The sequence below is a fragment of the Canis lupus genome, chromosome 15 (genome assembly GCF_003254725.2).
Source record: "Canis lupus dingo isolate Sandy chromosome 15, ASM325472v2, whole genome shotgun sequence".
Classification (NCBI taxonomy): Eukaryota; Metazoa; Chordata; class Mammalia; order Carnivora; family Canidae; genus Canis; species Canis lupus.
In genome coordinates, this window is record NC_064257.1 from 17,494,084 (window position 1) to 17,949,995 (window position 455,912).

General features: G+C 47.0%; 23 protein-coding genes, 5 long non-coding RNA genes, 10 other non-coding genes and 1 pseudogene across 56 annotated transcripts; 19 read left to right on the forward strand and 20 right to left on the reverse strand.

Annotated features, from left to right (window-relative positions):
• The first annotated feature begins 7,698 nt into the window (after positions 1 to 7,698).
• Positions 7,699 to 8,640, forward strand: LOC112654756 (olfactory receptor 11H6-like). Its single transcript, XM_025439347.1, has one exon. It carries the CDS (start codon positions 7,699 to 7,701, stop codon positions 8,638 to 8,640), a length of 942 nt encoding a protein of 313 aa, XP_025295132.1.
• Positions 8,641 to 23,663: 15,023 nt separating this feature from the next.
• On the forward strand, positions 23,664 to 24,608 carry LOC112654765 (olfactory receptor 11H6-like). The gene has a single exon (XM_025439369.1). The coding sequence runs from the start codon at positions 23,670 to 23,672 to the stop codon at positions 24,606 to 24,608; it is 939 nt and encodes a 312-aa protein (XP_025295154.1). The 5' UTR covers positions 23,664 to 23,669.
• Positions 24,609 to 37,753: 13,145 nt separating this feature from the next.
• LOC112654657 (olfactory receptor 11G2-like) lies at positions 37,754 to 38,723 on the forward strand. Its single transcript, XM_025439244.2, has one exon. The coding sequence runs from the start codon at positions 37,787 to 37,789 to the stop codon at positions 38,720 to 38,722; it is 936 nt and encodes a 311-aa protein (XP_025295029.1). The 5' UTR covers positions 37,754 to 37,786; the 3' UTR covers position 38,723.
• Positions 38,724 to 61,968: 23,245 nt separating this feature from the next.
• LOC112654728 (olfactory receptor 11G2-like) lies at positions 61,969 to 62,937 on the forward strand. Its single transcript, XM_025439333.3, has one exon. The coding sequence runs from the start codon at positions 61,975 to 61,977 to the stop codon at positions 62,935 to 62,937; it is 963 nt and encodes a 320-aa protein (XP_025295118.3). The 5' UTR covers positions 61,969 to 61,974.
• An 11,550-nt stretch (positions 62,938 to 74,487) lies between these two features.
• Positions 74,488 to 75,438, forward strand: LOC112654665 (olfactory receptor 11G2-like). The gene has a single exon (XM_025439247.3). The coding sequence runs from the start codon at positions 74,503 to 74,505 to the stop codon at positions 75,436 to 75,438; it is 936 nt and encodes a 311-aa protein (XP_025295032.3). The 5' UTR covers positions 74,488 to 74,502.
• A 14,307-nt stretch (positions 75,439 to 89,745) lies between these two features.
• On the forward strand, positions 89,746 to 90,699 carry LOC112654283 (olfactory receptor 11H4-like; annotated as a pseudogene).
• An 8,769-nt stretch (positions 90,700 to 99,468) lies between these two features.
• LOC112654784 (olfactory receptor 11H6) lies at positions 99,469 to 100,461 on the forward strand. The gene has a single exon (XM_025439397.1). The coding sequence runs from the start codon at positions 99,469 to 99,471 to the stop codon at positions 100,459 to 100,461; it is 993 nt and encodes a 330-aa protein (XP_025295182.1).
• A 4,454-nt stretch (positions 100,462 to 104,915) lies between these two features.
• LOC112654669 (olfactory receptor 11H7) lies at positions 104,916 to 106,029 on the forward strand. The gene has a single exon (XM_025439248.3). It carries the CDS (start codon positions 104,943 to 104,945, stop codon positions 105,885 to 105,887), a length of 945 nt encoding a protein of 314 aa, XP_025295033.2. The 5' UTR covers positions 104,916 to 104,942; the 3' UTR covers positions 105,888 to 106,029.
• Positions 106,030 to 117,102: 11,073 nt separating this feature from the next.
• On the reverse strand, positions 117,103 to 118,047 carry LOC112654783 (olfactory receptor 11H6-like). The gene has a single exon (XM_025439396.3). The coding sequence runs from the start codon at positions 118,045 to 118,047 to the stop codon at positions 117,103 to 117,105; it is 945 nt and encodes a 314-aa protein (XP_025295181.3).
• Positions 118,048 to 131,093: 13,046 nt separating this feature from the next.
• On the forward strand, positions 131,094 to 132,047 carry LOC112654795 (olfactory receptor 11H4). Its single transcript, XM_025439413.3, has one exon. It carries the CDS (start codon positions 131,097 to 131,099, stop codon positions 132,045 to 132,047), a length of 951 nt encoding a protein of 316 aa, XP_025295198.3. The 5' UTR covers positions 131,094 to 131,096.
• A 27,394-nt stretch (positions 132,048 to 159,441) lies between these two features.
• Positions 159,442 to 179,150, reverse strand: TTC5 (tetratricopeptide repeat domain 5). 2 transcript variants are annotated; one of them, XM_025439025.3, is made up of 10 exons: positions 179,052 to 179,150; positions 173,114 to 173,246; positions 171,057 to 171,268; positions 170,495 to 170,645; positions 169,430 to 169,521; positions 167,289 to 167,345; positions 166,625 to 166,771; positions 166,228 to 166,442; positions 162,317 to 162,461; positions 159,442 to 159,943 (listed from the first exon to the last, which is right to left on the reverse strand). In XM_025439025.3, the coding sequence occupies exons 1-10, from the start codon at positions 179,097 to 179,099 to the stop codon at positions 159,824 to 159,826; spliced, it is 1,320 nt and encodes a 439-aa protein (XP_025294810.1). In that variant the 5' UTR covers positions 179,100 to 179,150; the 3' UTR covers positions 159,442 to 159,823. The 2 variants fall into 2 exon arrangements, 1 of the variants encoding a protein (XP_025294810.1); XR_004805443.2 differs by lacking the exon at positions 159,442 to 159,943 and having other exon boundaries at positions 162,326 to 162,461; positions 166,131 to 166,442.
• Positions 179,151 to 181,992: 2,842 nt separating this feature from the next.
• Positions 181,993 to 210,591, reverse strand: CCNB1IP1 (cyclin B1 interacting protein 1). 4 transcript variants are annotated; one of them, XM_025439130.3, is made up of 7 exons: positions 210,445 to 210,591; positions 204,063 to 204,236; positions 197,864 to 197,959; positions 196,748 to 196,865; positions 187,946 to 188,273; positions 185,202 to 185,535; positions 181,993 to 182,819 (listed from the first exon to the last, which is right to left on the reverse strand). In XM_025439130.3, exons 3-7 carry the CDS (start codon positions 197,889 to 197,891, stop codon positions 182,617 to 182,619), a joined length of 1,011 nt encoding a protein of 336 aa, XP_025294915.1. In that variant the 5' UTR covers positions 197,892 to 197,959; positions 204,063 to 204,236; positions 210,445 to 210,591; the 3' UTR covers positions 181,993 to 182,616. The 4 variants fall into 4 exon arrangements, with proteins under 4 accessions (XP_025294915.1, XP_048950262.1, XP_025294917.1 ...); XM_049094305.1 differs by lacking the exon at positions 204,063 to 204,236 and having other exon boundaries at positions 210,445 to 210,583; XM_025439132.2 differs by lacking the exons at positions 196,748 to 196,865; positions 197,864 to 197,959; positions 204,063 to 204,236; positions 210,445 to 210,591 and adding an exon at positions 189,957 to 190,058.
• On the reverse strand, positions 195,178 to 195,324 carry LOC112654934 (small nucleolar RNA SNORA79). Its single transcript, XR_003133478.3, has one exon. It is a non-coding gene; the product is annotated as a small nucleolar RNA SNORA79 (small nucleolar RNA).
• Positions 197,604 to 197,680, reverse strand: LOC112654935 (small nucleolar RNA SNORD126). Its single transcript, XR_003133479.1, has one exon. It is a non-coding gene; the product is annotated as a small nucleolar RNA SNORD126 (small nucleolar RNA).
• Positions 199,254 to 202,036, reverse strand: LOC112654552 (ralBP1-associated Eps domain-containing protein 1-like). Its single transcript, XM_049094306.1, is given in 5 exon segments — positions 199,254 to 199,479; positions 199,482 to 199,688; positions 199,859 to 200,914; positions 200,917 to 201,491; positions 201,493 to 202,036. Coding segments are annotated over 5 exon segments (2,397 nt in total). The 5' UTR covers positions 202,020 to 202,036; the 3' UTR covers positions 199,254 to 199,447.
• A 4,220-nt stretch (positions 210,592 to 214,811) lies between the features above and the next one.
• PARP2 (poly(ADP-ribose) polymerase 2) lies at positions 214,812 to 227,404 on the forward strand. Of its 2 annotated transcripts, XM_049094384.1 has the most exons (17): positions 214,812 to 214,911; positions 216,122 to 216,274; positions 216,552 to 216,622; positions 217,214 to 217,264; positions 217,693 to 217,789; positions 218,213 to 218,288; positions 219,152 to 219,254; positions 220,020 to 220,179; positions 220,634 to 220,772; positions 222,245 to 222,308; positions 222,389 to 222,523; positions 222,985 to 223,112; positions 223,260 to 223,359; positions 224,022 to 224,120; positions 224,361 to 224,485; positions 224,593 to 224,773; positions 225,194 to 227,404. In XM_049094384.1, exons 1-16 carry the CDS (start codon positions 214,866 to 214,868, stop codon positions 224,750 to 224,752), a joined length of 1,707 nt encoding a protein of 568 aa, XP_048950341.1. In that variant the 5' UTR covers positions 214,812 to 214,865; the 3' UTR covers positions 224,753 to 224,773; positions 225,194 to 227,404. The 2 variants fall into 2 exon arrangements, with proteins under 2 accessions (XP_048950341.1, XP_025294550.1); XM_025438765.3 differs by lacking the exon at positions 225,194 to 227,404 and having other exon boundaries at positions 224,593 to 224,858.
• Positions 225,654 to 261,216, reverse strand: TEP1 (telomerase associated protein 1). Of its 3 annotated transcripts, none has more exons than XM_025438762.3 (55): positions 261,067 to 261,216; positions 256,459 to 256,950; positions 255,617 to 255,796; positions 255,324 to 255,458; positions 254,513 to 254,674; positions 253,991 to 254,152; positions 253,635 to 253,712; positions 252,007 to 252,131; positions 251,671 to 251,828; positions 248,499 to 248,608; positions 247,321 to 247,411; positions 246,919 to 247,105; positions 245,708 to 245,876; positions 244,090 to 244,254; positions 243,827 to 243,904; positions 243,051 to 243,181; positions 242,700 to 242,759; positions 241,344 to 241,502; positions 240,770 to 240,946; positions 240,563 to 240,683; positions 240,213 to 240,337; positions 239,883 to 239,996; positions 239,682 to 239,799; positions 239,376 to 239,570; positions 239,110 to 239,285; positions 238,837 to 238,993; positions 238,559 to 238,738; positions 238,231 to 238,323; positions 237,880 to 238,012; positions 237,608 to 237,758; positions 237,242 to 237,375; positions 236,953 to 237,041; positions 236,432 to 236,546; positions 235,764 to 236,004; positions 235,461 to 235,584; positions 234,186 to 234,310; positions 234,004 to 234,103; positions 233,691 to 233,846; positions 233,385 to 233,597; positions 233,069 to 233,222; positions 232,779 to 232,991; positions 231,357 to 231,517; positions 231,129 to 231,242; positions 230,573 to 230,680; positions 230,123 to 230,255; positions 229,971 to 230,047; positions 229,753 to 229,885; positions 229,531 to 229,667; positions 229,303 to 229,427; positions 227,889 to 228,032; positions 227,641 to 227,737; positions 226,624 to 226,729; positions 226,281 to 226,504; positions 226,086 to 226,190; positions 225,654 to 225,874 (listed from the first exon to the last, which is right to left on the reverse strand). In XM_025438762.3, exons 2-55 carry the CDS (start codon positions 256,924 to 256,926, stop codon positions 225,752 to 225,754), a joined length of 7,809 nt encoding a protein of 2,602 aa, XP_025294547.3. In that variant the 5' UTR covers positions 256,927 to 256,950; positions 261,067 to 261,216; the 3' UTR covers positions 225,654 to 225,751. The 3 variants fall into 3 exon arrangements, with proteins under 3 accessions (XP_025294547.3, XP_048950339.1, XP_048950340.1); XM_049094382.1 differs by lacking the exon at positions 261,067 to 261,216 and adding an exon at positions 257,243 to 257,984; XM_049094383.1 differs by lacking the exons at positions 251,671 to 251,828; positions 252,007 to 252,131; positions 253,635 to 253,712; ... (4 more) ...; positions 256,459 to 256,950; positions 261,067 to 261,216 and adding an exon at positions 247,885 to 247,984.
• Positions 261,217 to 261,244: 28 nt separating this feature from the next.
• Positions 261,245 to 373,454, forward strand: LOC112654636 (uncharacterized). 6 transcript variants are annotated; one of them, XR_007402427.1, is made up of 4 exons: positions 261,259 to 261,721; positions 263,574 to 264,009; positions 264,133 to 264,222; positions 373,295 to 373,452. It is a non-coding gene; the product is annotated as an uncharacterized LOC112654636 (long non-coding RNA). The 6 variants fall into 6 exon arrangements; XR_007402428.1 differs by lacking the exon at positions 373,295 to 373,452 and adding an exon at positions 332,927 to 332,946; XR_004805444.2 differs by lacking the exon at positions 373,295 to 373,452 and adding an exon at positions 264,832 to 265,035.
• On the reverse strand, positions 269,500 to 273,405 carry KLHL33 (kelch like family member 33). Its single transcript, XM_025439198.3, has 3 exons — positions 272,525 to 273,405; positions 272,153 to 272,320; positions 269,500 to 272,066 (listed from the first exon to the last, which is right to left on the reverse strand). The coding sequence occupies exons 1-3, from the start codon at positions 273,403 to 273,405 to the stop codon at positions 271,514 to 271,516; spliced, it is 1,602 nt and encodes a 533-aa protein (XP_025294983.3). The 3' UTR covers positions 269,500 to 271,513.
• Positions 273,418 to 276,706, forward strand: LOC112654612 (uncharacterized). Of its 3 annotated transcripts, none has more exons than XR_007402430.1 (3): positions 273,418 to 273,553; positions 276,154 to 276,245; positions 276,428 to 276,706. It is a non-coding gene; the product is annotated as an uncharacterized LOC112654612 (long non-coding RNA). The 3 variants fall into 3 exon arrangements; XR_003133162.3 differs by lacking the exon at positions 273,418 to 273,553 and adding an exon at positions 273,868 to 273,997; XR_007402429.1 differs by lacking the exon at positions 273,418 to 273,553 and having other exon boundaries at positions 275,350 to 276,245.
• LOC112654416 (O-sialoglycoprotein endopeptidase) lies at positions 287,247 to 293,410 on the reverse strand. Its single transcript, XM_025438931.3, has 11 exons — positions 293,078 to 293,410; positions 291,215 to 291,334; positions 290,862 to 291,037; positions 289,178 to 289,273; positions 288,994 to 289,043; positions 288,798 to 288,876; positions 288,226 to 288,291; positions 288,047 to 288,137; positions 287,758 to 287,833; positions 287,560 to 287,658; positions 287,247 to 287,424 (listed from the first exon to the last, which is right to left on the reverse strand). The coding sequence occupies exons 1-11, from the start codon at positions 293,190 to 293,192 to the stop codon at positions 287,385 to 287,387; spliced, it is 1,008 nt and encodes a 335-aa protein (XP_025294716.1). The 5' UTR covers positions 293,193 to 293,410; the 3' UTR covers positions 287,247 to 287,384.
• APEX1 (apurinic/apyrimidinic endodeoxyribonuclease 1) lies at positions 293,470 to 296,217 on the forward strand. 2 transcript variants are annotated; one of them, XM_025438932.3, is made up of 5 exons: positions 293,470 to 293,622; positions 293,862 to 293,987; positions 294,177 to 294,364; positions 295,097 to 295,289; positions 295,426 to 296,217. In XM_025438932.3, the coding sequence occupies exons 2-5, from the start codon at positions 293,930 to 293,932 to the stop codon at positions 295,941 to 295,943; spliced, it is 957 nt and encodes a 318-aa protein (XP_025294717.1). In that variant the 5' UTR covers positions 293,470 to 293,622; positions 293,862 to 293,929; the 3' UTR covers positions 295,944 to 296,217. The 2 variants fall into 2 exon arrangements, with proteins under 2 accessions (XP_025294717.1, XP_048950343.1); XM_049094386.1 differs by lacking the exon at positions 293,470 to 293,622 and adding an exon at positions 293,719 to 293,737.
• On the reverse strand, positions 296,301 to 300,060 carry PIP4P1 (phosphatidylinositol-4,5-bisphosphate 4-phosphatase 1). Of its 2 annotated transcripts, none has more exons than XM_025438934.3 (7): positions 299,833 to 300,060; positions 299,285 to 299,475; positions 298,824 to 298,930; positions 298,295 to 298,400; positions 298,036 to 298,088; positions 297,835 to 297,925; positions 296,301 to 297,148 (listed from the first exon to the last, which is right to left on the reverse strand). In XM_025438934.3, exons 1-7 carry the CDS (start codon positions 299,972 to 299,974, stop codon positions 297,005 to 297,007), a joined length of 834 nt encoding a protein of 277 aa, XP_025294719.3. In that variant the 5' UTR covers positions 299,975 to 300,060; the 3' UTR covers positions 296,301 to 297,004. The 2 variants fall into 2 exon arrangements, with proteins under 2 accessions (XP_025294719.3, XP_025294718.3); XM_025438933.3 differs by having other exon boundaries at positions 299,812 to 300,059.
• On the forward strand, positions 314,999 to 322,607 carry LOC112654456 (purine nucleoside phosphorylase). The gene is made up of 6 exons (XM_025438997.3): positions 314,999 to 315,131; positions 316,986 to 317,155; positions 320,545 to 320,648; positions 320,851 to 321,026; positions 321,160 to 321,350; positions 322,010 to 322,607. The coding sequence occupies exons 1-6, from the start codon at positions 315,121 to 315,123 to the stop codon at positions 322,225 to 322,227; spliced, it is 870 nt and encodes a 289-aa protein (XP_025294782.1). The 5' UTR covers positions 314,999 to 315,120; the 3' UTR covers positions 322,228 to 322,607.
• Positions 335,086 to 336,497, reverse strand: LOC125752567 (uncharacterized). The gene is made up of 2 exons (XR_007402431.1): positions 336,275 to 336,497; positions 335,086 to 335,435 (listed from the first exon to the last, which is right to left on the reverse strand). It is a non-coding gene; the product is annotated as an uncharacterized LOC125752567 (long non-coding RNA).
• On the forward strand, positions 342,762 to 351,657 carry RNASE10 (ribonuclease A family member 10 (inactive)). Of its 3 annotated transcripts, none has more exons than XM_025439316.3 (3): positions 342,769 to 342,911; positions 348,034 to 348,137; positions 349,400 to 351,657. In XM_025439316.3, the coding sequence occupies exon 3, from the start codon at positions 349,405 to 349,407 to the stop codon at positions 350,047 to 350,049; it is 645 nt and encodes a 214-aa protein (XP_025295101.1). In that variant the 5' UTR covers positions 342,769 to 342,911; positions 348,034 to 348,137; positions 349,400 to 349,404; the 3' UTR covers positions 350,050 to 351,657. The 3 variants fall into 3 exon arrangements, with proteins under 3 accessions (XP_025295100.1, XP_025295101.1, XP_025295099.1); XM_025439314.3 differs by lacking the exon at positions 342,769 to 342,911 and adding an exon at positions 346,754 to 346,897; XM_025439315.3 differs by lacking the exon at positions 348,034 to 348,137 and having other exon boundaries at positions 342,762 to 342,911.
• LOC112654482 (uncharacterized) lies at positions 367,180 to 370,448 on the reverse strand. Its single transcript, XR_003133057.3, has 3 exons — positions 370,201 to 370,448; positions 369,302 to 369,383; positions 367,180 to 368,824 (listed from the first exon to the last, which is right to left on the reverse strand). It is a non-coding gene; the product is annotated as an uncharacterized LOC112654482 (long non-coding RNA).
• Positions 373,455 to 376,270: 2,816 nt separating the features above from the next.
• Positions 376,271 to 415,562, forward strand: LOC112654483 (uncharacterized). The gene is made up of 5 exons (XR_003133058.3): positions 376,271 to 376,732; positions 378,101 to 378,153; positions 378,531 to 378,620; positions 412,509 to 414,480; positions 414,843 to 415,562. It is a non-coding gene; the product is annotated as an uncharacterized LOC112654483 (transcript).
• RNASE9 (ribonuclease A family member 9 (inactive)) lies at positions 382,189 to 385,103 on the reverse strand. Its single transcript, XM_025439040.3, has 2 exons — positions 384,933 to 385,103; positions 382,189 to 383,168 (listed from the first exon to the last, which is right to left on the reverse strand). The coding sequence occupies exon 2, from the start codon at positions 383,151 to 383,153 to the stop codon at positions 382,557 to 382,559; it is 597 nt and encodes a 198-aa protein (XP_025294825.1). The 5' UTR covers positions 383,154 to 383,168; positions 384,933 to 385,103; the 3' UTR covers positions 382,189 to 382,556.
• RNASE12 (ribonuclease A family member 12 (inactive)) lies at positions 410,192 to 412,623 on the reverse strand. Its single transcript, XM_025439041.3, has 2 exons — positions 412,491 to 412,623; positions 410,192 to 410,951 (listed from the first exon to the last, which is right to left on the reverse strand). Exons 1-2 carry the CDS (start codon positions 412,522 to 412,524, stop codon positions 410,476 to 410,478), a joined length of 510 nt encoding a protein of 169 aa, XP_025294826.1. The 5' UTR covers positions 412,525 to 412,623; the 3' UTR covers positions 410,192 to 410,475.
• A 7,125-nt stretch (positions 415,563 to 422,687) lies between the features above and the next one.
• TRNAP-AGG (transfer RNA proline (anticodon AGG)) lies at positions 422,688 to 422,759 on the reverse strand. Its single transcript has one exon. It is a non-coding gene; the product is annotated as a tRNA-Pro (tRNA).
• Positions 422,760 to 423,444: 685 nt separating this feature from the next.
• Positions 423,445 to 423,526, forward strand: TRNAL-AAG (transfer RNA leucine (anticodon AAG)). Its single transcript has one exon. It is a non-coding gene; the product is annotated as a tRNA-Leu (tRNA).
• A 2,501-nt stretch (positions 423,527 to 426,027) lies between these two features.
• On the reverse strand, positions 426,028 to 426,100 carry TRNAT-UGU (transfer RNA threonine (anticodon UGU)). Its single transcript has one exon. It is a non-coding gene; the product is annotated as a tRNA-Thr (tRNA).
• A 6,021-nt stretch (positions 426,101 to 432,121) lies between these two features.
• On the forward strand, positions 432,122 to 432,203 carry TRNAL-UAG (transfer RNA leucine (anticodon UAG)). Its single transcript has one exon. It is a non-coding gene; the product is annotated as a tRNA-Leu (tRNA).
• A 2,862-nt stretch (positions 432,204 to 435,065) lies between these two features.
• On the reverse strand, positions 435,066 to 435,156 carry TRNAY-GUA (transfer RNA tyrosine (anticodon GUA)). Its single transcript is given in 2 exon segments — positions 435,066 to 435,101; positions 435,120 to 435,156. It is a non-coding gene; the product is annotated as a tRNA-Tyr (tRNA).
• A 441-nt stretch (positions 435,157 to 435,597) lies between these two features.
• TRNAT-UGU (transfer RNA threonine (anticodon UGU)) lies at positions 435,598 to 435,670 on the reverse strand. The gene has a single exon. It is a non-coding gene; the product is annotated as a tRNA-Thr (tRNA).
• A 1,105-nt stretch (positions 435,671 to 436,775) lies between these two features.
• On the forward strand, positions 436,776 to 436,847 carry TRNAP-UGG (transfer RNA proline (anticodon UGG)). Its single transcript has one exon. It is a non-coding gene; the product is annotated as a tRNA-Pro (tRNA).
• Positions 436,848 to 442,864: 6,017 nt separating this feature from the next.
• On the reverse strand, positions 442,865 to 444,260 carry LOC112654835 (olfactory receptor 6S1). The gene has a single exon (XM_025439476.3). The coding sequence runs from the start codon at positions 444,197 to 444,199 to the stop codon at positions 443,204 to 443,206; it is 996 nt and encodes a 331-aa protein (XP_025295261.1). The 5' UTR covers positions 444,200 to 444,260; the 3' UTR covers positions 442,865 to 443,203.
• Positions 444,261 to 445,147: 887 nt separating this feature from the next.
• On the reverse strand, positions 445,148 to 451,967 carry LOC112654744 (uncharacterized). The gene is made up of 4 exons (XR_003133317.2): positions 451,823 to 451,967; positions 449,103 to 449,170; positions 446,814 to 447,096; positions 445,148 to 445,922 (listed from the first exon to the last, which is right to left on the reverse strand). It is a non-coding gene; the product is annotated as an uncharacterized LOC112654744 (long non-coding RNA).
• Between the last annotated feature and the right edge of the window lie 3,945 nt (positions 451,968 to 455,912).

The following is a 455,912-nucleotide window of genomic DNA, read 5'->3' on the forward strand; positions in this document are numbered from 1 at the left end:
TGCCAAAGTAAAATGGCAGCTCTGGGCACAGACTGACTTTTGGATTCATGCAATAAATTTAAAAATGAGTGATGAAAATAGCCTCCCTTTAATTCCAGAAGAGGCTTAGAATTGCTTGTCAAATGGACAGTGTCAATAGATGGAATAGACTCGTTGGTCCAATATGAGAAAAGGAGTATCAAGGGAGGGTGCCGGATGGCTCACGTCATGATCCCAGAGTCCTGGGATCAAACCCCACATTGGGCTCCCTGCTCGGTAAAGAGCCTGCTTCTCTCTTTCTCTCTGCCCCCTCACTGCTTGTACTCTCTCTGTCAAATAAATAAAATCGAAAGAAAGAAAGAGAAAGAAAGACAGGCAAAAAAGAAAGGGAGAGGGAGAGAAAGAAAGAAAGAAAGAAAGAAAGAAAGAAAGAAAGAAAGAAAGAAAGAAAGAGAAAGAAAGAAAGAAAGGAAAGAAGAAAGAAAGATAAAAAACAAAGAGAAAGAAAGAAGAAAGAAAGAAAGAGAGAGAGAAAGAGAGAGAGAGAAAGGAAGGAAGGAAGGAAGGAAGGAAGGAAGGAAGGAAGGAAGGAAGAAGAAAGAAAGAAAGAAAGAAAGAAAGAAAGAAAGAAAGAAAGAAAGAGAAAGAAAGAAAAGAAAGAAGAAAGAAAGATAAAAAACAAGAGAAAGAAAGAAAGAAAGAAAGAAAGAAAGAAAGAAAGAAAAGAAAGAAAGAAAGAAGAAGAAAGAAAGAAAGAAAGAAAGAAAGAAAGAAAGGAAGGAAGGAAGGAAGGAAGGAAGGAAGGAAGGAAGGAAGGAAGGTATCAGATGTTTGAAAAAAAAATCATCAAAACCTAAGTCCTTGGGGTAACGTCCATCCAGCTGAGGGAACCTCAGCAAGGAATCCCTATAGGGAAGCTGGCTTTGGCCCAACAAAAATTTCACAGGGACAAGTGGAGAATAAGTTTTCATTCTCATCCCTGCTAAAAGTGGCGGGGGGGTGGGGGGGGTGGGGAGGGACCCACATCTTTTCCAACTTCAAAAAACAAAATTTTTCCCAAATGCACTGAAAGTGAAAGCACAAGGGACAGAACTCAGAGCCCTGGGAAAAGGCTTATCTGCAGCCCTGTCTGCTAATCAATCAGTTCTTGCATCAGCTCCTTCAACAAAGGGCAGGTGCCCGTATAGCATGAATGTGGGATAGAGAAAAATATGTTCTATTTTGAGTGTGGAAATCTGAGCCAGAGAAAGTACCTTCGTAGCTTCTAGTTGAAGAAGAAACCGTTACTTTCAAAGGCTGTCAACCGGAAAGGCAAAAGAGAAAAGGTAATTTAATTGCCTTTATTTATTCTGTTCTACTATTGTCATGGTTTCTGGACCTTTATTCTAAACTACAGCATTCTCCATAAAATTTACTGAAGAAAAGTAAAATCTGAAATGGAAGGTAATATCCATTTTCCTTTTTGTTTCTTTTAAGGGAGAAAAGTAGACGGAGGATAAGCTAGGACTCTTTCTAATGAGAAAGGAGTAAACATAAATCCTCTCCAGAAGTTGAGGGTTATCATTTTTCCTAAGGTTGCACTTGATTTTTTTTTTTTTTGCCTTAACTTCTAATCCCTGCTCTAGGTTTATGAAATGATATTGGTCACCAGAAGTAAAATGCAGCCACCGAGTGTCCTGTTGGGAATCTTTCCTTTCTCCTCAACCCTGGCACATACACTGACTTCAGTGGGTTTATTTTGTTTAATAATAATAAATTTATTTTTTTATTGGTGTTCAATTTTCTTCAGTGGGTTTAAATCCAAGTAGCAAGTGAGTGGGGATGAGACCTGAGATGGCAAGTCAAACATGACACAGACCGTGGTTTTCCTAGAATCTTGGAATGTCCCAGGAACAGTAAAGTTCATAAAAAGTACTCAAGCAGGGTTTAGAAGACCAGGAGGGTAAATACCTTCAAAAACAATATTCTATGATAATTATTTTTCAGATTATAAGTGATAGATGATACTCATAGAAATTTTAAGACATATTAACATGTATAAACGAAAAAAACCACGTAACCTATCATTTGACCTTGAAAAAGTTACCATTGTTATTTCTTTACAGGAATTTTTCTATCCCTTTGTATTATTTACTTTCTTTAAAGAAATGTATGTAAAGAACTACATAAACCCTTGCTACACAACTCTAAAAAATATGAAGAACTCTGTAAATCTTTACGACTCAAAGAATCAGCATTACCTTATTGCTTTTGTTAAAATTTTTTCCTTTGTGTACGGCCAACATTAGTTACCCTGTGTTACATTAGCTATACGGTGTTACATTAGTGTGGGGTCTATAACACAGCGATTCAGATTCTCTGTTATTAAAATCTTAGGATCTCAAGACCCATCCATTCCTTCTGAGAATCTGTATTTTAATGATCCCCAGAAATTCTTCTGTACTGCTATGATCAACGTATTAATTTTTTCTGCAACTCTGATTTTTGTTTAATGGATATAGAAGTTTTAAAAGCTCTAGGTATCCCCAAATTGCTTGCCGGAAAAAAATATATACATTACAAGTTTATTTTCCCTCCAGCAGTTCTTCTGAGTGCCATTTTATTGTACCTTCACCAACACTGCTATCATGATTATTTACCTATGCTAATTTAAAAAGTGAAAGAAAAAAAATAAAAAATAATAAAATAATAAAAAATAAAAAGCGAAAGAAAAATTATCTTTTTCAACTTTAAATTACCAACCTTCATCTAGAAATGTGGGAAACTAACTTCCACAATTTACACTCATATCCACTTCTTTATTACACTTTACACTTTATTACACTTCTTTATTACATTCATAATCCACTTCATTAAATGCCCCTTAATTTTATTGAAAAGAATATTTCCAATTTTTAAGACATTTCACCATGCAGGAATTTAAATACATATCCCAAAACATCCTATGCATTGAAAATTATACAAGAATTCAGTAGGCACTTAGTAAAATTGTGTTGTATTTTTGAAATCGTTCAGGTCAGCAATTAGCTATAAAACCAAATGAACGTTAGAAAATAAGCTTGAACTGTTGGGGATTTACCCCAAAGATACAAATGCAATGAAACGCCGGGACACCTGCACCCCGATGTTTCTAGCAGCAATGGCCACGATAGCCAAACTGTGGAAGGAGCCTCGGTGTCCAACGAAAGATGAATGGATAAAGAAGATGTGGTTTATGTATACAATGGAATATTACTCAGCTATTAGAAATGACAAATACCCACCATTTGCTTCAACGTGGATGGAACTGGAGGGTATTATGCTGAGTGAAGTAAGTCAGTCAGAGAAGGACAAACATTATATGTTCTCATTCATTTGGGGAATATAAATAATAGTGAAAGGGAAAATAAGGGAAGGGAGAAGAAATGTGTGGGAAATATCAGAAAGGGAGACAGAACATAAAGACTGCTAACTCTGGGAAACGAACTAGGGGTGGTAGAAGGGGAGGAGGGCGGGGGGTGGGAGTGAATGGGTGACGGGCACTGGGTGTTATTCTGTATGTTAGTAAATTGAACACCAATAAAAAAATAAATTAAAAAAATAAATAAATAAAATAAAATAAAATAAAATAAAAAAAATAAGCTTGAAAGGATTGTACCAGCACATAAATGTTCAATAAATGGTAGAAAAATGACAGTTAATAGAAAGTGACCTAAATACATGATAGCAGTCAAAAAGTTAATGCTGCTATTACCAACAGTTGTTGATAATAATAGATGCTAACCTAGAAAAAGTTTTAAGTGACAGGAAAAAGCATTTTCTCGTGTTCTACCTAATATTTTAATCAGACATAGGTAAAACATGAGAAATTCTATCCAATTTATAGGCAATAAAAATAGAAAAAAGCTAGTATTGATAGTCATAAGATTTTAATTGACTGAAACACTTGGTAAAATTCAATAATTAACCTCCCTCATTTTGAAAACTCACTTAGGTGAATTCCTAGCACAGTGTCAGATGGGGCCAATCTTGTTTAAAAGAAGTTCTTGTGAACAAACTCTAAGGACTTTGGTAAAATGAAATTCAATAAAAGTCAAAAATATAAAGTCACTGCCCAAAAAAGCTAATGTCAACTTAAGTCTGCATGAGCTTCTGGAGCAAAAGCGATTATGGCCACTGTGCCCCATGTAAATCACCCAACATGAAGGGTGCTGTGCTCAGTTTTAGTAAGATCATATCTTTTTTCAAAAAAGATTTTTATTTATTTATTCATGAGAGACACCGAGAGAGGGGCAGAGACCCAGGCAGAGGGAGATGTGGGACTCGATCCCAAGACCCCGGGATCACGGCTTGGGCTGAAGGTAGACACTCAAGTGCTGAGCCACCAGGTGTCCCAAGATCACATCTTCTGAAAGGTATGAATGTTCAAAAGACGAGCAGGATGGTGAGCACCCTGGGAATCCCATCACATTGGGTTCAAGGAACCAGGAGTGGTTAGGACACATTGAGAAGATTCAAAGAGGACGTGAGTCTCTGCCTCAAGTATTTTTGAGTGCTGCTGTGGGATTCATGCTGAGCATCGGTATAATGTAAGGAAGGAATACAGATCTGCCCAGGACGGGTGCTTGCTGCCTTCCTGTGGCTCAGTCATTACTTCTGTGGTTGGTAAAGATCAGGGAGGGCAGCGCAGGGTCCAGGTCCTGATGACTGGGGCATGTGATGGGCACGTAGGAAGTGTCGGCCTCCCTACCTGAGGCAGAAGTAGACAAGCCCGGGAGGGTAAATCAAGGTGGGAATGTGACTCAGAACGTAAGAGAAAAGGAAGTTCATGGCAGCCTTCAAAAATGAAAGCTGCTCTGCCATCCATCGAGCTCTTGGTCAGAGTCTGCAAGCCAGGTGGCCAGCCAGCAGGCAGCAGGATGGACGAGCACTGGAGGCCAGCAGGAGGCCACTCAGGAGCTCCTGAGGTCTCCAGCTCCAGGATTCAGCAGGTCAGACCAGTAAGCAAGTGCGGCTTTGGAGCTCCCATGCTGACCCCGGATATCTCTGAGGCCAGTGAATATGAGCCACACATTAGCCCAAAAAAATAGAATGCAGCTACTCACTTAGGTGAATTCCTAGCACATGGCACATGGACCCAGTCGTCCCTCGTGCTACGAGGACAGCTGAGCACAGACACTCAGCAGGCAAGGTCAAAGGGGAATAACATTATCTAACTTGGTGAAAAATATTTAAATAATAAAAGGCTGTTAATAAATCAAAGGCTGTCACAAATAGAATTATAACACGCCAAACTGCAAAGAAGCACGCCCGTAGCCCCCTTACATGTCTCTTCACTATCGTAGCTCAGTACCTTCTCTTTTTTAAAACATTTACTCTCATAACTTCTTTATCTATCTTAATTTTGTATCTTAATTTTGTATAAATGTACAAACCTGTCTCCTTACAGGAGCTGAACATTGCATATCAAAAAAGTCAGGTAAGAGTAAAATAACTAGCGTTCTTAGTACGGTATTTGGTATTTGTATGCCTTTTAACTTATTAGAAAAGAGGAGAGAGAGAGAGAGAGACCTAGAAATGAAAATGAAAAATAAAAGTCACAAAACACAATTGCACCTAAGTGGTATAATTTGAGGGGAGCTTGGGAGACACCACCTCTCTCCCCTCAGATGACGCGGTGACAGTTATTTTATTAATTTGATGCACTTTTTTCCCTGGGATGAGGGACGTTCTGGATATATCTTCTACCTTGAAGGTCTGTCAAAATAGTGACAGTAAAATAGGAGCCAAAAGGTATGCCCCATGTCCTGACCGTGTCGCCTCCTGGTTTGAGATCTCAGGCATTTAATCTCCTTGAAACATTATCTCTTCATATATGGAACGGAGGCAAGGATCCCTGCCCCTACGCTGCCCTCCGGGTACTGAAGAAAGCCTCCCCGGGAAGATGCATGTTAGACACAAGGGTTAACTTATTCAAACAAATCCCTTTCGAGGTACCCTCCCCAGGGGTAAGGTGCCTCCTGTGAAGCTCCTTGGAAATGAAGCCATCCACTGCCTGCTGCTTAATGACTTTCTCCCTCACCTGGTTGAGGTGAAGCTCAGTGAGGTGAAGCTTCACCTGCGGTTGGCTTGTCCTATCCTGGAGCTTCAACTGCAAAGTCCGAACTACGGCTCCCAATCACACCAGAAGGGGAGCCGGCACCCCTCCTCCCCAGCCCCAAACTCTGAGTCCAGAAATAGGACTGAACCAAGTGTTCCTCACGTTGATGTCCTACCTCGAGCCTACACACATCAGGAGAGCGGTCAGCACTTCCCCAATCACATGGCGTAAAACAAAACAAAACAAAACAAAACAAAAAACCCAAAACCTCACAGCTTAAAGGTTGAGGTGCCTCCTTAGAATGTAGTGTTCTAGGTGTCTGTATGCCCCTGGGGTTACAGTGAGCAAAATAAAAGGGGCCTGCGTGCCTGCGACTCATCCTGGGTCTACACACTTGACGTGTGAGCCACCTGTTCACATGCCGTTGCGTACAGAACACGGAAAAAGCAAAAATTACTAAAGTCTTCACAGATGTTGAGGGTTTGGTTCATGCAGGAGTTTACTGGATTTTCCCCCAGAGAACTGGTGTTGTTAAGAAAAGGTGAATAGAGCATTTGAGTGGGAAAGGAGAAAAAAGGCGAAACAAGGATGATACACCCATATTCCAAAATTCTTCTGGGTTCAACTTGGCCTAGGTTAAGGCCTAAAATTTAGATAAGCCTCCATCTTTTCCCCTGTATCCAAAAAAAGAGTCAGGCTTTCTCCAGGGCTGAATAAAGCACAAAATCCAGGAATACCAGAAGGAGAAAGGGCACGGGTTTCCATAAGTCTGCCTATTTTGAAGTGGTATTTGTTGGTGCTTCCCTGTTATGATCGCTTGCGTACAGACTGATCCTCATTCCCCAGGAAATCCCACAGAAGAGCCAGCCATGGGTAGGGATCATGGGGGAGGTTTCGCAGGTTCAAAAGTAGGTGTGGCCTTAATACAAAGCACGGTGTAGCCATAGGAAAATGACCCTGTCACTTAAGGCTGCAACGGTGACCTCACCAAAGAACACAGTCCATTAAGAAAAAAAGGGGAGCTCTGGTGTGTTTGATGGGCAAAAAAAGTCTTAAAAAGAAGCCTGCAAGGGAGCTGCTTTCAGTGTGGCCTGAGAGGACTGAGAAGCACCTCTTCCTCATACGCGTGTACGTGTGCTCATACACGATCACACACATACGACCTGGGCTTAGCCCGTCACGTGGCTAAAATTCCGCAAGGAAAAATATTCTTTCGCACTTTGCGATCAGTGTAATTTATAAAGCTAACAGAGGGGTATGACCTCTAGCATAACCAGTCCTGGATGCTTTACAGCATCTTATGTTTCTGCAGCATTCTATGATTTTTAAACTGTGCTTGGGTACATGATTTTATGCAATTTTTATGTCCCCCTTGTTGTGGAGGTGTGATTATCCATATTTTACAGAGAAAGGAACCTGGTCTCAGAGCGGAAGTCCTCTCCTGGGGCAGAAGCAAAGCGAGAACTGTAATATGTCCAAGCTCATGCCCCGGCACCCCGGGGAGCCCCATCCAGGGGAAGCCTAGGAACGGGGGCCCCTGGGTCCAGGCCCCCCCCCCCAATGATCAGGACATTGTGTGGCCTCCTGGGGAGCAGCTGGCACGTGTAGCCTCTGCTGCGAGCCTCGCGGGCTCGAGGGCAATGACCTCAGAGGCCAGAAACGCTTCCCGTAGTGGGCAGGACTTCATCCTCCTGGGCTTCCCTTGCAGCCGGGAAGTCCAATTCCTCCTCTTCTCTATATTCTTTGTGACCTACACGCTGACGCTCCTTGGAAACACGGTCATCGTGTGTGCGGTGCACGGGGACCGCCGGCTTCACACCCCGATGTATGTCCTGCTGGCCAACTTCTCCTTCCTGGAGATCTGCTACGTCAACTCCGATGTGCCCAACATGCTGGCCAACCTCCTCTCCCAGACCAAAACCATCTCCTTCGCTCGGTGCCTGCTCCAGTTGTACTTCTTCTTCTCCCTGGGCACAACCGAATGCTTGTTTCTGTCCATCATGGCCTATGACCGCTTCCTTGCCATCTGCCGCCCCCTGCACTATCCCACTGTCATGACTATTAAGTTCTGTGTCCGTCTGGTCATCTTTTGCTGGGTCTATGGTTTTCTCTGGTTTCTGATCCCTGTGATACTCGTGACCCAGCTACCGTTTTGCGGCCCGAATGTAATTGATGACTTTCTGTGTGACCTGGGTCCTCTGCTGGCCTTGGCTTCAGCCTGTGTCCCAATCCCAGGGACTGTTCTCATCTGTGGCACCATGAGTTCCCTCCTCATCTTTGCCACCTTCCTGTACATAATCGGCTCCTACAGCCTGGTGGTGTGGGCTGTAGTGCAGGTGCCCTCCAGAGCCGGCCGGAAGAAAGCCTTTTCTACCTGCTGCTCACATCTGGCTGTCGTGTTTCTATTCTATGGTTCCGTCATGATGACATATGTGAGCCCAGGGTCAGGACAAGCAGAGGGAATGCAGAAGTTCACGACTCTATTCTACTCAGTTTTGACCCCTTTTTTCAACCCCATGATCTACAGCCTCCGGAATAAAGAAATGAAGGCTGCCTTGAAGAAAATTCTGGGAGGTTCCTAAAAATTGGTCCGTGATGTGTGTTATTCCCAGATGAGATCAATGCTGTGAGTCTCCTGTCAGTGAACAGTTGAGAAACTAGAAAATAAACGTGAACATTTTGAAGGAGGCATTTCAAAATTCTAAATACCAGGTCATCGATGAAGCGTTTCCCCAGGTGAAATTAACTGCCTCTTCCATAGCACGTTGTGTGTTCTTCTACTGAACACGTGGTTCATTTTCTTCTTGTGTTATAGTTAGCTATTCACAGATCTGTCCTACCTGCCTCCCATCCTTCACAGACGGTTAGTTTTTTAAGAGCAGGGCCTATGCCTTATTAATTTCTATAGTTCTAGAACCCAACATCACACTTAGAACAAAAATGTCAATATTGTCGATTTAAATAAAGAAAATACATTTGTTCATATTTCCTCACTGGATTTTTATCACCTTGTCACCCTATTGATAGTCAGGACAATATCTAAAGAAATTATGCAAACTCCAAAACAATCTATATTTTATATGTCCTTCTGATGAAAATGAAAAAACTTCTGGAAAAATGTGAGGTCAACCTAACGTGGTTGGGCCAACCAGTCAATGATAAATCAATGGAAGAGCCTCACCAAGATGAAAGTCAAGGTCTTAAGAAATTACCTGCTTCCTTCTCCTCATCAATCCTCTCATCAAATAATGTAACTCCTTTATTTCGTGTTCTTCTTACTAACCATGCTTTCACTCCTGCACATTTTCAAATGTACAACCTTAATCACTGAAAATCTGATTTGGGGATCATTCCCTAGGCATCACTGGCGATCTTCTTAGAAGGTAGGATCTCAGTCTCAGGCCTATTGAAATAGAATGTGCATTTCATCCCCATGAGTTATACACACTAAAGTTGGAAAGCCACAATGTACAACAGATTCTCTGTGGGCTCCCAGTAATCACAACCCCGTGTAGTTCTAAAGACCCCTACCTCTGCTCAAGCGGTGGTTCTCAACTAATTGACTCAGATTTGGGGGTGGGGTGTAAGCACCCAAATATTCTGCAAAGCTCCCCAGGAAGTTAATACAGAGAGAGTTCTGGGAACCACTGCATTCAAATTTAGGGACCCCTATGGGACACCTGTGTGGCTCAGTCAGTAAAGTGTCCGACTCTTGATTTCAGCTCAGGTCATGATCTCAGGGTTGTGAGATCCAGCCCCACATCAGGCTCTGTACTGGGTGTGGAGTCTACTAAAGATTCTCTCTCTCCCCCATTCCTTCTCTTAAAAAAAAAATTAGGGACTTCTAAACTCCACAATAACACAGAATGAAACCACATCCACATTCCTTTTCTTTACAAAACCCCCCTTGATGCAAATCAACCAAACTGAATATTAGATGGCAATAAGACGTGTTATAACACAAGTATAATTATCATTGCTTTGCTGAAAAAATTTTATATTCAAGATAGATAAATCTCTTTTGAATATTCTCACACATTTACAATTGAAAGATATGTGTATTAAAAAAATAAGGAATATAAAATTCTATCCTGGTACAGTACTAGCCTTTGGAATAATCCATTTTAGCAATAATCCTTTCCTGTCCTCAGAGAGACACAACCCAGTGATGGAAATAAACTTTTCTAACCTTTTTTGTTTTGTTTTGTAACAACTTGATTGAAATACAGTTTACACACCATAAAATTCACCCTTTAAAAGTAGACAATTCAGTGTTTTTAGTTTATTCACATAACTGTGCAACTATTACCACTAATAATTTTACAATATTTTCATAACCTCAAAAAGAAATCCCATACCAATTAGCAGTCACTCCCTACTCCCCTCTCCCTTCATCCCTGGGAAACCACTAATTTACTTTCTATCCCTATGAGTTTTGCCTATTCTGGGCATTTCAAAAAAGTGGGATTATGCACTGCGTGGCTTTTAGTACCTGGCTGCTTCCACTTAGCATAATGTCCATCCACAAACAATTCATCCATGTTATAGCAGCGAAGAGTACTTTATTCCTCTTATAGTCAAATAATATTCAACTGTATGGATATGCCATATTTTGTTTACACATTCATTAACTCATAGACATTTAAGCTGTTCCCATTTTTTTGGCTGATATGAATAATGAGGTTATGAATATTCATGTACACATTTTTGTGCAAACATAGACATTCATTTCTCCTGGATGTGTACTAGTCTGCATAGGTGGCCATGACAAAACACCACAGGCTGGGTGGCTTATTTTTTTTAAGATTTTATTTATTTATTCATGAGAGACACAGAGAGAGAGGCAGAGACACAGGCAGAGGGAGAAGCTCCCAACATGGAGCCAGACGTGGGACTCGATCCCAGGACCCTGGGATCACGACCTGAGCCAAAGGCAGACGCTCAACCGCTGAACCACCCAAGCGTCCTGTGATAACTCTCTCGAAGAATTTCTGGACTGTGTTCCAAATTTTCTATACTATTTTATAATGCCACCAGCAGTTATTAGAGTTTCAAATTCTCTGCATCCCAGCCACACTTGCTATTCTCTCCTTTCCTGTCTCTTTTTTTCTTTTTCTTTCTTTCTTTTTTTTCTTTTATGATAACTTAGACATTATAAAGTAGTAGCTCGCTATGGTTTTGATTTGCATTTTCCTAATCTCTTATATTAAGCATCCCTTCATGTAACTGGCCATTCATGAATCTTCCTTGAAGAAATGTCAGTTCTAATTTTTTGCCCCATTTTTGATTGACTTAGTTCTTATTTCTTTTTTTTTTAAGAGTTCAATTCTTTTTTTATTTTATTTTATTTTTTTTTATTTTTTATTGGTGTTCAATTTACTAACATACAGAATAACCCCCAGTGCCCGTCACCCATTCACTCCCACCCCCCGCCCTCCTCCCCTTCCAACACCCCTAGTTCGTTTCCCAGAGTTAGCAGTCTTTACGTTCTGTCTCCCTTTCTGATATTTCCCACACACTTCTTCCCCCTTCCCCTATATTCCCTTTCACTATTATCTATATTCCCCAAATGAATGAGAACATATAATGTTTGTCCTTCTCCGACTGGCTCACTTCACTCAGCATAATACCCTCCAGTTCCATCCACGTTGAAGCAAATGGTGGGTATTTGTCATTTCTAATAGCTGACTTAGTTCTTATTTCTTATTGCTGTTGAGTTTTAAGAGTTTTTAAAATATCCTAGATGCAAGTGTCTTATCAGATAAATGATTTGCAAAAATTTTCTCTCATTCTGTGGGTTGCTTTTCACTTTTCTTAGAGGTGTCATTTGCAACATGGAAGTTTTTTCTATTTTGATGAAGTCCAATTTATTTGTGTCTCTTGTTCTTTCGGTAAAGAAGAAGTCACTGCCTTACCCAACATCACAAATATTTATGCCTATTTTCTTCAGAGAGTTTTACAGCTTTATATCTTACATTTAAGATTATTGACTGACCATCTTAAAATAATTTTTATATACAGAGGAATCCAACTTCATTCTTTTGCATGTGGATACCCATTTGTTGAGACTATTCTTGCCTACAGTGAATTATTCAGCACTCTTGTTGAATATTAAACCATAAATATAAGGATTTATTTCTGGATGCTCAATTCTAACTCTATTGGTCTATTCTCATGCCAGTACCACACAGTCTTCATTATTGTATCGTTGTAGTAAGCTTTGGAATCAGGAAGTTAGAATCCTCCAACTCTAAGTACTCTGGGTCCCTTGCATTTCCACATGAATTTTAAAGTTGAGTCATTTATTTCCTTTTTTTAAGGTAAACCAAATAATACAATTTATATATTTCCATTATTTTTTTCATAATTGTAATATTTTGTAATTTCATAGAATTTTCTAACAGGATGCTTCCCAAACTTTTTTTTTTTTTTGATGCTTCCCAAACTTAAAACTAACAATGTGTTGGGCTTAAGAACACATGAGGCAAGAACCTAGAGAACTGCAAAGAGTGAGAACAAAAGAAATCCACTATTATATTATTATAGTTAGTATATATATAATTATATATTGTATTTAAGCTAAACATCTCTTTTTCAGTAACTGATAGATTAGGCAAACAGAAAATTGGTAAAGATAGAGTTTACTTAAGTAGCACTATCAATAAACTGAATTTATTTGACATTTATAAAATATTCCATCCAACAACACAACACACATTCTTCCTGAACTTGCATAGCACATTATTCACCAAGATAAACCATATTCTGGTCACTCTTGACCATAAAACACACCTTAACAAAGCTTAAAAGAATAAAAATAAATCAACTGGAAGAGGACAATCACCACATGGTCTCACTCATACATGGACTATAAGAAATAGTGAAAAAAACTATTAGGGAAAGGAGGGGAACTGAGTGGGAAAAATTAGAGAGGGAGACAAACCATGAGAGATTCCTAACTCTGGGAAACAAACAAAGGGTTGTGGAAGGAGAGGTGGGTGGGGGTTGGGGTAGCTGGGTGACAGCACTGAGGAGGGCATTTGATGGGATGAGCACTGGGTGTTATACTATGTGTTGGCAAGTTGAATTTAAATTTTGAAAATGTAAAAAAAATAATAAAAAAAATACAAAGTATTATCAGACTACATTGAAATTCAAGTAGAAATCAATAACATATAGACAACTGGAAGATTACTAAATATTTGGAACTTAACACACTTCTATTCTACATGTACAACAACAAAGCAGTCTCATGATATTAAAAAAAAACATTTTAAACTGAATAAAAATGAAAATATACCTCATCAAAATTTAAGAGATGTGGCAAAATCAGTATTTAGAAGGAGGCTTATAGCATTAAATGCATCTATTAGAAAAGAATAAATATATAAAATTAATTATATAATTCTTTACCTTAGGAAATCTAGAGAAAGAACAATTTAAGCCTGAAAAAGCAGAAAAAAAAATAATAAAATTTAGAGCAGAAATCAATGAAATTGAAAACAGAAAAAATAGAGAAAATCAATGAAACAAAAGCTAGTTCTTCAAAAATATTTTAAAAATTAGTAAACCTCTAGCCAGGCTAACCAAGTGAAAAAAACAGAGAGAGAAGACATAGGTGGACATTAAAAGGATAGTAAAGAAACTCTCTAAGTTTGTGCCCACAAATTTAATAATGTAGATGAAATGAACAAATTCCTCAAAAGGCACAAACTGTAATCCACACAAGGAGAAATAGGTTTAGATAATTGGAATATATATATATATATATATATATATATATATACTATAGCTATGTATCTAGAATTTATAACTATATAAAAAAGGAAATAAATAATTAATAACCTTTTAAAAATATCATCAACAAGGTCATATGATTTTACTGGTGAATTCTATCAAACATTTAACAAAGAAATGGTGCCAATTTTCCGCAATATATTTCAGAAAATAGAAACAGAGGGAGCACCATTATCCTGCTACCAAATCCAAATAAATAAAGGCATTACAAAAAAGGAAGATGTACAGGTGAAAAATAAGCACATGAAAAGATGTTCCACATCACCCTCATTAAGGAATTGCAAATCAACATAATGAGATACCGTTACAAGTCACTAACAAGAATGGCCAAAATCAAAAAACTGACAGTACCAACTGCTGACGAAGATGCAGAGCAACGAGAACTGCCATTCGCTGGCCATTCACCAAGAATACAAAATGATAGTCACTGTGGAAGCCAATCTGGCAGTTTCCTCCCAAACTGAACTTAATTATACCATACCAATCAGCAAGTGCACCCCGAGGCATTCACCAGGTTGCTTCAAATACTTATGTCTACAAAGAAAACCTGCACACAAATGCTTATACTAGCTTTACTCATAATTATCAAAAACTGGAAGCAACAAAGAAGTCCTTCAGTGGGTGAATGGACAACAAATTGATACACCTATATAGTGGAATATTTTTCAGTAGCAAAAAGAAATGAGCCATCAGGACATGAAAAAAAATTGAAGGTCAAGTCATTAATTTCCGTTGAAGATAACTCAAGGAGAATTGCCACCTTAATTATATTAAGTCTTCCATTCCAATAACATGGGTTCTCTATTTTAGATTTATGGTAACTTCTTGCAACAATGCTTTGTAGTTGTCACTATTCAAGGTTTTTTGCTAAATTAATTTGTCAGATTTTTATTCTTTTTCATGCTATTATAAATACAATCAGGATGTCTTTTATTTCTTTTTCTTGCTGAGGCTTAGAACATCCAGTACTCATGACACTAGGTAAGCCTGGAGTTTTTCACCACTATATGTAAGATTAGCTGTGAATATTTTATAGATGCCCTTTTATCAACTTGAGGAGGTTCTCTCCTATTCCTAAGTTTTTCTTTATTTTATTTTTTAGGATTTTTATCATGAAAGAATGTTGAAATTTGTAAAATGCTTTGTTGGTATCTATTGAGAGGATCATATATTTTTTTACCTTATTTTATTCATATGGTAAGTAACACATTTATGATTTTGAAAGTGAAACTAACCTGTGATAGATCCCACATGGTCATGATGTATTTATCTTTTTATGTATTACCGGATTTTTTTTGCTAATATTCTTTTGAGACATTTTTTGTCTATGTTCATAAGGAATACTGGTCTGTAGTTTTACTTACCTCTGACATCTTTGTCTGGTTTGGGTCTCAGATTAATACTGGCCTCATAAAATGAGTGGGAAAGACTACTTCCTCTCATTTATTTTTGAAAATCTCTTCCTTCATTATTACCTCCTTTTGTGTTAAATATGTATTTCTTAGTACCCATTTTGATTTCCCTTTTGTTTTGTTTCTTTTGATATATTTTTAGAATTATTTTCTTAGTGGTTGCATCTTAAAACTATCTAATGTATATTAGTTTCAATTTAATTTCAATAGTATAGAAGAACTTTGCTTGAATGTACCTCCTTTCTCTCCCTCCTCCTTATTGCCTTTGTTGCTATACAAATGACATCTTTATACATTATAAAGCCATTGACACAGTTTTATAATTATTGCTTTATGAAGTTGTCTTTTGAATCAGGAGAAGAAAAGAGTCACAAGTAAAAACACATTTATATTTTATTTTATATTTACCTTCATTGTTACCTTTATTGGTGTTTACTTTTTAGCTAGATTCAAGTCTAGTCCTTTCATTTCTACCTGAAAGGCTTCTTTTAATATTGCTTGTAATGCAAGTTTGCTTGCAACAAATTCTCTCAGTTTTTGTTTGAAAATGTTTAATTTTTCCTTCTTTTGTAAAAGATAGACTTCCTAGATATAAAATTACTAGTTGACTATCTTTTTCTTTCAGTTCATTTGAAAATACCAACTCACTCTGTTTTGGTTTCCATGGTTTGAATGAGAGGTCAGCTGTTAGTCTTATTTAGGATGACTTCTATGTGATGACTTTTCTCTTGCCATTTTCACAATTTTCTGTCTTCTTCTTTCAAGAGTTTGACCCTGATGTGTTTAGATGTGGATCTCTTTGAATTTATCCTACTTGAAACTTATTAAGCTTCTTGGATGTGTTAATTCATGTTTTTCATTAAATTTGGGGGATATTAAGCCATTCTTTCTTCAAATATTTTCCTCCCCCTTTTAATCTCCTTTTCTCATTCTTGGACTCCCATCACGTGTTGGTATCCCTAATGGTATCCTACCATTCTCTGAAACTCTGACCATTTTCCTTATTTTCCTTCATTTCTTTTGCTTTTATTTATCAGATTATTCTCTATGTATTTTCAAATTTGCTGATTCTTTCTTCTGCCCACACAAATATTCTGTTGAATCCCTCAATTAAATATTTTTATTAGACACTGTACTTTTCAACAAAGAGTTTCCATATGGTTCTTTTTGATAATTCATATCTCTTTCTTGATATTCTCTACTTGGTGAGACATCATTCTCATAATTTCCTTTAATTCTTTAGATAGACTTTTCTTCAGTTTCTTTGAAGTTCTTTATAAAAGCTTATTTAAACTCTGCCTAGTGGTGGTGGAAGGGGAGGAGGGCAAGGGGTGGGGGTGACTGGGTGGTGGACACTGAGGTGGGCACTTGACGGGATGAGCACTGGGTGTTATTCTGTATGTTGGCAAATTGAACACCAATAAAAAATAAATTTATTATTAAAAAAATAAACTCTGCCTAGTAAGTCCCACATCTGGACTCCCTGAAGATAATTCTTATTGACTGCTGGCTTTTTTTTTAATTTCCCTACTTCTCTGGGTTTTTATTGTTGTTTCATTTGGTTGTTCTAAAAACTAATGGTACTGTTTCTTCAATGACTTTTTTTTTTTTTACTAATCCTATTCGATATCACCTGTTATATGTAGCTACTGAAGTCTCTGTTTGGTTAGCTTAGTGGTCAGATCATAATTGCACAGAGATTTCCTTAAACACCTTCAACCAAAAGGTTACCCATTCTTTGTAAAGCAACAAAGGTTAGGCCAAAGCTTCATCAGTTTATAACTCTTTTAACTTTTATCTCCCACTTGTGCAGGACCTCAGATATGGCCTCAGGTAAAATATTATGGCCTTCTTAAGTTTTCTTTGGAAATGTGCACAGCCCTGCACATGTGTGTGCTCTTCTAGATCCCCAGGAATACACTGGAACATTTCAAAGATCACAATAGACATCTCAGTCCCCAGATCTACTTTTTAAGTTTTTTTTTTTCTATCCAGCTTCCCATTTGTCCCAGCTGACATCACTGCTCCAAGCAGCTGCAATGTTAAAACAATCACCTTCACTATTTTCAAAAATATCCCGGGCTACACCTTTGCCCACTGAGCAACCTTTGATTCAGGCCAAATAACAAGTCCTGTAAATGGAGCTTTTCCAGGGAGCTGTAAGATGGACCAAAAAGTGAGAGTTCTCTGGTGACAGAGCTTTTGGAGTAGTTCCAAACCCAGTCTTCCCTCTCTAACGGCTGTTAGCCTATTGATTTTCACAGATACCATGGCTGCAAGGCTGCTGGTTTTTGAAGGCTAATGGGTAAGGGAGGTGAGAATAAGGCCAGATAAAATGCCGTAAATTTCACTCTTCTTATCAAGATTCAGCACTTCTACTGGGAAAATAAATTCTTAAATTGTTGCAAGCCTTTGGCTAATTTCCAGAGTTCTGATAAAACTTATTTTAATAATTCCTGCTTGATGCTTTTTTGAAGGAGTGGGGTTTTGAAGGCTCTTACTCTTCCATTCTGGAAGTCCTTTTCTAAGCTTTTAACTTCTTACAAAACAATAATATGAGTTATCTAATAACTTGAATGTTACATAGTGGAGTTGTGTGAATAATATTATGGAAGCAAAGTCATAGCCAATTCTGCTTGTAAGGCTGAATACATAATGTAATACAGAAGTAATGGCATCTGAGCCAGATCTTGAAAAATAAGTGGAATATATGTGTGCACAGATACTAAGAGAACAAACCAAGAGAAGACATAAAAATAGAATCAAGTCCATAATAATATAGGCAGAAAGTAAATTTAAAGCACTTGGAGTTCTACAATAGAACCGAACAGAAAGTCAACTAAGGAACAGTGACCAGAAATTATGAAGATACACATTCTCTTGATTCTTTTTTAATTTTGAGATCCCTTTAATTCCCCCCCCCACATCCATCTTAACAACAGTTTACATTATGTTGTTTCTGGGAATCGATTCTAAGCTTTCTTTTTATTTTTGTCTCATAAGCCATGAAGTAATGAATTATTTCATCATTTCAACAATTTTCTATTATGTTCTTACTTTTTTGCCAGGAATTATTCTAGGTGCTGGTAATACAGAAGTGAATAAAGGCACAAGACAAAAAGACTTTGTTCTCATAGAACTTACGCTCCGAAGACGACAAGAAAGTGACAATAGGGCAGCCCGGGTGGCTCAGCGGTATAGAGCCGCCTTTGGCCCAGGGTGTGATCCTGGAGACCCAGGATCGAGTCCCATGTCAGGCTCCTGCATGGAGCCTGCTTCTCCTCTGCCTGTGTCTCTGCTTCTCTCTCTCTCTCTCTCTGTCTGTCTGTCTAATAAATAAATAAACTCTTTAAAAAAAAAAAAAAAGAAAGTGACAATAAAAAATGCATAATTCCATTTACTATTAAGTGACACTAACAAAATAGAATAAGAGGATAGAAGTGGTGGGTGTATATTTCAAACAAGGTGGTCAAGAAAGTGTTCTTGAAGGAGACAGATATTAGAAGTGAAGGAAGCAAGGAGGCAAGATATGTGAATACCTGGGAGAAGAGTATTCCAGGCAGAAAAAACATGTAGCACATGGGTCCTCAGGGTGGAGCAAAACTAGCATGTTCAAAATACATTTCCTGTGTGACTGGCTTGGAGTGAATGAGGATAAGATCATTAAGGTGGCCAGAGCCTAGAATATGCAGATCTCGTAGGTCACAGTAAAGATGATGAGTGTATCTTAAGAAGATATTAATGATAATAACGATAGTAGATAGAGAGTATGTTTATAGTTCGCTGCAGCAAGGGACAATATCCCAAATGAACCACAGGATATCTCAGTAAAAGCTTGGAGAGGTTTATTATAAGATTTTAACTTTGTGTGATTTGGGGGAAAGTTAAACAAAATTGGAATAAAAAATGTGTCAGGCTTTACATATAAATGTAACTGTTTTTACAAATAAGCTCATTTCATCTTCATACCAACCATATGAAGTAAATAATGTTATTATTCTTTAAAGAAACTGAAACACTGAGGACAAAAGGAATTTACTCAAAATTACAGGTTTCCTGGGGACAATTCACAGTAAACATTCTTAAGACCAAGTCTCCTGAAGAGGCAGATGTCAAGTGGAAGGAACAACTACTCTAAAGCTCTCTCCTTCTCAACTACAAATTGATTCCCCAAGAAGGAAAAGACATGGGGGGGGAGGACTCAGATTCTGCTTATAATTACTTTTTCAGCCAGCCATGATAGAGTAAGCTATACTGCATCTTCATATTGCTGCACTTATTGCCACTCCCCTCTTCCTATCTGGGTTAACATTTTTTAGGATAATATAATACAGAAGATAGCAAAAATAGACTTAGACTCAAAATTATTTTATTCTTCTCCCTGTTCCAGACAGAAAAGTGGTAGAGTCACTATTCAAACCTGAAAAGATATACGAACTAGAACATTACCACCTGCCCATTTATTTCTGCTGAGTCTGTTACTGTTCAAGGTATGACATCTGATTCTGTTTGTTCAAAGAAGAAGAAACACTGAAGAAATAATGACCAAAAATTTTTGAAAATTAGTATTAGTCACCTAATTATGGATCCAAGAATCTCAAAAACTAAAATGCATAATAAACACCAGACATATAATGTAAACCTAGACATATGATATTTAAACTACTGTAAAACTATAGGCCGATATCTTTGATGAATATAAATGGAAATTGTCTCGATAAAATACTAACCGAAATAACTCAACAGCACAGTAAAAGGATCATACACCATGATCAAGTGGGATTTATCCCTGGAATGCAAGGATGGTTCAACACACGTAAATCAATACATGCATGTGAAATATATATACACATATATATATAATATATAATATAGAGTAGAATATATTGGATATATGTTACATGATAGAATAATAGAATATATGACATATATATTATATGGTTACTATATATTTAATATATATTTAAATATATATTATATTTAAAATATATGTTGTATATCCTATTATTATATACATTTTATATATATTATGATAGAACACTATTCAACCACAAAAAAGGAGGAAATACTGCAAAGGAAACTTGTATGTCACTTAGCAATGTTGAAGGCATTATGTTAAGTGAAATAAGTCAGAGAACAACAAATACTCCATGTTATCACTTATATGTAGAATCCAAAAAACTGAACTCATAGCAACAGAAAACAGATTGGTGGTTACCAGAGATGGAGAGTGAAGAAAATGGGTGAAGGTGGTCAAAATGTACAAACTTCCAAGTTAAAAGATAAAAAAAATTGTAAGGATATAAAGTACAGCATGGTGGCTAGACTTAACAATATATTATAATCGCATATTTGAAAGTCACTAAGAAAATAAATCTTAAAAGATACCGACAAAAGAAAAATTTTGTAACTACGTGTAGTCATGGATGTAATTAAACTTAGTACTGATCATTTTGCCATATCTATCTATCATCTATCTTTATGTTTTATAACTTAAATTTATAAAATGTTATTTATATCTCAATAAAATGGGAAAAAATAAAATAAGGGAGTATTTCCCAAATGTCTTTCAATACCAGGAGGGAGAACTTTACTATGCATGGAAAAATATAGTATGCATGTGTGTGGGTGTGTGTATTTTTACATATATTTTTTAAACATCAAAAGTGCCCCTCAACTCCGTCCAGTTAAATTCTACAGTTTAATACTTCAGTTCAAGTATATGGGATCACACCATCCACCCAATGAAAGTTAGATAAATTCTTGATTCCAAATAATAATTTTGGCAGGCTTTAGTGTCAAGAAAGTTCTTCACGAATTCAAACATTAAAACCTTTTAATGAATAAATAACTCAAAAAACTGGCTGCTGTGCTTACTAGGATATCAACTTTCACGACTGGAAAAGTGCTGTCACCATTTAAAAGACAGAAACATGTCTACCTTACACAAATGATCCTTAGAAAATAAGCAAACGGCAAGTCATAATCCTTCATGAAATTCTTTTTGCTCAAGGATGCTGTGTAGCCAATAAATTATTAACAAGGTTGTGGTCTCACTAGAGATGGCTCCAAACCAATAACAGAAAAAAAGTTATTAAATATCTCAACTACATACACACATACCCATATACACATGCATATATAGACATATAAGTAATAAAAATGAAAGGATCCAAAAGTTTGAGTCATCTCTCTCAGCAATAACTCACTCTAAAGAACAAAGAAAATTCAACAATCATGCCAAATTTTACTGTCACCTGCTAAAAGGTCTGAAATAACCTAAAGGACTAGATGGGGAGGTATCGTCTAAAACTTTGGCATTCCATCACACATTCCATGTTCTCTACTCTTGGGATTTGATCACCATGAAATGAAATTTACTTATCAGTGTCATACTATAAGCACAGAGTGAACCTGGGAGAAAACCTGTTAATATAAAGAAGGAATAACCACTTTCCACCCATGGAGTAAGTTAACAGGAATGAGAATGAGAAATCTGATGACATGACTCTCTGATACTGATATATGAGAATCTAAACCTTGCAGCAGACTCAAAAAAGAATAAGACTGAATGCAAAGGAAGAAGAAAATTAAAAAAAAAAAAGCTCATGTTCCAGTAAGCTGGTGTTACTATAGTGATGGTACTATCATGAGGGTAACGTGTTCTATACAACAAAATAAGTATCTGCTCTAAGAATAGCCTGGGAGTATCTGATCAACACTGGGGAAACTGAGTCCCACGGGCCAATTAAGGGCCTCCTGAGGGAGGGGAACATTGGGTATATAACTGACTATCCCCTCTCATCAATTCTCACTTCTGGAAGTCACAGGAGACACTATCCCGTAGGAGGAATCAGATTTCAGAGAAACATAGATAAGTCTGTAGTGGAGCCAATATTTCTCTCCAAGCCAGAAGTGTCCAGCAATGAAGGCGCCCTCTCTGGGCTGCTGCCTGCCAAGGAGCCCATGTTCTCCATCGTGCCTGCCTTCTGCTGCCCTGGAAACAGAGGATTACAAGTCAGACCTGCCGGACCTACGGGGAGGTGGGTTCAGAGGAGGTACAAGTGTAGGACAGTCCTCAGGTAGGCCTCCTAGCTCCGCCGCCCCTGTGTGATCCTGGAAACAATAGCCCCTCATGTCACCTGAAGAATGTAAGGAGATTCATCTTTCCACCTGAGAGGCCTGGCTGTCAGGGAACCGAGAGATGGGGATGAGGAAGAAGGGAGAGTTGGTCCTTCTTAACCAGGAGCTGCATCCGGTCAGAACCAGGTCTGTCCCTCACTGTGGAGGGGATTCTGAAATAAATTAATAAATTAAGACCAAACTACTAACAACAGAAACGTAGGCAACTTCACAGGCTTTGTTTTGCTTGTCTCACCGTGGCAATCACACGACACTTAAGACTTACTCAGAGAAGGAAGTTTTCGCGAAGATTCTCCTTCAACTTCCCAAAGCAATGCCAACCTTCCACATCTAGACTAGGCAAGGGAGTAGGAGGGGGATCTTGGTCAGAGGGAGGGGTTATGGCTCCCACACTGCTCTCGGTTCCCAGAGGCCTCTGCTGGGCAGTATCTGACATTTGTGAGCATCTGCATCCATCCCTAACCCAGAAGAATGGAGGCCTTTCCAGGACACTGTGTGACACTTCAGGCAAAACCCTCAAAAATCCTTAAATAATATACCAGTTGCATTGCTCAGTTTTTCAACCTATAAGTAGGGATTCAACCTAGACCAAGGTTTTACAGAAGCATTTGAATTCAACAGGTAGAAGATGGAAGTGATATGAAAGCCATCACGTAGATGTCTGGGGGTTCCAATTTTTATCGAGTTAACAAACCATGATGAATGCTGAAGAATGGATGGTATGTTTGATGATTTTTGTCTCAGTTGTCAGATAACTTTAGACACCGACACCTACAATTCAACACTGATCCAGAATAACGGTGAAATGCAGAGGTTTCCGTGTGTTGTCACCTTTCTCCCTCTTCTGATGCCTAACATCTGGGTCTCTAATTCCAAACATTTAAGTAATTGAAACTCTGTCCAGTAGTAAGGGTCTATCTCTCTTAATCTATAGAAACGAATACATGATGTTCATACCTACTTACATTTGTGAGCACTGCCATCAACCTTCTCCAAGCTGCTTATTGCATAACATCCTGCGTTTTAATGCGAGAAGGTTCAGAGAGAGAAATGAGAAAATACAAATATCTAAAGTCTGATCACCAAGCCCTACCCAAGGTTTATAATCTTCAGCAGCTTAGCTATTTATTTAATGGAATAATAGAATCTGAGGGAGTTAGGGATCTCCAAAAAGGAAATATTTCTGAGGATTAAAGAATAAGGTCATCTTTGTTTGTCATTGTCACTTTTTCCTCTCTGCCCCTTAGGAAGCCGTGAATATGTCAGGAGTCAGCACAGTGACTGAATTCATACTCCTGAGTTTTCCGTGCTCCAGAAAGGTTCAGGTCCTCCTCTTCCTGCTGTTCTTTGTGTCCTACATCCTGACACTGATGGGGAATGGGGCCATTGTCTGTGCAGTGAAGCTGGATCCCAGACTTCATACCCCCATGTACCTTCTGCTGGCCAACTTCTCGTTCCTGGAGATCTGTTACATCAACACCACCGTTCCCAATATGTTACAGAACTTCCTATCTGAGACCAAAACCATCTCTTTCACAGCCTGTTTCTTTCAGTTCTACTTCTTCTTCTCCATGGGCACCACTGAGACTTTCTTACTGCCCCTCATGGCTTTTGATCGGTACTTGGCCATCTGCCAGCCTCTCCATTATCCTATCATCATGAACAACCGCCTCTGCATGAACCTGGTGGCCCTGTGCTGGGTCACAGCCTTCCTCTGCTATCCGATCCCTATCTATTTTATCACACAGCTCCCCTTCTGTGGCCCCAACGCCATTGACCACTTTGTCTGTGACCCCGGTCCTCTTCTGGCCCTGTCCTGCATCCCTGCCCCTGGAATTGAGCTTTCCTGTTCTCTATTGAGCTCTCTCATTATCTTCATCACCTTCTTCTTCATCCTTGGTTCGTACACACTGGTTCTCAGAGCAGTGTTGCGTGTCCCCTCAGCAGCTGGTCGACGTAAGGCCTTCTCCACCTGTGGTTCCCACTTGGTTGTGGTCTCTCTTTTCTATGGAGCCCTCATGGTAATGTACATCAGCCCAACCTCTGGAAATCCATCTGGGATACAGAAGATTGTAACCTTGTTCTACTCATCAGTGACCCCACTTATAAACCCACTGATCTACAGTCTACGGAACAAAGACATGAAAGCTGCCTTGAGAAAAATTCATATGAGCACAAAAATTAGTCAAAGCAAATAAGAGCTCATGAATGGGTAAAATCTAATTAATTATTTTTCTCCATTCCATTCCCATCTAAAAAGTAAGGATTTATTTATTTGCCTCTTGAAACGCACACTCAAATTCATCTATTCCTGCCTAGTTACATAATGGACAATTGTATGACAAATTAAACCATACCTTGCCCTCAGGTCAGGAATTTGCAGATCATAATTTGAATTAAATTACCTGGATGTCTGGACTTTAGGCTCTTCTTCTATCCTAATCTCCAATAATTGTCCATTTAACTGTGATTATTAACATAGTCCCTGGCCTCATGCCTTTTTGACCTCTATTAAGTGGTCAAAGGTCATTCTTACACTTGGTTTTTCTTGCTTAAACATCTCTGCTCTACTTCTTAGAAGAGTAGTACATTTTTGGTTAAGATAACAAGAAATTAGTGCCAATCAAATTATAATTGAGCCAAAATTTTAAAATAATTGACAGCCAAAAGATTGACAATGATCTTAGATCATTGTCACTGTCTCCCAAACCTGTTTCATAATTACTTAGGGAGCTTTTTAAAAGAACCGATTCCCAGTTCTTTCTCCAAATCTAAATCAGAACCTTTGAAGCGGATGCCTGGAAATCCTTATTTTAATGTTAATCAAGTGGTTCTGGTGCACCTAGACCAGCACCAATCGACAAACTCATCTTACAGTCACTATTTTAAATAACTGTGTGACACAGAGAAAAAAGTGAAAGAAGTTACAGTGAGTACCTATAGGTGACTCAAACACTGATGAGAATAGAAGGGGGTTTTTTTGTGCATCAATTTTGAAAACTTCCATTTGAAAAATAAGGACTAGACTACATTCTTCTTACCTTTTCTTACCTATGCAAGATAACTAAGATACCTGGAAATGGGTTTACATTTTAAAAGAAGACTGTCATATAGTGGCTAATGGATTTCAGTTAGTTTTATGTGAAGGAAGGTTGAATTGCGTGCACAGCCCAAAAGAGGTAAAAGCAGACAGAGAGCAAAACAGTGATTCTAAGAGACTCAGATAAAGACAGATGCAGAGAAATTTGATTACCACTCCTGGTTATTTGTCCCAACTGTGCTCAAAAACAAATTGCTCAATTCATGTCTGGGATTGATACATTTCATTTATTCATTCCACACACTTTTATTTATTTCTGTGATGTGCCCAGAATTACATCAATGTGGAAGATAAAGTTCCTGCTTTTATTAAATCCACATTCTAGTGAGAGAGACAGATAATTATGAGGTAAACACATAAATCTATAATTCCAGTTAGTCATAGTAGTGTAAAAAAAAGTGTAAAAAAGTACTGTAAAGGATAGAAGGAAATTTGTGACTATGTGTGGTGATAGATGTTAACTAAATTTATTGTGGTAACAATTTTGCAATATATACATATGTCAGATCACTATTGTAGAGCTGAAACTAACATCATATGTCAACTATATCTCAATAAAACATGAATATGTGAATATAGAAAATGTTGGTATAGGATAAGGGGTAATTTAGACTTGATGGTTAGAAAATGCCTTTGTTAGGGAGTAATATTTCAAAGTCAGAAAATGTGCCATGCAAAGTTCTAGGGGAACCAAGTCCCATGTAAGTACAGGTAAAAATTTGGGATTTTCAAGGAATATTAAATAGTTTATTTGGCTATCCAGAAGGAAAATGGTAGATGAGGCTGGAGAGGTAGGCAGGATCAGATCATCCAGAACCACCTAGGCCACGATGAATAGTGTTTTATTTGAAATCCTGGGAAAGCCTGTTCAATAATATAGAGGAAGTCTTAATAAAAATCTCATCTTAATAAAATCCTTACCACTTCATATAATCTCTTATCCTGGAACTAGCTATTTACTTATATTTATTTAAATGTGCCTTCAATAAATAAATAAATGTGTAAATAAATACATAAATAAATAAATAAGCCTTCATTATGCTATATTCCACCTTGTTCCATTAAGGATCTGACGTACCAAAAGAAAAGTGCAATAAAGAAGGAATAAGAATAATATTAACTTGCAAAGAAAAAAAATAGAATGATAGTTTTTAGATAAGACCTTAGGCTGGTATTAAAGTCAAGCCTCTAAATGTGTTATTAAGTCCCTTCAAAGCAAAGTGAGAATGAAAACATTACCTGCTATATGATTTTCATTAACTGTAAGAAGAAAACAAGTGGGTTTATAAGGAAAGATCAATTAACGGCTCTTAGTTCTATAAAGATTTCTTTCATGAGGATTCATACTAGAAAAACTAAGAAATATAGTGAACATTGGTCCCCTGAAATATCTTATACAGAGAGATAGATGATGATAGATACATAGATATAACCTGGTTCAATACAGCTGCTTCTAATAACAGGTCTCAATAAGATTCAAAGGCATTATATAGAAGTATGACTCAAGAGAAAAAGTTCTTTCCAGGTCTAATAACTTTGATCTAAATATTAACTTTTTGATGTTCTTCCTTAATCTAAAAGTCTGATCCAGAATATCCTAAGAATAAAATTTAGAGCTAAGTGCATGGTCATCCAAATCAAAGATGAATAACCCCCTATTCGAATACCAAAGTTCTCTTCTGTGATATAGAAATTGGTTTTGAAGAAGCATTCACAAGAATGGAAGGAACTGTTGATTTCAGAGTATGTGTTATAAGTTTATTGGATACTTTCTGCACTGGAAGTAATTTACCTGTAAGAGGCTGCCATATGTGCTATCCAAAGAAAAGTGAAGGATGGAAAGGGTGATTGAGAATGGACAAAGAAGTGGGAAGTTTGGGAAAGAGTTATTCCTGACATAACTGAAATGGAAGGGGGAAGCATTGTTCATGAGAAGCTCATTGTTCATGCGATTCATTTATGAATCCAATAAACTTTTATTCAAACAAACTTTCAGGTAAATATTTTAATTATCCTAAAATAAGATACTTATTTTCCTCTTAAATGTATAAATTTTCTGCTTAAGTGCATAAAATAATATACTGGCTGAAGGATTTAATCCCATGACCCTGGGATCATGACCTGAGCTGAAGGCAGGTGTTCAACCCCTGAGCCACCCAGGTATCTTGCATATTCCTGTTTTTAAATAACATATTGGAGACAAATGATAGCCCAGTGATCTAAAGAAAAAGAGAGATAAAGAGTTTCATCAATTCTGTCATTCTATTTGATCACTTGGAGTTTTTATTTGTGTTTAAAACATTGAGGGACGCCTGGGTGACTCAGTGGTTGAGTGCCTGCCTTTGGCCCAGGGCATGATCCTGGGGTGCCTGGATTGAGTCTCACATCGGGCTCCCTGCATGGAGCCTGCTTCTCTCTCTGCCTGTGTCTCTGCCTCTCTCTCTGTGCGTCTCTCATGAATAAATAAATAAAATCTTAAAATAAATAAATAAATAACTTTAAAACATTGAAAAGGTATAAACTACAAGATGTTCAGTTTTTTGGTGGTTCCAAATTTTGATTCATATATTAAATACTTTATAAAGCTTGAATAATATTTTAAAGTAGTATTTCAGGGGCACCTGGGTGGTTCAGTCAGTTAAGTGTCTGTCTTCTACTCAGGTTGTGATCCCAGGGTCCTGGGACTGAGCCCAGCGTTGGGCTCCCTCATCAGAGGGGAGTCTGCTTCTCTCTCTCTCTGCCTCTCTTTCTGCTCGTGTTCTCTCTCTTTCTGTCAAATAAATAAATAAAATCTTTTTAAAATAATAATAATAATAATAATAATATATATATATATATATATATATATATATATATATATATATATACTGGCTGAAATAAGGAAAGAGGGTATCTTATTTCTATAACTTGATCCAAATAGGATAGTGAGTGGAATTTGTAAAACACTAGATAGAGCACAGGTAATTGAGGTAACTGGCAGTGAGAGCAAGGTGCCCTCAGGATTCTGGAAGCAGAAAGAAATTAAAACATAGTAAATGGACATTTAGCAGTCATGAGGACCAATTACTTCCCACTTGTGGTTTCCTCTCACAGAGTTTGATGGGAATAAGTTACCCTCCAGAGCAGAAAGTAGCCTTCACCAGTGAATAGGAATTTGTGACATTGAGAGTCACCTTAGCCAACTGAAGCAACTTCAGATCACATGCCATACACTGCTAACACCTGCACTAGGGATAGCTTATAGATTCACCCTCTAAGAAAACATTCATCTTTCTTTTTTACAAAAGATTTTATTTATTTATTCATGAGAGGCAGACAGAGAGAAAGACAGAGACAGAGAGTCGGAGACACAGGCAGAGGGAGAAGCAGATTCCCGGTGGGGAGCCTGAGGCGGGACTCGATCCTGGGACTCCAGGATCATGCCTTGAGCCAAAGGCAGATGCTCAACCGCTGAGCCACCCAGGAGTCCTGAAAGCATTCATATTTCATTGTCATAACTAGTGTGTGCTGCCATGAAAACACCAGGTGTGGAAAAAGAGTTTTTATTTTATCAGATCCTTCTTAAGGCTTAAGTATTGCTGATGTTTAAGTGATATTTCCTTAAAAAATAAAACATTAATATAGGAAACTCTCAACAATTGGGCTGTAAGGGCAAAACTTTTCTCAGAACTAGGGTATTTTAAATTTGACTTTAGTTTTCCCATTTAAGCCCTATTAGAGGGGCACCTGGGTGGCTCATTGGTTGAGCATCTGAGTGGTTCAGCTCAGGTTGTGATCCCCGGGTCCTGGGATCCAGTCCCACGGTGGGCTCCCTGAATGAAGCCTGCTTCTCCCTCTGCCTGTGTCTCTCCCCCTCTCTCTCTTTTTCTGTGTCTCTCATGAATAAATAAAATCTTTAAAATAAATTAAAATACATAAATAAACCCTGTCAGATGATATTAACACCCAAGTTGGCACATAAGAATCTAGCCACATAACATACCCACATATTGAACTATAACATACCCACACATATTGAACTATGTTTTAACCAACATCCATTTGCGATAAAAGTTCTTAGCAAACTAGGGATAGACACAAATATCTTTGATCTATGAAGAGATTCCAATTAGCAATAATTGCACCTCAGATAAGCCTCATTGGCTATGACACTGCCGTTGTGCAAAGCTCGAAACATCTTTGATCTGTAAAGAATATTTTCAAACACCTGCATCTGCATCACACTTGATGGTGACAGTGAATGCTTTCTCCGTAAATTAAGAAATAGGACAAGAATTCTGGTCTTACCACTTCTATTCAACATTGTATTGGAAATGTCAGTGCAATCAGGCAAAGAAAAGAATTAACAGGAGTGCCTGGGTGCCTCCCTTGTAGGCTCAGGTCATGATCTCAGGATCCTGGGATGAAGTCCCAGAATCAGGTTCTCTGTTCCATGGGGAGTATGCTTCTCTCCCTCTCCCTCTCCTTCTCCCTCTGTCCCTTCCCCTGCCACTCATGTGCTCTCTCTCAGATAAATAGAATCTTTAAAAATAAATAAACAAAAATAATCATGTTAAAAATTTTAAAATAAAAAAAGACTTTGAAAGATGAATGGAAAAAGAAGATGTGGTCTATGTATACAGTGAAATACTACTCAGCCATTAGGAACAACAAATAACCATCATTTGCTTCGATGTGGATGAACTGGAGGGTATTATGCTGAGTGAAGTAAGTCAATCGGAGAAGGACAGTCATTATATGGTTTTACTCATATGGGGGATATAAGAAATAGTGAAAGGGATTATAAGGGAAAGGAGGGGAACTGAGTGGGAAAAATCAGAGAGGGAGACAAAGCATGAGAGACTCCTAGCTCTGGGAAGCAAACAAGGGGTAGTGGAAGGGGAGGTGGGTGGGGGGATGGGGTGACTGGGTGATGGGCACTGAGGGGGGCACTTGGCAGGATGAGCACTGGATGTTATACTATATGTTGGCAAATCGAATTCCAATAAAAAATATACAAAAAATAATATCAATCAATCAATCAATAATAAACAGGCATCCTAATTGAAAAAAAGAAGGAATATTGTCTTCAATAGACATGACATGATCATCTATGTAGAAAATCCAATGTAATCAACAAAAAAGGTTACTACAATAAGTAAGTCTTAGAAGATTTCAAGATACAAGATCTATATATAAAAAACAATTGTATTTCTGTAAGTATTAGCAACAATCAAAAATTAAGATTTTAAAATAATGCCACTTATAATGGCATCAAAACATACTGAATAGAGATAGAATTGATAAAAGATGTAAAAGACCAATACAATGAAAATGACAAAACATAGTTGAGAGAAATTAAAGACATAAATACCTGTAAAGATATAACTCATTTATGGGTTGGAAAATTCAGTAATGTTAAGATATCAGTTGTTCCCGAAATGATCCAAGGATTCAATGCAAATCTTAAGAAAAATCGGACGGGATTTTTTTGGTAGAAATTAGATAGCTAATTTTCAAATTCATTTGGAAATGCAAAGGACTTACACTAGACAAAGTTGGAAAAACACTATTTGATTTTAAAATTTATTATAAAGCTACAAATGACAAAAAAGGGGACATTTACATTAAGTTACAGATCAATGGAACAAAACAGAATCCAAAAAAGCCTTATATGAAAAACTGATTTTAAACAAAAGCATTTCAGCGGAGAAAGGATAGTATTTCTAATACATGGTGCTCAATTGAATACCCATATCAAAAAAAACTTAATATTTCAATGCCTCACAAAATACACAAAAATTAACTCAAAATGGGTCATAAATTTAAAAAAATCTAAAACTATAAAACATCTAAAAGAAAATACAGGGGAAACTCCTTGTGACCCTGGCTCAGGCAAATTTTCTTAAACACAACACCAAAGGACCCATAAGAGAACAAATTGATTACCTGGACTCCACCAAAATTAAAAATACCTGCTCTTGGAAAGACACTATTGAGAGAAGGAAAAGACAAACAACAGACAGGAGAAAATATTGGCACAAGTTATATCTGTTGAAAGATTTGCATCCAGAATATATAAAGAACACTCAAATATCAAAAATAAAGGACAAATGACCCAATAAAAATATGGAAAAATATTTGAGCAGACATTGAACAGAACATATACAAATGGCAAAAAAGCAAATGAAAATATATTCAATATCACTTCTCATTAGGGAATTACAAATTAAAACCACAATGAGCTACCACTATATACATATAGAATCACTAAAATTAAAAAGACCAACTATAGAACGCCCGGATGGCTCGGCAGTTGAGCATCTGCCTTCGGCTCAGGGCGTGACCCCGGAGTCCTAGGATCGAGTCCCACATCGGGCTCCTTTCATGGATCCTGCTTCTCCCTCTGCCTGTGTCTCTGCCTCTCTCTCTCTCTCTCTCTCTCTCTTTCTCTCTCTCCATGTCTCTCATGAAAAAATAAATTAAAATCTTTTTAAAAATTTTTAAAAAGAACAACTATACCAATGTTGATGACGATGTAAAGGTGCCAGCGCGCTCATACACTGCTAGTGTGAATGTAAAACAGTACAAGCAGTTTGGAAAAGTTTAGCAGTTTCTTAAAAAGTTAACCATTGGGATCCCTGGGTGGTGCAGCGGTTTAGCGCCTGCCTTTGGCCGGGGGCGCGATCCTGGAGACCGGGGATCGAATCCCACATCGGGCTCCCGGTGCATGGAGCCTGCTTCTCCCTCTGCCTATGTCTCTGCCTCTCTCTCTCTCTGTGTGTGACTATCATAAATAAATAAATAAAAATTAAAAAAAAAGTTAAAAAAAAAAGTTAACCATTTATCTACCATTTCGTAAAGCCATTTCACCCCTAGCTATTTACCTAAGAGAAAAAAAGCATACAACGTCTTATACACAAATATTCCTAGAAGTTTTATTGATATTAACACAAAACTGGAAATAACCCACACATCCACTAAAAGGCAAACAAATGAACAAATTCTTGTCTATCTATACAATAGAATATCAGCAGTAAAAAGGAATGATCCATCATTAGATACAACATGGATGAATCTTAAAATAATTGTGTCGAGTGTCACGCCAGTCAGAAGAGCTAAAATGAACAAGTCAGGAAACAACACACTGTTGGTGGGAATGCAAACTGGTGCAGCCACTCGGGAACACAGTGTGGAGGATCCTCAAAAAGTTGAAAATAGAGCTACCCCATGACCCAGCAATTGCACTACTGGGTATTTACCCCAAAGATACAGATGTAGCGATCCAAAGGGACCCCTGCATCTCAATGTTTATAGCATCAATGTCCACAGTAGCCAAACTATGGAAGGAGTCCAGGTGTCGATTGACAGATGAATGGATAAAGATGTGTGTGTGTGTGTGCATGTGTGTGTACACACAATGGACTGCCAGCCATCAAAAAACTGATATCTTGCCATTTATAGTAATGAGGATGGAACTAGAGGGTATTATGCTAAGCAAAATAAGCCAATCAGAGAAAGACAATTATCATCTGATCTCCCTCATATGTGGAATTTAAGAAATAAAACAGAGGATCATATGGGAAAAGAATGAAAAATAAAACACAAGACAAAATCAGAGAAGGAGACAAATCATGAGACTCTTAATCATAGGAAACAAACTGGAGATTGCTAGGGGAGAGGAGTGGGGGCACTGGGTAACTGGGTGATGGACGTTAAGGAGGGCACGTGATATAATGAGCACTGGGTATTATATAAGACTGATGAATCACTGACTTCTACCTCTGAAACCAGTAACAACATGCTGACTAATTGAATTTAAATAAAATTTTAAAATAAAAAAATATAATTGTGATGAGTGAAAGACACTAGATCAAAAAATACATGTTACAATTATATATAATTGTGATGACTAATTGAATTTAAATAAAATTTAAAAATAAAAAAATATAATTGTGATGAGTGAAAGACACTAGATCAAAAAATACATGTTACAATTATATATAATTGTGATGAGTGAAAAATATAATTGTGATGAGTGAAAGACACTAGATCAAAAAATACATGTTATGATTATATATATATATATATAAAAATGCAAACATCTACAGTGAGAGAAATATTAGGGGATACCTGGAAGTGATGTCAGGGAAGGGTAGGAGGGAGGAATTGCAAAGGGGCACACTTAGGGAAGTTAAGGATAGATGTGTTGGTTGATTAATTAATAAAATGATCAATTGATTGGTTAATATGTCATCCTTCCTGAAAGAGATTTAAAGCAAGGAAATATTTCAACCTATACAGGAAAAAAAAAAACCACAGAAATTAAGCTAGGCCCCAAGGGAAGTGAGTAATAAGCCTAGAGATGTCTCCTGACATGGTTTTCCTTTCAAAAACAATAAATGGATCCTCAAGGATCAAAAAAAAGGGGGGGGGGGTGCTTACTTCCTGACAGACTCTGCTTATAACCTCTCCACCCTTCCACAAACACAACCAAGGGTCCTTACCACAACCACTTGCACTTCTTTTCTCCCCTCTGGTTATTGCCGTCTCTCTAAGAAAATTTAAAAAAAGAAGCTTTTGAGAAACTTCAGTTTGGAATTCCCTTTGCTGATTCAGGTAAGAATGCTACGAAGTGTTTAGAAGAGCAAAAGTCACAACCTACTAGCTTTCACCCACAGCCCTCCAAATTTGCTACAGCCGGTCACGTACAACCAATTATTTCTTAAGCATTTTCTGGTCAGGAAACAGCCAAGATATCTCTGCAGGCATTTATCTCATTCAGTAATCTTTGGACCAGCCCTCTAAAGAGGCATGATTATGCGCATTTTATCACTAAAGAAACTGAGTATTAATTTCCTATGATCAATAAAAAAAGCTCTTGACTCTGGATCCTATGTCTTGTCTATAACGCACAGCTGTCTACCTCTCACTCCAACCAGGAAAATTATCCTGACTTTTCAGTATTTTCTACCGATTACCCAGTATTACCGATGTGCAGGCCCTTCACTGAGACTGTACAACCTAGCTGACGGAGGGAAATGAGTTGTCTCGAGACATGTCTGGGGGGGCTACAGAGACACGGGGCCAGCACGTGGACATACCAAGATCAGGAAATGCCTTTCTTGAGCTGTGTAGCCCAGGACCTGGTTCACTCACTTAGCCGTCTTAACCTTTTCTGAGTTGACTAATTTAACAAGTAAACCAAAAACAAAAAAACAAAACAAAACAAAAAGATGACTGTTGTTAATTAACTCAGTCCATTAACTCAGCCTGGGATGGTAAAGACACTGCTGTTGACAGCACCCTCTGCAGTCGCGCAATGGGAATTGATCAGTTTGGGGTTTTTGTTGTTGTTTTGGCAGCTCCTGCTCAGACTCGTGACGGGTAAACATCGCAGTTCTCTTCTGTGCAGAGGAACTAAGTGAAAAAAAATGAGTAGCAATACAGGCCTGCTAGATATACAGGATTGAGCATAAAATGGTGGTGGCCATTCCTGTTTTCTAGAACACCTTGGTGAGACTTCCTGACACAGAATTCCTCTTTTCAGAGGTATGGTTTTCTTCAGAAGCCTAAAGTGATGGGTTTTTCTGTTTTTAGGAAGTTATATGCTGATGCTGCTTGGCAGATGGTGGGTGAAGGAACAAAAGTGGAAGCAAGGGTTTCTGTTAGGTTGCTACTGCAGAAGCGCAAGGAAGGGAGGATGCGGTCATTTAAACTTGGGAGACAACAGTGAAGACAAAGAGAGTATATGACGTGAGTCGTAGTTGAGGAGCAGAAGGTTCTTGCTGATGAACTGGATGTGAGGGGAAAGAGGAAGGAGGAGAGGAGACATTAGACTAAACCAGGAAAAGTAAGTTCTTGTATATTAAGCCATTCAAAATGCTGAAAATATTTTGAGGTAATGGACAAAGTGATCATTACAAAAAAATCGGCTTTTAGAAATATCCTGCAAAGTACTTTGATTAAAGATGCCCCAACCTTAGGGGTCTGGCTGGTTCAGTTGGTTCAGCCTCTGACTCTTGATCTCACCATAGATCTTGATCTTAAGGTCTTAACTTTAAGCCCCAAGCTGGACATGGTGCCTACTTATAAAAAAAAAAAAAAAAAAAAAGGAAGCAATACTCTAACCACAATTAGTAATAAATTACTCTGAACTATTGAAAACTGAACAGCTTTTCTAAGTTGATACTAAAACTGTTAAGACTAAAAGGGACTTTTTTTAATTCTATGGAATTTAAAGTCCATAAGCAGCTTTCACATGTTAAAGCGAATCTTATTTTGAGTCACTCCTTCCATTCCTTGGCAGTTAATGTATTGTCCACGGCTTCAATATTTGTTAACAGCCCCATTCAAAGAACAAACATTTGGAAAAAAAAAAAAAGATTACTTCAGAAAAGACTACATTCTGATTATGTTCACCCTGAATGAGAACAGTGTAAGGTGTTGCAAATGAATATTAAATATTTTATGTCTGGTTTAAGTTTGCCTTCAAAAGATGAATACTAAGTATCTGAAACGTAAGCTCAGTTCCAAGTCACGTGTTCTGAAATTCAAAGAGGAAAGGGCATTTAGAAAGTGTGAGTTTATGGTACAAGAACCAGAACCTGTTCCTCCCACAGCTGAGGCACTAAAAGACCCGCTGTAATATAAAACATAAACTATCAGGATCTTGGGAAATTTTATTGGCCACATGAGTCCCCCATGTCATCAAAATCAAATAAAATCCAGAAATAGATCTTGCTCAGAGAGGGAAGCTTTTGTACAGTTTGTAAATTCCAAACATTACTCAGTTTGCCAGTTTCCTATCATAAATCTTCCTTTTAAATCAACACAAAAATATACTATCATCAACTACTTCCCTCCTGACACCTTCTGCCATTTTATTCCAGAAATTTTATTGTTTTGAATACTCCCAACAGACCACTGTCAGACTCCTTGGACAACTATGCAGGCTCTGAAAAATAATTTGACTAATTAATACTCCATTCCAGATAATGGAAATGGATTTTTTCATGTTTCTTAGACTTACCTTATTTACAGAGGCTATAATACCAAGACCCAGGATTCAGGGCAGGATTATTTAACAAAGGATGTATATTGTGTGTTTTTCTTAGCTCAGCAAAACATAAAGCCATTATGCAAATATATAACCATCTAAGGTCATCCTGACTTGAGGTGCTCCCAAGCAGTGACAAAAAGGGAGAAAAAATTAAAGTTTTCTCTTCTTTTCAAGCTTATTGCTACATTTACCTTAACATTAGAGCAATTGTATCAGGTTCCACTAGAATATATCAACTGGAATAGAAATAGAAAATGGATTTTGTGGAGTCGTATCCCCCTCCCAGACAAAGATCCGTTTCCACAAAACCACAATAATCCTCATCCTATCCCTCAGCTGTATCTATCCTAGAAGGCTGGGGAACTATATTAACAGAAGTGAGCTGCAGCTATTTCCTACAATTTGAATGTTTTACTCCTGAAATTGGTGGGTTGCATTACCAAATAGAATCGATGAGTTTGTTAACTACCGCAAAGCAGTAACGTGATTCCAATAGTCGCAGGGTTCTACTGCTCCAACAACACACAATCTGAGTCACCTTTGCTCACAAGTAGCTGTGTTAGGGTGAACGCTTTCTGGGAACTGAAAAAGGTGCATTATTCATTCATTTTTATGAGTATTTATTAAAAGCTGTCTAAGGGGAATGCTACAGCTGGAAGGATCGAGAGGGAGAGGATAGTAATTAGGATGAAGCATGAGGCAGGATTCTAGGGTACAAGTGATAGTCTATTTTTAAGATTATATTTATTTATTTGACAGGGAGAGAGAGAGCACAAGCAGGGGAGTAGCAGGCAGAGGGAGAGGGAGAAGCAGATTCTCCGCTGAGCAAGCAACCCATGCAGGACTCGAACCCAGACACTGGGATCATGACCTGAGCCAAAGGCAGACACTTAATGATTGGGCCACCCAGGCACCCCATGATAGTCTACTTCTTGACCTCAGTGGTAGTTACTACGGAGGTTTATATATAATGATTCATTAAGTTATAAGTTTATGTATTAATCATGTTTGCATATATTTCACAATAAAGAAACATCTGTCTATCCACTGATATTCACTGGCTTCTTGTGTTTTTCAGTCCAACAACTAAGCTAGAACAGTATTTCAGGATTAGACAGAAATAGTAATTACTAAGATATAAGTGTTTATTGCATTCCACAGAGTGGTTTCAATGCATATCTGGATCCGCATCCATACATTCAATAATGTGATGGTCTTTCACAGCTCCCAGGCCCATGAAAGTCTCCAGCACCACCAATACATCCAGCACCATCTCCGGCTTCATCCTCCTGGGCTTCCCTTGCTCCAGGGAGGGGCAGCTCCTCCTCTTTGGGCTCTTCTCCGTTCTCTACCTCCTCACCCTCATGGGCAATGGGTCTATCATCTGTGCCGTGCGCTGGGACCAGAGACTCCACACTCCCATGTACATCCTGCTCGCCAACTTCTCCTTCCTAGAGATCTGGTACGTCACCTCGACTGTCCCCAACATGCTGGCCAACTTCCTCTCTGACACCAAGGTCATCTCCTTCTCCGGGTGCTTTCTCCAGTTCTACTTTTTCTTCTCCTTGGGTTCTACAGAATGTTTTTTCTTGGCTGTTATGGCGTTTGATCGGTACCTTGCCATCTGCCGGCCTCTACACTACCCAACCATTATGACAGGACGTCTCTGTGCCAGTCTTGTGGTCAGTTGCTGGGTACTTGGTTTCTTCTGGTTCTTGATTCCCATCATCATCATCTCCCAAATGTCCTTCTGTGGATCCAGGATCATTGACCACTTCCTATGTGATCCAGGTCCCCTGTTGGCCCTCACCTGTACTAGAGCCCCTGTGATAGAGTTAACTAGCTCCACCTTAAGTTCTCTGCTCTTGTTTATTCCCTTTCTCTTTATCATGGTGTCCTACACTCTGGTCCTGAAAGCTGTGTTGAAAGTCCCTTCTGCAGCTGGACGAAGAAAGGCTTTCTCCACCTGTGGGTCTCATCTGGCCGTGGTTTCACTGTTCTATGGCTCAGTGATGGTCATGTATGTGAGCCCAACATCTGAGCATGAAGCTGGGATGCAGAAGATGGTGACTTTGTTTTATTCCATAGTTACTCCACTTATCAACCCTGTAATATATAGTCTAAGGAACAAAGATATGAAACATGCTATGAAGAAATTACTGAGAACATAAAAGTAAGGGTCTTGATTTAGAAGATTTGGGGACAGAATCTGTTTTTATTTTCTTAGTTAAAAAGAAAACTGATATCATTCAGAATATTGTCTGCATCATTTTTGAACTTTATACATCATATAGTTTATTTCCTAAAATTTATGGGGCCATACAGGATCTCAGAGATGCACTTCATCTCACTAATTTTATAGTTGATAAAGTCATAGATTGAAAAACTGAACTCAGTTTGTTGAAGAAATAGAATTTAAAATCTATCCTGCCAATTTAGTACGAAAAGTGATGCATATAGAAAGCATTATGAGGTTGCGTATTGGTTGACTGAAATGAGGGGTGGGGTTAAGTTGTAAAAGGTGGCTGATTGCTCTCTACATATGTACATGTTCTTTGAGATGGCTGTCCCATATTTTTTGTATATTGGAATAAAAATTTCTATAAATTATCATAACTGAAAGTAGATATTCTAAATTGTTTCACTGCTATCTTCAAAACTTTACCTTTAGAAGATTGCTTAAGACAGGGGCCATGAAACTTCAGGAAAAGGGGGAAAAGGAAATGTGCAATATACGGGTCTTGTTGCTTCCAACCACCAATACCAGATTATTCTTTTCTGTGAAGGCAGTAGAAAGACCTCACTTTCATAACTTACTACTTTTTATATTTTCTTTAAAGATACTTTTCATTAAAGATCCTCTCATGAGGTATTTAACTGCGAGCTGGAAGGCTAAGGTGCTCCAGTCTTAGTTCTTCAGTGAGTTGTGTGAACTTAGGCCAATCACTTAACCTCTCTATGCTTCAGAATCCCTATCTTGTAAGATGAGAGACTACCCCAGAGGGTTGTTGTAGGGATTAATTAGATATAATATCTGTATAGTAGCTAAGGCTCTTAAAGAAGGCATTATATAAATACAAAATTGTATCTATTAAAGTTGGTTTATTTGTGGATAAAATATATCTCCTGCCAAGCCTCTCCACAATGGTTGAAGAGAATAAAATAGTTTTATTATTGAACAAGCATTAAAGCAAGGGAATATGCGTATCACAGCAATTGGCTAAGAGATGGCAAAGACATATAGAAATCTCATTCCTTTATGTATCGAGCAAATACAACTTATTTACATACATGTTTTCAAAATAAAAAATAGTCCTCAAAAAGACTTGACAGCACCCTTGTCACACATAGTTCATCCTAGATTCACTTAGTAATGGGAATGGCCATCTGTGTTTGCTAATTGGCTTCATACAATGGAAAAATAGACCTATGTCTACTACCTGAGACAGTTTTGCAAGTTGGAAATAGGCCAACAAAGCTAGGCTCATACACTCCCACAGAAAGGGGGAATTGGGGCACTACCAACTTTGATTATTACATTTCAAAGAGACTTCCTAGGTCCTTGACAAAGACATTCCTGAGTCATGAAGCTGGCAAGAGTCTGACATCGATTTTTAAAATTTTTACATACATTTCAATATTTAAAATATTACATTCAGAATTTATTCTTTTATTTTTTTTTAATTTTTTATTTATTTATGATAGTCACACACACACAGAGAGAGAGAGAGAGAGAGGCGGAGACATAGGCAGAGGGAGAAACAGGCTCCATGCACCAGGAGCCCGATATGGGATTCGATCCCGGGTCTCCAGGATCGCGCCCTGGGCCAAAGGCAGGCGCTAAACCGCTGCGCCACCAGGGATCCCTATTCTTTTATTTTTAATTTATTATTTTTAATTAATTTATTTATTTTTTATTGGTGTTCAATTTACTAACATACAGAATAACCCCCCGTGCCCGTCACCCATTCACTCCCACCCCCCCGCCCTTCTCCCCTTCCACCACCCCTAGTTCGTTTCCCAGTCTTTACATTCTGTCTCCCTTTCTGATATTTCCCACACATTTCTTCTCCCTTCCCTTATATTCCCTTTCACTATTATTTATATTCTCCAAATGAATGAGAACATATAATGTTTGTCCTTCACCGACTGACTTACTTCACTCAGCATAATACCCTCCAGTTCCATCCACGTTGAAGCAAATGGTGGGTATTTGTCATTTCTAATAGCTGAGTAATATTCCATTGTATACATAAACCACATCTTCTTTATCCATTCATCTTTCGTTGGACACCGAGGCTCCTTCCACAGTTTGGCTATCGTGGCCATTGCTGCTAGAAACATCGGGGTGCAGGTGTCCCGGCGTTTCATTGCATCTGTATCTTTAGGGTAAATCCCCAGCAGTGCAATTGCTGGGTCGTAGGGCAGGTCTATTTTTAACTGTTTGAGGAACCTCCACACAGTTTTCCAGAGTGGCTGCACCAGTTCACATTCCCACCAACAGTGTAAGAGGGTTCCCTTTTCTCCACATCCTCTCCAACATTTGTTGTTTCCTGCCTTGTTAATTTTCCCCATTCTCACTGGTGTGAGGTGGTATCTCATTGTGGTTTTGAATTGTATTTCCCTGATAGCAAGTGATGCAGAGCATTTTCTCATATGCATGTTGGCCATGTCTATGTCTTCCTCTGTGAGATTTCTGTTCATGTCTTTTGCCCATTTCATGATTGGATTGTTTGTTTCTTTGGTGTTGAGTTTAATAAGTTCTTTATAGATCTTGGAAACTAGCCCTTTATCTGATATGTCATTTGCAAATATCTTCTCCCATTCTGTAGGTTGTCTTTGAGTTTTGTTGACTGTATCCTTTGCTGTGCAAAAGCTTCTTATCTTGATGAAGTCCCAATAGTTCATTTTTGCTTTTGTTTCTTTTGCCTTCGTGGATGTATCTTGCAAGAAGTTACTATGGCCAAGTTCAAAAAGGGTGTTGCCTGTGTTCTTCTCTAGGATTTTGATGGAATCTTGTCTCACATTTAGATCTTTCATCCATTTTGAGTTTATCTTTGTGTATGGTGAAAGAGAGTGGTCTAGTTTCATTCTTCTGCATGTGGATGTCCAATTTTCCCAGCACCATTTATTGAAGAGACTGTCTTTCTTCCCATGGATAGTCTTTCCTCCTTTATCGAATATTAGTTGACCATAAAGTTCAGGGTCCACTTCTGGATTCTCTATTCTGTTCCACTGATCTATGCGTCTGTTTTTGTGCCAGTACCACACTGTCTTGATGACTACAGCTTTGTAGTACAACCTGAAATCTGGCATTGTGATGCCCCCAGATATGGTTTTCTTTTTTAAAATTCCCCTGGCTATTCGGGGTCTTTTCTGATTCCATACAAATCTTAAAATAATTTGTTCTAACTCTCTGAAGAAAGTCCATGGTATTTTGATAGGGATTGCATTAAATGTGTATATTGCCCTGGGTAACATTGACATTTTCACAATATTAATTCTGCCAATCCATGAGCATGGAATATTTTTCCATCTCTTTGTGTCTTCCTCAATTTCTTTCAGAAGTGTTCTATAGTTTTGAGGGTATAGATCCTTTACATCTTTGGTTAGGTTTAATCCTAGGTATCTTATTCTTTTGGGTGCAATTGTAAATGGGATTGACTCCTTAATTTCTCTTTCTTCAGTCTCATTGTTAGTGTATAGAAATGCCATTGATTTCTGGGCATTGATTTTGTATCCTGCCACACTACCGAACTGCTGTATGAGTTCTAGCAATCTTGGGGTGGAGACTTTTGGGTTTTCTATGTAGAGTATCATGTCATCGGCGAAGAGGGAAAGTTTGACTTCTTCTTTGCCCATTTGAATGCCTTTAATGTCTTTTTGTTGTCTGATTGCTGAGGCTAGGACTTCCAGTACTATGTTGAACAGCAGTGGTGAGAGTGGACATCCCTGTCTCGTTCCTGATCTTAGGGGAAAGGCTCCCAGTGCTTCCCCATTGAGAATGATATTTGCTGTGGGCTTTTCGTAGATGGCTTCTAAGATGTCGAGGAATGTTCCCTCTATCCCTACACTCTGAAGAGTTTTGATCAGGAATGGATGCTGTATTTTGTCAAATGCTTTCTCTGCATCTAATGAGAGGATCATATGGTTCTTGGTTTTTCTCTTGCTGATATGATGAATCACATTGATTGTTTTACGGGTGTTGAACCAGCCTTGTGTCCCAGGGATAAATCCTACTTGGTCATGGTGAATAATTTTCTTAATGTACTGTTGGCTCCTATTGGCCAGTATCTTGTTGAGAATTTTTGCATCCATGTTCATCAGGGATATTGGCCTGTAATTCTCCTTTTTGGTGGGGTCTTTGTCTGGTTTTGGAATTAAGGTGATGCTGGCCTCATACAACAAATTTGGAAGTACTCCATCTCTTTCTATCTTTCCAAACAGCTTTAGTAGAATAGGTATGATTTCTTCTTTAAACGTTTGATAGAATTCCCCTGGGAAGCCATCTGGCACTGGACTCTTGTGTCTTAGGAGGTTTTTGATGACTGCTTCAATTTCCTCCCTGGTTATTGGCCTGTTCAGGTTTTCTATTTCTTCCTGTTCCAGTTTTGGTAGTTTGTGGCTTTCCAGGAATGCGTCCATTTCTTCTAGATTGCCTAATTTATTGGCGTATAGCTGTTCATAATATGTTTTTAAAATCGTTTGTATTTCCTTGGTGTTGGTAGTGATCTCTCCTTTCTCATTCATGATTTTATTAATTTGAGTCTTCTCTCTCTTCTTTTTAATAAGGCTGGCTAATGGTTTATCTATCTTATTAATTCTTTCAAAGAACCAACTCCTGGTACTGTTGATCTGTTCCACAGTTCTTCTGGTCTCGATTTCGTTGAGTTCTGCTCGAATCTTTATTAACTCCCTTCTTCTCTTGGGTGTAGGATCTATTTGCTGTTTTTTCTCTAGCTCCTTTATGTGTAAGGTTAGCTTTTGTATTTGAGTTCTTTCCAGTTTTTGAATGGATGCTTGTATTGCGATGTATTTCCCCCTTAGGACTGCTTTTGCTGCATCCCAAAGATTTTGGATGGTTGTATCTTCATTCTCATTAGTTTCCATGAATGTTTTTAATTCTTCCTTAATTTCCTGGTTGACCCTTTCATCTTTTAGCAGGATGGTCCTTAACCTCCACGTGTTTGAGGTCCTTCCAAACTTCTCGTTGTGATTTAGTTCTAGTTTCAAGGCATTATGGTCTGAGAATATGCAGGGGACGATCCCAATCTTTTGCTATCGGTTCAGACCTGATTTGTGACCCAATATGTGGTCTATTCTGGAGAAAGTTCCATGTGCACTTGAGAAGAATGTGTATTCAGTTGAGTTTGGATGTAAAGTTCTGTAGATATCTGTGAAATCCATCTGGTCCAGTGTATCATTTAAAGCTCTCGTTTCTTTGGAGATGTTGTGCTTAGAAGATCTATCGAGTATAGAAAGAGCTAGATTGAAGTCACCAAGTATAAGTGTATTATTATCTAAGTATTTCTTCACTTTGGTTAATAATTGATTTATATATTTGGCAGCTCCCACATTTGGGGCATATATATTGAGGATTGTTAAGTCCTCTTGTTGAATAGATCCTTTAAGTATGATATAGTGTCCCTCTTCATATCTCACTACAGTCTTTGGGGTAAATTTTAGTTTATCTGATATAAGGATGGCTACTCCTGCTTTCTTTTGAGGACCATTCGAATGGTAAATGGTTCTCCAACCTTTTATTTTCAGGCTGTAGGTGTCCTTCTGTCTAAAATGAGTCTCTTGTAGACAGCAAATAGATGGGACCTGCTTTTTTATCCAGTATGAAACCCTGCGCCTTTTGATGGGGTCATTAAGCCCGTTCACATTCAGAGTTACTATTGAGAGATATGAATTTAGTGTCATCATGATAACTATTCAGTCCTTGTTTTTGTGGAATGTTCCACTGAACTTTTTCTTAAAGGGGAATTTTAAGAGTCCCCCTTAAAATTTCTTGCAGAGCTGGTTTGGAGGTCACATATTCTTTCAGTTCCTGCCTGTCTTGGAAGCTCTTTATCTCTCCTTCCATTTTGAATGAGAGCCTTGCTGGATAAAGTATCCTTGGTTGCATGTTCTTCTCATTTAGGACCCTGAATATATCCTGCCAGCCCTCTCTGGCCTGCCAGGTCTCTGTGGAGAGGTCTGCTGTTACCCTAATACTCCTCCCCATAAAAGTCAGTGATTTCTTGTCTCTTGCTGCTTTAAGGATCTTCTCTTTATCTTTGGAATTTGCAAGCTTCACTATTAAATGTCGAGGTGTTGAACGGTTTTTATTGATTTTAGGGGGGGATCTCTCTATTTCCTGGATCTGAATGCCTGTTTCCCTTCCCAGATTAGGAAAGTTTTCAGCTAGAATTTGTTCAAATACATATTCTGGCCCTCTGGCCCTTTCGGCACCCTCGGGAACACCAATTAAACGTAGGTTTTTCTTCCTCAGGCTGTCGTTTATTTCCCTTAATCTATCCTCATGGTCTTTTAATTGTTTGTCTCTTTTTTCCTCAGTTTCCCTCTTTGCTATCAACTTGTCTTCTAGGTCACTCACTCGTTCTTCCACCTCGTTAACCCTCGTCGTTAGGACTTCTAGTTTGGATTGCATCTCATTCAATTGATTTTTAATTTCTGCCTGATTAGCTCTAAATTCTGCAGTCATGAAGTCTCTTGAGTCCTTTATGCTTTTTTCTAGAGCCACCAGTAGCTGTATAATAGTGCTTCTGCATTGGCTTTCTGACATTGAATTGTAATCCAGATTTTGTAACTCTGTGGGAGAGACGACTGTTTCTGATTCTTCTTTTGAGGTGAGGTTTTCCTTCTAGTCATTTTGCTCAGTGCAGAGTGGCCAAAAGCAGGTTGTACTGTGAAAAGGAGAAAAAGAGGAGAGAAAGAAGGAAAGAAAAGAGAAAGAGAAAAAAAGGAAGAAAAAAAACGAAAAAAAAAAGAAAAAGAGAAAGAGAAAGAAAGGAGAAAAAAGGGGGGTGGGGGAAGGAAACAAATCAAAAAGCAAAAGAAAAAAAAAAAAAGAACCACAGGGAGAATCTTCTGATTCTGTGTACTTTAAGTCCCTTGGCTTCCCCTGGAAGTTGTCAGTCAGTCTAGCTGGTCTTCTGGGGGAGGGGCCTGTTGTGCTGATTTTCAGGTGTTAGCAGTTGGGGGAGCTGCTCTGCCCCTGCCTGGTGCAGGGCTCAGTGGGGGTTGTTTACCCCGTGAGGCCCCAGGAGCAACAGCCCCAGTGGCGGGCCGCTCTGGAAACCTGGATTCAGCCCCCGCAGGAACTCCGGAGCTCTCGGTCTGCAGGGCCTGGAGGCTCCGGGGCGGGGCCGCTGATCTGCTCAGCTGGGGCTGGAGCGTCCTTGCTGTCCTGGGCCCTCCCGGCCTCTCTTCCTGTCCCGGGGGGAGGCCGGATCCTGGGCTGTGTGCCTGCGCCCTGTGCTCCGGCGCCTGCGCTGGTGGATTCGAGCTCCCGGGCCGCAGCCCCCTCCGCGGAGCCGCCCCGAGCCCCCCGAGCTGCTCTTGGAACCGCGCAGCCCCCTCCGCACGGAGCCTCTTCCTCTGCCTGAGCCCCTCCGAGCTGCTCCCGGGGCCGCGCAGCCCCCTCCGCGGAGCCGCCCCCGAGCCCCCCCCGAGCTGCTCCCTGGGCCGCGCAGCCCCCTCTGCGGAGCAGCCCCCGAGCCCCTCCAGCTGCTCCGGGTCCCGCCGGGTCCCGCCGGGTCCCGCCGTGCGCGCTGCAGCCCTTAGGGAGCTCGGCGCATCTCCCGGGGCGCAGGTGTCTGTTAGTGTCCCCGGGAGCCCGAGGGCATCCCCGCCCTCCCGGGTCCTGCTCCACCTCCCTGCGGGCCCCTTTCCGCCCGGGAAGGTCGGTGCAGCTCCTGCTCCTCCCGGACGGGGCTCTCCTGTCCTGGGGACACTCGCCCCGGCCTCAGCCCGGCTCCTCGCGGGCCCCTCCCCCTGGAGGCCTTTGTTTCTTTATTTCTTTTTCCCCGTCTTCCTACCTTGATAGAAGCGCGAACTCTTCTCACTGTTGCATTCCAGCTGTTCTCTCTTTAATTCTCAGGCCGAATTCATAGATTTTCAGGATAATTTGAAGGTTTTCTAGGTAATTTGGTGGAGACAGGTGATTTGGAGACCCTACTCTTCCGCCATCTTGCCCCTCCCCCAGAATTTATTCTTGAGCCAAAACCATGTAAGCTGGAATGTGAAATGTACTTTGTGTATTTGACCTATTTTTATAAATTCATCTTTCTTTTTGACTCCAAAGGATACATTGATATTTATTTGTATTCAAGAAAGATGTCTTCAATGCAATGATTCTTCTCATCCACAGTAAAAAAAAATGCTTTTTCTTTCCTAGTATATAAATAATAAATGCTCATTATAGTAATTCTCAAACAATAAATTATAAAAATATTTTATTTTTTTATAAAAATATTTTAAAGTTATCTAAAATCCCACCACTCTGAGGTAACCACCATTAACACTTCAGTCAACAATCTTTCATGTATTCTTGTATACAAGTACACATACATTAACATATGCTAATTTTACATGAATGAGTTGTTTTTTATGGTGGACTCCTTATTCCTCCCTACCACTTCATCCTCAATCTACTTTTCACTCTACCACTACCAGCCCCTGCTAGACAGACAATATTAGCAACCTAATACATATGCTTCATACTGTTCTCCATGCTCCTAATTACATCAAAATATTTGTAATCATATATCAAGGTTTTTTCATTTATCTTACAAAAATCAAATTATATTTCATTGACTTCTCATTATAGTGTTTTTACATTTGGTCTTACAATATATGCAACTCCCTCCAAAGTAATTTAGGTGTACCAAATATTTTCATTTTTTATAATAGGCCAGAGATGTATAATTAATAAAATTAGGTTCCTTCAACAGGATCTTTTAATAGGAAGAACTCTTCATGAGCTGTGGGTAATATTCATCCCGTAAAAGACATGACTAAGAACAGGCTTCATGCCCTTATTGAGTAGGTTTTACCAAGATGTTTAAAATTAGAGTCTTTATAGGGGATATCATTATTATAGAGGATATGAGAAGATGTGATTAGTCATCTCTGTTTCTACTAAATAGCCAGATATGGGATGCATATACATTACCATGGTTTCATAGAACAGAGACACCACCACCAAGAGAGACTCACATTTAGAGAAGGCATTTCAACAATGAGCTGCTGAGAGTACCTGAAATGTAGTTCTTAGAACCAATATATATGATCCATGGATATACAAAAAAGTGAGATGACAAGTATATAGTACATGTTCTATGATATGGCTTAAGTATGGGACATGACTCAGTGGGCCCATTTGTAGCAGATGCTATAATGTGCTGTCCAGATCTTTCCTTCAAGAATGAGACACTCCATTTGACAGGATGAGCACTGGGTGTTATGCTATATGTTGGCAAATTGAATTCCAATTTAAAAAAATACAAAATAATTAATTAATTAATTAAAAAATAAAATAAAAACAACAAACAGCAGCTATTAAAAAAAAAGAATGAGACACTCATTTCTCTGACAGAAGTCTAGCATGCTGATATCCTTGCCAGAAATTGCCTCAAGCCACAGAGACTAGCTTTTTCCTTGATTATCTGCCCTGCCCAGAGTCAGCTCACATCCAATGATTGGTCAGTGCTGGTGTACAAAGGCTTAACACTCTTTCCTCAATCTGTGACAAATAGGAACAGCCATCCCACCTACAGGATTCCATATGGCAACAACTGAGACTTTTGTTTCAACTTTATCACTGTTCAACTTCTTCTACCCTACCCTACTTTCCTCAATCCTGTACAGCTGTTGTTCCCAAGAGAACTCCACAACAACCTCTCTTCATGAAACCTTAGCATCCATTTCCATGGAATCCAATCTATACTACCATGTCACTTACAAAGAAGATAGAGACTGAATGAGAAAATCAGTGAGTCAAGAGTCACATCACCTTACCACAGATCCTGTCATGAGGATGGGATAGTGCAGTGAGTAGCAGCAGCCAAGTGCTAACCATCTTCCATGACACAGTAGAAGAACAATGCATTTGTGCTTAGAAAAAAGAAGTACAACCAAGTGAAGTAATCACAATATGAAAAGGTATTGATTTTAGAAAAAAAACTGTCCAACATGTTGGATATTCTACAAGTAACAGAAAATCACGATAGCTGACACTCCATGGAAGCTGATGGAGTAAGAGGATCTTAAGCTCACCTCATCTAATGAATATAACTAGAAAATAGTCTCATCAGTGTAAATAACCCAGAAAATGACCCAAAGACTGTCAAAACAGACTCTCCACAGCTAAATGTAGAGAAGAGGCCACATCGAAGAGGGTAAGAAGGGCAGAGACATGATGAAGAGCTAAACAGACCATAGGACTGGCTGTGGGAGGGTCGCTGCAGACACAGAAAGAGGAAAAAAACAGAATCTCACACCAGGCACCTCAGGAATGGGGAACCCACACAGAGAAGACCAATCCCCATAATATTTGGCTTTGAAAACCAGAAAGGCATAATTTCATGATTCTTAGAATCAGCAGGGCTTAACACCAGGAACTGTAAAAATCAGCAGGCTCAACTCTGGGAGAGCCAAGAGGGCAAGAGGAAATGGAGTCCCCACCCACTCTCTTTAAGAGACAGCACAACTAACAGCTCTGTGGAGTTACTGCATAGAAGCCTCAGTTGGAAAAACCACCTAGGGTATATGGGAGGGAGATTTACTCGCTAATCTCAGAGCATGTGCTAGAGGTGCAGGGAATCTTGAGAGAATTCTCCAAGAATAAGAGAGCTGGCAGGCACAATTTCCCTTCCCTGAGCTCCAGCCTAGACACAAGGAACCAACACAGCACCAACATTCACTATCTAACTTGCTAACAGTACACCCCACCCCCAAGTTCTCCTGTGGACATGTCCCTTCCATCTAAGTTTCCCCTCCAGGTCCCCTCCCACAGAAAACTCACAAAAACCTTGCTAACATCACACATCCCACCCCTACCTTGTCCTGGTGACCTACCCTCCAATACAACCTTGGCCAAGCCCATCCAAAGTGGGGCCACAATCTTCGTAGTGTCCACGCAACCCTAACAAGGGTCAGCGCTATTCCAAAAGTGACTCCTGCACAGGGAAGGGGGGAAGGTAATCGTATATACCAGCCCCAATGCTGCCCTAGCAGTGGTCTGCAGACAGACATCCAGTTGAATTTCTCAGAGGACAGCACAGGGAAAGTGCCCGGTAGTTTGGTGCTACTGCCTCTCTGGCAAATGCCTGATCTGACTCAATTCAAGCCCAAGATGACACCAGACTGGCCCACTAACAACAAGGGACCAAACCCTGACCACAACAGGCAAAAAGAGCCATTGCAGATGACTAGGCTGAAGGCAAAAGTGGCTCAGCCACAATATTAAGGCACATACAACACACATAGGAGACACCTATGAAGTACCAGCTTCTGGTTAACAGGGACATTGAACTGCAGGGCATGACAAAGCCTCTTCATAAGGCCACTACTTGCAAGAGCAGGAGATGTAATTGACTTTCTTAAAACATAGAAACAGGCACAGAGAATTGGACAAAATAGAAGGGCAGAAAATATGTCCCAATGAGAGAAGAGGACAAAATCACAAGAGAGCTAAATGAAATGGAGATAAATAATGTGCCTGATAGAGAATTGAAATAATGGACTTGATATCCACTGGGCTTGAGGAGAGAGTAGAGGACCTCTATGAGACTCTTAACAAAGAGATAAAAACCAAAAAAGAACCAATCAGAGATGAACTCAATAACTAAAATTAAATACACTAGATGGAATAAATAATAGACTAGAGGAAGCAAAAGAATGGATCAGCAACCTGAAGGACAGAGCATTGAAAAGCAATCAGGCTGAACAGAAGAAAGAAAACTAATAACAATAAATGAGGATAAACTTAGGGAACTCAGCGACACCATCAAGATTAATAATATTCACATTATAGGAATCCCAGGAGAAAAGAGAAAAGGGGGCAAAAATTTTATTTGAAGAAATAATAATTGAAAACTTTCCTAATCTGGGGAAGAAAAGAGACATCCAGATCCAGGAGGCACGGAAATCCACCAACAGAATCAGCCCAAGGAGTCCACACCAAGACAGGTAGCAATCAAAATGAATAAAAGTACTGATAAAGAGAGAATTTTTAAAGCAACAAGAGAAAAGAAAACAGTTAAATTCAAGGAAAACTTCATAAGGCTACTGGCTGATTTTCCAGCAAAAACTTTGTCAGCTAGAAGGGAGTGGTGATATATTCAAAATCCTGAGAGAAAAATAATCTATAGCCAAGAATATTCTATCCTGTAAGGTTACCATTCAAAAGAGGAGAAATGAAGAGTTTCCCAGACAAACAAAAACTAAAGGAGTTCATGACTACTAAACCAGCCCTACAAGAAAAGTTAAAGAGGACTCTGAATAAAGGGGGAGGGAGGAGACCAATCGCAGGATAAGAAAAGTAAAAACACACAAAATAAATTCTTTTTTAAAAAAGCACAAAAATTAAATATATCTATAAAAATCAGTCAAGGGATTCACAAAATAGAAGGATGTAAAATATGATACCATACTCCTGAAACATGAGGGAAGAGGAGTAAGGAATGGGTTCAAACTTAGGCAACCATCAACTGTAAATATAGACTCCTATATGCATAAATGTTATATACAAACTTAACAGTAACCACGAATCAAAAATAGTTAACAAATATACAAAAAGAAGAAGAGCAAGGAATCCAAGTACATCAGTAAAGAAAGCAAGCAAAACATGAGAGAACAAGAAAAGAAAGGAACAGAGATGAACTGCAAAAACAACCATAAAACAATGACCCAGCAATTGCACTTCTGGGGATTTACCCAAAGATCCAGATGCAGGGAAACGCTGGGATACCTGCACCCCGATGTTTACAGCAGCAATGTCCACAATAGCCACACTGTGGGAGGAGCCTCGGTGTCCACAGTCAGATGATGGATAGAGAAGCTGTGGTCTCTGTATACACTGGAATATTCCTCAGCCATTAGAAACGAAGAATACCCACCATTTGCTTTAACGTGGATGGACCTAGAGGGTATTATGCTGAGTGAAGTAAGTCAGTCAGAAAAGGACAAACATTATATGGTCTCATTCATTTGGGGAATATAAAAATTAGTGAAAGGGAATGAAGGGGAAAGGAGAGAAAATGAGTGGGCGGGAAATATCAGAGAGGGAGACAGAATATGAGAGATACCTAACTGGAAACGAACAAGGGGCAGTGGAAGGGGAGGTGGGTCGGGGGTGGGGGTGACTGGGTGACAGGCACTGAGAGGGGCACTTGATGGGATGAGCACTGGGTGTTATGATATATGTTGGCTAATTGAACTTCAATAATTAAAAAGATAAGACCTGAAACCATAAAAATCCTAGAAGAGACTGCAGGCAATAATTTCTTAGACATCAGCCATAGCAACATTTTTCTAGATGTTGCTGAGGCAAGGGAAACAAAAGCAAAAATGCACTATTGAGACAACATCAAAATAAAAGGCTCTGCACAGAAAAAAAAAATTAACAAAACTAAAAGGCAACCTACTGAATGGGGAAAGATATTTGCAAATAAATATCCAATAAAGGATTAGTATCCAAAATACACAAAAAGTTTATACAAATCAACATCCCCAAAACAAATAATCCAATTTAAAAGTCAGCAGATTGGACATCTGGGTGGCTCACTGGTTGAGCATCTGCCTTCGGCTCAGGTCATGATCCCAGGGTCCCAGGATTGAGTCCTGCATTGGGCTCCCTGCAGGGAGCCTGCTTCTCCCTCTGCCTGTCTCTGCCTCTTTCTCTGTGTGTGTCTCTCTTGAATAAATAAAACCCCTTAAAATTTTTAAATAAAATAAAAATCAGCAGAAGATATAAACAGACATTTCTCCAAAGAAGGGATATAAAGAAGATGGCCGATAGACACACGAAAAGATGTTCAACATCACTAATCATCAGGGAATTGGAAATAAAAACCACAATGAGATATTACCTCATACCTGTCAAAATGGCTGGAATCAAAAACACAAGAAAGTGCTGGCGAGGATGTAGAGAAAAAAGAACTTTCATGCACTGTTAGTGGGAATTCAAATGACCTGAGCCAAAGGCAGATGCTCAACTACCGCCACCCAGGTGTCCTATATCCCTTACTTTTTTTCTAACAAAGCTTATAACTTCAAAAAGTGTTGTCTTTTAAAAAAAAAAAAAGTGTTGTCTTAAATTTCTCAGAATTAAATTAAAAGAGGGCACTAAGTTCCTCGAGAGAATGGGAGCAGGAGCTGGAGATTAAAAAAATGAACACTTAGTAATGAACAGAAAGAGAAAAGGCCTGTTGGCCCATTCAGCTTCATTTCAGTCTGTTTCACAGGTACTAGTCAGAACGAGGGAAGTTCTTGACTCTGATACCAGCTGATAAGATAGAAACTGTGATGAATATTGAATACAAGCAACATTGAATTGAATATGAATATAAGCAATATTGCAAACTGAAGACTTATCAATCACATTCTAGTTTCTCAGGCCTCATATTCACAAGTTAATGAGTCCCTAAAAAGTTGGCAGATTATTTCTATTTCTTTACTATTTAAGTCGTTCAATCTTACAAGTATAAATGAATGCCTAGAATAAGTGGGTCTGCAAAATATAATACAGATCACAGTTCAGAACTCAGTTTTTATTTAAATACAGATATACACATAGATGTATGTGTATATATATTTGAGAAAACATGAAAAATTCTAAAGAAATAACACAAAAGGTCAACACACTAAAGTTTTCACATCTTGTGTCAGTGATAGATCCACATGAAATGCATTTGTGGTCACAAATGGATCTCTACATTTAAAATATGACTCTTTTCCTATTCCAAGGTCAATGTCCTTTACAGCTCCAAAATTCTTACTCGTTAAACAGTTTTATAAAATATCCATGGCATCTTTTTTGAATTTTTTCATCTGGAATATTCAGTTGTAGATGAGGACAATCTTTTACAGCTATTTGCATTTCTCTCCTTTCTATATATTTCTCTATGCAATTCTCATATTGAGTCACAGAAGAGTCACAGATACACAGTAAATATTGATTAAGCAGAGGTGGATGGATGACTGGAAGTTGTCTCTTTAGAAAGGCTACGTGCTCCCAAGTATGATCTTGAGACCCAAGATGGGAAAAAAAAGACACATTTGATAAATGCAAGAGATCTAAATGGTTTTTTTTGTATTTTTTATTTTGTTTGAGTTTTTTTAGATTTTATTTATTTATTTATTTTAATTTATTTTTTATTGGTGTTCAATTTGCCAACATATAGAATAACACCCAGTGCTCATCCCATCAAGTGCCCCTGAACGCGCCCAATCTCGTCTGTATTTTTTTATTTTGAAGCAATTTCAGTTTTTCAGAAAAGTTACAAGAATACTATAGAACTTCTATATGCCCTTTATCCAGATTCCAATTGGTCAAATTTTACAATTGCTTTATTATCATCTGTATCTTCTTTTTTTTTTAATAAATTTATTTTTTATTGGTGTTCAATTTGCCAACATACAGAATAACACCCAGTGCTCATCCCGTCAAGTGCCCCCCTCAGTGCTCGCCACCCAGTCACCCCCACCCCCCCCACCTCCCCTTCCACCACCCCTAGTTCGTTTCCAGAGTTAGGAGTCTCTCATATTCTGTCTCCTTTTCTGATATTTCCTACTTATTTTTTCTCCTTTCCCCTTTATTCCCTTTCACTATGTTTTATATTCCCCAAATGAATGAGACCATATAATATTTGTCCTTCTCCGATTGACTTATTTCCCTCAGCATAACTTGTCTGTGTCTTCTTATATCTCAGGGCGTCCCACTCTTCTCTACATATGTACCTTTTAGGAGCAAGGTGCAGGCATCTCACCCCTTTGTGGCAGCACCTGGCTGTTCCTAAGGGTTAACTCGGTTCAAGTCAGCACTCCCCTTGCTTGCTGGCTTAGGGCCTTTGATCCATAACAGAACTAATTCACTTTCCTTGAGATTCGCAGGCCTCCGGCCCTAACAAATGAAGGACCAGAACTTTCAGCAGCTGCAAAGGCCAGCAAGGCTGTTTGAAGCTGCCTCTGCTTTCTGATTAGCCTAGCAGAGTTTTTAGCAAAATATTTTTCTGTTTTTAGGCCACACAAATGATTTTACTGACCTCCCTTTGGGTATCTATCCATAAACCTTTGCTCTCCTTTGCAGAAAGAACAGAGCACTACTGCACGTCAGGAAATAACCAAAGGCCTCACACAACCGCCAGCACTGAGGTAACATGAACCCTGGCACCATTGAGTCTGCTTGTGATCTAAAAAATGGAGCAGACCCCTGCACTCCCTTTGCTGAGTACCCGCCCTGAACCCCTTTAGGAACCCCTGGGCCACACAGAAACCTTGGAGCTGGCATGTGGACAGGAGTCCGCCTCCTCCCCAGGCTGCAGGCCTCCTCGAGGAAGTTCAGATTCCTTTCTAATCAAGACTCATCTGCTGAGTCCTGGCACTTCCAGCAACAGGCAGCCCAACTTGGAGTTCAGTGACGCCTTTACAGCTAAATGTTTCAGTGCGTATTTTCTTGAAATACAGAATGGTTTCTCACGTAACCAGAGCATGTGGTTTATATTGATACTGATATGACGCTATTATCTAATTTACAGACCTTATCTGTAATCTCCCTGATTTTCCTGTTGATATCTTTTATGGTCCAGGAGGTAGGGATGGATTTCCTTTTTATTTTTATTTATTTTTATTTATTTTTTTTTTTTTGGACCCAGGATTTAATCAAGATTACAAATTGACCATTTTTAAAATCAAATGAGCTTTCAGGTGTTAGTAGATTAATGATGACTTCAAGGTTCTAAAGTAGATTTCTAAAAACAAAGTCATTTTTTCAATAGAATTCTATGGAAAGGAATTTTTGTCCTCAAACTCAAACTTTTATATTTGAAAATTAAAGTAACTGCTTTTTAGCACAAATAAATTAGAATGGAATAAGAACTATTGAATCTTAAATGATAAATGCTTATCAGATTCTATGAAAGATTTTAAAGCATTTTTTTCTCCAGGAAAAAAAATTTCTAATTAATTTTAATATTGGGGTGACTAAGTGGCTCAGCCAGTTAAGCATTCAACTCTTGATTTCAGCCCAGGATCCAATCAAGATTACAAATTGACCATTTCTGAAATCACGGAGCCCCACATCCGGGCTACACACTCAGCAGGGAGTCTGCTTCTCTCTCTCTTTCCCTCTGCCCTTCCCCCTGCTCAAAGATAAAATAAATCTTTGAGAAAAAAATTAATTTTAGTATTGATCTGAGCTCATTATAAGTACTAAATTGAGCTGCTGAGCTTGTATACTTCATAATCAACAAAAAGAGAAAGAGAATTTTGTTACAGCTTGATTGTTGCACCCACTATTACTAACACTATATTATAATGCACAAATATCTTGAACTTCATCCTTAAAAATAGCTGACTGGAAACATGGAGGAAAAAAAGAATACTGTGAAATAAAACAACATTAATTCTCCTGAGGATTTAGTTTTCCCTGATGTTTTTGTTTTGTATCCTCTTTTGTGACAGGTTTCCCATATAGGATTTATACTTTTAAAGTAATCATTGCTGAAAATACAAATTCAAGCCAAGATTACTTGAAATGTGTAACCAGTTTTTCCCATCTAAACATTACAGTGGTGACTAGGTGCCTAAGTCAGCACCTAACGTCCTATCCAATCCATAATGTACTTGCTCATAGTATCAAAGTATTCCGAAATGTAATTACAGGAACCAGGAAGGGTAGATTTGGCAAATAAAAAGGAATAAAAATAAGCAATACGTGGATGCTCCTACATACGATTAACCTGTAAACCTGCTATTTGGGTATGTGCATTCAGCTCACTCCACAGGAGTGGGTTCTCCTGCTTTCCGAGTCAGGAGGTTTTCCAGAGGGTGCAATGACTCACTCAACAAATATGTGGCTAGAATTCTGTGTGAGCAAAGGTAAGTTTGGCCGGAGCAGAGGGGAAAAAAAGAGCAGGAAACTCTGAGAAATAAGACTTGAAGACAGAGCAGAGCTGTGTTGCAAGGGCCTTACAGACCAGGCTTCAGACTTTGAGTTTTCCTCTGCGGGTAGGGGAAATGTCAAAGATGCTTCAACAGGGTGTGAGATGTTTAAGATGGACTATGGAAGTGCCTTCAAGGACTATAAGCTGTGCTAAATGACCCGCTCCTTTGTTGAGAATGAAGAACACCTGAAGCCCGGTCGCAAGCGCAGCTTCTCATTGCTGCAGGATGGCCCCACTGTGTGGCTCCCTTGGCCTAGAGCATCCTCAGGCCTGGGGAGTGTCCCAGGAGAGGCAGGATTCTTCAGTGAAACTGTTGAAACTCAGAACCTTGACCTGAGAGAAGAGGGGGCCATGGTGGTCTTGTGAAGAGGGTGATTCCACAGCCCCTTGGCTAAGGTCCCCCAACTGATCCCTCTAGGGTAGGGAGAGGGGCAATCTGTCCCCAAAGCCTGCGACTGACATCAACACATCAGAAGGCCAAAAAATAGACTTCTGTAATACTGACACCTTATCTAAGGTCTTGTTTGACAGAATTTCCCTTGAGCATACGTAAGCTGGGTATGCTAGACAGGCTGGCGAGGTATCAATCGCTATTGATGGCATCTCTAGTGATCTCTAAGAGATTTAGACCCAGTAAAAATATTACTTCCCCCACCACTGGGGAAACTAAAGACAGAAATAAAGGCTCAAGGGTCTCCAGAGAAGATAGGGAGTGAGCAAGGGACTAACTAGCACAGACATATCTCCTGGCACTGTTCCCCTTCTAGAGACAGTAAATGAATCCTCCAGGAGCAAAAGACAACCTCTGCTCAGAACTCCTGTATCCTGGGGCATATACGTTCACTGATCTTCCTTCCAACCTATTTACGCCTTCTCTCCAGCTGGTTACTGCAAAGGCAACTGCTTCTACTCTCAGAAAAGCCTACGAGATACTGACTGAGAAGCTGCAGTTGAGGCTCCTTTCCTGTTTCAGGGAAGAAGGTAATGTGGTGCTTAGAGAGGAAAAAAATACTAAAATATAGCTGGAAAATGTACATCTCTGATAAAAAGCTTCCTGCTAACTCAGCTACAGTCTTACAAAAAAATCCGACATTTATAATATGTCAAATATCAACAAAGTGCTTCCACCTTGTCGATTCACGATCTCATTCAACAGTCTTTATACTCTTTATACCAATCCTTTGGAGGAAGGCATTATCACCTCCATTTGACGTTTGAGGAAACTAAGAGATAAGAAATAACTGTCCTGTAGAATTTCCCACAACAATGCAATGTAAGTGCTGGAATTCAAATCCTGGGCTCATATATATATATGTGGGATATATATATATGTGTATATATATATATGAAATAAATAAATATATATATGGGATATATATATCCCTTTACCCCATTATATAAACTTTTTTGGAAGTGATATGTATATATACATATATATATATATATATCACTAACTGGTTGCCAGGCATTTTACAAATATTATTTAACCCTTACAACACCCTCTATAATCAATACTCTCACTTTCTCTACCTTACAGAAAAGAAAATCAAATCATAAATAGGTTAATATGCATTCACAGCTGGAAGGGGTGGAGGCAGGCTTTGAACCCAGATATGGTCCTCCATGGAGCTGCCCTTCCCATGCATAAGGCAGAGGGTTATGTTCACAGGAGAACTGTCTGGGCTGGCTGCTTAAAATTTTTAGCTAGTGAGGATACCAAGATTTGCACTCCACTGTGTTTCTGGGACCAGCTTTAGGGAAAAAGAAGTCAGGATGCATCAAGATTATGGATACTAATTTCACAAGTTAAAAAGTGAAGCTTCTTCGTTTTGTTAATCCTCTGTCCAAGCAGCCTGAGTGCACAGACACAGCTGGGATCCCTGTGTTCATGTTTGCACAGCATTGGCCATGTCACCCTAGGCCAGTTCAGGGGCACTCAGCCAACTGAGCCTGACAATTAACATAGCAGCTGATTTCTACGCTTAGGAGCTAACTGCAAAACAGTGAGCAATAAAACAGCTTAGCAGAAATATCTCTAACTTTAACCACATTTAACTTCATTAGAGTTAGCATAAAATATTTTTACACGTTTCCTACTTTCCTGGACAGTTTTGTCAGGCTTTTTACCTGGAAAACTATTCTGCAAGGGAGCTGTGCTGTATCTTGCATCTTCATATATAATTAATACAGTATCCAGCCAGGGTTTTCATTCCAGGATTATATGTCACTTCTAACCGTCCTGTGTAGTCTGGGCATCGCTGATATAACAACAAACATCTCAGAGATGAACAGGATTAAGAATTATGTAGTACCAGCTCCCACTCTACATTTGAGAAATTAAGAGATATTCAATAACTATGCTATATCCATAAGTAAGTTTCTTTTTAACCAACAGAATTTAGGCCTTTGTCTTCCTACTTTTTCACTCTGTCACCCCTCCTTTAGCAGTTGAAGAGATCACTTAAAATAGAATAGCTTTGGTTACCAAGAACATTCCATCTCTCATAACCCCCTTTTAAATAAATTCCCTGAAATCTGTATCAGAACTCTAGCAACTCAAGGTAATACAGAAAAGTTATTAAATAATAAATTCCTGAAAATTAAAAAAAATCCTGAAAATTTACTTACATTATTTTTTATGTTCCTATGGTGTAAAAATCACTTTCATATAAATAATATCATTTTAAGGCTTGGCATATATTTCTCCTAAAATCTCTTCTTTTATAGATATTTTGTAAGCTTTTATTATTCTCTTCATTACAATTTATGCATTTTTCTAGAGTTTTGTATGATACATGTATTTCATAATTAAAAATATTTTTTGAAATAAAAGAGCAGTTATACAATTTATTAAGCACCTACTATGTGCCACAACTACAATCAAACAGTGAATTCAACAGACAAGTTCTCTGACTTCATTCAACCAGAAAATACAACAAAAAAGTCGGCGGCGGGGTGTGGGGGTGAATGGGTGACGGGCACTGAGGGAGGCACTTGATGAGATGAGCACTGGGTGTTATTCTGTATGTTGGCAAATTGAACACCAATAAAAAATAAATTTATTATTAAAAAAATAAAAAATAAAATAAATAAATTTTTAAAAAGTCGAGAAATAAAATAATTTCAGATCTTGATAAGTACTAAAAAGAAGATAAATGGAAATTTAGGGACAAAAGAATGGCAGAGGAACTAACATAGAGTGTTCAGAAGAAGAGCGTATTTATGCTGGGAACTGAAGAATTGGTTCCAGATGAGATTCCCAGACAAAAAAAAAAAAGCCCTAGAGCAAAAGCACGTTGTCAGAGGTGGACTTGGCTTATTCTAGTAGAGAAGGAAGCCCCGTGTAACTAAGTGGAAAGGGGGAAAGGCAGACGAGTAAAAGAGGAAGGGAAGAATTTGGTGAAATAGGTGATGGTCAGGTCATTCAGGGTTCATGACCCATAAAATGGAACTTGGATTTAATTCTAAGTTGGGGAAGCTACTGAATGTTTTTACACAAAGAAATGACATACCTTTATTTACACTATTTAGAGGTTGGTATGGCTGCTGTGTAGAGAATTGGTTGTAAAGAAGCAAAAGCAGGAAAAAGAGAAATCATTCAAGATGCTTTGTAGTAATCCAGAGAAATAATAATGGTAGTTTGAATGAGGAGGTGAAGGGGAAAGAGAGAAAAACAGATGCATCAAGACAAATTTTAGAAATAGAGCAAACTGAAATTGCCACTGAGTTGTGTATGAAGGATAAGAGAGAGGGAGATGTGACATTAAAACATAACAGGAAAAAAAAAGCTCCCAAAGATTTACTCAACTACCCACATTACCAGTAATAAGATGGCCAAATAGATGAGTGAATATAAATTGAGATTTGAGGAAAACCAGCAAAACAATCCAAACCAAAAACACACAACCAACAACAATCCAAACAACAAACAACAAAGCAACATATCCCTTGAATCAATGAAATCCAAGTATCATGTCTGTAAATTAAAATTATAAACAGGTTTCATAAAATTTTTGTTTTAACTCCTGAGATTGCATAACCTGAGTTCAAGGGTTATATCAGACCCCGCCCTCTGCCACTTTTAAGTAAGCAATGTACCAAGTGACTCCAATATTAGTGTTAGCACGTTCTACAAAGAGACGGGCAAATTAGGGCAAAAATTTTTCTTCAACCAAGACAAAAAGTCCTGAATATTTTCATCCTAAATGAAAAGAGAGCTGTTTTAAAAATAAGAGATTTTTAAATAAAAACCTGCTTTCAGCTCCCCTTTTATGAGAAATAAATATATAATCTTTTTTAACTTAACCTTAGCTCCAATACAAACTAATTTAAAGCTGGGCAAAAGCACACAGAGATGGAGCACATAATGCAGTCTTCTCCTCCTCATCCCTTCCCACTCTGGCTGAGGCCAGCAAAGCCCTGTGGTAAGAGACACTGAGACAAAGATTGCTGGAATCTTGGAAGTTCTTGGTGGACACGTGAATACCCCTTGACATGGGAATCAAGTAAATGTTCTAAACATCTTTGACCCAGAGAAGTTCCTTCATCCTAAGGGTCACTGCATCCTTACCCTAGAGAACAGACCTTTTCCAATATGGTCAGAATATTGATGCTAAGTTAATTTTCAGGATATCTTTCTAAATGGCCTTAGAGGCTATTTTTGCAGGTAGTTTTCTCTGGCAAACCTGATGGATTTACCCATGAAATTGGTAGATAATAGCATTAGACTGAGTAAATCACCAGGTTAGGTTGAAATATAGCCAAATGTCAAATAATTTTTAATAGAAATCAAAAGTTCCACATTTTTCTTGCTCCAGAATCATATGACCAACAAGGCACCTGCCTACAAACAGCTGCATTCGGTGATACAAGCATCATCTGTACCTCCATCACTTCCATCACTTTCCATGACACTGCTGCTGGACATAACAAGGACTTCAGCCTACATTAAAAAGGCATTTCTCAAGAAAAGAGCTAAGCCAGTGTATTTACTTTAAGAGGAGAGAAAAAGAGAATTGTACATAGTAATGTCCGTCTACATTGCATTCTCCTACCCAGGATAAACTAAATTTGATGGGGATTTTAATCTATTTTGTTCACTGCTATATACCCAATATCCAGAAAAATTACCTAGCAACAGCAAACATTCAATAAATACTGAATTCATATGAACAAATAAACTAATCTCAATTTCTTCTTTGGACAAAGAAAATGAAGTCCCTCTGCTGCTTCGGGAATATTCAGTAATTATGGGTTCCTTCACAGCTCCCAGGCCCATGAAAGTCTCCAGCACCACCAACACGTCCAGCACCATCTCCGGCTTCATCCTCCTGGGCTTCCCTTGCTCCAGGGAGGGGCAGCTCCTCCTCTTTGGGCTCTTCTCCGTTCTCTACCTCCTCACCCTCATGGGCAACGGGTCTATCATCTGTGCCGTGCGCTGGGACCAGAGACTCCACACTCCCATGTACATCCTGCTCTCCAACTTCTCCTTCCTAGAGATCTGGTACGTCACCTCGACTGTCCCCAACATGCTGGCCAACTTCCTCTCTGACACCAAGGTCATCTCCTTCTCCGGGTGCTTTCTCCAGTTCTACTTTTTCTTCTCCTTGGGTTCTACAGAATGTTTTTTCTTGGCTATTATGGCGTTTGATCGGTACCTTGCCATCTGCCGGCCTCTACACTACCCAACCATTATGACAGGACGTCTCTGTGCCAGTCTTGTGGTCAGTTGCTGGGTACTTGGTTTTCTCTGGTTCCCAGTCCCTATCATTGTTATTTCCCAAATGTCCTTCTGTGGATCCAGGATCATTGACCACTTCCTATGTGATCCGAGTCCCCTATTAGCACTCACCTGTGCCAGAGCTCCAGTAATGGAGTTTTTTTGGATGATTTTAAGTTCCTTGCTCTTATTTATTCCTTTCTTCTGCATCATGGGGTCCTATACTCTGGTCTTGAGAGCTGTGTTGAGGGCCCCTTCTGCAGCTGGACGAAGAAAAGCTTTCTCTACCTGTGGGTCCCATCTGGCTGTGGTTTCACTGTTCTATGGCTCAGTGATGGTCATGTATCTGAGCCCGACATCTGAGCATGAATCTGGGATGCAGAAGATGGTGACTCTGTTTTATTCTGTAGGAACCCCACTCATTAATCCTGTGATCTATAGTCTAAGGAACAAAGATATGAAATGTGCCCTGCAGAAATTTCTAGGAATATAAAAAATTTTGACCTTCATTTTTTAAAAAGTCTTTGGGTAACTGGCCTACTTGCATACTTTTTCAGGTGAAAAAAATTAATAACTAATACCACTCTGAGAATTTCTCATCCTGTTACTTACCTTATTCATTGTGGTGATTTGTACTTTTCCTCGAATCATCAGAGCAAGAAAGAACTCAGAGACATTATCCAATTCCCTCATTTTATAGATGAAGAAGCTGGAGAATGGAAATTTTGAGGGACTTGCTCTGGTCATAAGTTTATAATGCACAGAAAAATCTTTTTACATTTTAAACAGCTGCTCTTACATGACGGATGAGCACTGGGTGTTATTCTGTATGTTGGCAAATTGAACACCAATAAAAAATAAATTTATTAATAAAAAAATAATAAATAAACAGCTGCTCTTTCTATTCATAAAGAAAGAAATACATAATAAACTATAAGAAAGCATTTTGTGGCATTCAGATGTGCAGCTATCAAATAGTCTCATCTGGGGAGGGAGAAATATATATTATTAATAGAAATGTACACTGGTGCAATTTCTACTTAGAATAAATTACAAACAATTTTTAAAACGTTTAAAAGCACAGTATCAAAAAATAAATAAATAAATAAAAATAAAAAATATATAAAAGCACAGTATCCATTAACCCAGCAATTGCACTCACTTCTAAGTACAGTCTATACATATAATCATATGTATGTGAAAATACACATACAGAATATTCATTATTGCAACAGCAAATTACTGGAAACCATGTACTTGTCCATTTGTTGAGCCCTGTTTAGATAACTTATGATGTGCCCATGCAATGCAAAATGATATAGCATTTTTTAAATGAGGGCGTTTTAGATGTACAGATATGGAACCACCTACAAGTTATGTTGTTAAGTGAATAAATGGTGTATAGTTTGTAAGCTGTCATTTATGTATAAAATTATAAACTTATGTGTTCACTTTTTTAAGAAAAAAGGATAGACTATCTTTCAAAGGATAGATGTGAAACCTAACAGTGGTTGCCCCTGGGCAGAAAGGATGGAGGGTGTCTTAGATACAAGAGAAAGGAAGAGATTTACTTGCACTAAGTACTCTTAGTATCTTGGATACAAAATTTCATTGATGATGATGATAATGATGATGTCATCTCTACTGGCAAATTTTCCAAGAATTGGATCCTGAGGAACAGTTCCCCCATGATTCCTGAGTTCCTTGAGGAACCTATAAAGCAAGCTGCCCTCCATATCATATGAAGGGGCCAGGATCTAAGAGCCCACAGATATCATTTCATTCAGACTTCTTAGTTCTGGAGAGAAAACATGGGAATTACTCTGTCATCTGAGGATTTGTAGGAGGAAGTAAACTGTGTTAAAGTTATACCTAGTCTCTTTTCAGAACTATTTATAGGTTTTACTGTTTACTCATTCATTAAGTAACGTTTAATGAGGGATGGCTCAGTCAGCTAAATGTCTGAATCTTGATTTCAGGGCTTAGGGCATAATCTCAGGGTCATGGAACTAAGTCCTGTGCGGGGCTTCTCACTTAGTCTGCTTTTCTCCATTTCCCTTTGCCCCTTCCCCCACTCACAGTATCCACATTCTCTCTCTGTCTCTCTCAAATAAATAAATAAGTAAATAAATAAATAAATAAATAAATAAATCTTTTGAAAAAACAAACATTTAATTAATACTTTCAGTGTGTCAGGTACAGAGCCAGGAAATGAATCAAATAAGGAGAATAAGTCACATTTCAGCCCCCCATGGAGTTGACAGTTTATGATGGAAAAAAAGTTAAATTGTGAGATAGGTTATGACCAAGAGAGATATTAGTTGCTATAGAAGTCGGCTGGAGAATAGTGTGTGCAAAGCAGGGAGAGATGAAGGGCAAAAGAGCAGGAAAGTGAACTATTTCCACACAATTAACTATAGCTCATGGTCTACAGGGTCACAGTAAGATAGAGGTCAGGAGGGTTTCTAGGAAGTGTCTGTGAAGCTCCTATAGTCCAACTAATGTTCTCCAAAATACTGCAATTACAGGCAAAAGTCTGAATATAAAATATGACAAAAATTAAAATCAAAAAACATTTTTAAGAAACAACATGTGCAAATAAAAGTTATATTGTATAACTAAAATGTGGAAGTCATTCTTCAAGGGGCACCTGGGTGGCTCAGTGGTTGAGCATCTACCTTTGGCTCAGGGCATGTTCCTAGGGGCCTGGGATCAAGTCCCATATTAGGTTCCCCACAGGGAACCTGCTTCTCCCTCTGCCTATGTCTCTGCATTTCTCTGTGTGTCTCTTATGAATGAGTAAATAAAATCTTTTTTAAAAAATTATTCTTCAAGGGATGCGGAACCTCAAATAGCCCATCTGATTTCCTTTAGAGCAGGAACCATAAGAGATAGAAATTGCATCAGCCCTTTGCCCTGCCCTTTACATTCAGCATTATATCTCAAAGTAAAATCAGTTTTCTCTACTCAATATGCATTTTTAATATTGCAATTATTTTTATAATGAAAACATCTTAATCCTTTTCTTACTTACCCAACACTTGTTTATTATAAATATTTTTTAAACAATAAAGTATAAATGGATATAAACAAATCACCCCATCCTAAGACAACTATTATTGAATTTTAGGTAACCAACTCCTCAGACATATCTATCTGCATATGCATATTATATATAGTTTATAACTTATATAATTTATACACACCATATAGTTTTATGTGTATGGTCACAACAGACATGCTGCCTCAATGGAAGGCATTCTTCACTTTTTCCTTTACTTTTCTTTACTCTTTCTTTACTTACTTCCTCCCATAACTTCTACCCCACTTCTCCTCACAACCACCTTATAATCTATTCAATAAGAATATTAATAACCTAATATATATCCTTCTGTTATTCTCCATATCCATCTAATTATATATTTATACACACAGAGACATGCACTGTCACATACTTACACGCCACATATACCTTCTATAACTATGCACAATATACACATATACTCCCCTAAATTTAGACAGTACAACTGTCTTAAAATATGGAAATATATAAACTTCTTTATATCTTGAGTTTTCTTCACTTAGCATTATATTGATGGGTTCCTTCAAAGTCACCTACTATAAATTTTAACTCATTCCTATTAGCCATTTAATTGGGCAAAATTAGCAGAATTTACTCAGCTATTTGTCTACTTATATCCATTAACTTCACTTCCTATCGTTGTTCATATAAACAATGATGCAACACACACACACACACACACACACACACACACACACATATGCTCTAAACTGCTTATGTCTTTCTTTTTATGGGAGATGTTTCCAGGAGTATACTTTCGAGCCAAAGAGTAGTACACATAATAGATATTGTTATATTGCTTTCACTCAATGCTATTCACAATCACGTTTCCACCATCTTTCTAAATATCCTATTTGCCCCTAGAAGCCAATATAAAGGCTTTAAACTTTCCCAGTCTGCCTCAGAAGAGATAGCCCATTGGTAATGAAGGTCATTGGCATTTCTTTTAATAGTGATAAGATCGAGCATTTTTTTCTTATGTCATTAATCAATGGATTTTCTCGACTGTGATTTGCCTGTTAACATCCTATCTATTTTTAAATTTTTTATTTAAATTCAATTTAGCTAACATATAGTGTATTATTAGTTTCAGGGATAAAATTTAATGATTCCTCAGTTGCATATAACACCCATTGCTCATTACATTAAGTGCCCACCTTAACGCCCATCACCCATCTACTCCATTCCCCCACCCACCACCCCTCCAGCAACCCTCAGTTTTTTCCCTATAGCTAAGAGTCTCTTATGGTTTGTCTCCCTCTCTCTTTTTATCTTATGTTAGTTCTCCGTCCCTTCCCCTAGATTCATGTGTTTTGTTTCTTAAATTCCACATATGAGTGAAATTATAGGGTATTTGCCTTTCTCTGACTGATTTATTTCACCTCCAAGAATTCTGGGAGAAGATACTTGGGCTGGGAGGATCAATGAGAAGAGAGGCTAACAAAAGCAAAGAAAAAGGAATACAAAGAATACAAAGAGGACACATCATGAATTAGCTCTCTTCATCTGCATGAATAAATTAATCTCCCCAGGTACCTCACACCACAGGGTTTAAAGTCATCAGTGCGGTGTTCTTGTCTACTTTTCAGAGGGTGAAAGTATTCACTCCATCGCATGCCTAAGTAGCTGGATGTGGCCATGGCGTAAAGACATCTGTAAGAAATGGTGGGGAAAAGGAAAATCACAGTAGGAATAATAATATTAGACTGAATTGTAGGTGTTCCTGTTTGTTGGTTTTGAATCCTGTGTAGTGGACAGAGGGAAACACTAAAGCTGTTCAAACAAGGAAGCAAAATGAACTAATAAGTCTTTTTTATATAAATTTATTTTTTATTGGTGTTCAATTTGCCAACATACAGAATAACACCCAGGGCTCATCCCATCCAGTGCCCCCCTCAGTGCCCGTCACCCAGTCACCCCCACACCCCGCCCACCTCCCCTTCCCCCACCCCTAGTTCATTTCCCAGAGTTAGGAGTCTCTCATATTCTGTCTCCCTTTCTGATATTTCCCACTCATTTTTTCACCTTTCCTGTTTATTCCCTTTCACTATTTTTTATATTCCCCAAATGAATGAGACCATATAATGTTTGTCCTTCTCCAATTGACTTATTTCACTCAGCATAATACCCTTCAGGTCCATCCACATCAAAGCAAATGGTGGGTATTTGTCATTTCTAATGGCTGAGGAATATAAAAACAGACACATAGGTCAATGGAACATAATAGAGAATCCAGAAGTGAACCCTCAACTTTATGGTCAACTAGTATTCGACAAAGGAGGAAAGACTATCCACTGGGGGGAAAAAACAGTCTCTTCACTAAATGGTGCTGGGAACATTGGACAGCCACTTGCAGAAGAATGAAACTAGACCATTCTCTTACACCAGACACAAAGGTACACTCAAAATGGATGAAAGAAAGATCTCAATGTGAGACAAGATTCCATCCAAATCCTAGAGGAGAACACAGGCAACACCCTTTTTGAATTCGGCCACCGCAACTTCTTGCAAGATACATCCATGAAGGCAAGAGAAAGAAGAGCAAAAATGAATTATTGGGTCTTCGTCAAGATAAGTAGCTTCTGCACAGCAAAAGAAACAGTCAACTAATAAGTCTTTAGGTGAAACTCCTTCCACAGTTGAAGACAGAGGGACAGAGACTGCGTCGTGCGGGAAGAGCTGCACTCCACCGGAGATGGGGAAGGCCCAGAGCGCAACTCCCAAAGGCAACTGCGGGAGCGGAACTACAAAATGCTCTGTTCTAGCCTCTCTTGGACCTGGAAGTGTGCCCTGAGATTCAGCTGCTGGAGGCTCACAGAGCCCAACCACAAACAGGAAAGGAAGAGATCTGTAAAGGAACCAGGTAGGAGCCAAGAAGATCGATTTCTGCTGAAACTGCACAGCCCTTTATGCCTGAGATCTCATCACATCTTCCTCCATCTCTCATTTTTGGAAAATCCCAGAAGGTTCTGTCCCTAAAACCCATGATTCATATCACTCACTGGAGATGGAGTAGCTTCCTGCATGAAGCCACCACACCTGTGTTCCTTTGGTGGACTCTCCCCTGGGCAGTAGCGGGTCCCCTGAGTGAGTTTGGAGAGTGACTAGTCTCATGTCATCCCTGAGAAGCTTGGGGCTGGAAAAGGATAATATTTTCTGCTCTGCTAGAAAACAAAAGTGGAAGGTATCAGGGTCTCCAGAGAAGGCAGGCCCCAGGGGAAGAAAAGAACTAGCACAGAACAGTCTCCTGACACCATTCTCTTTCTAGAAGTGCAAAGGTGATCCCCACGGAGCAGGGCTCCCTCCCTGGATGCTCTGCTTGTAGCCTTTCCTGCCTCCAGCAAACACCAAGACCTCACCCTACTTCCACACCTCCACTCAGTGACGGTTATTGTGGAGGATACCTGCTTTCCTCTCCAAGAAGACCAGACACTGGAAAAGAATCCTCAGGTTTGGGTTTCTCATTTGTCCCCTTGAAAGGGATGATGTGCTGCTTCACGAAGAAAATAAACATAAAAGAGCCAGAAAAACTACTACCCCCTAAATGAGGTTCCCTTCCACTTTGCTTCAGGCACATATCACATAGTTAATTCCTAACCATTTTTGTATCAGGACCTATGTAAGTTTCTTCCACATATTATCTCGTTCAGAATCCCAAATTCTTTGGTGGAAATGTTACTTTGCCAGTTTTATAGATGAACAAACTGAGAAATTGTTTATATAGTTGACAACGTGTCCGCAGCTGGTGATTCAAGCCGTAGCCCCCTTACTCCAAATCCTTTGCTTTCTCCTATGCTTAGCTGCCTGTCACTTCTCGTCAAGGAGAACACTGTTCCTATTTTCAAGGACTTTGCAGAAATGGAACAGGTGTGACAATCTGCCCAAACCAGATGAAGCAGAGAGACATGCCGCTATGAGAGAAGCCAACAGCGCTCCCATACACCGTGTCTGCTCGGGCCTGCCTTAAGAAAAAAGCAAAATATCAAAGAAATGTTTTTCTCATCCTACAGCTCAGGACCTGGCCATCCTAGATGGGGCCTAGTCTAGCCCAACTTTTTCAAGATATAATGAAAGTGAGAGTATAAGTTATTTTGTTCGGCTTTGTCAATTAACCTGGTCTAAGATCCTGAATACCTAACACAGCTCTGACAGCCCCGTGTCCACACGGGCACGCGTTGACGCAGCACCTCCTAAAGCTGAGTCTGGAGAACCTTCCTGCCATCGACCAAAGCCCCACACCAAGTAAGCGTTGCCGCTCTCTGCACAGAGCAGCCAACTAATAAAAGGTGAGTGACAATGCAGTCTTGTTAGAAATACCTTTTTTTTTCCATCCACTGGCAATTTCCTGAGGTCCAGCATGAAACGGTGATGGCACAAGAGAAGCATTCTTCACGCGCTTCTTGTTTTCTAGGGCAGCTCTGTCCTACTCTCAAAGTTGGAGAATTGCCCTGAAAGATAGTTGGCCTGGAATCTTTTGGCTTCAGGTATAAGAAACAATCTGCCCAACTGATATTTTATCTGAGACATAAATGTGACTAAAATATCACCTCTAGACCCGTTGAGTCTTCACAGCGCATACAGTCATGCAGTACTTGGAACAGTAAGCATTTTATAATAAAAAGTGATTAAAAGTCATATGCTGCTACTGCCTTTCCATATAAAGAAATCAAAGCTTATAAAGATTTAAAAAAAAAAAAAACTCCACTAGAGCCACTAAGCAACTCTGTTGTGACACTGAATCTAGAATTTCCATCCCTACCTCAATACCCAGAGCGGTGGGACTGCAACTGTCTTAAGCAGTTAGGATACTCTGGGTCTTGGGTGGAACATGTCCTACCACCCAGAACATTCCATCTCGCATTGCTTCCTTTGAATGGAATTCCTCTCAAGTTTGGGCCAATGCTCTGGTAGTCTCAGGCCATTTGGAGTCTTTCTTCTACATTTTATTTCCTAAAATTTCATCTCACAGGATCTTTGAAGTTCAAATGAAGTAACTGGTAAATACTTATCTACTTATCATCTACCCATATTCTCGGTACCAATCAATGTACATATTCATTTCTTTGACAAAGATTTACAAAATACTATTTTCTTCAGACTGTGCTGGGCACTGAATTTTTTTTTTAAGATTGTATTTATTTATTTAGGAGAGAGAGAGAGATCACAGAGAAAGGGAGAAGCAGACTCCCCACTGAACAGGGAGCCCGATGCAGGACTCAATCCCAGGACCCAAATATCAAGACCTGAGCTGAAGGCAGACGCTCAACTGGCTGAGACACCCAGGGGCCCCTGAGCACTGGATTTAAAGAGTGCAAGACAAAAACAAAAACCCTGAGGCAGGAAAGTACTCGATTGCTTCTAGAAACCAGAAGAAGGCCAGTGTTGTATCTCTGAACCATTATGTGCATATATGTGAGTGTTTGTATGTGTGTGCATGTGTAGAGACAGAAAAAGGCAAATCCTGATAGCTTTTTAGACTCATTTTTGTAATTTAGCTGAGAGCTGTCCATACAGTTCATCCCAGCTGACCCTCCTTTTTCTTAAAAGGCATTATTGCTGGAGCGCGTTGCCATTGTCCCAGTCAAATGGACGCCCTTGCTGTCCTGCTTATCAATATGAAGAGCAGGAGTCAGTAAACTATGACCAATGGAACAAATCTCGCCTGCTGCCTGTTTTTGTATGGCCAGTGAACTAAGAATTTTTATGTTTTTAACTTGAATTTTAAAATCAAAATAAGAAAAACATTCTGTAACGCATGAAAGTTATATGAAATTCAAATTTCAGTGGACACAGATGACAATTTACTGGAACACAGCCATGTGCATTCTTCTAGGTATTGTCTGTAGTTAACTTTCACACAACAGCAAAGGTGAGCAGTTGTGACAGAGACGACATGGCCTGCAAGCCAATTTTTTTCAAGATAGATTGATTGATTGATTGATTGATTGATTGAAGAGAGAGAACACAGAGGGAGAGGAAGAAGTAGTCTCCATCCCAGGACTGCAGGATCCTGGCCTGAGCTGAAGACAGACACTTAACCGAATGAGCCACCCAGGTGCCCTGGCAAGCCAAAATTTTTAAGAGAAAATTTACTGACCCTTGGCATAAAACATTACAGAAATGGATCCATCTTTACTGAAATGCTGGCTAGTGTGGGTATAACCCAAATACGTGCACTTCCCAGGGAGGTGAGCACAGGGAGGGGCACATTTCGCAGCCCCTCTGCCTGTTGAACCGTATTTTATATTTGAAGTCCTTGTGTTAGTGAAGGTGTGTGTGTGCCTCCTTTGCACAACAGTGTATGTTTCTGGGGGGGGGATGTGTGTACAAGGGACAAAGTACAGAGAAAGTGTGTATATGTGTGTGTGTTTGACTCACAGCATCATGAGATGAGGTTGGAAATGTTAAGCAGAGTCAAATCAAAGACCCTGGTTTGAAAAAAATAATATTAATTAATTAATTAATTAATTAATTAAAAATAAAAAGACCCTGGTTTGGAGATCTTACTTTACGTGCTTTGGGAAGTTAATTGAAGTCTGTGTGCAAGAAAAAGGACTGATCTGATTTTGCTTTTTTAAACAGTCCCTCTGGCTGTGGCGTGGATGGCAGGCTGTAGAGGGCAAGGGTAGAAGCAGGAAGCGGGACAGCATCACCACGGTCCAGCAGAGAAAGAAAGCAGCTTGAACTACAGAGAAGTGGGTGAGCCTGAGACTTATTCTGGAAACAAATGAACAGAAATTGCTGATGAATTAGATGTGAGGGTAAAAGAAAGGGAAGAAATACTACACTGAAATAAGCTCTGCCCAGGGGGGAAAAAATAGTTCTTAGGCATTTAATTCAAGGACCAATTATTAGATTGTTGAGCAGATGCTTTTTCCTAAAATGAAATTTCAGAAATAGAGCAAAACAACTCTGGTCAAAAATGCTAATCACTATTTGTTATCAATTACTATTAGTAGCTATTGTTTTTTATCAAATTCAGTTACCTTCCTCTAAATTGGTATTAGACTTATAGACTTAATCTTTTTTTTTTTTTTTTTGGAGTCTATCAAGGACCTTCACCCCTAGCAGAATGCTTTCTGTGTGTCCCTGTTTTCATCCTTTACCGATGAGTGGCCGCCTGTGACTACAGCGCAACCTTGAAAACACAGCGCAGGGGACACTTCAGAAAAGGCGAAGTGCTTAGTGTCCTCAGACACGAGTGAAGCTGGGACAGAGCAACTTTATTTGGGGGAGGGGGTGAAAGAAAAAAAAACATCCAAAATTTATTCTCCAACAAGACAGACAGCATCAGCAGGTAAAAACTACAGGGGTTACACTCTCTGTTGTCTGCTTCCAACTCCCCTTCTTAAATGATCCCTGTGTAGTCTCAGAAATTTTTGGAGACAAATGAATTTAAAGGCAGAAAAGGAAAAGACTTCTAGGAAATGGAAGTTCTTGTGCGTGAATCTAGCAGAGTCCATTAAACCCCATTCCAGTTTATATATGTTAAATAGAGTCGGGTAAGTCTGTGGACATTTTATCAGCACCAAAAATCCCCCTGCCATCAGAATCAGAAGATCCTGAGTTTAAAATGACCCAGAGAAGGTCTTAAAAAATATCTATTTATTAGGGCACCTGGGTGGCTCAGTGGTTGAGTGTCTGCCTTCAGTTCAGGTCATGATCCCCGAGTCCTGGGATCGAGTCCCACATCAGGCTCCCCACAGGGAGCCTGCTTCTCCCTTTGCTTGTGTCTCTGCCTCTGTATGTCTCTCACAAATAAATAAATAGACATCTTTCTAAAAATAATAAGTATTTACTGTGTTATAACTGCCCTAGTCTCATCCCTCTCCCAGCACCTGCACACACACAAATTGTATTCTTACTCAGTCCCAACTCTCTAAGCGCCCACACCAGTACCCGAGAAGGAGCGTGTGCTGGTTCTTTTACTCTTGGTCCTATAGTTTCCTCAGAACTTGACAACTCACAGTAAGAAATTCTTAGAAAAAAATAAAAATAAATAAAAATAAAAAAGAAATTCTTAGAAATTATTAAGAGTAGTAAGAAATTATTATTCCTTGTGCCTAATTTCAAAAAGCAAAATATGGATTTAATATAAAAGCAGGGGTGGGGGACACAGATTCTCTGTTGCTCAACCACTTTGTCTTGAGGTCATCCTAAGTAATTACTGAGGAATGGAATAAGATTTTAGCTTTGCATCCCCTACAAATCACCATTACTTAGAATTCCATGTTATTAATAATATCCATAGTTTGCATTATTAGACTAGAATTATATCTACAATAGTAGACTGGGAAAATTCATATCTCTTTTTCAGGTAAACACAGACCGGTTTCAACGTGGCCATTGACAATTTCCTCACGTTGGGCAACTGTGGATGGCCGTCTAAATTGCTCTTTTAACACAACAGGAACTAAGGCTAATTCCCTCCAGTTGGCTTGAGTGTTTTTTACACAAGAAATTGGTATATAATATTAAATTAATAATTTAATCATTTGGTTTTAAATAAGGCCAGTTTCAAAAATCATGTAAAAGAAGTCATTCAAAAACTTCCACGTTTGTGCTACATAACTTGTTTCTCAGTTTCTGCCACAAATGCAATGATGTCACCTCTTTAAAACTAGAAAAAAACTCCATTTTGTAAGAATAGGTAGGTAGGTCCATTTTGTAAGAATAGGTAGGTAGGTAGACAGAAACTCTATTAAATATAAGGTCTAATATAATCTTAAAACACCTCTACAACACTGTCCTTCAAGATCGTATCAATTCTAACCAAAGTTATCTTGAGGCCACAGTGAAAATGTCGATGAGAGTAAAAAGCAACCCAGTTCAGTACTTGTTTCAAAGAAAAAAATGTAACTATTAACATATAGGACTTTATTTTCTTTCCCAGGATGGTTTAAATATAACCTGGGCCCCCAGCTGTCCTTACACTGCCATCCAATAATGTAATCATCTGTTCACGCTCCCAGACCCATGAAAGTCTCCAGCACCACCAACACGTCCAGCACCATCTCCAGCTTCATCCTCCTGGGCTTCCCTTGCTCCAGGGAGGGGCAGCTCCTCCTCTTTGGGCTCTTCTCCGTTCTCTACCTCCTCACCCTCATGGGCAACGGGTCTATCATCTGTGCCGTGCGCTGGGACCAGAGACTCCACACTCCCATGTACATCTTGCTCGCCAACTTCTCCTTCCTAGAGATCTGGTACGTCACCTCGACTGTCCCCAACATGCTGGCCAACTTCCTCTCTGACACCAAGGTCATCTCCTTCTCCGGGTGCTTTCTCCAGTTCTACTTTTTCTTCTCCTTGGGTTCTACAGAATGTTTTTTCTTGGCTATTATGGCGTTTGATCGGTACCTTGCCATCTGCCGGCCTCTACACTACCCAACCATTATGACAGGACGTCTCTGCGCCAGGCTTGTGGTCAGTTGCTGGGTACTTGGTTTCTTCTGGTTCTTGATTCCCATCATCATCATCTCCCAAATGTCCTTCTGTGGATCCAGGATCATTGACCACTTCCTATGTGATCCAGGTCCTCTTCTAGCACTCACTTGCAAAAAAGCTCCTGTGGTAGAGCTTGTCTTCTCCACTCTAAGTCCTCTGCCCCTCATTATTCCCTTTCTCTTCATCATGGGATCCTACACTCTGGTCCTAAGAGCAGTCCTGAAAGTCCCTTCCACAGCTGGACGAAGAAAGGCTTTCTCCACCTGTGGGTCTCATCTGGCCGTGGTTTCACTGTTCTATGGCTCAGTGATGGTCATGTATGGGAGCCCAACATCTGAGCATGAAGCTGGAACACAGAAGATCGTCACTCTGTTTTATTCTGTAGTGACCCCACTCCTTAATCCTGTGATATACAGTCTTAGGAACAAAGATATGAAGCATGCCCTGAAGAAACTTCTGGGAATATAAAAAAGTGTTCATCAATAAAGGCTCTTGGGAAATTTGAGCCCAATATTATATTTAACTTATTTATAAAATTGTACTTAATTTATTTTCAGGTTAAAAAACTAGTTTTTTTATTTATTTGAATATAGTTGACATACAATATTACAATAGTTTGGGGTATATAATTTAGCAATTTGACAAGTTTATACGTTATGCTATGGTCATCACAAGTGCAGCTATCAAAAAAAAATTTTTTAAAGAAATAAGTGTAGCTATCATCTGTGTCATTATATCACTATTACACCGTCATTGATTGTATTCCTCATGCTCTGGCTTTTTATTCCTGCAACTTACTCCCCGCATAAGGGAAGGCCTGTATCTCCCTCTCATCTTCATTCATTTTGTCCAACCCTGTCCTCCTCCCCACTGGCAACCATTAGATTATTCTGCGTATTTATAAGTTTAATTCTGCTTTTTCTTTATTCATGCTTTAAAACACTATTTTAAAAAATAAAATAAAATAAAATACTATTTATGAGTGGGATCATATGGTGTTTTATCTTTCTCTGACTTATTTCACTTACCAAAATACTCTCGTGCTCGCTTTGGCAGTACATACACTTAGCAAAATACCTTCTATCTCCATCCATGTTGTCTCCAATGGCAAGATCCCACCCTTTTGCGGCCATGTAATGTTTATTCATTGTGCATATTTCCTTAGCCACTTGTCTGTTAATGGTTACTTAGGTTGCTCCATGTCTTGGCTGTTATAAATAATGCAGCAATATACATAGGGATGTGTATATCATTTTGAGTTGGTGTTTTCATTTCCCCTGGTTAAATATCCAAGAGTGGGATTACTAGATCATATGGTATTTCTATTGTTAAATTTTTGAGGAACCTCCATACTGTTTTCCATGGTGGCTGCACCAGTTTGCATCCCTGCCAACCGTGCATGAGGGCTCCTTTTTCTTCACATCCTTGCCAACAACACTCATCGTTTCTTGTGTTATTTATCATAGCCATTCTGACAGATGTGAGGTGACGTCATTGTGGTTTTGATTTGCATTGTCCCTGATGATTAGAGATGTTGAACATCAAAAAAAAAAAAACCTAGTTTTTTCCAATAATTATTCATCCTTGATCTGACCAAAAACCTCGAGCACCTATAAGCATGTATCTGCTGTTTACTTCTTCCCTTGGCTCTTGATTTCTCCTGTTTATTAGCATGCAATTTTTTAACATTGAAACTAAACATTATATTTCAAAAATTGTGAAGACAATTGGTGTAGTAAATCAACAGAGGTTCAGTTTTCTTGTAGCAGTACAAAAAAGTAGAGACAGATCATTTTGATCTCATTTAAGGACTATATTTAGGTATAAAAATAGCCTTGGTCAGTTTTGCCTGTTTCTGCAAGGCAACTCGTACTCCAGGAACACAGCCTTCTGAGTCTCACCCGCAAGCCTGGACAGTTCTCAGGGTCCCTACCCTGTAGTGCCCTGGCTTCCTACTCTGCACTCCGTGAACCCTGTGCTCCTAAAACCTCTGCTCAGTGCTTTACACTCCTACTCTTACCTTCTACTGTATTTCTTGGGCTCTCATCTTGCACATTAGTGGCTTAGAAATCAAAAAATGCCTTGAAGGGATATTGCATCATATTTGGACCCTCACTTCTCTGTGGTCTTCCTCTCTCCAGGGTTTGTTTCTCAAACTCCAGCTTCTCTAGTAGCCACAAACACCAAATCTTTTATCTCCTCAGCAGAGAAATCACTGCCTTCTGCAGAGACTTCACTCTTCCTTCCCTCCATTCTTTCCCACGCGCCTCCATATCCCCAGACGACACCGTCACCCAATGAATTGTCAAACGTCCTCAGGAAGAAGCACCCAAGGTGAGTGTGGAACTTGTTTCCTTGTCCTCCACTTCTGGGAATTGTGTCCTCTGAAGTCTTGCCTGTGCCGACTGTTCTCCAGTGACTCAAATGACGGTGTTGGGGCTTCTGTCCAGATTTCATGGTCACTTTTGGTGGAAAGGTTAGTGTGATACAAGCTTCTTAGTCACAACAATAACCAGAGAAATTCTTTTCTTTGCTTCAATCACATCTAAATTCCACGTGGTCTCACTTCCTTCACTTGCTGAACATGATCTTGTAGCAAAAATGCAGAGACAAGTGAGAGGCATGTGGGTACAGGGACCAGCATAAACACAAGTTTGGGGTACAGACCTTCTCTTCTTTTTATTGCAAGCACCTCTAGATTCCCAAAGAGAAGGGGAAGCAGTGGAGTCCTGCTTACAGTAAAATCAGAGGTAACACTAGAACCACAGGGAACAAATTTAGGCTTTTTTTTCTGTATAAGAGAAGCTCAGCAATTGTAGGTCACCAAAAATATTTACACAAGAGGTATATAGTCACTTGGACTAGTTTTCCTTGAACTCCCTCCTAGAACCTAAATGAAAGGTCACTTTAATATTGAAATGTCTTTACCAATTCAACGACTTGATCTGCAGATAAAGAAAATGAAGGTTGGGAATCAGGGGTGGCAGGTTGAGGATAATGGCTTTATTGGTAAAAAACAAAAATTGCCTATTCACCACCCTTTTAACTAGTTGCTTTTTTGTTACCAACTAATCCTATATTTCTGTCTTTAGGGCTTTTCAATTATTTTCCCAACAATAATTTAGGAAGTCTCAATCATTTGCCAGTTAAAGTTTCCTAACATACATAAAACTTGGGATGCGTGGGTGGCTCAGTGGTTGGGCGTCTGCCTTTGGCCCAGGGCATTTGGCGTCTGCCTTTGGCCCAGGGCATGATCCTGGAGTCCTGGGATCAAGTCCCACATCAGGCTCCCGGTGCATGGAGCCTGCTTCTCCCTCTGCCTATGTCTCTACCTCTCTCTCTCTCTCTCTCTCTCTCTGTGTGTCTCTCATGAATAAATAAATAAAATCTTTTAAAAAAATACATAAAACTCTATGAACAGTAAGAGAACAGAACAATATCCCAATAGGAAAATAAACAAAAGGATATAGACAACATGCAGGAAAGATTCTTAAACATATGGAAAGAGCACCAATTCATTCATAAAAAGATAAAGGTACAATAAGCCTATAATTGAATTTCATCTTTAACCCATCAGAGTGACAAAGATCAAGCAGTTTGATAAGCGCTGTGTGGCTGAGGATGGTGAAATGGCTTCTCTCGTGCTTGTTTGTGGAAGAATAAATTTCACAGGTTCTAAACAGCACAATTAGGCAACTTTGATCAAAATTTAGAAGACATACACCCTGCAACCCAGCAATCCAACTTCTAAGGTCCTCAGTAAAGAGATATTCTCACACATGTGGGAAATGATGAAAATATAAGAATATTCATTACAGTATTTCTTTAAGATTTATTTATTTATTTGTTCATGAGAGACACACACAGACAGGCAGAGACACAGGCAGAGGGAGGAGCAGGCTCCATGCAGGGAGCCGGATGTGGGACTCGACCCCGTTCTCCAGGATCAGGCCCTGGGCTGAAGGCGGCGCCAAACCGCTGAGCCACCCGGGCTGCCCTATTCATTACAGTATTGCAGCAATAGCAAAATGTTGAGAAAAATGTCAGTTCCTATTAATAGCAGACTAGTTAAATAAGCTACAGTTCAGTCATACAATGGAATACTGTCTTTGATCTTATAAAATGTGAAGTAGCTCGGGGATATGTAATATCATGTAATATCTCCAAGGTATATTTCGGGACCTATTATTATTTTTGAAGTATAGTTGACATCCAAGATATACCTGCTGAGTGAAGAAAGCAAGTTGAGTAGCTGAGTGTAACTACCTTTCATGTAAATGTATAAACTACCTCCTAAAGGAGATCTAGAAACTAATAACAGGGGTTGCTTCAGGTGAGGAGAATGAAACTGGACCACTTTCCAACACCATACACAAAAAATAAACTCAACATGGGTTAAAGACATAAATTTGAAACCTGAAGCCATAAATATCCTAAAAGAAAACATAAGCAGTAATTTCTTTGACATCAGTCATTAGTAACAATTTTCTAGATATGTCTCCTGAGGCAAGAGAAACAAAAACAAAAATAAACTATTGGGACTATGTCTAAATAAAAAGCTTTTGCACAGTGAAAGAAACCATCAGTAAGACAAAAAAATAACCTTCAGACATACAGATGGCCAACAGACACATGAAAAGATGTTCAACATCACTAATCATCAGGGAAATGCAAATTAAAACCATAATGAGATATCACCTTAGGTCCATCTATTGATATCACCTTAGATTTGTCAGAACAGCTAAAAAAAAAAAAAGATAAGAAATAACAAAGATTGGTGAGGATGTGGAGAAAAAGTAACCCTTGTGCACCATTGGTGGCCATGTAAATTGATATGACCAATTTGGAAAACAGTATGAGGGTTCCTCAAAAAGTTAATAATAGAAATACCATAGAATCCAATAATTCTAGTACTGGGTATTTACCCCAAAAACACTAATTCAAAAGATATATGTACCCTCCAGTGTTAATTGCAGCATTATGATAGCCAAGATAATGGAAGCAGCTTAAGTGTCTATCAATAAATGAATGGATCAAGAAGATGGGGGGCTGTATATTTATATATAATGGAATATTAGCCATAAAAAAGGATGAGATCTTGCCATTTGTGACAATGGATGGACCTAAAAGGTATTACGCTATGTGAAATAAGTCAGGCAGAGAAAATCAAATACCATATGATTTCACTTATGTGTGGAAGCTAAAAAGCAAAACACATGAATAGATAAAAAGCAGAATCAAATCTATGAATACAGAGAACAAACTGATGATGGCCAGAAAGGAGAAGAGTAGCAGGATGGGCAAAACGGGTGAAGGGGAATAGAAGACACAGGCTTCCGTTATGGAATGAGTAAGTGATGGAAATAAAAGGCACAGAATAGGGAATATAGTCAATGATGTTATCATAGTGTTGTATGATGACACGACAGCTACACCTACGGTGAGCATAGCATAACGTATTATTTGACAAGCACTGAGTACCCTATGAAATCACTGAATTGCTCGCTGTATTATACACCTGAAACAAATATAACACCATGTTGACCATACTGGAATTAAAATTTAAAAAATAAATAAAGTTGTTGAATCACTACATTGTCCCTGCAACTAACGTAACACTGGAGGTCAACTACAACTCGAAGTTAAAAATAAATAAATTAATATTTTTTAGGAAAAGAATATAAGTGCTTCTAGGAATTCCTCTGTAAGTCACTATATAACTAACTACTCCTAGAGAGTAATGAGCTCCCCAAAACAAAATGACTATAAAATATGACATGAATTAAAGTCCAAATTGAAATATTTTTTCAAAATTTTTAGGAGGGCACCTGGGAGGCTCAGTCAGGTAAGCCACTAACTCTTGATTTCAGCTCAGGTCATGATCTCGGGGCTGTGGGATTGAGCCCTACAACAGACTCCACACTGGGTGTTGGGGCTCCCTTGGGATTCTCTCTCCCTTTCCCTCTGCCCCTCCCTCCCAGTTCACATGCAAACATGTGCATGCTCTTTTTCTCTCTCTTTCAAATAATAATAATTAAAATAAAACAAAATCTGTAGTAAACACAAGTTTTTGTAATAGAAAGCTGGATACTTCAATCTACCATCCTGATAAGAATAAAGAAAAATACTGAATCTTTTAAATCTCTACACCAATGTGGGGCTTGAACTCACCACCGAGATCAAGAGTGGCATGCTCCACCTACCGAGCCAGCCAAGCACCCTGAAAGATACTGAATTTTAAAAATAATAATAAAACTTGAAAGTGCTGACAATATGGAGAGACAACATGAAACTGCTAGGTCAATTTTTTTTTTGGAAGTCTGAGTGGTAAGCACTAAAGTCATTCAAGTTCAGAATGCACTTGCCTAGGGCAGCCCGGGGGCCCAGCAGTTTGGCGCCACCTTCAGCCCAGGGCCTGGTCCTGGAGACCCGGGATCGAGTCCCACGTTGGGCTCCCTGCATGGAGACTGCTTCTCCCTCTGCCTGTGTCCCTGCCTCTCTCTCTCTCTCTCTCTCTCTTTCTCTGTCTCTCATGAGTAAATAAATAAAATCTTTAAAAAAAAAAAAGAATGCACTTGCCTATAGTTCAAATCCTTATGCATCATGGCAATGCCTGGCAGGAGAGATGGAGATGGGATCCTAGGGCTCACATGAAGTTGAGGGAACTTCATAGGGAACCCTTAGTGGTCTTTATCCTCAAGTAAGCATGAACCAGAACTAAACCTCACACCATTCAGAGAAAAACCAAAAATTACCATCCCTGGAAGTTTGTGGCCATGGTTCAGCTGTTGCTTGGATTTACGCATACCATTTCCTCCAATTGCCCCAATATATTGTCAGGCTATGGGAGAGGGGAGTGGGAACTTATTGTTCAATAGGTACAGAGTTTCAGTTTGGGATGATGAAAAAGTTCTGGAGATGGATGTTGTTGATGGTTGCGTTACAATGTGAATATATTTAATGCTTCAGGACTTTGTATCTTAAAATGGTTATCATGGGGGCACCGAGGTAGCTCAGTTGGTTAAGTGTCTGCCTTTGGCTTGGGGTCAGATCCCAGGGTCCTGGGGTTGAGCCCTAAGACCCTGCTCAGCGGGGGACCTGCTTCTCCCTCTCCCGCCTCCCGCGTGGGCTCTCACGCGGGTGCTATTTTGCTCTCAAATTAAAAATAAATGGTTAAAATGACCATTTTTATGCTATGCATATTTTACCACAATACAAAATATTGTAAAATCATGAAAAAGAGATAATAGAGGCAAAAGACATAAAAATACCTGAATTAAAAGGAGAAAACAAGAAAGAAGAAACAAAGAACACATAGGACAGACAGAAAACAGAGTCTGTTAGTAATTAAGGGCTGGAAGCAAAGATTTATGGAAGTGTGTGAAGAAAACACACTCCCAGGGTATAAACAATATACACGGTAAACATTTACTGTATTTCACAGTGAAAACTATTTCTCTTGAAAACAAAAAGAAATTCTCTAGAAATCCACGCAGACACCTCAGCACAGCCTTTACGACATTATTCCTGCCTTCACTCTGGGAGCCAATTGGACCCAAACTATGTAAAAACTGAATAAAGAAAGGATGTCGCACCGAAGAGTCCTGAGGGAGTCATAGACCCTCTCAAGGGGAGACCGAGGACTTGGCAATAGTCTCTAAGATGAAACCTTAATTGCCCCCCAGAGTCTCAACAATACACCCATCACCTTTGTTCATCTGTATCCTCATCTCGAAATCTCATGAGGTTTGCATCTCACTTCTTTCAGCTATTTTACAGCAAAATAGCCAATATATAAAATTCACCTGTTAATAAAAAATAAAATATAAAAAAATAAAAATAAATAAAATAATAATAAAATCCACCTGCTGATGTCCTCTGGTGAGAGAGACAAATGACAGATCTGTGTGCTGGGGGGCTGAGTTGCTTACACACGCCCCTGAAAACACCAATGGGCAACCGAGGCCCACAGCTCAAAGGCAGATGGCGGGTCTGTGCTGCCTTCACGGGCTCCCCCCTCGCCCCCAGAAGCACCCCCTGCCCTGACTGCAGCCCCATGGGCCCCGACACGTGGGGCAATCTTTACACCTCTCAAGTAGGGAGACCCCAGAGGATAGAAGTCAGGGGTGGCGGTGACGGTGGGGGTGGAGCACAATTTTTAAGAGTTTTTTCAAAAAGAGAAAAGGAGGCAAGCCGACCATTTCTGCCTGTGCTCACCTTTAACTTGAAGGTGTCTCTTTGGAGCATCCAGGATTCTCCAGGAGTTACTGGAAAGCTGGAGCCTGCAGTGCCTGGGGGCCTGGGGAGAGGGAGGGAGATTCAGGAAGGGAAGAAAGAGAGTGTCAGCGGTCACCTTTGTGTACCCCAGGACTTTCGGGTTCAGGCCCCTGTCTTGATTTCACATAAAGGAAGCAAAGGCATCCATGAGAAGATACGCCCAGCCTTCTCCACACTTGGCCCTATCATGAAGCGTAAGATCTCTCTCTGTCTAGGCATCACTGCATTTTTTTTCAAAGACGTCTGCAAATGGATGCCAGCTCCAGTAAAATCCCATTTTAGTATTAATACATTTTTGGAGACTTGTGTGGATTTTATGCCTCTTGGTATTTGATTTCACCCACAGTAACTCCAGTAATTTAATAATAAGTTGTGTTACATCAACTGTTGACTCCAGGACCCAGCTACTCAGATCTCCCTCAGTTTAATAATCCCTAAAACTTTCTGGCCTAATGATTCACAGAGGAATACCTCATTATTCAGAAATTTGATGAATTATATAACAATATTAGAAGATGTGGTTCAACAACTCATTTTCTAAATGCCCCAAGTTAAATATAATTTATTGCCCCTTAGCTCTTATGACAGCACCGGTAATGTGATGCCCTCGCTTTGACCATTGATTTCCTACATCTTGAATTGTTAACACTACCATGTTTTAATGTCTTCTTCCTTTTTATCAGATGAAGCTCTATGTTTTAAAGTGCCAGAATATATGAGAAAGTCAGTAAAATAAATCTGAGCAACCAAAGAGAGCTACCCATAGCTCTGCTGTGTGATGCACTGAAACTTAGTGACTTTTTTGTCAGTTTCTTAGATTCATTTAATATTGTTTTTCATTTAGGTTTTAAATCGTTATGCCAAAGAAAGCTTATCCTAATTACTTTGTAATCATAGTTGTTGGTAGTATTAACAATAGCTATGAATTTTTTCAGGTCTAATCTATTCCAGGAACTGTACCAGGCACATGTATTCAACAGTATTTGCACAAAAACTCTGAAAAATCAATGTTAACTTGCTGAAGAGCATCCAGTATGTCATATGGTATTTGATCCCAAATCAATGTGATATTATCATTTATTTTCCTTTAAATACAGTGATCTAAAGCCATGGAGTTATGTATTACTGGGTTGAGCCAATCAGTTGTGAACGTGCTCCAGCTATGGTGTGTCAGCACATAGATATCGCCAGAGGGTGAGCTCTTTCTTCCTCACCAAACCAGGTGCTTTCCTCCTAAAACCACATTCTCAGTTCTTTGTGATGAGGTCTATTTTTCTTCCTAGGTTATGTGTCTAGCCGCTCCACTCCATTACTGGACCGTTCAAACAAAGAAAGCTTTTACATTGATTTCCTTCATGCCTAGGATGGATTTGAGAGACACTTGTAGGGAAAATCAACAGGATGTGGTGACTGCCTACGGAAGGTGACAGAACTAGAAAATGCCTTGCCAAGGCATTTGCCAAGCTTCTGGCTCCGGCAAATGCTAAGAGTAGAGCCATTCACCAAGAAATGTATAAGGGGAGGAAGGGAGCTCTTCTAAAGGAAAAGACGGAATAAGAAGTATTGAGCAGAATGGTTGATTATAGATTTGAAAATATAAAAGAGGGCAAAGGACTAAGGGGATTATATTTAGAATGGACGCACATATGACAGGGATATGAGGCAAGAAGGGATTATACAGCACAGGTGTGATTGTGACCCCACTAAAAGTTCAGTCAGAGTCACTAAAACTCCATCTGATGATGCTCGGAGTGGGTGCTCAGTGATAGTTCATAACCTCAGTAGATTAGCTTTTAGGTGATAGGATGGCAAGTCTAAAATTTATTCAACCACTAATCCATTCAATACATGCCCACTATACACCATAAACTAAGTCAACTGAGAAGATAAATTAATGTCATTCATTAATTATAAGTTTTCAATCTAGAAAGAAACACATAAATACATCATTTAGTCATTATGGCACATGCTGTAGCAGAGACATAGATAACATTTATAGAAATATTAAATATGAATTTATCTTATAAAATTTTAAAAAATAAAGTTTAAAAATGAATGGATTAAGATGATATATATAAAAACATATATATGTTTTATAATATATAAAATATATATATATCATCTTAATCCATCCTATATATATATATATATATATATATATATATATATATAAAACAGAATATTACTCAGCTATCAAAAACAATGAAATCTTGGAGTACCTGGGCGGCTCAGTCACTTAAGTGTCTGTCTTGGCTCAGGTCATGATCTCAAGGTCCTGGAATTGAGCCCTGTCCTGGGCTCCCAGCTCAGTGGGAAGTCTGCTTCTCCCTCTGCTCCCCCCCCCCCCCTCGATTTGTGCTCTCCGTTTCTCTCTAATAAAATTTTTTTTAAAAGAGTGAAATAGGGATCCCTGGGTGGCGCAGCGGTTTAGCGCCTGCCTTCGCCCCAGGGCGCGATCCTGGAGACCGGGGATCGAAACCCACGTCGGGCTCCCGGTGCAAGGAGCCTGCTTCTCCCTCTGCCTATGTCTCTGCCTCTCTCTCTCTCTCTGTGTGTGTGACTATCATGAATAAATAAAAATTTTAAAAAAAAGAGTGAAATCTTGCCATTGGCAACACTGTGGATGAAACGAGAGTGTATTATGCTAAGCAAATATAAGTCAGAGAAAAACAAATACCATATGATTTCACTTACATGTGGAATTTAAGGGGAAAAAAAGATGAATAGGTGGGAAGGGAAAAAAGAGGTGGGGGAAGCAAACCATAAGAGACTCTTTTTTTTAAGATTTTATTTATTTATTCATGAGAGACACACAGAGAGAGAGGCAGAGACACAGGCAGAGGGAGAAGCAGGCTCCCTGCGGGGAACCTGATGTGGGTCTTGGTCTGGGGACCCCAGGTCACGCCCTGGGCCGAAGGCAGGTGCTAAACTGCTGAACCTCCCAGGGATTCCCCCCCATAAGAGACTCTTAATGATAGAGGATATACTGAGATTTGATGGAGGGAAGCGAGTGAGGGATGGGCTAAATGGGTGATAGCTAGTAAGGAGGGCACTTGTGAGCATTGGTTGTTCTATGTAAGTGATGAATCACTAAAGTCTACTCATGAAACTAATATTATACTCTACGTTAACTAACTAAAATTTAAAAATTTTTAAAAAGAAAGCTTAAAAAGGAATTTATCTTATTAATAACAGGGTTTTGACTTGACAGGGCAAGACATATGATCACATGATCTCTCTTCTTTGCAAAATCTAAAAAACAAAACAAATACATCAGACCTATAAATGCAGGGAAAAAACTGATGGTTCCGAGAGGGGACGGTAGGGCACATGGGTAAAGGAGAGTAGAGGATACAGTGTTCCAGTTATGGAAGGAGTAAATCATGGGAATAAAAGTCACAGCATAGGAATGTAGCCAATGGTATTGTAATAACATTGTATGGTGACAGATGGCAGCTACACTGGTGGTGAGCAAGGCCTGACATATAAAGCTGTTGAATCATGTACACCTGAAACTAATGTAACATTGCACATTAAATACACTCGGATAAAAAACTTAGTTTTTAAATAGAGTTTTGACCTGATGACTTTAGTGATGACATCAAAAACATACCTAAAATCTTGATCATCAAAAACTAAGACCATAGATTGATTAGTCTAATTATTAATTTTAATCATTATAAGCTCACTGTATGTGTCAAATATATTAATAATAAAAATGTTACAAATTAATAATTATATATTAATAATAAGAATATGATATAGTGCTTATTATAATACAAAATATTGGTAACAAACTATCACTAGGAAGTTCATTAAATCTATGGAAGACAATGTAGCCACTGAACAGATCATATAGAGCTATATATTTTTAAATTTTAATTGAAGCATGGTTGGCATACATTAGTTTCAAGCATACAACATAATTTAACAACCATGTAAATTATAAAATGCTCAGGACCATAAGGATAGTTACCATCTGTCGCCATACACATTATTACAATATTATTGACTATATTCCTTATGCTGTACTTTTCACCTTGTGACTTATTTTATAACTATAAATGTATGTATTTTACTCTTCTTCACTTATATTGCCTTTTCTCTAACCCCCTCCACACTGGCAGCTATCAGTTTGCTCTCTATGAATCTGTTTCTATTTTTTATTTTTGTTGTTCTTTGTTTTTTAGATTTCACGTACATTTGAAATCATATGGTATTTGTCTTTCTCTCACTTATCCCACTTAGCATAATACCCTCAAGGTCCATCCATGTTGTCTCAAATGGCAAGACTTCATTTTTTTATGGCTGAGGAATATTCCATTGTGTGTATAAACCACATTTCTTAATCCATTCATCTACTGATGGATGCAGTTAGCTTCCATATCTTGGCTGTTACAGTGTTGCAATAAATATAGGGGTGCATATATCTTTCCAAAGTACCATTTTTGTTTTCTTCAGGTGAACACTTAGAAGTGGAATTACTAGATTATATGGAGTAGAGCTATATTTTAAACATGGAAAAAAGACTGAAGTTTATTAAGTCTTAAAAACAAGTTATAAAAGAGCATATTTTTTAAAATTCCATTTTAATTTTTAAAGAAAAGAAGGATGCAATTCTCCAAAGAGTTAAAATTCATTTTTTCTAGGAAGTGGGGTTGTTTGGGAGGGGTTTTTTGTGTGTGTCTGTTTCTCTATTTTTCATATTCTTAATTATTTTAAATAAATATTTTCATTTTGAAAGTAAATTTTAGTTTTGGCAAGGTAAATTTAGTACTTATAGCATTTGTAGCATTAATAAACTGAAATAACAAGACATAAGCATTTTAGATTGTTTGAAATGTATTGAATAACTTAATGTTTAAAAAAATCCTTGCAGTTGGAGAAAGCTTACTGAATATTTTCACGTATGTTTTGTGTATAACCAAAATGAAAGAAAATATAATTTATGTTCAGTAAGAAGAATTGACCTTTTGCAACATTTAGAGCTATGTTATGTTTGTTTAACTTTTGAAAACTGACCTTTCCCAGCTTACGAAGATCCTGTGTTTCCTGCAGGTGGGCAGGTGAGGTTATGGTCAGAAATGCTGAAACCCATCATGCATGATATGTGGACAACATAAGAATGAATCTTTCCAAGTAGTTGAACCATATATTTGAAACTGGGGGTTTTTTTTCAAATTGTTTACTTTATTTTTTTTAATTTATTTTTTATTGGTGTTCAATTTACTAACATACAGAATAACCCCCAGTAACTTCTTGCAAGATACATCCACGAAGGCAAAAGAAACAAAAGCAAAAATGAACTATTGGGACTTCATCAAGATAAGAAGCTTTTGCACAGCAAAGGATATAGTCAACAAAACTCAAAGACAACCTATAGAATGGGAGAAGATATTTGCAAATGACATATCAGATAAAGGGCTAGTTTCCAAGATCTATAAAGAACTTATTAAACTCAACACCAAAGAAACAAACAATCCAATCATGAAATGGGCAAAAGACATGAACAGAAATTGTTTACTTTAATGAGAGATTTATGGTAAATGACATAAAACACCACATTTGTTTAAAATAGTGAAGACTCAATTGACAAATTATGTGAGTTTAAAAGCATCAACTCAATTCAAGTAATATTCCGAGGTCATTATTATTCCCCACTCTCCAGAAAAATATTACTATGACCTTTCCTCTTGGTTTCTATGCTAAAATTTGTCAATTGTTGTCATTCATTATGCGAGAAAATTATTCTTGTGCAAAAAGCTCAGAGACTATGAACGGACATTCATAGACCTAGTGTATCTGAGACATCAAGCACTTTCTACTTGGGGTGAGATGTAAAAAAAAAAAAAGTTATTCCACTCTTAATTATTGACTAAAAAAATAACACAGACTAAAAACTGTTCTATTAGAAATAATTAACTATGGGTAGGAAAAGACATACCAGCTGATAACCATTTTACAGCCTTTAACAGAGGGTAATACTCTGAGTTTCCAAAATCTCAAAGGGAAGAGAGTATTTTCCTTAAAAAAAAAAAATTATTTGTATATTTGAGAGAGAGAGAGAGCAAGAGAAAGACCATGAGTAGGGGGAGGAGCAAGGAGAGAGGGAGAAGCAGACTCCCCACCAAGCAGGAAGCTTGACATGGGGCTGGATCCTAGGACCCTGAGATCATGACCAGAGTGGAAGGCAGATGCCTAGCCAACTGAGCCACTCAGGTGCCCCAAGATTACTTTTCTTTTAAACCTAACCCCAGTGATAAAGAAAATCCAAATAATGTAAATATTCCATTGTTATGAACCCAAGATTATTGAAATCTGGGATCATCAGGATTGTTGATTGGTTACTTTTAAATAAGAGCTGGGAGCTAATGGATGGGTTATTCCAAACTAACTGCCAAATAGCCAACATACACACCTTGTGTAGGTTTCCTATACAAGTTTTTCAGGAAATAAAATACCTTGTATAATCGTGTTTTCTGTCCCCCTGCAGCCCTGGAATTCATGAACAATTCAGAGACAAGCACTGTGGCTGAATTTGTCCTCTTAGGCTTCACTGGTTGTCAGGAATTGCAAAGTTTCCTTTTCTCGTTGTTCTTTGGGATCTATATATTTACCATAATGGGAAACGGGACCATTGTCTGTGCTGTGATGCTGGATCAACGGCTCCATACTCCGATGTATATTCTCCTAGGGAACTTCGCTTTCCTCAAAATCTTGTACGTTATGTCCACGGTACCCAGGATGCTAGCCAATTTCCTCTCGGAGACAAAAACCATCTCCTTTGTTGGCTGTTTCCTCCAGTTATATTTTTTTACTTCCCTTGGTACAAGTGAAACCTATTTCCTCTGCATCATGGCGTACGATCAGTACCTGGCTATCTGCCATCCACTGCACTACTCAACCACCATGACTCAACAATTCTGCTATATCTTGATGTCTCTTTCCTGGGCATTGGGGTTTCTTAGTTACTCTGTCTCCACCGTACAGCTCTCTCAATTGCCTTTCTGTGGACCCAACACCATTGATCACTTTGTGTGTGACATGGACCCACTGATGGCTCTGTCCTGTGCCCCAAATCTAGTCATGGAGATCATCCTCTATATCCTAAGCTCCCTCATTATCATCCTCACACTTCTGTACATTCTTGGCTCTTATACTTTTTTACTGATAGTTGTGTTAAAAGTGCCTTCAGCTGCTGGCCGGCAAAGGGCCTTCTCCACCTGTGGATAACATCTGACAGTGGTATGCTTATTCTTTGGGGCCCTTTTGGCAATGTATGTGAGCCCCACAGCTGATAACCCAGCTGAAGTTCAGAAGATTTTGACTTTGTTCTATTCCATGGTGACTCCCTTCTTAAACCCTCTGATTTACAGTTTATGAAACAAGGAAATGAAGGTTGCACTAAAAAAAAATCCTGAGGATAGAATGAGCATGTTTATGTATCTATGAGACCAAGCAAATCAATGTCCAAACATGAAAGATTAATTAAGAAAGACTTGATTTACTGCTACTAATTCTACAGTGCACATTTTAAAGAAAATATTTCTCAGTGGAGACCCTCAATGTTTTATTCTTCAGCCAACCTGGTAGAGATAAACCATAGCTGATTCATTTTACATTCCAAATGTAACAATATTTTCAAAATGGATAACTCCAGTAGGCAGTGATTATAAGGGCATCATACCATACTATTGCATACTGTTTAGTTTTGGTTATTGGGAAACAGCAGTAGAAGGTAGAACAATGGTAGTTACCCCAGGTGCTCAGTCTTGGTGTACTCAAGGCATTGCTCAAAACAGTCCAATATTTTTTAAAGTGAATAAAGAATCTAATTTAAATGCCTAATGGATACATACTTAGAGGATTTAATAACAGAATGACTTTCTTATCCCTTGGCTCTGCATGGTTGAGAGTCTTCCAGGTTAGAGACAAAGTTTCATGTTTATATAAGTGATACATATCCTAGCATTAAATAAAGTGGTAGTAATTCTTTCAACAAAAGGTTCATTCTATTTTCTATGTTCTAAGCACTCTTCAGTACCAGAGATACACCATGATTAAAATGTTGAAAAACCACTATCCATGTGGAGTTTTCTTTCCAGTGGAGGACAGACAACTGAAAAAATAAGTACAATATATAGCATGCCAAAAAAGTGATAGACACTATGGAGGAAGGTGAGTGAGGAGAGGAAGTATGGGACAAAGGGTTAAAATTTTAAATAAATTATCATCAGGGAAGGCCACATGAAGGCGGCAGCATTTAAGCAAAAGCTTGAGACAATAAGAGAATGAGCCATGTAGACACCTGAGGCAAGAGCATTCCAGGAAGAGGGAAATAGGTTCTCTATAAGATTCCAAGGAAGAATTATGTTCAAGTAACAGCAAGGAGGTAGATTTGTCAGAAGTAGAGAGATTAAGGGGATAAGCTTTACAGGAATTGAAGATAAAGTCAGAGAGAATGATTGAAGGGCCAAAGTGTGCAGAACCTTGTACACCATATTAAGAACTTTTAATTCTGACTGAGATGGGAAGCTTTTGGAGACTTTTGAGCAGCAGAGTAACATAATCCCATTTATATTATAACAGTTTCGTGGACAATAGAGAGAGGCATGGCCATTTTAGAACTCTAATTTCTAGTTGTCAAATAAAAAGGTCTATTTTTAAAGGAATTTGTATCTGTAATCTGTCCTTGAGGATACATAGTTGGGGAGAGGGAAAAGCCAGGGAGCTCCTTTGCTCAAAATGAATGAAAGTCCTCCTAGATTCTAAGAAACAAACTTCTAATTCCGGAATGATGTTTTCACAACAATCGTAAGAGATAACAGAGAGGAGTGCTTAGGATGATGGTGGAGTAGGAGGACTCTGACCTCATCCTGTCCATGTTGACAACTAGATAGAATCTACATTCAAGTCAATAAACTGGAGAGCAATACAAAGACTGTCAGAAAAAACTCCACAACTAAATATAGAGAAGCTGCTGCAACTGAAAGGTTAGGAAAGTCAGAAAGGCAGAGGAAGGCTGCTTGTTGGAGGGAGGGAGCCATGCCCATGGGAAGAGATAGAAATGGGCCCTCATACCAGGAAGGTCACATGAGGAAGACTAATCCCCATAATGTTTAGTTTTGAAAACCAAAGTGGCTGAACTTCATAAGTTTGTAAAACCAGTGGGACTTGGAGCCTGGAGTTTTAAAAGTCAGCTAACCCAACACTGGGGGAGCTGGGAGGGGACTGACAGCTAAGCTGCTGCCCTTAAGGGGCTGGCAGCCTGCATAGACAGGCAACACAAAAACAGCAGTTTACATAATGGGGGGAGGGGCAGTGGTTGCTTATGGAAGACAGTTCTGAGCTACCTTCAGGAGGCAGGGCCGCACAGACACTAGTAGCCTCAGCCCAGGGCTCAGAGCAATGTTATTAATGCTGCACAGGCCACTCACCTAGCAGCCAGGTACTCAGATGCCACTGCACGGGGCCCAGATGACCCACTGTGCCCACTTGTGTGTCCCCAGCCACCACCAAAGTGCCCACATACAGGGGCACAGCCGCCGCTGCACACAGTGCCAGCTGCCACACTCCTACACATCCCCAGCGACTGTCACACACCCAGGCAGCTGCACTCACCCATCTTCATAGGCCATGCCCAGTCTCACATCCCAACCGCCCCTGCATGCAGCCTCCAGCCACCACAGTGCCTCAGAGAATCCAACACAGGACTGGTGGTCCAGCATGAATTTTGCTAACACAACCACCCTTCAGCCAAGTTCCCTGGCAGGCAACTCCCTCACATCTGGCCCACACGGGTCCCACTAACAGCACAGAAAACTGGCGCAGCTCACGATAGGAGAGTCAGTGCAGAGAACTTCAGTGAAAGGCAACGTGACTCAGACACAACAGCAGGGCATAAGCGACACGTATAAGGTACTGTCCTGAAGTGCCAGGTTCTGGTAAACTGTTCATTGCAGGGCACTCCAGGGCCTTTTCTTCATAAAGTCACTACTTTCTTTTTTAAGATTTTTATTTTATTTATTCATGACAGACACAGAGAGAGAGGCAGAGACCCAGGCAGAGGGAGAAGCAGGCTCCATGCAGGGAGCCCGAGGCGGGACTCGATCCCGGGTCTCCAGGATCATGCCCTGGGCCGAAGGCAGCGCTAAACCGCTGAGCCACTGGGGCTGCCCAAAAGTCACTACTTTTAAAAGCAAAAAACATGCCTGACTTTCCCTGCATGGAGCCTGCTTCTCCCTCTGCCTGTGTCTCTGTCTCTCTATCTCTCTCTCTCTCTCTCTCTCATGAATAAATAAATAAAATCTTTGGAAAAAAAAAAGAACAGACAAAAAGTAAATGTATATGTGGAGGCCGAGAAAATCAAGGCCATTCCACCTCAAGTTTAGCGTTGGCACAAGTACAGCAGTCCCAGGCCCCTGGGAATAAGAACTGAGCTTTACAGGAAAAACCGCAGAACACCCTTGACAGAGACAGAAAGTCCTGTATTGGAATGAAAACAGAGCTTAAGAAATTCCTCCCCCGCTTCTGGAGGTCCCCTAGGCCAGCCCTTAAAACCCAGCTGTAACCCCCCTCGGGGTCCAAGTCCCTGCTCCACTGTGTCTGGTGCACTTGGACCCAAGCTTGAGCTTGTCAATAAACCCTCATGTACTTGCATCAGTGTCGGCTCCTTGGTGGTTTCTCGGATTCGCAATCTTGGGCACAATAGTATAAAGTAGGAAACACAAAAGCAGTAAAAATTAATAGTTCTGTAAAAATCAATCAAGGAACTCACCAAAAAAAAAGATATAAAATATAATATGTACCTAAAATGTGGGCAGGAGAGGGAAAAAGAATGAACTCAAACTGGAACAATCATCAAATTAATATAGACTACTATATGCAAAAGAGGTAATATACAAAATAATGGTAACCATATATCAAAAAAATAATAAATATGCAAAGAATAAAGAGAAATAAATCCAAATATATCACTATAGAAAATCAGCAAAACATAAAAGAGAGAAAGGCAAAAAGGATAAGAGAAAGTCTTCAGAAACAACACAAACAAGTAATAAAATGGCAATAATACATACGAATCAATAATTACAAACTAGACTTTATTTTTTTATTTTACTTATTTATATATATTTTTTGCATTTTATACTGAACTTTATGCAGTTTATACTGAACTTCGATTTGCCAACATATAGCATAACTCCCAGTGCTCATTCCATCAAAGGCCCCCCTCAGTGCCCTCTCCCAGTCACCCCCACCTCCCGCCCACCTCCCCTTCCACCACCCCTAGTTCGTTTCCCAGAGTTAGGAATCTCTCATGGTTTGTCTCCCTCTCTAATTTTTCCCACTCATTTTCTTCTCCTTTCCCCTATAATCCCTTTCACTATTTTTTATATTCCCCATAAAAGTGAAACAATATAATGTTTGTCCTTCTCCAATTGACTTATTTCACTCAGCATAATACCCTCCAGTTCCAACCATGTCGAAGCAAATGGTGGGTATTTGTCATTTCTAATGGCTGAGGAATATTCCACAGTATACATAGACCACAGCTTCTTTATCCAGTCATCAGTGGATGGACACTGAGGCTCCTTCCACAGTTTGGCTATTGTGGACATTGCTGCTGTGAACATTGGGTTGCAGGTGTCCCAATTTTTGCAGCATCTTAAGATGTCCTAGCCTCAGCAATCAGACAACAAAAAGAAATAAAAGGCATCCAAATTAGCAAAGAAGTCAAACTCTCCCTTTTCGCAGATGACATGATACTCTCACATCGAAAACCCAAAAGACTCCACCCCAAGATTGCTAGAACTCCTACAGCAATTTGGCAGGGTGGCATAATACAAACTCACTGCCCAGAAGTCAGTGGCATTTCTATACACTGACAATGAGACTGAAGAAAGAGACATTAAGGAGTCAATCCCATTTACAATTGTACCCGAAAACATAGGATACCTAGGAATAAACCTAACCAAATAGGTAAAGTTTTAGGTATAAAAACTACAGAACCTTCTGAAAGGTATTGAGGAAGAGACAAAGAGATGGAAAAATATTCCATGCTCATGGATTGGAAGAATTAATATTGTGAAAATGTCCAAGCTCCCCAGGGCAATTTACATGTTCAATGCAATCCCTATCAAAATACCATGGAGTTTCTTCTGAGAGTTGGAACAACTCATCTTAAGATTTGTGTGGAATCAGAAAAGACCCCAAATAGCCAGGGGAGTATTGAAAAAGAAAACCAGAGCCACGAGCATCACAATGCCAGATTTCAGGTTGTCCTACAAAACCATGGTCCTCTCCTCTCTCTCTCTCTCTCTCTCTCTCTCTCTCTCTCTCTCACTCCCTCCCTCTCTCTCAGGCACACACATTCTCTTTCTTCTCTCCCATTAACCTGTCCCACTCACTCCTCTCTTCCACTTCTTCCCCAGGGAGATCAATTCCTTAGAGGAAGAATATCTCCGCCAACAAGACTTCTTGGATATTATTCAGACCTCTGTGTCCTACTAATCAAACCACTGGGGGAGATATACACAAAGATAGGCAGGATTAGATGCACGCACAGAGACACACGAACAGTGAGCATGCTGGGAGCTATGAATCCTATTCAGGAGGGACATATAAATTCTTAAAAACGACCGGCAGGAAAGACAAATTTCATTTGGCTCAGAATACAAAAGGAAGCAAGTCTCTTGGGCCACAAACACTGCTCTCCACTCATGAATGGGCCTTTTTGATTGTTAAATGAGGATGTTCTTGTGGCTGAGGCTTCCCTTACATCTTCCCCTTGGAGCCAGAAACCCCATCCAGCATGTAAGGCAAGTCTGGAGCATCAGGGCGTCCCTGCCCCTGTATACCTCCTGCTGTCCATACTAAGAGCCTGTGGTTCTTCTGTAAACCCCCCAGTCTTTGTTCCTTTGTGCTTTGTAGGAACGAGGTCTTAGGTCCTGCAGTTCTCTTTTCCTACCATACTTGTGTCTGGGGTAATCTATTCACACGAAGGATTCACTCTAATATCAGAGTTCCCACTGTACAACTCGCTTAGGGAACACGGGGCTCAAATGTCTTGGATGTTTTGAGAGGCCATTAAATCCTCAGTTAGAATGAAGCCTGAGTCCTGCTTTGTTTCTAATATTGATTAGTAGTTTGGGTTGACAAATATCCTCCAACCGGGCAGCTAAAGCAGGATGTTCTTATTTTTCAGAGTTCTTGCTAAGTGGCAAGTGGAAAATGGAAGCCAAGAAAGTCCTCAGCAAAGTCCCTTGTTCTTTGGCTTTACCGAATTTACCAAATGACCAAATTTACAAATTAACCTTAAAAATATAAATATGTAAATGAAAAAAGAATTCCTGCACTTCTCTGGGCAAGTGGCTTAAATGTCGAGCAAGTAATTGCGGTTACGGATCCGGCTTCCTTAGCAGTTCGCACAAAGACTGTCCACGCTCCTTGTCCTTCCTCCTCTCTCCAGCTGCTCATTTGTTGTATCACTTCAGGTGAATAAAAGATGAAAGAAATGAATTTAGGTTCACCCTTTGATCTACTAATGATGTACTTTGGAGGCGGAGGAAGCAGGAATGGATGCAGAGAGATTTCAAATTGTCTGTGGAGCCCATTTATCCCTTTTCCTGATCCTCTATTCCACAGGCAACTAAAATTTCAGTGCAGCACAAATGTCAAAATGTCCTGGACATCGTGAAGTCAGACGACCAGGAGGGAGTTAAGACTTATGAGGTCTGGTTCCAAGTCAAAAACCATGAATTGGAATTATATTTCTTTTTCTTTCTTTCTTTCTTTCTTTCTTTCTTTCTTTCTTTCTTTCTTTCTTTCTTTCTTTCTCTTTCTTTTTCTTTTTCTTTTCCTTTTTTTTTTTTTGTCCTGGCCTGTGAGTAGAGTAAATCAGTTCATGTCTCATATCTCTGCCTACTGTCTTAAAAAGCCAAAAATATCTCATTTGTGTCAAATAAAGTTGGCAATCATGCTGCTACCCTTACTACATAGATTTATCTAACTTAATATGAGCTCAAATAAATATTGTTTTCAGGACAACGTATAATTGGGTGTGTGCTATGAAACACACAGTTCAAGACACTAATGCAGGTGGTAGTCTTGATTGCTTATAGAAGTCATAAATTCCAGAAGGGGAGAAATCTTATCTTTCATGCTTACCATTGTACCTCAGGACTTAGCTAGGAATATAATAGTGAAAAACATTTGTTAAATGCCCAAATGGAAAAAGTAAATGATAATGTGCTATAATTTATTTTTTTATTTATTTATTTTTTATTGGAGTTCAATTTGCCAACATATAGCATAACATCCAGTGCTCATCCCATCAAGTGCCCCCCTCAGTTCAGCTCAACTTTTTTTTTCTTTTAAGCCAAATAACTATATTTTCTGACCAAAAATGACAGCATGTGGTCTGGCAAATACAGGTATGGTTTGGGAAGTATATTTGAAATTATAACTCTCCTAGAAATTTTTATCTATATGGTCATAATTATAGTCCATTGAACTAACTTACTTGACAAAATTTAGATTTTCATAAAAGTCATGTTTATTACAGAGTCTTTTTCATCATTCTAAAAATGTTGTTAATCAATACAAATATCCAAAGTTACCCTGGCAATAAAATATTTACTCTCAGTTTGCTCCAGGTTTGATTAAATACTGAGAAGCAGGCCTCATGCTCCCTGAAGATTATATAAATGGCATAGGATGCAATTTTGTAAGTATCTTAACAGTAACATTAATAAATAATATGGTAAATTATCCTACTTCTATAGTCAATGTGTTACTAAATTTAAAATATTGGTGGTGTTTTTACCTAGCGAAATTGAATTTTAGCTCAGAAACCTTAGGATATGGAAATAGGCCTGGACATGGGGCATCTGGGTGGCTCAGTCAGTTAGGAAGCCAACTCTTGACTTTGGCTCAGGTCATGATCTCGGAGTCGTGAGATCTAACCCTGTGTTGGGCTCTCTGCTAAGCATGGAACCTGTCTGAGATTCTTTCTCTCCTTCTGCCCCTTCTCCCACTCATGCTTGACAAATATATAAATTTTTAAAAATAAAAATAAAGAAATAAGCCTGGACCAATAGTTCTATAGAAAGGTTGTTAGCAACATCCAAATTTATACTCACATCTCCATTCCTAATTCAGCCAATATGAGGAAGATCCTTCTGGCATATCCTAAGGTGACCTTTCTAATTCATTATTTAATTTAGATAAAAGCAAAATGATGAATGTAAAGTTATAGTGTTTAAAGCTTAATTCCTAGTAAAAGGAAGGAGGAGGAGGAGGAGGAACATTGCTTTGTATACCAGAAAAAATGGACATAACTAGCTGCAAGTTACTTCAAGAACCTAGCCATGATGTAGAAAAGTGCAGCTAAGGAGGAAACAAGCCAGGGGAAAAAATGGCATCCAAAAAATCTTGTATAGGGGAGATAGCTTCAATCTGTTATTTAAGCCCTCCCCCCCACTATCACCATAATGGAAAAGGAATGAGACTTATTCTATATAGCTTCAGCGAAGGAGAGTCCCAGATCAGTACAAAGAAGTAATAAAGAAGACAGATTTTGCTCAACATAAAGCGCTTTGAGGGAATCAAAGCTTCTCGAGAGGGAACGAGCTAGATTGTTCTACAAATCCAGATGCCACCTAGCAGAATATGACCTAGAGGGGGCTACACAAATGATTTGCTCTTACAAAATCCCAGTGTTGCTAGAGTACCTCCTTCAGGGCAGAAAAGCAAGAAGGCTCGAGACTCCCACCACACAGTTCCACTCACCTGCTTGTCACTGGACTTCTGTATATGACGCTCCAGGAAGACAATTCATTGCTTCAGATTTATATTCAGTTTTGTTTCAAAGTAAAGAGATATATCCAAAATGTATGCTTACATGTAAGGATATCCAAGAGGCAATGATGTTAACATGAAAAAAAATGAGACATTACTGAGACTCAGGGTTATGGGAATATTTGAAATGGAGTGAGTTTTGCTCCAAACCAATCTCTAAGTGGGCCAGTGTATCTAGGAGTTAATGGTTTTGCATATTTAAGTAAATCCCTTAAATTTCTCTGAACTTCAGTTTTTTTATCTGGAAAAGGGAAATGAAGCACATTTCCTTACAGCTCAAGGGTCATTTGGAAGATCAAATGAGATCATGTAAAGTAAAAATACTTTGTTCATTTACAAGTGAATTGTTAGCAAAACCTACTAATGCTCATCATTATTCACTCATTGGTTATCTCTGCTTCTCTAACAGCTTTGGAATCCCAGAACACAACAATGCGTTTTGTGTCCGAGTTTGTCCTCCTGGGTTTCCCTGGTCAAAGGGAGATGCAGAACTTTTTCTTCTCATTCATCCTGGTGATCTATCTCCTCACCCTGCTGGGGAATGGGATTATTGTCTGCATAGTGAAATGGGACAAGCAGCTTCACACACCCATGTACATCTTCTTGGGAAACTTTGCCTTCCTAGAGATCTGGTACACCTCCTCCACTGTCCCAAGTATGCTGGTCAACATCCTTTCCGAGACCAAGACCATCTCCTTCACTGGGTGCTTCCTTCAATTCTACTTCTTTTTCTCACTGGGTACAACAGAGTGTTTCTTCTTATCAGTCATGGCTTATGATCGGTACCTCGCCATCTGTCGCCCACTCCATTACCCCTCCATCATGACTGGGAAGCTCTGTGTGGCCCTGGTCTGTGTTTGCTGGGTGAGTGGATTTCTCTGCTATCCAGTCCCCATTGTCCTCATCTCCCAACTTCCATTCTGTGGACCCAACATCATTGATCACTTTGTGTGTGACCCAGGCCCACTGTTCGCACTGGCCTGCATCCCTGCTCCTTCCACTGAGCTTCTCTGTTACACCTTCAATTCACTGATTATCTTCGGGCCCTTCCTCTTCATCCTGGGATCTTACACCCTGGTTCTCAGAGCTGTGCTTCGCATTCCTTCTGGTGCAGGTCGAACTAAAGCATTCTCCACGTGTGGGTCCCATCTAATGGTGGTGTCTCTATTCTATGGAACCCTTATGGTGATGTATGTGAGCCCGACATCAGGGAATCCGACGGGAATGCAAAAGATCATCACTCTGGTATACTCGGCAGTGACTCCACTCTTAAACCCCCTTATCTATAGTCTCCGAAACAAAGACATGAAAGATGCCCTAAAGAAAGTCCTAGGATTAAGAAGTAACCAAAACTGAAACATCTTTAGAGGGCATTATGCTAAGCAAAATCAGTCAGAGAAAGACAAGTAACATATGATTTCACTCATACGTGAAATTTAAGAAACAAAACGTGAACATAGGAGAGGGGAAGGAAAAATAAAATAAGATAAAAACAGAGAGGGGGGCAAACCATAAGAGACTCTTAAGTATAGAAAACAAACTGAGGGATGCTGGAAGAGAGGTGCATGGGGGGATGGGGTTATGGAGTGACAGGCATTAAGGAGGGCACTTGATGTAAAGAGCACTGGGTGTTAATACATGCATGCAACTGATGAATCACTAAATTCTACCCCTGAAACTAATAATACACTTTAAGTTAACTAAATTGAATTTAAATAAAAAAAATTTTTAAAAAGAAAGAGAAGCAGAATGTGTCACTCCGACCTTGATTATTTATTTAAAAAACAATAGAGAATGGCTTCAGTAAGTCGTGTTATTGCTCATACTTAAGTAGAGGAAGATATTTGTTTTTTCATAGTCCCTTAGCAATTCAAGTTCAGCTCATCAATGAAACATGCTAAATAAAACATTTTAAACATGCGTTACCTTGCTAAGTAATTATATTTTGTTGTTTTATATATATTTTTTGTCTATGATGTATCTTCACTGTTTTAATCTTAGCTGGTGGAAAAAATGAAATTCATGTGTACCTGGAGCTTTTCAATAGAGGGTGCAATCTTCCAAATTTGGAAAATTAAATATTCTTAAAGGCAATGGACCAAAATGCCACCAAAAATTAAACAAATAAACCCACCCAGTAATGGACTTTTTTATTGTTTAAAGCTGTCTTTCACACTGAAAACAGAGTATCTTCATCCTTCTATCACTTAAAGTACAAATTCTCCTGCCATTCAAAGCCCTCATTCTCTAGACTGCTCCATCCAGCCTTCTAAGCCCTGCACTTCACAATAATCATCTATACGTTCTCCCAGTTGGGCATCTTCGCTCATAATGTTTTCCCAAATCAATTGTAACAATGCCACTTGTGATGTGGAATAACAATGTCCTAAACGTACTTTTATGCCTCTCAGAAACCTACAGGGCAAAGTCTCAGTTGGAAAAGTATTAAAAGAAAATTATACCAGGAACAAATCCATCTTTGTGCCCATGCTGGAACAGGAAATCCACTAGCTGAGGGGCCAATCTACTTAAAATGAAAGCATTTCCTTTTAGTTATGACCATATTGGAAATGAAATTAGGCGTACCAAGAAGATAGCCTTGCTGGTGGTGCTAGGTGATTAAATACTCTCCTACAGCATTTCTTAAACCTTTTCACCACCAAAGAATGTTTGGCAACAATGGTCAGAGAACATGGGGCATTTGGGGACAGTATTCCTTTTAAAGACAAAGTTTTATCTTAAAAATAATCACAAATTATACTTTCTGTGCCACTGTATGCATTTGGTATACTACAAAATTATCTTTATCTTCTCTGAGTAAAACTCTTTCTGGAAGACATTTAATTAGGGGCTGTGTGTATCCCATGGCACAGAATCACATACTTGTTTGAGAAACACAAACTTAAAGAGATTATGGGGTCCCCAGGGAGTCAGTGAAGCACATTATCTACTAATCACTATGGGCCAACTTGTCAGAAATATTAGTGAAACCCCCAGACAGGAAGGAAGAAGGTCCCTAGGGAAGGAATGGAAAGTTATAGGATCATACGTGAGCATTCTCAACAATGGCTAAACAGACACATAAGTTAAAACCAGCGCACAGCTTTAGCACACTCTGTTGGAAATCAGCCACTAGAATCTTATGGTGCAAGGGATGTGAAATAAATTAATACATGAAGCTCGCACACATTAAGCTTCCACATTAAGGATTAAGGGCAGTGAAGGAGAGAATCTTTGTGACCTCCCTATGGCTCTCCCCAGGATGACCTAAGAAAACTTCCTATATAGGAAACATCATCTACGATGGGCATTGCTGCTATTATGCACCACAGGTGGGCCTATGCAACTATACATTTGTTCATTCAATATGGTCAAGAGATTGAGTATCAAGGAATACTGGTCACTCACATCTCGAAAGCAAAAACAAAACTCTCAGAGTATTTAGATTACCCTGGAACTTACACTCCCCCGAAATGAGTGCACTAAGTGGTGCCAAAGTCATCCACAGATCTTCCTCTTCTCAGGAAGCAGCTGGGGCACCAGGAACGGTATGACTTTCATAGATATTTTGAACAAAACAGTATGGAACTAGCTCCATCCATTGGTGCTGAAACCAAAAGAAAACAGGGATTTGTTTTGTATGTTTTGTGTTGGTCTCCTCTCTCAGCTATCACCTCTTTGTCCATCCCATTACTCATCTCCGCCTTCAGGAGAGGTGGCATTAAAAAAGAAATTTTAAGGGTAAAATCAAATCAGTGTGTATAACGAGTAAGATTCAGATAAGATTTAACAGTGAATATGTTAGAAACAGCTTCTTATAATCATATTGAAAAGTATTTGTGAAATTCATTTACCACACTTGCCCTGTAGCTAATAGTTGTTCTGTGAGGTCTTTTTTTTTTTTTTTTTTTTTTTTTTTTTAATGTCAGAGTGGTTGATAGCTCAAATACATGGATTCTTGTGTATATTGATTTGTGAATCTGATTCAAGTCATTGTTGCTGTTGTTCTAGGTGGTAAGTGGCTGCTCCCTGCATCACTGCTTTCTTGTCTTTTTGAGAAAAGAGGTCTCTTGCTTGGAAAGCATAGAGTTCCCATAGGGGGGGAACCATTTGTTTCTCACAAAATGATCTATTCTATGAAACCCTGAACCAAAATGATGATCAATGCAGGTTAGCTTACTTCTTCATAATCATCCTGGTTCAAAAGATTATAAAGAATTTATCCCCATCTTTTAATATCTTTCTTTTGGTTTCTTGTCCATAAGACTACAACCTTCTTGGATTTAACCAGTCCAATAGGAAGGTTATGTTTGCTTCTAGATGAATAGGTTCATATTTCATGTTAGGCATTATTCATTTAGTGAAAATGTAACTGTTGCTTCATTATAAATACATTTATGTTGCTTAATATAACATCACTGAATAGAAGGATTTTTTCTATTAGATTATGTTCAGGGAGGACTATGAATATCCTATATACACCACTTCTATCAAAACTATTTTTAAGGAAAACTGTCCTCTTATCAAAGTTAGAAGTATCTTGTTAAAAATTTTCTGGAGATTCCAAGATGTTAAAGCTATCATTGTGCTCTCTTCTCTGAGCTGTACTTGATTCTTAAAAAGACATCATCTTTGATGATGGTGCTGTTAAGGAATAAAGACAAGTCTTGTTTTCTATTGCAATTGGGAGTATTTTTATTTTTTTTAAGATTTTATTTATTTATTCATGAGAGAGACACAGAGAGAGAGAGAGAGAGAGAGGCAGAGACACAGGCAGAGGGAGAAGCAGGCTCCACGCAGGGAGCCCGATGTGGGACTCAATCCCGGGACTCCAGGATCACGCCCTGGGCCAAGGGCAGGTGCTAAACTGCTGAGCCACCCAGCGATCCCCTGGGAGTACTTTTTAAATAAGCTAAAGTAAAAATAAAATAAAATAATAAAATAAAATAAAATAATATAAAATAAAATAAAATAAAATAAAATAAAATAAAATAAAATAATAAGCTAAAGTAAAATCTTCCAGATAGTGGATTTTAAGAAAGACTTGTCACATCAGTGAGTTTTAGAAGACAATCTCCTGGTGATTTTAATTTCATTCCCCAATATATTGCATATGTAATATTCGTCTTTAATGACATATTTTAAATGTATATGAAGCATTATAAATTGGCCATTAAGTGAATTATAGTGACTTTTCATTGTTAAAAAACAAAGCATTAAATACCAAATTATAAATGAGCTTTAGTCCACTGTAAACGTCTTTAAATAGGAAATAGCAGTAAAAATCTACTATCTGAATATCCTTGTGGATTTTCTCCCAGTATCATTAAAAAGTGATAGAAAATAAATATCCTAATGGAAATAGCTGGAGGAAAAGGTGAAGGAGACAGAGAATTTGTGATAATGTCAAAGCTCAAACCAGTCAAATCTATAAAATGTGTCTGATACAAACCTATTTTTAAATACTAGCATTTGTGTACTCACATTTTGAAGTGAAGTGCACTAACTGATGTATATGAACAACTTTCACTGAAAAAAATTAAATATAAAACAAGCCATTTTTGCCTCTAACTCAAGTATTTGTTTATATCAAAAGAAGATGAAATTTAACTGATTTTGCCCTCTGTCAGAGAAAGTTCAAGCAGCCTTAAATTGTACATTTACAAAGAATCAGGGCCAAATGCCTCACTCAAAATAGAGCAGGATTTATTCAACACTTCTTATAGAATGTTTAATACGTCTGCCTGCATCACTCAAACTGCCTCTCCTAAGAGAAGTCTCAAATGTGTCAGCAGCAAAATGACTTGTCACTGTCTTCTCTCCACAGTTTGGAGACCATGAATAAGTCAGAGATATCTACTGTGACACAGTTTGTCTTGTTGGGTTTTCCTGGTCCCTGGAAAATACAGATCATGCTTTTCTCAATGATTTTGTTGGTCTATATCTTGACTCTAACTGGGAATACGGCCATCATTTGTGCAGTGAGATGGGACCATCGACTCCATACCCCTATGTATGTGCTCCTGGCAAACTTCTCCTTCCTAGAAATCTGGTATGTGACTTGCACCATTCCCAACATGCTGGTCAATTTACTTTCCAAAACAAAGACCATATCGTTCTCTGGTTGCTTCGCTCAGTTCTACTTCTTCTTTTCCCTGGGCACAACTGAGTGCTTCTTCCTCTGTGTCATGGCGTATGATAGGTACCTGGCCATCTGCCATCCACTGCACTACCCCTCCATTATGACTGGGCATCTCTGTGTCATTCTGGTGTTGCTTTGTTGGCTCATTGGTTTCCTTGGACATGGGATCACTATATTCTTCATTTCTCAACTACCCTTTTGTGGTCCCAACATTATTGACCACTTTCTGTGTGATGTGGACCCACTGATCACATTGTCCTGTGCCCCCGCACCCATCATAGAGCATGTATCCCATTCTGTGAGCTCTCTTATCATCATTCTCACCATTTTGTACATTCTTGGGTCCTATGCCCTGGTGCTCAGAGCTGTGCTTCAGGTTCCTTCTTCAGCTGGACGGCAAAAGGCCTTCTCTACCTGTGGATCTCACTTAGTTGTGGTGTCTCTGTTTTACGGAACCATAATGGCAATGTATGTAAGTCCCACATCTGGCAACTCAGTTGCTATGCATAAGGTCATCACACTGATATACTCTGTAGTGACACCAGTCTTAAACCCCTTCATCTACAGCCTACGCAACAGGGAGATGAAATTCGCCCTCCGTCAGGTCATTTGTGGAATGAAAATCCTCAAACCCTCATGAATAGATTTTGTGAAAACCAACGATTCTTTTTCTCAAAGTTGGACAGTAATCTTCTTCAAACCTGAACTGGCTTGGTTTTATTCATAATCATGATGGTCTTGTGGTGCAAAGCAAAATTCATCATGTATTTGATCATAATTTGATGTGCTTTTAGTGTCATAGATGTGTTACCCTGGAGTTTGCCACCCAACAAAGAGATCTTAAAAATCTTAATATTTACTTCCAGGGAGGCTTTGACTTTTCCAATATGCAATCTCTGTCCATACAACTTTGTTAACGATATGAATCAAACTTGTTATTTGCTTACATGGTTTTCTAGAGCTTCATTAAAAAGACACATAACACGGGCAGCCCAGGTGGCTCAGTGGTTTGGCGTGACTTTTGGCCCAGGGTGTGATCCTGGAGACCCAGGATTGAGTCCCATGTTGGGCTCCCCGCATGGAGCCTGTGTCTGCCTCTTTCTCTTTCTCTGTGTCTCTCATGAATAAATAAATAAAATCTTTTTTAAAAATTTTTAAAAAGACACATAACACATAAAATGACTTTTGCCTGGATTTTTTATAGAATACTCTGGTTTCTCTTCAGATTGTATAAATCTTTCATTCTTTACTGGATTTTTGGCAGACACCCCACACATCAATGTTGGCTACACTAAGAGACTGCAACTTCAGTTTCACAATTCTTACACATTACGCTCATCAACAGTGTACAAGGGAAGGCTAGAAATTTTGTGCAAGCCATAAGGAAAATTATCTTTGGTGAATTGTTAGTATGCAATCCCACAAAGAAAATGAATCATAACAGGAGCAAAATGAATTCCCACCAATAATAGAGCAAATATAGAATACTCACATTTAGCCTAGATAGGGCTCATGGAAAATAACCAACTTGGACGATCTTGAAAGAGATTTCACCCATAAGCACTACTTGGAGAATAAGACAACCCCAAAAGTGAGTCTTATGGAGTGGGTCACCAGAATCCAGAAATGAAAGAAGGCATAAGAAGCTAACCAATGAAGCACTGCCTACATCAGGAAACTACAATTTAGAGAGCAACCCCCCAAAAAAGAAAGCACTCCACAAGAGAAAAATCAACATACAAACTTCTGTCAAACGATAGGGAAACAATATGCAAGGAAAAGTCTTTCATCTTTGCTTCTCTCCCACCTGCAACATAGAGTAACCAGAAGCAGTAATAATTATGCAGGGAAGACAAGTAAAAGGGCAAAGGAAAAGAAGTACATCAAGCCTGAGTCAGACCAAGTCTTAAGAAATAAGTTTTAATTTAGATAAAAAATTTAAAATTTTTAAATAAATTTTAAAGGAGACCCTGTATTAATACTAAAAGTAATCAGAAAAGCTATCACATTGGCAAAAATATTGCCCACAGATGGAGACAAATAGAACATCAGAAAGTGTTTGAAGTAGAAATGGTGAGAAAAAATAAAGTTCCTTTGTATTTATACCCTACAAGGTCCAAAACAACAATTAAATAACATATAAGTATTTTTTAAATGCTATCGCCTATGAAAGGAAGAAAACCCTCACCTAAAGACCAAAAGATAAATCTTTAAAAGTCTTCTTGAGCAAGTGGAGAGCATGATATTTCAAGATGAGTAAAGGAACAACAACAAAAAAATGTGGGAAAGGAATCAGAAAATCTACTTGGGAAGCTACTAAGGACAGGTTTGAACTACCTACCACAGTTTTACCTTAATTCAGCACTAATATTTTAGTGATTCAGCCAAACTCACTAGCTGAAAAGGAACAAAAAGTATTTTGTATAAAATAGTACGTTTCCTACTACTGCAACTTATCAGATGATGAATATGTAGCTATACCTGTCAAACACCTATTCATTTGTTAAGATTGAATTCAGATATCACTTCCACTGTAAAGCCTTCCCAACTTCCCTAGGTTGCATTGTGAGCCCCTTCATAATACATTCAAAAAACACCCGGTAATTTTTTATCATTGTACTCTTTCAGGTGAGTCTATTATGTGCCTGTCTCTTCCCTCAGAGTATAAATCCTTATCTTTTCATCCCCAGCCTGTAGCATGATAACTGATAAATAGTAAGCACATGAAGAGAGGAAGAGTTTTCGCAATTGGATGGGTGAACTAGTTCTTGAATTAGTCCTCACAAGAATTAAATATATTTTATTCACAAAGCCACTTACTGTTTACATTTTTTTAACATTTAAAGAACTTACCTACTTTTAAAACTACATTTTGATATTTATTTTTATCTAAAAATAATATAGTCTTATTGTAAAATTTTTTAAAAATACGTAAGATGGTAAAGTCACACCCTTCTCACACTCCCACTTCCCACAAATAACAAGTTTAGTACTAGTTAAATTTCTATATGTATACAAGCATGGAAATGCATATACATATAATGGGCTTGATTTCTTTAAACTGATTATATTATACAGACTATTTCACAGCTGTTATTTATTCTAAAGTTTTGTAATTTTCTACGCAAGTATAATACTAATAGATATGCTTCATTCTTTTTCAGTTTAATAGTGCCCTCTTGTGTGAATAAATCATAACTTTAATTTTTACCCAATTGATAGACACACATTGTTTTAAAGTGTTTTGTTCTCACATAAGTTCTGGCAAAACTGTCCTACAAAACAATGCTAAAGGGAGTCCTTCAAGGTAGAAATGAAAGGACAATAGACAGTAGCTTAAAGCCAAATGAAGATATAAAAAACATTTGTGATGAACACTGGGTATTATGTGTAAATGATGAATCACTAAATTCTACTCCTGAAACTAATATTACACTATATGTTAACTACTGGAATTTAAATAAAAACTTGAAACTAAAAAAAGATTAAAAAACACTAATAGGGATCCCTGGGTGGTGCAGCGGTTTGGCGCCTGCCTTTGGCCCAGGGCGCGATCCTGGAGACCCGGGGTCGAATCCCACGTCGGGCTCCCGGTGCATGGAGCCTGCTTCTCCCTTGGCCTGTGTCTCTGCCTCTCTCTCTCTCTCTCTCTCTCTCTCTCTGTGACTATCATAAATAAATTAAAATTTAAAAAATAAAAAAAATAAAAATAATTTTTAAAAACACTAATAAAGGTAACTACATAAATAAATATAAAAGCCAGTAATATTATATTTTTTTGTTTGTAACTTTTTTCTTCATGACATAAGGCACAAATGCAGAAAATAATTTTAAATCTATGTTCATCTTGCCTTCATGGATGTATCTTGCAAGAAGTTACTGTGGCCAAGTTCAAAAAGGGTATTGCCTGTGTTCTCCTCTGGGATTTTGATGGAATCTTGTCTCACACTTAGATCTTTTGTCCATTTTTAGTGTATCTTTGTGTCTGGTGTAAGAGAATTGTCCAGTTTCATTCTTCTGCACGTGGCTGTCCAATTTTCTCAGCACCATTTATTGAAGAGACTGTCCTTTTTCCAGTGGATAGTCTTTCCTGCTTTGATGAATATTAGTTGACCATAAAGTTGAGGGTCCACTTCTGGATTCTCAATTCTGTTCCATTGATCTGTGTGTCTGTTTTTGTGCCAGTACCACACTGTCTAGATGACCACAGCTTTGTAGGACAACCTGAAATCTGGCATTGTGATGCCCCCAGCTATGGTTTTCTTTTTTATATTCCCCTGGCTATTCGGGGTCTTTTCTGATTCCACACAAATGTTAAGATGATTCGTTCCAACTCTCTGAAGAAAGTCCATGATATTGTGATAGGGATTGCATTAAACATGTAAATTGCCCTGGGTAGGCATTTTCACAATATTAATTCTTCCAATCCATGAACATGGAATATTTTTCCATCTCTTTGTGTCTTCCTCAATTTCTTTCAGAAGTGTTCTATAGCTTTTAGGGTATAGATCCTTTACCTCTTTGGTTAGGTTTATTCCTAGGTATCTTATGCTTTTGGGTGCAGTTGTAAATGGGATTGACTCCTTAATTTCTCTTTCTTCAGTCTCATTGTTAGTGTATAGAAGTGCCACTGACTTCTGGGCATTGATTTTGTATCCTGCCACACTGCCAAATTGCTGTGTGAGTTCTAGCAATCTTGGGGTGGAGTCTTTTGGGTTTTCTATGTACAGTATCATGTCATCTGCGAAGAGAGAGACTTTGACTTGCACTGCTGGGGATCTACCCCAAAGATACAGATGCAATGAAACGCCGGGACACCTGCACCCCGATGTTTCTAGCAGCAATGTCCACAATAGCCAAACTGTGGAAGGAGCCTCAGTGTCCATTGAAAGATGATGGATAAAGAAGATGTGGTTTATGTATACAATGAAATATTCCTCAGCCATTAGAAACGACAAATACTCACCATTTGCTTCGATGTGGATGGAACTGGAGGGTATGATGCTGAGTGAACTAAGTCAATCAGAGAAGGACAAACATTATATGGTCTCATTCATTTGGGGAATATAAAAAATAGTGAAAGGGAATAAAGGGGAAAGGAAAAAAATGAGTGGGAAATATCAGAAAGGGAGATAGAACATGAGTGACTCCTAACCCTGGGAAACGAACTAGGGGTGGTGGAAGGGGAGGTGGGCAGGGGGTGGGGGTGACTGGGTGACGGGCACTGAGGGGGGCACTTGACGGGATGAGCACTGGGTGTTATTGATATGTTGGCAAATTGAACACCAATAAAAATTTTATTTTAAAAAGTAAATATATAAATATGTATGTATGTATGTACATACATACATACCAAAAAGAATAAAATACCCAGGAATAAATTTAACCAAGGAGGTGAAAGACCTGCACTCTGAAACTATAAAACAATGATGGAAAAAAAAAAACTAATGCTGATACAAACAAATGGGAAGATATTCCATGCTTATGTACAGGATGAACCCATATTGTTAAAATGTCCATACTACCCAAAACAATCTACAGATTCAATGCAATCCCTATCAAAATACCAAAAACATTTTTCACAGAACTAAAACAAATAATCCTAAAATTTGTATGAAACCACAAAGGACCCCCAATAGCCAAAGCAATCTTGAAAAGAATAAAGCTGGCAGTATCACAATTCCATATACTATAAAGCTGTAGTAATCAAAGCGGTATGGTACTGACAGAAACAAAGACAAACAGACCCACAGAACAGAATAGAGTCCAGAAATAAAGCCATGCCTTCAAGGTCAATTAATTCACAAGAAAGGAGGCAAGAATATACGATTGGGAAAGACAGTGTCTCCAACAAAGGATGTTCAGAAATCTAAACAGCCATGTGCAAAAGAATGACTGAACCATTCTTTTACACTACGCACAAAAATGGATTAAAGACCTAAAAGTGGGATCCCTGGGTGGCGCAGCGGTTTGGCGCCTGCCTTTGGCCCAGGGCGCAATCCTGGAGACCTGGGATCGATCCCACATCGGGCTCCTGGTGCATGGAGCCTGCTTCTCTCTCTGCCTGTGTCTCTGTCTCTCTCTCTCTCTCTCTGTGTGACTATCATAAATAAATAAAAAAAATTTAAAAAAAATAAAAAATAAAAAATAATAAAGACCTAAAAGTGAGAGGTTAAACCATAAAACTCCTAGAAGAAAGCATAGCTAGTGGGATACCCGGGGGCCTCAGTGGTTGACCATCTGCCTTGGGCTCAGCGCATGATCCCAAGTCCAGGGATCGAGTCTTGCATTGGGCTCCCCACATGGAGCCTGCTTCTCCCTCTGCCTGTGTCTCTGCCTCTCTCTGTGTTTCTCAAGAATAAATAAATAAAATGTTTTTTTTTTTTAACGAAAACACTACTTCAGATACATGTATGGGCTTTTTTGCTGCACTATTTATAATATCTGAGATATGGATGCAACCCAAATTTCCCTTGATAGATTAATGAACAAAGAAGAATTGGTATATACATACACTAGAATATTATGCAGCCATAAAAAGGATGGGAAAACGTGGATGGGCCTAGAGGGTATTATGCTAAGTGAAATAAGTTAGACAGAGAAAGACTAATACCATATTTCCTTTATATGTGGAATCTAAAAAGCAAATGAATAAATAAACAAAAACCAGAATCACATCTACGGATACAGAGAACAAAACAAAGATTGCCAGGGGCGAAGGGGGCGGGCAGGAGGACGGGCAAAGTGAGTAGTGGGGAGTGGAAGACACAGGCTTCCAGTTATGGAATGAGTCAGTCACGTGAATAAAAGACACGGCCCAGGGAAAATTGTCAATGGTTTTGTGACAGTGTCGTATGGTGACAGGTGGTGGCTGTGCTGGCGGTGAGTGCGGCACAACGTGTAGAGCTACAGCATCACCATGTGCTGCATTTAAGACTAATGCCAGCTACTGTATCAATGATACTCAAACTCTAAAATATATAGAGTTTTCCAACCTATGAATAAGTTATATATTTATATTTATTGACATCTCCAATTTCCCTCAGCCAAGTTTTGTAGTTTTCATTGTATAGGTCTTTCGCCTCTTCTCTAGCTTTGTCTCTATTAAATGTTTTTGTCACTTGTAAATGGTACTTTTTAATACCAACGTCTGATTGCTACTAGCAGTTGCTTATAGTAATGCAAGATTTTTGTATATAGATCTTGTATTTTGAAATCTTGAAAAACTTAATTCATACGTCTAGTAGCCATTTTTATAGGTTTCATTGAATTTTCTACATAATCATTTCATATCTCATGACAATCTTACTTCTGTCAGTCTAGATGCTATTTTTTCCTCCGCCCGATTGCACTGACACTTCCAGGAAAACGTGGAATAGAAGTGGGTGAGAGCAGACATTCTTTTCTTGTTCCTGATTTTAGAGGAAAATCATTCCTTTTCACCAGTATGATGTTAGATGCAGGTTTTTTAAAATGTCTGCTACAGATCAGAGACGTTTCCATCTGTCCTCAGTTCCTAAGAACTTTTCTTATGATGAGTGTTAGTTGGAATACAGTTTCTTATGTACAAATACAGCATGCACTAGGTTTTTATGTGCCAATTTGGGTACATAACTACATCATCTAATATAGTTTAAATGGGGAAATGTCAAATTTTCTTTAAAGGAAATTCATAACTGGGCTTGACTTTTTACCCATATAAGATCTTATGAATTACAAATCTTCATCTTATTTTTTGTTTTTTAAAGATTTTTTTATTTATTTGACAGAGAGAGTGTGCACGCACAAACAGGGGGAGCTGCAGGCAGAGGGAGAGGGAGAAACGGGCTCCCCACTAAGCAAGGAACCTGATGAGATGTGGGGCTCAATCCCATGACCCTGGGATCGTGCTCTGAGCCAAAGGCAAATGCTTAACCAACTGAGCCACCAGGGACTTCTCTTATTTTTTTAAAGATTATTTATTTTAGGTGGTGAGGGCAGAGAGAGGGACAAAAAGAGAGAGAGAGAGAGAGTCCTAAGAAGACTCTGTGCTGAGTGCAGAGCCCAACCCTGAATCAAATCCCACAACCCTGAGATCACAACCTGAGCCAAAACCAAGAGTCAGATGCCCAACTGACTGCACTACCTAGGCACCCCATTCTTTTCTTTTTATTTTTTTAAGATTTTGTTTATTTATTCGTGAAAGACACAGAGAGAGAGGCAGAGACCCAGGCAGAGGGAGAAGCAGGCTCCATGCAGGGAGCCCGACGTGGGACTCGATCCCAGGTCATGCCCTGGGCTGAAGGCAGGCGCTAAACTGTCGAGCCACCCGGGCTGCCCATTCTTTTCTTCTTAAATTAATATTTCTTTTCTTTCTTCTTGTACATTTTTGGTTGACACATCATTCCTTGATGGAACAAAGAGGAATATATGGAAGTAAATGCATTTTTTTAAAGATTTTTAGTTTTAAGTAATTTCTATACCCAATGTGGGGCTCAAATTTACAACCCTAAGATCAAGAGTCACCTGTTCTACCAAATGAGCCAGCCAGGGAACCCAATAAATGCATTTTTAATTAAACATGTTTGATTTAATTTAATTTAATTTAACTTAATTAAGTAGTTCCAAGTTAAGAATTGCTTAGAAAGTATGGCTCCTTATTAAGATGGATTTTTATTAAATTACAATTTTTATTAAGGCTTATCCTTAGTGTATAGTATTGAGCAGGCTTCCCCAGAGTTCAGATAAAATACTCTTTATTGTGACCTCGAAGGTTCTTGATAATCTCATAGTGCTCATCTCTTCAGCCTTATATACCATTTTCTTCTGGATGACCAAAATTAACCTTTATTACTTTTGAAAACTCCATAATCATACCTGTACTTATGTGGAATTCAATTCCCCTAGATTTGCGCATGGCTTGTTCCCTTAGTTTAAAATATCACATCCTCACAAAAGATACTCTCTGGCCATCTTTTTTTTTTTAAGATTTTCTTTATTTATTCACAAGAGACAGAGAGAGAGAGAGAGAGAGAGAGGCAGAGACCCAGGCAGAGGGAGAAGCAGGCTCCCTGCAGGGAGCCCGGCGCGGGTCTTGATCCCAGAACCCCGGGGTCACGCCCTGGGCCGGGGGCAGGCGCTGGGCCGCTGAGCCACCCGGGCTCCCCTCTCTGACCATCTTCTCTAAGCTATGTCCTATCATCAGGCAGGAGAAAAGATGAACACTTACCATTTATCTTGACGTGGATGGAACCAGAGGGCATTATGCTGAGCAAAATAAGTCCATTGGAGAAAGACAGTTCTCATATGGTTTCACTCATATGTGGATGACTGGAATGTCATCAGAGGGAGAAAAACCAGGAGAGATTCTTCACCATAGGAAAGAAGCTGAGGGCTGCAGAGGGGAGGCGGGTTGCGAGATGGTGATGGGTGACGGGCTCATGACTGAGGAGCACAGGGTACTATACGCACCTAATGAATCACTGACCTCTACCTCTGAAGCTGATGATGTACTTACTACATGTTGGCTAATTGAATTTAAATCAAAAATTAATCAATGAATTATGCCCTATTCTGCCACTACAAAATTTATATTGATACTAAGTAATACAAAAGGAAAAGTGGAGAGTATCTTTTTTTATAGCTCTTTGTGTTTATCTCCTTATAAGCTGTCTCTCCCAAGAATGTCGTTTCGCAGTCTGGGATATCATAGAGGTAAATCAATGGGTGAGTAAACGTGCCAACCCCAGATGCCAACTGATTAGTCCTCGATCCAAGAGTTGGGCCTGGGACTGTCCTCGGATTCCTCTGCGTCTCTTTACCTCAGTCTCTTACAATCACCGGCTTTGCTCTCCATCTGCTTTCACTTCCCCTTGGCTGTGCACGCATCTCAGCCTTCCTGCACGTGAGACTAACCCAAACTGCAATGCCCCTAAGTGTTGACTTTTTTTTTTTAAGATGTATTTATTTGCGAGAGAGACAGAGAGCAGAGGGAGGGGCAGAGGGAAGGAGAGAGAAAATCCTCAAGCTGACTTTCTCCCGAGCACTGAGCCTGACACGGGTCTTAACCCCAGCACCCCAAGATCATAACCTGAGACAAAATCAAGAGTCGCAGGCTTAACTGACTGAGCTACCCAGGTGACCCCGGGAGCTAACCTTTCTTTACTTATCTATTTGAATTCAAGCAGCCGCCCCAGTCCCTGAACCCCAGCAGAGGACTCTGCAGCTGCCCCTGGAGCCCCCTCGCCTCCCAAGGTGCCGTCCCCCCAACTTCCCACCCCAGCCCCGGCCTTCCCCCTTCCATGGGCCATTTCCACGAGGAAAGGGAATCTGATTGTATGTCCCTCCACTCTTTGCACCCCTTTGCTGATGCAAGTTGGGGTGACGATCCACTTCCTGCTGGCCCTGGGGATCATAGCCACATGAGAACTGGGCAGAGAAGTGGCAGGAAGGTCCTTCCTGCTGTCCAAGGGATCGCTGATGACTATGACGAAAAGACACTAGTGGAGGTGTCCAGAAGAGGGGTGCCTGCAACGGAACTGTGACTGAGCATCAGGGGAGAGGTAACCCAGAGGGCGACCAGTGCAAGGACGCGTGCCAGTTCCTGGCAGAGACTGCACTGGCTAAGGAAGCAGCTGGGAGGTGCATGGGTTTTAAGTGCCTTTGGCTTCACGGAAGCTTAAGTGAGGATTTCCTTGCAATGAGCAGAATTTCCCTCTGTCTCTTGCCACAAGTTTAAAAACCTCACAGCTTGCATAATGTAACCACTTGGGCCCTGCATTACACTTGGACTAACTCCTTCATGCAATAAACTAAAAAAGAGCCATGAATTAATTAGTTAATCCAAAGAGCCAACATAGAGCACATCATTAGTCTCAGATGTAGCTCATTACTTTCATACAACACCCAGGACTCATCCCATCTCATGCCCTTCTTAAGGGCTAACGACCTTTTTAAAAATGTAAGCCTATTTCCAGTATGTTCATATTCTTGCACAGGTAAGAAAGGTAAGAAGAATATAGTCTAGTCCTTATTTTTTAAATGGAGGCTTTCAAAACTGATGCAGGAAAAGAAACTTCTATTATCATGAGTGCTTGAGTCACTTACAGTACTCACTGTAACTTCTTTCGCTTCCCCAAAAATTAATATAAGATTTTTATTTATGTTACATATTTACCTAAAATAGTGACTCTACAAGATCAGTCTGTGGATTGGTGCTGATAGAGATGCACTAGAATCACCTGAGTAACATTAAATGGGAATTTCAGGGGTCTACTTCAAAGACTCTGATTTAGGAGCGCTGGAATAACACCTGAAAATCGTGTTTTTCTTTTAAAAAGACCCTCAAACAATTATGAGACACAGGTTTGGGAGACAGTGTTTCAGATCATTTTAGTCTTTTGGATGTCAATTAAATTTGTAAAACTTTAGTTCAGTTATGACTTATAGACTGGTACTAATTTCCTTTAGTATGAGCCAAAAATTGTGGATGTACTTCTATTAGAAGTAGACTTTCTAGCCAAATGATCTCTGCTTTAAATGTAAAAATGGATTCATGCAATAGAAGTAAAAAAAAAAAAAATCATGAGGTCAAGGATTAGGTAAGGGATCACAGGTAAATGAGCAAGCAGTTATTGGAGGGCAGAGTGGGAGAAGAGTCCAAAGTTCAGACATCCAGATCACTAAATTCAAGTTACCACCTATGAAGTCCTGATTCGAAGGCAAGGTCTGGTTTAATTGGGGCTACTACTGTCCTTAACTCGGCAGAAACAGATGAATTTAAGTCTGCATCTCTAGGTACAAATGAATAAAGACCTACTTTTAAGTGGGAAGATGTGGAAAAATAAATATCATGATCTTGGTCCACTCATGAATGTTCATTTGTCTTGACTAATTTCTCCGCACATATGAATTTTTCTCAAGGCAGCTTTCATGTCTTTGTTCCGTAGACTGTAGATCAGTGGGTTTATAAGTGGGGTCACTGATGAGTAGAACAGGGTTATAATCTTCTGTATCCCAGCTGGATTCGCAGAGGTTGGGCTGATGTACATAACCATGATGGATCCATAAAAAAGAGACACAACAGCCAGGTGGGAACCACAGGTAGAGAAGGCCTTACGTCGGCCAGCTGCTGAGGGGACACGCAACACTGCTCTGAGAACCAGGGTGTACGAACCAAGGATGAAGAAGAAGGTGATGAAGATAATGAGAGAGCTCAATAGAGAACAGGAAAGCTCAATTCCAGGGGCAGGGATGCAGGACAGGGCCAGAAGAGGACCGGGGTCACAGACAAAGTGGTCAATGGCGTTGGGGCCACAGAAGGGGAGCTGTGTGATAAAATAGATAGGGATCGGATAGCAGAGGAAGGCTGTGACCCAGCACAGGGCCACCAGGTTCATGCAGAGGCGGTTGTTCATGATGATAGGATAATGGAGAGGCTGGCAGATGGCCAAGTACCGATCAAAAGCCATGAGGGGCAGTAAGAGGGTCTCATTGATGCCCATGGAGAAGAAGAAGTAGAACTGGAAGAAACAGGCTGTGAAAGAGATGGTTTTGGTCTCAGATAGGAAGTTCTGTAACATATTGGGAACGGTGGTGTTGATGTAACAGATCTCCAGGAACGAGAAGTTGGCCAGCAGAAGGTACATGGGGGTGTGAAGCCTGGGATCCAGCTTCACTGCACAGACAATGGCCCCATTCCCCATCAGTGTCAGGATGTAGGACACAAAGAACAGCAGGAAGAGGAGGATCTGAACCTCTCTGGAGCACGGAAAACTCAGGAGTATGAATTCAGTCACTGTGCTGACTCCTGACACATTCATGGCTTCCTAAGGGGCAGAGAGGAAAAAGTGACAATGACAAAGATGACCTTATTCTTTAATCCTCAAAAATATTTCCTTTTTGGAGATCCCTAACTCCCTCAGATTCTATTATTCCATTAAATAAATAGCTACGCTGCTGAAGATTATAAACCTTGGGTAGGGCTTGGTGATCAGACTTTAGATATTTGTATTTTCTTATTTCTCTCTCTGAACCTTCTCGCATTAAAATGCAGGATGTTATGCAATAAGCAGCTTGGAGAAGGTTGATGGCAGTGCTCACAAATGTAAGTAGGTATGAACATCATGTATTCGTTTCTATAGATTAAGAGAGATAGACCCTTACTACTGGACAGAGTTTACTTAATTACTTACTTAAATTACTTAAATGTTTGGAATTAGAGACCCAGATGTTAGGCATCAGAAGAGGGAGAAAGGTGACAACACACGGAAACCTTCTGCATTTCACCGTTATTCTGGATCAGTGTTGAATTGTAGGTGTCAGTGTCTAAAGTTATCTGACAACTGAGACAAAAATCATCAAACATACCATCCATTCTTCAGCGTTCATCATGGTTTGTTAACTCGATAAAAATTGGAACCCCCAGACATCTACGTGATGGCTTTCATATCACTTCCATCTCCTACCTGTTGAATTCAAATGCTTCTGTAAAACCTTGGTCTAGGTTGAATCCCTACTTATAGGTCGAAAAACTGAGCAATGCAACTGGTATATTATTTAAGGATTTTTGAGGGTTTTGCCTGAAGTGTCACACAGTGTCCCGGAAAGGCCTCCATTCTTCTGGGTTAGGGATGGATGCAGATGCTCACAAATGTCAGATACTGCCCAGCAGAGGCCTTTGGGAACCGAGAGCAGTGTGGGAGCCATAACCCCTCCCTCTGACCAAGATCCCCCTCCTACTCCCTTGCCTAGTCTAGATGTGGAAGGTTGGCATTGCTTTGGGAAGTTGAAGGAGAATCTTCGCGAAAACTTCCTTCTCTGAGTAAGTCTTACGTGTCGTGTGATTGCCATGGTGAGACAAGCAAAACAAAGCCTGTGAAGTTGCCTACGTTTCTGTTGTTAGTAGTTTGGTCTTAATTTATTAATTTATTTCAGAATCCCCTCCACAGTGAGGGACAGACCTGGTTCTGACCGGATGCAGCTCCTGGTTAAGAAGGACCAACTCTCCCTTCTTCCTCATCCCCATCTCTTGGTTCCCTGACAGCCAGGCCTCTCAGGTGGAAAGATGAATCTCCTTACATTCTTCAGGTGACATGAGGGGCTATTGTTTCCAGGATCACACAGGGGCGGCAGAGCTAGGAGGCCTACCTGAGGACTGTCCTACACTTGTACCTCCTCTGAACCCACCTCCCCGTAGGTCCGGCAGGTCTGACTTGTAATCCTCTGTTTCCAGGGCAGCAGAAGGCAGGCACGATGGAGAACATGGGCTCCTTGGCAGGCAGCAGCCCAGAGAGGGCGCTTGCATTGCTGGACACTTCTGGCTTGGAGAGAAATATTGGCTCCACTACAGACTTATCTATGTTTCTCTGAAATCTGATTCCTCCTACGGGATAGTGTCTCCTGTGACTTCCAGTAGTGAGAATTGATGAGAGGGGATAGTCAGTTATATCCCCAATGTTCCCTTCCCTCAGGAGGCCCTTAATTGGCCTTTGGGACTCAGTTTCCCCAGTGTTGATCAGATACTCCCATGCAATTCTTAGAGCAGATACTTATTTTGTTGTATAGAACACGTTGCCCTTATGATAGTACCAGCACTATAGCAACACCAGCTTAGCTGGATTACCAGCTGTTTATCTTGTTCCTTTATATTCAATTTTATTCATTTTTTGAGTTTTTAATTCTCTTAAGTGTCATTATCAGAGTTCTCAATCATTCCTGTTGACTCATTCCAAGGCTTAAAAAGGCTTATTCCCTTTGGTAACAGCCTGTCTCTCTTAGGTCAGCACTGTATTTTTCGTATGACACTGATAAGTAAATTCCACTTCATGGTGAATAGGTCCTAGGAGCATAGACCATGGGGTATGTGATGAAATGCCAAAGTTCTAGAAAATACCTCTCTATCTAGTCCTTGAGAGTATTTCCAACTATTTTTAGCTTTTTGTGTGTCCCCAAAAGCTGATATGAATGCTGAAATTTCTTGCTTCTTTTAACAAGGCGTTGTTGAGAAAGGTGTCTGAAACTTTTGGTCCCCTTTGTTTTCTTTCTTTCTTTTTTTTTTTTTTTTTTTAGGTGTAATTGACATATTACCTTATTTTAGTTTCAGGTATAGGACACAACGATTTGATAGTTGTATGTGTTGCAAAACGATCACCACAGCCAATCCAATGAACATCCATCACCCTACATAGTGACAAGATATTTTTCTCATGATAAGAATTCTAAGATCTACTCTCTTACTTAGCAGCTTTCAAATATGCAGTACAGTCCTATTAACAACAGTCGCCATGCTGTACATTGCGTTTCAAGCCTGTACCTTTGGATACTCTTTGCCTATTTCATCCACTCCCATCCCTCACCTCTGGCAACCGTCAGTCTGTTCTATCTGGAGCTTGATTTTAGGATTTTTGTTTTGTTTTGATTTGATTTGATATTCTACATATAGGTGAGGTCATAGGGCATTTATCTTTCTCAGTCTGATTTATTTTACTTAGCATAATACCCTCAAGGTTCATCCACGTTATTGCAAATGGCAAGGTTTCCATCATTTCATGGCTCCACTCCTACATATACATTATGTTTTCTGTATCCATTCATTATATCAGTGAATCGACCATCACTTGGGTTGTTTCCATCTCCTGGCCTTTGTAAATAATGATGCATTTACATGGGGGTACAGATATCTCTTGTAAACAGTGATTTCATTTCCATCAGATATGTACCCAGAAGTAGAATTGCTGAATTATATAGTAGCTCTCATTAATTTTTTTGAGGAAACGCCATACTGTTTTTCATAGTGGCTGTACTATGTACATCCCCACCAACAGTGTATGCAGGTTCTTTTTCCTCACATTCTCACCAGGCCAGTTGTCTTTTTGATGACCATTCCAACAAGTGTGAGACTGTGTGTCACTGTGGTTTTGATTTGCATTTTCCTCATCATAAAAAGACTTGTTAAATATTCCTTCATTTTATTTAATGGAAAGTAATAAGGTAGTAATAAGGAAGGTAAATACCAAGTATAATCTCATTATATATTGGGGATTAAATAGTCCTAGTTAATACTAAAAAAGAACAATAAATTCATTAATATGATGTGCTGTATAAAAAGAGCATGGATCATGTCTCAGGCTGACCTCTATTTGTACTATAGCTCTGTCATAAACTCAACTGTGTGATCCTTGGTTTATTATTTAACTTCCTTAATCCCCAGATATTTAACCATAAATATACTAGTTAACTGTGGAAGGAGCCTCGGTGTCCATCGAAAGGTGAATGGATAGAGAAGCTGCGGTCTGTGTATACACTGGGATATTCCTCAGCCATTAGAAATGACAAATACCCACCATTTGCTTTGACGTGGATGGACCTGAGGGTATGATGCTGAGTGAAGTAAGTCAATCGGAGAAGGACAAACATTATATGGTCTCATTCGTTTGGGGAATATAAAAAATAGTGAAAGGGAATAAAGGGAAAAGGAGTGAAAATATCAGACAGGGAGACAAAACATGAGAGACTCCTAACTCTGGGAAATGAACAAGGGGTAGTGGAAGGGGAGGTGGGCAGGGGGTTGGGGTGACTGGGTGATGGGCACAGAGGGGGGCACTTGGCAGGATGAGCACTGGGTGTTATGCTATATGTTGGCACATTGAACTCCAATAAAAATAAATTAATTAAAAATAAAAATAAATTAAAAATAAAAATAAAAGCTAAGGAAAATAAATAAATAAATATACTTGTTTTTTTCTAAAAACATACTAGTTTATCCTGATTCAGTTGTGAATTGTGAAAACTAAATAATAATGTATGTAAAATGCCTACAATGCGGTAAATACTCAATAAATGAGAGTCTTAAAAATTTTTATAAATAAATAAATAAATAAATAAATAAATAAATAAATAAATAAGAGTCTTCCCCTTTTCCCTACTTTTGTGTTAAACCTCACACAAAATTTTCTCTGGAAGAAATATTTCTGTTATTCCTGTTATTTGTAATTTCTTATTTATATGAAAGAAAAAATTCATGCATAGAATGAATATGTGTATATTTTGTGTATATTTTGTGTATATTTATGTGTATATTTATACTCTACCCTTTCTGCAAAATAAAATATGTAAACCAAAAATTTAAATCTAAATGAACATAGCTAGGAGTGACCATGGGAGAAGAAAGAGATAGAGTTGTATCATAAAACTTAAGTTTAAGAAAGCTTTCACAACAGAAAGAAAGCAAGCTATCATAGCCAACATCACACTTAATCATGAGAAACTTAGTTTTCCACTAAGATCAGATACAAAGCAAAGATATCACTTCTCACCACTCCTTTTCAACATTGTACTGGAAGTCCTTGTTGATGTAATAAGACAAGAAAAGGTGTACAGATTGGGGACACATAAAACTATCGTTTTTCAAATGACATGATTGTCTATGTAGAAAATCTGAAAGAACTGTTCAAGTAGGCAGTTAGTTTTTAACAGGGTACCTGGAAGCCAGCAATAAGGAGGTCATGACCAGCTACCAGGAAAGTCAGAGACCTGTTCTGGCACACTCCACAAAAAGCCAGATCAAATGAGACAGGCTCAAGATGGTGGGTCCCAGAACAGGAAACCCCTGACCAAATTAAGAAGAAAAACTGTGAAACCCTGCATCCTTCCCACAAGTAATGAATATTCCATCCCCTACGTAACAACTGTCAATAAAAAACAGAAATCCAAACCCCACAGAGTGCATCTCTCTTTCTAGAATTTGCCCGTTCTCATTATCTCAAGAGTGTATTTTTTCAGTTTAATAGACTTTCTTGTTTGTGTTGCTCATCTGCTGTGTTGCATGCCTATCCCTGAATTCTTTTTTGAGACAAGACCAAGGACCTTCAGCAACATCTTTGGGCATGGACTGGGTCCAAACTCTAGGGCCCAGGATCTCCCCAGTTCATCCAGCAACAGAATCAACAAAAAAATTTCTGGAACTAATAAGTGGTTATAACCAGGGTGTAGGATACAAGTTCAACATACAAAATCAACTGCTTTCCTATATGCCATCAATGAGCAAGGGGAATTTGAAATTAAAAACATGATACCATTTACATCAGCACCTCAAAAAGTGAAATTATTACATATCTAAACAAAATATACATAAGAACTATGAGGAGAACAAAATCAAAGGAGAACTGAATGAATGGTGAGGTAGCCAACATTCATTAATAGGAAGATTCAGTACTGTCAAGAAATCAGTTCTTCTCAACTTGATTGACAGATTCAACACAATCCCAATTAAAATACCAGAAATTATTTTATAAACATCAACAAACTGATTCTAAAGTTTATATAAAGAGGAAAAGACCCAGAATAGTTGATAGAGTATCGAAGAAGAACAAAATAGGCAGACTAACTGGAACTAACTTTAAGACTTACTATAAAGCTACAGTAATTAAAACAGTGTGGTACTAGCAAAAGAAAAGACAAATAGATCAGTGTAACAGACTAGATCACCCAGAAATAGAGTCCCAGAAATACAGTGAACTGATCTTTGACAAAGGAGCAAAGGCAATACAACAGAACAAAGGTAGTCTCTTCAACAAACGGTGCTGGAACAACTGGACACTCACATGCAAAAAAAAAAAAAAAATGAAGCTAGATTTGAACCTTTCATCCTCCACAAAAATTACTCAAAATGGATCATCTAAGTGTAAGATGCAAAATCATAAAACTCCTAGAAGATAAATAGGAAAAAAATCTAGAAGATCTTGGGTACGGTGATCCCTTTTTAGATGCCATACCAAAGACATAGTCTGTTAAAGAAATAATCGATAAGCTGGGCTTCGTTAAAATTAAAAACTTTTGCTACGCAAAAGACAATGTCCAGAGAATTAGAAGACAAGTCACAAAAGAGGAAAATCATTTGCAAAAGATATATCTGTTAAAAAAAACTGTTATTCAAAATATACAAAGAACTCTTAAAATGCAACAATATGAAAACAAACAATCCAAACAAAAAGTGGGCCAAAGACTTTAACAGATATTTCACCAAAGGAGATATCAAGATGGCAAATAAGTAGGGGCAACTGGGGGGCTCAGTGGTTCATCTGCCTTGGCTCAGGTCCTGATCCCGGGGTCCGGGGATCAAGTCCCTTACTGGGTTCCCCGCATGGAGCCTGCTTCCCCCTCTGCCTGTGTCTCCGCCTCTCTCTCTCTCTCTGTGTGTCTCCCATGAATAAATAACTGAAATATTTTTTTAAAAGATGGCAAATAAGTGTATGAAAATATGTTCCACACCATATGTAATCAGGGAAATGCAAATTAAAATATTTAGATACCACTACACACCTGAAGATATCCAGATGGCTAAAAGACATGTGAAAAGAGGCTCAAAAAAAAAAAAAAAAAGAGGCTCAACATCACTCCCTCATCAGGGAAATACAAATTGAAACCGTGATGAGAGGGGTCCCTGGATGGCTCAGTTAAGCGGCCACTTTGGCTCAGATCATGATCTGGAGACTTGAGATAAAGCCGCATGTTGGCCTCCCTGCTCATCAGGGAGTCTGCTTCTCCTTCTCCCCCACCTCCTGCTCCTTCTCTCTCTCTCTCTCTCCCCCTGTCTCTCTCAAATAAACAAATAAAATGTTTTATTTTTTTTTATAAAATGTTTAAAAAAAAAACAACCATGATGAGATATCACCTCACACCTTTCAGAATGGCTAAAATTAACAGGTGGCTGTTAATGGCTAAAATGAACAATTAAAGAAACACTGGGTGTTAGCAAGGATGCAGAGGAAGAGGAACCCTCTTATACTGTCCATGGGAATGCAGACCGATGCAGACACTCTGGAAAGCACTATAGAGGTTCCTCAAAAAGTTAAAAATAGGGCTACCTTACAACCTGCAATTGTAATACTAGGTATTTACCCACAGGATACAGAAATATTAATTTGAAGGGATGTATGCACCCCAATGTTTACAGCAACATCATCAACAGTAGCCAGATTATGGAAACAGCCCAAATGTCCATTGATTGATAAATAGATAAGGAAGTGAGATATATCATTTATATATATGTACATACATACATATGTAAAATAGAATATTACTCAGCCATAAAAAAGAATGATATCGGATGTGTGAAACATTTGATGGAGATTAAGTAGGATTGGAGGAGTACCAGGTGTTTTATGTAAGTGATGAATCACTAAATTCTACACTTGAAACTAACACTATAATGTATGTTAACTGGGATTTAAATTAAGAACTTTAAAAAAAGAAATGAAAAAATAAAAAAAATTAAAATTAAAAAAAAAAAGAAATGAACCATCAAACAATGAAAAGATATGGGAGAAGCTTAAATGCGTTTTACTAAGGGAATAACAACCTGGAAAGGGCTACAGCCTGTGACTCCGGTGGTTAGAGTCCAGAAAGCGCGAAACTAGGGAGATGGTGAAAGGATCCACCTGAGTAAGGGGTCACCCAGTGACCCCCCCGGACCCCGATGCCCCTGGGACTCTCACCCCCCCAGGACCTCCCCAGGTGACCAGGTGACAGCACCTCGCCCTGGGGGCTGCCTGGGGCTCGGGAGGCCGCCTCAACCCCGGACCGCGGGCCCCCTAGAGGGGCGCACCTGCGAGCCCCAGGCACCTGCGGCCTCTGCACCCTCTGCTCGGTGCACTTGTTGCGCCACCCCAGCTGCTGCCCGGCACTGGGGCTTGCAGCCCTGAAGACTCTGGCTTTCCCTCTTCCCCTCCTCCCCCTCCTCCTCCTTCTCTCCATCCTCTCCTTCCTCCCCATCCTCCCCATCTTCCTCCTCCTCCCCCTCCTCCTCGTCCTCCTCATCCTCCCCCTCCTCCCCGTCCAGTTCAGTCATTTGAGTGTCCAGCTCTTGGTTTTGCCTCGGGCATGATCTCAGAGTCATGGGATTTAGCCTAATGTTGGGCTCTGTGCTCAGTCTGGAGTCTGCTTGTCCCTTTCCTTCCCTCTTTGTCCCTCTCCCTTCACTCCTCCCCCTCTAAAATAAATAAAATCTTTTTTAAGAAGACACAACAAGAAAACTACTGCCAATATCCCTGATGAATTTACATGCAAAAGTTTTCAGTAAACTATTAGGAAACCAAATTCAACAATCTATTAAAAGGATCAGACACCATGATCAATTGGGAATCATCCTTGGGATGCAAGGATGGTTTAACATAATTAAATTAATATATGTGATACACTACATTCATTAAATGAGGAATAAAAACCATATGATCATCTCAAGAGATGTAGAAAAAGCATTTGGCAAAATACAACATCCTTTCATGATTTAAAAAAAAAAAAACTTTTAAAATGTGGGTGGAGAAGAAACATACCTCAACATAGTAAAAGCCATATATGCTCACACCAAACATCATTCTCAATGGTAAAAGGTCAAAAGTTTTTCTGCTAAGGTTAGAAACAATGTCAGAAACATGCTTACCATTTCTATACAATGTAGTACTGGAAGTCCTAGCCAAAGCAATCAGTCAAGAAAACAAAATAAAAGGCATCAAATCAGGGGGGAGAAGGTAAATTGTTTTTGCAGATGACATGATCTTATATATATAGGAAATCCTAAAGACTCCACCAAAAAAACTATTAGAACTCTCAACACATTGAGTAAAGTTGCAGGATACAAAATCAACATATGAAGATCAGTTATATTTATGTACACTATGAAATATCTGAAAAATAGATAAAGAAAATAACCCCATTTACAATAACATCAAAACAATAAAATATTTAGGAAAATATCTAATCCAAGGAGGTGAAAGATCTACACACTGAAAACTTTAAGACTTTGATGAAAAAACTGAAAAAAGGTACTGATAAATAGAAAGATATTCCCTACTTACAGATTGGAAGAGCTACTGTTGTAAAAATGTCCATACTGTCCAAAGTCATCAGTAGATTCAACACAATCCCTATCAAAACTCCAATGGCATCTTTTCACAGAAATAGGGAAGAACCCTAAATTTGAATGGAACCATAAAAGATCCTGAAAGACCCTGCGTATGCAAAGAAATCTTAAGAAAGAACAAAGCTGAAGGAATAACACTTCCTGATTACAAGCTATACTACAAAGCTATCGTAATCAAAAAATATGGTATTGGCACAAAAATAGATACACAAACCAACCCAACAGAATCAAGAGCCAAGAAATAAACCCTCACAAATATGTTCAACTAATATTTAACAAAGGAGCCAAAAATATTCAATGGAGAAATAGTGTAGGTCAGTGAGGTCCTTGAGTATCAAGTTCACATACAAACTACCCCAGGAACCAGCAATGAAGATTTTCTCATTGATCATCACCATCACCATAAGAGTCATATTTTAAAGAAGTGGTTTAAGAGGCCCCTCAGAAAACCTCAGTTTTTTTAAGAAGAAAAACAAAAGACAGATGATACAAAATCTCTTCTCATGTTTGAACTGATTTCAAATTCCCCACTCTTAGAAAGTGAAATCATAATGCAAACTGGCAATTTGACCATAGTAGGTGAATAAATGGCTCCTGCCATCTTGGATTTCAGTCACACAAGGTAGTTCCAGGTAATAGGTAATTACCAACCACCTGGTCATTACAGTGAAAGACTCCAGAAAAAATGTAGTGTGTTTAACTTTAAAGTTATCAAGAGGGCAGCCTGGGGGGCTCAGCGGTTTAGAGCCGCCTTCGACCCAGGGCGTGACCCCGGGGACCTGGGATCAAGTCCCACCTCGGGCTCCCTGCATGGAGCCTGCTTCTCCCTCTGCCTGAGTCTCTGCGTCTCTCTGTGTCTCTTATGAATAAATAAATAAAATCTTTTTTTAAGTGACCAAGAGAACATAGTTTCATGTTTCTCTGTTGCAACGCTTCACTTAAGCATTTATTCACAAACATATTTCAGTTTCAGAATTTGAGTCATGGTCAAAACTTCCATTTATTGCACTAATCCCCACAGAGGATGACTCTCTAATGGAATATAATCTCCACATTAGAAAGCCTCCTGAAATTTCTTCAGTTTTTCCCCTGGATTCTCTGTTTTCTACAAAACAGAGCTAAGCTACTAGGAGCTAATCTACTAAAACCTGGAAGAGCCCCAAAGATTGGAAAGAGGATGCACTCCAGGGAAACATGAGAAAGCCACTGAAACCACTTGGGGAGAGACATCAAGTTTCAGAGTAATCCCTGAGAGGGGTCAATCCCTGAGATTAAACACCCCTTTGCATGCTAAAATGTCTCAGTAAACACCTAGAAAACAAGCTTCTAGAGCCTCCAGAAATTAAGGCAGTCCAGTGGAGCACATATAATGCCCTTACCTGGAGTTTTCATCACCAAAGCCAATGAGGAGACAATGCCTTTCTGTTCAGCTCCACTGTGTCTATCCCTCTTTCCAGGCTGAGCCAGGAAATCCATGATCGTATGTACGAGAAAGGGACTAATTGTCCATATTACAAGCACTGCTGTGATATACTGAAGGCAAGTGAGGGACATTTGAAGGAGGCTATTTTTTTTAAAGATTTTATTTATTTATTTATTCGTGATAGACACAGAGAGAGAGAGAGACAGACACAGGCAGAGGGAGAGGGAGGCTCCCAGGACTCTGGGATCATGCCCTGAGCTGAAGGCAGACGTACGGTCACTGAGCCACCCGGCATCTAGGAAGGAGGCTATTTAATCAAACTACTCTCTCCAGATGGCCACCCAGGAATGGTGAATTTATTGGTTAGTTGGTTGGTTTCTTGTACTAGAAAGAAGTGTATGGAAAAGCTAGTCTCCTAAGATTGTGGCTCATATAGTGGTTTATGGATGCCAAAAGCATGAAACAGCATTATTAATGGTATAAAATGGTAGATTTGCCCCTCTAATACCCTACCTATCCCCAGCTAGTATTTTGGAGGCTTTCAAAGGTGAAGCCACACAGAACTTTACAGAGTCAGTTTAGTCCATCAGTGGTTAAAATAAAAACTGATTACCCCTGTTTTGCCATTAAGCTCCCCACCCTGTGATTATCCCATTACCTACCAACACTTTGACTGAGGTTATGGGGAAAATAATGTTTCTGCTAATAAATATTACCGGGTTTGGAGGTAGAAAAAAAAATGAAATTAAGTGAGAAGTTGTTGGTGTATAATGGAGAGGGTCCTAACCTGTTATTCACATTAAGCAGGCATGGTCCATTCTTCAGGAAGAAGGATAGGAGGCACAGATCTCAAGATTCTGGTTTCTAGTTTGAATTTGTGGGCCTGGACCTAGTTCCTGATCTGTAGCAGGAAACTTATTTATGCTTAATAAATAACAGTCGGAATTATCTGTTGAGCACCTTATTCAGTGAGGGTGGTAAACAAATGACTTTCAAGTTCAACATCGATTGGAAAACTGGACAATTTTAGAACTTGGGTGCCCAAACCTCCTTTTTATGCTTCCTTAAAAACCACCAACAGGAGACTAGTCGTATTGAAGCCCAAATCTCTGTTGTTATTTGCCTTTCAAATTTCTTTATCTTCCATTACTGACCAAGTTATAACTAGTGACTTCCAATAGATAAGGCAAGAGGTCTGAATTTAACCAAAAACACTCAATATTGAAACTACCATTTTTAAGGCTCCTAGTGCTTTTCAATACTAATTAATTTACAAGATTATTCTGTTGCTTTAACACAAAAATTGGTATTTTTGTTCAATTCTTAAATACTACTGAAAAGTACATGCCTATTGAAATACTTGAAAATATCCTCTCCCTTTCAGAAAACAAATTCCACCCGATAAAAGTGCAGATAAGACCCCATTCAGCCTCAGATCCCTTTGTTTTTATCATCCAAAATTACTTCCAAATGAACTAAAACTTTGTGTTGAAAACATCATTTTCTTTATTTTAACTAGGCAGGATCTGAACATGAAAAATAAGACAGTTCATTTTTTATACTATGTGCAAAATATATGAAAATAAACACTTGCAGGAATGCCTGGGTGGCTCAGCGGTTTAGCACCTGCCTTCGGCCCAGGGCGTGATCCCGGGGTCCCGGGATCGAGTCCCACTTCGGGCTCCCTGCATGGAGCCTGCTTCTCCCTCTGCCTGTGTCTCTGCCTCTCTCTCTCTCTCTGTGTTTCTCATGAATAAATAAATAAAATCTTTAAACATAAAAATAAAAAATAAACACTTGCAAACAGAGATCATTGAAAATAATATTCCCACTTATCTTTTAGAGCAAAGATACTTAATATGGTTTGTCTTTTGTGAATTCTTTAGGTGTCACACAGCTGTTAGAGTGATATTTTAAAAGAAAATCTTTAAGGGACAATTTAAGGACAGCCTTGAGTCTCGACTGTAGTAATGTCTGTAACAATTAATTCAGTTGATTATACTATTCTGGAAAGCCAATGATCTGGAGTAAGTTTTAGCTCCATGAGTAATTTAACTAAAATTCAACTAATTTTGTTCTGTTGCCAAAGGTTTAACCACCCTCATATCAGCTGTCCTCAAAATATTTGCTTTTTTTTTTAACAAGGTGTGTTGAATAAGAGAAAGTGGACGAGTTTGTGCATTGAAGACCCATAATTAACTTTAGGGAAACAAACCAAAATCATACAAGATATTCTTAAGAATTAAAGAAAACATAAAAGAAAGAAATTTAAAAGAAAGAAAGAAAGAAATTTGCCTGGCTGTACCACTGATGTAGAAGATTATTGCTGCATTGGATTCTAGCAAAAGAATATAAGATTTAGAACTACGATCAATTCAAAATAAGGTGGGATTTATTCTCATCTCGTCTCAAAATATCTCACATTTTCCTGCAGAGCTTACATGCCCTTCTCACAAAAGCTCTCAAGGTGAGTAGGGAGCAGAGAGATTTGTGGTGCACTCATGTCTGTCCTCCTAGGTTTAAGACCCATGAACAGGTCAGCGACACACATTCACGTTGTAACCGAGTTTGTCCTCCTGGGATTCCCCGGTTGCTGGGAGATACAGATTTTCCTCTTCTCCTTCTTTTTGGTGGTTTATGTCTTGACCCTGCTGGGAAATGGAACCATTATCTGTGCAGTGAGATGGGAGCCGCGATTACACACCCCCATGTACTTTCTGCTGGGCAACTTCGCCTTCCTTGAGATCTGGTATGCTTCCTCCACTGTTCCCAATGTCCTGGCCAACATCCTCTCCAAAACCAAGGCCATCTCATTTTCTGGCTGCTTCCTCCAGTTCTACTTCTTCTTTTCCCTGGGCACGACTGAATGTCTCTTCCTGGCAGTAATGGCTTATGATCGTTACCTGGCCATCTGCCACCCACTGCACTACCCCACCGTCATGACTGGGAAACTCTGTAGAACTCTGGTGTCTCTCTGCTGGCTCACTGGATTCCTTGGCTACCCAATCCCCATTTTCCTCATCTCCCAACTCCCCTTCTGTGGATCCAATATCATTGATCACTTCCTGTGTGACATGGACCCCCTGATGGCCCTGTCTTGTGCTCCAGCCCCCATTACTGAACTTATTTTCTACACTCAGAGCTCCCTTGTTCTCTTTTTTACTATTATGTACATTCTTCGATCCTACATCTTGTTACTCAGAGCTGTTTTTCTGGTCCCTTCTGCAGCTGGCCGGAGAAAGGCCTTTTCCACCTGTGGTTCTCATTTAGCTGTGGTGTCTCTTTTTTATGGGACAGTCATGGTAATGTATGTGAGTCCTACATATGGCATCCCAACTTTGATGCAGAAGATTCTCACACTGGTATATTCGATAATGACGCCTCTCTTTAATCCGCTGATCTATAGTCTTCGCAATAAGGACATGAAACTCGCCCTGAGAAACATCCTGTTTAGAATGAGAATTAGTCAAAACTCTTGAGCCGAAGATGTTCAGACTTCCAAGTTCTAATAAAGAATAAGTTGGAGATGTATAAGTTTTTTAGTGGCCTTTTATTTCTTACCCTAATTAAAAGTTTTTCTTTTTCCCTGGAAGTGTGTTCAGCTTAAATACTGACACTGACTACTAAAACCTAAATTCACGGCAAGTAATTTTTCTGAAGGCTATCATTATTGGAGTGATTAAGTGGGACTGCTATATGAGAGAAGTTAGATTTCCTGAAAAATTTACCTTCATTTTTAGGACAAGTCTAATGACCTTTACCAAATAGTTAAAGGTGTAGTGACTTTTTTAGCAGTTTTGTTGATGTATAATTGATACACAAAAGGACTGCACATGTTTAATGTACATTAAAGGTGCAGTGGATTTTAACTAGCCATGAGACCTTTCTATAACTTTTAGCACACTCATTTCTTATCCCTAGCCTAACGATTTTATCTAAGCATGCTTTCCCTATATTAAAAGAGAGGCAGGGGGAATTCTCTTTGCCAATAGGAACTCTTTCAACAAATTTTCTTAGGGATGGAATTCCTCCATGGTACAATTGTAATAAATCTTGGATCCAAGCTAAAAAATCATTTGTTGAAGTTTCTATTAACAGTCCTATTATTACATGTACCACATTGTAGCATAATCTATTTATTTATGTGTACTTCCCCCTCAAGAGAGCTCCTTGAGAACAGGAATTGCCTTTTTCCTTTCTGGATCCCCAACACACAGCAACAGAGAAGAAAGCCTCTGCAACTGGGGAATTGGCCTGGCAATTGTCATCTGAGTCTTGGTGTTGCCAGGAGTCAGCCTGGTACTGTCAGTCAGGCTGTGGTGTGTAAACCTATTGAACATAAACAATCTCACAGAATACCACCCTCCAGCCAGGCCACTATGTGAACACGATGGATCAAGACAAAAGAAGACCACTCCATAATCATGTCTGAGCAAGAATATAGTACCAATTGTTTAAAAAAAAAAAAAAAAAAAAAGACCAACCATCCCTCTCTCTTTTTTTTTCCATCCCTCTCTTTAGGCTAATAATATTAGTGACTGCTGCCTCTTTACCAAGTAAAGCTTTAGCCCAACTGCCTTTCAGGTAAAACTTAAGATACACAATCACAGAATTATCTTCCACTTTCTGACAACATCCAGAGAGAAATTCTATTTCTTCAAATTCTCCCCAAAGTCAACTAACAGAAGTCCAAACCGTATAATAAATCCTTTCTGACATCTTCCTTTTGGATGCCCCATGTTCCTCCTGACATATGTTCTCCCTTACTGCAAAAAGCCATTAAATTTATCTTTGTTCAGTGACAAGTGTGTTCCTGATGGCCTTTTCATGAGTGGGAGTCAACAATACTATGATACCTAGCATAGAATAAGAACTAAAAATGTTTATTAGATACTTTTACTTGATTTTTTTTTTTACTAATGAAAATAATATATAGTTGTAACAAAGTCAAGGGATGAAGAAGTATATAAAAATGATGGATTTCTCATCTTCACTGTACTCCTCAAAGTCCATATTCCTTAAATCCTCTGTCTGGCACTCAACACACTTCATAGTATGGCTCCACTGAACCTACTGTATTTTTCTTCCCCTCCCAACTCAACCCTCAGCTCTAGGCAGGCTAGTCACCTAACTACTCCCTCTCCAGCATCTCCACACTGTTGTTTAGGCTGCTCTTTAAACCCAGGAAGCCCCACTTTGTCTTCTGCTATGCAGTTTGACAATTTCTTAGGGTCTTGTTTTGTAAAATGGCTGTAAGACTTATATCTTGATGTGGTTTATGTATACAATGGAATATTACTCAGCTATTAGAAATGACAAATACCCACCATTTGCTTCAACGTGGATGGAACTGGAGGGTATTATGCTGAGTGAAGTAAGCCAGTCGGAGAAGGACAAACATTATATGTTCTCATTCATTTGGGGAATATAAATAATAGTGAAAGGGAATATAAGGGAAGGGAGAAGAAATGTGTGGGAAATATCAGAAAGGGAGACAGAACGTAAAGACTGCTAACTCTGGGAAACGAACTAGGGGTGGTAGAAGGGGAGGAGGGCGGGGGGTGGGAGTGAATGGGTGACGGGCACTGGGGGCTATTCTGTATGTTAGTAAATTGAACACCAATAAAAAATAAATTAAAAAAAGAAAAAAAAAGACTTATATCTTGAAAATAAAGTCATAAAGATAAATGAGACGATTTACGTAAGGACCATAGTACAATGAGAGACACATAGGAGGTTCTCAGCACATGTTTGTTCCCCTCTCCTTCCTATCTTTTAAATCTGGCCATGGATGATTTGTGGATTGCTCTATCAGATGTTCAGTATGCTCATACAAGCCTCTGTTGCCAAATAATACGGATACATATGAATTCATAACCAATGCCTTAAAGTACAAACTCTAGAGTCAGACTTTATATCCTGCCTATTCTGCTAGCTGTGCAACCCTGGGCAAGTTGCTTAAATACCACAATTTCAGCTACTTTACCTGTAAAATAGGATGATGATAATAATAGCTGTCTTGTGGGGTTATTATGACTCAATACTTTTAAAAAAATGAGTCAATACTGTTAAAGCTCTTAGCATTGTGCCTGTTAAACAGTAGAACTCCCAAGACATGAAAGTCCAGGGCCAGATGCCTTTCCAGGGGAATTCTATCAAACATTTAAAGAAGAAACTATACCTATTCTACTAAAGCTGTTCAGCAAAATAGAAAGAGATGGAACACTTCCAAACTTGTTCTATGAGGCCAGCATCACCTTAATTCCAAAACCAGACAAAGACCCCACCAAAAAGGAGAATTATAGACCAATATCCCTGATGAAAATGGATGTAAAAATTCTCAACAAGATACTAGCCAATAGGATCCAACAGTACATTAAGACAATTATTCACCATGACCAAGTAGGATTTATTCCCGGGACACAAGGCTGGTTCAGCACTCGTAAAACAAACAATGTGATTGATCATATCACCAAGAGAAAAAAACAAGAACCATATGATCCTATCAATAGATGCAGAGAAGACATTTGACAAAATACAGCATCCATTCCTGATCAAAACTCTTCAGAGTGTAGGGATAGAGGGAACTTTCCTCAGCATCTTAAAAGCCATCTACGAAAAGCCCACAGCAAATATCATTCTCAATGGGGAAGCACTAGGAGCCTTTCCCCTAAGATCAGGAATAAGACAGGGATGTCCACTCTCACCACTGCTATTCAACATAGTACTAGAAGTCCTAGCCTCAGCAATCAGGCAACAAAAAGACATTAAAGGCATTCGAATTGGCAAAGAAGAAGTCCAACTCTCCCTCTTCGCCGATGACATGATATTCTACATAGAAAACCCAAAAGACTCCTCCCCAAGATTGCTAGAACTCATACAGCAATTTGGCAGCGTGGCAGGATACAAAATCAATGCCCAGAAGTCAGTGGCATTTCTATACACTAACAATGAGACTGAAGAAAGAGAAATTAAGGAGTCAATCCCATTTACAATTGCACCCAAAAGCATAAGATACCTAGGAATAAACCTAACCAAAGAGGTAAAGGATCTATACCCTAAAAACTATAGAACACTTCTGAAAGAAATTGAGGAAGACACAGAGAGATGGAAAAATATTCCATGCTCATGGATTGGCAGAATTAATATTGTGAAAATGTCCATGTTACCCAGGGCAATTTACATGTTTAATGCAATCCCTATCAAAATACCATGGACTTTCTTCAGAGAGTTAGAACAAATTATTTTAAGATTTGTGTGGAATCAGAAAAGACCCCGAATAGCCAGGGGCATTTTAAAAAAGAAAACCATATCTGGGGGCATCACAATGCCAGATTTCAGGTTGTACTACAAAGCTGTGTTCATCAAGACAGTGTGGTACTGGCACAAAAACAGACACATAGATCAATGGAACAGAATAGAGAATCCAGAAGTGGACCCTCAACTTTATGGTCAACTAATATTCGACAAAGGAGGAAAGACTATCCATTGGAAAAAAGACAGTCTCTTCAATAAATGTTGCTGGGGAAAATTGGACATCCACATGCAGAAGAATGAAACTAGACCACTCTCTTACACCAGACACAAAGACAAACTCAAAATGGATGAAAGATCTAAATGTGAGACAAGATTCCATCAAAATCCTAGAGGAGGGATCCCTGGGTGGCGCAGCGGTTTGGCGCCTGCCTTTGGCCCAGGGCGCGATCCTGGAGACCCGGGATCGAATCCCACATCGGGCTCCCGGTGCATGGAGCCTGCTTCTCCCTCTGCCTGTGTCTCTGCGCCTCTCTCTCTCTCTGTGACTATCATAAATAAATAAAAATTTAAAAATAATTTAAAAAAATCATTTATAAAAAAAAAAAATCCTAGAGGAGAACACAGGCAACACCCTTTTTGAACTTGGCCACAGTAACTTCTTGCAAGATACATCCACGAAGGCAAAAGAAACAAAAGCAAAATGGACTATTGGGACTTCATCAAGATGAGAAACGAACAAGGGATGGTGGAAAGGGAGGTGGGCTGGGGGTGGGGGTGACTGGGTGACGGGCATTGAGGGGGGCACTTGATGGGATGAGCACTGGGTGTTATGCTATATGTTGGCAAATTGAACACCAATAAATAAATAAATAAATAAATATATAAATATATAAATAAATAAATAAATAAATAAATAAATAAATATCCGAGGTGAAAAAAAAATAAATAAATAAACAGTGGAACTCAATAAATATTTTTAAATCAATAAAATATAATAGGATTTTAAAGTCAGTACATGTAACTTTACCTCATTCTATTTAACAGGCACAGTGTTTTCCATTATATGAACATATCACAATTTGTTTATCAATTACTCACTTAAGGCAGTTTATTGTATCCAATATTTAACGATTAAAACAATGTTGCAACTAATGTCCTTAAATATAAGTCTCTACACATTCACATCAATATTCCACAAATTAGAGGAAGGATTTCTGAGATAAAAGAAATGTGTATTTTTAATTTTGAGAAATACTGCTAAATGAGATGTCCCCAAAAAATGTTCAAATTTCCAACAAATGGTATTGGGACAACTAGATATCCACATGCAAAAGAATGAAGTTGGGCCCCTATCTCATACCACATGCAAAAATTAATTCAAAATCAATCAGAGAGATGCCTGGGTGGCTCAGCGGTTGAGCGTCTACCTTTGGCTCAAGGAGTGATCCTGGAGACCCGGATTGAGTCCCTCATCAGGATCCTTGCATGGAGCCTGTTTCTCCCTCTGCCTGTGTCTGCCTCTGTGTGTGTGTGTGTGTGTGTGTGTGTGTGTCTGTCTATCTCTCATGAATAAATAAATAAAATCGTTTAAAAAAATGAATCAGAGACCTAATTGGAAGAACTGAAAGTATGAAACTGCTAGAAGAAAACATAGATTTAAATCTGTGTGACTTTGAATTACTCAATTGTTAAGACATAAAACCAAAACTTACAAAGAATAAGAGGAAAAATAAATTGGACTTAATCAAAAGTTTAAAATTTTGTGCTTTAAAGGATACTACCAAAGTACAAGTTCACAAAATGGGGGAAAAAATATTTGCAGATCATGTATCTGATAAGAGTCTATTATCCAGAATATATCAAGGACTCTTACAACTCAACAATAAAAAAGACAAATAACTCAATTTTTTAAATGAACAAAGATCTGAGCAGACATTTCTCCAGATAAGATATACAAATGGCCAGTGAGCACATTAAGAGATGCTCAACATCATTCGTCATTAGGGAAATGCAAACCAAAACCACAATGAGATACTATTTCATACCCACTAGCACAGCTAGAATCAAAAAAGCAGACGATACCAAGTGTTGGCCAGAGTGTGGAAAGATTAGAACAGTCACACCTTGTTGGCTGATATGTAAAATGGTACAGCTGCTTCAGAAAACAATTCAGCGGTTTCTCAAATAAATGTAGTTATCATATGATCCAGCAATTTTCATACATAGGTATAAACCCAAGAGAATCAAAACCATATGTTTACATGAAATGTATATACAAATGCTCAGGGCTGCATTATTCATAATTAGTCAAAAAAGTAAAACAGTCTAAAAGTCCATCATCTGATGAATGGACAAAATGTGATATATACATAGAATAGAATCTTATTCAGCCATAAAATGGAATGAAATATGGTATTTGCTACAATGTGAATGAACTTTGAAAACATTATGCTAAGTAAAGCATGCCAGACACAAAAGGGGACGTATTGTATGATTCCATTTACATAAAATGTCAGAGTAGGTAAATCTATACAGACAGTAAGAAGATTAGCAGTTATGAAGGACTAGCCAGGGGGAAGACTGGGAATGACTGGAATGGGTTCCCACTTTTGTGGGGAGTGATGAAAATATTCTACAACCAGATAGTGGTGATGATTGCACGACCTTGTGAATATACTAAAAACTACCTACACTTTAAAAGGGTGAATTTTATGCGATGTGAAGTGTATCTCACTAAAAAACTTGCATGAGAGGTTCTTTTTCCCATAGCCTCCCCAGCCCTGGATCTTCTCGCGCAGTCTCATTTGTTTGCCAATATGAGAGGTGAGATTGATATTGTGTTAATTTTCCTTCCTTGATTTGAACATTAAATGCCATAAGAACTTAGGAAAATGAGTTATTACCAGTATATGCTGTAGACAAATGTATTCAAGGAGGAAGTTGTGGTTGATCTGTGGCTTGAAGATAGGGAGAAGGGAGGAACAATATATATTTATAGACACTTCCCCCTCCAGGAGGTAGAGCTTAATCCCTTTTCCCAAAAGGTGGCCTAGACTTAGTGGCTTGCTTCCAAGGAACATAAGGGAAAGAGAAAAATAGAAACTTTACAGTGGAGAAACTAGAAAACACACCATCAACCTGGTGATGAAGGTTAACCTCCTGAGCGATGTCTTGTGGGTATCATGTCCCCTGATATGACATGACAAGAAGGGTACTTCACCTCCGTGGTATCTTCCCCTAAAATCCACAATCATAGTCTTATCATGAGGAAAAAATATCAAACCCAGGTTAGGGGCCATTCTGCAAGAGACCATGCTCAATACTCCTTAAGACTGTCAAGGTCGGGATGCCTGGGTGGCTGAGAGGTTGAGCGCCTGCCTCTGGCCCAGGGCGTGATCCTGGAGACCTGGGATCGAGTCTCGCGTGGGGCTCCCTGCATGGAGCCTGCTTCTCCCTCTGCCTGGGTCTCTGCCTTTCTCTCTCTCTATGTGTCTTTCATGAATAAATAAATAAAATCTTAAAAAAAGGAAAGAAAGAAAGAAAGAAAGAAAGAAAGAAAGAAAGAAAGAAAGAAGAAAGAAGAGAGAAAGAGAGAAAGAAAGAAAGAGAGAAAGAAAGAAAGAAAGAAAGAAAGAAAGAAAGAAAGAAAGAAAGAAAGAAACTGTCACAGACACAAAGGAGAGAGGTCACAACGTGGGTACCCTGAATTGGATCCTGGAACAAACAAAGGACATTCAGAGAAAACTGATGAAGTCCAAATAATGGAGATCTGTTACCAATAATATACAAATATCGGTTTATTTGTTTTACCAAATGTACCATATAAGATGTTAACAATGGCGGAAACTGGGTGAGTGTAATTTTATATATCAACTTTTTTTCATCTTTAATTTATGTTATTCTATCTTGAGAGAGAGAGAGAGCATGAGTGGGAGTTGGGGGGAGGCAGAGAAAGAATCCTAAGCAGGCTCTACCCTCAACTCAAAGCCAAACGGGAAGCTCAGTCTCACCACCCTGAGATCATGACCCGAGCCAAAATCAAGAGTCAGATGCTTAACTGACTGAGCCACCTAGGTGCCTCTATATTATCTTTTAAACTTCTATGAATATAAAAAGATTCCAAAATAAAAAGTTCATTGCTTTTTAAACAGCTTACCTGATACTTATACCGCCTGAATAGTCTCATGGGAAATGCCAAGGTCCACATGAAAATACACTGGTGTACCCACAGGATGCATGGATTCTGAAAGCCTCAGACTCAGAAGTTGAAAGCCTCAACTTCAGAAAAAAGGAAGCTTTAAAGTAGGTCATTTATTTTTTTAAAATTCCCCTGGCTATTCGGGGTCTTTTCTGATTCCACACAAATCTTAAAATAATTTGTTCTAACTCTCTGAAGAAAGTCCATGGTATTTTGATAGGGATTGCATTAAACGGCGGGCACTGAGGGGGGCACTTGACGGGATAAGCACTGGGGGTTATTCTGTATGTTAGTAAATTGAACACCAATAAAAAATTTTAAAAAAATAAATAAATTTATTATAAATAAATAAATAAATAAATAAAGTAGGTCATTTATTATGTTTAGTCAGTTTTATTACTTGAATCCTGAAGAATTTATTAAGACTTAATACAGCAACATCATTGTATGCTTGAGGAAAATCTTAAACATTTTCTAAACGACTTGATAAGAGAAAGTTTAATTAGATGCTACTATAACATTTAACGTTTCCTCACAAGGTCTTTTAACATCACATTGGCAATGACCGAAAAGGATGAGCCATGAGATTTAAAGACCTGGGGCTCCTGTGAGTTCAAGCCCCACATTGGGTGTAGAGATTACAAAATAAACAAACTTAAAAGAAAGAATGATCACACCCTGAAGGATGATCCAAAGAAGTTGAATTTTCCAAGTTCTGTTAAATAGCCAGAAAGGAGAAAAAGTAACATATACCCTCTGCTGCTTGCTACTACGTATTCATGCAAAGAAAATTTCTCATCAATGATGAATACCTAGAACTTGAAGAGTTTTAATATTTAATATTTTTATTATAAATTTTAATCATATATGATTTTTTCTTTTTTTTAATTTTTTATTTATTTATGATAGTCACACACAGAGAGAGAGAAGCAGAGACATAGGCAGAGGGAGAAGCAGGCTCCATGCACCGGGAGCCCGACGTGGGATTTGATCCCGGGTCTCCAGGATCACGCCCCGGGCCAAAGGCAGGCGCTAAACCGCTGCGCCACCCAGGGATCCCCATATATGATTTTTTCTTAAGACATAAGAAATATTGTGAATTTTTTCACCAAAATTTATAGAGCTGACTTTAAGTCCCTTCAAATGTATTCCACTTTGTCATATAAACATCATTTTCCTGGTGGACAATTTTCGAAGCACTGCCATAAGGGACAGCAAATCTGTCCAGTCAACAATTCTCTTCAACATCTTGGGGGAGTTAAGTTACTCTGACTAAATTCCTCCTCCCAGAATTGTTTGTGAAAATAAATGTTATAGTTTTAAAACTTAATGAACTCTCTGGAGGTTGATTCTACATCAATACAACTTGTCAATATCATGCTGATTTTTCTCTCTCCTCCAGTCTCTAAACATATCGTCCAAGGCAACCATCTCTATCCTTCATAATAGTACTTACTACAACCACCAATTTAATGTGCTCCTTGCTTCAAAAAGATCTTTCTCAAAATGAGTGGGAAATACCAGAAAGGGAGACAGGACATGAGAGACTCCTAACTCTGGGAAACGAACAAGGGGTGGTGGAAGGGGAGGTGGGCGGGGGGTGAGGGTGACTGGGTGACGGGCACTGAGGGGGGCACTTGATGGGATGAGCACTGGGTGTTATTCTATATGTTGGCAAATTGAACACCAATTAAAAATAAATTTATTTTTTTAAAAAAAAAGATCGTTCTCATATATTTTAGAATAACATTTGCCATCATTTTGAGCTTTGACTTTGGCTGCTTATTTCTTCCTAGAGACTTGAAAGATTATTAATTTTAAAATAAACTATCACATTGCTTATGCCCCTTGTGGAGAAAAAGAAATCATCATGCACTCTTGGTGAAATCGCGAATTGGTAGAGCCATTGTGGAAAACAGGACGGAGGTTCCTTAAAAAACTGAAAATGGAATTACCATAGGACCCAGTAATCCCACTACTGGGTAATTACTCAAAGAAAATGAAAACACTAAAAAAAAAAAAAAAAAAGAAAAGAAAAGAAAAGAAAAGAAAAAAGAAAACACCAATACAAAAAGGTATATGTTTATTGCAGCATTATTTGCAATAGTCAAATTATGATAGCAGCCCAAGTGTCCATGAATGGATGAATGGATAATGATAGATGAATGGATAAAGAAGTAATAGAATATTATTCAGCCATAGGGTGCCTGGGTGGCTCAGTCAGTTAAGCATTTGACCTGGCTCAGGTCATGATCTCAGTGTCCTAGAATCGACCCCTGCATTGGGCTCCATACTTGGTGAGGAATCTACTTGAACCTCTCCCTCTGCCCCTGCCCTCACTTGTGCTCTCTCTGTCTCTCTCCTTCGAATTTGAAAACAATAAATAAAATAAAGAATATAACTCAGTCATTAAAAAGAAGGAAATTTTGCCATTTGCAACAACATGGATGGACCTAAAGGGTATTATGCTAAGTGAAATAAGTCAATCAGAGAAAGACAAATACCACATGATTTCACTCATATGTGGAATTTAGGAAACAAATGACCAAATAAAGAAAAAGAGACAAACAATGGTTAGGTCTTTCATATGAGCAACTATACATCAAACAGAAACGGTTTACTAAAAGGCTGGATTAATATGGCTTTATCCTCAATTATACATTTTTTGTACCAAACAAGCAAGTATAAACATTAAATATATGAAAAAATACATTTAAAAATTAAATCTAAACACCTAAGGAGAATTAGGCACTATACACACTAATGTTAACTATTAAATTTTAGTCCTTCATGGGGTGCCTGGGTGGATCGGTTGGGCATCTACCTTCAGCTTGGGTCATGGTCCTGGGGTCCTGAGATTGAGCCTCACATTGGGCTCCCTGCTCAACGGGGAGCCTGCTTCTCCTTCTCCCTCCTGTTCATGATCTCTCTCTCTCTCTAATAAATAAATAAAATCTTTTAAAATATCTTTAGTCCTTCCTACATTATCTTTTTGTGGGTTTAAATAAAAACACATGATTTTTCATTTTCTTTGCAATAATATCCCCACAAAACACCCCAGTATAGTGTCAAAAGCACTAGACCTGGTTTCAGATCTAAATTTAAGCTCGAGCTTATCACTCACTAGCTGTATGACATTCATCTTAAAACTTTCACACTGCTGTATCCAATACGAGAGTAGGTGTCCAATCAACGTTTATAAATTTAATCAGGAACTGAGTCCAGGAGAAACCAGGGAAGAAGTGAAAGAGGCCTCTTCTTTGCTTGCCAACTTATTAAGTGGGCTATAACAACAGGTAAGCAAATATAAGAAAGGATATAGTCCTCCCCCCAGCAATTGTTCAATCCTGGCCGGGCAAAGAAAAATGGCTTGCACCAGGAAATGAGCACAAAGGGAAGGAAAACCAACAGGGCAAAAAGACAGGTAGCCTTAGACCTTCACTAAGATTCCTTTTCCCCTGGGAAGCAGTTTTCCCTGACCACACTGGGAAGCCATGCACTCCACCATGCAGTGAGGCCATGCACTAAAATCCCAGAATTCTAGATCTGCTTCTATTCATCTGATAGAATTCTCGTTAATATTTTCTCATGACCTGAGCAAAGATAAGCAAGACCATGTATCCATTTTGTTTCTCTATCAATATGAGCATGTAAAATACATGGGGAAAAAAATGAGAATCTGATCTCCTAAATCTAAAGCAAGAATAAGAAAGACATACATAAACAAAAACAGAAAAAACGTGTGTTCAGAGAATTGTAATCAACAACAGGATGATATATATTCAACTCAATATTTATTGAGTGTTTACTAGAAACAGATAACTAGAGTTAGTAACATATTTTAGAAAGACATTTCCTACCTAGAAGAGATCAAAATCTTGCAGGAAATACTTATAATACTTTACAAATCGTATACATTAGATGGTAATAAGGAGAGATAGATTATAGATAGATGATAGATGATAGATTAGATAGATAGATAGATAGATAGATAGATAGATAGATAGATGCTTTTTCTAGAACACATTCCCAATGAACAGCGATAAAGCTGTATAGACTGAGATTTCTGTCTCTTTCTTGGTCTTGTCCCAAGACACAGCCTTGTGAGCAAGTTTATCCGCAGGCTAACAACTATCCCATCGTTCAGCAGAAAGGTAACAATTCAACCCTCAGAGAAGTTTTCCATCCTAGATCTTGACTGTGCCCTGGCCAAAGAACATTGGTAATAAGGCGCTCAAAGTCAAGTCTATGCTTTGCTTCTCCAAGGGTGAGCTGGAACCAGGACAATCCCCCTCAGCAGTATCCATTTGTTCGGAAAGAGGTCACACAAATGTGTTTGTGTATGCCAGAAGGAGACAAATTTATTCTCTAACATAGCTTTAAAATCATACTTTTAAAAATGTTTTCAAATATCATTTAAAAATGTAACCCAAAAGTCAATCCCAAAAGGCTACAGACTCTATGATTCCAACTGTATGACATTCTGGAAAAGGCAAAATTGTAAAGACAGTAAAAAGACCAGTGGTTGCTGAGAGTTAGGGAAGGAAAAGATGAATAAGAGGAGCACAAAGGATTTCTAGGACAGTGACACTATTCCGTATGATACTGTAATGGCAGATACAACATTATACATTTGTCAAAACCCACAGAATGTACGACCTCAAAAGTGAATCCTAATGGAAACCATAGATTTGGGGTGATAATAATGTATCAATGTAAGATACAATGTATCAATGTAAGCTATAACAAATGTACCCTTCTAATGTAGGATGTTGATGGTTGGGGAAGTGTGTGCGTGTGCGGGCGCGTGTGTACAGAGGGTACATGGGAACTCTGTACTTTCCACTCAATTATGCTGTGAATGTAAAAGTGCTTTAAAAAATAAATTATTTCTTTAAATAACCTTAAAAACGTAACCCAATAATAATTATTGGCCAAAACTCCATAATTCGTTTATTCTCTTTTTGGCAGTGACAAACAGAAGCAGACAAAGTAAGTTTTCTACAAAGCTTTTTGCTATAGAGAAACAGTCTGTAGACCAAAAATGTAGAGGCTCAACTAGTAAGTTTGCCTCAAATGATAGGTTTTTTTCCATTTATTCATTTACCCCATAATTCACTTTGCCCATTCTGGATGCCTCAACCAAACATCATCTTCTCCTCTCTCTGCTAGCAAGAACAAAAAACTTCAGGGAAACACAGTAGTTGGCAAAGTCTTGAAGAGACTGGCACTGTTCAAGTGGCCTCTGCGAACGCAATGCCCAAAGGATCCCCGTCCCCCAGGCCTAATCCAAAGACAAAGTTGCTTTAACAGATTAGAAAGGAAACTTGAAGCAGCAGAATCATAGCAAAGATCCTGAGGTCTCCAGGTGCCAGTTTGGGTCCCTCTGCGGCAGCTCTGCCTTGGTTGATTAAAGCGGGAGTTGGAGACCCCTGAGAGTCAATTAGAAAAAAGAAGTCAGGGCGAGGAAGAGAGAAATGATTCCAGAAACTACCAATTAAAAGTGAATATGGATCCCACAGCATCGAGGGACCGTGACTCAAACTGTTGCATCAGTCAAGTGTCAGTACCAACTCCCCAAACATGAGGAGGGAGCAAACGGGAGGGAGCCAGACGAGTTCCACACCTGACAAGTGACCACTTCGTATCCCAAGTGCACACATACCTGGCAATTAGGGTGCAAGTGTTATCTCTTGATTAGCTGTGCAGAAAACCCCAAGAACATGCCATGAGGCCAACCGGCCCTGGAGGCTGGGAAACACCCCATGGAGTTATGCAGGGTGCTGCTGACACAACAGCCCTGCTACCAACTCTGAACCACGCCTGTCAGGTCAGACCACACACGGCTCACTGTCCTTCGTGCAGAACGACGGCGCTTGCACGATCACGCTCCCCTCCACCCTGTGGTTGTAAAACACCTAATGATTCTCAAGCCCGTTTACAAACAGCACTTCATTAATTGTCACCGTGTGGGTTTCGTCAAGTGTGTTTTAGTATTTCCATCTAGGAATTTAAAGAAGTTAAATTGTGCTGAAGTTCAAGAGATGTGCCTAAGATCACACAGGCAATATGATTTTTTTGTATTTTAAGTGATGTTCCACTAGACTTACATATACATAGACTCTCTCTGGAGGAAAACAGGAAAGAGGAGCGGCTACTACAGCAAGGGAACTAGAGGGCAGGAGTGGAGATGAAGCTTGCCTCTGTTACTTTTTATGTAACTTTACAATTTTACCCTGTTGTATACTTAACTTCCAGAAATTAAATGAAAAAGAAGATTATTCCCCAATTTAAAAAATAGTGAAAGGGAATAAAGGGGAAAGGAGAAAAAATGAGTGGGAAATATCAGAAAGGGAGACAGAACATGAGAGGCTCCTAACTCTGGGAAACAAACTAGGGGTGGTGGAAGGGGAGGTGCGCGGGAGGTGGGGATGGCTGGGTGACGGGCACAGAGGGGGCACTTGACGGGATGAGCACTGGATGATATGCTTTATGTTGGCAAATCAAACACCAATAAAAAATAAATTTATAAAAAAAAATAAATATGATCAGGGAGCAGAAAACCACAATGCAAACCTTGTCCCCCTGCATGATGCCGCCTCCCAAGCTGGGGAAGAGGCCAGCGCAGCCGTCCTCCTCCTGCATCCCTCCACCTCCCCCTCTCTCTCCCCCATCCACATATACATACACAAGCACAATTTTCCACGAGAACGTTCCCTGCTCTGAGTCTGCCAGGAGCTGAGCGTGTGCCAAAAACCAACCAAGAGGTAAGGAAAATGAAAACATGGTTCTGGCTTGGAGGTGGAGTGATCCTAACAATACAGTTTCCTTTGGGGGAAAAAATAGCTTTTTTGTTCAATATTTTAAGGGAATAGAAATATAAAGCAACACTTCAGCATAAGGGATCGAGCGTAGAAAGAATGAAGGCCCAAAACCAGCCAGCGCCATGCCCGTGGCTCCCGCCTCCTCAGCAGGCCACACATCACTGAGCCAAGGGAGGCACGGCCTGTCCCGGACATCAGGGGAGACTTCCCCACCGGACACGGCGGGACAGGCCCCCCAGGAAGGCGAGAGGACGTAAGACACAGGGCGCCTGCAGCCACACGTCTAGCCACACTTTCTAGAGACCAAACAGACAAAGCTAAGTTGATGGGGCATGGAAGAAACTGCGTCCCACGCCACGGCAAGCAAGGACACCCCATGGTCACAAGTCACAGCTGTAGGTAGAGCAGTAAAGAGGGAAGAAAGGGCCAGGGCACGCCCAGAGGTTAGGCAGCTGAGTCTTGGCTTTGGCTCACGTCATGGGTCATGGAGGGAGCCCCCACTCTGGGCTCAGTGTGGAGTCTGCTTGAGACCCTCTCCTTCCCCCCCACCCTCACACCTGTGAGTGCACGCTCTCTCAGTAAAATAAATAAATAAATACCTCTCCCTCTGCCTGGGTCTCTGCCTCTCTCTGTGTATCTCTCATGAATAAATAAATAAAATCTTTAAAAAAGAGGGGTGCACCCGGGGGGCTCAGCGCTTGAGTGTCTGCCTTGGGCTCAAGCGTGACCCCGGGTCCTGGGATCAAGTCCCATGTCAGGCTCCCCGCGGGGAGCCTGCATCTCCCTCTGCCTGTGTCTCTGCCTCTCTGTGTCTCTCAGGAATAAATAAATAAAATATTTTTTAAAATAAAAAATAAAATATTTTTAAAGAACAGAAAATGCTGACACAATCCTGACACCGAGAGCTCTCCATTACCATGAGCTAAATAGATGATTACCATGGGAATAGCATAAACGGTCTTTTAAAGTTTGTTCATCTGTTCCATGTAGATTTACTGAGCACCGAGCTAGGATCTAAGGCTGCAAAAATGAGAACCTTCCAAAAGCTTGCAGCCCCACTAGCAACTAATTAAAACACAATGTCCTAAGGGCTCTGAGACTATCAATATAGACACATCAAAATCTGCTTCAGGTGAGCTCAGGGGTTTTTTTTATTTAAATTTATTTTTTATTGGTGATCAATTTGCCAACATGATTAGTACTTGAATGGGAGAGCTCAGGGTTTTTTAAGAGAGGTAAGATTTGAACTGAATCTCAAAGGACAATTAGGAACTCTCTAGCGGGGGAGACAACACATTTCAAGCAGAAGGGATCACAGGTGCAAAAGTGCTGAGGTATGAAACAGCATGGAAAATGTCCGGATATTAAGAATATGTTGGGGGTTCCACGGATTAGGATTAAAGGAGAAAAGCAGACGCAAGATAATATAAATAAGCAGACAAACATGAACGTTGTGGCTGTGTGAAGGAATGTCTTACTGGAATTATAGGGCTGCTGAAGGTTTCTAAAAAAGGAAACAGGGCAGTTCCCCTTTACCCATCAGGATACTGTTCCTAGACCCCCAATGGAGGCCGGAAACCTGGACGGAACTGAACCCTACACACACTGTCTCTTCCTATACCCGTACATGGATGATAGAGTCGAATTTGTAAATGAAGCCCAGTAAGAGATCACCAGCAGCAGCCAAAAATACAACAGGCTGTGACTCGAGTTATGCGGGGCCTCCCAACGCAGCTTATTGCACTGTGCCTTCCCCTCTGCTTGTGATGACGTGAGCTGGTAACACGCCTACGTGATGCGATGAAGCAGGTGAATGATACGGGCCCCGTGACCTAGTGTGAGCCCACTAACGACCTTCCGACAAGTCACCAGGAGGGTCTCCGGCTTCCAGACGGCGACCGCAGGGCCTGAAACAGCAGCAAGTGGAACTGGGGGAGCGCGACCTGCAGCGAGAAGGGCCACCGGAACATGACCAGACTGAGGTTTGAGAAAGGGGAGCCTGTCGGCAGCATTTCCCATCCTGAACAGCAGAGCACGTTAGCAGAATGGACCAGACTCCCAGAGCTAGAGCCAGGGTGACAGGGTGCAAACTCCAGCTGCCCCACAGATGGAATGTCAGCATGACTGAGCGCCGTCTGCTTGCCTCTGCTCATCCATGTACCACATGGAGGACGTGCATTAACTCATTTCAATCTCCCAACAGCCCTGCAGGTAGGTAATGACACTATCTGCATCCTATAGGTGGGGACACCGAATCTCAGAGAAGAAACTTGACCAAAGCCTTTGAAGCAGAATAACAGTTATGATGTCAAATCTTGGCTCTGCTACTTACTAGTTTATAAACTGGGACAACGCTACTATTATGGTGACTATTATTAAAAAGTTTAAAAATGGGGAAAAACAATTTCCACTATAGAGAAAATAAAAAGAAGACCATTCGGGGATCCCTGGGTGGCTCAGCGGTTTGGCACCTGTCTTTGGCCCAGGGCACAATCCTGGAGTCCCAGGATCGGGTCCCACATCAGGCTCCTGGCATGGAGCCTGCTTCTCCCTCTGCCTGTGTCTCTGCCTCTCTCTCTTTCTTTCTCTATCATAAATAAATAAATAAATAAAATCTTTAAAAAAAGAAGAAGAAGAAGAAGAAGAAAAAGACCATTCATTGTAGGGGCACCTGGGTGGCTCAACCGGTTGAGCAACTGACTCTTGATTTTGACTCAGATCAAGATCTCATGGTCGTTAGGTCGAGTCCCATGTCGGGCCCTGCACTCAATGTGGAGTCTGCTTAAGATTCTTTCTCACCTTTTCTCTCCACCCCTCCTCCCCACTCACGGGCACTCCACATTCACTCTCTTGCAAAATAAAAAAATAAAATAAAATAAATAAATAAATAAAATAAAATAAAATAAAATAAATAAAATAAATAAAATAAAATAATAAAATAAAATAAAATAAAATAAATAAATAAAGAAAAGAAAAAGAAAGAAAGAAAGAAAAGAAAAGAAAAGAAAAGAAAAGAAAAGAAAAGAAAAGAAAAGAAGAAAAGGCCATTGCAAGAGTCAGGCAAGAATGCAGAACCACTGGACTAAGATAACAGGAATGGAAAGAAAATAAATGAGATCTTTTAAGAGGTATGATTAAAACATCCAATGACAGGCTGTATATCAGAAATGAAGAAGGAACAGTCAGAGGTGACTTCCTGAGTTTCTGGCTTGGAAGCTGAACACGTGGGGACGTCAGCCACTACTACAGACACAATAGAGGTGGCTGCCAGAGATAACGAGTTGTGTTTCAGACATGCTGGATCTAACGTGTCTGTGGCACATGCAGCCTATGAAGCTGGTGTAAATTCACTACTACTGCTTCAGGAAACTATCTGGACGTAGAGATTTAGAAAGATTCGTTTGGTAATTGAACATGTAGCTATGAGTGGAACGGTGGGAGAAAAACGTTTTGAGGCAGAGAAGCAGCAGGCCATAGGTAGAACTCCTAAGGGCACCATCATTTAAATATGGGATGAGGTGGGGCCACCTGGGTGGCTCGTTGGCTAAGATCTGCCTTGGGCTCAGGTCATGATCCCAGAACCCCAGGGGACAGAGCTTCTTCCTCTGCCCCTCCCCCTGCTTGCTCGCTCGCTCACTCTCTCTTTCAAATAAACAAAATAAATAAATATTTAATAAATATATAAAAATAAATAAATAAATATGGGATGAGGAAGGGTACGTGCAGGAAGTAGGACTTAGTAGGATTCCAACTTCACCACCAGGGCTGTGCTCACGACATCCCCAAATCGGAAACGGTGCACATTTTGGCACTGTTCACTATGCTCGTAGTTATTCTCTTAGATGTAGCACTCTGGGCATTTCTCCTCTCAGTTCTTCCCCTAATCATTGCAATTAGGCCTCTTTCCTCCCCACTGTAGAATCTAGTTTTAAGCCTCAGCTTCTGTAACCCTTGGAAGGGTGCTCCCTTCTGGAAGTCCTGTGTTGGATGGCACCGTGTCAACCTGCAGAGCTGGAACGACATTTCCAGGCATCCTCTACCCTTCACAGTTCTGGCTTGGAGTTGGCCAAAAGAGCAATTTTCACAAGACCTGAAAGGTGGAAATGAATCAGGAGGTCATTGTGGCAAGAGGCGGTGACAGACCCGGAGGTGCCAACAAGTTCCAGCAACCTGTTTTCACTCTCCCTCACTCTGCCCCGCTCTTCGTTATTACTGACTGGCCAGCAGCGGGCAGGCCCTCAGAGACCGTCCAGTGGCCCGGCCTCCCACAGACACAACCTGCAACACACACCGGCCTTCCCTCTGCGGTCAGTCCCATTTCAGTGGTTGGAAGTGAGGGACTCCTAACTTCCTCCTGGATCTTCACCTCTCCAGCCCCTCTGACAGTTGCATAAGGTCTAATTCATATAATAAATCTTTTATCCTGTAACTCATAAAGGTCCTGCTCCCTGTTTAAAACATGCTCCATCCTTTCTTCCCTCGCCCTGACCTCCATGCTCCATATACTGATAAAGAATATCACAATTTCCACTGTCTCTTTGAAAGGCTACAGACCACATTGACTTACAAGAGGAGCAACTATCAAAGCAGGAGCCCTGCACTGCAGGCTCTTCACGCCAATAGAATACGGGTTCAACATTATTCTTATTCTGCAAACAAGGTGTCAACGCCCTCTCTATTAGTTGAATATACCCTACTTTCCTAATCCACCATCTATCCAGCCACCCATCTATTTGGTAGAGTCAGACAATGTCTAACCTTCCAATGCATGTGATAGTGTCTAAAACTCAAAGATAAGTATGAATTCGTGTCTGTCCTTAAAGAGTTCAAACCATGTAACCAAGCGATTCTAATACGATAAAACACGTATCATATAACATAGAATGTACACAGTGCTATATCATTCCCTAAACATATGTCCCTAAATTTTTTTAAGATTTTTTATTTATTCATTCATGAGAGACACAGAGAGGGAGAGAGAGGCAGAGACACAGGCAGAGGGAGAAGCAGGCTCCATGCAGGGAGCCCCATGTGGGACTCGATCCCGGGACTCCAGGATCATGCCCTGGGCTGAAGACAGCGCTAAACCACTGAGCCACCCAGGGATCCCCCTCTAAATTTTTTTAATACAGTTTCCTCAGTCTTGGATGTCATCTGTTACATTTCACATCAAATTCACAAGTAACTAACAAATATGTTGTTAGACTATGCTCAATATCACAGATAAAGAAATATAAATTTAAAAGAATAAAGTGTCACGTTGCCTATCAGATATAAAAGCTATTTCCCAGGTTATGAATAGCCATTCTTATAACATTTGGGAAGGGAGAAAATCAATAGTATGAAGATACAAATAAAAATTAATAAAATGGAAAAAAAATACGGCAGCCCGGGTGGCTCAGCGGTTTAGCACCACCTTCAGCCCAGGGCGTGATCCTGGAGTCCCGAGATCAAATCCCACATCAGGCTCCCTGCATGGAGCCTGCTTCTCCCTCTGCCTGTGTCTCTGCCTCTCTCTCTCTCTCTGTTTCTTTCATGAATAAATAAAATCTTTTAAAAAATGGAAAAAAATACAAAAGATGGGGGTAAACAAAGTCAAGTTCCTTGAAGACTAGTAAGAGACAAACTTCGGAAAGAAAAGACACAATAGAGAAAAAGAGAACAAAAAATCTGATACCACAAAGAATAAATAAATAAGGAACATATAAATAATTTAGATTTGAAAACTTAAATGAAGTGAATAAATTACTAAAAAATATAAAATATCAAAATCAAATCAAGAGAAAAATAAACATTAGATTTAAATCGTTAATCTTTCCATTTAAAAATGCCAGGTAGTAGAAGACACGTATGGACATTTTTCCAAACACGACACCCAGATGGCCAACAGATGTGTCTACATGAAAAGATGCTCAACATCACTCATCATCAAGGAAATACAAATCAAAACCACATGAGATACCTCCTCACACCTCAGAATGGCTAAAATTAGCAACACAGGAAGCAACAGATGTTGGCCAGGAGGAGAAAGGGGAAACCCCAAGATGCTGCTGGCTGGAACGCAAGCTGGTGCAGCCACCCTGGAGAACAACGTGGAGCATCCTCAGAAAGTTAAATAGACAATCGCACCACTGGGCACTTACCCAAAGGGCACAAAAATACAGATTCGAAGGAACACATGCATCCCAGTGTTTATTGCACAATGTCCACGAGAGCCAAACTATGAAGAGAGCCTGAATGTCCATTGACTGGAGAATGGATAAAGGAGATGTGTGTGAGTGTACAATATTACACACACGACACACACACACTGGAACAGGACGCAGCCATAAAAAAGAATGAAATATTGCCACTTGTAACAATGTGGATGGAACTAGAGGGTATTATGCTAAATGAAATAAGTCAGAGAAAGACTAATACCATATGATTTCACTCACGTGACGAACTTAAGAAGCAAAACAGATGAACACAGGGGAAGGAAGAAAAAAAAGAGGGAAGCAAATCATAAACTCTTAATTACAGAGGAAAACTGAGGGTTGCTGGAGGGGAAGGCAGGGGGCCTGGCCTGAGGGGTGCAGGGTATTATGGAGGGCACTTGCAATGATCAGCACTGGATGTTGTATGTAAGTGATGAGTCACTAAATTCTATTCCTGAAATCAATATTATACGATATGCTAATTAACTAGAATTTTTTTTAAGATTTTATTTATTCATGAGGGACCCAGAGAGAGAGAGAGACGCAGAGACCCAGGCAGAGGGAGAAGCAGACTCCATGCAGGGAGCCCGACGCGGGACTCGATACCAGGTCTCCAGGATCATGCCCTGGGCCGAAGGCGGCACTAAACCGCTGAACCACCCGGGCTGCCCAATTAACTAGAATTTAAATAAAAACTTGAAACAACAATGAAAACAGCCAGGTGCTGATAACTGTATATGCAAGTTTTACCAAGAAAAAGATAAACTGATTTAAAACAAACTTTGCAAATAAATGAGTAAAAGAACCACTCTTTACTCATTGTGTGAGGCTAGTGTAACTTTTATAAATTAATAAATGGCAAATAATTTTTCTCCTTTAATCTGCTAATGTGAAATAGAACATTCAATTTTTGTTTAATGAACCAAACTTGCATTCTTGATACAAACCTTCCTTAGTCAGGATATATATTCAGGATATATATTTTTATATGCTGTTAGATTCAGTTGTGTAGCATTTAGGATTTTATACCTGTGGGTCACAAGCGATATTAGTTTTTGAGTCTACATTTTTCATCAGACATTGAAAATATTTCCTTCAAATACAGGAATAAGACAAGGACGCTTATAATCATTACTTGTATTCAGCATACTAGAGCTCATAGCTATCCTGGAAAAAAAAGGTAAAAAGATTGGAAAGGAAGATACAAAACAGTCATTACTTGTATATAGAAAACTCAACAGAGGCAACAAATTATTAGAATGAGAGATTCTAAAAAGATCACAGCTACAAAAAAAAAAATACATAAAACAGCCAGTTGTATTTCTATCCCCAAACATAGCAAAAGTATTTGTTAAAATGATACAATTTACAATAGCACTGAAAACTATAAAGTATCTAGGAATGAATTTAATAAAATATATGTAATACTGCTCTGGGGAAAATGTGTAATTATACTCAAAGACATTGAAGAAGACTTCAAAAATGAAGGAAGTCATGGATACAAGATTCAAAGTCATAAAGATGTCTATTCTTCCTAAATTGATCTATAAACTAAATGCCATCCAATCAAAATCCCAGAGTTTTTTGTGAAAATGTACAAGGTGAGGGGATCCCTGGGTGGCTCAGTGGTTTAGCGCCTGCCTTCGGCCCAGGGCATGATCCTGGAGTCCCGGGATCAAGTCCCGTGTTGGGCTCCCGTCATGGAGCCTGCTTCTCCCTCTGCCTGTGTCTCTGCCTGTGTCTCTGCCTCTCTCTCTCTGTGTCTTTCATGAATAAATAAAAAGTAAAAAATAAAATATTTTTTAAAAAAGAGAAAAAAGAAAATGTACAAGCTGATTCTAAATATAAACAGGCTGCTTATTCAGAACAAACATCAAGGAGCTTGTCTGGTCAGATATGGACTTTTTATAAAGCTATAAGACAATGTGATCTGGGTAGAGATATAAACCAATAGATCAGAGTAAGTCACAATAGAGAGCTCAGAAACAAACCTGTATATATATATATATATATATATATATATATATATATATATATATATATGGAAAGTTGGTTTAAGACAGATTGGGCTTTAAAGATCAGTGGTTAAAAGATGGATTCCTTAATAAAAGACTCTGGGCCAATTAATCATACGATAAAAAAAAAGTATATACCTATAACACAACATAAATGTCATAATGAAAGAAAAAAAAAACCAAAGGATAAAACTTCATAAAACAATAGAGGACAGATGTCTTTACGACTTCCAGATAGGGAAGGACTTCTAAAAACACAAAAGACACCAACCATAAAAGATTGACAAGTTCAGTACGACTGGAATGAAGAACTCTGTTCAACAAAAGCTCCAACACAGAGATTACACACCGAGCACCTGTTAGATGATGTCTGCAGCACATAAAATGACAAAAGATTATTACGGAGGATAAATAAGTAAGTCCTACAAATCCATTTGAAATCCAAAGAGAAGTAGGCAAAGACACAAGTAGTCCTTTCACCAATGGAAAATATTAGTGGAGAAAATATTAGTTCATAAACATGTGAGAAGAGGCTCAAGCCCATTAATAGAGAAATGCAGCCTAGGGCCACAGGGGGCATCGTTGAAGCCTCCTCTATTTGTGACCCTAAACAATAAGACATAGAGGAGAGTAAGGAGGACCAGGGAGACACACCCGCTGAGTCTCGTAGACGCATAAATCGGAATAGTCACCCTGGAAATGCTTGGTATTTCTCAAAAAAAGTTGAGCATGTTTCCACCCTGTGTGCGCTGCTGTGCTAATGCTGCGGCACCGCTTCTCACGCGCTACATGCGGCGGAATTCCTGAGACGGTTCCTTAAACATGGGTTATCGGACTCTGACCCTGAGCGTCTAATTCAGGGATTGGGGCCTAAGAATTTGCACTAAAAGGGGCGCCTGGGTGACTCGGCTGGTTGAGCATCTGCCGTCACTCAGGTGATGATCCCAGCCCCGAGACAGAGCCCCACGTGGAGCTCTCTGCTCAGCGGGCAGCCAGCTTCTCCCTCTCCCCGCTGCTCAAGCTCTCCCTCCCTCTCTCTCAAATAAATAAATAAATAAAATCTTTTTAAAAAATGTTTTTGGGCGACTTCCCTGACTCTGGCTGGCCACCTCTCCGAGTCATGGAACCTCGCCCAGGAGCGCTCCCCATTAAAGCACTCTCCAACCTAAAAAAAATTAAAAAATAAAAATAAATAAAAAAATGTTTTTGGAATTAAAAGAGGCTCCCAGGGCACCTGGGTGGCTCAATCATTTAAGCACCTGATGCTTGGTTTTGGCCCAGGTAGTCATCTCAGGGCAGTAAGTTGAGCCCTGACACAGGCTCCGGGCTCAAGGTGAAACCTGCTTAAGATTCTCTCCCTCTGCCCCTTCCTCCTCTGCCCCCCCTTCTCGTGCATTCTCTCTGAAAAAAAAAAAAAAAAAAAAAAAGAGATGCCCAGGTGGTTCAGCAGTTGAGCACCTGCCTTCGGCCCAGGGCGTGACCCTGGGGTCCTGGGATCGAATCCCGCGTCAGGCTCCCTGCATGGAGCCTGCTTCTCCCTCTGCCTGGGTCTCTGCCTCTCTCTCTCTCATGAATAAGTAAATAAAATCTTTTTTAAAAATCTAAAAAGTAAAAGAATTAAAATGCAGTTCCAGATGATGTTGTTGGTGAGGGACCAGTCTTTTAGAACCGCGGCTACTAAGGGAACCCTCACACTTGCCATTCAGGGCAGGATATTAACACTGTCCTGCTTGCAGAAGGGAACCCAGAACCCAGGCATCCTGGGGCAGAAGGATGGTCTAAGTGGCATTACCGTACAATGAGCTCCCCGAGAGGACCAGGGCTTCTAAGACACCGGTGACACCCCAGTTTTTAAGCCAGGGGCACATGCCCACAGGCATCCCGTGAACTGTACACACGTGTGCGTGCTCACGTGTACGTGTGCTTCATCGTGAATCTCTGAAGTCCCGCTTCACCCCACCGTAGAGGTCTTTAGGCCGCTGCCGGGGAAGGCAGGAAAGGCCGCAGCGGCCCCCACGCAGGCCCTGGGGGCACCTCCAAACCTCCACAGGCCCTGCCCGGTGGGCTACCTCAGCCGGCACCGTCACCAGACAAGGGAACATCCCGACTACCACAGCGCCCGCTCCCACGCGTGGTCGGGGCGCACCTCGGTGTCCTGCCTGCTGCTCTCTGGCGGTGCCTCCAAAAGCTTCTCTCTTTTTTCTGCCCCAGGTGAATGCTTTCAGCACCTGTGGCCCCAGCTTCCACCCAAGGGTCGCCCCATGTGGGGCCCCTCTCCGACCAATGCACCCCATGTGGGTGCCCCATCCACCACCTATGGGCCATTTCCCTGCTGTCCGGCCCTACGGATTTGAGTGATGGGGGAACGGTGACTGGTCTCATCTCTCTTCTGACCCTAAGGCGCACATCACCCCCCGCTTCCTCCCCATTGCTCGCAACCACTTCTCAAGGCGCCTCCAAGCTCCTCGTTGCCCTTCGGTGACTGTAGGCCTCAAAATCAACACCGAGTCATGCACAAAGCTCCACGTGTGGGCAGACTGACGCTGCATTAACACCTCCTTCCCACCAGATCAATAGGCTTATTAGAAGGATGAACTCAGGTATCTACCATGATTATTTTTGTAATCTGGTCAGGTAATAAATGACTACGTTCAAGTGGAAAAATAGAAAAATAAAAAATAAATAAAACCTTCCCTGGTTACTAGCCACGTTGGGATGGTAGAAAAAGTGTTTTTGCAACTATGTCGTTAACAACTACTCATACGAACTTTATTAGAATTCCCAGGAACGTTTCACACGCGATGCTTAAGATACACCTAGAAAGTTGGCCCTCGGGAACTAAAACAATGGCCTTCAAGCTTTTCTCTTGGATCCAGCCCTTGAAACTTCCTTCGTGTTGTTGTCCATTTAGCTTATTTTATCATCATTCTCTGACCTCTGTGCTTTATAATCTTCATAAAATGAATAAGTCACCAATGATGTTCAAGCGACGGATCAAGAGTCTGGCAGGACCAAGGTGCCTGCATGGCTCCACCAGTTAAGTCTCCAACTCTTGATTCCGACTCCGGTCGGGAGGTCGGATGTGAGACCGAACCCTGCGCTGGGCTCCTCCCTCAGCAGGGAATCTGCTTGTCCCTCTCCCTCCTCCTCTGCCCCTCCCCTGCTCGCTGCACAAGGTTTCTCTAAAATAAATAAATAAATAAATAAATAAATAAATAAATAAATAATCTCTCTCTTTTTTTTTTTTAAGATTTATTTACTTATTAGTAAGAGACACAGAGAGAGAGGGAGGCAGAAGCAGAAGCAGGCTCCATGCAGGGAGCCCGATGTGGGACTCGATCCCAGGTCTCCAGGATCAGGCCCTGGGCTGAAGGCGGCGCTCAACTGCTGAGCCACCCGGGCTGCCCTAATAAATAAATCTTTAAAAAAAAAAAAGAGAGAGAGAGAGAGTTCAACAGGACCAGACAAGTAGAGAGACCTAAGGCAGATCACCGGACCTCTTCCAGATTTATCTGTATCCACGAACGTACTCTCTGGTTACAGCCATCCAGCTGGGCATTAATCCTCCTTCACGTTTTTCTATTCTTCCATACGAACATTAAAGGAAACTATTACGGGGGCCCCAGGGTCTCAGTCAGTTAGGCACCCGACTCGTGGTTTCGGTCATGAAACCCAGGTCATGATCCCCAGTCACGCTCTACACTCGGCAGAGAGTCTGCTTCCAGGTTCTCTCCCCCATCCTACCCCCACTCACGTGGGTCTGCATTCTCTCTCAAATAAATAAATCTTAAAAAAAAAAAAAGAGAGAGAGAAACTATTACATAGTTTCTATAGATTCCCCTATATGTTACCACTATAGGGGATCCCTGGGTGGCTCGGCGGTTTAGTGCCGCCTTCAGCCCAGGGCGTGACCCTGGGGTCCTGGGATCGAGTCCCACGTCGGGCTCCCTGCATGGAGCCTGATTCTCCCTCTGCCTGGGTCTCTGCCTCTCTCTCTGTCTGTATCTCTCATGAATAGATAAATATAATCTTTAAAAAAAAAAGTCACCATTATAATCTGAAGGGACTGAGCACGTAGCTCCGAGGTCTCTCAGCCCGGGACGCCACTGGGACACCACTGATGGTATCTGGCACCGTGACGAGGGCCGCCTGCAGGGAAGACAGGAGGAGGAGATGCTGGGTAACTGCTTCCCGGCGACTCTGTGGGGTCGCTGTTCCTGCCCTGGGCTGCCTGTTGCCAGAATCCTTGTAACTGGGACCGAAGTGAACTGTTTCATGTAAGGAAAGAAAGAAGCAGGGTGCGGGGAGATGACTCCAGGGGCCTGGAGTGACCCTAAAGCCAGGATCCAAGCTGGGAGAGAATGAAGCCAAACGACACGGTATTTTTTTTTTCTCCAAATGAATTTAATTCTCTTCCAGCCCCAAAGAAGGGGAAGGACATAAAGTTTAAAAACAAAAATTGCAAAAAAAAAAAAAAATACACAAGCCATTAAAAAATTAAGTCCCCTCCCTCAGCAATAAATACTGAAATGATATATACACAGGAGCCCGGGAAGGAGGCAAGAACAGGGGCCCGGGCCTCGGTCCCGGAGGGACCCCCACGCTCCGCCGACACCACTCCTTGCCTGAACCGTGGGGGGCACAGGAGGCGGCAGCAGAGGCGGGCATAGGCTGGGGGCCTCGAGCACCCCGCCAGCGGGGTCCCTGGGGTGCTGCGGCCGGCCGAGCTGCTCAGGCCCGTCCTCGCAGCCACGTCCAGGCCGGTCACTCGCACTGCGGCCGTGATGCCACGGTGGCCGCGGCCTGACTGCTGGGGCCCTGAGGCTTCCCGTTCACCACGAGCAGCACGGGGGTCTCCACGCGGACGCTGGCAAAGGAGAAGTCCTGTGGGAGACAAGCACACGGAGGTCCACCTCGGGCCCCCCGGCCCGGCCCCCCAGCACCCCTCAACAGGGCAAAGGCAGCAGAGGGATGGGACTCCCCACACTTCCCAGCTTCGGAAGGAAACGTCTGCGGCGGGGGGGGGGGGGGGGGGGGGGGGAATGGGAGGGGAGCCAGTGATTCCACGAGAACGGGACAATTGTCTGAAAAAAGGCGGGCCCGGCACAGCCCGACCCTCGGGTGCCCCGGCCTCCACACCGTGGGCCCGTCCCCAGCGTTTCTCCGCAGCGGAAGCCAGGGACACGGGGCACCCGCTGGCTCAGCCAGGGTGGCGGGACCCCCAGGGCCACCCAATAATGAGGCCCTGACCCCAAGACCAGACACGCGGCCACCACGAGGCCGCTCAGTCCAAGTGTCCCCAAGGCCCGACACTAATGCGCCAGACGTAAATTCAAGCCACTTCTCTTCTCGTATGAGAAGGAAGACAGAGAAGGCACAGTGCAGACATTCTGATAACAGAAATCTCCCTCTAGCACTTCAAATGTGCTTTAAGTCATGAAGTTCTAGGACTTCAAGTTTTATGACTTTAGTTATGAAGTTTTATCACTTGAAGTCATAAAGTAATAAAACACGGTAAAAGATCTCCATCCAAAGCATATTGTCCCACTCCTGGGAGTGTGAAGGCATGAATTAAAGAGGCCTCATAAATCAAATTTTTTTAACATCCTACCAGGAACACAGGCAGTGACAAAAAAAAAAAAAAAAAAAAAGCCAATTTATATAAGGGTCTGGAGTGACCCTAAAGCCAGGATCCAAGCTGGGAGAGAATGAGAGAATTCCTTATATAAGGAATATAAATAGCCAATAAACATATGATAAACTAGTCAACTTCAAATATAATCAAGAAACCAAAGCAAGAGAGCGGTGATGCTGTGTTCTTCACGTGAAAGCAGCACCCGACGTTTCAGAGGCTTCTCCCCTGAGCTGAGATGACTCAGGCAAGCTGCGGCACACACCTCTAGGGGGAGGCACGGCCTCCCAGGACCAGGCGGCAGCACCGGAGGCCCAGCCCCTGCGCCCTCTGGAGCCTGAACACCTCAGAAGTTCACGGAAGTAAATCATCCCAGATTTGGACAGGTGCCCGCTCTGGAGCTGGATGCCTCTACAACAGGGAGAGTGTAGAGACGGCCTAGATCCAGGGGCAGCAAACTGTCTCCCGTAGGCCCTGGGGTCCTGCGGCCGCCACCAAGGACTCGTGCCCTCCGACGCCGTGGCCCGGGAAGCAGCCGTGGGAGCCCGGCTATGCTCCCGAAGGAGTTCGCTTGTGGACGCTGACGTTCAAATCTGCTGTAACGTGCAGGCTTCACCAACTATCATCACTCCTCCAACTGTTTTCGTTTAAAAATACGGACACACTTGTCTCGCCGGCCACACAGGATAGGCAGGGAGCCGGGTTTGGCCACCAGGCCGCTACCTGCCAACCCCTGATGGACACGACGAACGAGTGGACCGACAGCTCCTCTTACGAGGTTTCCGGGACTATGACATGAGCCCGCATGGGCCACAAAAGCTATCGGCACAGCGTCCCGTGGTCGTGTTCTATAAACATGAGCCATCGTCGTCACCTTCATCACCACCGGAGTGTGTGTCAATTCAAAACAAAGTTGCAAAAAAAAAAAAAAAAGCCACAAAGTTGCAAAAGTTGCAGAATAAAGACTGGGGGCATCCATAAGGAGCTGCTAAGAGTGACAGCATCTGAGGGAAGGTATTTCAGCCCATTTAAAAAAAAATTTTTTTTTTTATTACGAGAACCGGCATCTGACGCTGTGTAAGTTCGAGGTGTGCAACGTGCTTGTGTACTTCGCATCTCCACTGGAAGGAGACGAGCACCAGGTGTCAGTGAGCACGTCCACCAGGTCGGAGGACTGTTGCTGGCAACAGTTAGGATCTAGCCCATTGGCGACTAAAGTACGCAGGACCGTCCTGTTGTGACTGCTGTCCTGTACGGTAGCTCTCCAGGTGTGTCTGTCCAGTCACCGCAAGTCTGCAACCTGAACAACCTCCCCCCAACCCCTGGCGACCACTATTCCATTCCCTGTTCTCATGAGTCCAGCCTTACTAGATTCCATATAGAACTGATATCATACAACATTTGTCTTTCTCTGTCCGGTCCATTTTTAAAATTCTTTTTAACAGTAGTTTCCCTTTTTAGTAAAAAAAAAAAAAAAAAAAAAAAAGTGTATGCACATCATAGATCTGTGTATTGTGTATACACACATGTGTGTTCATGTATCACTTTGCATATTTGCTAAAAGACATAAATTGGTCCCGCTTTCAGAGCCTACGAGCTACGAGAAAATCCTGACCGTCACTCACTTTTCCTTTGTGCTGGATTCGGTGAAGCCGGAGGCTGGGCTCAGGGATGGCGACAGAGTCCCCAATGAGCACTCCCCAGCTCTGCACCATGTTGTACACCATCACGGCACAGCACGGTCCATCGGAGTCCACCAGGCCGAACGTGCTGCCAGGGGGAGGAAGGAGGGCCAGGAGGGGTGGGGAGGACAGCGGGCAGGAGAGAAGAGCAAAGACAGTGGTTTTAAAATACCAACGAAACGAACAGAAGCTTTCTCGGTTGCTTAGTGAGCTTGCGGCAGGCACCGTCACGCACGGTGCGTGTCTGCGTCCTCACTCCTTACACGGACAGCATCTCTGGTAAAGCACAGATGCACCAGACCCGCCGGTCACTTTGCCACAAACTGGAGACATGTGTTCACCGCGACCACTCGGCAGGTGTTGGTGATGAGCCCGCCCCAAATGCTGTAGCTGCAACGTTATTCCTGGTCCATCCACATCACCGCCACAACCGTCCAGCCCTCACACGAGTACCTATCGTGCATCAAGCTCCGTGCTCAGCAAGTCAACAGTGATCCACTACGAGTGAGCTCACAGTCCAGTAGGAGTCTGACCCCTCAATGGTCACAAGTGTGAGAGGCTCCAGAACAGCTTTTCCCCTGTGCTGAGTTCAGTGGGGCCGAAGCTGAGACCACGGGAACCCAGAGGAGAAATGTCCAAAACTAGAAGGCACGGAGGCGCCTTGAGGAGCCCCTCAAACTGAATGGTAAAGGATGAAAATTTATCCGGGTTACGAAAGGAAAACTAATCCTCAGTGGGAATAAAAAACCTCCGGGGGAATGTGGACAGGGATTAACCGGGGGGGGGGGGGGGGGGCACAAGAGAACTTTCCGAGGTGCTGGTAATTCATGTTCTCTGTCTTGACGGGTGTTTAGGTCACTCACACGGGCTATGTACTAGTCAAAACTTGGCAAATATAGGGGATCCCTGGGGGACTCAGCGGTTTAGCGCTGCCTTCAGCCCAGGGCGTGATCCTGGGGACCCAGCATCGAGTCCCGCATCGGGCTCCCTGCATGGAGACTGCTTCTCCCCCTGCCTGTGTCTCTGCCTCTCTCCCTCTCTGTCTCTCATGAATAAATAAATAAAATCTTAAAAAAAAAAAACCTTAGCAAATATACACTAAGGTTCATGTATTTCATTCTATATAAATTTTATGTAAAAGAAAACTAAACAAATCAAGCTCTAGTTAAAGACTACATGCTAAAGTATTCACAGGAAAGATACTGATCTCTGCAATTTCTTCAGCACTGCACCAAAAATAAGATGGATCAATGGATGAATTAAGGGACAGACAGATACGTGACAAACCAGCACAGTAAAATATTAGCAGAATATAGGTGGTTGGGTACAAAGATGTTCACCGCAAAATTTTTCCAATTGTATTATATGCTTGAAAATTTTTATACTAAAATGCTAGGGGGCAGGAGGGCGGGGAACATGAGCTATATCAAGAAGCAGCCAAAGAATTATCCAGACAGACACGAACTGTGTGTAAAGGTATGGAGGCATGAAAATAGCTGTTCTGAAACCTAAAAAATTAGGCCAAGAGGCTCAAGTGGGAAAGTAAAAGAGGAGAATGGAAGGAGGCAGGCAGGGAGCAGAGTACGAAGGGCTCTGCATGAGTTCCAACTTTATCCTAAAAGCAAGCACGGTAGTAGTAAGGGAGGGATTTTACGTAAGGAATGGCAGTGGTCAGCTCTGCGTCCAGCAGACGTTGCTCTGCACCGTGGAGCACTGGGCAGAAACCAGGGAGCTGGAAGATGTGTCTGCAGAAGCAATGAGGTGCGAGACTGAATCTGTAGAGACAGAAAAGAGGCGCGCACAAAACAAGTGCTGAACTGGGTGAGCGTCACAATGCAGGAGAAAGGAGACTTGCAGAACGACTTCCAGAAGCCTCTGTTAGGGGACTGAGCAGACGAGCTACCACCAACTGACAAGGAAATCAGGGAGGACAAACAGTTTGGAGAGAAAGAGGAAGCAAGGGTGGCCCAGGTGGCTTAGCAGTTTAGCGCCGCCTTCAGCCCAGGGCATGATCCTGGAGACCCGGGTTCGAGTCCCACATCAGGCTCCCTGCATGGAGCCTGCTTCTCCCTCTGCCTGGGTCTCTGCCTCTCTCTCTCTCTGATGAATAAATAAATAAAATCTTTAAAAAAGAAAGGGGAAGCAAGTAATTTTGACGATACTGAGTTAGAGATTTCTGACTGGAGCCCAGAGGTAGTTGGACACAGAAACCTAGAACTTAGAGATGAGCCCCGGACTGCAGATACGCCTGTGGGCACAGCGGAGGCCGCCAAAGCCTTCAGTTGTGTAACATCACCAAGAGATGACCGTACGTGAGACGGTGAAGAACTGGTGCTCATGCCATCCTTTGGCACACCCGAATCCCCAACCAACGCCCCAAACAAGCCCAGCATTCTCCTGGAGAATCCGATCGAGGCCTCAGAATCCTCCTACACGGTACGTTGGGCAGCCACTACCAAGTGGTAAAAGTTGGCACCCATTTGCCGTCCTGAGAAAGAGAAAAGAGCAAAGGAACAAAAACAGAGTCCTCCTGGAACCTAACAGTGAGAATTTAAGAAAAAGAGAAACCAAGGAGCGACAAAATATTTGTTCTCAAGGCCCCCACCTCTGTCTACATCTCCTTTTCTTCTTCTTAGGGCTACGGTCTGCTCTAGGTAACCGAACTTTTCTCAACTATCCTCTTGTTCTCCAATTCCTAGGTCTCTAGAGAATGCCACGCAGAGAGCTCAGGCATCTAATGGGAAGTATTTCAGTTTGGATGAGGTAGAAGGGATATGAAAGAGCACAGTGAGGGACAGGTCCGAGCGTTCTGGAGCCACGCGGCGGAAGCCACAGGAGCAGATGCGGCAATGCTAGGAAAAACCACCTCAGTAGAAAACAGAAAAAGGAAACCAGTCAGCGAGGCTTTAGGAGGTGAGTGAGGACAGGGGGTGACAGCATGGACCAAACCCTAATTTCTCAAGAGTTAAAAAATTTCCTGAACAAGGGGTGCCTGGGTGGCTCAGGAGGTTGAGAGCACAACTCATGATCTCAGGGCTGTGGTTTCAAGCCCTGCACCGCGTGGTTAAATTAATTAAATTAATATAAATTAAAATCAAACAAATCTTGGGACGCCTGGGGGGCTCAGCAGCTGAGCGTCTGCCTTTGGCTCAGGGCGTGACCCCGGGGTTCCAGGATCGAGTCCCGCATCGGGCTCCCTGCGTGGAGCCTGCTTTCCCCCTGCCTGGGTCTCTGCCTCTCTCTGTGTGTGAATAAATAAAATCTTTAAAACACTAAAAAATAAAAATAAATAGACAAAATCTTTAAAAAAGAAATTTTCTAAGTAAATGATCTTGACTCATTTCCTCCGCTAGACTGTGAGCACCTTCACCCGGATCCTCTGTATTACACTCCCTACCATACAGAGAGCAGACACTCGATAAATATTTGTTGAATAACATCTAAGACAATCTCCCCTCAGGTCTTAAACTCTGACTCAAAGCCAACCTTCCAGAACTCCCTCGGCACACCTAAATCCAAACAGGACTGAAAATTCATTCTCCTCCAAATTCTGTCATCATGAAATCACAAAGAGGCAGGATAATTTCAGAATTCCGTAACTTTCCACATGCCTGTCCGACTGCAGCTGTGATGCAGGAACCCGAGCACCGAGCTCCAGAAGACAAAGCAGACGGCAAAGCAGACGGCAAAGCAGACGGTGGGGCATCGCCCGGACCACACCTGCTCAGGGGAGCCACGGCGGGGAGAGCTCACTCACCTGCGACCCCTGAGCACGTCCTCGGCGGCAGAGAAAGGGCAGGAAGTGAGATGGGTTAGCTCCAAGAATGACAAAGAGGAAAGGCGGGGGGACTCACAAGGGGACCTTCTCCTCCGTGGTGAGGCTGAACACCACCTTCCCCAGGACCACGGCTCCGCTGTTCACTCCCGGCTGCAGCGCGCTCAGCGGCTTGAGCTCCAGGCTCAGCTTCTGCCCAGAGGCCGACTGGTAGCGCCCATCAGCACAGGGGCCCAGGTGGGCCGGGCGCAAGCTTCCCAGCATGCTCTGCAACTTTTTGGTCTTCACCTTTCCCTGCAAAAGAGAAAAAGAAAGGAAAAGTAGGAAGCTAAGACTAGTCCGTCTCGCTGAGGGTCTACTCCTCCTCCCGCCTGCCCGCATCCCTGGACAGCATCACCACTGCCGAAGCCTACTTGATTCTACTTCATGCACCCCCGAGAGAATAAAACCAGGACCCTGCCCTCCGACGGCGTTACCTTGCTCTCCAGGAGGCTGGTCAGTCTACTGAGGAACTCCAGCAGCTGCTGCTCCCGCTGCCGGGGCTCTGGCCAGCCAGGGTCCAGTGCTGCAGCCCGAGAGAAGCCCTCCAGGGCCTCCCCATAGTTCTCTTCGTACTTATGTAACTGCATAAGAAGTAACCGAAAAGCTCCTGATTACGTGTGTATTTAACCCAAACTCTGCCGGGGCAGTAATGGCGCCACGGGCCAGGAACCTGCAGAAATAAACTGTTTCCCTTCCCATTCCATGGTGACCAACCTGAAGAAACAGTGATGCTTTCCCCCCTCATCCTGCCTAAGGAGATCACAAACCCCAAAGATGGGGTCATTTCACAGAAGCTCACTCCCAAATCCTGTACAAGCCACGCCGCATGGGCCGTGTCACTCTATTTTTATACTTATAATGAACGTTTCAGAAAAGTCTTCTAAGCCGTTCCTCCACCCTCTGCGTGCCCTCCCACCTCCTCGGCCCCTTCTCCTTTCCCACCAGAGACTCCATCAGATCCCAAAGTCAAATAGCCAGGTCTTCCTCGAAACAACCCGGCTGTCCTCGGGCAAAGGAATACGCCGGTATTGGCCAGGCTAGGCCCACGTGTCACCCGCTGGACTGTCAGACAGACGGCCACCCGCCCACAGGTCTTACCGTTGCCCGGTTCAGATGAAGGTCAGGATTGCTGCAAGCTGTCCGGTCAACCTTCTCCTATCGTGGGAGAAAGAGACGATCAGTGGATGGCGCCTCACTCTCTGGGATGGCTGTGCCCAACATGGCCCAGGCCTCTGCCCCCTGGAAAACGCAGGTTCCGTCACTGTCAAAATGCTAGCTGTACCCCTGCCCCCCGCCCCCATTACACAGTACCTGCCTGAGTGGGGTTACTCAGCCCCTGACGCCTCCAGGAGGTAATAAGGGTTCCGTGTGTGCATAAAACTCTGACATATGATAATCATTTCTCCGTGCAACAGTACAGAGATAAAAGTATAAAAGCATTTTAATAAAAAAAAAAGAAAAAAAAAAAGAAAAAGTTTTAATGGTGAGAGAATGGTAAAAATGAGGAAGGCTAGAAATGTCCTCCAATACATTTCCTCTGCCCATGAGCCCGGCTCATATACAGGTACATTCAAGCCCCCTTCAAACACCCACTGAAAGTCAAATTCTGATTCTGGAATTTAAATAAATGGGTGGCCAAACAGCATGAAGAGGAGACCGATGTGCCATGAACAAGCTGCCAGGTCCCTGGCTACGCTCATTTTCCTTTTCTAATTATGTTCATTGCCTAGCACATTACAAAAGTACATACAACATGGATTAAAATGGTTTAAATGGTTGGTTCAAATATGTTTAAAAATGCAGGTTTGGGGCAGCCCAGGTGGCTCAGCGGTTTAGCACCTGCCTTCAGCCCAGGGTGGGACCCCAGGGTCCCGGGATCGAGTCCCGTGTCGGGCTCCCTGTGTGGAGCCTGCTTCCCCCTCTGCCTGTGTCTCTGCCTCTCTCTCTCTCTCTATCATAAATAAATAAATAAATAAATAAATAAATAAATAAATAAATAAATAAATAAAATCTTTAAAAAGATGCAGGTTTGGGTGAAGAAATTACGAGTCAAAAGCAACAATTTGGTGGGAGCCAAATATAAAAATTTTAAAGAGTGCACTGTTACTATTTTTTTAAACATAAACATCCACCAAAGTAAAAAATTAGACTAAACTATAATTCCTCTGCCTTCAAATTCCCTGATTGGAAAAAAAAAAAAAAGTCAGTCCCTAAACGACAAACATAAATATAAGGCAGCTGCGTTCTTCATTCTGCACACCGAACAAAGTAAGTAGTGGTTAAGAAGCAGCTCTCTATGTCAAGAGAAGAAAGGTGAATGCGAGGCCCAAATAAAAACTGCTCCGAGGCCAAGAGGAACTTTCTTACAACGAGGCATCAGGAACTCCAGCCTGAAGGAAATCTCCCACGTAAGCAGTTACTGATGGAAAAACGGCCTGAAGGCCCAAGCAAAGCAGGAGCTCCAGTGGATTAATCCTGACGAGATGATGTCCGATGGACTATATGCTGTTTTCTATTTTAAAGATTTTCTTTTGAATCAACCTCTACAGCCAACATGGGGCTCGAATTCACAATGCTGAGATCAAGAGTCGCATGCTCATAAAATCTTTAAAAAAGGGGGGGGGGAGCGGGGAATCCCTGGGTGGCTCAGCAGTTTGGTGCCTGCCTTTGGCCCAGGGCGGGATCCTGGAGTCCCAGGATCGAGTCCCAAGTCGGGCTCCCTGCATGGAGCCTGCTTCTCCCTCCTCCTGTGTCTCTGCCTCTCTCTGTGTCTCTCTGAATAAATAAATAAATTAAAAAAAAAAAAAAAAAGAGTCGCGAGCTCTACCCACCGAGCCAGCTGGGTGTTCCCACTGTCTCCGATTTTAGCCTATGGAAAAATCCAGAGCCACAGTATCTCATGGGATAAGCACTTAATTTATACATAAGCATCAGAGCTTTCGTTTTTCTTTAAAAACGTACACAAATATTAACAGACGTTATTTTAACGTGGACTCTTTTCCCATGACGAGAGATGGACATGTGGGGACGGGCTCCATGACTCGGTCAGGAGCGCCCACAGGAGACTGGATAGCTCGAAGACCCCTCTACCTTGCAGGTGGTGCCTAACACTGCGGTTATTGGGGGAAACAAGTCGCCCCTGCACACGGCGGAGGCCGCCAACCATGGTCCGTGCTGCTTGAAGGGCCACGCACAACACTGACGGACACTCTGGCCTCCGTCGTGGCCACAGTACTTACTGCTTGGGCGTAGGCGCTGAGGGCCTGCTGGGAGATCTTGGGGTTCTGGCCCGTGTTGAAGTAGAGAGAAAGATACGCATTCCCCAGGATATCTGAAAGAGAAGCAAAGGGCTTCCGGTGGGCAGGGGCTTGGAGCCGCCACTGCATCCCGACAGACTGAAAACTCGGCAACATTTCCCGTCCCTGTCCTCTAGGGCCATAGGATGTACCCATGTCCAGGCAAACAGCGACTTCTGGCTCCGCAGGGCTGCAAGTCACGAGCCACGGGACCCGGGGCCAAGGCAGGAAGAGCTGAACTATAATCCCCCACGAGCTGGAGGCCCAGCATGGACAAGTCGGGGAGTCCCCGGCATGAGGAGGCCCCACAGCACCGTGAGATTCACCCCCAGAAGCTTAACCAAGTCCCACAGCACGCATCCAACAAAACTCCCCAATCCTGCCAATAGGGGGAAGGGGCAAAAGGACTGCTCCCAAGTATGTGGAGCACCTGCTCTTCACAAGGCCGCCGCCCAGGACACACTACCCAACCAGCACTACCGAACCCACAGGGGGACAACATCCCCCTGGCCGTCCCTGTCCCCGGGGCCCGGGAGCCCGCAGCTGCCACCCACGCTAGCCATCCTGCCCCCCTCAGTGCCCCCTGGGAACACGCTGGTGAGTCATCCCGGAGGCCAGGCTCAAGATACAACCTCCCTGGGTCACCCTGAACAGTCTATTCGAAAGGCCCCGCAGCTGCAAGACCCCCCGATAACACCAGATTTAGCAGCTTCCAAATGCCACGGGCCCAAGGGACAGACGCAGACCCAGAGCAGAGTCCTGGGCACGCCGCACAACGGCCCTGCCCAGCCGATGTGGAAGCACAAGCATCGTCTCTTGGAGGAAAAGATCCAAGACCCCCTAGAACAGTGGTTCATCCAAACCCCTTCCACGCCTCCTCAAGACTAAGGTGCCCGGGCCTGACCCTCAGGACAGACTCTACAGCTGGGCTCCAGACAAGTGTGGCGCGTAGCCGTGCTGAGCACCACTGCTCCAGAAACCTGCTGGAGAGCCTTTGGGAGCACTCACACCAGGAGCGGCCGTCGTGGACGTCCATCTGCACAGCCAACTTGGCCTGGCGGACGCTGTCCATTACGTGCCGAGAATGTTCGTCTCCGGTGTCGGCCCGCAGCTGGCGCAGCACCATGGACAGGTTCTGAAGCGACACTTTGTTCTTGCACTGCAAATGCAGAAGTCATACTCAACCCTCCTGACTCTATTTCCCCTTTCCAGATCTTTCCTATCGTAACCTTGCAAATCCAATTTTTCATCTTGGTTCTTACAGTCATCTCTACATGTTCGGCCCCCGTCTACAAGGATCAGCTTGGTTGTTAATTTGTATTTATGAATTGTATTAATTTGGTTGATTCTCCTCTATCCCTGAACCTGATGCCATCGTCTTCTTCCTTCCTCGGGCCCGTCCCTGTTTTCCTCAGCAGCAGGTCCGCCCCCCTCTCCCCCTCCCCTCTGATTCCGTTCTCCCGGTTCCAGTACAGTTCTGTTCTGGGATGCGTATCCTGGGGAAAGTCACGGAACCAGAGGAGTCTCAGCCTTCCCATCTGTGCTTCCCGAGCGGTAGTAGACGGCTCACGTGGGTGAGGGCTCCCGAGAAGCAGGTGTGGGCGGCCGCAATATCCCCTTTCTTCCAGTACACCTCACCCAGCTGGTTCCAGGCTTCCACCAGCTTGGGTTCCAGCTTCACAGCCTTTGACAGAAGCTCCTCAGCCTTCGGGCTGTAGTCAGGAGTCACATTCAGTGCCTTCCCAGTCAGCATCAGCACCTGTGCCTTGCCCTGGACAGAACCTAAGAGGAAGGGGAAGGCAGAGGAGGTTGGGAAGACCAGAACACTTCCTCTCAAGAAGCCACCTCAGGTCAGCCCTAGGAGTGAAACAGCGGAAGAAAACCCTGGGAACAAAGAACTCACTGAACGCCTACCATCCGCAGGCCCCTCCCACGGTAGGCAACGGGGTGGCGACTGGAGCACTCTCCCTGCCTTGGAGGGGCCTACAGTCTAGGGGAGAGGACAGGGCATAATTGCGCAAAATTAAAACAACCATGAAATACCCAATGAATGCACCCAGCGAACGGGCTTTAAAGAGCGAAAAGGGGATCCCTGGGTGGCGCAGCGGTTTGGCACCTGCCTTTGGCCCAGGGCGCGATCCTGGAGACCGGGATCGAATCCCACATCGGGCTCCCGGTGCTGGAGCCTGCTTCTCCCTCTGCCTGTGTCTCTGCCTCTCTCTCTCTCTGTAACTATCATGAATAAATAAAAATTAAAAAAAAAAAATTAAAAAAAAATAATAAAGAGCGAAAAGGAGGGGCATCTGGACGGCTCCGTCGGGTAAGCGTCCAAGTCCTGATTTCAGCTCAGGTCATGGCCTCAGGGCCGTGAGATCAAGCCCCACATCACACTCCACGCTCATCAGAGAGTCCACTTGGGATTCTCTCTCTCCCTCTCCCTCTGCTCCTCCTCTAACCCCTGTGCTTGCTCTCTCTCAAAAAAAAAGATAAATCTTTTAAAAAATGTTTTTTAAAAAAAAGTGAAAAAATAATGAAAAAATAAATAAATAAAATAAATAAAAATTTTTAAAAAGTGAAAAGGAGAAAAGACAAGACCCTCTGGTTAAGAAAATGATGTACACAAAGACAGCGAGGCTGAAAGCCATGCGGCACGCTCAAGGGAGAACGGACACCCAGCCTGATAGGCCTCACTTACAGCTCTTCTGTGAGCAGTGGCCGGGGGGGGGAGGGAAATACGGACAAAAATGGTCAGACGGTGGAGACTGGAGCACCGAGTTAGGGTGCGCAGACTACAACCAGTCAGTAGCAGGAATCTCCGAATAACGTGAGCAGCAAGGCAGGCACCAGGGAAGACTCCACGCAGGAGGTGACATTTAGAAATTTAATAGCATGATCGGTACATACATGAATTTGAAGTAAAAGAACTTGGAGGAAAAAAGGTCAGCTAAGAAGAACAGCTTAGGGGGCGCCTGGGGGGCGCTCAGATGGCCGAGCATATGCCTCCAGCTCCGGTCACGATCCCGGGGTCCTGGGGTCAAGCCCCACGTCAGGCTCCCTGCTCAGCGTGGAGCCGGCTCTTCCCTCTGCCGCCACCCACCCTGCTCGTGCTCTCTCTTTCTCTCTCTCTCAAATAAATAAAATCTTTTAAAAAAAAAAAAAAAGAAGAAGAACAGTTTGGAGGCATCTGGGTGGCTCCGTCAATTGAGAGTCCATCCCACTCTTGGTGTCAGTTCAGGCCATGATCCTGGAGCCTGGACACGGAGCCTCGAGGGAGGCTCCACGCTCAGCCCGGGGGGAGTCTGCTCCCCTTCTCCTTCTCCCTTGGCCCCTACCCTGCTCTCACGAGCGCTCTCTCTCTCCCCATCTTAAATAAGTAAATCTTAAAAAAAAAAAAAGAATAGTTTAAGCAACAGGTATGTTATTTCATGCCATTGCTGTCATCAAACTTCAGGCAATGTCGTTGGAGGACCCAAAGGCAGCCGGCCACAGGGGCGCTCGGAGGATGCGCTCTGCTGAGCCTCCACGGCAGAGTTTCCCACGAGTGAGAAACCAGAGGGTCCACAGAAAAAGAGCAAACTCCTGCGTTTTGGCGAAGGGCAGGGGTCACGGGCTCCTTGCCCCTCATACCCACGACTTCCTCCATCCGCTGCAGGGTCTTCTCCATCTCCTCCCGCACGTCCCGTTGCTTCCTTCCAGCATCCTCGACACCGTGGGTCTCGAAGTAGCACTCTCGAAAGGAATACAGCTGATCCACCAGGTCCTAGGAGAGTAGGAACGGTGCCGGTGCCGTAGGAGGAGAGCAGCCGGCCCGGGGCAGAGTGGGCTAGCCCTGCGGCTCCCGCCTAGCAAGCCAACCTGACCCCTACCCCAGGACGGACGGACGCCACGGGTCATAAAGGAAGTGGCCGGGTCCCAGCGCCCACCCCTGCCCCGCGGCCACAGCTCCTCCCGTCCGGGCGCCAGCAGGGCCTCCAGCAGGACTACACCCCTCGGCAGCCCACACGCCAGGGGACAGACGCTTTGCAACTTGAGATGAAACGTCATTAAGATAACCCTAGGTTCCTGGTCCCCAGAGCACCAAACCTTGAAATTCACCCTTAAACCCAGACGTGCTAACAAAAACAATCTTACTCCCAGTTTTGCCTGTGCTGGTACTTTGTGGTCATGAAAACGCGGAGAGCCACTGCTTTCCGCAGCAGGGACCAATTTAAGTTTGAGAACCTTGGTGTCCTTACAGGATCGTTTCCTTAAACACTCGTGGTTTTTTTATTTTGTTTTTGTCATCTGTTGGCTCTCTTGCCTTCGTCCCAAGTAAATGCTCCATTTCCTATTTTAAATACCTGTGTCCGAGCCCTCCTGTGCACCAGTCAAAGCCTTTCCATTATCTATTCTCTCCTAAAATGGACAGCGGCAAAAATATGTAACACAATTGCGTGTCATCCTAACTACGTCCGCAGCCCCCACCCCGCCCCCAGGCCGTGATGGACCAAATCAGCCTCGTTTCTGGTCCCACCGCTGCAGGGGCCTCTCGCTTTGTTTCTACCCCCCCATTCCCCGCCCTTAGACACAATGACCCTACCAAGGTGTTCACCACGGCCCACGCTCTCCGATCCCCAGGCCGGCAAAGGTCTACCTCCTATCGCAGCCTGAAGACTGTAGGATCCGACCTGGCACCCTGCAGGCAGCCCCAAACCCCACCTGGCACCTCCCTTCTTCAGCAGCCAAGGCACTGGTCTTCCCTGTGCCCCCAGACCCAGCACGCTCGGCCCACCTGCCCGGGGGGGCTGCCCTCGGGCCTCCCTCCCTGTCCTCACCTAGACTTTGGTGCCCTTAACTTCAGACCCCACCTGGAGGAAAAGGCCGAGCAGAACCCCCTGTAGCACCAAGGTGGCTCCGGGGTATTACTGTCCGGCCTCAGGCTGCAGATTCTGACTTCAGAAGCGTCAGCAGAACTCAGACACCCTTGCCAAGCGCCCCAGATGACTGCGGGGAAAACGGTCCCTAAAACACGCTGAGAGAAACACTCTTTTATTACACTCCTTCTGCCCTAAAACGACCACGAAATCCGAACGTAGCGCCAGTCCCACGGACCAGCAAGGTCCGCGTCCTCCTCCCCGCTGCTGGGTCCCTGCAGCACCCTGCCTGCCCCCCAAGACGCCCGCACCCCCTGCCGAGCCCACATAGCACAGATGGGCCCAGGAAGGCAGGTCTGGGGGGACGCACCTGGTGCCCCCCAATCAGCTTGGTTGCATGTTGGGGATTCTAGGGGGTCTCACAGCCTGTTTTCCCGCCGTGAAAGCAAATATGCGTGAAATTGTGTGGCTTTGTTTTGCTGCAGTGAACATTCTTGTCTCGTGGAAAAAATCAACATAAGTTGCTAAAATTCAAACAGGCGCGCGTGAACCCACAGAGCTAAAACTCCTCCTCGTCACCCCACGTGGCAGGGAGAACCCCGCGGAGGGCGTCCGCAGCCCTTGTTCTACACGTTCACACACAAACACACAGTGTTTGTAACACAGACCGGGCCTGCGACTCGCTTCCCCGGCCTGGCCTGGGGAACGACATTAAGGAAATCCGGGTCAACTGGAGGAGAAATGCAGGCCACGCTCTAAGGGTGTTGTTCTTTGAACACGTTCAAGAGACAGACAGGTGTCTCCCTGCGCAGGCCTCAGCGCCCTAAGCTCCAGGCAGGTGCCAGCCGGCCGGTGTGAGGTCGCTGCAGGCCAGGGCCTGGGGCACGGGGTCGGAGCCCCACACGGGTAGGGAGGTGACAAATACCCACAACAGTAAAAAAAATAAAATAAAAACTACATTCTGGGCTGTCCTAGAACACACGGAACTGAGTTTCTGAGGTTTAAGGACAATCTTGGTCCTGGGCAGAAGGTGAAGGGCGGGCACCCAGGCAGCGCCCACCTGCCAAGTCCCACGGGAGCCGCCAACCGGGAACAGGGCGGGGGCCGCCCCGCATCACCCCCCACGCGGGGGCCGAGGACAAGAACCAAACCCGGAGAGTCCTGAGGGCAGTGACCGGGCTACGGCGGGGCACTCGGTCATCGAGCTGCCCACGGCGGGGGAGCAGGGCGAGGAGGTGGCCCCCGTGGGAACGGGGACGCCCGTGGGAAGGAGGACCCCGCGGCGACAGCTGCTGCACACCCGGACCCGCGGCGCCCGGATCGGCGAGCCCAGGGGGAAACAACCCCGAGAAGGAGCAGGACAAAGTCAGGGGCCAACAGCGTCCTGTACCCGCTAGTGAACCAAGTGACCCAGGGCAGCGGGGGGTCCCCAGCAGCCGGGAGACCCGGGGAGGGCATGGGGGGGGGGTCCCCACGAACCGGGTGACCCGGGGAGGGGCGGGGGGTCCCCAGGAGCCGGCTGACCCGGGGAGGGGCGGGGGGTCCCCAGGAGCCGGGTGACCCGGGGAGGGCGGAGGGGGGTCCCCAGGAGCCGGGTGACCCGGGGAGTGGCGGGGGGGTCCCCAGGAGCCGGGTGACCCGGGGAGGGGCGGGGGGTCCCCACGAGCCGGGTGACCCGGGGAGGGGCGGGGGGTCCCCAGGAGCCGGGTGACCCGGGGAGGGGCGGGGGGTCCCCACGAGCCGGCTGACCCGGGGAGGGGCGGAGGGTCCCCAGGAGCCGGGTGACCCGGGGAGGGGCAGGGGGCTCCCCACGAGCCGGGTGACCCGGGGAGGGGCGGGGGCTCCCCAGGAGCCGGGTGACCCGGGGAGGGGCGGGGGGTCCCCAGGAGCCGGGTGACCCGGGGAGGGGCGGGGGGGTCCCCAGGAGCCGGGTGACCCGGGGAGGGGCGGGGGCTCCCCACGAGCCGGGTGACCCGGGGAGGGGCGGGGGGTCCCCACGAGCCGGGTGACCCGGGGAGGGGCGGGGGCTCCCCAGGAGCCGGGTGACCCGGGGAGGGGCAGGGGGCTCCCCACGAGCCGGGTGACCCGGGGAGGGGCGGGGGGTCCCCACGAGCCGGCTGACCCGGGGAGGGGCGGGGGGTCCCCAGGAGCCGGGTGACCCGGGGAGGGGCGGGGGGTCCCCACGAGCCGGGTGACCCGGGGAGGGGCGGGGGGGTCCCCAGGAGCCAGGTGACCCGGGGAGGGGCGGGGGGTCCCCACGAGCCGGGTGACCCGGGGAGGGCGGGGGGGTCCCCAGGAGCCGGGTGACCCGGGGAGGGGCGGGGGCTCCCCATGAGCCGGGTGACCCGGGGAGGGGCGGGGGGTCCCCACGAGCCGGGTGACCCGGGGAGGGGCGGGGGCTCCCCAGGAGCCGGGTGACCCGGGGAGGGGCGGGGGGTCCCCACGAGCCGGCTGACCCGGGGAGGGGCGGGGGGTCCCCAGGAGCCGGGTGACCCGGGGAGGGGCAGGGGGTCCCCAGGAGCCGGGTGACCCGGGGAGGGGCGGGGGGTCCCCACGAGCCGGGTGACCCGGGGAGGGGCGGGGGGTCCCCACGAGCCGGGTGACCCGGGGAGGGGCGGGGGGGTCCCCAGGAGCCGGGTGACCCGGGGAGGGGCGGGGGCTCCCCACGAGCCGGGTGACCCGGGGAGGGGCGGGGGGTCCCCAGGAGCCGGGTGACCCGGGGAGGGGCGGGGGGTCCCCACGAGCCGGGTGACCCGGGGAGGGGCGGGGGCTCCCCAGGAGCCGGGTGACCCGGGGAGGGGCGGGGGGTCCCCACGAGCCGGCTGACCCGGGGAGGGGCGGGGGGTCCCCACGAGCCGGGTGACCCGGGGAGGGGCAGGGGGTCCCCAGGAGCCGGGTGACCCGGGGAGGGGCGGGGGGTCCCCACGAGCCGGGTGACCCGGGGAGTGGCGGGGGGGTCCCCAGGAGCCAGGTGACCCGGGGAGGGGCGGGGGGTCCCCACGAGCCGGCTGACCCGGGGAGGGGCGGGGGGTCCCCAGGAGCCGGGTGACCCGGGGAGGGGCAGGGGGTCCCCAGGAGCCGGGTGACCCGGGGAGGGGCGGGGGGTCCCCACGAGCCGGGTGACCCGGGGAGGGGCGGGGGGTCCCCACGAGCCGGCTGACCCGGGGAGGGGCGGGGGGTCCCCAGGAGCCGGGTGACCCGGGGAGGGGCAGGGGGTCCCCAGGAGCCGGGTGACCCGGGGAGGGGCGGGGGGTCCCCACGAGCCGGGTGACCCGGGGAGTGGCGGGGGGGTCCCCAGGAGCCGGGTGACCCGGGGGGAGGGGGGGCCCCCAGGAGCCGAGTGACCCTGGGGCGGAGGGTCCCCACGAGCCGGCTGACCCGGGGAGGGGCGGGGGGTCCCCACGAGCCGGGTGACCCGGGGAGGGGCAGGGGGTCCCCAGGAGCCGGGTGACCCGGGGAGGGGCGGGGGGTCCCCACGAGCCGGGTGACCCGGGGAGTGGCGGGGGGGTCCCCAGGAGCCAGGTGACCCGGGGAGGGGCGGGGGGTCCCCACGAGCCGGCTGACCCGGGGAGGGGCGGGGGGTCCCCAGGAGCCGGGTGACCCGGGGAGGGGCAGGGGGTCCCCAGGAGCCGGGTGACCCGGGGAGGGGCGGGGGGTCCCCACGAGCCGGGTGACCCGGGGAGGGGCGGGGGGTCCCCACGAGCCGGCTGACCCGGGGAGGGGCGGGGGGTCCCCAGGAGCCGGGTGACCCGGGGAGGGGCAGGGGGTCCCCAGGAGCCGGGTGACCCGGGGAGGGGCGGGGGGTCCCCACGAGCCGGGTGACCCGGGGAGGGGCGGGGGGTCCCCACGAGCCGGGTGACCCGGGGAGGGGCGGGGGGGTCCCCAGGAGCCGGGTGACCCGGGGAGGGGCGGGGGCTCCCCACGAGCCGGGTGACCCGGGGAGGGGCGGGGGGTCCCCAGGAGCCGGGTGACCCGGGGAGGGGCGGGGGGTCCCCACGAGCCGGGTGACCCGGGGAGGGGCGGGGGCTCCCCAGGAGCCGGGTGACCCGGGGAGGGGCGGGGGGTCCCCACGAGCCGGCTGACCCGGGGAGGGGCGGGGGGTCCCCACGAGCCGGGTGACCCGGGGAGGGGCAGGGGGTCCCCAGGAGCCGGGTGACCCGGGGAGGGGCGGGGGGTCCCCACGAGCCGGGTGACCCGGGGAGTGGCGGGGGGGTCCCCAGGAGCCAGGTGACCCGGGGAGGGGCGGGGGGTCCCCACGAGCCGGCTGACCCGGGGAGGGGCGGGGGGTCCCCAGGAGCCGGGTGACCCGGGGAGGGGCAGGGGGTCCCCAGGAGCCGGGTGACCCGGGGAGGGGCGGGGGGTCCCCACGAGCCGGGTGACCCGGGGAGGGGCGGGGGGTCCCCACGAGCCGGCTGACCCGGGGAGGGGCGGGGGGTCCCCAGGAGCCGGGTGACCCGGGGAGGGGCAGGGGGTCCCCAGGAGCCGGGTGACCCGGGGAGGGGCGGGGGGTCCCCACGAGCCGGGTGACCCGGGGAGTGGCGGGGGGGTCCCCAGGAGCCGGGTGACCCGGGGGGAGGGGGGGCCCCCAGGAGCCGAGTGACCCTGGGGCGGAGGGTCCCCAAGAGCCGGGTGACCCGGGCAGCGGGGCTCCCTGCCTCCCCTCCCTCCCTCCTCCCCCTGCACCGCCGCCGTCCCCTCCCCGCCCGGCCCACCTGCAGCGCCTCCAGGCCCCGCCGCCCGCCCGCGTCCTGCTCGGCCATCGCGTCCCCGCCGCCCGCCCGCCGCGACCACAGAGACGGGCCCGTCCGCGAGCACCGTGCCCCCTGGCGGCCCGGAGGCCCCGCTGCAGCCGGCGGTCCGGGAGCCCGGAGCCCGGAGCGGGGCGGGGCGGGGCGGGGCGGGGCGGGGCGGGGCGGGGTCAGCTATGCAAACCCCTTCTTTTTTCTTTTTTTTTTAATAAATTTCTTTTTTATTGGTGTTCAATTTACCAACATACAGAATAACACCCAGTGCTCATCCCATCAAGTGGCCCCCTCAGTGCCCGTCACCCAGTCACCCCCACCCCCCACCCTCCTTCCCTTCCACCACCCCTAGTTCGGCAAACCCCTTCTTGAATCAAAAAACATGCATATGGACTGATTATGCATTTGCCAGACCCAAGGGATGACTTCCGACTGCAAGAAAACACCGGATTTCTTATAGGATCACTCTATACGGTTATAACATAAATACGCTATTTATTGTGAAAAGGCATAAATGTCCTTTCTAGACAACTCGCCATTTATCCATCATGCACAGGGATTACATCTGTAAGGCCCTAGAGGAAATAGGATTCTTGAGGGAAAACAGCCAAATCCAAGGCCTCATCGAGGAAAAACATGGATAGTAGACAATGAATTCTACAGAGGACAAAGGCCCTAATTTCACATAATTTAAGCCCATTAGTCCCTGACAGGGTTCTCTACACAGAGTTTCTCAGTGAGCGAGGAGCAAATGGACTTACTGGATAAATTGGCAACTATGGAGCTGCCTGACAACAGTATAAATGGTAATTCACAGGATCCTGATAAATCTGCTACACTTGGGATGGTATCATGAAAGCCGTGATTAATAAACGAATAGTTTAGCAGTAAAAACCCCCAACATATTGATAGACTATCTATCTAGAAGGATACATAAGAAACAATGACTTCTCTGTAAAGGGAAAGGGGGACCAAGAGTTGTCAGTAGGCAAAGAACATTATTTTGCTGTGTACACATTTGAACTCATCATGTACATGTACCACCTATTTAAAAATAAACATAATTTTTCGATAAAATACTAGTTGCTTTCACACAGATTATCTCTGAAAGAGATGCAAGATACAACAGTAGTTGCTTTCAGAAAAGTGAAGTGAGGGACTGGGGGACAGAGGTGAAAGGGAGACCTTATTTATTCTATGCCTGTTTTTTTCCACCTTTTGAATTTGTGACGTGAATATGTTAAACTCTACAATAAGTAACTTTTTAAAAGTATCATGTAATAGTCCTAATAGTCTCTCTTTACCTTTTAATTATAGCTTACTTGTATTTCAAACTAATCCTGAGAAACAAACACAAGAAGCAAAGGCGCAAGGCAGAAATCATGAATATACCTAAAATTATTTCCCCACACCATTTTTCAACAAACTTTAAAACTGCATAGAGAAAAACACTTTGTAATGTCATCTATAAAATCTGTATCAACAAGAAGGGGAGGTGGGCGGGGGGTGGGGGTGACTGGGTGACGGGCACTGAGGTGGGCACTTGACAGGATGAGCATTGGGTGTTATTCTATATGTTGGCTAATTGAACACCAATAAAAAATAAATTTATAAAAATAAAAAAATCTGTATTAAGAGATATTATGGGGCAGCCCCAGTGGCGCAGCAGTTTAGCGCCGCCTGCAGCTCAGGGTGTGATCCTGGAGACCTGGATCGAGTCCCACATCAGGCTCCCTGCATGGAGCCTGCTCCTCCCTCTGCCTGTGTCTCTGCCTGTCTCTCTAGCTGTGTCTCTATGAATAAATAAATAAAATCTTTAAAAAAAAAAAAAAGATACTATGAATTAGGAAGAGATGTTTTAAAACTTGTAGGTCAACATGATGAAATGAGCACTGGGTGTTTTATGTTGGCAAATTGAATTTAAATAAAATATTTAAAGATTTTTTTCAAAATAAACTTTTAAGTCAAGATTTTTCATCCTCTTTCTCAGACACCATTTTGACTTTGAGATACAGTAAAAAATGTTGAAGAGATTTTATATTCCATACTAAGGAAGAAAACATTACTTACTATCCAATTATGTAAAGCAAGGATAATCACTTGCCTTTCTAGGACTATAAAAGATCCTCAAATGCTTACCCAAATGACAATGGGATTTAGTATTTAGGGTAATTCCACTGTAATTACTCCCAAACCAATAAAAATAAATAATAAAATTTGAGTTAGAAAAGGTTTACAGGATAATTTAATCCAGTCCCTCATTTTACAGATTTAGAAACAGTCTCAGAAAGTTTAACTCAAACTCATAACCAATATATGGGAAAACAACATAATTAGAACCCAGGTGTCCTACTTCTGCAACAGGTATGCTTTTAAGATTTATTAGAGAGTCTACGCCCAGAGGGCGGGGGTGGCAGAGGGAAACAGGAATCCTAAAGCAGACTCCTCGCTGAGCAAGGGGCTGAGAACATGACCTGAGCTGAAATCAAGAGTCCCACACCTAACCAACTGAGCCACCCAGGTGCCCTGGCTCTACATTTTAAATAAGGTATTTGTGAGAGTGGTCAGAAATGCTATTTAATAAAGGAAAACAAGGGCAGCCTGGGTGGCTCAGCAGTTTAGCGCCACCTTCGGCCCAGGGTGTTATCCTGGAGACCTGGGATCGAGTCCCACGTTGGGCTCCCTGCATGGAGCCCTCTGCCCCTCTCTCTCTGTGTCTCTCATGGATAAATAAAGTCAAAAAAAATTTTAATAAAGGAAAACAAGAAATAAATCTTTAAAAGTATTTTAATTAACATAATCTCTTGAGATCAATAACATATTGTTGTTTTCTATGGTAAAAGTACATTTCTAAGTAAGTAGGTTCAAGACAAAAAGATAGCCATTTCATTTTAAAACAAATGCCAAAAAATCAACTTATAAAATAACTTTATTAAATAGAAATACAGACAACATACAAGCGTCAAATTGTCTTCTTATTCGCCCACATGAGCGTACCTCCAAACAAATTAATACAAGGGCAAATACATACAAATAGATAAACATACCCAAATAACAAACTGTAGATTCACCTGCCATTTCCTGAGACCAAAATCTTCACACAAATATACTTGCAAATACAACAAAATATTAATATAAAGGAATATACATATATACATATATGCATAAATACGAGAACACAAAGTGACAAGCAGACATGTAACATAGGTGCTTATATACATAAACACCTAGTTTAGTCAGAAATAACATAGAAAACAAATGGAGATCCACAAAACACGCAATAATAATGTAACATTTTCACTACAGGTGAAAACTCAACAATTCACAATAAAGGTGACTTTAATATAATGCTCATGCATTAAATAATGGAAACAGGAAAAGAAACCAGACTCTAAAGCCACTCCTACCTACACTGAGTTTCTCCTAAGTTGAAAATGTAACAGTACACAGAGATCGGTGACTCCTAACTAGAATAAAAGTTTATTTGCTAAATGAGATCACTGATAGTGAAGAGAGAAATACTTTGTAAAGTGAGCTAAATTCTTTTTACTTTAAAGGCCCTGCTAGAGATTTGCTGCTGTTCTAACTCACGACTTGGGGAGGCAAAACTAAAAAAGCTGTTGCTGGGTTCCGGTGCTGTGGGAGAAGCCACAAAAAATGGTCTGAACTGAAAATCTCCATCTCCGCCACCCCGATTTCGTACTGGTGTACCATCCAGAGGAAATTTGGAGTTGTTCCCTAGTTTAAAAATAAGGGGAAAAAAGTAAGCATCTATTTCCTTACAGATCTTTAGGAACAAAAACACAAAATTCATTTAATAAATATTTTAACAGAACTCAATTCCTATGAAACAGTAAAATATAAACCTAATATTGGGTAAAGACAAGGACTATGATGGCTCCCACTCCCTCCCATGACCACAGTATATACGATACCTTCTGCTCCAATGCAGTTTCCAATAATGAGCCATGACCTCATCACCAAAAATAATGACACAATGAAATACGTTTTTAGTAAAGCTAGAACTTACAATTCATAATTTTATTCGTTATCTGGGTGATCTATTTCAAAGGAATATTGTATGCACATAGAATCTTTTGTCCCAAGTTAAGAATAATTTTTCTTTTAAAGATTGCCATAAACATGCTAGAAAATATATGACAACTGTGAGAAACTGGCATATACTCATGATGCAAGAATAACCTTAAGAAAAATCAGACAACAGATCTGATTAAATTAGCACTTAACTTCCACTGAGCCATTCTTTGGCTTCTACAAGTTTTTTTTTTTTTTTTTTTATGATAGTCACAGAGAGAGAGAGAGGCAGAGACACAGGCAGAGGGAGAAGCAGGCTCCATGCACCGGGAGCCCGATGTGGGATTCAATCCCGGGTCTCCAGGATCACGCCCTGGGCCAAAGGCAGGCGCCAAACCGCTGCGCCACCCAGGGATCCCCTGGCTTCTACAAGTTTTAAAGGGAACGTGTAATTAAAGGAGAATGTGGACTATACCTGCTTCAAGCCAACGAATGTAGCAACAAGTAAAAGTAAAAAGGTAAGTGTGCATAAAAAGTGGAACAAGAAAGAACTAGTGAATATGAAAGAAATAAAAATAAATGTGAATCATGTAACAAGGAAAAATACCTATAATGATAATATACAATAACACATTGAAAGACTAAATTACAATTATGATTAACTGAAAGTTAAGCAAAAATCTGTTTTTGTTTCAGTTCTTGTATCTGATACTCCTCATCTCATTACTTCCTGCCTTTTCTAGGACATCTCCTCCCCTACCAAATCTTTTTCCTCAGCCTATAATTTAAAAAATGCATTTTTAGGAAAATCAAGTACAAGAAACTTCACTTTTTTATATGCAAAAATAATTTATATTAATAGCATAGCAAAAATCTATTGGAATCTGTTGTATCAAGAGTAGTATAAAGAGGAGAACTCAGGAAGAGATGTGTATGAGCTCACTGCATTCGCCAAAGCACCTAGTGAGCAGGAAAGAAGTGGTATCTTCCTAGATGGGCACTTCCAGAAGGCAGGAATTCTATCTGGATAATCCTTATATTCTCACTGCCAAGATTATGTCTAGCCGCCTACCAAATGAAGTATGTTTGATGAACATTTGGTGAATGATTACACAAAAGTGAACCAACCAACCAACAACTTAAGAACTGTGCAATCAGTATTGCCATGTGAAAGAAACTGAACATGGCCTTCTTGAGGAAGGAAATGGGGTTGAGTGTGAGCTCCGAAGGTAGTTCTGTGACCTTGATCAATTTACTTAAACTTTCTGTGTCTCAGTTTTCTCATCTGTAAAATAAAGATAATAACAATAACTACATCATAAAATTCTGAAAATAACATGAAAAAAATTGTAACTGTGGCTAGCACAGTAAGGACTCAATAAATGGCAGCTAATATTATTATTATTACTGCAAGGAAATAACTTTTCACTTAAAGCACCAATTTGAAAACTTTTACTTTGGAGAGATTTACTCTCTGTTTACATTAAAGATGCAATTTAACCACAAGTCAATAAAATAGACAAAAGCAAAGATGTACATGCTGGGACATGGATGAAGAATCTGGAGCTGGGGGGGCAGCCCGGATGGCTCAGTGGTTTAGTGCCGCCTTCAGCCCTGGGCCTGATCCTGGAGACCTGGGATCAAGTCCCATGTTGGGCTCCCTGCATGGAGCCTGCCTCTCCCTCTGGCTGTATCTCTGCCTCTGTGTGTGTGTGTGTGTCTCTCATGAATAAATAAATAAAATCTTTAAAAAAAAAAAAAAAAGAATCTGGAGCTGGGACGCCTGAGTGGCTCAGCAGCTGAACATCTGCCTTTGGCTTGGATCATGATACTGGGATCCTGGGATCGAGTCTCACATCAGGCTCCCTGCAGGGAGCCTGCTTCTCCCTCTGCCTGTGTCTCTGCCTGTCTCTCTCTCTCTCTCATGAATAAATTTTTTAAAAATCTAAACAAACAAACAAAAAAGAATCTGGAGCCTACCACCACTGTAGGCCTTTGGAGTCTCCACTGCCTTCCTGGAGCTACACAGAACATAACGTGAAAGATTTAAAGGACAGTTATTGGATATTATATGCCCCTTCTTACCTAATGGAAAGCCAAAAACACCAGATTGTGCAATCATGGATGGTTCAAGGGTGCTTTCTTGGTTAGCAATACTGATGTTTCGCAGCCTAAGGCTATCATAGAGGCCTTGGAGCTTTTGATACTGACGATTTCGCTCCATAAGTTTCTCAGAGATGTCACTGAACTTTTTCTTATATTCTTCTAGCACTTTCTTCATGGAGGTGACCTCCCCCTTCATAGAGGTCAATTCAACATCCTTGCTCTGTATTTGCTGAGTATATATCTTCTCCATCTGTTTCAGATGGCCCTCAGCCTTGCTGAAATTGTATTCCTGATAGAGACGCTCCTGATGTACCTGTCTCAAAAGAGAAAAAAAAAAGGTAATAAATACAAAGTTACATATTATAAACCTTTAAATGCAAAAGGAAAAGAAAGACTTACACACTGGGATGTTATTAATTTAACATTTAGAACCAGGTTAAGAAGCAATCTAGATGTACAGCAGGATGGCTATTCTGGAAAATAATACAGTGTCACTAAATGCATAGGAAAAAATTCTGGGGGAATACTCTCAAACTGTTACCATTATACTAACAAAGGAAGTATACCTCTCTAACCTTAACAACTGACATGTAGTCTTAAGGTTTTTTATTTCTTTTTTTTTCTTTTTTTTTTTATTTATTTATGATAGTCACAGAGAGAGAGAGAGAGGCAGAGACACAGGCAGAGGGAGAAGCAGGCTCCATGCACCGGGAGCCCGATGTGGGATTCGATCCTGGGTCTCCAGGATCGCGCCCTGGGCCAAAGGCAGGCGCCAAACCGCTTCGCCACCCAGGGATCCCCTTAAGGTTTTTTAGAGATAATTTCCTATTTCCAGTAATCCTGAGTGTGGAGAACAGATTATAAAAGAGCCTCCACTTATCCCTACCTCCTTTACACAGATCCTCCCCTTGAATGTGGACAGAAACTATGACTAGAATACAGGAAAAATGACAGGATGCTGCTGCATGAGTACATTACGTAAGACTATAAAGTCTGCCTTAGTAGTGCACTCTCTCTCTTACTGGCTTTGTAGAGGCAAGTAGCCACCCTGCAACGGTCGACAAAGCAAGTAAATGATAGCAGCCTTGGGGCAACAGCCAGCAAAGTAGGGAGGTCACAATGAATCTAAACATAGACTGTAGAACCTGCACAAAAATTAACTCAAAATAAATCATAGACTTAAATGTAAACACAAAACTCTAAGATTCCTATAACACAGGAGAAAATCTAAATGATCTCGGGTTTGATAGCAACTTTTTAGATACAACACCAGAAGGCACAATGTACAAAAGAAAGAACTGATAAGCTAGACTTCATTAAAATTAAAAATTTGTGCTCTGCAAAGACAATGTCAGGAGAATGAAAAGACAAGACATAGACTGAGAGAAAATATTTATAAAAGACATATCTGATAAAAGACTGCTATCCAAAACATACAAAGAATTCTTAGAACTCAACAATTTAAAAAAATTAAAAATCAGAATAAAAGATAAGTGAAAAAGGAGAAAATTTCTTGCAAAATCAGAGTTAAACATATAGAGAATTCTTAACAACAATAAGAAAAAAAACTACAGCAACTAAAATAAGCAAATTGAAACAGGCAATTCATAAAAAAAAAATACATGAAAAAAATACAAGAAAATGTTTTCATCTAAAAGTCATCCAAGAAAGGCATATTTAAAGAATAATGAGATCCTACTTTATTCATATCTAACTGGTGAGTAGAAAGTATGGAGAATCAAGCACCCTCATAAACTAAGGGAACACAAAATGATATGGCCTAAGTGGAGGGCAGTATTAAATACTGCAATTTTGGGGGGTGCCTGGCTGGCTCAGAGCACACAACTCTTGATCTTGGGGTTATGAGTTCAAGCCCCACATTGGATACAGAGATTACTTAAAAATGAAATATCCAAAAAAAAAAAAAAAAAAGAAACAAAATACAATTTTTTATTTTTTTATTTTTTTAATACTACAATTTTTTTTTTAATTTTTTTTGAGAGAGAGAGAAGTGCACACAGGGGAGGGGCAGAGGGAGAATCTTAAGCAGACTCCACAACTCAGTGAGGAGCCCAAATCAGGGTTTGATCTCGAGATCCTGAGATTATGACCTCAGCTACGGTCAAGAATAGGATGCGTAACTGACTGAGCCACCCGGTGTCACAAAATACTATAATTTTTACAACTTTGAAATGTACTCATTCACTTTCAGGAATTTATTCTTAGCCAAGAATTAAATATGTGAATTTGATGATAAGAAAGCTCATCACTTTTATAGCTTGAAAATAAATTATGATGCAATACAACTATTTAAATTATGATAGGACAACTAATTTAAAAATATTTAATAAAATATTCATAATAAGCATAATATACCGTCAGCTTTAAGTGATATTACCCATATTTTTGGATAAAATATATATTCACATATGTAATACATACTTATGCACAAAAAAAGTCCAGTAATACACAAACAAAAATACCAACAATGATCTTTGACCAATGGCATTATGGTCAATTTTTTTATTTTCTTTCAGATTTCAAAAAACAAAATTATTTTTAAAAAAGTTTTCTATGAGAAAAAAAAAATAAAAATAAAAATAAAAAAGTTTTCTATATATTCATGAAAAATGAATACAAACACAGTGAATAAAAAAACAAACATTAGAAGCTTCCACATACGCCTCAAATCCTGCTGTCTGGAAACTGTCCTGAGCACTAACCTGGTACGTCCAGAAGGCCAGTGCTCGGGAGCTGATGTCCAACACGATCTCCGGTCGGAGTCCAGCCAGCACCATGGCTTTGTACTCCTCTGAGGGACTGAGTTCCGTGCGGACAATGTCCAGCTTTCCAGAAAGGGTACTGTTGCAGGCAGGGCAGATAGCTGGGGAACGACTGAACTCTCCACTGCCGTGCTGATCGCAGAAGATGTGGGAGCAGGCAGTGACCCAGGCATAGCCAGAGAGTTTGAGTCGACACCTGCGGTAGTTACACAGCAGCATGTCTTCACACAGAGACATAGCAGAAAGTCTCCCGAAGCTGAAAGGAAACCTAACAAGGGGTAAATATGAAGGTCAAAAGAATCAAATGTCAGTGAAAATGAAATAGAGCATGTTTTCATTTTATTATAAAATATTGTACTTTGTTGTTTGTATTTATTATAATCAATATATCATATACATTTTACTCAGTCATATTAACTGTGCTCCTTTGTGTAAACCTCTAGAAAGCCCATGAAAAAAATTTTTAGAGACAAATTTTTTTTAAGATTTTATTTATTTATTTATTCATGAGAGACACAGAGAGAGAGAGATAGAGAGGCAGAGAGAAGCAAGTTCCCTACAGGGAGCCCGACGGGGGACTTGATCCCAGGACCCCGGGGTCATGACCTGGGCCGAAGGCAGGCGCTAAACCACTGAGCCACTCAGGTGTCCCTTAGAAACAAATTAAAGACACAAGTAGTCCAAATCTTATTAAAGCCAAAAATAATATGTATATGTTAAATAAACTTTAGGAACATTTTCAAAATACAAATAATAATTAGTGTCTTTTGCCATTCCTCAACACCTAAACAAAAAAGCCAAATTTATCACCCATCTGTAGTTTGCTAGAATATTTTACTATCACTTCTCACACTTGGCAGATAGAAGTCCAGGTACCAATTTCAGCCATTCTTTTTTCTTTTTTTAAAAAGGTTTTATTTATTAATTCATGACGGAGAGAGAGGGAGGGAGAGACAGAGACAGAGACAGAGAGACAGGCAGAGGGAGAAGCAGGCTCCACGCAGGGAGCCCGATGGGGTACTCGATCCCAGGACCCCGGGGGTCATGCCCTGGGCTGGAGGCAGATGCTCAGCCGCTGAGCCACCCAGGCGCCCCAATTTTCAGCCATTCTTTAGTGCAAAGTGTTTTTTAAGTTGCACTTTTAGGTTTTTCATATCCTCAGATTGTTTACCTGTGTTGCCTTACCTAAAAAAGAGTAGTGATCTGATAGCATTTAGTGGAAAATAACCAGTCCAAGCAAATAACCATTTATATAAAAGCTGATTCATTTTTACCACCAAATAACTCACCTATTAATATAAATACTATTGAATATTATACTTTCCGGGGGGAAAAAAAAAGTTGTTAGAACTAAAACTCTTACACAAATAAATACCCTTAAGTTACTTTTCAATGTAACGTCCCCACTCCCTGGCTTTACCGGCCCAGGCTGGACAGCGACATCCTGGATGTACCAAAATCATGCATTATATGAGAAAATTGCGACGCCCCGACTATACGCCAAGGAAAATGCTCCCACCAAACACACCTCTTAACCAACGGATTCCGTCAAGAACGTTACTTTGATGAAAGAAAGAAAAAGAGAAGAGAAAAAAGAAAAGATGCCGAGGTCACAGGGTCGAGGGCACTCCGACACCTGACCCCGCAGGGACTGGCTGAGTTGTCTCCACGGCTGGGCGGCCCCGCGGCCTGAGTGTCAGGCCCGGTTCCCCCCGCGGGGTAAGGGGCACAGGCAGCCGGGAGGGTCGGGCCCGGCCGGACCGGGAGGAGGACCGGGAAGGGGGTCGGGAGGGGCGCCGGGAGGGAGGCGCGGCCCGTCCAGCGGCGCCGCGTGCAGGCGAGGGAAGGCGAAGGGCGGGGGCGTCGCGCCCGCCGACCAGCCCGGGCTTCCGCCTCCCCGTGGCCCCTACGGCAACACCCCGACACCGCCGATTCCAGCCGCGCGTCTGACCTGAGGCCCAGGAAAAGCGCGGGAACACGCCGTCGTGTCCACAGCCCTAGGCGCCGAGCCCTCGCCGTCCCGCCTCTGCTCCGCCAGCCGCGCATGCGCAGTCCCGCCCCTCCACCGGCGCCGGCACGGGCTTCCGGCCGCTCAGCATGCTGGGCCCGTGGGGCTGTGGCCCACACGCAGGCGCACGTGCCCCACACATGCGCATCTCCGGCGCTGAGGCGCGGGTCCCGCTGCGCGGTCGAGGGGTCGCGGCGGGAAGGCCGTGGTGCTGCGCTCGCGAGCTTGTTCCTTCCCGGCACCGAGGCCCCGTCGGCAGGGCCGGTGCGGCGCGGAGGTCGGTGCCCGGGCGGCGCAGGGCTTGTCCCGGGACGGCGCGCGCTGGTCAGTGGCTGGTGCAGAAGCGCGGAGACGCGAGGTGCCGCCCTGGGGAGACCCGGGCTCCGCCGCGGTGCTGTGCCGCCCGCGCCAGGGACACCTGTGAGCACCTGCGCAGGACACGGAACTGCTCCTTGCTTCACCTGTGTCGGAACGTGCCCAGCGGCGCTGCGAGGCGGAGGAGGACCGCGTCCGCCTGCCCCACAGCTGCCAGCGCTCCCGACGCCTGCCCCACACCTGCCTGAGGCCTGCCGCACACCTGCCCGACACCTGCCCGACACCTGCCCGTGCTCCCAACACCTGCCCGACACCCGCCCGAGGCCTCCGGACACCTGCCGAGGCCTGCCCCACACCTACCCAAGGCCTGCCCGACACCCGCCCGAGGCCTCCTGACATCTGCCCGAGGCCTGCCCCACACCTGCCTGACTCCTTCCCCACACCTGCCCGCCACATGTTGCACATCTGCCCGACACCTGCCCCACACCTGCCCGACACCCGCCCGACGCCTGCCCCACACCTGCCCACACTCCCAACACCTGCCCGAGGCCTGCTCAACACCTGCCCGACACCTGCCCGCACTCCCGGGACCTACTTAGAATCGTTCAGAGGTTTGCCCGCGTCTTACCCTCGTGCTGTTACCTGCTGCTCTCTGTGCAAACTGCGTGATTTCCTGTGCAATCCATAGGAGTCTGTGAGAATCGATATAGGTTCTAACAGATCAGTAGAGAAACTATATTGATCAGGAGCCGAGGGTTTGAGGGGTCCCAGGAATACAGGCCTTACTGCGGGCTTCATCACGGCCACGGGCGACCCCACCGTGAAAGACGGACATGGCCCAACAGAGCAGCACACGACGAGCACCACCGCCCCGCAGACCCCCGTCCTGAGTCCTGAGCTCTAATCCTGACACCAGGGCCCCGCATCCCCCCTGCATCCTGAGCTCTAATGCTGACCCATGCTTCACACACACCCGTCCTAAGTAAACAGCTTCCTGCTAGTTTTCTTCTGCTTGCAGAGGCTCCCTAGTAGCTAGAGTCCTCCTGGCCTTTGCAGACAGTCCTTAAAACCTCCCGGGGAGTTTACTGTGGTCCCAACTGGGCTCAACAGAAGTAAAGCTCCGTGTGTGAACCCGCAACAGCGCCGTTGGCCGTCCGAGCCTTCGTGCAGTTTCTGATTGTGACAGTGCCAGACGTAGTACAACAAAAGGGCACGAGCTCATTGAAAGTTAGGAAACACAAAGCAATTCAGCCAGGACCTAACCTTGTGATCTCACTTTGGTTTGTACTAGAAAACCATCTCTTCCTGCTCCTGAATCAAGACCTGATTCCCCAGACCTTAGTGTTCCCCACAGCACTTCCGCACTAAATCCGTTCCAAATTCCTGACCCACTCGGCTGTAGGACCGTAGGACTATGTTAACATCTCCATATATACATCTATTTATGTATACTTTTTGTTTTTGCCAATGAGTTTTGCCAGATAGAATAAAAGGGGCGAGGTGCTATAAAATCTTAATATTCCTGGGACACCAGGAACTGAACTAACCTGCTTCTTAGTGGCATTGTGTCCTCTTTTATTATGGCATAGACAAACCCTCCCTTGACTCCCAGTGCTCCTGGGAATGAGATTACTGAAATCAATCAAGGCTGAGACAGAGACCCATCTACCAAAAAGAGCTTTTTAAAATATTGGCCATCACTCAGCTTTAATGAACAGAAACCTTTCTCATATTTGACATTTTTTTATTTTTTTTAAGATTTTTTTTTTAATTTTTTTTATTTATTTATGATAGTCACACAGAGAGAGAGAGGCAGAGACACAGGCAGAGGGAGAAGCAGGCTCCATGCACCGGGAGCCCGACGTGGGATTTGATCCCGGGTCTACCAGGATCGCGCCCTGGGCCAAAGGCAGGCGCCAAACCGCTGCGCCACCCAGGGATCCCAGATTTATTTATTTATTTATTCATGATAGACACAGAGAGAGAGAGAGGCAGAGACACAGGAGGAGGGAGAAGCAGGCTCCATGCCGGGAGCCCGACGTGGGACTCAATCCCAGGACTCCAGGATTGCGCCCTGGGCCAAAGGCAGGCACTAAACTGCTGAGCCACCCAGGGATCCCCCTACATTTGACATTTTTTTAATGGAGTAACACATTACAAATACAGCTGAAGCCTCCACATTTTCCTCCTACCTCTCCAGAGGTAAACAAGCCAGATACTGGTATTTATCATTCTTTTATATTTTTAGTGCATATGTATACATCAATATTCTTTTGCATTTCCCTAAAACTACTAAACCTTATCACACAGCACCTATCACTTCATTAACTCCATTTTTGAGATGTAGCCAAGTAAATACACATACCTTGCACAATTCATTTTAACAGCCAAATACTACAAATATACCAGTTTATCCACTTTTCTAATGAACATTTCTTCCAGGTTTTTACGATTAAAAACACTGTGATAAACCTTCGTACATGTCTCCTTGAGTGCACATGGTGAGAATTCCTATAAAATGTAGTACCCAGAGACTGGGTTTGTGTAAAGCAGCATCAAATAAATTTCACTGCCACCGGAGTACGTTGCTTCAGACTCAGCAACATATACCAGTGTCATTTTTTGGTTTCATTTTATTTTCATTCTTGCCCTTATGATGGCAGTGAAATGGTATCTGAATGTTGTTTTAATGTGCAACTCTTTGATTATTAGTGAGATTAAGCATCTTTTTAGGTGAATTACTCAGGGATCCACATCTGTGAATTACTCATTCATACCCTTTGATCATTTTCTGGATTTAAACGGAGTCCTTTGTTGGCCACATGGCAGGCAAACATAAGTCTGAATTTTAATGTACACAATTTTATCAATCTTTCCTTTTTGTACTTATGTCTACTCCAATGTCGTTATATTCTTTGTTTTCTATAGGTTTAAAGTTTTGCATTTCATTTAGAGATTTACTCTTCCTAACATAGGGTCTGAATAAATTTTGACTGTACAATTTGTGCTTACATATCACTTATACCATTTAACTACAGGTTATTTTCACTTTCCAAAAATGATTTTTTTACCATAAAGTTTGATACTGATCTCGTGTAGATATTCTAAGTACCTAACAGTTATATTGAGTATTTATAGGCCACACTTCTCTAAGAATTTCAAGATAGTAATTTCCCCTATTATCACTGAAACTTAAGAATGTTAGCATGATATACTCTAAAATTAATTTGGTGCTTATATTCATTTTAATAGAAGAATTTTAATCTAATAAAATAGATTTCAAATTCTAACAAGTTATTATAGTGACATACCATTTGTATAATTCTAGTATAAGCACGAGTATTAAATCACATTTCAAAATACAGAGATAAAGCTGACACGTTGTGTTTCGGCGACAGGCAGGCAGACAGACAGACAGGCAGACGCAAAATACAGAGATATGTACTAGACTTCCAATATTTGAAGTTGTATTTTATATCTTTTGCATGTAAAATATAACCTCAGGTATATAAGATTTGTTTATTTATTTATTCATGAGAGACACAGGGAGATAGAGAGAGAGAGGCAGAGACACAGGCAGAGGGAGAAGCAGGCTCCATGCAGGGAGCCCGACGCGGGACTCAATCCCGGGACTCCAGGATCGCGCCGGGCCAAAGGCAGGTGCTAAACCGCTGAGCCACTCAGGGATCCCACCTCAGGGATATAAATATACTATGTAGAGCAAAAAAGTCTCTGAAGTATAATTTAGCCAAAACAACTGAAAATAAATTTATAAATATAAGGCAGAAATAATAACTTTTTAACCATACCTGAGTGGTATGTAAAACTCAAATCAATGACAAATGTCCAAAAGAGCTATAAAATGTTTATAATAAAAGATTTCCTATTAAATATCAGCAAGCTTTTATATAATTATTCTTCCCATACCCAGGTTGTTCTGGTGGCTATTCTTCATTGACTCTTAATGGATCAAGCATCATAATCTGGTATTAAAGAATTTAGGGCTTTTTTTAAGATTTTATTTTTAAGTAATCTCTACACTCAATAGGGGGCTTGAACTCACAACCCTGAGATCAAGAGATGCATGCTTTACCAACTGAGCTGTCCAATCACCCCAAGTATTAAGAGTTTTAAGTAGACACTGGTATCCAGATAGTTAAATGTTATATCCATCAATATCCATCAGACTCAAAATCTAAGTTCTAATTATTACATGTAAAAAAAAATGTCTTGCTAAATGCCATTAAAATGGTTACCACTTTCCAGAGACTTGAAAAAAAAAATATAATGCAAGTTTCAATTCACTTCACATATTTTTTAGTATTTTGAGTATCTCTTCTGGCTTAACACATAAGGAAGCTTTCTTGTTTTCATGGAGTTAATAATTTAGCAAAGAATGTAAGAATGATAAAAATATATATATATCTTGGTCTTTTCTTTGCTGCCTCTTACATTTTTGCAAGTTGATTCTATAAACCATTTCTGGTGAGAGAAGTCAGATTCTATCTTTAATTTGAAGAATCATGTACCTTCATGTTGTAAAGAAAAAGACATTTTTAATATTAACCTGAAATGTGTAAACAGCCACTCAGTAGAAAACTGATCACTAGAAACTCATCAGTAGAAAACTGATTAAACCACTTAAAATTTAATGACTTCAGAGTATAATGTTTCAGTAACTCTCAGAATCCGTTTACTAGACCTCCTTCTATCATAGGCCCAGGTAGGTGCTATTCAAATATTTATTGTAGTCGAAGGGTTTTCTAAGAACAATATCCTCATATTTTCATATCAGTTTTATTTTTCAGTTACAGGTACATTCTTAATCCAGAATCACCACCTGCTTTGTAATTGTTTGACTCTGCAAATATCAGAAGACACACGGATGGCCAACCCATCCCCCATGGTGCCCTGAGTGAAGACAAGTCAGCTTTGATATATGATGGACTAAAATCCCACTATGTAAGGCTCCAAGCAGTAAGAGGAACAGCCATCAACATTTATCTCCAACCATTTTTAAAAATGCTTTGAGAAACATTTTTAAAGATAAAGCAATCAAGTCACTTTTTTTTTTCTTTTGGTCATCTCTTTCATTCATGATTTTATTTCTCTTTTCTTTTTTTTATAAATTTATTTTTTATTGGTGTTCAATTTGTCAACATATAGAGTAATACCCAGTGCTCATCCCGTCAAGTGCCCACCTCAGTGCCCATGAGCCAGTCACCCTCACCCCCCGCCCACCTCCCTTTCTACCACCCCTAGTTCATTTCCCAGAGTTAGGAGTCTCTCATCTTCTGTCTCCCTACCTGATATTTCCCACTTATTTTTTCTCCTTTCCCCTTTATTCCCTTTCACTATTTTTTATATTCCCCAAATGAATGAGACCATATAATGTTTGTCCTTCTCCGACTGACTTATTTCACTCAGCATAATACCCTCCAGGTCCATCCACATCAAAGCAAATGGTGGGTATTTGTCATTTCTAATGGCTGAGTAATATTCCATTGTATTCAAGTCACTCTTAATAGGAATCACTACATCTAAATTCTTAAGAAGTCCATTAAGAACCAGAAGAACCATGGGATCCCTGGGTGGCTCAGCCCTTTAGCACCTGCCTTTGGCCCAGGGCGTAATCCTGGAGTCCCAGAATCGATTCCCCCATCAGGCTCCCTGCCTTGAGCCTGCTTCTCCTCCCTCTGCCTGTGCCTCTGCCTCTCTCTCTGTGTCTCTCATGAATGAATAAATAAAATCTTTAAAAAAAAAAAAAAAAAAGAACTAGAAGATCCAGCTAAATAGACAAAGTGAAGAATAAGGTGATAAATAAATTGGTGCCAAAACAAGATCAATCAACTACAAATGTTATTATAACAGTTATACAGTTATATAGAGATACACACTATAGTCCTTACTACCATACTTTGCCTAATTATAGAACTAAATTAGGCTTTGTGTGCTGGAGATAAAGAGAAGCTATAGGCCAGTTGGCGGAAAGACGCACGTAAGCAGACACTGCACATGGACTTTGAGGATAAAACAGCTAACATCTATCGAGCAATTACCATATGCTTAAACAATGTTCTAAGCCCACCCACTTACCATTTATTATGTAATTTTCAAAGTCAAGTACTATTCTTTTGACAACATTACTTTATTCTCATCTTCTAAGTTATAAGGACACTGATGTGTCAGGAAATGTGCCAAGGTTACATAGAGATTAAGTGACAAAGGATGGGTTTGAACCCAGTCTGACTCCAGAATCCATGTGTAACTATTATCATATGCCAGCTTTCAGCATCTTTAGTTGACTTTTTTAAAAAATAAAATTTGTAGCAACTTAGCAACTGGCCATGAAGACACAAGGCTGAATTTTCAAAGATTCATATGTATTCAAAGCTTCTCAATTTCAACATAGGCCTTACCATAAAAGAAAAATGTTGTCATCATCTATTGTATATCCAGGACTTGTAGCACCCAAGAATTCCAGGCTGGGAGAGAAGTGAGACTTAGCTCTAGTTTTGGTCTCCTGAAACTTCATTTCTGCAAAAGAGATAGCCAAAACTATTTCAAGTGCTGCTGTTACTTTGAATTATTTGCATTTCCTGTGTTTCTCCCTCATATGTACCCCATTCTCTGCTGAAATATGCAGGCACGGGTAAAGAATAGAAGCCGGTTCTGTGTAGGCTCATTATACAATACATAAATATAATAAAATCAGAAAATACAGATTAACAAGGCCCCCCTTAGAATCCAATTCTAGAGACAAGAACCCCTGGTATTTGAGTATATCCTTTCAGATAATTTCTGAAATAAATGTAAGTTTATGAAAATGTTTAAGCATAAAAAGGATTACACATACTGCACTATAACTAGTTTTTAACTTAATGTATCATGAATACCCTTCCATTTCAAGAAAAATAAACCTGTATCGTCACATTTCTATGATCTTGACAAAATTGATTCAACCAACTCTGGGATTCTCTTGATCTTACAGATAGATTAATAAAATAGTGGTAAGTTTAAAACTGCCAAATAAAGTGATTGATAGGATTATACCAGTCATCAGTGCTTTTTCTGTGGTGTTTGGATGTTTAGATGGAGGATTCTTGACCCTGGTTCTATCCATCTCAAGAAGATAGCACAAAAGATCACAGCACAACAGAGTGCTGTAGTATCGGATCCAAAATTCAAAGATTTAAGAACTACCTGAGCCTGAGGGCTAAATCCCAGTAAGAATCCCAAGAAGCAGAATTCAACTCCGGTGTTTGCCCTAGCCTTAGTCTGCTCAGAGCATGTGTTTGACCAGGGTGATCGGCTGAAACACGGACTCACCATGCATTTCATCATGGCAAACTGCGAGTGACCGATGAAGGGCAAACCACCACTGGCTCCTCATCTCAACCAAGATAACCAAGGGGTGGGGTGAGAACTAAGGCTTTTTCAAACTATCAAATTCCAACCACTAAGAACACTGAGCCCTGAAACAGCAGGTGACTAGAAATCCAAATGAAGTAAAAATAATTTTCTTTTGCACTTACTTCTGGTAACAGATGAATCAACTTCCATCTGGGAATTAGTTGAACTACGCCATCTACCAACTAACTACCGGAGCATCTTCTTTCCAGATGTATCATCTATGGAAAATGAAAAGTAAGTAAATAAATAAATAAAGGTCATTATCACATGACCCGAAGGCACACTAATCTACTCCCAAGTCATAACCCTATAGCCTCAAAGAAAATTAACCTCAAGGAAAACTTCATTCTTTATATGAACCTACAGTCAATACTATAAAGTGACCCATCTATTTGGAGATTGTCATAAAATGCCCAAGCTCAATATTACATTAGAGCAGGACTTCTTACACAAGCTCAGCTTTTCCTATAAATTTAAAAGTTTGGGTAAAACTGTGCAGTAAGTCCAACTAAACTCTGAAAGATTACAAAGTTAGTAGTCTCACAGGAAGAGAATAGGTGTGGAAGAGGAAGGAGCCACGTGCTGGCTGCAGCTAGAGCTCAGCAGCTGTGGGAGCAAATTCAGAGACACAGGGCACAAATGGCACGGGATGCTGCGAACCTCACCAAGTGCACAGGGTTGGTAACTACAGAAAACCCTGTACCCACAGAATCCTCTTAAAAAAAAAAAAAGGAAGGAGCCATAAATTCATAAGATAAATAAAAAGGTAATCTAGGGCCCTGACTTGCCCAGTCAGTAGCACATGCAACTCTATCTCGAGGTTACAAGTTCAAGCCCCACGTTGGGTGTGGAGCCTACTTTAAAATTCCCAGGGGGGGAAATCCCTGGGTGGCTCAGCGGTTTAGCGCTTGCCTTTGGCCCTGGCCCAGGGCTTGATCCTGGAGACCCTGGAGACCTGGGATTGAGAACCACATCGGGCTCCCTGCTTGGAGCCTGCTTCTCTCTCTGCCTCTCTCTCTCTCTCGGTCTCTCATGAATAAGTAAATAAAATCTTTAAAAAAAATAAAATACTTTTTTTTTCAAAGCACGTATTAATTTCATTTCAGCCAATGCTAATTGTATTTAACCTTTACTCTTGGTAAAAATTTATTACAATAAACTAAAGAAAACCTTCCTCTGACAGCAAAATTGAATTGGCATCATTTGGAGCCAATTGAATTGGCATCATTTGGAGCCCAAGCTGGCCACAAGATGGCGATACAAGAAAAAGCGTGATTTCATCTTCAACACTTGAGAGTCATCTACAGGCTGTTCATCACTGCAGGCAACCTTCAGACTATTCCCCATTCACCAAATTGCTAACTAGGAAGTTTCTTGTATTACATTTTTTTAATTTTTTTCTTTTATTACATTTAATTGTAATTTAAAACTTACTAAAATTATTACAACTATATATTTTTTATTATTATTTCTATTATTTTTATTATTACAACTATATTTTTTTCCTCCAGGAAAAGTCATCCTGACCCTTTTATTGTTGAAATTAAAAAATAAAAGATACTTAAATACAGGTGAACATATAGGGCAAAACAGACTCATAAAATTTAACGTTGAATTAAGCAGTGAGCTGAATGTTTGGGTCTCCAAATTGGCTTGAACCCAAAACTGCTTAAAAATAGGTATGTTCACAGTTAACGGCAATTGGCTTATAGGTGAGAGAATGGTCGAAGCTGTTCCATTGAACTTCCAGAGAAATTCTCTCCTCAAGAACATCCTTTAATTGTTGCTGCAATTCACTGTTCAATCTGGCCAAAACTGTGTTGGTTTCCTTATTGCGTCTAATTGATGCCAGAATTGCTTTCTTATCTTTCCCAACAGACCTAGGAATAGAAGGCTGTGAAGCAAGCACAGCAGCTAAGACACCTGTCTTTTGCGTATGTTCGTCAACTTTTTTTTTTTTTTTAATTACTTATGATAGTCACACAGACAGAGAGAGAGGCAGAGACACAGGCAGAGGGAGAAGCAGGCTCATGCACCGGGAGCCCGATGTGGGATTCGATCCCGGGTCTCCAGGATTGCGCCCTGGGCCAAAGGCAGGCGCCAAACCACTGCGCCACCCAGGGATCCCTGTTCGTCAACTTCTGACCTTAATTCATCTTCTGATTTTAATCTTCTTCGAACAGGTTTAGGTGGTGGAGCGAGAGGTGTTGTGCCTTTGCTCACATTGGCGGGAACACTAGCAGCTGTCTTTTCTTCAATTTTACTATCTGTTTTGGCAACTCGAAGAGAACTTGCAGGATCTGAAGCTTTTTCAACCGGCAAGACCTCTGGATGTTTCTCAGCTTCATCATCTTGTTCTTCATTTACATTTGATGCAGCAAATACTTCAAATTGGCTGAAATCTGCAAAATTTGGTTGTTCTGGCATCTGCTGAGGTGAGGTACTAATGTGAGTTATCAGGCCATCAGCATCCACTGGGCGATGCACAACGGGACCAGGAGCCTGTGAGGGCTGTGGTCTTGGAGGCACTGCAGGAGGATGGGCAACAACTCCAGCCTGTTGTTGTCCTGTGGTGACTGCAAAGGTCCGATTCATATCTAAAGATGATGATCTAGAATGAGAAGGCTGTGGTCTTGGAGGAGGAGGTGGTGGTGCAGTGTTATCAGGAGATGTTCCTGAATGAGACCTTTGATGAGTTACGTTGTTTCCAATCTGTTCTGGGTCCGAAGTAAAAGAATCTGAACTACTGTACCCATCTGCTACAGTATTTCCAGAAGCAAATTTCACTGATGAATTTATCTTACTTTCCTCCGACAGGTCGGATGTTTTCACCAGTAATGGGCTAGTGGGATTAGTATGATCACTGCCAGTTCTTTTCAGTTCCATTTCCTGCATGTGGATTTTGCTTGGAGTCATACGAATGGGAACTGGATGAACAATAGCAGTATCAGGATCAGTTGGTGCAATGTTAGAATCAAATGGGGTCAGAGTTTGTGAGCTTGAAGAGCGTTCACTAAATGTCTCCCACTGCTCACTGCTCTGATTCAACTCAGGCCAAGTCTGGTTTAGTGATGGCATTGATGGTAACTTGCTTGGAGGTGCTTCTGCAGGAGAGCCTGAATAACCTACCTCACCTGGCTGATCTCCAACATCTGCTGAGTCCTCCAAATCAATTTGGGCATTAGGCTTTCAAGGAGTTTTTCTGGTAAGTCACAGCCATTCTTCCTAGCAACTACCAGATGAAAAGCAGCACAAAACTCATCCAGTGTCAATGCTCCATCTTTATCAAAGTCTGAAAGTTCCCAAATATGAGAAAGTTCAAGAATAGGAAGTTTTGATTTTGTAAAAAACTCTTTAGCTGCAGATCCTGGAATAAATCCGTTTAGATCAGGCTGAATGGTTTTTAATTGATTTACATAATACTGCCTTTGTTCATCTGTTATTTTCCAGGGATCATCATAACTACTGGATTGCCTACAAACTTCATTGGCAGCGGTAGATGATGCTACAGTCCGTACTGTTGTCTGGTCCTGGACAGAAGCAGGATGCATGGTTAAAAGAGTACTGGTTGGTGGAGTATCTGCAAAACTGACCCAAGTTTCTTGCGGTGGAGGTGAAGAATGCCCTGACCACACTGCATCACCAGCAGAAGAACCTGATTGTGCTTCACCAAAGGGAGACCAAAATGGTCCAGGTCCTGCAAGAGGCCTCTCGCTATTTCCCCCACTGGGGTGACGGCTGTGCTTCCTCCGTGTGTGGAGAAGTTGGTGGGGACTGCTGGGGTGAAACTACTGGAGATGCAGGTTCCTGCTGATCTGCAGATGTACGAGGCTGGACAGTATCATGGTTTACAGATCCCTTTTTCACTTGCCCCCTGCCAGGTGGTGGTGGAATTACACCAGAGTAAGGGCCTTGATTTTCAGAATCTGAAGAATATGAGGTTGCATGGCGAGATTCCTGTTCATTCTTTGAAGCAACAAATCTTGGCAGAGGAAGGTCCTTTACTGTATTTATACTTTCCACTCCTAAAGGGAAACCAGACTGGGCAACAGCTACAAGTTTCAAAGCAATATAGAACTGACTTCTTCCAAAGTAACCAAGCCTCGTTGCACCACAAAGCTCCATAATCTGGAGGATCACGTCGTTGGGCATGCGCGGCCGGAATAGCTCCAGCACCCGCCCGTTGGCCGCCACCTTCTTGGTGCTCTCAATGTCGCAGTAGGAGAAGAGATCCCAGTAGTATTTCTGCTCCGCATCGCTCAGCGTTAAGCCTTCCATCTTCGCCTCCAGCTCACGCCGCCCCGCCCCGCCCCGCCCCGCCCCGCCCCGCATGCAAGACCCGGGGCCGGCCCCACGACCCCAGGATGGCAGGAGCCGAGCGCGCCCCGGCTTCCTCCTCGCCCCGTGAAGCCGCGCGGAGCCCCCGCCTCCGGCGCGCGGGGGGGCGCGCGAGCCTACAACTATATTTTTATCATGTTTGTGTTACAGCAGTGTGATACAGCAGTGTGAAAATTTAAAAATCCATAATAGCAGATACGATGGAGCTAGAAAGACAAGATTCATGAAAATTACTGTCCAAAAAAAAAAAAAAAAGAAGAAAAAAAAGAAAATTACTGTCCATGGGAAGTACCAAATAAGTGATAGAATAAGAATCATTGGGCACAGAAGTCTTCATGAAGAAAAAAGGTACAGGTCTTGAATGAGCTTTAAAATGACACTTAAAATAATACTGTATAGTATAGTTGCAAGTTGCTAAGAGATCTTAAAAGCTCTCATCACAAGTGAAAAAAAAAAAAAAACAACTGCACTGTCCAATAGATAACACTACATTCAGCCATTAAAATTAAATTAAAAATTAAATTCCTCAGTCACACCAGTCACATTGTCATTGCTCCAACAGCCACAGTGTGGCTAATAGGCACCAAATTGAACAATACAACTAGAGAACATTTCCGTCATCACAGAAAGTTCTGTTGGACAGCAGTGCCTTAAAGGATCAGTATAGGGGCGCGCGGGTGGCTCAGCGGTTGAGCGTCTGCCTCCTGCTCAGGGCGTGACCCCCGGGTCCCGGGATCGAGTCCGGAGTCGGGCTCCCTGTGTGGAGCCTGCTCCTCCCTCTGCCTGTGTCTCTGCCTCTCTCTGTGTGTCTCTCATGAATAAGTCAATAAAATCTTTAAGAAAAAAAAAAAAGGAATACAACTAAAGTAAGCTGACAGAAAGGAAGTAGTAGCTACCATTCTTAAAAATTCCTACAATCTGTCAAGAACTATAGAAATCATTTCACTCAAACTTTATAGTCTCATATTTCCAGGGAAACTTGAGGCTCAGAGAAGTTAAATAAATTTCCCAAGGCCACCTAGCTATTAAGAGCTAGGACAGAAATCCAGTTCTGTCAAAACTCCCCAATTTTTACTTCTCCATGCCACTTCCTATGCAAAATAAGAGGCGGAGCTACAGAAGACGGTTTGTTTTGGCAGATCATGAGAACGCTGTGCCAGCTCAGGTCAGAAAGAGTGAGGTGTTTTAAGTACTTGAGACACATAATCAAAGTGTTAGTTGAACTCCCATCCTATAGTTGAATAATGCTTTCGTTACGTAAGTGGTTTTCGGACGAGCGCCTATTCAATTAATTAATAAGGGAACATAGACAGGAAGTAAGGCCTGAAGTGCCAGGTTCCTGCAGTTTTAACAATGTCTACCTCGAAACTCCATGATCTCCTCACAGGAGAACAATTCTGTATCTAAAGGTGCAACGTCTCAATTCGAACCACCTCACAAACAACCTCGGTTGCAAAAGCTCTGGTCTCTGCATCCTTGGCACGTGAGCTGAAGCGTAAGACCTAAATCCTGATGTGAAGCCTACGACACCTCTCCCACGATGTGCTGCTCCCTGCAGGTTCTAGCTGTGCTTCAGCCACATGAAACCACTTCATATGTACTGAGCATTTAGGGAGCTCAAATAAATATTCTGTAAATACCCCAAGAACTATCAATGACCCACTCCTTTTGTTCCCTATGAGAGGTAAATGCTACTAAGTGCTAATGCTCATGGCCAAAATGTACATTTTACATATGCGAAGGTCTACACAAACGACAAATGGATAATACCCATCATCTGACGTTCCTAAGATTACTACTACTGCTCAGTTTTACTCGGTTCCACGCCGATGACTCCGTGCCCTTGCTGTGTCTAGCATTATGCGATACACCAGTAACTCAAAGAACCTATCTTTTTTCACTAGAAAAGACACAAATAACACTAAGAGACACAGAGACACAGAGAACACTAAGGCCTATCGTAGTCAAAGCTCAAATACTTGCTTTATGGTCCCATCAGCCTCTGACCATCCCCACTGAGAATGTCCGAATCCAAGCCCACTTGGTTGGCGGGGAGTCTACGGTAATGTTGCGGATGCTTCCATGTGCCTCTTCGGGGCTGGCACGCAGGCCTCTGAGGACCCAGGCCTGCCTTCCTCTGTGGACTCTATCCTCAACCTGAAGCAAAAGGAAAACAATACAGAACTTCATATAGGAAATAAATGCTGAATCATCACTTGGCGGAGTTTTCTTTTAGGGATGGCCCTATAAGGCGCTGCTATCAGAACAGATTCCAAGTTTTGCTTCCGGCGCGGTGCATGGTCAACTATGTTAGATACTGCTCTCAGTGCAGGAGGAATCCACTCACAGCATTTAGAAAATAAAAGTGGGGAGCTCAGAAACTCCCCAGAAATGCAGAACCATGCAGCTCATTCATGCCAAGAGAACAGAATTTCACGCAGCCCCAGTCCCACTGCTCGTGTAACAAAGGAAAACACAGTATCTGACCGCTTCAGGTCAAAACAGCGGGAAAGAATAACTTGAAATGAGGATAGAAGAAGCAATAACACCACTACTCGGTTAACTTGATATTTTACCTATTTCATAATACTTGGTCCATCTCAGAACTTATAAAGCACTTTCTATATTTACCTCATTTTTGCAAATACTATGTCATCTCCATTTTATAGGTCAGCAAGCAAGGTTTGAAGACTAAATGGCAGGCAGCCTAGTGGTTAAGATCATGAATTTTTTTTTCAAGATTTTATTTATTCACGAGAGACACACAGAGAGGCAGAGACACAGGCAGAGGGAGAAGCAGGCTCCATGCAGGGAGCCCGATGCAGGACCAATCCTGGGACCCTGGGGTCACACCCTGGGCCGAAGGCAGACGCTCAACTGTTGAGCCCCCCAAGCGCCCCAGATAATGAATTTTGAAGTCAAGACAAAACTGGATTTGAATCTTTGACTCCCCGGCATATTTGCAACTTCTCTAAGCTTCTGATTCCCCTTCTCTAAAATGAAAACAAATACCACCTACCTTAGGACTGTTGGGAAGATTAAATGAGGTAAAATAAACATAAAATACTTTGCACAGTAGCTTGCATGTAGTTAGTAAGTTAAATGTTTAATGTGCTGTTTTTATTATTGTGTCCAAGCTCAACCAGCTAATAGAGTAGGAACCCAGATACTCCGCCAAACAATTTCACTTTTCAAAATAATCTTGAAGCCAAGAAAGTCATTCATACCCCTCATAAGGCCCTTCCAAATCCGAGATACTTCTAATTGGAAAACTGGTTGTTTCACAAGACATGATTTTAGTCTTTTAAGACTAAGACCTACGGATCCCTGGGTGGCGCAGCGGTTTAGTGCCTGCCTTTGGCCCAGGGCGCGATCCTGGAGACCTGGGATTGAATCCCACGTTGGGCTCCCGGTGCATGGAGCCTGCTTCTCCCTCTGCCTGTGTCTCTGCCTTTCTCTCTCTCTCTCTGTGACTATCATAAATAAATAAATTTAAAAAAAAAAAAGACTAAGACCTAAAAGAAAAAGATATATATTTATACCTTTAGTGGGATTCCCAAAAGCTCGTTTTGCATGTTTACATCCCAAAAAAATTACCATTTTCCCTAACTTAATGCTAAAATACAAGTTTACCCCCTCAACACCATAATTTCGGGAAGCTATCCAACACAGTTTGCTATGTAACCCCTGGAACATGCCCCTTCTGCCCTTGGTGAACACAACCATGTGGTTTCTCTGGTTCTTGCTGCCATTCTTTCTCAACATTAGATACATGCTCACAGCAAAATAAACCATTCCTTACCTAAACTGAAGTGGGCTAAGGTATATTCACATAAAAGCCATAAACACGGTTTTGCTTTTTATAGAAAATCCTTTATTGCTCAGTCAAGATATTTATGGTGCTGGTTGGTTTCTAGTCATCATTGTGTACAAAATAAATATATGTAAAGGGAAGAACTGCACATTTAGAGTCCTGATAAACAATATATCAAAACCCACCTGAACTGTCACATGTGACAACTGACATGCACACTCATTTTGGGGCAAACAACAAGACTGTAAACTACCTAAATGTTGACAATAAAGGTTAAATAAATCATGGTATGCACATACATTAGATTGCTGTATAACCATTATAAGGAATGTGGATGGTGGTGCCCAGGTGGCTCGGTCCGTTGAACATCTGCCTTGAGCCTCGGGTCACGATCCCAGGGTCCTGGGATGGAGCCTGCATCAGTGGAGAATCTGCTTTTCTCCCCCTCTGCCTCTCCCCACTCTGCTCATACTTACTCACTCTCTCTCTCTCTCAAATAAATAAATAAATATTTTTTTAAAAAAGTGTGGATGTTCTTTATTTACTTATTTGGAAATCTTTTTTTTTCCCCCAATTTGGAAATCTTAACTGGGAAAAAATACCTGCTAGAGTATGTAAAGAAGAGAGGAGGGTGAAATGCATGTATTTGCTTATACTTACATAAAATATCTCAGAAAGGATACATAAGAAACTGTTAATGCTGTTCCTGGGGAGGGGAATTAGGTGGCGTAGGAGACTTGGTGATAACACTTTGGTCCCTTTTTAATTTTGAACCATAGCATTAAATTAACAATAAAGCTTGAGAATTATAAGGATTATGAGATATCTACAACCATCTATTACCACATTCCACCCACTAGTTTATTTCTGTCACACCTCTGCCCGTTAGAATAACATTATATTATATTCAAACTGATGCAGGATACAAAATCAATGTCCAGAAGTCAGTGGCATTTCTATACACTAACAATGAGACTGAAGAAAGAGAAATTAAGGAGTCAATCCCATTTACAATTGCGCCCAAAAGCATAAGATACCTGGACTAAACCTAACCAAAGAGGTAAAGGATCTATACCCTAAAAACCACAGAACACTTCTGAAAGAAATTGAGGAAGACACAAAGAGACGGAAAAACATTGCATGCTCATGGATTGGAAGAATTAATATTGTGAAAATATCTATGCTACCCAGGGCAATTTACACGTTCAATGCGATCCCTATCAAAATACCATGGACTTTCTCCAGAGAGTTGGAACAAATCTCAATGGAACAGCATAGAGAATCCAGAAGTGGACCCTCAACTCATGGTCAACTAATATTCGACAAAGCAGGAAAGAGTATCCACTGGAGAAAGGACAGTCTCTTCAATAAATAGTGCTGGGAACATTGGACATCCACATGCAGAAGAATGAAACTAGACCACTCTCTTACATCAGACACAAAGACAAACTCAAAATGGATGAAAGATCTAAATGTGAGACAAGAATCATCAAAATCCTGGAGGAGAACACAGGGAACTCCCTTTATGAACTCGGCCACAGCAACTTCTTGCAAGACACATCCATGAAGGCAAGAGAAACAAAAGCAAAAATGAACTATTGGGACTTCATCAAGGTAAGAAGCTTTTGCACAGCAAAGGATACAGTTAACAAAACTACAAGACAATCTACAGATGGGAGAAGAGATTCAAACTGATGTAGATCAAGGAGAAAAATGGAAATCAATTTACACTCAAGGTCACTAGGCAAAAGTTTTTATAAGAAAAAAGATAGGGGCAGCCCTGGTGGCTCAGCCGTTTAGCGCTGCCTTCAGCCCAGGACGTGACCCTGGGGACCCAGAATCGAGTCCCACGTCGGGCTCCCTGCACGGAGCCTGCTTCTCCCTCTGCCTGTGTCTCTGCCTCTCTCTGTGTCTCTCTCTCATGAATAAATAAATAAAATCTTAAAAATCTTTTCAAAAAAAGATACGCAAAATAAATGTAGCATTTACTTCTAGAAGGTATCAAACATTTATTTTAATACCTGGCCTTCATATATCTTGATTTTCAAAAGCAGAGCCTCGTAACGGTTATGGACTCACCCAAGGTCACTGGAGGAGTCAACTGTGACGCCAGTATGTGACTCAGGCTTGGCCTGAGCTAAGGCCCTTGATTTTTGTTTAGTATTTCTTAGGCCTTTTAGGGCACCCTCACTACCGTGGTGACATTAAAATTGGGAGCTCCTCTTAGGGTCACTAAAATCATCAAACTTCAGACGTGGTGGCCTAGGCTCACCAAGGAAGTGGAAATGCTCGGAGCAAAGGCCAGGGCAAAGAACATTTGCTGCAGCCCCCCACAAATCCAGCAAGGCCCTGGGCCCCACGGCCACAAAGGAAGTGAGGTGCACTGGCCTGAGCCTCCTCCCAAGGTCTAGCCTCTCACCCGGGGAGGCAGGGGTGGAAACAGCCTTGGGACACTAGCGGCACTGTCCCTTCAAGCAGAATGAAGCCGGGCACCTCCAGGAGCCGGGCTCCTCCACAGGAGGCACAGCCTGTGGCTTCTGGGTCCCTTGCCCGCGCCAGGGCTCGCCAGGACGCAGGGTTCAAGGGCCAGAGGAGTCCCGAACAACCAGGGAGCCAAACCAAGTGCAGGCTCAGCAGCCCGCCTCCCCGTGGGGGGAGCAAGAGCAGAGACCGGAGGCCCCGGGAAGTGGCCTCCACCTGACGGGCTAAGGAGCTACAGGGACGCCCTCCTCCTCTACCTTGAAAGGCCCTCGGGAGGCAAGCCCCCTTCACTGCCCTGACCCCAGGGAACAGTGAGGCACTGCTTTTAGACTGAACTTTTAAACCAAGTTTCCTTGTGAGTTAATGTGCTTATCACAAGTGGACTCCTGTGTGTCCTTGTCCCGGTTTAGGTGGCCCTACTGTCAATGACTTTCATTTCCTTAGGATAATTTCCTAATCTTTGTGACCTCAAAGTGGGGAATTTGTGCAAAGCAACAGGTTTCATTACGCCCGGCCTAGACCTAGACCCGTTCCCATCAGAACTTCCCTCCAGGGCCTTATTCCAGCTAATAGACCTATGAATAAAAGAGGCCGTGACTAAGGCTTCAGGCTTGGCGGGAACATCCAAGGTATAACCCCTTCCTCAACTAGCCCCTACCTTCTCAGCGTTCTGCATCGTGACTATCACTAGTTCAAACTCCTTTGTCTTTTCTCAGTTCCTCACAAATTTACCAGTGCTCCATCTAAAGATATAAAAGCTTCCTGCTCGGGTCGCTTCTTCAGGGCTTCCTTCTCTTGCAAAGGCTCCCATGTAAATTAAAAATTCAGTGAAATCCGTATGTTTTTCTCCTGTTCATCTGTCACTTTAATTTTCAGACCCTGCCAGGGACTCTACGAAGGTTCCCTTAGAGTAGCAGATGAAAATCTCTATTTCAAAAAAAAAAAAGAACATCTCTATTTCAAGGTGCTGCACAGGGGTATTCTAGGACATTTCACACAAGTTGTGATAGTTTCCAAGAAACTTTCTAGCTGCGCGATCTGGAATAAATTTCTTAAACTCTCTGAGACTCAATTTTCCCCTCTGTACCATGGGGATAGTAATACCTACGTCCCTAACATACAAATATATGATAGAGTCTAGCATAATGACCGGTCATAGTACATGCTCAATTCATGGGATCCTTCCTTCTTTGCTCATTCCTCATTCTTATATAGACAGAACAGGAAAAAGTAAGTAACCACTTGCATGAGTTTACTAATATACTATTATATTATATAGTAATTAATTCATCTACATATCATATAATTTTTTCTAGATACAAGTAAATCAATGAAAATTAGCTTCTGCTCCTAAATTTTGTGATTACAGACCTATAGTTACCCATAATTTCCTGCTTCTTAATAGTGGCAAGGTTACATTGCAGATTTTCTTTTTTTTTTTAAGATTTTATTTATTCATGAGAGAGAGAGAGAGAGAGGCAGAGACACAGGCAGAGGGAGAAGCAGGCTCCATGCACCGGGAGCCCGACGCGGGACTCGATACCGGGTCTCCAGGATCACGCCCTGGGCTGAAGGAGGTGCTAAACTGCTGAGGCACCCGGGCTGCCCTACACTGCAGATTTTCTTCCTCTGCAGTAAGAGATACGAGTGGATCATTCTGGAAAGCCAGAAAGATGAACGTAGGGCTCTCTGAAATCATTGTGAAAAGAACAACTTTAGTAAAGGGCTTTGGAACACCAAGATTACATACAAAGACAGAGATGTATTTTAAGGGTTAAAAAGGAAAGGCTGGCCCATCTCTAAAGTGGGGAATGAAGAATCTGGGTCCTGGATCCACCGGGTTGCAGATGCTGAAATCAGCTGACTCTACAATCCTGCAAGAGAGCATTAAAAAATGTGGAGCCTGAGTTGCTCTAAGTAGGACCTTTTGGGCCACTTAGTGGGATCATCTGTCCTCAAAGAACCTTACTGACCTGTGCAATGATCTACTTGAACAAGATCATCATTGCAGCACCATAAGGTAGCACAGCCACATCATGTGAGTGAAAAGCAATGGAGTCAAGAACTTACCAGACTGTGTTTTGGGATGGATGTGGGAGTCAAGCTGTCCCTCCCCGAAGCCTTAAGTCTTTTGGGATGATTTGGGGGAATAGAGAGGCATGTTTTTCTTAGTAAGGCGTCGGGAGACCATGTCCCTCCTCCATGCGCACCCTGAATTCATGGGAGACTTCAGGTCAGTTATAACTACAGGTAGCAAATGATGCGAAGATCATACCATATCACAGATTTATTAGCCCGCTATCCCCGATTCTTGATGTTAACATTATAATCAAAACCAAAAAAAAAAGCTAAAGAAAGCAAACAAATCTCCCCCCAAATCACCCTTTTGCAGAAACCTCCTTCCTCATCCCCCGCTCTAGTCACCTCCTGCGGAGGTGACTCTGATGAGACCTCCTGTGCGCCTAATATTTCTCTTTATCTCTTCCCCACTTTCATTCTTCCATAGGACTCATCTTCTTGCATAAAGTCCCTGACCTTGAGACCCCTGGGATAAATATTACACCTCTGCCTTAGTCACAATCTTTCTTCAGGTTTTCAGCCGGTTCTTCCCTTCTCTGCACCTGGAACCCCTTCCTCTTCCCATCTTATCCCATCAGTACCCATGATAACACCTCTTCCCTTTTTTCCCCACTGGTCAGGCTCTGCGAGTCTTCTAAAACTTTGTTACCGTTTCGTTTCCCAGAAGTCGAACAAATTTATGATGCCAGAGCAATAGGAATATTGCTAGTCTATATGTGAAAAATATACAAAAAATATCATAACGATTACAAGACCAAGCAGTGAACTCATATTTACATTCTGTAAATGTTTAGGACACCTGGGTGGCTCCGTCAGTAAACATCTCAGGTCATGATCTTAGGGTCCTGTGATCAAGTCCCCCAGTGGGCCCCTTACTCAGCAAGGAGCCTGCTTCCGCCTCTCCCTCTGCCTGCTGCTCACTTGCTCGCTCGCGCTCTCTGTCAAATAAATTAATAAAATCTTTTTTAAAAAATAAAAGAAAAAATGTTAATTAATATATTTCTTTGAGAGTTAGAGAGAGAGAGAGGGCACAGGATGGGGTAGGGCAGAGGGACAGGGAGAAAGAAACTCTACGCAGACTACTGAGTGCAGGGCCCCACTCCAGGCTGGATCCCATGACCCTGAGCTTGATCATGACCTGTGCCAAAACCAAGAGTTGGCTGCTTAGCCAACTGCACCACTCAGATGCCCCCAATTATTAAGATTTTTATGCCTTCTTTTTCCTTTTCTTTTCTTCTCTTCCTCCTCCCTTTTCTTCTTCATTTTTCTTCTGCTCCTGCTATTTCTCCCACATATTTTATATATTCTGAGATATCAGAAATGCTTTTTTTCTTTTTTTTTCTTTCTCCTTTTTTTTTCCAGAAATGTTTTTAGATACTACTTCTATACCTTCTTGGAAGCCAAATAAAGAAAATAAGATCGCACCTATTGCTAGGTTGTTTCAGCCATTTGAGGTTTGCAAGATCTTGTATACGAACTAAACGATTCTTATCAGGGTGTGGATGCTAGTTGCTCAGTCCAATGTGATACAAACCCAAATTGGTCATAAGGAGAACTCCTTTCTATTTTATTATATTTTATATTTATTTATTTATTAGCCGACTAAAACCTTCGTTGAGAGCCAAAATACCAAGAGGCTGTCTTCTGGAGGTTCTTGGGCCTCAGACCTTAGGAAGTAGGGCCCCTCAACCCATGATGTTAGAAGAAGGCTAGAACTAAGTTCCACAGCCAGGCCACTTTCTGTGTCTCCGACGCCAGGCTGAGCGGCAAGTGCTGTGCCCCTGTCTCCAGGTTGAGGCCTGGCCTGTGGACTCACAGCCAAGGTTCGCAGGCCGCACAGCTTGGTCCTCAGCTGGCCCCACGGGCGAGTGTGCACAGTCGAGGGCACAGCCGCCGCTGAGGCCCACCTGGGGGAGCACCTGCCATGGGCAGGTCCATGCTGCCAGGTGCATGAGGACATCACTAAGCTCCTCTCGGAGGGCTGCCCGTCCCTGGGGGACCAGGCTTGGGGGCCAGGCTCCCCTTCAGGCTTCCACCTCCCCCACCGAAGCCAGGAGCAGGTTGGTGGGATTGGTGGAATTGGCCCCAGCCTCGTTCTGCAGCAAACTCAGCACGCACGCGGCAGGTGCCCTCAGGTGTGGGCGGGGGGCGAAGGCAAAGGGGCTGGCAGCCGCACCATCTGCCCCCGTGTTCCCACACGCGTCCCACCCACCAGAGACGGCTGCCTGCCACGCACCAGCCGGAATGCACCTGCCAGGATGCACCAGCCGCCATGCACCTGCCGGGATGCACAGGACAACACCGCCACCCCTTTCTATTGGAAAGGCCTATTTGCTTTTGCTTGGGTATCACAAATCCATTTTTCGTATATTTATTTTCTGAAATAGATAGACTTCCCCAGAAAGCATGTACCTTACAGAGTAGCTTGATTAATCCATTTTTCCCGTCCTTATGGTATGATAGAAAATGTAAGGAAATCTTAGGAATATCACATTATAAGCAACACTACCTAAAATGTTCACTTACCAGGATAGGAAGTCTTGATTTGCAGTTAACTCTTCTTTTTAGTGACACGTATTTTGACTAATTCATCATTTTTTCCCCTAAGATATCTTCAATGTATTATGACAATTTTAAGCATCCAGACAACCAGAGAATAGAATATAATGGACATCTAGGGACACCTGGGTAGCTCAGCAACTGAGGGTCCACCTGGGGCCCAGGGCGTGATCCCGGTGGGTCGGGAATTCAGTCTCATTCCGCTCTGCGCAGGGCACCTGCTTCTCCCTCCACCTGTGAGTCTGCCTCTTTTTTTCTTCCTCTCATGAATAAATAAATAAAATCTTTAAAAATTAATATAATGGACACCTCTACATAAGTTTCCTAGATTTAAGAATTGTCTGTTTGCTTCATTTGATTATTTTGGCTGGAGTACTTCAAAGCAAATTGCAGATACAACATTTCACCCTTACATATTATTTTCAAAGGAATTTTTTAAAAATCATAACTACCATACTATTGCCACAACTAACAAATATGTTTTAACCCTTCAGGAGCTCAGAATGGGATTGTATTTGGAGGTAGAACCTTTAAAGAATTAGGGGCGCCCGGGGGGCTCAGCGGTTGAGCATCTGCCTTGGGCTCAGGGCGTGACCCGGGGGGTGCCGGGATCGAGTCCCACGTTGGGCTCCCTGCGTGGAGCCTGCTTCTCCCTCTGCCTGTGTCTCTGCCCCTCTCTCTCTCTCTCTGTGTCTCTGTGTCTCTCTGCCTCTGTCTCTCTGTGTCTCTGTCTCTGTGTCTCTGTGTCTCTGTGTCTCTCTGTCTCTCTGCCTCTTTCGGTGTCTCTGCCTCTGTTTCTTTTTCTGTCTCCCTGTTTCTCCCTGTCTCTGTCTCTGTGTCTGTCTCTGTCTCCCTGTCTCTCTCCGTGTCTCTCTGTGTCTCTCTCTCTGTGTCTCTATCTCCCTATCTCTGTCTCTGTGTGTGTCTGTCTGTCTCTCTGGCTCTGCCTGTCTCTCTCTCTCTCTGCCTCTCACTGTCTCTCTGCCTGTTTCTTTCTCTGTCTCCCTGTCTCTCTCTCTGTCTCTCCCTGTGTGTGTGTCTCTCTGTCTCTCAGGAATAAATAAGGGCTAAGGGCACCCGGGAGGTCAAGCGTGTGGCTTCGGCCCAGGCCACGGCGCGGCCCCACCCGGCGAGGAACCCCCTTACACACGCGCACACACATGCACGCACACCCCGCTCCTGCGCGCTCTCCTCGCTCCTCCAGGAGATAGTACTTCTAAAGTAGAAATAGAAGAAAGGAAGACTCAGACTCAGCGCGTCTAGGACGCCCCCATGCCAGGGCGGGGTCGGGGGGGCAAAAGCGGGCGGGGGAGAGTAGTCTGAATTGGGTTCCGGAGCCCCGCGGCCCGACGCCGGCCTGCTCGGGTGCCCCGGCCCAGCCATTGAACTCACCGTGCCGGCCGTGAGTCTATTCCAAGCCCCGGGGAGGGGGCATCCGCCGCGCGCGCGGCCTCTCCTGCCCGAAGGCCCTCTCCGGGGCCCGCTCTCTGGGAACTCACCCCCCCGCGCGCGGGGAGGGCCCTGCTAGGGCCGCTGCTGGCCCGAGTCTCAGACCTTCCCAGGGGCCGAGAGAGTGACGCGCACTCCGCGCGTGGCCCCACCGCTGAGCTTCCCGCCGCCCTGCGCAGCGCCGCCCTCCCGCCGCTTATAAGGTGCCGCCCGCACGGCCCTTCTCGCTCACGGCGACTTCCCATAACACACAGCAGCATGCAAATACCGCGGGGAGCCCCGCCCCGCCCCGGCCACCGCACCGCCTCGGGACGCATGCGCCGGCGCTCCGTTCCCGCCTTGGGCCGGCGGCGGGCGGGCGGGCGAGCGGGCGGGAGCGGCTCCGGCGGGGACGAGCGGGCGCCATGGCGGCGCGGCGGCGGGGGACGCGCGGCGGCGGCGGGGCGAGAGGTGCAGGCGCGGGGGCGGGAGCGCGGGGCGGGGCGGACGCCAGGTGGGCGGGGGCGCCAGGTGCGGGGCGGGCGCCAGGTGGGCGGGGGGGGGGGGCTCTCTGCTGCGCTTCCCCGCGCCCGCGTCCCGCCTCCGAGCTCAGTGGGTCGCTGCGTGGCTGCGGGCAGGGCCTCCGGTCGCTGGCACCCTCCTTCCCCAGCTGCCGTCACCGACTCCAAGAAGCCAGTCGGGGGGTGCGCGAATGTGGCATCGGGAGAGGCCGGACAACTCCTGCCCGCGCGTCACCCGCCGTACCGTGCACGTGTCACCCGCTGTATGGTGCACGACGCGTGTCACCCACCGTACCGTGCACGTGTCACCCGCTGTACGATGCACACTACGTGTCACCCACCGTATTGTGCACGTGTCATCTACTGTACCGTGCATACGCGTGTCACCCGCTGTACCGTGCACGTGTCACCTGCTGTATGGTGCACTCTACATGTCACCCACCGTACCGTGCACGTGTTACCGGCTGTATGGTGTACGCCGCATGTCACCCACTGTACAGTGTACGTGTCACCCACTGTACCGTGCACACCGCGTGTCACCCGCTGTACAGTGCACACTGCGTGTCACCCACCGTACCACACACAGTGCGTCCCACTCTCAGATGTTGCCATCAACATTCAGGCCTCAGGGTTGGTGGGTACCATCCTCTCTCTCTTACGCACCTAAGTGCAGAGGTCCATCCTACAAATTCGGTATCATCGCTGTCAGCCTCTGGATTTTACAGTCAGGGCAACTGAGGTTCAAAGAGGTGACGTGACTTCCGCAAGTTCCCGCCGCTGGAAGGGAAGGGACGGGGCTCCTAACAGGAGACCGCAGAGCACTGTGTGGTTTGCCTCTGGGTACTGGGAAGGCTCGGGGCACAAGTACACTAGCAGCGGGGACACTCCTGCCTCCCCTGCGAGCTCGAGCTCCCAAGAGCCCCGGGGCTCCATTTTACTTTGTTTTGGTTTTTGGCTACAATTGCAATTTAGGAAGGGATTTCCCCAGACTACCACCAGGACCAGCGGCTTGGCAGTTCTCATTTCTTTATAAATTTACGAAGCCGTCCTGGACCATTTCTTTAAAAAGATGATGTTTTCTTCAAAGTAGGACCGTGTTCGGGGGTACTCATTCCTCCCTTTGGTTCTTTGCCCACTTTTCGTGCCCGTGGCTTCTGCAGCATTCGACAAAGCTGGAAGAGTTCATAATGACAACACGGCTGGAGAAGACCCTCCTCCTGCAAAGAAAACTCGGAGATGCCAGAGGCAGGGGGTGAAAAGGGGGCCTTTGACTGCAGGAGGGGCCGGTAATGGCAGCACGGAAGACAAGCCAGGTCAGCTCCAGGCGGTGGGCCCGAGGGAGTGTCTCCGGGAGAGGTGGGGCGAGGGACGCCTTGTCCTCTCCACTCACGTCTTCCTTTCCTGAAGATGTCACTAGTTTCCTATCCTGTGGGCGAACCACAGTGCGCCTCTCCTGTCTCCGAATCTTCGGTTTTGTGTCGTTTAGACAGATTGACACCTGGACAGATGGGGATTGCTCGGGGAGGACAGAGTTCATTAGGACACTGATTCCCGCACACATAGCTCCCATATGTGTCTGTCTTCCCCCAGAGTCTGTGAAGACCCTGCTGTTAAAAGGCAGAGCTCCCGTGGACCCCGAGTGCGCAGCCAAGGTGGGGAAGGTGAGACTCCTCGCCCCTCGGTTTCTCAGCGCGTGTTCCCGGGCTGCTGGGACTCCTGCCCCCAAGCTGCTGGCATTCAGTTCGGAGCCCTCGCCGAGATACTCCTGGCGATGACTTGTCTCCAAGGCTAAGAGAGGGGAGCAGGGGAGTCTGGGGCTAATAATCCACATGTCTTTGACTTCTGGGGTTGTCATCAGCTTTCCACGCTTCGTTCTCGTTCTCGGAAAATAATCCCGTTCTCAGGGAAGATCCATCTTTGTTCTAATGAGAAACTGCCCTGCTCTGGCACGGGTCACTGACGACTGTGGAAAGGCTTTGAAGAATACACAAGAAAGGCTTCTTTTGGAGCAGGTTTCCTTTAGCCATTAGAATCCTTGGTTTTTCTATAATTACAAAAAAGCAACATGTGTTCATCATAGGATAATCATAGCTAATGTGTAGAAGACCTAGTGTGGCAGTTCCTTCCCCGGAAGGTGGATATTGGTAGTGCTGGGGAATGACATGTTGAGACACAAGAAAATCTAGAGCGTCATGGAGGATTTCATGAAGCCTGAGGTTACGCTACCATCAGTTTTTTCCTTCTCTCCCCAGGCCCACGTGTACTGTGAAGGGAGCGATGTCTATGATGTCATGCTAAACCAGGTAACGGGGGATGCCTGGGTGGCTCAGCGGTTTGGCGCCTGCCTTTGGCCCAGGGCACGATCCTGGAGTCCCGGGATCGAGTCCCACGTCGGGCTCCCGGCATGGAGCCTGCTTCTCCCTCTGCCTGTGTCTCTGTCTCTCTCTCTCTCTCTATCTGAATAAATAAATAAAATCTTAAGAATATATATTTTTTAAAAAATAAACCAGGTAACGGGAGGAGCTGTTCTACGTATGGGGATTTTTTTCTTGGTAGTTACTGATGACAGGGTCCTGATGCCCAGATCTTTGATTCTGAGGTCCCTATGTCAGCCTTACATTAGCCCTCTCCCTGGAGCCGTTACTGGTACCCGTGCCTGAGGAAGAGGCCTCAGCTTCTGTGGCTTCCACTTGTAGACCTCTCTCTCAGGTTCGTATTTTCTTCCTCGTAGACCAATCTTCAGTTCAACAACAACAAGTACTATTTGATTCAGCTGTTGGAAGATGATGCCCAGAGGCACTTCAGTGTCTGGATGAGATGGGGCCGAGGTAATGACTTTTATTATGGGTTTTCTGATTTGTCATTCAGAAAGCCAGAAGCAGGATAGTGAGTAACCAGAAGATCCTCCGGGTTTAAGTTGGTGGGATGGAGGCTCCATCACCTGGGAGGGACTTGGAAGTGGGGAATGGCAAGCATCTTCATTAGGAAGTTCCCATTGGCAAAACTAAGAACAGCCTGTCAGCTGGGAAGTGTCCGGTGGGTCTCCTCGTGCTGCTCAGGGACCGTGGCAGTTGGCCAGCAACTCATATCAACAGGACCCGCTTCCTGGGCCCTTCACCGTCCCTCTCGCCTTCCTGCCCACCTGCCAGATGCTGTGCAGGGAGACCTTAGAGAACTGGCCAATGAACTAAGAAAGCTCTTGCTGGATTGGGAGGCAGGAAACCATCTTATGTGTGTCATTTACTTTGCAGTTGGGAAAATGGGGCAGCACAGCTTGGTGGCTTGCTCGGGGGACCTCAACAAAGCCAAGGAAATCTTCCAGAAGAAGTGAGTGCTCGAAACGAGTGCCAAACAAATAACATTCTTCTTCTTGGGTGTATGTTCTTTAAGAATTTTACAGTTTGTGTGATTTGACCTCCATGTTAACATATTTCCACTGTGGCGCTCTATGACTGGAACACCAAACTGCAGACTCAGTCAGTGATCATGTCACCTGGAACCCTGAAACTGACTAAAAAAAAACCAGAAGAATCTAATATATTTAGCACATGGCTAGTAATTTAGGAAATTGGGGGAAAGTGGGTGCGAATGAGAATGCTCAGCTAGAGTTTTAAAAAAATCTTTCACTATGATATGGATGCAGAGCCTTCTGGAGTCTGTGGGAATCTGTCAGAGAAAGGAATCAAACAAGGATCTTTTGTCTGAAATCTTAAAGGTTTTTGTGGTATTTTGGGGACTTTGGGAAGCTCGAATCCTTTTCTCCCCATTTTTTGTTCCCATTGTCTCCAGAGCTTTTTTTTTTTTTTTTTCTAATGAGCATCCTAATTTAGAATCCAGAGTTTTGGAAAGTCAGATATAAAAAGAGTTCTAAGAGGGCAGTTTGAGAAAAAAGACAAGGTGGGCGCCTGGGTGGCTCAGTCAGTTAAGTGTCTGCCTTCATCTCAGGTCGTGACCCCGGGGTCCTGGGATGGAGCCCCAGGTCAGGCCCCCTGCTCAGCGGGGAGCCTGCTTCTCCTTCTCCTCTTGTTCTTGCCTCCTCCCCCCACCCATGCTTTCTGTCAAATAAATAAAATCTTTAAGAAAAAGAGAAAAAGAAATCGTTTGGAGATGTTCTGAGGAAATAATTATAAGCTCACTCCTAGTAGTAGACTCTGATTTGTAAGATTTTCTCGCCATCCTGGACCCCACAGATTCCTTGACAAAACAAAAAACAATTGGGAGGATCGTGAGAAGTTTGAGAAGGTGCCTGGAAAATATGATATGCTAGAAATGGACTATGCTACCAATACTCAGGTAAACTCTGACCACACATTTGGGGAGAAAACTTACTTCCTCTGAACCAGGGTGAAATCTATCAGAATGGCTTAGATCAGGCCCCAGACTGGAACAGGTCAGAGCATCCTGAGTCTTGCTGTTTCTCACCTAAATAAAGGTAACAGTTCCCTCAGAGGTACCTTTCATGGATCTTTGTAGTCTTGATGGGACTGGAGACTAAAGACAGAATGTGCTCTCTTGTCTCCATTATTTAGTATCATTCTTATAAAATCCTTGGCCCTATTTTCAGAAGTTTAATATACGGATCAAGAAAGGACTAATACATAGTCACACTGACGAAACCGCATGTAAAGTGGTCTTCACTTTTGGTTATATACATTTTTTATACATAAAAAAATTAATTTCAACAAATTGAGTTGTACCAGGATGCTGAAAATTGTCTTATACGGTATCTGAGAAATGGGAAAATCTTAGTTTTTTTAAGATGAGAAGATCTGAGACATGATAGCTGTCTTTACATACTTACCGATGAATTAGGAGAGCCTTTTAGACTTATTCTGGGAGTTTACCTGTGGGAGGCACATGTAGGAGGAGAAGGCGGGATCACATCAGGTACTCTAACTGGGTTAGTAACAGAACGAGCCTATGTTCAAGCAGAAGCCAACTGATGCTCACCAAGGGAACAGGGATGTTGTAGAGCCAGCCCTTGCAGGGACCTTAAAATATATCCTTTTAGATTTTATATGATTCTTTTTTTTTTTTTTTTTTTTTTTTTGGCTGTAGAGTGAAGAGGAAACAAAAAAGGAGTCTCTTAAACTCCCCTTCAAACCAGAATCACAGCTAGATCTTCGAGTGCAGGAGCTGATAGAGTTGATCTGTAATGTCCAGGCCATGGAAGAGACGATGGTAGAAATGAAATACGACACCAAGAAAGCCCCACTTGGTAGGACTTCAGATCCTGTCCTACAGTCTGACTTTATATTTGCTAGTTTCTTTAATGGGCTATCTCATCACCGCCGTGACTTAAAGCTTGCTGATACTGTGAATCAAGAAAAGGAGGGATCCCTGGGTGGCGCAGCGGTTTGGCGCCTGCCTTTGGCCCAGGGCGTGATCCTGGAGACCTGGGATCAAATCCCACATCAGGCTCCCGGTGCATGGAGCCTGCTTCTCCCTCTGCCTATGTCTCTGCCTCTCTCTCCTTCTCTCTCTGTGACTATCATAAATAAATAAAAATTAAAAAAAAAAAAAAAAGAGATTTTGGGTGAGAGGTGGCGTGAGGGGAGAAGGAGCTGTTTTGAGAGTTGAAGGTGGGGGTCTTTGTGGGGAGGCTCACGAATACAGTTTTCAGGATAGTGCCCTAAGTTGTGAGGTCTGAGGGTCTCTGGTTGCGCCTGCAGGGAAGCTGACAGTGGCACAAATCAAGGCAGGCTACCAGTCTCTCAAGAAGATTGAGGACTGTATTCGGGCTGGCCAGCATGGACGAGCTCTTGTGGAAGCTTGCAATGAATTCTACACCAGGATCCCACATGACTTTGGGTAAGGCCTGTGCTGTTACTTCTCCTTCGTCCTCCACCTGACCGTCTCCTCCTCACTCAGCAACAACTATAGTCTTTTTATTCCCATTTTTAATGAAATGATCATCTTGGATAGATCATCAAAAGCCAAAAATGATTTGTAGTAGCCTTCGTAGTCAACAGACAAGTTTGGGATGCGAGCTCCTGGCCTGATTATCATCATGTTTTCGGACCGAGTAGAAGTCACCAATAGAAAACAGGTCTAGGTATCTAACCAACAGGTGAAATAATAGCTTCAGACATAGAACTCCCCCTAGTTCCTATTCAAATGATAGTAGGTGTATAAAATACAATTTATCTTTGTCCATTCTATATTCTGGTGCTTGTTCTGTTCTTATTCCTTTTATTTTTATAGCGCTCTGTGACCGAAAGATAACTTTTGATTGGTCAACGGGTCTACTTCTGTTTCTAGACAGGACTGTATCCAAGCTGTTCAAAAACAAGATTCGGCTATTGTCAAAAACAGGAAATGACAAGTGTTGGAGAGGATGTAGAGGAAAGGGAACCCTCCTGTACCGTTAGTGGAATTGTCAAGGAGCACAGCCACTGTAGGAAACAGGATGGAGGTTCCTCAAAGAAATAAGAAAAGAACTTCAGTATGACCCAGCTATTCTACTTCTGGGCATTTAATCTGAAAAATGTGAAAAAAACACTAATTCAGAAAGATATGCATCCTTATGTTCATTGCAGTATTACTTAAAATAGCCAAGATAGGGCAGCCCCGGTGGCGCAGCAGTTTAGGGCCACCTGCAGCCCAGGGTGTGATCCTGGAGACCCGGGATTGAATCCCGTTTCGGGCTCCCTGCGTGGAGCCTGCTTCTCCCTCTCCCTGTGTCTCTGCCTCTCTCTCTTTCTGTATGTCTCTCATGAATAAATAAATAAAATATAAAAAATAAAATAAAATAGCCAAGATATGGAAACAACCTAGGTGTCCACTGACAGATGACCAGATAAAGAAGAGGTGGTATATTATACGATGGTATATACTACTCAAGCATAAAAAAAAGAATGAAATCTTGCCATTTGCAGCAACATGAATGGATGGATCTTGATCGTATTATACTACGCAAAATAAATCAACAGCATAAGACAAACACCATGACTTCACTCATGTGGAATCTAAAAAAACCAAAAAAAAAATCATAAATACGGAGAACAGACAGGGGAAGGGGGCTAGGGTGGGTGATATGGGTGAAGGGGATCAGCTGTATAGTGAGGGATGGTAACTGGACTTGGAGCGGTCACTTTCAAATTATAAAGCTGTGCATCTGAAACACGTCTATATGAAATAAACTCATAAAAAGGAATTTCATTTCTATCAAGTCCCAGATATCAAAACCTATACGGTGTGTTTATCTTTAGTCTGTTACTTTGAGTCCTGTGTCATTGGCCACATCTCAGAGAACTGATCGTGGATTTTATCTCTGTCCTTAGGCTCCGCACCCCTCCTTTAATCCGGACAGAGAAAGAGCTGTCAGACAAAGTACAGCTACTGGAGGTGAGACATGCATGGATTGGGAAGCATTAACTGTCTTGTCCCAAGTTCCTACACATTGATCCTGTATCTCATCTCCCCAGGCTTTAGGAGACATTGAAATCGCCATTAAGCTGGTGAAGACCGCGCTGCAAAGCCCAGAACACCCACTGGACCAACACTATAGAAAACTACACTGTGCCTTGCATCCTCTAGACCATGAAAGTCACGAGTTCAAAGTAAGAAAAATGATCACTTATTTTCCTACCTTTAAGACCCATCCCCGGGATCCCTGGGTGGCGCAGCGTTTTGGCGCCTGCCTTTGGCCCAGGGCGCAATCCTGGAGACCCGGGATCGAATCCCACATCGGGCTCCCAGTGCATGGAGCCTGCTTCTCCCTCTGCCTATGTCTCTGCCTCTCTCTCTCTCTCTCTCTCTGTGTGACTATCATAAAAAAAAAAAAGACCCATCCCCGTAGCCCCACTGTTCTGTGACCACTTCTGGTTAAGAGCAAACCTTTATGTAGAACAGAATTTCGCTTTACCGGGATCTTGGGGAGGTAGAGCTCTTTCTCACTGTCTGGTGAGACTGTCGGGGAGCGAAAAGTCTGCTGGCTTCACCAGAGGCCCTGAGGTTCTCCAGCTCAGTCCGGTGTCTTGTAGGGCCCACACCGGCCGTTTCTTTCATTTTCTTTTCACAGGTGATTTCCCAGTACCTACAGTCTACTCATGCTCCCACACACAAGGACTACACCATGACCTTGCTGGACGTTTTTGAAGTGGAGAAGGAGGGTGAAAAAGAAGCCTTCAGAGAGGACCTTCATAACAGGTGTCAGTTTAGCTTTGGGTTTGGGAAGACACCCCTTGCTGGAAGTGCAGTTATGGGACTTCTGGAAAATGCAGGAAATGGCTTTTTTATGTTTATGTCCTAACTGCTGGAGAGCAACAGAGTACAGTAATAATGGCTTTCCCCTAGGATGCTGCTGTGGCACGGCTCCAGGCTTAGTAATTGGGTGGGAATCCTGAGCCACGGCCTTCGAATTGCCCCCCCTGAAGCTCCCGTCACAGGTTACATGGTGAGTAGAAATTGAATCCTGGAAGGAGGCACAAGGGCAGGGGATACAGTCATTTTTTTTCCAGTTCTTTTTTTTTTCCTTTTTTTTTTTCAGTTCTTTTTTTTTTTCCTTTTTTTTCTAGATTAGGATTCTATAGTACCCTTCCCAAGAATTAAACCCGCTCATGGATAATCCTGACATTTTTCTTTTTTTTTTTTTTTTTTTTTGACCCTGACATTTCTTACTATGTCTCCCTTTAAATTCCCAAAGATTGGGGATCCCTGGGTGGCTCAGCGGTTTAGCACCTGCTTTTGGCCCAGGGCGCGATCCTGGAGTCCCAGGACTGAGTCCCTCATCGGGCTCCCAGCATGGAGCCTGCTTCTCCCTCCTCCTGTGTCTCTGCTTCTCTCTCTCTATGTCTATGATAAATAAATAAATAAGCAAGCAAACAAAAAAATAAATAAATCTATCTTTAAAAATAATAAATTCCCAAAGATATCCCTCCTACCCCCTCAGAAAGTAGAGATTCACCAATATCCCTGCTTCTCTGGGAAGTAATCGCAAGGGGACGTGGAGAAGGGTCCGAATTGTGTTTAAGATCATGGGAACACAGGGTCGGTGGTGCAGGCCTTTCCAACACAGCGGGTTAAGCAGCTGACCTTCATGTTTGTCTATATGCTCAGTTTGGGAAAGGAATCTACTTTGCTGACATGTCTTCTAAGAGCGCCAATTACTGCTTCGCTTCTCGCATGAAGGACATTGGGCTGCTGCTTCTATCAGAGGTGAGACAAGCCTGTTTATGATCTCTAGATGATTATTAGTTCCTATTTTCTAGAGAGAAAAGTCTGACTCCAGAACCAAGAGATTCACCTGAGAGAACTTGAGGGGGCGGCCGAAGGCAATTTCCATCCCATTCCTCTGCAGGAGGAGGGGAAGAAAGTACTGGTGGGATTTGCTGTTTGGCCTTCGAGCCATCCAGTGCTCAGGAGGATGTGGGTGTTCAAAGATCTTCTGCTTTGCAGGTCGCTCTGGGTCAGTGTAATGAGCTGCTAGAGGCCAATCCTGAGGCGGAAAGATTACTTCAGGGCAAACACAGCACCAAGGGACTGGGCAAGACGGCTCCCAGTCCCGCCTCCTTCATCACCCTGTAAGTACTCAGAGCCTGTACACGCTCAGGCTGGAAGACTCCTTATGACCAGACAAGACTCTCCTTTCCTTATTCCACCTTCTGACCCAGAGTTTTCCATTTGGCAGGAATGGGAGTACGGTTCCTTTAGGACCAGCAAGTGACACAGGAATTCTGAATCCAGATGGTTATACTCTCAACTACAATGAATTTATTGTCTATAGCCCCAACCAAGTCCGTATGCGGTACCTTCTGAAGGTTCGATTTAATTTCCTGCAGCTGTGGTGAAATTGATATTAAATAAACTGGGTAAGATCTGATCTTCAAACAAGGAAATAGATAATGTACTTTTGGATTTTCTGATCTTTTATGTAATAAAAATAACACAAATCTACCACTGGCTTCTTTGGGCTCGATTTCTCCAAGTGCATATTTCTTCTCATGGTCGTACTTCCTCATTTTCAGGACGGGAGGTACTCATTGCTCTACATACCCCACAACTAGCTGCAGGTTACGCAGGATCCTATTCCCTCTCAGCCGAATAGCCTCTGCGCATTGGAGGATGCTAATGGACACCAATGGTTTTCCCCATTTAAGTCAATTTTTCTGCAAACTGGAGTTTGTTGGGTATTATTACGAGGGAAGAGGCAACAGAGGCTGGATTGTTCCCTTGCTCCCACCCAAATCCTCTAACTTGCCTCTTTCTCCTGTTTACCAACTGCGGACCAGGTCTCCCACCACTTATCCTAGGACAGCAGATACCCAAAAGTCTGGAAGCACTTAAAGAGAGGATCCCTTCCTGAGCGAGCTGTTCCGCGCCCCGATGGCGACACCCCCGGCTTGTCCTTCCCTGGCGGCGGCGGGAAACCACTGGCCCTGAAGGCCGCTCTCGAGGACCATCCGCGGCAGATCCGGCCCGCATCAGGGTTGGGGTTGAAGCAGAAAACAAACAGGGGCACCTGCATATGCCACTTGCCCCACATCCCCATCAGAGCGCGGGCAAGGGCAGCCCGTGGCTCAGAGGCCGAACGCCGCCTTCGGCCCGGGCGTGACCCTGGGCCCCAGGATCGAGTCCCCATCGGGCTCCCTGCATGGAGCCTGCTTCTCCCTCGGCCTGGGTCTCTGCCTCTCTCTGTGTCTCATGAATAAAATCTTAAAAAAAAAAAAAAAAACACGGGCAGGACAGCACTTGAGGTTTTCTGACACTTTATTTTTAAAATCCAACCAAGAGAGGAGCCGCTGGGATCTTCCAGCCTCGCATCCCGAGCACCCGGGGCTGGCGCGCCTTCACTCCCAGGCCAGGAAGTACACGTTGCCCAGGGTGTCTCCCACGGCGAGCCGCAGGGTAGAGGCCGGGCCCAGCCAAGGCTCCAGGCAGCTCACGGCCCCTTCGCACTGGAACAGACCCAGCTACACGGGGGACAAAGGAGGGGAGGTGAAGCCCACGGGCCCAGGCCTACCAGCGACCTTGCGTTGCTCTCCCGTCTACACCTTTTATTTGGGGACAGGCTGGCTGCACACCACAGCAGGACAGAAGGACATGGGACCTTGATCTCTTGTACACTCTGGCCAAATTTCCCCGCGCCGCCCCTTCAGCTTCCCTGCGCCTGGACACACATACCAGCTGCATACTTGGCCTCTCCCACAGCTTGACTTCTCTGTCCTTGGACGCTGTCACCAGCAGCCCAGGCAGCACGTGGAGGGCTGTGACGGGGCCCGAGTGGACCTTGGAGGGATGGAGACGTGCGGTGAGCCTCCCAGCGGCCAGACCTGGAGCCCTCCCTCCCTCCGCCTGCGAGTGGGGCCTCAGCCCCACCTTCCTGCGCTGCTGCGTGGTCAGCTCGGTGGGTGGGGACCAGCCCCCCGCACTGCTGCTGCTGCTGCTGCTGCCGCCCCCCTCGGACGGCGCGCTCCCCGGGCTCGGGGCCTCCGGCGCCTCAGCCTTCTGCCAGATGTTGCCCGTGGCCCATTCTCCCGCAGCCGTGCCCTTGGCAAGTTTCCAGAGCGTCCCGTCGGCGCCAGCGACCAAAAACGAGGACTCTGCGATTTCAAGGGCAGACGTCAGAGCCAGGCTGCGGCTTCTCGGGGCTGGCCTCCGCCCACAAGGCATCTCCGCATCCAGGCCCCCCCCCCCAACACACACACACACACACACTCACCAGATTCCGGCTTGGCCTGCGTCACCAACACGAAGGTCCCCCGAGGACTCTCCAACTTCACGGTAAACTCGAGCCTCTCTTCAAACTCTCCTGACTCCTTCTGCCTCTGTGAAGACAAGGCTCACCCTGTGTGGCCAACCCCGTGCCTACCGCCCAGCCGAGCAGCTGCTTTTGGCCCCGCGCCGCTCAGGACGTCCTTACCTGTAACTCAGACATAGCCACGTGCGTGCATCCCATGCACAGCTCAGGGAACTTTTGCATCTGCACCCCTGCAGTCAGTGCCCACATCAAGATGCAAACATCTCCAGCGCCCTGGAAACGCCTTCCTGCCCCCTCCCGGTCAATAACCAGACCCCTACGCTAGAGCTCACAATAGTCTCAGTTCTGGAGACGCTGGGGGGGAGAGGGGCTCAGCGGTTGAGCATCCACCTTGGCCCCAGGGCGTGACCCCAGGATCCCGGGATCGAGTCCCACGTCGGGCTCCCTGCATGGAGCCTGCTTCTCCCTCGGCCTGGGTCTCTGCCTCTCTCTGTGTCGCTCGTGAATAAATAGATACAAATCTAATATATATATATATAATACATATATGACCGAGTTCGGCCACCATAAATTAGTTCTGCTTGTTCTTTAACTTTACTCGAATGAAATCACGTAGCATGTACTCGTTCGTGCCTGGCTTCCTTCACCCAGTGCAATGCCTGTCCTGTTCCAGACTCTACTACTCTCGGTGGCAAGACAAGAGAGACGTGGGGGGTAAATAAATGCAATTAAGAAAACTACACTGATGGTTTCCCATGATTTTTGTAAACACGGGAATCCTTTTTTGTGTCAATAAAATCCTACAGGGAAGCCGAACCCCGTTATAGAAGGCTCGTAAGTAGAGCTGCTCCAGTGGAAGGAAGAGAAAGGAATTTGGAACCAACGCGTTGCCCTTCCTCTTATCCTCAGTCATGGCCCCAAGGCCTTAGAAGCATCGGTCCAGACAAACACGTTAACACACACTCCGGCAGGACTTACTAAGACGGAAAGGCTTCCTGAGTCCGTCGACTGCAGGACAAACACACCGTAGTCCTGATGGGTAGACAACAGCACAGGGCGTTCGGAATAGCTGTCCCTGGTTTCCAGGAAAGACAGAGGCCGAACCCGTGAGCAACCCCCTGTAAGACCCCAGTGCTTCCTTCCACGTGAGCCCCAGGTTCAGGGTCCCCACGAGCCCGCTTTCCCTTTAGCTGCAGCCTGAGAGGCAACGGCTGGTTGGCTCCTACCAGATCATAGAGGGAGCATCCCCTGGCTTCATGCACTGTAACCGCAGCCGCGCCTCGGCCAAGATGAGGGAGCCGCCGTCCGGAGCCAGGGCCACAGCTGTCAGGAACCCTAAGTCCTCCTGCAGAACTCGGTTCAGGTGAAGGCTGCAACTCAAAGAAGGTCCGCGGGTCAAGAAAGATCCCCCTTAACTGCACCTCCTCCCCGGTCGCCCGGCTGCCCATGAATTCCTCGGGAGTGAGGAACAAGCACAATCACCTGCCCTACGAACTCTCTTCTTCTCTGTTTCTCTCCCATCAGGACCTCTGTCATTGTCACCATCCTGCACCTGCTCACCTGGGGCTCTCTTACCTCCTTGTCTTTTCTCTCCCTCCTGGCCTCCAGCTGATCAACAGACTGTGGAATCTCCTTGCAGCGCATGCCCAGCTCTCTGTCCCCTCACCCACCACCTGGCCCAGGGCCCACCCTACGTTTCCCCTGCACTAGAGCAACCGCCCGTGAGGGCAGTCTCCCTGCCTCTACTATCCCCTTCCATACTGCCACTAGAGTTCTCTTCCTAAACTGCACATAATTATTCTCAAAATCCTTTATTTTTAAGATAGATTTATTTATTTATTTATTTATTTATTTATTTATTTATTTATTTATTTATGACACAGAGAGAGAGAGAGAGAGAGAGAGAGAGGCAGAGACACAGGCAGAGGGAGAAGCAGGCTCCATGCAGGGAGCCCGACGTGGGACTCGATCCCGGGACCCAGGGTCACGCCCTGGGCCAAAGGCGGATGCTCAACCACTGAGCCACCCAGGGATCCCCAATTATTCTCAAAATCCTTAACACCATGTCCCACTTGATCTTTTCAGTCCAACCCCCTGCAGCCCCGCCCTCACTCCCACCAGGAACCCAGAGCCTCGGCTGTGCCCAGGACACACCATGCACGCTCACGACTCCTCGCCTATCGTCAATGCTACCTCCTCTTCCTAAAGCACCATTCCCTTCCCCTGTGGGTCCGGGAAACTCCTACTCATCCCTTAAGCCCAATCTCAAATAGCAACTCTTTTGTAAACTACGAATTTCTCAAATTCTGGGAACTGTAGCCTCCGTCTTCCTCACAGCACGAGTCCCTCCGCCTACTGCCGGCGGTTTACTTACGCGCACGTTCATCGACTGTGCTTCCTAAGTTAAAAGGTAATTCCAACCTGGTTCCCACAGCCTGGCTCAGCGCTTAGCACAAAGCAGGCACTTGATAATTACTATTTACGTCGACATGACCGGGAGCCGAAAACGATTTCCCAGGGACTTTTTCCCACTTACTAACATCCCGTTGACCTAGTGCAAAGTACGGGTGGAGTGATCTGCACAAAACCCTGGGTATGAGACCATCAGTGTATCGCGTTAGCCCAGCTTCCCCTTCTCACCTGAACTTTCCGGGCATCGAACCCTCCTGCAGTTCCACTCGCCACTCGCTGACCTTGTCATCGGCACTGAGGACAATCAAGGTGCGCGCCGAGAACCACGTCAGGGCGCCGATGTGGCCTGGAGCCTGGGGAGCATCCATCCATTTCAGGCTCCGTCCTTCTCGGCCAGGCGTCGGTGCGCGGCACACAGGACCCCGTGGGCAAGGAAGGGAGGCTGCTCCTGCTCACCTGCGCCGTGGCCACGGCCTTAGCTTCATGCCACAAGGTCAGTTCCCCGGTTCGACTCCCGGACGCTGCCACAGAACCGTCTGGGGCCCAGGCCACAGCAGCCACGGTTGCAGGACTCCTGGGCGCACACGTGTCATCTGGAGGAGGAGGGCAATGACGCCCCGCATGCTGGGCCGCCCTCGCCCTCGCCCCCTCTTCCATACACAGGCTCGCCCCACTCACCGGCTTCCTCGGGGACCTGCCAGAGCCGAACGGAGCCGTCCTCCGAGGCCGTCAACAGGAGGCCTGAGGCCTCTGAAACTGCCGCTGCGCTGATTGGGCCACTGTGTCCCAGAAGCGTGTGTGTCTGCGACACCTAGGAAGAGCGGAGGGTAGCGGCGCAAGGGGTGCCCCACCCTGCCTCTGCCCCCTGCCCACCCTGGTCCTTCCAGGGAGCTCACCAGCAGCGGATGCCACAACCGTGTGGCCCCATCCAGTCCGACAGTCACCACCAGAAGCTCTGAGCCAGGCTGCCCGGCTGGTGAGGCACAGAGGCTAAGTCAGGGCGGGGAGGGCGGGAGGGCGGGCAGGGCGGGGGCGCTCGCGTCCTCACCTGCCCGGGGCTCCAGGGCCACCGCGCACTGGCTGATAGGTCCAGAGTGCGCAGGGATGCTCGTCAGCTCCACGCCCCGATGATCCCACACTTTCAGGGTCCCGTCTCGGCCCACGGACACCACGTGTGCGTCCTGCCCCAGAGCCCGGGATCAGAGCACCGTCGCCTAAGCAGGGCCGGGGGGGGGCTCCTGCCACCGAGGGGAGGGCTCAGGCTACGTACGGGTGTAGGGGCCACCCAAGAGGGCCAAGAACCTGGGGCCCCCAGCAGCCGTCCCGCGTGGGGCCTGCTCCCCACAGCCCCCCACCTTGATGCCCTCGTCCTGCTCCCATCCAGGCCTGAGCGTCTCATTCTTTACCCGCCTCTCGCCCTTGGGAGCGGCGGCCCGGTGCGCCGCAGCCCCACGCGTGCTTAGCCTTGCACCCTGTGAGCCCCCCGCGGCTTCCTCACCACGGCAGCCACAGCGCTCACAGCACTCTGATGACCCAGGAACAGGCCCAGCCGCTGCTGCCGCTCGGGGTCCCACAGCCCCACGGAGCCGTCGCTGGAGCAGGACACCTGCAGAGTCGGAGGCTGGTGACGGGCGGGGGCGCTGCAAGCCACGGGCCAGCCCGAGCCCGGGTGAGGACAAGGGCGGTGCTGCCCCTCCCCTCGGGCTCCGGCTCCGGGCCTCCCCGGCCTGGCGGCATCAGCTGTGCCTCTGGGTTTGTCTGCTTGCCCAGCCCTTGGCCGCAGGGTGCAGGGTCACAGCCTGGCCTCTAGCGCGGGGAGCCCGCACTGTCCCCGCTGTGGGACCTTGGGGCGCTCCCGAGGCTTCAGGCCTGCCTGTCCCCCAGGAGACACAGCCCCGCAGCGCCCGCCTACAGGGGTGGCGAGACGAGGCCACGTGGCGCCAGCAAGCTCCAGGCCCCACTCGCACTGCGCGCCGGGAGACCCACCGAGGCAGGGTCAGGGCAGCCCCCCCGGCCCCCCAGTAGCCAGGCACCGCGTGCACGCCCTTGCTCACCAGCAGGTTGTCCCTGGTCCACGCACAGCCAGTGACCCAGTCATGGTGACAGGCCAGGAAGGAGCAAATCACGACAGGGCCTTGGGGCTTCCGCACGTCCCAGCAGAAGAGATTCTGGGTGGGTCCCGAGGGCGGTCAGGAGCGTGGAGGGGACATGCCGGGGCCTCGGCGCGCAACAAGCCGTGAGGGGAGGGGATGGGGCGCCCAGGACCCCAGGAGGGGGCTCACCCGGTCCCTGCCCCCCGTGGCCAGCCTGCCTCCGTCGGCGCTGAAGCCGCAGCAGCTCACGGGCCCCTGGTGCTCCCGGAGCTCAGCGCCGCGTGGGAAGTCGGCCTCCTGCAGGGGCAGCATCAGCGGCTGCCTGGGCCACAGCCGCACGGGGAGGGCCTCTGCGTGGGAAACGGGAGACATGGAGAAAGGAAGACCTCCGCAGAGGGGAGGTGAGGCAGGACCCCGGGCAGAGGCGCGCCCCGGGGGGTGAGGGTGGCGGGCAGGGGAAGGGGGGGGAGAAACGGGAAGAGGGCAGGGGTCAGGGGAGGGCGGCGGGCACAGGGGAAGAGGGCGGCAGGCACAGGAGCGGCCCTCACCATCCCCAGCAGAGCTGCCTGCCCCTGCTACCCCTCCGCGGCCTCCCTCCTCCACGCCCCCCACCGAGGGCGGGCCCCTCCACATTTCACGTCAACCTCTTTCCCCTCCATCTACACAGCAGACTCCCCTGGGGCCGGAACTCGACTAGAGAGGTCACGGAAGGCCCCAGGATCAGGGCGGGAAACAAACCGCCCAGACTGCTGATGGAAGACACATGCGCTTGCAGCCCTTTGACAGTCGTCTGGACCCTGCACGTGTGCATGCAGCACAGGTGTGCATGCGGCACAGGTGCGCGTGTTAGACAGGTGCGCATGTGGCACAGGTGCGCATGTCGGACAGGTGTGCATGTTGGACAGGTGCACGTGTGGCACAGGTGCGTGGGCGGCTGGGGCAGGGTGTTGGCGCAGGTGCGCATGTCAGGTGCATGTAGCACAGGTGTGCGTGTTGGACAGATGCGTGTGTGGCACAGGTGCACATGTGGCACAGATGCGCATGTCAGGTGCGTGTTGGACAGGTGCGCGTGTGGCACAGGTACACGTGTGGCACAAGTGTGTGGACGGCTGGGGCAGGGTGTCGGCGCAGGTATGCATGACAGGTGCATGGGGCACAGGTGCGTGTCGGCACAGGTGCATGTGCGTCACAGGTGCGTATGTTGGACAGATGCATGTGTGGCACAGGTGCACGTGCAGTACAGGTGCACGTGTCAGGCGCATGTTGGACAGGTGTGCGTGTGGCACAAGTGCGCGGGCAGCTGGGGCAGGGTGTCGGCCCAGGTGTGTGTGACAGGTGCGTGCAGCACAGGTGCACGTGCAGCACAGGTGCGTGTGTTGGACAGGTGTGTGTGTGGCACAGGTGCGCATGCGGCACAGGTGCACATCAGACAAGTGCGTGTTGGACAGGTGCACGTGCAGCACAGGTGTGTGTGTTGGACAGGTGTGCATGTGGCACAGGTGCACGTGTCGTGTCAGATAGGAACACGTCCGGCACAGGTACATGTCCGGCACAGGTGCATGGGAGGCGCAGGTGCGCCGGCAGCTGGGGCAGGGGGGCGGCCCGCCGTACCTGAAGTGGAAGCCAGGAGCTCTCCGGACACAGCCAGTCCCCACACGGGCCCCTGGCGTCCGGGCAGCAGCCAGAGCGGCCGCAGGGAACGTGCCTCGAGGACCCAGCCCTGCAGGGACCCATCCTCCGCGCCGCTCACCAACGCCCCGGGGCTGAGCCACACCAGCGCCCACACGGCCGCGGCCACGGCCCCGCAGCGGACCTCCCGGGAGCCTGCACAGCGGACAAGCGCCAGGGTCAGGCGGCGGACGCGCCTCCACGGCTCCAGCCCCCACGGGTCCCCACAGCACCTGAAGCCACCTCGTAGGTCCTGATGCCGTCCTCCCGGTAGCCAACGGCTACCCAATCACCGTCCGGGCTGAGAGCCACGCAGAGGGCCGCCGACAGAGGAAGGGGACCCAGGAGGCCCCGGAGGCGACCCAGGGCCCCGGACCACACCTGCACCTGAGAGCCAAGAACAGGAGCCCAGGTGCGGCACTCGCCCAGGAACAGCCGCCAGCACGAGGGCCCCGCCCCGAGGATTCCGGGCGACAGGGCGGCCCCTGCACCCCCCGCACCCTCCGCACCCTCCCCCGGGTCACCCGCCCCGCGCCTGTGCCCGCTAACCTCGCCATCCTCGCCAGCCGTCACCAGCTGGCAGCCATCCTGCAGGGGGAGCGCAGCGACCACCACACCCCGATGTGCAGGGAAGGCGGCCAGCCGCACCCCCTCCCGCCAGGACCACAGCTCCACCGTGCCGTCCAGCCGGCCCACGGCCACCACCCGCCCAGGGGCCCGGAAGGCCAGGGCGCGGACGGACGCCCCCGGGGCCCCCAGCTCCTGTGGGAGCAGGTGCACGGCGATGCGTCAGGAGCCGCCGTCCACCCGGCCCCGCGTCCCGTGTCCCCTCCCCGGGCCCGCGGGGCCTGTCACCTTGGCAGCTGTGAGCCCGTCCACGCCGAAGAAGCTGCAAGTGCCCGCCCAGCTGCCTACGGCTACCACGTGCCCGTCGGGGTGGAAGGCGGCGCAGTTCAGGGGCCTGGCGCACGTGTGCTGAAAGGCTAGCTGCCCGCGGGCCGTGTCCCACAGCTGGAGGAGCAGAGGGGACAAGGCCAGGTGCCGGGACTCGCGCCTGGGCTTCTCTGCCCCGGAGGCTGCCCTGTCCGGCCCCCTGCCGTCCGCAAGCACGGCCCCCCAGCTGGCCTGACCTGGGAGGCCGCCGTGTCGCCCCAGCCCCCGGCGTTACCTTCAGGCACCCCCCCAGGCACACAGTGGCCAGCAGCCGGCAGTCCGGGCTTAGGCAGCAGCCGGTGATTTGGGACTGATGAGCGCTGGTCTGGAGCACCCTGGCGGGGGGAGACAAGGGTCGGCCTCCGCCACCCGCGGCCGGGGAGGGCCCCACTGCAAGGCCCGCCCGGGCGCCCTTACCGGCAGCCCTGCTGCAGATCCCAGAGCTCCAGGAGCCCGTCGAAGGCAGTGAGGAAGAGGGCGCTGGCGGAGAGGAAGGCGCAAGAGGAGACCCCGTCGCAGCCGCTCACCAAAGACTTCTCCTCCTGTGCCGACGAGCAGGGGCACACGCTCGACCAGACCTCCGCGGCCCGCTGCACAGGCCAAGCTCCAACCAAAAAGGAGGCCAAGGCGAGAAGGGCGGGGCCAGCTCCCTCTGGCCCCACCTCAGGAACACTTAGAAACGTGAGGAGCTCTGGGGACGCCTGGGGGGCTCGTCAGTTCACCCTCCGCCTCTGGCTCGGGGCATGATCCTGGGGTCCTGGACGGAGCCCCCTGTCCTGCCCCCTGCCCAGTGGGGAGTCTCTCTTCCCTCTCCCTCTGCTCGTGCTCTCTTTCTCTCAAATAAATAAATAAAATCTTTAAAGAAAAAGAAAGTGGGGGATCCCTGGGTGGCGCAGCAGTTTGGCGCCTGCCTTTGGCCCAGGGCGCGATCCTGGAGACCCGGGATCGAATCCCACGTCAGGCTCCCGGCATGGAGCCTGCTTCTCCCTCTGCCTATGTCTCTGCCTCTCTCTCTCTCTCTGTGACTATCACAAATAAATAAAAATTAATAAAAAAAAAAAAAGAAAGAAAAAGAAAGTGGAAAGCTCTGGGCCCCCCTCCAGACACAGGCCAAGCTCAGGCTCCAGGGGAGCCCCATCTCCTCACCTACTGCAAACCGCACCTGTATCCCCAGGTCACAGACCTTGACGGGTCAGAGGAGGGAATGACGTTCCGCACATGCATGTATGTGCGGTGGCGGGGGGCACGCCCGATATGCGGGGGCACCCGTGCTGCCGTCGTCCCCAGCAATCCCCTGTGCCGTCCCCCCAGCTCGCCTGTCCTGGGCTCCCCAGTCAGTAGCCTACACTCTCAGCTCTCGTCTACATCGCATGGCTGAGTTTTGGCTCCTTTTCCCCTCCTATGTTGTATCTTTTGACAAAAACGCCCATTGCTGGGCAGACAAGGCTCCAAGCCCGGGCTCCCAGCGAGACCCAGTACGGGCAGAGCCTTGGGACAGCCTTGAATGGAACAGATGCAGCACAGTCGGAAGGCAACAGGGATTCAATAACAAGCCTTGATCCGATGTGAGGGGGGAAAGGGGCTGAGTGCAGCGGGCAGCTGGGGTGGGGGGGCACGTGGGGCCGCCTTGCCTGAGGCCTGAGGGGGTCTGTGGGGCCTCTGGAGGCAGTCGACCCGCCCTCAGTGTCCTACCTGCCAGGTCCTCAGGTCCAGCAGGTAAACCATCCCATCGGCAGTGCCCACGGCAGCCCTGTGCCCGCTGGGGGACAGGGCCACCGCCGTGGGGGATGAGGGGATGGCCAGCGACAGCCTGGGGCTAGAAGAAGGGCCGGAGAGAGGGAAGAGACAGGGAACTCAGGAAGGAAGTGAAGGAACTCTGGCTTGCACTCCTGTGCTTGAAGCCCCCTCCGCGCTGGCTCCGGGCTGCCCACCCCGCTCTGGTTGCAGCTGCAGCTTGACCTCCGGCGGGGCCGCCAGCGTCTGGCCCGGGCTCACCTCGGCTGGCCCTCCACGGTGCACGGTTTATTAAGCCACCGCAACACGCGCTGCAGGCGCCATCGCCCGAAAAGCTGTGGGGCCTGGCGGCAAAGAGGCGAGTCCAGGGGCTGGTTGGCGGCCTGCTGGGGCAGGAGCAGCGGGTAGCGGCCGAGGACTGGAGCCTGCTGTCTCAGGAACGTGTGAAACACGGCAGGGTCCGTCTCACAGAGACCCTGCTCCTCTGCAGGGCCCGAGGAAGCTGCAGGAGAGATGCAGAATGTCACTGCGGAGCCAGCCCGGACCCCCCTAAGCCCCAGCACCAAAGACAGTCGGATGATGTGTCTAAAGCGTGAAGTCTTGAGGTCTTCCGGCCCCACATCAGGAACACCCGTTAGAAGTACAAAGCCTCAGGCCCCACTCCGGACCTAGGGAACCAGAATCTGGGGTCCCAGAGACCTGCAATTTGAACATTCCCAGGTAATTTTAGACCCGTTAAATAAAGCTTGAAAACCTATGGCCTAAGAGATCTGGGCAGAAGGTCCCCCTGAAAATCACCCGCCTACCCTCTTGCACTTCCAGCCTGGAACAGAAATTTAATGGTTGTTTGCATTACACCCCCAGCCTGACCCCGTGCACACACCCAGGAGCCCCGTATCTCAGAGAAGCCACCTCCTCATGTATCTCACCGTAGAGGGCGTGGGCCTCCAGGAGCCGAGAGACCAGACCCAGTTCTAGGTGTGCGGCCACCACATGGAGATTGGTGAGGAATTTTGCAAGAAGGCCATGGTTCCCGCTCTGGAGCTGGGAAGGTCAGACTGGACTCATTAGGGTGTAGAGAGGCAGGTGAGGAGGAACAGTCTAGTTTTAGATCCTGCCTGTGCAGCCAAGACCTCGACCCAGAAGCTGGACAAAGGGCCTGAAGGGAAAGGGCGGGAAACCCGGGTGGAGAAAGGTAGAGATGGTGGTGATGGTGGTGATGACGGTGGTGGTGATGGTGATGGCAGTGGTGATAACAGTGGTGATGGCAGTGGTGATGGCAGTGGTGATGGTGGTGGTGGTGGTGGTAATGACGGTGGTGATGGTGGTGGTGATGGTGGTGTGGTGATGGTGGTGATGGTGGTGGTGGCAGTGGTGATGGTGATGGTGGTGCTGGCAGTGGTGGTCCAGGGGACGTGGGGACTAAGGTGCCTGGGAGCTGGAGACTAACCAGGTGGTGGGGCAGGTCGGCCAGAGCCTCAGGAAGGCAGCTGCGGAAGGAGCCCGAGGCATCAGGGTCGCACGTCTTCCAGAGCTGAGCTGCAGGTGTGGGTCAGGGAGCAGATATGGAGACTACTGAGCCCCAGAGCATCTCCCAAGATCGCACCCCCCAGGCTGCAGCAAAAGCCAGCCACCCCCCAGGCTGGCCGAATGGGAGCACCAGCGGGTGGTCCTGGCCCTGGGGGGAGGCCCCACACGCGGTGCCCTAGCCAGGGCAGGCCAGTCCTGGCCGTCATCACCTGCGATGAGGACGTGTGCGGTCTTCTGCAGCCCCCACCTCTTCCCATATCGACACTGAGCTGCTGTCCTCAGGGGCCCAGCAGGAAGGCAGAGTCGGGCACCAGCACGTTCCAGGGGCCCCTCCCCCAGCAGACTGTCCTCACGTGAGGGAGAGGGCGGGGCGGGGGGGGCTGTCAGTAAGCGGCCAGCATAGCCGCGGGCTCCCATCCCACCCTGCAGGGTGGTAAATCGGGTGGCAGCCGTTTGGGGGCCCAGGAGACAGGGGTCGGGGCCCAGCCCAGGACGGGTAGGATGGAGAAAGGATCTCGAGGATGAGAAGGGAAGGCACAGGGATTGGTGGGAGCCAAGCGGGGGGGCAGGTGCACCTGCGCAGACTCTGGACGAGGTAGGCAAATGGGCCCATGGGGTAGGCGTCCCCACTGCTCCCAGCAGCCATGGCCTCTTCCCAGCCCTCGGCCCCCCTGGGAAGCGCGCGCCACGCGCTCAGCACCGCGTGCAGCTGCTCCGAAGTCAGACCTGGAATCGCAGCTCTCTGAGGCTCTCGAGCACACAGCACACCCCTCCCTGACACCTGCTGCCCCCACACGGTCCCAGAGACCCCCCCATGCTCTCAGGCCCCTCGGCCCTGAGCACGGACCACTACGCGTAGCCTCCAGGGCGGCCAAGGCTTGGGGAAGGACATCAGGGCCGTGCTCTTGCTCCAGGGTGCCCAGGATGTGCTGCAGCAGTAGGGGGACAGTGGCGGGCAGGGCCCGGAGCCGCTCGGACACCTGGGAGGGGAGGAGCCTGGGCTTCAGTCAGTGGGGCAGGCGGGGGGGGGGGGGGGGGGGCAGCTCTCGTGGGGGGGCAGTGGGCAGCAGGAGGAACTGTGGGAGAGGATGGAGAAGGGGAGAGAGAGAGCGGAGGGAGAAGGGGGGCAGAGGGGTGGGAGGTGGAAGCTGCCCCGGCATCAGGGCAGAGCAAACCAGGAGGCGTCCCCGTAGCCAACCTGCTCATGCAGTGCGTAGAGCCTCAGGTGGTCGGTGACCAAGCGCAGGTACAGCGGCAGGGAGGACCCCCGCTTCACCAGCAGCAGCTGCATCTGCCGGCGCAGGGGCCTCAGCGCGGGAAGCAGGCGCCTGCCCCCCAGCCCCCGCCCCGCTCCACCCCGACGCCACCTGCCAGGCTCCTTCCCCCCAAGGCCCTGCCAGCCCTGCTCCCCGGAGGTCGGGCCTGCTCCACCCGGACAAGGACCCCCCAGTCACGTCAGGGGCAGCTTCCCCTCCCCGGGCCCCGTTGGAGGTGAGGAGTGGGGCTGCGCGGGGCCCACGTCCAACCTGGTTGTTGAAGGGGGACTCCTCCAGCCGCTTCCCATACAGAGCCAGCTCGTCTCTCACCAGCTGGGCCCGGGCACGGGGCTGCAGAGGCCCCAGGGCCACCACTCGGGCCCCTGGGCTCTGCGCAAGGGTCTCAGCTAGGCCCCCCTCAGCAGACACGCTCAGTACCAGGTGCACCCGCTGTGATATTTGGGCAAAAGGAGGGGGAGGTAGGAGGACAGGGAAGGGCCTGGAAGCCCCCCTCACTGGTGTGTCTCACCCCCTCCCCTCACGCTCACCGGGGGAAGGGTCTTCGGGATCCAGTCTGAGACCTGCTGGCCCTGTGGACCCACCAGCCTGTCAGCCCCGTCGACGATCAGCACCAGGCCCCGGCCAGCCTTCGGGGACCGGGCAGACGCGGGCAGCAGCCTCTGCTGCAGCTCCCACACCAGGCCCCTGCGTGCAGGGAGGGGGCGGGCAGGCCCAGGTCAGCAGGACATGGGGGCACAGGTGCCGTCCTGCAGCCTCAATAGGCGGGGGGGGGGGGGGGGTGGCGGGGGAGGGACACACACCGGTAGGAGGTAGGGAGGGCACCCGGCTCGCCCAGTCGGCGACGCAGGTAGGCACAGAGGCGTTTGAGCAAGGTGAGGGCGAGGCCCTGGTCCGGGCGGGCCCCCGAAAAATGGAAGAAGACCCCAGGGGCCTCCTGGACCCCATCGGGAGCCTGCAGGGCTGACACCAGGGACGCCTGCGTGGAAAGCGAGGACACAACATGGTCAGTGTTCCACACGCAGCTCCCGGAGGCCACTCCGCCCACCCGGGCTCTGAGACCACGCACCAGGAAGGCCGTCTTGCCCTGGCCCGACCGCCCAGTCACCAGGCTCAGCCCCCCCCGGGGCAGCGTCAGCTGCTGCACTGCGTCCCGGAGCAGGCGTGGCCGGGCGGGACTCGGCGGGGTCTGTAGCTGCTGGAAGGCGGCCTGGACCGAGTTGTCCTCCGGGGTGGGCGCTGGCTCTTCCGGCTGGGCCCCTGGCTGAGGGCACGCGACGGGGACATGGACAGTGTTTGCACACCCAGGAGCGCTGGGCTGAAGGCCCCAGGGCCTCCAGCCCCCCGCCCCACCCCCCAGGGCACTCCTGCTGACCTGTAGGTAGAGCTTCTGGATCACGCTCCACACATCCTGCAGAACTAGCTGCCCAAACTCCTCCAGCCCCGCAGCGTAGGGCCGGCCAGCTGCCACCCCGCCCCACTCGCAGGGGTAACTGCGGGCAAAGTGAGCACGAGCAGTCAGAGTGGGCCTGGCCCCCCTATATCTCCCTGCAGGACTCTCCCGCCCCCAGCCCACCTGCGACAGGTAACCCCTTGCTGTCTGCTCAGAAAGCTCTTCAGTTCGGCGATCCGACGTGCAGCTTCTTCAGACTCAGAAGTAAAGTCGGATTTCCAAGCATCTGGCACAGAGCTGACCCCCAACAACACCCCGCTCAGACCCCGTCTCTTTTCACCCCCAGCCATCACACCTGCCCGCCATCCCGAAACCCCACCAGCGAGACTTCGGGCTCCGGGGCAAGGCTGACGGGGGCCGCGGGCGCGCTCTCCGAGCCCTGTGCCCCCCGCGTCCCCCCTCTGCCGCCCCAATGCTGGGAGAGCACCGAGGCCCAGGGGCAACAGCAGGCACCTGAGGAAGCTGGAGTCCCGCAGGTAGATGAGAGCCTGGGCAGACGGCTGCAGGCGCCGCGCCCGGTCCAGGAACTGCATCACCTCCATCTCTGTCACGGAGCGGCCCGGGGGGTACTGCTGCGTCTGCGGCCAGAGGGGGCAGGGGTCAGTGCCCGGCCTGCTGCCCCCGGCCTCGATCCCCAGGGCCCCTGCAGGCCAGGAACGTCCCCCCGGACACAGGCGCAGAGGCACAGCCGAAGCTCACATGACTCCGTGCCTGGCACGCGCCTCTTGGCCGACGGAAAGCGACTCCTCGGAGGAGGCCCCCCCATGCCCTCTGAAGCCCCCCGCGGCCCCGGCCTGCCTCACCCAGCGGAAGTGAGGGTGCTCGGGCAGGTTGTAGTCGGTGGGGACGTAGCCATAGCGGGAGCCCAGGATGCCCACGAACAGCTGCGAGCTCTCCACCTCCCCGAGGCACACTTCCAGCTGCCTGCAGACAAGGGCGCCAGCCTGGCTCACCGTGGGCGCCCCGAGCAGCCCCCTGCCCCCCGCGGCCTCCCCGCGGCCGGCCCTCACCTGTTCCTGCGCGTCTCCTCCTCTGGGATGCCCCAGCGCAGGTCGATGGCCCGAAGGCCCAGGCGGCGGGGGGCGGCTCGGGCCTGCAGAGCGGGCAGCACGGCCCTCAGCAGCAGGTCCCGCTCCCCGTGCATGTCCCGGAACGTGGAGGAGATGAAAAGGCGGACGCTGCACCACCTGGGGGGGCGGGCGAGTGGCTGGGCCCAAGCACAGGCCCGCCCAGACAGCTACGGCAGGGCCAAGGCCCCGGAGCTCGACCCCGCCTGCCCTCTCGCTCGCCTTTGTCGGCGCTTCTTAGAGGCCTACTACCCGCCCCTGGTGCGCGGGTAAATAAATAAATACAACCTTTTTATTTAAAAAAACTAAAATTTGGGGCAGCCCGGGTGGCTCAGCGGTTTAGCGCCACCTTCAGACCAGGGCGTGACCCTGGGTCCCGGGATCGAGTCCCACGTCGGGCTCCCTGCATGGAGGGGGACGCACCCTCCGTGAGCAGCAGCAGCACCTCCACAGCCAGGACTGCGGCCGCCCGCCCGAGCCTCTCCCAACTCACAGAGCCATAGAAACGTGCACTAACCCAGGCGGGGAAATTGGGGCCAGGGGGCTTAAAGTGCTCTCTTCCAGCGGCCGGAGGGACAGCTCCCCTGTCTTCCCTGGGGGCGGTGGTATCTTGAATATTTTGTCCATTTGGCCTACGTGTTCTAGAAGACGAGAGGCCCCACGCTCTGCGATGAACCTGACATAAATGTGAGCAAATAAGAGCAAAGAAAAGGGGCGAATCCGATCTCCCAAGTGGGAAGAGGACAGAGATAGAGCTAGGGACGGTCCCCCAGTTCCCTGGGGCTTCTCAAGAAAGGACCGTAGAGGGTGGGTGTGGACTTAAACCTGCGGTTCCCCCACAGGAATGAAGCAGAGGACAAGGAGGAGGAGTGGGCGTGAGGCTCCCTAAAGCAGCTGGGGCAACCGGGGCATACAAAGGAAAAGGCAGAGGGGGATCCCTGGGTGGCGCAGCGGTTTAGCGCCTGCCTTTGGCCCAGGGCGCAATCCTGGAGACCCGGGATCGAATCCCACGTCGGGCTCCCGGTGCATGGAGCCTGCTTCTCCCTCTCCCTCTGCCTATGTCTCTGCCTCTCTCTCTCTCTCTCTCTCTCTGTGTGACTATCATAAATAAATAAAAATTAAAAAAAAAAAAAAAAGGAAAAGGCAGAAAAATAAAATAAAATAAATAAATAAATAAAATAAGGGGGGATCCCTGGGTGGTGCAGCGGTTTGGCGCCTGCCTTTGGCCCAGGGCGCGATCCTGGAGACCCGGAATCGAATCCCACATCAGGCTCCCGGTGCATGGAGCCTGCTTCTCCCTCTGCCTGTGTCTCTGCCTCTCTCTCTCTGTGACTATCATAAATAAATAAAAATTTAAAAAATAAATAAAATAAAAAAATAAAATAAAAAGGAAAAGTCAGGAGAGAGGACAAGTCAGTGAGACGGCATGGAGAGCACAAGGAAGACGACTGCTGTGAACGTGCCGTCTGGAGATAATTCAGTGCCCGGAGATCTCTGGGTCAAGAGGGGAAGAGGCCACGACGAATGAATAGAAATGACGGGACCAAGTCCTGAGCTGCTCCCTTAAAAGCAAATGGTGCAACGCCCCCTGTCCCTTTCCCGTCTTCCTTGTAGATGAAACACAAAAACGAGGGCCGGAGCTGGAGCAGCTCTTTTGAGCCATGAGGCAGAAGCAGAGTGTTTGAGGACGAAGGAGCCGTGAGACACGAGGGCCTGGGTCCCTCTAACACTGTCGCTGCGATGGCAGGACAGCTGCAAGGGCAACGGGCTTCTCTCTCATTTGGAAAGAGACACGCACGGCGCACAGGCCAGGTAGTCTCTGAGAGGTGACCTAACAAGCCCCCAGCCCGCTCGGTGCCTGTCCCGTACTCACTTCAGGATCCCGTCACTGTAGCCTGAGAGCGTCACGTCGTTGGGGTTCGAGTCGGGTAATCTGGCAGAGGAAAAAACCGCAGCCACCCATCAGAGGCAGCACCAGCAAGAGGCACCGCTGTCTAGGATGGATACCCTGCCCCCACCTACGACCAGGGTCACGCGGGCGACGGGCTGGGCTGGACCCTACAGAGGGGCCTGGGGAGGTCGGCCTCGCACCTGAAGTGCAGGAGCTGAGGGGCAGACGCGGGGACGTGCCTGCTGAGTGGCGGCGTCCCAAACTCGAGCGGGGGTGGGGGAGGAACTGCGGAAACCATCCTCTGGGGCCAGACCTGGGTCGGAGCATCCTTACATGTTGTACGTCCTTTCCAGGGGGACAGAGACGAACAGGCACTTGGGGTTCACGTGCTGCCAGAAGAGCTGCTTGGCCTCGTTCACCAGGCTGCCATACATGGTGTTGCCAAACAGGACCACCCTGTCCAGCTGCGGATGCAGAGGAAGGCACTGAGGCCAGGGAGCAGAGGGCAGGGGATACTGGGGCTCGGGACGTCGGAGCGATCCCGGGGACCAGGACAGCTCTGGGGGGTGGACGTCACCTCCCCGGAGGGCGTGAGGGTGGGGGAGCCTCTGCACCCCGACAGTGGGGCGGGGGGGGGTGGGCTGTAGCTGGCTCTCCCGGCCGTGGCAGCTGCTGCTACACTGTTGGGAATTTCGCGAGCCAGCTGTCAAGCCCAGCTGCTATTAAACACTAAATCGTATAAATTTAAAATAAATCATATTAAAAATGAAGGTGACAGACGCTGAGGCCCTCACATCCTAGTCGCCGCATCTCACACTGAGCCTGACACCAGCCCATGCACGCTGTCCACGTGCTGCGGGGCGTCACGTCCCCACCCTGCCCACGCCGTCGTGTCCGTCGCCTGAACTCAGCAGCGACAGCAGGACCCACGCCGCGGAAATCCGCGAACGTTACTAACCGAGCCTGAGTTTTTCTGGCGAGCCAGTTGCCAGACAGTCGCCGGCGCGGCACCGTCAGGGAGCTGCAGCCAGCAGGGGCAGAAGGCGGCCTCTGAGGGGTCAGGGCCATCACTGGGGGGTCGGGGGGTCCCCGGGATGGGAAGCACTCACAGGGACCCTCTGGGCAGCCAGAGACAGCAGGTACTTCCCGAAAGTGTGCACGGACCATTCACCCTCCTTATTCAACTCCTGCAGGAAAGAGTCTCGCGTCCTTGCTGGCCCAGGGTCCGGGCACAGGATACGGGGCACAGGGCGTGGGGCACAGGCACGGGGGATGGGGCACAGGCACAGGGCACGGGGCACAGGGTATGAGGCATGGGCATGGGGCACAGGCACAGGGCACAGGCACCCCGCAGGTTGGGGTGGGGGCTGACCTGGGCCTGAGCCTGAGCCTGGAGCACGCCGGCGGTCCTCAGGACACCTTCCTCCGCCCTGGCGTCAGCGACCATCACGGTGCCACGTCCGCACAGCAGGACGGACACCTGCTCTGCCCGGGCCATCACCATCCCCAGCAGCAGCAGCACGTAGTTCAGGGGGGGCTGGTGGGACGCACATCACGGTGAAACACACTCACCACCACCCCTTCTTTCAGGTAAGCTCCATGCCCAATGTGTGGCTTGGCCTCCCCACCCCGAGCCCCGAGCTACATGCGGGCCAGGTGCCCGGCTCCCCATTTGGGACCCTGCCTCTGCCCCTCCCGCCTGGAGCCCAAACACCTCACCGGGTGGGGAGAAGGGTCAAAGGGCCCCACCAGGAGGGGCGGCCCTGCAGCCCTGGGAGGAGGAGCAGCCCGGGAGGGAGCAGCCTGGGAGGAGGAGCAGCCTGGGGGGAGCGGCCCGGGAGGGAGCAGCCTGGAAGGAGGAGCAGCCTGGGAGGAGTGGGCTGGGAGGAGCAGCTTGGGAGGAGCAGCCTGGGAGGACTGGGCTGGGAGAAGCGGCCTAGGAGGGAGCAGCCTGGGAGGAGCAGCCCCGGGAGGAGAAGCGGCCCGGGAGGGAGCCGCCTAGGAGGAGTGGCCCGGGAGGGAGCAGCCTCAGAGGAGCAGCCTGGGAGGAGGAGCAGCCCGGGAGGAGCGGCCAGGGAGGGAGCCGCCTGGGAGGAGGAGCAGCCTGGGAGGAGCAGCCTGGGAGGAGGAGCAGCCTGAGAGGAGTGGGCTGGGAGGAGCAGCCTGGGAGGAGTGGACTGGGAGGAGCAGCCTAGGAGGAGGAGCAGCCTGAGAGGAGTGGGCTGGGAGGAGCAGCCTGGGAGGAGTGGACTGGGAGGAGTGGACTGGGAGGAGGAGCAGCCTGAGAGGAGCGGGCTGGGAGGAGCAGCCTGGCAGGAGTGGGCTGGGAGGAGCAGCCTGGGAGGAGGAGCAGCTTGGGAGGAGGAGCAGCCTGGCAGGAGTGGGCTGGGAGGAGCAGCCCCAGGAGGAGGAGCAGCCTGGGAGGAGTGGGCTGGGAGGAGAAGCCTGGGAGGAGGAGCAGCCCGGGAGGGAGCAGCCTGGGAGGAAGAGCAGCCTGGGAGGAGTGGGCTGGGAGGAGCGGCCTGGGAGGGAGCAGCCTGGTAGGAGCAGCCCCGGGAGGAGGAGAAGCCAGGGAGGAGTGGGCTGGGAGGAGCAGACTGGGAGGAGCAGCCTGGGAGGAGGAGCAGCTCAGGAGGAGCTGCCCAGGAGGAGGAGCAGCCTGGGAGGAGCAGCCCTGGGAGGAGGAGCAGCCCGGGAGGAGCGGCCCGGGAGGGCCCTGGGGTGCAGGGAAGTAAACGGCAGGCGCCCTCGGGTGACAGAAATTGAGAGAGAACTGAAGCCAGCCAAGCGGGAAGCACAGAAGCGTCGCCATCCACGAGCAGGCCACGTCCTGGGGACCGTCCCTGGGAAGCCGGGCCCCACCCCAGACGCCAACCAGGCCACTTTTTTCAGTTCCGGGCACTTCTCTCAGAAGACCATGTCTGGGAACAGGACAGCTCTCAGGGCCCCCAGGATCGTCCCGACCCCCACCTTATGATTGTTATTTTTACCCCTTGGGGGTTGCTCTTCGGACACAACTCGTCCGTCCCGACATCTGTCAGGTAGGCCAAGAGGGTGCGGCCCGGCAGCGGCGGCAGGTTGTGCTTCACGGAGATGTTCACAGCAGTTTCCAGGGCCTGCCGGTACCGCGCCAGCAGCTCACCGGCACATCTGCCCCGTCTGTGGGCCGAAAAGACAGAGGGCGGCTCGGGGGCTTGCCCCCTGCGTCCGCAGGACACGCACACCGGGACCGGGCGCCCCCTTCCCCAGCCCGTCTCCACTGCGGAAGGCGGGACTGGGGCAGGTGCCCGGCCCCAGCCTACGGGACACGTGGGACCCCTGCCCATGGCCCAAGAGGACCCGCTCTCTGACATCGTGTGTCACTCTTGCCACTTACTTCAGGAGGCAAGATTTAACTGCCACCTATTTTTTAATTGTATTTTTTTAAGATTTTATTTATTTATTCATGAGAGACACATACACAGAGAGAGAGAGAGAGAGAGAGGCAGAGACACAGGCAGAGGGAGAAGCAGGCTCCCTGCAGGGAGCCCGACACAGGACTCGATCCCGGGACCCTGGGGTCACGCCCTGGGCCGAAGGCAGGTGCCAAACCACTGAGTCACCCAGGCTGCCTATGATAATGTTTTTAATCTAAGAAAATCCAATATTCTCTACCAATGTTACCCAACAGAATTAAGTCACAGTTAAAGAAAAAAATGTGACGGGCACTGAGGAGGGCACTGGGCGGGATGAGCCCTGAGTGTTACGCTCTATGTTGGCAAATCGATCTCCAATTAAAAAAAAAATTTTTTTAGTAAAAAAAAGCAAACGGGTCAGGAAATAGAGACACAAAAAGAACAAACGGGTATCATGGAGAAGAAAAAGAAACTCGGATCAGGAAAAAGCAGAGGACACAAGCATACGCTAAGACAAAGGGGAAGGCCGCACACGTTCCAGGACCCACAGAAACCAATAAAACGATCCCAGATAATAAACCGGAGGCCCAGAGGTTGTTTTTTTTTCTCATGATTTCTCCATAGGACAACGTTAAGGACAAGGTTTGCTGTGCAAAGTTGGAACCAGGCAAGTCTGAGCCCCTGGGGCAAGCATGTTTTCACAGAACAGAGGTTGGGGTTCCCGGATGACCCCCCGGCCCCATAAGGGGCCAGCTAGTTGCCCACCCTTTGCTCCAGGCAGCACGCACACGCACACGCACACGCACCTGGCCTTCTCTAGCTTCAGCTTTTCCCACTTGAGCTGCTGATACACCACCGGCACCCTCATCGTGTTCCGAAGCTGCCGGCGACTGGGGTTGTAAGGGTACCTCCGGTAGGTCCAGGTCTTGTCCTGTTTGGCGTTCCTACTCATTATCAGACGCATCAGTTTTGTGTTGGAAGGGAGTGGCGACGCTGTGTGGCGACAGGGAAGGGTCCGTCAGCTTCTGCTGCCTCCTCTCGCTTTCCCATCAATACCTGCCCTCAGCCCTGAGCGCGGCGCTGGCAAGTGTCCCACCCTGCCCACCCCACACCCGGAGACTGGACGCCAGAGGCCACAGTACACCCAGTGCTTCTATTTCATCTACTTAGACACGGGAGACAAAACGGATTCAGGAGGTGGACATTACCTTTATTTTTGAGTTGGGCCTCCAAGTTATTGATGGCGTCATGGGCATTAAGGAATCTGAATGGAAACTGCCGACTGTGGATCACTGATTTCTGGGAAGCAAGAGAAGGGGTCCTGAGCAAAGTATCAGGGAGTGTGGGGGTGGGGTGGTCAGGGGCCTCGGGGACCAGGAATAGGAGACAACCGCTGCAGGATGCAAACGGGTGCAGCCACTCTGGAAAAGCGTGCGGAGGGTCCTCAAAAGAGTTAAACGTAGGGCTGCCCTATGCCCCCGCAGCTGCACTGCTGGGGATTTACCCCAAAGGTACAGATGCAGGGAAACACCAAACCATGAGCCACTCCTACCTCTGGGAAACAAACAAGGGGTCGTGGAAGGGGAGGCGGGCGGGGGGGACGGGGTGACAGGGTGACAGGCACTGAGGGGGGCACTTGGCGGGATGAGCACTGGGGGATAGGCTAAATGTTGGCAAATTGAATTTAAATTAAAAAAAAAAAAAAAAAGAGGGCAGCCCCGGTGGCGCAGCAGTTTAGCGCCGCCTTCAGCCCAGGGTGTGATCCTGGAGACCTGGGATCGAGTCCCACGTCGGGCTCCCTGCATGGAGCCTGCTTCTCCTGCTGCCTGTGTCTCTGCCTCTCAGTCTCTCTCTCTTTCTGAATAAATTAATCTTTAAAAAAACAAAAAATAAATTTAAAAAAAGGAGACAACCACTCCATTAGATTTGCAGGACACTGAGGAAGAATAAGATGGGTCGTAGGAAAGGGCTATAGAGAGGGGTGGAGAAGAATCGAGAAAAGCTGGCAGGTAAGGATACGAGAGGAGGTAAAGAAGGGAGAGGACGCAGGGAAGGGGCCTGCTGTCTTGTCTCCGGCCTCCTCTGAAGTCAGCTGCATCACAAAAGTGCCTCTTCTTGATCAATCGGTGACCCAGGGAAGTCCCTGTACTCGGTGTTTGGGGGCTGTCACCCAGACCCGTCTCCTATGGCCTACCACGTTCCCCCCCCCCATGGCCTACCACGTCCCCCCTACCCCATGGCCTACCACATCCCCCCAACCCCGTGGCCTACCACGTCCCCCCCAACCCCGTGGCCTACCACGTCCCTCCCACCCCGTGGCCTACCACATCCCTGTTCCCCCCCCCCATTTACAGCCCACGTGGCCCAGCCGGGCACCCACGCATACCTCCTGCTGCAGCATCTGGAGGGTGAGCTCGTGGTGCCGGGCGCTGACTCCAACCCGCAGCAGGTTGCACAGGTTCCGAAGCAGGGCCATGAAGGGAAGCTTCCCGTGGTCTGTGGAAGGCCCACCGCAGGGCCAGAGGGCAGACAAGGGACAAGTGAGAGGTCACAGGGCCTCAGGGAACATCGGGGTGCGGGGGGGGCCTAGCACAGGATCGCCCTGCTCAAAACGTCTTAGTGTCTGCAAACACAAAAACAGGACGGGCCCAAAGTGCAGAGCGAGAGTTATCCGACCGTGTTGCAAGAACAACTCCTATCACTGCTCCACCGCCCACTGGTCCCGCCGCGACCCTGGGCGCTCCCCCTGCAAAATGGGTCTTCTAACCCGGAGTAGCGACCTCCAAACACTGCAGACAGCAAGACGCTAAGTTTCCCAGCGTAAGTTCACTTCTTTATAAATCGTACACACGGAGCGCAACCACTGGTTAGTGTTCAAGGCACAACGTACCCCCAACGTAAGGTTCACCTTTAACGACAGCGAACGTAAATCCGTATTTCACATCATCCTCCCGGCCAACTTCTTGTGAGATCTGATTAAATATCGTTATTTCTCACCAAGGTAGAGGTCAAAAGGACTTGCACTAAAGCTGACCTTTACCCCGTCACCTTCGTATTGTCCATTTTTGCTCTGTGATATCGGCGGCGTCATAGCTGCTTCATAATAGTATCTTTACGGCCCTTGTCAACTTTCGACGGTTTCGGTAGGGCTAAATATTAATTCTAGATCCACTCTCCATTCAAGGATAAGTTTTGGTAAGTCCCTATGCAGAAGCCAAAAAAACGTGACGGGCTCTGCGGTGCCCTCAGCCCGGGGAACCCTGAAGCCCTCGATAAGCCTGAACCCTCGCGTGCGCCGTGTGGACCGAATCCATACGATGAACATTGGGAAAACGCTTTCTTTCTTTTAAATAAGAGAAAACACAAGTAGGAGGTGTGATATTTTTCCTGGGTGTCCCCGGAGGTGCATTCAGGCCACTGCAGGGACAGGGCCTCCTGGCCCCAGCCCCACCCCGGCCCCAGCCCGGGAGGCATCACCAGCTTCCGTCAAGACACTCGCGGTGCCTTTTTTTGAAGCTGATGTAAGTCTCATTTGGATTACAGCTAGAAGCTTTCAGCCTCTAGGAGTCCTATGGTTCTCAAATCAGAATTCTGACTCACAAAAAAAAAAAAAAAAAAAAAAAAGAATTCTGACTCACAAACTGTAATAGAAAAATTAAGTTGTGTTCACCACATACACGATGAAGGACAACTCACAAACTATTACATTCTCTGTCAACTCATAAATTGTTCTCAATTATTGCTACATCGGGAGGGTTTTCTGGATCACCTGGATATGAAGTTAAGTCCAAAAACATATTTATGATACTGGATAATAAATTGAACATTTGTCCTTTAGACTGAGAAGTTCACGGATTTCATCCCAAAAAAACTGTTAATGAGTTTCTTTTTTTTAGAGATTTTATTTACTTATTCATGAGAGACACAGACAGAGAGAGAGAGAGAGGGGCAGAGACACAGGCAGAGGGAGAAGCAGGCTCCATGCAGGGAGCCCGAGGCGGGACTCGATCCCAGGACCCCGGGGTCATGCCCTGGGCTGAAGGCAGATGCTCAACCGCTGAGCCACCCAGGCATCCCTGGATAGGAGTTATTAATGAGCCCTGTGGTCTCCAAAGCAAAGAGGGGTCTGTATATCTAATGACATTTTGTCTTATGTTTTATTCTTATATTTATATTTTTATACATACTTTCAGATCTATATTCATAAAATTATATTTTATGTATTTCCTAAAGTACATAATTCATTAGCATGCATATAAAATCGTTTAAGGGACACCAGGTGGCTCAGCGGTGGAGCGTCTGTCTGCCTTGGGCCCAGGGCGTGACCCCAGGGTCCTGGGATCGAGTCCTGCCTTGGGCTCCCTACAGGGAGCCTGCTTCTCCCTCTGCCTGGGTCTCTGCCTCTCTCTCTCTCTCTCTGTGTGTCTCTCATGAATAAATAAATATCTTTTAAAAATAAAATAATAAATAATTATAAATAAATAAATAAATAAATAATAAATAAATAAATAAATAAATAAATAAAATTGTTTAGATTATATATACATACATTCTGGTATATTCCAAAACTATTTTTGCAAGATATGATCAAAAAACTCCGGAGACAACTGGATCAGACTATGAGCATTAGTCTTAGCCTCGACACATGACACAGTTTTTAATTTCAGGGCCTGAGGGAGGAGTGGAAATGATGCAAACCAGAACCATCTACGCATCCAGGCTGCTGCGTCCTGTTCCACCCAGAGTATCAAATGTTGGGCAAGCGGTTGTCAGGCACGGGCATGTGCACACATGTGTTTTAATTCCCACGTGACCCTGATGCCTTCCCCCCCCAGCGACAACCACGCAGCGAGAGCAGTGACAGGTGCTGAGGGTCCGGGCTCCCCTGAGCACCATCCGTACATGAGAGCAAAGAGAAACAGATGAAAAAAAAAACAACTGGAGCTTCTGAAGCCCCAAAATACAAAGTCTCCAGAACTCAAGCAGTAGAAAGCTCTCCAGAAAGATGTTTTTCAACATAAGGAAGTTAACTTGAAATCTTCAGAGATTAATGGAAACATTAAAAAACAATAGCAAGAAGCTTCTACAGGTAACAATAAAGTAACCAGAACAAAAAGAGACAAGCGGGAGACTGAAATACCTTGGCCCTCCCGATTTCGGCCTTTCCCTCTCTCACTGCGGGCAAGTCACCGCCAACGTCCATGCCCTAAACGTGGGCCCCTGTGCGCACGCCCTGTGCCAGGCCTCCCTCGCCAGGATGACGTCCCCTCGCCAGGATGACATCCCCCCAACCCCAAGGACAGTGAGATCCGAAGGCGGCACAGCCCTGTGCGCCACCCACTCTGCAGTAACGCCCGCCCTGAGACGCAGGGCCACCCAAAGCAGGTGCCGCAGGTGCCCCATGGGCCCGCTGGGCGTGGTCACCGGCCAAGCCCCTCAGTCCAGCCCCAACAGGCAGGACAGGGACCGCATTGGGCCACGGAAATTACGTCCAGGCCCCAAGCACAGAGGCGTGAGTGGGGAAGCGAGGAGGGGACCGTGAGGCCGAGGCCACTCACCAATGAGCTCCTCCCACACAGCAGCTCTGTTCCCCCGCAGGCTGACCTCCCGCTCCCAGGTCTCTGGCCGCAGCAGCTTCATCCGCTTCCCGGCTCTGCTGGGGTCCCACGGCCCAGGGAGGCGACTTCGAGAAAACCTCTGTAGGTCGGAGGGGTATCTGGGACAGAGGAGGAAAAGCCCCCGTCTCAACGCCCACTCAGAATAACGCGGAAAGCAAAGGTCGAAGCCGGCCAGTCGCACCTGAGACTCCTGCTGCTGGGCCCACGCACAGGTGCCGGTCATGGAAGTGGGGGGCCCCGGGGCCGGGCGGGGGTCCGTCGGGGCACGTCTCCTACCTGTAGCCCAGCAGGGCCTGGACATGCTGAGCAGGCTCCCGGATGCGCAGTCGCTGCACCAACTTCTTCAGGGTGAGCCTCGGCCGCTGCTTTCTCTCTGGCACTGTGTTGTAGGTGTCCTCAAACTGTGGAGACCCCAAGTCCATGGGGGCCGTTTAATCTACGGCCACAGCCGCTGGCCTCAGCAACAGAGCCGCAGCCTCCTCTGCCCGGGGCCTGACTTCTCCCCCAACAGCAGATCTGGGCAGACAGGGGACAGGGGCACAGGGGCTCCGGCACCAGGAGCTCCGCGGTGAGCACAGGGCAGCACTCCGGGCCACTGCCTGTCATTCACAGGAGATTGAACCACGCAGAGTTGACGTGGGATGACTGGCTCGTGAAAAGCAAGATGGGGGTGGAAGGGCCAGAGAACATTCTAGAGGGACAGAATGGAAAAGGCAGCCTTTACTTAAATCGGAGACTTGGAGGAGGAGGTAAACGGAGGAAGCCGCACAGTCCAAGCTGTGACGACTGCAAACACCAAAAGAAGTCAGCTTTCAGAAATCTTCTATGGGGCAAGAGCTAAAGTTGGCAGGCGTTATTAGGGTGAAGAGGTCGGTTGACCAACTGAGGATGTGTTCTCCTGTAACATCACCACATCATTTTCCGGGGAAGCTATCTTAATGGTGATGATGATGATGATGATGATGATGATGACAGGTAACGCTTCCTCAACGCCACGGATCGGATCGTTAGAAACACTTTAAATTCAGTGACTGATTTAATCCTCGCAAAAACCCCATGAGGTGCTGCTACTATTCCCATTGCATATCTGAGGAACCTGAGGTCAGACGGGGGAAGTTGTCGATTCAAACCCAGTCGAAATCCTGACTACGCCCTTAACCACCAAGTGCGTGGCCTCATTATTTGTCACTAATGCAGAAAGGTCTGGTGTGTTTTAAGAACTTCGTATGAGGGGATCCCTGGGTGGCGCAGCAGTTTGGCGCCTGCCTTTGGCCCAGGGCGCGATCCTAGAGACCCGGGATCGAATCCCACGTCGGGCTCCCGGTGCATGGAGCCTGCTTCTCCCTCTGCCTATGTCTCTGCCTCTCTCTCTCTCTCTCTCTCTCTCTCTCTCTCTGTGACTATCATAAATAAATTAATTAATTAAAAAAAAAAGAACTTCGTATGAAAGGTAGACATTTCATACATTATTTATTTATTGAGAGAAAGAGAGAGTATACAGGGGCGGAGCAGCAGGGGGAGAGGGAGAGAGAGAGAACCTCGAGCGACTCCTTGCTGAACGAGGAGCCCAACTTGGGGCTCCATCCCATGACCTTGAGATCATGACCCGAGCTGAAATCGAGGGTTGGATGCTTAACTGACTGAGCCACCCAGGTGCCCCTGGTTCCAGCTGGTCACGCCGGTGGTCAGGAGATAGGATAGGGAGCCAGATGGGAGATAAAAGGAGCCTTTCCCAGGGCTCTCAAAAACCTGACCCTAGAATCAAAACTGAGAATTCCCCAGGCGGGTAACTGGCACATGTCCACCTCGCCATTCGTATTTCCCAACCAAATGGAACCCATTCCTAAATATTAGCTGAGGAAAGGTTTTCCGTGTGCATACGGAAGCCCCAAACAGGCACTCACCTTCTTCTGTTCATCCGTAAGAACCCTAAGGTAGCTTGGCAAGTGTTTTTGGGTCTCAGAAAACGGGCGCCCCGTCTTCTGTAGGGACAGGAGAAGCGGTTTCAAGATGGGAAACGGCCCTGGCCCCTGGGGAGGTCCACCCTGATAGCTCCTAAAGGCCACCTCTGCCAAAACGGACGCCGGTCCAGGAAGAGGTAGGCCCTGCCCTCTGCCCCCGAGCTCTGCTCGGCTCCCCGCCCCTCTCTAACTCTTTGCATTTCTGGTGGTAGGAACATGTCAGAGGCGCAGCACGGGACCCCCCCTCCCCGGGGCAACGGGGCTTGGGCTGTGCATGACCAGGTGGCGCAGGGACTGACGGGAGGGCGGGGAGGCGGGCGGGGACGCCTCTTGGCCCGGTGCTTCCAAAGGTTGTACTTAGCCAGCTGGTACTCATCAAACTGGGCAAATTTGTCCGTCAGAGCAGCTCGCAGGCAGGCAGGCAGGGGCACTGGCTTGTCCTCCTCTCGCCCAGCCAGCTCCTGTCGGACAGGGAGGAGAGCCCATCGGGACAGAGTCCCCCATCACGGGCCTGAACGAGAGAGAGGATGGGAGGCGGCCCGTAGCCCCGGCTCTAAAGCGATCATTTCTAGGATCCTGGGCCAGTCAACACACTTCCCCGTCCTCATCTCCTGCATCAAGAACACCAGGACGTCTCCCAAGCTGTGGGCCCTCGGCCGCGACATTCCCGTCTCGGGCAGTGCGGTGCAGGGAGGAGCCCCCGTCGGAAGCAAGGCTGAAGACCCCCGAGGGGAGGCAAACTGGCCCTGAACTTCCCCTGGGGGCGACAGCACAGGAGGGGGAACGAGCGAGCACCCAAGCCCAGCGGAGCGGGACCCTACCTCGTACAGCGCCACCACCTGGAGCCAATCGGAAGGCAGCTGGACAATGGCACAGAAATAGCGTCGCAGGTAGGGGCGGCAAACGGGCAGCAAAGCAGCAATGGCCACCACCTTGTTGGCCACAGTCCGGAAGTTCAGCTGCTGCCTGGCGTACAGAGATGCCTGGGCACAGGGTGGGGAGAGCCCATCTCAGCCCCCGAGCAGGGGCCCAGCCTGCACATCTCCCCGGGGCCCCTCATGCTGTCCTTAGACTAGAGCCCAGGGCTCCAGCCGGCACCCCGCGCCCTTGCCTGCCTCGCAGCGCCCTCCTTCGGGGCTGCTCCTCACCTTCCAAGGCAAAACCAGGCACTTGGCTGACTAAACCGCCGTGGACCGCAGCCTCACAGGAAGCACCATCCCCACCCCCCCACCGCGCCCCCACCCCTGCTTTGGAAGCATGCACTACCCACTGCTCCATCTGCATGCAAGTGATACTCGAAAGTGCTCTGCTTCCCCAAACGTATCAAGCCCCCCGAGAGCCAGACCCGAGCTGCAGGACATCTGTTGAAATCACGCTCAAGGCCCAGCATCGCGTCCTTAGCCCGTGTACTCACCAAACAGGTGAGCCCTGGGCTATTCTCGCCCCATCTCCCCTTGCACTGCTCCTCAGAGGGCCCCAGCCCTGGCTCCCCCGGGATCCCACTCCCTCCCCACTGCAGCGCCTCCTTCCCACCCTGGGATGGAGCTGGCCATCGTCCTGTCCCACACCACAGCCTCGGGCCTCAGTCCCCACCTCCCAGCTTCCCACTCACTCGCCTTCACACCATGGTACCTTGAGGATGAACTCGGGCTCCAGGGGCGCCAGGTCTCTGCAGGCTTCAAAGAGGGGCCCCGAGGCCCCATCAGCAGCATCTTCTGCGTCTACCTTCGATGTCAGCGTGGAGCACAGCAAGCTCATGAGAACCAGCTGAGAATTGGGAAACAAGGGAGAGAGGATGAAAGAGGCAACCGTGATGCGCTCTCCGTCCCCCTCCATCCGAAGAGCGGATCTGGCTCGGCCTTTGCTCACCACCCATGCCCGTCCCTCCACCATCAGCAGTCTCGCCCCAGCCCTGGGACTTTTACCTTCTTGTCCTTAAGGGCCTGGTCAGCAGGCTCAGGATGGGATTCAGAGTCCTCCGCGCTGAGCTTCAGGACAGGGCCCTCCACCTCCGTCTCCTCGCCCAAGCTCAGATTATAAAAAGGCATTTCAACCTCTACCAGTTCCGTCTCTGGCATTTTCTCTTCTGAAGAGGAACGATGACCCTGGGGATAGTGGCCGTTGTGAATCACATTGGTCTGAAGGGCGAAGGCAGATCCCAAGCCCACGAAGAGTCTACATCTGCCTTCTGGCCCCGAAACCCTTCCGGTCACCCCAGCATCCATCTCTCGGGGTGGCTGTGCTGACCCTTCCCTGTCACCCACACCACCTTTCGCAACTCGACCTCCTGATCCTTTGCTCAGACGCTTCAGGATCCTCCCCTGCTTTCACCTCCTATTGATGCCACAGCCTAGGAGCCGGGGCCCCTCACAACCCATGTCCTATAACGCTATTAAGGTATCCTGGATTCAGAAAAGGGTCACATCCCAGATCAATCCTCCAGCAACCGTGAGCTGCCTGACTCCCGAGTCTCGGCTCCCCCGTTCCCTACTACCTTCTAATGGTGGACTACGTGACAAAACATATATATGTACACATGTGGCTTTTTGCAAATTATAAAACCCTAAATAAATGTAAGATGGCGGGAAAAAAAAAAAAAAAAAAAGGAAGACTGCTGAAGAAGACAGCCCGGGGTAAAGGGCAGCTCAGGAAGAGGCTCGGAGGACAGAAGGGACATAGACATGGAGGAGAGACTGGGCTCCAAAGGCTGGGAACCAGAGCATCAGCAGACGCAGGAGGAGTCAGGATGAGTGCCTGGAACCATTACCAAAGCTGCTGCGGGGGCGCTCGCTGTGGCAGAGATGGGCTGCAAGGCCCTCGGGGAGGTCAGACAGCCCGACCCCTCAGAGAGGCGCTTGGCCCCCCGGCTCAGAGGCCCGGAGAGCGCGCCGTCGCAGATGCTCAGGCTCCGTAGATCAGCTTGCAGCGGGCCAGCTGTCTGGAGACCGTGGGCCAAGGGGCCAGCAGACACAGTACGCTTTAGACCGGGGAGCGTGGCCAGGCACCGGTTCTCCAAGGAGAGGACATCAGGGTGGGACACATGGCCTAGGGACTTCTCCAGGGTCTTCAGGTCCGGGAGCGTGGCCAGACACCGGTTCTCCAAGGAGAGGACATTGGGTTGGGACACATGCCCCCAGGGCCTCTCCAGGGTCTTCAGGTCCGGGAGCATGGCCAGGCACCGGTTCTCCAAGGAGAGGACGTCAGGATGGGACACATGGCCCCGAGGCTTCTCCATAGCTGGACCCAAAGCACTATATGCCTAGACGGAGAAAGAGACAGGTGATGAGCCCTTGGCTGCACTAGAGGGTGAGGGTGCTCACACTGGGCATCTGTCTTTCCCGTGGTCCCCCTGGTAAGGCCTGTGACTTGCAGGCAAGGAACAACGAGTATTCCTTTTCCCAAGACTGGGTTCATCCTAAGGATGCATTCGGAAAACATCACACGGACAGAATGCAGGGAGTGTTCTGAGAGGAGTAGGGAAAAGAAAGACAGAAACTGAAGAGCAGAGAAATTAAAAAAAAAAAAAAAGTGCTGGAGATGAAGGGACATACCTCCTCATGAAGGGGTAAAGGAGCCCCCTAGGGCTACTGGTGTGATCCCAACCAAGTAGAGGGGTCACACTTGTAATCTGGACTCTAGGTTCTTAGCTCTAGAGAAAGAAACACTCTGATCAAAATGTCCATATTCACCAACTTCGACTTCCTTGCCTCCTACTCACGGTTCAACCAACTATATGGGATTCCAGGCCCCGTTCCTCCAAGACTGCCCTCTTGCTTAACCAACCGAATTCCTCTGGGTTGGGCCCTCATCTCGCCTCATCCCTCAAGCAGAATATGACACTGCTGCCCGCTCGCTCCTTGAAACTCACTTTCTCTTTGCTGCCTCGGTGCCACTGTCCTGATTTCCCCTTACCTGTCCGACCACCCCCTTCAGGAAGGCTCTTTCTCTGCCGTCCTTTGAATGTTGAAGCTCCTAAGAACTCTCATCTGATCCTTCTATATACACTCGCAGGTAGTCTCACCTGTCTCACCTGCTGTGTGGTTCCAAACAGATTTCTGTGCTGGCAACTCACACATTTATCCCTTAACCTAGATCTCATGTGAGCTTCTATCCATTTATCCATTTGCCTGTTGGACATCTCCACTTGGACGACTCCAAGGTACCCAAAACTCTAGACCCCAAATGTGTCATCTTTCCCCCACTCTTCCTCAACTCCATTCCCTCTCCTTTCCCTTCTCTGCTTATAGGGGTATGGAGTGGAACAGACTTGAGTTTGAATCCTGATGGGATCCTGAATCTACTTGGGCTGGTTATGTAAACTCTGTGCCTCAGTTTCCTCATCTACAAAATTGAGATAAATGCCTACCTTACAGAATCGTTATGGGAATAAATAAAAACGTATTAAGCATTTAGAGCAGGGCCTGGTAACTAGCAAGGGTTCGATAAATGGAAGCTATCACTATTTGTTATTACCATCCAGTAAGACACCAGATCCTATAGGTTCTACCCCTTCAATGTCTCTCGAATCTGTCCAGTTCTCTCTCCATCCTGCCTCCACCACCCTTGTCAAAGCCCTCGCATCCACACGGCACACAGCACGTAGATCCGTCTAAAGGAACTCCCCAGTAGATACCCCGGCCATGATAAAAAAGAATTGTGTTTGCTTACTTGCCGCCTTGCTCACTGTTTCTCCTTCCTGAAATAAAGCTCACTGAGGTCGGGGAGCTTCTCTGACTGGGTCACTTTTTTTTTTTTTAAGACTTTTTATTTATTTATTCATGAGAGACACAGAGAGAGGCAGAGACACAGGCAGAGGGAGAAGCAGGCTCCCTGCAGGGACCCTGACGTGGGCCTCGATCCAGGGACCCCAAGGTCACACCCGGAGCTGAAGGCGGACGCCCACCTGCTGAGCCCCCCGGGCACCCCTTGACTTTGGGTCTTCACACAGACGGAGGCCTAAAACACTCTTCCTTCCACCTGGACCCCCCAGCCCCCCCCCCTCGCCAGTCCAAATTCTATCCTGTCACTCCGCAAGCCGCAGTTGGACAGTTCCTTCGAGGACCTAGGCTGACTTACGCCGCGGTCTCTAGGTTCTCACAACGACGCCACCCTCCTCTGTCACTTTGGTCATATTGTAACTGCCTCTTTGTCCTCCCCCCACACCAAACTGTACGCTCCTGAGGACAGAGGCCCTTCCTGCCATGGTCACCATAGTTGCCGCAATGTCTAGTCGGGGGGATTTAGGGGCTTTTGAGACTCTGGAGAGAGCTGTGTGGCTTTCTGAGTGTATACCATGTTGCACTCAGTTTCCCCGGAGTCCGCGCCTGGATCTCCTGGGCTCCCTACGAACTGCAAACTAAGAGGCTCTGCTGGAGAAGGTGCTTAAATCGACATCATTAGGAGTGTACTTACTTGCTTATTTGGACAAGTGCTTGGCTCCTGTTTCTGTTTAAGTATTTTAGGAACAACCATGTTGGTAAGTCAGTTGTCTAGTGTGTAGTGGTACCCAGGAGCCTGGGGACGGGGACGCAGAATGCTTCCAGAGGACAACCCAGGACGAGAAAAGATGGTATTGCACAGACAGCAGGGCTTCGGTGCGAACAAGTCGCATCCACAACAACAGCCTCTGCGCCCTGCCCGTGTCCCTCTGTCCTGGCAAGTTAGAAGCCCCCGGGAAAGGAGCGGGAGATCTCAGAACTGACTCAGGGTCCATGGAAACAAATCAAGACAGAAAGCCTTACAACAAAAACTAAGGTAACGGGAAGTCTGTGCGGCCCAGACTGTGGAGCATCTGCCTTTGGCTCAGGTCGTGATCCCAGGGTCCTGAGATCAGGCCGCATTGCAGTCCCTGCTTCCCCCTCCCTGCTGGGCTCTCTCTGGGTCGAATGAATCAATAAAGTCTTTAAAAACTAAACCTAAAGGGATCCCTGGGTGGTGCAGCGGTTTAGCGCCTGCCTTTGGCCCAGGGCGCGATCCTGGAGACCCGGATTCGAATCCCACGTCGGGCTCCCAGTGCATGGAGCCTACTTCTCCCTCTGCCTATGTCTCTGCCCCTCTCTCTCTCTGTATGTGACTATCATAAATAAATAAAAATTAAAAAAAAAAAAACAAAATTACAGTTAACAAAAATACAGTGAAGTGTTCCTGGCAGCCTGGAGCTTGTGAAGACGTTCTGCTGCACCACAATTGAAAAGGAAACATCCAGGCTCCAAGTCCCTCCTCCGGGGACAACCAGCGCCCACAGGTCTGCGGAACAGGTCCCAGACATTCCCGACCCGCGTTCACACACGTCTCCCTGCTGCATTGCACAGAGGAGCATGCTTCACACGGTGCTCCCTCCCGGACCCCCAAGGCACCCCCTGCCCCCAGGTCAGCGGTGGCCGCCCCCTCCCCAGGGCGCCCCCTGCACCCAGGTCAGCGGTGGCCGCCACCCCCCCAGGGCGCCCCCTGCACCCGGGTCAGCGGTGGCCTCCACCCCCCCAGGGCGCCCCCTGCACCCGGGTCAGCGGTGGCCGCCCCCTCCCCAGGGCGCCCCCTGCACCCGGGTCAGCGGTGGCCGCCACCCCCCCAGGGCGCCCCCTGCACCCGGGTCAGCGGTGGCCGCCACCCCCCCAGGGCGCCCCCTGCACCCGGGTCAGCGGTGGCCGCCACCCCCCCAGGGCGCCCCCTGCACCCGGGTCAGCGGTGGCCGCCACCCCCCCAGGGCGCCCCCTGCACCCGGGTCAGCGGTGGCCGCCCCCTCCCCAGGGCGCCCCCTGCACCCGGGTCAGCGGTGGCCGCCCCCTCCCCAGGGCGCCCCCTGCACCCGGGTCAGCGGTGGCCGCCCCCTCCCCAGGGCGCCCCCTGCACCCGGGTCAGCGGTGGCCGCCACCCCCCCAGGGCGCCCCCTGCACCCGGGTCAGCGGTGGCCGCCACCCCCCCAGGGCGCCCCCTGCACCCGGGTCAGCGGTGGCCGCCACCCCCCCAGGGCGCCCCCTGCACCCGGGTCAGCGGTGGCCGCCCCTCCCCAGGGCGCCCCCAGCACCCGGGTCAGCGGTGGCCGCCCCCTCCCCAGGGCGCCCCCTGCACCCGGGTCAGCGGTGGCCGCCACCCCCCCAGGGCGCCCCCTGCACCCAGGTCAGCGGTGGCCGCCCCCTCCCCAGGGCGCCGGGAGCCGCGGCCGCCTCCCTCCCACGGTCTCCCCGCGGGACCCCCTCCCTCCCTCCCTCCCTCTCCCCTGCCCCCCCCAGGCCGGGGACGCTCCTCCTTCCGGGGCCGCCGCACCCGCGACTCTCCGCGTCCGAAGCGGCAGCGCCCCGCCCTCCCCGACTCCCCCTGCCGAGCGCAGCCCCTGGGGGGGACCCGGGGGCGGGGGACCAGGGCCGGGCCGCCCTACCTGCAGCCGGCGTCCCCCGGGGGTCCCCGGAGCCAGCGGAGACTCGGGCCGCAGCCGCGGGACGTCCCGGCGCTCCAGGCCGGAAGCGGGAGCTGCGTCGGCTCCGCCCGGGGGGGAGTGGAGGCCGGAGCCGGGGCGGGCGGGGGGAAGGGGAGGAGGGGGTCAGGGAGGGCGGGGTGCGGAGAGGGGAGCGGGGAGGAGGAGGAGCGGGGAGGGGTGCCGGGAGGACGGAGGGCGGGGAGGGGAGGTCGCGGAGGGGACCCGGGTGCCGTCCCGCCTGCCCCCTGCGGCAAGCTCTCCGCCCCCGACCCTGAGGCGTCCCAGCTCGTCGGGCTCCTAACTGGTCCGAAGGGACTCGGTGACCGTGGGAACCGGGGGAGGGAGCAGGTGTAGACCCGGCGTAAAGAAGGCCGAGGGCGCTGGGCGGACGCCGGTGGGTCCGGGAGCGACTGTGTCCGTCCGGACGTCCCGAAAGGCTGAGCAGAACGTGTCCCAGGAGGTGGGACCAGGCTCCAGAAGGACACGGGCGACCCCGGGACAGGGGTGCTGGGGCCATTTCATAGAGAGCAGAGCAAAAGGAGAGCAGCGGGCGAAAACCGCGTCTCTGTCTTCTGGAAAATACCCCGCGCCTTAGAGAGGCCCCCTTCCTTCCCAGGTAAGCACAGGAGCTTCAGCTCCGACTTTTATATTCTTAGTTTCAGAAGCAGAGGTCAGTGATTCATGAGCCTTGCACACCCCCCAGTGCTCCGGCCTCCCCGGTGACCCCATCCCTCACCCCCTTCCCTCCACATCCCTCAGGCCGGTCCTAGGATTAAGGGTCTCATGGTTGGTCTCCCTCTCTGATGTCATCTTGTTTTTTTTTCCCTCCCTTCCTCTAGGCTCCTCTGTTTTGTTACTAAAATTCCACACGTGAGTGAGATCCTGTCTTTCTCTGATTGACCTATGTTGCTCAGCGTAATACCCTCTAGTTCCATCCACGTCATTCCAAATGGCAAGATTTCTTTTTTGTTTGTTTGTTTGTTTGTTTTTGATAGCTGAATAGCAGCCCATTCTTTATCTTCTTCTTTATCCATTCTTCTCTCAGTGGATATCTGGGCTCTTTCCACAGTTTGGCTTCTGTGGACATTGCTGTTACAAACATTGGGGTGCAGGTGCCCCTTGAGATCACTACATTTGTATCTTTGGGGTAATTGCTGGGTCATAGGGAAGCTCTATTTTCAACTTTTGGAGGAACCTCCATACTGTTTTCCAGACTGGCAAGAGCATCCCATCTTCTCAAATTATTGAGCCAGATTCCAGTGTCTTCAGTAGTTTCCTTGCTTACCTGCCTTAACAGTCCCAACACCCCCTTCTTATAATGAATATTTTCAGCCCCTTTATAACCCTGAACTATAATATATAAATAATGCATTTATTTATATTATATTTATTTATATATATATTTATATTTATTTTTTTACCTACACACACAATTTAAAAACTTATAAAATGTCTATGAGATATAAAAAAATAGAAAGAAGATGATTTATTATAAAACACTACGTGTTTATATATGTAGATACTTGGGCACAACATTCAAGAAGCCAATACAGGACTCAGATGCCCGCGGCTCAGTATAGAATCACCTTGACTGTAACAGCTACTCTCAGCCTCCACCCCGGACCTATGAATCACAAACTATAATTTAACAAGATTCCCAGATTATTCCCTCTCACATTAAACTCTGAGAAGCTCTAATCCTGACAGGTGGAATGGGCCCTGGAGTCTTCATTTCCCTGGTGGCCAGGCCTGGGAATTGGTGATCTTATTTTTCTCATTTCCCAGTTCTTAGAGAGCACTCAGTTTTTTCTTCTCAGCTTACATCCCCAACTGCCGGTCGATGGCATTGAGCTGCGGCGTCTCTCCCGGGGTGAAGGAGTGCCAGCCTCTCAGCCTTAGAAGTGCCTTTAGTAAGGGCCCAGCACCTATGACAGCTGTTCATCTCTTCTTGTCCATCTTCTTGCACACTTCTTGTCCTCGCCCATTTTGATTTGACAAACACCTGTTCACTATGTCAGCTACACTGCAATGAAAAATGGTTAAATCCGTTAAGCATCTACCAAATGCAAATGACAGCTTGTAAAACGTATAAAACCCGCATTCTTCTCAAAACGCATTTATGATCTCATGAAGGGGACAGACACATGCGGAAAGTTGCAAAAATAATACGTGGATTATGAGAAATGCTATATTCCACTAGGAAACAAACCACAGGGTTATGTGGGGAAGGGACTTTGATAACTTCCTGAAGGAACAGGACTTTGAACCGGGAAGGGCAAGCCTCCTCTGATACAGAGCTGAGGGGAGTGAGAGCCTTGGGAGTGTAAAGGCCACTGGTTTCAATGGATTTGTTCTCCTTTGTGAATAATTACCTTTGGGTTTATAGCTCGTGTTTCCATTCAGTGTAACTACTGCCAAATTCAAAACAACTTTATTTTTTTTATTTTTTTTTTATTTATTTATGATAGGCACACAGTGAGAGAGAGAGACAGAGACATAGGCAGAGGGAGAAGCAGGCTCCATGCACCGGGAGCCCGACGTGGGATTCGATCCCGGGTCTCCAGGATGGCGCCCTGGGTCAAAGGCAGGCGCTAAACCGCTGCGCCACCCAGGGATCCCACTACTGCCAAATTCAAAACATCGTAGGAGTTGCAGTACGTAGACCAGCACTTACCCAGTAGCGCCTGACATCCCAACGGAGGCCTTCCGGGCCACCTGAGAGCCACAGAAGCCCATCAGGGGGCTACAAGAACTTCAGGCCATTGGCCCTTCTGACGCCTCTGACTCAAAACAAGTGTGCATTTGGCCTCTGGCCTGTTGATATTTGCTGCTGCCTCTGCTCACCTTCCTTCAAGGATGTTCCCCACTGTAAGCCCTCCTCCTCTGCCCAGTCTCCCTTACCAGGTATAGCAGATTAAAGTAGACCACAAACTTTTTTCTCCTCCTGCCACTGAGAAATGGAGTCTGATTTCTCCCTTATTGAACCTGGGATGACCTGGTGACTTGCTTGACCAATATACATTGCAGGGTATCGTTCTGGGACTTCTGGGGCTAGGTCGAAGGAACTTCACACCTTCCACCCAGGACTCTTGGAATACTCCCTCTGGAGGCTGCCAGGTAAGTTCAGCTACCCTTCGACTACCCCACGGAAGAGGGGCCACATGCATATGCTTCAGTGAACAATCTCAGCTGAGCTTAGTTTTCCAGCCAACCCCCCTCCCACCCTGCCCCCGCCAGGATGCCGAACACGTGAACCCAGCTGTCTTGGGGACTCCCGATCGGTGCCCTGACCAGCTGGATACAACCGAGTAACTTCATCAGTGAACATAGAGCAGAAAATTCATCTAGCTAAACCCTGCCTGAATTTAAGTGAAACTAATGACACATAAAATCATGAGAAATATAGTGGAATATTGTTTTAAGTCACTAAGTTTTGAATACTTTGCATCATCAGAGCATTGGAAAACTAAGCCTGCAACATTTAAGAGTAGTTTATATCGGATTACATTGTAGTCAACCCACCCTCCTTAAACCCGTTAAATCATGGGAATCCCTGGGTGGCTCAGTGGTTGAGCGTCTGCCTCCAGCTCAGGGCGTGATCCTAGAGACTCAGGGTCGAGTCCCACATTGGGCTCCCTGCATGGAGCCTGCTTCTCCCTCTGCCTCTCTCTCTCTCTGTGTCTTTCATGAATAAATGAATAAAGTCTTTTTTTTTTAATATTTTAGGGATCCCTGGGTGGCGCAGTGGTTTGGCGCCTGCCTTTGGCCCAAGGCGCGATCCTGGAGACCCGGGATCGAATCCCACGTCAGGCTCCTGGTGCATGGAGCCTGCTTCTCCCTCTGCCTGTGTCTCTGCCTCTCTCTCTCTCTCTCTCTCTCTGTGACTATCATAAATAAATAAAAAATAAAATTAAAAAATCTTTTAAATCACTTCCTAACACATTGACTTGTGCAATAGTTCCTTGTAGTGGACTTGCTCATCCTGGGAGGTAGATTAGCTGAAATAGATGCCAATCTACGTGGCTAGCTTCTCTGCCTAGACAAGGAGCCTCATATCTATGGGATTGATTACACTCTCTCATCATTCACCCAACAAATATTCATTCATTGATATCAAATTAATCAACATCAAAGCCAACCTCTGGGATGTACGCCATGAAGTCATGTTTCCCTGATTGCTGTATGGCCCCAGGGTTACGGTCACCAAATACAGGGAGACACTGGTGTCTTCCCAAGTTAGCACTCCTTCCCACCCTTGTGCCCTGGTACCTGTCTGGTTGTCATAGTCGGGGAGTGGCCCTACTTCTCAGCCTACAGAGAGGTATCGGGAAGAGGTCTTGATGGAAGTCAATGAACAGATTCAATATATTGTTCCCGCGTGTTCTTCCACCTTTTGCATAAAAATATACTATCAACTTTCATAACATTTGGGGTCATTTGTTAAAGAGTATTAGTGCTAAATAATCTCTGCCAGCTAAAACTCAGTGGACAGGTAACTTCAACACCTGCTTCCTGCGTCTTAGCAAACATGGGTTGAACAGACCACAAGTGGTCAGGGGCCGTTTGGGGTGGCCACGTTCTTAGACACTCAGCCCTGACAAAGACTTCCCCAGGTTCACTACAGGAGGTACTGTGGCCAGGGACTCTAGCCCTTAGCATGCATCCCATAGCAGTGCTTCTCGTGAGGGCCTGGGAAGAGGAGTCCGTGCTGTGGCTCGGTGATCCTGGAGGCTCTAAACAGGGCCTGGACCATCCTGCCTGCAGCTCGCCAGCCGCATTTTAGCAGTTGGAGAAAAGCAGCTCTTATCATTTTCCTAACTCATCACTAATTTCTCACTTGACAGCCCAAAAGTTTCAAACGACTTGCCCGGGTTAAAAGAACCGTCAGAGAAGGAGGTAGAACTAGACCACAAGTCCCTTGACTCCCAGTCCCCACCCTGGCCACAGTAGCACCTGCTCCCGTGGCCACGTCTTTAGCATTACTGCCTACAGAAGGCCGCTGTTACAATGAACTGTTGCCCTGGAGGCCTTTTTCATAAACACATTAAAAGAGTATGTCAGTGTCCATAAGTATTGAAGATGGGACCTGTCTAAGGAGTTCGGGCTTGGGACGCCCGGGGGGCTCAGCGGTTGAGCCCCTGCCTTCGGCTCAGGGCCTGATCCTGGGGTCCCGGGATCGAGTCCTACATCGGGCTCCCTGCATGGAGCCTGCTTCTCCCTCTGCCTCTCTGTGTGTGTGTCTCTCATGAGTAAATAAATAAAATTTTAAAAATAAACAAATAAAGAGTTCAGACTATGTCAAAAAAGTAGTCATACTGAAAACATGATCAGGACACCTGGTCTCACATAGGACTGGAGTGTTTCTTCTGGGTGGACGGGGCATTTCAAAGTAAACTTTGGATGTCAAAATAGTGGACTTGGGGACTCTTCTAATGGCTGGTAGGAATAATGAAACAAAACATGGAAATTGGGATCCCTGGGTGGCGCAGCGGTTTGGCGCCTGCCTTTGGCCCAGGGCGCGATCCTGGAGACCCAGGATCGAATCCCACGTCGGGCTCCCGGTGCATGGAGCCTGCTTCTCGCTCTGCCTATGTCTCTCTCTTTCTCTCTCTCTCTCTGTGACTATCATGAATAAATAAATAAAATCTTTAGAAAAAAAAAAAAACATGGAAATTAGGACAGTCCCAGGAGGATGGAGTCCTTGGCCACCGTGTTAATCTAAGATGGGGATGGAGATGCTTAGAACGGTACCTAAATGTGCACGCTGGAGTCCAGGAGATCTGTGGCTAAACTCTGCTCTGCTGTTAATGAGCCGAGGGACCTAGACTGCAGAAGAAAATAAGGTAAATAGTCTCATAGACCCTAAATAAGGTAAGAGACTGGTCCTTGAGTCTGCAGCAAGACCGGATGATGCTGATAAGGTAAAGGGGCCCGTCAAGGTCCCCTGTTGGAAAAGCTTCACCTGGTGTATTGTACTCCTAACAACCCCCGGCTCAAGGCAACCTAGCAAATGAAGCAACCTACTGGAAGGAAGAGCCCCTGAGCTTCTCTGAAACTCCCAACCAGTCTGTGCCATAGCTTACAGACCCCTTGGGACTGCCTCCGGTCTCTAATGCTATTTATGCCTGAGGAGACACGAGGGAGGCCAGAAAAAGACAAGTAGTTAGGACTTTCCTGCCTATAGACCTATACTGTGATGCTCGTCCAAGCCAACCTCTTGGTCCTTGTGTACGGATATGTCACCTGGAAACTGCTCTCATAAAAAGCTTTCCTCTTCATTATCCAGGCTGTGCCAAATGCCTTGGCTTCCTGCACTTTATAAAGAAGTGTTTGGGCAGCCGGGGCGGGGGGGGGGGGGGGGGGGGGGGGGGGGGGGAGCGGTGGGGGGGGCTCAGCCGTTTGGCGCCACCTTCGGCCCGGGGCCTGATCCTGGGGACCCGGGACCGAGTCCCACGTCGGGCTCCCTGCGTGGAGCCTGCTTCTCCCTCTGCCTGTGTCTCTGCCTCTCTCTCTCTCTCTCTCATGAATAAATAAATAAAATCTTAAAAAAAAAAAAAAAAGGAGTGTTTGAATGACATGATCTCTAAAATCTCTTCATTCCAAGATTCTTCTTCACTTGACTCATCTTGTAATTCTGAACTACTGACATAGAAATCTAACTGGTTTCTTGTCCCAGTGTTTTCACATTCCATGTATTTTGCCCTGGACACCTGCAAAGTTGGTAACAGAGAAGGTTTAAAATGGAAAAAAAAAAAAAAAAGGAAGGTGAAAGTGACATGAAAATCCTAGTAGATACAAAACCAAGTATCCTTATTTGCCCACACAGAGTCTAGGCTGAAGGAGCAACAATGCAGAAGAGTGGAAAACTGCACACATCTACCCATATTTCTTCAAGTGAAGAAGAAAGATAAGGGGAGAACAAACTCAAATGATTTCAATGCTTTGTGTCTAGGAAAAAGGGAAAATGATAGTCTCAAAAAAGCCTGTAGAGTCTGAAGTCATGATGATGGTACATCCAAGGAGACATGAGGGAGGCTAGGAAAAAAAAAAACTAGAACCCACATTAAGTTATTATGACTTTAGATGGAAGAGAGGAGAGCTTTCTCAAGAAGAACATAAAGCAAAAAAAAAAAAAAAAAGCAATAAATAAGTAAATAAAATAAAAAATAAAAATAAAAAATAAAAAGAAAGAAGAAGAACATAACGCAAGGTAAAAGAAGAATATGAACAATCTAGAATGAGGCGCAGAAGACAAAGGACCCAGGTAGTCCAATGTGTTTACTGATACTAGACATTCCCTGCATGCCCAGTCCCACCCAGTTCCTGAGTCAGTCTTGAAATGATGGAAACGATGGAAGCAATAGCAGAAATTCCGCCCTCACCCACAAAGGAGGTTGAGGGAAGAGTGTGGAGGCAGCTAGCAGCGGAATATGTAAAACACCTTGGCTCATTATCTGAGGGGCCCGAGGTAAGAATCCTGGGCCTCCACCCACTCACCAACCCGTGGCCTGATCCCTGGATTGCCATGATTATGCACTCTGTGTGAGTGTTTTCCATCCCAATTGCTGACTCTCACCCTGCTTCCTTTCTGGAGTCGCAATATTACACTGAATCAATCACACACCACTTGGCTCGAGCCCCAGCCTGTTACCGGGCCTAGATCAGGTCTTTCTCACCAAAGGGTAGACCACTGACTAGTGTCCTCCTACAAATCCAAGGCCTCCTTCTCTCTTCTCACTCCATCTGCGATTCAAAAACTGAATAGTGAGGAGGGCCTGGTGGCTCAGTTGGTTGGATGTCCAACTCTTGAGCTGAGGGGCATGGGTTCACAGCCTGCATAGGGCTCCATGCTGAATGTGGAGTCTGCATTAAAAAAAAAAAAGACCAAACTAAATAGTAAAATCTGGAGACTTCTGTAACCAGCCCTATCCACGTACTTTTGGACCCTTGGCTCTCAGCTCCACCTGGGATGGAGCCATGTCCGTTTGGACAATAGGATTCAGCTTTCTGCCGCCTCTCTGGGTTTTTTAAAATAGTTTTTTAAAGTTCTTTATGTACTTATTTATTTAAGTATTCTCTACACCCAACATGGAGCTTGAACTCACAACCCTGAGACCAAGAGTCACATGCTCCTCTGACCGAGCCAGCTGGGCATCCCGTCTGCCACCTCTTTGGAGAAATAAGAGAAGGCTCAGAAGAGTGTCCTCTCCGGAGCCAGGGAAGAAATATTTAGGATAAGGGCCCAGTTTTCAAGCCAAGCCAGTCAATCCTGCAGAAAGATGGAGAATGAGGACGGCCTCGGGTTACTTGGTGAGAAGTCCGTCCTAGGCGGAGATAGGACCGAACTACAGGCACTTGCATGTGCTTTTTAAAATAGAGAAACTCAGGCAGGAATCGTTCAACAACGATGAAACCTTTATTTAGGCTGGTCTTGGCCTACAAACCACAAAGAGCACGTTCACAGAAGTTTATCCTGAAGACCCAAGCCTCATAGGTTCTCAGGACCCTCAATTTCCCTCTCTGGCTTCTTCACTCTGTCTTTCCTTTCCTCACGTATCTCCCACTTATCCCTCCTCGTGCTCATCTAGGCTCCAAAACAGAGAGATGGGTAAAAAATAACTTACTAATGAAATCTCAAAAAAAGAAAAGAAGACAGAAACCAAAGCCCGCCAAGCACCTCAGACCAGGATGAAGAAAGGTCAAAGAGAGGCTCCTCTATCTCACCCTCAGGAAGATGAGAACCCTAATAAACCGTGATAATAGAAAAGTGACCTATACACATAACTGACCCTTCTCTGCCCTCGGCTGCTTGCTCAGGGGTCCGGCAGGAAGGACCAAGGGGAGTTGTGAATCGAGAGAAGACACAACTAGGTGAAAGCTGCCATCTTCAGAAAAGCTCCAGAGACGAGGGTGGGCCGGCAACAACAGTAGAAGGCCCTGAAGAACCCTCTGGAACACTGACCTCCCTTCTGCTAGAGAGACACAGGGCACTGCATGTCTCACTTGCTTCTCTTCTCTGACTGGTGACTTTCCAAGGAGTCTTCAAAATCCAACTCAAACTACAGCCATCTGGCAACGACCTCCCTAGCGGAGGCCTGGCAGGGATCCCCCCTCCATCGTCTGGGCTGCCACACCTCTACGAGCGAGGAGCGAGGTACGGGGAGGACCAGCTCGGTGTCCCCACTCCAAGGCCACCACAAGCCCGCCCACTGCTCAGGGCCTCCCCGGTCGGTGTCCTTCCTGCCTCGCTTAGTGCCTGGCACCTGGGAGGTGACCGATCACCGTGACGGAGAAAGGAGAAGAGAAAAGAAAAGGAAGGAAGAGCAGGGTGGAGGAAAGGAGAAAGGAAGCATCTGACTGAACTTTGCCTGGCCCAAAAAATAAAAAAAAAAGGAAACGGATCTTAAAAACTAGAGGAAAGGGAAAGGAAGCGGGAAGCCCCTCCGGAGTCCTCTTGGCCTCTCCCTTTCTCTCTCGGCCTCCTCCTCTCAACTAGGCCCTTGGGTCGCCACTCCCGATCCCCAAACCCTCCCCAGAGGAAGGAGAGGCCCGTCAGGCTTCTGGCTCCTTCCATGCCCCCCAACCTCAGCTACCACAGTCCCACTGCGGGCACCTCTCTGCCCCGCCCATGCCTCATCATCATCCCCACGCACAGCACCCCTCCTCCTGGCCCTGGCAGTGCCCCCGACAAGGACTTGTGCCTCAGATCGAAGACCAAAAGGGGGCGCCTGGGGGGCTCAGCGGGGAGCACCTGCCTTGGGCTCAGGGCGTGACCCCGGGGTCCCCCACGAGGTCCCCTCTGCCCGGGTCTCCCATGAGTAAATAAGAAAAGAAAAGAAAGCCAGAGGCTCTTCGGCGCAGCCTGCGGTGTGGGGGCTGAGGAGGCGCTGGCGTGGGCCTGCGAGTCACCCGAGAAGGACAATCACCAAGGGGGCTTGGGTGTCCCATGGATTGATTGGAGGGCAGGTCCTGAAAAAGCGAAGAGCATGAAATGTCCGGTCCTCGTGTCCTCAAACTCAAACTCCTTGGCCTTCCCACGTTTTTCATCTTGGTCCTTGGGTCAGAGGCGCGGTTGTTGGGACGGTCCCCTCGTGGCCCCTGCATGCCAACGCCCGGAGCTTCCTGTCTCCGAACCCGATGCACTTGCCCATCAGCCATGTCACGGTCCCGACACCTGGTAGGGCTGCTCCGGGCCTCCTCTCCGCATCCCGGCATCCAGCTGCCTCCCCGTCGGCAATAGCCTTTTCCAGGAATCCTGGGCCACCTCTTGCTCAGCGGAGATCATATGCGCAAAAGCAGATCATACGACCCTGTGCTCTCACGACACAGCTTGTCCTCGTCCCCCCACAATCTCCATGCTTCTCTGTTTCTGCTCCTTTCCTCCCCGCCACCCACCGCTGCTGCCCGCTCACCCTGCAGGTTTGCTCTGCTGCTGGGAGGGGAGCAAGTCTGCGTGCTGCACAGCAGGCAGCTCCAGGACACAGGCGGGCATCTCGGCCCGGGGCCTTGGCAGTGTTCCCAGGCAGAGCCAGCGGTCCAGGCCGGGGCAGTAGGCGTGGACCAGGTGTGACAGTGCATAGGTCCGGTGGCTGTAGCCCCCCAGCACCAGCAGCTCCCCCTGTAGCGCGGCCCCCGCGGCCCCCACGTGCGGGGAGGGCAGAGGGGCCAGGCGGGCCCAGCTGTCAGTCCGCGGGTCATAGGCCTCCAAGCTCAGCAGGTCCCCTGTGTCCCCGAGGCCGCCAGCCACATACAACCGGCCCTGCAGAGCAGCCATGACGTGGCCAGCCCGGGCTTCGCCCATGGGGCTCAGCAGTGTCCCCGGCTTCTCCTGTTTGGGGTCGTAGAGCAGCAGGGAGGCCAGGTAGCCGCCCGCCCCGTCGCAGCCCCCGCTCAGGTACAGGCGGCCCTCAGACTCGGCGGCCGCGTGGGCAAAGCGCGGTGCTGGCAGGGCTGGCGCGGGCCTGGGGGAGAGAGGGAGGCTCAGGCCCAGGCCTCCTGCAGCTCCCGGCCTCCCCCCCAACCCGCCCGGCAGGGGCAGCCCCCTCACCTCCACCCGTCGCGCTCGGGGTCGTAGGCCTCCACGGAGCTGAGAGCCACGTCCCCACTCCTGCCGCCGAGCGCGTACAGCAGCCCGCCCAGTGCCACCAGCGGGAACAGGCTCCGGGCCTGGGCCAGAGGCGCCATCTCCTCCCAGCCGCCTCGGCCGGGGTCCCACCTGCAGGGAGCAGAGCACGGGACAGGTGGCGGGGCTGCATCCCTCCCTCTGCCCCTCCCCAGCGTCCCACCTGCAGGGACCGGGCCGCATCCCCCCTCCGCCCTCCCCGGGGTCCCACCTGCAGGGGATCAGACCACGGGACAGGTGGCCGGGCGCATCCCCGCCACCCCACCCCACCCCCCCACCCCCGCGCCCAGGCCGTACCTGATCGTGGACGCCAGCGTGTTGGCGGGGCCGTAGAAGTCCTGGCCGCCGCACACGTAGAGCGCGCGGCCCTGCGGGCTGGCGGCCCCGTGGCGGAAGCGCGCCCCGGGCAGCGCGGGCAGGCGGCCCCACTCCACGGTGCGCACCCGGCCGGTGCCGCAGCAGAAGGCCCGCGCCCAGCACACGCCGCGCGCCGGCCGCCCGGCCGCCAGGTCCGCCGACAGCCCGTCCCCGCCGGGCAGCACGAGCGCGCCGTCGGGCTCCCTCCGCCGGCCGCGAGGCGGGGCCGCCGCCGCCTCCTCCAGCAGGCGCGCCAGCAGGTCGGGCGGCAGCGGCGGGGGCAGCCCGGCCGCGCGCACCCGCCGCAGCTCGCGCGTGGACATGCGGCCGAAGCGCACACCGCGCAGCAGGGCCCGCGCCTCGACCTCGGCCGCCTCGGGGTGGGCCGCCAGCCAGCGCCGCGCCGCCGCGAAGGCCTCCAGCTCCTCCCGCAGGTGCAGCGCGTCGCTGCGCAGGAGCTCGGCCAGCAGCGCGGGCGGCAGCGACGCGAAGGCGGGGCTGCGGGCGGCGGCCGGCAGGTGGCCCAGCAGGTAGAGCCGCGCCCGGCGGCCGAGCGCCTCGAGCCCCGCGGCCTCCGCGGCGGGCAGCAGGGCCAGGCAGCGCGCGGGGCTCAGGCCGCGGCCCAGGGCGCGCTCGCACAGCGCCAGGCACGCCGCGCTCTGGTACCGCGCCGCGGCCCGCGCCGCCCCCAGCAGCCGCCGCCACCGCGCCCGCACGGCGCCCGAGTAGGCGAAGGACACGAGCAGCCGCAGGTCCCGTGCCGACATGCTGCGCAGCCGCACCGCGGCGCCCCGGGACTCCCGCATGCCGCTCAGCAGCATCGCGCCGAAGAACTCGCTGCCGCACGCCAGGGCCGCCCGGTGCACTGCGGGGGGAGGGCGCGGTTAGCCGGGCTGCGGGGGCCGGGCGGACCGCACCCCGCACCCCGCCCGGGGACCGTAGAGGAGAGGAGCACTGCGGGGGGAGAGGGTAGGAGGGGCACCGCGGGGGTGGTGGAGAGGACAGGGAGGGGCACTGCGGGAGAGAGAGGAGGGGGAGGGGCACCGCAGGGGGGAGAGAGGAGGGGGAGGGGCACCGCAGGGGGGAGAGAGGAGGGGGAGGGGCACCGCAGGGGGGGGAGAGGAGGGGAAGGGGCACCGCAGGGGGAGAGAGGAGGGGGAGGGGCACCGCAGGCGGGAGAGAGGAGGGGAAGGGGCACTGCAGGGGGGAGAGGGGAGGGGGAGGGGCACCGTAGGGGGAGGGTGCGGGTGAGCGGGACTGCGGGGGCCCGGACCCGCCCCCCCCCACCCCGCCCGGTGCACCGCAGGTTGGAGAAGCCCAGGGGAAGGGGCACCGCGGGGAGAAGAAGCCAGGGTGGCCGGCCCGCCTCTGCTCCCACCCCGGGCAGCGGCGCAAAGCCCCAGGCAAGCGCTGGTGAGCACAGGGTACCGCCGCAGGGGCCTGTGACAATGCAGGTTACAGACATGCGATTCATTAGGGGGGATGGACCCAACTGCAAAGAGCAATGTGCAACTGGCTCGGGTTTCTATCCTGCACTAAAGAAAGCGCTTTCCTTTATCATCGTAAGAGCCACTGGCATCCGCTACCCTGTTGGTCCAATTTTTCTTAGAAAATGGTGCCACGCTCAGGAATGCCTGTGATCTCATCTCACCCACTGCCATCTCCTGCTTCCGATGTCCCGTGTGCAGGGTTCTGCTCACACCCCCTCCTCATCTCAGTACAGTTCACGGAATCACATTTTAAACTAAAAACCTTTGAAACCATCCGGTTCAATTGCCCGTTTTAAGAAAAGGAAACTGAGTCCTAGAGAAAGGAAGGGATTTATTTTCTAGCCCATACGGTGACTCTCTGAGTGGATCTTCACTGCCTCCTGTCACCAACGTCAGGTTGCAGGGTATACTTGGGTATCGGTTGCCTTCCTGTCTGCATGGCCCTCGTGACGCTGAAACTACCCTATTGGCAAATGCTATTAGATAACTAAACTCACGTGCTTCCTAACGTAACTCAATTTGAGATGTTTGGCATCAAGTATGGACTACTCTTACCAAAATATTTAACCTAAATCTAATTGAAACTTTAGCTCTAGAGACATCTGGGGGGCTCAGTGGTTGAGCATCTGCCTTTGGCTCAGGGTGTGATCCTGGGGTCCTGGAATCAAGTCCCACATCGGGCTCCCCACCGGGAGCCTGCTTCTCCTGCCTGTGTCTCTACCTCTTTGTGTGTGCCTTTCATGAACAAAAAAAATTAAAAATCTTAAAAAAAAGAAACTTTAGCTCTAAAGTCAAATTTATAAGAAATTGAGAAGCTAACCCTACGACCCAGCAATTGCACTGCTGGGGCTTTACCCCAAAGATACAGATGCAGTGAAACGCTGGGACACCTGCACCCCGATGTTTACAGCAGCGTCCACAATAGCCACACTGTGGGAGGAGCCTCGGTGTCCATCGACAGATGATGGATAGAGAAGCTGTGGTCTATGTGTACAGTGGGATATTCCTTAGCCATTAGAAACGACAAATACCCACCATTTGCTTCGACGTGGATGGAACTGGAGAGTATGATGCTGAGTGAAATAAGTCTGTCGGAGAAGGACAAACATTATATGGTCTCATTCATTTGGGGAATATAAGAAATAGTGAAAGGGATTATAGGGAAAAGGAGAGAAAATAAGTGGGAAAAATCAGAAAGAGAGACAGAACATGAGAGACTCCTAACTCTGGGAAACGAACAAGGGGTAGTGGAAGGGGAGGGGGGCGGGGGGTGACTGGGTGACGGGCACTGAGGGGGGCACTTGATGGGATGAGCACTGGGTTTATGCTATATGTTGGCAAATCAAGCTCCAATAAAAAAAATATACAAAAAAAAAAGAAAGAAATTGAGAAGCTAAAGGAAAAAGTTAAAACCATGACAGAAAACATACACAAATCTAGAAAATGGAGCATTCTATATAACTAATCTTGTTTGTTCACTTAAGCCATAAAAAAAGGACACCGAACTGTACAAGAGTAAAGGCAGCCTCAGAGATGTGTATGTGAGCACAGCAGAGTTCTCAATCGGCTCCTGGTTTGAGTGAAGCAGCTGTAGGCAAGTGGAAAGATTTTTTGGAAAAGTGGGAAAATTTCAACCTGGACTAGGTGAAACTAAGGAATTATTGTTCATCTTGTGAGACAGGAGTATTGTGGCAATGTCCTCTTTTAAAGAGACACAAACCCAAGTATTTATGAGCAAAATGTCACAGACTTACTTTAAACCTCAGTGATAAATAAAGAGATGAAACAAATATCATAAGAGTGTTAATTGTTAAGTCTGGGAGCAAGCAGGATGTTCGAGTGTTTACGGTAGTATTTTCTTAATTTGCCATGTGTTGGAGGTGCTTCATAATAATTAAAAAAAAAAAAAAAAAAAAAGGTAGTGGGGTAATGCTGCTGGAAGTCCTCTGGGCAGGGAGCACAGCTGAACTCCCAGGGAAGCTTAGGAGCTCCAGCCTCGCAGACCATCTGTGGCAGGTTGGCCTCCCCGCAGGGACAGATGATGTTGATGTGGCTTTCCATTGTCTTTTTGAGCACCAGGTAGGGAGCATCTCGGTGCTTCCCAAGTAGTGAGCATCAGTGACAGCTTTCAAATACATGTTGCCTGAGAAAATCTGCCTTCTTCCAAGCAGGTAAGCCACTTCAGTTCCTAAATAATCAACCGACTTCAGTATGTTGAAGCCCTAGTCCCCAGGGTGGTGATATTTGTAGGTGGGACCTTTGGGAGGTAATTAGCTGTGGGGGCGGAACCCTCATGAATAGGATTACTGCCATATAAGAGGAACAAGAGCGAGGTAACCTCTCCCTGCACCAGGTGAGGATACAGTGAGGAGGTGGCCCTCTGCCAACCAGGACCCTACGGGCACCCTGATCTTCGACTTCCGGGCTCCAGAGCTGTAAAAACTACATTTGTGGTGTCCAACTGCCCAGTCTACGGTCCTTTTGTTAAAGCCGTGCAAGCTAAGCAGGATGCTTTTTCCCCTGGGAGTCCCAGAAGTACTTTGGACTCCGCTCATTCTAATGGGCAGTCGCTGTAGGCCTCTGGACGTGTCTTGGAGTCTCGTTTCTTCATGAGTAAAGTCTAAGAGCTGAACTGGAGAATCTCTCAATCGACACCTTTTAATCTAACACTTTTATATGCCTGCATCCCAACTGGCATTTGTCGGGTTCTGTGTGTCTTTGGTTTGGTGGCATGGGAGGGAGCACATGGCCCCCCGGCAGGCGCAGACCCGGCTAGCCAACATTGGCTTGTGTCAGGTGGTCGCAGGGTCACATCTCCGAGTTTAACCCTCTTGCCCTGCGCCTGGGATAACGTTAGCTGCCTCGCTAGTTTGCAGGGAGCACAAAAAGAGGCGATGTGCCTACAAGTGCCTGGACCCCAGGACCTCAGGGAATGTCGGCAGCACCTGCATAAACCGCCAGAGTGCACCCTCCTTAGCGTTCCCGGTGATGCGTGCAGTTAAGTTCAGGTGCCGCGGCCTGGTGGCCCCAGGATTGCAGGAGGCCAAAGCGGGCCTGTGGGTTAGCTGCAGGCCTCGTGTCTACCACGCCTGGGGTCAGGACACACGGAGTTTTTGCACCCTATTCCTCGGGCTGCCCTGCGTCCTCAACAGGAGAGGCCGGGGCGTGGGAGGCCCTGGGTTGGGCCCCGGGTTGGGCCCTCACCTCCTGCTCGCGGTCCCGGTCCCCCCATGCCCCCCGCAGCAGCCAGCGGGCTAAGGGGTCGCCCCCCGCCCCCCCGCCCCGGCCCGCGCTCACCCCGCAGCCGGCAGCCGCCCGCCTGCAGCTCCAGGTCGCAGCCGGCACCCTCCCGGTACAGCAGCTCGATGCTCCGCAGCGTCTCCCGCAGCTCGGCTTCCGCACTGGGCGCCTCCGCCCCGGGCCCCTCCGCCCCCGGCCCCGCGCCGCCGGCTTCGCAGCTGCACCTGCGCCGGGCGGCCGCACTGACCCGGGGGGCGCGCAGGGCCTCGGCCGCCGCCAGCACGTCGCGCCCCGGGGCCGGGCCCAGGCGGCCCTCGTAGGCGAAGGTCAGCACTGCCTCCCAGGCGGCGGGGGCCACAGCCAGGCCGAGCGGCGACCCCGGGCCCCCGCCCCGCAGCCGCGCGCGGAACACGCCGCTCACGGCCGCCAGGACCACGCGGTGCAGCCCGTAGGCGCGGCCGCCCACGCGCACGCGCTCGTCCAGCAGCTGCCCCTGCGCCCGCAGCCGCTGCGCCGCCGCGAAGAACAGGCCCGGGTGCTCCTCGCTGAGCAGCGCCTGCTCCTCCTCGTCCTCCTCGTCCTCCTCGTCCTCCTCGTCCTCGTCCTCCTCGCCCTAGTCCTCCTCGTCCTCCTCCTGCTCCTGGTCCTCCTCCTGCTCCTGCTCCTCCTTATGCTCCTCCTTCTGCTCCTCCTCTTGCTCCTCCTCGTCCTCGTCCTCCTCTTCCTGCTCCTCCTTCTGCTCCTTCTGCTCCTCCTTCTGCTCCTCCTCCTCCTCCTCCTCCTCCTCCTCCTCCGCCTCGTCCTCCTCTTCTGCCTCCTCCTCCTGTTCCTCCTGACACCGAAGCTTCCCCAGGGCCAGGACAACGGGGGGCGACCCGCTGTCCTCCGCGGAGGAAGGAGGCCGGGAGGGGGGTCTCTGCTCGGGCCCAGGGAGGCCCAGGTGCTGCCCCCCGCCGGGAACACCGACCCCCGGGGCCGAGGCCGGCAGTGTGGGCTCCAGGGCGCTCATGGTCCCCTGCTGTTGGCAGCAGCGAGGGGAGAAAGGAGGGGCTCAGAGCTGGGCCCCAAGGGGCCGTGAAGTGCTGACTGCAGCCCCTCCCCGTGCTTTCCCCCAGCCCGTCCCCAGGCCCTCACACCAGGGTCAGCATCCAGGCCTCAGCACCCAGGCTCACCCCCACCCCATCCCCAGGCCCCAGCACCCAGGCTCTCCCCCCACCCCCATCCCCAGGCCCCAGCACCCAGGCTCTGCTCCCACCCCCATCCCCAACACCCAGGCCCCAGCACCAGTCCCTACTCCTCATCCCATCCCCAGGCCCCAGTACCCAGGGCCCAGCACCCACACTCAGCCCCCACCTCGCCCCCAGGCCCCAGCACCCAGGCCCCGGCACCCAGGCTCAGCCCCCACCCCGTCCCCAGAACCCAGGCTCAGCCCCCACCCCACCCCCAGGCCCCAGCACCCGGGCTCTGCCCCCACACCCCTGGCCCCAGGCCAAAGCACCCAGGCTCAGCCCCCACCCCCTTCCCCAGGCCCCAGCACCAGGCTCCAGCACCCAGGCTCTGCCCCGACACCCGTTCCCAGGCCAAAGCACCCAGGCCCTGGCACCCAGGCTCAGCCACCATCCCTGGCCCCAGGCCCCAGCACCCAGGCTCAGCCCCCACCCCATCCCCAGGCCCCAGCACCCAGGCTCAGCCCCCACCCCTCACCCAGGCTCCAGCACCCAGGCCCTGGCACCCATGCTCTCCCCCCAACTCGTCCCCAGGCCCTGACAGCCTGGCCCTACGCCCAACTCTGGGATTCACCAAGGGCAGCAAAGCATGCGGGAAGCACATGTACAGATCCAGCGCCGGCCCCGTGTCCCGCCTGACTTGCCACCATCATACCGATCTCCACCCTCCTGAGACACCGGCGCTCCCCTGACTCGCAGTGGAACCTTCTCAGCTTGGACTGGGTGGCAGAGAGAACTTGCCCCTCACCGGGTCAGCGGCCCCACCCGACTAATTATAGCAGGTGCTGGCGGGCTCGGGGACTGGGCTCCGGGTGCCCAATCTCTGACACTCAATCTCCCCCCCCCCCCCCCCCCCCCCCCCCCGGCCTCGTCCCCAGATGCCCTCCTCCCCCCTTCCACCTGTAGGGCCGTCCTGCTGAGCGGCCAATTCCAAAGCCAAGGAGGATGCGGGACAGGACAGGAGGGACAGGCCGGGTGAGTGACCCGGGAGGGGGGGACGGGGGGGGAGCCTGGGCTGTGCAGGGGCCAGAAGAGGGGAGGGAGGGTTTGGGGTCAGTCCCAGGCCCTGGCCGCCCGCCGGTGTCCTGTGCACAGGCTGGTCCCCGGGCCGGAGGGGAGGAGCCGGGGCTGCGGGCCGCCTGCCATCCACCCGGACTGCGGCTTCCTCACTGTCCCGAGGGGGGTCCGAGTGAGAAAGGGCGAAAGGGAGGCTCAAACCCACGGTCTGCAGCCGTCTCACCACCCCACGGGCTCTGGGGGGAGGACTGGACAGTGTGGCATGGGGTGATCTCCGCTGCCGCCAGGACCAAAGTCCTGCGGGGCTGGCGAGCACGGTCACGGAGGCGGGAGGGGACGGCGCTCCCTCTGCCCCATGACTCCTCTTTCTCACCTCAAGGCGGGGCCCCTGCATCAGGGTGTTTTCCACTGGGGTTCTGGATGTCTTCTCGGGGAAGAACCAGGGAAGGGGCAGTGATGCGACCCCCCGCCCCCCAGCAGGACAGGCGGGGCTGCTGGGGTGGGTCCCGTCCCCTAAAGGGATTGGTCCGGCTGCAGAGGTGGCCCTGACAGGCCGATGGGCCGGGACCAGCGCTCTGCTCCCTAAGGACCTGGGTGCGAGCCGCGCCGAACCTCCCCACCCCGGCAGCCGGTGCCCCCTTCCTGCCCGCCTGGGTCGGGAGCTGGGGCTCCACCCACATCCCTGTCACTGTCATCGCAGCGACGCTCCGTCACAAGGTGGCCTCTCGGAGATCTTCCCGCCCCACTGCTGCCCAGATCTTCCCGCCCCGCTGCTGCCCAAGATGCTCACGGCTCTGCTCGCGCCCCCCCCCCCCCCCCCCCCCCGTCGGCTGCCGTCTTAGGAACCCGGGAGGCATCGCATCAGCGGGGAACGTCCCGGTGGCCGCCGCCTGCTGTGGGCCCTGCGGGGCCAGGGGCGCAGCCGCCTAGTGGAGCCGGTTGGAGGGGGCGGGGCAGGGCTCATCCAACCCGTCCTCCTGCGTTTCCCAAAGGCCCCAGGCAGGGCCGGGCAGCCGAGGGGACACGCGGTGACACTGCGCAGATCTGCAGGGCCCAGCTGCCGTGTGCACACCCGTGTGCACCCGGGTGTGTGTCTCGCTGGCACAGCGGGTTCTCGGGGACTCAGCCCGACACTGAACAGCTTTGCTGGAACTGCTCCACGCACCAGCTCTTCCAGGGACAGAGCCCCAGGTGAGACCAGTGGCAGGGATGCCATTTCCTCTTCCAGATACTCACCATCTGGAGGTCACCCCCCTGGCAGGGGAAGGGACACTTTGCAGTTTGAGGCCAGAGGAAAAGGACACCGTTTGGCTAGACTCCTCTGTGGGGAGAGGCTGATGGGAAAGGGAACTTAGAGGGTGGGAGGGGGGAGTGAGGAGGAGGAGGAGTTCTTCCTCCCCTGCCCTCACTCTGTGTGTGTGTGTGTGAGAGAGACACACAGCTCTCCCGGCCCAGGTCATCTTCCCAATCCTCCCATTTGGCCACCAGCAGCCCAAGGCCACTTGCTTCTTTGGGGTTTTTTTCTGTTCTTTTACATATAGCAGCTTCTTGGGAAATACAGTCCCATGGTGGGGTGTCCAGAGGCAGTCTCTGGCATGTTTTCCATCTCCCCTCCTCAGCTACTGGGGTACCTAAGGGGACCAGATCCCGGGGGACCTCGTGGTGAGAACCGTGCCCAGGCAGGGAGTGCTGTCGTCACCTGCCCCCTTCTCTCCCCCTAGCAACGCCGCTTCCGTGTCCAGGACCCTCTACAGCCATCGCGTGCACACACTTCACCTGGGCGTCCTCACCACCGGGTAAGGCCCTCCGCTCCAGCCTTTTGTTATTATTGTTATTTATTTCCTGAGAGACGCAGAGAGAGGCAGGGACCCAGGTAGAGGGAGACGAAGGCTCCCTGCGGGGAGCCCGACGCAGGACTTGATCCTGGGACCCCGGGGTCACACCCGACCCGAAGGCAGACGCTCAACGGCTGAGGTGGCCGGGGGGCCCCATTCCAGCCCTTCTGTGAGAATGACTCGGAGCCCTGGCTTCTGCCTCTGAGGGCTGACGTACAGGTGGTGAAAGGAGAAGAGGCAAACCTTACCCAGCCCATTGCTCAAAAACCAGTAGTGACTTAAGGGGATTCACGTGGGTGGAGTAAAACCTTCAAAGACAGGAGAGAATTTAATATGTCCACGACTTTGAGGAAAGCTAGTTGAAAATATGACGGGATGCAGCGCTTCTGCGAAGCATTGATTTCTGCCTCTGACCGCCCTTCTCCGTGGGCCAGGAGTGTGGGGTCTGCCCCCGGCCCTGATGTCTCAGTGCCATTCTGTCCTCTGCCCTTTTTCCTGCTTTGGTTCAACCCCCCAAGTCTTCCCAGTAGTTGGTATCTCACCAAGAGCCTTGGTGGAAAAAGGAGAAGATGTAGGGGGAGTCTAGGGCCATCCTATGAGCAAGGTTTCTGGAGGCGGAGGAGTACGGGAGGCCTCCGTGTCAGCAGCCAGGAGCTAGATGGCACTTTAGAGAGGTGATGCCTGGGGTTGCCTGGGGTTGAAGAGCCCAAGCTCCCGTAGCAAAATTCAGTCTGCCTCAACACAAGGCAAAGCTTGGGGAGGGTCTCTCTCTCTCCCATCTGCCTCCTGTTTGCCATCCCACAGCGGGAGGCTGACGCCCCAAAAAAGTCCAGAACTGGGCAGCCCGGGGTGGCTCACAGGGGGTCAAATGCAGGGCGTGGGAAGGAGCCAGCAGGAGGGGAGATTGTCCCAGTAGGAATGACTGCGGCGCCCACCCATCCTCCGCTCATTCTCCCTACCCGTGTGTTCGAGCGGCACGTACCTTCATCAAGTCCTATGGCAATAGCCCCGGGATGCCACCCTCCTGCGTCTGGGGAAATCCCAAGCCACAGAGCAGAGATCCCAGGGGCAGAGCTAGCCCCGGGCGAGGCCGAGGAGCAGGCTCCCTGCCCCACAGTGCCCTCTGTAACAGGAGCCCGCCTCCGGGCCTGCAGCCAGCCAGCCCCGGGGCCCTGGACAAGACGCTGCTGGACGCTGTCCGGGGCCTCAATCCCCCGCCACCATCGTTCGTGCACGTCAGCAGGACACACTGACCCTGCGCCGCCAATAAGACACTCGGGAGAGACCGACAGAGGAGAGGGCCACGATTTAGGAACCAAGGAGCCATGATTTTAGTCTTTTGGTTTTACAAACGGTGAGGCTATCTTGAGAAGCCTCCACCAAGAGCCCAAAGCTGCCTAAAGAAGTTAGTGTCCCACTAAGGTACCAGCTGGGTCTATGGTGCTAAAGAAGGTTCTCCCTCCAAGATCCATTCCATCCCACAATATGAGTAAAAACTTACAAATAGGGCAGCCCGGGTGGCTCAGTGGTTGAGCGGCTGCCTTCGGCCCAGGGCATGATCCTGGGGTCCCGGGATCGAGTCCCACGTCAGGCTCCCTGCATGGAACCTGCTTCTCCCTCTGCCTATGTCTCTGCCTCTCTCTCTCTGTGTCTCTCATGAATAAATAAATAAAATCTTAAAAAAAAAAACTTACAAATACCTGCGCCAAACCGCTGCGCCACCCAGGGATCCCTCATCCCAAAATTTCTGATTGTAAACATCCAGGTCTTAATGAATCTTCAACCTATTTATGGGTCTATCCTTCGTCACTGAAAAAAAGTGTTAATCAGCACTTTCTACTTAGTCACCAGAAAGCTCCTCTTTTCCCAAGTGCACATAATCCCAATTCTTTTAGGGGATCCCTGGGTGGCTCAGAGGTTTGGCGCCTGCCTTTGGCCCAGGGCACGATCCTGGAGACCCGGGATCGAGTCCCGCATCGGGCTCCCTGCATGGAGCCTGCTTCTCCTTCCTCCTGTGTCTCTGTCTCTCTCTATATATATCATAAATAAATACATTAATCTTTTTTAAAAATCCCAATTCTTTTTATCTTTTGACCCAAGTCTTACTTTATAGCCTTTGGTTGTCTCTTTGGTTTACCCCTGCACCGATTTATTTATTCATTCAGCAAATGCCGAGTGTCCACCTTATTCTAAGCGGGAGAATTTAGGGAGGTTATACGGCAATGAATAGAACATGATGACAATCCCTTGACCTCATGGAGTTTGTATTCTAAAGGAAGGAGTCAAACCATGAGCACAGAACTACGGGATTACACAGTGGTAAGTGCTACGAAGAGAAATAAAACCAGGAAGGGGGCTAGAAAGTGCTGGAAGAGTGCAATTCTAAGTAGGTTTGTCAGGAAAGCCTCCCCGAAAAAAGAAAACACGTTGAACAAAGACTTAAAGATTACGAGGCTGAGCAAGCTCCAGCTGACGGACCAGCCTCGCAGGCAGGAGCACCCAGTGTGAGGACCTGGAGGGGTCAGTGCACAGTCAGCGATTGGGGAGAAACAGGCCACTGCTGCTGGAGCGGAGCCGACAAGGTGAGGGACAGGCAATGAGATCGAAGCAGTAAGTGGGGCGGGCGGGGAGGGTCAGGCCTCCCGCTCTCGCTTTCACTCGGAACAGGAAGACACGGAGGGTCTTGAGCAACAGGGTGACAGCGTCCGGCTTCTCTGGGAACGTGGTTCCCTCGGCTGCTGTGCTGGGAGCTGCCTCTGAGTGGAGGCTCGTAGGAGGGGACACAGCAGCTCCTGCCGTAACCCCGGGGAGGCTCCTGGCTACGTCCAAGGGGCAGCACTGCAAGAAAGAAGAAACGGGATCCGGGATATATGTGAAGACAAGGTCCATGCGACTTGATGACCTGGCGGAGAGGAGAAGAGGTGTCCGAGACACCAGGGCGCTTTTGATGCGAGCAACTGGGACGGGGTTGTCATTCACTGACATAGGGAGGTCTACCGCTGGAGGAAGGGGAGAAACAAGGTTGTTTTGTGTGTGTTAAGTTTGAGACGTCTGTTAGGCACCCAGGTTGAGATACCCATCAACAGCTAGATGTTCAGAGCAGAAGTCTAGGTTAGAGCTAAAAAATTGGGAGTCATCCACCTTGAAATGGTTTTTATTTTTATCTATTTATTTACTTATTTATTTATTATTTAGAAATGGTTTTAATGTATGAAAGTGGATAAAATCACTGCAGGTATGTGTGTAAATAAAGGAGTGGTCCAAGGACCAAACCCTAGTTTGGGGAAATGAGGAGAAAACAGCAAACCAGATGAAGAAAGAGCGGTCGGTAAAGTAAGAGGCGAAACAGAGAGCATGGCCTAGAGCCAGGTAAAGAAAATGTCTCAGGAGGGAGCGTGAGACGCCGTGGACTGGCTATGTGGGGTGCGCGGGGAGCGCCGTGGGGCGGCTGTGTCAAGCCCCTGGGGATGGTTTGGAGAGCGGCCTTAACAGGGAGCCGGGGCAGAGAATTGGAAAGGACAGTTTGAAAATGTCTAAAATGTCTTGTTATAAAGTGGAGCGGAAAAACAGGAAGCCACTGAAAGGGGAAATGGAGCCATGAGGAGCCCACGTCTGTAAGATGAGGACGATGATGGTGTATCCATGTGCTGAGAGGAAGATCTAGGAAAGAAAGGGAAATGTTGACTGCAGAAAAGGAGAGAAAACTGTTGAGAGGTGTCCTGAAGGGCTGGAGGGATGGGATTGACCATAGAAGTTGTTGGACGGGAGCATGGACAGGTTTTTTTTTTTTTTTTTTTTTTAAGATTTTTATTTATTTATTCATGAGAAACAGAGAGAGAGGCAGGATCCCTGCAGGGCAGGGGGCCCAACACGGGACTCGATTCTGGGACCCTGGAATCAGGACCTGAGCGGAAGGCTGACGCTTGGCTGCTTAGCCACCCAGGCGCCCAGGACGGAGTGTTGATAGCGGTCTCAACCTTGACACCACTGCCCTCTGGGCCTAGGGAATTCTGTGCGGGGAGCTATTCTCTACCCTGCAGGGCCCTTTGGGGCCTCCCCAGCCCCTCCCAGCAGCCCCGCCCGCCTCCCAGATGTGACAACAGCCGTCCTCTGCGGAGCCAGATGGAGCCCAGCTGAGCGGGTAGCCGGAGGTAGTACCAGGATGCTGCTAATGGGCAGCCGAGGCCAGCGAGTACTGGAAGGTGGTTAGATGTCGCGGGGAGGGCCCGTCAGTGCTCTGGCTGCTTCTATCTTCCCATCAAAATAGGAGCTGAAGGAAGCGTGAGGATCGGGGCAGATACAGGAGATTTGAGGGGCCAGAAGGTATAAAACAAGTATCGAGAAGAGGGAGAGTGAGAGGGCTAGGGACCAGCTGAGGATGATGGATTTAAGCACGAGGCAGGGCCTGGCGCGTAGCCCCTCCAGCTGCGCGGCCCCAGGAATTGAGCCCAGGGAGACTCAGAGCAGGACCAGAGCAGGGGGCAGCGGCTCAGGACTGGGATTCAGCTGGAGGCAAATGAAGACACGCAGGCAATGAGGCCAGCGGAGGGGAGGCCCACAGACTGGAGGGCCCGACCAAGAGACGAGCTGCTGGATCCAGCGCAGTAAGGGGAGAGCTGGAAAGACAGCGGACGTCGGACATGGGGATACAGAGGAGCCGTGGTCTAGACCAGGACCGAGGGAACGAGCGCCGTCGGGGTGCAGGCCAAGGTTCCGGGAGGGGCACGAGCCGAGAGCGCAGAGGACAGGGACCCCCGCGGGTCCTAGGATGGAGACCTGATGGGTGGGGGTGGTGGCCCTTGACCTCAGAGACCCTTAGGACCCGGGTCCCTAAGCTGTGTGGTCGGGAGGCGTGGGCCCCAACTGAACTCAGCTGGGGGTGGGGAGCGAGGACGGCCACCCCCCAGGGCCAGCGGTACGGCGGGGGCGGGAGCGAGACAGCAGCCCCAACAGAGGCCGTGGGAGCAGCACAGTCCTGGGGCCCAGGCTCGCAGCGGGGCGGGCCAGGGGCTCAGGCGGTCCAGCGGCCGTGTGCCTTCACTCCGTCCCTGCGTTGTGATCCCAGGGGTCTCCCAGCCCGGTGGGGAGCCTGCCTCTCCCTCTGCCACTCGCCCTGTCGGTCTCTACCTGTCAAATAAATAAAATCTTAAATAAATTTGAAAAAGAAAAAGATAAGACATGGAGAAGATGACTTTACTGATCACCAGCTCGTAGCTCAAGGTTGCACAGGATTCCAGGAGGAAGAAGGGGTGGAGAGGAAGGGTCACTGGAGCACAGCGCTAGGAGGGGACGCGGTCACTGGGGACTTGTGACGGACAGGCGAGGTAAAGGGCAGGAGGACCCGTGAGCCGGCAGCCGGGGGCTCAGGGGACCCCGCAGGCCTGCACGTGGGTGCTGGGAGCACAGTCCTGCTGGAGGCACAAGCCAGTAGCGTGCGAGCTGCCTCAGGCTCCCCGCGGGAGCGCAGCGCCGTGAGCAACACAAGTGGGCAGCCCAGAGCGGGGCACACCTGGCCGCCGGTTAGGGCACCACGGTTACGACTCTCAGAGGACAGAGCCTCAGGCCGATCTCCCGAGCCGTACCCCTGCTCTGGCCCTCCTACCTGAGCTCCCCAGCTGCACCCCTGCTCTGGCCCTCCCCACTGAGCTCCTGAGCTGTACCCCTGCTCTGGCCCTCCTCCCTGAGTTACCCAGCCGTGGCCCTGCTCTGGCCCTCCCCCCTGAGCTCCCCAGCCGCACCCCTGTGCACGCAGCCGCGGCCCTGCTCTGGCCCTCCTTCCTCCCTGTCCACACGGCCCATCAACAAGAGTTTAGCCGGTGCCCACTCCAGATCACTCCTCGTTCACACGAGCCAATTACTAACATACAAAACCAGAAATATTTTATTGCGGAGTCAACTTGAGGTTCAGATGATGGGGGCCAGGAGCGCCCAGGCTGGGACGGAGAGCAGGCCCAGCTTCCACAGGCTCCCAGAGGCTACTATCTGCTCCCTGTTAGTCCCTCCAGGTCACTTCCACTTCATCTGTCCGGTACCTGTGAAGCAGCACAGAAGGCTCGCTGGACACCTTGCCCTGAGAGCCCCCCATCCCCCTATGATTCTGGGCCCTCCGCCGGCTGATTTCTGCCTCCCTCCCACATAACCCACTGCCCCCCCAGGAGGGTATCCACCTCTGTGTGATCCCAGAGTCACTGAGGGGGGTCCTGTGCCCTGCCCGAAACATCTCCCAGCCGGCCTGGGCTATCATGGCCCCGTTGTCAATGCAGAATCTGGGAAGGAAACGAGACATGGAATTTGGGAACTAAGGGTAGAAAATCACAGTATTGGAGAAAAAAAAGAAGAAACCAACACAGGGGAAGGGCCTTCACCTCTCATCTGTGGCAAAAAGCCGGGCTCCACGTTCCTGGCACATGGTCTCCATCATCTCCTGTAGCCTCAAGTTACCTACGAGGACGGAGGGTTAGGGCTGGCTCGGCTTCAGCTGTTTCTGCGAGGTCCGGCTATAGCTCAAGCGTGTGACTCACAAAAACGAAGCAGGCATTCAGGGGGCAAGGGCTGGGAAGCAGAAACTTGTCATTTCCCCAGACCCTTAGATTTAGGGAGGAGGATGCTAACGCCCAGGAGTAGGAAAGAGGGGCGTGGTTGGACGATACATACAGCCCACACCTCCCACGATGAGGGCCTCCTGGGAGCCGCAATGTGCCATGGCTCGCTCTGTGATCTCGACCAGCATGGCGAACACGGTCTCCTGCGGGGCACAGAGAAGGTGAGGACGGGGTCTCAGCATCGTTCTGCTACATACAAGTCCCCCCACGCCCAACGCTCCATCCCATTACCTGCAGAGAGAAACACAAATCCTCAGGCGTGCACTCGCCTGTGGCCAGCATGCGCTGGGCGGCATCCTACGAGCAAAGAAAACACAGGTGAGACAGGGAACTGCGGTCTGGGGATGACCAGACAGCAAGGCTCAGGGCACCTGGAGGGCCGCGGCTCACCCCAACAGTGTAGCGGCACATCTACCCCACGCCCAGCCTCTCACTACACTGAGCGACGGCCACAGGCATCGGGGCTCCAGTTACAGCCCGCCCTGGCCCCACCGCCCCCCAGCCCCTCACTCGGCTTCGCTTTCCTCCGTGACGCTTGTTACCACCAGACCCTTTTTATGTTATTACTACCCTCCCCCACCAGCTCCTCTGTCTCTGTCTCACACACGCGCACACGAGAGTTAGGCTACTGCCCAGAACAGCGCCGGGCACACAGAAGACATTTAATAAATACTCGCTAAATGGATTTACGCAGCATCCAGCGTAGACCACAACCACACTCTAGGCAAGAGAGACAATGGTGAACCAAACGTATGCCTCATTAAAGAGCAGGACAGCGCTGTCCTCACCTGCCCCACACTCACCTCTATGAAAGACAGGATCCCCGAGAACGAGACGTCCATCCCCTTTACGGTATAGGGCAGCTCAACCAGCTTCTTGCCTCTACGTGGGAGTGAGCGTTTGAGACGCTAAGCCTTCAAAGCCACCCAACCTCCTTAACGCTCCTAGGGGAATCCTGGAAGCCCTACAGCCAGCCTCCTCCCACCTTACGGCCCTTACCGCTTTGCCATCTGCTCGATATTGTAGCCTGGACTTGGGTCATTGGAAATCTAGCAGAGGGAAAAAGAGAATGGAGTCAGATATCCAGGAAGCCTAAGAAGCTAACTTCCGCCATTCTCCTCCGCTTCCACGGCTCCCCAGAAACCCACCCGCACCTTCTGTTTCCCCAGCCCCAGTCGCTCACCTTCAGCACTCGAGCAAAACGATCCAGACAATTCCCCACAGCGATGTCGATGGTTTCCCCAAAGATGCGGTAGCGACGTTCTGAGTATGCGATCACCTAAGGGTGATGAGGGTGTCCGTGAAACCTCACATCTGTAAAGAGGAGTATTTGGCTTCGGGGAGGAGCATAGCAGAGAATCAACGGCCTCAGCAGCTTTCGGCCTCAGCAGCTTTCCATAAGAGACGGAACAAAAGCACTCACCCGCACCCTGCAGAGAGACTTTTTCACACTCTCCTCTCAAAAGCCTGGGAATCTGAGGATTCCCAGAGCAGATTCCTAACCTACAGAAGGCAGCCTCAGCGGGGGAAGAAGCAACTCTCATCTCGAATACGTCTTCCTAGCTTGGAGGTTCCTAGTATGTCCTTTAAAGACCTCTGGATAGCATAGACTAGGAACGGGCTTTCGAGCCTGGGGGCAGGGAACCAGTCCTTCTAGGTCATCCTACCCAGGCAGTGCCATTTGGAAACCAGACGAGTAGCAGAGTTCAAACACTGGAAAACCCCATATAGGGTCACGCTCACGGGATGCCCAGCTCTGTGTAGTCATCAGCTTATGTTCATTCTGCACGTCTGACTGACTTCTACCGCAGAGAATATTTACCGCCCACTGACCCGTACGCTTCCAACAGTGGGCGCTTCCTTGGGACCCTAAGAAGTCCCTTTCCCTTTCTGGTGCTAAGGGTCTCCCTCCACTCCGGGGTAGACTGCATTCTGCTGTTAAAAGGCTGGCCACGGAGGGTGAAGGAAACAAACCCTGCCTCTCTGCGCCTGTCATCTGCTCGTCTCCCCAACTGTCTTCCCTCGTTTTCCCACCCACACAGGTCTTAAGAGGTCAGAGGATGAGCAAACCATCACCGCTCCTCTTCCTTACCTGCTACTTTCCACGAGCCAAGTCCCTAATTTTGTGAGTCATCCTTCAGGCCCCAGCCAGCTATATGCCTTCTATCTGTAAAAGTTCCCACGTCATTTTCATGGGAAGCAGTGCTTCATCCTAAGTAACTATTTTGCAAAATGAAATTCTAAGCCTTTCGTAAGCTGGGGACGAGGACTTTTTCTGACAGTAACCCCATCAGGTGTTCTGCAGGAAAGGAAGGCTGGCATTCTCCAAACACCACCTCAAAAGGTTCTGTAAGATACCCCGAGCCACTCTGTCTTCCACTATAAACCTACAACGCCTTCTGCTACTTGTAAAGCATTCTTGAAATTACCTATGTTTGTACACTCTTGGGAGAACAACTTGTTTATTTACCCCCCAGGAACGCAGACAAAACATGCAATTATCGTAAAGAAACAAATCACGGTGCCCCTTAGTGTTTTTTTTCCCCTTAGTTTTAACTGCTAAGACAGAGAAAAGATAAGTTCCAAAATAATAAAAATAAAAATCCTTTCGTTACTTTATTTTTTTTTCTTTTGTTAGTTTAAAGGCCTCAATCCTTCCTATTCTTTTTTGAAATTGGAAAGTTCTCTTTAGCACCACACGTCTAAGAATCATCTAACACGGTGACCATCTCACCCAATCTGCAAGGACGCCAACTTTTTTGTGGTTTTCCAGCACGTGAGGTTTTAGGTTCAGATGAGGGATGACATGGGAGCTGCTGGCACAGTGCCCTGGAAACGAGGGGGGCAGGAAGGAGTCCTCCAAGTACCTGCGTGTTTCCTCCGCTGACATATAGCACAGTCGGGCTGGTGGCTCCGGTGATGAGGCGACCCATCTCAATGTGGCCTATACAGTGGTTGACACCCAGCAATGGCTTGTTCCACAACTGGGCCACGGTACGGGCCACAACAGCCACAGAAACCAGCGGGGCACCCATGCCAGGGCCTAGGGGAACAAAAACGAGAGTCAGGTTCCTAAGGATGCTGGGAAAAATAGAGCCGGGAAAGTGAGGGATGTGAGAGGTGGGGCAGGGGTCGAGGGGGCAGCGGGGGGCAGCATCGGGCTGGACCTAGCCAGGCCCCAGGTGTGTATTTCCACTGTCAGCTGCTCTCCCAGCTGTACCTTTGGTGTAGGCAACGCAGTCGATCTCCTGGGACGTCAGTCCAGCCTCTGTGAGCGCCTCCTGTAGCAGGTCCAGGATAACCGCCCGGTGATGCCTAGCAGTATCCCCTGGAAGGAACCCTAGGGATAGACGCAGGCCACAGATTATGGGGTTTTCCTATAGCAAAGGTAGGTGGAAGCCAAATGCAGGGGTTTCAGTAGCTGCGACACCAAATAAAAGAAATCGTCTCTAAAATGGAGTCAGGAGGCCAAGAGGGGAGGCTTTCATATCCAGCCGCTCCCTCTGAACTGCAGACCCCAATGGCAAGAGGAATACCTTGCATCCCCGACAGGAAGAAGCCTCTAACTCCACACCCCAGCAAGAGGAAAAGATTTTCCAGCCAATGAAAAGCAACTGCACTTGATACTCTCAGTTTATCTCAATGCACTTTTTAAGGTTTTTTTTTTAAGTCTTATTTATTTAAATAATCTCTATTTAACTCAACACGGGGCTCAAACTCACGACCTCGAGATCAAGAGTCACACACTTCTGACCCTGAGCCAGGCAGCTGCCCCGTCAATGACCTTTTTATAATCACAGCCCCTCCCAATGACCCCGTCCTCCCTGTAAAAGATCAGTCCTGCTTGTTCTCTGGACTTGCCTATGGTCTTGCCACAGCTTCCCGGATCCAAACTGCCATCCTCTACTACTCCTGAATAAACCCATTTTACCGGGAAAACAGAGGGCTGTGTGGCTTTTAGCGTCTACAAAGCGTGGGAAAAGTCCCTTCCACTCCCCTCAAGCATCCTGTCTTCCAGGTTCTCGGATGCACGCTCTCGAGCCCCCAGCGAGGCCGACCAGCTCTCAGGAAGGCCCTTCTTCAAACCCAACTCCTACACCACCTTCAGGACTCCGTTCCAGTGGTGCCTACCTATGTCCTGCCCTTACGTGACCTTCTCTGCGGCCCTACAGGCCCCACGCGACCACGTCGTCGTCCTTCACGCAACATTAGATAGATTACAATCAAAGCATCATAAAACGCTGGCTACCCTAATTCCGTGCTCCCGGGGCCAAAACTACCTGGAAGAGCGAACGCAGAACAAAGTCCTGTTTCCTAGCGAGCCCCCCACCGTAACAGGGCGCTTCAGAGAGGCTTTCCAGGTACATGCACTAAACTGGTCTTTTCCCATAGGTGCCGGAGTTTAAGGGAGAGCGAAGGACAACATGGAAATTTAGGAACAATGTTGGTTAAAAGTCGTGCTATGTTCAGTGCTCCCGTCTGCTCTCGAGACCCAACAATGAGGCGTTGCCATCTGCATCTTAAAAGCAGGAACCACGAGTCCAAGCCACGTACTGATGACCGCGAATGCCCTTGCTCCTAACCCTCCCGGCCACCTGGGGGGAGCTGCCTGCCCGTGGCCCTGCACATTACCCTGCCCGTCGCCCGCCCTGCCCTGCCCATCGCCCTGCCCATCACCCTGCCCGCTCATCACCCTGCCCATCGCCCGCCCTGCCCATCACCCTGCCCATCACTCTGCTTGCCCATCGCCCTGGCCATCTCCCGCCCTGCCCATCGACCGCCCTGCCCATCCTCCTGCTCATCACCCCACCTGCCCATCGCCCTGGCCATCGCCCGCCCTGCCCATCGCCCTGCCTATCACCCCGCCTGCCCATCGCCCTGCCTATCACCCTGCCTGCCCATCGCCCTGTCTGCCCATCGCCCGCCCTGCCCATCACTCTGCCCGTCGCCCCGCCCTCGCCCGTTGCCCCGCCCACCACTCCGCCCGTCGCCCCGCCCCCCGCCCCGCCCGGTGTGGCTCCCGCGGCGACCGTGCAGCGGCGCCCACCTCCCCGCCCGGCCCGGCCGCGGGTCCCGCGCGCACCTGTGCCCGGGGGCGTGACGTAGGTCCGCCGCGGGTTCGCCAGCACCGCGCCGTCGCGCACCACCCCCACGCCGACCTTGTTGGCGCTGCCCTCCAGGCCCAGCACCGCCGGCATGGCCGCGCCTGCTTGGAGCCCCGGGGCGCACGCGGCCGGAAGCCGAGGGCCCCTAGGGACCCGCCCTCCCAGCTGCCGGGCCCGGAGCGCGCCCGCTCCTCCCAGTGTGGCCCCGCCCCGCTTCCCGCCGGGGCCCGCCCCTCCCCTCTCCCCCTCCCCCCTCCCCGCGGGCTTCCTCCGCTCCCTTCTGCTTCCCCGCGGCGGCGGGAGGCGCGCGTCTGGCACATCAGTGAACAGCCCCGGGTGGAAGGCGGGGGCCTCGGCGGGGGCGGGGCCTCGGCGTCACGTGTCCCCGACGGCCCAATCACGCACAGTCCCCGCCCGAGGCGGGCCGGCCCGGCTCACGTGACAGCCCGGGTCGCCCACGTGGGGGCCGAGCGCGCCCCAGTCTTTGTGTCGGGAGAGGAGCACCGGGCCGCGGCCCGAGCAGGTCAGCCGCGGGGTGGCCACGGGGGCGCCCGGGCCCTAGGTCCGGGCCTCGATCGGCCAGAAGGCAGCGCTCGCGCGGACGGCCCCGGGGGCCCGGGATGCTCGGGATGCTCGGGGTCGGGGGCTCGGGGCTCCGCGGCCTGCGGCGCGGGGGACGGGAAAGGGCGCCGGGAGCGGGCCGGCGGGGGGGCCGGCCTCGCCCTCGCGCTCACCCGGTGCACGACGCCGTTTCGCTTGCAGGTCACGCGGTGCAGACCCTGCTCCGGTGGGCGGCGCGGGACGCGCTCAGGAGGCCGTGGGGCTCAGTGATGCCGAAGCGGGGGAAGAAGGCAGCCGCGGCGGAGGACGGCGAGCAGCCCGGGCCGGGTAAGAGCCCCGGGGCCCCGGCCGTGCAGGCGGCGGGCCGTCGGGCCCCTCGGCGGACGGAGGTTGGCGCAGCGGGTGTAGAGGCCGCAGCCCCGCAGCGTCTCGACGGGGCCCGGCGGGGTCGGGGCATCCAGCCCCTCGGCGGGGCCTCGCACAGCGCCCGTTCCTCGTCTGTTTTTTATCTTTAAGAGCCGGAAGCCAAGAAGAGCAAGACTGCAGCCAAGAAAAGCGAAAAAGAGGCAGCCGGGGAGGGGCCGGCCCTGTACGAGGACCCCCCGGATCAGAAGACGGCGCCCAGCGGCAAGTCGGCCACCCTCAAGATCTGCTCTTGGAACGTGGACGGGCTTCGAGCCTGGATCAAGAAGAAGGGTCTCGACGTGAGTTGGACTCGCGGAGGAGGACGTCCGCGCTCTGCGCCGTCGGGCCTCGCGACCGCGCCCCCTTTCGGCCCCAGCGGCGGGTCTCGCCTGCTGCCTGCAATTTGCTTGTTGTGGGAGCGTTGAAAGGCGCGGCGTAGCCGAGTTGGGACTGTCCCAGGGGCCGGGTGTCGCGCGCCATGGCTCCGCCTCCCGGCAGGTTGCAGGACCTGCTCCCTGGGCTGACTGCGTTCCATCTCCAGCGTCTTCTCCAGTTAACTACTGCGTAGCGGTGCCGGGCTGCATAGGCTGGGCGTCAGGGGTTGGAGCTCCGCCTTTAGTTCACTTAAGATTTTAAAAGTACTGCTTACACAGCTTAGGTGGCCATCCACTATGAAACAGGCTCCTCGGTGTTGCTTGTAACCGCGCCCTTTATCTCTCTCCGTTAGTTGTCAGTTACCGAATTTGACTGCTTAAATATCATGCTTACTAGACTTAAAAAAAAAAAAAAAAAAAAACTTGAGAGAGTGCGTACAAGCAGGGGTGGGGGGCGTAGAAGGGGACGGACAACATGGGGCCCCTCCCGGGACCGTGGCACCTGAGCTGAGCTGACGGCAGATGCTGAGCATCCAGGTGCCCCGGCTTGCTAGTCTTCCCATTTAAGCGTAGGGACTTGGTGGCTCTATTACTTGGCACTGGGTTCTCAGTAAACGTCTCAACTGATAGTTTTACTGCTACTCATCTTGCTTACAGTGGGTAAAGGAAGAGGCGCCAGATATCCTCTGCCTCCAGGAGACCAAATGTTCAGAGAACAAACTACCCGCTGAACTTCAGGAGCTACCTGGACTGCCCCACCAGTACTGGTCGGCTCCGTCAGACAAGGAGGGGTACAGCGGTGTGGGCCTGCTGTCCCGCCAGTGCCCGCTCAAAGTCTCCTATGGCATCGGTGAGACCCGGCGGATGCCTAGTCCCTGAGCTCTTCCAGACCAACCGCCAGTACCCCACTCTGGCTCCTGATCCAGATTCCTTGGCTTTCCCTTTTCTCTAACTTCTCAATGCTGATTGTTTCCTCCCTCGTGCAGGTGAGGAGGAGCACGATCAGGAAGGCCGAGTGATTGTGGCTGAGTTCGACACGTTCGTGCTGGTGACCGCCTATGTGCCTAACGCAGGCCGAGGTCTGGTGCGCTTGGAGTACCGGCAGCGCTGGGACGAAGCCTTCCGCAAGTTTCTGAAGGGCTTGGCTTCCCGCAAGCCCCTCGTGCTATGTGGGGACCTCAACGTGGCTCACGAAGAAATCGACCTGCGTAACCCCAAGGGAAACAAGAAGAATGCCGGCTTCACTCCCCAAGAACGCCAAGGCTTTGGGGAATTGCTGCAGGCTGTGCCGCTGGCTGACAGTTTCCGGCACCTCTACCCCAACACGGCCTACGCATATACCTTTTGGACCTACATGATGAATGCGCGATCCAAAAATGTTGGTTGGCGCCTTGACTACTTCTTGTTGTCTCACTCTCTCTTACCTGCATTGTGTGACAGCAAGATCCGTTCCAAGGCCCTGGGCAGTGACCACTGTCCTATCACCTTATACCTAGCGCTGTGACATGCTCCCAAATGACTGGAAGCCTGGGAAATAAGTCCCCCCTCCCCAAGCTAGCTTTAAAACTTAACCTCCACAAACTTCTTTAAAAACTGCTCTCTAGACATATCTGCACTGTATTTCCCTTCTAAAAACACAAATCCTTCAACCAGGCTCCTAGTGATGCTTTCTTTTAACCCCCTCCCCCAATTTTTTGCCTTTTTTTTATGTTAAGCAAAAGCTACTACTGATGACTTCTTTTGAACTGTCCACATGAAAATAAAGAGCCATAGTTTCAGCCTCGCGTTCTTTTGTATTTGACCCCTTGGTGGGGCTACAAACTGCCTTCGTCTTTTCACATATAAAGATAAACAACTGGAGAAGGATAGTCACGACCTTCTTTATTTACAAGCACAGGATGACTCCCTAGCCTCCCCCAAGACAGAGCGACCCTACCCAGCCCAGTTCAACACCGCAACTAGGGAGTAAGGTTGGAAGGAGGAATTAAGGGAAATTACAGGACTAGGGGAACGTATCCCACTTTAAATAATTATATACACATCAGTTCCTGTAGTTCTGTACAGAGCAGCGGCTGACCCCACCCCCCTAGGACACCGGAATGGGGGGAGAGGAGACTGAGGGTACTGAGGCCAGAGCCAGCCCCTGGTGAAGTGCAATAGCAGCAGCAAGGTCCTAATGGTGCACAAGAGGGAGGGAACCCCCAGGGCTACCCACCCCCACCCTGCCCTGGAATGTTTAAGGGACAGGAATGGCTCTCAGGGAGCATATTAGGAAGGACAAGGCTAGGACCCTCTTTTAGGACCCAGGTTTAGGGGCAACGTCCTGCCTGCTACACCCTAAACACAGCAGCCCTTGGAGGAAAGCAGATGGCCAGCAGTGGTCTTCTCCACCCCTCCAAACCTAGGTGAGGGCCTGGTTCCTTCCTACCTCTCCCCAGGGAAAAGGAAGGCAGCTGCTTGGCTCCCCTCATAGAGGCCGAGGGAGCCTTTGACCATGGTTCCCTTTGTAGTGTCACTGTCCCCACCAGGGAGGGGCCAGGCACAGTCTGTGGGTCATCGTGGAGCTCAGGAGAAGTTCTGGACAGGGTGGCTGACCTTCATACAGGCCCAGTAAAGGGCCCGGCCCAAACACAGCACAGCCAACAGGATGACGAACGCCCAGGACGCGTAGATGCCTCCATATCGCTGTGCGTGCTTCCACGTGCCAAACTGAGGAAGGAGGAGGGAGATGGAATTACTGTTGCTTTCTCACCACTTTCTAGAAACACTGGTAAGAGGATGGAAACTTCAATCCCTGGTTCCCTATCCATGTGTATCCACCTTCGAGGGACCTCCTTAAAGACCCAGTTGTTGCTCCCTCCTCTACAAAGATACATTAAGTCCCAGACACCCAGGGACTTACATTAAGTCCCGGATACAATCCCAGACACCTATCAGTTCTTCTTAGCGTCTGACAAGTGAGCAACTTTTAACCCACGTCTCTACTGCCCTATCTTCTGCACAAAGACGACGGCTGGCTTTTACTCCTTTTTTAAAAAATATTTTATTTATTTATTCATGAGAGACACAAAGAGAGAGGCAGAGACATAGGCAGAGGGAGAAACAGGCTCCATGCAGGGAGCCTGATGTGGGACTCGATCCCGGAACTCCAGGATCACACACTGGGCCAAAGGCAGATGCTCAACTGCTGAGCCACCCAGGCGTCCCTGGCTTTTACTCCTATAGCAATAATCAAGTTTATCAGTTACCTGCCAATTTCAGCTCACCTACACGTTAAAACAAGACAAAACCACCAAAATCCGTTTCTTTCACTTTTTTTAGGGTAGCTGTTTCCCAAATCTTACGCTACAGAGAGGAGACTGAAGAATGAAACAGGTTGGGTCAAGGTTACTCACAGCAAGGCCAGTGGCAGTGACGGCCAAGAGTAAGCCAAGCAAGAAACAGCAGATACATCTCTTTCGTGGATATCTGCGCCCAATAGATGACCTGTGGGGAGGCAAACAAATGGACGCTTGCCACGGCCCTGCAGGTTGTCCTGTACCTGTTCCCGTGTTACACAGCAGCTAGTTCAACAATGTCACTCTCCAATCACTTACACTTTCCTGCAGTGAGGGCAACGGGCCAAGGTTCGGTCTGTGAACTCTGTCCACTACGGAGAACAAAAAAAGGGGAAGCCAATTAATAGAAGCAGCGTCACGTCCAGTGAAGGCCCTGTGGCAGGGGAGGGCAGGAAATGGGAACAGAAGAGAAATCAGAGCAGACCTCCTAAGGACTCATTATTATAACTCAGAAATACGTTCACCATTACTTCTGTTTCTCCCTCTCTGTCCAAGGCTTCCCAATACTCCTCCTCACCAGGAAAGTATTCTTGCAGTGTCCACAGATGACCCTGACACCCACAGGTTGTGGTTCTGGACTCAGAGGTCCTGGATGCACAGGCCCCAGGTTGATGATTCTTTTGCTGTAAAGAAAAAAAATGATGACGTGTAAATAACATTTAATCCTAAGGATCTATTACCCGTCCTCGAACCCTCCACTCCCTCTACTCTGTACACGTAACATACCCCACCTCCCCCCAACCCTACCCCCAGGGAATCTAGATAAACAGCACTGCTTAAACTTCAGATCTCTAATTTCCCTTTTATCCCCCGATAATTCACCTAGTCCCCTAGACTCTCTATTTCCCTAAAGGACACCATTTCATCCCAGTGACAGAAGACAAATGTGGCTACATCCTAAGACCACACTAGTCTGCAGCTTTTCCTCCTCCTGGATAAACACCAGGCTCTCTTACCTTTGTGTTCTCTGCAAACAATCATCCTAAGGCTTTCCAATTTTTCCCCACTGATGCCCTTCCCTCCCCACCCCACCATACGCCTCTTACCAGTAGGGCCGAGGGCAGGCAATCCGCTGGGAAGTCACTTTGCAGATAAGGAGACAGTTACACGGGCATCGGACGTATTTTTTCCCTGGAGGTGCATTCTTAATTGGCTAGACAACAAGGAGGACATCGGTAAGCAAACCTCGAATTCCAAACCCTTCCACTTCCTCCAAAAAAAAACCTTCCGAGGAGAGATCAGAGAGACGAGGTCTCAGCTAGGACAGAATAACGGAGAAAAGCCGAGCGCGTGAGACCGGGCTGAGCATCCGGGATGGGGGTCAAGGTGCGGGATGCTGAACTGGCTTTGGCGGGCGGCGTCCGGGGGACGGTGAGGAGACTCCTGAAACTGAAACTCGGGTTTCATGGCCAGCCCTCGGCTGAGGCCCGGCGGCCGGGCTCTAGAGTCGAGGACCAGAAAGAGGATCTAGGAAACGGGGCCCGATTCGCAGATGCGCGTAACTCACAGTGGCTTCATTGCAGACGCCACATTTGACTACATGCTGATGCATCTTGCCTTCCACGTTGATGAGAGACTGGCAGACGCGGCAGGTGATCATCGGGGCACTCCCGCTGTCCGGGCTGGTCAGGGGCGAGTAGGGGGGCGGGTCCTCGCCGGGGAGCACGGCCGGGTGTCCCTCGGGGAACGGGGGGAACGCTGCACAGGAAAGGGGGGTTGGGGGGCACCAGCTGCAGGCCCCCCCCCCGACGGGCCTCGCAAGCCCTCCCCCCGGGGGCCGCGGCGCCACCGGGCGCAGGTGCCCCCGCCCCCGCCTGCACCTGGCGCTGGGGTCCCGCTCCGCCCCCGGCGCAGGTGCCCCCCCCGCCCCCGCACCTGGCGCTGGGGTCCCGCCCCGCCCCCGCCCGGTGCAGGTGCCCCCTACCGCACCTGGTGCCGGGCCCCGCCCCCGGCGCCGAGGCCCCGCCCCCGCTCCGCCCCGCCCCTCCCGCTCCCGGCGGCCCCCGGGGACGCCCCGGGCCCACCCCGGCTTACCCTGGGGCGGGGCATGTTTACCGGCTCCGTACGGCGGCGCGGAGGGCGTCAGGCCGCCCCCGGGCCCGGCCCCACTCCCGCCCGGCCCCACGAGCCCGTTGCCGCCGGCGCCCCCGTCGACGGGCTCGGAGAGCAGCGGGGATCGCTCTCCGTCTGCCGCCATGGCCGCCGCCGCCTCCGGCCCAGGATCCGGGTCCGGCCGCTGCCGCCGCCGCCGCTACCGGGTCCCCAGGGCGCCTGCGCGCCCGCTCGCCCCGCGACCAGCGGCCTACCCCGCCCGAGGCCGCCCCGCAGGCACGTGACGAGCCGGCCCCACCCCGGCCGCGCCGTAATTCGCGGCGACGAATCCATGCTGCGTCCGGCCGAGGCGGCTCTGCTTCTCCATTGGGGCGCGTCGCGCTGACGTCAGCCGTCACATGACCTCCCGGAGGCCGCGGGGCCCGCAACGCCCGCACGTGACGAGAGGCGCTGCGAGCCATTGGCAGCGTGGCCATCGCGCTACCGCCAGCCCAGGGGGCGGGGCCGGGCCGCGGCGGGCGCGGGTCACGTGCTCAGGACGCCGCGCGTCCGCAGTTACGCTCCCGCGCGGGGGCGCTCTGCCCGGCTCTTCATTGGGCCGGAGGCACGGCTGCGGGGCCCCGCCTCTGCGGCCGGGCTTGGCCTCCTATTGACTGGCCTCCGGTTACGTCACGGGCGGGGTGCCGCTGTATTGGTCCGAACGCGAGGCCGGGGGCGTGGCTTCAGGAGCGGGCGGGGGGCAGGTGGCCCGGGCGGCTGCGCGCGGGGACGTGAGTGTGCGGGGGCGGGCGCAGGTGCGCGGGTGCAGGTCCGCGGGCGCTCCTGGTGCCGCCTGGTGCCCGAGAGCCGACGGTCAGCGCGGGGACGCCTGGCCCCTGTGTAGCGGGACCCACTCGCGGGTGCGGCCGAGCCCCAGGCGCGGTCCCTGCTGCCCGAGGTCACGGCGACGGCCCGGGAACCCCGCCAGCAGCCCGGGCGGCCGCGCCGTTTCCCGCCCTGACCCCACTTCGCCTCCGCCGCCCTGGTGCCTCCGCACACCCCTCCCGCCCGGGCCCAGGCTGCGCGGCCCTGGACGCCGCGCCTCGTCCCGGGAGGCTCCGGCTGGCGGCCGCCTCCTGCGGAACCCCCAGCTGCTGCTCCGCTTTTTTGGTTTTGTTTTTTTGGGGGGGGGTTGCTTTTTTTTTTTTTTTTTTTCAAAAAATGGAAACCCTCCAGATTTTTTTTTTCCCCGCTTGGGGAGAGTAATTACAGACACACTTTGTTTTCCTGCGCTTGGCTTTATTGCTCCTCGCAGGTATTGCGGTTTGGTTGGGGTTTTTTGGTTTTTGGGTTTTTTTTTTTTTTGTACATTGAAGGTTGTGGCGACCCCGTGTCAAGCAGATTACTCAGCGCCCTTTTCCCAACAGCATTTGTTCACTTAGGGTCTGAGTCACGTTTTGGTCATTCTTGCGATATTTCAAACTTTCCCATTAATTTTTTTCCCCCATTATTATCCTTGCACTGGTTGAGGTGACCTGTGATCCGTCACTGCAATTTACCAGAAGCTCCGGTGATTGTTGAGCCCCCCCTTTTTTTTTCACCAGGTGGGAAATTTTGTTCCATGGTTGGATGCCTCATGCAAACCATCCCTTCCAAAAGCAACACTAATAAATCACGACGTTACGAAAATTTCAAAACTATGAGTAAGCCTCATTACGGAAATAACCTTGGGTTAGGATACCAAGGGCTCCTCCCTTCTCAGCTCCTCCTTAGGTGGAAACGGATCCTAGGAATTTAAAGTTATTTTTTTACGCTCCTTCTTGAATGCATGTTTGAGTTGGTTTCACCTCCTTTGGATTATTTCTATCTCCAACTAAGCATGTTGTTCCAAAAATAAATCACATTTACATTTTCTTTACTGCATTATGAGGACAAAGTACATGTCTTTGGGGTTTTTTTTTAATTACTATTAATGGTTTAGCATTTTTCAGCAGTATTTAAGTAAGATGTGTACTTTTGCTGTTGTACACTTGATAAGCTACAGTTGTGTAAATATATATTTTATATACATTGGGTGTTAAGTTTTTTAGTAACTAGATGGAAATGAGACCGCCAAGGCAAGCGAGGGTCCAAGAACAGATTTTATTGCAGGCACCCTCGGAGGAGGTTCCACGACTCAGGGGGGAAAGAGAGTGAGTCGAGGAAGTCGCGCCAAGACAAGGTGGTCGGGGGTTTACATAACGTTGTAAGGCAGAACGGTTTCCTATTGGTTGGCTCATATGCAAAGGAAGGATTGCAATCCAACCAGTCAGAGTGACCCTCACTATGCAAAGGAAGGATTGCAATTCGACCAAAGGCGACTTCCTCCTCTGGGGTTTGAAGGGCATTGGGTTCGGTTGGGGAAGTCCAAAGGAGAGGTGTAAGGGTCTGCTCAAGCTGTCGTCCCAAGTGGAGGTGGTGACAGGAACCTCAGCCATTTTGGCGTATCCGCCATCTTGAGGAGTTTCCCTTCCCGCCTGGCCCCAACATTGGGAAACCAAAAAACTCATTTGTGTCACTTTGTTGTGATATTCTCCTTGTTTCAGTGGCCTGGAACTGAACCCGCGGTATTTCTGAGGGATACCTGTACTGATGTAGGTCTTATCATAATAGCAAAGAGGCCTAACTTGACCTTGCAAAAAAAAACGAGGGGATACCTGCAATTTTCAAACCTCTCAAAGTGCCTTACTAAATGGTTACCAAGGCAGAGATAAATGTGTAGGATTCTCCCCCTTAGGGGGAACTTTTTTCTTTGTTCTTTCAACTTTGTTTGGTGTTTCGAGGTACAGCAGGGTCATAAGTCAAGGTGAATGACCCGTTGTTATGTAAAGAACAATGTGGGAGGATTTCCTTAATTATGTAAATATAGGGTGAGTAGGCTACTGTTCTGGGATTAATGATGGAGGATAGAATGAAGGTGAGTCACCTTGAAGAGATCATTTTTGTTTTAAGTGTTACTAAAATAATTTCCTCTAATTATGCAAGTACTGATGAGAAGGACCCCGTTGCCGAAGGAAGAGGAAATACAGGGAAGTCCAGGAAGACAGTTCCAGCTGAAAGTCCTGGTAAATGTCTGCTGGAGACCGATAGAACGTTCTAGCTCAGGTCTGTTAAGTGTAGAGTCTCCTTGACTGAAAATAATACCGGAATGGCTGCCTTTTCCGGAAGAACCCTTGAGATGAGAGTTCTGCGTTAGCCCCAGAAACCAGAGAACTGGGACGTCTCCTGGTAACCTCTGAACCCAACCTTTACGGGCAGTGTCCCCACCAGCCTCGTGTAGTCTCTACGGGAGCCTGAACCACACCTGGATTTTCCCCACGTCATAGCTGAAATTGTAACTGCCTTCCATCTGGGAGGCAGCGATGAATCCGGGGCTCACAGCCGATTTAGCCAGAGGCCTCTCCACGGAGCCTAACATGGAAGGAAGAACAACCCACCCCAAGTATATGATGGTAAAGGAATTGCTGCTGACCTCGCACTTGTGGCTGCTGCAGGAGCTGGAGCCTTCACCTGGGTTCTGATTTTGAGACACAACTTTCCCAAGGCAGCTGCTACTTAGATGCTGGGTCCTACAGACACAAAACGGGGAAGGGTTTGTATGTCTACAAGGGGACAGGTCAGTCTGCTGCTCCTTCTGCTGTTTCTGGTACACCAATGCAAGTGCTGTTCTAGAATGGAGCAGGGTTAAAAAAAAAAAAAAAGAATGGAGCAGGGTTCGTTAATATGTACTGTGGTTACACTTACACTCCAAAACCTTCCTTTTATGACTGTCCACCTTCACTCAAGCCATACTTGGTATCTCTTAGATCTGCTTTTGTCTTTTTTTTTTTTTTTTTTGAGACAAGCAGAGAGACAGAGTGTATGCATAAGTGGGGAGGGGAGGCAGAGGGAGAAGTAGGCTCCCCAATGGGCAGGGAGCCTCTGGCGAGGCTTGATCCCAGATCCTGACCTGAGCTGAGGACAAACCCTTAACCAGCTGAGCCACCCAGGTGAAAACTTTGTTAACAGAATCAGGCAGTGGTCCCATGTGGCCTGTGGGCTTTAGTTTGCCAAGCCCTGGCCTAGAGGATGAGCTAAAGGATACAGAGGATGAACTGTAGGTTGGGAGATAAGGGCGGGATGAAGTTCCAGAATGTGATGATGAAGTTCTCGAAGAGGAAATGGGCAGGAGGTCCCAGTAGTTTTCATGACCTTGAATTCCAGCTGACGCAGGGAATCCTCTTCCTGCCTCAGATAGTCTCCGGTTGTCAACAGTAGAGCACAGCTGGGGTCACACCAAGCACGAAAGGGCAGGACTCAGAAAGAAATACCTACGGTCTGCTGGAAGAAGGGCTCCTTACTCATGGATCTGATCTGCGGGAGGGGGAGGGACGGGATATTATTCAAGGGAGGAGAAAGGGATCAGAGGCCAGGCAGTAGGAGCAAAAAATATCCAAGCATCAGAGCTAGGGTGGCCTGAGGAAGTGAGACCATTAAAAGATACAAGCAGCAGCAGCCGGAGGGCTGTGGGGCTCCTGGGAGCTCACGGTCCAGGCCTTAGCGCCCGATGGGGCTGCTCTTTAGGCGGCTAGGGTGCAGTTTGCCTGGGTTGGGGGGTAGGTAGGATGTGATCATCGCTGTGGTCCTAAGAGTCTGCCAATTTAGGACTCTGTTACAGAAGGTCAGGCCCACCAATATGTTTCATAAAACGTATAAGCAGTGTCTGCCACACAGAGGAATGCATGTTAGGAGTCCGGAGAGTTCCACTATTAACGGACTTCTAAAAGAAGGGGATGCGTAGCTGGAAGAAAATACAGAAGAGAGGAACAGTTTTATGTGTCAGGAGTAAATTCATCATTTTGAAAAATTTATTTACAAAAGGAGCATCCTAGGTAAAAAAAAAAAAAAAAGCCTTTGAAGATTTCAGTTGCTTAACGTGAGCCTATGACACTGTGTAGCCACTAATAGGGTCTTTGTCCATATTCCGTGCCCGGTGCTGAGACAGTGTTGAGATTATGGGAGGTCCGCATTGTTCTGCAGCCTGCGCAGTTCAAGGCACGCGTGGAGACTTCTAGTTTTTGGCTCTGGGTGCCACACCCTAAAGGATAAAGCTGGATAAGGCTATGTCAAGAGGACAGTGGCCAGGGAGTGGAGAATACGTCCGTGATGTGCTACATAAGTGTGTTCACCACGTAATTCATTGTCCAAACCGGGATGTGTTAGGAGAATGAAAGAGGGCTCTTAAGAAAAATTACCCCCAACCTGGACATCAGGCAGGAGAGTGACTGAGTATCCTTTTCCCAGCGTACCGGGACATTTAAATAAATTTTCGTTTGTTGCACGGCTTCATTGCAAATTCTGTTTGACGTTACGCGGTATCTCAAGTGGGCCTGCAGAGCCCCTCACCTCCTTCCTCGCCCTACACAGCCCTACGTGGCCCTACACGGATTCAGATAAGGTACCTGCACAGTCAGTTGTGCCTCGTTATTTCCCCAGTGGTCCCAGGCAGAGTCTGTGAGTCTTGTGATCTGAACTTCCCACGTTGAGGTTCTGCTCTACGGGAGTGTTCTCTGCCCAGCTGGCCTCAGGACCTCACTTCCTGCTGTTGCTGGGTGAGTACTCGGTCTCTCTTGAAAATGGAAAGATTGGGGCACCTGGCTGGCTCGGATGGTTAAGCATCTGCCTTCACCTCAGGTCGTGACCTCCAGGTCCTGAGGTCAAGCTCCATATCAGGCTCCTGGCTCAATGGGTAGCCTGCTTCTCCCTCGGCCTGGGCCTCGGCCTCTCCCCCTGCTAATGTGTTCTCTCGTTCTCTCTCTCTCTCTGTCTCTCTGTCTCAAATGAATAAATAAGAAAAAAAACTTTAAAAAAAATGGAAGGATTGCTTTCTGAGGCATACGCTGCTAGGCAGTCTTCTCTTGGAAATCTCGATGGTTTTATTTTTTTTAAGATTTTATTTATTTATTCATGAAAGACACAGAGAGAGAGAGAGGCAGAGACACAGGCAGAGGGTAGAAGCAGGCTCCATGCAGGGAGCCCGACGTGGGACTCGATCCTGGGTCTTCAGGATCACGCCCTAGGCTGCAGGTGGCGCTAAACTGCTGAGCCCCGCCCCCCCCCCCCCCCCCCCCCCCCCCCCCCCCGCTGCCCTGGATGGTTTTATGTGTAAAAATTACTGGCCTTCATCCTGCAAAGTCCTGCCTGTCTGGACAATGTTGACCTGGGATGATTTAAAATTTAATTGGCCAACTTGGGCTCTTTCAAGATTCCCAAATTAATCTGTGCAATCAGTGCAACCCGTGCAATCAAGAAAGGGTATAAGCCTAAACAGCAACCCAAATGGGAAGCTTATTTTAATTAGCATTTCAAGGCCTCAAAATGTTAATGACTCAAAACCTGCTTCCTTCCCGGACACTAGTTCTAAACCAAGGCAAATGCTCAATTGTCTCAGAGACTTTCTGAACTAGAAGAATCCCTGGCTGCTCCACCCTTCCTCCAGCTGCTTCAGCCCCTGTTTACTTGTGCACCATCCCTCCCTCCCCGGCCTGCTGAACTTCCCTTCTACGATGATTATCTGGAGCCTCTTCAGGAAATACCCCTGTTAAAGTTAAGCCAGGAGACGACATTTTAGGACGCCTGGTGTCTCATTCTTCTTGGACTAAAACTGAGCCCTGAGCTATTACCAAGGAGTTCCCCAACCCTAAGGAAAACCCTATTGGGTTTGCTAGAAAATTCTTGATTGTAGTCCAAATTTATAAGCCAGGATTCTCTGATCTTTATCAGCTCTTTCACATGTTCGTAGGTGAAAGACTTGCCAGAGAATGGATGCAAAAAAAGGGACGGAGAGATCCTCTATTGGACTTCCCCACAAAAAGGCTCTCGACATGAAAGAAGCCTCAAAATTAGCTAAAAGACCACAAAAAGATTCCTGCTGGTTTCCCCCATACTATCGACCAGAAAATTAAAAAATCCAAAAATGTGTTCAAAGATCTGATGAATGTGTTTTTTATTATTTTGCAAGATTTGAGAAAAATTTTAAACAATTGTCCGGCATTGAAGAAATTGACTATTATACTTCCACCCTTTTAAATTCTGCTTTTATTAAAGGTTTGAAAGAGAAACTTGAAACTCAAAACACTGCAATTTAACCGGGCTGCTAAGCAACCAACCCCCTGACCTAGTTAATTATTGCTGGGCAGCTCTTCCAGCCTATTCAAAACGATACAAAAAGGAAACTCACACAAGCCCTAAATACCCAAATATAAGCAACGTAGGTTATGTACCTGCAATTAAAAAAATTTTTTTTTTGCAATTAAAAAAATTAATTAAACTTTCCTACCAAAACTCTCCAGGCACATCACCCCCTAAGGGATTGCCACTACTGCGAAAAAGCCTGGACATTGGAGGAACTGTCTCAAATTTGAGAGGCTATGACAGTTTGATTAGCCCCCAAATTTCACTGCATCTTTCCCAGGAAAACAAGCCAAATTTCAACATTAGGGCCATTCTCGGCCCCCAAAGGGTTTTTGTTTATTTTTCCACCCTCCAGATTAAAATTTTGGAGGAGATGGATTTCACTGTGGGAAATGAAGTGACCAGAGTCCCTGTAGACACCTAGACAACACTGCTTGTCCTTAACCCCACTGCCCCCCGCCCCACCCTCTGCCCCAGGGTACTGGAACTACTCAGATGGTAGCAGTTTCTAATATACCTATAACTAGTTTAAAATTATCACCAGTCCTCTTTCAGAGGGACTGAGTCCCTCTTCAAGGGACTGGCCAATTCCTTTTAGTCCTTCAGTGGTAATTCATCTTTTAGAAGATTTCCTTGAGGCCCCTGAGGCACACATATCTTTTTCCCAAAAGAGGAGAATATTTTTACATCTGAACCTGATGAAAGACCTCAGGAATATTTCTTGGTTACTGTTTCTGTGTTTTTTATGGTTTTTTGTGTTTGTTTGTTTTTTTTAAGATTTCTATATGTTTAAGTAATCTCTACATCTAGTGTGGGGCTCCAACTTAAAACCCTGAGATGGGGCAGCCTGGGTGGCTCAGCCTTTTAGCGCCGCCTTCAGCCCAGGGCGCGATCCTAGAGACCCGGGATCAAGTCCCGCGTCGGGCTCCCTGCATGGAGCCTGCTTCTCCCTCTGCCTGTGTCTCTGCTTCTCTCTCTCTCTCTCTCTCTCTCTGTCTCTCATGAATAAATAAATAAAACCTTTAAATAAAAAATAAAGGCAGCCTTCATGACCTCCCTGCGTTGGGTCACCTAAACCGCAAGTTGCTTTTTCCTTTCTGTCCACCAAAGAAAGAGAAGTGCCCTAGGCGTACTTTCTCAGTGCCATGGGGGTCAACACAGGTCCACGGGATACTAGAGCCAACAGTTAGACCAGGCACTTCCCTCCTTGATGGAGGGGAACTGCAGCTACTGCCAACTTGCCACAATGCATAAAGGGCACCTGGTTAAGCGTCTGCTTTCAGCTCAGGTCATGGTCCCAGGGTCTTGGGACCCTGCCCCACACTGGGCTCTCTGCTCTCAGCCTGGCGCTCCCTGCCCAGCTCCTGCTGCTTGGGCTTGCTCTCTGTCAAGGAAATAAATTCACCTTTAAACAGGAACAGCGATGGGCTCTGTCCTTACCATCTATGTGCCCTGCTCGCTAGAAGATTTGTTAGCTCTCCTCACACTCAGCTCTTACCTATACTGGCAGGGTCACCTACAAAATTCTTTTGCTCCCCACCCACCTATGGTCCCTGCAATGAGACCATCGCCCTTAAACCCTGTCATTCTTCCTCTGACAAGTGATGAAAACTCTCATGACCGTTTAATGCTGCCTAACCAACTCCTAACCCCTTGAATTGCTGAACAGGAAATGCCCCCTCAAGAATGCTGAATTAGGGGCACCTGGGTGGCTCAGTCCACAAAGTGTCCGATTCTTGATTTCTGCTCAGGGTGTGATCTTGGAGTTGTGAGACTGAGCCCCGCGTGGGCTCCACACTCGGCGTGGAGTCTGCTTGTCCCTCTCCCTGTGCTCCTCCCCGCCCCCGCTCACACACACTGTCTCTCTCAAATAAATAAATACAATCCTTAAAAAGAAAAAAAAAAAAGAATGCTGGATTAACCTGGTTTACTGACAGATCCTACTTAAAGGATGAAGCCAGTGACTACTGAGCCAGTGATGCTGTAACATCCTTAACTGAAACCCTGAGGCTACAACCATACCGGAGGCCGGAGGCTGCTTCTGCTCAGCAGGCAGGGCTCTCTGGCATGAACTAGAGCCTATTTTCTAGGTAAAGATAAAGCTGCTAACCTTTATACCAATAGTAGATAGGCCTTTGGTGTGCTCATGATTTTGGTATGCTCTGGAAATAAAGAGGTTTCCTGACTTCTGAACAGAAAACAAAAAATAGTTTTTACAAATTAGATCCTTTATTTATTTGTTTGTTTGTTTATTTATTTATTTATTTATTTTAAAGATTTTATTTATTTATTCATGAGAGACACACAGAGAGAAGCAGAGACACGGGCAGAGGGAGAAGCAGGCTCCCTGCGGGGAAGCGTGATGCGGGACTCGATCCCAGGACATCTGGGATCATGACCTGAGTCAAAGGCAGATGCTCAACCACTGAGCCACCCAGGTGTCCCTATTTTTTTTTTTTTTAAGATTTTATTAATTTATTTGAGAGAGAGAAAGCATGACCGGGGGTAAGAGGAGGGACACAGGATGAAGCAGGCTCCCGCTGAGCTAGGAGTCCTGTGCTGGGTTTGATCCTAGTACCCTGGGATCATGACCTGAGCTGAAGGTAAACACTTAACCATCTGAGCCACTCAGGCGCCCCGTATTAGATCTTTTTTTTTTTCATATTAGATCTTTTTTTTTTAATTTTTTATTATTTATTTATGATAGTCATACAGAGAGAGAGAGAGAGAGAGAGGCAGAGACACAGGCAGAGACACAGGCAGAGGGAGAAGCAGGCTCCATGCACCGGGAGCCTGACGTGGGACTCAATCCTGGGTCTCCAGGATCATGCCCTGGGCCAAAGGCAGGCGCCAAACCGCTGCGCCACCCAGGGATCCCTCATATTAGATCTTTTAAATGCTTTCCAAACTGCCCAAATCTTTGGTGATTATTAAAATTCCAGGACATGCTATGGCAAACATAGGGAAAAGCAAAGGAAATCATTTGGTTGATACAGCTACTAAGCTGCTTTAAGTCAGCCCCTACCTTATTACTCATTACCTGCAAATATCCATGTGTCCTGAATTTGCTGATGATCAAAAAGATAAAATAACAGAAGTCCAACCGTTAACTGTTTGACAACATAGAAGGAAATGGGCATAACAAGGTTGTAAATTTGACCCCACATGAAATTTATGGAAAGGTCCTAACAATCAGTCCTCTCTCCCTGATTGTCTACAGAGACATGTCCTGCAATATATATGTGATCTGACACATTAGAATGGTGATAAGAGGGGCAGCCCGGGTGGCTCAGCGGTTCAGCACCTGCCTTCGGCCCAGGGCATAGACCTAGGGTCCTAGAATCGAGTCCTGCATCGGGCTCCCCGCATGGAACCTGCTTCTCCCTCTGCCTGTGTCTCTGTGTCTCTCATGAATAAATAAATAAAGTCTTTTTAAAAAAATAGAAAAGCCTCCTAAATGGTCATCTCTGCCTACCATAGACCTACAACTAAGAATTTCCAGAAAACTTAACCTATTCCAAGTCACTCTTCGAGACTTAGACCAGAAGCCATCACCTGGTGTAGAGCGCTTTCCCAGGAGTCAGGACCAGACCAGTTACGGATCCTTCTCCTAGAGATAACACTCTGTTTAACCCTTCGGTTTCCCTTCATCACCTAAGCTCTTTAATTTACTGTAATCGCATTATTGTTTGCCATTTCCCAAAACAAAACACCCCATAGATGCCAATTATTGCAGTGATAATAGGAAGGACAATTAAGCTGGTTGAAATACTTAGATTATTGTCCTCTTGTTGGAATCTTTATGATCTTTGCTCTTTCACACAAAGTTGGGGGTAAAATCTCTCCTTTGGCTAAACAAACATTCCTACTACTGTAGTGACTTCTGGCTCTTAAACTGATGCCACTATTACCCTCCTTTAAATTAGGTTCTTTTCAGGCACCTAGGTGGCTCAGTTGATTAAGTGTCTGCTTTTGGCTTAGGTCATGATCCCAGGGTGCTGGAATAAGTCTTGCATTGGGCTCCTTGCTCAGTGGGGAGTCTGCTTCTCCCTCTGCCCCTCCCCCTGCTCCTGCTTGCGCTCTCTTTTTCTCTCTCTCAAATAAATAAATAAAATATTTTTAAAATAGGGCAGCCCGGGTGGTTCAGTGGTTTAGCGCCTGCCTTCAGCCCAAGGCCTGATCCTGGAGACCCGGAATTGAGTCCCACGTCAGGCTCCCTGCAGGGAGCCTGCTTCTCCCTCTGCCTATGTTTCTGCCTCTCCCTCACTCTCTGTCTCTCATGAATGAATAAATAAAATCTTTTTTTAAAAGATTTTATTTATTTATTCATAGAGGCACAGAGAGAGAGAGAGAGAGAGACGCAGAGACACAGGCAGAGGGAGAAGCAGGCTCCATGCAACAAGCCTGATGTGGGACTTGATCCCGGGTCTCCAGGACCACACCCCGGGCTGCAGGCGGCGCTAAACCGCTGCGCCACCAGGGCTGCCCAAAAATCTTTTTAAAATATTAGTTTCAAAAATAAAAATAAAAATAAGATATTAGTTTTTTTTTTCCTTTCTCTCCCTTAAAGAGATGATTTTCCTGACTTAATGCCTCCTCCCTGTTTTCTCCCTGAGGAAACAATCATATAAACATCCTAGGGATCCCTGGGTGGCGCCAGCGGCTTAGCGCCTGCCTTTGGCCCAGGGCGCGATCCTGGAGACCCGGGATCGAATCCCACGTCGGGCTCCCGGTGCATGGAGCCTGCTTCTCCCTCTGCCTGTGTCTCTGCCTCCCTCTCTTTGTGTGTGTGACTATCGTAGATTTAAAAAAAATTTTTTTTAATTAAAAAAATAAAAAAATAAACATCCTAGAGCCTAGCACAGGTAGGAAATCTTCCCAATTGTTGGATCTGCCACCATCAAGCAACTACAGGCTATGGAAGATAAAATACACCTTTGGTCATCCATGGTTACAACCTCTGGTCACTCTTAAACTTCCTAAATCAAACCTCTTCTGATTTTACTCACTGTGTTAAAACAGTCTTACCTCCTTGCTTTACCCTAACCTCTGCCCAAGAACTGACCTGGTCAACACCTCTCACGGAAAAATTCACTCTCCCACCCTGTTCTAAACTTCATCAAGAACTACCTGCTGGAAAAAAAATAAATAAATAAATAAATAAATAAATAAATAAATAAATAAATAAATAAATAAAACTACCTGCCGCTTACACTTGGCTCATAAAAACACATCGGAGCCTAACTGGTTTTCCAATAGACACTTCTGGCCGTGAGTTTTTCTTTTTTTTCTTTTCTTTTCTTTTCTTTTCTTTTCTTTTCTTTTCTTTTCTTTTTTCTTTTCTTTCTTTTCTTTTCTTTTTTTTCTTTTCTTCCTTTTTTTCCTTTTTTTTTTTGTAAGATTTTCCTACGCAAAAGGTTCTTTCAACTAAGTTTGCTATCAAAAGAAGCATTTACCCGCTGCTTAAACAAAACAGATTTGATTGTCTCCTGTCTTACCTCCCATACTCACAGTGAGTCTATGGATAATCAGACATGAAAAGGAATATTTACCCTCCCACAGGTTATATTTTTGTCCATGCCTGTAGGCAACCTTGGACATTTGACTGCCTGGATAACGTAGTTTTTGAATGTTGGTGAAGTCTGAAGCCAATGGCCAGGAAATAATTCTTGAGACCTCTTTGGTGCAAAAAAGGTGCTTTTTTTTTTTTTTAAGATTTATTTATTTATTGAGAGAGGGGCGGGGGGGGTGCAGAAGCAGGCTCCACGCAGGAAGCCCAACGTGGGACTCGATCCCAGGTCTCCAGGATCACACCCCAGGCTGCAGGCGGCGCTAAACCCTAAAAAGGTGCTTTTGTGAAAGCAGGGACAGGACCCTTGGGCAGGAAGAGCTGCTACACTGGGGTTGTGAGGAATGGCTGATTCTATACTCAGGAGTCAGGGGAAGTAAGGAAAAAGTGAGATGTCCAAAAGGACTTTGATGTGCTAAGGGAGGCTCTCAGGATGCTGGAGGCCTAGCTATTGTCAAGCGGGATTGTTTTTCATTCTAGTAAAGCATTAACATGAAGACAGACAGTTGGGAGCTTCCTGGAGGAATGTCCTACTCTCCTAGTCAATGGGCTGCGGGTCATAAAGACATTTAATTGTTTACCTTCCCTTCGGCCTCTGTTTCCTCAAGGGAAGGGAAAGTGATATTAGGGATCCAGGAAATTGAATTCTGTTTTTCTGGGAGTTAGGCTATTGATAAGAAGGCTTTTCCTTGTAATAAGACATTGGAAAATGAGAGACTCCTGTCTTGCGGGACTGTGATCTCTATTAGTTAACCATTTGTTTTTCCCTTCCCTTAGTTTTAGGGCAGCCAATAATGCCTGAGGAATGTCACACATATCCCACCTTGGGGTGGTGGTGCAGGTTGTCAGCTTGTGCTTTGTCCTCAGCTTGCCTTCAGCTCCCTCATCGTAGACAGTCAGAGAGGGACAGGACACCGTCTCCTAAAAACTCCAGTTTCTCCACTGTATTTCACTTGGTCACAGGGATCTCTCCTGCCCTAAATACTCACCACAGAAGCAAGCAAGCTCCATCCTTTATCAATGACCACCCAGGTGAAGAAGACAGTTGTTAGGGACATTCTCAGGACTGTGACCTCCCACAGGGTACAGGATGTATCCTTCATCACAGGATGAAGGAATGGATTTCCTTAGAACTGGGGATTTTTTTTTCTGGGAGGATCTGCTACAAATGAGGCCACGATTAGGAATCTGTCCTGGACTGTTAATAGAACGGCCAGGTCCATGGCGAGGGCCATAGAGTGCAATGGTCTCTAGGTTCTCGGGCGTGAGTCGTGCTAGGCGGCAGAGGCCTTTGGGCTTCTTGCTCCGGGAGTCTGGGTCACCCCGGGACTTCCTGATGCACCAGGTAACACTTCACAGACAGACTCAGTGGAAAACCACCGGAGTGCTTAAACTTGCCCTTATTAAAAGGAGTTTCTTTGAGCTCTAGAAGTCGATTTAGCTTTTAAGTTTTCAGACCTTTTCAGTGGAGCCCCCACAGGACGTGGAGCCCATGCAGGATCCAGATTACAAATAATATATATTATTGTACTTATGTTCTCCTTTCTTATTATAATCAAATTACTGATGCTCTGTTTTTTCGCCATTGCTTGGCCAAAGGCTTCGCATGACCTTCCGCATCTGTGACCTTTGCCTTCCCTCCTCTGCGGGATGTGGCTTGTAGGAAGGGGTCTTCGAGCCCGGTAGACCCAGATGGCCCGAGGGCGAGCACGAGGGTCAAGGGGGGCAGCACGGGGCGATCCCTGAAGGGGGAGGACGGAGCCCGACGGCGCCCAGGGCCCCAGGGCAGTGGGGCCTCGCACCTGCCGCGGGGCTGTGGGCGGCTCCTGGGCCCTGGCGGTCCCGGGGCGCAGGTGGACGTCCAGCGGGGACCACGGCCCTGAGCCAGCCGTCACCTTGCGAGGCGGCTCGTTGTCAGCCTGCGCGGATGCCCCTCCTGGTCCCCGTCCCCTCCGGCCCCTCCGCGGGGCGCTCGCTCCGCCGCCCCCGAGTCTCCCGGGTCTGCGCTCGCTCCTCTCCGCTGTGCACGCGGGCGCCGCCTCGGGCTCCGGCTCTGGCTCCGTCCTTCGGCCCCGGCGGCGGTGGCTGCTGTGGCCGCGAGCTGGAGCGGGCCTCGGGCTGCAGCGGCGCAGGGGCTTCCGCGGGGGAAGGCGAGGTGGGGGGGAGGGGAGAGGAGGGAGGAGGCAGGGGGAGGAGGAAGGAGGGGGAGGGGAGGGAGGGAGAGGAAGCAGGGGGAGGGAGGAGAGGGAGGAGGAAGGAGGGGGAGGGGACGGGGGAAAGGAGAGGAAGCAGGGGGAGGGTGGGAGGGGGAGGAGAGGAAGGCAGGGAGGGAGAGGAGGGGAAAGAGGAGGAGGGAGCAGGAGGAGGGAGAGGGAGGAGGGAAAGAGGGAGGAGGCGGGGGGAGGGGAGGAGGCAGGAGGGAGGAGGGAGAAGGAGGGGAGAGGAGGGCGGGGCGGGGCGGGGCGGGGCTCTGGGGCCGGGGCTCTGGGCCCTGCGCCCTGCCGGAGTCCCGGGAGAGCGGCGGCGGCACCATGGAGAGCGGGTGAGTAGGCGGCGCGGGGAGCGAGCCCGAGGGGGCGCGGGGGGCGCCCCAGCGCGACCCGGCCCCCCTCCCCTCCCCGTCCCTCTCCCTCTCCCTCCCCTTCCCTCCGGGGGCCGGGACCGCCGCCGGGTCTCGCAGGCCGGAGTTCAGGGTCCGCCCCGGCCGCGGAGCCCACTGACACTTAACGCTTTTTTTTAAGGAAATTAAGATCCGGGGCGCCCGCCTGCGGCCCAGGGCGTGACCCCGGGGTCCGGGACCGAGCCCCTCGTCCGCCCCGGGGGGGGGGGCTCCTCCTCGGCCCGGGTCTCCCGCCCGCGTGTCTGACAGGAGGGCGCGGACGGTCTTTAGGAACAAAACGTGCGGTTTTAGGTTCGAGCGCGCGGGAGGGGGCGGAGCGAGGACCGAGCCCCGCGCAGCAGGTCGGGGCCGGGGGGGGGGGGGGGGGGGCGCAGGGGTGCGGGGGGTTGGGGCCCAAGGAGGACGGCGTTGCTGGCCCGCTGGGTGCCTGGCCCGCTGGGTGCCGTCTGGGTGACCCCCGCGGTCCCTCCCCCTCCATGATCCACCCCCCTCCCTGGACCCTCCATGGTGCCCCCCCCGCCGTCCACACTCCGTGGTCCCCCCCATCCTGGTCCCCTCCCTCCCCCCCGTGGTCCTCCCCTCCCCCCCGCCTGGTCCCCCCCCAGTCCCCCCCAGCGTGTGGGGCGGAGCAGGGTTGGGAGAGGGCGGGGCGCACGTCCTGGCAGGGCAGGGCGGGGGTAGGGCAGGGGCTGGGCTGGGCGCCCAGGCCCGCGTCGGTGGGGTCAAGGCCCTGGGGCGCCCCCCCACCAGAAGCGCCCCCTCCCGGGGCACCCCTGGCACGGGCGGGCAGGGGAAGACTTTGAAACAGGTTATTGGCTTGAAAAGATACAACTGAGACTAGAAGCCAGGGTGAGTTGTGCTTCCTCTAGGCCAGAAATTCCTAAACCTGTTTGTTTTTTAAAGCTGGTTTTTAATCAGAATTTCCTAAAACGCTTTTGTGAAAAATAGAGCCCTTGGGGGGCTCAGCAGTGGAGCATCTGCCTTCAGCCCAGGGCGTGACCCTGGGGTCCCACGTCGGGCTCCCTGCATGGAGCCTGCTTCTCCCTCTGCCTGGGTCTCTGCCTCTCTCCGGTGTCTCTCATGAATAAATAAAATGTTAAAGAAAAAAAGGAAATTGGATTTATGCCTGCCCTCAGGTTAGTCTTAACTACATTTTGAGTATCTTAGTGATGGAAGGGGTAGGAGGATTGCGTTGGGCTTGTCGCTGCCCTAAATAGGTCTTAATCCTTAGACCCACCCTTTCATCTCCTTGATTTGATTATTCCACTGTACTCCTCTGTGGGCTCTGGTCCCTTCCTCTCGTGCGGAGGTATCAAACCTGCCACTGAGGGCGCCTGGGGGGTTCAGCTGGTTGAGCGGCTGCAGGGGGCGGGGAGTGTGTGTCCTGGGATGAGCCCCTTCTCAGCCAGGAGCCTGCTTCTCCCTCTCCCTCTGCCGCCTTCCTGCTTACTCTGTGTGTCCAACAAACCTGCCAGTGGTAGTAAAACAGAAGTAGGGCTGGGGGATGGAAACGTAAGTGTCATTAACTTTTGCAGGGCCCTGGAATGCGGAGGGAGTTTCCTGGGGCTTTTGGGTGGGTGTGATGCATGAAAGGGAGTGGGGGGGGCTAGCGCGGCCCCTCTGAGAGCAGCGATGTGGGCCTCGGCAGCTCTGCAGCTAGCTTCGGTGACCCCGGCCACCCGGCACAGCCACCAGGCCTTCGTGCACTGAGGGTCATGAGTCTGCGACACCCTTGGGACGGGAGAGAAACTTACTTGGTTTTTCCTCTTCTCCTAGATTTACGTATGAAGACTATCAGAACACCGCCAAGTGGCTTCTGTGCCGCACCAAGCACCGGCCGCAGGTGGCGGTCATCTGTGGGTCCGGGTTGGGAAATCTGGCGGACAGACTGACGGAGGCCCAGAGCTTTGACTACAGCGAGATACCAAACTTCCCCCGTAGTACAGGTATGGCTGGGCTGGGCCACGCTCGGGCTGCGGGTCCCTGGGGCCGCGGGAGGCAGCGCCTGCCCACACGCAGGCCGTCCTCTGCAGCCGTTCACTGGGGACAGTGGCTTTGGTGAGGACCAGCCCTCCAGGAGCCGGGGGGACTGCAGAAGGAAACTCCCGCGGGAGTGATTTCACAGTAGACGGGGCGTGTGCGTGGGGGGTACCACGCGGTGACAGGCTTCCGTGCTGCCCTGATCACCACCCCCAGAAAGCTCCGCAGAACCTGGCCCACCTGCTCCCCGCCCCACCACGAGGTTGCCGCATCCATGAGGTTGCCGCATCCACACGGCCCCTCTCCCTGCTTTCCGGCTGCAGATTAGACGGGTACAATGGTGCCTGCAGCCCCAACAGTCTGGCAAGCCCTGCCCCGCGTCTTCCTGCCCTTTGCAGCTCCCCCTCCCCTGCTCCAGCCCCAGGTCAAGGCACCCGCTGGTGCCGAGCAGCAAAAGAACACACGGGCTGCCGTGTTCCTGCTGACAAAAGACACATAATGCGTGACTAGGCGAGACCTGATGCCACTGACCCTTTGGAGGGGGAGAGGAGCAGACTCCTGGACGCTCTGCAGGTAGCATATCAGCATCCCAGGAGCGGCCGGGACAGGCTAAGGCTCCCCCCGAAAAGAGGCAGGTGGGGGAACCTGGTGTATGCAACACTTGGTCACGGGGCAGGACCTCGAGTCCCACGTTGGGGTGGAGTTTACTTAAAACTGGGGAGAGGCCCTGCCTTCAACTTAGGAGCAAGAAAAATACCCATGTGGGGCAACACCCAAGTCCTCATTGCTAATAGGAGATGGACTTTTGAGCAGGTAAAGTTGCCCCTAGGTGACCCAGCCCCCTGCAGGATGCCGCGGTGTCGAGATCCGCTCCTGCCCGTCCCCCTTTCACACTGAGAGACTAGACTGGAGTGAAAGCCATAAACGAGGTTGAGTCGGAGCCTGTTACATATAAGAAATCGGATTAGCCCTTCCGGGTTTAGGGGTCCCCTGTGGGCGAGCCCCGGAGCAGCCCCGCACTTCCCTTTGCTGCTCTGGGTGTTGGCTTAATCTTCTCCGTTTCCCCGACCTTTTTCTATTTATGGCCTCTGAAAGCGTGCTTTCACCTAGGGTTCGTGAACCTTAAACTAATGACCTTAGCCAGTTCTCGGCCGGGGGTGGGGGTGGACCATGGAAGGCGTGAGGGCCAGGTAAAATACGGGCAGAGGTAGTTTATTTGGTTTACTTATTAATTCTCAGATAACTGGCTTCAATTACTTTATTCTGTACACTTCCACCGTCCTAACTCTTTTCTCTATAGAGCTAAAACTTTCCACAGTTGTTTTTCAAACACTTTGAAGCAAGATGGGGCGACCAGAGCAGGGAGGTGGCAATGGGGATCGGGAAAAGAAATATTAAAGAGAGAGAGGGCCAGCTGGTTTCAGCTCAGGTCTGATCTCGAGGTCGTGAGCTACGAGCCCAGCACCTCCTGGCCGTCGATGCACAGTCTGCCTAAGACTGATCAATCGATCGAATCTCTAAGAAGAGACGGAGCGAGGGCAAAATTTTCTAAGAGGGATAGCAATGACCCTGGCTCCGTTCCATCCTACCCCCCACCCAAGGGCGCCGTACTTCAGTGATTAGTAGATTGACTTTTAAACTTTATCAACTTTTTTTTGAGCCTGCTTCTCCCTCTGCCTGTGTCTCTGCCTCTCTCTCCCTCTTTCTGTGTGACTATCATAAATAAATAAAAATTAAAAAAAAAAGATTTTATTTATTTATGGGAAACAGAGAGAGGCAGAGACACAGGCAGAGGGAGAAGCAGGCTCCCTGCAGGGAGCCCGATGTCAGACTCGATCCCAGGACCCTGGGGTCATGACCTGAGCCAAAGGCAGATGCTCAACCGCTGAGCCACCCAGGCGTCCCATAGGGGAATTTTTTTTAGAAATTTCTTTTTTTTTTTAAGATTTTATTTATTCATTCATGAGAGAGACAGAGAGAGAGACAGAGACACAGGCAGAGGGAGAAGCAGGCTCCATGCAGGGAGCCTGACGTGGGACTCGATCCTTGATCTCCAGGATCACGCCCTGGGCCGAAGGCAGTGCTAAACTGCTGAGCCACCCGGGCTGCCCTAGAAATATCTTTTTTTAGAATAAAGACCTGCTGAGCAGGGAGCCCTATGTGGGGATCCATCCCAGGCCCCCAGCAGACAACTTAACCAACAGAGCCACCTGGGTGTCCCTCAACCTATTATTTTTTTTAATACTCAGGGTTTCCTAACTCATTTCCGCTGTATTACTGGTAAATTTTTTTTTTATAAGGTTTTTTGTCTCTGGTCCCTCAACTCTTCTTCTTGATTTTGGTTCCTCTCTCTCACCACCCATTCCCCCGGGGGATGGGTGGCCGAGGCCATCAGAGGAGAAATGCCAGATAGGGAGGCGGTAATAGCGGCTATTATGTCTGCGTGGGGAGCGGACCCACACCCCTGCGGGCCCCACCAGGGACCTGTATTCCCACAGTTGTCCTGTGGGTCCAGACTCCGCGCCTTTGCCCGCTGTTCAGTAGCCTCTTTAGGGAGCTAGAATATACCACGAGCTCCCTTTCAAGAGTGAGGAGGCACATGGTCTAGTGAGAGTAACTGGTAAGAATATACATTTTGAGCGACGTCCCGGTGGCTCAGCGGTTTAGCACCACCTTCGGCCCAGGGCGTGACCCGGGGTCCTGGGATCGAGTCCTGTGTCGGGCTCCCCGCATGGAACCTGCTTCTCCCTCTGCCTGTGTCTCTGCCTCTCTCTCTCTCTCTCTCTCTGTCTATCATGAATAAATAAATAAATCTTTAAAAAAAAAAGAATATACATTTTGAGAATCTTAAGTTCTTGGAAAAGTGATCTAGGATGACTACATTCACTGCAACTATTATTGCTCACTTGTTCTGTTTTTACTCACTTTTATTCTCTGTAGTATGGCTTTCTCATTCTTTTCAAATTTCTTTAAAAAAACCTTTCCTCCTTTCCTTTGATACTTTGTTCACACAGAACATTCATATTCCCATAGCCTAGCTCATAGGATGTACTTACATACTTAGTAGGCTTATGATTGATTTTTTTTCCTAGTATTTAAAAAAGATTTTATTTATGCATGAGAGGCAGAGGGAGAAGCAGGCCCCGTGCAGGGAGCCCGATGCTGAGCCACCCGGGCTGCCCTGATTGATTTATTTCTACCTCCACCAGATTTCAGCTTTCCGGACGAGATCATGTGTTGCTTGTCTGCATTATACCTCACACGTTGAGCTCAATGAGTTGGCTCGTAGTGGTGCTCCGTGCACATGTTCCATGAAAGCATCACCCCATTTTTTTCTCCTCTGTTTTGCATCCAGTGCCGGGTCATGCTGGTCGACTGGTGTTTGGGTTCCTGAATGGCAAAGTCTGCGTGATGATGCAGGGCAGGTTCCACATGTATGAAGGCTACTCGCTCTCGAAGGTGAATTGGGAGCGTCAGCCTGGAAGGTTGCGGAAGGGGGGCAGAGAGGTCTCAGTCTTGTTTTATCTCTGAGCTACCTGGGCTATGTAGATTTGGGCCCCCTCCTTTTTCTTCTCCCGTGATAGACACCTTGCACAGCCGTGTGGCTGAATTGGTGAAATTTTTAAAAACCCTTTCTGATCTTTTATCGTGCACCTGTAAGGTGACGTTCCCCGTGAGAGTTTTCTTCCTCATGGGTGTGGACACCCTCGTGGTCACCAATGCAGCCGGAGGACTCAACCGTGAGTTTGAGGTTGGAGATATTATGCTGATCCGTGATCACATCAACCTACCAGGCTTCAGTGGTTGGAACCCCCTTCAAGGGCCCAATGATGAAAGGTGCGTATCTGTCTGTTGAATTGAATTTAACTTCATTATTTTCTTATAGTTGGATAGGGTCTAAGGATGTGGGTGGGAGTTAGGAGAGAGCTCATGTGGTTCCAGTAACCTGAGATTGCAACCTGTGCCCTAGGTTCGGAGTCCGTTTCCTTGCCATGTCTGATGCCTATGACCGGGACATGAGGCAGAAGGCTCACAGTACCTGGAAACAGATGGGGGAGCAGAGAGAGCTGAAGGAAGGCACCTATGTGATGGTGACAGGCCCCAGCTATGAGACCGTGGCCGAGTGTTCCCTGCTGCAGCAGCTGGGGGCAGATGCTGTTGGTGAGACGGGGGTCACGGCTGGAGGGCTGAGACGGAGGGACCTACCAAACAGGGACGGAAGGGGGTAAAAGATTTGAGACCTAGGTGGCGGTCTGAGAGACTGACTCAGGGAAAATTGAGTTAAACTGTTCTGGGGGGTTTTAAAAAGATTTTATCTATTTATTCATGAGGGAGAGACAGAGAGAGGCAGAGACACAGGCAGAGGGAGAAGCAGGCTCCCTGCGGGGGGGCCCGATGCAGGACTCGATCCCAGGACCCTGGGGTCACGCCCTGGGCCAGAGGCTGACGCTCAACCGCTGAGCCCCCCCGGGCCTCCCTCCATGACTGTTTCTAAAGATTATCCTAAAAAGATATATTATTAATAGCCACTCTGTACCTGGAAGATGGAACTGCATCATTAGAACTGACTTCGAAATGACCAGAAACAGGTCTAGAAATAACGGTAACTTTGTAAGAAGTGTGTAAGGCCCTCCAGGCCCTCCGAGGGCCCACACTTGCTTAAGCAATACAGAGAAACCTAAGCTGGGTAGGAAACGAGCCGCTTCTGTGGAGGACTTTTTTGAGCCGTTAAATGGCCAGTGGGTCACGAGTGGAGATGAGGCCAAAAGCTGAAGAGTCGTTCGAGGATCCTGACGGTGGTTTCCCTTTCTCCTCATCAGGCATGAGCACGGTGCCAGAAGTCATAGTCGCGAGGCACTGTGGACTCCGGGTGTTTGGCTTCTCTCTCATCACTAACAAAGTCATCCTGGATTATGAAACCCGGGAGAGGGTGAATCATGAGGAAGTGCTAGAGGCGGGGAAACAAGCTGCACGAAAACTGGAACAGTTTGTCTCCCTTCTCATGACCAGTATCCCACCTCCCAGCAAAGCCGGCTAACCGGCCGTGCAGCGCCTGGCCTCCCCCTATGGGATCCAGCGCCTACTACCTACTTGGGCCCTTGCGGGGTCCCGTGCCTCTGTCCTTAAGTAGTAGGAGAAAGGAGAGGAGGATCCCCGTCTTTCGCCCTCCCCGTTGCTGTCACCCCCCTTCTTCTCCGAGAGCTAGTGCCAAGGCCTGCCTCGCACACGCCCGGGCTGGTGAGCCTGTTGAGCTTGGCGCGGTAGCTACTGCTGCCCTTTAGAGACGCGCTTTCACATTCCCGGGCCCGTGGTGCCCCCTGCAAAGCACCAGAGCCCGCACAAGGGCCGGTCCAGCCCAATACCTCGTGGGCTTTAATATCACTGTATTCCGAGAATAAAAAGAAGGATGAAATGGCATCTTCATTTTTGTGCCGTTTGGGGTGAGACGAGGGGCCCAGGTCCAGGTTGGTGGGAAAGACTGAGGTGACCCGTGTGGTGTGACGGCTTCTGACACTGGCCGCGGGGGGCTGGGAAGAGGTGGTGTCGGAACACGGGGAAGAGCGGCCAAGCCAGGGAGGAGACCTCTGGATGTTGGGAGCTGAAGGAGGGGCTGACGTCTGACACCAGAAGGAGGAGGGGAAGCCCGCTGTACCCCACCTCACCGTTGCGCCTCTGTCCTCCGTGTCCCCGTCTGCGCTCCCGTGGAACCTGACTTGGTTCCCTGACCTCAGCTGTTCCCTGGGTGCCACTGCCTCCTTAAGCCCCGACGGTATTTCCTGTCGGGGTCTGCCCCTCTGGACCCTCACCTCCCTGTAGTTCTCAGCACCCCTCGTTCCTTCTCTCTCTCCACCATCAGCCACCCCCCAGATCAGAGTCCCGCCAGCCCAGGCCAGTCTGGCCCCTTGGCTCCTCCCTCCTCCTCTTTGAGGGCCTCCTTCCCTCCTGTTGCTTCCTCCTGGGTTCTAACCCTCCTCCTCACTTGTCCCTCGAGCCTCCCTGTGACCCCGTTGGGGCATTGCCCTTGGCCGGCTCACTGTGCTGTTACCTGGCTGTTACCTGCACAGAGCAGTTTGCTGCAGAACCACACCATCTTCGCCTTTTGAGAAAAGATCAAGTTGGATGAGCCACTCACTATGATATGTCAGTTGTTCATTGGAAATTTCGAAAACCTCTCAAATCATCCTTGGTTTGGTAAATGACCTGTCAACCTGAGCCCAGCACGAGGAAGAAAGCTTCTGGAGTCGCCCCTGTCCCCACTCTTTGTTTTGTCATTTCTTTGTACCTCCACCAGCTCTAAAACCCTACGTGGGGGGATCTCCGGGGGGCTCAGCGGTTGAGCATCTGCCTTCAGCCCAGGGCGGGACCCCGGGGTCCTGGGATCAAGTCTCACGTCTCCCTGCAGGGAGCCTGCTTCTCCCTCTGCCTGTGCCTGTGCCTCTCTCTCTGTCTCTCTCATGAATAAATAAATAAAATCTTAAATAAATAAATAGATAAATAGATAAATCCCTATGTGGACCTTTAGGCACTCTGCTAGCATCTGTCATGTGTCCATTAGAGAGCTGGTTTAGAGGGAAATACTATGTGTCCTTTAAATAATATACGGCTCTAACTTGTTCATCTAAGGAGACAGTTTATAAACATTTTTTTAAATCAAGTTAATGAATTCTATAACTCAGCCAAGAAAATGTTAAATTGGGAATATGACAATGGTCCTCTCAACCACCCTTCAATCTTAAGACGCATACATGAAACCATTAACTTAATGTAAGCTGGTATAGAACATGTATGAGTTCCACAGAATGGAGCCCAAAGGATAAGCCAGTTGTATATACTGTACCTTGAGGATTGGGTCGTGGGACTCGATCCCGGGGCTCCAGGATCACACCCTGGGCCGAAGGCAGACGCTCAACTGCTGAGCCACCCAGGCATCCCTAAATGTTCTTATTTTATTTATTTTATTTTATTTTATTTTATTTTATTTTATTTTATTTTATTATTTTATTTTATTTTATTTTTTAATGTTATTTTTTTTAAACAAAAATGCATTTAGTGCCTTAATTCAAGAGTCTTAAGTTTTTTTAATTCTAAGTTAAAGTATGTAAAATGAGATTTACACAAGTGTTTCTTATTATATTCATGTTGGGACTTTAAATATGCCCCCGTGGTGACAGAAAACGAACATTGTTCACAGTAACTACTATAAACTAGGGTGTGATAAGAATAGCAGGTGTAGGCACGTAATATCTAATCGTAAGTAATGAGTACTCTGCATTCAGGTAGAGTTCAAGGTGTAGGAGTTGAAGGGAGAAAACCTGAACACAGAATGCTTTCTGTTTCATTTTTAGAAGCAGCTTTATTGAGATAATTCACATGTATTAATATTCATTTAAGAGAAATAATTCAATGGTGTCTAGTAGAGATAGATAACATATCAGGTAACAGAATGGTGCTTAGTAGCACTGATAACAGATAAGTGCAGTCATCCCCACTTTTAGGTGAATTTTAGAATATTTTCATCAACTCAAAGGGAAATCTTGTACTTATTTACTCTGCCCCCAACACAACCTAGCCCCAAGCAGCCACTAATCTATTTTCAGCTCCATAGATAGAACTCCCATGGACTTTCAAGTATATATGGGATCATGTAGCCTTTCTATCTGGCTTCTCTCACTTAGCATGTTTTCAAGATTCACCCAAGTTTTTTTTTTTTTTTTTTTTTTTAAGATTTTATTTATTTTTTCATGAGAGACACAGAGAGAGAGAGAGAGAGGCAGAGACACAGGCAGAGGGAGAAGCAGGCTCCATGCAGGGAGCCTGACAAGGGACTCAATCCCAGGTCTCCAGGATCACACCCCAGGCTGCAGGCATCACTAAACCACTGCGCCACCAGAGCTGCCCAAGATTCACCCAAGTTGTAGCATGTTATCCATGCTTCATTCTTATGACCAAGTAAGACTCCACTGCATGGAAACACTGCGTTTGGGGATGCCCAGGTGGCTCATCGGTTAGCGCCGCCTTCAGTCCAGGGTGTGACCCTGGAGACCCGGGATCGAGTCCCACATCAGGCATCCCTGCATGGATCCTGCTTCTCCCTCTGCCTGTGTGTCTCTGCCTCTCTCTGTCTCTCCATTTCTCTCATGTATAAATTAAAAAAAAAGAAAGAAACACTGTTTTATCAACTCTTCAAAGTGTCAACCAATTGGATCAGTTTAGGTGAGCAAGAGAATAAAAGCAGAAAGTCAAGGGGTATAGGTCTGGGGATACTCTCCAGGGAAGGGTAGTTCTTGAAAACAGCCCGTGATGAGTCTACTGCTCTCTAGAGAGGCCTGGAAAATGGGTCGATTTTCTTACATCTCAGGACAGGTGTCAAAACACACTGCAAGGCAGGCTTCCTGCCCTGGCCCTATCATGGTCATCTTCATCAACACCAATAATGATCATTAATCATGTACTTTGTATAGAACATTGTCCTAAAAGCCATACAATAAATTGGTAAAAAGACAAGGGCTTCCAATCTAAGCAGGAGACCGGATACATCTGAATCAGGGACACCTGTGTGGCTCAGTTAAGCGTCTGCCTTTGGCTCAGGTCATGATCCCAGGGTCCTAGAATAGAGCCCTGCGTCAGGCTCCCCGCTCAGCCTCTGCTGCTTTCCCTGCTTGTACTCTCTCACTCTTCTCTCTGTCAAATAAATCTTAAAAAATAAAAGCTGAATCCAGTGTGCCCTCTAGACCTACTTTTAGTCTTTTCCTATGTTGTCATCATTTGGAAAATTTTTGGAAAAGGAACATGTGAAAAGTAGTATATGCTAAGTGCCAATGATAACATGTGCTGCAGGGATTCAAAGAGAACCAGCGTGGCTGGGAGGGGGAGGGCACCGTGAGACTTGGATTAGGCCTTGCAGGAAAAATACGACAGAAGGCACCCCACGCAGGCAAATTCAGGAATGTTTGACGACCGAACAGAATAAAATGGCAAAATTGAAGAATTTGTGAGTGGGAGCAGTGGGAGATAAGGTGGATGGGGCTGGATTGTTCAGGGGTGTGATTCCAGGCTGGGTGAGATCCACCTTCTCTAGGCAAAACGGCCAACCATGGAAGGCTTTTTAAGTAGGGTTGATGGGGATTCCTGGGTGGCTCAGCCGTTTAGGGCCTGCTCTTGGCCCAGGGCTTGATCCTGGAGACCTGGGGTTGAGTCTCACATCGGGCTCCCTGCATAGAGCCTGTGTCTCTGCCTCTCTCTCTCTCTCTGTGTGTGTGTCTCTCGTGAATAAATAAATAAAATCTTTAAACAAAAAATAAGTAGGGACTGATGAGTGAAAATCACACTACTGTTTTGATGGATAGAAGTCAGACTGGAAAAAAAAAAGAAGTCAGACTGGAAGCAGAAATGGTTGCTTCGGTGTTAGAAACACTTTCACCCCAAATTAGCTAAATACAATAGCATAATTGGTGGTATTAAGTATTTAATTTTTAATCAGGTTGGTCTTTTGTAGTGCTTAAAAGAATACAGTGTTATAAAATATAAAGGCAAAAGTACAAGCAACTTAGAAATGAAAATATAGGGCAGCCCGGGTGACTCAGCTGTTGAGCGCCGCCTTCAGCCTGGGGTGTGATCCTGGAGACCCTGGATCGAGTCCCGCATCGGGCTCCCTGCCGGGAGCCTGCTTCTCCCTCTGCCTGTGTCTCTGCCTCTCTCTCTCTCTCTCTCTCTGTGTCTCTCATGAAAAAATAAAATCTTAAAAAAAAGAAAATATACACCGAAGTCAAGTTAGTGGTTTTCTTTTTTTTTTTTTTTTAGATTAAAAGTTTGAACATAGTTAAAAACCTAAGTGACATAAGATGTGCACAGTGAAGTTTCAGTTCCATCCTGTTCTCTATCTGCCTTTCTTCCCCACCCCACTGGTAACCCCGTAATAGTTTCTAGTGCATTCTTCCTGGATCTATTAAAAAAATTAACAAATGCAAATACATATTTCTTATTTTGGCCCCTTATCATCCATGGAAGTCCATACATTATGTGCGTTGTTATGCATCTTACTAGTTTTTTTTACATCTTGGAGGGATTTTGCATCCTTAGTGTGCTTCCTGGATGACTTAGATCAGTGCTGTCAAGGGCACATGTTTGTCACCTCAGGGTTTGTAGAAGCGAGGAAGAACATGGCCTTACTGAGTTTTGTTTTGTTTTTTTTAAGATTTTATTTATTTATTCATGATAGTCACACAGAGAGAGACAGAGAGGCAGAGACACAGGCAGAGGGAGAAGCAGGCTCCATACTGGGAGCCCGACGTGGGACTCGATCCAGGGTCTCCAGGATCGCGCCCCGGGCCAAAGGCAGGCGCCAAACCACTATGCCACCCAGGGATCCCGGCCTTACTGAGTTTTAGCCGCTTCCGGTCCATTTGCTGCTTGCCATTAGGATAGAGACAGAGACACCACTACCTGCTGTCCCTTTAAAACAAGAGGGTGGTAGAGAACAGAACTGTTTCCTCTGCACGGTGCCCTCTGTCTAAATCTGATTTGGCTTGGATTTTCATTCCTTTTTCCTTTGTAAACTGGCATCTGCTTTTCATGACTCCTTTGTGTTTCTAAAGGACATCTTCTGAACAAACACTGGCTCTCTGCCTGGTTTTTCTGTTGTTGTACACTTGGACTTTAATGGAAATGGAAAATTTCCAGACCTTAATCTTTTTTTTCCAGATTTTTAGTTTTGGACTCAATAAGATGTGATATTGTTTGGAATGAGTCCTTATTCTCCGGTTTTTAGGTCAACCCCCCCCTCCCCCCTTCCCCTTCCCCCCCCCCACCCCCCCCCCCCCCCGCCCCGACACTCCATTTGTTTTTCAAAATCACTTCCATTCTGAGTTGTTTTTTTTTTTTTTTAGGAAGTTTACTGTCTCACTTGCCAATCTCTTTTTTTCTTGTTTTCTTTCTCTTCTCTGTTATTCATGTTTTGTTTTGTTTTTTTAATGCCATTTTGTTTGTTGGCTATTTGATTTTCACCGTAGTCTTCCTTTTTCATATTTTATTTTGGATGATTTCTACCAAGCTCCTGCTAATAATTTTACAACAAAAGATTAATAGGAATCGGAGTGCCTGGGTGGTTCAGTTGATGAAGTGTCTGACACTGGATTTTGGCTCAGGTCATGATCACAGGGTTGTGAGGCCGAGCCCAGTGCTGGGCGTGGAGTCTGCTTAGGATTCTCTCTCTCCCTCAGAAGAAAAACAAAACAAAAACAGGGGTGCCTGGGGGACTCAGTGGTTGAACATCTGCCTTTGGCCCAGGGTCCTGGGATTGAGTCCCACGTCAGGCTCCCTGCATGGAGCCTGCTTCTCCCTCTGCCTGTGTCTCTGCCTCTCTCTCTCTCTCTCTGTATGTCTCTCATGAATAAATAAAATCTTAGAAAAGAAAAACAAAAACTTTAGTAGGAATATAGTACTACTCTATGTGTAGTACTATCTGTTCTAGTTCTATCAATACAACCATTGAAAGGTGTCTAAGGTCAGTTCCAGCTCACAATAGCTCACTGCTCCCTGCCCTCAGATAATTATATGCAGTCACTATCATCGTTAGTATACCACCAAGTCCATCAAACAAAGTATGGAAATAATTTAATTGCTGTCAGCAATCAAGTTGATATTTGGCACGGTGGTTGTTTATGATACACGTTTTCAGTGGAAAGGTCCTCGCTCTGAACACCCATAGGTAGGATGTGAGTGCCTGAGCACCTGAGCTTGGGGGCCAGGAGAAAGTCATTGCCTTGGATGCTTACTTTGCCGGCTCTCCCACCTCCCTCACAGGTGGGTAAGAACCTCTAGTATTTAAAAAAAAACAAGAATGGGGGCAGCCCCAGTGGTGCAGCGGTTTAGTGCTGCCTGCAGCCCAGGGTGTGATCCTGGGGACCCGGGATCAAGTCCCACATTGGGCTCCTTGCATGGAGCCTGCTTCTCCCTCTGCCTGTGTCTCTGCCTCTCTCTCTCTGTGTCTCTCATGAATAAATTAAAAATATACATATATATATAAAAGAAACAAGAATGGAATTATGGTAGGAGTAATTTTGGGTATTTTCTGCTGATCTGTCATTCTTTATGGCTGTCCAGCTTCTGAAATATTTCCTACCTCCTGACTCTTCACCAAGACAGCGTATGGCCGGTCTAAGGACTTGTTAGCAGGATTCCCAGAGATTGAGGAAACTGATCCCTGTTTTGGTTCCACAATACTTGATGGAGGAATGTTCGTAGACCAGGATCCACTAGCCTGGAGAGCCCGAGAGGGCTGCCTTCCACGACCAAACCACATCCGGCAGTAGTGGTGTGTATGTGCAACCCTCAGACATGTGAGGTGCCTCCAGCCACGGAGGGGCTCCTGGCGTAGTCACACCTGTGTATGAGTACAACGAGGCGGGCCGGAGACATCCTGCTGTGTCTCCATAGAGTCTAATGTGACCCTCACTTAGGGTTTTCAGTAACAATGCACTGTTCTGCTAAAGGCATTGGATTCACGATGTTTGTAGTCCTGTCTGAGTTGGAAAATGTGTTCATCTCTCTGATTGAGTTATTTTGTGCCCTTTGGATAAATAATCCCACTCGTTTTTCCATCAAGGAAAAGGTCTTGGTGTCGGTGTCAGGGCTTGGTGTCAATCCATACCTTGTATTGACATTTATCACCATAACGGCCACTCAGATAATCATAACTTCTACCTGACAACCCTGGATTGCATCTGTTTGTGCATTTTTTTCTCCATTTGTTTTGAACTTTGTCCTTTTGATAATCAAGTGTATTAAGCCAGAGATGCTGCGATATGTGTGTGTGGGTGTGCACCTTGCACGTGTGTGCATATGCATGTGTATGCAAAAACCAAAATTATCAACTTATAAGCTATCGTCTGCCCATAAAACCTTGAAAAAGCTTGAGGCTTTTCAACGTCTCAGACAGGGCACTCTTCACATGTATTCTTCTGGGTTGCAGGGGAAGAAATGAACACACGAGGGAGGCATGTTTATTCGTTTACTTAATAAATGTTCCAGGGACTAGGGAACAGAGAGGAACAGGGCAATGTTCTGGCCTTCACGGAGCTTACACTGGGGGATTTAGTTTACAAATAAATACAAATGTGAAAAAAAACTCTAAGGAAATGGTAAACGTTAAGAAGAAATAAAGTGAGGGAATGGATGGCAATAGAGGAAGGAATACCATTCCACACTCTGCAGGACATCTGTAATAAGGCAGACGTTAATGAATGTTGGCGAGACAGAAACAGGAACGCTCGTGTATTGCTCATGGGATCGTAAAATGTTGTTGCCACTTTCTCAGAAAGTTAAGCTAAAACTACCATAGGACCCAGCAATTTATGTCTGAGTATCTACCAAAGAGAAATAAAAACATTCACCCAGGGATGCCTGCCTGCCTCGGTTGGTAGAGCTTGATCTTGAGGTTGTGAGTTCAAGCCCCACACTGGGTGTAGAGATTCCTTAAAAATAAAATATTAAAAAAGTAAAAAACCTCACTATATCCACATAAAGCCTTCCACACAAATGTTCACAGCAACATTACTTATAATAATCAAAAAATGAAATAACCGGTAAACAATATATATCCACATAATGGAGTATTATTCATCTATAAAAAGAAACAAACCACTGACACCTGTTATGTCATGGATGAACCTCAAGAACATGCTGAGTAAAATAATTCAGATACAAAAGAACGTGTATGCTATGATTCTATTTATGTGAAATGTCCAGAAAACACAAACCTGTAGAGACAGAAAGTAGATGAGTGGTTTCCTGGGGCTCAGCGTGGAAATGGAAATGAGATGGGTATAAGGGATCTTATTTAGGGTGTGAAAATGTTCCAGAACCGATATATGGTGATGGGTGCATCGCTGAGAAAAGTACTAAAAGCCATTGAATTGTACACTTGAAATGGGTGCATTTTATGATATGTAAAATATACTTCGGTAGGTTATTGGTTTTTTTTTTTTTCTTTTTTTTAAATAAAGTAATAAAGGAACGAGAGAGTGGGTTAGTGCAGGCAAGGCCTTCCTGGGGAGCTGGCATTTGACCAGAAGCCTGGATAAATGAGGGAGCCAGCGATGCAATGATTGGGGAATAGTGTAGATGCATAAAGTTTCCAAGGAGACTTAGCAATTTAGGTGGAGCAAGAAGGCCACGGTATTCGAGTAGAGTGAACAACAGGAATTATGGGAAGTAAGGTTGAAGATGTAGGCAGGTATTGTAGGGCATGGTATGAAGTTCAGGTTTTCGTTTGAGCATGATGGCACTTTGAAAGGATTTTTAACTGGTTTACCTTAAAAAACAAAAAAACAAAAACAAACAAAAAACAAAACAAAACCCTCACTACCTGCTTCATAGAAAATCAGTGGTATGGGGCAAAAATGGAAGTAGGGAGACCCGAAAGGGGACTACTGCAGTAGACAAGGCTAAGAGTTGGCTTTGGCTTGTACCAATGGTGGTGATGAAGCTGGTAGGAGGAGGTCGGATTCTGGAGATATTTTGGAGATGGAGCAGATAGGACTTGTTAGTTTATTAGAAGTTGAGTGTGATAAAAAGGGAAGAATCAAGAATCGCTCCTAAGTTTTTGGCCTGATATATTGGGTAAATGGAATTGCCCTCTACTGAGATGAAACCCTTATTATTATTATTATTTTTTTTTAGAGATGAGACCCTTAAAAGTGGAGCAGTTTGGGTGGGTAATCAAGAGTTTGCTTTTACAGCTGTTAAGTTGGTCTAGACCTCCAGGTGGACACGAGGGGTATTCAGTTGGATAAAGGAGTCTGGAATCAAAGAAGGATGTAGGCTAGATAAAGACCTTTGGAAGTCATTGGCATACAGATGGCATTAAAGCAAATCATCTAGATCCCATATAGGAATAGAAATCAGGGTGAGGGGAAGGATCCAGCAAATAGCTGAGAATGATCATTAGTAAGGAAGTAGGAAAATCAGAAGTAGGATGTCTTGGAGGGCAAGTGAAAAGAGCGGTCAAGGTCACTGCTTGACAAGGAGTCTCAGGGCAGCAACGATGGTTGGACGGGACATCAGAAGGAATGAGAGAACGAGGAAGTAGAGACAACATGTACTACCTCTTTGAGCAATTTTCCTATGTAGGGAAGTGCTTGGCTGGAGGAAGGATGTGGGGTCAAGGAAAGGGGCTTAAATTTTTTATTTTTTATTTATTTTTTTAAAGATTATTTATTTATTCATGATAGACAGAGAGAGAGAGAGAGAGAGAGGCAGAGACACAGGCAGAGGAAGAAGCAGGCTCCATGCAAGGAGCCCGATGCGGCATTCGATTCTGGGGCTCCAGGATCACACCCTGGGCCAAAGGCAGGCACTAAACCGCTGAGCCACCCAGGGATCCCCGGGGTTTAAATTTTTTTTTTTTTTTAAGCTTTTTAACAATGGGAGACATTTTGAAATGGAAAGAATCCAACAGGCCTTGGCTATGATGAGGGAGGAGACAAGAGGGGTAGTACTACTGTCTGGGAGCTAAATGGGACCTTTACTTGATAACTGATACCTTATAACTTGCTACTGTTGCAGGACAATAGGGACCCCTGGGCTGTGCAATAGGGACCCCTGATAGTGAAAGGATATGAGTCCACCCTAGGAGCTTGGCTTCATAGGTGTCCATAAGAGAGCAGGAGAGAAAGTTCTGCAAGGTGGTCCCTGCCAGGTAAGTACTGTTACGTACTCTTCAAAGATACTGGAAAGAGGGATCCCTGGGTGGCGCAGTGGTTTGGCGCCTGCCTTTGGCCCAGGGTGCGATCCTGGAGACCCGGGATCGAGTCCCACATCAGGCTCCCGGTGCATGGAGCCTGCTTCTCCCTCTGCCTCTCTCTCTCTCTCTCTGTATGACTATCATTAAAAAAAAAAAAAAAAAAAAAAAAAAGATACTGGAAAGAATCTGACCTGTCTTCCTTGGAACCTCAACACTCAAATCCAGGTTAGAGACCCCAAAGCCTCCAGACTTTGGGGGCGTACTTGAATAATGTGGCCAGGTTTTGAGATGTGGAGGGAAGGGAGCAGTTATAAAGCTGGTTGAGTATGGAGGAAACGCCAGTACAGAGGGAAGTTGTGGTTATTATTTTGAAGCTTTTTTTTTAATTAGGTTGGGCCATTGTTATTATAAATAGACTGAATCCCCTGGAGTAACCGCTGCCATAATTGTTCTAAAAAAACCATCGATGCTGGATGTCCAAAGTTTGTAGCCAAATTTTAAGGAAAAAAAAAAAAAAGCTAGTAGAAAAGGACCTAATCTATGGTCTATGGTGAGAGGGAGGAAAATACCCCAACTACGGCTGGATCTTTTTTTTTTTTTTTATGGCTGGATCTTTAATGTGAGTAACTACAGCGTGTGACGTGTACACAGTACCTTGCAGCCTACAGAAGATTTTGCATTCTTTGGGTTTTTTCCTTTTGGTATTTATAGAGCCCATTGAGCAAGTATCTCTAATGTTATTTTCATTTTCACTTTTCAGATGAAAAAAGAGAGGCTTAGAGAAATGTCACCTGACTTCTCCACCATCACTTAGCTAAGGAATGGTTAATGGAGGACTCAGACTCAGGACTTTCCATATCTGTGCATCTACAGAGAGTGACGTGGGGGGTATTGTGTGAAAACATCACCTGTTTAGATTGGATATGAGAGGTCTGAGAGGAGTTAAGCTTGATGTCAAATTGGAGATGAAATTTGGGCAGAGAGGAGCAGTCTCCTACCGTCTGAAAAGGATTATTGATGCCGATGTAGAAGAATCAAATTTATGCTGTGCAGCTTTGGAGAGTTAAGCCAAGCACAGGGAGAGAGACTCCACTCAGTGAACACCCCACAGAAAAGAAATCGTTGAGTTGAATTCTTGAAATGTTGAAGCAGGGGCCAGCAGAGTATCTGGCAAGCCTGGAGAGGGAAATCTTCCATCTAACCACCTCTAAAATTCTATGCAAATGAAGTCACTTGGAACAAAAGGGCTTGCTTGCAAAAAGCTTGAGTAGTGCCCTTTCCCCGGCATTCCAGTTACCTGGAGGGAAGGGGGAGGTTACTCGGTACTTTCATGTTGCAATGAACACGTATCCACGCGTGTGCATTTCCGCTTGACTTGCTCCAGGACGGGAACTGCGAGGTGGGAGAACTAGCTCGGGAGAGGTGGGAGCTGATCCCAGACAAGAGTGGGAGCAATTCCGGCAGGTAGACCAGGCGGGTAGACCAACCCTTTGCCTTAGCCGTTGAGAAATCTTGGGCGGCACACCAGGAGGCATTCACCAGGGGACTGACGCAGAGAGGGTGGGTGGAGTGAGTGCTCCCTGGCCCCTTGGTGGTTTATGTGGTTTATGGGTGGGAGCTTTGCACAGAGGAGCAGTCAGCGGTGAAAGAAGCCGTTTGTTCCAGGAGAGCAGTTTAGAGGAAGGAGGTTTGTGTGGGCAGTGGCGTATGAGCAAAGCGTTTGTGTGGAAGCAGGTTACGGAGCCAGTGATGCGCATGGGAGCACTCCTGAGAAACAGGGTCTGGAGGGAGCTTGCCCAGCCGGTCTGGGTGCAGGGTGACAGCAGGGGTCTGGTGCGGTGAGGAGGGCCACAGGGGTAGAAGGAAGAGTCCTTGCTGTGGCCTTTAAAAATAGATGAACAGGGCAGCCCCGGTGGCTCAGCCGCCTGCAGCTCAGGGCGTGATCCTGGGGACCTGGGATCGAGTCCCACGTCAGGCTCCCTGCATGGAGCCTGCTTCTCCCTCTGCCTGTGTCTCTGCCTCTCTCTCTCTCTCTCTCTCTCTGTCTCTCATGAATAAATAAATAAAATCTTTAAAAAAAAATAGATGAACAGTTCTGGGGCCCCTGGGTGGCTTAGTCGATTGAGTGTCTAGCTCTTGATCTCAGCTCAGGTCTTTTTTTTTTTTTTTTAATTTTTTATTTATTTATGACAGTCACACACACACACACAGAGACAGAGGCAGAGACACAGGCAGAGGGAGAAGCAGGCTCCATGCACCGGGAGCCCGATGTGGGATTCGATTCCGGGTCTCCAGATCGCGCCCTGGGCCAAAGGCAGGTGCCAAACTGCTGCGCCACCCAGGGATCCCTTAGCTCAGGTCTTTTATTGATTTTCAATTTTTTTAGATTTTATCTATTTATTCATTAGAGACACCCAGAAAGAGAGAGGCAGAGGGAGAAGCAGAGCCCATTGGCGGGGTGTGGGGGGACTGAGGTCTTGATCTTGAGGTCATGAGTTTTAGCCCTGTGTAAAGAAAATAAGATATACAGTTTTAAAATAATTTTATTTTTAATCTTTATTTTATTATTAAAAATAATTTTTTTAAAAGACTTTATTTATTTATTCATGAGAGCCAGAGAGAGAGAGAGAGAGAGAGAGAGAGGCAGAGACACAGGCAGAGGGAGAAGCAGGCTCCGTGCAGGGAGCCTGATGTGGGACTTGATCCCAGGACTCCAGGATCACACCCTGGGCCAAAGGCAGGCACTAAACCACTGAGCCACCCAGGGATTCCCCTAAAAATAATTTTTAATTAAGATTTTATTTATTTTTTTGAGAGAGCGAGGGAGAGAGAAAGAGTTGGGGGGGGAGGGAAAGGGGAAGGAGGGAGATTCTTAGACAGAATCTAAGCACGGAGCTCATGTGGGGCTCGATTTCAGGACCCTGAGATCATGACCTGAACCGAAATCAAGAGTCAGTCACTCAACTGACCAAGCCACCTAGATACCCCTAAAAATAAATTTTAAATAAAAATAAATAAAATTAGAATCTTACATGAGGCACCTGGGTGGCCCAGTGGTTGAGCATCTCTACCTGACTCAGGGCGTGACCCCAGGTCCTGGGATGGAGCCCGGCATTGGGGTCCCTGTAGGGAGCCTGTTTCTCCCTCTGCCTGTGGCTCTGGCTCTGTGTCTCATGAATAAGTAAATAAAATCTTTAAAGATAAATAAATAAAAATAATATTTTACATGTTTACAAAAACAATACAGATTAATGTAGAACAATTGGACAATATAAAGAACAAGAGCAAGAAAAAGGAACCCTTCAGCCCAAGATAGGCACTGTTACCAGTTTTGTGTACTTACAATGATGTGATATGTTTCTTGGGAATTTTAACATTCACTTTGTCCCCAGTTTTTTACTTTGAAAACCTTCAAGCCTATAGAGAAGTTGAAAAAATAACGTAATGAGAGCTAGTGTCTTCCACCATCAGTTGTTAGCATCATACCACAGCTGTACTTCTTTTTTCCTGAGCCATTTGAAAGTAAGTTGTTGCTGATATTATATCAGTTCACTTTTTAAAAAATTATTTATGAGAGAGAGAGGCAGAGACCCAGGCAGAGGGAGAAGCAGACTCCCCCGGGGAGCCCGATGCGGAACTTGATCCCAGGACCCCGGGGTCACACCCTGGGCCAAAGGCAGACGCTCCACTGCTGAGCCCCCCGGGCGTCCCATTATTTCAGAAATCTTAATGAAAGCCACAAGTTTATTGTAAATAAGACTGCAACACAATAACAAAAACTAAGTTTATTTGAATAGTATCAATGCATTGAGGCAACCCTGGTTATCTCCTTCTTATTGGAAACTCTTTGGTAAGTTTTGTTGTTGTTGGGATCCCTGGGTGGCGCAGCGGTTTGGCGCCTGCCTTTGGCCCAGGGCGCGATCCTGGAGACCCGGGATTGAATCCCACGTCGGGCTCCCGGTGCATGGAGCCTGCTTCTCCCTCTGCCTGTGTCTCTGCCTCTCTCTCTCTCTCTCTCTCTCTCTGTGACTATCATAAATAAATAAAAATTAAAAAAAAAAAGTTTTGTTGTTGTTGTTTTTTTTTAATCCAAATGGGAAGATTAAATTGTGGTGATTTGTAAATGTCATGGCAAAATCTCAAAATTTTTGGTGCCATCTTAGAATTAGGTCAGGTCAGATCAGCATTTGCTAAATAGGAACCACCAATTGTGAAATCAAACTCCTAATCTACCCAAATGCCTAATCTGTCAAGGGTGGGTGCTGAGAACCCACACACTCCAGCTTTGGGGATCAAAATGCAGGCTCAGGCACGCACAGTGATCTGAGCATCCCCACAACTGAAGTTCAGGGGATCAAACTATATTCTCTTTGCTTTCACCTGAATTGGAGTCGTGCTGTCATTCACTGTAGACCATTTCATGAACTGCCTTTAATCCTTTCTGGGAACAAGGTAAAGTATAAAAGGATACAAACTAGCAGGCTTGCAAATATACTTTTTAATTTAAATTCAATTAATTAATACATAATGTATCATTAGTTTCAGAGGTAGGGTTTAGTGCTTCATCAGTTGCAGGTAACACCCGGGACTGGGGCGCCGGGGGCTCAGCAGAGGGGCGGCTGCCTTGGGCCCAGGGCGGGACCCCGGGGTCCCCTGCTTCTCCCTCGGCCTGTGTCTCTGCCTCTCTCTGTGTCTCTCATGAATAAATAAATAAAATCTTAAACAAACAAACAAACACAAGGGCTCGTAGCCTCAGGCGCCCTCATTCAGTTACCCCATTGCCTGCCCGCTGCCCCCCAACCCTCAGTTGGTTTCCTATGATTGAGAAAGAGTCTCTTCCCGTTTGCCTTCTTCTCTGGCTTCATCTTATTTTTCCCTCCCTTCCCCGATGATTCTTTGTTTTGTTTCTTAAATTCCACACGAGTGAAATAATATAATTGTGTTTCTCTGACTGACCTATTTTGCTGAGCAAAGTACCCTCTAGTTCCGTCCATGTCGTTGCAAATGGTAAAATCTCATTTTCCTTTTTTCTTTCCTTGGGTGGCTGAGTAATAGCGCATGCAAGTGTATTTCAAGAAGGAGACTGGGGTCGGGGCTGGAAGGGGCAAGAGAAATTTGGAGTCTTGGACTTGCTTCCTCAGCAGCCACCGCGGCTCAGGGCCCGGGCGCTCCTCGGTCCTTAGGCTGGAGTCGCGCTGGTTCCTGTCACCCCGGCCTGACCGAACCCCAGGGCCACCTGCAGCCCCTGCCAACCCCGCGACCAGCTCCTCGAGGCCCGTTGTCTTACGTCCTTGGCGGTTCATCTTTATTTCCCACGGTACAGATTTTTCAGTGCAGCTCTTGTTTATAGTTTCCTTTTGGAAGCAGTTAGTATGCATCAGTCCCTCCAGACAGAAAAACGTCAGGTGTGCAGACACGACCGTGTGTGTCAGACACGACCGTGTGTGGACCCGTGAGCCGGGGACAGGCCCTGAGGACAGGCCCCGACAACAGGATGACAGGCCCCGAGGGGGGGGAGGGCAGTTGTGGTGCCTTGCGGCCACAGGGTCTTTGCAGCAACCTCTGTGATCTCTTCTCTAAGCAAGAGAAGTAGGTGCACTTTGCGAGTGTGGCCTCAAGGGACTCCAGGGGACTGGGAATAGGAAGACGTGTCCCTGGCCACGGGAAGGCCAGAAGCCATCAGTTTAGCAGGTGAATCTCCCTTGGCTCCGGGGCTTTCTGCCAGTTGAATGAAGTGTGGACCCACTGGAACTTGTTGCACTGCCTCAGGGTGAGGTGTCACGCAGGGACAGTCGTCTGAGGGTTCAGTCCCTGCTCCACGTAGTTGGGGGGCCGGTGTCGTGCGGCCATTCGGCAGGAGGCCAAACGCTGTCCCCGTCGCTCACTGGCCGCACGTTCCTGGGTGTCTCCCAGCAGGTTCTGCGTGGACGGGGGTGGGGTGGGGGGTGTGAATCACCCATGGTGGCCCCTGGGCCCACGGCGCTCCGTGGCTCCTGGGGATGGACCGGTGCGTTGGTGTCAGGGAACCACACCAAGTAGCTAGTGACTCGAGCCCAGTTAAGTGTGTGAAGCCTTTCGGGGGTAATTTCATTAAAAACCCTCAAAAGCAGGGAAAGCAGGTGAATGTTAAGGGGTGGGTCCCCCCGGCAGAGGCTTGCACAGTGTGCCCCGCTGGCAGCAGGAGCTCCGGGGACCGCGACACAAGCAGGCCTCCCAGCCCCGCATCCTGGGGCGACGCTTACCTGCGTGGCGGTGGCACTGGCCGTGCAGCCCTGCCGACCCCAGGAGGACCTGAAGGAGAGGGGTGCCGTCCTTCCCTGGGCTCCCTCCCTCCTGGGACAGGCTGGCTCCCTCGGGGGCAGGGCGCACGATGGGGCAGGGAGTGACACGGGGACCCAGAGCTTCCCACCTGCCGGCACACCACTCTGGTCTGCAGCACCCCCGCCCCCCCAGAACATTACATCGCATGCTGCTCTCGGCAATGTCTGAGGCTGTTGGGTTGAAGACCAGGTGGGTGAAGGTGAGGTCAGGCTGAGGTCAGGCTGGAGGTCAGGCTGAGGTCGGGGGGTGAGGTCGAGGTGAGGTCACACTGAGGTCAGGGTGAGGGGCTGAGGTCAGGCTAAGATCGGGCTGAGGTCGGGGTGAGGTCAGACTGAGGTCAAGGTGAGGTCAGGGTGAGGGGATTAGGTCGGGGTGAGGTCCGACTGAGGTCAGGCGGAGGTCGGGCTGAGGTCGCCGCCCGGGTGCCCCCGAGCAACGGGCGCACGCACAGCCAGGGGGGCAGCCAGGTGCTCGGGGGGCCTCAGGGCCGGGGCGCAAAGCCCAGATCACCCCCCACTGCCCGACTCACTCACCCCTCATTCCCGTGACCCCCCCCCCCCCCGCCCTCCGACTGCTCCGCATGGTTGGCTGCCCCTTAGGGCGACTCTTATGATCTCTTTCTGTGGCAAAGCTCCCAAGGCCGCAGCCCGGTGGCGGCAGCGCTGTTAGCCCCGCGCCCAGGCCTGGTAAGGGCTTTGGCGGCAGCTGCCTCCTGTGGGTGCCCGGGCCTCCCAGCCCCCGCCTCCCAGCCCTCCAGAGTCAGGCCGGCCCGGCTGTACCCTTCCGGGAAATACTGCTGCACACCGTCTTCGTGCCAGACCCTGTGCTGGGCACGGAGGGCAGGGGACAGGTAGGAAGTTCTCAGTGTGACAGCAAAGGAAGAGAGCGGGGGCAAGACCATCAGTGTGGCCTGGTTATTACGTCCTTGCTGCGACACTGCTCCTTTTACCGCACATTCCTCTCAACCTGCTTGGTGAATCTAGAGCCATACGTTATCGACAAGGCCACCAAGTTCACTTCTTTCCAGAAGTTTTCCTTCTTCTTCCAGAAGAATCTCAGATTGGGATTTTAAAAGCCTCTATTATTCGCTACCTTGCATTTAGAAAGAGCAAGTGGGGGGGGTACCCTCCACCAGGTTACCCACTGTGCCTATGCATTGGGGCGAATGCTTTTTTCTCAAGGTCCCCAGGATTGGGATCCCTGGGTGACGCAGCGGTTTGGCGCCTGCCTTTGGCCCAGGGCGCGATCCTGGAGACCCGGGATCGAATCCCACATCAGGCTCCCGGTGCATGGAGCCTGCTTCTCCCTCTGCCTGTGTCTCTGCCCCTCTCTCTTTCTCTCTCTGTGACTATCATAAATAAATAAAAAATTAAAAAAAAAAAAAAAAAAAAGGTCCCCAGGATTTCCTAGAGTTCCCGGCCTGCGAGAGCCGACCGTCCTCATCTGCCTCAGAACTGGGATCCCGTCAACCAGGTCCTAAGCAGCCTTTCCCGAGAGGATTTTGTAGACCTCATCACAGTGGATCAAACAAGCATCATTCTCAAAAGTGACTCCTGGGCAAGGCCTTGCTTGCAGACCCTTTCTCCAGTATATCCCAGTAAGGAGGAGGACAAAAGCTTACTGAACTCACGCAAATAACTACGCGCTGTTGAACAGTAAGAAGACTTCCTAAGCTTCTGACTTCTTGGGATGGTGAGTGAGTGACAATCAGACACCCTTTCAGGATGTTTATTTCAGGGGCACCGGGGTGGCTCAGCCGGCTCAGTGTCCGCTTGCGGCTGGGTTGCTGATCTCAGGCTCCTGGGGGGGCTCCCACCTGCGTCACCCCCTGCTCAGCCGAGTCCACTCCTCCCTCTACCCTCCCTCCTACTCCCGTGCACTCTCCCTCTCTCATATCAGAAAATAAAACCTTTTTTTAAAAAAAGAATGTTTATTTCAGTTTTAAAAAAAACAGAATCTAGTAACTTGTTTTAGATCACAGAGAGTTTGAGAAGAAAGAAAAAAGCCTTATTCTGATATTCAGAATAGAACAGTAAAACATTGAAGTAGAACATTAAAGCAATATTCTTTTTTTTTTTTTTAAGATTTAATTTATTTGTTCTTGAGAGACACAGAGAGAGAGGCAGAGACACAGGCAGAGGGAGAAGCAGGGCCTGCAGGGAGCCTGACGCGGGACTCGATCCCGGGACCCTCGGGTCACGCCCTGGGCCAAAGGCAGCCGCTCCGCTGAGCCCCCCGGGCGTCCCTAAAACAATATTCTATTTTTTTTTTTTAAAGATTTTATTTATTTATTCATGATAGTCACAGAGAGAGAGAGAGAGAGAGAGAGAGGCAGAGACACAGGCAGAGAGAGAAGCAGGCTCCATGCAGGGAGCCCGATGTGGGATTCGATCCCGGGTCTCCAGGATCGCGCCCTGGGCCAAAGGCAGGTGCCAAACCGCTGCGCCACCCAGGGATCCCTAAAACAATATTCTAAACAAATTTCCCTCATCAATTCCTCCAGTCCCATACAATTAACTCTTTTTTTTTTTAAGATTTAATTTATTTATTTGACAGAGAGACAGCACAAGCAAGGGGAGCAACAGAGGGAGAAGCAGGCTCCCCTCTGAGCAGCGAGCCCCCAACTAATTCTTGTCCTGCTGGATCTTGAGTAGCAGTTCCATGAAGCTGTCTGCTTATTGACTAAAAAAAGTTCTGGAAATCTTGGCTCAGTCCGTGGTTTTGGTATGAAAATTGTCTAAATGATGTTAACTCAAAAAGGTGTCCTTAAGAATTTATCCTTTAGGGGCCCCCGGGTGGCTCAGTGGTTGAGCGCTGCCTTGGGCTCAGGTCGTGACCTCAGGTCCTGGGATCGAGCCCCACTTTGGGCTCCCTGCTCAGCGCGGAGTCTGCTTCTCCCCCTCACTCTGCCCCTTTCCTCCCTACCCCCACTCATGCTGTGTCTTTCTCAAATAAATAAATAAATAAATAAATAAATAAATAAAATCTTTAAAATAAATTTAGACAATATGTCTATAAAGACGATTAAATCTATTCCAAAGAAGTCACTGACTGTTACTTATGCTGATTGATAAAAATGAATTAACGTCATTTTCATAGAAAAGGCAACCCAGGGCAGCCTGGGTGGCTCCGCGGTTTAGCACGTGCCTTCGGCTCAGGGTGTGACCCTGGGGTCCTGGAATCGAGTCCCTGCAAGGAGCCTGCTTCTCCCTCTGCCTGTGTCTCTGCCTCTCTCTCTGAGTCTCATAAATAAGTAAATAAAATCTTAAAAAAAAAAGAAAAGAAAAAGAAAAGGCAATGCAGAATGTTCGTGAGTGGGCATCTTTCCTAGCAGAGGAGTGGGATGTTAGACGTGATTTGGGGGAGCTCATTCTGTAGACTTTGTTGGTTCTGGGAGTTCCTGTTGTACCAGGGCGGGGGTGGTTGTGGTCTGTGAACTGATCATATGTCATTAGCAAAACTCCTCCGACATCACGGAAAGTGCCAAAATCATTGAGTCAGAAAGAACAGGACAGTGCCATGAGTGCCCAGAGGGTCGCCTACCCGCTGGGAGCAGGGCCTGCACAAGACAAGCCCAAGGCGGGGGGACTGCAGCAGTGAGAGGGCAAGACTGGCAGTAAGGACCTGGCCGAGGTCTGAGGGGTCGAGTTCTATGGATGGTGAGTGGGTTTACGTGAACCCATTTTACTCATTTTTAAAAAGATTTTATGTATTCACGAGACACACACCGAGAGGGGCAGAGACCCAGGCAGAGGGAGAAGCAGGCCCCCAGGCGGGACTTGATCCCGGGACCCTGGGGTCACGCCCTGGCCCGAAGGCAGCCCTCGGCCCCCCCAGCCCCTGGGGAGCCCGTGGATTTATTTATGACTGTTACTGGTGAAGGTTCTCAGTAGTCACTGGGACTGCATCTTGGATGGATGGTCCTAAAGGTGTCATGGGCTCGGGGGTGACCCGGGTCCTCCAGCGCCGTGGAAAGGCCGCCGCTGGGGCAGCTCCGGGGCTGGGCCGCTGGGCCGGGGGAGCAGCAGGTGGAGCCGGGAGCCCTCAAGGCCATGGGCCCTTGTCCAGGAGAGAGCGGGTTCTAGCGCGGCCCCGTCTGTGGGGCCCCCGGGCACTTCAAGCCTCCCGGGACCAGGGGGACACCGAGCCGCCTCCTTGCAGGGTCAGCTTGGCGGTGCCGCTTGCCGCTCCCGACCCGGCAGGGCCAGCCTCGGACAGAGCTGAACCCCGGGGCTGTTGCGGGGACACAGGCCCCACGTCATGGCCGCGTGGGGAAGGGTGGCCACCCCCACGGCCCGGCCCTTACTGCCTCTGTGGGACCCAGGAAATTTAACAAAAACCCCCTACCCCTGGACACGCAGAGCAGGACTAACTCCATATTGTGCTGCACCCGCCACCTCCTGTATGACCCCCACATGACCTGCTTATTGCTTAAGGCGCTGCCCACCCTAGTCAAGCCGCTGGGGACACCCTTACCGGATTCGGCTCAGAACAATGTAACCCCGCCTTGTGCCTGCCAAAACTGCGCGCCAGTTCCTACCAGAGTGATAGGCCAGCTCAAATGGTCACTATAGGGTGAATCGTGATTCAATTGGCCACCTGCATGCGGACCAACATGACTGGACAACTTTCTATGTGTGTTACAATCCCATTGGCCACGGGCCCCTATAAAGCTGCTGCGCCTCTTAGCTTAGGGTCCAAGTCCCTGCTCTGCTGTGTTGGGTGCACTTGGACCCAAGCTGGAGCTTGTAAATAAACCCACGTGTGTTTGCATTGGTGTCGGCTTCTTGGTGGTTTCTCAGATTCGCAATCTTGGGCACAACACCTCAGACGAACTGACAGCCCGGGGTGACCCTAGGGTGGCCCTCAGGGTCCTGGAGCCTCCAATGACCTGGGCTGGGGGCACGGCCCCAACAGGCCCTGGGGACCCTGGGGACCCTGGGGACCGTGGGGACCGTGGGATGCGAGGAGCCTGAGCATCCAGTTCCGTGTTCCGGGCCGTCCCTCCTCCCTTCTCTCGTTCCCCTGCCTCTTGTCCTGGGGGGCGGCCGTCCCTTTCCTGCCCCAAGGGGTGACTTGCACGGGCCCAACGTGTGTTCCAGGGGCTCGTCTTCAGAGTCCGAGCCCTCAGACGTCATTGCTCCCACAATTCCCATCCTTCACTCCTTCATCATTGGTTTTCTTCTCCACTTAGCCTTTATTATTTTTAAAAGATGGTTTATTCATTTGACAGAGAGAGAGAGAGAGAGCACGCACAGTAGGGGAGCAGGTCAGGGACGGGGAGAGGGAGAAGCCGGGACCGGGCCCGGGGTCCTGACCGGAGCCCAAGGCACACGCTTAACCCACTGAGGCCCCCGCGCCCTCTGCTTAGTTCTTATTATCGATAAACAAGCTGTTGTTTTCTTTTCTGAAAAGCAAACACAACAAAGTAGAAACCCCCTTGTCCTGAGCCCTGTGCTCGTTCAGTCTCCCACCTTGTTTACCTGCCCAGACGCCGATGCCCCCAGACGCGAGCCTCCTTCTAGAGGGGGGTCCTGTGCGTGCATCCGCACTGCTGTGTACAACGTCTGTCATGAGCCCTGAGACTTACAACTAGTTTTTATTTTGCAAAAATCACTGGTCACAGGCCACTGCTAAGAACACATGGAGGACTCGGGGACCCTCCCGGGCCTCCTGTAGCCCGGTACCTCGTGCTGGCATGCTGTATGCGCGGCGTTGGCATAGGCCCGTGTGCAGGTCTGTGCCGTCTTATACGTGCGGACTTGTGCAACCGCCACTGCAGTCAGGGTACAGAGCTGCTTCATTACCACGAAGGGTTCCCTTTGGGGGCCACTGGCTGGCTCGGTGGGTAGAGCACATGACCCCGGACGTTGTGGGCATTCTGCTGGATGCATGGCGATGCCCCCACTGCAGGTCCCTGCAGTGCTGTCCCCCTGGGTTCTGCACCTGAGCTGACCCAACCTTGGACCCTCCATTCTATTTCCTCAGCTCAGGGGGTCCTCCTCTCTGTGCCTCCTGGTCTAGAAACTTCCCAGGGCGTAAGCTGGGGGAGCAACTCATCCCATTCGCTTCTCCTCCCTTGACCATCACAGCCCTTTGTTGCCTTTGTCCAGTCATTGATCTCTCCTAAGTTCTGCTTCATTAGAAGCCGGGAGATCCAACGGCAGAACTGCCACTACTGATCTCTGGCACCTGAGACGCTAACCTCTTCCGGGCACTTTCTTTATTTGTAAGATGAAGCGTTAGTCTATATGGGCCTTAATTCCTTCTCTGAGATTCTAGATGTTGTTTGACTTCTGGGAGAAGCAGTGAGCAATGTTGGTAGCTGCAGCCCTAGTTTGTATCATTTCTTTTTCTTTTTCTTTTTCTTTTTCTTTTTCTTTTTCTAAGTTTCTTTTTAATTTTTCTTTTTTTAAAAAAAGATTTTATTTATTTATTCATGAGAGACACACAGAGAGAGGCAGAGACCCAGGCAGAGGGAGAAGCAGGCTCCATGCAGGGAGCCCTATGCGGGCCTCGATCCCAGGACCCAGGGTCACGCCCTGGGCCGAAGGCAGGTGCTAAACTGCTGAACCACCCAGGGATTCCCCCTTAAATTTCTTTTTCTAAAAAAGATTTTATTTATTTGTTTTTATTTGTTTATTTTTTAAAGATTTTATTTATTTATTTGGGAGAGAGAGAGAGACAGAGAGAGCATGAGCAGAGGGAGAGGGAGCAGCAGGCTCCCCGCTGAGCGAGAGGCCTGATGTGGGCTGGATCCCAGGACCCCGAGATCATGACCTGAGCTGAAGGCAGATGCTTAACCCGAGTGAGCCCCCCGCATGCCCCAGTAGGTATTATTTCCGATGGGAAAATGTATTGATCAGGTAATGAGCATGTATTGGTTGTTGCTGGTGATAACAAGAAAAACAATAGCTAATATACTCATCCTTTTACATGCAGTGTCTTGTATAATATTCACAACATCCCTGTGGATAGAGATACTATTACTCAAATTTAGAAAACCTGGGCACGGGCTGGCTCAGTTGGTAGAGCGTGTGACCGACTTGATCTCAGGGTTGTGAGTTTGAGCCCCACATTGGGGGTGGCGATTTATGACATTTTTAAAAGATTTTACTTATGCATTTGACAGAGAGAGAGAGAGAGAGCGCACAAGCAGGCAGAGGGAGAAGAAGCCGACTCTCACCTGAACAGATAGCCTGATGCAGAGCTCCATCCCAGGACCCCTGGGATCGTGACCTGAGGCAAAGGCAGATGCTTAGCTGAATGAGCCACCAGGAGCCCCTAAAACAAACAAACAAACAAACAAACAAACAAACAAACAAAAAAACCTTTAGAAGATGAGAAAACTGTGGCCTAGAAAAGGGGAAAAATGAAACCCAAACCCTGCCCGTCTAAAGGTCATACTTAGACCACAGACGTAGGTCTTTTCTCCCTTCAATCAAGTATAAATTTCAAACAGTCCCTGGTAGTGCCCCAAACACCCACTTACTGAGAAGAAGACGATGAGTATGGTTGAATACGCTGCCCCTGCTGACTCTCAACAGCTAGTGGGTTCAGCAGAGGAGTCTTTACGTCTTCCTCCTGCTGTCCCGAGACCTCAGCAGAAGGGACCCCAAAGAGGGATGGGACCAGCAAATAGAAGGTAAAAGACAGTAAGTGCTCCAGGTTGGTTAGCTGTCCTTATTACAGTTACTGTAGACCGTCCGCCAGGGCACTGCAGCGGTCAGCCGCATGGACTCTGCCGTCACAGAGGAGCTCCTGACCTCCATCGGCAGCTCAGGCAGCTCGGCCCGCCCGAATGACTAAGCAAACATCCTCCTAAAGAAGGGAAGGCAATCACCGGTGGGACCTCCTGGTTTGACTCCCCCGGACCACAGGGATTAAAAGTGATGGTGCTGCTTTGGATGTGGACTTACCTAGAGCTCAGTTATCAGGTTTGCAAAAATCTGGGTGTTCTTTTTTTTTTTTTTTTTAAAGATTTTATTTACTTATTCATGAGAGATGCAGAGAGAGGCAGAGACCCAGGCAGAGGGAGAAGCAGGCTCCATGCAGGGAGCCCGACGTGGGGCCCAATCACGGGCCTCAATCATGGGGCTCGATCATGGGGCTCCAGGATCATGCCCTGGGCTGATGGCGGCGCTAAACCGCTGGGCCACCCAAAAATCTGGGTGTTCTGATGAGAATGTGGTCATTGGTTGGGTTGGAAAGAGGGAGAAGGGAGTGGAGGGCAGGGCTAGGCTTCGTAGGTTAAGTATGTGCATATCTATGATTGACTCAGATACTCCAACGTTCCAATTAAGTCACGATCCGATTCTAAAATGTAAAAAGCAGGGCAGCCCCGCTGGCAGAGTGGTTTAGCGCCGCCTTTGGCCCAGGGTGTGATCCTGGAGTCCCGGAATTGAGTCCCACGTCGGGCTCCCTGCATGGAGCCTGCTTCTCCCTCTGCCTGTGTCTCTGCCTTTCTCTCTGTGTGTGTCTCTATGAATAAATACATAAAATCTTAAAAAAAAAAAAAAAAAAAAGCTCGGGACAGTGGTGTCAGTCAGGATGGGACACTTATAAAACTGTCTGCAGGTTCCCAGGCTGGACACATTTCCTGCCCTGGACAGGTCTGTCTCAATGTCCAAATAGCTTTACTTCAAAGTGTTTGTGGGAGAAGAGAGAACTGAGTGAATGGTTATTCAGTGCTGGTGGGAGGACTGGAGGGAGGATGGGCTTAGGAATTAAGTCTGGGTTTAAGCGCGCACGGGGCAGCAGGAGCTAACCATTTTTCTACAGACCAGCATCCAGGGCACTTTTGAGAAAGAAGGAAACCCTGGGAGGGAAGAGCTTGGGGAACAGGAGGACACAGACGTCTTTGAAGCTACTTAGGTGTGGAGGAGGTAAGTCCCAGTAGTGTTGGGTGCCCCAAGGAACAATTGGGGGAAGTTCTTTTTCCTTAGAGAAATTTTTTGAAAAATTGAAATATTTTCAACTTTATAGGAAAGTTACAACAATAGTACAAAGAATTTCTGAATGCCCTCTATCCAGATACATAATGAAAGAAACTTTCCTCCGCATTAAAAAAAAAACCATTTTCTTTCTCTGTAAACACATGTATATACATACATAGAATCTGTATTTTGAACCGTGTGAGGTGAGGCTGCATACAGCACGCCCCTGTTGTTTCTTAGTATTTCAGGGTTCTTTTTTTAAGAATGAAGATATTCTTGTATTTATTTATTTATTTATTTATTTATTTATTTATTTATTTATTTATGATAGTCACAGAGAGAGAGAGAGAGAGAGAGAGAGAGAGAGAGAGAGAGGCAGAGACACAGGCAGAGGGAGAAGCAGGCTCCATGCACCGGGAGCCTGACGTGGGATTCGATCCCGGGTCTCCAGGATCTCGCCCTGGGCCAAAGGCAGGCGCTAAACTGCTGCGCCACCCAGGGATCCCCTATTTATTTATTTTTAAAGATTTATTTTTTTTAAATTTATGATAGACATAGAGAGACAGAGAGGCAGAGACACAGGCAGAGGGAGACGCAGGCTCTGTGCAGGGAGCCCAATGCAGGACTCGATCCCAGGACCCCGAGATCACCTGATCCCAAGGCAGATGCTCAACTGCTGAGCCCCCCAAGGGCCCCATATTCCTTTTTATCTTTTGAGGGGAAGGATGCGTAGCAAGGAGACTAATAGATACTTGAATGAGCAGAAATGAATTTGGGATAAAAATCGAGAGACGGTCTCCTATGGCAAGTCTAGTCCTTTACCCAAAACAAGGCTTTCTATAGGGATTTCTCTCAAGGAAAGTATGGCACTGCACTTGCTTGTCTTCTCACCCATCTTCCTGGGTTATTTGGAACTAATTCCTGTTTAGGAGTCACTTGATGTCAACCTTCCCCCACTGATTCCCCATATGTGAACCAATTTCAGAACTGCTTCTCCCGGCACCTTCCTGGTCTGCAAGATCACGTGTTATTAACCAGCAACAGAAATGTCGTGGGGGAGGGACCAGAGAAATGGGACAAGAATGAGAAAAATCCTCTGCCTTGAGGGCAGGGAGGGCGGGGAGACTCCAAAGACTAAGGTGTCAGGGTTAAAGGAGTCTGGAAGCCACGTTTCATGTCCAAGCCAGGCCTGTTTCCCTTCTCCCCTCCAGGAAAAATGAAGCTGACTGTGGTGCAGATCCTCTTTATGATGCTGCTGCTCCTGCTGGGTCTGGGAATGGGCCTGGGCTTGGGGCTTCGGATGGCTGCAGCCGTCCTGGAGGACAGCGATCAGTCCCTGATGGAGCTTTGGTCTAGCGACTCGGAGGACACGGCCGAGGCCACTAAAGGAGAGGGCAGCCGGACTACGGAGAACTTGGTGCTTAGCAGCAAAGGCGTGCTGCCCCCCGGCTGGCCCGAAGACCCCATCCTCGGTGAAGACGAAGTGGTGGGAAACAAGGTGGGAGGGGAGCCTCTCCTTCCCAGCAACAAAGCCTACCTTCGGTCTGACCTGCTGGCCAGGGAATGCAACACCCTGATGGCGCCCAAGGTGAAGGGTCACAACCGCACGTGCATAAGCCAGTACACGTTCATCCATGAGGACCTTGACACCGTCCAGGCCGTCTGCAACAGTCCCGTCGTGGCCTGTCAGCTCAAGGGAGGCAAATGCCACAGAAGCTCCCGTCCTTTTGACTTGACCTTCTGTAGGTTGTCCAAACCGGGCCAGGTCACTCCTCATTGCCATTATGTCACTTTCATTTTTGAAAAGTATATTATCATATCCTGCAATGACATGAAGGTCCAGGTAGTGTCTGGACAATGAAAGCCTTTTCTCCTCCTCCTCCTCCTCCTCCTCCTCCTTCTCCTTCTTCTCCTTCTTCTCCTTCTTCTCCCCCTACTCTTCTTTCACCCCCTCCCACTGCTTTCTCATGCGGCATCCCCCTTGGTGCTCTGCAGACTGGCCCTGTAGACAGAGGCTGGCCTATTCCATATCATTCTCCCCCGAAAACACAGTCCTTCTGTGCCCAGAGTTTCACCCAACTTGTGTTTAATTCCTGGGGTTAGAGGTGGCCGCCCGGGGTCAGGGGCCGCAGTGGCTCAGGCCCTCCGTCGCCCCTACCCTGCAGGGACAGCAGTGAAGAGCTGCTCTCACGTCTGCGGGGACCGGGGCATCAGTCTCTCCGCCCTTGGGTGTGGACTGCAGGGGCTGACGTGGCCTCCCCTGTGGGTTCATGATCCTTCCCTGCAGTTTGCGAGCTTCTGGAACACTCACCTGGTCTCCCAGGCTTTCCCGGGCACCTCTGAGCAGCTGGTGGTGCAGCTATACAGGTGAGCGCCTGGAGCTGCGCTGCCCTGGTGAAGCCCTGGATCAGGGTTCCCGTCTGGAGTCCCCCAAACAGAGGATTAGTCCTAGGGGTCTGCTGGGAAGGTGCAGGCTGGTGCGGATGGAGATAGAGCGTGTGTCCCGGCAGGAGCAGTGCTTTTTTTTTTTTTTTTTTTACCCTTTCAGGCCTTTTCTCTGCCCTCCCATTTTTTACTACCTGCCTCTTTGTCTCGATTCTTTCTCCATCACTTTCTTTCTTTTGCTTCCTCCCTGCTGCCCTTTGCTTCCCTCTGTTTTCCTTTTCCTCTGCTTTTGGGGCTCTCCCTATTCTTTCTCCAAATCCCTTTAGAAATTCACTCAGCAGGTTAAACATCAGAGTCTCGGGTAAGATCTCCTGGTGGTGGGACAGAGTCCCTGCACCCAGCTCTGCCCTCAGCGGGCAGTCGCTTCTCCCTCTCCCTCTGCCACTCTGCCAAAAAGCATGTTCTTTCTCCAATAAATAAACACAGAAAAAAAAAAAAGTTCATTCAACCAACACTGATAATTTACACTATGGCAGGTAAGAAGATGTTGGTCTTATGGTTTAAAAAGTCCGGCACAGGGAGTTGGAAGGAGGGCAGGTCATGAGAGGGATGGGGGGGGGGGGGAACCCTATTTCCAAACTATGTCCAGAAAACAGACTCGTGCTCCCTTTAGGTGCTCGGGGATGTACAATGGGTGGGGTCAGGGGAGCCTTATTCTCTGTGTCACCTCTGCCCCCCTTTGCTCTGCAGAAGAACGTTGATGAAAGAATAATTTCAGTGGAGAAGGGATTGGATCCATTCACGGGGTGGGAAGACTATGGTGTCTACATAGAGAATAGAGGTGGCTGCCCTCGGCCTGTTCCTCTGAATCAGTTTCTATCAAGAAATAGTGTAGTTAGGGACGCCCGGGGGGCTCAGTGGCTGAACGGCTGCTTTCAGCCCAGGACATGACCCCGGGTCCCGGGATCGAGTCCCAGGTCGGGCTCCCTGCGTGGGGCCTACTTCTCCCTCTGCCTTTGTCTCTGCCTCTCTCTGTGTCTCTCATGAATAAATAAATAAAATCTTTTAAAAAATTAAATAAAAACCCAATGAAATCCTAGTACATTAATCTGGAAGTTCAACAAAATTTGGATTTTTACCTGAATGACTAATCCTTTTGAGAACACAAAAAATATGTATTTTTTTAAAAATCAAAATCAATCTCCTTGATCTCCCTGACATTCCCTCCCTTCTGGCCCCTGTGTTGCCGGCTGTCTTGCCCTGCCTGCTGGGTGACCCTGCACAGAACAACGGGGGCTGGGAGGGAGGGACCCGGGCAAAGAAATAACTCCTTTATTATCTGCAAGGTACTAAAATCTTGTCTTCAGGACACTTTGTACAAGTGCTTCTCAACCCTGGCTGTTCCTTAGAATCTCCTCGGGAACTTCAAAAATGCAACAGATATAAGTCCCAGCTGCAAAGATACAGCAAGTTGCCCTGGGGCTCAGCCGGGTGAGAGTCTGCCTTTGGCTCAGGTCACGGGGTGCTGGGGTTGAGCCCCGAGCTGGGCTCCCTGCTCAGTGCTCAGTGCTGAGCTTGCCTCTCTCTCTTCCCCTCCCTCTGTGCTCTCGCTCACTCTCTCCTAAATAAATTAGTTAATTAAATGTTTTTTTAAAAGGCAATATACGCCATCCCAGGGAAATATCCTTTGATTTGCCTGAGTCGGGACCTGGCCATCAGGGGGAGCCCAGGCCGGGCGGGGGCTGGTGGGGGGGGTCGGCGGGGACTGGTGTTTCAAAGGTCCGGGAGGCGCTGGGCTAAGCAGAGCTGGGGAGTCTGTTCTATGCAGCCGTCACAAGCTCCGCTGTTAGTGGAGGAGCTCTGGTGTGCTGATGGGGCCGGGGCGGGCTTGACTGTCCTTGATGGGGCTCGATCCCCCAACGTTGCACTTGGTGGTCACGTGGCCGGGTCGCCCCCAGGGAGAGCACCGACACCGACACCATTTGACAGGATCCTTCTGGAAGCAGTTACTAGAATACAAGATGTAACTTCAACACAGGTCGCAATTTCGGGGACATTGGCTAATATGTGGGGTCCTGTTAATCTTCCCAAGGTTCATCCCTGGATGGCCCCGATGTCTACACACGTGGGGCTAGTGCAGTCCTTAGAACTGAGCAAACGGGGCCCCCGCCCTGGGCCTACCCCTCCTCTTTGGAGGGCCTTTCACCTAGGAAGTCCTCCTCTTGGGTCTGGTAGTGACCGGGGCCAACAGAGCCCTCTAAGGCACGTGCCCTGGGCTTGAACCGGGCCCCGTGTGGGCTGCAGACCCATTTCTCCCGCTCCGGGCACTGCTCCCCTATGCGGAGCCCACCAGCCGCCCCCTGGGAGTTCTGAGACTGGCACGTGCGCAGTCACCCCAGCGTCCTGAAGCCAAGGCCTGGTTCCAGCACAGTGGGGTGGTAAGTGGGTCCCTCTCTCTGGCTACCGTGATGTTTCTTTTGTGGGATCACATGAATGTGGGGTGCCAGAACGGTGCTCACGTGTGAATGTGGGGTGAAACACGTCCTAGACGCGGGATGAATTTAGGGCTGTAGGTCACCAGAGGTTGCGACTGACTCTGGGGGTTGAGAGCACGTGTGGGAGGCTCTGGCCCCATCACGTTGTCCTGCTCGGCTCCTTCTGGCCTATGGCCCTCGACGGGGCCAAGGAGCAGCGAAGCAGGGGGCCGGCGTTCTTGTCTCCCCGAGTTGGAGACTGAACCTCGCAGACAAATGGGGTGGGCAATGCGGTAGAGTTTGCTCAGCGAGGATACAGAGAAGGCTCTCAGGGGTCCGAGGGCTCCCGACCAGGTCGCCCACGAGGGTTCTCACCCCTGGCCTTTTGTTACGACTTTCCCCATTAGGTCAGCAGGGTGGAGCTTGACGTGACACTCGTACTCTGCGTGGGAGTCTTTGTTTCTTGTGACATCTGTGACCCTAGATCTGGTTGGAATTTATAGTGAACTCCTTTGAGGTCCGATCATTCTTTTGTGTGGTTATTTTCTATTTTCTATGGTGATGGTGTAACTGTTGGGAAAACATGTTGACCCCAGCCGTTGGGACAGGGGGCTGGTTCCCCAGGCGGCTGGAGAGTAGTCTGATCTTTGGTTCCTGATCTTTTTTGTTCTGTCCCAGCGTCTGCATGCATGAAATCCCCTCCGGGCCTAGTTGGAGCCCCGTTCCTTCCCTGCCCACAGTCCCTTCCTTCCCCTGCGAGCCCCCTACGCAGGCCCCCAGGGGTCATGCTGCACACCACGGAAGGGCGGGGCGGCTACCCCCGCGAACTGGGGCACTTCTGGGGCCCTTCGGATCAAGGTCTGCACTTGCCTCTGATGGGCGGGTGATGGTGTCCTCCCTGGGACTGGTCTTGATAAAGGTGAAGGATGGCCATTCCTTACGTAAACAGGACTGCTCTTCTTACCCTGCCCCGGGGCCCCTTGCCCACCCTCCTTGCGGTGAAGCAGTGACTCGATGTGGCAGGTAGGGGCACAGGCCAACAACCACCAGCTCCCTCCGGGTCCTGGAGACCTTGTTGCCCTAATACCTGGGAGGCTTACCTTACCCCCAACCCCTCCCATGTGGAAAGTGTCTAACGAGCCATCTGCCCAGGAGCCCTGTCCCCCTGCTGTAATAAAACCACCTCTTTGTACTGAAGGCGTCTCAGGATTTCTTTCTTACCGTCGGCTCTGAACTCTAACATCTTTCCTACATCAGTAGGGGATCAGGCCACGGGGTTCCCACGATGCTGGGCCAGCTGATGGGGTCCCCCTGGGATGGAGATTCTCTTGCCAACAAGTCAAGTTCGGCGATGACAGAGTGGGCGACAGTCCGCCTCTCTGTTGCTGCCCCACGACGTCCCCTCTGGGGCTAGAACGGATCTTGGAGAATGTCCAGGAGTCACAGCCTGGCTATAGAGCAGGTCACAAAATTGCATCCAAAGAACTGGATTTTTTCCTTTGCCCTTGATGCCGCCGTGGGTCGGCCCTGCCTTTCCCTGCAGACCCCCGGGGAGGAGCACAGGAGGAGCGGAGACTGCTGCGAAGGAGTCAGGCCTGAGGGCAGCAGAGGGGGACCTGTTCACGTGTTCACGAGTCAGATGAAAGAATTGCTAAATTGTTGTCCCGGGTGGAGCAACTGGGAGCTGGAGGAAAGGAGAAGAATCCCAGGAAGCGGTGGAGGAGGTAGAGCAAGCACCGCCTGGGGTGGGGGGCGAGTTCGTGGGAATTCCACACGAGCTTCCTGTTTCCAAGGGCAGGAGCTTGGATCTGGGCCTGCTCCGCCTCTTAGGTCTGCGTAGCTTCTGCTGAGCCTGCATGTGATTCCCAAAGTACGGTGTTGTATGGTAAGAAGCCGGTATCTTTATTCTTTCTGGTAGGAGCATAGTGAACGGATTGTGTGGCTCGCCTTGGGATTTTTTTGAACATTTGTAAAACGCCGTCTTCCTTTCTCGTCCACAAAAGACAGCTTTCTTTTTAATTCTTCTTCCTTGGACTTTTGCATCCTCTAATACCTCCACCTTCTAATTATAAGAGAAGGGGGGGGGGAGGGAAGTAATAGGACTTCTGCTCTAAGGCCCTGTTCCCATTTATTACTAGCTGATTACAGAGCATTTCTACTGGAAAATGTACTGCAGAAACTTAAATACTGAGCAGTTTTGTTTTGTTTTACGGTGTCTATTTAGAGTTGGAAGCTGAACAGCTGTTGCATTACATGCTTTGCTTTTTTTTTTTTTTTTAAGATTTTATTTATTTATGCATGAGAGACACAGAGAGAGAGAGCGGCAGACACAGGCAGAGGGAGAAGCAGGCTCCTTGCAGGGAGTTGATCCCACAACTCGATCCCAGGACCCCGGGGTCACTCCCTGGGCTGACGGCAGATGCTCAACCGCTAAGCCACCCGGGCGTCCCTATCCTGTGAGTCTTCTTTAGAATATGAGGATCCTTTTGGAACTTCCATTCCTTTCCTCCAACTCCCAAGCCTGTAATGGGCCAGTCCTAACAATCCCAGGGCAGCAGCTCTTTCTGCTTCCGGGGCCTGTCCCCATGGTTCAATAAAATCACTTTTTGCACTGAAGATGTCTCAAGAATCCTTGCCCGTCGGCTTCAAACCCTACTAACATTCCAAAAAACACATCAAGAATCCTAGATTTTTTGTGTGATTTAGTTTTGGGATGTGGGTGAGGTCCAGAGCCAACAGCCAAGAGAGAATTCTTGAGATGCCTTTGGTGTAAAAAAAGGTGATTTAAAAAATATATTTTATTTATTTATTTGAGAGAGAGACAGAGCATGAGCAGGGGGGAGGAGGCAGAGGGAGAGGGAGAAACAGATCCCCTGCTGAGCAAGGGGCTCAATGTGGGAGGGGGGCTGGGGGCTCAATGCCAGAACTCTGAGATCCTGATTTGACCCTGAGGCAGATGCTTCACCCACTGATCCACCACCCACGAGCACCTAGAAAAGGTGATTTTATTAAAGCACAGGGACAGGACCCTTGGGCCAAAGAGCAGCTGCACTGAGGTTGTGAGGAATGGCTGATTATATAGTTGGGAGTTGGGGTAAGGAAAAGGGGAGGTGTCCAAAAGGAACTTCATAAAAAACAACAACCCCAAAACACAAAAGGACTTTCATATGCTAAAGAAGACCCTCAGGAGACTGGAGACCTTACATTAGCATTAATATAGCTGGAAGCTTCCTGGAGGGGTGTCCAGGGCTCATCCCAGGGCAGTGGGTGGGGGCTGAGGTTGCCAGATGTCGGGTTGTGCTTTTTTTTTTTTAAATAAATTTATTTTTTATTGGTGTTCAATTTACCAACATATAGAATAACACCCAGTGCTCATCCTGTCAAGTGCCCCCAACAGTGCCTGTCACCCATTCACCCCCACCCCCACCCCGCCCTCCTCCCCTTCCACCACCCCTAGTTCGTTTCCCAGAGTTAGGAGTCTTTATGTTCTGTCTCCCTTTCTGATATTTCCCACACATTTCTCTCCCTTCCCTTATATTCCCTTTCACTATTTTTTTTTAAAGACTTCCCATTTATTTATTTATTTATTTATTTTTAAAAAAATTTTTTAAATCTTTATTTATTTATGATAGTCACAGAGAGAGAGAGAGAGGCAGAGACATAGGCAGAGGGAGAAGCAGGCTCCATGCACCGGGAGCCCGACGTGGGATTCGATCCCGGGTCTCCAGGATCGCGCCCTGGGCCAAAGGCAGGCGCTAAACCGCTGCGCCACCCAGGGATCCCCCCTTTCACTATTATTTATATTCCCCAAATGAATGAGAACATATAATGTTTGTCCTTCTCCTCCGATTGACTTACTTCACTCAGCATTATACCCTCCAGTTCCATCCATGTGGAAGCAAATGGTGGGTATTTGTCATTTCTAATGGCTGAGTAATATTCCATTGTATACATAAACCACATCTTCTTTATCCATTCCTCTTTCGATGGACACCAAGGCTCCTTCCACAGTTTGGCTATTGTGGCCATTGCTGCTAGAAACATCGGGGTGCAGGTGTCCCGGCGTTTCATTGCATCTGTATCTTTGGGGTAAATCCCCAACAGTGCAATTGCTGGGTCGTAGGGCAGGTCTATTTTTAACTGTTTGAGGAACCTCCACACAGTTTTCCAGAGTGGCTGCACCAGTTCACAGTCCCACCAACAGTGTAAGAGGGTTCCCTTTTCTCCGCATCCTCTCCAACATTTGTGGTTTCCTGCCTTGTTAATTTTCCCCATTCTCACTGGTGTGAGGTGGGATGTCACTGTGGTTTTGATTTGTATTTCCCTGATGGCAAGTGATGCAGAGCATTTATCATGTTGGCCATGTCTATGTCTTCCTCTGTGAGATTTCTGTTCATGTCTTTTGCCCATTTCATGATTGGATTGTTTGTTTCTTTGGTGTTGAGTTTAATAAGTTCTTTATAGATCTTGGAAACTAGCCCTTTATCTGATACATCATTTGCAAATATCTTCTCCCATTCTGTAGGTTGTCTTTTAGTTTTGTTGACTGTATCCTTTGCTGTGCGAAAGCTTCTTTGCTTGATGAAGTCCCAATAGTTCATTTTTGCTTTTGTTTCTTTTGCCTTCGTGGATGTATCTTTTTATTTTTTTAATTTTTAAAATTATTTATTTATTTATTTATGATAGTCATCGCAGAGAGAGAGAGAGAGAGGCAGAGACACAGGCAGAGGGAAAAGCAGGCTCCATGCAGGGAGCCTGACCTGGGATTTGATCCCGGGTCTCCAGGATAGCGCCCTGGGCCAAAGGCAGGTGCTAAACTGATGCACCACCCAGGGATCCCTTCATGGATGTATCTTGCAAGAAGTTACTGTGGCCAAGTTCAAAAAGGGTGTTGCCTGTGTTCTTCTCTAGGATTTTGATGGAATCTTGTCTCACATTTAGATCTTTCATCCATTTTGAGTTTATCTTTGTGTATGGTGAAAGAGAGTGGTCTAGTTTCATTCTTCTGCGTGTGCATGCCCAATTTTCCCAGCACCATTTATTGAAGAGACTTTCTTCCAATGGATAGTCTTTCCTCCTTTATCGAATATTAGTTGACCATAAAGTTGAGGGTCCACTTCTGGGTTCTCTGTTCTGTTCCATTGATCTATGTGTCTGTTTTTGTGCCAGTACCACACTGTCTTGATGACCACAGCTTTGTAGTACAACCTGAAATCTGGCATTGTGATGCCCCCAGCTACGGTTTTCTTTTTTAAAATGCCCCTGGCTATTCGGGGTCTTTTCTGATTCCACACAAATCTTAAAATAATTTGTTCTAACTCTCTGAAGAAAGTCCATGGTATTTTGATAGGGATTGCATTAAACATGTAAATTGCCCTGGGTAACATGGACATTTTCACAATATTAATTCTGCCAATCCATGAGCATGGAATATTTTTCCATCTCTCTGTGTCTTCCTCAATTTCTTTCAGAAGTGTTCTATAGTTTTTAGGGTATAGATCCTTTACCTCTTTGGTTAGGTTTATTCCTAGGTATCTTATGCTTTTGGGTGCAATTGTAAATGGGATTGACTCCTTAATTTATCTTTTTTCAGTCTCATTGTTAGTGTATAGAAATGCCATTGATTTCTGGGCATTGATTTTGTATCCTGCCACGCTGCCAAATTGCTGTATGAGTTCTAGCAATCTTGGGGTGGAGGCTTTTGGGTTTTCTATGTAGAGTATCATGTCATCGGCGAAGAGGGAGAGTTTGACTTCTTCTTTGCCAATTTGAATGCCTTTAATGTCTTTTTGTTGTCTGATTGCTGAGGCTAGGACTTCCAGTACTATGTTGAATAGCAGTGGTGAGAGTGGACATCCCTGTCTTGTTCCTGATCTTAGGGGAAAGGCTCCCAGTGCTTCCCCATTGAGAATGATATTTGCTATGGGCTTTTCGTAGATGGCTTTTAAGATGTTGAGGAATGTTCCCTCTATCCCTACACTCTGAAGAGTTTTGATCAGGAATGGATGCTGTATTTTGTCAAATGCTTTCTCTGCATCCAATGAGAGGATCATATGGTTCTTGGTTTTTCTCTTGCTGATATGATGAATCACATTGATTGTTTTACGAGTGTTGAACCAGCCTTGTGTCCGGGGATAAATCCTACTTGGTCATGGTGAATAATTTTCTTAATGTATTGTTGGATCCTATTGGCTAGTGGCTAGTATCTTGTTGAGAATTTTTGCATCCATGTTCATCAGGGATATTGGTCTGTAATTCTCCTTTTTGGTGGGGTCTTTGTCTGGTTTTGGAATTAAGGTGATGATGGCCACATAGAATGAATTTGGAAGTACTCCATCTCTTTCTATCTTTCCAAACAGCGTTAGGAGAATAGGTATGGTTTCTTCTTTAAACGTTTGATAGAATTCCCCTGGGAAGCCATCTGGCCCTGGACTCTTGTGTCTTGGGAGGTTTTTGATGACTGCTTCAATTTCCTCCCTGGTTATTGGCCTGTTCAGGTTTTCTATTTCTTCCTGTTCCAGTTTTGGTAGTTTGTGGCTTTCCAGGAATGCGTCCATTTCTTCTAGATTGCCTAATTTATTGGCGTATAGCTGTTCATAATATGTTTTTAAAATCTTGTATTTCCTTGGTGTTGGTATTGATCTCTCCTTTCTCATTCATGATTTTATTAATTTGAGTCTTCTCTCTCTTCTTTCAATAAGGCTGGCTGATGGTTTATCTATCTTATTAATCCTTTCAAAGAACCAACTCCTGGTTCTGTTGATCTGTTCCACAGTTCTTCTGGTCTCGATTTGGTTGAGTTCTGCTCAAATCTTTATTAACTCTCTTCTTCTGCTGGGTGCAGGGTCTATTTGCTGTTTTTTCTCTAGCTCCTTTTATGTGTAAGGTTAGCTTTTGTATTTGAGTTCTTTCCAGTTTTTGAATGGATGCTTGTATTGCGATGTATTTCCCCCTCAGGTCTGCTTTTGCTGCATCCCAAAGATTTTGAACGGTTGTATCTTCATTCTCATTAGTTTCCATGAATCTTTTTAATTCTTCCTTAATTTCCTGGGTGTTTGAGGTCCTTCCAAATTTCTTGTTGTGATTTAGTTCTAATTTCAAGGCATTATGATCTGAGAATATGCAGGGGATGTTCCCAATCTTTTGGTATCGGTTCAGACCCGATTTGTGACCCAATATGTGGTCTATTCTGGAGAAAGTTCCATGTGCACTTGAGAAGAATGTGTATTCAGTTGAGTTTGGATGTAAAGTTCTGTAGATATCTGTGAAATCCATGTGGTCCAGTGTATCATTTAAAGCTCTTGTTTCTTTGGAGATGTTGTGCTTAGAAGACCTATCGAGTATAGAAAGAGCTACATTGAAGTCACTAAGTATAAGTGTTTTATTATCTAAGTATGTCTTGACTTTGGTTATTAATTGATTGATATATTTGTCAGCTCCCACATTCGGGGCATATATATTGAGGACTGTTAAGTCCTCTTGTTGGATAGATCCTTTAAGTATGAGATAGTGTCCCTCTTCATCTCTCACTACAGTCTTCGGGGTAAATTTTAGTGTATCTGTTATAAGGATGACTACCCCTGCTTTCTTTTGAGGACCATTCGAATGGTAAATGGTTCTCCAACCTTTTATTTTCAGGCTGTCGGTGTCCTTCTGTCTAAAATGAGTCTCTTGTAGACAGCAAATAGATGGGTCCTGCTTTTTTTTGGGGGGGGTCCTGCTTTTTTATCCAATCTGAAATCCTGCGCCTTTTGATGGGGTCATTAAGCCCGTTCATGTTCAGAGTTACTATTGAGAGATATGAGTTTAGTATCACCATGATATCTATTCAGTCCTTGTTTTTGTGGATTGTTCCACTGAACTTCTTCTTAAAGGGGAATTTTAAGAGTCCCCCTTAAAATTTCTTGCAGAGCTGGTTTGGAGGTCACATATTCTTTCAGTTCCTGCCTGTCTTGGAAGCTCTTTATCTCTTCTTCCATTCTGAATAAGAGCCTTGCTGGATAAAGTATTCTTGGTTGCATGTTCTTCTCATTTAGGACCCTGAATATGTCCTGCCAGCCCTTTCTGGACTGCCAGGTCTCTGTGGATAGGTCTGCTGTTACCATAATACTCCTCGCCATAAAAGTCAGGGATTTCTTGTCTCTTGCTGCTTTAAGGATCTTCTCTTTATCTTTGGAATTTGCGAGCTTAACTATTAAATATTGAGGTGTTGAACGGTTTTTATTGATTTTAGGGGGGGGGGGGCGGTGGGGAATCTCTCTATTTCCTGGATCTGAATGCCTGTTTCCCTTCCCAGATTAGGAAAGTTTTCAGCTAGGATTTGTTCAAATACATATTCTGGCCCTCTGTCCCTTTTGGCGCCCTCGGGAACCCCAATTAAACGTAGGTTTTTCTTCCTCAGGCTGTCGTTTATTTCCCTTAATCTGTCTTCATGGTCTTTTAATTGTCTGTCTCTTTTTTCCTCAGTTTCCCTCTTTGCCATCAACTTGTCTTCTATGTCACTCACTTGTTCTTCCACCTCGTTAACCCTCATCGTTAGGACTTCTAGTTTGGATTGCATCTCATTCAATTGATTTTTAATTTCTGCCTGATTGGATCTAAATTCTGCAGTCATGAAGTCTCTTGAGTCCTTTATGCTTTTTTCTAGAGCCACCAGTAGCTGTATAATAGTGCTTCTGAATTGGCTTTCTGACATTGAATTGTAATTCAGATTTTGTAACTGTCTGGGAGAGAGGACTATTTCTGATTCTTTCTTTTGAGGTGAGGTTTTCCTTCTAGTCAGTTTGCTCAGTGCAGAGTGGCCAAAAGCAAGTTGTATTGGGTAAAGGAGAAAAAGAGAGGAGAGAAAGAAGGAAAGAAAGGAGAAAAAGAAAAAAAAAAAAAGGAAGAAAAATAGAAAAAAAGAGAAGAAAAAGAGAAAGAAAAAGAAAGAAAGGAAAAAAGGGTGGGGGAAGGAAACAAATCAAAAAGCAAAAAAAAAAACAAAAAGAAAGGACAAAAAAACAAAACAAACAAACAAAAAAACAAAAACAAGAAACACGGGGGAGTATCTTCTGATTCTGTATACTTTAAGTCCCTTGACTTCCCCTGGAACTTGTCCCTCTAGCTGGTCTTCTGGGGAAGGGGCCTGTTCAGTGGGGGTTGTTTACCCCGTGAGGCTCCAGGAGGAACAACCCCAGTGGCCGGGCCAGCTCTGGAGCCCTGGATTCAGCCCCCGCAGTAACTCCGGAGCTCTCCGCCTGCAGGGCCTGGAGGCTCCTGGGCGGGGCCACTGACCTGCTCATCTCGGGCCAGGAGCATCCTTGCTGTCCTGGGCCCTCCAGGCCTCTGCCTGTCCCGGGGGGAGGCCGGATCCTGGGCTGTGTCCCGGCGCCCTGTGCTCCCGGTCTGCGCTGTTGTATTCGTGCTCCCGCCTCGCAGTCCCCTCTGCACGGAGCCTCTTCCTCCGCCCGAGTCCCTCCGAGCTGCTCTCGGGTCCAGCTGTGTGCGCTGCAGCCCTTAGGGAGCTCGGCGCACTCTCCCCGGGGCGCAGTTCCTCCGGGACGGGGCTCTCCTGTCCTGGGGACACTCACCCCGGCCTCAGCCCGGCTCCCCACGGGGCCCCTCCCCCTTGGATGCCTTTTGTTTCTTTATTTCTTCCCCCCCCCCGCCCTCCCCCCGTCTTCCTACTTTGATAGAAGCGCGAACTCTTCTCACTGTAGCATTCCAGCTGTTCTCTCTTTAAATCTCAGGCCGAATTCATAGATTTTCAGGATAATTTGAAGGTTATCTAGGTAATTTGGTGGGGACAGGTGATTTGGAGACCCTACTCTTCTGCCATCTTGCCCCTCCTCGGGTTATGCTTTGTCCTCAGTTTACCTTCTGCTCCCTCATCAACTGGACGATAAACAAACATGGATCTTTACCCATAATTTTAAATCTGCAGCAATACATCCCTCTAGTTCACTTGGGCCCACGAATTTTATAGTGCGTTTGAAAATCATATTACTTATCTACACAGAGTCCCTACTCTTCCCCCACAAATTTTGGCCAGGGCCTCACACACCCTGAGGACAGCTGTGCTTAGAGCTGAACCCAAGGTCGTGTCTTGTGTCTCCTGACCTGGTTGGGCTTTGGACCTGGATTCTCTTCCTTGGCTCCTGGAGTGCTCCCGCGTGGCAGGAGCAGACAGAGGGGACTGGGCCTCTTCCTCCCTCCTCCTCCTCGAGGCTGTAAAGTATCACCTGGCAGAGACTCGTCCCCCCGGGGTTGAAGCGCGGCCCAAGGGACGGGGTTGGTGCTATGTCCAGCAAGCCTTTGCTTTAGCACGTGATTTCTTAATGTTGCTGCCTCTGTACCCTGTGCCCTACCCCCAGGGCTGCCACGTCCTCTTCTGCATGGCAGACGGAGCTCCAGTTAGCTGCCCAAAGTGACTCAGATCACGGAGATGCCACCTCCCGGAGCAAGTGGGCTGGCTCTTTAATAGAATTATGGCTCGGAGTAACTATAATTCAAGTAAACAATGGATTTAGGGGGAGAATCGGGGAGAAGAGGGAAATGAGGTGTTAGGGCGGAGCAGAAGGAGCAACTAGCAGCACGAGGGTTCAGGCTGGGCGCGGCAGCTTCACCTGCCACGGGGGGACTTCAGGAGGCGCCGAGAAGCTCTCCGTCCCTGACGGGAGCCTCGTATTTGGAACCAGATCCTCGTAAACTGACTGTGCATTTCTATCTATAAGGATATAAGACTTTTAGCTTCAAACAATTAGTGAGATTTTCAGTACCTGTATAAGACGACACCAAGAAAAGCAAAAAGAAAATAGCACTTCCTCTATGGATGCTTTTGCCAGGGTTCGGAGGTGGCTATTACTGGATGGACATTGTTTTCTGGGAAAAAAACAAGAAGAGAGACACCTGGTGGCTCAGTGGTTGAGTGACTGCCTTCGGCCCAGGGCGTGACCCTGGGGACCTGGGATCGAGTCCCACGTCGGGTTCCCTGCGTGGAGCCTGCTTCTCCCTCTGCCTGGGTCTCTGTGTTTCTCATGAATAAACAAAATCTTTAAAATAAATAAATAATAAAAAAATTTAAGAACCCCACAAAACTAAAACCAATGATTTTATCTGCCATTTTAGCACATCCGCAGATGAGACGCATCGAGGGTAAGTGTGCCAGGAAGAGGGGCGACGCGGTCAGGGCTGTCTGGGGGCCCGGCATACAGCAGGCGACGGCACTAGGACACTGGGGCACAAGAATGTATTTCGGGGTGAAGGAGGGGGTATGGAGGGGTCGGTGGAGGCAGGTGCTGCGTCCGCCCGCTGCCGAGAGGGGCTATCAGGGTGCGCAGCTGCGCTCGTCTTGGGAGAGTCCCTGGGCCGGCGGCCGAGGGGCTTCCTCAGGGCAGAGCCTCCCGAGGGCAGCCCACGGGGACTGACTGGTACAGAAGAACAGGAACCTGGACCTCTTGCTTTTCTTTTCTTTTTTTTTTTTTTTAAGATTTTATTTATTTTTCATGAGAGGCAGAGCCACAGGCAGAGGGAGAAGCAGGCTCCATGCAGGGAGCCCGACGTGGGACTCGATCCTGGACCCTGGGCTCAGGGCCTGAACCAAAGGCAGATGCTCAACCACTGAGCTACCCAGGCATCCCTGGACCTCTTGCTTTAATTTTTTGTTTTCCTCTTGCCCTCATTCGATGTCCTCTAGGCTCTAGAGCTTTCCATGGGGTCGGGTTTGGAGCTGGACTTTAGCTAAAATGACATCCTTGTTGGACTTTTTCTTCTGCCCTATATGGTGCTTCTGCTACTTCCTCACCTGGGCCCCCTGAGAACATCCCTCAATGAGTCACTACCTGGAGACCTCAGGCTCTGCTTTGGGGCGACGTCACCTAATACTGTGGCAAAGGGCAAGCCCTGACAGGGCTGGTGCTTTAGGACACACATAGTCTAAGGAAGGAGTAAATAATTCATTTTATTGGAGATTCCTTCAGGCAGACAGGCAGGGCGGATTCTAGAAGGTCACCGTGGCATCATGGGTAGTTGGGCAAAGAGGATCTGGAACTTCACAGCCTATGTTAAAACCCTAGTTCCAACATTTACCAGCTGATCCCGGGCAAGTAACTTCTCCGGTTCTTGTCTGTCAGCAAGGGTGGAGTGCCCTCAACAGAACAGCAGTGCCTTGCCCATTTAGGCACTCAAGGGACACATACTGAATATGTGCGTGTGTGTATATATATATATATATATATATATACATATATATATATATTTACAGGGCCCATTCTCCAACATTGGCTAATATGTCCTCATGCTCTTTTTTTTTTTTTTTTTTTAAAGATCTTATTTATTTATTCATTCATGAAAGACATAGATGGAGCGGCAGAGACATGGGTAGAGGGAGAAGCAGGCTCCATGCAGGGAACCCGACATGGGACTGGATCCCGGGACCCCCGGGGTCACGCCCTGGGCTGAAGGCGGTGCTAAACCGCTGAGCCCCCCACCCCCCACCCCCCGGGCTGCCCTGATCCTCTTTTTGTATCTAGTCAATACTACCTTAGGGAAAGATGGGCTAGACCTCCTGGCCCTTAAATCAATAGCATCACCCATGATACCATGTTTCCAACTTTCTTGATCTGGAGATAGCCACCTGTCATCAACATCTGAGACTTCCATAGGGACCTCGAAAAGAGCTTTATGGTTTTTAGTTACTGTGGTGGCTTGATGTCCACATGTTCATTGATACTCTTCCCTTCAAGAGGTGAGCTTAATTCCCGGTCCTTGAGTATGGGCTGAACTTAATGATTCATTTATAGTCGATCAAATGTGACGTCCTGTGACCAAAGTGATGGCATGCCACTTCCAAGATAGGTCAAGGAAACCAAGGCTTCCTCATTGCTCTTGCTCTTGAATCACTTGCTCTGGGGTAATGAGAACACTCAAATAGCCCTTGTGGTGAGGAGTTAGGGTCTCCCGGGCACGTCAGCCAGGCAGAGTGCTCTTCCCAAAAGCCATGTGAGTGAGCTTTCTTGGAAGTGGATCCTCCAGCCCCAATCAAGCCGTTCAATGACCGCGACCCTGGCTAAAACCTTGATGGCAACTCCTTAAGAAACCCTGAATCAGAACCACCCAGCTCACTTGCTTTCAAACTCCTGTCCCTTAGAAACTGTGACATAATAAATTTTTGCTGCTTTAAGCTGCTAAGTTTAGGGTACTTTGTTAGACAGAAGTAAGTGATGAATATAGTTATGAAACAAAAGATTTCTGTCCCGGAATGGCTCGTTATGGTGTTTTTCATTTCTTCATTCACGATCATTCTTTTCTTTTCTTTACCTGGGACCTAAGGAATGATGATACTCGGGGCCCCTGGGTGGGTCAGTCAGTTAAATGTCTGTCTTTAGCTCAGGTCATGATCTCAGGGTCCTGGGATCGGGCCCCACGGTCTGGCTCCCTGCTCAGCTGGGCATCTGCTTCTCCCTATCCCTCTGCCACTCCCCCTGTTTGTCCTCTCTCTCTCTCAAATAAGTAAAATCTTAAAAACAAACAAACAAACAAACAAACAATGACACGACCCCCACCCCACAGCTCATAACTGACCTACTGACTTAGTTAAAAAACAAAGATAATCTATCACTCCCAGGACATTTCTAAGCTTTTGAAATGCATCTGTTTATCAAAATGTCTCCAGAAAGGTTAAAGATTATTATTTATTTGGATTATATAAGTTCCTTACAAGCAAAAAAAATGATAATATCTGATGATGTCCTGGGTTAGGGTACCAGGGGGTAAGGATGTAAACTGATGCATGCTTCCAGGGGGCAATTTGGCAATGTGCAATAAAAGCTCCTAAAAACTTATTTTTTCATATTCTTTGACCCATGGATTCTACTTTTCACAATTTATCCCAAGGACTTAATTTGGTAAGTACATGAAGTTGTATGAACAAGGATGCAGCATGGTATATATATATATATATTTTTTTTTTTTTTTTTTTTTTTGAGCAGCATGGTTTATAATAGTAAAAAGGGGAAAATCCTAAAGGTCTAACAATAGGGATCATTTAAATAAATGACAGTAATCTCACAGTGAAATCCTATTCAACCTCTAAAAGTGATAATGAATACCTATACTTTTAACATGGATGTTATAAATGTAGATAAATTCAGTGAAAAAAATTATAATGTGTTTATTAAGATTCCATTTTACAGAAACATAAAAAAACTGTATGTATATATTTGCATGGAAAAAAATCCTGGAAGGATAGATGTCAAAATATCATCTGTGGTTACCTTTTAGTGATGAGAGGGTAATTTTATTTTAATTTAATTTAATTTAATTTAATTTAATTTAATTTTTAAAATATTTCATTTATTTATTCATGAGAGACACACAGAGAGAGAGAGAGAGTCAGAGACACAGGCAGAGGGAGAAGCAGGCTCCATGCAGGGAGCCCTATGTGGGACTAGATCCGGGGTCTCCAGGATCAGGCCCTGGGCTGAAGGCGGCGCTAAACCGCTGAGCCACCCAGGTATTCCGAGAGGGTAATTTTAATTGATTATTTTTGTTGTTGTTGATCTGTATTTCTACTTTTTCTTCTAGTGATTTAATGAATCAAGAAAAAAAGCAATGCAATTCATCTTAGAAACTTAGGAAAATAAAAAAAAAGAAAATTAGAAAAATACAGAACAAAAGAAAGTCGTAGTCAAGTGAACTTACTCAAAGTTAATCAGTCGATATTTTGGTGCATATACTTTTAGCCTTTTTATGCTCAAATATACATACAAACATGTATATCTTTAAAAGCATGATTGGAATCAAATATCATTCGCAGCTTATTATATTTTAAAAGTATATTTTGAAGTGTTTGAAGTAATTCCAAGCTCAAAGGCTACAATTCAGTACAATGTTTTTTCCTAAACCATTTGCTATTTGCATATGTTAGTGTATCTTGTTTACAGACATGGATGTTTGCATATGTAAACACAGGCAACCGTCCACAGCAGGACCTTGACACTAACATTAGGCTACCACTTAGCTCAGACTATTGAAATGTTACCATGTGTCCCAATAATGTCCTTTTTAGCAAAATAATCCAATTCAGAGTCATGCTTTTTTTTTTTTTTTTTTTTTTTAGTTGTCATGTCTCTATCCTGCTTGGGTCTGATATGGTTCCTCAGGCTCTCTTTGGCACGTGACTTTGACTCTGGAAGGTTATAAGCCAGGTGTTTTTTGTGGAAGGTCCCTCGGCATGGGTTTGTCCCGATTAGATTTGGATTCTCCATGGAAGTGAGGTTCGTTCTTCCCACTGCATCCAGTTCCCCTTCAATTCCAGGCTGATCCAGTAATGTTTACTTTGTCCACATTATTATGGTAGAATTTGCCAGGTTTCTCTACTAAAGTCACCGTTGTTTTTCTCTTGTAACTAATAGTAATAAAATATTTCGTGGTGGATGCACGTGGCAGCTATGCAAGTATTTAATTCCTTATCACATTTTCAATGTATTTATTTACTTCTATTAGTAGAGACTCAAGGTTTCTTTTTTTCTTTTTTTATTCAAGGAGTTGTATAATTGGTCCCGAATTAGTCAGTGGAAGCCCTCTAAATCTGGCTTCTGGGTGCTGTTGCCATATCTCCGTTATTCGTAAGGTACCTCCTTGCTTTGAAAGACAAGATGGTCCAAGTCTATCTTGTATCTTCCTTGCCCTGGACCCGTCATTTCTCCACCTTGTTTGGGTGGAGAATAGTATTTTGTGTGCTTTGGGTTGCTGGGGTGAGAGAGCTCCAAGACTGTCAGTGGACAGAGCCTGGGACTATAGCAAAGAGATTCAATTACACATGCACCCACAGACGTACATGTGTGTTACTCATATCCTTACACTGAAAACCACCAATACCTCAAATTGGTATTCCTAACCCCTAACCCTAACCCCACAGGGCTCATATTTGTTTCCTCCCTTTCCAGCTTATATCTCCATTTCCACATTTATGACCCTCTTCTCCAGTATCTTCTGCAATATCTTTATTTATTCGATCGATCTCCACGTGTATAACCAATCTCTGCTGTCCCTCTCCCATATGGGTGCCCACTGCCCACTCGGACTCTTGACACTGTGCCAGGCTGCCCCCCTACGTGGACGCTCCCCGCGTCAGTTGCCACACCCCACCCCGGGGCAGCCTCTGAGCGGGCACCTCCTCCAGCTGCTCAAGCTCCCACTCTTCATGCTGGATATCGGCCCCTCATTCCCCATCCCAAATCCCTCTCGCCCCCAAATGGATGCCCTGGTCACCTGTTTCAGGCTCTGACTTCCTATTCTCCACGCCAGCCTGATCCTTCCTGTGGGTGCCAACCGTGCTCTGTCCCACGTGAGGCTTCAGGAATGAATTGCATAGGAAGGAAAGAAAGGGGAAATAAAGGGAGGGAAGCAAAGAGAAGGGAAGGGGAAATAAGCAAAGGAAAGGGAAGTTTACATTTTTTGAACATTCAAATTATATATTAGCATTTTCCAGATTTTAAAGATTTTACTAGCTGTATGTTATTTTATTATTTATTTATTTATTTATTTTTATTTTTTTTATTTTTTAAAGATTTCATTTATTCATGATAGTCACACAGAGAGAGAGAGAGGCAGAGACATAGGCAGAGGGAGAAGCAGGCTCCATGCAGGGAGCCCGATGTGGGATTCGATCCCGGGTCTCCAGGATCGCGCCCTGGGCCAAAGGCAGGCGCCAAACCGCTGCGCCACCCAGGGATCCCTATTTATTTATTTTTAAAGATTTTATTTATTTATCATAGACATAGAGAGAGAGAGAGGCAGAGTCACAGGCAGAGAGAGAAGCAGGCTCCATACAGGGAGCCTGACTCGGGACTCGATCCCGGGACCCCGGGGTCATGCCCTGGGCCGAAGTGGTGCTGAACCGCTGAGCCACCCTGGGCTGCCCTATCTTTTATTTTAATCTCTGATAGTTTGACAGGTGTATTTTGCCTGTATTTTGTCAAAATACAGCTTCTCAACGTTACTTACCTTTGCAGACCCTTTACTGAACAGGCCATTTCTAAACCAGTTGTTAAGGACCCGGTGTCTCCTCTTCCCTGGGATTCTTTCCACTTTCTGACACAAACCCTCGTGAACCTGATTTCCACATACGCACCCCGATACTCTGTAACCACAAAGTAAACACTCTTTACCTTTGAATGGATGGTTCATGATGGCTGCGTGGTGTCTTCAGTCCTGCGCTTGGCCTGTTCAGTCTGGGGTCGTGGAGGGAGATACCCAGGGGAGGGATGGCTCAGGAATTCCTCTTAGAGCAAGATTTCCTGGAGGGAAATTCCATCACAGTGCTGAGCTGGGGCAAGTGCCAGGGACGTCCCACTACTTGCCCCCATTAGTCTGGCCGACACCCTCCGTGGGTGGCGCCGGCGTCCGTGTTCATGGTTCCTGAGATTGTGCAGCAGCCCGGACACGCCACTCCCAGCCCAGGCTTCTCCTACAGCTTGTTGTGCCCAGATTGCTCACCTCAGCCCCTTTGGAAGTGACTCTTTTAATGCTAATCCTAGGATGGGAAGAGATTTAGTTAAAATCCCAAGACTAGGGGATCCCTGGGTGGCGCAGCGTTTGGCGCCTGCCTTTGGCCCAGGGCGCGATCCTGGAGACCTGGGATCGAGTCCCACGTCGGGCTCCCGGTGCATGGAGCCTGCTTCTCCCTCTGCCTATGTCTCTGCCTCTCTCTCTCTCTCTCTCTATCATAAATAAATAAAAAATAAAAAAAAAAATCCCAAGACTAGATTGAAAAAAGAGAAAAGAGTAAGCCATTTGTAGAATGGGAGCTGTTCTCCCTGGAAGGCCCTGTTTAATGGGGTCGCATGTTTTTTATTCTAAACAAGCAGCATCACATCCAAAAATAACCAGGTAACCTCACCAAGACCAGTGCCCTGGTTCCACAGTTCTTTCATTCTTCACAGTGGTGGTCACTTAAGTCCATCTTGTGGAATTCAGGGACTCAGCAAAAGATGAATCTTACCTTGGGTCATGCATTTTTTTAAATTGTGGTAAAATATATGTAAACATAAAAATTTCCATTTTAATCGTTTTAAAGTATGCAATTCAATGGCATTAGCTTCATTTACAATGCTGTGAAACCATCACTACCATCTGATTTCTAAAACTTTTAAAAAAAATTTTATTTATTTATTCACGAGAGACCCAGGCAGAGGGAGAAGCAGGCTCCATGCAGGGAGCCCAACGTGGGACTCGATCAACAAAAACTCTGTCACTCAAGTCACATTTTGTATTCATCAAACTAATACATACCAGAGCTGAAGCTACAATCCCTTCCCCACCACTTCCTGAATCCCGTCCAAGTCCTAAGAGGCACCAATTGCAGCGCCGGGTAATTTCTTTGACCTTATCTTTTAATTCTAACACTGATTCTTTTGTTCCCCCTGACATTCATATACTTATTTTACAAGTATTTCTTCTTTTTCTGTCGTTGCTTTTTCCTAGCATCCTGTTTTTGCTTTATGAAAACAATAGCTCCTCTGGAAACTCAGAATACACTGATCGAGGCCTCCTGATTAATTACTAGGACTTTACCCTCTGGTCTCTGCTCCGTGAAGTTTGCTTTTGCTTCATTTTTTTTTTTTTAACTGCAATCTTCAAAGAGATGTGGAAACCATTCAATATGTGAAGAAAATGGATTTTGCAGACAGAACTAATTTTGGAGACTTGGGGGAGTAAATTTCTCATTAAAATAAAGAGAATTCAGGGCAGTCCGAGGGTTCAGCGGTTTAGCGCCGCCTTCAGCCCAGGGAGGAATCCTGGAGACCCGGGTTCGAGTCCTGCATCGGGCTCCCTGCATGGAGCCTGCTTCTCCCTCTGCCTGTGTCTCTGCCTCTCTCTCTCTGTGTCTCTCATGAATAAATAAATAAATAATTTTAAAAAATAAAGAGAATTCAGTCTTATTAAACGATACATGTAAGCATATACATATGTGTGTACATAGTGCATGGGTGTGTAATTCCAGGAAAGTGGTAGGTGCGGAGTTTATGGTGGCTCTAATTTTTCTTTTTTTTGTGCTTTCCTGACTCAAAAACAAACCCCACGGCATCTACCATGTGTATGAGTTGTGCCACCAGAGGGCACCAGTGCATGAATTTCACGATTGTTACCATAAAACCGGTGCTTGGCTCTGGCCTGGGCCCCCAGCTTTCTTTAAAAATTCAGAGCTGGGGTGGGGGTGGGGGAATTCAGAGCAGTGAGATCTTGCCGTTGGCAACAGCATGCTTGGGGCTAGAGGGTATTATGCTACAGGAAATAAGTTTAGGCAGAAAGGGAAATATGATATGATTTCACTTATATTTAAGAGACAAAACAGATGAACATAGGGGAAGAGAAGGAAAAATAAAATAAGATAAAAATTGAGAGGGAGGCAAACCATAAGAGATGCTGAATTCTAGGAAACAAACTGAGGGTTGCTGGAGGGGAGGCGGGCGGAGGACGGGATGACCGGGTGATGGGCGTTACGGAGGGCACGCGACCTGCGAGCACTGGGTGTTCTATGCAACTGGTGAATCACTAAACACTACCTGTGGAACTAATAAAATAAGTAAAATAAATAAAAATTAGAATACTCAGGTATTTATTTTACTGAATAAAATCTGTGACGTTTAACCAATAAGTTAATCATAATCTTTCCTGGATGGCAGGATTTGTTTAATTGTTTCAATAGTTCTCTTTTCTTAGTCTTCAGCAATTATATTATGCATTATTTGAGGGATACAAATCAAAATGATATATCTCTGTAAAATAGTTCAGTTTCAGCATTAAGTGCACAGCTTTCAACCGTTGTGAGGGAAAGAAACTAGCATAAAGGTACAAAATGGTGACTCACTAATTATTTCCCTGTCATTATTTCAGATTATCACTCCAAAGCTAATCTCATGAATAGACTCATCAGAATGTTCTTTTTTTTTTTTTTAAGATTTTATTTATTCATTCATGAGAGACACACAGAGAGATGGGCAGAGACATAACGCAGGCAGAGGGAGAAGCGGGCTCCATGCAGGGAGCCCGATGTGGGACTCGATCCTGGGACTCCAGGATCACACCCTGGGCCAAAGGCAGGTGCTAAACCGCTGAGCCACCTGGGATGCCCAGAATGTTCTTTTTCATCTAATTCCATTAAGAAAGATTGAAGACACTTCCCTCTCCACCACCTCCTATCTCCATGTTTAAGAACTCTATAATTAGGTCTCTCATTTCTTTTTAAAAATGATAATATAGGGATCCCTGGGTGGCGCAGTGGTTTGGCGCCTGCCTTTGGCCCGGGGCGCGATCCTGGAGACCCAGGATCGAGTCCCACGTCGGGCTCCCGGTGCATGGAGCCTGCTTCTCCCTCTGCCTGTGTCTCTGCCTCTCTCTCTCTCTCTGTGACTATCATAAATAAGTAAAAAAAAAAAAAAAAAATTTAAAAATGATAATATAAATCAACCATATAGAAAAGAATAAAAATAATACTAAAACATACATACTTCCATTACTATTTTTTTAAGTGTTAACGACTGGACATATTTGGTTCAGATCTTTTTATTATTATTATGTTTTATTTATTTATTCATGAGAGACATAGAGAGAGAAGTGGAGACACAGGCAGAGGGAGAAGCAGGCTCCATGCAGGGAGGGACTCGATCCCAGGACCCCGAGGTCATGACCTGGGCCTGGGCCGAAGGCAGACGCTCACCCACTGAGCCTCCCAGGTGCCCCCTTTTTATTCTTTTTAAGAAAAACTAAAAGGACACAGATGCAGCCACTGTTACTCCCCTGTTCTTTTCTTCTCATTTTCCAGAAGTAACTACTCAAGAGATATTAGTGGCTATTTTCCCTGTGGATGCTTTTGTGCTTTTATTAGCTTTGCATATACCATTGACAGTCTATACAAATACATGTAATATACTATTTTGTGTTCTTAAAATGTATAGACCTTGATTCGTGTTGTGCATATTCTTTGCTGCTTGTAGTTAACAATCAGCATTATCAACACCACTGCATCTAGATCCTGTTTGTTGATTTCTTACTATTGTATTCTATATTGCAAGTATATCAGATTATTTATTTTTCCTTTATAAATGGGCAGTAATTATATAGATGGTGCTTTAATGAACTTTCTTGTGCATCTTCCTTTGCCTATATATATGTTTTTCTAGGGTATATACTTGGAAGAATTCCAAGTTGCACTATGTATGCAATTATCTAATTTTCATAACAGCTTGCATTTCCCACATTACCAGGGGGACTGAATAACATCTCAAGTGAAGACACATTGGACTATTTTTTGAAAGTCAGTAGAGCTAGATTTCTATCTTGTATCATACTCTACAAAAAGATTTCATACAAATCAAATCTTTAAAGTTTAAGACATTTAAAAATCACATTATAAAAGCAAAGCAGAGGGGATCCCTGGGTGGCGCAGCGGTTTGGCGCCTGCCTTTGGCCCAGGGCGCGATCCTGGAGACCCGGGATCGAATCCCACATCGGGCTCTCGGTGCATGGAGCCTGCTTCTCCCTCTGCCTGTGTCTCTGCCTCTCTCTCTCTCTCTCTGTGTGACTATCATAAATAAATAAAAATTAAAAAAAAAAAAATTATAAAAGCAAAGCAGAAAAAAAAGTAAAATGTATTTATAGTGTTAAAGGATATGCAAATCACCAGTTGTGACTCAGTGTATAACTTTTAAGGCCTCTGGATGAGGAAAGATATCACAAACAAATTTGTGAAAGAAACATCCAAATAGAAAAACTATTTGCTCATACACTAGAAGAATTAATATCCATTGTATGTAAAGTGCTCCTAAAATCAATAAACATAAATAACCCAGTAGAAGAAAATGCAAACTATATGAAAAGGAAATTCACAAAAGAATAAATTGTCAGTAAACATTGAGATATTTAATAATAACCGTACAAAGAGAATTTTTTATCTTTCAGAATGGAATATGATATATTTGACAGTAATGTTAGAAGGACTTAAACTCTTTATGAGACTATGCATTAACATAGGTTTTTTTGGGAGAAAACTTGTCAATGCATACTGGGTTTTATTTATTTATTTTAAAAGATTATATTTATTTATTCATGAGACACACAGAGAGAGAGGCAGAGACACAGGCAGAGGGAGAAGCAGGCTCCATGCAGAGAGCCCGACGTGGGACTCGATCCGGGGACTGGATCCAGGGACTCGATCCGGGGACTCCAGGATCACGCCCCAGGCCGAGGGCAGGCACTAAACCGCTGAGCCACCCAGGGATCCCCCGCACACTGGGTTTTAAAGATTTATTTTTTTTATTTTTTATGATAGACAGAGAGAGAGAGAGACACAGGCAGAGAGAGAAGCAGGCCCCATGCCAGGAGCCCGACGCGGGACTCGATCCCGGAACTCCAGGACCGCACCCTGGGCCAAAGGCAGGTGCCAAACCGCTGAGCCACCCAGGGATCCCCCACACTGGGTTTTAAAATGTAATTTTTCTCTGACCCAGAAAAATTTAAGCATATTAAAATTGAAGTATAACAGTTGTAGAAAAGTATACAAAATGAGCATATCTCAGGGAAAATCACAAACCAAATATGCACATAAACCATAACGTTTCCTTCTAGGGCTCTATCCTTTGGAAAGATTGCCAAAGACAAAGAGGTTTAGATAATGATGCCAACTTCCATGTATTTTATTGCTGTTTGAATTTTTAAAATTCTGTTATCTTGAAATTTAATTCCAAAGCTGTTTCTGTCTAATCGCAGCTCTGCTCTGGACGAGGAAGGGAGTGAAATAGTGGATCCTGGGGCCCAAGATGAGAGGGAAGCCGGGCTCCCTCCCGTGCCCCTGAGGCAGTGTTGGAAGCAGCAGCATCAGTGGGAGGGGGCTTGCGACCTCCGTGGACATGACCCCTGGAGAAAGAAAGCAGTGGGAAGGACCTGAAGGACCTGCAGGATTGCAAGACGTCAGCACCCCCAGGAGATTCAGAAGTTTCCCCAAAGGGTCCCTGGGGGCTCAGCAGTTGGGATGCCTGGGTGGCTCAGTGGTTGAGCATCTGCCCTCGGCCCAGGGCGTGACCCCGGGGTCCCAGGATTGAGTCCCCCATTGGGCTCCCTGCAGGGAGCCTGCTTCTCCCTCTGCCTGTGTCTCTGCCTCTCTCTATGTCTCATGAATAAATAAATAAAATCTTTTTTTTTTTTTTAATTTTTTTTTTTTATTTATTTATGATAGTCACACAGAGAGAGAGAGAGAGAGAGAGAGGCAGAGACATAGGCAGAGGGAGAAGCAGGCTCCATGCACCGGGAGCCCGACGTGGGATTCGATCCCGGGTCTCCAGGATCGCGCCCCGGGCCAAAGGCAGGCGCTAAACCGCTGCGCCACCCAGGGATCCCAATAAATAAAATCTTAAAAAGAAAGAAAGGACACCGATACTGAAGGACAACAGGCCGTGTGTGCTGGCCTGCACGCCCCACAGATGCTCATCAACCTCAGGGCGTCCTGCGGGGAGGGGCCGTTGGGGCGGTTGCAGGTGGCCGTTCTCGTTCCCTAGCTGGCAGCCTGACCTCACTGCCCTAGCTCCCAGGACAGGTGTGTTGGGAGAACAGGAGCTGCTGGGAACCGAGGAGCCATGGTCCGTCCCCCACCCCACCCCCGCACAGGGCTCGGGGCCTTGCCCCCCAGGCGCCCAGAAGGGAAAGGTAAGGACTTTTCCAGTCCATGTGGTGATAACCCGGTTCCCAGCAGGTGCCCGACGGGGAGTGGGGGGCGCCCCCGAAAGGAGCTAGGGGACAGGACTTCCACGGAGACAGAGAAGATGTAAGAAGCTAAGAAGGGAAATTATTTGATTGGTGGTCGTTTTGAGCTCCCTTCGTTTGGGAAAACCTGGTTGGCTGCTTGGGATTGGTCGTCCTTAGGTTTTGATTTTTTCACCTGGAAGCTTTTTTTTTTTTTTTTTTTTTTTTACCTGGAAGCTTTTCAAGCTTAGATTTTGTTTGCTTCCCCAGCCGACCCGGGTGTCAGAGCCGACTCAGGCCCACGGCTGCCGGCTGCCCGCCAAGGGGGAACAGGTGGCCTGTGGCCTGTTCGTCCCCTGGGCTCCCCTCCAGCCCCTAGAGGAGCCGCTGATCCTCCAGCCTGTGCACCTGCGGGGGTGGCACCATCCAGGCCTGTCGCCCAAGGCCCTCCTCGCGTGGGCCCCTGGCCCTGGCCCGGGCCGCAGTGCCTCTGGGGCTTGGTGATTCTCGGCACCTCGTGTGCGTGGGGTCATGCGGTTCTTGTTCCTTTGAGACTGAATAATTCGGTTGACTGGACGAGACTCCCCATGCTGCTGCACGCACAGAACCCCCTGCCTTTGCCAGGCGCCGGAGAACCTCCCTGTGCACTTTGCACGTGCTGTCTCTGCGCACGTCCTCGGAGGGGCTCCCGGGCCTGGCACGAGTGAGGCCGCCGTGGACACGGGTGTGCCAATACCTGCTCAGCCCGATGCTCTCCTGTCCCTTTCTCCTCAGGTGGTTCCTTTCCACAGAAAAGTGGAAAAGGGAGGGAGGCATATTCTAGGCTCTGGACATCCTCACCTCAAGGAGAAACAATGTACTAACAGGCTGTTTCAATTGTTGAATGAGTTTACGCTGGAGCTGAACCAGTGCCTGGGTTAGCGGGGTCACTTCCCTGTGAGTGGGTGCCTCATGAGAATGTCACGCTGGTAATCCACACATTAAGGGTTCTGCCTTCTTGTCTACACATCCGGGTTGTAGCATAAGGTGAATTTTTTTTTTTTTTTTGCATAAGGTGAATTTTAAGATTGTTCTTCATGATGATTATCGCACTCAGGTTAGAGATGTGGCAAAAATGTCCGTAATTGAGGCCAGCTAACATTGCCTTTTGCTAAGACTACTGCAACTGAGCATTGGTTTTTAGCTTTGCTTTTCCAGACATTGAATTTTACCAGCACAGCCCAGATTAAGCAAATGTGTTGCTGTACGTTAACTTAGAATGAAATCATACAAATTAAAATGAGACCTAGAACTGCCAGAGAGACTGATTCTTATCCCTTGGTCATTTTCCAGTGGGCTGCCTGATTCCAGCAACCACGGCAAGGAGACCTGAGTGCAGGATCTTGGTGAGTTTTATCAGCCATCTGATAGCCTGATGCGTACGTGTCTAGTGAAAGGAATTTCCCATCGTGAGTATAATATGTTCTTGCTGATTTGTTTCTATGATCAGGCTTCTGGGTGACACTAGACTCAGTGATCCCGAACTCTGGCTGAAACTTGGCATTGCCTGTGGAGCTTGTTAAGATAATAGATGGCCACGTCTCCTCCACCCCTAGTGAATGCAATAAATCTCCAGAACCTTCAGCAATTTTGTTAAAGTTTTACCAAAGATTCTGGTCCATGGGTGAGGGTTGAAAATCACTGGACCAAATCTTTGCAGCTAGGTTTTGGCAATCCCTTTAGGCTGGCACTGTCGGTCATGGATTCTGTACTTGTGTTCCAGGTTGGCTGAAGTAAGGTCCTGCATGAGGAGCCAACACCCTATTATTCCTCCATTACAATCCTACCTAGAGATGCTCATCTTTGAAGGCAGGTGAGTAGTGAGTACGTTCCCTGAATTTCTGTAGAGGCCTGCAGGTGGAGGAGACAGATGTTTAAGGAGTGATGCTCAATTCCATCAGGAAAAGCATTTCTTTAGGTCAGATCAGATGTTTGACAGGCTAATAATTGTTTCCCAAGACACATTTTTTTCGATTCTTCCTTTGAGTACTAAACTACACTCTCTGGATTCCTTGCCTTAAATGTGTCCTTGGCACTAAGTTCTGGCAGCGTTATGTGAGTCGAAGAAGTGGGAGCCAATTCCTAGCCATGTTTCCTTCAGAGACAGCTGGTGTCTCTCCTCACTTTCCATTCGGGGCACTGATGCACCCACAGGTGCATGGTGAGCTGGCTGCAGCCACCTGCACAAAGGCAACACCTTAGAGCGCCAGATGCGGTACAGTGGCCCCCTAGGAAGAGTCCAGTCCTTCAGTGATCACACAGAGCACAGCCGCCTCCCCTGGATTCTTACGGGAAGGAGAAGTGGACTTTTATCTGTCGAGGTGCTGTATCATAGGAGTCTTTGCGGTGTCACATTCCTCTGTGCCGTAATGACAACAGAAGCCTACGGGACCAGTCGTCTCAGATCTTTACTTACTTGTTGCATCCCTGTCACTAAACCCATCTCCAAAATGCCAGAGTCAGAATGTCAACAAATGAGATACTAACAGACTTTCACTGTCCATTTGTCTCAATGTGCCACCTAATGTCTTTAGGTGGTAATAGATTTTTTAAAAAATATTTTATTTATTTATTCATGAGAGACACACAGAGAGAGGCAGAGACACAGGCAGAGGGAGAAGCAGGATCCCTGCGGGGAGCCCAACGTGGGACTCGATCCTGGGACCCAGGGGTTATGATCTGAGCCAAAGGCAGACGCTCAACCATGGAGCCACCCAGGTGCCCCGCATCATACATTTTTAAAGGAGAATACCAAATGGGTTTATTTTGGCTAAGAGACAAAGATGGTATGTATTTTTTCCCTATTCTTTTTTTTTTAAGATTTTATTTATTTATTCATGAGAGACAGAGAAAGGGAGGCAGAGACACAGAGGGAGCCTGATGTAGGCCTCAATCCCAGGACCCAGAGGTCATGACCTGAGCTGAAGACAGATGCTCAATGGACTGAGCCACCCAGCCGTCCCTTCCCTACTCTTACAAGTGCTGTTGCCTACAGTCCTTCACTGAGTAATTAAAATTGTAAATGAATTTTGCATCACCACTTCACACCACTAGGATTGTTATTATATATATAAAAAAAGAAACTGACAGGTTTTGGTGAGGATTGGACAAATTGAAGCCCTAGTGCGTGGCCGGTGAAATGTAAAGTTGTGCAACTGCTATAGAAAAGAGTGTGCTGGTTTCTCGGAAAGTTAAAAGAAAAAAAAAAGAATCATTTTATGATTCAGCAGCTTCAATTCTGGGTATAGACCCAAAAGAATAGAAAGTAAGGACTCAAACAGATATTTGTGCATTCTTGTTCATAACAGCATTGTTTGCAAGGCCAAAAAGTAGAAGTGACCAGAGTAAGCGTCCATCGATGGATGAATGGATAAACAGCATGTAGTATAAACATCTAATGGAATATTATTTAGCCTTAAAAGGGAAAGAAACTCTGACATGTGGTACAACACGGGTGAACCTTGAAGACATGATGCTAAGTGGAATAAGCCAGGCTCAAAAGGACAAATACTGTGTGATTCTATTTACATGAAGGATCTAGAGTAGTCAAATTTATAAGAGACAGGAAGTAAAATGGGACACTTATTGTTTAATGCATACAGTGTTTCATTTTGCAAGATGAAAAATTTCTGGAGACAACCGTGTGAATGCACTTACTGCCGCTGCAGTATGCACTTAAAAATGGCTAAAGCAGTAAATTGTATGCTATATATATCTTACCACAATTTAAAAAAATTACTGTTGTATCATATCAATGGATTCTTTTTTTTTTTTTACTATTTTATTTATTTGACAGAGAGTGAGTGAGCACAAATGGGGAGTGGCAGGCAGAGGGTGAGGAAGAAACAGGCTCCCCACTGAGCAGAAAGCCTGACTTGAGGCTGGATCCCAGGACCCTGGGATCAGGGCCTGAGCCCAAGGCAGATGCTCAACCGACTGAGCCACCCATGCACCCCTATCTGTGGATTCTAACATAAAGAATAAATTGTGAAAAAAAAAAAAAGAATAAATTGTGCTGTGAGTCAAGGTTATGGACAATATTCATCACATTAGTTTGGTATTATTGAAGAGCGAATGCTAATGGAGACTGGATGACAATCTTTTGAAATCTTACGATGGGTAAAGCTGAAAATTATGGTTTTGATCTATCTTAAGGAATCCAGCGGATAGAGGCTGGGATCTGGATTTTTTTTTAATGCAATACTAGATTAAAAAAAAAAAAAACAATCCATGTAAATAATCCTTGTTCTAGTTCCACGATTCTAGTTCTAGGTTGTGTATGGATCGGACCATTTATCTGGAGAGAAGGAGATAACATCATGATGATTTCATGCCTTCTTTACTGTACTATATCCGACTCTCACAAATATATTGTATACTGTATAGTCCCAAGATAGGTGGAATGAGCACAGCCCAGGTGAGATGGCCCATAGCACGTGCCCAGGCTAGCCTACGTGCAGAACTTCTTTGGCTGGTGTATAGGAGGTTGACTTTTAGAGCATGTCGTGAGATTTCTAAAGTTTGATGGGATCCTCATTCATTCAGACATTACAATCAAAAGTCACAAGCTTCCATGTGAAGAGCAGTTTGATTTTCTGGTATTTTTTCCCTAGTCGCCGAAACGGTGTCTGGCAGTACTTGGCTCTAGGCCCTTATTTATGTCAACTGGTTGATCAAGTAAGCTCTGAGCTCTGATTCTGAAGAGAAGAACAAAGACTGGGGAATAAATGAGTAATAAATGAGTAGATTGGGTTTCAGTGCAATGTGAGAAAGTAATAGACACTATCCCTGCCATCTCCCTTCACTACTTCTTATCCCATTTTCCATGAGTTGTTGAGAATCATAGTTAAAGGATATTAAGGAACTTCACAGACACAGGGAGAGAAATTATTACCTGTACCGGAAAGACAGATTTCCTTTATCATACAGATTCTCCAGCCTTTTCTGGAAGTGGCGTATTCTCAGATGAAGCCACATCTACTGGCAAGTGAGGAAAGGAACTGTAAATAAATGTGACTGTGCCAGAAAGTGAGGAATTGTTTGGGGTTTTGTGAATAGTGATGTCTAAGCTAAAGCCAAAATGTGGGAATCTACAAACACAGCATTGGACAATTGAAAAGTACGTCAGGGAGCTTGCTATCCCGAATGTTTAGGTGTTTATCCTGAGGTGCCTCTTACTAGAATCTACATCTTCAGGTTCTCATTGAGCATTGCGTTGTATGGAAAGAACAGAACAAGTGAAATGTCCACAAATATAGTACTGGAAAGTTGAATCGCACAATTTCTTGAGGAGCTTCAGTTTCGTTTCATTTCAAATTATGCTACAGAGAAAGGCAATTCCAAACCCCAAAGCCCCACATAGCCATACTGGAGAGACTTCACTAGGTCAATGCACTTTATTAGTTCTACTCAACTAGGGGTTCACATGAACACAACACAGGAGTACACTCCAGACGACCATTTCCTGTTTCTCTTGGAGCTGGCTCTCTGTCACTGCAGGCGTTCATCCTCATAACACACTCAAAATGTGCTAAAGTACTTGACCTTTTTGAAACCACTTCTCAGAGCGCCATCAACCAACTTAGCCCACGTTGCCTTTGCATGGTGTTAGGAGAAGAAAGGGAGACGGTGGATGACTAAAATGAATGGGATCAAAATGAGCATTCTTGATTTTGACCTTCAAGGATCAGTATGGAGAAGGTTATATCCTCCTACTCTTGCCTTCTTAGAGAATATTCTTTTAGAATGGCTACTTTTTTGCATTGTGGTAGATGTTGGCTTTCACATCATTATCCAGAGCCATAATATCATCTACGTAAACAGGAACAATTTCCTGAATATTATTTTGCCATCGACAAGTAATAAGGACATAGCCCTGCCTATAAAAAGAGTCATATTCACAGTCTGTCATTTTAGCTCCTCGTGTTAAATTACAATAGACTCCTTCTATTACTTCCTTGCTCCTGTGACATTTCTTAACTCCATTCTTACAAGGCACATGTAAGTTTTTACAGGTCTTTTGCACGTCCTCATATGCTATTTGGAGGAAGAAATGTTCTCTGACACAACTGAAATTGTTGTGAACGTTTTTCATCTTGATTTCTTCAGTACAGTAGGCTGAATCAGTTAGTGGTCTTCCAGGATCGATAATAATACGCCTTAGGAAAGTATCTTTGGTAGGAGGTTTGGCAGGTCCTGGGCTGTATATGTCCCCCAAGTAATCTTCAAACTCTTCTAGCTTTTCATCTGTGAAATCACCAAAGTTCTTCAGAATTATAAATTGCAGTGGCTGCATCATCAGCAGGAGCAGCAGAGCCAGGGGCTGCATGGTGAGCAGAGTCCACATGTCCTTTTGTGGAGACTAGGAGAGTTAAGGAGATAAGTGCCACTGCCACAGTGTGTCTGCTTTTGTTCCTCAGCTACATTAACTCCTGCTGTTCTGAGCTCTAAGACTTTGGACAATTTTCAAATTGACAACTCAGAATATATTTCAATATTTCTGAAACGTGGACTGAAAAGTAGCCCATGGTCAGCCTGGAAGACTGTGGACGTGAGAGGAGAAGGTGAAGGGAGAAGGGAGAGAAAAGGAGAGAGGAAGAAACAAGGAAGGTGAGGCAGAGAGCAAGGAGGGGTGGAGGGCAGGCAGGAGGAGACAGGAGCCCAAGGTGGCCGTTGGGGAGAGAGGCCGAGAGGGGCTCCTGGGCTCTTAACCCTCTGGAACAGATGCCTCCCTTCCCTTCTTGGGAGTTGGGAACCTGCACTGCAAAGAGCCTAAGTGACCCCCACACCCACACTCCCTGTTCCGGGAGGACAAAGATTCCTCATCTTGTGACTTCTCTTTCTGCCTGGACTGCAGATGCCCGGGGAGAAGGGATGGAGCCAGGTGGGGCGGTCAGCGGAGCACCACCTGCTGCTGCTTCAGGCGCTTTCACGGCCACCCCTTCCCCTGGGGCTGCTCCGTCCCCTGGGCGGCCTCTCTTGCCTCTCCGGAGAGCTGCGGCGCACCCCCCCCCCCCCCCCCCCCCCCCCCCCGTACCCTGTGGGGTTCCCCATCCTTCCTTGTTCTCTTCGGTAAGCTTCCTAGGCTTCCTGTTTCCGGGGTGACCAGGCTTCACATCCCCAATCTCTCTCCACCCTGCGTCGAAGAACTATTTTAAAGCGTTCCTTGCGAGAGCCTGAGCAGTAGCACCGTGTGGCAGGAACGGTGCCCTGCTGCTGGACGGCAGGGCAAAATCGGTCCCTCTCGAGCCAAGTGTCATCTTTCACAGAGAGCCCCAGGGCCTAGCTATCGTTTTCCATTTCTAGTCCAAAGCTGGCTGCTAAGCATTAATTCTCCAAAGAGGCTTTCCTCCCAGAGAGAGGCAGGCACCTGAGGTATGCTGGGGAACAGGCTTCCAGAGCCACCTCTGCCCATGACCTCTTTACCGCGCTCAGTCTTTGGGGTGTCTGGGCCCCAGAGAACGGTTGTTTCTAGCTTTGGCTGGAGAGGTCCTAACACTGAGGGTATTGGCCTCCCCTGCGAGCGCAGGAGCTTGGAGTGGAAAGGGACGAAAACAAGTCTGAGCAGCTGAATACATGCAGTCTTGGGGTCACCCCAAAATAAAATAACAATAACAAATAATCACGGCTAGCATAAGGAGCGGTGATGGGCCCCCCTGTGCTAAGCGCTCTCGTGCACCATCTTCATCTGCCCAACGACATTTGATAAACAGGTTGCTTTTTAGTATTGTTTTTGGTTCTATTGTAATTAGCCTCTCTTGGTGACGGGAAGTCGCTGAAAACCTTACGCTGGCCCCAGCAGCAGCCTGGGCAAACCCGGCTCACGGGCCCTTCTGACGGCCCGTCTCTTCGCTGCTCTAGGGCCTGCACCAGTCCGGTTTCCCCTCCTGGGGCTACTGTGTCCCTCCTCTGCTGTCCTCGTAGCTCTACCAGAAACCGCGAGCGCACGGCCAGGTCTAGAACCGTCCCCGAGCCCTTGGGGCGCCGCGGGGAGGGCCGCTGGCCGAGGCCTAGCTGCACGTTGCAGGAGCAGGTTTTCTTACTCCAAGGCCTTGGCATCAGGAAGTCCCCCCTTAAGGCCACCTGAGGGGTTCCCATTACTCATGACCCAGACACTCTGACTTACGTGGAGATGGAGACAGAGAGCCCCTGATTCCAGGATGGATCCGATCGGTGTCGATGTGAGCAGTCAGAGGAGTCAAGAAATGCAGGTGTTGTGCACACCCGACGGAAGGCTGAAGCAGGAGAGGAGAAGTGGACTGAAAAGGAAAACCGGCGGGTGGACAGGGGAGGGGTGGCCCTCCCTCCCTGCCCTACTCAGAGTCCTCCCTCCCTCCCTGCCTGCCCACAAGCTCATCAGGCCACCCGTGGCCCAGGGAGGCTCTTCAGGAGAGCACCCCGTCATCGTGACCGTCCAGGGAGCTCAGCACACACTCCCGCAAGTGAAAACTTGGAGCCACTGAGGCATCTTGGACTGGAGAGAACCGGACAGCAAGTGCATGGATGGCAGAGCTCAGGCTCCTGCCCAGGACACACCTTGGGCTTGTCTGCGAACCTCCTTGATTTTTTAAAAAAATATTTTTATTTATTTATTCATGAGAGAGAGAGGGAGAGAAGCAGAGGCACAGGCAGAGGGAGAAGCAGGCTCCACGCAGGGAGCCAGATGTGGGACTCGATTCCAGGTCTCCAAAATCATGCCCTGGGCTGAAGGCGGCGTTAAACCGCTGAGCCACCCAGGCTGCCCCCTCCTTGATTTTTATAGCCTAAACTTCTTCTTCTTTTTTTTTTTTAGCCTAAACTTCTTAATCCTATAGTTATGAATTCAACTTGTAGTTTTTGTCCTTGTCAAAATCCTTTCTCATCCTGAAAGTGTATACATTTTCGCTTCTATCCTATTTTACTACTTCTATGGATTTTTTTTTTTAATGACTTAAGTCTTTTACCCATCTGGAATTCATTTATTTTGAAGTGTGGTAAGAGATGGGTTTTGTTTTCACATGATTTGTCCATAATCCCAGTATCAGTTATTTGGGGAATGAAATCCAATCCACTGTCTCATCTCTTATTTATTTATTTAAACAAAACTTTTTAAAAAAACAGTTGATGCTTAACCAACTGTACCATCCAGGTTCCCCTCTCACCTCTAACTTAAAAGTTACCTTATGGGGCCCCTGAGAGGCTTCATTGGTTGAGTGTCTGCCTTCGGTTCAGGTCATGATCCCAGGGTCCTGGGATTGAGCCCTGAGTCGGGCTCACTGCTCAGTGGGGAGCCTGCTTCTCCCTCTCCCCTCTGCTCAGGCTCTCTCTCGATATCTCTGTCTCTCTTTCAAATAAATAAATAAAACCTTTAAAAAAAAAAGTTACCATATATGTTAAATAATTCTGTTCCTGAACTGTCTATTGTTTTTTGATGGTAGTTTTATCTATTTGTGTGCCAGTGATATGCTTTTCCTTATTCTCATTTGACAAAATATTTTGATATCTAATAAAGCAAACCACATCCATTCCTCTGCTTGTTCAAAAACCAGCACAGAGAGAACAGAAAGTCGATTACTGGTTGCTTGGGGGCAGAAGAGAGGAATGGAGATGAACAGGAAATGAGCAAGACAGACAGACAGACGGAAACAGAAAACACAGAACAGATGGCACCGAATCATGCTCAGGCGGTGTTTCTTAAGTTTTCACCTGGCAGCCTCACAGCAGAACCACCTGGCCTCCCTCTGGATTATAGATTCCTTGGTTTTTCCTCAGACCTCATGAATCAAAATCTTTGTGAATGGGCCCATAAATTTGCACGGTTAACAAATTCACAAGGTGAGTCATAGCCCACTAACGTCGGGGAAGCACTTCCTTATACCCATAAACATGTAACTGATGGTATAGAAAACATCCCCAAGTAGCGTGGAGAGTGTTAGGCCTTCTCAGCAAATGTTTTTGGAAAAAAAATTGAGTTGCATTGCTTTTCACCTTTTAGCTGTTGTGAATAACACTGCTTTGAAAGTGGGTGTACAAACATCTGGTTGGGTCCTACTTTTCCTCTCTGCTTGTAAACTTGCTTGGGAGGGTTCGGGCAGCTTAGGTCTATAGGTGGGGAAGAGCCTGAAAGGGACTGTGGGTCCCAGGCCTCTTCTATGACGCAGGTCCTGAGTCCCTGGTCAGGACTCTGTATTTAACCACTATTTTTACAAAAGTAAAAGATTGAGAGGAGTCATGAGCCCCTTAGACGAATATATATTCCAGAGAGATTATTAAATGGTCTTTTAAAAGCAGATTATTTTTAAAATGCAAGATTTTGAACAGATCTTAAAATGAGCATCAATGGATTATGATCATAAAATACTTACATAGCTTTAGTCACAAAGGGAAAAACGAAAATTGTATCTTTCAAATTGCTGATAATCATACCTTACAAACTCAATGCTGGTGAGTGTGTACAGTGGGCAATCACACATTTGTGATTAGAATGAAAAAGTTGGCAAATATAACAAAAAGCTTTAAAAAGCTGATTAATTTTCTCTTGTTTTAGGGATCCCTGGGTGGTGCAGCGGTTTGGTGCCTGCCTTTGGCTCAGGGTGCGATCCTGGAGACCAGGGATCGAATCCCACATCAGGCTCCCGGTGCATGGAGCCTGCTTCTCCCTCTGCCTGTGTCTCTGCCTCTCTCTCTCTCTGTGACTATCATAAAAAAAAAAAAAAAATTTTTCTCTTGTTTTAATAGGATTCTTTTTGTTTGTTTTTGTTTTCTCTACAACTTTTTTCTTTGCATTTTTTAATAGATTTTCCTTCACAATGGAGATATAAGGGTGATAAGAGTTTACAAATACTCTCAAAGTAGTAATTCTTTATATAGATACATAGTGGCAAATAAGAATGTTTGTAATTGTTAAGATTATTTTGAGGATACGAGGCCTATCTTTTGCCTACTTCATTTATTTATTTGTTTATTTATTTATTTATTTATTTATTTATTTATTTATTTATGATAGTCATACAGAGAGAGAGAGAGGCAGAGACATAGGCAGAGGGAGAAGCAGGCTCCATGCACCGGGAGCCCAACGTGGGATTCGATCCCGGGTCTCCAGGATCGCGCCCTGGGCCAAAGGCAGGTGCCAAACCGCTGCGCCACCCGGGGATCCCCTTTATTTATTTTTTAAAGATTTTATTTATTTATTCATGAGAGATACACAGAGAGAGGCAGGGACCCAGGCAGAGGGAGAAGCAGGCCCCATGCAAGGATCCCGATGTGGGACTCGATCCCAGGACCCCGGGGTCACACCCTGAGCCAAAGGCAGATGCTCAACCGCTGAGCCCCCCAGGTACCCCTATCAAAAGAATATTTTTAAAACAACATTAAGGATATTGAGACAAGTATATATAGTAGAATATTTTTCACAATTTTGGAGTTAAGAAAGGATGTTTTTATTAAACCAAACAAGAGCACAGCCACAAAGAAAATTATTGAAAGACTTGATTACAGACACACAGACTGAATTACATACCCATACACACAAGTACACAGAAACCTCACCCAAAACAGATAATATAATAATAATCCCTAATAACAAAAGACACCCCCCCCCCCCGCAAAAATTTAAAAAGCAACAACTTGGAAAAAAAATACTTTGAAAACATATTCAGTATAAAATTGCTTCTCAGACTCAGGTGTAAGCAAAGTGTGAGTTTCTTTTCTAAATCCAACATATCTGTACCAAAACCCCAGCTCTTAATGGTGGCAGCAAAATTTTCCTCTGTTAGTATTTTAGATGTCTTCCACCTTTCTTACATAATTAGGAAAATCGAAGTATCTGAATTTGTCCTGGTAAAAGAGAAAGTTCAGCTTTGGCATGTGGGTGTTGAGTGGCGACATCCTCGCAGTTTCTCTTGTTGTTACAAACTGTCTTACTATGGAACACAGTGCTGTTGTTGCCTCACCTTTTAGATAACATTCTTAAAATCTTAACTTTTTAAAAAAAGATTTCATTTATTTATTTGACAGAGAGAGAGAGAGAGAGAGAGCGCACAAGCAGGGGGAGCAGTGGGCAGAAGGTGAGGCAGAAGCAGGCTCCCTGCTGAACAGGGCTCCTCGGGGCTCCAGATGCAGGGCTCCATCCCAGGGCTCGATTCCAGGGCTCGATCCCAGGACCCTGACATCATGACCTGAGCTGAAGGCAGCTGCTTAACCCACTGAGCCAACCAGGCACCCCTTAAAATTCTTAACTTAAAAGTCATCATTCAAAAAAAAAAAAGTCATCATTCTTAAAACATTTACATCCCTTAGAGCCACCACCAAGACTCCGAAGTATGACAATTTCTTTTGTTATGAAGAATTCTCTTTCTTTTCCAATATTGTACAGCAATAAAAACAAAATGCTCATTTAGGCTTTAACAAAGTATTCTTATTTCCTATGAAATCTGCATTCAATCCATGCATTTCTTAGCTTTTGCATCAGCAACTCACCATGAGGGTGACTCTGCCATGATATAGATACCTTCCCACTAGAAAAGCAAGGCAAGGTCATTTAGCTCCAAAAATTTTAAGGAGCCTGTTTAGATAAAAATACTTTTGATTTTTTTTAAAGATTTATTTTCAAGCAATCTCCATACCCAGCGTGGGGCCCAAACCTACAACTCAGAGATCAAAAGTGGAGGGCTCCATGGACTGAGCCAGCCAGCTGCTCCTAGATGTGGTTTTATTTTTTTAAATTGTATTTATTTATTTTTATTTATTTTTATTTTTATTTATTTATTTTTTATTTATGATAGTCACATAACTATCACTCAGGGATCCCTATTTTTATTTTTTTATTATTTTTTTATTTTTATTTTTTTTTTCTAGATGTGGTTTTAAAATGAAAATGTAGAAGGGCACCTAGGTGGTACAGTCAGTTAAGCTTCCAACTCTTGTTTTCAGCTCAGGTCTTATATCAGGGTCGTGGCGTCAAGCCCTGTGTTGGTCTCTGTGCTCAGCATGGAGTCTGCTTGAGTTTCTCTCTCCTTCTCCCTCTCCCTCTGCCCCTCTTTCTGCATGTGCTCACAGGTATGCACTCTCTCTCTCTCAGATAAATAAAGAAATCCTTGAAAAAAATGAGAATATAAAAAAGGCTTAATACAGTTTTCCAGTCAAGATGGAATAACATGGACCTGATTTACCCTCCCACCTGAAACAATTTTTAAAACGGACAAAATACGGGCAGCCCCGGTGGTGCAGCGGTTTGGCACCGTCTGCAGCCTGGGGTGTGATCCTGGAGACCCAGGATCAAGTCCCACATCGGGCTCCCTGCATGGAGCCTGCTTCTCCCTCTGCCTGTGTCTCTGCCTCTCTCTCTTGTGTCTCTCACGAATAAATAAATAAAGTCTTAAAAAATAAACTGACAAAATGCTGGAAAAACTACTTTCAAGACACTAACATCAGACAACAAAACACACTGAACTTTGGGAGACAGGAAACTAGCAAGGTGAGCCATACAGTTTGCTTGGGTTCTGCCTTGAGAGAGATTCCAGACAAAAGTGAGGGGATGACAAGCTTAGGAAGAGCCTGGAGACCACGAGACATGAGGAGGAGGAACTGAGGAAATGAGGAGGCCAAGAAATGTGAGTCCATAGGACAAAGTACCAGAAAGGAAAGAGCTGCCTTGAGCAGAGCCTTGAGCTCAAGTATGCAGCAGAGGACTGTTTATCACATGTGGGGGAGAAAACCACCTGCAGCTGGGAAAAATAACTTGTCTACTTGTCTAAAAGGATCAGAGGAAATAGTGCCTTGGCCCATGAGCCAGGCTGGAAAAAGTCAAAATTCATGGGGCATTAGACAGCACTAGGGAAGGTCTTGCCTCAGTAGCAGGGAATAATTAGCCCTAGATCACCACGGATCTGCATCTTCATAACAAATCAAAAGAATTGACGTGGTTCCAAATAGCTGATGTGTATCCCAGAAAAAAGATCAGGGAGGTTTACATGAATACAAGAATATCTTTGTGAGTTAAACCAAGAAGGTGGAATTCACAATGTCTGGCATCTAATCAAAAATTACTAAGCATGAAAGGAAACGAACACAAACCATAATGAGCACACTAATCATCCAATTGAATTAGACCCCAAACAGGCATAGAACAAAGGCATTAAACCTATTATTATAACTGCACTTATGTGCAGAAAATTAATTAGATTCATGGGCAATAGAAAAATCAAATTTATAAAGATAAAAACTAAAATGTGTGAGATAAAAAATGCACCAGATGGGATTAATGGCAGATTAGATATTACAGAAGAAAGCTTAGTGAATCTGAAGTTTCCAGAGTTAATTCAAGTGAAACAGAACAAGGAAACAAAGCAGAGTGAAAAGAACATCAGCAGGCTGTAAAATGAATTCAAGCGACCCCAGATGGATAATTTGAGTCTCTGAAAAAGAGAAGCAAAAATTAGGAGAAATAGTGGCCACTTGCAAAAGTTAATGGAGAGTATAAGTTCACAAACCCAAAAAAAACCTCAACAAACTCCTAGTACAGAAAAGAAAAAAGAAAGAAAGAAAGAAAGAAAGAAAGAAAGAAAGAAAGAAAGAAAGAAAGAAAGAAAGAAGAAAAGAAAAGAAAAGAAAAGAAAAGAAAACCGTATCAAGGCACATCATAACCAAATTGGAAAGCAAAAAAAAAAAAAAAAAAAAATTATAATGAAAAGAAAAACCTTAGAAGCAACCTCAGAAAAATAGATATGCTATGGCCAGAGAAACAAAGATAGGAATGTTAGGGGTGACATTAGATTTCTTATCTGAAACAATATAAGTAAGAGTAGGGTAGGAAAACATTAAAGTACTCTAAGTAAGAAAATTTCAATGCAGAAATTCTATATCTGGCAAAAATATCTTTAAAACCCTAAGGCAGGGATCCCTGGGTGGCGCAGCGGTTTAGCACCTGCCTTTGGCCCAGGGCGCGATCCTGGAGACCCGGGATCGAATCCCACGTTGGGCTCCCGGTGCATGGAGCCTGCTTCTCCCTCTGTCTATGTCTCTGCCTCTCTCTCTCTCTCTCTCTGTGACTATCATAAATAAATTAAAAAAAAAAAAAGACTGTTTAAAAAAAATAAAATAAAACCCTAAAGCAGAATAAAACCTTTTTCAGATTGCAGAGTTTAAAGAATGCATCACCAGCAAACTCTCACTACAAGAAAATTTAAAGGAAAGGCAGCGAGAAAATTAATACCACTTGGAAATGTGAATTTACACAAAAAAATAAAGAAATTATAAATGGTAATTTCATGGCCAAATAAATATTATTCTTTTTCTTACTATTTAAATTTATTTAAGATAAAACAGACTACAGGTGACTGGGTAGCTCAATGGGTTGAGCATCTGACTCTTGATTGCAGCTCAGGTCGTGATCTCAGGGTTGTGAGATTTTTTTTTTTTTTTTTTTTTTTCAAGAGGGTTGTGAGATTGAGCCCCATGTCAGGCTCTGTGCTCGGCGCAGAGTCTACTTGTCCGTCTCACTCTCCCTCCTCCTCTGGCCCTCTCTGCCCCTCCCTGTGCTTGTGCACACACACACACACACTCTCACTCTCTCTCTCTCTCTCAAATAAATAAAATAAAATAAAATAAAATAAAATAAAATAAAATAAGACACACTAAACTAGTAGCAATGTGTAATGGGATTTGTAACCTATTTCAAAATAAGATGCATGGTGAACAATAACATAAAATCTGAGAGGAGAGGAATATAAGTATATTATCCTAAGGTTTTTATACTGTAAGTGAAACAGTACAATATCAGTTGAAAGTACACTATGATAAGTCATAGACATACACGGTAAAGCCTCATGCAACCACTTAATTAAAACCAAGAGCTAGGGGATCCCTGGGTGGCGCAGCGGTTTGGCGCCTGCCTTTGGCCCGGGGCGCGATCCTGGAGACCCGGGATCGAATCCCACATCTGGCTCCCGGTGCATGGAGCCTGCTTCTCCCTCTGCCTGTGTCTCTGCGCCTCTCTCTCTCTGTGACTATCATAAATAAATAAAAATTTAAAAAAATATATAAAAAAATAAAAAAATAAAACCAAGAGCTATAGCTAAAAGCTAAAAAGCCAACAAAGGAGATAGAAATGGAATCATTAAAAAAAAAAAAAAAAAAAAAAAAAAGAAATGGAATCATTAAAAAAAATTGGTAAATCAAGTGCAGGAAAAGGAAGCAAAGGATAGAGGAGACAAAAAATAAATAGCAAGAGTTAGACTACAACTAACCTGTATCAATAATCTCATTAAATACAAATAATCTTAGCATACCAATTAAAAGCTAGTGATAGACTGGATTAAAAAACAAATTTCAATATACATCTTCTACAAGAAATACACTTTATAGGAAGATAAAAATAGGTCAACAATAAAGGAAGTGGAAACATATACTGTACTAATGCTCATCAAAAGAAAGCTGGAGTGCTGAGCAATATCAGACCAAGTAGATTTCAAAACAAAGAATATTACAAAGCTAAAGGGGGTCAATTAACCAACAGGACATAACAGTCCTAAATTTTTATGGCCCTAAAAATAGGGCTTCAAATTACACAAAGCAAACAGAACTATAAGGGGAAGTGAACAAATCCAGGATTATAGTTTGAGCTTTCGATATTTGCATCTCAATAACTGATAGATCAAGTAGGCAGGAAATCAGCAAGATTATCGAAGACTTGAGTGAAATCCACAATTTACCCCAACTGACATTTATAAGATACTCTACAACAAAAGCAAAATACACGCTTGTTCAAATGCCTGCAGAACACTTACCAGGATATACCAAATTTTCTGCCACAAAACAAGTCTTAATAAACTCAAAAGGATTCAAGTTAAACAAAATATATTCTCTGACACTGGAATGAAATTAGAAATGAGTAAGAGAAAGACCTCTCAAAAATGTCAAAATATTTGGAAACTAAACCAACCAATTCTAAATAACTCATAGGGCAAACATGAAATCAAAATGGAAATCAGAAAATATTTTGATCTGAATACTGTTGAAAACAATTACATAGCATAGCAAAATTTGTGGGATGCTGTTAGAGCAGAATCGAAGAGAAAACTGCACTACACATCTGCATTAGATGCGATGCATATAGATGATAAAGGACTTGTATCCAGAACATGTAACAATGAAAATGCAAATAATCCTATAAAAAATTGGAAAGTGTTTTGACAATTGAGAAAAGAAGATATATGTGGATGACACGACAAACACATGAACAGGATGTTTAATGACGTTAAAATGCAATGTAAAACCACAATGACATGCCACCAGACACCTACTAGAATGGTTAAAATTAAAATGACTGACCTTACAAAGTGTGGGTGAGAATGTTGATGAACTGGGTCTCTCATATACTGCTGGCAAGAATGTAAAATGAGTTTTTTAGGAAGGTAAATAAACATCTCCCATGTGATCCCGCCATTCCCCTACTAGGTTTTACTCGGGAGAAAAGGAAATGTACGTCCACACAAAGACTTTTACATGAATGTTCACGGTAGCTTTATTTGTAATCGCCAAAAACTAGCAACAACCCAAATTTCTACCATGGGGTAAATAGATGAGTGAATTGTGGTAGATCCACGTAACGATATGCCACTCAGCAAGAAAAAGGAATGAGTTATCATTACACACAACAACATAGATGAGTCTCAAAATAATTGAGTTAAAGAAGCCAAATACAAAATAGTACATAGGGGATCTGAGAGTACATAAAATCTGAGAGGAGAGGAATATAAGTATATTATACTAAGGTTTTTATACTGTAAGTGAAACAGTACAATATCAGTTGAAAGTACACTATGATAAGTCATAGACATACACGGTAAAGCCTCATGCAACCACTTAATTAAAACCAAGGTTTAATTGGGTGGCGCAGTGGTTTAGCGCCTGCCTTTGGCCCAGGGCGTGATCCTGGAGACCCGGGATCGAATCCCACGTCGGGCTCCCGGTGCATGGGGCCTGCTTCTCCCTCTGCCTGTGTCTCAGCGCCTCTCTCTCTCTCTCTCTCTCTCTCTCTGTGACTATAATAAAAAAAAGAAAAAAAAGTTTGTCTTTAAAAAAAAAAAAAAACAAAATAGTACATAGTGTATGATTCCATCTCTATAAAACTCTAGAAAATGGAAATTAATCTATAGTGAAAAGATTAACCAGGCAGATCAATGGTTTCTTGGGGATTGAAGGTGGGGACAGGTGAGAGGAAGGAATAGCTAAAGGACATGGAACTTGGTAAATGTTGGATATGATTTAATGGACACAGACGTATGTCAAAACTTAGGAAATTAGGCAATTTAAATATGTTCAGTTTATCATATGTCACTTCTATCTCAATAAAGCTGTTTTATTTTATTTTTTTAAAAGAATTTATTTATTCATGAGAGACATGGAGAGAGAGAGGCAGAGACACGGGCAGAGGGAGAAGCAGGCTCCACGCAGGGGCCTGATGTGGGACTCGATCACAGGACTCCGGGATCACGACCTGGGCTGAAGGAAGGCGCTCAACCGCTGAGCCATCCGGGGATTTCCACTTTCAGGGAAATGTATTTTCTTCTTTCACTCCTGGCTATGGCTCTCTTCAATGGGCCTAATACTGAAATCTCTGGGAGACCAGCACATGTTTCACTACTGCTCACTACTGCTCACTATTGTTACCTGGCCTGAAATACAAAAGATGTAAACAACTCACATGGCATATGTACAGAAACTCACCTTATTTGGTGATGGAAGAGAGAAAAATGCATTATACATTTTCTTTTGTCTCTTAGAGAAGGACAAAAAAAAAAAGCAACCAAATTAGTATCTTAATAAATGATCCTACCATGCACATAGCAGGAAAGGTGGTGATATCTGTAATATGTAAAGAAAATCACTTCCTACTGATAAAAAAGAAGCCGTTGGCCAACAGAAAATAGTGTTTGTAAATGACCAGATATCATCTGAAAAGAATCTCACCTTGAGTAGACGTGAACAGATTCATATATATATATATTTTTTACAGATTCATATTTTGATCAGAAAATTGTGTTCACACAGTGGAGAATGGCTGGGCAGGCTTGAGAGTGTGTCGGAAGAAGTCAGGAAGTGATTGGGAAAATCTTAAATGAAAATTGGGCAGAAAAAAAAAAGAAAATTGGGCAGAACAGAAAGGAGATAAATGATACACTTGAAAGTTATTTAAGGACATAAAAATCATAGGACCTGCTGTTAGGATGGATAAAGGAAATCAGGAAAATGTGTCAAAGATAAATTCCTTGGGTTTTTCCGTAGCAGTTTTGTTGAAGTATAGTTTACATAACATAAAATTCACTCATTTAAAATGCACAATTCCGTGACATTTAGTAAATGTAGAGTTGTACAATTGTCACCCAATCCAATTTTAGGACTGGATTTCCATGGCCTCTAAAAGATCCCTCATGTGCATCTGCCATCACTCCCCGTTCTCCTGCAACCGCTCCTCTATTTTGTGTTTGTACTTAACGATGGTTTGACTTTTTAATGATTTTTTTTTACTGTATGACGATGTGACAGCGGTACACATTCAGCAAAAACTGTTCTTCGAACTTTGATTTGGACATTTCCCGGGGGCTGGCTAGGGACATGCGATCCCATGCTCCATGATGCTGGGTGGCCACGGGTGATGAGGGCAAATGTCGGGGACACCCACAGCTATTCTTTTTTTTTTTTAAGATTTATTTATTTATTTATTTATTTATTTATTTATTTATGAATGATAGACATAGAGAGAGAAAGAGAGAGAGAGGCAGAGACACAGGCATTGGGAGAAATAGTCTCCATGCAGGGAGCCCGACGTGGGACTCCATCCCAGGACTCCAGGACCACGCCCTGGGCCGAAGGCAGGTGTGCAACCACTGAGCCACCCCGGGATCCCTACTTACAGCTATTCTGCACCCGTTCCAAGCTTTCAGTTTACACTTTTAGGACAGTATTCGAAAATCTCATGAGCTATCCGACCCCTTGTTACAAGGTGGGCTCTGTGTTAGACGATTTAGGCCCGCTGAGGCTAAGGCCAGGGCTCTGCGAGGACCCTGCTCCAGGCACGTGGCTTTCTTCTACTGCAGTCAACTGGCCACGTACCTCCTCTTACAGAGGCACTTAGGGTTGCACCCAGGGCCAACCTGGATAATCCACCTCTCAAGATCACTAACTTAATCACATCTGCAGAGTCTCTTTTGCCATATAAAGTAACAGTCGCCAGTTCCAGGGATTAGGACCTGGACATCTTTGGGAGCCATTATTCAAGCGTTACAAGCCTCTAGGGAAAGCTGCAAACCTATTATTTATTCTAACACTCAAAGGATCCAGTACTCATCTGTCTACAGCAATCTTTCCACCTACTCCTACTTACGTGTTTGTTCCCGTTCCTAGTACCTTTTTCTTCTTCTCTTCGAATCTTAGCTGTTTGAATGGATCATTCATCAACATCAAGATTTTAGTTTTCATAGGTACCTACACTAATCCCTCCAGGCAAAAGAGACACATATGCCCCTCTTTCTCTTAGGATATTATTCTATTGTCCTGTATCCAATCCTCTGTGGAGTGAGGGTACATTTATTTATGCTTTTTCCTCACTGTAGCTGGCAAATGCCTTACATATGGAAGTTTCTCAACTGCTTGTAAATATCTATAAATATCTATAAATATCTACTTATTAACTGCTCTAATTGCCCCCTTAATAGGCCACGTCCCCGTAATCTCATTACAGTTCTCTCCACCAGGTCTAAGGGCCCATTCAACCAGTCTGGACTTACACAAACATGTCTTTCAATTATTATTATTGTTATTTAGATTGATTTATTGATTATTTAGTGCATGCAAGTGGGAGTGGGGGGTGGGCAGGGAGAGAGGAAGAGAGAGTATCCCAAGCAGACTCCACACTGAGCACAGAGCCCGACTCAGGGCTGGATCTCATGACCCTGAGATCATGACCTGAGCTAGAATCAAGAGGATGCTTAACCAACAGAGCCATCCAGGCACCCCACCTTTCAAGTTTTATAATTTATGATAGATGACTGCCTGACATGAGAAATGAAACTAAAAAAAAATCATTAAAAAAATATATATATGATTTTATTTATTCACTCGTGAGAGACACAGAGAGGTAGACAACAAGCAGGCTCCATGCAGGGAGCCTGACGCAGGACTCGATCCCCAGACTCCAGGATCACGCCCTGGGCTGAAGGCAGGTGCTCAAGCGCTTGGGCCACCCGGGCATCCCAGAACATATTTTTGAGCTGTAATATAATTTGCTCCTCACTGAGCCACGTTCATCGCCATAATCGTACTGTCTGGTAATTAAGCACAAAACGAAGTAATTCATTTAAACAGTTACAATGAGTATGATTTTCATAAAGACAGCAGAGCAATTCCAGGGCTTTCTAAAGGAAGACAAGGGAGAATTTAGCAGAGCAGAGAGCTGCTGGCAGACCAGCAGAGGCACCCATCAAAGGGGCTTGACGTGTACCCAGGAGGAGTCCAGCAACTCATGCTGTTCTTGTCCTTTTCTTTTCTTTTCTTTCTTTTTTTTTTTTTTTATGATAGTCACAGAGAGAGAATGAGGCAGAGACACAGGCAGAGGGAGAAGCAGGCTCCATGCACCGGGAGCCCGACGTGGGATCCGATCCCGGGTCTCCAGGTTTGTGCCCTGGGCCAAAGGCAGGCGCCAAACCGCTGCGCCACCCAGGGATCTTTTTTTTTTTTTTTTTATGATTGTTCTTGTCCTTTTCCACCTGGGTGAAAGTCAGAGCTCCGTGTTCCAGGAGCCGTGGGCTAACAGGTGCTGAAACCATGACAGATTGAATAGTGGCCTCTAAGTGAGGTGGCCTGACTCCAGAAACCTGTACAGCTTGTCATGACGCCTGATCATTGTGTTTGAATGCAAGACGCACAAAGTCAAGTGATGCAAAGCCTGAAAAGAAAATAGAAAGCAGAAGCCACCATGGGGTGCAAAAGGGAGACGATGGTATTGAGGGCGCAGTCTGGGCAAAAGGGAGTTCGTGTTGAGGGTGCGATCTGGGCAAAAGAAGAGCACACGGATGTTGGATGAGAAAGGGATATGAGTAGAAAGGTGTCAGAAGTGGAGAAATAAGAAATAAGTGTGGGCATCTCTCAAGAGCCCATCCTTCCGTCCCTGCTCCTGCGTCCCTACTCCTGCCAGATTCTTCCTCCAGGGGGGTCCTGCCTCCTGTGGCCAGGAGGGGGGTTTAATGGAGTGGTCTGAGAGCTCAGCTCATGTTTCCATAAAAAAGAACATGGGGTTCTTAGAACAGCCTGAGCTGGGGCGAGCGAAGGGAGCAAACTGAGCGGCACAGCCTGCAGCTTTCATGCCTCGGGCTCCGCCAGCCTAGGGCCTGTTCTTTGACCATTTGCAGGACAAGCCCTAGGGGCCTACTCAGGCCCCCAGTGAGATCCCAAACTCAAAGTCATAAGGGCCAGAATTAGTCAATTGAGTTGAGTCCCTTACCTATAGAGGAGGGAGGAGTGTCATCAGTGAAGTGAAGAAATCAAATGTGCAGAGAACCTGAAAACTAGGATGAGGCTTAGTCCAACCTGTTTTCCAGAGAGACAGCAAATGTAGTAATTTGTTCTCCCGGGAGGAATACACGAGAATGTCCCCCCTTCCTGTACCTTTACCACCACTATATGACCATTTTAAATCTTACTTCTGCTGGTTGGACAGGTAGAAAATGATATCACACTGTTTTTATTCATATTATATATGTATTTTTTTTAGATTTTATTTATTTATTTATTTATTTATTTATTTATTTATTTATTTATTTATGAGAGACACAGAGAGAGCGAGAGGCAGAGACACAGGCAGAGGGAGAAGCAGGCTCCATGCTGGGAGCCCGACGTGGGACTCGATCCCCGGACCCCAGGGTCACGCCCTGGGCCAAAGGTGGCAATAAACCGCTGAGCCACCCGGGCTGCCCTCATATTATCTTTAGTAGAAAGAGGGGAAAAATCTCCAAATGTTTATTGACTGTTAATTCTTCTTTTGTTAATTTTCTGTCTGTGTCCCTGACTTATTTTTCTGTAGGTGTATTCATCTGTATCTTATTAAATAGACAGCTCTCTTTATATATTAAAGACACCAGCCCTTTGTCAGCCATATATACTGCAAACGCTTTCCTCTAATTTTGTGTAACACAGTGCCCTGGTCTAATGGTAATGAAAATAGTAATGATAGCTGCCATTTAATTCTCAGAACAATCTTGTGAGGTGAGGTTTTCATTCAGGAGCATTCCGTCATTATTTTTTCTGTAAAGTTATGGGCGAGTTTGCTTTCTCTTAGAAAATAAAGATGAAGAAAACAAACAAAAAAGTGGAACTTTTTCTGTCATAACTACCCAAGGACTACTAAAAGGTGTTACCTTTTTAAAATTTCCTGTTAAGTTCCCCTTCCATAATTTTTATGTTCTTGTGAGGGAAAAAAGTAAAACCTGTTTAATCTTATTTGACTTTATGACATTGCTTTCAATAGGCAAATGTTAAATGTGTTAAGACTTGACTTGTGTACTAGTGTTGTAATTTTTCAAGTTAAAAGTGTCCCTAAAGGCCACTTCCTATATCTGATTTTTCCCAGTAAATGAGGCAAAGCAATTCTAAGACCTTCCGCAAACATCTAGCCTTCTGAAATGGAGAGGTGAATCCTTCTGCCTATACAAACAAGCTAGCTATTAGAGGGTGGTTGGGATATGCTACTCTTAGGATTTCAGAGTGTCTTCAAACTGAAATCTCAATGTTCTCAGTAATGAAAAACCTGAGATCAGATGCTTATGTAAGGAAAGTGCTAGTCACCCAGTAAATCCAAAAAAGCAAATGGATAAAGCTGGCCATATTTTGCCTTTCTGACATTTCCTTGGGAATCTACAAGAACCTCCCCTATCCCCTCCTCCAATAAGACCATTTAAGTGTGTGTTAAGCAACTACAGAATACTAAATAAAAAGTTTGGCCAAAACCAACCATGAAGCTGCAAAAATAATAATAATAATAATAATAAATAAATAAAGATGAATGGCCAAAAGTTTGGGCTACAGAATCAGACCTCCTTGTCTGTTCCTGGGGGACCACCTACTACGTGCGTGACTTTGTACCTTACCTATAGTCTTTGTACTTTAGTTTCCTCTTCGCTGAAGTAGGATAATAATAATCTATCTCATGGACATTGTTCTGAGAATAAAACCACAATGTGTACATTTTGGACCGGTGCCTGGCACAGTATGAGAGCTCGGTTGTTACTATTAATTTTGTTATCACCTGTTATTCATCCCTGTGGTAATGATCATATGTGACCTTGGAAAAGTCTAATATATCAATAAACATAAAGGTCTAGACATTTAAAACAGCTGCCTTGGCTGCAGCCTGCCGGCTCTCCTGTCGCTGGAGGGAAAGGGTGGCTTTCGTACGTGTGGCACTAGTAGCACGTCGGCTACTTTGTGCTTTTGGAAACATGAGTCCCCCCTAGTGGTGCAGCTGTATTTACTCGCAGGTGTGTCCCGCGGCCAGGGGGCTTCAGGGTAACAGGCTGTGTGGCCAGTCCTGGGACAGCGTGTATGAGACAGGTGCCTTTCGGTGAGACTGGCCTGTGTTGCCCGCCTGCTGTCCTCGGAAGCTCGGCGTGTGGAGGGAGCAACTTTCCGTCTCTCACTGGAACTAGATGTAGGATGCTCTGTACCTAGACAGGTCATCTAATCTAGGGGTGTTCAAACCTCGAACCACATCGGCAAGCCTAACGCTGGTACAAATCCCACGTGCCGTAGTCCTGTCTCTGATCTACAGAACTCACGGCTCCCGGACTAGAGCCCGGGGATTTGTATTTAATAATAGTTCCTAAAAAAAAATAAAATAATAATAATAGTTCCTAAAGCTAGTAGATTTTTAGGGTAAGGCTTGGCTAACAGAATACAATCTCAAAATACAGCGCATTTAAAAATTTATTTATGTATGTATTTATTTATTTATTTTAAAAGATTTTATTTATTTATCCATGAGAGACACACACAGAGAGAGAGAGGCAGAGACACAGGCAGAGGGAGAAGCAGGCTCCCTGCGGGGATCCCGACGTGGGACTTGATCCCGGATTCCCAGGATCACGCCATGAGCTGAAGGTGGACACCCAACTGCTGAGCCACCCAAGTGTCCCCCAAAATATGCATATTTATTTCTCTGTCATCTAATAGTCCCAAATTAAGCAGTCCAGATGGTCAAGATACATCTTCTTCACGCAAGTGTTCAGGCACATGCTTTCCTTTCCTTTTGCTGCTTAGCCCGTTCGTAGAACACCGTGAGTGACTACAGTTGAGTCACACTCATGTCCATTTTGGGATCTAGCTGTTGGGAAGAAAAAAAATGACGGAGGAGGCCAGTCCACTGTCACAAGACCTGGATATTGTGAAGTGGGACACGTCCCTTCAGCTCAGAGAGCCTGGGAAAAGAGGCCTCTCAGGGAAGCCCCAGGCCTCACTGGACCTCTCTGACTTGAGACTGAGGAGCGTGGTTTGGGGTGGGCAACCCGAAAGTACCATCACAATGGCTGTGCTGCATACCTGAGTCTAAGAAGCCAGGTGTACTCCAGCGTGTGCATTGCATAGATAAGGAAATTGACTCCTAGGGATGTGGCACGACTCGGGCTGGGGGGCACAATGGGTCAGGAAAGATGTGAGAACTTACCTGTGATGTCACGGAGGCTATCCTTATTTCAGCACCTCCCTGGGCCCTTGGAGCCAGGAATCTGTTTTGCTTTAGAATTGTGGGTTAAAGGGAATTTAGTGCATTTTATGTTGGAAAAGCCGAGGGAATGGTTAGAATCAAGAAGGACACTGCTCCTTGTGCTAAATAATCCTCTTACTATGCTTTGCTCAAGCCTGTCTCTACTGCATGCTCTATCCAACTCTATCCAACTCTCTCTCCCATGGGCCTCATGATTGTGTCTGTCTCCTTTGTCCCCTCCTGTCATCCCCTGTAATATCTCTGCCACCACAGGGAGATGACACATGTTTGCTCTCAGGTGTCTTTCTAGCAAGCGCAGGAGACACGTGGGCTCTTCATAGCCAGGCGGTCTTGTGTGATTGCGCTGACTGGGGTGATGCAATGAGAAAGGGAAGACTTCCTAGTGTATCAGGACCAGCCTGGCAACGGAGCGACGACAAGAACTGGGCTCTGGAGTCGGACTCCACTGTAGGAAGGACGTCACTAAAATCTGAACTAAGTCTGGATCAAGAGGAGAGCCTGGTACTGGACTGCTCTGCTAGCGAGAGGGCCTGACCCGAGTTTGGGGAGTGGGCGGTGGCAGCAGCCTCGCTACCTGGAGCCACCCCTGGAGTGGAACCCACGGCCAGTACCTCCCCTCCGGGGCCCTGGGCTCTCTCCCTACGGGGAAGAAAACGGTGAGCCCAGGCATTTCCCTCCGTCACCCCCCCCTGGCTGCCGAGGGAAAATCGAGTGCTTGCTACACCCCTGCCTGGGCCAGGCCACGGCGCCGACGGAAACGCAGCCCGAAGACCCAGAGGATCTGCCCCAGTGCCGCGTGTCGGTTCATTGTCAGAGCTCTGCGGTTCTAATATGAGGATTCCGCACAAAATGTGAAAAATAGGGGATCCCCAGGTGGCTCAGTGGTTTAGCACTTGCCTTTGGCCCAGGGCGTCATCCTGGGGTCCCGTGATCGCGTCCCGTGTCGAGCAGGGAGCCTGCTTCTCCCTCCGCCTGGCTCTCTGCCCCTCTCTCTGTGTGTCTCTCATGAATAAATAAATAAAACCTTTAAAAAATAAAAAATGTGAGAAACATTAGGCAAATTGATATATAAGGAGGAGTGATGCACAGTAAGAAAAGCGCTACAGCGATGTGACCTGTTCACGTGCCTGTATTTGAAATCAGAACCTTAAATAAGCGTGGTCTCGGGAGGGGCACGGAGAGGGGACAGGGAGTGAGGCGCGCCTGGCAGGACAGTCGCGCGGACCTCGTGCAGGGAGCTGGGCCCCAAAGCGCAGAAGTGAACCGCTGGGAGCAGAAAGGTCCAGGCACCTCCTAGACGAGCTTCAAGAGCCCCCTGCGCACTTGGCACAGGCTCGCCACGTCTCCTGCTGCTTGGAGGCCACCCGGGGTGTCCACGCCGGGCCCAGCCAGTGCGGTGATGACAGCCTTGCTCTGGCGCCTGCTGTGCCTGTGATACCTGTGACGCTTGTGACGCCTGTGGCGCTGAGGATGAGGAGTGGAGGTCGCTCCCGGTCACTTGGGTGGCAGCCCCGGTCGTGTGCACAGTGCTCACACTTATTTGAAAAGAAGCAGCGACAGTAACATCCCGGCACTCGCCCTGCAGTTCTCTAGTGTCACAGCCAGAGCCACTGAGCGTCAAGTACCAACACCGGTTTGGGGCCTTTTCTCCTTGATTTTGTCCCCGGGGGGTGGATGCCGCTTCTTGCGTCTACAGCTGAGTGATGATGGCACCTGGTTTGGCTCAGAGAAGCGGGGGGACCTGTGCTGGGGGAGCAGGTCTACACTTCCATGCAATTCTCCACAATTCCGGATTCTTTCGTTCCTCCGGTTCGTACAGGCGACCGAGAGGTCAGTGTAGGGTTGCGAGGGCAGGTGTGGAGGGCGGGCGGGCTGGCGACGGGCCTTCCTCAGCGGGACTCGGGGCTCGGGCTCCAGGCCCGGAGTCAGGACACGGGCCACTCGCTGCCTGGCCTGTCGGGGACCCGCCTGTGTGCGTGGCCAGGTCCTGCACTGGGGTTCTAGGGGCATCGGGGGGCACCAGGGGCACCGGGGGGCATGGGCGCTGGGGGACATGGGCGCCGGGGGGTCACTACTAAGGCGGCTCACTGCCCAGCCTGCCAGGGACCCGCCTGTGTGCGCGGCCAGGTCCTGCACCGGGCACCGCGGCGTAGGCACGGAGGGTCACCTGCAGAGGCTGAGCTGGCCGCGGGGGCTCCAGGTGCGGCTGTGCCAACCCCCGCCCGCAGCCGGAGCCGTGGGGCCTCGAGTCGCTAAGTCCCAGCTCAGCTCGCGTGACCACCGGCTCCCGGAGCTCGTCTGCGGCCACCGTGTCCTTGCGAGGGCCGCCACCGCTACCTGGGCCGTGCCCCCGGGCAGCCACCGTGTCACCTCCCGAGAACCCGTGATGGGGAAGACGGGACATCGTCGGTCCCCCCGAGGCTGGTACGTCTACATAAGAGTCACGTTCGTTAGTGACCCACGAGTCTGCGCCCCGGACACCACTTGCCAAGTCACGTCGCCCCTCTGCCCCTGAGAGTCCTTCCTTGACTATGTTGGGGAGGCACTCGCGACCCCTGCAACACCGAGCCAGGCCGAGGGGCAGCAGGGCCCGGGTGTCCAGCCCAGGTCCCGGGGAGCCTCAGCTCCAGGAGGAAGCTCGAGAAGGGGAAGATGGACATAAGGACGTCTTGTCCTTTCTTTACGGCACCGGTCCCAGGGCTGTCCCTCCACGTGAGCTCGGGCGCTTTGGTGGGAATCCTAGTGCCCTGCTTGGAGCCCCCCGCTGCTAATCCACCCCTGCACAGTTTACTCTGTTCCTTTGACCTCAGTTTCTCCCATGTGAGAAAAAAAAAAAAGAGGGACCCCCGGGGGGCTCAGCAGTGGAGCGTCTGCCTTCAGCTCGGGGTGTGACCCGGGGTCCTGGGATCGAGTCCCACGTCAGGCTCCCTGCATGGAGCCTGCTGCTCCCTCTGCCTGGGTCTCTGCCTCTCTCTCTGCATCTCTCTGGAATAAATAAATAAAATCTGAAAGAAAGAAAGAAAGAAAGAAAGAAAGAAAGAAAGAAAGAAAGAAAGAAAGAAAGAAAGAAGAGAGAGAGAGAGAGAGAAAGAAAGAAAGAAAGAAAGAAAGAAAGAAAGAAGAAAGAAAGAAAGAAAGAAAGAAAGAAAGAAAGAAAGAAAGAAAGAAAGAAAGAAAGAAAGGTGAGAATTATATAAGGGAATGTGTTTAAAGTGCCCCAAACCAAGTAGTTACCTCTCCCTTCCCCCTCGTCTCCTGTCCCACTGGGAGGGCCTGCGGTCTACACCGTGGTCACGGTACTCTCGCCCAACACGGCCTTACTACTACCGGGTCTCCCACAGCCTCACATAGTGCCTGGCACGTGGCAGCCATTTCAAACCTGTGATCTCCCCCACTCTCACCCCCCACCCCCCTGTCATGGAGTTTCTCGTTACCAGCTCCTTGGGCACGTGGGGCCGCACACAGAGAACCCAGCCTGTCAGCAGGGCGAGACCCGAAGCTGTTCTGTTTCCTGGAGTCTCTGTTGCTGGTGTCAGAGAGGGAAGGAGGGAGGGAGAGTGGCACGAGACAGAGGAGGGGACGACAAGCACGGGTGCTCAGAGGACCTCATAAAGTGTGGGTCCGGCCGTCAGAAGCCCTGTGACGTGGGCAGCAGCACTGTTTCCTCTTTTGTGGAATCTTCCATTGTAGACTTTAACCCACTGATTTGTTTTTAGCTTTTTTGAAAACCTACAGCATAGGGGATCCCTGGGTGGCTCAGCGGTTTAGCGCCTGCCTTTGGCCCAGGGAGTGATCCTGGAGTCCCGGGATCGAGTCCTGTGTCAGGCTCCCAGCATAGAGCTGCCTCTCTCTCCTCCTGTCTCTGCTCCCCTCTCTCTCTATGTCTATCGTAAATAAGTCTTAAAACAAAAAAAAAAAAACCTACAGCATAGATGACATTGCAGAGCATTTTATATGTTCCTTTTTTTTTTTTTTTTTCAAGTTCATTGATATATAGAGTTCTTTTTTCCTCCTTTTTAGGGCTGCAAATTCCTTGAGCCTGGAACTTAGTTTCAGCTCCTTTTCATTCTGTGCAGAATCAGACACTGGACACAACACAACATGGCTTGACTAGTGTGGAGGATCCTTTACTTGAGATCAATGCTGGGAAACTCAATGAAAATCTTAGAAAGATCGGTTGTAGAGGGTGATAATTCTTTTGCTCTAGAAAGAATTTCTTTGTCTCTCTCCTCTAAGGGCCTCATTCCATTATATCTCCTGCATTTTCACTCTTACCTCCTAACTGTTGCTCCTTGTCCCTCCAATCCTTAGATACACTACTTTTCTTTTTTTTTTTAATATTTTATTTATTTATTCATGATAGACATAGAGAGAGAGAGGGGCAGAGACACAGGCAGAGGGAGAAGCAGGCTCCACGCAGGGAGCCCGACATGGGACTTGATCCCGGGACCCCAGGATCACTTCCTGGGCCCAAGGCAGGCGCTAAACCACTAAGCCATCCGGGGATCCCCTACACTACTTTTCTAAAAACATCACTTGCAATGACATTATTTCAAAAACCTTGAGATATTTCTATGGCCAGCTGGAGGTTATCCAGTCCCCTGGGACCACTTAGTCAAGGCCCTTCTTGATCTAATCTCAACCTGCCTCTCAAGGCTGTCTCTCATTATTTTGGTACACAAACCTGCTCTAGTCAAATCAGCGTGACCCACCCTTCTCTGAATATACCCTACTCTGGCTCTCCATTTTTGGCCCTTTCATGACGGTCTACCCTTTTCCACCTCTTCAAAGTCCAATTCAGATCATATTCTTTCTTTAACACATTTTTCACTACTTAAGCCCACCAGATCCATTGTTCACTTCCCCAATCTTCTTATCCTTCATTTCTTATTTTATTATTATTATAGTATCATTGACATGCAGTGTTAGTTTTAGATGTACAACATGTTGGTTCAATAATTCTATATAATCATTTGCTTCTTACACCACTTGACAAGAAGACATGTGGACTTATATTTTTATTATATTTAATTTTAAAATGTTCTGTGTGTGAAATTAGAGGAAAGACTGAGTACTAAGAATATATAAGCCTTGATAATTGGGTTGATTGAGGGACGCCTGGGTGGCTCAGCGGTTGAGCATCTGCCTTCCGCTCAGGCCACAATCCTGGGTCTGGGGATCGAGTCGCATGTCAGGTTCCCTGTGAGGAGCCTGCTTCTCCTTCTGTCTATGTCTCTGACTCTCTCTCTGAGTCTCTCATAAATGAATAAATAAAATCTTTTAAAAAATTGGGTTGATTGATTATTGATTGACGATTAGGAATTAAGTGGATGTGTTCATGTGTGTGTCTGGAGCATAGACATGCTGCTGGTTGAAGGGACAAGGGAAAGAGGATTTGGATTTTTTCCTAAATGTTCTCTACTGTCAACATCAGTAGTGAGGTGATAATAGGAAAACAGAAAGACAATGAGGAGAAAAATGAAAAGGAAGAAGAATGCAGTTTCCACACTGAAACTATTTTTCTGAAACATCTTTTTTAGGTGCACAGAATTCACAGCTACCTGGGCTTGGTTTGGGCTGCTAAGGTGCCCATCTAAAAAAAAAAATACCCTCTCAGACTACAAATGCTTAATACATTGCAATTCATTTGAGTTGGGTTTTGATCCCATTGACTGAAAACATTCTGAGAATAGATTCCATTGAGAGTCTCAGTTACTTACAGCTTAGTGGGAATGCATTTATCTGCAAGATTTTTGTTTCTCCTTAGAAGGAGGGAGGTTAAGGGAGGAAGGGATGAAAAAGCAGCTGGAAGGAAAAAAGAGCCAATACCGCCCAGGGAGAGGGGAAGGACAAGGAATCAGAATTCTGAACACAGAAATGGGGACTTCAAAGACACATTTCTGCCACTTTAAAATTTTGCCCAAGAAACGATGCTGCTTCGGGCCCCAGCAAGTCATCTGCTGGGGACCAATTGATCCTGCTCAGCATCTGAGGGCTCCGCTTCCTTGGTGACCTCCAAACTTCCAGAAAGACAGCGGGACCCCCCCCCCCCCCCCCGCCCCTAGAGAGGTGGGTAAGGAGCAAGCTTGCCCGTGCGCAGGCTGCTCACAGTGGTCAACATCCTGCCTCTCTGAATTCACGCAGTTGGAGCTCGATGCTTGCAAATGATGGAGCTAACAACCAGCATAGGTGCCCCCCCCTTTTCCATCTGACCTTCCGCTAAATCCAGATAAATAATGCAATAGTCGGAGTCTCTCAGCTGAAAAGATGAGAACAGAAAGGGCCTCTAAGGCTCGTGCGCTGCCGGTGCCCGCTGCAGCTCACCATGTTTTTGGTTCTCCCGGGACGGCAATGTCATACCTCAGAGTCAGTGACCCCATAATCTGGCGCTTAGCTGCCCTTCTTCCTCACTACTCTCTGTACTGACCCTGGCCTCCCACCAGGAGAACTGGAATTGTGGAGTAACAGGCCTGGAGACCTCAAAGACGGGCTGGGGCGAGCGCCTGGCTTGCTGGGTGTGAGGACCACTGCTCGGGAAAGAACAGGACTTCACGAGGTTCCCCCCCCCCCCCCAGTAAGGAGGCCTCCTCCCTTCGCTCCAAGCGCTCGCCCCAGCCCCGAGGATGCCCTGCCCACGGCTGGATGTGGGCCAGCTGAAGAACCGGCTGTAAGGCCGCCAAGGGGACAGGAGTTAGGACCCTGGATGGCAAGGTGTCTATTCCCTCTGGGATGCCCGAGAGGGACACCGAGCTCTGAGAGTCTCAATCTCTTCCTGGGAAACCCTTGGTCACTCCTCTCACCGGCTCCGAGGGACGTGGTTTCTGACCAGGCAGGCAGTCCTTGCCATCTCCCTTTCCCTTTCTTTCAAGGCTCAGAGGCAGCTGCTGAGTGGGAACAGGTGCAGCTGGAACTATAGGTACCCTTCAGAGGAGACCCTAAACTACTCCAAGTGCCTCTCCACCCAGGAGCAAGCCCGGGAGTGTGGTGTGACCAAAGCAGACGCTCAGTCCAGGCCCAAGACTTAAGGGAGGGTGCCCAAGAGCCCAGTAATCAAGAGTCCTAATATCTCAATGCAACACTTAAGAATCTTAATTTAATGCAAAATAATCTCTGATCATGAAATATCAAAACGCTGTATAATAGGATCTGACCCTATACCGGCAAAACTCACTAACTCATGTCACCTTAGATCCAATCCTGTCAGACTAGGTCTTTATTTAAAACCTGGGTATTTTATTCTTCAGACATTTCTGCATTAAATTTGATTTTTAAAACTCCGTTTATCTAGATTACTGGGATTTTGGGTGCCCCTTAAATTTTGAACGTGAAGTGAGTGCCTCCCTCACTTTACCCTAATCCCAGCTCCGCCTCGGATTCACTTTTGGCTCTTGACAAATGACTGCAAGAAAAGGGACAAGAAATTAAAACACGGGATCCCTGGGTGGCGCAGCGGTTTAGCGCCTGCCTTTGGCCCAGGGCGCGATCCTGGAGACCCGGGATCGAATCCCACATCGGGCTTCCGGTGCATGGAGCCTGCTTCTCCCTCTGCCTATGTCTCTGCCTCTCTCTCTTTCTCTCTCTGTGACTATCATAAATAAATAAAAATTAAAAAAAAAAAGAAATTAAAACACATGCAGAGTTTATGATTTATTTATTTATTTATTTATTTTTCAGTTTATGATTTAATTCAGTTTTTTTGTTTTTTTGTTTTTGTTTTGTTTTTGTTTTTGTTTTTGTTTTTAGATTAAAGCAGAATAAAAAGATTCCAGCTCAGCAATACTGGGAGGATAAATGGATTCCTCCCCAGTGGCTACGCAGTTTACTCAAGGCACTACCCAGGCCCATGGTTCAGGTGCACCTCGGTGAGGGCTAGCATCCCTGAGAGAGGGAAGAGACGGTCTCAGGCACTGGTCTCCACTTACTCAACATACCTCTGCAGAGTCACTGGCCCCATGTGATCACAAGTGACAACAGCGAACCCCATTATGGGGGAAATGTGGTACCTGCAGGCGGGATATCTGGTGCCTTCGATGAGCTGACAAGCTGTCATTTTGAACTTTGTCACACTCTGGAAACATAAGATGGAAGAATGGTTCTGACAAACCCTCTTCTTGGGAGAGGTGCACACCCTGTTGATCTCTCGAGGCCTCTCGTGGATGAAAACGTGTTCCTTCTTGCAGGTGTTGTCAGGTCCCCTGATGACTCTTTGTAAGACCATCCGGTTGCAGTACCTTACAGGAATGTCGCTCTGAGGGTAGTCCACGTGCAAGTGCTCCAGGGTTGGCACCTCTCTTTCCTCATGCAGCTCATTCTCCCAGAACAGAAGCAGCAGGAAAATGATCACCATTAGGATCATCAGGGGTAAGAGTCCCTTCACATCTTCTGCCCTAATTCCTGTAGAGTGAGAAGCGACAGGACCTAACAGAGGGCAATCAGATTCCTCCAGCCGCAGCCCCTGACTGTGCTCCCCAACCCTTGGGATAGTTGACTTCCTTCTCTCTGCTAATTAAACTCTCGTGGGACCCTGCAAACTCCAGCTAGAGGTGCGGCTCTTCAAGAAAGCCCGAAAGTGATAGTAATGTGGTTTTCTATGGCAAAACAGAGTTTTGTTTATTTATTAAAGATTTTATTTATTTATTCATGATAGACATAGAGAGAGAGAGAGAGAGAGAGAGAGAGAGAGAGAGAGAAGCAGGCTCCATGCAGGGAGCCCGACATGGGACTCAATCCCGGGATTCCAGGATCGCACCCTGGGCCAAAGGCAGGCGCCAAACCACTGAGCCACCCAGGGATCCCTAGAGTTTTGTTTATTTAAATGCTGAATATTACATGCTAGAATCCAAAAGGATTTCTTACTTACCTTAAAATAAAAAAATATGAAATTACAAGAATAAAAAGAAATAGATTGGCATTGGTGAACATCAATATGGAGCAGGCCACAAAAACCTTGACTATATTGGTACGTGAAGCCCAGGCTGTATAGCATTTCTATTAAAACTAATGTCAGCCCCGTATTTCTTCAGCGAATATCACCAAGTAAAAAGAAGCCTACATAATAAAGTAAGTTGAGCCAATTCTCGTACAGTAAATGCAGACAGAGTAAACAGATCAGGAAAGATTGCTACAAAGGAAATGGCAAAACTCCGTTAACTTAAGTGAATGCTTGTGTAGACAGCCACAATACTTGCAAAATGCCATTCATGGCTGTGGCATTGAGGATAGCCACACTGCCACCAGCGGGTGCACCAGCAACATTGTCCTCTAGTAAATTCCACTTGTCGACTGATTTTCTGTTTATACCTCCTTACTTCTTTTCTCAAACGCATTTTTAAATTTTGATAATATCTAAATGTGTTTTAGTGTTAGGCTAATAATTAAGTAGCACAAGAAATACATTTTGGGTGAGTTTTGATTCCTAGAGATTCTCTGGAAATAAAGCAAATAGTTGCAAAAAAAGAAAGAAAGAAAGAAAGAAAGAAAGAAAGAAAGAAAGAAAGAAAGAAAGAAAGAAAGAAAAAAAGAAAAGAAAAGAAAAGAAAAGAAAAGAAAAGAAAAGAAAAGAAAAGAAAAAAAGAAAAGAAAAGAAAAGAAAAGAAAAGAAAAAAGAAAGCCCTCTCAGGCCATCTCGGCTCTCGGAGTTTAGTGTCGAACTGTTCTCCGACCATCCCTTGTGTTGGGCTTACTCTGCTTCTGCAGGCTCCCCAAGCGCCCCTATTGCTCCCGAACCACCAGAGCGCTTATCATGGGGCGCAGATGTAGCAGGATGCTCAAAACTACCAGGCCTGATTGTTGTTCCCCCTATTGCTGGATGACTCCCTTTCCCATAATTGTCTCAATGCTGATTCCATCCAATTCCACAGGTTTTCGGCCCTATCTACCGATCTGTTTTTCCCAGTTCCTCCCAACCTCTCCTACGCGGCCAGCAACTCTCACCTTTTGTTTTCGCTGCAGCTCTCACAGGCAACATATCCTTGCAATCGTGGATTGTGGACTGTGGACCGTGGACCTGAGACTGTCCTTTGTGTCTCGCTGTTCCCTGACAATAATGGGCAGGGAGCCAGGTGAGTGCGGGGTGGGCCCAAGTAAAAAGAGCAGAAAGGGAGGAGCCTGTGGGAACCTGCTTGGGCGCGCCGGGGAAGAACAGCAAGTTCCCTTCAGAGGGACAGTCGCGTCCTCCGTAAACCAGCGCGGACTTCCCCAGCGTTTATGGAGCCCTGGTATGTGTCCCACGCAGCCCCCTCTCTTCTCCGGGTGTGCAGGCCTTTCTACAAGCCTGGGAAGTAGCCCTTACCCCCTCATTAAAGAGCAGGTGAGCTGCAGAACGCTTCGGATGGAGGGGGGATGATGAGTCACAACAATTTCCCCCTCTCGACACTCTACAGTCGAAGGCCAAGTTCTAGCAAGCGGCATTCCCACGAGGCCCAGGACCGGACAGAAACAGTCCCCGATGTCGATGTCGACTCGAGCAGGAGCAGGAGGGGGGGTGGTGGGGGAGGAGGAGCTGGGCAGGGGGCCCCATCCGGGGCTCGATCCCAGAGCCGTGGTGTCATGACCTCAGCATAAGGAAGGCCGAGGCTTAATTGAGTCACCCAGGCGCCCCTACCATTAGTTTTGATAAAGCCCTGGGCTGCTGGCAGAGTATGGCAAAGGTGCCCAAGCCCTGCTGGGCATTGGAATGCCCTGGGCATTTCTCGACACCACCTTGAGACATTTTGCTCTAACTGCTGTCAGGTGTAACCTGAGTTTGAGATTAGTGAAAGCTCCCCCGGTGGTTCTAACATGGAGCAAAACTTGGGAACTCTTGGGACACCGACATGGGGTGCAGGGGACGAGGGTTTGGTGAAAGACGGTGGCATAAAGCATTGAGAAACAGAAGACGTTTTGTTGCCACCATCTCCTGGTCATTTGATATAGAAATGGGGAAAATTGACTTGATTTTATTACTTCTTGCCCTGAAATGATTTCTCTTTTGGGAGAGACAGCTACGTAGTCTCCTCTGTACACATCGGTGTCTTTCTAACTGGTAAGAAGAAAATGATTTTGGGGTGGAAAATACTGGAAAAGGCTTCAAAGAATGGGTCTCTTTCTATACAATAACAACAAAAGCATAATTCCAGAGCATGGAAATGGATACCCAGGAGGTTATTATTTACTTTCCCCAAATTCACATAATGGGCATCCTTTCAGAATTGAAACCATTTCGTTTGGGATATGTGTTGCCTGGCACCCCCAAGATGTAAATGCATAGTTTTTTTAAAAAGATTTATTTATTTATGAGAAACAGAGAGAGAGAGAGAGAGAGAGAGAGAGGCAGAGACACAGGCAGAGGGAGAAGCAGGCTCTATGCAGGGAGCCCGACGCGGGACTCCATCCTGGAACTCCAGGATCGCACCCTGGGCCAAAGGCAGGCGCCAAACTGCTGAGTCACCCGAGCTGCCCATAAATACATAATTAATTGTTTCTAGTGAACAAATTTTGATTTGCACATTATCTGCAGAAACATTTCCACTGGATAAAGAGAAATAAATACACATATTGTAACATATCCCGCTGGGACTTCCAAGTAGCTGAACTACAAATGGTATATTACGGTTATAAAACCGGAGGCAACGTTTGTTACAAAATTCATCCTCAACTGAGGCAGGTAGCCTTGTCCCTGCTTTTCAGAGTGTCACTCTGCAGAAATTGAGCTGAGCCTGGGTTCACACCAGCAGCCCGGGAGGAAACACCTGTGATGCCTAAAACTAACCAGGAGTTGCCTTCTAGATGTAAGGGCCTCGCTTGCGTCAGCAGGAGACAGACAGGACACTTCACGGGAGAGAAATCTGTCAAAAACAATGAAAAGTCAATCTGAGAAGAGAAAGCCAAAATGAGTGGTGAACGACGCTCAACTTCATTAGTAATCAAATAAATGGAAATTAAGGTAATCAAGAGATCAGTTTATGACTATCAGGTTATAACAAATTAGAACATCTAGGATGCCTGGGTGACTCCCTTGGTCAAGGGCTGCCTTCGGCTCTGGTCATGGCCCAGGGTCCTGGGGTGGAGCCCCACATCGGGCTCCCAGCGCAGCCGGCCTCGGCTTCTCCATCTCCTCCTTGCTCATGCTCTAATAAATAAAGAAAAATAGAAAAATCTTAAAAAAAGAGAGAGACGACCTTACATCAAGTGCTGGCAAAGATGATAGTGGGCATGAAGGTTGGTATGGGGACACTGGACACAATCTGGAAGCATTTGGTGAAATTACTGAGGGGTGGTCCCTGAGTCCTTGCCATCCCGTCCCAGGTCCAGACCCTGACAGTTCTTCTGAGGGGAGCGCACGTAGGGGTGTCCATGGAGCCACGACCAGCGGCAGAGCAGGGTTGGAGGCCACCTCGGTGTCCCCGTGAAGGGAGTGGATGAAGAAGGCAGCGTCGGGGGAGGGGAGGCAGCCCAGGTGGCTCAGCTGTTTAGCTACTGCCTTCAGCCCAGGGCGTGATCCTGGACACCCGAGATTGAGTCCCACTTCGGGCTCCCTGCATGGAGCCTGCTTCTCCCTCTGCCTGTGTCTCTGCCTCGCTCTCTCTCTGTGTATCTCTCATGAATAAATAAATAAAATCTTAAAAAAAAAAAAAGGCAGCATCAGACACGTGAGATAAAATCATGTTAAGTGGTCTCATAATGCACTAGACTTACAGAGAGCAAAACGACTAGAACTCGAAGAAAACATGGTGCTGTGTGATGAGCGGTAAGAGTCTGAAGGAAGATTCTCCCTTTAAATACTTAAATTTAAAACATCCATGCTCCAAGGTAAGACAGCGTATTTTCCAAGGGGGCCCAATAGCTGAACGGGAGGGAAGAACATGGATCAAGAAATGCTGTGAGAGCGAGAGAAATAGAAGCAGCAGAAGGAATAAAGGGGGAGTAATAAAATTGAATGAAACAAAAGAGAGGCCTAGCATGGGCTGCAAAGGGACTCGGTCCAAGTCTGTCCCATGTGCCTGAAAAGGGAAAGGATGGAAAGATGGAGGGAGGGAGGCAGGAGGAGGAGGAGGCGGAGGGAAAAGAGGAAGGGGAGGAGTTGAAGGATGGGGAGGAGGAGGGAGAGGACAAAGGAGAGGAAGAAGGAGAGGAGGAGGGAGAGGAGGAGGAGGGAAAAGGGAAAAGATAGGAGTTGAAGGACGGGGAAGAGGAGGAGAAGAGGAAGAAGGGGAGGGGAGGAGGCGGAGGGAGAGGACCAGGAGGAGGGGGAGGAGGGGGAGGAGGGGGAGCCAGGAGAGGATGACTGCACAGGGGGAGAAGGAAAAGGAGGGAGAGGCGGGGGTTGCTGGGAGGCACGGTGTCCTAAAGGCGCCCCCACAGCCGCCCGGCCAGCCCTGGAGCAGGGCGCCACAGGATACCGTCCAGCGCACCTGCCCTCTGAGGGCGCCGAGTCTCCGTCCTTTCCTTGGCCCCCGTCCCACTCCTGTCGCCGGCGCGGGTGGTCCCCCGGGACTTCGGGGACGAGGCCGCAGGGTGCCTGCCTGGCTCCGGGGCCTGCAGCACCCACGGCGCCCCGGGGTGCGGACCAGCAGGAGGGCTGTCCTGCGGAGGTGCCCCAGGTGCTGGACCTCACTCCCCTCCCGTGGCTGCTGTAGCTCAAGCCATCATGTCTGCCTTCCAGCCACCAAGGAGAAGGAAGGCACATAAGGGGCATGGCACTGCCCTCTAAGGGCGCACCCCAGAATTTCATGTGCTATCTCCCCTCACGTCTCCTTGGCAATCACCTGGTTGCACAGGCACAGTCAATTGCAAGGGATGGGGTTAAATGCTGGGCTTATTCTGAGTGAGCATGTGCCTGGCTAAAATGCTGGTTTCTTGTTCTTGTTCTTGTTCTTCTTCGTTCTTGTTCTTGTTCTTGTTCTTGTTCTTCTTCTTCTTCTTCTTCTTCTTCTTCTTCTTCTTCTTCTGCTTCTTCTTTTCTCCTTCTCCTTCTCCTTCTCCTTCTCCTTCTTAGATTTTATGTATTTATTTGAGAGAGAGTGAGAGACAGGAGACAGAGAAGCAGACTCCCTGCAGAGCCCGATGTGGGGCTCAATCCCATGACCCCTAAACCCCAAAACCAAGACCCAAGCTGAAGGCAGTCACTTAACCAACTGAGCCACCCACGTGCCCCAAAATTCTGGTTTCTTACGACTAAGGAAGAGGGGGAAAACAAACACAGGAGACCACTCACACTCACGCTTCTCCTACTTGCCTTCGGGGAAACTGTTCTGGAAAAGGCTGCTGAGCATATGCTTCAAGAAAAAAGCGTCGGGATCAAAAGTTTCAGAAACGTTATTTACTATATTCTTCCCCCTGGAGAGTCACGAGATTCACAAAGCGTGAGATTCTGAGAAGCTTGACCAATTTCATCGAATTCAGAATTTTACAAACGGATTTGAGCCTGGAGCTTCATTTGAGGGGTCCCACTCTTAACATCCAAGGGGACAGGGTTCCACGAAGCATCCGTCTGGGAAATGACGCGGGAGACCAGGCCCCTAGATGGCTCTGGGTGGGACTGGGAGACAATACGTGAAGGGAGTGTAACTTAATCCCAGGTCATTAGATTTGGGGGATTGTTCTTCCTTTAATGTTCATATGAAAATAACCCGGGGCACCTAGGTGGCTCAGCGGTTAGGCGTCCAAGGGTTGGTTTCCCTTCGGGTCATGATCTCAGGGTCATAACATTGAGCCCTGCCTGGGGCTCCTCGCTGATGTTCCCTCTCCCTCTCCCCCTCTCCCTTTCTTAAAAAAAAAAAAAAAAAAAAAATCCAAACTGCAGCCCTCCCTGCTGCTAGAATTTTAGTCCCCTTCCCAAAAGGTTTTAGAAGCTCTCTGAGGAGGATTTTAAAAAATACCTTGCCCCAAACTGATCTTCCTGGGGCAGCTGGGGGGCTCAGTCTGGTTAAGCGTCTGCCTTCAGCTCAGGTCATGATCCCGGGGTCCTGGGGGTCCCGGGGGGTCTGAGGTCGAGCCCCACCTCAGGCTCTGTTCTCAGTAAGCCTGAGGCTCGCCCCACCCACGCGGAACCTGAACTTCGGGCCTGTGCAAACTGCATCCTGGAAGGATCCGGAAGGCCAGAAAAACTCCTTGGCAAGCACTGCCTGTGACCCTCCGGGTGCTTCTGGCAGCTCAGCATCATCCTGGCGACGGCACCAGCCGCATTTCATGCAGAACAGCTCCTGCGAGTTCTCTCCTCTTTAAACACCCTGACCCCCTCTGTGTCGGCAGAGCACGCGTCGGGTCCTCCCTGTGCCCCCAGACTGCAACCCCTACGACCCCAAAGAAATGCATTTATTCTGCAGCTTGCCGTCTTGTCTGCTGTTGCTCAACAGATGGAAAAGTAAAAGGTGTCGGGTCTTGTGTGTCACTTCTGAGTCCGAGTCCCATCGTTCCTAAAATGGAGGTGGGAGAAAAGAATGAAGGAAGAATCCGAGTCCGTAAGGTCCCTTTCTGCGGTCACGAACTGTTTCTGAGCTTTGCTACATGACTCCGATGGCTAGTGTCTAACGAGGACGGTGTCCTGGCTACCACTCTATCCCCCCAGGCATGGAGGGAGTGGAGGTGTGGCCCCTGCCGCCCAGGCTGGAGTCAGGGTGGGCAATGGGGATGCGGGGAGCTGCCTCCCAGCCACCAGGCCCAGAGGTGGGGAAGGTGGAGCTGATTCCGGACCGCGGTGGGTGTGGAGCAGCCCTGTGAAATGGGGTCGGAAGGTGGTATCCTGGCCGAAGGATCACATGCCTCCCCAAATCAAGAACACTTACTACTACCCGAGGGGTGGGTGCACAAGGCACTCCTACTTCTCCTACTTTGGGGGTTTGTTGGCTACCTTTGGCAACTGCCGAGCATTTCCCCAGACAAGCTGTTACCTGCAGCATTCAGGGGACACCCTTGGAAGCCTTGGGCCGGCTGCCCACCGCCCTCCCGCTACCTCACCGCGGCTTTCTGCGGCTGGGACCTCAGACTCAAGCTTGCGTGTGTCCGAGGACAAGCCGTGCCTGCCTCCGGCGTTCGGATTGGGGCCTATCAGTCTGCGCCTTGCGTGAAAACCCCCAGGTTGTGAGCGGGGCCGATCCCGCTCTCCCTTGCAGCAAAGCAGGCCTTTCTGGTTTTGTTTCGTGACTTCCCGTGAGTCCCTGGAAGTTCTGCCACCAGGCCACGGCTGGGAGGCTGCCTGAGTGCGGCTTTCTACCCGGGGGCCACCGTCCCTTCGGACTTCCCCTTCTGAGAGTGCTCTGACCCGGGCTCGGCCCAGGCCCCCGAAGCTTCCTTTGAACCTCGGGAGGAAGGACCTTAGCCCAGCCTTCCCCGCACTCGGCCAGGGGCCAGGGCGCTGGGATCCATCCCGGGCTCCCGGGCTCTGCTCCCCGCTGGGGCCAGTGCCGGTCCCCCCGAAAAACCGATAAGATTCCTGAAAGACGACGAATGACCGCCCCGACCCCACACAATCACTGAGGCCCTAAGGGGTCACATCCATCTGAGAAAACAAACCAATAAGTGAACAAGCCAGCTCCGGCCCGCAGCACCTGGGAGCCCCGAAGGCCAGGTTCCCGCCTTGACGGCTCCGGCTTGGCCGGCTCCGTGGCCCTGAGTCTGAGCGGGCCTCCGTGGGCCTCACCGGCCTCCTTAGGCGGGGCGGGGGTTCGGCCGTGGGGCATCCGCCTTGGGCCCAGGCCGTGACCCCGGTCCTGGGATCCAGTCCCTGTCGGGCTCCCTGCGGGGAGCCTACGTCCCCCTCTGCCTGCGTCTCTGCCTCTGTGTCTCTCAGGAATAAATCAAATCTTTAAAAATAGATAAACCGTCCAGCTTAACTGCCTGAGCGCCCCTCCGTGAACAACAGCACAGCTGCCTCCCTGCAAGCTCCACCGTCTTACCACGCGCACGGCAGGGTCCGCAGGAGACCCGGGGGGACCCAGAATGAGCTCCTGTCCCCGTGTGTCCCATAAGAGCCCGAGGGCAGAGCCGCGGCAGCTCCCAAGGGCGACGCCTCAGCGCGACACCAGCACAGGAGCTACTCCCTCCTAACCTTAGCCTTCCTCCTCCTCTCTGGCGTCCCTACTGTGGACTTTCGTGCTTCATCTTATCAAATGAGTCATTTTAGGGCCCTGTTCCATGTGACCTTACAGCGCGACCCCAGACACCACGTGGGTCAGGGTCTCCGGAGCAGCCCTGCCTTCCAGCAGCCGGCGGCCAGGTGTGCAAGGGGCCGGGGGCCAGGGGCGCCGTCCCACCTCCGACAGCCTGCTGGCGCCTGCTGTCCGTCCAGCTGGAAGAGCCTCTCTGGGCTCCCTGGAGACACGGCCGCGCCTCGCTGCGGCCCCACAGGACGGCTGCCGCAGTGCTGTCTCCCAGGCGCGCCGCTCCGCTCAGCCTCTCCCCAGGTGGCACGTGCCCCACGCCCAGGACCCCGCCTCCTGTGCAACAGGCCCAGTACCCCTGCGACAGGCCCGGGGCTCCTTGGCGGCCTCTGGGACTCTGGTCCCCGTGACTCCTACCGTGCACCAACCACATACCTACCAAGGGTCCACTGGGTGCTAAGCACTGCGGCGGCCCTGACACGGCAGCAGTGCCACATCCTGTCCCCAGGGAGCTTCCATCCTGGTGGCCGGCGAGGGGGCATTAAGAAAAGCCACAGCTGGGCAGCCCTGGTGGCCCAGTGGTTTATTAAGCGCCACCTTCGGCCCGGGGTGTGATCCTGGAGACCCGGGATCGAGTCCCGCATCGGGCTCCCTGCATGGAGCCTGCTTCTCCCTCGGCTTCTCTCTCTCTCTGTCTTGAATAAATAAATAAAATCTTAAAAAAAAAAGAAAGGAGAAAGAAAGAAAGAAAGAAAGAAAGAAAGAAAGAAAGAAAGAAAGAAAGAAGAAAGAAAGAAGAAGAAAGAAAGAAAGAAAGAAAGAAAGAAAGAAAGAAAGAAAGAAAGAAAGAAAGAAAGAAAGAAAGAAAGAAAATAAAAGCCACAGTGGCAGGAGCCAAAGTCAGGCGTGGTTTGTGCAAAGAGGAAACTCAGAGGAAGGGGGACAGAGAACAAGGAGGGTGGGAGCTATTCCATGTGGGGGTCAGACGAGCCCCTCCAGCAGGCGGCAGCATCTAGGCAGGGGGCTTAAAAGCAGTGAAGTGCTGAACCATGCGGGCAACAGGGAGAGAAGACGCAAGACAGAATGAAAGGCATGTGCCAAGGCCCTGGGGTGGGAACCCGAGAGGCGTACTCGCGGCTAACGTCGTGGGAACGCAGCCAGCGGAAGGAGTGGGTGACCGGAGAGGTCGGGAGCCGGGGGAGGCCAGGAAGCAGCAAAACCCCTGGAGATTTTTAAAGCCACGACAAGGAGCTGTGACGCTACACTGAGTGACATGGAGACACAGGGGCTTGTAAGCTGAGAAGTGAGCAGCTCCGGCCTAGGTTATAAGACTGCTCCGCTCTGTGGGCACAGCCTGGAGGGGCACGAGGACCAACTGGAGACCCCGCCAGGGCCCGGAGGGGCACGAGGACCAACTGGAGACCCCGCCAGGGCCTGGAGGGGCACAAGGACCAACTGGAGACCCTGCCAGGGCCCGGAGGGGCACGAGGCCGACCGAGACCCTGCCAGGGGTCCAGAGGGGCAGGAGGGCCAGCCAGAGACCCCGCCAGGGCCCGGAGGGGCACGAAGCCGACCGGAGACCCCGTCAGGGCTGCCGCAGCAGCACAGGTTCCGGCGGGGCTGCCGCAGGTGGTGAGAAGGCCGTGGGCACTGAAGAGATTCTCAGCATCCGGCCAGCGTCACCTGGTGCAGGGCTGAGAGCGGTGTGGAGGGCTACTGGGGGTCCCAGGATTATTTAGGACTTCTCGCAAATCTCGACGAGGTGCCAGAATTTCGATCTCAGCCCCAGAGCTGAGAGACACGTGGAACAGCCCGGGAGGTCCCAGGTCTCCTTCATCAGGTGAGTCGGGCACCTCCAGCGGCTGTGAGCACCGAGTGCCCAGCAGGTAGGGAGTGTGTGGGCGCATCCTGTGGGGTCTAGTCCTTTCCGTGAGGACTGAGAGGCACGCACATTTTCACCTGGCCCCCCGAAACCAAGCTGATCCACTGGGCCACCCCTTTTCTTCCGGAGCTCCCCACTCTTAGCAGGGCTTGTTTCCGGAGCCTGGCCCGTGGGGAGGTTCACAGAGAGGCTACGTTTGGCTCCGGTTTGCACCCAGAACAGACCATATCCAGTATCCAGGGAAGATGAAGCTCCGGATGGAGGGGGATTGTAAGGGGGGCAGATGGGATACAGGATGCCCAGGGTGACTGGGGTACGGGGCACAGTCTCCCGCCATGACCCGGAGAGCCATGGGTAGCATCTGTAGCTCCCGACGCCCATTAGAGCTGGGAGCTTTTAATAAATAACCGATAAACAAAGGCCAAAGGCCTCTCCTCCCAGAGTCCCACTAAATTGGTGTGGGGTAGGATCGCACTCCAGCGAATGGGGACAAAGCTCGGCAGGTGAGCCTGACATGCGCAGGCCTGGGCGCCCCGTTTCAGTGTATCCCTGGGGGGTGGCAGCCCCACATGCACACGGTCCCCGGAAGGCCCGGCTGCAAGGATGGAGGGGGCCCTGACTTGTGTGCTGAGACACCTCCCTGTGTTTGCCACCCTCGGGGGTCCCAGCACCCAAGGGAGGGCCCCCGTGATGGCAGTGGACGGAAATCCAGGGTTACGCAAGACGATTGATAGAAAATACCCCGCGCCCCATCCGGAATGCACGACTTTGGGTGATCACGAGAAGCGGCAGAAGAGAACTCATGGTCGATCTTACAAACAGTGGCTTCCTAGAAGAAACGCTGTGTGAATTACACGTGATGGCATCTGGTCCGAGTCCGAGTCACTCACGCCAAGTGCATGCGTCTGAAGAGTAACGTACACACCCGGGCTGCTGGTCCTGCAATGCTAGGTACACAGGGGCTCCCCGGGGCGCTGGTCCTGCATCGCTAGGTGCACAGGTGCTCCCCGAGGCGCTGGTCCTGCAACGCTAAGTGCACAGGGGCCTGCATCGCTAGGTGCACAGGTGGGGCAGTGGTCCTGCAACGCTAGGTGCACAGGTGCTCCCAGGCGCACAGGTGCTCCTGCTGGTCCTGCATCACTAGGTGCACAGGCTCCCGACAGAAAAACAGGGCTCGTCCGGGATTTGAACCCGGGACCTCTCGCACCCTAAGCGAGAATCATACCCCTAGACCAACGAGCCTTGCACGCCCGGCCGCTCATTTCTCCCATTTAGTAAAGGCAGTTCTGGAGGCGCCCGCGGCGTCCGACGAGACCCGTCTCCCCGCCGCGGGCGTGGGGTGCGGCCTGGCGGGGGGGCCTGCACCGCGGCGCCCGCGCGCAGATTCCCGAAGGCGGCGCTCCTTAGGCTACGAGTCTTTTTTAGGAATCCGCGGGCCCGAAGGGGACGATCCCCGCACGCTTCCGCTGCAGGGGGAGCCAGGGATGCCGCGGCGGTGCGGGGAGGCCCCAGCGTAGGGGCGCGCAGGGGGACGGGAGGGCGGGGGGCTCCGGGGGCTCCGCGCGCGGCGGACCGGGCCCCGCCTTCGGCTCAGGGAACGCGCCCCCCGCGCCCCCCCGCGGTCCCCTCCTCCCCCCCGCCCCCGCGGAGCTACGGGTCCCGGCGCTGCCCGGCGGGGCGGGCGGCCCAGTCTGTGGCTCCGGGAGCGCGGGGCTCCCTCCGCCGGCCTCAAGCCCTGCGGCCCCGAAGAAGCAGGCGCGGGAAACCAGCGAGGGGGCGGCCAGGGAAGAACCGGGAGAGCCGCGGACCGACTGACCGGGCGGGGGGCGGGGCCTGGGCACCGGGGGCGGGGCCGGGGCGGGGCCGGGGCGGAGCCGGGCAGGGAAGGCAAGGCTAGGGAGTGCGCCTCCGCCGGCGGGCCCCGGCAGGTAGCGTGGCCGAGCGGTCTAAGGCGCTGGATTAAGGCTCCAGTCTCTCCGGGGGCGTGGGTTCGAATCCCACCGCTGCCATCCACTTTTTTCTGACCCACCCGTGACGGACGGCGATGATCGCTGCGGCGCGGCCACGTCGGGGCGCGAACTCCGCCGCTTTCTTTAGTTGCTGTGCAGCGGGGCCCGCGCTGCTCTGCGGGTTCCCCGGGTATCCGCCCTCCGCACTCCGTTGTTCCTGGAAAGGCGGTGATCTCGCCGCGGGTTCCTAACGACGCCGCGGGGCCCTGGTCCCCGGGGTCAGGCGCCGGCCCCGCACACCCTCCGCCCGCAACCCGCGCGTCGCCGCCCTCCACTCGACCGGAGAGCGGGTGTGGCCCGCTCTGCCTGTTAGTGACACCGCCGGGCGGTCGAGAATGGAGGAACGCCGCCGCCAGGAAGCCCGCCGGCCGCACGACCGCAGAGCGGCCTGGAGGCCCTGTAAGACGGTGCCCTCCGCGGAAGGCCGTGCGCTGCTGTGCGTGGGGCGGCTGTGGGGATGGCTACGGGGACGGCTGCGGGGACACCTGCGGGACGGCTGCGGGGGCACCTGCGGGGACGGCTGCGGGACGGCTGTGGGGACACCTGCGGGGACACCTGCGGGAGCGGCTGCGGGACGGCTGCGGGGGCGGCTACGGGGGCGGCTGCGGGGACACCTGCGGGGGCACCTGCGGGGACGGCTGCGGGGGCACCTGCGGGGACGGCTGCGGGGACAGCTCCGGGACGGCTGTGGGGACACCTGCGGGGACAGCTGCGGGGACGGCTGTGGGGACACCTGCGGGGACGGCTGCGGGGACGGCTGCGGGATGGCTGTGGGGACACCTGCGGGGACGGCTGCGGGCACGGCTGCGGGGGCGGCTACGGGGGCGACTGCGGGGACACCTGCGGGGGCACCTGCGGGGACGGCTGCGGGGACGGCTGCAGGACGGCTATGGGGACACTTGCGGGGACGGCTGCGGGGACACCTGCGAGAGCGGCTGCAGGGACATCTGGGGGGACACCTGCAGGGACAGCTCCGGCCCAGGGCCCCGGGGCTCCGCTTCCCGCCACGGTGCGGCCCAGGCCGGTGGCTCGTCTTGCGTGCCTCGACCTCCTCCCGCTACTCCCGGGAGCCTCGGGGCAGGTTCAGCGACGCGCGAGGTGCTCGGCGCACAGCCCGGCGCTCCACGGCCTGCGTGTTCCCGTGACTTAAGCACCTACCCAACACATTTCAGAGCACAGGCCTAGCCTTGTTTTCGCCCATCGGGGTTGAAATTCCACCGCAGGCTGGACGAGCAAGGACGCACACTGTACAGGAAACCTCAGAGAGCAAAGAAGCCTTCGTGGGAGTCTGGCTAAAAAATTAAAAAGTCTCTTTATCACCGGTACCGATCCTGGTAAGTGGCGTCCGCAGGTGCGGGGAGGCTCACCCCGGGGCTTGGAGGCTCGAGGAGGCCTGTGTCCCTGGAAGCCCGCAGCCCGGCTCGCAGGGTGCACCCAGAGGCCCGAACGCCACGTTATGGGGTCGTTATGGGGTCGTGGCTTCCGGAGGCCGGCTGGTGTGTCCAGGAATGCCTTCATTCACTCATTCATTCATTCACGCATTCACTCATTCATTCATTCGTTCACGCATTGATCACCCACCACATCCCATACACGGTGGTGAGTGCTTAGGGCACAGACGCAAGCATAATGAAACCTTTGGCCTTCTGGGCTTCATATCCTAATAGGGGCAAAGAGAAGGAAAAAAACGAATGTACATAATCCTGTCAAATGATTAAGTGCTGCGAAGAAAAAATAACGTAGGGAATAGTGACGGTGGAGGGCTGTTCTGGAAAAGGTGATCAAGCACGTTGTCTCAAGAGGTGACGTTTGAGCACAGAAGGAATTGAAGAGGAAGTTATAGGAATATCTGAGGAAATAATATCCCAAGAAGAGGAAATAGCAAGGGAAAGGTCTAGAACAGGAAACAGGGCCTTGTGTTTGAGACAGAAGGCCAGTGGGGTCGAGTAGAATGAGGACCGAGCAGGGAAGAGGAAGGGGGGAGGAGGGGGGAGGAGGAGGAGGGAAACAGGAGGGAGGGGGAGGAGGGAGGGCAAGGGAGAAAGTAAAGCCACTGTGATGTGGCCTCAGGTCAGCCACAGGTCAACCTCGCTGGAACGATGACCCGCGCCGCGCCCGCGCCCAGGGCAGGCCCCGTCCCCTGCACATCCCTTCCACACCCCGCGCGCGCCGCAGAGACGGAGAGGGCGTGCGCGGGCTGGAGCCGCCAAACGGGGCTCTTCCGGGATTTAAACCCGGGACCTCTCGCGCCCTAAGCGAGAATCACACCCCCAGACCAACGAGCCGCCTTGCGGCCCGGCCTCGCCCCGGCCTCGCCCCGGCCTCGCCCCGGCCTCCGGGCGTCCCCGTGGGGGGGGAGGGGGGCTGGGGGAGGGCGGTGGAGCCCCGGGGGCGCGGCCCGGAACCCCGCGGTCCTGCGGGCCAGTGGCCCCAGGCGAGCCCGGAACCCCGCGGTCCTGCCGGCCAGTGGCCCCAGGCGACTCGCAGGAAAAAAGGACCACAGGCCCCAGCGAGATTTGAACTCGCGACCCCTGGTTTACAAGACCAGTGCTCTAACCCCTGAGCTATGGAGCCACCTCCTGCGTCCCTGCTCGTCTTCGCCCCTTGTAGCCGCGGCGGGGAGCCCGGCCCGACCCGAGGCCCGGCCTCCAGCTCGGGGCCCTCCTCGGTCCCGTGGATTCTTCGGGAAGACTCCGTTTTGAGAAGAGCAGCCACCAGGCCGCCTTGTGGTCTCTCGCCCGGAAACACGCGCGTCTGGGCCCAGAAAGGACCGATGGAGGAGGGCCCGGCCCTGAGGCTCCTCCCGCCGGGTTCTGCGCAGGGTGAACAGGAGTCTAGGGCGGGGCTGTCCTTGCTGGACCCGGAGCCCCGCACCCCAAGTGTGTCCTTTGGAGCTACTGCTTCCCCCCCGAGGATTTAGGGAGACAAGGCAGTGGGGGGAACGGGTATTGGGGAGGAAGAGTGTGACCCTGCCTTAAACACATGCGCAGATTCACGTGCAGGTTGGGCATGAAAATAATATAACTTCTTAAAAAGGATTTTCACTCTTTGAAAATCTTCTTTATATAAGCTACTGAGCAGGAACTGAAAATTAAGATCTTATACTTATTTCTTACTGCAAATATCATCATCACGGATGAGGAAAAAGGCCCCGATTCATGCAACCCCCCAAAGAGCGAAGCAAATCTGTTCTGTAAGCTTCAGGCTTTCTGCCCACACACCTGCTCCAGCACTGTTTGTTGATGTTTTGCTTTGTCCGAGGCCTAGAAATGTGCAAGGCTTCTGTGACCTATGACCCATTGTGTCGGAGGGCGGGGCCCAACACAACAGCTGGGAGGTCAGCAAGCAGGGCCCCATGCCAGCCTCCAGGAAGGCCAGAGGCCTGTGCCCGCCGCGCTCCCCAAGAAGCGGGACCAGACCAGACGTGCGCCCAGGACGGCGAGGCCAAGACAGGAAACCCCTGACTCAGGAAGAAAAAGTGGGAAACCTGCTGCTCGCCCCAACTAATGAACTTCCACCCCCTAGTTAACAGCTGCAGGTAAAAGAGAGAAACCCAACCCCCTGGACACAGTGCTCGCTCGCCTGCTCTCGCCCCCATATCCCAGGAGCGTATCTTGTGCCTTAATAAACTTCCCTGCTGGCCCCGCTCACCCGCTGTGCCGTATGTCTGTCTGTCCTTCAATTGTTTCTCATGACAAGCCCAGGAACCTTCCATGACTCCTTCGGGTTTGGCTGCGTAGAGGCACCAGGGCCCCAGGTCTCCAGTGTCAAGGCCACCCTCAGGCAATAGGCTTGAGCAATGGAGACTCGACCAAGACCCAAGGACCCGCGGTACCCACACAGGCCCATCGGGTGACCCACATCGGAGTATCCATGGGCCCTACTGACCATGGGCTACCCACAACCAGGCACAGTCACAGAAATGGAACATTCCATCCGTTCCCTGGCCCATCCATTGACCTTGGGCCTTGAACGCAGCTCCTCCTTTGCTCTCCTGCACGCCGCTCCCCTGAGGCGTATTCAATGAGCTTCCACCGCCTTTGTTCTGCTTCAGGCGAGTTCTCTCACTTCAGGCCCCACTGGCTTCCCCTAGATCATCGCCCCACATTTGAGAGCCCATATCCCACAGGAAGACACCGCCTGCAGTTCTCCTGTCAGCTGTGCTGAGGTCAAACATGATGCCACTGACCTTACGCATTTTTAAGGAAGAGAAATCTCTAGATCGGCAAAATCAGGCATTCGTGGCAGATATTCTTGGTTCAGGGATGAGTCAGGGAGAAGCCTCCCGATGTCCTCAGATGGGATGACATATGCACCTGTTCAGGGCAGAGGGGGTGATAGCATCTTCTGTGGGTTGGCAACAGCTGCTTCTCCCAATGCTATTTTGGTGCTCAAACCTCAGTCTTTCTCTGTCAGACAATATCTCCCCCCACCCCCACCCCCCCCCCACCCCCCGTGTGCAAGGGAACTGCAAGGCTTTGAACTGACTCCTCTGTGTTGGGGAATGACTACGTGGGGAAGCTTCCAGAAGGAACTGTCTGTACAGAAAACTCTGCAAACAGCAACTAGAGCCTGCCTGGAGGGCCAAGGGCCATGTAGTGCTGGTCCAGGTGGAAACCCCATCTGACGCCAGGTCAGGCTGCAGGCAGCTCCGGGTCCTCCTGTCCCATGAGTCCTCGCCGTGTGGCCTCAGTTAGAATGTGGACAAGCCCCGAGATACACAGAGGTGAACACCTGCGGGCACTGGGCCTGCTCTGTGGGAGGCCTGAGTCGGTGCAGCCTGCGAGGGCAAGAGCTTGCTCCTGGTCCTTGGGGCTTCGAGGCCCCACTGGGACCTTCGCCGTGGGGACCCATCGCCAGCAGTTCTGCTCTGGGGAATCCAGGCTCGGTCGCCGTACCCCATTGACCTATGGGGGGCGTTTTAGCAGTGGAAACCTCGGAGGCCACGGCATGGGCATCCCTCTGCACCTAGCGACAGGTGCCATAATCCTTGAGGAAACGCCAGGGTGCTTGACTTTCTCTCTGGGGCAGGAAAACCAAGTCAGAACAAATGCTGAGTCCCGGGTGGTGTGTTGTGCTGGTGTGTGTAGACGTGGGGATGTAGCCAAGTGGCTAGAAAGCCCTGGGCCAGCTACAGAACCTTACAGAGAGACGGTGTCCTTGTTTTGGGAATAAGGGCTCGATACCATCATCATTACTACCACCTTTAATGTCATTTTACCCAGAGACACTGGCCGTAGGCGACATGGCTAAGGGGTCAAAATCGGCTCCCCAGCGGCTTGCCCGTCCCCTCTCTGTCCCCTCCCCTCCCCGCCCCTCCCTGCTTAGGCGGTTTCTCCTCTCTCACTCTCTGGGGCATTCCTGGCTCCTCTGACATTTTCCTGGCCTCCGTGCCCTCGCCCTCACCCCGTCATGGCTCAGCAAGCTCTCTTCCCTGCGTGCACGGACGTCCCCCCCCCCCCCCCCCCCCCGCCCCGTGACTGTACCCTGCTAGCCACACACCTGAAAGGAATTTAAAAGGCTCAAAGGAGCATTCCAAGAGGAGAAGCCAGGTCCACACCCACGACCGGCGTCAGGGACATGCGGTCACCCTTCTCCCAGGATAAATAGACATCTGCTCAGCAGGCTCGGTCTGCACACGGCCTATCCCCTCCCCCTGGAGCTTGTCTCTGGACCTTACATCAATGGCTCTCGTGTTTCCAGCCACGCGGTGCCCTCGGCTCACTTGGGTTGGCCTGACTCGAGGGTCTCAGAACCCATTCCTCTAGCCCATTCCAGAGGACAACATGAAAAAGGCATGTTCTTGGTGCTCTGGCCAATTAGAAGTTCTCTAGAATCACTTGACTCCTGCTAGGCGTCTTAGGATTGTGTTTCATTACTTTTTTCCTTATTTATCTGTATTTCTTCCATCTTCCCTTAACTTTTTTGATTTGGCAAAATTTTAACTCTAGTGGAAATAAATGAAGACCAACTAAACGACAGCAAGCAAAGGCTGTTTATTCAGAGCTTGCTGTCACAAGGAAGTCAGTCATCATCACTTGAGTTTGGGCAGAAACTCCGAGGCAGACAGAAAAGTGGAAAAGCTTTATAGGGGAAAACAAGAAGGCGGCTTCGGGGAGTGCTGAGTGAGGACTCTTGGCGCGGGGAAGCTGTAGACAGCCCATCTGTAAGCAGGTGTCCTATGTGATTGGTTAGGGGCCATGGTTGGTTTTCTTTGGTTGCTCCGGGAACAAATGTTAGGAAAGCCATCAGTTACTAATCAAGTCTTGGCCACTTGGGACTGATTGTTACAGGATTCCTGCTCGGCCCCCTGGACTGTTATTAGAGATAGTGGCCGGACTTCTGGTAAGTCTGACTTAATAGTAGGTTGGTTTCCTGAGATGATGAACATTGTAAGGGAAAAATATAAATTAAAAATAAGAGGCTTGATTCTCCCTGTTGAAAATGAGGAAAGTGATTACCCTCCTCTCCTTTCCTTTGAACGTTTACTTTAGAAAACTTGCAAGTAAAAGGTCGCTGTACTCAGCACTACTGTGACGGATGATGTAATTAGCATGTAGACCACGTAGGAGCTAAATATAAAGTAGGGACTCAATAAATGCTGAAAGGACTATCTGCTACATTCATCAAAAGGAACCTATTATTTATTAGTGTTTAATTTTCAACAAGATTTTTACAGCATGTGCAGAAAGGGGCCAGACACTTCAGCCAGGTAAGGGAGAGTGTGGTACTTTCTCTCCTGATAAGAACGTGCTTTCGCATCAGTCAGTTTGGATGCGGAACATGCGGCATCTCAGCATCAAAGGGAGCTCTGCTGTAACAATCAGGTTCTTTCCAGTCGACTGCTTCTTTTTAGGGCCTGATGAAGAAGGGCTCAGGTCACTTCCATCTTATGAGAATCTCTGTTGTTGTTGTTGTCTTAAGTTAAAACATAGTTACAGAAATCGTGGTTTATTCAAATGTGTATGTGCCCTAACACAGACACAGGCGTGCCTGTATAATCACATCTGGGAGCTCATCAAAAGTGTCAATGAGGCCTTCCCAAGACCTATTAATGGGCCCAAGTTCCTTGTCTGGCTCAGTAGGAGGCATAATAGTTCAACAAATATTTTGTTTATTTTTTAAATTTTAAGTAGGCTCCACACCCAATCTGGGGCTTGAACCCACCACCCTGTGATCAAGGGCCACATGCTCCACCCACTAAGCCAGCCAGGCCCCTCCGCTGACCTTTCCCCTTTCCATTTCCTCCCCACTTCTTTGAAGTAATAAAAAGCCCCTGACTGTTTTCTCCCTTTGTGACTGATGCTTCCTTATCATACTGAGGTGGTTACACAAAACCTAGTCTTTCCAAAGCGGCAAAAACTTTGGTGTGCTGCTGAAGGCAGGCTGCTCACACTTGCTTTTCTCTGAGGATTCTGAAACACAAAGTGACATTTCTTGGAAGTCCTACCCTTCACCCCAAAGCTACAGGGGTTTGAATCCCTCTGCCTCCAGGGTGTAGGGCGCAGAAGCCACACCTTTGACCCTCCCGTGAGACTGGACAGTGCCCAGTGGCCTTCCCTGCAGACAGCCTCCAAGCCTGTGCCTGGCTCCTGATTCCGGGAGCTTCTGGAGGGAAAGGGACTTGCCTGGAGCGGAGGGTGGACACCCGTCTGTGCCCAGGGAGCTCTAGAACTAGAGAGAGGAAAGCAGAAGGCAAAAAGGAGGTACTTAATACCTTGTCTGCAAGGAGGGGTGAGGTGGGAGGCTGGAGAGGCCGTGGCCCAGCAGGTAGCGGTCCTGGCGCCCAAGAGCCCACCTGTGACCTGGGTCCATCCAGGCCCTTTCCTCCGGGGCCCAACTTTCTGGCTCCACTTCCCCACGACCCTCTACGTCCACGTGATGCTCTCTGCGCCCCATTTCCAAGCAGCTCTTCTAGAACTTCGCATCTGTTCGTTGTCGCCCCCCCCCCCCCCCCCCCCCCCCCCCCCGGCGGCGAGGACAGAAGCTCACGGGACCCAACCGCAGGCCCCCAGGCCTTGGGGAACCGCCTCGGAGCCGCCTCAGGCCAGGAGGAGAGGCGGGCGGCGTGGGCGGGGGCCGCGGGAGGGGGGCGCCCACGAGGTCCCGGGGCTCGCAGGGGGGGCGCCCCCCGAGGTCCTGGAGCAGCGGGAGGGGGGGCGCCCCCCGAGGTACCGGGCTCACGATATTGCTCCCGCGGGGTCCGAGCTGCGGCCTCGCTCCCCGCCGCCCGAGCGCTCAGCTCCGGGCTCCTCACCGGTCCTCCACCTGCACTAAGCTGCCGGGCGGATGACCCCTGCGTCCTATCGCCCAAGTCAAAGAAAAGGCACAGCCTTCCTGGGACACGCACACTGGTACCCGGCGACTATACTGTGGCCCCTCTCTAGGTGCGCGACTACGGCGGACCCTGCCTCCCTGCGTTTGCACACGTCCGCAGGGGTGCACGAGGACGGCGGGGGGAGCGGGTCCGCGGGGGTGCACGAGGACGGCGCGGGGAGCCCTTCTAACCACGGAAGAAGAAAAAATTCCGAATTTGGAGCCTGCACGCTGCGATGGGTAAGTAACTCAGAGATGGAAAAAAGCCCCCGAGGCTGTGGTAGTGTGGCCGAGCGGTCTAAGGCGCTGGATTTAGGCTCCAGTCTCTTCGGAGGCGTGGGTTCGAATCCCATCACTGCCAGGAGAGCGTTTTAATCTTGCTAGAAATCCCCAACACTGTTCTTTGTTAAAAGGGGAGCTGGTAAAAGACTAAGTACCAAAAGCTATGCAAAATTCCTCTTCCCCATCACAAAGTTCCTACGGGACACGGATTTCTCTATTTGCAAATCAAATCAGCGCTGTTTCCTTCCGGAGATCCTCCCTCTCCTGATCCTCCCTCCCGGGCTTAGTACTGGCGGCGCACCTTCTTCTCGGCTAGGCTTGGCCCTGCTTTTGGGTCCCCTCAATCGAGAAGGTTTTCGGTCTCCCTCTTCTAAAATCCACACTCACACGGATTCATTCTTACGGCGACGCATGGGCATCAGCTGCTCAGAAAGACTTCCCGGAAATTCCCTGCCCGCCCGCCCGCCCCCCACCCCCATCAGCCCGCTGCTGGCACTGGTTATGGGAGTCGCAGCTCTATACTTCGAGAAATAACCTGCACACACCCGATTGGGGTTTTAATTACATTACTTTTCTAACAGAATATGATGAATGAATGCGAAAGCCCACTCTTCCCAGGCTTCCCACTTTCACTCAGGCATCATTGCACCCCGGGTGGCAGGGCAGGTACACAGTTATTCTGAATTTCACCTTGCAGGTGGGTTTGCGATTCCAAAACTCTTCCAGGCTGATTCTTGGCTGACTCCTTGCGCGGGGCCCAGGGGGCTGTGCTGTGAATGGTGTTGGCTTAGCCACTGACCCGCTCCTTTCAAGTGGATCTACTCCTCGCGGAGGCCTTCTCAGTGTCTACCCCACTCAACTATAATTCCCACGCAGGGCCTGATTGAGTGTGGGAGAGAGCAGACCATACACTCCAGGACTCTTGGCGGTTCCTCTGAGAGGGCCTGTTCCATTGCACTTTTCAGCCACTTAGGGCCCTCTTACCTACATTCGCACACCTGCACTCCAGCAGGCAGCTCCCCTGAAGGTAGAGGATTCCCAACAGTGTCATGAGGAGTGAATGAAATAAATGGAGGAGGGAACCAGGACTCTGCAAGATCCTAAAACTCTTGGGCGTTTTTCATGCCTCCCTTTGTGTCTTCCTTTTTATGACTCGCCCCCTCCTCATTCAAAATCCTCTTCTACCTTCTCCCAGGCCCGGTTCATTTCACTTTGATGACTTCTCTTTGGCATTCCTTTCCTTTTCACCCACCTCTCACCAAGAAATATCTCTGGCACCTATGGCACAAAAGGGACCATGTTTTTTTTTTTTTTTTTTTTTTTTTTCAGAAATTGAGAGATTTCTCTCTTAGCCATGTGCACTGGATACAGAGACAAGGCAGCTGTCTACAAGCCAGTAAGAAGGGCTTGTCCAACACCAAAGCTGTTGGCACCTGGACCTTCCACTTCCCAGTCTCCAGAGCCGTGAGCAACACATTATTGGCTTACGCCACAATGGTATTTTTGTTACAGCAGCCTGACCCAAGACTAGCAGTTCCAGGTTTCCAGCAAAACTGGATAAGGAAACACAGATTCCTATCTATGTGCGTCTTTCCCACCACAAGCCTCCTTGTCATCAACATCCTGTGCTAGTGAGATACGTTTGTACATCATTGTCAACTCAAGTCCATAACTAACATTAGGGCTTACTCTTTGTATTATGCACTTTATGTATAACACGTATAAGTTATGTGCACGGTATAATGCACAACTGTATAATGACTTCGATATCCACCACTACACTCTAGAGCCATACACAATAGTCTCACTGCTCTACAAATTGAGTTTTGCCAGTGCATCTCTCCCTCCCTTTAACCACTCGCAACCACTGATCATTTTACTGTCTCCATCATTTTGCGTTTTCCAGAATATCATAGAGTTGGAATCGTACAGCATGTAGCCTTCTCAGGCGGGCTTTCTTCACTTCGTAATACACATTAAAAGTCTCTCCATATCATTTCATTGCTTGATGTCTCATTTCATCTTAATGCTGAATAAATATTCCATTTGCATCAATGTACACAGTTTATTGTGGTTTTTGTGTGGACATACTTTTCACAGAATACGTTTAGACTTCATTTTGTAAGGTTAAAACCCTTTTTTATTAATGTATACACATGATATATTTGGAAAAAATACATAAAAATATGAATACAAACATCCAAAAATAACTACATTTTGCCATATTTCCTTTTTTCATGTGTAAATGATAAATTTATAGCAGTAGAATAGCATACTTGATCCAAGACTATCTTCTTTTTAAGGTTTCCAATTTATAATGCCCAGGGCCCTCCAGAAAATAGTGACATTCAACAAGAATGTCCTTCTCACGACATCCTGGTCAGTATTAAATATTAATCAACGTTTTCTAATTTGGTGATGAAGCAATATACTCTTGTTTAAATTAGTATTTCTCTCTTATTAATGAAGGAGCAGCTCCATGTGCATATTTAGCCTTTTCGCATTGCTCATCCTCTGTTGTGTATTTATCCTTGCCAAGGTCAGCTTTTCGAACGTATTTCTCCTTAAGCCCTGATTTTTCTAATATACGGTATTCGGGCTTATAAAAAAGTGCAGGTATCTCGTGTTGAGGGGTTGAGGGATGTTACGGCAATGTTTAATCCACGTAAACTGGACCCAAAGAGGAGGAGGTAACAGATTCAAATCTAATAGGAAAGCCCATTAGGTCACATTTCTGAGTAAACTGAACCACGTCTACCGCGTTATCACAAAGAAGGTAAGTGAAATTTAGTTTCTTGGTGGGGGGAAAGCTGCTCTCTGGTTGCCTGAAAATAGAATCCAGGTCATCCGGGTGGGAGAAGAAAGATTTCTGGAAGTCGGGTAGGGGACTAGTTAGTGGGGAGGAGAAAACCATCGGGACTGGGACAAAACGCAAGGCAGCTCCTTCGAGCCGGAATCGAACCAGCGACCTAAGGATGACAGCAGCCGCCTGCCTCTACAGTCCTCCGCTCTACCAGCTGAGCTATCGAAGGGCGCGACGCCAGCGTCCCCGGGGACAGGCCTTTGTGGACGCGGTAACAGCCAGGGAGGGTCCGGCCTCCTCGTGTTCGGGGCTCCGACCAGGACGGAAGCTCCCCGAGTCCCCAGACAGTCTGGTCGATAACAAAGCGAATCCCAGGAGCAGCCGGGGGCCGGGACGCGGGCTGGGAGTCGGAGAAAGTGAGCATGCAGGCGGAGCGGAAGCCGGATCGGGCCGCATGGGCCTGGCTTCTGCCCCACTCGGCCTAGATTCACCCCAAAACCCGCTCCAGGGGCGCAGCAGAACCCCGGGGCCGGCTGGCCGCAGCTGGCAGGTTCAGGGACCCCACGCCGCCGGGGGCAAGGCGATCAGTGGGCCTCAGCTGCCCTCCTCTGCAAACGCCAGGTGTGCAAAAACAGAGACTAACGTGGCAGGAAAACAAGCATCCCACCTCAGGCTCCAGCGAGATTTGAACTCGCGACCCCTGGTTTACAAGACCAGTGCTCTAACCCCTGAGCTATAGAGCCGACCCACGAGCGGATTTTTGCCGTTCAATCCCTTGTTTTAAAGCCTGCGGCCCCGCGGCTTCAGCATCTAGAGGAGCCTTAGACCACGAAGGGGCGGGAGGTGGTTGGGAAGGAAGCACCTTCCGGCAGGGGCGTGTCCACCCGCACGGCCCGCAAGGGGGGAGCCCGGCGACCACGGGGAGCGGCCGGGGGCTTCACGGGGCCCGGAGGGCACGGGGGGCCCGGGGGGGCACGGAGGGCATGGGGGGGCACGGGGGGCACGGGGGGCACGGAGGGCACGGGGGGGCACGGGGGGGCACGGAGGGCACGGGGGGGCACGGGGGGCACGGGGGGGCACGGAGGGCACGGGGGGGCACGGGGGGCACGGGAGGCACGCGCGGCCACCTCCCCGCCCGCCTGCGCCTCCTGGACGGCGGCGGGGTCGCCTCGGGTCCGGGGTGTCCGGCGGGCGCGGCGGGAGCACAGCGCAGCCCCACGGCTGTCGGCCCCGCCGGGCCGCCCGACGCCCGCGCCCAGAGCTCGCGGCCCAGGGGAGGAGGGAGACGGCGGAGCGCGGGCCGGGCCGCGACAGGGCGAGACTGGGCGAGAGGGGGCGGGGCGGGGCGGGGCGGGACGGGACCGGGGCGAGACGGGGCGTGACCGGGGCTGAGACGGGGGCGAGACGGGGCGAGAGGGGGCGGGACGGGGGCGGGGGGGACGAGACGGGGCGAGAGGGGGCGAGAAGGGGCGTGACCGGGGCGAGACAGGGCGAGACAGGGCGAGACCGGGGCCGACCGACCGTGATCGGGGCGTGACTGGCCGTGACCGGGCGAGACGGGGCGTGACCGGGACGAGCCGAGGCAAGACGGGGCGTGACCGGGGCGTGACCGGGGCTGAGACGGGCCGTGACCGGCCGTGGCCTCCGTGGGGCGTGCGCTGCCGCGCGCTGAGCCCGTGAGCGCCCCCCCGCCCGCCGCGGGGCCGGACTCCGTGTGCTTCCGACGCCGGCGCGCGCAGGAGGCCGCGGGGTCTGCAGGCGACGGCTGGGCTCGCCCCGGAGCGGCCGCGGCTCCTGGAAGGCTGAGCATCTGAGCATCACGGGCGAGGGACACCCACCTGCAGGGCTGGCTCGTTGGTCTAGTGGTATGATTCTCGCTTTGGGTGCGAGAGGTCCCGGGTTCAAATCCCGGACGAGCCCCAGCTGCGGTTTCGGTTTTTTTCTCCCCTCCCCCCTTGGAGCCAAAGGACGGCGGCACCGCCCAAGCCCTTGAGCGACCCAAGGACAAGGAGGACGCAGCCGCGAGCGGGGGGCGTGGTGAGGCCGGGCCGCCCCCTTCGGCTCCCGCAGGCTCCTCGGTCAGGACCAGCTTGCTTCGGCCGCTCGGGCTGTTCTTAGCAGGCCCTTCGCGGGGAGGATGGGGGGGACGAGTGCCCCCCTCGCCAGGGCGCGTCCCACGGGCCACAGCGACGCCCGGAGGCGCGCCAGGGTCGCAGGGCCGGGCCCTTGTCCTCCGCTGGGGCCAGCTCCAGCCCGCGCCAGAGCCCCAGGCCTTGCTCCCGGACACTCCCCCACCCCCCGCCCTGCAGTCGCAGGTGGCGGCCTGGGGACCCTGGGACTCAAAGGGCACAGACACCCGTCCCAGCCGAAGGGCCTTCAGTGCAGCTTTCCCCAGACCCGGTACAACGCGGGGAGAGTCGTCTTGGCCCTTCAGCGAGGATGCAGCGGACCCTCCAGGCTCTGGGCTCGCTCACCTGGAGCCCCGCGAGCTGCAGAGGGGGCGCCCCAAACCTGCGGCCCGGCCACTGCGCTCTGGAGAGGGGTCCAAACCTGGAGCCGCTGGGACCAACCGCCGGCCTTGGCGCTCGCTCCCCTTCCAAAGCCGCTGGCCCAGGGGAGCCCTGGACTGGATTTCCAACACACTCGGGCATATTTGTCCGCCCCGAGGTCCCCTTCTTGGAGGGGCATGAGGCCAGGCAAGAATAAAGAGTCTTGTGATCCGTGGTGGGAGGTTGGGGAAAGAGAGTGCAGTCGGCCCTGACTTGCAGTTCGATGTCCTCAGAAACGCGGGGGACCTAGCCTGCACTGGGAGGTGCACCGTAGGAAGCTGGGTGCAAAGTCCTGGGGTTAAGCAGAAAGATTGAAATGGAAGAAAGGAATTTTAAGAATTGAAAACCTAGTAATTGTAAATTTGGTGGCAGGTGGTAGCTACACCTGCGGTGAACATAAGGTGTGGAGTTCCTGAACCGCCAGTTGTACACCTGAAACTAATGGCACATTGTGCGTCGACTGCAGTTTAAAAAATAAATAAATAAATAAAAATAAAACAAAGCCACAAGGCGTTGGTCAACATTGGTTTGGATGAGAATGCACAGGGAAGAGCAAATGCAAAGCATTTAAGGACAGGCCCTGGTGATGACCCGGGTAAAAAGCTGAGACTGGCATCCGGTGAGGGGGGGGACCTGGAGGAAGCCCCGGCAGGCCCTCACTCCCACAGCCACTTGGCTCCCCCTGCGGCTGTGCACCGCTTTACCAGCATTTACAGCAGAAAGGTGGGGGAGACAGACGGGGAGCTGGGTGGGTTGAAGAAGGAGGGAAAGTGTGAGCATGAGGACTAAGAGTTCCTTGCAGGGGCTTGGCTGGGAAGACAAGACCAAGAGCTTTCGCACGCGTGGCCCAAAGGCCTTGGGGAGTAGTTCACGATTGTTTAGTGGGTCCTTTCTTTCCCTGCTCTCAACCCTGGGCAAAGGTTCCTAGGGTTGTCAGGGACTCTTAGGGGTTTTTAGAGCAGGTGAAGGGGGCACCATTGCTCCTCCTATTACCACGGCGAGGACAGGAATCCCGGCTGGGCTTCCAAGCAAGACAGGAGGAACCTGAACAAAAGCCTGGAGGCGCAGATTAGAGGAGACTAGCTCGCAGCCTGAGGAGGGAGGTGAAAGAAGGGAAGTCGGTTCTGAAAAGCAGAAAGAGATTTAAGATGATCTTGGGTGGGAGACAGATGTAGGTTTCAGAACCCAAATAATAGTTATATTATCTGAAGTTCTTAAGGGTCTAAGCCGGCTTTTTATTGTCTATCTGTTGACCCTTAACAGTCCTAGTCGTGAGACGCCTGGGTGGCTTAGTGGTTGGGCATCTGCCTTTGGCTCAGGGCGTGGGCCTGGAGACCCGGGATCCAGTCCCACATCAGGCTCCCCTGCAGGGAGCTTGCTTCTCCCTCTGCCTGTGTCTCTCATAAATAAATGAAATATTTTTTTAAAAAAGAGTCCTGGTTGCTTATTTTTTTTTTTTTTTTTTTGTAGTATAACAGCTTTTTAAGTAATGTTGATTGTGTGAGCTGATGTGGGCCTCTAGTACTCTACTCTGTTATCAACATGACACCCCCTGCCTTGAATCCTGCAAAAGAGTCCCCTGCAAATCACCAGTGAACATGGCTATTTGATATTTATTCAGCCTTTATGTCACTTGTCCCTTCAAAAAACAATGTGATGAGATTTTGCTGTGTTCTGAATTACCAAGTACTCTTCTTATCAGCAAGAAGATAAACTCAGGTAGGACCCAGTCTCTGTCTTCAAGGCACTTTTTCAAAATAATGGGGAAACAGAGAAAATGGTGCCAGTTGCCAGAGAAAGTATATCATTTAGGATTCATAGTGGAACCAGTATAAGTGGATGAAGACTAACATGCAGTATAGGAATTATTGATACAATTCACCCACTTACAATGTACAGGCAAGTGGTGGGTTTTTTTGAAGATTTTATTTATTTATTCATGAAAGACACACACAGAGAGGCAGAAACATAGACAGAGGGAGAAGCAGGCTCCCTGCAGAGGGAGAAGCAGGCTCCCTGCAGGCTCCCTCTCTCCCTGCAGAGAGCCCAAAGCAAGACTTGATCCCAGGACCCCGAGGATCACCACCTGGGCCAAAGGCAGATGCTCAACCACTGAGCCACCCAGATGCTCCCAGGTAAAATTTTTTTTTTTTTTTAAGAATATTTGCAGTTGAACCACCACCACAATCAATTTTACAGCATTTTTATCACTCCAAAAATAGTTCTTGTACCCCAATAAAAGTCACTCCTCATTTCCTCCCATTCCTCTCCTGCAGCCCTGGGCAATTACTAATCTACTTTCTCTGTATATAGATTTTCCTATTCTGGATATTTCGTGTATGTGGGATCATACTATACATCATCTTTTGTGACTGGCTTTTTTCACTTAGTATTATGTTTTTAAGGTTCATCCATGTTGTAGCATTCATCAGCACTTCATTCCTTTTTGTCAAGTAATATTCTGTTGTATGGATATTTGTCCATTCATCAGTTGATGGCACTTGAGTTGTTTCTACTTTTTGGCCTTCTAATGCTGCATGAATATGTATACAAGTTTTTGTGTGGACACAAATGGTTTCGTTTCTCTTGGATCTATAACTAGAAGTTGAATTGATGAGTTATGTGTAATACTGTGTTTAAGCTTTTGAGGAACCCCCAGCTTGTCTTCTGGCTTATACACCAGGGGTGTATAAGTGTTCCATTTCTTCACATTTTCATCAATACTTATTAATGTCATTCCTGTTATAGCCATCTTAGCGAGTATGTGGTTTCATTTGATTTCTCTGATGACTAATGATGTCGAGTCTCATGTGTTTACTGACTTTGTGTAATTTTGTATGCCTCTTCAGACCCTTTGCCCATTTTTAATTGTTCTTTGTGTTTTTGATAATAGATGTCTTTATATATTCTAGATAGAAGTCTTTTTTAAGATATATAATTTGCAAATACCTCCTGCCATTCTGTGACAACATCTTTTCCATGGTCTTTGAAGCACAAAAATCTTAAATTTTTATGAAATTCCCTGGATGTGCTTTTATTTTGGAATTGTGCACTTGTGTTCAAGATAGCTTTATCTAAGGGAGTCTTGTACTATTTCTTGTGACTCTCTTGAGAGAAGTTATATTCATTCTGCCCTGAGAATATTAAGAGAATAATGCTTATATTAATGTATTACCTTGCAGTTTCCCAGGTGACATAAAAGTTTTAATGTTTTTTCATAATATTTGTTTTTTATTGTTTCTTTTTTAATCTTAATATAGTTGTATTATATCAGTTTCATGTGTACAATATGGCGATTCAACAATTCTGTACATCACCCGGTGCTCATCAAGGTGCCCTCCTTAATCCCCATCACCTATTTCACCTATACCCACCACCTCCTCTCTGGTAACCCCAGATGGCACAAATTTTTAGTATGATGGCAGAGCTTCAGTTTAGAATTCTCAAAGATGACTCTTTCCTAGAAGCAGACAAATTCGTTGATTGCTGCAAGGGACATTGTTTTTCACTGTTTCACTGCAAATAAGCGCTCAAGCTGTATGTGAGAGGTTCAGTTTCACATAGTCCCTAGAGTAGGCCTATCGTGGGAATGAGGACTAACACTCCAGCTGCTGGCTGCTTGAGTTTAGCATCTGTCTCAGGGCAGTGGCTATCGTCTGCTCATGAGTCTGTAATTCATTCAACAAATAATTCCTGGGCACAGTCTGTGGACCGGGCTCTGTTATAAGTGTTAGAAATACATTCTTATTTTCAGCTTCCTCTTAATTTGTGAGTTCTAGGAATAGCTTTACAATTAGCTAATATTTAACAGCTTTATTGAAGAGGGTGCACCAGCAAAACAAAATAAAGTAGCTGGAAATGTGGAGAGAAAACCAGGCAAGTGCAGTCCCAGAGGAACCAAAGAACAAAACTATTTTAAGTAAGAGTCTAAGATCGGTTGTGTGAAGTGCTTCTGACATTAAGATGAAGAAAAAATTCCTTATGGAATAGATGGTTTAATGTGCTTTATTGTTAAAACTTAGGGGTTATTATAAATTGTTATAGGAATTCCTCTCCTAGGCCAGCATCTGGGATTGGCTTCAGATTTTTAGGTTCTGTGAAAGTAGGGAGTTTGTAAGGCAATCATAGTTCATCTGCTCTCGGGGCAGCACATCTAGATCACTCCAAAAGACTTCTTTTTCCCTTTCAAACCGCTGGTCATTCCTTTCATTCCTTTAGTTTCCATTCAGAAATACTTTGGGGATTGAAATATTTAGTGTGTGTTTGTGTGTATTATTAATAGAATTAGATGAAAGCATTACTATTTCCAGTGCCCACTGAAGCTTTATGGCTGTCTCTTTGCATGCTAATCGCTCGGCTTGCCAATTTTGCAACCCTATGTTGAGGTTGATGTGCTGTCCATATTTGTGTATATAAAAGAAATCCTCACTTCCTTTCAAATATCTGGTGAGGAACATAAAATGTACCACAAAGTCTGGTTCCTGGTAGGTACAACAAGAGTTGGCATTCAGAATTCTTTGATATTAAAGGTTCTAGTCCCAGTCCAATTTTACTAAAAACAAAATGAAATTGAACACAACAGATATGAGACTGTAAAAAGTGGGCAAATGAAAGGGACACAACCCAGTGAAAAATGACTGGTGTCTTTAGTTCATCTTTGTAATACAGTGCAAATTAGAAAATCACATTAAATGCTACTATTCATGAACTTTCTCTTGGGTCTGCTTTTGCAAAGACACCTGGGGTTACTGTGGAGACGTGAGTAAGTCACTTACTCAATTTGCTTTACCTCATTTCCACCTGACAGTAAATGCAATGTTTGCATACAATGTTTTGTGAAGTGTATGCAAAAATACACAATCTATCTCTTTTATTTTTATTTATTTTTAAGATTATAAGGACAATTTTCTTAAGATTATTGATTTCCATAAACAACTGAAAGACTCTAATGAGAACTTTAATCGGTTTTTAACTTTTGGCAAAGGTCACAAATAGATCTCTCTAAGAATTGGATTAAAACTGTGGATCCTCTTCCCAGACAAATGCATTTAAGTCAAACACATAAAATTTGCATACTAGTGGGGCTTATAAATTTTCTTTTTTTTTTCTTCTAATTTATTTAAATTCTAGTTAGGCAACAGATTTTTTTTTTAAAGATTTTATTTATTTATTCATGAGAGACACAGAGAGAGGCAGAGACACAGACAGAGGAAGAAGCAGGCTCCCTACGGGGAGCCCGACATGGGACTCAATCCTGGGAGTCGATCCTGGGAGTCGATCCTGGGAGTCGATCCTGGGAGTCGATCCTGGGAGTCGATCCTGGGAGTCGATCCTGGGACTCGATCCTGGGACTCGATCCTGGGACTCCAGTACCACATCCTGGGCCAAAGGCAGGTGCTAAATCGCTGAGCCACCCAGGGATCCCCAGCAACAGATTTTCTGAAGCCCATCCTTAGATTCCCTGGTAACCATGGACCCTTAGGTTAAGATCTCACAGGTTGGAGGGTTTTATGATGTAATTGATTATGTATATCAATAATAAATGGATTTATTTATAAGATAGAATCAAGGAATTTTGCTTGAAAAAGAAGGGCAGGCTTGATGACTTTGGGGTTCTTTCATGGTTCCAGAATTTGGTCATTTGGTGATGTCCATGACAACCATAGGAAAGAGAGTGACAACAGAGAAGACTTGGACTCACAACTGGTTATTACACTCCCTTCACTTTCACTTCACTGTCTTCTTACTGAAATTCTTAGTGAGTAGAAGATTCCCCCAAAAGCCTACTCCCATCTTCCTGAACATATCCTTCAAAGCTTCCTTGACTCGCTCATTGCGTAAGGCATAGATGAATGGATTCAGCAGCGGTGTCACAAACGTTGTTACCACTGTCACTGCCCAGTTGGTATTCACAGAGCCACTCTGTGATGGTCGCACATAGAGAAAAATGGCACTTCCATAGAAGAGGGTCACCACCATCAAGTGAGAGGTACAGGTAGAGAAGGCCTTCTGACGGCCGGAAACAGAGGGAATGCGCAGGACAGCCAGAGCTATGTGGCCATAGGACACAGCAGTAATCATCAGCGAGGATATGATGACCAGAGAGGCCAGCACGAAGTCTGTTTCCTCCAGCTTCTTGGTGTTGGTGCATGCCAGGCGGAGCAGAGGGCCACTGTCACAGAAGAAATGCTGCACCACAGTGTGCTGTTCACAGAAGGGAAGTAAGGCCACAGCCACCGTGGGGCCAAGCACAGGGACAAGTCCCCCCATCCAGCAGGCCAAGGCCACCCGAGAGCACACAGCACCATTCATGAGCAAGGGATAGTGCAGAGGGTGACAGATGGCCAGGTAGCGATCCACAGACATGACGGCCAACAGCAGGAACTCAGAGGCCCCAAGAAAGAAGTAGAAATAGAATTGAGTAATGCATGCAGCAAAGGAGATGGTGTGTTGCCTGGAAAGGAAATTGCTCAGCATCTTGGGAATGATGACGGAAGTGAGCAAGATCTCGAGGCAGGACAGGTTGCCCAGGAAGAAGTACATGGGGGTCTGCAGGCGAGCATCCGCTCCCACCACCCCAACAATCAGCACGTTGCCTGTTAGAGTCAGCAGGTAGACAAGAAGGAAGACAGAGAACACTTCTGCTTTTGTGTTGTTGAGATTTGGGAAGCCTGCCAAGATGAACTCGGTCACACCGCTGCTCTGGTTCTCGCCAGGAGCCATTCTCTTTCTCACCTGCGCGACAGCACCAACATGTGCTGGGGGGGATGCATCTTCTCCAGAACAATGCTGAAACTTATTTTATTGTGATACGGCACACGTATCCCCGCTTCTCCAGTCGCTGTAGAGATCTGAAGAACCTGAGGCCTACACCTAATTACTTCTAAAGCTGCAGAAGATTTTCCAGCAAGGGTATCTAACACTTAGGTATGGAAAGGCCAGGAGCCTCCATCCTCAGATCTTAAATGGCAATGACTCACATTTATAATAATGATATCATTGACCATCTGAGCTGGACAAAAAGATCAAAAAAATAATTTCGTGAAGAATATGATTCCCATTCCACCAGGATCAGGACTTGAGCCAGACTGCATAGCTTTGAATTCCAGCATCTCTATTTTCTAGCCAAGTAGCCTTGGGAAAATTATTTAAGAACCACTCCTGTGCTCCTCAGTTGTGAAATGCCATGAGAAGCAAGTGAAATAAGAGTGTAAAGCATTCAAGAGTTTCTAGCACTTAGGTGACAAATGCTGTGGAGAGAAAGCCCTGTAAGTTTGGGCACCAGACTCTAGACTTGGCTTGCCATTTCCTTGGAAGATGATCAATGCATCCAGCTCATTTGTCCTTCACCTGCTCAGCTGTGGATTGAGTCATAGGAATCTAGGTCATTAGTACATCTATTTTATAAAATTACCTTTTTCATGGAGAATTTCCCCCAGCAACCTAAGAGACTAACTGAACTCAGCTTGTCATAAAATGCTTGCCTATCTAAAGCAAGTTATGGCATATTCAAAAGGTAGAACAGGGCTAAACTACACTGAATCACTCAGTCAGGGATCCACATTTATTTATTTAGTGTCAACTTTAATCTAAGTAATCAGGGGAATATTAGGATGAGTTTCTTTTCTTTTTTTTTTTTAAGATTTATTTATATAGAGACAGAGAGTGTGCACACTTCTGGGCAGGGGGAGGGGCAGAAGGTGAGGGAGAGAAGCAGACTCCCTGCTGAGCGCAGAGCCAGACTTGGGGATCTATCTCAGGACCCTGAGATCATGACCTGTGATCATGATCTGAGCCGGAATCAAGAGTCAGATCTTTAACCCACTGAGTCACGCAGGCACGCCTAGGATGAGTCTCTTATGCTCTTTCAGTCCATAACATCGATCCAAAGCCCTTTCACAAACTTGGGTTCCATTAGGTGACTTGCCAAAGACAGAATTAGGAATTCCAGGTAATGACTCATGAAATCAGAAATGAAGTCCTTCCCATTTGATTCAAATCCTTCCAGTTTTGAAGATCACCACCAGTTATAAGAATCAAATCAATGATAGTCTGAAACCTGGTTTTAAAAATGCCTCAGTTACTAGAATACGATCACCTTTAGCCATGCAAAGCATGAGATTAGAGCATGAGAACTAGGCTCCAGTTCTCAGCCTTGTGTTCTCTCGCACACTCTGACAGTCTTTGTTCCCAGCAAACAGTAACCTCTTTACTTACAATGTCTGTAGGAGACATTTTTGGACCTTTGTCTAGGATAAAGCAATTCCGTGGTCTTTCTCCCTAGGGATTCCATTCAGAGGCTCGTCTCCCTCCAGCTCCTATAGAAATTACCTTACTGTCAATAAAATCATCCAATTCTTCTGTATTGGTAATGTATTGGGCGCCAGGTATACTCGGCGATTCAGAAATAGAGGAGACGTTGTCACTACCTCATGTAGCTCACTGTCTAATGAGAAGGACAGAGAAGGTAATATGGGTCACAGATGGAATGTCACAGGTAAGAATAGGGCCTAAGGAGGCTGTGGGAAAAGAGCCAAACTGAGATTTAGAGAGATGAGGGGCATTCTGGAGAAGGGTGAGGCCTAAAATAGATGCTAAAAAAAAATGGGTATGGATTCCATAGGAGAGAAAAGAGGTTTTGTGATGGAAAAGAGTAGCATGTAACACAGTACATTTGGGCTGAAGCATGAAATACAAGGTGTGGAGTGGAGTGAGATAGAACTAGTCACCTTGAAGGGGGCTCTTCTGGCTCTCTGTGAAAGTATTTCCACTGAACTGAGCCTAGCTATATCTTAAGTGAGAAGATGAATCCCAACCTCAAATATGGAAGGAATCCCTCCTACCTACCCTTGAATGTCCTTGTTGTTCCACGAGGGTGGGGATCACCTTCTAAGAATTCTCTTTCCCTTTTTATGACTCAACGGTCTGCTCCACCCTGGTCCTTTTCATGCCCTGTAGTGTGAGGCTAACAAGAGCCTGGAGTTCCTAAGGGTGGCAAAGCACTTGGGAAAGCAGGCAGCAATTGGGTAATCTGCTTCTTCTCTTGTGCTTTTCTCATGGGTAGAATTGTTCCTCTACCTTGTGAACAAAGGGGCTTTCTGATCCTGAGGTGACTGCATCCCACTGCTCCTCTTAGGGCCGCGTGAAGCTCAGCCATCGCGCCCACCTTTCCCTTCCTGTAGAAAGAGCATCTTGTGCAATGTGATCACGGCCTTAGGCTTGACTAGGGACACTCCAAGCGAAGGACAATGGCCTGAGAATAACATGGGGTTGGAGTGCAAAGGGTGAATATGGAGAGGTTAAACCATTTATCTATGAAAGGACTTACTGCACTTACCTATAGTTGCTTTCACCTCTAATAGCTGAGAAATGTTCCATTTAAAGCCAGGTCTTCACGGCTTTGCTGATGAGTGTACCTACAAACTGTCAGTTTTCCTCCCTAAATCCAAGCATTAGCCCAAGTGCAGAGAAGGAAGAGGCTGAAGAAGTTATTGGTTTCTAACCAATCCCTCCATCGTTGGGTAGGATCCTTCATGCATAACTTCAGTTTCCAATGGAGATTCCCCCAAATGCGGATTGATTAATCTAGACATCAGGAGCCTGGCTGGCGGCAGTGCCTGCTAGAGAAGAGAGACACAACACTGAGGTAAAATCATGAGAGAGAAAGAGAAAATAATTCCTGAAAGACTCAAGGGAGATTTGCAATTCAATGGAAATTTCCCAGACTCCATCTCTGATAAATCTGAAAGAGGCTGACCCTTCATTCAACAAGGATGCCTGGGAATGTTTTTGCCTCCATCTGCTAACCCCCCACCCCAAGCCCAGCAGCCCCAAAAGTCCTGGGGCAGTACAGTAGGAATGAGAAAAAGGATGGAGTTTGACCAACCGCGGAGGGCCATAGTCATCATCCAACACTCTTCGGCATGGCACTCAAGGGAAATGTTTATTCCCCAGGTAACACAAGCATTGTGTCTTCTCCCTGTGGACCTAAAATGATAACTGGGAATCCCTAACCTGGCTTCTGGGTTGGCAAGTGATAGGAGCCCCCAAGGTATGATAAGATAGGGAAAGGCTCCCTGAGTCACCTCTAGCTTCTGCTTCTTCCAGCTTGGACTTTATCCTCCAGTTGTAGCATACACTGTACCACAAACCCAAATATTGCTTAGAATTCTGGACCATTGTTCACATTTTTTCATCTGTGTCTACTCTATGCCCCTAACTCCTATTCATACTCTAGTGCATATCACGTTTTCTGAGAATCTTCCCCTACCAACCCCCCTCAATCCCACCACTCTGCCCACACTCCAACCTGAACTGGGGCACCTTCGGCTGACCTCAATCTCAATACTTAACCCGTTGTATTATACCTCTGCTTTCCCATCCATGTCCGCTCCAGGCTCTGAACTTCTAAGGCAAGAATTGTATTTTGATATCTGTATTTCTAGCACCAAGCATAGTGCCTGGCACACATTAGGTGCTTAATAAATGGTATATAAACTAAACTCCTCTGAACCCCCAACTTGAGAAGCAGCTGCTTTTGTGAGGTGAATACCAGTTAAACGATGGGAGGAAGAGTACATAGATCTCCCTGGGACTTAGTATGGCTAAGTCCATCCTTCTGTACCTACTCCTTTTTAGAGAAAACAAAATACCTGAATGGAAGCACGGATGAGGCATAAGGAGTGTCATCACTTTGCATTTTGAGGGCAGAGTAGGAACAGACACTAGAAGAATTGGCTGAGCTAAGCCAAACAAAACCAAACTAGAAACTGAAGCTCTTGTTGTTATCTATAAGAGGGAGAGGTCTCAGCAAAAAGAGAGACCCATGAAGTCTGAGAGCTAGTAAAGCACACTTAAACTATATGTGTTTTAAAATTCTGTTTAGGGGCACGCGGGTAGCTAGTCAGTTAAGTGTCCCACTCTTGATTCCTGCTCAGGTCATGATCTCAGGGCTGTGAAATCAAGGCTCGTGTCAGGCTCCTCACTGGGCATTGATTCTCTCCCTCCCACTGCCTCTCCTCGCTTCTCTCTCTCTCTCAAATAAATAAACAAATAAATTCTGATTGACTTGTAACAATTAAAAGTACAGCAGAAAGAAACGAGATCAAAGTCAGGTAATTTTTAAGCGTTACATAGTTATTGATCCAGCTGACAACAGTGTTGGTATTCAGCTTGCAATATTTTCAAATTGGATGGCTCAGTTGGTTGAGTGTCTGCCTTCAGCTCAGGTTGTGATCCTGGCTGGGGTCTTGGGATGGAGCCCCGAGCTGGGGTCCCTGCTGAGCAGAGAACCTGCGTCTCCCTCTCCCTCTGCTGCTCCTCCTACTTGTATACTATCTCTCTGTCAAATAAATAAATAAATAGAGTCTTAAAACAATACTTTCGAACTGACTTGATCATAAGAATATCTTAGTTTTTGCATGAAATACAGCATTTGAGAAGAAAATTTTTAAAGAATAAAACATGCTCGTATGACTCAAAAAATATAAAAATGCATAGATTAAAAAGTCCTTGGTGTGCCCCTCCCCATCCACCTTACATCTCTTCCCTTATTACTTTCATTATTTTATTGTGCATCCTTTCAGTGTGTTTGTGTATATAAGCAAATATCTTAATGCTTATTTACCTGTGACTTTCTTATGCTGTTCTGCACCTTGTTTCTTGTTTTAAGATACCCTGGAGAACTTTCCTTGTCTGTACATAGAAGGCAGAAAGAAAATGCTTAAACTAAGGAGACTATTAGCTCGACAAACGTGTTAAATGAATGTATTGCAACATTCCTGAATTATATTTCTGCTTTATTTTTTTTTAATTTTTTTAAATTTATTTATGATAGTCACAGAGAGAGAGAGAGAGGCAGAGACACAGGCAGAGGGAGAAGCAGGCTCCATGCACCGGGAGCCCGACGTGGGATTCGATCCCGGGTCTCCAGGATCCCGCCCTGGGCCAAAGGCAGGCGTCAAACCGCTGCACCACCCAGGGATCCCCTATATTTCTGCTTTAATCATTGTTTGATATCTCTTGATTAGTTTTCCTCATCAGTAGAAGTCCTACTATAGTAGAAATTGTATCAAAAAATTTAATTATCTTTTATAAATAAAAATAAGTTATAACAAACTTCCAGTTATAAAATAATTAAGACATGGGTATATGATGTTAGCAAGGTGTCTATAGTTAATAACACTGTATTGCATATTTGAAAGTTTCTAAAAGAATAGATCTTGAGGGTGCCTGGGTGCTCAGTCAGTTATGCATCTACCTTTGGCTCAGGTTATGATCCCAATGTCCTGGCATGAAGCCTAATATTGGGCTCCTTGCTCAGCATGGAGTTTGCTTGTTCCTCTCCCTCTGCCCCTTCCCCTGCTCATGCTCTCTCTCTCTCAAATAAATAAATAAAATCTTTTTTAAAAAAAGAATAGTTCTTGAAAGTCTGCATCACAAGAAAAAATTTTTGTAATATGTGTGGTGACATGTTAACTAGACTTATTGTAGTGATCTTTTAGAAATACATACTAATATCAAATCATTATTGATTTGACTGAAACTCATATAATGTTACGTGTCAAAAATAATAAGTTATAACAAAATGATATATCTGGGATTTGCTTCAAAATAAAGTGATTGGGGGACACCTGGGTGGCTCAGTGGTTGAGCATCTGCCTTCCGCTCAGGGCATGATCCCAGGTTTCAGGATAGAGTCCTGCATCGGGCTCCCCGAGAGGGGCCTGCTTCTCCTTCTGCCTATGTCTCTGCCTCTGTCTGTGTGTCTCTCATGAATAAACAAATAAAATCTTTGTAAAAAAATAAAGCTATTGGGAGTATAGATATAATTATCTTGGCCATGAGTTGGTAATTCATGGAACTGTGCACTGGTTTACAATGTGCATGAATTACACTGTGGTTCATTATATTATTCTATTTTTAGTATGTTTGAAATTTTTCGGGATCCCTGGGTGGCTCAGCGGTTTGGCGCCTGCCTTTGGCCCAGGGCGTGATCCTGGAGACCCGGGATCAAATCCCACGTCGGGCTCCCGGTGCATGGAGCCTGCTTCTCCTTCTGCCTATGTCTCTGCCTCTCTCTCTCTCTCTCTCTGTGTGACTATCATAAATAAATAAATAAATAAATAAATAAATAAAAAGAGAAAATTTTCATAATAAAAAAGCCTCAGAAATATGACAATTAAGTCCCTATTTTAAGAAAATTCTATTTTTTAAAGAAATTAGTTAAAAATTAATGAATGTCAGAAATACTTCATCTTAAAGATAGCAACTCTAATTCCGTAGAATTAGCCAACTAGCCACTGGGGAATCTTAAATACCTTATGGGCTACTCAGAGCCAGAAAATGTAAAACTATAATGAACTACCAATTCCAAGAGGAATTCAAGTCTCTCCTCTCTCAGCAACACCCTGTTTTCTGATCCAAAAATAATGCAGAAACACACACACATTCACACAGAATCACACAGTTCAGAATGGGGAGATTGGATTAGAATAGCACACTGACTACAGAAACCTTTTTCACTATGACAAATTCTTTAAAATGAAATAAAACTTATATTTTCTCTTCCTCCTTTTCTTGCCTTTTCATTTTTTAAAAGGATAACTACATGACAACACAGAAAAACAAGGCAGAGGGCCATTACCAAATCTTTACATAAAAGAAATTTCTAGGAGAAAAAAAGTCAGATAATTGAATTTAAAAGAACAGAGAAATACAATGTAAATCTAAATACAAACGGGAGATATCTATAGTCCTTAATCAATACATTTTAAATGATACCCAAATATCACCTGGCTTTGAATATAGCCACAATGGAAAGAGAAGGATAAAACAGGACAAGTGACCTTAGAGAAAACAGGTACTTAAAAACAGAAAAGAAAATAATCTTTAATTTTTCAAATTTGTATTAATATTGTAATTTAAATTTTCATAACTCAAGAACAAGTTGTTATAAAAATTAGATTCTAAGAAGCAAGGGTTTCTTGGGTGGCTCAGTGGTTGAGCATCTGGTTTTGGCTCAGATCATGATCCCGGAGTCCTGGGATCCAGTCCTACATTAGGGCTCCCTGAGGGGAGCCTCTCCCTCTGCCTGTGTCTCTGCCTCTCTCTCTGTGTCTCTCATGGATAAATAAATTAAATTTTTTAAAAAAAGAAGCAAAGGTTTCTTTCACTAATAATGAAATTATCCAAATTCACATAATGTAGACATATATCAATTATAAAAGGGATTTGGCTGAAGACCATTTTCTAGAATATAGAACTAGGATAAAATATGAGAGAAATGTTAAGTGACATAAAGGTAGATAAATATCTATTAAATAAGAATACAGGGCACAGGGGCACCTAGGTGGGTCAGTCAGTTAAGCATCCAATTCTTGATCTTGGGATTGTAATGCTCAGTGCTCAGCCAGGAGTCAGCTTGAGATTCTCTCCCTCTCCCTCTTTCTTTTCTTCTGTTCTTCCTCCTACTTGCAAGTGTGCTCACTCTCTCTCTCTGGAATAAATAAATAAGTCTTAAAAAAAAGAATAGAGGGTGCAGAAGTAGACTCACATATACAGGGCCACTTGATTTTCAATAAGAGAAAAGGATTCAGTGCAAAAAGTATAGTCTTTTCAACAAATGTTGCAGAAATATTTATCCATATATATATGTGTGTAAATGGACTTTGGTCTACACCTTAAACCATATACAAAAGTTAAGCAAAATGGATCACAGACTTAAATGTAAAACTCAAAAATTTTAAACTTCTAAAAATAGAGTAGAAGAATCTGTGACTTTGATTTATTCAGATTTCTTAGAAATGATCAATGCTTAGCCCATAAAAGAAAAAATGATAAACTGAACTATATCAAAATTTGAAGTTTTCTTTCTTAAAAGGAGCTTCTAATATAATGAATAAATAAGCCATGGGCTGAGGAAAATATATTGAAATCATATACTAATAAAGGACATGTATCTAGACTCTACTTTAAGAGCTCTTAAAACTCATTAATAAGAAAACCAACAACTAATTTTTTAAATGGAAAAAAATATTTGAGCAGTTCTACAATAATAGTCAAGGATTTCAACACCCCACTCTCAAAAATGGATAAATCGCCAGGTTAAAGATAAACAAGGAAATAGATGTCGGCCTTGTAAACCAACTGGACTTAGCAGACATATATAGAAAACTCCGCCCAACAAGTACACATGGAACATTCCCTAAAATAGACCATACGTTGGTCTATAAAACTCATCACCATAAATCAAAGTCTTTAAATCATATAGAGTGTCTTTGTTTTTTACTACAATGAGTAAAACTACAAATTAGTAACAGAAGGAAATATGAGAAATTCACAAATATGTGTAAATTAAACAACACACTCTTAAGCAACCACTTGGCCAAATTAGCTACCACAAGGGAAATTAGGAAATACTTTGAGATAAATGAAAACAACATCACAACATACCAAAACTCATGGGATGCAGCAAAAACAATGCGCAGAAGGAAATTTAGAATTGTAAATGCCTACATGAAAAAAGATCTTTTTAAAAAAGATTTTATTTATTCATGAAAGACACAGAGAGAGGCAGAGACACAGGCAGAGAGAGAAGCAGGTTCCCTATGGAGGACCCTGATGTGGGACTCAATCCCAGGACCCCAGGGTCACGCCCTGAGCTGAAGGCAGATGCTCAACCACTGAGCCACCCAAGTATCACTTAAAAAGATCTTAAATCAGGGCAGCCTCGGTGGCTTAGCAGTTTAACACTGCCTTCAGCCCAGGGCCTGATCCTGGAGACCTGGGATCGAGTCCCACATTGGGCTCCCTGCATGGAGTCTGCTTCTCCCTCTGCTTCTCCCTCTGCTTCTCTCTCTCTCTCTCTCTCTCTCTGTGTGTGTGTGTGTCTCTGATAAATAAATAAATAAATCTTTTAAAAAATGATCTTAAATTAATAACATAACCTTCAACCTTTAGGTAGAAGAAAAAAGTTCAAGAAGAAAAGGTTTGGGATCCCTGGGTGGCGCAGCGGTTTGGCGCCTGCCTTTGGCCCAGGGCGCGATCCTGGAGACCCGGGATCGAATCCCACATCGGGCTCCTTGCATGGAGCCTGCTTCTCCCTCTGCCTATGTCTCTGCCTCTCTCTCTCTCTCTCTGTGACTATCATAAATAAATAAAAAATTAAATAAAAAAAATAGAGCAAACTAAACACAAAGTAAGCAGATAGAGGGAAATAATAAAGATTAGTGTGGAGACAAGTGGAGACAATAAAAACAAGAACGGAAAAATAATAGAATCAACAAAATCAAAAGTTGGTTTTTGAAAAGATGAACAAAGTTGGCAAATCTTTAGCTTCCTGGCAAAGAAAAAAGAAAGAAAACTCAAACTACTAAAATCAGAAATTAAGGTGGACACAGTGCTACCAATCTTATAGAAATTAAAAGATTATAAGAGAATAAAATGAACAATCCTATGCCAACAAACTAACCTAGATAATCTAGATTAGATAGCCTAAAATGGACAAATTTCTAGAGACACATGACCTATCAAAACTTACTCAAAACTTTCCCAGAAAGAGGGATCCCTGGGTGGCGCAGCGGTTTGGCGCCTGCCTTTGGCCCAGGGCGCAATCCTGGAGATCTGGGATCGAATCCCACATCGGGCTCCCGGTGCATGGAGCCTGCTTCTCCCTCTGCGTCTCTCTCTCTCTCTCTCTCTGTGACTATCATAAATAAATAAAAATTAAAAAAAAAAAACTTTCCCAGAAAGAAATAGAAAATCTGGGGGTACCTGGGAGGCCCAGTTGGCTCAAGTTGTGATCCCGAGGTCCTTGGAACAAGTCCCGCATCAGGCTCTCTGCAGGGAGCCTGCTTCTCCCTCTCTGTGTCTCTGCCTCTGTGTGTGTCTCTCATGAATAAATAAAATCTTTAAAAAAAAAACTAGAAAACCTGAACAGATCTATAGCAAAGAAAAAGATGGAACCAATAATCAAAACCTAACAAAAAAGATCCAGGACCAAACAGTTTCATTGGTTAACTTTACCACACATTTGAAGAACTACACCTATCCTTCTCAAACTTTTCTAAAAAGATGGAGGAGGAGGGAACACTTCCTAATTCATTTTAAAAGGTCAGTATCATTTTTCATATTAAATCCAGACAAAGATATCACAAGAAAAGAAAGTAGCAACCAATATTCCAAAGAATATAAATGCAAAAATCCAGGGGTACCTGGGTGGCTCAGTGGGTTAAACATCTGACTCTTGATTTTCGGCTCAGATCATGATCTCAGGGTCATGAGATTAAGTCCTGCTTTGGTTCTGCACTGGGTCTGGAGCCTGCTTAAGATTCTCTCTCTCCCTCTCCCTTTGCCCTTCTCTGATTTTCTAAAAATAAATTAAGTAATAAATAAATAAATGCAAAAATTCTCAACAAAATACTGGCAAACCAAATCCAGCAGCACAGTAAAAGGATTATACACCAAGACCAACCACAATGTATCTAAGGAATATAAGATGGCTCAACATATGAAAATCAGTAAGATATACCATATTAATAGAATGGGGAAACACAATATCTCAATTAATAAAGAAAAAGCATTGGACTAATATAACCTCCCCTTATGATAAAAGCATAAAACACACTAGGAATAGAAGGGAATGCCTTCAATATGACAAAAGTCATCTATTAAAAAAACACTAATTAGATATCTATCTTAATAGTGTAAGACTGGAAACTTTCCCTCTTAAATCAGGAGTAAGACAAGGATGACCATTTTCCACACTTCTATTCAACATTGTACTGGAAATTCTAGTCAGGGCATTTAGGAAAATAAAATAGAATGGAATGCTATGAAATGAAATGAGACAGGATGAGATGAAACAAAACAAAACAAAACAGCATAATATTGGAATATTCCAAATTGGAAAGGAAGAAGTTAAAACTCTACTAGGAGATTATATAATTTTTATAAAGAAAATCCTAAAGAATCCGCATCAAAAAAAATTAGAGCTAATAAATGAATTCAGCAATGTTGTAGGAATCAAGGTCAACAAAATCATTTGCATTTCTATACACTAAAAATAAATCAATTAAATTAAGTAAACAATTCCACCATTTACAATAGCATCAGAAAGAATAAAGTAGTTAGAAACAAGCAAAAAAAAAAAAAAAAACAAACAAACAAGGAAATGTAGGACTTGTATATTAAAAACTACAAAACACACGGGATCCCTGGGTGGCGCAGCGGTTTAACGCCTGCCTTTGGCCCAGGGCGCGATCCTGGAGACCCGGGATCGAATCCCACATCGGGCTCCCGGTGCATGGAGCCTGCTTCTCCCTCTGCCTGTGTCTCTGCCTCTCTCTCTCACTGTCTGCCTATCATAAATTAAAAAAAATAATAATAATAAAAAAAAATAAAAACTACAAAACATTGCTGACAGAAATTAAAGAAT

What these genes read in the sequence shown, in the direction of transcription:
- LOC112654756 (XM_025439347.1), top strand. Translation starts at nt 7,699, where the DNA reads ATGACCTCAGAGGCCAGAAACGCTTCCCGTAGTGGGCAGGACTTCATC.
- LOC112654765 (XM_025439369.1), top strand. Translation starts at nt 23,670, where the DNA reads ATGTCAGGAGTCAGCACAGTGACTGAATTCATACTCCTGAGTTTTCCG.
- LOC112654657 (XM_025439244.2), top strand. Translation starts at nt 37,787, where the DNA reads ATGAAAGTCTCCAGCACCACCAATACATCCAGCACCATCTCCGGCTTC.
- LOC112654728 (XM_025439333.3), top strand. Translation starts at nt 61,975, where the DNA reads ATGGGTTCCTTCACAGCTCCCAGGCCCATGAAAGTCTCCAGCACCACC.
- LOC112654665 (XM_025439247.3), top strand. Translation starts at nt 74,503, where the DNA reads ATGAAAGTCTCCAGCACCACCAACACGTCCAGCACCATCTCCAGCTTC.
- LOC112654784 (XM_025439397.1), top strand. Translation starts at nt 99,469, where the DNA reads ATGCTCATCATTATTCACTCATTGGTTATCTCTGCTTCTCTAACAGCT.
- LOC112654669 (XM_025439248.3), top strand. Translation starts at nt 104,943, where the DNA reads ATGAATAAGTCAGAGATATCTACTGTGACACAGTTTGTCTTGTTGGGT.
- LOC112654783 (XM_025439396.3), bottom strand. Translation starts at nt 118,047, where the DNA reads ATGAATGTGTCAGGAGTCAGCACAGTGACTGAATTCATACTCCTGAGT.
- LOC112654795 (XM_025439413.3), top strand. Translation starts at nt 131,097, where the DNA reads ATGAACAGGTCAGCGACACACATTCACGTTGTAACCGAGTTTGTCCTC.
- TTC5 (XM_025439025.3), bottom strand. Translation starts at nt 179,099, where the DNA reads ATGGCCGAGCAGGACGCGGGCGGGCGGCGGGGCCTGGAGGCGCTGCAG. An exon ending in CCAGCCTCCTGGAGAGCAAG is followed by an intron (nt 166,443 to 166,624) that starts GTAACGCCGTCG and finishes TCTCTTTTGCAG; the next exon opens with GGAAAGGTGAAGACCAAAAA. An exon ending in ACGGAGGAGAAGGTCCCCTT is followed by an intron (nt 162,462 to 166,227) that starts GTGAGTCCCCCC and finishes TCCCCCTGGCAG; the next exon opens with CACGTTCGGCCTGGTGGACT.
- CCNB1IP1 (XM_025439130.3), bottom strand. Translation starts at nt 197,891, where the DNA reads ATGGAAGTTGATTCATCTGTTACCAGAA. An exon ending in TGATTCATCTGTTACCAGAA is followed by an intron (nt 196,866 to 197,863) that starts GTAAGTGCAAAA and finishes TCTCTTTTGCAG; the next exon opens with AAATGAAGTTTCAGGAGACC. An exon ending in GACAACATTTTTCTTTTATG is followed by an intron (nt 188,274 to 196,747) that starts GTAAGGCCTATG and finishes ACCCCTTGTTAG; the next exon opens with GTTTCCTTTCAGCTTCGGGA.
- PARP2 (XM_049094384.1), top strand. Translation starts at nt 214,866, where the DNA reads ATGGCGGCGCGGCGGCGGGGGACGCGCGGCGGCGGCGGGGCGAGAG. An exon ending in CAGCACGGAAGACAAGCCAG is followed by an intron (nt 216,275 to 216,551) that starts GTCAGCTCCAGG and finishes GTCTTCCCCCAG; the next exon opens with AGTCTGTGAAGACCCTGCTG. An exon ending in CACCAAGAAAGCCCCACTTG is followed by an intron (nt 220,180 to 220,633) that starts GTAGGACTTCAG and finishes TTGCGCCTGCAG; the next exon opens with GGAAGCTGACAGTGGCACAA.
- TEP1 (XM_025438762.3), bottom strand. Translation starts at nt 256,926, where the DNA reads ATGGAGAAGCCTCGGGGCCATGTGTCCCATCCTGACGTCCTCTCCTTG. An exon ending in GGCCCTGGAGCCCCGGGCAG is followed by an intron (nt 230,048 to 230,122) that starts GTGAGGACGCGA and finishes GTGCCTCACCAG; the next exon opens with CCGGGCAGCCTGGCTCAGAG. An exon ending in GATGCTCCCTCTATGATCTG is followed by an intron (nt 227,738 to 227,888) that starts GTAGGAGCCAAC and finishes CCTGGAAACCAG; the next exon opens with GGACAGCTATTCCGAACGCC.
- KLHL33 (XM_025439198.3), bottom strand. Translation starts at nt 273,405, where the DNA reads ATGCTGCTGAGCGGCATGCGGGAGTCCCGGGGCGCCGCGGTGCGGCTG. An exon ending in ACGCTGGCGTCCACGATCAG is followed by an intron (nt 272,321 to 272,524) that starts GTACGGCCTGGG and finishes TGCTCCCTGCAG; the next exon opens with GTGGGACCCCGGCCGAGGCG. An exon ending in CCCGAGCGCGACGGGTGGAG is followed by an intron (nt 272,067 to 272,152) that starts GTGAGGGGGCTG and finishes TCTCTCCCCCAG; the next exon opens with GCCCGCGCCAGCCCTGCCAG.
- LOC112654416 (XM_025438931.3), bottom strand. Translation starts at nt 293,192, where the DNA reads ATGCCGGCGGTGCTGGGCCTGGAGGGCAGCGCCAACAAGGTCGGCGTG. An exon ending in CTGCGTTGCCTACACCAAAG is followed by an intron (nt 291,038 to 291,214) that starts GTACAGCTGGGA and finishes TTGTTCCCCTAG; the next exon opens with GCCCTGGCATGGGTGCCCCG. An exon ending in GACTCTGGGATCACACAGAG is followed by an intron (nt 287,425 to 287,559) that starts GTGGATACCCTC and finishes GCTGCTTCACAG; the next exon opens with GTACCGGACAGATGAAGTGG.
- APEX1 (XM_025438932.3), top strand. Translation starts at nt 293,930, where the DNA reads ATGCCGAAGCGGGGGAAGAAGGCAGCCGCGGCGGAGGACGGCGAGCAG. An exon ending in TCAAGAAGAAGGGTCTCGAC is followed by an intron (nt 294,365 to 295,096) that starts GTGAGTTGGACT and finishes TCTTGCTTACAG; the next exon opens with TGGGTAAAGGAAGAGGCGCC. An exon ending in CAAAGTCTCCTATGGCATCG is followed by an intron (nt 295,290 to 295,425) that starts GTGAGACCCGGC and finishes TCCCTCGTGCAG; the next exon opens with GTGAGGAGGAGCACGATCAG.
- PIP4P1 (XM_025438933.3), bottom strand. Translation starts at nt 299,974, where the DNA reads ATGGCGGCAGACGGAGAGCGATCCCCGCTGCTCTCCGAGCCCGTCGAC. An exon ending in TAAACATGCCCCGCCCCAGG is followed by an intron (nt 299,476 to 299,811) that starts GTAAGCCGGGGT and finishes TTTCCTGTGCAG; the next exon opens with CGTTCCCCCCGTTCCCCGAG. An exon ending in GCCTGCCCTCGGCCCTACTG is followed by an intron (nt 298,401 to 298,823) that starts GTAAGAGGCGTA and finishes TTTTCTTTACAG; the next exon opens with CAAAAGAATCATCAACCTGG.
- LOC112654456 (XM_025438997.3), top strand. An exon ending in CAAGGGCCCAATGATGAAAG is followed by an intron (nt 321,027 to 321,159) that starts GTGCGTATCTGT and finishes CCTGTGCCCTAG; the next exon opens with GTTCGGAGTCCGTTTCCTTG. An exon ending in GCTGGGGGCAGATGCTGTTG is followed by an intron (nt 321,351 to 322,009) that starts GTGAGACGGGGG and finishes TCTCCTCATCAG; the next exon opens with GCATGAGCACGGTGCCAGAA.
- RNASE10 (XM_025439314.3), top strand. Translation starts at nt 346,758, where the DNA reads ATGAGTATGGTTGAATACGCTGCCCCTGCTGACTCTCAACAGCTAGTG. An exon ending in ATGGGACCAGCAAATAGAAG is followed by an intron (nt 346,898 to 348,033) that starts GTAAAAGACAGT and finishes ATTTTTCTACAG; the next exon opens with ACCAGCATCCAGGGCACTTT. An exon ending in GCTACTTAGGTGTGGAGGAG is followed by an intron (nt 348,138 to 349,399) that starts GTAAGTCCCAGT and finishes TCTCCCCTCCAG; the next exon opens with GAAAAATGAAGCTGACTGTG.
- RNASE9 (XM_025439040.3), bottom strand. Translation starts at nt 383,153, where the DNA reads ATGTGGACTCTGCTCACCATGCAGCCCCTGGCTCTGCTGCTCCTGCTG.
- RNASE12 (XM_025439041.3), bottom strand. Translation starts at nt 412,524, where the DNA reads ATGTTGCCTGTGAGAGCTGCAGCGAAAACAAAAG. An exon ending in AGCTGCAGCGAAAACAAAAG is followed by an intron (nt 410,952 to 412,490) that starts GTGAGAGTTGCT and finishes CTCACTCTACAG; the next exon opens with GAATTAGGGCAGAAGATGTG.
- LOC112654835 (XM_025439476.3), bottom strand. Translation starts at nt 444,199, where the DNA reads ATGGCTCCTGGCGAGAACCAGAGCAGCGGTGTGACCGAGTTCATCTTG.